This window comes from Balaenoptera borealis, assembly GCF_965194805.1.
Source record: "Balaenoptera borealis genome assembly, chromosome: 15".
Lineage (NCBI taxonomy): Eukaryota > Metazoa > Chordata > Mammalia > Artiodactyla > Balaenopteridae > Balaenoptera > Balaenoptera borealis.
This window is the reverse complement of record NC_138871.1, coordinates 85,848,248-86,424,963: the sequence shown is the minus strand read 5'-3', so window position 1 is coordinate 86,424,963 and position 576,716 is coordinate 85,848,248. Positions and strand designations below refer to the sequence as shown.

Here is a 576,716-nt window from a genome sequence, read left to right as displayed (position 1 = left end):
CTGCCTTGGGGTACTAAAAGTTCACGTTACTGTGGATCTCTAATAAGCCTCAAGAGGTTCCTTTCTCTGAGCCTACTCCCTTTTGTTTAGGCCCTTTGAGAGTTAACGCACTCTTTTCTCCTTAGTTCCTCCTCCCTATATATTTATTAGGCCAAGACTTCTTAAAGAAGTATCACGCCAGAATTTCTTTCTCCTAAAATGGGGAAATAATTCTAGAAATTTATAGTAGTCATCAAAGCAGCCAAGCAGGTGAATTAAGTAACCCTTTGACATCTTTTATTTGTTTCATCTCTGAGGGTAATAAGCTGATTCTGGAAACACTGATTATTTGTCCCTGTTGAATCAGCTAACACCCTCCTTATGGGCAAATCTCTGACGGATGTTGGTAAAATTCATTGTGGATCTCCCATCAAGATTCAAGTAGATCCTCAAAACCTCTTCCCAGAATTAATCAATCTCCTTTAAGCAAAGAAACCCTTCAAGGCATGAAGCCCATAATAGAAGATTATCAAGCTCAAGGCCTCATTATCCCTTGGACTGGCCCCTGTAATACTTAACAGCCAAGGGTGGAGATTTTTCCAGAACTTCTGGGTAATAAACAACAGTGTTAAACCTGGACACCCTGTTGTTTCTAACCCTCATACATTACTAACATCCATCCCCACTGGAAGCAAATTCTTTACTGTAATTGATTTATGCAGTGCATTCTTTAGTATTTCAATGATGAAACTAGTCAATGTCTTTTTTGCTTTCACTTGGGAAGAAAAGCAGTTCACCTGGACAGTAATGCCTCAGGGTTTTACTGAGAGTCCTTCTTATTTCTCACAAATCCTGAAGGCTTATCTAGATGATATGAAGGGGCTCTACATTGTTGCAATATGTGGATGATGTGCTTCTTTGCTCTCCTTCTCAAGCTTCCTCACAGGAAGACAGCATCCACTTCCTAAAACTTTTAGCCTTAAAGGGACATAAGGTCACCAAAGAAAAACTGCACTTTTCCCAAACCCAGGTTCAATACTTAGGGCATCTGATATCAGAACAAGAGCTATCCCTAGATCCAGAAATGCTTCCTGGTGTCCTAAGTCTCCCCAAATCCAAAACTAAACACCAGCTACAAGGTTTTCTTGGGCTATTTGGTTATTACTGAAACTGGTTTCCAAATTTCTCTCTTCTAGCCAGCCTCTGTATGTTTTACTAAACAACAGCCCTGACTTAATTTTATAGGAAGAACCAGAGGACATAGCCTTTAAGGCCTTAAATGGGAGTTTGATGAGCCCACCTGCCATTGGACATCCCAATTATCAGATTCCCCTTTTCCTTTTTCTATATGAAAAGGAAGAGAATGCCCTTGGGGTACTCACCACAATACACAGGGACTACCATTGACCATTATACCCAATAAATGGACATGGGGACATTCCCCTTGCCTGAGAGCCATTATAACCACTGCCCTTTTGGTTAAGGCCACTGAGAAAATAGTTGTGGGGTCCCCTTTAACCATTTTTGTACCTCATGTCATAGAGGCCCTCCTGAATTCTTATCACAATCAACATTTCTCAGTCAGCCACCTCACCTCCTATGAAGTCCTTTTGTTAATTGCTACTCATATAACACCTTTACATTATAATAACCTTAACCCTGATATTTTCTCCCCTCTGTTATCAACAAAATTCTTCAGACTATCTAACACTGATAGACATTTTAAACTACCTACTGGACCATTCAAGGTCTGGCAATTGTATGGGTTTCATACAATTTCTCCATCTTGTGGATATAAATATGTTTTAGTCATGGTCTGTATGTTTTCACGCTGGACTAAAGCCTTTGCTTGCAGGCAAGCTACTGACTCTTTTGTCTGTAAAGTCCTTTTAGAAAAGACTAACCCTACCTCAGGAACTCCTCTCAAACTTTATAGTGAACAAGGACTCCATTTTACTGGCCAAGTACTTCAACAAGTCTGCACTGTTTGGCCAGTTTTACAACACTTTCACTGTGCTTACCATGCTCAGTCCTCTGGTTTAGTCAGACACACTAACAGCATTATTAAGACTCAATTGGCAAAATTTGTAGAGGCCCTCAAAATATCTTGGCCAAAAGCATTGCCATTTGTCCTTCTAAATCTTATATCCTCCTCCTTTTGGAACTCATAAACTCTTACCCTTTGAAATAGTCACAGGACACCCAATGCACTTGGTTCCTGCATTTTTTGACCCACAACTGATAAAAGAAGAGATATTCCAATATTGCAAAGATCTAATTGCTTTTATTAAAAATATTTGAATGTCATTTCAATACGCTTTCAATCTGCTCACTTTTCCTCCTGGACACTACACCCAGGAAAGGTCCTTTCAGACATTGAGGAACTAAAAGCTGATGAATTTAGAAAACCCTACTCTTGATCAGTGATGCTTTCAGAGAAAGAACTTGATCAAAAGGGGGAAATGTAAAAATATTAATAAACAGAAACATCCATTAAAAAAATTTGGAAGACCAGAAATGGGGAGCGCTCAAGACCTGCAATGATAGCGGAGCCCAACAGGAAGAAGAAAGACTCCTCTTCTTTCCTGGCAACAACTCAGCCCATGAAAAGCCATGACGTCTGTTTGCTGTTGCCCTTCCAACTTCCTTTCTTCTCTATAAAAGCATTCTCCTTCCCTTGTTGGGTATACTCTTACACGTGGCTTGCCATAGCTGCAGACCCCATATTGCAATTCTTTGCTGATCATTACTAAACTCATTTTTGCTGGAGAAATAATTGGCAGCTTATTTATATCAGGTCAACAGGTCCCCTCCCACCCATGAGGCAGGAATCAAAGCAAATGCAAGATGCATGTGAGTGACAGAGACTGCCGAGAGGTCAGGGCTCTCATGCTCACCTCTACCTCTTCAGGACCTGGCACACAGCACACATTGAATTCATGAAGAATTCTCCCCTTTCTGCCAAACCACTGTTGACTCTTCCCAGAGAGAAGCCGTCATGGGTAAGGCAGAGAATTGCATCCACGGAGTAATGAAAGACAAACAGAAGCAATCAATCACAGACATTTGGGTGGCTGAGTGTAAATCAAGATATTTATTAAAATTTCATTTGTGTTGTTAAGAGTCAAAGGAAAGGAAAGAAAAACCTCACCTGTGCTGAGCCATGAGCTCTGGGTGCCTTGGATTAGGAGGTGCTCAGGAACTGTCTGTTCAATGAATAGAAGGATGAATGAAAGTAAGCAAGGAGTCAGTGAACTTGTCACAACAAAATCGGAATCGAGTTGACGGTGAACCAAAAAAGGAAAAGAAGTAAAAGGGATCCCAAACTGTCATTTTGTTTAGAAGTAAAATGCAAATTATTGTAAAGAATAATGGTGTAATTGCTATAAAGCAATTTATAGATTGCTATAAAAGGCCTCTGGTCCAAGAGCTCAACTTCCTGCTGAAAGGGGATGCCAGAAGCGCAGGTGGTCCATGGAGGAGATAAAGAACCTGTAGGTCAAACCCTGTCCTGCCTGGGATGGACTCACCTGCCCAGAGCATGTCAGATCTCAGGAATCTAGGCTTAGTGTAGATCGACTCAAGTTTCTGCCCAGTGCAAATGAAAGCCCTTGAAATCCTGCTCCATGAGAGAGGTAACTCAGAGAAGTTTGAGTATGCTCTAGGGGAAAACAAAACAGACAAGTAGGCAAGGGAATCTTATAGAGCATGATCTTTACAAACTCTTGATTGTAAGTTCCAGCTTGGCCACTCACTAATTATGCCATTTGAACAAGCTTCTTAACCTCTCAGAACCTCAGTTTCCTCACCTGTAAAATGACAACGATAACGGTGCTCTCTTCCTCACAGTATTGTTATAAAGATTAAATAGGACAGTTCTTGTAAAGTGCTTAGCACGTTGGCCTCCATGCTGCCCGTTACTTTTATTATTGTGTAAGTTTTACAGATTTTTTGCAGCATTGCAATACTGAGTAGATGATTAAAGTGTACCTCGGGAGCTTACTTTGGGATGTCACCTAACACAGCCGAATGGTACTAAACAACACCACACAAGAGCAAGACCCCCAGCTGGGGTTTTCATCTCCAACCTGCCGCTGAGCCAATCACTTCTCTGGGGGTCTCAGTTTCCTTAGCTGGTAAAATGCAAGCTTCTTGCTTCTTGTTCTCTGAACTGTCTTCCCATCTAACAGTTTCTGAGGCTGTGCTTTCATAAAACACAGTCTATGATGGAGCTGACTTGGCCATGCATGAAGTTAGTCTCCCTGAGACCAACCTCAGCCTTCCCAAGCCACTCATGGTGTCCTCCCCATGTGGAAGCCACCCTTAGAGAGTGTTTATATCCCTTGCTGTGATTGCAGCTGATGAGTAAATTTCCAATGTGCTTGAACTTCACCAGGCTTACAGCTCACAACAAAAAGCAAAGTCGAGTCCACACTATCATCTGTAAGGGCACCCATCCAGACTTAAGAAGACATCCTCTAAACATATACCTTCTTTAAAAACCTCTCAGAAGCCAAGTGTTAAACTAAAGCAAACCTTGAGATTTTTCTCTTGATTCCCTATTATGGGCATTTGCTGTTTGCTCTGCAATTGCATTAGCACATGTATACACACGTGTGTGCAAGGGCACACACACATACACAGTGGAGTACTGCCTGAGGTTTGACAATTCTTAATGGCCGAAAAAAACAGCACTGGCTATTTGCATGGGTGGGTGGTTTAACATTGTGAACAAGATTTTCTGGACAGGACTGTGGGATAAGATACCCACCAGGTGCCAGAGTAAATTACCAAAAAATGTAAATGAGGAAAATGATCCATTTAACATATATCTACCATCCTAACTCCCTAGGAACACAGATTACCAAGTCTTAGACGAGATGAAGAACCATAGACGGTTGCTCAGACTTACAAGCTAAAAGAAAATCAAAGTTCTGCTGCTGGATTCTCACGCTATTTTGTCACTATGTTGTTACATTGGACTGGGAAAAATAATTATATCTTTCTGCGACTCAGTTTCTCCATCTGTGAAATCAGAGTTTACATTAAATGGCATCTCAGATCCTTTCTAGTTTCAAAATGATGGGAAATCGTTCTAAAACCCCTTTTAAAAATCGTTTTTTAACCCCTTGGGGCCATGGGTCACTATAAGTATCTGATGAAAACATGGGTCTTCTCTTTGGAAACATACACAAAGCTTCATAAACACACAGTTTATGGATAGAGTGTAAGAGAGGATTCAGAGAACCCCTGGAGCCAATTGTGGAGAATGGGCTTAAAACTTCTGGCTTTAGGAAGAGATCTCTAAAGACTATCTCTCTGAAAAAGAAGCAAAAGATACAGCAGCTGGAGAAGTATGGCAATCTGAAATTTTAGTTTAGAAATAAATATAGCTATCTCATTCTGAGTTTTCAAAAACTGGGCCACAATTCTGTATAATACATCAAAAAATTAAAAGATGCAAGATATTAAAGCAAGATTCATTATTGTGATAAGCTATGAAAGCTGTATCTGAGGCCAACTGGAAGTGTGTCAGATTCTGATAGATCAGGTATTATGCAAATGTCCGAGGCTGCAGTTAATGAGTTGCATGTTTTCCCCAGATGTTCCACCCATGTTCCAAAGCTGGAGGGAAGCTGGCTAAGGACCAAATCAAATTTTTATATTTCTGTAAGATAGTGCCAGGCACTCAGAGTTCATCAGCCCCATATTGGAGGCATCAAGGCAGCACATCATGGTTGGATAACCCTACACTCAATCCATTTTACTGCAGACAGAGCAAATAAACTAAGAATCAGAGCACTCAGTGCCTCATGTCACAGGTACAAAGTGAAAGTCAATGCTGGTCCCACATACAATCTAGCTGGAGAAAAGTTTATAGGGGAGAATTCTCCATGTTGAATGCTGCTCTTCCTTCCTGAAAGGACAGCTCCGTGTGTGTGTGTGTGTGTGTGAATGTGTGTGAAAGTGTTGTGTGTGTGTGAGAGAATGTGTGTACGTGTGTGAGTGTGTGTATGAGTGTGTGTGTGAAAGTGTTGTGTGTGTGAGAGAATTGTGTGTATGTGTGTGAGTGTGTGTATGAGTGTGTGTGTGAGAGAATGTGTGTGTACGTGTGAATGTGTGTGTGAGTGTGTATGTGAGGGTGTGTGAGAGAATGTGTGTGTATGTGTGTGTGTGAGTGTGTGTGAGTGTGTATGTGAGGGTGTGTGTGCATGCTCACAGCTTAAAACAAAACCACCCATTCCAAGAAAACAGAAAAGAAGAAGAAAAAGGAACCCCAAACTTCTATTTCATTTAGAAATAAATGCAAGAATAATTGTCAGAATTGTAGTTGAAGTAGTGATTTTGAGAGTTGTTTCCAAGTATATTTCCAGAGACACAGTTTACCAGAAACTTACCGCCATTTCTTCAGCCATCTCTCAGTTTGGACTATTTGTCCTGTTCAAGTACTATTTTTCAAAGGAAAATTTTGGAGTTTGGAGCTCCTTGTTCCTCTCTATTTAGCGATGATGTCATTTGGCATTGAAGGTGAGGTTAACATACAGGAGTTTGTCCTCTGCTAGACTGTAATATACTTAAGGATCAAGATTCTGCATTCTTCATTGGTGTCTCCCCAGGACACCTGTCCAGTGCTTGTCACAGAGGTGATCATAGCTGTTTGATCAATTGAATTAAGTTATTGCCTATGAATGCTCTGTGGTAGCAAGAACACTCACCAGCTGCTTTAATTCAGGAACTTCTGTGACCTTCCCTGACCTCAGTTTCCTTACCTATAAAATCAAGAGTTTGTACCAAATGTGAAGTGCAAGACCCATTTGACTTTATGCTTCTCTGTGAGCTTGTTACCAAGAACCCAGCCTCAGAAGGAACTCACCCTGAGACCACCCATTCTAAATGTTTCTTTTCATCAAAGGGGATGTAAAGAAAAGGTAATTTTTCAGGGTATAGGTATAGCTATATACCTATATACCAGGGTATAGTTCTGCATGCTAGCTGAGGACTTTGCTGTTTCTGAATGGCTTCTGATTTATGTGGAACGGAGACCCATTGAGGAGACCCACTGCATTCTAAAGCCTAGGAAAACTGTTCTATCCGAGGACTGCACTTGAAAGCTGCTCTGAAGGGCACTTTGCCTCCGGAAAAACAGGCGATTATTGAAGTCCACAGGGTAGTGAAACGACTTCTGCAAGGAGCAGTGCTCTGAGCAAATTAAAGTAATTGGACCGTGGATTCCGAGGCACAAAGGCAGAGATTTACATACCTACTTTCCCGAGCCCACTTGAAAGTTGCCGACAAAGGAAAGAAAGGTAGAAAGAGGAGAAAGAAGGGAAGAGGGTCAGGTGGTTGAACTCAGGTGCTCTGGTCTTCCCCCTCGTCCAAGTGTCACCCAGAAGCCAGAACAAGAAGATTTGGTAGAAAACTAGTGCGGAGAGAGGAGACATCATCTGTCCTGAAAAGATCGCTGGCCATGGACCCTCGGGAGCCATCTGCTGCCAACCCTGGGCTCTGGCTCTCCCAGACTCTCTCCTCCTGGGGGTCTTCCCTGGACCCCTCCTGCACCCCTCACACAGCCTGCCTTCCCGTCCACCAGTCTCTCCTCTCCTGAGTGCCTTGTCATGTCTCCCCCCTGTAGCTCTCACTTCATTGCAAAAGGATTACCTGTGTATATTCCCACCTTCCTCGTTGGAGTGAGGTTCTATGAGGCAGGTGTGTATCTAAGTGGTCTCTGTACTCTCAGGACTTAGCTCAGTGCCTCACACAGAGATGGCACATGATAAAGGTTGAATGAAAGACTAATTGAATGAATGAGCAAAATTGACAAGGAAGGGATGACTCAAGAATGCATTCACTCAATGAACATTTACTGAGGGCCAGCTCTGTTGCTGGACCAAAAGGACAGTGGGACGCACAGGGTGCGGTGGCAGGGGACAGGGACAGTCCCAGGCTTGGCCCCCATTGAGAGGCTTGCCGCCCCCCCAGCACTCACCGGAGGGCACTGCAATCGCTGCCCTCCTTCCTGAACCTCTCAACGTGCAAGGGAGACCCCCAAGTGCCAATGCGGTCACCTCTGATCCTGGGAGATGCTTAGGAAGGTCTTAACCTGGAAATGACACTCTTCCCCAGGGACAGGGCTAGAAGCTGAAGAGACTGGCTGCCTTGGAATGGGGGGTGGCTGAGATCAGTGTAGGGCCAGGTCACCAAGGTGGCCAAAGAGCTGTGATCCCAAGGGCACAATGCACAGAAGGAACAGGACAGTGAATAAGAGGCCAAACAATGGCCAGAGCAATAGAGGAAAATAGCTGCAGGAACCTGGGAGGAGAGAGGTCCAGCCACAGCTCGGGACTGAAATCCCCAACCAGGGCCAAGGACATGGGTGCCTGATTCGTTTTGTCTTTTCCCAGCCTCCTGGGATTAGCTACTGTTCTGAGGTCAGGCTTAGGAAAATACAGTTAAGAGTTTGGGAATAACAGATACACACTACTGTAAACAAAAGAGATAAACAAGGACCTACTGTATAGCACAAGGAACTGTATTCACTATATTATTATCTGTAATAACCTGTAATGGAAAAGAATCTAAAAAAGAAGAGAGATAGATAGATAGATAGATAGATAGATAGATAGATAGATAGATAGATAGATAGATAGATGATAGATAGATAGATAGATAATGTGTGTGTGTGTGTGTGTGTGTGTGTGTGTGTGTGTGTGTACAACTGAATCACTCTGCTGTACACCTGAAACTAACACAACATTGTAACTCAACTATACTTCAATAAAAAAAAGAAAGGAAAATGCAATGGGATTGCGTCCGCAGTTAGCTCCTCAGAACCTTGACAGCCCCACACCACCCTAACATTCAGCACACGTGGTCTTGGGTACCAAGCATCACAAAGCCGTGTGTAATATGCGTAGATTTTGAAACTGGACTGTTTGGGTTCAAATCCTGACTGTCACATGCCAGCTGCGAGACTTCAGCAAATTACACCACCTCTCTGTACCTCAGTTTCCTCATTTGAAAAATGGGACTAACAACAGTACCTACATAACAGAGTTGAGAATTCAATGAGCTACTATATGCAAATTGCCAGGAAGAGTTGGGTATAGTCAGTGCTATGTCCCTTGTTGCCGTTATTATTATTTATACAGTAATAAAGGGCACATAACATGAAAGACATGGGAAACCTGATTTTATGGTGTTATTAGGCAGTGAGAGAGCATGCACTAACTTCGCTATGGTGGCAGCATTACCGGGGTGCACTTTTTCGCATTCTAAAACCAAGCAGCAAGGGGTGGGGGCATAGGGATGTGTCTGCATTCCCGGGATGGAAATTTATAGCAAATGGGTGGCAGTTGTTTTCTATTATTAGATTACTCACCGCCACAGGACTAATGAGTGAGAGTTGATATGAAAGGCCACGCAGAAAGTCACACATTCTAAGCAGAAGACGCCCAGGTCCCACCCCAGATCCACCAGTGAGACCCCGGGCGGGCCCTGGTCAGGTCCTTCACGCCTCTGAGAGGGAACTGAGACACTAATACAGGCAGCAAGGAGTCCAAGGTCAGCAGCTTAAAGCTCTGTGGCATCTAGATGTCTCCCCAAAGCTCCCCGGGGTGGGCAAGCCAACAGCAAGACCTCACCGTGCAGACGGGGCAATGCGTCGGCATGATCTGCCCAGCTCTCCTGGGAGCTGGTGGAGTCAGCCCATGAGCTCAGCTCTCTGGACTCAGAATCTAGAAAAATTACCAAAACAAGGCTGGGGGTGTGGGTGAGCCCCAGAGAAGAGGGAGCAGTGGAACTGAGGTCCCATGACTTAGCGAAGGGGCAGGGGGCTCTTTCTAACCCTCACATCAACATTCTGAGCATCTGCCAGCAAATGGTAAACTGAGGTGACATGCGAGGCAGATGTCCGGCTCGAAGGATCTTTGATGCATGATGTCTTCCTTGGTGAGGAGGGCATGGGGGGAGGGGAGGAAGTGGCGCTTTTGTGGCTTTGTGTAATTATTTCCCAAGAGTAACAGCATGCTGTTTTCTTCAAACAAATCTGATGTCCTTGTGCGCTACTGCCCTCGACTGAGATCAGTTACAAGGAAAACTTTCCCCAAGGTGATCCGGGCTTTTGGCTCTCCTTTCAAATCGTCCTGCCGAATGCCTTTGATGTGTCCTCCCAGGTCCCTGGGTACACTTTCCTCAGTTCAGCTGACTATGAAGTCGTTTTGGAAGTAGTTGCTTTCAAAAGTGGCCCTTTTCAAGGAGTTTCTCAGTAGACATTTCAGCATCAAGTTGTACACACATTTATAAAATGTCACCTCAGCCATTGGTCTGCTTCTGAGGCTGAAAGCAGGGCAGGATTTTCGCTGTCTCCGTGTTTTGCCCATTAGTGAGGGAGGGAGGGCTCATCCCAAAGGTAGAACAGACACAAATGCAGGAGAGGGGGAGCCACTCTTACTCACTTGGTCACAAGTCCATTATTTCATGAGCGCAGAACGATCTCCAAGTCTGGGCTAAGTTCTGTTCTACAGAAGAATCAAGATGCTTGCAGAACGAAAGGAAAGGCAGCCACAAGTAACAGTTACAGGAGATGAAATCTATGAGGAAGGCATGCAGAGCACATCAGGGGGCCCCAGAGGAGAGAACGGCTGGAGAGGGTTCCAGATGGAGCCTGGAAGGATAAATTCTTTGAGGGTTCTTCGAGGTTCTTTACCTCGAAAAGGTAATGACATATCCAGAGTTTGTTGAAAAGAAAAAACTGGATTTATAATGTTTGCCAGAGTCCTTGGTGTAAATAGTCCCACTGAATAACTGCAAATTTCAAGCCACCAAAGTGACATCACTGAACGCAGAATTGGGAATTCACACATGGCAGGTATGACACACTGTTATGTCCACCATATAGATACAAGGGACACAGATAACTTCAAGAGGCTAGAGAATGGTAAAGTAATTAGAAAATGATGAATTTGAGTATTTATTATCTTTGTTTTTACTATAAATCATTTAATGATAAATGTTTATATTTTAATTTGTAATAATGGCTGTGTTGAATAACCAGATGCCAAAATTCCTGAAAATTTAACAGTCAGCTCTCCAGAACACCCCCGATTTATCCCTTCACGTACCTCTACAACGTGGGTTCAAGCCACCATCCTGTCTCTGGGGGCTATTACATTGTCTCTTTAACCAGGGTCCCAACCTCTGTGTAGCCATAGTAATCTATCTAAAATGCAGGGCGATCATGTCACCCCCTGAATAAAACTCTCCGATGGTTCTCTATGGTTTCCAGCTTCCTCCATGATGTGAACTCCCTGCCTCTCCAGGGGGTCCCTGCCATCCCCACCTCCTGCATGCCGTACTCACAGCTCACCCCCGGCTCCCCTGTTCCCCCCCACCCTGCTGCCGGGAGCACCGCCTTTGCTCCGATGGTCCTTGAGATCTCTGCCTGGACATGACTTCTTCAAGGAGACTTTCCCTTCCCCTCCAGACCTGGGAGGGTCCCCCAATTGTGCTCCCACAGGGTCCTGGGCTTGAGCCGTGGAAGCACCTCTCTACTGGGTGGTAAGGACCTGTTTTTACAGCAGGGTTCAGTGTAGTAGGGCTGGTGCAGATTGCTTGGCTGTGACTCTTGTCTCTGCCACTTTCCAGCTTTGTGTCCACGGAGCAGCCACTGCAGCTTCAGGGCCTCTTTCTTTCCTGTAAAATAGGGAAATACCAGCCTCTACCTTAGAGGGTTATTATGAGCCTTGAGTGATTTTACGTGTGTCCCCTGTGCGCTTATGACAGCCCCTGGCCCACAGCAAGCACTCCCAAAGCGGTAACTAACACTGGCCCTCTTGCCTATTTTCACCCCTTTGACTGGTCATCATGAGAATTGGGTGGGTTTTTTTTTCCTGCTGTTGTATCACCATGTTGGGATGTGGTAGGTGCTCAGTGACTCTGCTGAAATAAATAATCCAAAGAATGAATCCAGAAGGGAAGAAAAAGTCCAGCGTTCCCCGCAGAGAGCACATCAGGTGATGTGCTTGCAGCTGGCAGGAACAGGAGCATTAGTGCTGGAGAGTCACAGGAGAACTCTGGGGAGGGCCGTGGGGCAGAATCTTCTTTCTGAGCCATCACTTCCATTCCACCACCTCACATTAGTCTGCTTGTGCTGCTACCCAACCACAGACTGGTCGGCATAAACAACAGACATTTATTTTCTCTCAGTTTTGGAGGTTGGAAGTGCAAGACCATGGTCTGGGCCGGTAGATTTCTGGTGAGGGCTCTCTTCCAAGCCCCTCATGGTGTCCTCACGTGACCTTGCCTAGGTGCATGCACAGACAGAGAGCTCTGGTATCTCTTCTTCTTCTTCTTCTAAGGACACTAATCCTATTGGATCAGGGCCCCACCCTTATGACCTCATTTAACCTTAATTACTTACTTACAGGCCCCATTTCCAAATATAGTCACACTGGGGTTAGAGCTTTGATGTATGAATTTGAAGGGGATGCAAATGTTCAGTCTATAGCATCGCTTTCCCCACTGCTACAGACACCCCCCCCCCACTTCCGACCCTACACACATGAAGAACAACTCTGCTGTCCCAGCCACCATCCTCTGGTGTGGGGAGGTGAAAGGGCAGAAGCATTTCATCAGCACTCCCAGCAGGACAGCTGCTCCCTGCACCTCTGCTAATGACTGCCTATGTCCACTGCGTCTGCAGCCTGAGAATTTTTGTTTTTTTAACTGGGGACCTTATTAGCTGCTAACTGCTGAAAGATGAGAAATTGTGATTTGACGATTCAGGTGCTTGGCCTTTCAGCTAAAATCCCCTGTCGGGAGCCTGCCTCTGCCTCTACATATTCAGAATTTTCCAGCAAGTTCCATTCTGTCAAGTAATTATTTACAAATTAGAATCCCAGGGAATATATGGTCAGAGAATGCTAGTGTTACACACATAAATAACAACAAATTGCTTTTCTCAGTAAAAGACGAACCATTCTCCAAATAACCAGTGTCATTAGGAAACTCAGGGACCTGCCACCTCATCCACCCACAGCTGAGAGCATTTATCGTCACTTTCTCTCCTCGATAGGAGCTGGGAATGTATACAGTGCAAGTCACAGCAAGCCATGATCCATGTCCTCTCCTCTTAAGCTATCATTAAACAATAGTCTTTTCCAATTATTTTCTCAATTCAAAATACTCGAGCACTCGGTAAAAATAGGAAGCATTTATTTGTGCTTTCATGAGAGCTAAGATAACATAACTGCTTGTTCTGAAGCGTCCACTCTTTGCAGGAATCGGTTGGGTCTTAGAAGCTAGCTTCAGGCTATCATCAGAAATCCAGTTCCCCTCCTTCCCTGTAACACAACTTCAGTATTAATTATGCCCATCTGAAAGCACAACGTTTGCCAGCCTCTCTGCAACTAGGCGTGGTCCTCTGAGCCCCCGCCAAGGATGTGCAAGATGAAATGTGTGTAGGTGTGGCCAGGGAGAGCTTCCAGAAAGGCTGCTTAATAAAAGCAGAAGGGAAGGGAGTGGCCGCCCTTTCGTCCTCTTCCTCTTCTCTGCTCTTTGAAATATGGATGTGATATCTCCAATGCCCACAAATACCTTGACCATGAGGTTGCCATGAGACTGAAGCAAACCATGTACGGGGATGGTGGAGCAGGAAGACAGAAAGAGCCTGGTCCCTGTGACCGTGACTGTGGAGCGGCCGCCCCTGCCCTCGGCTGCCAGCACCAACTCCTTTAGGAAGAGAGAAACAGCCCTAATCTTTTTCAAGCCACTGTGGGTCAGGGTGTTCTGTCACAGACAGCCAAACCCAATCCTAACCCGTGTCACGCTCTACACACCTCCTCTATACAGCCCAAGACGCGTGGGCATCAGGAACCCACAGTTTATCTAGAGGAAGCACTCTTGTTATTCTATTATCAATTTATTCAAGAACTACTTGCTGAGGTTGTTTATTATGCCCCTGGAAGGTAATTCTGTCCCCTAAGTTTCCCAGTGCAGTGTAGGATGTAAAATCAGATGTGACTCTATTCCAGTATAAGGCAACAGGTCCCATACAGAATTGAGTTTCACCTGCTAGAAGCTTGTCAGTGTCAAAGTATCAGAACTGGACACTATTTGGTCTTTCCCTCCTTTTGAAGGGCTCAGGATAGAAATTTGGAAGAGATGTGACAGAGAAGGGTGTGTGTGTGTGTGTGTGTGTGTGTGTTTTAGAGGAAGAGAGAGACAGAAACAGAAGAAAAGTTGAGACCCTGCAGATAAATGCTACTGAATTCACATCTCCTATCAAAAGCACCATGATTCTTATTAACATTTACAGTGAAGCACTAACTCATCTGCACTTAAGAGCTGTTAAAACTCTAACCACCATAGCGAAAAATTTAGTATAACCGCTCAACTCCATATAATTTTATTATTTTCAATAAAACGAAATGTTAAGTATAGAACTAAAAGTGATTGAGTTTTTATGTATATGTAAGACTTTTCACATAATTAGACTCACCAATCTATAAACTTCATTTTCAACACAGCCTCAAGTTTTGGTGTAAAAAGAGTGATCACCATAATCTCAAGACATGTCTCTCCAGTTCTGGGAAACACCTGAATTACTATGAATCCCCCAGAAAAAAAAAGACGTCACTTTCATATTCCTTTGATGATGCCTATTACTAAACTCACATATTTCAGTCAGAATCATACAAAAATAATATCGCATAGCAAGAATAAGACCCTCTAACACATGAGTGTAAGTCAGAGTTAATAATCAACTAGACCACATACTTTACCCTGAAATTCCACAGAATTTTTCAAGAGCGTGCTAATGGCCTCTGCCTGAGAGGGTGTGAGGCACATGTTCTTTTTTCCAAAAACCAAAATGACAATAATTACATCAGGCAGCTGCCACCCCCAGTAATATGACAACCTCTCCCCGCTCCCTGGAATTTGCTGGAATCACGCTGCTTGAGCTCATCTCATTCAAATTTGCTGTTCTCTTCCTGTGCCCCAGCAATCTGGGTTAGTTTCCCATCTATTAGCTGAATTATTCAGATGTTTTCCCACAACGGCACTAGCAGTGCTCATATAACTAGTTTCTAAATCAACAGTGAATTACATTATTGACAATCTGAGCAAATTAATTAAGAAATCTGTCAGGAATGACGCTATGAGAGCTGGCTCCTTTTCAAGTCAGATCCTCAGTCTTTGAGATAGAATCATACCTGATGTGATTTCGGAAGTGGAAGGGTGAGTTATGACACCAGATCTGGGGATGGAGAGAGCCCCACTGGGCTGAAAGGTAAAGCCAGGGTCGGCTGGAGACAGAAAGCTGCACACACACACACATGCACACACACACACATGCACACACACACACCCCACAGTATTGCTGGCTGGCTAACATCAACTAACATGCCAGGCTGCAAAAGTTATCCTATACAGAGTAAAGCACTTTTCAACATGTATGTATCGTGGTTTCTTTCATGCACGGATTCTGGTGTCAGGAAACATCATTAACATGTCAGAAGAGGCTACTTTGTCTTTTAAGCTTTTGAACGCATGTGCTGCAACATCTGGGGCCTCAAGGCCCCCCAAAACAAGCTGCCTAGGAAGCTTCCTTTGGTGCCCTGCTACAAGAAAGCAACCTCTCTATCTATCTATTTCTTTCCTTTCTAGTAAAAGTATTGATGATTTTTCCAGATAGCCTTACAACCAAAACCCAACATACAATACAAATAAATAAATTAGATAAATAAATAATCAGAATATAATAGTATTTTACTGTCTGATTTGATTTAATTTGAGAAAGTTTGAAAGCCTGCTAGATAAAGCAGCAATACCCTTGCAAATTTACAGTAGATAACGCATAGGATGGAAAGTCTGAAGTCCTAGATTCAAGGTTGAGCTCAGTCCCGAGTAACCGGGAGGCCTTGAGCCTGCCACTTCTCCCCCAGAGCTCCGTGTTTTCACCTGTGACGACCCCTGCCTTCCAGGCTGCAGGGAGGTCCAAGTGGGGAAATGTGTCGGAAGGAGGTAACGACCCACCGGCATTCTGAACACGCCTGTTATCCAACACACAGCTGCAATATCTCGTCTTGTTTTGTGTTCAGAACAACCTTTCCAGAAGCATTGTCTCTGGTTTAAGAATAAGAACCCTGAGGCACACAGAGCTAAGTAAATATTCCCAAAGCGCAGAGTTCTAAGAGACTGGACTCACCCCCGCACCCCAGTCACTGGTCTCCCAGCTGAGGCAGCGTGCCTGGGACAAAAGGGTTGGAGCTGAGCTCCTGCGGGTGAGTGAGAGTCTCAGAGAGGGCGGGGGGGCCTCCGTGTGGGTGACGGGCTGGGGAAGGAGGTCTTCCAGGAGCCTCTTCTGGGGAGGAAACCGCAGGAACCAGGATGAGATGTGCAGGTACAACGTGTGTCCTGTGTCTGGGACCAGGGAGAACAAGTGAACACGGTCCATGCCAAAGGAGCCAGGCAGGGGATGAAAGAGTGATGGTGACAGTAATACTGACCGTGAGAACCACAGTCACAACAGCTAACACTTACTGAGGATGAACTGCAGTTGGGTCCTGTTCAAGGTCCCGACCACGTATTAATCAATCGCGCTCATATCGCCATGTGATAGATGAAGAAGCAGAGGCTTGGAAGGGCTTCGTGACTTGAAATTTGTTGTGAAGTGGGACTCTGAGAGTCTGAGGAATAAGTAAGGAATGTCCAGAACCCTCCATGAAGCCTTCCCCACCCACAGTGCAGCCTCGGAACTGCCTGAGAACCAGCAGAGGGCCAGCCCGCCCACTCCCAGCAAGCTTCACGTGACCTGGGGCTTTCAAGGTGGAAGACCATTTTCCTGGGACTTTGCAGAGACAATTCCTACGTCTTGTCTCCTCTACCTCCAGACTCTGTGATTCCATGAGGCTCAGGATTTGGGGTCAGTTTTCTGACCTGGTACTCTCCAACGTCCTCACTGGTCACATCCAACCATGTGACAGAACCGAGGAGAAAGGAGAATGGAGTTTGTTCACACACACACACACACACACACACACACGCACACACACACGCACACCCACAGAGAATAGAGTTAATATGTGTTATACCTGCATGGTTGGATTCCAGGAGTAAGGTGGTTATTATTTTTTCCTTAACTCTCCATATTTTCAAATTTCCTACAATGACCACTTGTCATTTTCGTAGTCAGAAAAAAAAATAATCATTTTAAACAGAAATGATATGTAACTACAAAGGGCTAATAGAAAGTCGTGGCTTCTGGACCCTGGAGATGGCAAAGCTGTGAAGCACACTTTAAAAAGCACATAATTATCAAGTCACAGCCCTGCCACATCTTGACCATTATACTTTGGGTAAATCGTGTACAATCTTTCCAGACCTCATTTCACCATTGACAAAGTGGAGTCGCAATGTTTTCTCAATAATTTCACTGGATTTCTCAAAGAACCAAACCGATTATGCATATAAAGTGCTTCGTATAGTGTAAAGGCACCCATGTTGTCATTACTCTCGTTGCTCTTGTAGTACTAGTATTAGTATTTGTGTTCGTATTCCTATTATTGATGTAGAGGTAACTTGCACACTGAGGAACAACATATATTTAAAATTTTTCTTTATTTGAAAATCTTAACATAGATGATATTCATTCTTTGAGGGCTGCTATATTGAGAATGAAAATAATGTGGGTCCCATCTGCCTGTTTGAGTTTTCTTGATATTCATTAGCTTATTGATAGACATTCAACTGCTTAAAACCAATCACTTAAACTAAAAGCTTACCCAGGGTTCTGGAGAGAAAGGACATAATCTCCTCATATCATTCTTCCCAGTTTTAAGATGAAAAGCTCTATGTCCTTTAACCCAGATGGGAGGGTCCTTCTACAGGACCACAACCTGCTGTTAGGGATTCTTTTCCCCACAGCAGTTGTCTTTGGTCCTGATGCTCTCTTTGATCCATCCAAGGAAAAAATACCCACCCTTAGCAAGGGTAACCCTTCTCAGGAAAACTACAAAATGGCCATTTCAAATAATGATGGTCTTATTACATTATATATTATTTACACATAGACCTACAGTATAAAATACTTTATAAACCTACACTCAAATTAAAACAAAACATATTGTGCAGACTCTTTTTAATTTAGGGAAAAAATATAGTTATAGTGACAGAGTCTTCCATTTTCAGATGATTCCATAAATGAAGGCAAGAGATCTGTCATTAAGTAGTATTGATGATAGTAGTAGTATTCACATGTTTGTCAATTTCATTAACCTTTCAAATTAGGTATTCATAATGTGTTAATGACAGCACAGCACTTCATTACATTATTCAATGTAATTTCATGGATATGATATACAGTTGATCATGTTAGAATCTCTTGTCCTTACAGCTGTTAGAAAACATTATACTTTCCAAGATCATTAGGGATGTGTGAATACCAAACAGCTAAATCTACAGCTCAAATAACGGTCCCTGCTTGGCCTTGAATTCTGATCAGGGTACACCAGACAGTTTCTACTTGTGAAGGACTAAGCTCCCTTGAATGTTGGATACAAGAACTGGAGAGCCACAAAGCTGATGGAGAGCTTGAGAATTTTTTTGATTAAATTGCTTGCCTTCGGATTAGCAGTGATAAATTGAATCATGGTTTAGCAAATAGTCACTCCCCCTCCTTCTTGGAATAGAGCGTACGTTCCTGCCCTACTGACTATGGAATCGGCCAGCTGCATGTTCTGCCAATGGGATGTGAGCAAACATGATAGGAGCAAAGGTTTTCAATGAGCGTGCCTGGTTGGTTTGCCCTTTTGTGCTCCTGTGATGCAGTATGAGGAGAACACGGCCCAGATAGTCACTTCCCCTTAACGTGGGCCCCAGAATAAGACCCATGGAGCAAGCCTGAGCCTGACCTGAGCCTGGGACCAAGTCTGGCCAACCTAATAAGATCAGCAGAACCTCAGCCAACCCACAGACCCGCATCTGCAGCACATCAGTGTTTGCTACAAGCCACTGAGATTTTAAAGCTGTTTGTTACAGCATTATTTGGGCAACAATGGAATAATACAATGGCAAAACTATTTAACTGTTCTGTTTAACCATTCATTGTCGCAATAGGATCATGAACCACTCTGAGGTTTGATTTCTGAAGAGTACAAAATGTTTGTCTCTTTCATGAAAATCTTGGCACTGATACCAAATCATCTTGGCTACATCACTTAATTTTGTGTGTGTGCTTCAGTTTCTCATTCATTCATTTATTCCGTCAGGCATTCACGTACTCATATAACATATTTTCAAAGTTCCTTCCATGTTCCAGACACTATGCCAACCGCTGAAAACAAAATGGGGAATGAAATAGACAAGATTTTTTTAACTCAAGGGAATCACATTCTATAAAACGGGTAGAACTCCCCCGGTCTCCCAACCTCACGAGCTTGGAGGAATGGAATAAGATCTAAGATTGTGTTTGTGAACGTGCTATGAAAGCATTGAAAGCCAAGAGCAAACATTAGGGAATCTTACTTTGAATTTCAGGATTGTCATTAGTTAAAAATCTCGACCAAATTTTTAAAAGTCCATGAGCTTTCTTACAATAAAAGTCTTACCTCCAAGTCTGAAGCCGACATCATTATCTTCAGCCTACAGGTAAACAGAAATCTTTATAACCATCAAATACTGTATGTGTATGGTATTAACCAGCTTCTGAACCTTGCCCATGGAAACTAAGCATCCCTTATTATTAGTGAAAAGAATAATGAATTTCTCCCTCCCAATTTCTTCTGATGTCTTTATATTTTTCGAAAACATGTGTATTGATGCTAATTTCCTTCACTTTGGCAATTACTTAGTAACAAGGAATAGAATGGATGCATTTTGATGGCAAGAGTTCATAACAGGGTGAAGTCAGTGAAAGGGGCGATGGTCCCCTTCAGTGAAGACAGTAGATCCTTGGAGCAGGAAGGAACAAAGGCAGCATCCCTTCCAAACCCTCACCCACAAGTGAGGAAACATAAACCCAGGGGCTGAAGTGATGCATTTGGGAAGAGCCAAGAATGGCATCCACAGCTTTTTACTCCCAGTCCCACCCAAGATCTCACTTTTTTTTTTTTTTTTTTGGCCACGCCACTTGGCATGCGGGCTCTTAGTTCCCCCACCAGGGATCGAACCCCTGCCCCCTGCAGTGGAAGCATGGAGTCTTAACCACTGGACCACCAGGGAAGTCCCCCCACAATATCACTTCAGGAGAGGTGTCAGAAAGCTAAACAATCGGCTTAGTAAAAATGAACAAGCAGGTATCTTTCATCTGTGATGCCCAGTTGTGAGTTGGAATTTGCAGGGGGGGGAGAGATGCATTTACCATCCAGAGTCAAAGTGATCAAGCCTGCTCAGCGTGCACGCCTGCTACTAACGTACAGTTTCCTTCAGATGTCATCAGGTGTCCTTCTCTTTGAACCAAGCCCCCAGGCATCAACGCAGGGCCCCATAGGGCTTTTATCTTGTTTCTCACCATCGGGGTGATTTGATCCATCGCTGACAGATGCTGCCCAAATTTGCCCCTTCATTCTTCCTTCTAAGGTAAAAACACAGCCTCGTACTTTCACCGTCCTGTGACTTCGTCTTCACTCTTCGCTGGCCTGCCAGCCGTTCTGCCTCAGTGAAAGTAAACTAATTGAAACTGCTGTCTCTGCTCTTTTCCACACGTATCACCTCTGATCTTTATAACCCTTTGAGGTATCTTTTAGTATCCCCCCTTTTACGGGTGAGGAAATAGAAACTCAGAAATTCCCTTACCTGGTATCCCACTGCCACTAAAAACCTAAACCAAAATTCATACCCAGATCTGTTTTCAAAATACTTCTCTTTTGCACCAAAGTACACTTTTTTTAATTTAAAAAAAAAGCACAGTTTTTAACAAAAGAAGATCTGCAATTACAAGGAGTTTTCTGAGGATGAACCCGGATGATCCCACTTCTAAAATCCGCAAATACCAAAGTGAAATTGGAAAATTGCAACTAGGAATTTCATCTGCATTTCACTCTGCTCTGTAATGTTACCTATGCTGACAAAGACCTTCCACACATCCTCTAAAAGGCAATTCAAAAGGCCCTTTGAAATACCTGAAAATCACCCAAAATTTTGTCAGTCCTTAAAGCCCCATCCACTGAGATATCCTTTGGTTATCTCAGTTTAGTAAGAGGCATAAATCTCAGTAAGCTACTTAAAGAGTGATTTAAACAAGCAACCCCAATGAAGTGTTTAAAAATAAAAAAGATAGGTAAAGCACCAGATGTTATTACAGCCACCAGTGAAAGCAGGTTCCTCGAAGCTGCACGAGGACGTGGGCTGGATGCCGTGCTATGTTTGAAGACCACGGCCAAGTTTAGCCTGGACAGCAATGATGAAAGAGCATCATAACCCTGACAGCTGTCTGCAGGGTCCTGATGTCCCCCTCGACGTCTGTCACCTCTGAGCACCGGACGGAGCCAAGCCACGCTCTCCCCAAAGGAGCCAACAGTGAAGGCCACGACCTCACTCAAGATGCCCACGTATCCGAGGTGGTGAAAGAAGTCACTTTCCTCAACAACTCAAAAAGAAAAACTATTAACACTTGGTGCTTCCACTGCTTCACGACAGGACACTTGGCAGGGCGTGAATGGCGGGGCACAACCCCACCCGCTCCAGATGTCAATCGGACTCTCTCAAGGTCCCCTTTCTCACACCTGCCAGGGACCATCCAACACAAAGGACATGGTGATCTCAGAGGGGAAACGCGTCTGTGTCCTCCTGCATCAGGAAAGCTGCCCATCCCCAGGGTCTTTTGCTCGGTGGAAATATCTCTCAGCGCCAGGCCATTCTCTTGACACCTTCAAACAAAGCTAAATTCAGTTTGTCAGTTTCCTCTTCTCGTTTGGCCCATCAGGGAAGGTCTGCTAGATGCGGTAACCCCTGCTGTAAGCTGGCTTCTGGGATGCCTGCAGCCCCTGTACCTACCTTCCCTCCTGGTGGGTTAACATCTGTCCTTTCCTCTTTGCACTTCAAAGGTCAGGTCTAGAAATTTCGTGGTGGAAAGATGGGGCAGGTGTTTCTGGGAGAAAGGGAAGAATGAAAATGTTGTTCAAACCCACGTAGTGGAAAGAATATGGGCTTTGAGATCAGACCGACTTGGGCACGACGTCTCAAGACATCTGCCTTCTGGTTGCCCTGGAGCCTCAGGTTCTCCTGTAAAAAGCCAGAGAGTTAAGAGAGAGAGAGTGGGCAACGTCTGGATGTGTGGAAGGTACTCAATATATGGTAACCATTATCAAATATTTTAAGAGCTATCGGGTCACAGAGGGTAGGCTTGTTTTGAGCAGCTCAAAATGACAGTTAACATTCACTGTGTGCTTTGCATGGGCCTGGCATTGACCTTGTTTCATTTAATTTGCTCAACAATCCTCTGGTGTAAATGTTGTCGCTATCCTCATTTTCCAGAAGATGATGCTGAGGTCCGCCTCGGGGAAATCCGCTGTGACACGCCCACCCCTGAGTCCCGGGAAGCTGAGGCCTCCCTGCGGGTGGGGACAGAGGAGCTGGGATGCAAGGGCTGGCGCATCCACACTCACGGGAGCCCCTGGGGGACGGAGGGAGGTCCTGGGAGGTGCTACGGGAGGGGACGCGTGCGGAGAGGGCGCGCCGGGGGGCAGCTCTCCCTCTGCTGCCACGTGCTGGCACTGAGCCTCACGGAGTCTGAATTCCAAACTCGAAGCTGACCATCCAAGGCAGGAGGAGAGAAACTGTTTCAGTCAACAATTCGTAAGCTAAACGCATCCTTTTAAACATGAAGATCTTTCACGTGTGAGCGCTCGTTTGCACTCTTGCCCTTGGCGCCTGCAAATGTTCAGGGCCATGTTCTCTTTTTACTCAACCTCTTTCCAGCACCTTCCACTGCCCTCTGCTGCAGCAGGATCTCTCCCATAGCCTCATTTATCAGAGGGGGCAGGATAAACAGGCAGGCAGGCGGCAGAGGGTTGGCAGTTACCAAATCCTCCTAGACCTGGGCATTTCCACTTCCTCCACTGCCCATTTGACCTAAAGCGTTCACTTTGCTTTACTGATGGAAAGAACACCCTTCAGGAAGGCTGAGTTCCCCAAGAGACCCTGGTATTCATTCACTTATTCACACATTCATTCATTTCTTCAACAAGTATTTGCTGAGTGTCAGCACCATGCTCTGGAGATACAGCAGTGAACAGGGCAGGAGGCCCTGGGCTCCTGGGGCTTACATTCTAGGGGCAGGTGACACACAAGAAGGCAGTCAACTGAGTGTCAGGAAGAGTGATGACCAAGCACCCTCGTGCCCTAGCGTCCCCGCTGCTCCCTTCACATGAAGCCCATGAGGCTCGGGGAGGTCGTCCAGACCCCCTGCCTGTGGCACTTACCTCCCAAGGGACCAAGCAGGGCGATGCCAGGCCTGTGTGCCTTCCACTCCCAGATCCCTCCTGGGTCAGGGATTAGCATCAATCCTAAGAACCATATTCATTCACTAATCTTGGTCTGAAGATAGGACAGCTACTTCCTTTGGTACAATATTAGGAGCACACAGCAGATGAAAGAGAAAATGAATCCAACACCACCCACAGAGATAAACTGGAGCCGTGATCGACAACAGTGGAATTTTTTTTCTATGCTGATAAACAGGAAAGGAGTTTGGGTTTCGAAAATCAACTGATTTCCTTGCTGTAGCCGTATCTAGGTTGGGTATCAAAGAAAATAAAAATAATTCTGGGTGCAGAAGGGAGATGGAATATTTCTGCACTCAACGCTGGGCCAGGTTGGCTCAGTCCCAGACATAAAGAATTCTGGTGTCCCTTTTTAAATAAAAATAAATAAAGCGGTTCAACCCCGATGGTGAGTGCCAACACATGTTACAGAGCGGTGGGGAGTAGGTGGGTGGCTGGCGTGAAAATGTTTCGCAATGGCTAACAGCAGCCCTGTTGTGAAGCCAAGAGCTGGGAGGAAAACACAGGTGTGTGTTCACACAGCCCGGCTGTCCTCACCGCCCTTCCCACTGGCCGGGGTGCCGGCCAGACCTCAGGGCCACAGCTGACCACAGAGAGACTCCGTGTGGGGAGGCCGGCGTAGGGGGAACAGCTGCGGCCTGGCAAACGTCCCTGCAAGGGTCCCAGCCCTGCTCCCACCCACCAGAGCCCAGCCCGGCAGCTCCTGATCCATCCATGGGCCAGCGCTGTGCTGCCTGATTACTTCTTATTGCCGAAAGGCTAATGGCCAGGGATGGCCACGGCTTCGTGGGGTAGCTCTGGGAAGTGCCATGTCCAAGCCCTGGCCCGGCTCTGTGGCTCTGTGGGTGAGTCAGCGTCTCTGAGCCCCAGCCTTTATCCTAGCTGAGAAGCATCTAGATAATACACTGAAAGATCTCTGAGGAACAGTCACGGCAGTCTTCCATGAGCATTTCAGCAGGGGTTCCAGGCAGGTTTCTGGAAGAAATTGAAGAAATTCAATGAAGATGTGCTGCTCTCCCGTGACCCTGAGAGGGATGTGCGTGAGGGGACATGACCCCACCTCACTTGGTCACCTCCTCCACCAAAGAGACCTTTGGGTGACCTTTCATGGGTTTTAAGTTCAGGGGTGTAGAATTTTCCTCCAAGTAAATTTTAGCTCGACCAAAGGGATTAAAAAAATGTTGGTAGAAAGTACTGGTATCCTCGTGATCATTTTTTTATGCTGAAGACCATAATTGCGTTAAATGATACAAATTTTAAAAAGACGACAACCTGACAGTCTTGGCTGTGTCGCTGCTTCTCACTTCACCTGGCCTCCGGTAAAGCCCTCGCTTCTTCCCTTTAGTGCAAAGTTTCTAAAGCCAGACAGGTGCAGGGGTCCACAGGGCTCCTGAAATTATCGTGCTGACTGTCCTTCTCCTGGAGAGACAGTTGCCACGGCTCTCACCAGCCTCTCAAACAAGCTAAAAGCTACCGCGATGGGTCACCTCTCCAGCGCCCAAGGGAATGAAACACCTGTTTGTCGAAGGCGGACCAGACATCACCCATCTTCTCTTTCAGGGATGGACACGTGAGGACTGAACACATACCCACACCCACATTTCCAGCTCCCTCTGCCTGCCTTCTGCCTCATTTTCTCAAGGGCTCCTTTTTCTGAAACTAGATGCCTGGACTGAACACAGGGCACAGAGGCAGGTGAGCGAGGTGACAGGCAACCGGAAGTAGCAGAGGGTGTCCAGTGGCTGGAGGAGGCATCGTCCCTGGCTGCCGCCCCCGCCAGGGGCCCCTCCCGGCCACCTCCACGCCGTCCAGGACCCCTGGGCCTGGGAGGGAAGCCAGCCGCCGCCGCCGGTTTCCCTCTTCATTAACTGGTTTGTCGAAGAGGTGTTTCCTGAGCACCTACTACAGGCCTGGGACGAGTGGCTAGCGGCCCCTGCCCGTCCCACACCAGCAGTCAAGGATTCCGATGCAGAGTCACGAGACGACCCCAGAGCTGCCAATTGGATAAGCGAACTTCCGCCCACATTCCAGCTCAACTTCAATCCTGAAACACCGTTTGCCAGTTTCCTGTGCTCCTTTGGCTGCACCAGCCCCCCAGGGTGCTGAGGGCGGTCCAGAGGGTGCTGGTCCTCGCTCTGACCACCAGCCACATGGGGCGGCTCTGCAAGCGCCCACGCAAGGGCCCGACTGGCGCCCTGTGCCACCGCCAGGTGTGGGCCTCTGGGAATCCCCACTCCGCCACTTAACTGCTGGCTGTGTGACCGTATCTCAGTGGCTTAGCCTCTCTTGACCTTGACTTCCTCATGTGTATAAACAAGGATAGTTCTGTATTCTTCAGAGGGCTGTTGTGAGGATTAAATGAAACAATTAGGTAAAGCGCATAACACAGGTATCCAACACCCAGCATGGTCTCAATGGCACCCTTGTCCTAGCAGCCCAGCATCCGGATGCACAGGGGCCAGGTGTTGCCATTCTGCACCGGACCATGAGTCCCTGATCAAAAAGAAGTGAGTGGAGGCACTGAAATAAACAGGGAGGGAGCAAGAAGAGGCATCTACTCAGTGACAGTGCAGAGCCAGCTTGGTTCTGGCTTCACAGTTGCTGGAAGTGCCCCTGACAGCTGAGGCTCTTGGCTGGCAGACAGGTGAGGCTTCGTGTGCCCTGGAGTCCGGGAAGTCCAGAAACGATGCAGCAAGAGCGGCGCAAGCTACAAACCGTGCGCCTCAGACCAGGAACTTCTGTGCATACAGAAGGACTTCACCAGAGAAGGCGGCCCCAGCTGTGCAGGCGCCCCCGTGACCAGGGCCGTCGGAGGGTGCACCCCGTACAGGTCTGCCCAAAGGCCACAGCTCTGGTTTGCACAGCAAAGCACATCCATTGCGACCTTTAAATATATAGTGTTTTACAGAATAAAAATGTCACATGTGCTCTCTTTATTCTACTATTAGGGGATGTGAGAAAGGAAAGGAAAATCCCACCTCTGGCCCCTAAAACTGAGCCCTTCGTCGTGGTTAGGGCTGGTCCCCAGCACCCAGCTCGAGACCTGGCACCTGGGGTCCTCGCTGAGCTGTCCGGGGCCAGTGTTCGTCCAGAATCAGTGATGAGCAGAGCCCGTGTGCTCTCTGTTCAGAGGCTACTGTGCAGGGAAGGGGAGACCTGCTCCCAGCGCTCTTTCCCTGGGGACCTTTCCTCTTCTTGTCTCCACCCAACTCGTCGTGGGGGAACCCGTATCGTTTCAGCAACTTTAGCTCATAAATGAGGAGGGGAGGAGCCCAGTACATGTGAGGGAAAAGATCTTGAAAATAAGTAAATATCCTGACCTGTATGCTGTCGGCTCCCAGTAAACATTTAACCTGCCGCCTCCAGACCCTGCCTGCGGGATGCTCTGCAGGTGCTCCCTGATCCATGAGGTGATCGCCGATCCACCAGGTGATCCACGATCCTCTAGGTGATCCACAAGACGCTAGGTGCTCAGTGATCCACTAGGTGACCCTTCCAAAAGCTTTATGGTTATGCTCGTGGGCTTGGGGTGTAGACGGAGGAAAGAAATCTTGCTCCATCACTGCACCAGCTGTGTGACCTGGACAAGTCATTTAACCTCTCATGCCTCAGTTTTCTCATCTGTAAAATGGGGGGAATAAACTCTACTTCACAGGGTTTCAATGAGGAGTGAATGAATTAATATCAGTACAGTGCTTTAAGCAAGGCTGGCATGCAGGAGGCATCATATGATTTGCTATATTTTGGGTGCTGCTTTCAAAGTAAAATGAAACTCAGAGTTTTGAAGACATATGTGCAAACTGCTAAACCCTTAATGCAAATTATTCTTATTCTTATCCTTATTATTGAGAATGGGAAGGGATGTGTAAATTACTATAATATAATAATATATTTATCAGACAAGAATTCTCCCTGCGAAAGGATACAGTAATAGTAAGGAAGGTAAGAACTGGTTCCAAGAACATATCTGTTTCTGTGTACAACTATTTTGGGTAAAACGATGTCACTTATTGAATAAGGAAGCAAATATTAAAGCCCTGGAAGTTACTTGGAAAATCCAGTGTAAACCAACAGAAGATGAAATTTCCCATGGGCTCAACCAACAGGAAGTTTCAATCAGTCTTGAATTTCCTCATAAAATGATTGAAAATGCCCTTTGTTCCTATTCCCCTTTGCTACCAATTTAAAGGAAAGAAAACTGGGTCATGCATTCAACATGAGAATGAAAGGGGCTACAGAACAAGCCAGGGGTAAAAAGAGAAGTTTTCCTGCAGCACATACGGCCTCTCGAACCCTAAGTGGTTTGTAAAAGGAGCACAGCTCAGTCTTGGAAGGCAATTATTTTGAAGGTCCAGCACAAGAAGACTTTGTATCAAAAAGGAGCAGAGCGTAGAAAAGCAGTTACCAAGCTAAGACCGCAGAACCCAAATGTGCTCAGAGCTCACTTCAGTTCCAAGCAGAGGGGGGCTGGAGATTGTTATCTGCTGGGGGTGTGGTCAGTGGTCAGCATCGCAGGGCTGCACACCCGTGGGCGTTCTGTGCAAGGCTCTGCTAACCCAGGGCCGCCACGAAGGAGCCCCACAAGTAGAAAAGCAGGAACAGCAGTTATCGTCATGTGTGTTACCCTTGTCGCCACCTCAACTGCCATGCCCGCTCCCTAGAAAGACAGGGGGCTTGTGGACCTGCTTTGTGAGTTAAGCATTATCCTGCAAAGTAAGCCATCAATCTCCTAACAGACAGATGGCCGTCCACCTCAGCTCACATCAGCCCCCCGAAGATGTTGCTGTGCCCCCAAAATATAGTTCAATAATTTGTACAAAGTAGATTTCCAGTTAGCTTTGCTAAATAACAGAATAAATAAAGGAGAGGAAAGAATCCCCAGTCCAGATGGCCAGCGAAGCTTAAACCCAATCTAATAGATCAACAGTTCAAACTTTCTGGTCTCAGGACCACTTTGCACTCTTAAAAATTGGAATTCCAAAGGACTTTTGTGTATGCGGGTTATCAATACTTAACCACAGTAGAAATTAAAACTATGTCGATTTTTGTGTATGAGGGTTATCAATACTTAACCACAGTAGAAATTAAAACTGTGTCGACAATAAGTTACTAGGAATTGAGAATAGAAGGTTCAATGGTAAACCAAGCTTTCAAGAGGTACAATGATCACCGAGTTGCAGATGAAGGGCACCCACGGGGGGTGCGGGGGTGAAAGCTGGAACAGGGCGTAACGTACAGACGTGCCTCCGAAGGTGAGAGATTTAGACACACACTTGGAAACAGACCAGACCCCTCAGAGAGTAACTGTGGTCCCTTGTGATTGTTAGCAGCTCTAGCAAAGGGCATGGCGTCCTGCTGGCCATTCTACATATGTTACCTTCAGTAATTCTCTTGGGAGTACAAGGATGGTGCAGCTTCCAGTTTACAGAAGCCATAAATGAAGTCAGTGACATTAACTGAACTAAGCTAGTAGACGTTGGAAAGGGATTCTAACACGGTCCTTCCTAATTCCAAGAGCTAGGCTCTTTCACCTGTCTTGTGCTCATTTCCTAAAATCAACAATTTCTTACTCCAGGCTCCCTGGTGGGTTGGTGGCTCCCTGCCCTGATTTATCAGAGACAGTCAACATTCTACTCTAACTTATTACTTTGGTGGTTTACTTTTTTTTTTTTTTTTAAAAACAAAGTTACTGTTAAGCCTCTTCCCTATGGATAATCACTCTCAACATTTTGTAAATTTATTTATTTATTTATTTTTGGCTGTGTTGGGTCTTCATTTCTGTGCGAGGGCTTTCTCCAGTTGCGGAGAGCGGGGACCACTCTTCATTGCAGTGCGCGGGTCTCTCACTATCGGGGCCTCTCTTGTTGCGCAGCACAGGCTCCAGACGCGCAGGCTCAGTAGCCGTGGCTCACAGGCTTAGTTGCTCCGCGGCATGTGGAATCTTCCCAGACCAGGGCTCGAACCCGTGTCCCCTGCATTGGCAGGCAGATTCTTAACCACTGCGCCACCAGGGAAGCCCTGGTGGTTTACTTTTGACAAAAATTTTTATAAAGTGTGGACACAGAGTGCTTGCTCAGTGTTCTGAAATCAGAAACTATATTTTTAAAATTTCAGAAATGTAATGAAGTGATAGAGTTACTTCCTGACAAACGTGTATTCTTGACCCGAGTGGACCTTCTCTGGGGCTAGAGTCACTGCCGACTCCTTCACGTGTCCTGGCTCACAGAGACAGTCAATACATGTGTGTCAAATTGCCTATCTAGTACATGTATTGCATTTATGATATAGATAGATAGATAGCTACATAGCTTGTCTTTGATTTAAATTTATTGTTTCTAAATTACATTAGAGCCATACTAAAGGAAAACGAGAGTTATCACTCAATCTTGTAGACCAATGAGAGGTAATAAGTGCTGCGAGAAGTTTTCTTTCTCCTTTAGCTGTTTTATTTATACTCACTCTTAGCAGATACCATAGTGAGCCTTTCAATATGTCAGGCCCATTTTTAACATGGTGATGACCACAGCTGAGGCTGGCTGGTGGAGACCTTCCTGATAAATTAGCAACAAATGCATGGCTTCAGGGTGCATAAGGGAGAGTCATTCAGAAAGTGAAGGATAAAAGTACACAAACCTAAAGTATGGGGGAAAAAGATGATCATTCTACCAAAACTTCTACGACAGAAGTTTTCCTAAAAAATGTCCCTCCAGAACAACAGCAAGTTTCCACAGAATGATCAGATCCATCGACACACTGTCAGATAAATTCCTGGGTACCAGGTGCCGCCAGGTCAGAAAGTGAGATGGAACAGAGGTGATGGAGAAGGCTAGAGTGACTTTGCACCAGAGAAGAGAGAGGAGACAGGGCAAAAGAGCAGTCTTGTCATGTTGTAAGTAAGCCATTTATTCACTATTGTGGATGAACGTGACTCAACACTAGGTGTGAGGAATAGGAAGAAAGAGAAAATTGGAACTCCCAAATAAGCATTTGACAAGCATTACGTGAACGCTTCCCAATCTAGAAAGAAAAAAAAAAATTGAGACTTTAAAAAAAAAAGAGAGACTCAGATTATAAAATAATAATAATAAAATTAAAGAAAAAACAACAGCCTCCATCTCTTAACACCGATACTCAGGCCCCTCACTGCTATCAGCCTTTTCATTTCAAAGTCATCGTTCTTTTTTCTTTCTCTTTGATTCAGAGATTAGACGAGCATATTAATACATATGTTTCCCACTTCCTGCCCACACACTTTTATCTAAATTTCTTCAAGGTCCCGCAATGAGACAAGGGCAACTTCTTTAAAAACTGATGCAATTTTCCTAGCCAGCTGTCGGGTCATCATTTCCTGTTGTGATTTATGGATGGCACAAATGTCCTCCTTCAGTCCACCGAGGTGGATTGAGCTTTGTGACAGGTGCCAAGGATCCAGATTTGAACAAGGCAGAAAAGGGCCCGTCTTTCATGGAGCTTGTGTTCTAGTTGAAAGAGACAGATGCTAAAGAAGGAAACAAACATGAAGTTACCATAGAGCGTGATAAGTGTCCCCAAATGGATAACACAGGGTCATAGGCCAGACTAGAAGCCTGTCGGATAAGACTGTTAGAACCAGAATGATAAGAAGGAATGGGCTGTGAGATGATTTGGGGAATGAACACTCTAGAAGGAATTGAAAATACAAAATCTTTGGGGCGAGAACAAGCTTGACATGTTCAAAAAAAGAAAAATGAGGGCTAAAATGGCTGAAGTACAAACAACAACAACAAAAATTAGATGGAGGAGAAAATATAGCTAGAGGCCAGATCATGTAGAGATTTCTTGGTCATAGCAAGGAAATTGAAATTTACACGAGAGGCAATGGACGATCATAGGAATATCTTAAGCAGAGTAATGATAAAGTGTGATTTACCTTTTAGAAAATTTTCACTAGTCCTCTTAATAAATACACTATCTGGTAAGAAACTCTGCCATAAGTGGCCTTATTGCCATGCAGGTTACCTGGAGGTGGAGGAGAGATGGTTAGGACATCATTCAGAAATTTCACTGTTAATAGATTTCTGATTCTGTCCCCAACGAAATAGCTCTAGGCTCATACTTGGCTTGCCATATATTAAAAATCTGTTTGGAAGCAAACTGTTTTTAAAGTACCTTTGGTTTTAATTAGCATTTTAATTTTAAGAAAGGATGAGAAATCTTCATAAGAAGCATTTTCCACTTGGGTGTTTAAATCTGTACCATAATGTTACATTAAAATCATTCCTGAAGTGTTAATTAATAATTATCTTAGGAATATTGCAAATGTGAAAGGCCATTGTGACTCACCAGCTTCATTTGAGCTCACTCCATTTAAAAATTCTATTAATTCTTGTTACCAGTGACAAGATCGTTTAATTTCTTAAATGTGACATTTTATCACACATAGGGCCTTTCATCTAAGTGAATTTATTGGCTGTGACAGGCCCTAAAACTCATTTTTATTTTTCAAAATGCATTTTGTCGACTATTTTGCCTCTCTTTAATTTGATCCATCTTTAGACTACAAATAACTCTGACTGTCCTCTCCAAGTCTCCACTAGGGCATGTGAAAAACTGAGCTCCAGGTAAGGGCAGGAGTGAGGAGAGTCAAGTCTAGGGTGGCTACGTGAACTTGCAATTGGGACCAAAGCTGGAAATGCATTTCTGTGCCCAGAAATGGCCTTAATTCTTTACGCTTAGATGGCAACTGTGGGATGGACAGGATAAAATGACCTGACATGTTAAAAAGATAAATATGTCAATATTTATAGCAATTTAGGAGACATTAAGAAACTTGGGTAGGGTTAAAGAAAATCCATGTCCTCCCAGCCTGATCTTCGAATACTAAAATCTTTACAACATTACTCCGGATGGGACGCCTTGGTGAAAAGCGCTGAGAGCTGCATTCACATTTGTATTGAATCCACTGGAAGACTAGGCATTTTCTGCATTAAAAGGAACCAAAACTTCATAGAAGTGAAATCTCAAGAGCAAAGCCAAGTAAGTCAGCAAGCAGCTGGCCTGACTCACAAATATCATGGCCACTAAAGTTCCATCTTTCCATTTCATGTCTCTTCTACTTGCTAAAATAATGATAAGAGTAAGAGCAGCTCCCAGTGATGGAGAACACGTTCTGTTTTCTGGTGCTTTGTTTTAGGTCTATTCCTTACCCTGTTTAGTCCTTACCTGTGGCATTATGGTGACAACCACGTAGGCTGTGCAGGAAACCAAGGCTCAGAGAGATGAAGGCCCTGCCTCAGTCACACGGAATTCTCACCTGAGTCTGTCTGATCCTTCCCCCAGGTACCCTGCTGCCTGCTGGACCAAGGTAGTTGGCATTTGAGGCAAATAGTGTCACCAAGCACTATTTAGGAAAATAGAAAAAATAGGGAAAGCATTTAGGAAAAGCACAGAGAGCATCACACTGGCAGTTCCGAGGTCCCAAAGGGCGAGCAAAGTGTCCCAGGAGGACTTCAGGGTTGGAGGTGATTAAAGGAAGGACACACACTCATTGCCACTTTTCTCATGGGGAGATGGGTTCCATCTGCCCCCCACCCTGGATCTGGGCTGGCCTGTGACTGCTTTGACCAATAGTGGACAGTACAAGTGATTCCAGGCCATAGTTGTCAGAAAAAATGCAGAATCCCCAGTTCAACTCGAATTTCAGATAAATAACAGCTGTCTTTGGATGAGTATGCCCCGTGCAACATTTGAGACACACCTATACTAATAATTATTATTGTTCAGATGAAATTCAAATTGAACTGGGCATCCTATCATTTTCTTCGCTAAATCTGGCAACCCCGCACAAATTTTAAGACTAGACTTTGAGAGAACTGGGAGTTTCTGCCTTGGTCCCTTGTTGGCCTGAGCAGCCCCGTAACAAGGCTGAACTACTCTGCTGGCGAGACCACGGGGGGGTCTGGTTGAGTCCAGCCCTGCAGCCCATCCTGCCGAGGCTCCAAGTATGTGAGTGAAGCCATCTGGAATGGTCCTGACCAGACCAGCCCCCAGAGGAATACCACCGAGCCATCCCAGTCTACACCAAGGGAAGCAGAGAACCACCAGCCTGAAATCATGACCCACACAGTCATAAACGATAATAAGATGGGTACTGTCTTTAGCCACTGCATGGTGGGGTAGCTCGCCATGCAGCAGTTGATAATCAGACAGGAATGAGAAAGAAAGAAGGTGGAAAAAGGAAGTCGAAGGCCCACAGTCTCTGAAGAGCAATGAAAATCTCAAATGTCTCTGAGACATAGGAAACTATGCAACTGTTTATGTTTAACTTATTGTAGCTCGACCTTTGCTTTAGCTTATTGAGTGAAAGTTGATGACTCACCAATACCGTTTTTAAAATGTGCCCTGGAACATGAAAATAATTCTAAGGAACGTTTCTCAGCTTTCACCTCTATAGGTCTTCCCTTTTACTGCATGGTGCTTTTTAAAAAATAAATAAGAATAGCTTGTTTATGAGCTATCAGCAGCTGTTGATTCATTTGCTAATTAATGATTCAGACAAAATCAGTGTATAATATCCAGTGATAGCCAGGTTATAATTATGAGTTCTTTCCTTGTCATAAACCTTACAAATTACAGACAATTTTAGAATTTTTACTCATCGTTGGTTACTGAATAGACTCCTTGAACAATTCTGGTCATTATTTCATCAATTACCTCCAAGCAAGAAGCCTGGACCTCTCTTATGCTCCTTCTTCATTATCTCCCAGGACCAGTCACCGCCTCTATATCCTGCCCCCAAACAGCTTTCAAACCCATGCAGCCCATCGCAGCTATCTTAGTTTAGGACCAAGACATCAGTCTTCTTACTGGTTGTCTTGTCATCATGCTTTGAATAATGGCCCCCCAAGATGTCCACATCCTAATCCCTGGCACCTGGAAGTATGTTATCTTACATGACAAAAGGCACTTTGTAGCTATGATAAAGTGAAGGATTCTGAGATGCGAAGGTTACCCGGGATAACCTGGGTGAGCCAATGTGATCACAAGGGTTCATGCAAGAGGAAGGCAGTAGAATTACAGTCAGAGAGAAGGGGATGTGATGATGGAGCCAGAAGTTGGAGAGATGCACTTTGAAGATGCGGGAGGAGACCCGAGCCCAGGAATGTACGCAGCCTCTGAGGCTGGAAAGGCCAGAAACGGACTCTCCCCGAGGAACACAGCCGTGCTGACACTTAGATTCTGGGCGTCTGACCTCCAGACTGTAGCAGAACAATGTGTGCTGGCTTAAGCCACTAAATTGGTGGTAATTTGTAACCACGGCAATAGGAATCCAATACATGCCCTCAATTCTTTCCCGCATCAGCAAGGTCTCTTTAGGTTATAAATTTGCTGAAGTCACTTCCTAGCATCAAACTCTCTCTACAGGCTTCCATTTGCGATTAAAATAAAATCCAAATTCCTAAAAATAGCCCACCAGCCCTGTTCCACCCCACCCTCTGCCCTGGGGTCTTTCCATTCTCCCCTCCCTCACACTAAATAGAAGACCAAGCCTGGAGACTTCTTCCTGTTCCTCAGATAGCCCAGGTTTTTCCTGCCTTCATGCCTGGGACAGAGATTAGAATGTGTTTCCACGTCCTTTTTTCTCCCTAGTCGCGTGGAGAGGCTACAGAGTGAAGTAAGTCAGAAAGAGAAAAGCAAATACCGTATGCTAACACATATATATGGAATCTAAAAAAAGAAAAAAAAAAGTGTTCTGAAGAACCTAGGGGCAGGACAGGAATAAAGACGCAGACGTAGAGAATGGACTTGAGGACACGGGGAGTGGGAAGGGTAAGCTAGGACGAAGTGAGAGAGTGGCATGGACATATATACACTACCAAATGTAAAATAGATAGCTAGTGGGAAGCAGCCGCATAGCACAGGGAGATCAGCTGGGTGCTTTGTGACCACCTAGAGGGGTGGGATAGGGAGGGTGGGAGGGAGATGCAAGAGGGAGGGGATATGGGGATATATGTAAATGTATAGCTGATTCACTTTGTGATACAGCAGAAACGAACACACCACTGTAAAGCAATTATACTCCAATAAAGATGTGAAAAAAAAAAGAGGCTACATTTCAAAACTCCCTTGCAGTGAGCTCCTAGCGTGGTATTTGCCCCTCCAGCCCCTCCCCCTCCGACCCTCCCTGCTCTGACTCCGCTCCCCGACAGCAGATGCTGTCAGCTGTTGACCCCCTGGAGGCTGTTGAGCTACATCATCCGTGTGTGGCCAGGTGGAGCAATGCCCTCCACCCACACTGGGTTCTGAAGTGAGAAAGAAATGCACTAATTGTGTTAAGCAGCTGAGATTTGGGGGTTATTTGTCGCAACAGCTGGCTTTCTGCAAAACCTATGCCGGAGCTGTCACCCCTGCCTGGAACATTCTCACTCCAGGTATTTCCATAGCGGCCTCCCCACGTCTCAGGTCCAAGGCCTTTCCATAAGAGCTTCCCAAGCATCCTTCATAAAGGAGCACCTCCACCCACGTGAGCCTGTCGCATTTCTTCAGAATAGCTGTCATTACCCCCAATATCTTTTTAGCTTTTCCTTTACTTGTTCATCATTGTCTCCTCAATGCACCTGGCACAGAGTAAGCATTCAATAAATATTTGTTGGATGGGTGGATGGGCAGGTGGGCAGGTGAGTGGATGAGTGGAGGGATGGGTGGAAGGAAGGGGGAGCGTGAACACACAGGTTGACAAATGCAGGACTTTTAAGAAACTGGGAATAGGCTAGCATGGCTAGAGAGAAATCTAAAGATAAGTAACACAGGTAATGGATGTTCTTATATTATTCCAAAAATCCTGATCTTTATTTCACAGGAATTAGGAAGTCTCTAAGGTTTTTGCAGTCAGAGGAGGTCTTCCAGAATTTTTACTTTGGCAGCAGTGTAAACAGTATTTGGGATAGAAAGATTGGAGGTAAGTTGACCAATTAGGAAACCACTTGTAATAATAATAATAATAGAGAATATGAATTATTAACATTTATTGTATCATAAATATATAGCAAGCACTGCACTAATAATGTAGTTGCATTAGAGTTCATTTAATCTTCACAAGGGGTGAGGTGGTATTATTATGTCTATTTAATAGACGTGAAGACTGAAGCACAGAGAGGTCAAGTAACTTGCCAACATCACACAGCCAGTGAGCAATGGAGTTACAATTTGAACACAGGCAGTCTGATGTCAGGCCCCATGCTCCTAGTTACAATTTCTTTGCTGTGATTCCTGTTACACTCAAAGACAGCGGCAGCAGACAAGGAAAGAAGGAGATCCCAACATGAGCAAAAGGCATCAGATATGGCTCCAAAATGTGTAACCACAGCGAAAACAAAGGAGGGGTAGGATCTGACTCTTTTTAGTGTTTAACTTTGTCTCACACAAAATCTCCTGGATGGCGGACTCCTTTTGTTGCTGTTGTTAGAAAGCAAGCCTTGTAGTATTTTTTCTTCAGGTAACACACCACGGTGTCTTCACACACGTGCCTTCCTACTTCTGCCTTTTCACCCAAATTGCCTCACACTAAACCAGGGGGGCCTAAAGGACAATTACAGAGAAATAAGCAGAGACCCACCAACGGTAAAGATGATGAACGTGTTTCTTAGGAAGTCTGAATAAGTACTCGGGATTACTCAAGCGATGTTAATTTCCCTGGGTGTGCCTCACCTTGGCCTTTCCGGTTCTGATCTTGGCGGTGGGTATTGACAAATACTGAGCAAGGGTCGGTGCTCCAGACTAGGAGCTGTGGATATCAGCAGAAGGTCCTGGGCTCATGGAGCTGTGTCTGCTTTAGGTCTTCCGTTGATCTGATCACAAGTCCCTCTTTTATTTCAAACAGCATGTCTAGGCGTGTATGCTGCCTTGCTTCAATTCGGGGCCGGCACTGTGGTAATTGTAATTTTTTCCTTTGGTATGCATGTTCCAAACACCCCCTGAGTGTTCCTATGGGGACGTAATTTAGCTGGACATATTAAATCATGTCATCGGTAGTCACGAGCCAAATGAATTATTGATCAATGGCTGTGAAATCAAAGTGCATCTGCAGAATTACATTTGGAAGCAGGGATTCATTTACAGTCAACTTTATTCTGGAAGGTTTCCATCTGACTGAGCACTGCCCAGAATGATCTTTTCAGGACTTTGCTTCTTAGGCTTTTAAGTATCTGTATTATGTCTTTGAAAGGGCCTTGCAAACTCTCAAGTAAATATAAGTGCTTTAGTGATTATCATTTCAGGTGATTGTCTTGTATTTAGGAGCTGAAATACACAAAAGGGTTTTCCAGCCTGTATATTACCAAAACCGACCACCTCCACTCCTACCCAAAATGACACACCGGCACCTCCACCAGGATTCCTCAGCATCCGTGGAGTGATGTTGTGGGCGGCACCGGCTCCAGGCACTGGTTCCTTGGCTTTTCTTCCTGGTTTGAGTTCATCTTACCACATATATCCACATACTTGGTTCCCTCACTTCTTATGCATCATGTGACTTACTTAATCATCCCAATCCCGTTAGGCGGCACGATTGCCATCCTCACTGGACAAGCAAGGGAACAGAGAGGGTTAGGAAATTTCCCTGAGTTGCACAGCTAGTGAGGAGGAGAAGAAAGATTGGAATCCAGGCAGCCTGAATACAGAGCAGGAGAGCGTCCCCGACTCTGCCCACAAGAGGCAGAGGGAAGAAGTGTGTAGGCGATGTTTGAAGAGCCTGCCTTGCTAGTTTACAAATGAACCACGGAGTGTCGGGGTAGAGCGTGGTCCCATAGTCACACAGCGCCTCCCCCTTCTCCAGTTGGTGCTGTGCAGACTCAAACGCAGATCATCCGGATCGTCTCAAAATACAGATTCAGACGCCATGGGGAGGCCAGATTCTGCATTCTAGCACACTCGTGGGTACCACTGATGCAGCTGGCCGGGGACCGCACCCTGGCAGCGAGGTTCCGTGGCCAGCTCAGGATGAAGGAGGGTGAGTGAGTGAGGAGGCCGGTGCATCAGTCACGTCTCAGCAGGAAAGAGACGACACATTCAGGGGGCCGTGGATGAGCTTAATAAAGAACCTGTTCACAGAGCGGTGGGCGGCGCAGGGCGGTGGGCGGCGCAGTGAAGACCAGGACGTGGCCGTGGCAGGAAGCCTTGCCCGGGTCTCAGGGGCACGAGGCAGGAGTTCCGGCCATGGGAGGGGGCACCCGTGGTGGGCACTGGTAGCCTCAGCCACTGCCAGGCACAGCCCAGCAGGGACGGAACCGGGGAAGAATGACCCCTAACTCTCTCTCCTCCAGGTTTTCTGCAGATGTCTCTCCCGGTCAAACCCAGCCCTGATGGCTAAGCCCAAGGCACGGGTCAGGCCCAAGAAGGACAGACGATGGTTCTGGAAGGGAAGAAAACTGAACGACTCACGCTGGGGACTGCCCACCACGACTGACCGCCTGACGAAGGAGGAAGGATCAGTCCAGCTCATTCATTCATTCATTCATCTAAGAGGTGTTTTCTGAGCACCTGACACATGCAGCGCCTCTCCTAGGCCATGGAGAGAGTGTGTCGGCTGAAGCAGATCCCGGGTCCCCTTGGACCTTACACGCCCTGTGTCGGGGGCAGGGGAGATACCAGGGAACTGATGAATGTGTAGTACAATGTCAGGCAGTGGTGTCGAAAGATAAAGCAGAGCCTGGGAATCCAGAGGGACGAGAGGTGTTCTCACAGATGAAGCAGCCAAGGAGCGTGTCTACACGGAGAAAATGCGTCAGTGGCGGCCTGAATGAAGCCAGGAGGCCGGTGGTAGATGCAGATGGAGGAGACTTCCAGGCAAAGGGCAGCAGGGGGCTGAGGGCCCGGGGCACAGCTCCTGGATGGGTGCAGTAGAGAGGAGGTCGCCAGTCTGCTGCCACACCCCCGGCTACAGGACCCTCTCCCCGTGGTTGGCTGGTATGGTTTTCTCCAGATGCTGTTCAGCTCCACTTTGGCCTCTGAGGAGAGGAAGCCAGGCCTCCTCTCCGTGTCCTGAAGCGCTGGTCCCGGGGTCCTGCACCTCCAATAACATCCACGGTCTCATGCGGAGCCACAAGAACCCTGGCATGCTCTCTTCTGTGCCTGCTAATGGCCTTGGAAAGCTGGAATGGATGGGGGTCCAACCCATCGTTCTCCAAGGCACATCAGACTCTCGTCCCAACTGGCCTCCTGCCTTCAGAAATCTCTGCATCCAAAAAGGTAACGGTCTCCATGATGGAGCACATCTCTAATTGTCAGAGAACCTGTATGGCGCTCTCCTTAGAACCCCCCCCCCCAATTCCACTTTGACAGTAGCACCAGGATGGGCCCAGGGATAAGATACAGGGAGGAGATCAGCTCAGCAAGCATCTGCCAAAGGGTGAGCTGCAGGCCCCTCATTCACAGACACTTCTATCAACCCTGATGATGCCCTTGGAGACTTGCCCTTGACTTCAAGGATGAAGACGCCACCCTCCACCATGGGAGAAAGGAAAGGCTCTCACCACAGCCACCCAACTCTGCACTTCCCGGAAGGCCAGCCTCCAGACCTGCCCTTCTCTCCGCATTCCTCTTCTCATACAGCCTGGGGAAGGGGGGGCGGGTGACATTGGTGGGGCCTGTGGAGGTGTCCGACCCCAACTTCTAGCACTCTGTTAGAATGTGGGAGCGCTTAACCTGTTTTGCTTTCTCCCTGCGGATCCTAATTGCACGAGAAAGGCCCCATGCATCATCTTACTACAAATGAAAGTAGCACATGTCCATAGATGGACTTGTTAACAACTCTGGTAAAAAATGTGGTTTGCGAGAGGCGGCTGCACGTTCTCATAGAAATGAGACTTGGCTTTGGGTTTTATTGTAATTCTCACCTTTGCTGCAACCATAAGCAAGTCTCATTATAAATCCTGTGTATTTAGTCTTCCGAAGGGGCTTGGGCTGAGGGATACACAAATATTTTTGATGATTGTGATGCAACCCCGTATTTGGCAGACAGGCCATGGGCATGTAGTTAGAAGCATGGCAGAGACCCCAGGTCCTTCCTCCTCCAGCCGAAGCGGCATTTACTCCAGAAGCCCGTGGAATTTGGGAAAATGTACCTGAAGGAGCAGGAAGAACACGATCCCACATAGTCCGTTACATCAAATAAACAGAGGTCTCGGAACAGGTGACAGATGTTGCTGTCAAAATACATTATCGTGATCACTGAGCTGACAGCGCATATATCAGTGAGATTGACGTATGAGGTGCCAGTCATAAAATTTGGGAGGTTTTGTATAAAATGATCAAAATAGTTGTAATTTCTGCCAGGGCCCCATCTCCCCATATATTGTTGGAAAGCATCCCATTCAAGTTATCCTGACAGCTCTGAGTGGGCTTTGCTTGAAGCAGATTTTATGACCTGCAGATTCCAAGAAACATCAATGTCCAGTTTGTAAATCATCCCACAGTTCGTTAGACATGTTCCCAAGCACGGCACCCTCCTGGTCTAGAGACAGATGGTGCTTATGGAAGGACCAGTTTGACAAAAATATCATTCTGCCGACCATCACCTTGGAGGAATAGAACCCACTCTGAGTCTGGGCTGCTGATGGTATTATAATAATGATCGTAATAACACACATCTTTGTGCACTTACTGCATGCCAGGCACTCTTCTAAACACGGTGTGTGTTATTTCACTTAACCTTTCAATAGTCACACAATGCAGATGCAGATGAGGAAACTGAGGCACAGAGCCGGATAGGAGACAGGGGCAGGGTAAAGAGTTGAGACAGTGGAAAAAATAGAGATGGAGGCCTGCTATGGCTGTTTTAACTTCTATTCCACATTTCTATGATTGATTCCTTATCTTTTTTGCTGACGAGTAGAAAACAAAGGCCATTATATTGTACTTGCCACACGAATTTCTCAGGTGTTCACACGCGGTTCAATTTCACTCTGTGGATCTAAGGATAAGATTCCTTTAGGGAACTCCACACCATGGCAGTGGCCACCTAGTGCTACAAAACAAATAAGCTGCATTTGCAATAGCCAAAAATTGCTTTGAGTAGTAAAGCGTGGCTTTAATAAGCTTTAAATGCTGTACTTGCATGCTTTACAGTGGACGTTTCCTAACCATGCCATTCCTATAGCTAATACCCTAGCAAAAAATTTAAGGCCTAATTTTCGTTAGAGGAATGATTTTCCTTTTTGCAAATGGCCTCTAAATGAGAAGAGGCGTTTGCATCAATTATTTGACCCTAGAGACATAGTATTGATCTACAGAATGAATTTTAGAAGGGGGAGAGGCAGGAAGAGAGAGGGGGAAAAAGAGATTTTAAGTGACTTGCACGCAGTGAAGCCAGAAGAGCCTCTTGGCCAGAGGGAGAAGAGAGCTCCCTGTCCTGCCTCCGGGGCAATCCCATCTCACGCTTGTTTTTTCACTGCCTGCTTATTCCATTCTACCGAACACCAAGTTCCGTTGTATCTTATTTACCTACTGAAGTAAAGCCTGTAACAGCGGAAGTGAACATGGAGGTGTTGCTTAGAAAAAGCACCATTTGAACAGCTGCAGACTGTTCAGGACACTGGACAAAGCCAAAGAAAAAGCAGCTGCCTCACCCAAAGAGTTAGAGGCTGTCCCGGCAGGGCTGTGACGAGAACGGAGTGACAAAGCGAGGTGCAAAAGAGAACGGCCCCCCAGATTCTCCTCCGCTCTCCAAAAGCATCACTGTGTGCTTTCCAAGCTATAGTTCAACACAGTGGAATCCCTGAAATCGAATTCCAAACAGTTTGACTAAAGAGAACATACCCCCAGTTTCTAGAACCCAGACATGGTGATTTGCAGGCTGTTTTTTTGGCCTTTCCAGTGACTTGATGTCACCTGTTCTGCACCACACCATGCATATTACAGAGCCTACCTGAAAAAGACACATTGATTCTGAGGTCACCCATCAATAAATCAATTCCTGCAGACAAGACACAGACAAATGAATGTTACAGAATGCCTGAAAGGGCCTTGACCTGGCCCCCCTCCCTCCCCACCAGCCATGTGACCTTCAACCCCCCACTGAAGCCCCCTGGGCCTTGTTTCCATATTAAAAAACTGACTTATTTTTTTAATGTCTGCTCCATCTGTGTCAGGCTTGGTTTGTCTCCTGCAAGTTGTAAGTATCAAATAAATTCCTGATGCAAAAGCATTGCGTGTGCTGCACACCCCTAAAAAAGCCTGTCCCCCAGATTGGCTCCCTTCCGGAGCCCCTGTATGCTTAGCTAGGGATATTTGACTATTTGGGCCAATAGAATGGGTAGAAATGTACTTTGCATGTAAGAAGGATATTAATTTAGGGGCCAGAGGAGGGGCTGTTTGGGGTGAACTGTGTCCCACAAAAAAATCATCATTAATGGCAAGGGGGGGCACTGAAGGAGCAATAGGGCGAAGACAGCAGAGATGAAGTCAGGATGGAAGAGAAGAGAGCAGAGGTCAAGCTCACGGATGCAGCTGGCACTTAGTTTCAAGGAAAGAGTGAAGTCTGTGACTTCCACACAGAATAACAGAACTACGCCTGCCAGCATCACCCTTGCCTAATCTCGGGGCTGGGACGCAGTCCCAGAAAAACCCTGTTCGAAGACAAACCTTTGCTCCTGCGTCATAATGGCTCATTGGCAAGGCTTCTTTGGTTTCTTATCAGAGGGCAGGCCTCACAGGGATGGGGAGAAGGAGGGGGTAGGAAAGTGACGCACAGGAATGCCTCCACCAAAGCCCCCAAAGGACCCATAATCCGCAAACAACCCTTCGAAGGATTCTCACATGAGCTTTCCTGCCCCAGCATGTCACTGGTTCTGACAGAATCCCCGCTAACTGGGTGAGTTTATCCAGGTTGTTCTATACACGTATATCCAGCATCCGGTCTGAGTTGGTTTTGTCCGGGGCCATGGGGACTAAAGGGTGGAATCTCCTGGGATTCATACCTGAGAATGGACACAGGCCCGAGCAGGAAGGAGACCCACCAGCAGGGCCAGGCACAAGGATGAGGGGACGGGACCCCCGTGGGAACTGAGAGGCAATCCATCTGGTGGGTGCACTGTCCTGGCCGTCTGGAAGGTGTGCACAGAGGTAACCGTCTCGATGGGTGATGGATCCCAAGAAGGGGGTCGCAGGTGGCCTGTCAGCCAGTAGCAGGACCTCAGCAAACACAGGGCGGGTTAGGCCACATGCCAGTGCCAGGGGAGGCCCCAAACAAGGCAAGATGGCACCGGAAGAGCCAGGATGCTACAGATTACACGTCGAGGACTCAAGGATGGAGAATCAGAAAAAAACCAAAGACCAGTACCGGGCTCAGGAGCAAGGCAGAGTCCAGGTAGGCAGGCCCTGGAGGCTGAGTTCCATATATATCTCCACTCTTTTTTAGATTCATCTCCCATTTAGGTCATTAACTGATTCACTTTGCTGTACACCTGAAACTAACACAATTGTAAATCAACTATACTCTAATAAAAATTATTTTTAAAAAGTGAAAAAAAAAACAGATAACAGAAAACACTAAGCAGAAAGTAACCCGTATTTCTTTCCCTAAAAGAAATTGATCATTAACAGCCTGATGTATAAACTTCTATATTTTTCCTATGCATATATACGCACATATATTTCTGGGTTTACATATATACATATGTAAGTTTTACCCCCCAAAATGAAGTAACCAACCCCATGGGCTAGTAAAATGGGTATACTACCAGACTCTTTCATGAGCAGCTTTTTTAAACCTAACAATATATCATGCATATTCCCTATGTCAAAAAATATTGATCAATATCACCATTTTAAATGATTGGTATAATATTTATTTTATACATCTACCATAATGGGCTTTACAAATCCTCCATTCGTAGACATTAAAGTTTTCCCATTTTCTTGAATTTATAAATGGTGCTGCAATAAATATCCTTGTATGTTATTTCCTTAACTTAAGTTTCTAAGAGTGAAATCATCAGATCTAAGCCCATTTTTAGTTATCTGTTGCCAAACTGAACTCCATGTAGCAGCTCATGAATATTTATGTGAGAGGTCCAGTCTCTCAACGGCTCTGGACCTCAGGGGCATCTATCACTTGGAAGTTCATTTGTTTAGACCATCCATAAGGGGTCTCGGGTCCCCCACCCCCTTAGTAAAATATCAGTAAAACAGACTTGCACATTGTCAGGGCACAGACCTCAGGAAACATAAAACTAAGATCTTGAGAAAAATGTATGTGTATTTATTCAGAGAGTTAACAATTCCCTTCCAATTCTTACTTCCATATTAAAATCTTTTCTTGCTATCTGTTAATACTCTACTTGAATTGTTCCTCACAATTCATATCAATGGACCATCAAAATAAAATCTACTAGCATACAAAAAAATCGCTTTACAAAAAACATCAATATGACCGTCAATATTTAATCAAATTTAAGCAGAATTAACAGTCATGGCCTTGTCCAAACACAGGCACTGGATCACGGTTACGAGATGAGAAGCACGTAGCTGTGTTGTATTTAGCTGAGGACCGCTTCGCTCATCACACGTAGGCATAACCTGTAATCAAGGGTGAGGTCACCCAACACATAAGCACAATTACTTGGGGGAGAAGGGGGTGCTTTCTTCTTACAGCAATATCTAACTAATTAGGGTTTTCCTTGAGGAAAAAGAAACACAACACATTTATTTAGACTTTCAAAAAAGATATTTCGTCAAGTCCCAAAGACTGGGTGTTACGGACAAGAATGTTTTTGTTAGGAATGGAACACTGAGCAAGAACTGGCAAAGACAGAGATGGAAGAATGCAGGCTGAATAAGGGACCATGAAGTCTGTGAGCTCCCTGACTTTGGGTGGAGCCCCACCTACAACAAGCTTTCACAGACCCACTGAGATGAGTCTCATGGTATACTTTCAGGAGAAAGAATCTAAAACATGATCGCTCAGGGGCCAGTGACATCATAACAGGTTGGCATTCTAAGGGAGAGGGTTCTTAGGTTAAATAATTAGGGAAACAACTCATTCAATTTCTCTCTCTCTCTCTTGAATATTCACAATGTACATTACCATTTTTAAAGACCAGAAGAAGCCCTTTGATTTAAAAAAACATCTTTAATTGTCTTTACCCCATAATTGTTCAAAACCCCTTTGCTGAATGAACACCTATTATAATCTCATAGAGCATCAATGTTTCATGAACCATAAACTGATCTGAATTGTACATATGAGCCCATGGATACCAAATCTATCCATCATAACTAGTGATGCAAAGGTAAACTGACTCTTCATTAAAAAAAAAAAAAAAAAAAACCTTGATTTTCAGTGTCTGCCAATTTCCATGGTGTAAATGCTCCCACTGTAGCTGATTTGAAGGAAGGCTGTGCTTCACAACCAAAGGAGACTTCAAGGAGTTGGTCTAGGCTATTTCTTGAAAATTCAAGGTGCTTCTAGCCTCCTAAAGAGCAAACCAAACTCTGAAACGTGATCATAAAGTAAACAAAAAGCATCTGTCAACCTTGACACAGCTGACATAGCTCTTGGGAAAACACAGGACCAGATGAAATCTTAGTGAAATGGTGAATGAATTAATTTCCCCCTGACATACCTGGTGCTGTTCTGGTGAATATCTCTACAGAAAGAGATGAGAGAAGCAGAAGAAAGGCAACAAAAATCATCCAAAGGATTAGAAGAGCTTCGATGTGAACGAAATATAGAAATATGAAATTTGGAAATATGAAGACTGAGAAGTGAGCTGATTGAGACCTGCAAAGGCATTAAAGTACAAATAGAAAGGGAGAACGTTAAAAAAAAAACTACCATGGTTGATCTCTTCCACATGCTGGTGGGAGACACGCACATATGCACACAGCCAGTGGGAGGGTGACTCAAATCTAGCTGGGAGACATTGTGTAGAAATGAGTGGGACTCATTCCTAAAAAGGGTGGGCACTGAGAGAAAAGTGGGCAGTGAGAGGAGAAGGTTAATTGACCATTGGTCAAACCAGAAACAAGGAGGCATCAATCAGTTTCGCAGGAAGAGATGCTACAGTTCTACAGAAATCGTTGCCCTGTTCATCTCTGAGGTGAGAACTCAACATCACAGGGCAGGATGTCACTGCTCAGCCCCTTCCTTCCTGTCCCTTTACCTGCAAGGCCAGGCCGAGTGACACTGAGCAGACAGAAGCCAAGCTTTCCATTGAGAAGGTGAACATTTGGGAAAAAGCCTGCCTTGGATGTTCCCAAGAAGACCTACTGGTGAGGACCATTATGTCTTGTCAACTTGCCGGGGCCAAGAAACCTCTACTGCTGGTCCTGGGGAATTTAAAAATGAACACTTCTTCTTTCAGCCTTCACTGGCCAGGTTCAAACTGTAGGGCCCAGGACTCAGGAAAACTGTTTCTAAAAACACATCACATAGGGATTTTTTCCCTAACCAATGTGTAAGCAATTTGGGAGCAATCAAACAATACAGGCTTCCTACTAAGAGGACAAAAAAATTCTGGACCTGTGCATGGGGATGGGAGATCCACGTTATCGGGACCTGCCCAGTGAGAGTCTCACGTTGACAGGGTGTCACCGGTCACATGGAGCTCAGCTTCACAGAGCCTCCAGGGACATGGCCACTTACTGCACAAGATGTTCATGCACCACACTTAGAATTAAATGAGCATATGGCAGGAAAAATCTGCTGGCAGGAAAAAAAAAAATGAAAACTAATATCACGGGGAAATGGTACAAATTACACAGAGCGGTCCGAGCGTCTGTGGACACAGCAATGCCAACCTGAGGATGAAGAGCTGGGAGCCGCCCGCACGGTGGGCCACCCCAGGGGAACATGCTGTGTGTGAGTTCAGACCACTCGTGGCTTCCGCCTGCACCTGAAAATCCAGCTGTCCTGTCCCTGCTGACGACTGTGCCTCTTACAAGCATTTAGCAAACAAGGCTCCTTGCTTTGAAGATTAAATCCTGTTAACTAGGATTGAAAGATGCTTCACAGAAAGGGAATTAGCAGCCAGTTTAATTTTTACCTTGACTTACATTTTAGTTGCTTTGGCTTCATAGAGGATGTCCTTGGAAGGCTCCCCATCATGACTCGTGGGTCACAGCGTCAGAGAGAACCCAGGCACTTCCTACAGGAGGCAGAAGGATCACGCTAACGGGCCCTCTTTCATTAAAGGAAGGCTTCACGGCTTTACAAAAGACGCCCTTTATTCCTCTAGTCACCCTGCAGGTATCAAACCAGCCGGAAGAGTTTCTGATCTCCATCACTGGCCAACTTTGGCTCTAGCTGAACTGTCCAGCAGAGCTCCAGACTGTGACATCCGCATGTAGTCATCCTGGCTCCAGCGAAGAGGACTTAGTTATTAAATTGGACACTCCTTTGGTCCAGTTTTCTCAAGTAAATAAAATCTATTTCGTGGTGCTGGTTGCTAGTTCAAGTTCCTGACAAGGATCTCACAGATTCACCTCACTAACCACAAGAAAGGTGGGACTCAACACAAACCAGTAACAGGACCTGGAAACTGCTTGTGGTAACTGCGCTCTAATTAGCCACACCTCCGGTATGTATGCCCCCTGGCAGCCCCTCTCACCTTGAATCTTGGCCCAGCTGGAGTAGCTGATAAAATGTGACAGAAGCATTGCTGTATGACTTTCAAGGCTTGGGGGCAAGTTTCTGCCTTTGCCTCTTGAAAAGCTGGTTCTGGAGAAAGCCAGGCCCTGAGCAAGACGTCTGGACACCTGGTACCACCATGCTGTGAGGGAGCCCTCGCTGGCATGTGGAGAAGAGGCATGGAAAGATGCAGGCAACCGCAGCTGTTCCAGCTGTCCATTCGAGCCGGGCGCCAGGCGTGAGTGAAGAAGCTGTCTAGAACCCCCGCCCGGTCAATGCTTCAGATGAATTCCAGTTCCCGTCACCCTCTGACGGGAGCACTTGAGAGACCCCGAGAGAACTGTCCAGCTGAAATCAGCCAAGCCACAGAGCTGTGATTTACAGCAACTTGTTATTACTTTAAACCACTAAGTTATGCAGCAAGAAGTAGCAGGACACATGCTCCTCTCATATTTCAAATCCAAGGTTTGGATTCCAAAGAACGTCCGTCAGAATGAAGGAGGGTGCAGAGGCAGGAAGGGGGTTCGTGTCCTGAAGGAAGAGGGACGCAGGGAAAAAGTACCACATGGACCACCATCATTCCCCGAGTGACCAGACAAAACTCACCTGTGACCACAGTTCTCCTGCGCCCTCCTACGTTTGCGTAAGTTTTCCCGTTTGCAAAGAATACTTGTTTCTAAACATCTGCTGGAAAACTCCTTACTCATCATTTAAGTTGCAACATTTGTGCCCCGTCCTCCAAGAAGCCTTCCCAGCCCGTTCAGATGACCTTTCCTCCAAATTCTGACTTTCTCTGTCTTTCCACCGGGCTTCTTTAGAGCAACAGTCACCATCTCATGATTGCCTTTTGCATCTTTATCTCTCTTCCAGCAGGACCCTCGAGGGCAGGGATGGTCTCTGTAGTAGTTTCCTAGGGCTGCTGTAAGAAAGCACCACAGGCTGGGGGAAGACCAACAGACCTGTATTGTCTCTCAGTTCTGGAGGCTGGAAGTCCAAGGTCAAGGTGTCAGCAGGATTGGTTCCTTCTGAGGGCTGAGAGGGAAGGCTCTGTCCTCCCTGCCTCTCTCCTTGGCTTGTAGATGGCCGTCTTCTCCCTGTGTCTTCGTGAGGTCACCTTCCCTCCAGGTGACTCTCTTATAAGGACACCAGTCCAATTGGATCAGGGCGGCCCTAGTGAGCTCGCATTAACTTGATTCCCTCATTAAAGACCCTCTCTCCTAGATGGTCACATTTGGAGGTACTGGGGGTTAGAACTTCAGCACATGGGCGGGGTGGGGGACAATTCTACCCATAACGGCATCTTATTCTTCTTGGTGCTTCCAGCTCTCAGCAAGTAGGTCCTCTTGGCAGGGAGGAGGAGCCAGCAAGGCCAGAAAGGGAGAGAGAGGTGAGGAAGGAAAAGGGAAGAAAAGGATGCATCTGTGTGTAGAGAGAGAAGGAGAAAGTTCAAGAAGAAGGGTGTGGGCAGGTGGCCAAAGGCTGTGGGGATAACTCCGGTGAAAGAGTGAGAAAATTACCCCGTCAGAGTTTCCCACTGCTCTGGAAAGGTGACTCCTAGGATGCCCGTCACCTGGAGTAATAAGAAAGGAAGAAGATCATAAACAACGTAGAGAAGACCAGTGGTCAATGTCGGGGGCAGGGGGAGGAAAGATGTCAGCAGGCTATGAAAAGTGGTTCAAAGGCTGGGCTGTGAGGAAGAGAAGAGAGGAGGTAGAGGAGAGATGCTGGGAACGTGACTGAGAGATGGAGTTTCCAGTAACACTTACTGCGCGTCTCACGTAAAATGCTGGCAGAGAAATAGATGAACTTCAATTCTGCTGCTTTGATTACCAGAGTAGACAGCGGTTAGAAGAAGAAATAGACAACAGGACGTAGAGAAATAGAGAGGTACTAACTGGACGAGCACCTAATTCAAAATAACAGAATTTTCTATGAGCACAAAATGGAAACATATCTGTACAAACAGGCGTAATTTTAGGCACACAAATGTATGTAATTGCAGCACAAATGCATTGGGATATACGTTGGCTGCATTTAATTGAAAATAATATCAAGAAATAGTCTTAAATCACTTTGCCTAACACAACATAAAGAATTCAAATATTTTAAAATGTGATGAACAAGATGGGAAAACCCAGCTTCACCTCTGAATTTAATTCTATCAGAGGAAAAAAAAATTAGTTCACATCTAACAATCACTACATAAGTAGAAAGATATTTTATAAACATAGCACCAAATAAATGTCTTAATGTCTAAATTTTCTTCCCGAAAATATGTAGGCTGTAAAAAAATTGTTACAAAAATATTCCTACAGAAAGACACAATTTGTTATCTCCTTGTAAAGGGCATTTGATCACCATAGATATTTCACAGTATGGATACAGCTGTTTCCAAGTCAGTTTGGAACGTGTGTCATGGTTGCTTTGTAAACAATATATTTTTTAATGAAACCCTACAGTCGACTTAGGGAAAATAATTCTCTACCCAGCAGTAACACATGAAGAGAGCATTTGAAAGTTTTTAACACTAAAATGAGAATAGACTCTCCTCCAGGTATCCCGGTGCTGGAGTAACAGGCACTTAATGCAATACAGCGTGTGGCTAGAATATTCTTCCAGCTAAATATGGGCCAGAAGTCAAGAGAGGCAGGGAGTGGGGAGAAGACAGTCGATGTGCTTAGAAATTCCTGGCTTTTCGTTATTAAAGTGCTGTCTGTTCACCTGCTACATCCAAATCAGAGCGCGGGGCTTGGCCCTTGTGCTGTGAACCGGGATCGTCTGAGCCGTGGGCAGCTGGACGGCTCTGGGCATCTTCTCTTGTCAGGGATGAATCAATCGTCTCCAAAGATGTCAGCATCTGCCCAAACCATTTTCTATTAGAATAAATGGCAGATGGTGGTGGTTTTATATTTAATCAGCTCCACCAAATGCGGTTTCATCTCTTATAGAACGAGACCATCTGCAACGTGTAGGTGTACAGATCTCACTAAATGCCCGCTACTGAAACTTTTCTCTGAGAGGTAAAGCCATACATGCTAACGTTTGTTGACACGAAGTACAATAAGCCTGGAAATCCTTTAAAATAAAGCCCCATGTTTTTAATAAATACTTGCATTTAATAATGCTAAATATTTATGGTTGGCATGCCCTTCATAGGAGGTTTGCAAGGAAGGTTTGTGTTTCCTGCCCAGCATAGCTTTCAACCATGTCTGGAAGCCTCTGGTTCTAAACGGTCTGAAAATACTCTCACAACAAAAGCAGTCCTTTTCTTTGCCTGTGAATCAGCTTGACGAGCATTTTACCTTGACTTTGACATGCACTCTTTCGGGACGGGTCAGCTGTGGCTGCCACCTTGAGACACACATACACCCACAAATACTCACACTCACACACACTCACACACACTCACGCACACTCTCACACACTCACGCACACTCACACATGACCACGACACCAATATAAAATATCCCTAGCACACACACTGGTGTATCACCACCTGGGGTAGGGGGGTCTGACCAGATGTGAAAAATGGAATACTTATTTCGAAATGCTGGCAGATGGGACCCCACTTCATTGGCCACAGAAAGCAGTGAGCAATCTTACCACCAACCATAGTTTTTACATTTAATTCCTTTTAGAATTGGAAGTGAGGGTCAGCGTAACAGGGGTCTAGAGAGCGAGCTCTGTTCCCATGGTGAGGGAGTAATGGCTGGGCCCCTATGTCCCCAGGATGGAGGAGTCTGCCAGTGCAGAAGGTTCTGGAATATTTGGTCTCATTGTAACACAGGAGGAGAGCAGTAAACCTCTCCCCAGACACAGGGTTACTGTGGAATCAGCAGGTAAGACATCGTCCGACCTGATGGTGTCATTAGGTTATTATTTTAAACTGTGACCAGCTCCAGACTCTCAAAGTGCAAATCCCTTAGCCCGGCACCCAGGGCTCTTCCAGCCCGGCCCCAGCTGCTCCCCTCTCCACTCTGCTTCATGGACTTGCATTCTTCAAAGAGCACCTCAAAGACACTTCCGCCCTGCAGCTTTTCCAGCACACCTAGAGTCACCCCCTCCGCGGTTCTCTCTGCTCTTCAGGTTTGTTTGCAACTGAGTGTCCCAGTTACTTGGTGACCATTCTGTAGCCTCACATCACTCCATATTCTGCTTTATTCTCCTTTGTATTTACCCCTTTCAACTTCTCATGCTAGCCTAGTGCAGAGCAAGGAGGTCGGTAAAGGTCTGTTGAATGAACGAATGCGTGGCAGGCATCCGTTATATAGAAATCCCATACCTGAGGAGAGTAGAAAAGGACAGGGCTTATTTTCTTTCCTCCAAATCAACAGAAAGGAAACAAAGTGAATAGAAAGAGAAGGATGGAAGGAACAGGAGGAGGAATGAGGTGGTGCATGAAGCAGCATTCAGTTGGTGAAAAGTCAAACAAAAATTAAGACCTCTGTAACAGAAGCGGAATACAGTGTATTCCAAGATCCTCAGAAAAATGCACTTGGCATTAAGCAGCTTCCTATTGGTTATAACCGACTAGGATGTCCAATAGACATCTCAAATGTAATGTGTTCCCAAAAAAACCCTATTAACTGGCCCTCCCACCCACCCCCTCTCCTACAAGCCCATCACCAAAATCCGGTTTCCTCTTGCGTCTTCTCTCTCAGGAAGCAGCCCCATCACCACCAGCTGCTTAGGCAGGAACTTAGGAGCCGTGGGTCCTGTGAGCGGGGACCCCAGCTCTGCACAGCCATCCAGCCGCCAATCACACCAGCCCATGGTAGACACTCAATAAATACCATCAGCTGACTGGCGGGTTCTTCCAATATAACCAGTATTTCAGTTTTCTGTAGATGAGCAGCTTAAATAAAAGTATATTGAGGGGCTTCCCTGGCGGTCCAGTGGTTAAGACTCTGTGCTTCCACTGCAGGGGGCACGGGTTCGATCCCTGGTCAGGGAACTAAGATCCCCCATACTGTGTGGCAAGGCCAAAAAATAAAAAATAAAATAAAACAGATTTTAAAAACTCAGTATGTTCAGACTTTTGGAAAGTTCCTACCTCTGATTCCCTTGGCAGATACATTTTCATCCTTCTCATCCCATGGGCATTAAAAATGGTATCTAATTCAAGGTCGTACGGTGGCTCACCTGAAATTTGTCTAAGTCGTGTCTCTTTCTATTTTCTGAAGATCATGGGCCTTTAACGTCTGTCCATTCAGTAGACAAATACTTGCTAAGGAGCTTCCAGGACCCACTGCAGGCATGTGCAGACAGCTGGGCTCTGGGAGGGCTGAGTGCGGGAGAGACAACCATGGGGAAGGAGCAGCCGCCAGCCTCGGGAGAGATCAGAAACCTCCCCAGAAGGGGCACTTGAAGGACATCAAGGACATCAGGGCATTTCAGGAAGGAGGCGTGGCCCATGGCCACAGCGGGAGATGTGAAATCACTCAGGCCATGCGTCCACGGGCCTGGAACTTGACAGTGACAGACGTGTGTAACCACAGCTTAGTTTCTGCAGCAAGTGCCCCCCAAATGCCCCCACGTGAGCTCCATGTGGAGCCGGCCGGAAGTCCTTAATGTCATGACCAGCACTTCTTGTCAATAGGCGTCACAGGAACCTGTCACATGCAGTCTGTTCCTGCAGTTGAGGAAATAGGCCCTTGTGCCATTCATGGACGTTTAAGCAGATATTCGGACGTGAAATCTCTTTAAGGATATAGAGCTAGAAAAGATGAGGATAATAATGCCTGTCTCAAGGGGAGGGGGGATCTTTATAGCTCCCTATAAACTGCGATGTTCTCTAAGGTCACAGGATGTCTCTGTCTTTGTCCTGGACACCAAGAACCTGGGACTGATGTGATGTTAAATCCAAGGACTGTTATCACCCTTTTGTTCAGTGGTGACCCAGCTGCCCTCTCCTTTATTCCCTCAAATGTCTATTTCTACCCGATTTTTGATGAACTTACTGTGTTGGTGCTGTAGTTGTTTTGGCTGGTTGGTTTGTTGGTTGGTTGATTTGCCGTTTGTTTGTCTGTGTGTGTATGTGTGAGTGTTTAGGGGTAAGTTGCTGCAGATTCTTTTGCAAATGGAGTTATATAATAAAATTTAATGTTTGAAAGTTGATCTCTTTTCACCTGGGTATGTTTTAACAAGATGGAGAGAAGGGTAAATTCACTGTTTTGATAACTGCAGTGAAAGGGGCCCCTTTACACACTGGGAGTCTGTCTATCATGACTACAGATGCCCAGGGCTTATGGGGGGTGGCGGTGGGGAGGGTCTTCTGCACCCACTGAAGGGAAGAGAGGCCGGTCAGTGATCAAACGAATTCTTAGCAGAAGAAATGCTGAACAGGAAGATAAAACTCCAACCGACTCTATAAACAATTTCGGTCACACTAAAGAAGGAAAAAAATGGGAAAGCAGAAAGTGATTGTTGGGAGAAATCAGTAAATATTTAATTGATAAAATGGGCAAACATATTTTGCTTATTTTGGAATTCACGGTGATTATTCTTTCTCTTTGGCGGACAGCAGTTGCTATTGCCTGCCCAGCATCTCTGCTCCTTACCTTCTTCTGATAAAAATCAGCCTCACAATCCCATTCTCTTGGTCACAGGCACGTGAGTAAAGCTGAGACCCAGGACAGACCATCCACATCCTTCCTTGGAATTTTAGGTCTGGATCAGGTCCTCATCTGGGGGTCAGGGTAAGCCTGCAGCCACTGCCTTTCTCACTGCCTAAAGGAAGCTCATCTGCAGGCCAAAAAAGAAGAGAGATGTTTCAGCAATTATTACTTGAGTTTCTGTCACCTACAGATCAAAGAACCCCAACTAGCACAGTCTCATCTTACAAGGCAGGAGAAAGAGGACCAGGTGGGCAAAGTAACTTCCCGAGGTCACAGCAAGGAGACCTCAGGACTCCCAAGGCCGGGCCAGGGCCTTCCTGCTGCACCAGCTTCCCTGCATGGGCTGAGAGGCGACCAAGGGCCTGTGCTCAGAGTGGACCCCCAGGAAGATGAGTGACCGGCATCTTTCACACGTCCCCTCCCAGCCCCTCCAGCCCCTCTCCTGACCACTCTTGACCTAGAGTCACAACAACAGAAAAACTAGGTCGCTCCTGGAAATCTCTTAAAAATGCCCCAAACTGAGAATCTAGCCATTCTCTGAGTGCTGCTTCTGGTTTGTAAGAATTAACACATTTCTATGCCTTTAATAAAGGACTTAAGTCATGAGATCCTGGATTATTTCAACGGTGCTTCATGTTTGCCTCAATCCCTCTCTTGCTAAAATGTCCCCAGCTGCTTTGCAAAAATCATAGCTGAGTTCCGCCACGCCCTTCATGAGGAAGGTGAAAATGGAGTGATCTGTTTCTAGGTCCTCTTAGCTGGACAGAGACCTGGCATCTTGATTCACAGACGCCTTGGGCTCAACCCCTGGCTTAAGCACCAATTAACTACTGTGACGTGAAGTCAGTCCCTTCCTGCCCCAAATCTCTGAAAATGGAGAAAACAGTAATGCGTATTTTAGAACAGGATTGTGAGTATTCTGCAAACTCATGTATTCACAGCACTTAACACAGGTCTTGATACATCTCGGGTCCTCGGCTAATGTTTATTTCCTCCTCCTTCCTGTCTTAGCTGATTAGGAAAAGAATGTTTCACACGATCCAGGAGCCTACCTGCTCCCCGAGTAAGTTACACAGAATTATCTTATCTTCTCGTACATAAAGATACATACGATGAATGGTGTAACAGTATCAGCATAATGAATATTCTAATTATGGCTCTAAAGTTAAATCTGGCATCAAACATTAATCCCTAGGGAATACCAATTGCCAAGGAGGTAATTACCAACCTGTTTTCGGGGCACACAGAGAGGATCGAACCTGTGAAATCAAGGAGCCATCACACTTTTCAAAACACAGGAGGAAATCTGTTACAATAGAGCATGAACACACACACACACACACACACACACACACACACACACACACACTCACACCGTCCCTTTCCTCCCAAGCCACTGCCATATCATTTCTCTTCTAATATCACTGCAGGGACAGAGGAAACGAGTGCCGTGGATTTAACCAGCGCCACTGACGGAGGACTTATGCGGGCTGGAGGCTGGCTTGGACATTTCCCACGTCTCTTGAACAGCCCAACAAGGGTTTTTAGTAGCATACTTCCGTTTTGTGCATGGGGCTCTGAGGTGTGGAGAAGTTCAATGATGGTAACTATAGCCAAAACAAGAGCTGACACTTGTGCTTCTGAGTGTTTCCTACGGGCTACATTTCCAGAGCCATTGGCATGGGTTTTTGTCACTTTTCCTACCCCAGCTTTCAAAACAGCACTCCTACTCAGCAAGCGTCATACAAGAAAACGGTGGTGGAGGCAGGACCTGCCCCCAGGTCATTGCTCCCACAGGGCAGACGGAAACGCTGAGGAACACTACCCGCTTGCTCAGCCTCACACGGGTCCGTGTCGGGAAGCCGTGACTCAAAGCCCACTCCATCAGATACCAGCCTATACCTTTCGCAGGCTATTTCTGGAGTGCAGCGTTTAATTTGACATCATCTCTTGTGGTTTCCTTGAAAAGAAAAGAAATATAGGAATAGCTGGCTGCAAAACGGAACCCATGAGTGCTGATTAAAGGATTTCTGTTAAGCCAGAGCGAAGTCTTCTCTGGGGCACAAGAGGTCTGTCCCCAGCACAACCAGTATCCAGATCTTGGTCAATAACTCAGATGGGCATAAATACGGTCACCGCTTATGTTTATGGAGGACATAAAGATGGGCAGGAGAATGTATAACAGATCGGGAAGTTGGGCTGAACAGAAACTGGTCTTGACGTTGACTTCAGCTCTCCCGGGGACTGTGCCACCTGGGTTGCCCTGTTTAAGTCGATGGGATAAAACGGAGGGTGCCAGTGTAAGAGCAAATGCAGAACTCTGCAGGTGGGTGAAAGAAATCAGGGTGAGGAGAGAGACACATGGCCTCATGGTGGCTCCTGGGGAAAAGTCTGGAAGATCGGTTCACTGCAAATGTAGGCTGTCAGCAGCAAAGTTTCTCCTGCCCGTCCATCCAGAAAGCAGTAGACGTCAGACAGCCTTCGATTCCGAGCTGACCCTGAACCTGGGAGCTAGCAAAGGAAGAAATCCAGCAGATCCAAAGATCAGGGTGTGCCTGGTGACCTTTGGCCAAAAAACCATCCCCTTTCTTCTCAGAGGATCCAGAGCCAGGAGCAGGTGAGAGCTAGGACTGCAGAGGGAGGTGGAGACCAGCTCCCGGGGGTCTGCAGGTGTCCCCTAAGATAGGGGAGGCCAGCGAAGGTGGTAGACGGATGGGGTTTCAGTGGTATCACGCAGGCACAAGTGTGGAAAATGTATGGGAGGTAAGCAGAATTGAAGGCAGAGAGACAATTAGGTGGTTTGAATAAGAAAGCCGCGCAAGAAGCAATTCAAGAGATCTGAAGGATGTGAAATTGATTAGACTTGGTGGCTGATTGGCCAGAGCACGAGGGGAAGACAGACTTCAGGGCAACTCCCAGGTATTGACTTGGGAAGCTGGCTAATAATAAAAATTTGTTTCAGCTCAATCTGAAAGCTGACAGATAATTAAAGGAGACTCCAATGCCACTGGTGATACTATGACGTATGGGGTATCCGCACTTTGATACAACACTCTGCTAATTTCTGTATGTCACATAGTATTTTCATTTAAAATACTTCCAGAAGAAAGGAAAGCGAAGGTGGGAGATGGAGAAGAGGGGGTGTCTATGTGATCAGCATTCCACATGGGGCAGTTGTGCAAGTTCACTAGGGGCAAGACCAGCTGCCGGCCAAGAGCTGGATCCCCGCCGCCTCAGCAGGAAGCAGCCTGCAGGACCCGACGGGGCAGGGTCACGCTGCCTGCAGAGCTCTGCTTATATTCTGACCCCCAGATGTGGAGTCAGATCTTAATGGTAAGGGTCGGGCGTTACAGGTGACACGCTGTACACCAGGGACCAGAGAACCCATCAGTGAAGGGCCTACGAGCCATTCGAAGCAACGCGAATTTTGAAGTCTCCATTGAACCACATCTTCCCAGCCTCAGAGCCTGGATTCTACCACTTGGAAGGGCAAGCCTGTCCGAACCATGGAGGCAGGGACAGGACAAGGCTTTGCCTCCCCTCAGGGCTTAAGCAACCTCACGTGTCCCCTCCCATGCCCAGAGCCCACTCCTGGCCTCAGGCATCCAGGGGCAAGAAAGGTCCAGTAGCTTCAGCCTTAAGCGGACACTGCACCTGCTCAGTAAAAAAAAAAGTGGGTATGGCTCTATCGTAAGCGGACCAGACTGTGCACATGGGGACCACATGGGCAACACATCTCTGAGCCCCTGCTTGGGCTTCCTTTGGGGCCGCAAGTGAGAGGATTTCACACCCACAGAAGCCAGAGGCACTTTCCTCTCTATGCTATGTCCTTGGGTCTCCCCAAATCCATAATTGATCCTGGCATGGGTTCCCTCATCCACGGTTTATTTATGTATCATTATTTACCTAATGCACTTCCCTGACAGGTGGAATTTCTGACCCGCCACTGGTCCGGGAGTAAGCCTGTGGTGCAGGCTCAGACACAGAGCCTTGCTTGGTGCAGAGACGAGCAGAGAGGACCAGAATCAAGCCTGGACACTTGCCGGAGCCGCCTGAAAAGAGAGCCCCACCTTAAGCTAGACCCATGTGGATGTAAGTGCGGGGCTATGTGGTGATGGCCTGAAGCAAAGGCCCAGAGGAAACCAGAGCCAGAACACAGAGCAAAGGGGTTCCCCGATGACGCCGTGCCAGCCCCAGGCTCTCCAGGCCTGAACTCCCAGGTTATTTCCGTTAATGGAGCTAATAAAGCCCTCCCCCATCCTTTCTTTTATTCCAAGTCTGCTTTGATTAGGTGTCCTGTCATCGCCCTGGAAGAATCCTGACTGACAGACCACTGACAGTTCGTTCACTGTCCCCATCTCCACAGAAGCTCTTGCCCCTTGAAAGCATAGAGAGAACCCACGTGCATCATTTCTGTGGGATAGAGGACGTGCTGTTTTGCAGTTTTCTCTACCGCCTTCTTGAATATATCCCGAGCGCCTCAACCAGAGTGTCTGATTCTACATTCTCCTGTGACTCCTGTGGCCTGAGTACCCAGTAATAAATGCTCAATAAGTAGAACCTTCTGTGGGTACCGTCTAGCATAACCTTAGATGCGCTGCCTTCGTTTTCAATAGAATTTTTCCCCAAACAACTACTATCCACCCCTGCCTTTGAAAGGCAATATTCCTCAAAATAGCCCCACTCATTCTTTCAGTCGCTACGTATTTTCTTGAGCACTTACTATGTGCTGGTGCCGTGTGCCGGCGACCCAGGTATCTGCGTGACAGGGCTCCTGCCTAGCTGGAGAGGCGAACAGTCCAGATAACATACACATGCCCGGCAGTGTGAGAAAGATCAGGGCAGAGCACGAGGGTGGGAGCCCCAAAGGGGAAGCCCCAACTCTGCAACTTTAAACTATCTGCCTCTGGGCTTCGCACACAGCACTTGAGGGTGAAGATGTGTTTATAGACAGGAACACGCCAGGATTGTTTGTATCAGGGAACAAATATTGAAACCCATCTGCTTCCATGGCCTCCAAAGAAACACTGCAAGGTGAAAAAAAGCCTAAAAATACAAGAAAAGGTAAGCACTCCCATCACAGCATAAATAAACAGGTTTGACAAATGTTTGTAAAATTGACAGCTTGTTATCAGAGGCCACAAACTTATGGCTCCACTCACATTTTCACTGGAAAAACTTCTAAACGCAGGAGAAAATGGCAACATTGCATTTTCAGAAAAATATAGCTGTGACCCCAAAAGTTTATCATCTCAGCCTCCCAGTTAACCAAGTTAAAGCAATCAGTCTTGATATGCTCTCTTCCTTTCCGGAAATCCTATAGCAAAGTCACTCAACACATACTTAAGAAACACCTGTACATGCTAAATAGTCTGCTCGGCGACAAGGATACACCGGCGTTTGTGGCCAGAACTCTTTATCTGGTGGCTGATCAAATCAGGAAGCATTTTCTGATCACTTGCTAAGAACTGTGACCGAATTTATCATTTATGTAGAATGCTGCAGTGGCAGCAGTAGAGTTCTAATACAGTTAAATCTTACATTGTTTTATTGTGTGTTTACAGTATTTGCCTATTTAACGCCCACTTGATATTTGCCTATTGAAGCCTCCACTTTGGGGAAGGACCAGGCTTACTCTTAGGGGTCCCCCCCATCCACTGTCAGGCCAGATGGCGAGGGTTGGACTGTCAAGCAGCCCGACTCCCAGGGTGGAAGGAGCGCTCAGGCCGGAGCCATTGGACCATTCTGCCACTCTGGCACAGCAACTGGGTCGAGGGACAGTGTGACCCAATACAGGCCAGTTAGAACCAGAACATCAGCCTCCAGAATACGGGAGGAAACTAGGACACTGAAGTTTTCTTTTCTCTGGTTTATCGGATCTGGGGACGTACAGCTGAAGTTGCCTGAATCCGCTGTGTGGAGAACATGCAGCTGAGCACGAAACCACAGGCTGGGAGACACAAGGTCCTGATGGTTTCTTAACCCATTTCTCCAGTTCTACTCGTGTAAGCCAAGTGGCCCAACCCTAAACTTCTCAATTGCATGAATCAATAAACTCCCTTCTTTGGCTTAAGCTACAGAAGAGAATTTCTGTCTTGCAATCAAAGCGTCTGCATTAACAATGTGTTGAATTCACCTGATTCTGGGGTAATCGATTAGGGCAAGAGCCCTGTATCTTCTCCTGTATCCTCCACTGGACCCAGTACGGTGCTCCCCAGAGGACCCGCTCAGTCAGTGCTTACGGAGAGGATGGACAGCCCAGGTCATGACATTGAAGGGTAATTCACACGCTGTTCACCAGGCAGGATCCACACTTCTACTCAAGGTGTTCCAGCAAAGGGTGTCAATGACAGGGCCGGGAGAGCCCTGGTCACAGTTGGTCCTCAGCCTGTTGAGTTCTCCCAGCATGAGCAGACTCCGGGGAGCTAAGCTCAGATAAAACTCACAGGATAAGGATTAAAGCAGATGGTAATTTACTAATAACCATAATAGCTGCCAGTCATTGAGCAGTTACCATGAGACAGAAGCTCAGCTACACATTTACACATCTCGTAGCTGTTCCATATTATGAGCTTAGGAAAGAAAAAAATCCCACATCCATCTTCACTTTCAGGGAGGGTCATGACAGCCAAGGATGCTCTCCAAGCAGATGCCATCTGCTTATGCAGCCTAAGCTTCAGGGCCCATCACTTACAAGTGCCCTTCCAAGCCCCCACATGCTCTCCTCCCAGACGTGGGAGGAAGCAGCCCCTCCAGCCCCTCCCTGGAAGAACGCAGCTCAGCCCCAGCCTGCAGGCCTCCCTCTCTGCCCTGGGGATGGTCGTGGGGATGGACCGAAGCTTCAGGTGGCAGCCCTGTGGCCACACTGGCCAGCCCACTGCCAACAAACTGGCCCGAACTGTGCATCCAGGCCCCGGGTCTGACCATCAGGAAGGATCCGAGCAGCAGCTATCTGTCCTGCTGGTCTTGCTCTGTGCTTGGGGCTCTCACAGCCCAGTCTGAAGGGCCAGCTGACCACCAACAATTCTTGAGCTTGGGGACCGGGGACGCAAGGACCTGGCGGAGCTGCTAAGGTAGTCGTGCACCAGCCCACACCTAGAAGTGTGAGGCTGCCCTTCTCCCAGGCCATCCCGGAAAGCAGCTCTGCAGAAAGTGTCACCACCAGCATGGAGTCCCACAGCTGAAAGAGCCCCCCCTAAACCGCCAATAATCTGAAACAAGTATCCATCATTTAGACCAGGAGAAAGACTGCATTCTCTTTCTACTCACTAAACAGAAAATAATTTTATAAAATTTTTGTCCTATGAAGAGGTAAGCAAGGAATACACAGCCAAAAACTCTAGGGGAAAAATGTATCATGGAGGTGTGTCAGGCAGTTAACTAATCATAGTAGGCTGTTCTTCTGGGTCTTTGTCATGATTGTGATCATCACGATAATTAAGGATGGCCCGGGGAGTGCCAGGGAGAGGATATGAAATCCTAGTTTTGAGTCTCATCCCATCCTTTCTGTGTGTGAGCTGCCTTTGCATAACAGGAAAGACCGACCTCCCTGTTCTTCTGACCTCTGGCCCCTAAACTGGCTTTTACCTGGCTCAGGTAACCACGTCCCTGCATCTGTGCTTTCCACATCCAGCTCTCCACTGCCTAGCCTGATGATGGTTAAACAGAGAAACTATGAAAGCTTTTAATGATTTAAAAAACACTTACTGAATATGAGATAATGGAGAATCACCAAATATTTGCATTCATGGTGATACTGTAGTTTTGAAATATAGGAAGTGAACATTTGTTTTTAAGCAGAAAATCTGTTTTAAAAAACATACAACGTTGAATAACTGCAAGAGCTCCCCAGGGATTTGGAAATCAGTAACATATGACCTCTCTCTCTTTTTTTCCCTTGCTAAAGAAATTTAGTAATTATGTTGCTGCTAAATGCAAACTATTCAGTATAATGTCTGGCCTCTGAAATTCAATCAAGAGTCACTAAAAGTCACCTGCTCCCCTCTGGAAAGTCTATTACGTTTCTACCTCCATAATGAGCAGAAGAGTAAATGTAAGAAAAAGAATGTGTTGAGGTCACGGGTATGTGGAGTTCCTCCTCCAGGTTCTGCAGTTAAGCAAATTATAGAAACGATTTTTCATCCCAGGGTCGAAATTAATGCAATAAACCCCAATCAAATATGACATGGAGAAATCAGATATGCTAATGTTAGACAAATAAACTAAGCAAACTTTCACTTACCAAAGAACAAAGGGGTGAAATGACATTGAAGAAAGGTTACATAACTTCTCTGTTAGACATGGATAAGATACGCCTGAGCCATTCCTTACAAAAGGCCATGGATTCACTTTCACATATGATGATATTCATGTTGAAACACTAAAAATGCTGTTGGTACTTAACATCCTCTATAGTTTATGTAATTATATTAAGCTGTTGTACTTTCTAATCATGCTATTTTTAATTTTGATGTAATAATCATGTCAATCTACTCAAAGATTCTAACTTCATTAACTATGCATAGAGAATGTTCCTGAAAATGTAATCATCAGAAGATGACATATTTAGCACCACCTGATGGTACAAAAGAGAGATGAGAACAGGTCTTAATGTTTGAATCATGCAAAGGGAAATTATGATTTTTTTTTAATATAAATGTGTATGTTTTACAACAGAGAGCATTTTGAGGATTTCAGCATGTGGCATCAATTTTCTTAGAAATTGAAAATTTGTAAGAGATTTTCATGCAAAATCTACCAAAATGGTATTTATATAGAATATAAACTATAACTATTTGAGTATAAGAATTCATAAATCACATCATTACTTCTTCACATCAAAACATTTTATCTGATGATCTAAGTTAAATTTATAAGCCATATAAAACTATGTATTTAACAAAATTCTTGAATTGCTAGGAAATATCTGCCAAGAGAGAATCCGAAAATATTACACATGTTGCAGTACAAAATGCTTTCCAAAATTTGAATTTCTCTGTATTTAAAACACAAATATTTTTCAAACATGATGGAGACCTCCAGTTTTAATACAGAAGAGTAAAGAAGATATTTCAACCTTCTTGCAAAATCAACTTGCAAGTTTTAACAAAACTCAGAGGCATAGGAAACCCCAAACCATGCTGTATAAGGAATGGAAGTGAAATTTAGTGATGGTCAAACAGGAGAGGGGATTCCATGGCTGCAGACTGTAGACAAGGCTGAGAGGGTAAACGTCCCAAAGAAAGTGGCAAGCCTAAGGGTCAAGCTCACCTCCTTTCTTGAGGACAGCAGGCAGAGGTGGGAAGTGAGAAGCTTCCATGGACTGAGTTTCATACAAAACTCAAAAGGAAAGCAGGATGTGGTGGGCTGGATGGGAAATCAGTCAGGCCCACCATATCTGCAGGAAGCTGTCCATCAGTGAAGAAGGAAGCAGAAGAGAAACCCAGCATTATTCAGGGCAGAGTTGCCTCTGAGCATGTCAGGTGATTTTGAAAGTAAAGGTTGGAAAGAATGCTCTTAAACACAAGGCCCTGTGTCCTCTGAAGAACTTTGCTAAGTGTCCATGTTAGGTAGTCACTCCTGCTGAATGATACATGGTCCTGCTCTCCATTGTGTCACTTTGAAATTAGCTGGACCAGAAAGAATTTGCCTCTTTCAAATATAACTAATGACCAAAAAGGAACCAACACCGAGATCATTTTTTTAAAATATTGCATGTAAAGGAAGTAAAGATCCAGTAAAACAAAGAAAAGACAAACACGGACCAGAAAAATGTTACTAAGGGGAAGCTTGAAATTATGATCTACAGCATATCAACTTGTATTTTAAAAAACTAAAAAGCAACCACCTTGACAAAACATGATGAAAAGCAGGTACAGGAGCTCAGGGAATCCATGGTTTTCTAAGAACAGGAGATAAAACAAGTTAATAGAGCTCAGAAAAGATGTGGGAGAGAAAAATGAAGCCATCACAGAAATGAAGGCCACATTGACAGTAGCTCTGAAGAGTAAAGAAACTACTGAAAACCTAGCAAAAGACACAGCAATCAAGAGACAGAGAAGCACAATCAAAATAAAATTAAAATAAACAAAGAATTAGGAAGGGCTAGGAAGAAAATGAAAGATAAATAAGACAGATCAAGAGATCCAACATATGCCTAATTGGTGTCCCCAGAATGGAACAGGGCTAAATACATATATTTAAATGATATGTTAAGAAAACTTTCCAGAAATAAAAGGCTTTAGTAGGCAGACTCAAAAGATATGTCCAAGGAAAAATTGACAGGGTCAATAGATACACTGAAGAAACAGAGGATTAAGTATATTCTAAAATAATATAAAGAATATGAGCACAAAAATGCAAACTTTGGAAACTATTGGAAGAAATATGCATACACATACCAAGATAATTAGGCCCCCCAAAACCCATCAAGTAATTCCCAAAAGTAGAAATAATGAAACCAAATGCCCTGACCACAATGAGCAAACTAGAAATTAACAATGAAACAAAAACACACAAACAAACAAGTCCTTCCCACTTGGAAACTTAAACACTTTCAATTCATAGTCAAAGAAGAAATCAAAGCTGGAATTTTATTATAACTAGAAAACAGCAATTATTTTAAAAGCTATAGAGCAGAACCTATGGTTTACATTTACAGCAGGGCTCAGGAAAAAAAGGCATAGAATTGCTTATACACGTTAATAAACAGGAAAAGACAAAAATACATGAATAGATCATCCAATGAAAGGTGAAAGAACATAGATAAAGCCAAGAGTGAGAGGGAAGGAATTGATAGACATAAAATGTGAAACTGATTAATTAGAAAAATGAAAAATGATAGTCATGATATTATTATTATTTTTTTTTTATTTGTGGCTGTGTTGGGTCTTCGTTTCTGTGCGAGGACTTTCTCTAGTTGCGGTGAGTGGGGGCCACTCTTCATCGCGGTGCGCGGGCCTCTCACTGTCGCGGCCTCTCTTGTTGCGGAGCACAGGCTCCAGATGCGCAGGCTCAGTAATTGTGGCTCACGGGCCCAGCCGCTCTGCGGCATGTGGGATCCTCCCAGACCAAGGCTCGAACCCGTGTCCCCTGAATTAGCAGGCAGACTCTAAACCACTGCACCACCAGGGAAGCCCAATAGTCATGATAAATACAGGAGCTTAAATAAGCAAATAAGTCAGCTATTAATTAGCTTAATTTTAACAAATAAGAAACCACAAACAAACACTATAAGAAATGATAAGGGCAGACATTTTAGGAATCATACAAGACCAGTTTTCTATGTGGCTCTAATTAAGAATCTGAGTTGAAATATTTTCTGGAAAATATAAATCACTAAAATTCACATCAAAAAAATTAAGAATTCAAAGTAGATCAATTACTGTAGAGGAAGTAGAAAGAATTGTTTAAGTGCTAACATCCCCCAAAAGCAGCGAGCTTTAATGTTTTGATAATAGACATCTACCAAACCCTTAAGAAACAGATTCACTCTGGTGTTCTTTCAGACTATTCTAGATCATGGAAGAATAAGGGAGGCTGGCAATCCATTTATTTTCCTTCAAGCTAGCATAACATTGATTAAGAACAACAACAACAATAAAAACATAGAGGACATGAAAAAATCGCATTTCTAAATAGCAATTCAAAATCCTAAACCAAATATTAAAAGAAAAATATACAACAACCAAGTAACATTGATCTCAAAATGCAAGAATGGTTAAAATTTGTTGTTAATTTTCACAAACCATCATATGAGTATATCAAAAGAAAAGAACAAATAATCATCTCCACATAAGATAAAGAAGCATTTTCTATACATTAACATCTATTTTTAATAAATATTCTTAAACATAGGAAAAGATGGATGATTCCTCAATATGATATAAAGATATAACATCTATTGAAAGAATGTCAATTAAGTATGTGTGTATGTATATTTAGTTTGTGTGTGTATCAACCCAAAAGTTAGCAACATGTTTAACAGAGAAAAGCTAGTAGCTTCCAATTCAGTCAAGAAAAAGAAAAGAATGTCCATTACCACAGCTGTTGACATTGTTCTAGAAGTAGTAGCTCATCCAATTTGATAAAAGAAATACAAATGAAGTATAAAAATTAGAAAGAGGAATTCAGATTTTCTGACCTCTAATTTGGAAAATAAAAAGGAATCACTGAGAAACTATCACGAATAAGATAACTTTGTAAGATGCAAATTTTATGTAGAAAAATCATTGCTTTTATAAATAATGACTAGTTTGATGAGATTCAGTGTACTACTTTGGACCAAGTTCATATTGAATTCCAGCGTAAGGCCTTAAGTAAAAATAGCAAAGTCTACAGTCTTAAGTAAAAATAGCAAAGTCCTGAACTATTTATAAATAGTAAGTTACGATTTGTGCCTCACTCCCTCCCAAAAATAAACTATACAGACACATAGGCTTATATACACATAGACTATCAGTAGAAGGATACACAAGACCTATTTGTGGTTGCCTCTGAGGAAGGGAATTTGGTGAATGGGAATCAGAAATGGAAGAGAGACTCACTTTTCACGGTATTCTATTCGTAGCTTTGAATGTTGTATCACATGCGTATAAGAACTATCCACAATATAAATAAAATCTATTCTAATCAATAGGAAAGGACTATATTCTTACTGGCTGTGTTTCTCATTTCATGATTAGTTCTTAAGGATTCTTTGGAGCCTTAAAATGCTCATAAAAATTCTGGGTCTCAAAACTCACATCTCAGTAACTGTTGAAAAAAAAGCAATAACCGTTCTGTTATGCTCTTATAACAACATTTAAAGTTGTTTTAAACCAGAACACAGAGTGCCATCGATTTCCATGTTGTTTTTGACCACAAAACATTTTAGCATCATTACCGTGTGATGGTCTCCTCCATTTTCGAGTATTTTGCCTTGTTCAGAACGGAGACGGGAAGTCTGCACATCACCCAGCAGCCAGTCTGCCAGGACTCAGAGCCCAGCCCTGGCATTTACCAGTCTGTGACCCTGAGCAATTTGTAACCTCCTCATGCCTCAGATTCCCCATCTGTAAAATGAATATGATCACAGTGTCCTTGTCCTAAATCTGTTGTGAGGATTACATGAGTTCATTCTTGTAGAACACCTAAGAGTGACTAGCCCATGGCACGTGGTCCAGAAGTGACAAATGATTATTTTTCAGATTTGGGGTCTCAGTTCAGTTCTTTTTTTTTTTTAAACGTGTTCAGCTGTGATTTCCTTTAACGTGAACCATTTTTTTTCTTTGTCTATTGAATTTGTTACATTATTACTTCTGTTTTATGGGTTTTTTGTTTTTTTTGTTTTGTTTTGTTTTGTTTTGGCTGCAAGGCATGTGGGATCTTAGTTCCCTGAACAGGGATCAAACCCACACCCGCTGCAATGGAAGATGAAATCTTAACCACTGGACCCCCAGGGAAGTCCCTCAGTTCAACTCTTTTGAGAAGCAAGCGCCTTCTTAGGCTGCCAGCAGAGAAAGGGTTAGCCCGGCTGTGTGTGTGATGCCGGACTCTTTTGGTCCTGATTCCTTGTTTGTGGTTTCTTCGGGAAGGTAAGGAGACTGAAAAGCCAGAAACCTGTGCTCTCCTTCTGAGTTTGGCACAAAAGGAACCCACAGCTTACAAACTTCTCTTATTTTAAAATTCTCACTCTCAAAAATAAAACCACTGCCTTCTTCCATTGGGTCCTGGAGGCTTAGTAGATCACTTAGCAAAATCATTCATCACCCTAGAAGAACCATCCTGGTTTAGATGGAGAAAATGTGGTTATTACAAACAGAGTAAACTTTCTTAGCGATTAAAAATCTCATCCTTATCTCCAAGATAGCCATTGAATTACCAGCTATGGTGACATTTTATTCTACTACTAATTGCTCAGTGTTAAAAGAAGATGAAGGAAATACACATATAAGAGGTAAACTGAGGGAATTCCCTGGCAGTGCAGTGCTTAGGACTCCGTGCTTCCATTGCAGGGGGCATGGGTTTGATCCCTGGTCGGGGAACTAAGATCCCACAAGCCGCACGGCTAGAAAAAAAAAAGAGGTAAACTGATTCTTCCATAAACACAAACTGAGCCCCTATTCTGTGCCAGGAGGTTATGCTAATTGTTGAGGATACAGAAAAGATGCCGGAGGGTATGCTTTTGAGCAATTCACGGTCCAGTACCTCCCCTAACGTGCCAGTAACCAGTGTTTTAAGATTAAAGGGTTTGATTTTGTATCATAGTTGTGTTTTGGAAAATGCCTTACCCGGATATTTTCTTTACAAATCCTGGCATGTGTCTACACAGCTGAAACACCCTTCCCCACTTCTTTGCCTAAAGAGTGCGTCTCTCAAAAGTAGGTCAGTTGTCCTGCCCAGCAGCGCCCTTCCTCCAGCCCCTCCTCTCCTTTCCGAGGCCCTGGACACGTCCATGACCACAGCCCCTCTCCCCTGAGAGGCCCAAGCCCTCATCACTGTTCTCAGCGAGTGCAGGGCACTCCGTAAATGGTTGCTGAAGGAACCAGCGAGCAGTTCCAGAAAGTTTCTGGCTTTCCCTTTACCAAATTCAACCTCAATTCCCCTCTGGGATTTGACCCTCATGGTCTGTCTTAGCTGGAATCCATTGAGGCTACTCTCTGGTAACATGGCCTGGTTCTCCCTGCCAGCAGTTATGACAATCTAGAAAATACTGATAACCGGTAGATCACCTCTAACAGATGCCGATGACGCTACAAAATTTTATTAAAAACAGAGCATTTGTATTCAATAAACAGATTTTTTTTTTAGAGTGAAAAGGATAACAGTTTCCAAGAACATCCAAATCTACAGCCCTGGTATGCAGATGAAGTGCTTTATCATAAACTTTACTGTCAGTGAACCCTTAGGAATTCCCTTCCGTCCTTGAAAGAATGAACTTCAAAGTCAACCTGAAACCCTAATGTGAAAACATATGCAAATGTGTAAAATTAAGTTTGCCCCACTGGGAAAGCCATCACCGCACCACAAAGAAGCCTCTGTTATTTATGGCCTCTGAGACATGACAGTTTCGAAAGAAATAGGCAGGTGTTTGGAAGGTGCCAGTCAGGGCGACACCAGCCTCTTCTCTGTGGTTCTCTAAGTCCTTTGCATCTCTTCCCTTCTACCTGTTTCTGGCCACTTTTCTACTCTCTTGATCATTTCAATACCAGCAGAAGGCCAGGAGAAGCAAAAAGAGGTGATATCATAATCTCCCTTTTTTTTTTTCTAGTGGTATTTATGATAAAAGGTTGGAGGGGAAATAGAACAAAATTTCAGAGCTGAAATGAAGGCTTTGAATCTCCCCAGGGTTTTGATGATTCATGCAATGGCTCTCCCCTGTTTCCATAGATATTTGGATATTCAAGCCAACAAGGATGGAGCAGAATCTCTTATTTCCCAAACAAAGCACTAGGCATTCTGAGAAATGCAAGAGGACCGAAGTCTGAGCCCTGCTCTGGGAAGTTCATCTCTCAAAGGAAACAAGAAGTGAAATCATTATGAACCATTAAGACAGTAAACAGTATCCAAGTCCCAATCAGTAGAACAAACGTCCCATAGAAACTCCAAGAGCCGGTTGGGTGTTCTTGAACCAGACCTGCTTTCTCATCCCCAGATACATGGGGTTGATGAGAATCAGCCCTTCCTGATGCAGCAAACACCGGAGCGGCCACACAGCAAGGGGCAAAACTAGTGATGAAGATGATGATGGCCAAGGTCTGTCCCTGATGAGGATCCTCTGAGAGCCCCGCGCGTCAGGTCAGCCCCACAAGGAGCGAACCCCTCAGGTCCCAGCTCTGAAGCCCCGCACGTGGGGCCCATCAAGCCACCCCCCCTGTGACCTGGAGGCCCCCAGCGGTCGCTCTCTGGTCCCTGCCCTGCAAAGAACTCCACGGAGGGCCCTTGGTCAGAGAGTGGAAACTTTGTTCAAGTTTGAAATTGGAATCTATGATATTTGTAGATTATAATATGGTGCAGTTTTTCCTCACTCTCTTTTGCATGTGAATTGATCGGCTACACTGAAACTACTGCTTAAAACAAGGGGGTTTGATTTATAGCCAGTCTCTTCCTCATAAATCACACCTGCAGTGTGGCGCTCGGGGGCCCCCGGGGAAGGCGGCACTTGCCTTTTATAAATGACTGGGGGGGGACCTCTGATCGTGAGGTTTGCCCCACGCTCTCCCAGCCTCCCCTCCCCGCCTTCACTCTGCCTTTGCCCGTGATTCCCACGGGGACTTCAGACCCAGTTTTTGCAAGCCTGTTTTGTTTTTATTTCTTAAATTAAGGAACGTCGAAATTAAAATCTGTGGCTCTGCCCCCTGTGCTTTGCCAGCTACAGAAATACAGCCGTGCCGGATGTTCCCTGCTTCCAGCGACAGCTCCTTTACCTGGGAGTCTCTTCTCTTACCTGGGAGTCTCTTCTCTTACCTGGGACGTGGATGGCGGCAGGAGTCTGGCCTTTGCAGGAGCTGGAGTGCTGAAGCCAGGCGGCTTTCCCATTTGGTAGAAGGAGCTGGTTGATACCCACAAAATTTCCCACGAAATGTCCTGTTGGGACTTGGGTGAGAGACGCCCAGTCAGTCATTTCCTGTGCCTTCTGTTTCCGTCCAGCCCCTGCAGGGTCTCCGGGAAGCCAGGCGGAAGCATGTCAAGGAAGTAAGGACCCAAGATCACAGCTGTAATGCCTGGGAGAGCGGCTCAGATGCAGGGCAGACCCTCCTGGGAGAGGACGCTGTGTCGGGAGAGAAAAAAGACACAATATATTCTCATCGCCCAGGGTAGTGACGGCAGGTCCCTGCACCCAGATCTGAAAGCGTATTTATCTCTGAGGAAGGCCTGAGATGGTACACGCCCTGGCGCAAAGCACACAGCGAGCTGGAGGTCTGCATTCCCAGTGCACACCCCTGTTGCGCCACCCTGTTGCTGACGCTATGGTGGGAGGGGTGTCGTGCCCCATGGGAGTGAGCTACAGACCCTTCTCCTTCCTGGTGAAGGACATGGGACCACCCCCCTGCTACCACCACTGAGCCATGTCACCTTAGGCAAGAGCTGTAACTAACCTCCTTAGGCCTCCTTTTATGAGGCATTCGGGTTGTTTTAACTCTCTTCTAACACTAAAGTTGCATTATTCTAAGATTTATGCAGTCGAGGAAGATGGATGTGTTTTAGAGCAGTACTGCCCAGAGAATGTTCCAGAGAACCAGCTAAAGGTGGCATGACCAGAAACATTTGGGAAGTGCTAGGTTTCCTTATGACAGGACTTCTCAGGAACTTTTTCAGGTCTCCTCCTATGATTACTTTTATTTATTTTATAGGATTTTTTTACTTACAAGACAATGGCATGGTCCTGGTAAACAAACAATACGGAGGTTTATAAAATCAATACTGATAATCTCACCTTCTCTGCTCTATCTCCCGCCCCAGGTAACGACACTAGGGTTTGGTAGGTCTGTGCATCCTCTCCAACCTTTATAGGTCATGACTCTCTAGGATGGATAAAGCAAGAAGAGTGTCCCCAAATTGTTGGACCCCGGCACCCTTTTCTATAGCGCACCGCCCAGGTCTGGGTCTTGTGGGTATATTGTTCTGTTCTACATACAAAGGGAGATCTTGAAAGAGAGAGCAGGTCTGCTTTGGATGGAATAGAATTCTTTCACCTAATTTACAGGTTGGCCAACAAGTATTACGCCATTTGGCTTCCAGACTGCAGGATTCTCTCATTGTAAGTAAGATTTTGGAGAATCTCCTAAATCACCTGCGTGCCTTCTCTGGAGGAGGCTCTCAGAACCAGCATTAAGGGGTCCTGCTCACTTGCACTGTCATCTCACTGTGTCCTCGGGGCTTCCCTGCATGAGGGACAATGAAGATGGTATGAAATCAAACCATCTCTGCCCCACACCAAAAGGCAAGCAAAGGATGACACTTTCATCTTTAAATCCCCAGCACCTAGAGCAGCCCTTGTTCACAGCACAGCCTTGGTCGGCGCAGTCGGACTTGTGGATGAAAAAATATAAACGGGAACGGTGGAACACTGGAGGGCTGGCCACCCCACAGCAGGTCAGGTCATGGTGGGACCCAACTCATGTGTGCCAGACATGCTTTCATATACATTATTTTATAAATATTTAAGCCATGTGAAAACCACCCTATGAATTCAGTGGTATTCTCCCCATTTTGTTTTGCAAGGGTTCCTTTTTGCGTGACTAGGAGTACGAAACCTTGATTCTGGAACCCTCTGACTGCAAACCCAAGTGGTGTTTTCACGACATCACTGGTGTCTCCGTACTTCATTCCTTCAAGTTCCACGTTCTAGCCCTTAGGGATGGAGGGAGTGAGCTTGACCGAGGGCAAAGATGGCTGGATGCAGGCGGCACACCTGAGATCTAGTCCAGATTTAAGGGTAACTGCAGGGCTGGGTCTGAACACTCCCTAATGGTTTCACTCTACCAGTTCTATTCTTAACATCGCTGTCGGAACACATCCTTCCGTCCTACCTTCGGTCTATTCTCAGATGGCAGTGCCTTCACCATATTGGTGATCTTGGACATTTTCCAAACATAAATAGCAACGTTAATATGTTATAAACAAAACACGGGGAAAGAGAACAAATATTGTATGTCTCTCAGGTTACAGACTGAGCTAGATTTGGTATTGAAATACAAAATTCCCCTTTGGCCGCTAAGCCATCCATCACTAAGATGCACTATCAATAACTTACTAGACATTCACCAGGAGTTGTATCCATTCCTGATCCTGAGCAAGGCCCCAAATTCCTCACCTGTGAACAAGCCAGATGCCGTGTCCTCCACAAGCTGGTGGGGAGGCCAAACCTACATGCAAACCATCGCAGCTGAGTGAGCAGGTCCTAACAGAAGAACGACAGGCAGGTGGAGACAAAAACAAAACCCCAAATAAAATCCAAACAGTAATAATGACAACAATCCTTGCAGTAAAATCCATGAAAAAAATATCTGTAAAGTGATCCCCAGAAGTGCAGGTTAAGTCAAACTATAAAACACCTGCCTTGCTTCATCCTTCTTAGACACTTGAGTGTGTGCCATCCACACACACGTGATTTGTAAGGTTCAAGTGATTTTCAAAATGCACTCAACACTTGGTAGTGACACAAAGGCTGTTCTTGCGAAGTGTGTATGGAGAAAATTCCCCAAATCCAAGACTAAATTGACAGATAAAATGCTTGGTGCCAAGGCTGCCTTCCAGATAGAGTACAAACTCTGCATAGTTTAGTGGCCAGTCAAAGCAAACCAGGCTAATGTGTACAGCAAGATGGTTTATAAACTTCAACTAAATTAAAGCCATGTTCACACTTTATAAGATGATGCTGGGTGCTCCCTATGGGAAGGACTTACACATCACTCTGTTCCATGAGTAGCAGCCTGTGGGGACCTCAGGCAAGAGTATATCTTATCAACTTCGCTCAAGGATGTGTTCACCCAGGAGCAATGTGTTCACCTTTCTTTACAGTCCATTTTCCTGTTTAGTTGTTTGCTTTGATTCAGGCAATATTTTTAAGGCTAAAAAGAAAGATTTTAATTATAAAGGTCTTCTAAAGTCAAACCATTTTACAAATTTATTAATGACTTCTAAATTTATCTCACCCGCCTTTTTGAATTACTTTAAGGATTCTATAATTAATGTGCATCGTGAAAAGACTTTTTATCTTCCTGGGAGAGAAAAATAATAATAATTGTGTAAAACACAGCCTGTCAGTGCAACAATTAGAAAGGAAAATAAGTCAAGTTCAAGAATGCATGAACCTAAGTTGCAACCTGTTTTCATAGAACATTTGTCATTGCATTTTTTCACCAGTAACAGAAATTGAGTGCTCTAGAATTTCCTCCTTGAAGGACAGGAACTAAGACCTGTGTCTAGAAGAGCCATTTTTTTTTTGTTTTTTTGTTTTTTCCTTAAGAGCCATTGATTTACAGAAATATGCACTAAGAACTATAAACATGTTAAAATCCATATGTTTTGGTTGGGTGTGCAAAGAGTGTTTTAGAGACCAAAAATATGAATAATGTGACTCATTGCCTTTAAAATTAAGAATGGGGCACATAAAATGATTTCAGTAAAAGGCACCTTCAATAGGTAAGCCCAGTGTGTGCTATGTCTGGTCTGTTATAGATGAAAAGGGAAGAAAAGAGGGAAAACAGATGAAAAAGCAATGGGAGAAGGAGAGGAGGAGGGAAGGAGTCAGGAAAAGAGGGAGAAAACACAAAATCAGAGGACAGACAAAAACGATAACAAATCCTACAAGGATGGGGAAGGAAGACCTCTTTGAGAAGGTGACGTTTGCCCTGAGACTGAATCTTGAGAAGGAATGTTCTCAGCGGAAGTCACAGCCAACCAGAGGTCCTCACAGCAGGAATGAGCCTGGCCTGGAGCAGGAAAACCAGCGGGGCTGGAACATAAAGATAAAAAGTCAGAGAGTCAGACGGCAGGCAGATCACGTAGACCTTCTGAGATGTGGGGAGGTGGGGGAGGATGACTTTAGATTTTCATTATAATTGCAAGAAAAATCCATCCGCAGATTTTAAGCAGAGGGGCAATATGCTCTGCTATACAGTTTTTAAAAGTCATCTGGCCGCCTTGGGGGAAAGGAATTTAGCTGGGAAAGACTGGGTATAGAAAGACCAACCTGAGATTAAGACTCAAGAACCATAACCCAGAAAAGAGCTGATGTTGCCTTGATCCAGGGGGGCAACATTGAAAATTATGGGGGTTCGTTAGACTGGAAAGATACTTTGGAAGTAAAGCTAACAAGACATTGTTAAATTCCACGTATGGAATCAGGGGTAAAGGAATCAGACAATACTTTGAGTTTTGGGATCAAGCAGCTGGGTGAATGGTGGTGCCATTAATTGAAACAAGTAAGACGAGAGGACAGGCTTGAGGAGGGGCAGTGGCAACCAGGAGTTGAGTTTTTGGCCTCGTTAACTTTGAGATGACGATAAGACATCAAAGTGGAGCTATAGCATAGATCATCGGATACGTGAATCTGAAACTCCTTGGCATCTGATCTGAAAAGAGGTACCCTTTTGTACTTCATCACCACACATCATCTCATTTAATCCGCTAATGGTGAGGTACACAGAGTAACTATTATCCCCATTTTCCAGGGGGAACACTGAGCCTCAGAGAGATTGAGTTAGCGCTACTAAAGCTGCAGCAACAGGTAAATCTCTGAGAATAGAATCACCTCCTCCAAATCTAGTATCCTTTCCACCACGCCATACAGAGACTGAGGAGCACACAGAGTCCAAGAAGAGAGTGCCTAAGAACCATCCGAAATTAGCATATCAGAAATTTACTCTTTTGATTACACAGGTATTGATTTAAAGTTCAGGTACCAAAGCCAATTACCACCATCGTTAACATATCCTTCCAGCTGTCCATCATTCCTCTTCTGACCTTAGAACCAGTCTAGTGTCTATAAAAATTTTGTAAGACTTTGAAATGGACCCAAAAAAGATTACTGTGTGCCTTGTCTAGTTTTCCTTTCAGGTTCTCTCCACCTTTTATTGTCTTTTTTTTTTTTTTTTTTAATGTAAGTAATCTTTTTTTTGTTTTTTTAATTTATTTATTTATTTATTTATTTATTTTGGCTGTGTTGTGTCTTCGCTCCTGTGCGAGGGCCTTCCCTAGTTGTGGCAAGTGGGGGCCACTCTTCATCGCGGTGCTCAGGCCTCTCACCATCGTGGCCTCTCTTGCTGTGGAGCACAGGCTCGAGACGCACAGGCTCAGCAGTTGTGGCTCACGGGCCCAGTTCCTCCGCGGCATGTGGGATCCTCCCAGACCAGGGCTCGAACCCGTGTCCCCTGCATTGGCAGGCAGATTCTCAACGACTGCGCCGCCAGGGAAGCCCCCTTTTATTGTCTTTGAGCTATTTTACAATAGTTGTAGAAATAGAAAAAATTGTAGGAAACTGGTAGAACTTCAAATGATTCTTTTCCATAGAAATTCAAATTGTGTTTAGTGTTGATGCAATTGATTATTGCTCTCTGGATTTTGATCAATTTTGCATCTATTTGTAAATTCACTTCAGTGTTCTTGATTAACTCTATGTGTGCATTTTGAATTCTCTTTTGAACTGTTTATAACATCTTATTTGTTCCTTCATTAATTAATGAGCTAAATAAAACCTCTGATAGGCATTCATTTGTGTTTGTCTAAGGGTCAGGATTTTAACCCTTTTAAAAAATTATCCTTTAACATAGGTCTACTTTCTAATATTAAAAATTCCAAAAGTTATTTTTAAAGAAATATTCCCCCTAATTTTAAAGGCTTTGTTCTTGTGAAAAGAAATTATGTAAATTTTAGAAACCAATTTTGAAACTTCAGAAATATGGGTCAATTTGCCAGCAAATAACCAGTGAGACTTTCTGATAGTGAACAGAGTTTGTAGAGAGATTAAGGCTTCTGTAGCCCACAGATCATAAGTGCTATATTCAAACCATCATCTATGTGGTTTTGACTCTCTTGTAACTGAATGTCAAAGACTATTTGCTATCCACCGTACCCACCACCTTTCTCCAGGGACACACACATCCTTCCTTGTCCAAGTGAAAATATCAGTCCACTCCAGAACATCTCTTATTTGCTCAGCGATGAGTCTCTGGAGGGTTTCCTTTAGGGTCTAATGAACATTTTGCATTCCAACAAAAGAAAACATCTCCTCCCCCTTGGTATGATGAACTGGCCACTGAAGACAGGGTTGAGATATCTGTAAAAGAAGCCCAAAGCCTGTCGAGAAAATAAAATACAGAGCCAGACATTCACAATTAAGGACCTGTCAGGAAGAACTGTGGTGGCCCTGACCCAAGGTCTGTAAGAAAAGGTATCAAAGGTCCCAAAGAGCAATTCAGCAGAGAGTCATTGGGAGTCTCACTGTTTGCTTGGGCTCAATGCATGCCCTGAAGTCTTGCGGTGGGTGCAGGGGGTGCTGGTCTGGCACAGCTTGTGCTGGTAACTCCTCAGAGCATGGTACCCGGGCACTGCACCCTGCTCCTGGGAAAGCCTGGTTAAGCCTGTCCGTGTGGGAGGGCACTTAGGGACCCTCCACACCAGCCTATGCAGGGATGGAGGACACGTAGTAGGCAAGCATTCACAGGGCTGCGCACAGCTGGTCTACAACAGTGACACCATGTGGTAGGAAGGGACAACTGCAACAGTGGAGATGAGCAACTTCCCACTCCCTCCAGGGCTGACATTTAGAAGCAGAATTGACTGGACCTCTTTGGACTGAGTAATCCCTCCTCCCCAAGTTTACATACATTTTGGAGGATACCCTCAAGATGCAGGTATACAGGGGCATGTGGACTTGTTATAAATTAATTGGAAATATAAAAGTGATATCTTTTATCTGAAGTGGTTGAAGGAGGTTATACAAGTTGTACTGGCTTTTCTCTTATCAAATTCCACTCCATGTTCTAAGTGGACTTCAGGATGAATCATCAAAAAACCAGAATGGGAAAAAACAGAAGTCAAATACCCTTTACAGCTTTTTAGCTCCTTTAAATTCAGCTTCTGCCCCTTCTCAAGGATGAGGGAATGAGAACGGCAGTAATGACTTTCTGTGTATCAATGTACCTTTTTGGTGACACAAGTAAGTTGTGAGCCAGGGGTCCAACCCCACCATGTCAGACATTCCTGGTCCCAGCTCTTCAGACCCAGGCTACAATCTGGCAACAAGACCAGCATCAGTTCCACCAATGACCACAGAACTTGGGACAAAAATGTAAGTTATGGAAAACTGTAGTTGAAGATGTCTTTGCTTCTGATGACAAGAGACCTTACGAGGACAAATAAGATGAGGCCACAAACCAAAGCTTTTGAGTTCTATAAAGAAAGGTCCTAAGTCAGTCCACTAGAAACCAGCCCTTCAGATAGGTGAGTGTCCCAAGTCAGAAGCCTTGAAATAGACACTGGGGTTGGGGGCTCCCACTGCAGTTTTCACTTCCACGAGCCCTTGAGTTGCACTTCCCCATAGACCTGGTGGTTACTGAAAGGGCCCCAAGGTGGGAGGGCTGTCGGTCAAGGTTCTCCATCAGTTCTGCCCACCTGCAAACATACGTTAGCAGAGGAACTTCAAGTACAGACTTCACCAGAAGGAAATTGGCTTAAAGCAACAACTTTTTATTAACACCATTACCCGTTTCATACAGAGTCAGGGTCCAGGTTGGGATCAAAGCCCCCTTTGTTTCGTATGGGTCTTCCCAGGGGCCAAATAAAAAGGATTAGGTGGAACTGGGTAGTTCACTCAAGCTTCTCGTGTTTTCTTCAATACCAAAAAGATCTAGACTTTTAGAGGAATACAGAACTCAAAGCTTTATAACTTTGTAATAATTGAAACAAGTCAAATGCCATTAGTTAACAATCTTCCTTGCATTTCTGTCTAGAGCAGGGGGAATCCAGGCTGCTTTTAGCATTTGTATCTGTCCTAAATATATCTAAACAGATATGATGGGGAGCTGCAGATACAAGCACCTAATTTTGAGAAACGTCCTTGACAAAGAAAGATCACAATAGGAGCTGAACAGCAGAAGAGAGGGCAAGGGATAGGATGGCAGAGAGAAATGAATTACTTCCTCCTTGGTCAATCATTTAAATTCCACCCTGGCTGGTAGTGAAGGAAAGTCATTGCAGCACTATAAATAGAAACTGAGCAGTCAGAAAATACCTAACTTGATCCCTTTACACTCTCAAATTCCAACCAGGGTCCATATCCCACACCTTCCTCCCAACATTCATAGAAAAAAAAAGTGATATGAAACATATTCTTCTAAATATTTCTGAGACAGCTTCAGCTGTAGGATTGTTTAAATTAAAAGAAATAAATTGTTGCACAGTAGAGAATTATCAACCCTAACCAGAAAAGGAGAAGACAGCAGGGCATATTAATCACTTTCCAAATCTTGGGTCATGTATCACAAGCACAGAATTATTCATTTATTCCCTCCTTCCTTCCTTTATTCTGCTGTGAGTAGCGGACGCCCTAGGAGGAGAGAGACATGTCATACAAATAGTTGTGTGACAGTGTGGATAGTGATAACAGCCACAGAGCCGGCGGATACACATTCTCCACCCCCAGCTCCTTCAAAAAGGGCAGAAACAGTTGAAGCAGCTGAGAAGCTGTAAGTAGTATTTAACTCCTCTTTTTTCTAATTCAATTTTTTTTTCAATTATCTCTCCTGAGGCCCAGGTAGAACATAAAACTGAATCTGGCTGAGGGTATGAGAGAAGACTCAGGGACATCGCCGGGACCTTGATCACTGGACTGGATTCACACTTGGTGGAGAGGTCAGGCTCTGCCTTGTTCGTGGACATGGGAACAAGCAAAAGAGCATTTACTATAATTTACTGGGCACCTGGTACTTCCTCACCCACAAAAGGGAGATCACTTGTAAATTCCCCTTGTACAGGTGGGAAAACTGAGGCTGTGAGAGGTGAAATAGCAGCCCAGGGACACACAGCTAGTCAGCGGTGGGTGCGGACAGTGGAACCAGTCCTGCGCAGAAGATGTTTAATGAACGCGGAGGGGCTGGGGCTGGGGGAGTTCAACCAAAGGGAATTCAGGGGAAGGGGGTGGGATGAGCTGAATGAACAGGTGGCTCCGGAGACAGGAGCCACAGGGACGTCAGGACACAGGCCGTGAGGACCAGGTGAGGGGCCCCTGACGCTCCAGATCTTGCACGCACCTGTACTTACGTCTTTCCTCCAGGTGCCTGGAAGAGGTGAAGTACTGGAAAATGTTGGATTTTCTTTCCAGAGAATGCAGCACGGGTTTGGTTTTGTCTGCGAGGCTTGCAAACAGCAGGACAAGACTCCAGTTTCCTTACAGAACCCAAGGCGGAGGTGGCACAGGGGCCCTGCTCAGAGGTCCCCTGACACCGGCCATCGGTGAAGTCCGTGGGACCTGGGAGTCAGAAGGAGCTAGAAAGAGGCAGCCTGGACCTAAACACAGCAGCTGCTCTTGGTTGAGAGGTCAGTCTCTCAACAAGGAGCCCTCAGTCCCATCCCAAAGGATCAAGACATGGTCAACCCGCTGTGGGCCTTCAGATGTTAAAAAGTGTCACATCTGGCCAAAACTGTCTATGCACCAGCCAGAGTGTCCAGGGAGAGGGTCCTCCTGGGCCACCCTTCTGGGGTCCTCTGCCACTTTTAGGAGGGACGAGTGTCCAGGCCAAACACGACTCCAAATCGCATTATACCTCCTTAAACATCAGCCCACGCTCCTTAGACCTGTGGCTTCCACTCATGAGACAGGCCTCGAGGTCCTTCTTGGAAGCAGCGCCAGTATTCCCATGGTAGCACCGGGAGGCCAGCTCCTGGGAGAAGATGGAACCCAGAAGCCATGGGGACCCTATGTGGGGAGAGAGGCATCTAAGGAACTTGAGAACCAGCCTCCACCCTAAGGAGAGCCAACCTGGGGGCTCTGCACAGTCACCAGCTGCACAGGAAACTACTTTGGGGTATTTTAATGCCCTGGACAGTCAGAATTCACTTACCTAAGGCAAACTCCTTATAAGGAAACCCCTTTTTAGAAATAAATCACGGGATTTTAGAGATGAGAGCACTTAACATTTGTCTTCTGTAGTCTCCATCTCAAACCAAGCTCAGAGGAATCAAGTAGTCCCGAAAAATCCTATCCAGCAGAGGGCTCTGGAAATGGGCCTGGGGAAAGGATTCTTCAAATAACGTCTACTGGGCAAAACAAGGCTTGCTCTATCGGAATACTCAACGCATCTCCAGAGGGATTAGCCAGCCTCCAATATCTCCCTGGGGCCCAAGGAGGGCCTATGTGCAGCCCCTCCCTGAGCAAATTCTCAGAGTCCGGGCAAGTACTCGTGTGGGTATTGGACAAGTGGGGAGTGGTCTGTGCAAACCTGGACTTCTAGACCCGAGTGTGTTCCCTGCTAGTGGAAATGCGGGTCCCCAGAACTCACTTAGATTCAACCTAATTCTTTCAGGCCCAACAAGACCTCGAGCTCCATTGCCAGGTCTGGGGGGGCAATACCTGTCCTGGAGGCCCGGAGATCCCAGTGCGTGGGTAACCCAGGGGCCCGCTGGCCAGCCACGCTCTGAGACAGACCTGCCTGGCTCTCCTGAGGCCCCAAAACTCCCACTCCGCTCTCCACTGGCCTTTGCTGCATCCTGGGGGGTCCCTTGGTTGGCCCCATCCTCATCCACTTTCATCCTGCTTTGGGGAGGGCTCAGGCCTGGGGCACCCGCGGGGGGACCTCTGAGCCCTCCTGTCTGCCCCCTCTCCTTGGCCAGCCCACTAAAGGGCCAGGGAAGGCGCCCTGGGTGATGGTTCTGGGGAGAGAAGGCATGAGAGGCTGGAGGGGTGAGGTTTCAGCAGCTGCTTGGTGTGGACAGAGACCGGGGAGAAGGAGGAGTCACGTGGAGTCCTGGTCTCCAGCCTGGGTCCCGGGGACACGGAGGTGCCCTCGAGAAGCATGGGCGGAGGCCCAGGCTGGAGGAGGCATTTATGCAAAGAAGTAAATGTTAGCACAATGGCGCCAGAAACGGGTTAGATGAGAAGCAACTGCTGCTCACGTTCTTTCTTTTTTTTTTTTGTCTTTTCAAACGTTGGTTTATTTACTGCTCAAATTGTTTTATCCACCATTTCATCTTACACAATGTCTCCATCACAGTAAGTCTGTTGACTGATTGATGCTCAGCTTTTTTTTAATTAATTTTCATTGGAGTACAGTTGATTTACAATGTTGCATGACCTTCTGCTGTACAGCAAAGTGAATGAGTTATACGTATACATATATCCACGCTTTTTTAGATTCTATTCCCATACAGGTCATTACAGAGTATTGAGTAGAGTTCCTTGTGCTATATACAGTAAGCTGTGTCTCACTTCTGAGGGAACCAGTTCCTTGCCGAATGATCACGCTGTCCTTGTAATTTCACTCTCATCCCCCGGGGGTAACCGCTTCAGAACACTTCTGGAGCAAGGACATCAAAATAGGTTATGAGGTATATAGGGGGAAGAAAAAAAGGTTGATTTTCTTCTTTTTCTTTTTTTCTTTTTTTTTTTTTTAGCATTTACAGGAAAACACACTATCTTGATCTGAAGGGAAAAAAAAATAAAAGAAGAAAGAAACGTTCTCGATAAAATTGAGTGCAGCCTTGAAAGCCCCTGCAGCTTCTTTATCTTTTCACGCTGGCTTTGCAGTCAGTCCTAAAATGGGGCATTTTATAACCTGAAAATCAGCATGACTATGTCATCAGCACTCGCATCCTCCAAGACAGACACTGGCCAGGGGCGGCCACACGATACACGTGACAGGACGGGCAGTCTTGGGCCCCGTCTTCCTTGTATGCGACACAGTGGTAGAGGCTGGCGAAGGCAGTGACAATCATGACCGCCAGCTCCACTTGGCCTTGCCACGTGGCAGGTGGCACCCCAGCAGCTGTTGTCCCGCACGCGGCGACCTCAGCCGTCGGCTTTGTCCAAGTCCCCACCCCGCGGATTCTAGGTTCCTGTAACCTCCTGAGAAGGAAGGGAATCCCCAGTCTCGTCCGAGAAAGCTCCTGCACAAGACTTTTGTGGATAAAATCGTTTGAAATTCTAAGATGAAACCAATATTGAGCAAATTTTTTAAAAATAAGGAAAAGCATGTTCCTGCCACTGTAGGTGCAAACGCAGATGACCTTTCTGTGCGTCTCCCATTAAGCAGCCGACTCAGACCCGGGGTCCCAGACAAACGCCGCTCCCCTCAAAACCACAGTGCTTTAGACCTCGGGCTCCTAAACTGCTCTGGGAAATCATCATTATTTAAATTGTGGCTACTTTATCAGCAGCTGACATCTCCTGGCTTCAGCTTCTCTTTCCTCCTAGATTAGAAGCCCCATGAAGGCAGGACTGTATCACACCTTCCATTGAATCTCCACGATAGGTAGCCTGTGTTCCACAGTCAGTAAATATTCGCTGGGTTTTAAAAACTTACTTGAAAATACCAAAGAGCCTCAGAATACATGAAACCAACAAATTGGAAACTTCTCTGCAAGAATTTCACACTTGCAAAGTAAAGAGGATATTTCTTTAAATACATTAAAGATTCTAAACATAGAGACACAAAATTAATGTTCTCTTTGAAAAATCATTGTACGGACAGACCTCGAAGATAAAACTGGTTTAGTTCCAGCCCACTGCAATAAAGCAAATATTGCAATAAAGTGAATCACGTGAATTTTTCCGATTCCCAATGCATATAAGTATTATGTTCCTTCTCAGAACCTTACCTAGTGAGAGAAAGATGCTCCGAAACATTAACATACTTGATGGTTAAAGAGAACTATATATGTTGTGAACGTAGTTATTGAAAAATAAAACACTTTACTTACACAAATAGTCATGTTTACACTCTACTGTGGTCTATAAAGTATGCAATAGCATTATGTCTAAAACACAACGTACGTATCTTAATTTAAAAAATCCTTTCTTGCTAAAAATGCTGACCATCATCCCAGCCTTCAGCAAGTTATAGTAGTGACATCGCTGATCTCAGATCACCCTGACAAATATAGCAATGATAAAAAAAACATTTGAAACATTGTGAGAATTAACAAAACATGACACAGAGACACAAAGTGAGCAAATGGTGTTGGAGAAATGGCGCCAGAAGACTTGCGCAAGGCAGGATTGCCACCAACCTTCAATTTGTAAGAAATGCAGTATCTGTGAAGCGCCGTAAAAGGAGGGGTGCCTGCAGAGGTTGCCAGCATCCTCTGTGCCTTTGCTCCAGCTGCTAAGCTCAGGCAAAAGCAGCACAGGTAGCTTCTTGTTCCTGGAGGACACGTCCCAGCCTGGGACACAGGGAGCCGTTTCAGGGTCATTTGCAGAAGCTCCCAATGGGCACCATCTTCCAGAACTAGAAACAGGAGGCTCCCTCCCCTCTGTGGTCAGGAGCTCTGACCACAGGCTTTCCCAGGTTTCTAGGTGGTGGGTTAGGTTGAGGGGAAGTTGGCGAGGTCCACCGAGTCAGAGGCCCCCTTGACCCCCCCTCTGCAGGGGATCTTGACACAGAGAACCTCACCCCACACAACAGGGCTTTGCGGGAGCCTCTGGGGGCTTCTGCTTAAATCAATGCTGGAAACCAACGAGGAAAAAGGTTTCCCAGGCAAACGTCCCCTGGGAGAGGTAACTAACCTAACTCCTAAGATATGAATGGCAGATAACAAGAAGGCAAAGACGATGGAAAAAGGAGAGAAAGGGTGGGATAGCTCAGTGGTGCACAAAGAAGGCAACATTATCACGTCACAGTTCGGTCACAGGGGGCTGCCCACCGCCGGCCACAATGAAACCGGCTGACCACCCAGGCCCAGCCACCTAGGCCTGCCCAGCAGCCCAGAGCTCCTGCGCCATTTTGCATTTCGCCTTTTTGGGGGGCCAGGCCCAGGGATCAACCCAAGATGCTAGTGGGATGAGTAGACTGCTTGGGGTTCCGAAGACTGAGGTCCTGGCCCCGCTCTGCCGCGCTTAGTGTGAGACTCAGGGCAACTCACGTCGTCGCTCTGAACCTCACTCTGAGCCTTGGTTTCCCTTCTGTCCCATGAGCTAGCTGCATCTGAAGCTCTACGGGTTCCCTTCAGCAACAATACCCTCATTCCATGATAGAAATCCCAGCATTCCTAGAATGAGAACAGCTTTCCCCAAAGACCCATTATGATGGTTCATTTTATCTGTCAACTTGACTAGATCACAGGGTGCCCAGATATTTGGCTGAAGATTCTTTCTGGGTGTATCTGCGAGGTGTTTCCAGATGAAATCAGCATTTGAATTGGTGGACTCTGTAAAGTACTTTGCCCTCCCCAGTGTGGGGTAGAGGGGATTTCATTCAATCCATTGAGGGTCTGGAGAAGGGGAGACTTGGGCCCTTTCTGCCTGACTACAGAGCTGGGACCTTGATCCCCTCCTGTCCTTGGTGCTCCTGTTCTCAGGCCTTCAGACTCAGACTGAATTTCTCCACCAGCTTCCCTGGGCGTCCAGCCTGCAGACGGCAGACCATGGGACTCCATAATTGCACAAGCCAATTCCTTATAATCAATCAATCAATATTCTTGAAACTAATTCAGAGAAGAAAGACAAGGCAAAGCCTGGGATTCCTCGCCCACAGGCTCAGGAGCCTTGTTCTGTGAACTGCCCGACCTGAACAGCCTAAAGCGCCTGTTCCGGGGGGAACGGCTTCTGCAGGAAAATAAAATCCATGCCACCCTGTTGGGAAGCTTCTCCCTTTGTCACAGAATCATCAGAGCCTATTAGTACATTCCTTCTATGGTTCATTTAGGGTAAAAAGTTATTAAACACGTGTCCCGCAATGCTGCAATATAGCAGGAAGCTGAAATGCCTTTTGTTCTGGCACCAAAGAGTGACCAGCAAAAGGAGTCCTGGATTCCAGAAGCCAGCCGTCCCGGGCTGCCTTGGCGTCGGAGTTATGCGCCCGTGTTCTGCAGTGATATATAGTATATGAGCAACTACAGGACTTTTATTGTCTGCCTGTCTAAATCTGCCCTGCTAGAACTTAAAAAAGAAGTTACAGCATCTCTATAAAACTATTTGGTTTTAACTAGGTTGTTAAATTTGTTTGCTGAAGTCAGCTGGAAGGCATTAAGAACTTCAATAGCACAGGGTGTCAGAGATAAATCCTGCAGTCAGTGTGTGGCATGGAGGAGATGTATTTTGCAAACTTTGCCAACCCCCAGAAAGGAGATTATATGTTTTGGGAGATAGGGCACTGTCCTATGAGCGATGTTCATTTAGATTTTTTTTTTAACACCAAAGGGCATTAAATCTCTTCATAAATATTAACAAAATTTGTTACAAAGCATAAGCCCCGAAGTGTGGGGGATGGTCAACTGGCAGATTGTACCCCCAGGTACGGACTGTGCCTTTCCCAGGGAGAGCTGGCTTGTTTCTCCCCTAGGACATAAACTGTCTGCTTTCATGATTCCTAAAGAATTAGAAAACATTTAGAGTCAGCCCATCCATATTTTTAATTTTATCTTTCACAATAGCTGCATATTTGGTGGCAACTAAGACGTTCAAATACTAAATCAATGATTTTTGTTCCCTCCCTGTGACTTATATTTGTGACATCATAGCTACTTCAAGGATGCCAAACCCTTACAGCTGTTTGGTTCTAAAAGTAAGAAAAAATATGAGCGTATTGAACTCATTTCTAAAATTTATTTAAACTAGGGGCAATTTTGCCCTCTGCCCCCAGGAGACATTTGATAATGTCACTTTGTGTTGTCACTCCTGCTGAGGGGGGGGATATACCAGCACCTGGTAGAGGCCAGCGATGATTCTAGACATCCTACAATGCAGAGGACAGCCACATAACCAAGATTCATCCCACCCAGCATGTCAACAGTCCCAAGGGCAATGACATCTGATATATCAACAGGAACTCTCCTTCTTATAGAAAATAAGAGAGAGAGTTCCCTGGACTTGAGTGCTTTGAATGCACCAGTGCTTTGCTGAGATGATCTCGTTTAATCCTGCTTCTATCTGAAATAATCTTGTCTAATGTGACCTGAAAGTTTGTGTTCTACAAAATCCAAGTGTGACCAAAAATTGTCAATGACCTCACTATCCCTAAATCCAACCAAAAACGTTCCTCCTACATCTCATTTGACCTCTGGGCAGCCTTCAGCCCAGCCCACCACGTTCCCAGCTCGGAAAACTTCTCCGTCTGACTGCTACCTGTGCAGCCTCACCTTCTCTGCCACTTCGAAGACCTTCCCCAGGCCAGTTGCCACTGGAGCCCCTCAAGGCTCAAGGCTCAAGGCCAGACCCTCCCCTTCTCTCCCGGTGGCCTCTTTGCCTGGGAAAGCTCAGCCACACCTCAGCCTCAGCCCCTCCCAGCATGGACAACTCAGAATGTACGATTCCAGCCCAAAGCTCTGCATTCCACGTGCATCAACCGCCTTCCTGGCTGTCCTCTCCCTAGGACATCTCTAAGGCAGCTTAAAACAAATGCCTGAGGCATAACCCAAACTCCTGGTCTCCCTTCCTCATCCCTGTCCCCTCCCAGCGCTCCCTGGCTGGCTTGGGGATGGCTTCCATTTACCCAGTTGTGGGGCTGGAGTGAAGGTCATTCTTTCCCCTTCACTCTTCCTGAGGGCCATAACTAAACCATCACCAAAATGTGTGGTGACTTCCAAAATACTGTCAAACCCATCCAATTCTCTCCAATCTTGGTACCGCACCCTTGCACAAGTTGCTGGCAGCTCTAACCTGGACCCCAGTGGTGCGCCCTCCTCTAGACTTCCTGCGTCCACTCGGCTCTCTCAGCTGGAGCCACGGGGACCCTTCCAAATGCACAACAAGTCCTGATTACCACTCCCCCCCAACCTGCCTACACACTCGCGCATGTACAGGAATGTGCGCCTGGCTTTCCAGCGCTCTTAAGAAATGCAACTTCTGACCTTGGTCTTCGAGACCCTATATGTCCTGGTCCCTGCCCTCCCTCCCAGCACACTGGCCAGCCCCCACACTTGCCTCACTCCCTCTGACCACAGGGCCTTTGCCCACACACCTCCTCGGCCGAGAGCCCCCTTTCCTCCCCTCCCCGCCGTCAGTCAGCTCTCACCCATCCTTCAGCTCGGCTCAACCTCACGTCCTCCAGACGCTTTCTCCATCTCCCTAACCTCTTAGAGAGTCCTGCTGCAGCCTCCTAAGCACCTACCCAATTGTGAATTTACATGTTTTATTTGAGTCCTTGTTTGGCTGTTCTCTGTATCTCCATTGAGTAAAAACAACTTGAGGGCAGGGAAACTGATGGCTTAGAGATGCTAAATAACTCAGCCAAGGCCAATGAGTCAATTCAGATGCTGCCTGATCCCACAGGCCGCTGTTCTCTTAAGGACTGACTGTTCCACGCAGTGGAGTTGCAGTTAAAGATGTGTGAATATCTGACCTCTGGTTTTATCAACTCGATAACAGACAAATCTTTCAAAGAACAAACAATGACTTATGCTCTCCATTAGCCCTCCTCAGATACTCGGTCTACGTTTACAATGTTCAAAATTTAAGAACTGGCTACCTAGAGAGAAACACTCACTTTGACAATTTCCCTTCTGATGAAGGGTTGGGTCCCCACTTTCAGTGCACTATTTAGTGAGTGATCTCCACTCTCCCGTCAGGAGCCAGAGGGCCATTTTTCATCCTTGCCTCTTTGCAGAGTTCAACACTGCTTTGGAAAGAAAGAAGCCACTCGGCCTTCAGAGCAGGCATGTCTCTTGTTTAGGCCTGACCATCACGGAGGCCTTTTTGTTGTGTCAGTTTCATGAGCAGAAATGCTCTTAAAATAAGCCTTAGAGTGTCCCTTAATCGAAGAGTAATTGGTAGCCAATAATTACAGTAAACCTGAAAACACAAAAAGAACCACGGTGAAATCAAGTTGTTTCCGTAAAGGAAAAGTGCAAAACCTTAGAAATATATATTTAGTAAAGAAATAAGATGAAAAGGAAACAAAGCTCTTAAAACAGAGCATAGAGGAAAGTTTATCAAAGGCAAGATGCTCCAGAAAATGTAAATTTTATGGTTTCCATAGGGAAGGTGATACATGTCAACTACCCAGAGACCGACCCAAAATATGACAAGGGTTCACCGTCAAGTGGTGAGTAAATAAATAGGTGGTTTTCTCCTAATTTTCCATCTCTAAGTTTAGCTTCATTGCAGTACGCAGGTCAACATCTTAAAATGCGTGTCAGGGTAGCTTTATTAAATTCTAAGCTGACTTGATTTATTTTGTTCTGCGCTTTAAAATGTGAGAGAGACTGTACATTGCCTACGAATGACATTAGCTGTTCGGTGGGTAATTGGTCTTAAATTATTTGTTTCTGGGACCACAGTCGGATCACGTTTAACTGTTTTTGAAAAGAGTGCAAAAGCCGCGCTGGGCAGTGCGTGGGGCTTCAGGATCCAGACGCCCAACCCCAGAAGGCAGTGGCTGATGGGTCTGCATCAGTACCTGTGTGAGATGGCTCTGCAGAGTGGAAATCAGCAGCCTCCCTGAAAATAGACGAGCCGGGTATGCCCTTAGTCACAGTCACTGCTCCCAGATGTCTCTCCCCTCCCTTCCTCCTCTTCCCCCCTTGCTTGGCACACAGGAGGAAGCCGGCCACAGACTCCTTTCCAGCAGACTCAGCCGGACCCAGGAGGCGGCTCGGCTCTGCCCCTTAGCCGCAGAGTGATGGGCTGACCCTCCCGGAGCGCCATTTCTTCATCAGCAGGATGGGATCCTAGCTCCAGCCTCGCAAGGCTGCTGTGGGGATGTAAGGTGACCCAAGCGCACCTCCTAGCACGGTGCCCGTCACGGGCCACCAGCCACTGCCTGCGGTGCCTTCCCTTGTCCTGAAGACATTTGCTGCACCTCCCTGGAGGAAAGCTCCCCTCTTGTCCCTCCCTCCCTGTGTTCCCCAACAATGACTAGGGACGCCTCTTGCCTTCTGTATACTTCGGGGTCTGATTTAGCTTTTAACGCCGCAGGACCGGAATCCAGCTAGATCACCGCTCCTGGATCATAAATAGGCAGAAGTCACCAGACCAGCTCCTCACATGTCAGGAAGCAGCTCTGCTCCCCGAGAAAATAAGGCTCATCGCAAAACAATATCCAAAGCAATGCTCCCCAAATGCCACCTGGGTGTACAAGGCTCTGCACCCAAATTATAGTTTTTGAAAAGGCAGTGCTTCTGCTACTAAATAATGCAATAGCTCAGGCAATCGGAGAAAAGATCTAGGCAAATGTGCCATATTTGAGCTTTATGCCAACTTCTGAGGATGGAGCCAGGGAGGAAGGGCGAGGGGAAGCCACAGCACTCACAAACCCGCTTGTCTTAAGACCCCCTCCTGTTATATAGCCTGGACCCCCAGGTGCACAAGTGAAGACGAAAAGCTGCAACAGGAAGAAGGGGAGAGAGAATCAGGAGCTCGGGCTTGCTGGGCAGCAGGGGAGAAGAGATGCGAGGAAACTCACCAAAACACACTCCCAGATCCCAGGTTTCTTGTACGACCATACTTTCTAGCCGGTGATGCTGACACTGCCAGTAGCCTAATTAGGTGCGAGGACACGCCAAGACAACCTGGTTTTTCCACTTCCTGTGACTTGACATTTAATTTTTCCATTCCCTTTTTAGAACTTTGAATGAGGCTGTTAATGAAACTTCCAACGATAAGCACTTCCCAGGTCTCACACTGACGGTGTCTCAGTGACCTGAGTGACTCACAGCCCATTCATTCAGGGGCAGGCTATTCACTCGCTATCTTTGTTGGGTCGCAGGGATTCATAGCCGCATCGAATGGGCCTAGAATCCAAACCTCAAGGAAAAAAAGCAATATGCAAAGTTTGATCAGCACCAAGATTGCAGCGATGTAAAATACTGATGCGTAGGGAAGAAATGAGATGAGAAGTACAAGAGTAGATGGCTTAGGAGGGTGGGCATGCACATTCCTCCTTTTCCAACTTCTATAATGCAGTTCCATTATTTTACAGTCCAAAATTAACTTTAAAAATTGTAAGTGGTCAAAAAAAAACACTTGTTTTAAAAGTGCATTTGTTAGTAGATATTTTTTATTTCGGACTGTAATGTCCCGTGGAAAAAATGTTCTCAGTCCAGCTGACAAATGCCCATTTGCTCTGATGACAATTGACTGACCGCTCCTGTGGACCCCTGGAGGGGTTTTTCACCCCTGTTTCTGGGGAAAGTCATTCTCCAATCGGCAGCCTCTCACTCCTCCTCCCCCAGCTGCAGACCGGACAGGCAGATGGAGCTTGGGGGAAGCCCTCTGGGTGGTTTTCTGGAGCCCTGGCTGGAAAAGGGGGGCGTCTCCAGCCTGCAGGTTGCTGGAAGAGCTGGAGAGCAGTGACACCGGAGGTCCTGTGCACCAGAGAGAACGTATTTAGGCCGCGAAAGGGCTCTGAGACCAGAGCAACCAGGGAGGGAGGCCTCACCCAGGCTTGGGTGGAAAGGGGCCAAGCCGGGGAGGGGATGGGAGCGCCCGGGGGGGCGGGTGTTGTGAGGGAACATGGGGTGGGTACTGGTGCTAAGTGACCTGTGCTCTGGGCGCCTCCTAAGAGTGACGCCCCCTTGCCTGCCCTTCCAGCAGAAACTCCAGAATGTGCCTCTGTGCCTTTGAGCCCAAGGATGCTGGAGAACCCCACACTGTATCTGGGCCCCCTGCTCCCTGCTTTGGGGCCAGGGGCCAGGCAGCCCCATCCCTGAATAGGTCACAGCCTCGCGATGCAGGTGGAGCCCAGTTTCATGCTTTGCCTACCCTGGGCACCGAGGAGGACACAGGTACCTGAGACCTACCTCTCCAGTAACAGGACAACGTGAAAAGACTAAGCCAGCCTTTCCATTCATCATGAATTTCCACGCTTATTCAACATACCGGATAAAGCCATCAAGGAAACAGCTGAATTCTAGCGTGGTCTTTGTTAAAGTTGCACAAAAGACTGCAGAGCAGGTCTGCTTCCCAGGTAGACCCAGCACGGATGAAGTTACGTCCAGAATCATCACTCTCCTCTCCAGCTTTCCCCAGAACCAGCAATTCACTGAAAATACTTCCTGAGCTTCGAGATAGGAACGATTTTTATGAGGTACAGATTTTGCCACCTCCCAACTTCTTAACCAAAGTGAAACTCGCGGTTACCAAGAGGGAAAGGAGGAGAGGGATAAACTGGGAGATTGGGATTGACATATACACACTACTCTATATAAAAGAGATAACTAATAAGAACCTACTGTGTAGAACAGGGAAGTAATGACCTAGATGGGAAAAGAATCTAAAAAAGAGTGGACATGTGTGTGTGTATAACTGATTCACTTTGCTGTACAGCAGAAACTGACTCAACACTGTAAATCAACTCTACTCCAATAAAAATTAATTTAAAAAAAAAAAAGTGAACTTCCTGACACTTCAATCGTCAAAAGAAAGTTGAATCTAGTTTGTACAGTTATGCTTACTAAAGATCCCAGTAACGATGCTAATTCAGGTGATTGGGAAAAGGTGAAATTGGGTCAAAGTTCTACAGGTGTAACACTGAAAATTGAGAAATTAAAGTTCTTTTATAATGAAAAGTTATTCTCACTCAGTTACTCGATCCCACTACCTACCTGTCTGTGATGGGTACATAACAAAGCCTATAAAACAAATGAGACCTCCTGTTTCTATCCTAACAGTAACGTCCAAGTTACCCTCAATAAGCCACACTATTCAGTTAATGGGAACATTGGGGGAGATTTTTATACAGATTTTTAATGTGCGTAAACCGAATTGTCAATTCATCTCAGAATGGACTCAAAGAATTCAGCAGATCTTTCCCTGCTGAATGTCATCATGACAGAAAGTCACCTAAAAAGAATCCTCAGCATGTAAATTAATTTAAAATTGAGCAGCTTAATTTTACATTTCGAAGATAATAAGATTAACCAGAAGGAACAGAGAGAGAAAACCAATATCAGGCTTGAGTGGAAAAAAGAAAAAAAGAGCTTGAAAAATAAAACCATGAGAAAGCTGAGTCATTTTTGACTGAATTTCAAGGCCCCGTGGAAGTCCCCAGCATGAGCATAAGAGGGAGGGTCTCACAATTGTCTTCTTCTCGGAGCCAACCAACTGCATCCAGCCCTGTGGTGATGGCATCACTGGGCTGAGTTGATAACACTGTGACTCAGAATAGAAGACATGGCCTTTCTTTGATTTTGAAGGCAGGCTGTAAGGGAACTGCATTAAACTGACCAGAAATCACATCAGATCAAGAGAGAGATGCGTGGACAGCTTTTGACCTGGGATGCAGAGACCAGAGGTGAGACTTCAACAAAAATGCTACAAAGATACATGAGTTTCAAATTCAAGATCATCCTTCTGTTCTGAAAACCCAAACATCAATGTCTTTGGCCCAGAAAGTAAAACTGACAATGAATAGGATGTGAAACTAGCCAAACACACTGTTCTCATTTCGCCATGATGCTAAATGAAAGTGCAGAAAAGTCCAGCAGCAAAATGAATGTTTCATGTTTCTTCGACGAGATCTCTGAGGTTTCTCTAATTATCATACACCAATGTTAATAACAATAGAAAGCATGGTTTAAATATGCGATTCAGTGATATTTTTTAAAAACTGCATTTGGGGTTCTTTGGAGAGTTCTGAAATTTCCATAGCAGCCGCATGCTCCAGTCCTGGTGGCATTTGGGGAAACACTTGTCAAAGCCATATTTGGAGCCAAAACTGCCTGTGTGAAAACAATTTTTTTCCCTATTGTTGAGTGAAAATTCCATGAGCAAAACATTCTTGCATTGTGTCCAGTGGAAATACGTTATTTCCACTGAGAATATTACCCTCATGAGCTTGCCTGTAATGTTTACATTGGAAATAAGTAACAGAAACGTGCGTGCTCTCTCCTTTGCTTTTGCTCTTTTCCTACCTCATCCTACGCTCTTTATCAAGAGAGTGGGAGTGACCTGGCACAAAATCAACATGACAAGTGCAACCGCCTGCCTCTCAGTCACCAGGAGCCCTTAGCCATCATCCTACCTGGGCAATGCACCTGTTTCCCCCCCACCACGGTGTGTTGCTCTTTGAGGAATGGCTTAGAGGGTCTGACTTGTAGCTGTGGCAAAGGCTCTTGGCACTGCATATTTACTGACTCTGGCCCAACTAGCTGAAGTAAGTCTTTGCTCATTTATCAGCCAATTCAGGTCTCAGCTGCAGTTTTCAGCTTTGATCAGAGCTGAAGCCCATATCGTCATAACATCATGTGTGAGCCTGGGTCTGGGAAGACCAAGAAGAAGCACAGAGGGCACAGGGAGCAAGGCTGGGCCTCCTGCTTCCCCCATTAGGATGGAAGGAAAGGGCGCGGCTGATTGGCTTAGGGAGAATGGTCTGTGTGGGGGAGATGGGTCAGGGAAGATTGGAGAGGGGCTTCGGGGGGACTAGAATTCCACCCCTACCTTACTGCCACTGACTTGGCACTTCAGGGAGAATAAGAACCCAGTCCTCACGGACTTAGAGCCTAGGGGGGTCCCAGACACACAGAGACACAGCTAATTCTAATATATGTCAGGCCAATGAAGGCACAGACGAGGAAACAATCAAGAACCCCAGGAATATAGAGAGAGGAAACCAAGAAACATCAGAAGGATAGTCTGCAAGGAGAGCCTGCTTGCGAAATCAACCAGAAAAGGGAAAGTTAAGGAAGCAAAAAAACGTTTCCAGGACCTTTTCTCCCTCCATTCAAATCCATTTACTGGGCACCAACTAATACAAGCATTTACTAGGCACCTACTACTTGCAAGGCACACAAATAAAAAAGGGATAGTTTCTGCCCTTCAGGACTTTAAGACAGGGACACAAACAACAGTGGGAAAGAATTTGTGATAAGTTATTTGCTCATGCAAAGCACCAGGGGAGTGTGGAGGCCAGAGGAGCCCTGTTTGGGACAATCTGGAGGGCTTCCCGGAGAAGCTGCCATCTTCAATGAGCCTCCAGGAATGAGTGGGGTTTCAACAGGCTGGGATGGGAGGTTAGTTTGGGCTGAAGTCTTGGGAGCCTCGGGAGGTCACAAAGCCACATCCAGAGCTTCCTTCCCTTTACTGGGGGTTTGAAGGAGGGAGTTCCACGCCCTGCAGGCGTTGCATTCAGAGCACACAGCCTCGCTCTCTTAGCACGAGGGGTATTTTGAGGGGTTTTTTGCGCTGTGGCCTCTGTGCCGACAAGGAGGGCGTCAACATTCAGCAGCTACTGGGGCAGTTATCAGACCAGGAACCCGGGAGAGTCAGGGCGAGGAGAGAGTGGCCCTGCCCCATCGGCTTGCTCAACTCCCTGCCCTGGCTCAGCACTTCCTCCTCAGCCTCCTGGGGGGCGCCTCCCCCCACGCTCCTAAGATGCCGTACAACCTTGGGCAAGCTACTTAACTGCTCTCTGCCTCAAACGGCTCCTCTGTAAATGGTTCAGAATAGTATCTCGTAGGATTCTACTGAAGATGAAATGGGTGGTGCTTCCCAGGGCGCTTAGCACGGAGTGAGCGCTCACAAAGTTTAATTCTTATTAGTTATTATTTTCTTACTAAGTGATCTCACTCGCACCTATGCCCTCACCATGATTTGTAAGCTGATAACCCCCCAGTCTGTATCCAAGGCCCATCTCTCTTTCCTAACGGTCAACCCTGTAGCCCAGCGGTCTTGTGGGCATTACCCTGTAACTCTCGCCATTCTGACAGGCACCTCCAGCTTTCCAGATCCATCTAAAACTGGATTCATCATCTTTCTTCAACCTTTAGTCTTTCCTCCCTGATCTGGGTGAGTAACATCACCATCCAGCTGTTACCCATGAGAGAACCCAGATGGTCGTCCTAGACCTGCCCTTCATTTTCTAACCCTAAATAGACCTGATGCACAAATAAAACATCGCATGGGATGAACCCCTTCCCACTCTCACTACCATTCACTTACCATTTCTCCTCTGTCTTTCCCCGCTGCCTCTGGGCTGGGTCCCCCCTCCAACGTGTCTCCCGCGCAACAGCCAACACACAGATCTAATTAGATCGCTCTCTTGGTTAAGCCCTCCCAAGGCTCTCCATGGCTAATGTCTGTACTCAAGGCCCTTTATGATCTCTCCTGCTTTTCTAGCCACATTTTCATAAATGCAGGTTTCACCTACTTAGCACAGAGCAGGTTCTCCATAAACAGCTGGAAAGAAGCAATGAATGAGTGAATGAATGAAAGAATGAATGAATCTCCCGTAGGTTCCCCATCAGATCTTTCCTGTGGCCATTCTGAACTCCTTTTGATTCCCTAGGCATGTCATCCAGGAAGACAGTCTTCTGCCCATCTTCATCCCAGTCTAGCCGGCTCCCTGCTGGCGCGTCAGCTTCCGGGCCTTCCCCAGGTCTATCTCCCCTTTCAGAGACTATTCTCTAAGAGTCCTTTCATTGCTGGTCATCCCACTAAGCTCAGAGTTCTCTGAAGTCCAGAATTATGTGTGCTTATCTAGAAGTCCCTGCAATAAAGCCTAGGCATTGCCTGGTCTAAAGTAGGCATTCCATTAATGATTTATTAACCCAGCAGTGAATGGATCAAATGCCAATTGTGTCGTATAAACAATACCAGCAAAGGGAGAAATCAGTGTGGCATCTCTTTTTCTTTCCTTTTGGCTTTATTTCCATAGACCGTTCCAGTGCATGCCACATTCTGTCTCGGGAGAATAGAATGGACCTTCGTTTCCTCCCCTCCCATTTCTGCCAGACTCAGTTCCTGCTGCTGTATTGACAGACTTTTGGAAGGTTCACCTTTCCCTCGAATGTCTCATGGTGATTAAGAACAATAATTGCCACTGAACAACAGTCCAGTTCAGTGCAGAGAAAGCCGACCAACATTCACCAGTGGACTTTAAACACTGACAGATGAAACAGCCAAGAAAAGTTCATTAAGCTGGGGCAATAAAAAGTGCAGGGGAAAATAGAGACAGAGCAACTCCCCCGGGGCATTGCAAGAGCAAGCCTTTGTGATGAAATATTCCTTAAGGAATCTGGGGAAATTACATTATAAAACTGCAACAGAAGGCAGGCTAGGGTAACAAGCTCCGTTAGAGCATGGTGGCCACACAGCACCACTCCTGGGGAGGGAAGCACACCACGCAGCCGCTGGTCTGGCCGGCTGTCCACACACACCCCAACCCCCGTGAATGTTGCTGGAAAGATGGCTTTTATCCCCACCGCATAGGCATTCGAGGGCTTAGAGAAATCGTGGAAGCACATTTCCCTACTCTAAGTTTGCACTTGAAAACTGGTCCAAAAGCATCAGGTACATTTTGACAATTTTTGTTTGTTTTTCTAAAGGAGCCAGGGGTCAGCAAAATAACTGGTCACTATGCCATGAAGAACTCTGAAATAAAAGGGATTGTTTCCCCACACGGGACCAGCTGTAAAGCTGCATCTTTGAAAATGCAGAGTAAGAGCGCTGTAGAAACCAGGAGAAACCTGGAGTGTTTCAGAATCTCCGTGAGCCAGAGATGCACCAGGGCGTACACTCTGAGTGTGGTGCCTGTATTATATACACATTGTCCAAAGCAGGACATTTTTGAGAGCAAACAGAGAAGGTGCTAACGGGTCCTGCCCAGGCAAATGAGCAAGCATGGTCCCCAGGGCTCTGAGTGGTGTCTCTGTGAAATAAACCCTCAGGTGGAAGACAAAGTGTACCTAGATTATAAAAGCCAAAATGTACTTTTTTAAAAAGAAGGTCTCTCTGGACTTAGTGCTTTGACTCTTCCCTGATGTGGTTTAACCCAAATTACACAGGCATTTCTTATCAGCAGAAGCAGACGATAAAATATGGGAAGAACTATAAGAGAAATGGGCCAGGGCTCTTGTGAAATTCTTTCGCCACACCAGCGGGCTTCTGCAAACAGGAAAGTATTTAGCAAGAGGTGCACAAGCTGGTTAGAGATGCAACAAGATGATCCCAAGGTAACCGTCAGCTGGTGCTCATCAGCATTTCTCCCCTTTAAAAATGAGCCATAAAAGTGAAAGTGAAGCCTTGCCTCCCATGTCCAAGTGTTTCTGCATGGCAAAAATAATCTGTATTCCAATCAGGTGATGTTGAAAAAGAGGTGACGATCAGATACAGACAATGCGTGCTGGTGACTTCAAAGCTTCCTGCAGAACTTCAGAACCGACAGACTGATTCCACGGCGCTGCCCTTGTCTGTTTCTTCAAGGTCAGGTAATTTGAGACAAGCTTTCTTCCAGCCCAGCCCCACCCCAAAATAAAAGCAGCCTAAAAATCTGAAATCAAGGTGACCACGAGCTTTAAAAATGGAAGGGGATTGTCTTGCAACATTTTCTTCTATTAGCTAGTACATTTCTTACTCCTGGATCTTGAATCCTTTCATCAAAGGAAAAAAAAAAAAAAAAAATAGACCTGAGTCGTCTTGAGCCATACTTCATGCAAATCTAAAGGAGAGAGGGGTCCCCAGCATCTCACACCTGTCGCTTAGTCCCGTTATCTCATGACGAAGATGCTGGGGGCGGAGCCTAACGTGCTTAATGAGGAAAGTATTGTGGAGATGTTCATGGGAGGGAAGGAGAGCTGGGCACGGTCACTGCCAGGCCGTGAGCAGGACAGCTGGCTTCCAGAGAGCCTGCACGGTGCGTGTAGCATAGAGTGAGCCAGTCCCCCTTCTGGGCTCAGCACACCTGCTGATGGGTCTTGAGAAAGTCCTGCGTTTCCCTGAGACCACGCTCTGACTCTGCCGCTCCTTAGCTGCAGACACCATGCAAAAAGCAGGTGGCTGAGAGCTCAGCTCCCCCAAGCTTCCCTGTGTAACGCATGTCCTTTGCATGGACCCTGGGAAAGAAATAGAACTTCCCTGAACTGTTTTCCATTGGCCCCATCAATCCTCCAAAATGTTGCCTCCGCCACGCCCCCTTCCCCAAGCATGTTTCACATTTTGACAGAGCAAAACCTATTACTGTGACCCAAGGTAAAATTTCATTAACCCAGAATTCTCTGATTTGAAATCATTCATGCTGGGCTGAGGTTTAACTTTGCCCAGCAATCCTCTTCTTCTTTCACACAGCAATTTAAATTTATAAGCAGTATTTGGGGGGAAAGTGTCAAAATGCATCAGGGAAGACATTGTTTCAGCACATCGGAAGCACTCACTCACAAAATAATTGTTACAGGAAATAAGTCATAGTTAAATATTCAGTATTGCAGCTCCCTGAAGACTCTGAAAGGCAACGTTTCTGTCTTAGCTGTGCCACTGTAACTCTTTCAAACAGTCTAAAATTCTGACTGCTTGCTTCCTGAATTATTGCAAATGAATGCCATCTCGTTTAATCTGAAACAAAAAGAGTCCTGTGCCTAGTAAACACTAACAACTGTATTTTACAGTGTTTGATGCTAGTCTCCCGGCAGAAGGTGGTATTGATGGAGCTGCTTTTCATAGTTAGAAGTGAAGATCCACACATTTCCAGTTGCTCCCCAACTTAGCACTGTCTTTGTGCCCAATCTCATGCCCTGTGCCCTACAGAGGAAGTGAATCTAATCGGGGAGGCAAGACCAGAGAATAACTGGATCCCAAATTCTGTGATCCTAAGCCCAAGCAAAACAGAAAACCTTAGCAAGGCAAGAGACTGAGAGGAATATACACGAATCAGGGACATTGCATGTGCTGGGAGAGCCCTTCCACACCACTTTCAGTCACCTGCGTGGTCTGCAAAACTCAGCTCAACGACTCCTCCATGGGCCCCTCTGGGGACCCTGGCCCTTTCATTCTAATGACCACGTCAGGGTGCCTGCCATTTGCACTGCCCTGTGCACGTCCCCATGTGCCTCACCATCTTTCTCCACAGCTAGCAGTGGACCAAGCCTGTGTCTCTGGGAGTTACCAGCGTCTTGCCAGGAACTAGGCACAAATTCAACTCTCAATAGTGCTTCAGTGAATAAGTGAATGAATGAATGAATGAAAGCACTTTTTCCTGTACATTCCTCTTTATGGAAATTTCCCGGCTCTCAGAAATTAAATAGTAAATCAGGGCTGCCACATTTTTGCCCAGCAGTCCTCCTGCGTCAGTTTTTACAGCCCTGCTGGAGTGTAGACATCATTTTTTAATGTCAGCTTTACCAGGAGGTTGAAAAGGTGCCGTTACTCCCCCAGAATGGAAAGTCCCTCAGCTGAGTGGACAAGGAAGCTTCCGGTTTCTGTGACCCATATCTGCAATTTCTCAGGCATCTTCACATCGTGCCGGGCTGGGCCCCATATTCAGTTGGCTTCTTTCAACTGCCACCTCGTCTTCAAGCATCTGTAATCACCTCGTGGCAACAACATCTCTTATGTGACACTACCTGTTCATAGCAATGAGCTTATCTTCTGGAAAGAGGAAATCCAATACCATCAATAAACCAAGCAGCGGAACAAAGTCCTGATATTCTCAAGGTGGGCTTACGTCAAGACTCTCTTAAAAACAGCATGGATTATTTAGCCCATGAATGCAAACAATGCGTGACTACATAAGGAAAGGATTTCTAGCTGCCTTCTTTTCATATATATTTTAGTGTTTCCACTTATCTGAAACAAGCAGTCAGCTGGACTTAATTACTTTGTGACCTCAGTTTTTCTATTGTTACCCTACCTGATACATCGTTGTCAAAGAACCTGTACCCTGACTCCAAAATGTTATTTTAATTGAAAACGGATCAGTCTTTAACCTTTCATAACTTCATGTGGTTGCTTCCGAAGTTTGAACCGCCCCTTAACCTTGACCAGGTTCTAACTTTCGCGATTCTGATTAAACTTGATTCTAACCGGCACTTCAATTTTTAAAATGTCCTCTAAAACCCCTTGTCCCGCCAACACATGGTCACGTTCCATAACTAGACTGGGGAACTCGGGCAGTCCGTGCCTGGCTCTGTCCCCATGGGCCAGGACCTGTCCCTGGTGCTGCCGCCAGGGAGAAGGGGCCCGTCTGCCCTCCCCCACTTCCCTGTCCTGAGCGAGCTAAAGGCAGAAGTGCAAATGACACGGTGTCCACCTGGCACCTGGGGGAACCACTGACTTCATGGTCATCGAATCTGGCTTGGATTCTGGCTTTCCTGCTTACTAGCTATGTGCGCCTTCACACGTTTTGTCACCTTTCTGTTCCTCAGTTACTTAGATATAAAAGAGTAACAGTAATATTACCTACCGCACAGGGGGTCATGAAGATTCATTGTGATGCTATGATCAAGGCATCAGAGCCTGGCACACAATAAACACTCAGTTAAATTGTACACTGTATCTATCGACTCTCTGTTTACCTGTCTCTATATATCTGTATCTATCTGTATTTTTTTTCTTTCATTGACTATCAGCTTTTTGGGAGCAGATACCATTCCTGATTCATCTTTGCACCCATCAGAGAAGGCAGTCACTAAGTGCCAATTGGTTTAATAATGCTGTTAAATTTACACTCTGACCCAACTTTCTATCAAGTTAACAATATTTTAATTACTACAAGACACTGCTAAACAAAAATGTGGGCTTCTCTTTTCTCTTTCCGTATCAGGCTTCCAGGATTTTGTAACCCTCTGTACGTCATCTTACTTCTTACAGCATCTGCAACCCAGAGAAGCAAGAGGCTCGGGGACTAGCCTGGCAGAGAGCTGCCACATAATACAATACATGTCATGCCATGAGCATGCCAGCTGTCAGTCTGCACACAGTGCACACACAGGCACGCACACACATGCACACACACGGAGGAGGGGACAGCCAAAGTGAACTGTTGAATTATAATTATATGTGCATCTAATTTTGTGAGTGCTTCACACAGTATCACCCACAGGCTACATTGTACCTGGAAAGACCAATGACATATGTTTATTTGGGCAACATGGAAGCAGAGGGTAGTTATCTATATGCTTCAGGTCAAAAATACATTTTGCCCTATGCACAGAGACAGTTGACGTCAAGGTGAATTTCTTGGTTTGAAATAGCTAGATAATTGAAGCGTCTATTTCCCACCATATATGAAAGATACACTTTAAAGGAATCTTCAGCATTGGAATCATTTTCAGCAAAATGGCTATGAGAGTTGACGTGTGTGCCAGGTGCTGGGAAAGGTGTAGATGCCAAAAAGATGTCCCCATCTTATGGGGGGAGGAGGGGGCATGAAAAGGACAGCAAAGTGAATCCGGCGTATTGATGCCGTGATGGAAGCTTGTACGGTGGAGGCCACAGGCAGGGAATGGTTAATTTCAGTTTACAAGTGAGCTCTACGAATGGGGCCCATTTTAAAAAGTAAATCAAGTAAAAATTCATGTTTATTCAAGATCACACTCGGAATGGTGTCCAAATGTTCCCAAAGAAGACAGTTCCTGAAAAACGATGAGAAAATGTGCCCCAATCATCTCTCTTCTGTTGCTATAATCGTGGATTAGGGCCATTAGCCCCAGAGGCACATGTGGGGCCCAGAAAGTGAAATCCCTTGTATCTCTCCCGTTTGTCTCAGGAGGGTGGAGTCTACGGGGACAGAAAGACTCCAAAGCAGGAAATTTCCCAAACCAGAAGCCAGTGCCTCCAGCAGCAGGAGAGAGGAGTAGGGGCTCTCCTCTCCTGAACCCAAGCCCTCTCAGTCCAGCCTGCCTGCCGAGGTGAGCTTTCCCATTCAATCAGCAAACACCCCTGGGCACCGCATGTACAAAGCGTTGGGCTTCACGTGGAGACAAGCAGAGTGAAAACACCCCACCCCCGATGGTGTGATCGCTCAAGTCTCGATGTTGAGTTTAAGTAACAAAGGCAGGCAAACCACAGGGGTAAAGATGAAATTAAAAAATCCATAGATTGGGCTCTTCCTCTTGTTCTGCCCCTTTTCCTAGAGCAGTGAAGTGTTGGAGGTGTTTTGGTTTGTTGGTTTGTTTCTGTTTTTGTCTGAGCTCTCTGGAGGTCATGGGCGGCATGGTCCTTTGTGCCTGAGCTGTATAATTGCCTCGGCCTCCACTCGGGAAGCACCCCCTTCCCCAGAGTCCCTTCAACAAGGCTCTCCCCTAGAGAGTGCAGCTGGGTCGGCTTCCAGGGCCTCTTCTCTCCCAAGCTCAACTGGGGCCCTGGACTAAGCCACAGGACCTCTGGCTGGAATCCCTCCCCCAGCTTGTTTTCCTGGTATCCGACCCGAGTACCCTCAGCCCCTCGGCTACGCAAGTCATCTCCTGTTAGCTGCCAACCTCAGTCTCTGAACGGATCATCTTCTACCCCATGGTTGTGATGCCTCCTGTCTATCAATTTATGGCTCGCTGTAAAATTAGCCTCCCACAGTTGCACAACCTACAGAAGATTGTTTTTGTCCGGAGCTTTTTAAAAAGCAGATTCATCAGGAGCTATTCTAGATAAACATATGTCACCCTTATATATAACCAGAACTTTGGAAGGGGGTTATGCATTGTGCTGTCTGATAAACATGTCCTTCTTCCACCACTCGACACTGCCCATCAGCCCCCCAGCCCCATCAAGTCTGTCCTGGTGCCTGCAATGCTATTCATGCCTTTGAGTTAGAACTTATAGTGATGACCGGGAAACTGAGTTTGTGTCAGCTGTGTGTTCACCTGGGGGCAACGTTAGTGATCGGCTCAGTTGCCAACAGTTGGTGATGGGCAGGACCCAGCCAGAAGGAGGAGCAAAGGAGGCCAGAGGGACCCCAGGGCCAGGCGGTGCCATAGGATCAAACAGGGAGGGGCACTGAAGGAGCAGCCCGAGGACCCCCACATCTGCATCATAGCCTCCCAGCGTGATGGCAAAGTAGACAGGATGTGACCCCCTCCCTCTGACATGCTTAATCCATTTGGAAGGCACCTTCCTTGAAAATCACAGTTCATGACTTATTCCGTCTCTGCAATGCCTTTTCCCTCCAGTTTCACAGAAGTTACCGTTCGTCATCTCATCAACAAACTTTAAGTGGATAAGAGTAGGTTTTTAAGAATTTCTTAGAACAAGGTCATATTTTTGCGTTGAACGGTGGTGTCCACAAAGCCTACCTCACCCCCCTTTTCAGGTATTTACTCTGCGGAAACCGTGTCTTTTCCCAGTCAAGAGGTCACAATGCAGTTCCAGAAACAGGGGGCCCAGCTGGAGCACCAGCGAAGTCTGTGGCCGTAACTGACACATCCGGGCAGGGCCGGCTAAGAGGTGAGGTGGACTTTCCGGGGCTCCGTGTGCATCAGAAAGCAGGCTGACTCACCCGATGTCTAGAGAAGGCCGGAAGCCCGGCTGTCTCAGATCACAGGGGTGACCGTCCAAAGCACTAGACGAGCCTGGCCTCGTGTTCATCCTCCAGAAGTCCTCGGGTGCTCCCTGGATTGCAGGAGTCGGTGGTGTACCAGAGAGGAAGGCTTTTGGCTGAAAGTGACAGCAACCCTGACCGCAGTGGCTTAAACAAATCAGGGGCTCACTTTTCTGGTTCAGTGGCCGCATTCTGAGACTGCCGTGGCCACCCGGTCATGGGCTGCGTTTGGTGAGAACTGTCCCACCCACCGTGTCTGTGTGTTCCATCAGAAAGAAAAAGGAAGTCACCCTGCAGCACAAGTTTTCAGGAACTCTAAGCAAACTCTGCTTCCTCTCAGCCCTTTGGCTGGCACTAGACCCGGTGGCCGCCCCCAGCTGAGAGGTAGCAAATATCAAGGGGATCGCACCTGGGGGTTGGGACCACGAGCCTGTCGTATCTGCCACTAAGGGAGTCCTACGACACGGGGTTCGGTTTTAGAGTAAACAGCAAGACCACAGCCCCGAACCTGGAAAGCAGCTTCCCCCGACACCTGCCAAGAGCACAGAGTGACTTGGACATACCGAGGACCACCCCACACGGTGACGGGGCCCCCTCACTGGTGTGCCCCTCCCCCTACAGCAATGGGCTGCCCCAGAGAGCCATCATGAAGCCCAGAAGAAGCTCTGTGACATGCAAAGGTCTCCCCAAGGAGCTGGGGCAGGAAAGGAGGAAAGAAGGGAGATGCTGCAGGGAAAAGAGCAGGGACCACCCCGCATCCCTAAGGAGCCCTCAATTCTGCCGGGAATGACTGGGGGAGGCGGGGTGCAGAGGTCCTGCTGTAGCATGAAACTACATTGGGATCCTGGGGCTCTGGGGCCTCAGGAAGCGCAGTGACCTTCAGCAACTAGAGTCTACTAGCTGTGTGACTGAATAAATAAAAGACCAAATGACCATTTGCTGGGCATGAATTCAGAATTCATTTGTAAACACAGGTCTTTTTTTCAGCTGAAGAGGGAAACTAGAAATTTATCGAGTCTAAGGTATGCCAGATTCTTTGCCCAGATTGTTTTACTGAATCCTTATAACAACCCTAAACATAGGCATTATTTTCATTTACCAATAAGAAAACAGGCTCAAAGATCTTGAATCAAAGTCTAAGATCACTCAGCTAAAAAGGGAAAGAGCCAACTAAAACCCAAACACGACCCAAATCCAAAGTTCATCTTCAACATTACACGTGTTCAGATGACTCTAATTTTATCTGGAGAATGATTTTTATTATTCATAATTACCCCACCTATATCTAAGGAGATTTGAAGCAGCTACCTCTATAAAAACCCTCTATAAAAACGTAGCTGAACGACCCGCCCCTCATTGTCAAAGATAACAAAAATGTTCGGATTTTCCCCAAACGTATAAGAAGATGAGAAGTCCAAGAAAGACCCAGAATCCCCAACTCCTCTGGCAATACTCCATCTACGCCAGGGCTGTCACCTCTGCTACTGAATCAATGGCCTTTTCAACTCAGGGCCAGGATTAGGGTACAGCAAGTGAGGTACCATGGAAAAAGGAGCCGGAATCTCGGTCATCAAGATACATGATTTTTAAGGCAATAGCTTTAAAAATAAAAATTAACGCCAAAATCCGTCATGAACAAAATATCCAAACATTTAAACAAAGACAGGCTGTTGTGTGTTAGATTCTGTGGTTTCTGAAGCAGTGGTTTCTAGCAGGCCGTGGTTCTCATGTCCCCAGACCCACTACTGTGGCCGGGGCAGCCTTCAGCCCCGTGAGGGTTGACGTCGGGGCACAAACAGCCTGGGGAATGAGGGGCTATCTATAGTCATGGTTTTCTGATATCAGAGCTGTTCACTTGTTCTGGCTGGTTTGAAACATGGGAGGAGGCTTTGCTAAGTATACACAGGGTACCTATTCCTACGTCTGCCTCAAGCCCCAGTGTGGCCCCCTCCCTCCAGCTGCTCAGTGTTTCTTGCACCCAGAAAGCAGAGAGGAGACGGGCAAGGAGGAGGACCTCCGATGGCATTAGCCAGCTCCCAGCCTCCCGGGGTCACCGGTGCCGCTTGCTCGGGACCAGCTGGCTAATCTCATCCACGCAAATCCTACACAAGGATATCACTGCGGCACCCTTTCCGATGCCCCTCTCCTTGGGAGGCACTGTAACTTTAAAACAACACTAACAGGCTTAGAACAGTCTTATTCCCCCAAAAGATGTCAAGTGTGTAGTGGAGAGCTGCCGTGAAAGACGCTACTTATCCACGCACACGCTGATGATGACTTTGACAGTAATGGACAGGCTAGAATATATTGCACTGGGTACCAGACAGTGCAAACAGGACTAGAAGAATGTGTCTTAAAAAGAATGCAAGAGCAATTAGCACTCCATTAATATGATATAAATGCTAATTTGTACAGATCCCACTGGTTTTGCCCTACCAGTGTCAGTGTTGTTTCAGAGGACACGCCGCCCGGACTCCCAGGAAGGCAGGAGAGGCTTCCCCTGGGGACCCCCTTTGAAGGGGGCGCGGATGGCAGGCGTCACGGGTGCCCTGGGACCCCTGCTCAGCCTACGCTGTGCCCGCGCCCGCGCTCTCAGATGAAGGGCCTCCTGCGGGAATTCCATGCCGCCCACACTGCTCTGGGCTCCGAGGGGCGCCTGGTGACTGATTTCAAAGCTGCTGGCCACAGCAGGACGCGTGACGATAAAGTGTCCCACTGAAGGGCAGGGCTTCACCACGTGCTGGGAGGGGACGGGGCTTCCGAGAACAGCTAAGATTCTCCACCGCACACCGGCAGCTGGTAATGACCAAAGTGATTGCCTTAAATAATTGATTTATTTATACCGGTTAAAAAAACCAAAAACAAAAACAAAGCGCCATGGAGTGTTATGAATAGTCTGAGATAAAATCGCACCATTTGGGAAGAAGAGGCACTCAGCAGCACCCTGTGTCTGGCAACTCCCCAAGGGTGTGATTAGGGTGTCACACATCAGAGGAGGCGGCAAAGGGGTTCACCCAGCAAATCATTTCATATGATTCATTTTAAACACGGCCAATGAGAAAGATCCTCTAGAGAGCCCCACCGCCCCTTTTGTTTACCACTAGTCCCGCTGGAAGAAGGAGGAGAAAAAAATGGGGAAGGAATTTGGGGGGGGGGACCTGAGAAGGGGCACCTCCCTGGGTGAGAAGAATGTCTCACTGTCCTCACCTCCACCAGCAGGTACACTGACCTCCAGCACACGGTTAAAGATGCTCGCCCTGACACACACACACGCACACGTGCGGACACACAGCCCGTGCCAGGTCTGCCCCTCTTCAGGACTCTTCCTGGGTCTTCCTCAGCACGTCAGTGTTGCAAAGTTATATTAAACTCATTCTAGGGACACAGGGGCAGCCATCCCTGTTCCCACAGCAGCGTTTCACTCGTTCCCTGGTTGATCCGTGATGCAGAAGAGGGACCCGCAAATCCAGTTGAATCCCAAAGGCGCACTGAGCACCTGGTGGGTGCAGACACTGCCTCATCCAGTGGGGCAAAGACGGGATTCAGAGCAGGAGATGGGCAGATCACACGCGGCCGCTCAAGGTCAGGGCCGTGATGGAAAAGAACCAAGTCAACGGCCGAGAGGGCTTCCTGGAGGAAGTGCGATCTGAGCTGGTCTCCTTGAAGGAGAAGACAATTTCAACAGGAATAAAGGGACAGAAGCCTCCCAGGGTGAAGGGAGGAGTGAGCAAAGGCACAAAACAGGTGACTCAAGGCTGGTGGTCAGAACTCAAGTCTGGGGCCATCTTTCTTCAAACCAAAAGAAGCTGGAGTAGCAAACAGACAGACAAGGAAGCAGAGCATTTGAAATGGGAACGACCTGGAAAATGCCAGCTATGGTGGCTAGATTGACATTTCTCAGACTCAGATCCCAGGGTATATTCTTAACAGTCTGTGTCTTTTCTTAGAAAAAGTTAACATTTTCTGTTTTCACTGTGATCATCACCTTAAAAGAAGAGGCTTCTCTTTCCGTACTCCTTGTCACCTGGCGAATCTCCTAACAACCAAGCTCTGCCGCCTCTGTGTTTATGGCAGCGTTGGAATGTGGAGCTCTGCTTTCGCAGATGCGGGCCGACGATACGCAAGTAGTGAACTCGGGCTGAGTGAAAGGTTGAATGACATCACCGAGCACTGCATGAACGAAAGTTTCACAGCAGTTCAAACAGAGGCCTCCGGTGGGAGGGCTGAGTCACCCCAAGCTGGGCAGCGATGCGGCCAAACTAACCAGGATCTACCCAGCTGCCAGCACCAGGGCCCATGTGCGTCAGCAAAGCATCAGCGCACACACTTGAACTTCAGTGGATTTCAGTTTGGTTCACACCTAATCCGGAAAACTGTTTTTGTTTTACAGAAATGTGGGAGCTATAAACATATAAAGGTCGACTCCTAGCTGTGTTTATACAAACAGAACTTGTTCAAAACAACACCCGGTGACCGAGGGGTTTTTTGGTCCTTTAAAAGGAGTCACTATATTTCTGGAGTTTGAGAAACACTGCCCCAGACCAGGAGCTCCCGGAGGGCCAGGGCCCTGGTCTTACCATCTTTGAATTTCCGTTTCAAGCACGATGTCTGGTGTGAGGTAGGGGATTTGATAGGAATTGGTTAAATCGGGGTGTGTGGCATCTGTTGAGAACAGGGAAGGTCATTCCTCAGGCACCATGGCCAACCTTTTGTAAAGCAGGTGTGGTGGACAGTGGCAACTCCTGCACTTTGGATGACACAGAGTCACCGGGAGGAATGGACTGTCCAGGTTGGAAGGTAGCGGCTGCAGCCGACAGAATGGAGACCAGGGAACCAGGGACCCCAGTGGTACAAAAACAGGACAGCTCTCCGTTTCTCAAGGGATCTTTTCTCTTACGTTCCCGACTTGATGCTGCCACACACGGAAGTGGTTCAAAGGAAGGTAGGATTAATTTTTCTTTTACAGAAGCAAAGAAGCTAGAACTGGTTCTTTGGTGGGGAAAAAGCAAGTAGATAGAAGATGGGCCTTGCAGGTAATAGTAGATGACCTTCAAGATGCTGTCGTTTGTTTGGCTTGAGCAGAGTGTGTGGGAAGCATGACCAGAGAGCTCTGACACATGGGGAGAGGCCAGCCCACGTGGGCTCACAAGCCAAGCTCAAGCTCACGGTGGGAGGAGGGTACAGCTTCTCTCTATCAAGCCCCCTGTTGAACCAAAGTGGCTTTCTCCGATATTTCTCATGATCCTTACCCCACTGAAGCAGCCAGACGCGGACACAGCCAAGGCCTTAGTGTGAGAATATGGCTTCCGCAATATTGCAGAGGGAAAGAGAGAGCTAATTCTTAAATTCTGAAAATGAAAATACACGTTTGAACTTTATGGAAGAGATCAGAGTGTAGAGTAGAAATAAAAGTAGTTTGAGCCTGGACAGGAGAGAAGAGAATTGGGGATGGGGGTGGCACAAGAGTACAGAGACAGCCAGAAGCAGACACTCCAGCTGCCTGCAGAAGCCCTCCTGGTGGGGTCCCAGTGAGCAGCAGGGACCCAGAGCCCTGGGGTCGGGGTGCGGCAGGGCAGGTGGCCCTGGCAGCCTCATGGCTCTCCTGGCCACGTGCCCGCAGAGACTCCCAGAAGCGGTGCCTGAACCTTGATGGTTGCCAGCTTCCCAAAGACCCAGAGACGTTCAAGGAAGAAGAACCATGTCACCTGCGGTCCCAAGAGGGGATGGATGCACCTAAAAGAAGGACACCTGGAAAGGCCCTGTCCCGAAGATCATTGCACAACAGCTGGAGACCAGCTGACATGATGTGGCCCTAAGTGTAAGAGCTCATGTTCACATAGCTCTCACTACGCTCCAGGCTCTGCTCCCAGGACTGAGCCATAGGCAGCTAGGTAGCCGGTACTGCCCTCAGGACAGGCAAGCGAGGAGAGAAGCCCTGCCTAGTCCCGTGCTTTACGACCCAACACTCAGCACTGACACAGTGTAGAATATCTGTGGTCCCCTGAAAAGTGGCCCCCCAAAATCCACAGCCCCATCCCCAGAACCTGCAAACCTGTTACCTTATACGGGATTTTACAGCTGTGATTAAGGTAAGGATCTTGCAGTGGGGACGTTACCCTGCATTATCAGCGTGAGCTTTACATACCATCACAGTGTCGCTATGAGAGAGGCAGAGTGAGACTTGACACGTGGGGAAGACAAGGAAGCCACGTGACCACGGAGGCAGAGGTTGGAGTGATGTGTCCAGAAGCTAAGAAACGCCAACAGTGACCAGAAGCCGGAAGAGGCAAGAAACAGATTCTCCCCCAGAGCCTCGTGAGGGAGAGCGGCCCTCAGACTTCAGCTGGTGATACGGATTCCAGACTCCTGCCCTCCAGAACTGAGAGAGAATCAGTGTCTGTTGTTGTAGGTAACCAGGTTGGATAATTTGTTACAGCAGCAATAGGAGATGAACACATCATCCTTAAACAGCCATTCTCACAGTAACACCCATTCAAGCCCCAGGGTCATGCTTCTCCACGCCTTTGACCCTATGTCTTTGAGATAAAAGGTGGCTACACCCCAAGGCCAGGAAGGTCTAAGGGCTGGGTACTGATACTGCTTTGAGGTGAAGGAAAAGATGGAGCAGTGGAAACAATGAGGGGAGAGAAAAGCCAGATGGCTCTTCTTTCTCTACCCTTCCTCTCAAAGGCCTGCCTACAATAGATCCCAGAACTGCCAACCGTACTTTTCTTGCTTCTCCCCAGGTTTCAACTCATGGTCCCAGAGGTACGCGCAACCAGTGTGGTATTTGCAACATTTGTCCATGGTGACCGAGGAACACCCTGTAATATTAAATGATTCATAATACTCTTCTATTTGTATACAGGTAGAAATAGACAATATTCATAAAACGTGATACCAGCTCCTTACTTGGGCAACCAAATGAATATCGAATGCTAGAACTGTGAAGACTTTTATTTCTATTAAAAACCATAATGAGATTTTAATTTATTCTTCAAAAAGCAATTAAAGATTTCAGTTATATTAAAGTAATGTTGATGTTAATTGTCAAAATTATTAATTATAATCTAGACTTTGCTTTGAACAGGTAAGTTTAACTAATTTGGAAGAAACACAACTCTTGGAAAACCTATGTAAAAAATAACTTTAATATCTTAAATTTTAAGTTTTTTAAATTTATACTTTAACAAAAATGTATTCAAATTTTGTAGACTTTGAAAACATTGCATTTGTATTTTAGTCACTTAGATCTTCACTGGTAATAGGACATGAATTTTTGTGGAAATCTTAAGTTATCACAATATGATTAGTTATTCTGCTGAAGTTATGGCGAGAAAATTAAATTTCATGTAGAATAAACTATGCTAATTTATAAGCTACGTAGGTCTTTATCTTACTGCTCTTCCAAACATCACTGGCCCCTCGATAAAACAGGAGGTCCAACACGCAGAAGAGGCCTTACCTGGGAGCGTCTGTTCAATAAATGATTGTGGCGTGAGTGAATGGATGACCGGCTGGATGAATGAATGAATGAATGCTGGGACATTTGTAAGGTGGGTAAAGCCAGACTGTAGAGGGCCTCGACCATTGGTCAGAAGGTTTAGCCAGGATGTGAGCCGGGCAATGATGCTGTGAGAACCATGTTGGGGGGGTTCACTGAGCAGTAGGGTACAAATGAAGCTGGAATTAGGCAACATCAAAAATAATATAGTTAACTAAGTACTTTATATTTTCATTCTTTGACTTTTATCTTTCATTCTTTTTAAACTATGGCTATTTCATGTAAAACCATGGGTGGGAATGCCATGACCCCTTGCGTGGCAGGTGTTCAGCTTTCCGTAAGGGAGCCCACCCATGGCGCTGGGGAAAGACCATGGACGTAGCGCTTCTCAGATCTGATTCGAATCCCAGCACCACCAGCTCACGTGAGATCCTGGCCTCAGTCTTAACTTCTCTGAACCTCAGTTTTTTCATCTGTGAAAGAGAGGTAATAGCACTTCCCCCATAAGATGGCTGTTACGTTAGGATTAGCACGAAAACACACTGGTGACCAGCAAGCAGTGGGTCTCAGTGAGGGACAGCCACTCTCATCATCAGGGAGCTAGAACCCACAGGCAGAGAGCGGTGTGTGCCTCCAAAGCAGACCCTGGGCTCTAGACCCACCACCCCCTCCTGGGAGGGTGGGCCGTGAACCGGCAGCCCCGCCATCATCTGGGAGCTGGTTAGAAACCCAGGGTCTCAGCCCCTCCCCCAGGCCAACTAAATCAGAATCCGCAGGCTACTCAGCACCCCAGGAAACTGCTATAGACGATAGAGTTTGAAAGCATCTAATGGTTCAGTGTCAGCCCTGACCACACATTCAAATAACCTGAGGGTCTTTTAAACAACCAGTGCCTAAGCCCCACCACAGACACATTAGTTCAAAATCCCTAAGAATGGGGTAGAGCCTGGGCTTTTAAAAAACCTACCCAGGTAACTGTAACCTCCAGCCAGGATCTGTATCAAAGGATACGAAGCTTTTGGGACAGAGCCTCATTATGACTTCATGGGCTCTTGGCATTTTTGCCTCCATGGGCCCTTTCCTCCATAAACTAATACGAAAAATTATATTTTGCTATGTGTTAATAAAAATGTAAATATGTGGATATTATATATTAAGACATTTTCTTCAATCTAAAGCTTCCTGTTTCAATTCTAATTCAAAAAAAAAATGTTGAAACATTTCATAGACCCGCAAAAGTGGGCCTCAGTCACTGTCACTAATGGATAAATTGGCTCTCTTTGGGGTGTTTATAAAGGTAAAGGTTTCGACACAGTCAGTGAGGGAAGGAAGTCTCCATGGAGCTGCGAGGTTCGTGGTTCAGTACGTGTGAGCTAACGGTCCACAGACACTGAGATCCTGATCCAGAGGAGAAGACAGAGAGGAAAGAAGGAAGGGAGGGAGGGAGGGAGGGAGGGAAATTTAAATAAGAATGAAATTCTAGCCAAATGGGAAATTTAAATAAGAATGAAAGTCTAACCAAGTACTAGGGACAAAGTACAAGCCTCCACAGGCTGTCCAGATATAACTGCAGCTTTTTGTTTTTTTAATTTTTTAATTTAATTTTATTTATTTTTTTATACAGCAGGTTCTTATTAGTCATCCATTTTATACACATCAGTGTATACATGTCAATCCCAATCGCCCAATTCATCACACCACCATCCCCACACCCCCTGTGGCTTTCCCCCCCTGGTGTCCATACGTTTGTTCTCTACATCTGTGTCTCAACTTCTGCCCTGCAAACTGGTTCATCTGTACCATTTTTCTAGGTTCCACATACATGCGTTAATATACGATATTTGTTTTTCTCTTTCTGGCTTACTTGACTCTGTATGACAGTCTCTAGATCCATCCACGTCTCAACTAATCACTCAATTTCGTTCCTTTTTATGGCTGAGTAATATTCCATTGTATATATGTACCACACCTTCTTTATCCATTCGTCTGTCGATGGGCATTTAGGTTGCTTCCATGACCTGGCTATTGTAAATAGTGCTGCAATGAACATTCGGGTGCATGTGTCTTTTTGAATTATGGTTTTCTCTGGGTATATGCCCAGTAGTGGGATTGCTGGATCGTATGGTAATTCTATTTTTAGTTTTTTAAGGAACCTCCATACTGTTCTCCATAGTGGCTGTATCAATTTACATTCCCACCAACAGTGCAAGAGGGTTCCCTTTTCTCCACACCCTCTCCAGCATTTATTGTTTGTAGATTTTCTGATGATGCCCATTCTAACCGGTGTGAGTGATACCTCATTGTAGTTTTGATTTGTATTTCTCTAATAATTAGTGATGTTGAGCAGCTTTTCATGTGCTTCGTGGCCATCTGTATGTCTTCTTTGGAGAAATGTCTATTGAGGTCTTCTGCCCATTTTTGGATTGGGTTGTTTCTTTCTTTAATATTGAGCTGCATGAGCTGTTTATATATTTTGGAGATTAATCCTTTGTCCGTTGACTTGTTTGCAAATATTTTCTCCCATTCTGAGGGCTGTCTTTTCGTCTTGTTTATGGTTTCCTTTGCTGTGCAAAAGCTTTTAAGTTTCATTAGGTCCCATTTGTTTAGTTTTGTTTTTATTTCCATTACTCTAGGAGGTGGATCAAAAAAGATCTTGCTGTGATTTATGTCAAAGAGTGTTCTTCCTATGTTTTCCTCTAAGAGTTTTATAGTGTCTGGTCTTACATTTAGGTCTCTAATCCATTCTGAGTTTATTTTTGTGTATGGTGTTAGGGAGTGTTCTCATTTCATTCTTTTACATGTAGCTGTCCAGTTTTCCCAGCACCACTTATTGAAGAGACTGTCTTTTCTCCGTTGTATATCCTTGCCTCCTTTGTCATAGATTAGTTGGCCATAGGTGCGTGGGTTTATATCTGGGCTTTCTATCTTGTTCCATTTTTGATCTATGTTTCCGTTTTTGTGCCAGTACCATATTGTCTTGATTACTGTTGCTTTGTAGTATAGCCTGAAATCAGGGAGTCTGATTCCTCCAGCTCTGTTTTTTTCCCTCAAGACTGCTTTGGTTATTCGAGGTCTTTTGTGCTTCCGTACAAATTTTAAGATTTTTTGTTCTAGTTCTGTAAAAAATGCCATTGGTAATTTGATAGGGATTGCATTGAATCTGTAGATTGCTTTGGGTAGTATAGTCATTTTCACAATATTGATTCTTCCAATCCAAGAACATGGTATATCTCTCCATCTGTTGGTATCATCTTTCATTTCTTTCATCAGTGTCTTATAGTTTTCTGCATACAGGTCTTTTGTCTCCCTAGGTAGGTTTATTCCTAGGTATTTTATTCTTTTTGTTGCAATGGTAAATGGGAGTGTTTCCTTAATTTCTCTTTCAGATTTTTCATCATTAGTGTATAGGAATGCAAGAGATTTCTGTGCATTAATTTTGTATCCTGCACCTTTACCAAATTCATTGATTAGCTCTAGTAGTTTTCTGGTGGCATTTTTAGGATTCTCAATGTATAGTATCACGTCATCTGCAAACACTGACAGTTTTACTTCTTCTTTTCCAATTTGTATTCCTTTTATTTCTTTTTCTTCGCTGATTGCCATGGCTAGGACTTCCAAAACTGTGTTGAATAATAGTGGTGAGAGTGGACATCCTTGTCTTGTTCCTGATCTTAGAGGAAATGCTTTCAGTTTTTCACCATTGAGAATGATGATAACTGCAGCTTTAACACAGACAACATTTAATGCACACCTACTCTTCACCCATTCATTCTTTTACTCATTCTTTCTTTTATTTCTCCAGTTGGCAACAGAGCCCTGAGTGTGTGCCAAACCCTGACAATTCACAGATGAGGATGCCACCATTCCTTCCTCCCATTGGCCAAACGCTTGGGGCAGGCAACCCCATACCCTATTTATCCCATCACTTTCCCAAGAACATGAATGCAAGACTATTTCCTGGAATGACGAAACTTAAAGCAACATGACTAAAATGAAATCAGCTGGAAACATGTGAAAATGAAGGGACGTGAACGCTTCAGGTATCCCCTTGTAATTACAAGCTGTGTGGCCTGACAGCTGCTCCCAGGGGAGGCTTCTTATAAATTCTTTTTATTATTAAAAAAATTCTGGCTTGAAAGGATTGGTTACCAAAAGCAGATCTTCGCCAGTGGGAACCTCGAGTAAACTATATCTACACTATAGTTTTTCAAACACAGAGAAGAGAGAGCCCGGGACCAAAGAGAGCATCCCTCAAAATAGGGAGTTCAGACCAGCAAAAATAAGAATTCTGCTTTCACGAGCACTTCCTAAAAGAAAAGGAAAGGGGGAGAAGAAAAGTGGGTTCAAAATTTGCAATGAGGCTGAGTAATTAGAAATAGGGTACAACCATTCAATGCACAAAAGAGCAGGGAGCTTGGATGTGAAAATTAAACATTTGCATGTGAAAGTTTCAAGTAAACAAAAGATTAATTGCTGTATGCACTGGTGTTTTCATTTAAAAAAAGAGACAACTACCATGCCTGCAGGCTTCTCTGTGATTTCCTTTGTAAAGGATAACTCTAAAGTTTGTGTGTTCCTTAATGAGGTTTTTTTAATATGAGGAAATAAATGCAATTGGTAACAATTCAACTTATGACGCCTTACCAAGCCAACACACTAGCCATTGCTGAAACTCAGTAAAGTGTGTCTGAATCTAAGGTCAAACATTTGGTGCATTTATGCTTGGCGTATTCAACATGCTTCATAAATAATGATTAATGTTGATTAAATTGCTATAAAATATTCTTCCATCCACTATATCAATAAGAGATCAAGACGCATCAGAGAGGGAATCTGTCAGAACAGCGCCTGGAAATCTCAATTCTCAGAAGTCATTCCCACACTGATGAGGCCACCGAGAAGGGCAAAGCAGACCGTCTAACTCTGTGATCGCAGAACTATAATGGTGCCTGGCTCGGGGTGGGCATTCAATAAATACATATGGAAGGAAGGGATGGGGGGATGGTGGGTGGGACCGGACAGGGCAGAAGTGGAGTTGGTGGGGTGCCAGGTGTCCTGTCTCAATAAATTATTCCTAGGTATTTCTTAAGGCAAGTGGTAGAGAATAGCGCGGTTTTGTTTATTAGTTTGATGGTGAGAATTAAAGGATTGGTTGTATGTTTGAAAAAAAAAATCTTAAGAGAATATTAAGTTCTATGAAACACAAAGGCTAATGTACCAGGTGCTTCAAATCTTGTTTTGCTCTATCTTTAGCTATCAAGTCTTAGCCACTTCTTTTTTTTTTTTTAAGCTTAGTTGATTTACAATGTTGCGTTAGTTTCGGGTGTACAGCAAAATGATTCAGTTATATATGTATAACTGAATATATATATTCTTTTTCCAATTCTTTCCCATTATAGGTTATTATAAGATATTGAATACAGTTCCCTGTGCTATACAGTGGGACCTTGTTGTTTACCTATTTTACATATAGTAGTTTGTATCTGTTAATCCCATACTCTTAATTTACCCATCCCCCCTTTCCCCTTTGGTAACCATAAGTTTGTTTTCTATGTCTATGAGTCTGTTTCTGTTTTGTAAATAAGTTCATTTGTAATATTTTTTAGATTCCACATATAAGCAATATCATATTTGTCTTTGTCTGAATTACTTCACTTAGTATGATAATCTCTGTGTCCATCCATGTTGCTGCCAATGGCATTATTTCACTCTTTTTTATGGCTGAGTAGTATTCTATTGTATATATGTACCACATCTTTTTTACCTACTCCTCTGTCGGTGGACACTTAGGTTCTATCATGTCTTGGCAATTATAAACGCCACTTCTGTCTTTTAAAACGAGTCCACTTGCCCTCCCAACCACAGACCACAGCAGTAGCCAGTGGGGAAAGTGCTGGCCTTCTCTGGGAGGCAAGACTCTGCAGAAGCTCACAAGGCATTGACAAGAACCAAGGAACATACGGGGCAGATTGAGATGGCAGAGCCTAAGTGTGGAAAAATGTTCATCCGTGTGGGTGTACTCTCCCATAATAGAGTGTTCAATTCCAGCAAGGCCCCCAGTAGTGCTAACAGGCTATTAGAATTGTTCCTAGTAACTTGGAGGAAGCAGTGGTCCATACTAAGGAAGCAGAAACTCCAAGCTGCCATCCAGACTGTGGAGTAATGGAAGAAGAATGTCAGGAAAGTGGGCATTCCAGAGCAGATACATCACATGAGTTTGCAAAACCAACCAGCCATGCTCATCAAGAGAGCTGGGAAACACTCCATTTGTCAGCCGATAAGAAATGCATTGCTGAAAGGCACACTGTTGAAATGCTCAGAAGTGACCACCCTGTTGTTACAGAACTGACTACCTAATGGAATCTTGAAATAATAGAAGCTAGTGTGATATTTAATTAGCAGCAAGGGGGGCACAATTACAATGAGGCACATGGCAGGAGTGGAAGCCAGAGGGCCCTGAGGCAGAGAGAGTGATGGATACAGCATGCCTAGGGTTGAGATGGATGGGTGGCCAAAAGGGTATGGCTCAATCTATACACTCAAAGAAAGAAAAAATTTTCAAGGAAAGATGATCAAGAGGCTGAAAGAACTACCCTAATAAAAATCCAAGTCTCAGCTGTGGACCTGGTATCTGGACCTGAGCCAGTTTTCAGGCCTAGAACCCGTTGACTAAAGGACAAGTGAGTCCCCAGGAAGAAGGAGCTGCAGCATCACAGCAGGTGTATATGTGAATGATTTCCCTGGTTCTTTCCCCAAAGAGATCATGCCACGTACACAGGTAACCACACGCTGGAAAGCAGGGAATGCCCAGACACTTTGAGTACTGTTGGGCACAAGATCTGAGATGACACTGATCTTGAACCCCCTGTTAAAGCAAAGGCATGTGGGGCCAGTTATAAAGGAATACCTGCCTGGGTCTGGCTCAGAGTGCCTCCCCTGTGTCCACAGACCCAACCATGGTCGTTTCCCCAGCCCCCAAATATAGAATTCAAACAACCTTTGGAGATTGGAAGGACTACTACGTTGGTTTCTTGGAATAGGAGGTAAGAGAAACCACAGTGGGGAAAATCAGGTGAAGGCCTCTGAAATGAACCCCCCGACACATCCACACACACATACACATCAAGATAGAAAATTGAAAATTACATCACATCCTGGGGGAGATGCCAGAGGTTACAAGACAGTGCTATGGACTGAATGTTTGCGTCCTCCCAAAATTTATGTGTTGAAGCCTAATCTCTAGTGTGATGGTATTAGGAGGTGAGGCCATTGGGAGGTGATTAGGCCATGAGAGTGGAGCCCTCATGATGGAATTAGTGCCCTTGTAAGAAGAGACATGAGAGAGATGATCTCTCTCTCTGCCATGTGAGGACACAGGAAGAAGGCCTTCACCTGACCATGCTGGCACCCTGATATCAGACTTCCAGCCTCCAGAACTGTGATATTTGTTATAGCAGCCCAAACTGGCTAAGAAAGACAGGATAATGTAATTAATGAGCTGTGGATGAAAGAAAGGGCCCCATGTGTAAGATGTTTCCTGCTTTAAGTCTTGGGCAGCTAGACGGGGGACCATAAAGCAAAATAGAAACTTGGGAAGAAGAGTATGGGAAAAATGCCCACCTCAGCTTTGGAATCATGGGTGTAAGAAACCCGTGGGAACCCCCAAGTGGAACTTCAGAGAGAGACCTGGGAGATTTATCAGCACAGAGAGGATGGCTGACACTGAGAGAGGTTATAGGAGTATCAGGATACTAAGGAGACCCCAAAGATGGAGACACCCTAGGAAGAGACTATTGCATTGACTCAGCTAAGAGGACCTGGTAAGTGATGTTTCTGGGAATGAGTGGAGGGGGGCATGTGAAAGCTTCAATAGCAAGTGTTTGGCTTCAATGACAGCAAAAAGATGGATAAACTATAGGCAATCATGAATGGAGACTTGCAATGGGGCTTCATGTCTATAAACCTTTATGCTAATCTACAAATTCTGTACCTAATCCTTTATTACAAGTCAGTCCCTTGTAATGTGCCTTCTCCCTTCAACAATGAGAGAAAATAAAATTTAGTTAATATACAGGTTTGCACCGTGAGACAACTATATAATCGCCCTTATATTTTAATGATATATTTTTTCACTCCAAGGAATTGGGATAATTTGAGGAAAGTGCCAGTTGTGGAAGGTCCCAAGCCTGCCTGCTCTCTGCTCTAATACCTCAGGGGAAGCACATTTGTCACTAAAACTGTCCATGTGCATAGAGCCTGCAGGCAGCTTTCTGGGTCAAGAGCGGGGTGGTTCTGCTTTACAGACCAATACATTTGCAAAGGAAACCACATCAACTACCTTTGCTCACAACACAGTCCTTCATTCATGAAGATTCAACTAAAAATCCCCAGGTATTTATCAATAGAATGTAACACTGAAGGACAAAGGAGCAAGACATTCAAATTTTTAGGTGAAAGTTATTTTGAACTAAAAGTATATTCCAAACTATTAACCAAATGGGGTGATGGAAAATAAAGATATTTTAAGAGTTGTAGGACTCAGAGAGTTTTACTTCCCTTTCTGAAAAAATTGCAGAGTAGTAAATACTTGCAAGGTACTCCTCTTAGCACTTAGCATGTACTTAACTCCTTGAATCTTCACATTTACCCTATGATGTTATTTTTATCCCAAATTTATAGATGAAGAGACAGTGGAACAGAGAGGCTACACTCTAAAAAACTGAAAAAGGAACTCAAGAAAAAAGATGTTATAAAATTTAACTCACAGTGAAATAAGTAGGAGACCAATGGAAAGAAATCCAAGGTTGACAGCTGTGCAGCATGTCTAGAAAGCAATGGACCACTTAAAAGAGAAAGTAAGATGTCTTGTGAAGAACACCTTCAAGACAGAAACAAATCCAATCACACACATTATATGATAACCTGAAAGGTCTAAATGACATGTTGGTTACATATGTCCCTGCAGTCAACACTTACCAAAAAACAAACAAACAAACAAATTAAAAAACAAAAAAAAAAGGAAACACCAGAGGAATTAGAGGAAGAGGAAGACAGCTGTACAAAACATGCATGCTCCAAATATGAAGCAAACTTACAGGTGACCTAATTTGAGGAATAGATGGAGTTTAGGAAAAGAAAATTAGATTTAATATTGACTCTTAGGAGATCATCCTTCAAATACACCAGTTGGGTTAACATAGAAATAACTTTTCTTTATTTTGCAGTACATAAAATATTAAATAATCATAATAATATAAATGCTGGTTTTTTATTTTTAGAATTGATCCTTAAAAGCATAGAAAACTTAATTATAGTTACAGTAGTAAACATAAATATTTTTGATTCTGACAATACAAAAATATAACGGCACAGCTGGACAAAGAGGAAAGAAAGATGCGAGTTATAAAGATGCTGATTTTTCCACCTTCCTTAATGGAGAATCAAAAGATAACATCCGAAGTTAATGGATCTACAACACCAAAGATACCATCCATGAAAGAAATAATAAGCTGGACTTTATTAAAATTAAAAACTTCTGCTCTGTGAAAGACATTGTCGAGAGAATAAGAGGACAAGCCACAGACTGGGAGAAAATATCTGCAAAAGACATATCTGAGAAAAAATTGTTACCCAAAATATACTAAGAACACTTAAAACTCAACAATAAGAAAATAAACAACTCCATTAAAAAAAATGGGTGAAAGATCTGAACAGACACTTCATGGAAGAAGATAAACAGATGGCAAATAAGTATCTTCAAGGATGCTCACAGCATACGTCATCAGAGAAATGCAAACTAAAACAATGAGAGACCACTATATACCTATTAAAATGGTGAAAATCTACAGTTAATGGATCTTGAAATAGAGAATCATATTAAAGTTATGAAGCTACTGAAAAAACTTTAAAAATACATAATCAACAAAAGTTAACAGGTAAAAGAGAGATGGAAGAATATGTAAAGGCATTAAATTTCATATCTTTCCTAGTTAAGAGTTAATACACACCGTCCAAAGTTGATTGATCAAGATATAAGGGTAAAAATAAATCTAGATGAAGTTATGGTGGCAATTTCTAGAAGAATTAAAAGCAAAAGCATCTATCTTTGGGGCAAGGAGGACTAAGGATGAGGAGATATTTACAAAGTTATCTTTATTTTGCATCTTCTGTGCTACTCAGATTTTTTCTATAATGTGCATGTAGTGCTTTTCTAATATAAAAGCAATTTTTAATCAGTAATTTTTCTGTTAGGGAAGAAAACAGCTGAAGGATAAAGTCTATGGAAATTTTTCTGGAAGTTAATAATAAATGTCAATAACAAAGAGTTGCTGAAAATGATGAATTTTTGAATTTTGAAATGCCTTGAACTTTTTCTCAAATTGTAAATACCTCTAAGGGTGTTCCTCTAAGTCCTACTTATCAGACACACTACTAAGTTCAAATTATAAAAATTTTACCTGTAATTGAAGCCAGCTGCAACCTTTTTGACACGAACTAATTGCTGATAATGATTTAAGTGCTGTAAATTCACACGCCACAATTGTTTTAAATAGGGGAACCTCTCACAGCTTTCTCTGAAAAGAACTGTTCATCTTCGCTGCTGACTTATCAAATCCTTCAGTCACCTGTTTGCCATCATTTTCATGAGCTGATAACTTGTTTATTAGAGTCATAATGTGCAGGTGGAGGAAAAAAGGTCTCATCTGATGGCACTGGAATTTATTCTGACATTTCTATAGGGGAAAAGTTGGCAAAAGCATCAGCCTTGATGATAGCAGAAAAAGACAATGAAGGCGGTATTATCTTTTTAATTCAAGGCAAATGAAAAGTCAGCATTTGTTGAATATCAGTAACTTTATTTTTAATTTTTTTATTATTATTTTTTTTTAATTTTTTTATTATTTTTTAAATTTTTATTTTATATTAGAGTTGATTTACAATATTGTGTTAGTTTCAGGTGTATAGCAAAGTGGTTCGGTGGTACATATACATATATCTATTCTTTTTCAAATTCTTTTCCCATTTAGGTTATTATAGAATACTGAGCAGAGTTCCCTGTGCTCTACAGTAGGTCCTTGTTGGTTATCTATTTTAAATAGAGCAGTGTGTATATGTCAACCCAAAACTCCCAATTTATCCCTCCCCCCACCTTACCCCTGTGGTAACCATAAGTTTGTTTTCTATGTCTGTGAGTCTGTTTCTGTTTTGTAAATAAGTTCATTTATATCATTTTTTTTAGGTTCTGCATATAAGCAATATTATATTTGCCTTTCTCTGACTTGCTTCGCTTAGTATGATAATCTCCAGGTCCATCTAAGTTGTTGCAAATGGCATTATTTCATTCTTTTTAACGGCTGAGTAATATTCCATTGTATATGTGTACCACATCTTTATCCATTCATCTCTCGATGGACATGATACAACTGGGTACAACCCATAACCTGGAAGGTGGTCCTTCTACCTGCTGTAAATCAAGGGTGCCAGGTACCAGTAAAATTGGGAGGCTTCCAGTTTGGGCTCAGTTGCCTCCCTCCATCCTCAGCATGCTTGTCTCTCTTTGGATGTGTCTGATCTTTTCATCTTTTCTTTAGCATTCTACCGGTTCCCTTTGTCTGCTCACCAAGGTTTGGAGCACTTCATACACCACTGGCCGGAGTGTTCACTGTTACACCTCTAGTGGTGGAGAGAAGAGCAACTTGGCCACGTATATTTCAGAGTGAACCTGGCCTTTGATTTTGCAATTCTTCAGCTAAGGATTTATCTAAAGAGAATTAAGACCAGATCCTGTGCAAATTTTTAGCTCCAAGGATTTCATCAGGGTATTGTTTATAACAATGGGAAACAGGAAACCGTCTAAAGGGCTGACAATGGGGGAGCTGATCGGATACCTTAGCGCTCATACCTGGAAAAGATGTGCAGTGACAGGGCATCGTGGAACCCATGACATCTGGGTTCCACGGCCAGGACACCCACTTACCAGGGTAAATCTTCAGTACATTGCACAGCGCTGTCGGCCTCAACTTTCTCATTTGTAAAATGGAAATCACAGTACCTCCCTCACTGGTCATCGGGTCATTAAAGCGCCTAAGCTATATAGCACGCTCAGCACCGTGCCTGACATGTTGTAATTACTCGATAAACACTACTTAGTAAAAAGAGTAAGAATAATAACGGTAGCAGTAGTAATAGTAAACCATAAAAATCATGTCCAAGGGGAAGAGAGACCGATGGAAAAAGCCATACCTGTGGGAACTGATGGGGAAACAAAACAGTAGCTGCTCTTGACCCCGTTAAAGGAATGTATGCATAATAAAACCTAATTACCAAAGTAGAATGTTAATGGTGGATATCCCTAAGGTGTAGAATCATGATGATTTTATTTTCTTTTCGATCCTCTGTATATATAAACTTTCTACAAGGGAAGTATTTTACTTTTTTAGGAATTCAGAGACAGAAGGAATCACATTTTTTTAAAGTATTCCTGTTTTAGATTTCGACAGTTCACAGACTCTCAGAGTTGGGAGAAAGTTTGCGTTATCTACTGCAACCCTCTCACTCTACTGATGAAGAAACAAGGGCCGCCTCCCATTCTCTGCACAGAGAACCAGCCCCAGAACCTAGGCTTCCCTGCCGCCTGGAAAAGCATATTAGAATTGGATACAAAGCACACTGACCTGGGTCTCTGTCCAGGATCTCTCTTCTATCCCGGGTGCACGGCCTAGTGCCTGGTCCATAGTGGGAACTCATTCCTGTTGAATACATGCCTGAATGAATGAGTCACCTGTGCTCTCAGACGCTGCTCTGCTCCCCTAAGTGTTACAGGACCTACAGATGGCTATGAAAGCAGCGGTTAATCCCCCAGAGTAGGGTGGGAGGAATTCACAAAGGCTTCCTAAGGCATTGAGCCGGGTCCTGGAGGATACAGCCAAGACATCTCCAGACCCAAGAAACAGCCCTAGGAACCAGAAACACACTGTGAGTTGGGGAAGAGGCTATTGTCTTAGGAGCACAAGATAATGTGTTAGGAAACGGGGAAAAGACACGTGACATAACTCTTCCATCCATTTCTTTCTAGGCCATCTAAAGAGGCCAGGTGGCTATTTGGGGAAAATGATTTAAGATAATTGGTTACTAGCTGGCAAGGGTTTAATGGGTCTTTCTGTCCAGATAACATTTGCATTTTCACCGGGGTGGGGGGGCCTCTGACTTCACCCCCAGTAATGAGAGAATTGTAGGGAATTAGGGCGGGTCAGGCAGGAAGAGGTTCTCTCAGGCCAGGAATGCCCCTCAGCCTGCAGTAAATCATGGCTCACTGACAGCCCGCTTCCCCACCCAGGAATCCTGCCAGAAAGGCACTGCAAAAGATCACCCGGCACACCTTCCCGCGGCCAGCCAACGCCCAGCTCAAACCAACACCCTCAAACAAATGTGCTCCCAGGGACATTTTTATGATGGGGCTTTTTTTTTCATTTAAAGTTAATCATTGAATCTGCAGACTGCCTCTCATACTCAGTGAAGTAAGTCAGACAGAAAAAGACAAATATCGTATGATATCGCTTATATGTGAATTCTAAAAAAAGGGTACAAATTGAATTTATTTACAAAACAGAAATAGAGTTACAGGTGTAGAAAACAAACTGATGGTTACCAGGGGGTAAGGGTGGGGGGAGGGATAAATTGGGAGATTGCGATTGACATATACACATTTTTATATATATATATATATAAAATAGATAACTATATATAAAGTAGATAACTATATCTATATATAAAATAGATGACTAATAAGGACCTACTGTATAGCACAGGGAACTCTACTCAGTACTCTGTAATGACCTATACGGGAAAAGAATCTAAAAAAGAATGGATATCTGTATATGTGTAATTGATTCATTTTGCTGTACAGCAGAAACTAACACAAAATTGTAAATCAACTATACTCCAATAAAATTTTTTTTAAAAATACAGTTAATCCCATTAGCCTTTTCATCTGCTCTTCTGTACCTCTTACAATTTGAGAGGTTGAAAGATGTTCAAGCACACACACACACACACACACACACACACACACAGTCACTGATTTCCCAAGACTTGATTTTTCAGCAGGAATCCCCTGTTCGTAAGCACATAAGATGTTCCACTTGGTATGTTGGAACGCATTATTTCCCTGGGAGACTTGATGTCTGTTTTGATAGGAGCAATTTATCACCCTGGTGAAATCAAATTGCTGTTTGGAAGGCAGGGCCAGGATTTATGAATCCCTTTTCACTGGGAATGAATTTTATTCCCGGGGGTGGAAGTGGTATTAAAAGATTTGGCCCTGCTGCACCTGTGGCATTTGAGACAGTGGCTTCCAGAGTGAGTAGCAGCTGAGCCAGGAAACTCCTGCCCTCTCACACCCACATCTACACTGTGCTAGAAACATCTTCACCCTTCTAAGCACAGAGAAAAGCTCGATCTAGGGCATGAAATCCAATTAAGTTGGGTATAAAACAATGGTTTTAGTTAACAATGAATTTAAAACAATAAAATTGATTTGTAGAGCATTTTCACTCTATTCTTAGTGTGTATGAGTTATTGAATTATTACTCATTGAAGATACTTTTTCAAAGTATCCATTTTTAAGCTCTGAACCAAGTTCTTGCTCTATTTGGGCCAACTTCTTCTTGCAATTTATAGTCTAGGGTTAGGGTATGTATTTAGTCCAGGTAAGAGGTCATGCTGCTCATTGGAATCACCTAGAAAGCTTTAAAAACTATGTATGCCTGACTCCACCCCCAGGGAGTCAGAATGTCTGGAGCACAGAGTGAGAATCGGATTGTTTTAGTTTCCCAGGTGATTCTAATGTATAATTAAGTTTAGGAACCACTTCTATAAGATAATATATATAATAGTAATTATATAATATATATATTATAATGAGCTTGATATTTTGGAAACAAACGTAACAGAGTTTCAAATTAGAAATCCTTCTTACAATTGGTCATCTATTTTATTCGAACCCACCTTGACTTCCAAAGTCATTTCATTGGTCAAGTTGGTAACTGGCAAATATGCCTTAGTCATCATGGACAAGTGAGTTGTTTACATGATGACCTGTCTTCACCTTCTTTAAAACTTGTGTGAAATCAGGGATTCTAGCTACTAGCAGCACTTGTGCTCTACGGATTGCTTCTAATTGATCAAACAGCTCACTTGCATCCGTTTAATTTCATGCATCACTTGGTATTAATTCATTGTGCCAAAGAATGGTCACACATTTCTGCTCACCATCTCTGCTCCTCACCCATCACCCATCCATCCATCCTTCCAGCCACTCAACAGTTGTTAGGCACTGGTAGAAAATAATAAATGACACAACTGCTCTCTTAAAGGTGTTCACAGTCTGGTGTGGAAAGAAGACACATTAACAAAAATCATAGGAAAGGGTGAGAAATGCTTTATGAGAGGTGAGCTGAGGGTACCAAAGAAGCACGAAGATGGGCACTGGGCACTACATCGGGGCAGGGCAGACGGCAATCACAATCACAAGTAAAAGTACTGTTATGTCTGCAAAGTCACTTTTTTAATCGTTGAACTATGGATTATCATCTGTAGGACATACAAAGAAAGATGCCCCTAATATACAAGTGTAATGATTTTTCTTTCCATCTTTATTCAGTCATTCACTGGAACTAAATAAATATAATGTTCCACAACTAGATAATTAGTGAAAATGTGAAATATTAGAATTCATATGTTTTCTGACCTAGATATTCTTCTTCGTTTGGAGAATAACATATGTATCAAAGACTCTCCATTTTGGTCTCGCTGGTTCCATGGTTTTTTAAAAGTACAAAACTTACATCCAAGGACAGATGTCCACATGAGGAAGGTTGCATCCTTAATGGCCGCCACCGGGGACAAGAACGTTATGATCTTCCTGGGGCTCCCTTTTTAATCACTGAGACGGGGGATTTCTTCACATTAGTAGGTCAGCACATGATAAAGCATGTGCCTATTTTAAGACCAAACAAAGAATGCTGGAGAACCAAGGACCAAGGCAAATATCTAGAATTCCTAAGCAGTCACCTAGGAGAAATGTCACCAATGAGCCATGGAACAGAACGGGACTGAGTCACCTTGTCTACATTCTTTAAGTGACTGCTTACAGGGCTGCATAAAAACTAAGCACAAAACAGGGTAGAAATGAAAAGATCGTGAGTTGGTTGATAATAGAAGTAAGAGGGGGGAGAAGGAACTCGTGGTATTTTCCTTTCCCCATTTAAAATGAATTTAGGATCTGATTTTCATTTCCTGGTCTCACAAAATTAGAATGCTAAGAGACATCAGAGATAATTTAACCCAATCTTAACTTATAAATGAAAACTCTGAGGTCCAGAGAGGTGAATCAGTGGCTGAGGCCATGCTCTGAATAAAGGTCAAGAGCAGAACTGAAACACCAGGCTTCCTAGCGCCCGTGACCCTTCACCCCATGACCTTGCAGCACTGTCACTAAGGTGTCCCTGAAATCTGTACCACAACCGAGAGCTCTCCCCACCAGTGTCATGCGAGAGCAGAGCCGTTGCTGGTTCACTCAGGCAGTGGCTGCAAATCTTGGCCTGCAGATCAGAGAACATAAGAAATACGGCATAAATACTGTATTTTTATGACCGAATTTAACTTCAGAGTCGCATCTCTTCCTTCACAGGCTCACATCGACGCCCTGCAGTGACAATGAGGTGGGTGGGCGCGTGAGTGCCTCCGAGCCTGGTCACTGCCATCCACCAGTGTCTACATTTGGGCGTCCACAAAAGTGTCCCCTCCAGCCTCCTAGCGTCACTTCATGCAACTGACCCCTCCTTCCTCCGTGTCCCATCTGTGGACCCTCTTCAGGTGCAGAGGCCCCCTAGGCGTCTCTGGCCCTGAAGTCAACATTCTGTGCTGTTGCTTGTTCTCTAGGCATGAGGTGGGGGGGCCTGTGAGGAGGCTGCTTCAGGCCTGTCCATCCAAACACATGATGAAACTATTTCACCTGACGGCACCAGGGAGACTCTGGGTTAAGACTGTTTCCGCAGGTCCTACCGAGGGAATTTCAGGGATGACAAGGATCAACTCTCTCCTCTTGGAGTTCTCAAACATATCTGAGGTTTCTGTAGGGACCTCCATCACCACTCCAGCCAAGGACTCAGCACTGGTGAGAGGTAAGGGGGTGAAGACAGAGCCCTGGGCCACTTCTCAGATCTCTTCCGCCCTTCTCCAACCTCTAGAACCTTTATTTGATCTCAGGGCAACACAGAACAAAAACTTGCTCTGAGCTAGTATTCTTCCAAATGTATTGCTCATGCCCTGAGTTTTGCCAAGAATTGAGTTCCCTACCCTGCTGTGCTACACATCCCCTGAGCTTTCCAGGGTGGGAGACATGCACGGAACAGCAATGAAAACTGATAACTCAAATAATTACTCGATTTCACCAGGATCGAGATGCCCATGGCTTGAGTGCTCACGTGGTCCATCGCCACACGCTCAACCCCAGACCCAGGCAGGCTCAAAACGTCAGCCACAAAAAGGAGCTCAAGACAAGCAAGAGTCACTGGAGAATCAGCACACACCATCACCCCTCCTGGGGTAGAGCACAGCCCACTAATAGCGTGTCAGCAGCGTTTCCTCTTACTCAGAAGTCCACCACAAGACGAACACGTCCTCTCTAAGCTTCACTGTCCTTATCTGTACCAGGCAGGTAGACTCGCTACTTATAAAGATTGCAGATAGGGGAGGTTAGCCCTTAGCAAGTGCATGTGTGCAGTTGTTACACAATAAATAGCAGCCATTAACAGACGCACACTACTATATATAAAAGCGATAAACAACAAGGACCTACTGTATGGCACAGGGAACTGTATTCAATATCTTGTAATAACCTATCATGGAAAAGAACCTGAAAAAGAATGTGTATATATATATATATATATATATATATATATATATATATATATATATATATATATATATATAACTGAATCACTTTGCTGTATACCTAAAACTAATACAGCATTGTAAATCAACTGTACTTCAATAAAAATAAATAAATAGCAGTCATTTTTAAACCTTTCTCTTCTGTATCATCATTAATATCCTTCTTAAGATTGTGAAATTTCCACCGGGCATCCTTCTGAGTTTACCAGCTGGCATAGTGTTAGAGAGGAGACACCAGGTCATAATTCTGGTCACTGCAGAGGCCACGAGGAGGAAGATGTGCTTGTGAGAAGCCCACAAGTAAAAGATTATCTAGGAAATGTGAATGATTGCTAATGAAAGTGATTTGGCAAGGGTATGACTAACTCAGGGCAAGCCTGTTTCCATTTCTACAAAAACAACTCAGACCACCTTGTCTTACCAAGACTGAGCCTATAAGCACAACTGCTCTGAGTTATGGCTCAGTATGTACGAGGTGCCAACCAGGGGTTTCCATCATCCGCCCTGAGTCAGCACTTGCTCCAGCAATTCTCATCCGGTGCTAAAAATGCAGGCTCCCAAGCCCACTCCCCAGAGCTCTTGATTCAGAATTATTGCCAGAAAGGGCTTCCTGGAGGAGAAAGAATTTGGGGACACATTGGCAGGAATGGCACCCGAGGATGCATCCAACCAGGGAGGGGCTTCCAAGTGAGAACAGGCGCGGCTGCGCGGGATTCCCATGCACGTCCTGCTGGATGTGCCCCTGCCGGACTTGCCACCCAGCATTCACCCTGGTCAGAAACAGACAGTGAACTTTCGCCCAGTCCTCGGCGTAGCCCAGAAATTCCCCTTTGATAAGGTGTGCTACTTTCAGATACTGGTACTGAATCATTAAACTGACAAAAATCACCATACTTTCTCATTTTTCAATTTCATAAGACCTAGGGGTATTCTGACCAACAGTCTCCTGAAACTGCATTTTCTGCAAACTTGGAGCTGGGGCTGATTATGCCCAGACCAATACCTCCTGGAATAGGTCCCATCCGTGGAGCTCTGGCCAGGATTAGCAGTATATGGTGCCAATGTTCAAATCCAGTTGCCTCAGGACTCCGCTGAACCCTCACCATTCCAAAGTGTCTAAAGACCTAGAAACTCACAAGAAGTTAACTTAGTTATTCCAATATGAATCCACTAAGCATCTGGAATGTACATTAGCTAATGGTTTCCACTTGGTCTAATAGGGAAATAGGTCAATTATATTTTTCCCTCTCTTTCATTCCCTCTCTCTTTAAACAAGAAAGTTCCAAGTCAGACACCAAGAGCTGGATTAAGATCAATGGCTTAGCCAAACAACACAAGAGTAAAATAATAGCTAAGCCCTCACTTACGCAGTGCCGAGTCTACCAGACTCCATTTCAAATGCTTCACTTAAACTCATTTAATCCTCACAACAACCCTATGAAGAAGTTGATACCATTATTATCCCCAATTGACAACTGAGGAAACTAAGGCACAAAGACACTTAAGTCACACAACTCATTATTGGCAAAGCCTGAAATCCAACCCAGACTGTCTAGCTCCTGAGTGCACACTTTTGAACACAGATGTTCGAGAAGTGGAACCAGACAAGTTTGGATGCTGAGCTGAAAACAAGAGTTTCAAAGTAAAGGAAGAGGATTTTTGGAAGCATAACAATCGTTAGATAAATTTTAAACAGCCTCTCAAAAGCCGCAACCCTTTCTAAAGCAGCAGCACCCAACCATCCCCACGTGCCAGCTGTTACACCCCAAGCTCATTCCATCTTTCTTCCGTTCAATATGGCGCTCCATGGTGCCCAATCTCCAGATGCCCGGTATGGTACTGAATCGTCGTACTGAGCAATCTGGGCTGTAGCAGGGGGAAGGAGGCTGCTTCCTTCACAGAGACCACCGAAGTCAATGGCTCTTATGTCACCCTTAGGGCCATTTGCAGGTGAGGCCCCCAGGAGCCCAACGCCACCTTACAGGAGTTCCTCTGGACGCATCCCGCCAGCGGAAGCCAACCGTAGTCAGGCCAAGGTGTACGAAAGAGGAGCCACTGGCTGCGCTCTGGGCGTGACTGCCTCTTGCTTTGTCTCCACCACATGCCAAGGCTGGAAGCCATCCAGAGGGGGCGGAGCACGGGGCCAAATGTCCCTCAGTGAAACCACATTCACACAGACTCGGGAAAGACAGGCGGGGAGAAGGTCCAGCCCTGCCGCCACTTCCAGGTTGGAAACACACACTTCCAGGTTGGAAACACACAAAGACACACAAAGGTAACCAGGACAGACCTGGAGCGGACGCAGGTCAGAGCAGATGCGTCCATGGAAAGTCATGGAGAAGGGAGCATGCTACGCTGGGTGGGAACTTCCCCCAGATCCGATCATCAGCCGTTTATCATTCTCATTGAACACCAAAAAGCATGTCTTCACAAATGACGCGTAAGAAACCTTTCAACAGGAAAACAGTTTTTTCCATCTTGACCCAGATACTGAATACCGCATAATTGACAGAGCTCTGCAGAAGGCCCCCTCAGTCTTGGCCACGGTGGTGACACAACTTAGTCACAAAGACAGGCTCGGAGCTAAAAGTCAGAGGGCAACTGATGAACGAGCATTTGGGCAATAGTGGCTGTCTCAGGAGGACACAGGATATTTTTCCAGAGTTCTTTAAAACTAGGTCGGGTTCTTCCTGTCCAGTACGACGGCCTAAGGATGGAATCGTGATGTTTCAAAGGTCACTCTAGGCCTGAGCCCCCCCTCCCCATATCACTGAGTCTCTGGCCCGAAGTAGGGCAGGACCTCCATCCACCCTTTCCCCCTTTCCATGGTTTCTTCCGCCCAGAGCTAGGCAGCAGAAGGGACAAAAAAAAAAAACACGCTTTCCCAGAGCACAACACACAATCAGCAGAAAAGAATAGGGTTCAAAGGTTTCTCGGCAGGAAATGTCAAAGAATGAGCTATCTTGATGAAGGCAACCAAGAAAATGAAAGCAGGCTGCTCTCTGAAACTCAACCGCCTAGCTCCCCCAAAAGCCCTTCAAAGGCTCCCAGAGCAGGAGTGTCTGCAGCCTTCGGCAAAGTCGCATCTCCCCAGCCCAGCCTTCCACAGGCACCCACACTGCTCCGCCACCCACCACGCGGGTCTGCACCCTCACTCACGGAAAGAGCAAAAGGAGGGGGGCCGCACAGAAAGCTGGCTTTGTCGGTAAAGTAGCAGATCTTTGAGATTCTATGATCTTCCAAAACCAGCGGGCTCTGGCGGCCGGGTCGGCTTCCTCGAGGAAGCCTCAGCCAGGCGCTTCGCAAACCCGGCTGAGCGCTGTCAACCGAGGCTGCCACCCTGACTGTGGGCTGCTTCGTTGCTCATTTTAAAGACGGGCAAGGTGACCGCCCGCGCCAAGCGGCGATGCGGGCCCTTGAAAGCTTGTGTCACAGGAGATGCTTTTCGGACTTCATTAGAACCGCTCGGGGATAAGGCAGAGGGCGCGCCCGGCACCTGGGCACCTGGAGGGGCTGCAGGACGCCTGGCCAGGCCCAGTCGCAGCCTCGCTGGCCACGAACGTGGGGACGCTGGCCTCCCCGGTGCCTCCAGACGGGAAACTGAATACGCGCGGACGGCGAGGTATAGGAGAACTCAGTCCCACCCGGCCGTCTGGGCAGGCGCCGGGTCGAGAGGACGCTTAGCCCCGGGTCACCGACGTCACCGGCCTGGCTGGCGAGCCTGTCCCGCCCCGCTCCTGTCGGGGGGCGGCCGGGGGCGCGGGACGGGATGCGGGGAATTGGGGGCGGGCCGTTCTCCGGCTGCACCCACGCCCCGTGCCTGCGGCACCTGCGCGCCCTCCCCTTTCCCCACCCGCCGCCCGCCCCGTTCTCCCCGGAACGTCGAGGTGCCGCCCGCTGCGCCGGCCGCGCCGGGCTCTGCCTACCGCGGCCTGAGCGCCTGGCCCCGGCAGCCGAGCAGCTGCCGGATCCCCAGCCCGGATGCGGGGAGCGGGTCCAGGCGGGGGATTCTGAGCCCGACTTGCAGCTCAGCGCGCAGCCAAGCGCTCTCAAGCCTTTCTTTCTTTACTAACTTTATTGAACGCGCGCGCGCGTGTGTGTGTATACGGTCCTTGCAGAAAGGAGTGCTGAGAAATGACTAGGGTCTCATTTATGTATTTAATTCTATTAAATACATAACTGAAAATAAGCGCAGTCACATCTCCCAAGCCGGCTTTCAGTTGGCCTTCTTCCGCAAGGCGGGTAAATCCATCACGTGAAATAAAATGAAAAGCCAGAGCCTTGTGTTAGGGGAGGTGGAGAAGCAAGCGGCTGCAAGGAGAATCCTCCCCCAGGAACGATCTCCTTCCTCGGCTGGAGGTGTGGATAAACAGGAAATTCGTGAGAGCATTCTTAAAAGGTTAGATAAGAAAAACAGGTGCAGCCTACCTGGTGTTTATCGTCTTGGCTCTTACCTGCTAGAAATATTTGTCCTTTATTACTCACTGGACTATATTTAGGGTCTCACTGGATTCCCCAGGCCTTTTCTGCTGGTCGATTTTTATTTTCTTGTTACCTTCCTTGTTGATATAAGCAGGGAGTTTTAATTCTGTTTAAGATCTGTGAATGAGTGTCACCCTCACCCCCATCCCATGGTCTATGCTCTCTTAACAAGCAAAATAAAGTCAATTTCCCAGGTGTTAAATAACATTGAATAATAATTGTATAATCAGCATAAAAATTAAGTGCTGGGGTACACCACAGGAAAATTCCTTGTGTTTTCTGTCTGGTTTCTAGATTATTTCTGGAACTCCCAGGGATCCCCAGCCTCATGGCTGCAATATTTATTTGCTTATTGATTTTTAGAGTCTTACTTGAAAATCCTAATTTCCAACAGAGAGGATGAGTGCATTTTCAAGTGACATGCAAGCACGTTGATGGAATAGAAGACTTGAGGAATTGTTTCCTTTCTAAGGGATTGGCTTTGTTGTTACTCCAGGTGGGAGCTGGGTGGCCAGTTGTGCTGAAGACTGACCTGCCATTTATCCGCCTGCCTGCTCCTCTGGTGTCCTTGGTTAGTTCTGGGTTTACGACATATTTCATGCTGTAATGAGGATTATTACCTTGCTCACACCATTACTACCTTACACAGCGGATGGAGGAAGGACGTGAGTCTTTGCTCATGTTCACACCAATGCCCCGCCGGAAGCAGACAGCAGAGCAGCCCGGGCCGCTCACCCTGCAGACCCGTCAGCCCCTGTGCCAGGGCCGGCCTGTGACCAGACCTGCTTCTGCAAGTGGGCATCATGGAGTCGTGACTCTGAAATGATGTCAGGATTCCAACCCAGGCCTGCAGGCATTGAAGATTTGGGCCTTAAATCCCACCCACCTCCCCACTGAGCCACCGCACTGACCTGACCAGGTGGAATCTCATGGTGAGTTGCATCTCGTTTGAATCATTGGCACAAAGACTGTCAGCCCTGCAAGTGGAATTTTCAAAAGCCAGCAGGGGAATTGGAGGAAGGTGGTCAAAAGGTACAAACTTCCAGTTATAAGATAAGTAAGTCCTAGGGATGTAATGTACAACGTGATGATCACAGCTAACACTGCTGTATGATCCACAGGAAACTTAGAGAGCAAATCCTAAGAGTTCTCGTCATAAGGAGGCATTTTTTTCCCTTTTCCCTTTTCCTCTTTCTTCTCATTGTATCTATATGAGAAGATGGATATTAGCTGAACCTTCTGTGGTAAGCATTTCACAATATATGTAAATCTAACCGTCACACCATATGCCTTAAACCTAATACAGTGATGTATGCCAATTATTCTCAATAAAACTGGAAAAGAAAAGCCTATTTGGCTCTTGCAGGTGCCTTGGTCCCTTCCACCATAGGAATGTCACCTCCCCCTCATCCTGGTCTTGCAGGTTTCTTTCCACTGCTCTCCACACAGGCACACGTGCATCCAGCACTCCAAATTCACCAAAGCGCCCTGATCAGCGTTCTCAACTACTGACCCCTAAAACAACCAGAAAGTAGTGTGACTTTGGACCACTTCATGATTTCATTCGGCCTATAAAACACTGCTTGTGGGACTTCCCTGGTGGCACAGTGGTTGAGAATCCACCTGCCAAAGCAGGGGACACAGGTTCGATCCCTGGTCCAGGAAGATCCCACATGCCGCGGAGCAACTAAGCCCATCTGCCACAACTACTGAGCCTGTGCTCTAGAGCCTGCGAGCCACAACTACTGAGCCCGAGAGCCACAACTACTGAAGCCCGCACACCCTAGAGCCCCTGAGCCATAACTACTGAGCCCACATGCTGCAACTACTGAAGCCCGTGCACCTAGAGCCCGTGCTCTGCAACAAGAGAAGCCACTGCAATGAGAAACCCACACACTGCAGCAAAGAGTAGCCCCCGCTCACCGCAACTAGAGAAAGACCGTGGGCAGCAACGAAGACCCAACGCAGCCAAAAAAAAAAAAAAAACACTGCTTATGCTGGTGAAATTAGCACCATTATTCAGTAACCTAGGATATATCCAGCATAGCATCTGGTCCATGCACGAGGCCCGGTAAACAATTCTTGTTGGACCCACAAGTACTAGGAGCACCTCTCGTATTAGTGTTTCTCACACTTCTTCTGTTGAAATGCCCCTAAGAGCTAACAGGTTTGTTTCGCTTCCCGAATCTCTTTGACCCCCTTACTCCTCCTGTATCCCTGAAGACCCCTCCCCTGAGAGACAGCCCACCCCGAGCAACATGACCGAGTCTGAGGTGGGTTCCACAAAGGCAGTGCCCCAGCTTCCTCTGAGCCACAAACATAGCCTCAATCATCACCCCCAGAGAACAGATTCCCCCCAATATCTCCTCAAATTCTGCAGTGCTCAAATTAAATAAAAACTGTGCACTCTGAGACTGTAATACCTCCTGAGGGAATGAACAAACAAGTCAAAGCATAACCAAGGTGACTGCCCATCATCTCTCTTCCCCACTGTCCTTTCCTCCCTGCATTCCGAGGTCTGTGGTTCCCAGGCTTTTAGATTTCATGGAAGTAAAACATTGAATTAATTTTCAGTTTTCAATTTAATTTTGATTCATTGAATTAGCCATTGAATTTTTTTAAAGTTGCGAAAGAACTTGACCCTTCAAATCTAGTCACTGTTCAAACGAGATTCTTTATACCTGATGTCATAGGCCAATTTATTTTAAAGTCTGAATAAATATCAAGTCACTTTTGGCAGGGATGGAAGTTACCTACCATGCCGTCAGAGTGCCCAGTACAAACACCTCTACAGAGACGTTCTGTCTCTTACATGAAGAAGTGAGTGTTTTGAGTTATTTGTTTCCCTGGCCTAAAATGGCCTCTGCCCTCCTCCAGATCCCGCCTGTCTTTCAAAACTTAATTGAGGTCCCACCTTCTCCAAAAGTCTTTCTAGCCTATTCTGCCTCTTTGGAATCTCTTCCGCCTCTGAAACCCACATCACTTCTAGTCCTTCAAATAATCCTCTAATTACAAGGCTGTCTTGTCTTGTTCACCACAGTTTCAAGTGGGTTATTCTGGTCTCCCGATGTAGATCGTAGTGGGCAGGGCCCATGTCTTCATGTCTTTTACTTTTTCTGGGTCCTGCCCAAGAGGAACAGGTGTAGACTGAGCCCTAGAAAGGGCTCAAACGTCCTTGCTGATGGGTTGACTAGATCTTTCCACCGATGGTCAGTCTCCACGGCAATCCCTCTGTGACCAGACAGTAATCAGCTCTCAGTACTGGATTCTGATACAGGGAAGGGATTCCACCCTGACCTCAGTAAAACCACATTCCAGCCAACTGACTACCTTCATAGGATTCCAGGTGAGAAGTTCAAGGGGAAAAAGTGAACTATGGTAACTTGCAATGCATCGCACCACCTACCCAAACAACTGGAATAAGACATGGAACCTAAGTACTATGAAAGAAATAGAAAATGCTGATGGGACTCAGAGGAAAAGAGAATTTTCATCAAGGGTGATCAGGCAGTGTAGACAGTAGTGGAAGGCACCCAATTATGGAATCAACCAGACCAGGACTCAAGTATGGCTCTGTCACCTGCTAACTCGATGACCTCAGCCACTACGATGCTTTTCAACTCACGGTGTGTCCGGGCTCATGGGCGACACCTGCGAGCTTCGTACAAACTCTGACTCTCGGGCTCCACCCAAGGCCTCCAGATGAGAATCTGCATTTTAATGACAATTTACATGTCTGTTAGGGTGTGAGAAGCCTGCAGTACAGGATGATGGTTATAGCTGCCTCTAAATCCACTTCTTCTTATGGCACAGCAGGCCTCCAGTTCAACCTCTCTCTTATGAATCACTCACCAAGTGGTCGGGGCTTGGAGCCAAACTAATCAGTGCATCCCATGGCCCAGGCCACAGTAGCTGGTCCATGGATGGGCATGTGGCCCAGGTCAGGCCAATCAGGGTCAATCAGATACAACCAGGCTGGTGTTTGATCACGTGGAAAGCTGACTTGCTCTTCCCCTCAAGATGAGGAGAGAGGAGGTGGGATTGTCACTCCTGTGAAGCATCTTATGACTACTGCGGACCTGAAAATGGGTCATGGACCACATAAGGGGAGCAACGGAGAGACAACCCCTTATGTTGCTCTTCGAGCCTTGATAGAGGGAGCTGGGTCTAAGAAACTATTTAATTACATGACCCAGTAAATTCCCTGTTTGATTAAGTCAGTTGGGGTTAGGTTTGCTGACACTTGATAATAAATGAGGCAACGTGTTGAAAGCATCACACGGAGTTTCTCTGCTGATGCTATGGCCGTGGTTGTGGCCCCTGCAGTGATCGCTATGGCAGTCGAACTTGTCCTTGAAGTCTTTGAAGATCTTCAGTGTCTCCAACTTAACATAGATGAAGAAGGAAAACCTCAAGATGAGCTTGTTGAACTTTGACTAATCTAGACAAAACAGAGTGCTGCAGGCTATTTGCTTTTGCAGAACGAAGTTGGGGGCACAAAAATTGAGGGCTTGAAGGCATCTGAGGAAGAGACCAAGAGAATCAGCTCTTACACTTTATGAGTCTGTTCTCCTAAGGGGGGAAACACTCCCCCTCTCCTGGTGCTTCCTTCTAGTAGCCTCTCTCACTGCCAGGGCGTACAGATGCCTATCTGGGTGGCATTCAGGAAGCATAACTGGGTAAGCTTGGGTCAGCCCTGCGCTGCTTTTTCCACTCTGAGAAGAACGCGAGTTCTCCGCTGCTGCTTTAGGCTGTTAGTCACACCTGGGGTTGATACCGTACATTAGGGTCCAGGCACCCCCCGCAATCTTACCTGTGCCAGCCCCCCACCTGTGTACACCCGCCCCAGGCTGGTGCTGCACAGACTGGATGGCCACAGTGGCCTAAACAGGTCAGTCCTGAAAGCCACTTGGCCCAGCCAGGCAGAGTCAGATCCTCCCTACGTGGCCTCTCTCTTAGTTTACTGTCTTAGTTCTTAACACGTTCAGAAGTCAGGCAGGGAAGAGGGCTGCTCTTCGGGGGAGACCCCATGAAAGCTGCAGTAGTCGGGGTAGGTTGGAGGGCTGAAATGGAAGTAGGGGAACCAGCTTTGAAGCCCCCGCAAAGGGCTAAGGCTGTGTTAGTGAGAAGACAAGGAGAGAAAGGGACAGAGGTGAGAGAAAGTGAAAAGGGAGCATCCTTAGGAGTGGGCATTTTATCACCTGCAGGCTGGATGGAGAGGCTATGATACAGGGAAGGATGGAGGAGAAATTAAATGTCAGGGCCGACAGGGTGTCCAGATGGGAAAATCCAGTGGGAAATAGACATGTGAGGCTGTCAGAATGGAGAGGGGGAGGGGTATTGCATAGAAGTAAAAACTGAAACGCAGACTCGTGGATGAAACCCAGTGGGAGAAAATGTGGAGGGAAGGGCCATGTGGGACGTCCCTGTTCAGGAAGGCTCAGGAGACCAAGGAGCTGGTGAGTCCACAGCGAGAGAGGGCAGTGATGAGAAGCGTGGAGTCCACGGGAGGCGGGGTTTCTAGAAAGAAGAGACCCTAAAAGAGTTCAAAATAAGTAAACTGCAGGAAGGGGCCAAGGAGAAAGCCCGGGTGGGCCCTGAGAGCAGTTCAGAAGCCAGGCGGCAGGTCCCTAACCCAGAAGCACCAGTACGAGGAGGAGGGCGCGCATGGGAGGGGACGGTGGGAGCCCCTCTCAGGCTACCTTGCTGCCAGTTTGGATGCCGAGCAAAGATAGACAAGGCACTCCTGGTCAAAGTCGCGGTGATACATCACAGCTCTACCCTATAGCAGTCAGGCCACAGTGTCACACCAGGAAACAGTAGCTCTGCCCCCATTCCAGCCAGAGTCCCTTTCCGGCCGGCTACTGAATTCCTGCCACCTTGCTGGGTGCCTTTTCTGATGACTCCAGCTGAAATGAATCCCAGAGAGATGACTGGTTTTTCAAAGTTGTGCCTCTTTAAGCACTTAGTGGGAAAAAAAAAAGTTGCATAAAAGGAACCACAGAGACTTAAAAAAAAAAAGTCATCCGATAAGCTGCATTCAAATCTCCTACTTAGAAAAGAAATTACTGTTAACTGCTAAGGTCAAAGAATGAAATAAAGACATGGCTCTGAATTTTTAACCCCAATTTTTCATTCTGGTCACACGTTATGACTTCTCTGTGGATTTGACATTGATTCTACCATTTAAAGCAGCCATGCAAATGTGTGCTGGCCCTGAGGTCTGGGGGATGGCTGGGTGCCTACCCGCCTCAGCCTGGTGCCCTGGGCACCTTGTAAATATTGTAAATGGACTCTCCAACCAGAGAAGCTAGCACTGCCCATTATTCTACCAGTCTCCGCCCACCGCTTGACAGCTACCTGCCATGTGACATCCAAAGAGAAAAATTCCCCTGGGGCTAATCAGGAGTCAGAATCCTACTAAACCATTTCTCCCAGGAATGGGTTATTTTTTAAATGGGAGATCATCTGACATGAAAGAAATATTTTACACGAAGTATTTTAAAATTAAACACTGAATTACACTCTTATATGCTGCAGTATATCACTCTCTCCACTAGTGAGAATGAAAGCTAGGAAAAGATCTGTGGCATTCTTAAATAAAGCTTTTTGTAGGACTGAGGATATTCTCAAAGACTTTGCAAGGCCAATGTAAAGAAACTATTTTCCCACAAGCATTTCAAGAGGAAGTAAGTGTCCTACCAACGTAATTTTTCTAATGCACTTGGGTTGAACACTTAGACATTCTAATTTCAGTTTATAACTAATTTTATTGTTCAGCAAGATAGACTTTATGAAAAAAGGACTCAACTTTCAGTGAACTGAAAGAAAAAATGCAGTCTGCATCCATGTTGCCTTATCATTTGGCTCATGCACTGTTATTACTATGCACTCAGTAAATACACATGAAACCTTTCCTCATTACTCAAATGAAAGCAATTTTTGCATAAAGTCCATATTATTAAAATGCTATCACATTCTTCCACACTAAACTGGTTGGACACTATTTTCAGATTTTCTGCATTAAATTGAACACATTCTCAGTCACTATTTGAAAGCCAAGCAAACACATTTCAGAAGCCATCAGCACTTGGAAATCTTCTGCCTGGATCTCAGCTGCTAAGGTCATGACTGTTCCACTCCTTCCTCGGTACAGAAGCAGAGAGCTTTCACCAAAGGGTGCTGCAGGTTTTCCCAGTGATTCTGCACTCAGTTGAGACCATGCCTGGTAGATTCTGGTGGACCAGCGATGAGATGGCCCTGGGCTCACTGATGGTGTAGCAGGCTTCGAGCTACGCTCATGCAGGCAAAATCAAATAATTTAGTTTGAAGAGGGAAACTATTGTTCTCTCTTCACTTACGTCACAAACACGTACTCTCCCTACAAAACTAGCTCATCTCTCATTTCTGTAACGACCAGCTACCCTCTGCCCACAGCAGGAGAAGAATTGCGTCAGCAAAATAGAAGCGGTCATTCTTCCTTTCTGCCACTTGCAATTAAAGCTCAGCGTCTCAGCTCAGCCTAGCAGGGGCACTCACTCCTGCCTACTTTAAAAACTTGCCTGAAAGTAATAAGGGTTTTTTTTCATTTTTAGGAAAGGGATGCAGATGGCATTTTGATAAGCATGACTTTATTGCAATTATCAACATCCACACATCAGAGAGGTTGTGGTTGCGCCCATGGTTGAGAAGTACCTTCCAAGAACGACTAGAAAAGGGAAAAAAACAAAAAAGGAGATCCTGCCATTTGCAACAACATGGATGAGTCTGGAGGACATTATGCTAAGTGAAATAAGCCAGACACAGCAAGAATAAAACTGCATAATCTCACTTATATGTGGAGTCTTAAAAAATCAAATACAGATACCACTTAAACGTAGAATCTAAAAAATAATACAAATGAACTTATTTACAAAACAGAAACAGATTCACAGGCATAGAAAACAAACTTATGGTTACCAAAGAGGGGGAGTGATAAACTAGGAGGTTGGGATTAACAGATACACACTACCATATATAAAATAAATAACAACAGGATTTACTGTATAGCACAGGGAACTATATTCAATATCTTGTAATAACTTATAATGGAAAAGGATCTTAAAAAAGAATATATATATATATATACACACATATACCCGAATCACTTTGCTGTACACCTGAAACTAACACAATATTGTAAATCGACTCTACTTCAATTTTAAAAAAATCAAATACAGAGAAGCAGAGAGCAGAATGGTGGTTACCAGGGTAGGGAGGTGGAAGAAATGGGGAGATGTTAGTCCAAGGGGACAAAGTTGCAGTTATGTAAGACGAATGTCTGGAGATCTAAGGTACAGCGTGAAGACTGTAGTTGGTAATACTGTACTGAATACTGGAAGTTTGCTAAGAGGGTAGATTTCAGGAACTCTCATCACAGAAGAAATATGGCAACTATGGGAAGAGGCTACGTTAATTAGTTTGACTGTGGTAATCATGTCACTAAGTCTATGTATATCAAATCATCATATTGTACACCCCAGATATGCACAATTTTTATTTTTTAAAAATTAGAAGTAAAATACATTTCTTCCACGAGAGTAAGTGACCCTACTGAGTTGGCATGTAGGGTTACCCTTGAACCTGGAACAATGGGCAGAGTACGGGTATCTTCTCAGGCTAGCTTTGTGGTGTAGCAGGCAGAGCCCACTGACTTTTAAGACACCTTCATTTCTCTAGACTCCAATCAGTTCCTCTGGGTGTAGTCAGCATTTCCTATCTGAGTGTGCTTTGGTGACAGTTCACCCATAAGCAATCATTTATGCCACATACTGTGCTAGGAGTAAAGCTGAGTGCGGGCCAGGTCATGCCCTCACGTTGCTCACATAAGTGTTTGCTATTGACTAGTTGTGTAGGTTGACTCTAGGCTCTGGAGGTAGCTTACTTACTCTCTAGTTGAGGATGCTTTCTAGTTAGTTGGGTTACCATTAATGAAATGCAAGAAGCATATGCTTTTCAAAATAATATACATGATGTCAATGGTATGGCAGTTTGTGTGTCTTTAATTTTTTTTTAAATTATGGAGTATTCATAATTACATAACTACTGTAACAAACACCCACAGAAATATCTGCAATTTAATAATTCTTAACATTTTGACGTTTCCTTCAGGCCTTTCATTTTAGAAGGGAAAGAGCGATTTAAAAAAAAAAACGGATATAGTTGAAGTCCTTTTTATAAATGATATGAACACTGTTTGGCCTGTTTATAAACATTATATGTGGCATGTGCTGCTTGTCTTTCAATAACTAGCTTTCTTGACTTAATATTTTGTTTGAGAAATGTATCCATATTAATACAGTCTACCTACAGTACATGTTAACTGCTGTATAGTATTCTACTGTTTGAATATATGACAATTTGTTTATTCCTTGGCCTGGGATAGACACTTAGGATGTTAGCAAGTTCTTCCTACTACCAAAAAAACGCTGCATTGATGTTTCTGGCACATAACTCCTCAGGTACCAGTGTGAGAGATTCCCTAGGGTGTATCCCCAGAAGTAGAATTGCTGAATCAAAGTGGGCAACTCTCCACATTTGCCAGAGATTACCAAATGGTTCTGCAAAGATCTGTACAGATCTGCATTTCCACACAGCAGTGTGGGACCATTATCATCGCTTCACATCTTCCCCAATATTAGTTATTAAACGACCTGAATATTTGCCAATCAGATAACTGTGCGATAGAGTCTCTGACGCTCCGATTTGCGTTTCCCTGGGGTTGAGCTTCTTCTCATATATTTGTTTCCCCCTCCATTAACTGTCTAATCGTATTCTTTGCCCATTTTTCTCTTTATTGTTTGCCGTTTCTTCTTTTGAAAGTGTTATTTATATATTCTCATTTGTTACCATTTTGGTAACATCTCTATTGAGATACAATCCATGTGCTATACAATTCACTCACTTAACTCCTTTACTTTTAGTATATTCAGAGTTGTGCATCCATCACTACAATCAATTCTAGAATCAATTTCTAGAATTCTAGAAATTTGTCATTAGCCCCTCACAAAAAAACTCTGCACACTTTAGCCATCACCTCTCTGTCTCCCCATTTCCCCCAGCCCTAGACAACCACTGATCTTTTTTCTGTCCCTCTAGATTTGCCTATTCTGGACATTTTGTATAAATGGAATCATATAACATATGCTCTTTTGGAACTGGTTTCTTTCACTTGGCAAATTTCAAGGTTCCTCCATGTTGTGACATATATCAATACTTCATTTTTTCTGTAGTGGTAAAATACACATAACATAAAATTTACCATTTTAACCATTTTTAAGTGTACAGTTCAGTGCCATTAAGTATCAATACAAGGTAATACCACCATCACCGCCATCCATCTCCAGAGCTTTCTTATCTTCCTAAACCAAAACTCTCTGTACTCTGTACCCCTGCCCCCAGTCCCTGGCAAGCACCATCTTACTTTGTCTCTGAATTTGACTATTCTAGGTACTACATACAAGTGACATCATACAATATTTGTCCTTTTGTGACTGACAATTCATTTAGCATCATGTCCTCAAGGCTGACCCACATTATAGCGTGTGTCAGAATTTCCTTCCTTTCTAAGGCTAAATAATATTCCATTGTATCTATATACCACATTGCGCTTATCCATTCATCCATCCATGGACATTTGGGTTGCTTCCACCTTTTGGACATTATGCTACTATGAACACTGGTTTACAAATATACATTCGGGTCCTTGCTTTCAATTATTTTGGATATATACCCAGAAATGGAATTGCTATGAGAATTCTGTGTTTCATTTTTTGAGGAGCTGCCATACTGTTTCCCTGTTTACATATTTTTAACACTTATCTTTACTGGTAATATTTGTCACAAATATCTTCCCCCAATATATGGTTGTCTTTATCTTTATTGTATAGTAATTTTAATTTAATGTCAAATTTATGAATCTTTCCTTTATGGCTTTTGCTTCTCACATCTTATTTAATATGCTTTCCTATTCCAGTGTTGGAAGATATTCTCCTACATTTCCGCATTTCCCATATAAGTCTTTAATTTACCTGAATTGACCTCCTTGTATGTTGTGAGATAAAGATCTAATTTAACATTTTTTTCCCATATGGATAACCAAATATTCCAAACATCGAATCCAGACATTCCCCACTAATTTGTAATTCTACTTCCGTCCTAGACCAACTTTCCATGGATCAATTTCTGGGGTTTCTGGTCTGCTCAATCGATTCATTTTCTATTCTTGCCTCAATACTTTTAATTTAAGCTTTTTAATAAGTCTTAATATTTAGAAAGCAAGTCCCACATCATATTCTCTTCCATTCAAATCATCTTGTCTATTGTTGGTCCTTTACTCTCACTAGTGAATTTTAGGATTCTCTATTCAAGTTCCATGAATTGCATTGAATTTATAGATTAATATTAACTACAACTTTGTGCTATTGTACCTTCCCATCCATAATACCAAGGTCCCGACTCCAGCTGCTTCATTTTACAAGTAAGAACCCCATTGGCATTCCCACGATCACGCAGAGAATCCGAGGAAGAACGAAGTTAGAACCCAAGTCCCATGGCCCAATGCTCCTTCCACTAACTTCAAATAGGGACCCCCTCCCCCCTGAGAAAGCTTTGCCTTCTGTTGTCCTTCTACTTAAGTCCAGGCATTAAGTCATCCATTCACTCCATTAGCATTTTGAGACCAATAGGCCTTGGCTTAAGGTGTAGGCACAGTCCCTCCTGCGAGCCTCCACTGGGATGCAGCTGTGGGAGCTGAGTGACGGCCCAGAGCCATCCCCTGGGATCTCCGATTGGCTCTGAGCCCTTGCGTGGTGAGCGGAGAGGGGCGGAGGCAGCAGCTGGGGGGGAAGAGAGCGGCCTGGGATTAGTGGAAGGACGCAGTGCTGGGGGCCTGAGGCTGTATGTGGGAATCGTGCTGACTCATGCTCGCCAACCCACAGGAAACAAGAGAACAGAAACCAGAGCGCCAGCGTATTAATTTACTGTTAAAACAAAATGTGACCGCCTAGGGCACCAGCACTTACTTCCTATGGCCAAACATTTGCTCCTTGCAGGCAAATTACACAGGATGCCAAATTATAGCCAGAAGTTTGCTTGGTGAGCTCAGAGCCAGAGCAGGGAGAATTGAATTTGTCCTGATGTGAATGTGTCCTGACGTCAGGTGTACTTGCCTCCATAACAAGGCATTGTCAGTGCTGGAGATGATGGTCCCAGGTGGGGGGCCTCTCCCTGCAGTGGCTGGACATCAGTATCTGCCCCCTGAGTCCCTTCCCTCTGCTTCCAAGATGGCTGGTTCTCCTCCTGAAACACACTCTCTTTCTCTGGACAAGATCATGTAGGATCTGATTGGAGCCAGGTTTTTTTGCTCCTCTAATTTCAATTATACTTTAACTTTTAGAGTGGGTTATTTCTAATTTCTTGGAGACAAGAAGAGACAGGAAGAAGCTCCATTTGGCCAGCAAGGAAACTGAGGTTCAAAAAAGTTAAGGAACTCACTTATCCAAGGTTGCCCAGATAGCGATTGCGTGAACCGAATTTCAAGCCAGTTTTTAATCCAACTGAAAGGGGGAAATGTCTGAAAATACACTGAAGGTTAGGTGGCTAAATTTGGTGCCTAACCACATCAGCCTCTGAGGTTAGGAACTTGAAAGCAGAGACCCTGACTTCTCCTCCTCTATAACTTCCCACAGGGCCTGGTCCAAAGTTTGCTCACACAGGCCCTTCGTACATTGACAGCTGGCCTCTCCCCTCCATCCCAAGGGGACCCAAACACATACAGAGGTGTCACACAACAAGCCACATGGTTTTCCTTCTCCCATCAAGCCACCTTTCAATCCACACAGGGTCTACTTCAAGGGGCACCTGGAAGTTTTTCCTCGACGGTTCACCGGCCTCCTCTCCCTGCCCCACATGCCTCTGGACATTTCTGGCCCCCTGGGACACGACCGCCTCCTGGAGCTGCTCCCCAGAGTCTTTGGGGTGGTAATGTCCATTATTTCTGGCCCCATCCCCAGAGGCAGAGGCAGGTCCTACCCATATACCCTGGACCAGCGCACCTTTCTCTGACCATGGCCATGACCTTCATCATGAGTTTGGGGTCTCTTTGCTAGCAAAGTCTCTGTGCCTTCCCCCAGGTGACAAAAGATCCTCTCCCTGCCAGGACTTTGGAGCACAAGGAAGGAGAAAGTGAGGTGAGAAGAAAATTCCATCTGGCCACATATTTAACAGATATGTGTTTAGTGTCTGTGGGGCAGATGTGTTGCAATGAGCTGAGTCCTGGAAGAAGCCGGGACAGTAGGGTTCACCAGCTCTGCCACCAACTCAACGGGTAGCCTTGAAACTGCCAGTTTAACCTCTCTTTGCCTCAGAGATCATCTAGCCCAAACCTCTTACGTTGCAGTTTCCTATCTGATACAGTTCTCATCTCTGATAGCCTGTGATTCTCTGTGCCTGAGCATTTTTAAGTATTATTCAAAAGTAGTATAAAAGAAATAATCAATTTAGTAAAACATTTACAGAGAACCATATTCCAATGAGATGCAAGTCCTCTTACGATTACTACAGCAAGATGAGTCTGGATGATTCAATGAAGTCAGCCCAAAATGGCTTAGAAGAGTGGATGACTGCTTTGAACATCAAATACCTGAGTAGGAAAGGAAAAGGAAGCGAGGCTATCATTTAAGATTTCCTATACGTTATTATAAGTTATTTTGTGTTTTGGCTTTTATAGTGGGAAAAAAATATCTACCTGTAGAATATACAAATGAGTTGTCCATTTTCACAGGTACATTATGAACAAGAAGAATATTTATCATGTGAGATAATACAACCGTGTTTATTTAAGCTTGTTTTATCCAAGGCAACAAATTCAGAACGTATAGGTTGTAAGGACAGCTCAATTTTTAAATCTGTTCCCATTGAGGGTTCTTTCTTTTCTGACTTCTTTCAGCTTCCTTTTCCTTATCTCAGCAGTTCCTGAACTGGGTCTGTGGACATTAAGGCACTTATAGATGCACTTCAGAGGGTCCTTAACCCCTAAAATGGAAGGGCATATGTGCTCTTATATCCTAGCTTTCATCTGATCTTCAAAGGGACCCTGGACCTCAAAATGACCTCTGATTATGTTCCTTGTTCATATGCAGGGGAGAAAATGTCCTAAGCAAGACCTGTATGTGAACAAGCAGCTTAGCACAAAGAATCTTGGATTCTGGCAACAGAGAGACCCGGTTGAAATCAACCTGCCAGAAAAACTCTACTTTTGGACAAATTACCTAGACTGTGACTCTCAATCTCCTCATCTGTGTAAAATGTAGGTAATAGCATTGGCCCACTTCATGGGGTTATTGTGAGGGTGAAATTATTTAATATCTGTAAACCCCAGTGCACCGCTGGTGCTCGGTGGGTGGTAGATGTTATGGACCCCCAGAGCCTTCTCCCTGGGGTGACTTCCAGCGACCCAGCACACCCCCCTAGGACCCCACCATGGCCAGAGAACTAAAACACAAGCCCAGGCCACCAACTCAACCTCTCTCTACTCAATGTTCTGTTGCCTTCAGAAGTGACGCTTCTCTGCCAGAGTGGTTTCTATGAGCGCTGACTGCAACTCACTTGGCAACGTCTAGCTTGCAGGCTCCAATGCCTCCCACCACCCTGCAGACATTACCAGAGGGGAAAAGGCTTCCACACCCACCTCAGCACTCAGCCTTGAGACAGTTTCCTCCTTCCACCTTTGGCAACAAAGCCACTTCCTTGTCCTCGAGGCACCTACGGATCCCACTTCTACTTCCTCCTTGACTTTCGTTTCTCATACCTTGTCTTGAGCCACATCCTCTGTGCTAGAAACAGCTCCCACTTCCGGTTCGCCCAGCAGCCTCTGAGCACTTCCTCCATGGCTGTCCTCTTTATCAGGAGCTTCGACTCCCACATTTCCAGGGGATGTTTCTAGATGTGCAGTCTACCCCGACTGGGAAAACGACAAGTTAGTAGTCTCCTATAAATATGCTGTGAGCTGGAGGCCAGGGGGCCTGTCCTGCTCCCGGGGCCAGTTAGGGACAGCACACGCCTGCTAGTTCCCACCGTGAAGCCAAAGAGAGAGAAAACTCCTCCTGTGAGTTCCTAGAACTTACTGCCTAACGCTGTTTTTCCTGTTTCCCTGGATAAGGAAGAGGGGTCTGCATTCAAACCCCCAGCTCCACACCAACTAGCCTGTGGTCTGGGGCCCTTAACCTCTGTGAGTACCACTCTAGCAGGCAGATAAGACACAGTCTCTATTCAAATACAATCATGAGGTTGGTATTCGATGGATTCTGTAGCCAAACTAGCCAAGAGCTGAAGCAGGAAGAGAAAGACAGAGCCTTTCTGGCTGAGGTCAGGAAGAAGGGAACATTGGAGCTGAGCCCTTCCAACTCCTGTGAGCTTAGAAAGGAGTTACAGAGTGAGGGTTTATACAAGATTGTTCCATGGAAATAATAACTTCCACCATTTATGGGGAATCTACTTGGTGGCAGGTGTTAAACACGCCTTGTTTCTTATTCTGGCAACATGCATGTTATTATTCCCATTTTGCAGATGTGGAGCGTGAGGTGGAGAAGTCAAGGTCTTTCTCTCACAGTCCTGGTAGAGCCCGGTTTGTCTGGTGCCACCATGACTGCCACACCCCCTCTCCCAATGTTGTCACTTGTGGTTCTAGAAGGAAAGATGCCCTATACGGCCATAGATGTCATTAAGTGTTATAACGAGATGATGAACCAGGAGGCCTCTGGCTTTTCCTCTCTCTTTCTTATAAGACAGTCCTTCCATAGGGACCTGGGACATGGCCAGATCTAAATCCTTGGAAAGAGGCAGAAGCAGACAGGGAGGCAGGGAAAGGGGTACCAGACCCTGGTTGGCTCCAGTCTGTCCATGGAGTCTGGAGTCTTTCCCATGGGAAAAAGAGGCCCGTGTCACAAAACCCAAAACTCACGAGGTAGTGACAGCTCCATGATGGGCTTGGTCACTTCCACAGCTGGACACACCCCAAGTCATGGCAGAACTCCCCAACTCAGTCAAATAGAGTGCCTGAGTGTCTAGACTTACACAACTGTTGAGCATCCAGAAAGGCAACCAAAGTGCAGTTCTTCTCATGGTGGCTCTGCTGTACTTAGTAAAGTCAGAGTCCTGTTCTTCAGACACGAAGCTGGGCCCAAACTCCAGGGTCAGCTAATTAGACTGACAGCTCTGGCCCTTGGCAGAGTGTGGGGTGGCCAACGCCTGAGGTCCCAAACCGCTTTCCCCTACCAGGTGTTATCAGGTGAGATGGTGCGAGGAGGCTCCTCTCGGGAGGGGGCTGCATCAAACTGAGCGAAGCTGCAGGGAACTGAGACCGGAGGTGGTAGAGAGTGCCCCAAGGGGCCATAGGAGCTGCTGATGAAGCAACGCCCCCTACCCCGAGGGACAGCACAGAGGGCGTTCCTTCATCAATCCCCTGAGAAGCGCCGAGATGGAAGGACACGAGATGCACCGTCAGCTGGTGTGAAGTCCCTGCTCCCACAGTTATTAGCTCTGTGGCCTCGAAGAGGTTTCGTTTTCCAATTCTTTAGACCTTTATTCCTTGTCTGTAAAACAGAGTTGACAACATCCTTTACAAAGGGGTCATAACGTAACCGAAAGTGGGGTCTAGCTGGTCGCCACTCAAAAGCCAGTAAAGGAGCAAGTTGGTGGAAAGGAAAGTTTGCTGTATGTCGGATGTTGGCAACCAGGGGCGGTGGGGAGGGCAGACGCCTGTCCAAAGGCCAACTCCCACACTGACCCCGACAATCAGGGGGCGAGAGCTTTTATAGGCGGAGGGAGGGGCTACATGCAGAAACAGCACGGGCAGCTCTGACGGGCATCTTGACATTGGTCATGCGGTGCTCTGACCAATCAGCGTCATCCTGATTGTTTGAAGTACAGTGAATCTTCAGTTCCAGGGTCGGTTTGTTCCCATTTCTTTTCAGGCAGTTCTCGGAATTGTGGCAGCTTATGTCAAGTCTACAGCCTGGTCTTCATGTCATTAACTTCTTCTACCTGGTGGAGGCTTCAGTATCTATAAGACAGCTCACAGGATATGGCTCAGAGTATTATCTATAGCCCTTGAGAAGGAACTAAAGGTCTTTGACTTCGCTTACTGCCCAGACTACTATTATTTTGTCCTATGTGACTGCTTTTCTTTGCTCCTGCATTCTCTCACTTCTGATTAAACTCATTCTTTGGCTAAAGTTTTTCTACAGACAAAAGGCAGGCGGAGGACATGGGGGGCAAGGACCATGGAGTACGGCTCTGCTTCCATAAGAGCTAATGGAGGTGATGTGGGTAACGCCTTTTGCACACAGTAGGTCCTCAGTGCAGGAGAGCTGACGTTATCAACACTTGGTTGGGTACCAAAATGGCAGTGATCATCCCTAGGCTTCTAAACAGAAAACTGTAGAACAGGATTCAGCATCAGAGCCAAGAAATCCTACTGCCACCAAGTTGTGCACACGGGCCCCACAGGGCAAATTTGGTAAAAGGCTGTCCCATCCCAACATACACACACACACACACACACACACACACACACACACACACACACATACAATTAACGGCAGGCCCTGAAGGCCCCTAAAGGATTATGAGGCTCCTGAGTCACAAGTCAGATGCATTTCTTTTTATTTTTTTATTTATTTATTTTTCTAACATCTTTATTGGAGTATAACTGCTTTACATTGTTGTGTTAGTTTCTGCTGTATAACAAAGTGAATCAGCTATACATATGCATACATCCTCATATCCCCTCCCTCTTGTGTCTCCCTCCCACCCTCCCTATCCCACCCCTCTAGGTGGTCACAAAGCACCAAGCTGATCTCCCTGTGCTATGCGGCTGCTTCCCACTAGCTATCTATTTCACATTTGGTAGTGTATATATGCATTTCTTAAAGGAAGTTACTTACAACGCGTAGCTTCCCTCTGTTTCCAGAATCAAGTGCTCCCAAAGACTTGAGATTGAGAGCCGCACTAAGTGCTAACAAATTGTTAAAAGGCGGATGATTTTCTTGTGGTTTCTCACCCTCAACTCCCCCTCCCAGCAGGTTTCATCAAATGATTGATAGTCTCCATGGCAACTGCTAAAGCCCTGCTCACCTGAAATCCCTGCCTCTACCTGCACCAGCCCAGCCAGTGGGACAGTCCTGTCCTGGCTGCTGAGTTACTCAGCTTTTTCAGATCCCTGAACAAAGGTTATTTTGAAATGGCTTACTTGGCTGGGAGGTGAGCACTTTGTTCCTGAAACCAGGTGCCGAGATGACAAATACTTCCCTTTAACGGTTGGAGGGTTATCAAACAGGGAATCATAGGTCTGACGAGCATTAGAATAATCAGATGGATGGAAACAAGGAAGAACCTTCACCAGCCCATCAACCTGTGAGTACTTTCTAGAGAAATGTGAGCCAAAGAAGTTATACTCGTCTCCACAATAGCCATTGTTTATGACATTTATACAAAGCACCACCTGAGAAAGCAGCCACTTGTTGTCAGGGCTTAAAAAAATACTTGCATAAACTCAGCACAGCACAGCACAGCCAGGATAACGGCTGTCCCCTGCCAGCTGCTGGGACTGTGCTGAAGCCCCTTTCCATATTCAAAAAGGTTGTTTCAAGTACATTGAAGCAGGAAAAACCAATGAGGGAAAATCACAAACTATATCCGGCTACGAAGAGTTCAGAGTGGGGAAAAGAAATCAAGCTTTCCCAATCTACGTAGTTCCCTGCCAGACAAATGACAATGGCAGGGACTGAAATTAAAAGGGAAGGGACACAGTGCCCTTTTCATTTAACTTCAAGGGCAAGTTCTTTTGCTTTGCAGCAACATTTGCCAACCCCTCACCTAGGATTCTCCCCAGGGACATAGGAGGCTTTTCAAGCCTCGCAAAAGAGCTCACAAAACGGCTTTAGAAATAGGACTAACCTTTTGCAAGTTGAGAAGTCTGGCTTCGTTTTTTATCTCAGGGAGAAAAGGGAGCCACAGGAAGCGAGATTAGAAACACACCGCAAGGAACATCAGCAGGAAACTAAGTTAGTAACTCTGAACACCCAGGAACATATCTGCGCTTCATTCATTCAACCAGCCTTGGTTAAACTATTACCTACCAGACACTGGGAGTTCCTGGGATGTAAAAATGAATAAATCTGGGTCTGTGTCCTTGAGGAGCTCACAGGGAAAGACAGGCACTAAGAAAACAATTGTGTTACAGCAGGTGGTAGGAGCCCATGGTACCGGAACCAGCTGGTGCACCGTGGGGTTCGAGGACAAGGGGATTTTGCTGGAGGGAGAAGGGTAGAGATTGGGTAAGAAAGGATGAGATTGAAAGTTCAGAAATGGGAGTTCCAGCCACATGCGAAGGCGCACCTCTGCCTTCCTCGGTGCCTTATTAGAATGCCTGCCTCCTGACACTGCAGAACTGTTCAAAGGTTAATGAGAAAATGTGGGAAACCATCCTGAGAAATTTCAGGAAAGATCCTAAAATCATCACATTTGAGAGCTCATTCGTATTAGTCGGACTTTTGGTCCTAATCAACATGATTCCATCTGGCACCATTTTCATCGCTGATTAAGGTCAACTGCTATTTTTTAAAGTATACTTATTTCCCTAAAGATCTTCAATACATTTCTGTGTTTTAATCAATTAAGGAGTATTTACTGAACACCTCCCTTGTGCCATATCCTGTTTGACATCTATAAATAAGTCTTTAAAAGTGCAACCAAGCAAGAGTCTATCAGCGGCACCAATCTTCTGGTTTCCCCTTTCATTTGGTACTCAATAAGTATGATTTTTTTTCTTCAAGAAAAGATGTAGCCAATCATGCTTTTTTATGTTTTTATTTTCTGTGCAAAGAGCCTCACTTGCGTAGAAATAAAGACAATGGCATTTGGCAAGAGAAGCAAATGTTACATGTGGGGATCGGGATTTTACCATCCCCGGAAAATGAACTTAACAAGCTAAAGTCCAAAATTTGACACTGATGGTGTTTCTAATAGTAACAGATTTGAGAGAGCAAGTTGGCTGACAGTACCAACAAAAAGTCAGCAGTTCGTGGGGTAGCCCAGGCTCAGCCATATGACAGAACCCGTATCTTCCTCTGCACGCATGCCCATCATCGGCTGCCCTGTTAAGCTTCACTGAAGGGATGACCAGCCTTCCGAGGGGCTCTGTGACAATGCACTGACTCAGTCACTTTGCCCTATCTTGTCTGAGTTATATCTGGGCACTGTTTTGTTTTTTTTTTTCTTTTTCCTTTAAGCAGACAGAAGAAAAAGAATGCCAAGATTACTGATGCATTAAGTGATTGAGAAATGTTTGCCATTTAAAGCCATTTCACTTCCTGCCTAACACCACAAAGAAGCTTTTTAATAAAGTTAGCCTTTGCTTTTCTTAATGTCACTATGCATCTGGCTTGTTTTGCCTGCTTTTCAACACTGGGTATAATAATGAAATGCTTGTTTCCATTGTGTAGAACAACCATATTTCAAGGCAGTCGATTAAGAGAAAAAAAGTCAGTGGAAGCCCCAGAGGAGGACAGAGAGGAGGGATGAGCATGGAGATGGAGGTGGCCCAGTGGGAGCAGAGACAGCACGCAACAGGGACCCGGATCTTCACTCTGCTCTGAAGGCTGCCGTCAAGTTCCCATGGGAATCAGAACCCTCAGGCTGTGGACGGACAGCGAACAGTTAGCAACTCCCAGAGCAAGGGCCACCCTCGCTTAGCATTTGCCCTTGCTTGCCAAGCCCTACAGCTGGCACGTGACTTTACCCAGCTTCAGCCAAAAAGAGAAACACCATGAATGACTTTGAGATCTCCCCAGGCTAATTCCCAAAGCGGGGAGAACCCATACCTTCTGTGAGGACCAGCACTGCTCCGGCCAAACCTTACTGTTGCGACTAAAACCCAAGTTCTCCGTGTGATGCACAGAATATCTAATTTCAAATAGCGACAGCTACGGCTTCTTAAGTGCTTACTCTGTGCCAAACACTCCACTTTTTTGTATATCTTCCCATTTAATCTCCTTGACATCTTGCAAGTTAGGTGTTGCTCTCTCTCTTTACAGATGAGGAAACAGAGACATAGAGCTGAGCGACTTGATCTGGGTCAGCTGTTAGTAAAGCCACACCCAAGGGGTGTGAATGCAAGTCCATGCTCTTGATTCAGCCACACCACTCCCGGGCTTTCTGGTCTACCTCCCAAGTACCTATGTTTGAGAAGACCCATTCCCAACAGTGTGGCCCTATCTGTTCTTCAGTGCTTACTCAGGGCCTACTCTTCTGCAGGCACTAAAGATGACAAGATGAATAGCAAGGTGTCTGTCCTCGAGGACTGTGCTTTCTAGTATAGTGGCTGCTATCGATCACAGCAAATGTGGCCAGTCTGAATTGAGATGGGTAAACAGTACCATACAAACCAGATTTCAAAGACTTAGTATGAAAAAGAGTGAAAAATAGCTCACTAATTATTTTTCTGCTCATTACATATTGAAATGATATTTTTAATACATTAGGTTAACTGAAATATAGGTTTTAATTTATGTTCATGTGTTTCTTTTTACTTTTATAAATGCGGCTATGAGACAGGTTAAAGTTATGCATGTGGCTCACGTTACACTTGTCTTGGGCAGTGCTACTCTTGAGGCCCATGCCTGGTGAGGGTGATAAGTGAACAGGGCTGTCCCTGTGACACAGGTAGGCAAAGAAAATGAAGGAAGCACAAAGGTGAGGTCATGGGAGAGCAAGTGAAATGCTACACTTGGGCCTAAAGAACACAAATATGAAGGTCAAGCCCTTCTTACTGATCATCTAGTTGACTGGACAGATAATCTACCATGCTCACTGGCCTCTGCGATACAGACTCAGTAACAACCCAATAAAGTTATAGGGACTGGATAAGAGTAGGACAAACTCTGACAGCAAGAAGAATGGTGGTTTCCATTCTGGACACGTGCATCAGCTCAGATGCAAGCTCTGCTCCGGTTTCCACTTTGATCTGGGCTTTATTTGTATCTAGTATTCCAGACCCAGAACCTCCCTCCTCCTGGCCAGGACAAGTTCAACTCCCACTTGCCTTATTTTTATAAACCACTCTCTTTACCCCAAACTTCTTTGCAGACTGTGACATATACTATTTGTTATCCAATCAATATCCATTCCTCCCTTGTTTCCTGCTAGAAGAATCCCTCTTTGGTTCACAGCAGCCATCAGCCAGCCCCAGATGATGGTCACGATTGGTCTAAGCCATGTTAACAATTCTGCCCCTCACTCTTCAACCTCCCTCACAGCAAGCGGGGCATCACCCAATTCTGGGCTTGAGACCAAAGCCAGAGACTACTTCAGGACTGCAGTCTTTAAAACTTTGCTGTCTTGATCAAATGGGACACGGCAGGGCTCAAAATATCTCTCCTTGCCCTGCCACCTTCATCCTGCCTCAGTCATGACAGCTGGGGCTGTAACAGCCCTAATGCAACTGTTAGGGGAACTCCAAGAAAATTGCAGAAGGTTGTCACCAATAACACCGATCTTCTGGACCAGTGCCAGCAACCACTTACCTCCAGTTTTCCTGTTCTGTTAGAAAAAAATAAACCCCTTATTCTTTATACCCCTGCAGTCAGATAGTCAGATATGCTGTTACTTGCAGCCTTTGACATCCTCTACTGGTGTACAACCAGACATGAAAAGGGAAAGTATTCTGTCCAAAAACGTAGACTCCAGAGGAACTCAAGTCACTGCTCGAACCACTCTTTTGCCTAACAGCCCACTTCAATCACAATTCCCACGGGTCTCTGCGTGTTCTTTCTCTTTGTATGTCACTGTGTCTATTTGAGGTGGGAAAACTGAGGGTTTAAACTAGTGGTTATTGTTGAAGATCTACATGGATCATTCTCATTTCCATATAAACTTCACAGTGGAGGTTTCTCTTTACCGATGTAACATGTATAATTTTCTTCATCTCCCAATGTATAAGAACTTACAGATGATAATTTATTGCTCCAAAAGAAACAGATATGGTCACTCTCTGTCCTCAGAAGCTTAAAACCAATATTTGTTGTTTAAACAACAACAGAAAACCATGTATTATGTCCTTGAAAATTGCTAAGGGGGTAAATCTTAAATGCTCTCCGCAAATATACACACATATGGATATGGATATGGACATGTTAACGAACCTTATCGTGGTAATCATCTCCCAGTATATACATACTTGTACCAAAGAATCACATTGTAGACCTTAAACTTGCAGAATGTTATATGCCAATCCTATCTCAGTAAATCTGGGGAAGAAAGCCTACCGCCTTCCTTTTCCTCCCTTATGGCAAACAGTCCAGCTCCCTCCCCAGTGGCAATTCCCCTCATTCCCCACTATTCCAAGCCCAGTTATGTCCAGGTATCAAGAGCCATAGGCTTCTGGAGCCCTAGGCCTGCCTGGCCCTCAGGAACAAGTCCTCATTTATCCAAGCTGATCATGGCAATTCCTTTCCCTTCGAAAAGGATTCGTGTAGGGACGCACATGAGACTAAATTCTGGCCAGTAATCTGAGGGAGGGAGTCTGCTGGGAGATTCTGAGAAAGCCTCCTCCCTCTGAAAATGAGGCATCCCAGCAGGCAGAGCTGCAGAAACCACAGAGCTGAATCTGGAGTCTCTCGACACAAGAGACGTTTATTTCTTGTTCCGGTGACAGTTCAGGGCAGCTGCAAGTGGCTGAGCCAAGGAGGCGGGGCACACAGCCTTCGGCTCCAGGCAGTGACTCAGGGACCCAACCCAGGCTGACGGCAGCTACGCGGTCTTCAAAACAGGCTTCCAGCGTTGCCCGGGGGGGGCACATCCCAGTTCCAAAGGGGAAAAGCCTAGCCCACTTTCCTTGACAGCCTCTCCTGGAAGCTGCTTGTGGACCCCATGGGCAGCTGTGTTATTGTTGAATCATAGCAGTAACAGAGCCCTGGGACCTCGGCTGAGGTCCAGAATTCTTTGGCACCACTTGAACCAGGAGCACGTGTATGTGTGTTTAAAATGATCGTGCACTGGATGTTCCAATGGGTCAGATACGAAATGGCACTTGAGTTCCTCTGGTTAAACTTAGTCACCTGACCATACCTGACTGCAGGGATGGTGCAAGAAGAGTCCAGCTGTGTGTCCAGAAAGTAAAGGAAACAGCTTTGGTACAAATGAAAATACAGAGGGTCAGGCTCACAATTACTAAGAATTTCAAAACTGTGACACAGAGGATTAAACCAAGTTCAGGACCCTTCCAAGCACGGGCTCTGTGCCGCTCCACAGGTTGCAGGGCATGAACTTGGCCCTGGCTGGAGAAGGTGCTCATTACAGGGCAGGTGACATCATCTCTGTTTCCTGGTCCCTAATGATATCCACGGCCCGTGCCACACGTGTTCCCATTAGCATCCTATTTTGTGCCATCTTTCCTAGTAGCTCCTTGAAATAAGGAGTGACAGCATATACCCTAGAGCCCTGTGGCACTTTGAGTGGCTTGAGGTAAGTATCACTTTATCAAATTGATTTGAAATGTTCAGAGTAACAGTTTCACCAAGAAAAAGAAAGCACACAGACTTGAAGTTTCAATGTGGCTTTGAAAAAAGCAACTCAAATTAGTTTGGCAAATCAGGTTAAATTTGTGGCCTGCTCTCTGACAGCATCTCCTAAAACTACAACTTAATGACACTCTGAACAGTCGTGTTTTTATTGGATGAGGGTAGTAAAAGTGCACAAAATAACTCTCTGCTGAAATCGACAATTCTTTGGCACCACCTGAACCAAGCTCACTTGTGTGTTTTCAAACAATTTGTATTCGGCCTCGTGCGTTGTTATTCTTGCTGGCACCACCCCATGGTGCAAGCGTGGGATTATTCTGCCATGGCACATAGGCCGGGAGCCAGGATGGCCTAAGAGCCCCATCACGACTTCAGTCGCTGGCAACGCAGTCACGCCCATTGTACCCTCCCTACCAGCCAGCTCCCTTCACAGCCACAGCAGAGTTTTCCAGAAAGGGGTAAAGCCAGGTACACAGATGGCAGCTTCTACACACTGAGCTTCCAGGAGGGAACCAGCAGCAAAGGGAGAGTGTGGGCCGCACCAGGCTCTGAGCTCCCAGGTAACGTCTGGACTTCATCTTCATCCGTGCCTTACGTTGCCATGACGAAGAGGAAGAGGAGGCGGAGGAGGGGGAGGATGGTGATGGTGGTGCTATTAGCCTCCTCTCGGTGGCATCATTCCCTCACGGAGGGGACGCGAGTGTACTGGCAACTGCTTACTGACTCACCTAAGTGTGTCTAGCATGAGACGCCATGGTCCAGCCACATGGCTGTGAGGAGAGTGGACACAAAGGACCCTAAGGGCCGACCAGCAGCCCTCCTCCACTTGTGCTGTGAAGAGAGAACAGTGACGACGGTTCTGTCCACCTGCAGAGGCTGAGCGCCCTTTCCACGACCCCTTCTCTTTCTCAGCACAGAGACACCCCACTTAGCCCACCTGGCAACAAAACACTTATATAAGTGTTCTTACATAAATTAATCCAAAGCTTTAAGAAGTGAATGGTGAAAATTATCTTGGATCCACGTATCAGAGGAGAAAATACACCCAAACAGACACACAGGAACACACACACACACACCAATTACAGGGCACTTTACTACATGTCAGGGACAACACTAAGTTCTTGTCCTACGTCTTGATTACATTCCTGCGGGTGGTATTGCTGTCCCCATTTTACAGATGAGGAAAGTAAGGCTCTTAGAGGCAGGAATCCCTGTCCGAGGTCCATGCGTGCAAGTTGTGGAGCTGGGAACCACCACAGACTTGGCCGAATCCAGAGCTAGTGCTGTCTACTGCCCCCAGGCCACGGGAGGGACCATGGCTCTCCCGGGCTAGGGGCTCAGGCTCACACAAGTCCACCTCTGCCTCTCTGTCTCCTTGGGAAAGTCTGCCGCATCAGAGATTGGGGAGGGGCACGAGTGGGGGAGCCAGCCTGGGAGGTCCCCCACAAAGGAGACCTGGGGGAACACAGCCTATGCTCTCGGCTGTAGGACGCCCTCATTGAGCTTCTGTTACCTTCTGTTGTTGGAATCATTATAAAGCATTTTTTAGATCATACATGCTCATTCTAGAAAATTAGGGGGAAACAGAGTATTATGAAAACGAAAATTATATGTCATTGTCTCATTGCCCAGGTATAGCCACTGTCCGTATCCTGGTGCATGCTTTCTAGTCTTTTTTTATGACACACACCATACACATACATATAAATATAGGCCATATATATATATATATATATATATATAATTTTACATGATTATAAAATCTATACCTACAATCTTACATGCAATAGTTTAAACCTAACATTACAGGATAAACATCTTTTATATCATTAACTACTCTTCAATGTGATTTTAATGGGTTTAAAATATTTTAGTGTATATATGTAAACAGCAGAATTTATTTAGCTCTTCCTCTGTTTTGGACATTAAGGTTGTTCATTTCCAGTTTTACCCGTATACTAGGGAGATACATTTTAAGATGAAATCCTGGAACATAGTTCTCTATGAACGTAACAAAATAGTTCCTGAGAATAAATTCCCAGGAGTTAAAATGCTGAGTAAAAGGCTGTGAACATTTTTAAGACTCTTGATCAATATTGCCAAATTGCTCTCTAGGAAGGCATTACCAAGTCATGCTATCTTTGTCGGTTGCTTAATGAGCTGGGTTTGGATTTTATATACGAAACAGGGAATTTTCAGCTGGCGAAGCTAAGGCCTGGCCTGCTTCACCCTTCCCTACAGTCATATATCAGGAGGAAAATCGAGGGGACCACACGGTATCTCCCCAGCTGGTCCAGGGTTTTGCCCCAAGGGGAGGGGAGCCTGCAGAACCATTCACTGGACCCCTGGGGAGATGCTGGGCAGTCGATCTGCCTCACACGCAGGGATCCCTGGGAAGAGGCCATCCACTCATCTGTGTCTGCAGGAAACCCAGCACCCGCTGGCCCCCTGCAAGCTGGAAGCTTGGGGCACCCCTGGAGGTAGCACCCTGCCCTGGACAGTGGCCTTCTCCAGGCTGACAGTGACAGCAGTAAGATGCCCGCTCATTCATTCATGGGCAGTAGCCCTGGATGGAAGAGGCCGGTGACCCCATGTGACCTGGTCTGCGGGGGACCAGGGTGGGGAATGTCAGAAATAATTGGGCGCTCTCTGGGAGAAGGCTTATACTATCAGTCAGGTGGCATCTCTTGAGCCAACAGACGCTGGAATTAGACATTCATAATTTTTCCCCATAGTTTTTAAGCATTTAGTTGGTTTTTCATGGCCAGAGTCTATTCATCCATTCATCCTCATACTGGAAAGCTAAATTGTCCACATTTGGATGGTGGCTTCCTTACCGCCATTAACCTTGGTGGGGAGAAAAGGACAGGGGCCTGCAGATCTCAAACTCTGGCTCCTGGTTCACAGGCTCAATCCCAAACAAAAGCTCTACCAGGGTCACCCATGTCTAACAGCTGACACTGAGGGCTGGCTGAGAGTTTCCCAAGTTAACAGCCCGAAGGACAGTGTTATCAGCAGAGTGAATAATTGTCAGAAGGAAGACAAGCTTAACAAAATTCTGAATAGTGCTTCAATTAAGCACTTAAAATTAAGAACTTACACTCCCTTAACAATATAATTGTTTATTTAAGAAAGCTTTTTGCCTTGTTAACAGAAATTAGCAAATGAAAATGTATTTCCACTCCAGAGATGTATTGCAAGTTCACGAATCTAGCATTACATAATAGACAAAGTCTAATCAATATTTTGATCTGTGGAGGTCAGAAAGCAAGGCACGTGGCTTTTCCTTAAAGAGATAGGCTTTACAAGTCCAAGTAACCACAACTCATATTTGTCAATATCTAATGGCTCTGTCTTCTATGAACGTCAGCCAGCATTCACCCTGTGAATAATAATAATCATTAACAGGTACCGATTATCAAATTGTATCACTTGAATGGCTTAGCTCATTTACTCCTTGCACTTCTGTGATGTGCGGAATATTATGAAACCCATTTCACAGAGGAGACTCAGACAAGTCAAGCAGTCTGCCCAGATTCAAATATCTGGTAACTTACTCAGACCAGGCCTTGCCTAACTCCAGATCCTATAGGCTTAAGCCCAATATACACCAAGCATCTGCAACTACAAGATCAAAAGTTACTGAATGCATATTCTCCTGTAGGTACTTTATATGCAATATCTAGAACCCAGCAACCTCATGCTTTTAAGTGAGGAAACCAAAGTTAGTGAGGAGGGAAGCCCAGATCCAGGCCCAAAGCCCCGTTTCTGCCCTCTGGAGCTGTCCTCCTCCTGGCCTGCGCAGAAAAACCAAGTGGAGGGCTTTTTAAATGCTGATGCCTAGAGATACTGATCCCATTGGTTTCGGGGGCGGGGGGGCTGGTGCCCAGGGCTTCTGCATTATTTTTTAAAAGTCTCCAGAAGATCAAATAGTCCACTGGGCACCACGGCAAGGTTCTTTCCTTCCTTACAAGTCTGTACTGAGTGGTCACAGGCACTGGGCCCCTGCGTTTACCCTGGATCCTGCCCTCCAGAGGCTGCCGGCCAGTGGGAGGCTGAGCCGTGAGCAGAAAACCACATCCAGCCTGAGGGGTTTCCCAGCGAGGGCATCCAGGGTGCCAGGGAGGGAGGGCTGAATGGTCAGGAGAGGGATTATAGAGGAGAGGACTCTAAGATGAGTAAGTGCCCAGAGAAAAGCAGAGGAGAAAAGGAATCTCCCACCGTAGCATCTCCAGTTCTCCTTGCTGCTGTGGGGGCTGAGAAAACACAACCCACCAGAGATGCAGCGGTTTCTACTTGCCCACTCGGTCCTGCCGGGCATGGGGAGGAAGGAGCATCTTCCCATCAGCCCAGAGGAGTTGCAGCCACCAGCCGACTACCTCATAGACAAACTCAATCAGGCAAGACGCGTAGAGTTCAATTTTCACTTCAGCTCTAAAAAGCAAAATGAGGATCCGGGTGGAAACGGGATTGTTAGAGATTTTTCCTTCTGATTGGGAAACTCACCCAGAGAGGCTACAAGAGCCCAGATAATCAATCCCTTGCACCAGGGCAGCTTTCCCATCTCATTCTGCAGGGATGGAGCAGAACTTCTGGGAGGCCCAGGAGGGGTGGGTCACAGGAAGCCCCCTTCCCGCAGACGAGTTCCCACTGTCAGAAAGAACGGGATGACGTCCCATCAGCGTCTCAAGGTCCAAATCAATCACCTACATCTCAATTCCCTTTTCTCATCGAGTACCAGCCATGAAATGGCCCGGCCTCATCAGAATTCTGCAGCAAGGGATGCTGAGACTACAGGAATTGAGAAATAGGTCACCCCATGGGGTGGGAAGGTTGCTGTGTGGTTTCATGTAACGAGGTTGCTGGAAAGCCCCCATGCCCACAGTTCTCCCCTGAGTCACCAGATCTCCGTGAAGCGGTAGATTTGCAGTATCCGAAATTCATTCTTGTGGATAAAGAGCACCGGGTGGGAAAGGAACACAGACTCTGCCGCTGAAACCAGATCTGTTCATTCAGTAAAGATTTCCTGTGTGCCTTCTGGACACCAGGGAAACAAAGCTAAGTGACACTCAGCCCCTGCCCTGGAGAAACTCACTTTCCAGTGGCTCTGATTGAAAAGAACTCCAGTCCCTGCCGGGCACAGAAGCAGGGTGGCCCCAGGCAGCGTGCGGCTGGGGCGGTAGAGGCGGGGTGTACAGGCGGGGAGAGCCTCGAGCCGTGATGCCTGAGCCCAGCTGAGGCTGATGAATGAGGAGGGATTTCTCAGGATTAAAGATTTGATCTCACTGGTATCCCACACCCCCATGTGGTAAGAAAACTAAGACTCCAGGAGTGTAAGTACCGTCCCTGAGGTGACAGGGGTATCCTACTTTATCTAGAGCCTGTGTGCTCAGCACCTAGCCCCGAACCTCATCAGGGCCTAAGGAGAACACAGGCCTGTGCTTTGGGGACCAAAGGTTTGAGGTAAAGTCATGAGGGAGCATGAGGTCACCCAGAAAGTTTGCAGAATGAAAGGAAAAGGTGCTCAGGCTGGAGCCTTAGTGTCCCACCACTACCTGGGGGATACGGAGAAGAGGAAAGTTCTCTAAGGGAGCTCAGAGGAAATAAATGGGAGGAAAATCATCCACTCATTCATTTTAACCAAATGGAAGAGAAATAGCCTGGTCCCCAGTGAGTTCATACTCCCAAAGGGCTACTCTACACTGCAGAAGTGAAAACCACTGCCCAGGACAGAGGCTGAAACAGGACTAGAGCAGGGGCAGAAAGTGAGAGATGGCCTCTACCTGATCTGATCAGGGAAGGCTTCCTGGAGGAGGAGGACATTAATTCTTATGAGCTAACGCCCGTACGTAAGAGAACTCATGGAGCGTAGCGGGACTCTCCCCTTGAAATACCACATAAGTGGACCGTGAATGTGGCAAAAATCCCTGTTGTATATGTAAGCTTTTGGAGGTAGCCTCAGATATGTAAATGCCCTCCAGAGTGATGTGGAACAGTGCTTGTAAGTGGTTTTCATGAGGTCATGATTTTTATTGAATCATGAAATATTGAGCAGTTTTATTTTTATTTTAAAAAAGAAAATTCAGGATATGATGACACAGAAACACATCGAGGGAAATTTGTTTGTTCCATTAAAATATTACCTGCCAGAGGAAAGAATGTACTATAATTACCATCCATGCTCAGTGCAGGCTAAATATCATCTCCACGTGGCCAATGGTTTATTTTCCCTTCAACTTCTCTGCTGCTATTTTAACCATTTCAGAGAAATCAGCTTGAGCAAGTCAAATGAGAGTGTAAAGAAATGAGACTTGGGCTCAGAGATAAATAGTATCATTGCCACTGATTCCATTGTTTCAAATACAAGATTTTATTTTGAGAAGAAAGTTTAATTATCCAGAGGTGGATCACTAAATTCTTTGACTTCAAAATTGTACTTTCTGCAAGATTTCACCTGTGAAATTCACAGCCTTTAATTACTGCCTCACATCTTAAAAGGGAGAATCTTTCTTCTGAATGGCTAAGGACATTATTATCAGAGGTAATTACAGATCAGGGGTCTGTGGTCAATCACACCATAATGCGTGGACCACATCACTCTGACTTTTGAACTTTGAAAGCAATTTGTTAGGGAAACACTTTCTCCCCCAAAACAGTGTTGATGGTTTGGATTTGTTGTTGATTTTTGTTCTTTTTTTCTTTTTAAAAAAGGGTCGGGGGGGAGGAGAAACATTTAGAAATCAGTCCTTTACTGGATGAATTTCTTCACTTCCCAGAAAGCAAGAAAACAATTGTTTCCTGTAATTGGACAGTTTGATTGGAGGCAGGTGGTGTTGAGCTGAGGAAACTGGAGCCACAAAGCCAATTTTGGCTTCAAGCACATTTCCTTTAGTTTCAAACCCCAGCAGCACAACATGGAAATTGGCTCCACAAAAGCTGACTATAAATTTAGTTCCCATCTCTGTAACAAGCACCTTATCAGCCACAAAGAGCTTTAGTAATTGGGGACAGTGTGCAGATCTGACATGATTACAAGGCTGCCCTGAGATACCCCGGCATTCCTTTCTCAGGCAGGTTCTTGCTGCCACAAGACAGGAATTTATGAGCAATTCTGGATGCATCGTGTGCCATCGTTTTAAAACATGGGGATATTTTCTTCTTCCAGGTTAGCTGGCCTCTGTGTTTCTTGAGTTGCATTAGCTTGAATTAATATTTGCTTTCAGTATTTTGGAGTAATAGGCCAAATTACCCGCAGGTCTTTAATGGCACCACAGATCACAAACATCAGGGGCCAAAGTCAGAGGCGTGGGATTAGCGGGAGCCGTCTGTGACTCCCCTGCTGCTTTCCAGCCAGAGGTCTTCCAGCCCTTCCTTTATTTCTCGTCCCAAGTGCTGGCTCATTCATCTTCCCCCCATATGGCAGTTGACAAGCAATAGTCTTCCATCGCAGCCAGAGAAGCTGAGGCCCAGAGAGGTTAATTGCTTTGGCCAAGGCCACACAGGAAGTCAGGAGCAGAGAAGCAATAGGCTTAGAATCTAACTTCCCAGGCCACCGCTCCAAGTACCTATTTCTCTATTAATTTCCTCCCTGCTGTAAATCCATAATTCAAAACAGTCATTTTTAAGCAACTAGACAGGGTGGGAGAGTGAGGAAAGGCAGGAGGAAATTTATCTGATACTTCTATCAAATCATTGTCCTTTGTATTCGCTACATATTAACTCAGTTACTTCAAAGGTCCGGCATATATTGCTACAAATTTCTGGCCATGCTTAGATTTTTTTAAAAAATGTTCATCTAATGTTTACATGAATTTTGAGCTCCTTATTTATTTTTAGTACTTGAAAATAATCTCTTCTAATCCCAAGTAAATTAATGGCTAAAATAACCTCATTCCTGGATAAATTTCACCTGTCAATCTACATATCTGTATAGAATTATTTTACAAAAAAACAGATTGCAGGGTTTGCTTAGAGCCTAGGAATTACAACACTATTTTCCAAGGCGATTACATCAAAGGAAATACCATTACGTTTTCCTTTCCAAGCCAATAGATATCCATAGTTTAAAATCTTGACTTCATTAATGAGAGTCTCAGAATCTAAGCACCAAAGGTTCAAGTGCAAACAATGGATCTCCTTCAGTGACTAAAACACTTTTCCTTTTAATCTTTGGCTTAACGCTATTCTCTAAAGACACTCCAGTATGAAGAGAATTGTCATCTCTCCCAGCCTGTTGGAGAAAGAATTCTCCAGCCCTTCTCTGTGTCATAATTACTCAACTCTGCCTCAAGACCACAGCTTTATGGCTCCTACCCCAGTGGCTGCTGGTGACCAGCAGGGAACAGAGAAGACGTGCACACAAGCACGGGGACCATTTTCTAACAAGGATCTCATGCTGATTAAACCCGTCAGAAGGCAGACTGGGTTTGCACAAGGAGTTCTGGTTGATAGCTAACTCAGAAATCTTGGCATCACTACAGAACCAATATTTTCACAGAGGTGGCACCGTCTTAAACAATGTCCCCAGTGTGCAGGACACAGGCAGCCCTTCGATCAGTATCCAACAAGGGTGAGTTTTTCCTCCACTTTTTTGGAGAAACAGGCTGATGAAGGATCTGGGAGCGGGTGTTGGGAGTGAGAAGGGTGGGCAGGGCGGTGGGGAATGGGAGAGCCGTTCCAGCACTTTGTTTTAATAGATGCAGCTACGGCCTCAACTCATGCAAATCTGACCCCACCAGGTTCGAACAGGTTCGGTGATGGGCCGAACCCTGCGCCACAGCTGTTTGCTTTTCCTGACATGTGTAGAAACAGCTACACAGACCTCAGTTTAACCACATGAAGCCAAAAGCACATTGCGTTTCTCCTCAACGGGGTGCAGACCAGCAGCAGCGTCTTTCGCATCCCTTCACCTTGACGGACCAGCGCAGCCAGCAGAAGAGACCCTTGCTCCTCTCCCTCCTCTCTGGCCTCAGCCCCTGCTTGGAGGAATTCCCACCTATTCCCCCACCAGATGCCAACAAAACAATTCAAGCTTTTGACAAGCTAACCCCCAATGCTATCAGAACCGAATGGCTCAGCTGGGGTGAAGAGGAGACGGTCAGTAGCCCCTGCCAGAGCAACCTTGGAGGTGGGCAGTGAGCTGAGAATTGACCCATACCCACAGCGCAGGACCCTGGGCCAAGGCAGCAAGCCAGGGGAGGGGCTATTAGCGGCATCAATGTACCCCACTGTATTCTTTGCTAGGGCTGCAGTACAAAGTACCGCCAGCTGGACGGCTTAAAATGACACAGATTGATTCACTCACGGTTCTGGAGGCCAGAAGTCCAAAATGAAGGTGACAACAGGGTCACACTCCCTCTGAAACCTGCAGGAGAGAACCCTTCCTTGCCTCTTCCAGCTTCTGGTGGTTCCCAGCAATCCTTAGTGCTCTGGACTGAATGTTTGTGTCCCCTCCAAATCCATATGTTGAAACCCTAATCCAGATGTGATGTATTTGGAGGTGGAGCCTTTGGGAGGTAATTAGGTCATGAAGGTGGGGCCCCATGAATGGGATTAGTGCCCTTACAAGAACAGGCCAGAGAGCTAGCTAGGTCTCTCTCCACCCTGTGAGGATACACGAGCAGACACTCATCTGCAGCCTGGAAGAGGGGCCTCACCAGCACCTGATCTCAGAGATTACTACATCCTACTTTATGTCAGATTAATAAATAATTTTATTTCTCTCAGTTGTCTGTGGGCTCTTCAGAGGTTTAACTTAGCCTCATGGTACCTATCAAGGAGTAGACACACCATAACTGTTTAATAAGGTTGAGGGATCTGACACACACACACACACACACCTAACATATATGCTGACACTGACCCGTCCCTTAGATGAAGGAGGATGGGCTAGACTGGGAAGAGGCAGGAAGCAAAGAGGGCCGGAAGAATCTGGGACAGTCTCATTTTGTTTACTGTTTGGTAACTTTGGCTAAAATGGCAACTGACCCAGGGGCACCGAGTCTAGGAGACCCATCATAACTGAGTCTAGAAAGACAACCCTAAGCTCAAATGACAAGCATCAGCCCCTGTGAATCTACCGAGATGCCTGGAAGAGTTCTGCTGTGGTCCCTCACTCAGCATCCACCCCCACCCTCTACAAGGTGCCCACTGGGCACCAAGAGCTGCTTGCACCACCTCCCCAGGAACCAGCTTCTGACCGCTGGCTTCTGAGTCCCCCACCAGGAGCGGGGAAATGGTGGAGGGAATGGCTCTCACACAACCAGGAGATTGCTCCCCGGACCACACTCCAAACATGAGGAAGGCGCCGTCACACATCAGCTGGGCATGGGCTGGGGGATCAGGAGGGCTCGGGATCCGGCCCAGAGCTCCTTGTGGGCACCCACTAATCCACATTATCCTTTTATCAGTTTCTCAGGGTGGTGGGTCCTAACCTGCCTCCCTGGGGGCTGGTTTTAGAATAGATGGAGTATGCGAAGCCCTGCACACTACTTGCTGCTTGGCTGGTGCTCGGCAAACAGTATCTGTGAGGATGGTCTCATCACTTCCCATGGTCTCTGTCTGCCCAAAGTTGTCCGCATCCCCAACCAGCCCAGTGTGCCATGGGGGCTCCTGAAGTGTCAACAGAAGCAGGAAACATGCACGGTAGATGTCAGCAGCGCCATTCCTGTGACTCTCACCCTCTCTCCTGGAACCCACACACCCCCAGCCTGAAAAGAGTCACCATTGTCTCCGACTCCCTCTTCACTGCCAAGTAGTCTTCCTTTGCAGCACCCTTCCATCCTTCCATCCCTCCCTTTCCCCGCCATAGTAACCTTCCACTGCCCAGATCCTTCCTCGGCTTGAATCCCTCCTCCAGCAGGCTGGGAAATTCACACCCACAACTTGTACTGAGCCCCTCCCTTTCCAGACACCATCAGAAGTAGGGAAGGATGAGACAGCAGCCCCGCCATCGAGGAAGCAGTGTCCAGGGGAGGAGGGCTGGGCAGGGAAGCCCTCACAACATGGATCTGACATCTCTCTCCTGCCTCTTCTCAAACCCCCTCCTCTCTACAGCAAAGGGCCACTCTGGTTCCTCCTACACTGTTGGTGAGAATGTAAATTTGTACAACCACCATGGAGAACAGTATGGAGGTTCCTTAAAAATCTAAGAATAGAGCTACCATACGATCCTGCAATCTCACTCCTGAGCATATATCCAGAGAAAAACATGGTTCGAAAGGATACATGCACCCCTATGTTCATAGCAGCACTATTCACAATAGCCAAGACACGGAAGCAACTGAAATGTCCACTGACAGATGAATGAATAAAGAAGATGTACATGTGTACAATGGAATATTACTCAGCCATTAAAAAAGTGAAATAATTCCATTTGCAGCAACATGGATGGACCTGGAGATTATCATATTAAGTGAAGTAAGTCAGACAGAGAAAGACAAATATCATATGATACCACTTATATGGGGAATCTGGAAAAAAAATGATACAAATGAACTTATTTACAAAACAGAAACACAGATTTAGAGAATGAACTTATGGTTACCAGAGGGAAGGGGTGGGGGGAGGGAGGGAAGGATAGACTGGGAGTTTGGGATTGACATGTACACACTACTATATTTAAAATAGATAACCAACAAGGACCTACTGTATAGCACAGGGAACTCTGCTCAATATTCTGTAATAACATAAATGGGAAAAGAATCTGAAAAAAATGGAAACTTGTATGGGTATAACTGAATCACTTTGCTCTACACCTATAACTAACACATCATTGTTAATCAACGATACTCCAGTATAAAATAAAAATTTTTTAAAAAGAATATGAAAAATTAAAAAAAAAAAATAGTCACTCTGGTCCCTCCCTGCCTGGATTTCTGGCCCACATTTCTAAGTGTCCCGAGCCTATCCACCAACCCTAATGCAGGGTCATGCAGCCCACGTCAAGCTTCTTACTGTGGCTCAATCATAAGTTGGTGCCTGTTGTTATTGACCTTTCTATGTAAATAGATCTTCCTCTCCAGCTGGGACGCAGGGGTGCTGGCATCAGGGCAGGTCCTGGTTCTCAGGCTTTGGTATCAGCTGTGATGGAAGGTCAGGGTTCCCCACTGCCCATCTCCTCACCTAACCAGGATCCTCACCAAGGACAACCCTCCACAGGAAACGGCCCTGCTCCACCACTGTGCCCACAAGCCCTCAGTTTAGTTTGGATGTATTTCTAGCTGAGTCCTCAACACAGCGAACACCTTTATCAGGCAGGAGGCAGATGGGCCAGAGGGCAGCTGCTTCTCAGTTTGAAAACCTTCCCGCTCTCTGTGAAAGGCCTGACCGATCCAGCAGACCCCGGGCTCCATCAGATTTGGAAATTCCTCATGTCACAATATCCTCTTTCCACTCTCCCATCAAGAGGCCATCTAACTTGTCCTTAAATTTCTTCAGCGATAGAGTATCCCCACCCGTGGAGGCAGGTCATTCCATTCTTAGACATTTCCCATTGCTGGGAGGAATTAGTATGTATTGAGCTCTCAGTATATGCCAGCGAGTCTAGGTGCCTCCCAGTGGATTTACTCTCTAATCCTTATGACTGCCTTGTGAATTACACGTCCTGGTACCATGTCCAATAAAGATAAGGTCAGGGAGGCTTGGAAGAATTAAGGCAACCCAAGTCTCAAGCTGCTACGTGACGCAGTCAGAATTAGAGCTGGCCCAAGCACTTCACTCTTTTCTTTACTCCACATTTATTAGCAATCTTCTTATTAATAAAGCCCCTCATTTTTGTTGTGCTAAATTTCGCAATGGTGAATTTTCCACCCTCTGACCTCTGGTCTACGTCTTAGCCCATCAGTAACTTTTAATCTCTTTTTATTTTGATCTTCCTTCAGATATTTTAAAGCAGTCAGCCTGTCCCTCGGGCTCAACTTTGTCTGCAGAGCCCGGTCCAGACTACGTAAATCCTGACCCCGGGAACTTGGATGAATAATGAGGAGACTTCCAAGCTTAGCCCTGCAACCCCAGTTCCTCAAAGCAGAACTTCCTGAAAGCCATATACACAGTATATACTACCATGCCTTCTCCTCCTCTGACGGGTGCAGAGCAGTGGGGGAGAGTGTGTGTCCTAGAATCGGGTCTCCTTCTACCAGCTGTGTGACCTGAAGCAACTCACTTATCACTAAGCTTTGGATCCTCCTCTGTAAAATGGTAAGTGATGGCCCCTAACTCAGGGCTTCTTCCCAGGACTAAATATCAGCGTCGAAGCCCGGGGCCCGGCACGTAGTAAGCGCTCACTATATTGTGCTACTGATATGCTTTTCCCCTAGAACTTGTGCAATCGACAGCACATGTGCATTTGTATAGACGGCCAAGTGTGAGTCCAAAAGTACAGGGGAAAGAGAAGCCAACTGGTTCCCACACTCGATAGCACAGACGCAAACGGGGCAGCCCATTTTCTTTCTTTTTTTTTTTTTTTTGGGGTCAGGCCAGCCGCTGACTTGGGAAGGCAAGATTCTAAGCGCAGGAGTCAGACGAGATGGGAAGAGGCTGCATCTCCAGAGCCACACAGCTTCCTTCTGGAAACTGACAGTCCCGCCGGCCCAGCACAGCCACAGAAGCTCTCTGCAGTCCCCTTGGGACCTGTGACAGAAGGTTTCTCCTGCTGCCTTCAGCCTCCAGGAGTAGAATTTGGTGCCGTGGGACTTGCCCTTGAACCAGCTGGCATCTCGCTTCCCCGAGATACCCGACCATCCTGGAGCCCACTTGCCTGCCAGGCCTCACCTCCCTCCCGGTTCAGGCCACTGTGGAAAAGCTCTTTCCACAAATGGAGCTCCCACACCCCATACGATCGTCCTCCGCACAGCAGGTCCCTTAAACGCAGAGCTGATGTGACCCAGGTGCCCTGGGTGGAGTGGGACCGTCTCTGCACTCCCAGACACCCACCATGTTATCACCGCCCTGTCACTTCCCGACGCCTCCCTGGACTAAGAAGCCCCTCACAGCAGGGGCTGTGTCTTCTGATCGTCGAATTCTCAGCAATGAGTGGAGATTGGATAAACGAGCAAAAGAACAAAAGGAGGAGAGGTAAGGAGGGAAGGAAGGAGGGAAACGTGAATAGTTTCCTGGAAGAAGTATTCAGTATATTCCCTCCTTCCTATGACCCTCGCTGGCTTCATCCCTGCTACGATCCAGGCCTCGCCAACCATGCCCTTCAATCCAACACAGCTGTTCTTTTGCCTCTGCAACTCTGGAGATCGATTTGTTAGGGTAGTTTTAATATATATAAGCAGAAAAAGAAATTGCACTGCTCACTTCCAGGTGCTTCTCTACGTGACCCTTTGGCAAGCAGCGCATTGGAAGGCAGGCGTAACAGAACAGGCCGGTGGCAAACTCTGAACTGAGTCACTAGAAGTGGCGCAGCTCAGATTTCAGCTTTCTGAGGAGGTGGGCGGGATCAGACCACATGGCGTCCTCAAGACTGAACTCCTGAGCCCCAGGGTGCTGTATTCTGAGTCCTGGGAAGCTGTGACCTTCTGTCCCGGGATGCTGTAGGCTTGATGCCCTCCTGACAGCAAGTCTCTTTGCCGGAGAACTCACATTTCAGAGTCCTACAGGCTGTGAAGAACTTCTGCAAACTTTTCTCATCTGATTCTCACCTGTCACTACCACTTCCACTTTACAATCTAGGAAAATGAGGTCACCTGCATGTAGGTGACAATGCCAGAACTCCAGCCCAGATGGCGGATCCCAGACCTCATGTTCTGTCTCCGAGCCACTCGTCCTACTGATGGGCGTGTACAGTGGTACAAAGCTTTGAAAATTGTTTCTAGCCATCTGTATCCAAAGGATTTGAAATAAATATGTTCATATAGTTTGACATGTTAAATCCCTTCTGGGAATCCATCCAGGTGAAATGTCCCAGAATATGGGGAAAAAAGCTTTATGTGCAAAGATGTTCACTGCTTTATTATTTATTAAGAATAAACTATATTCTGGAAAACCCCTAAACGTCCAACAGTAGGGAAATGGTGAAGTACACACAGCTATGATTTTCTATGCATTTATTAAAAAGACACTAGTTAGAAAAAGACCATGAAAATGTGGGAAAAACACATTATAATTTTACGTGAGAACGTGAGACTACACAACTGAATATATGTGATTATTCTACAAATGTATTTAAAACCATTTATTGAGCTCCAATTGCATAACTGTTAGGGGATAAAGTGGAAAATGAGAAAAACGTAGATCCTGAATACTGAAGGCTACCATCAAGGGGTCATTAGAACTAGATAAGAAAATTGTTGTGTAGGGAAAAAACAGACCAAAACAAAATACACCGAAGAGTAATAGCGGTGAACTTCTGAGTGTGAAAATACAGGTAATTTGGTTTCTTCTCTTCTTTTCACTCTTTTCATGTTTTTAAATTTGGAGTAATGAGTAAGTATTGCTTTCTTTAGACGTACACTTATTGTTTAAAAGACGTGTGCCCCCTAGGTTAACTCCCACCAGCCTCACACCCGTCACGGCTCCCGGGAGAAACTCCTGGTGCCGGGCTGTGAGCGACCCGGTCAGGGACCAGCTCTGCTTCCTCCCCACGTCCCGGTTGCATGGCCCAGGGCCTCCCAGGTCCCAAGCATTCAGGAAATACCCCAACGGAGGCAATGCGGTCGAATGAGGAGGGCTCAGCCTGGCAACAGGGCAGGTCTGAGTGCATCCCAGCTCAGTCCATCCCTGAGCATGTGGGTGAACCTGGGCACGGGGGTCCCCAAGCCCCTCTGTCCCTCCATTGCCCCTCCCACGAGATGAGCAGCCCTGTACAGCAGCGCAGACCCACAGACGTGCCCCCCACAGTGGGCTCAGGAAGGTGGTGGTTTGTGGAACTTAGCTGAGCCTCAGCAGCTGCCCTCATTCCATCTGACAAGGGTCACTAAGCCCATTTTTCAGACCACCTCTTAAGGGTAATTCCGGGGTGTTTGAGGGGTGATGTGAGTCTGTTAAGTGGCGCAGATGTGGCCTGTGAGTGGCTGTGTTTCCCTCCAGAGAAGGACCACGGACAGGACTGCAGGAGCAAAGACCCAGGCTGAGGCACCCCGGTCTGGGAGGGACTCAGCAAAAACAGAGCGTTCCAGTACCTTCCATGGCGGGCAAAGGTGCACATCCAACCCTGCCCCCCTTCTCTGTGGCCCCTGCCCTAGTTCACCTGGAGAAAGTACCAGTGTGACTGGAGCCTCAGCTCCCACAGAGCATAAACAATGCCGGTGATGAGGGTCATTCTCAGATGAGCCGAGATAAGCTCGTTGCCTTTCTTCCTGACCTTCACAGTCATTCTCACACAATAGGAGGACGATAACATTTAACTGTTTCTAACAACCCCTCTGCACAGTGGAGAGCAAACTTAAACAAGCCATTTCCTTCGGAGACTTTTAGGGTTTAAGTGTGTTGTGTTCTCTGCGTCAGGCATTTCTGAACCTGAAGAGAATCTCTTTTTTTTCCTTTCCGCTTCTCCAAGTGAGGACATTCCAAGGAAAGCGTCACGAGTGGTGCTCAGGAGATGGGTGGTCTAGAGTCAGCCCTGTCTTGGGTAAGTCACTGTCCTCTGGGGCCCCAGTTCCCATCTGTGAAATGCACAGTCTGGACCAGATCACGGCTCAGTTTCCTACTAGCCCCACCAATGGTAACCTCATTCCACTCCCATCACCATGGTGAGATGGTCTCCAATTTTTCTCTTCGCTCTTTCAACCATTTAATAAGTCGCCATGCTTTCCTTCCTGTGGCATTTACCTGCTCATTGGACAAAATCTGCCAAGAATGCGGAGTGCCTGGGACAAAGGAGCACACCAGCACGTGCTCTGCCCCAGGGGCAGCTCGCAGGGCAGCGGGGTTGTGAAGAAAGACAGCAAGAGTGTTTCCCTGAACCGATAAGTGCCAATTCCGAGACCCCAGGCTCCAGACGCCTCTCAAGACCCAACTTCATTTGCCCAACTCCCAGCCAACCCAACCCTCAGTAACCAGCAGCAAGAAGTGACATTTCTTTACACCGGAGATTTACGTCTATATTGGTGTGCCAGGGCCACCACAGACTGGGGGACTTAAACAGCAGAAATTTATTTTCTCCCAGTTCTAGAGGCTGGAAGTCTGAGATCAAAGTGTCGGCAGGATTGGTTTCTCTTGAGGGCTCTCTTTTTGGCTTGTAGATGGCTGCCTTCTCCCTGTGTCCTCACGTGGTCACCCCTCCGTGTGTGTCTGTGCCCTGATCTCCTCACCAGTCATAGTGGGTTAGGCCCACCCATGTGACCTCATCTTACCTCAATCATTTCTTTAAAAATTCTATCTCCAAATAGAATGGCATTCTGAGGTGCTGGGGGTTAGGACTTCAACCTATGAATTTGGGGGACACAACTCAGACCATAATAGCATCCAAACTGTTACTTTACAGATGAGAGAGCTGAGGCTTTACCTAGATCTCAAAGCAAATTGGTGCTGGAGGCCGGAGGCCGGAGGGCAGGGCTTGCCCCCTGAACCTGCAGCCTCTGCCCGCTCCCACCATCCTTTACACAGAGTGCTCAGCTCTCCACAGCCCTGTAACCGCAGGCCAGCCCACATAAAATTCCCACTTGCTCCTCTGTGGAAGAGTCCTGGATTGGAAGATGACAGTCTCATGGATCAGAGTCAGCTACCAGCTCTGGCCTCTGGCAAGTCATTTAATACTTGCCAAGCCTGAGTATCCTCATCTGTAAAAGGGAGAGGTTAATTCTGAATCTCTAGGGCATGAAGTCTGCCTCGATAAGCACCTCGGGCCATGAGAAGGAGGGCTGGCGGGCCCAGTCAAAGGAAAGTTTAAACAGGCTCCCAGAGAACCTGGCAGCTACCTGAGGACATGCTTCTTTCCATGCATGCTTCGGAGGTCTCATTTTACATAATAAACGTAAATTAAATCACAGGTCATTGTGCGACACTGAAGTAAGTCCTCTGCCTAAGACCACACGCAGTCGGCTTCTCTGGATTCCCACGAGTTTGTGTAAGAAAACAGACTGCATGTCTTCTAAAGTGTTGGAGGCTGCGGAAGCATCCCTGTTGCAGATAGACAACCCCCCCAGAGAGGTCCCGCTGGAATTCTCTGTTTTCTGCAGAAAACAAGAGTGCGTGAGGCAGCCAGTGTTCTAGAAGAAGGAAAAGCCCGGAAGCTCCAGACCCTTGTGCCATGTTGGATCATGATGGGGAAATTCCATCTCTAGACTCCTAGTTGCTCATCTATAAAATCAGAGAGGAGAAGGAAAACGTTTGTGGCTCTCGGAGGCCGTGGGTGAAAGACAGAGAAAGGACTTGACCTTGTGGAGGGGGGACCTGACTTCTGAGCTCCTCTGAATCTTAACCAAGGGACTGGGGGTAAGTGCCATAGCTTCTCCAAGCATGAGTTTCTCCACTCGACAAAGGACACTCATCATGTAATATTATATATATATATTAGTTTCCTCCTTATGTCCCGACAAGCGGGCTACACGTGCAAGGCCTTCTCACTCTAGCCTTTGAAGATACTCTAATACCACCTTAAACATGCAAAGCACTTTGCAGTTTAAAAAGTGCTTCCTGGTGCCGTCAGTTAATAGGTGATCAACACATGCCCTTAGAGGGTACACTGTCACATCTAATACCCTTCACCTTGGTCTGCTGATTCCAGATCCAAGACTCTTTCCACGGCAAACAAATAAAACTTTTCTTCTTCCTCTGCAGAAAGTCCAGCGACCTGCACGGCACGAGAACTGCACTGGACTGTTCGGGCCAGGGCATTGAACTTTGCAGATCATGTTTGCTTTCCGACTACTTGGCTAATTAGCCCTTCCAACGTTCTCCTTAAAATCTGTTTCATTTGGTGCCTAGCATCCTCACAGCTCAGCTCCCACTTCCTTCTTTTAAGCTACGTGCTTCCAACCATTAAAATAAAAAGAAGGAAGGGAGGGAGGAAGGGAAGAAGAGACAGTTATTATCATTTTTAAATCCTCCATTTGCACCTTGATGTTCTGTTTTCCTATTTCTTGAGTGCGATGTGAGGATAAACTGACTCTCCCCCTTGAGCCAGTCAGAGAAGCCCACCTGCCCCCAAAGTTCCCACAGCCCCTTTCTCAGCCTCCTCGTAAGTCAAGAGGCTGTGCAGGTGGGGTCTCTGGCAGAGAGGACCGGCAACTGGCTGAAACCCTTCCCGGTCTGCATCCCAATTCCTGAGTCACGCCCAGCCTGCCTCATCGCTCTGCTGTGGCTGGAATGTGCAGCCCCTGCAGTATTTATTCCTTCTCCACTTTTTGATGAGCCTTCTGATAAGGGCGACTCTCCCTCAGGCAGGTGCGATCTTACACCCTGGCGTGCCGACAGCTGTGCGCGTCAGGTCCCGGGGACTTGCTCAACGCCAGCTGCCCCTGCCCTTCCCCAGCCTGCACGGACAGCCACGTCCAGCTCTTCCAGGCCAGGAACTCAGCGACTGGACACTGCTGGTGTTTGCCCGAAGGTTCAGTATTTGAGATTCATGGCTAAATTCAGTAATAACACCACAATTTCACCAGAGAGCATTATAGTGATTACTGAGTTATATTAGGAGTGTATTTAAGATAACTCCTTATTTGCACAATGTAGTTCAAATAGATGGTTAGGGCAGTCAGTGCGATTGTTAAACTCCTATGTATATTAGCATAATCCGGAAGTGTGTGCCGCTTTTAAACATATGAACAGCTAAAACCGAAAGCATAAATATATGTCTTTTAAGGTGGTGCCACAGTTAGAATAAGAGGGTTTAGGTTTATATGTAAACAGGAATTTAGTTGTCTCTTTAGCACAGTACAGTAGGATGTAAAAATCTCTCCAAGACAGCTTTCTTAAAGAAGCCAAATCCCAAACTTCTGTGTTTCATTAATAACAGTTTCTGTTTATCAAATACCTTCTGTATGCCAGGTACAGTGCTGAGCGCTTCACGTAAATATCTCATTTCATTTACACCTCCCTGCACTATGGTAATAAATATTATTATCCCCATTGGAAAGACGGTAAAATCGAGGCTCTCAGAGGTGAAATGACTTGTCTGAGGCCACACAGCTAGAACGAGAATTCAGGTCTAACTCCAGCATCTGGGCACTCCCCATGTTACCCCCCACCAGATGTGGCGTGTCCAGCCGGGTTCCAGAAAACCCCCCAAAACATCAGAATGGGCCTCGGGGTCTCCGTCAGTCCCCCCCGGCGTGCTCTAAGGGATCCTGGGTTCCGGACCCTCACTCAGCTACAGAGCACGGAAGGAAAGCAAACCCAGAGCCTAGCCAGCGAGGGCAGCCTTCTGCATTGACCCTCCGCCCCGTCTCCTGAGACCCAGGCAGCCACTGGGGGTCCTCCGATGATGTAATGGGCCTCGGGGCACATGGGAAATTCCACAGAGTCCCCAGATCGCTCACCCTGCTATCGCCTGCAACCCTCCCGCTCTGTGTCCCTTATCAGCGCCCTAGCAGATGACTTTCTGTGCTGGATTTTTTTTTTTTTTTTTTCTTAACAGAGAAACGTGATTTTCCTCACTTCCCACATGGGACACCGAGCTGCACTGAGAGGCCCAAGTCAGCTGTCCCGGCCCTTCTCACCAGCACACCAGCCTCCCAGCCCAGATGTTGTGCGTCAACTGCCTTCAGACCATTGCATCTGGACTTTCTGAGTCATTCAAAAACGCAGTCATCCCCTCAGTGTCTTTGGCGGATTGGTTCCGAAATTCTTTTTTTTTTTTTTTTTTTAAGATTTATTTATTTATTTATTTATTTATTTATGGCTGTGTTGGGTCTTCGTTTCTGTGCGAGGGCTTCCTCTAGCTGCGGCAAGCGGGGGCCACTCTTCATCGCGGTGCGCGGGCCTCTCACTATCGCGGCCTCTCTTGTTGCGGAGCACAGGCTCCAGACGCGCAGGCTCAGTAGTTGTGGCTCACGGGCTTAGCTGCTCTGTGGCATGTGGGATCCTCCCAGACCAGGGCTCGAACCCGTGTTCCCTGCATTGGCAGGCGGATTCTTAACCACTGCGCCACCAGGGAAGCCCGGTTCCGAAATTCTTGTATGCTCAAGTCCCCTGTACAAATGGTGTAGTACTTGCATATAACCTACGCACACCCTCCCATATACTTTTTTAAAATTTTATTTTATTGAAGTAGAGTTGATTTACAATGTTGTATTAATTTCTGCTGTACAGCAAAGTGATTCAGTTATTTAAATCATCCCTAGGTTACTTATAATCCTAATACAATGCAAATGCTGTGTCAAATTCAAGCCATGGCAAATTCAAGTTTTGCTTGTTGAAACTTTCTGGAATTTATATTTTCAAATATTTTCCGTTCGAGGTTGGTTGAATCCATGGATGCAAAACCCAAGAATACGGAGGCCGACTGTAGTCCAAACTGCTAATTCCTCAGTGTCAAGGCTCACCTATGATTCTTTCCAACCGTAACTTCCACGTTCCCCAACCCCAGACTTATGAGAAATGCTAACCAGTAGCTCCGCTGACTAATCTGAGTTCAACTCTGACCCCTGGTAAGAAAGCTGTATGCCTGGAAATTAACCAAGACACCAATCATGCAATAGATAACTAATCGTGTATTATATTTCACATATAATATAAATTCATGTAATGTGACACATTGAGTTATATTGCAAGAGGAGGAATAAACCTGCTAAAGTTTCTTAAAAGTATTTTCTTTAAGCACACAGAACATTCCACGGCAACGTTAATCCCGCTCTGTCTCTGCACGGGTTCCCCAGGTGGGCCTCATGTTGGCTGTTGGAGTTCTCCACCCCTCACACCAAGGCTGGTACATCTTCTGCTGTCTTCTGGCCTTGGTCTGAGCCCCTGATGACCACACGGGGAACAGGAGCTCTCATGGGCTCTGAGGTAACAGAAGCAGCTGCTACAGAATCAGCAGACCTTACTGTCTGCTGACCTCCATTCAGAAATGTTGACAGCAGGTAGCAAAGAGAGAGAAGAGCCCTGTTCTCCAGGGGTCCCCGGAGAATCCCACTCAGGAGAAACTACTGTCAGCAAAGGGGCAACGTTCTTGGAGCCATAAGTGACCACAGCAAAATCATGTCTCTCCATGGCGTCAGATCAGGTAGGAGTTAGGAAGGTTTCGCGCACGTGTGGACCTTGATAACTTGAAGGGACACTGAGATCTCTTCAAATCCCAGCTCCGCCCTCTCTCGGCTGTAAGACCCGGGGCGAGGGTCCGGCCCCATGTGTAAGCTGGAGACCGTCACAGCGGTGACCCCACAGAGCTGCTGTGAAGATGAAAGGGAGCCGTGCAAAGCCCCGAGCAGCGCGTCTGGCACACAGGGGACACTTAGCTGAGAGGAGCTGGTATTTCTATTAGACACATAGATGTGTTTCTCTTGGAATGTAACCTACTGCACACAGCTTATTCTGAGGGGACGCGTCTGCACAGAGCATACCTGTAAAACCTCCCCCATCAGCTGTCCCAGGCTTTGTAACACGACCGCATCCCAGTGTCCTGGGACAGTGATGATGGACAACGGGTTCTCCACAGAAGCCCTCCCCACAGTCCCCGAGCTGAGTGAGGTGCCCCCTGGTAATCATCTGTGTCCGTCTCGACCCCGGCCAGTGTCACGTTTCTCGCTGTCTCTCTGGATGCCCTCACGGGGTAGCACAGAGGACCCTGGCAAATGTTTATTTACTGGACAGAAGTTGCCAGGTTTTCCCCTGCCTGACAATTTAAGTGCGAGTTTCAGTTTGTTTCCCCCATTAGCCAACCAAAGGTGGAGTCTGACCTGATAGACACACCTGTATTTAGCACGTGGGTGAATTCACCCAGTCCCCATGCTGGCCTTGGACGAGTCAATCTTATGAAAATAACAAGAGGAACTCTGAACACATTGAATGCCCACGGACACCGCACACTGGGGGTGGGGGGGTGGGGTGGAATGCACCCAGTCAGTCGGCCTGTCCTTCCCCCTGTGCGGTGGGTAGTGTTAGCCCCACTTCACAGATGAGCAAACTAACACTCGGCAAGTCTCATTTGCCAAAGGTCACGCAGCTGCTCAGTGTTTATCTCCACTTGAGAAGAGAAAGACACTGATGTCTGTTCTAGGAATTAGGAACATTGATGCTGAGAACACTTAAAAATAGCCCTGTGCATTTTCCCATTTTTGAAACAGGTTTACTAATCAGGGACACGGCTCAAAAAATCCAGCAAAATGACTCAGTTCCTAGCAAAATGTCACTTCTCCCCATCACTCTGGGACAACCCCAGCAAAGCCTGCAAGGAGAGACAGAGACAGAGAGAGAGAGACAGAGAGAGAGAGAGGGGGAAGAAAAGGGCGCCTCGGCGGGAAGACCAGAGCAACTTCCTCTCGCATCACCCTGCAGCCTCTCGGTTGGCTGGGAGTTGGGGGCTCACAAGGCGAAAACGCCTGCTGTGAAGTCAAGGGCAGGCTGGAGGGCTCATTTCCTGTCTTCTAAATATATTCTTGTTCTGATGGTATCTCATCCCCTGCGTCATGGAGGATGGCCGCCCTTTACGCTGCAGATGCCTCCGGAACTCCTCAGCCTGGAGGAAGCTAGACTTTCTAAACGCCTTCAGGAACAGTGTGTTCAGGCCCTGCTCAGGCCCTGGGCAGCCTCTCCCACTCCTCCTCCTCTCCATCCTCCCTCCTTACCTCCATCCTCCTCCTTCCCCTCCCCCTCCCCCTCCGCCTCCCCCTCCCCCTCCGCCTCCCCCTCCCCCTCCGCCTCCCCCTCCCCAGCCAGGCACGTCCAGCCTCAGGGTGGGCAGCCATATGCAGCAGCACCGCCCTCCGTGAATGTTATCAGAGGAAACACTTGAGCACCAAGAGGCAAACAGAAACCATTCCACATCTGCTGTCACCCTGCCACCTCCGGTGCCCCACCCTCCATCCAGGTGTCCTCAGGGAAGAAAGGGCCCATTCAGGTCTGTGGCTGGTGGCTCTTGGGCCGAGTTCCTCAAAAGCGGCAGAAAGAAAGGAAACACACAGTAGGAGGCGGCAGAGCCTCCCTGCAGCCTCAGAGGGAAGCGCATCTGACCCACGTGGCTGACGCCGGGCTCTGCGGCCTCTGGGCAGGTGGCCGGCCCTCGGCCTCAGTCGATCATCTGTACGCTGGGGCACTGAGACCTGTGTCTCCCCCTCGGGTGTTGCGAGGATGAAGTGACAGAGTGCCCTAAACCACGTAACACGGTGCTTGGCACTAGGGCGTGACAGGCTGTGTTTCCACCCTGGACCTGGTACATTCCCATGATCTCCTTTGATATTGACAACTGTGCCTCCTACCTCCTCACGACCAGTATCAGTCACTATAGTTCAGTTGTGGCAGGTAGGAAACCAAGGCTCAGAGAGGTGAAGCAAACTGGCCGATGTGACAGAGCTTGGAAGCGGCAGGTCTGGAATTCCAAATCCAGTAGTACTGAGGCCCACCCGAGTCCTTCTGTTCCTCAGCAACTTCCCCCGGACAGTCCATGCGCCTAGGCGGTCATAGAGGCAATGTTCCCAAGGGTGCAAAGGGGCCAGAGGCTTAGGAATTGAGATCAGGGAGCCTGGGGCAGAAGGACGCACCACGACTGCCACGAAGCGTGCATCTCCACCCCTCGCTGCCTGCCCAGGGCGAACCCGGAGGACACTGGCCAGGCGCAGGATGACGAGCACAGATTCTCCCTTCCCAGCCAGCCAAGCTCCCCAAAGACCTAAAGGGACCTCAGTATTCAGAGGCCACCCACTTTAACAGGAATAATACTAAATAACTTATATTTACTGACTTCCTATTATGTTCCAGGGACGGTACATATGCCAGGACAACATTAAAGTATCTAGAATCACTCAGTCCTCACAACAACCTCCCAAGGTAGGTTCTAGTGACCACCCCGATTAGCACTTTGTAGATGAGGGAACTGAGCTGGAGAGAAGAAATGTGATTAACGTCACACAGCTGGGAACGGGTGTGGCCTGGGGCCAAATCCAGCCAATGGGGCTCTGGCATCTGTACTTTTATCAGTGTGCTGTTTTCCTTTCTAGGGCTGTGCTTTAATTTTTTAAAGGATGAGCTGGGGATTAGTTCCAAAGGGCATCCAGGGGTCCCACTGTGGTGAAGAGTCGCTTCCTGTTGGAGGCCTTCAGGACTGGTGCCGGAAGCCCGAGGCCGTGGGTCACCCTGCTTCCTCCTTAGGCTTACTCTGTTGCCCAGGGCCAGCCCGTCTCAGCCATGCTGGTGGGAGGGGTGTCTGTGGTGCTTCTCCAGTACTCCAAGGGCCACCCCTGAGTGTCGCCTGCACGCCCTGGGCACCAGCTCCGTCCTAGATCAAGGAGAAGGGAAGGGAGGGGGAGACCAGGCCACCCGTGAGGGAGAGTGAGCTTCCAGTGGTGGGGGAGGGATGACTGGGAGTCTGGGGTCCTCTCCAGGCCTCGGGCCAGCACCCCTTTCTTGTCCCTCTGGCCCACTGGGGGAGGAAAGCTGCTGAACATCACACCCTCTGAGGCTCTGAGAAACGAGAGCTTATCCACAGAGTTGAGACAAGCGCCTCGGATGGGCGGTCACTAGCTGTGTGCCCTTGGATGGGTCCCCGAGGTCGCTGGTGCTGGTTAGGAAGTGGTTAGGGTGGCGCCCTAAAACCATCCCTTCTGGAGAACAGTCAGCGCATGTGGCTTAAGAGCACCTCCACCTCAGGGTGACGTCCGTGCCTCCTCAGGGCAGGACCCCTGAATCCCGCAGCCCGTGTTTCCCTTGGTCTCCACGATCCTCAGGCTGGTCAGTCACCCCTCCCCACCTGTCTCGTGAATGATGGGGCACGTCACCAATCAGCACGGCGGTGGACCACCCGAGCCAGTGTGTGCAGAGCCAGCCCTCACCGCATCGCTGGAGCCACGCGTGAGCGTCTCTTCCCAGATGTGTACTCGGTGATGTCTCCTTGGTAGCTTGGAATCGGCATGGTGAGAGTATTTACACCACAGAAATGAGCAGACGTGGGCTATTTTATTTTGTCTTTCTTTGGGTCAGTTGTTAAACATTTACCAGCATGCCACTGGAGCCCATGGGTAGACAGGCAAAGAGGACCCCACACTAAACCCTCGATTCCCCACTCTATTCTCCATTTGATAGCAGGGAGCCCAGCAGGGCACTGGTGTGGACTTCCAAGGGGACAATGCCCTTGACTATCGCTGGTTGAAGGCACACATCACAGGACCAAAGCACTGGGACACGTGTTCTCCTCTCAGTCCCACCACTGTCGTGTGGTGGATAAAGCATCATCCCTAATGTCACAGAGCTGAGCAAGCCATAGTTTCCCATCTGCGAAAGGAAGCCACTTCTGGGTACAGCAAATGAGACAGGACCTTCCCCGACATCGTTGCTCAGGCAACAATCCACTGTTGCTTGGGTTTTACCGAGATTTCCACAAGTTTTCTTCCTCCTAATTTGCTTTGATCTTCAAGAGCTCTCAGAAACCTTCCCCACTGAAGTGCACTTGAAGTCTGGAACACCCAGGAACAAAGGGTGGCTGTTCACAGAAGGGGTCATAAGACTTGCCCGACTCAAGACCCAAAGCCTGAGTTAAATAACACTGCGAGAAACCACCCCGAAGCTAGATGCCACCTTCGAGCTTGTCACACACCCTCATTTCACAACTGGGGCAACTGAGGCTTGTTCAAGGCCACATTTCAAAATATCATAGAGCTGAGACCAGAAGCCTCTAGGATCACACGTGGAAATTGGGAGAAATGGTTGATTTCTATAACTTACCCACCCAAAGCGTAACATGTTTCTGACTCAGACTTTTCCCGAAGGAGCAATATTGCACAAATCCACTTTAGCCATCCAGCACCCACTGGCGTTGCCCATGAACCAGACTCTCTGGAATGGCCCATTTGACCTCTTCTTTCATCCGATGCAAGAGTTGGAAGCGTTTCCCAGGCCCCCTTGCAGCTAGGGTTCTGCATGCAAATCAGCTTGCACCAAATGACACCTTTAGAAGGTAGAAGTGAGGCAGATGCCCTCTGCCTGCAGAATGCGACTGTTGTTGCTGCACACTGGGCCTCGGTGACATGGGGGTTCCCAACAGCAACATTCTATTCCATTCTATTCTGCAGCTCCTGGTGTCTTGACCTGGCTTCCTAACCCCTGGATTGCAGCTTCGGGCGGCTTTTCTTTAGTAGAAGTAGATGCTGCGGCAGCGTCCTACTCCAGCCCCACTCGGGGGGTTGTGGGGGGGGGAAGCCTCAGAGGCAGCAGCTCTCCCGGTGGCCAGCTCTGCATTCTTACAGGAATCCCTCCAGTGTTCCAGCCTAGAATCTGCTCCTTCAGCCCTTCCATTTGTTTCGTAAAGACCAAATTCCCTGTATTAAGACCCTTTCTGCTTAACATACCTAGAGCAGTTTCTGTTTCCTGCAATGAGCTCTGACGGATACATCTACCCTTAGGTTCTCAGAAACAGGCAATTTGTATACTTTGTGAGTTTAAGGAATAGCTACCTGAAAAATCTATAAGTTTCTATAAGTCCTTTCTGGACTCCACCATCAGCTCCCATAAGTTGTGAGGGAGGCACTGGAGCACTGCCCTCTGTTGGCTTTTGTATTCACGCACATGAGGATTCACGTGTTGCTGGGCTTTCTCGTGCACATGCAAGCAAATCAGATACACACTGGTACAGGCCGATGCTCTACTAAAGAGAATTTTAGTAGAGCAAACTTAAAGTATATCCCATCTTAGACTTTAATAGAGAAGAACCTCGTGTAGATTGATTGATGGAGAGCCAGGGGACCATTTTCTTCTGCAAAATTCTTCAGGTCAATTTTAAAACCAGGGCAAGGCTAGAGTCTTCCATTCTGTGATCCTTTCCTGAGTCCGGCCATGATGTATCTCCCCAGGGGGTCATTTCAGATCACTCGCCGGGCAGGGAAAGACTTGGGTGGCGTCCAATGGGCCTACTGGCCTCCACTCCTCTCTGGACACCCCCCTCTTCACCATGTACAGTGTGGGGCACATGCCTTCCTGCCCCCCGTAAGTGAGGTCACCCTCAGGAAAAGCAAAATCACATGCTCCTTCGTGCCCTTCCAATCTCATCCTAGTCATCTGATTCAAGGACTGATTCCAATCCTCGTCCCATTTCTGGTTCATGCTGTGATGTCAAGGACCCATGTCCGGTTGGTGAGCAGAATTAGAAACATACGTCGGTTCCTATAGCAGGGCCGGGAGGGATTCTCCTGAGACGTCAGCTTCAACACTGCCCTCTGGAAGAAGAGGCAGCAAGAAAGTCATGAACACGCACCAAGTAAATGTTCAAAGGATGGGGGGACCCAGCTCGCCCAGCTCCCTGCCCCTGCCTCCCTTCTCTCCCAACTGCTGGTGCTGACCTGGGGGAGCCCCGCCCCCAACCTCAACCCCCCAGATGCCAAGCGCGAGGATCTTCCCACACACCCATCGTCAGCTCTCACCCTTAGACTCGGCCACAGGTACCCCAAAAATGACCATGCTCCCCCACAAGCCGAAGCCCCAGGGCTCTACCCAGATTCTGTCTCCTGAATCAACTCTCTCATCTGGCATGTTGCATCCCCTGCATTTCACTATGCTTTAATTTGATTTTAATTAACTAAATTTTTTTAATGGAAAAAAGTCACATATACACATGGTAACAAAAAGGTCAGAGCAGGAAAGGATATGCAATAAAAAAAAATTTTTTTAAAAAGCGAGCTGCTCTCCCCTGTAAGATCCCGCATCCTGTTCCCCAGAGGCAGTTACTATCAAGAGCCCCCTGGAGACCCTTCCCATGGAGTCCTTTACATGCACTGGGCAAACGCTATTTGCCAGCTAACTGGACAGCTTTTTCAGACTCTCTTTCCTTGCTATTGTGGCTGGAAAGCCAGATACTTTCCCAGCCTTCCCTGCAGCTGAGGGTGGGCGGGTGAGACCCTGTCCTGGACAATGAGATATGGGGGCAAGATGGCCCATGCTGGGAAAGGAGGGGCCAGGTGACGTCTGGGAAGCTCTCAATTCCCAGATTTAAAAAAAGACAACTGTGTCTGGCACTGACCAGTCCTCCTTCCTCATTCCTTTTACTTAGATGTGATCTTCGGAGCTGCAGCAGCCATTTTGGGACCATGAGGAAATAAATGTAAGGATCTAAAAGCCAACACCTTTCATGAAGGTGGCATAGGAAAGAAAGAAACTGGATCCCTGACAACCTTGGTAAGCAGCAACTGCTTCCCTCCAGATGTGTGATTACATGAGAAAAATAAACCTGTATTTTTTTCCCCCCGCTGGTGTTAGTTCATTGATTCCTACAGGCCTACCTTATTCTTTTCAATATCCCCAGAATATCCCACTGTATAAATATATATTACAGATAAACCCTGATCCCCTGCTAATGGACATTTTTGTTGTTTCATTTTTATCCTATTACAAACAATGCTTCCACAAACATCTTAGTAGGTGTATCTCTACGTGCATGTGGGCACACATCTACAGTAATCTGTGCAGTGGACCCTGTCCATGCTACCACTGACTCCCTTGACTGGACTTTCTGAGCCCCCCTTGCCCTCCCAGCCCATCACCAAGGGTTCACACTCAGATTCCCCTTTTTCTTCATTCACCCCCCTGCCCAGGCCTGAATCCTGTGGGACCTCCACGGCCTTGGCCAGAGCCCTGGGCTCCCACTAACCTGTGACCCAGTTTGGGTAAATACCTTTAGCTTTCTTCCTCTGGGACCAAAACCCAGGCTTGCCCTAAGCAGGCCTCCCTCCAGCCCAGCCCCCATCCGCCCCCGGCCCATGCTAGACCAGATGAGCTGCGGGCACCTGGGTCTGCTCTCCTAGCCCTGCCCCACGAGCCATTTCCAGAGCTCGTCCTCCCATCTGCCCCTTTCCTGCTCTGGTAAACTGGCCCACATGGGTGCCTGCGGCCCGGCTCCCACAGGAAACACAATGAGCGGCCACACCCCGCCTCCAGCCAGGCCCCGGCCCTGGTTTCAGCACCTGTAACCAGCCTCAGAAATTCACACCAGAAACCCAACCTCACACCCCAACCCAAATCCCACTTGTCAAAAGAAGCTGACAAATACCACTGCTGGGTGGAAAGGGACACACAGCGATGGGAGACCAGATACCCAAGAAGGTATGAAATGCGTACCAGTGAACACAAACGTATTTCTCGTTCTATCAGATCAGACTGGTTTATGATCTCCAGCCTGTGCCCGGCCAGCGGGACATGCCAAGAGCTGAAACACATTAGAGGGTGGCAGGGGGCAGCAGGGTGCAGCCCAGACATGCAGGTTACGTTCTCAGTATAAAAGTTTGTCTTCTAGGGCAAAAAGCCACCTTCTTTGATTGGCAGATTTGCAAAGCTGATTCCAGTATGAGGCTGGGGCCGGTCTTGGGCCTGGTTGCTGGGCTCCCGGCGCCATGCTTGCTGACCCCTCTCCAGCCCTCTCCCCCCATCACCCATCCCCACCAGCCAGCTGCCTCTGGGCCCATGCGGAACATCGGGGTGGCGGCGGTGGGGGGGGGGGGAGGGGGTCTTCCAAGACCATCTGGTCCAGTCCCTTGATATTACAGACAAGGAAACTGAGGACCAAAGAGGTCAAAAAGGTGACAGTCACTTAGCAACAGAGCCAGGGGCAGGAAGGGCAAAGCTGTTTGTATGAGCACCTCCCATGTAGCAGGCACCGTCTACACTGGTCTATAAGGCTCACAACCCTCCTTCGAGATATTCAGTGCTGTCTCCCTCTCCCAGACCAGAGACTCAAGGCTGATGGAGGTGGAAGAACTTGTTCTAGGTCACACATCCGGTGAGGAGTGGAACTTGGGCAGGAACTCGGCCGCCCGACTCTCCATCCTGGCTCCTTCTACCACCCCGTGATGCCACTCCTGGGACAAGAGTGAAAACTGTGGGTCGGAGAGGAAGAGAGAGTGTGTTAAGGAAAGAAATGAGTGGTTATGATTAAATAATGAAAATGCAAATAAAGCGCCTAAAACAAGCCAGCAGGTGTCCGTAAAGCCGTGCTTTTCTTCTTAAGTAAGGAAATACCTGAAAACCAAAACGATGGGGCATTTCAGAGGGAGGCAGAAGCCACCCTGAAAGAGCTCCCACTGCCCAAAGCTGGATCAACATGAGTAACAAAATAAGTAACGTAGTATTGGATTATAACCCAAAGTTTAAATATCACAGAGTCCACACCAAGATAAACAAATAACTGAAAAAATAAATAATGGGGAGAAGAGGCCATTCGCCCTGACAGAAGAATTCCACAGCCTTTATGTAGATATCACCCCCTCCAACAGGTGGAGGGGGACCACCCTCCCGCGCTGGTGTGGGCTCTGCTCTGTGACTTGCCTCCGAAGATGACAGTATGGAAAGGGGGGTGACTTTACCGTGGAGAACCTTGGCGGACACTGCCTCAGCCAACCAGGTGATCGAGGCCAACATCAGCAGCGATAAGTTATATGAGAATATGAACACAGCACTTCGCCTCTGTGGTCTTCCTTCCAAAACCCATACCCCCAGTCTCAGCATGAGAAAAACAGCAGCCAAGCCCAGAGTGAGGGGTCTACAAAATACCTGCCCTCAAAACCATCGAGGTCATACCCAAGAAGAGTCTGAGAAACTGGCCCAGACCAGAGGAGGCTGCCGAGATGTAACAGGTAAATGTAAGGAGGGATCCTGGAGGGGACCCTGGGACAGAAAAAGGACTTGGGAAAAACTCGTAAAACCCTCGTAACCCATGGAGTCTAGTTAACAGTGATGGGCGGACACCAGTGCCTTAGTTGAGACAAATGACTACATCTATGCCAGCTGCTAGCAAGAGCGGGACAGGTGAGTGGGTGTGGGAATTCTCTGTGCATCCTTGCAATTTCTCTGTAAATGCACAGTTATTCTAAGTGAAAGGTTTATAGTAAACAAACATGCAGAGTTGTCTGGCGACCCTACCAGGGAAGTTGTGCTGAAGTCACCACGCATGAGACGGATTTGGGGATTCCAACATGCTGGACCACTTCGGGTCAAGTAAACCAGAGGCCCTGGGCCTGGGGCCTGAACCTCGGACATTCACAAGGTCCTGGTGAGTGTCCCATGCAGATGGGGTGAAACCACTCGCCAGGGTAAGACATGAATTAAGTCCGAAGGGCTTCCATGGAAGCTGATGGAATTCTGAACAAATGCTGGAGTTCTCATAGAACAAAAAACGCATTTCCTCCCCTGCCCACAAGGCCTCTAAAGGTCTCATTGTTGGATCTCTGGCAGCTCCCACCGCACCCCCCCCATCACCCCGAGTGAGTCCTGGAAGGCTGTTGTAATCAGGTGGTTGAAGGGTTCAAATTTCCCCTCGGTGTGAAAATACAAAGTGACCTGGGCCAGCTAGGAAAAGAGCAGGTGTCCTCTTTCGTCCAGCCGGGGTCACTGTCCCCCCAGGGGCCCCCAGTCGGCCCTTCCTGCCACACTGAGGTCTCAGACCTGACTTGGCTAAGCTCCCAGAGGTTACCCCAGGAGCACTAACACGACAGCAGGCCCCGGAAAGACCCGGGCTGGCCGGGCGAAGAGGGGAAGCATTTCCGACGGGCAGGCTGGCCCCGAGCCAGCGGGTCCTCAGACGCCACGCAACACACACCTGAGCAGGGTAAGAGAATAGGTGTGTGCAAACAGTACGTGAAAAAGAAACTAGCTGGACAAATACAGCACTTGTTAACACAGGTGTTTATACGTGGAATTATTTTTCCAGGGCTACTATCTCCCAGCGTCCTTTGTAAGTCCCAGCTCACACCTGCAGGGACTTTCCTATTAAGCGAAGCCACAAAGGGGAAATGGATAGTCCGTATCAACTTTACAAAGCAGGAGGTCAGTGATCGGCTTCAGGCCTGGGTCGTTCTCACCCCGTTTCTCCCTTGCTGGAGTTGCCTTCCTTTTTTTTAACCTGCTCTAACAGGATTCGGCCTGTTCAGGGCTTCCTGCCCGGCTTAGAAGCTGCTCGTGACCACCCGAGGGCAGTCACGGCGAGACGCAGCTTTCCCGGCCCGTGGGCGCTGGTTGCTTCCTGAGCAGTATTATCTTAATCTACTCTCTCTCCCCAGGGGAAGTCTCACTACTTACATTTTATGGACAGGAAAACCAAAGAACTTGTCCAAAATCACAGAGCTAATAAGTGGAGGACGCCAGGGTGGACATCCAACCTTGCCCAAACCCAGAGCTGCCAGGGTTAGCGACCCCCTAGGGAACAGAGCTCTCTGGAGAAGCACAGATTGGTAGAGTTTATTGTTCTGTTCCCCCTCATAGAAGAAGGCAGTGCTGTCAGGTGGTAACGAGTTACGAAGTATTAAAAATTATGGAAGAGAAACTTAATACCACCCAACGGCACACTTAAAAATGGTGAAGATGGCACATTTCATGTTATGTGCATTTTGCCACAATTTAAACTTGATGGAAGAGAAACTTAAAACTGAGAGCATCCTATTCTGTACGAAAACCTAACACAAAGTAGGTGAGTTTGGTTTTCAGTCTGTCTGGTTTTGGTAACCCTGGTTTTTGCATTCTGAGAGAACTCTGTCCTCTGGAAAGAACTCCCCTTACATGAGCCTTTCATTCATGCAGATGCGAGGTGAGAAATTCCCCATTATTGGGGGGAAGCCCTCAAAGGTGAAATACCCCAAATGCAGATTCTTCAGAGTGAGGTGTGAAGCGCTCCGGTTCAGGTCTCAAAGGCGGGGACGGGGTGAGGAGGGAGGGAGGCGGCAGGACACTCGGCTCGACACGAGGATGACGAGCATGAGGGGATTGACCATCAGCTGCGGAGCTGACCCTCCTCCGGCCCTGTCGTCAGCCTCCAAGAAGCCAGCTGAACGGGGCGGCTTGGGGGACACAGGGAGGGCTCTGTCACTCTTGGAGAGGGGCAGGATCAAAGGAGCGGGCCAGCAGACGCTGTGACCAGCTGGCCAGGGGCCACCGGTGGCAAAGCCAACGTGGCAGCCTGGCTGGAGGTGCCCGGGGCTGAGCAGGATGGGATGGCGAGGTCTGGGAAAGGCTGCGTCTCCTTCAAGCCCCCCATCTGGGGCCTCAGACGGTGCCAGTGCGACACTCAGGACAAGTGACCCCAAAGCGAGTGGGGAACTGGGGTCCTTTGCCATTAGTATTGATGTCACTGCATCTACAAACCATGGGGAACCTTCATTATTTGGTTTCAGCAGCAAAACCCTTTGGCCTACCTGAAGGAACGAGGAGGTTTCTGGAAACTTTACAAACCATCGCTCTGTTCTGACCTTGTTCTTCAACCTCCGCTCCCAGACCAGCTCCATTTCACAGATGGAGAAACAGAGGGTCAGAGAAACAGCGGCATTCACAGGTCCTTGAAGGCTGTCTGGGGTTAAGCCCCACTGTCCTGGTCCCTACTGTGGCTCTTTCATCCTCTACGACACTCTCTCCCGGGAAAAGGAGGGTCCCTGAGAGCAAAGGTGGGGAGCCTGGCCCTCCGTCCAAAGCCCTCCTGGCTCCTCCCTGGACCACCTCCAGTCCTGCCTCTCCTCTGTGTGCAGATGGTACCAAGGAGGGCCAGCACACAGGCCTGAGCACCCACTGCCGGCCAGCAGCTGCTCTGCCCTGCCACTTGCCAAGGGGACAGAGAGAGAAAGGACACCAACTGAGAATTTCAACGTTCACCACTGACAAGCTGAAAGGTTTCCCATTTGAATCTGTGACAAGTCTCTAAAAGATAGGATGATGCCTAGCTAGACATTATTTTATGTCGTCCTAATTAAGATGACCCCATATGATAATTACAGACCTGCTCTTCCATTACTTAGAAACACTTAGGATGCTGGAACTCACTCTCCGCCTGCCACGTTGGAAGATCCAGGCTTCACATTGGCTCCTCCCCTTCAGCGGCCTCTGAAGGAAACCAGAGTCAAGGGCGTCCAGCAGGCATCTCCATCAATGAGCCGATGTTCAGTGAACCCCATGTGCCAAGAAGGGGGGTCATTTTAAAAATGGATTTTCATCATCACCGTGCACTATTCTTCTTACTCTCTGTCAGTTTTGGGGCTGCCACCAATGTGCAAAATGCACACACACACACACACACACGCACACACGCACACCCATAGAGGCAGTTTGCTGACATGAACTCCCAGTGTCCAGTTTTAAAACTAGACCCGCACACACATCAGGCCACATCTTCTGACCCTTTCCTCCACCTCCAGGGCTGACCTGTTGCCTGGTGCACCCTGGGTTCCCTGTGGATGTCTGCTCAACCGCGACCGCCTGGAGTGCACCAGCACCTTCTTGGGTATGTCATGTATGAAGCATCTCTGACTCTGGTTCTAAGGGAGCATCTCTCCCCTGAGCTGCCTGGCTGGGCAGAGCTTCCCTTCCCTTCCAGCCTGAAACTCCGCCTGGGATGGCAGCTCGTGCACCGGGCACGGCTCAGAGGCGCATCCGGGAACAAAGGGGCCCCCGCTCCCCGGGCAACGACAATCTCTCCCATGTTTCAGGGTCGTTGGGCAGCTCACTACGACTTACCCACTTTTTCATCTCTCCTGGCACTGACTTCTCACTCCGTGATGTGGTGACATCAGTGCCTGTGAATAATCATGAAATAACGGGAGATAATTAATATTTAGCCTTGCCAGAAGGAAGCACTTGGGAGGAACCTGTCCTTTCATCAGAGGAGCTGACACTTGTCAGCTGGAGAGGAGGACTAATTAGATGCATCAGCTGCTTGGCTCCAAAGTGACTTCCACGGGACGACCAAATGCCACGTGGCCCAGGCAGAGGCCGCCGGCACACAGGTGGGCCTTCCATTCTGCACGCAAGTCCTGGGCCCTGCAGGGCTGTGATCAAGTTCAGGGCCAGGTATAGCCCAGGGCGTGCTGCTAGTTCTTTCCCCTTCCTCAGAGTCAGCCAGGAGGTCAGCCTGAGCACAGCCACAGGGCAGTGGGAACCATGTAGGCTTGTCCTGTGCGATGTTGAAGCCCTAACCCCCAGTGTGACCGTAACTGAAGTTAGGGCTAATAAGACACAAGGATCAATTGTACAGCAAAGGGGATATAGCCAATATTTTTTAATAACTATCAATGGAGTATAATCTTTAAAAATCGTGAATCACTATGTTGTACGCCTGAAACTTAAATATGATATTGGAAATCAACTACACCTCAATTTCTTTAAAAAGTTGAGAAGAAGGATCATTGAGATCATAAGGGTGCGGTCCTTATCCAATAGGATCGGTGGTCTTATCAGAAGAGGAGAGACCAGAGGTCTCTCTCTGTGTTCTCACCAGAACCTGCCTGTGCCCAACCTGTCCCAGATCTGGGACTTCCAGCCTCTAGAGCTGTGAGAATTTCTGTTGTTTAAGCCACCCCACCTTTAATAATTTGTTATGGCAGCCTGAGCTAACTAAAACACCCTCGACCTTCCCTCTCAGGACAGGAAGCCCTCTAAACATGCCCCTGTGAGAGGCCACCAGACTAGGCTTGATTACCTCCAGAGACAGGGTGCTCACTCTCATACCATTAGCTTCAGGATATTAGAATGGAGATAATTAAGAACTTTGATCTTCAAAGACCTGGGTTCAAAGCCCTTTGCCCCCAAGGTCACCTCTCCTCCCCCCAATCCTGTGCCTTCCATCCTGGGGAAGGGTCTCTGCACACACACAAGCATCCCAGCCAGAGACCAGAGCACCATGCTGGACTCTCCCCTCCACTCTGCTCTCAACCCCCTGTCCAGTCTGTTGCCTGGTCCTGGAGAGTCTGCCTCCTTCATCTTGGTACGCAGGCCTTCCCCTCCCCTGTGGCCACTGCCACCTCCAGCCATCATCCACTCTCTCCTGGCTTTAGGCTACAGCCTCTCAACTGGATCTCTGTCCTCCCGTCTCACTGCTACTCCCAGATTCATCCTCCAAACTGCTCTCAGAGTGAGCGTCCCAAAACACACTACTGACCGCACACTTTCCCACTTAGAAGTGCCGCCATGTCTCCCAGTGTCCTGCAGGACAACGGCCAGACCCCTTAGCTCTGTGTCCCCGCTGCTTCACACTTGGTCCCATACCTGACGTAAGAAGAGTCAAGGGAGAGATTTCCAAGACTTTTCTGTTGAGGTTGATGGTAAATTAGTGAATGTGGTTTCTGGATGTTGCCTAATAAAATGTGCCAACATCTGCAAGGTCTGCATAATTCAGTAAGCCAGTATTTCTCCAAATGACAATGCAAAATCACGCATGAGCAAAAGATCCAAGCAAAGAAACAGGTAGACTAACAGACTTTAAAGTAACAGTGAACACGCATCGCAATTAACTTTTTAAGAAACTATCACTTGCAGAGCTTTAGTGAAGTATCAAAAAACAAAAAATACCCAAAATTATCTGAAAAAGACATTAAAATACTAACTACATATTGTCTGAGACTGGAGTTTTTTCAACCAACAAAATATGTTGCGGCAGATTAAACGCAGAGACAGAGAATCCAGCATCTTCTGTTACATCAGACATTAAAGAGCAAAAACATAAATTATTGCCATTCTTTCTACTATTTTTTGTTTTGGAAAAAGAATATATAGTTTATTTTATAAAATCGTTATTTAAGGTAATATGTAATGGTAATATGTAATGCGGCCCTCCCACGGAGGCTCTGGGGGGGACATAGGGCCTTCAGCCATGGTGTCTGCCTCAGTCCTGATTCCGTAAACGCCTGGTGGTGAGAAACACGGTCCGTGCAGTGAGGCCCCCGTGAGGTGGTCCTCGGTGGTGGACTTGCCTCCCGTCCCCACGCCGGGCCACCCGTACACCAGCCGTACCTTGCTGGGCCCCCCTGGCCAAGGGCACTCTGGCCGCCCCTGGGATCCCTGAATGGGGCACCCCAGAGCTGCATCAGCCCACCCCACAGCTAGCCCCAGCTACCTCGGACCCCCAGCCCTGCCCAAAGCACACCTCCACTCATGGGGGGGCAGAGGCTCACGCAATCGATAGTCTGGGGGTGGGCAGGCAGGGTCCCGCCGGGGCTGGCACGGGGAGGGGACAGGAGCTAGGCAGGGGCACCAGGGCCCTGGGCTGGAGGCTGAGAGCGAGCATCTGGCTTTGGTGCAGGCATCAAGGAAGGCATCAAGGAAGGACCAATAGCCAGCACACGGAGGCAGGTCCAGCGTGCCAGGGTGTGAGGGGCGGCTGGGGCTACGTGTAAAGGCTGGGGAGCACAGCCTGGCACAAGTGCTCAGCGAACCACCAGCAGCTGCGGGGAGAGACCGGCAACAGATTCTCCCTCACCAGCCTCGGCAGGAACCGGCCCTGCCGACACCTCGATCTCAGATCCTGCCTCCAGGGCTGTGAGAGAGTACATCTGTGTTGTTCAAGCCCCCCGGTCTGGGATATTCTGTTATGGCCACCTGAGAGCTATGATGACCCCTGGTTTACAGCTGAGGAAACTGGCGGTCTGGAGATGAAGGACTTTGCCAAGGTCACGTGGCCACAGAGAGGCCTAGCTCTGGGCCCCCGTGGAGAGCAGAGCTGGGCACCAGGCTGCATCTGGGCTGGATGTTGGTGGCACCGCTGACCCTGTGAACTTTGGCCTGTCACTTGTCTCTTGACCTCCCGGAGTAGGAGACATCCAGTCCAGACCGGCCTGGCAATGCAATTGACCCCTGACCGTGGTCACCCCCATGGCAGGAGCTGAGTCAGGGGTATCAGGGGCTCCACCGGGTGGAAGGGGAGCCAGAGGCCAAGGGCCCTTGGCACTATCTCAGCAGAAGAATCGGGAACTAGAGCCCCAGCTGCCAGAGCCCCGTGAGATTTCTTCACCTTCTGCCACTTCCCCACTGCTTTCCCTTTTGTAACTACCCTCTGCCCTGCGTGGCTGTGAGTTAACCCCTCACAGTGGCAAAGGCTGGCCTTGGGGGTCCGCAGAGGCGGGAGCTGGAGGAGTATTCCGTCCCCTACAGAGCCAGGCCAGCCCGGAGGAGGGGAAGGGAGAGGCAAGGCGGCTCCTGCTGAGGGGTTTGGGGGCGAGGGGGAGCCCAGGCCTGCAGCCGCTGCGCCGGAAATTCCCTGAGCCCCCAGCACCCTCTGAGCAGGGGTCTGATGAACTGAGGGGTCACGGAAACCCCTCTCCCTGGGGGACCTGGGGATGCTACCCTCGGAGGAGGGATCTCAGGCCGTGGATGCCGCTTTGCTGGTTACCGTACATGCAGCTGATTCCCTCTCTCCCCTACTCTACGAGGAATCCTCTCATCCTATTCACAAGGGTGAGACAGATCGGGAGACAGGGGAAGGTGACCGGGAGGGATCTCCGCAGGCTGTCCTCTGTGCCCGGGGCTCCAGCAATTCAGCCCAAGCCAGGTGGGCTTGCTCATCGTCAGGAAGGCGCAGGGGGCAGTGGGTGAGCACCCAAAACACGCGACAATTCACCCAGGCCAGAGCCTTTACTCAGGTAAACGCACGTGCGCTGGTCAGGAGCGTTCACGTGGCGTCTCTGCACTAAAAACATGTCTTACGTGCGTTATTCCCTCTGAGTCCATGAGGCTGACACGGCTGTGTGAATGCACAGATGGGGAAACTGGGATTTAGGCTGGCCCAGTGACGGGGCTGGAATTCAAAGCTGTGGGAGTCCCGGGTGGTGCCCTCAGCGTCACGGACCCCTCCCTTCAGGATGGGTCACGGCTACAAAGGAGTACCTGCCCGACTCTCAGAGCCTCTGCAGAGCCAACCCCTGCCGGCAAAGTCCTTTTCCTTACCTCTAACCCAGCCCTGCAAGCTGCAGTCCGAGCCCGTCCCCTGTGTTCTGTCCAGAGCAGAGGAGAGAGAAGCCCTCACACTGTAAAAGCCCTCGTGTGCCTGCAGATGTAACACCTACCCAAAGTCTCATCACCCGCCAAACTCCCCTCCTGCCCTAATTCTGTCTTTACTGCTCTCTGGGGACAGAGATTTGCGGGTGGGAGGCATGGGGTCAGCACGGAGCCCGGTGTAAAAGTCAGGGGCATCCTTGGGTTCCTTTCTCCCCATGGTACCAGACCCCCATCTTTGGGTGACAGAATACGATGACCTGCAGCCCAGCTCAGCACCAGGCGCGGGAAGGTGGGCGGGCCCCTCGGCCTGCTCACCTCTGTCTCTCACCGCTCCCGCTATTGCCCGCGGCCGACGCGGACTCAGACAGAGCCTTTGGCCCCAAGCCCAGCTCGCCCACACTGGGGTCCTCAGCCAAACCCGACGAGGTTCCTGTCCTGGGTGACACCATCGGGGGGGCCAGAGCCCTGAGAGGTCCCTCTGAGCCCGGCGGGCCCTCGGAGGCCCTGGTCCACGCAGCTTAGGACTCAGAGATCTGGACAAATAACCCCCATTTTCTGGGGCGGGGGAAGGAATGTCACGGAGAGGACAGCAACGGCCTAGCGGGAGCTCAAGATAGGTGACATCTATCACTTCCCTGCAATCTGCAAGCTTGTCACAGTGGCCTGGGAAGATTAGTGAGAAGTCCAACTCCAGATACCTAATGTCTAGTTCTCTTCTGTCTGTGCCCGCAGTGAGAACAACTTGGCCGGCTCTTTTTCAAGTGTAGAAAGGAGCAGGCGGGCCTCCCTGTTCCCGGCTCTCCTCCCGGTCGGCCGTCTCCACACCCTGAAGGGTCCCTCCAGCCCCCTCAGCTTTCCGAAATGGCGGCCCAGCTGGGCCTTTGGGGCCCTGCCGTTGGCTGGTCACTGTCACCGCCCCTGGGTTTTCTGGAAAGGAGCGCAGTCCCATGCACCTCTCCCCTTTCCCTTTGCCTTCTGTTGGAAAGGCTCCACCCACAATACAAGCCTCCCCACCCCGGTCCGGACTTTTGCTCCCCAGAACCGGTGATTTGACAGGATTTGAATGATGAATGCTTCATGTCCTGTTTGCATTTCACACAGGTGGAAGAAATTAATAAAGAAAGGGTCTTTTAACAGACGAGGGCAAAGCAGCGTCTTTGGCTGGCGTCTGATGGTCCAGTCTCGCCCTCTGGAAAAACTGTGCCTTCTGGGCTGCGCGGTGTCTGCTGGCTGTCAGCACCTCGGGAGCAGGGCCCGGACTTAAGCCTTAGAGACGGCGGAACCCCGAGAGCCCACACGGCCCCTCAGCCGTTCTCCCCGTTCTCCCCGACAGCCCCAAGGCCCAAAGTCCCCAAAGAAGATTCCATCTCAATCCGAGTTCCAGGAGTGCCAAGTCGGGATTTGCCTCCTGGGCTGGTGCTCCGCGAATGGGGGCCGAGACCGCAGAGCGTAAGAGCTCAGGGGTTCGGCTGTGCTGACCCCTGCCCACCTGGGTGCCAGCCTGCCTGCCCCCCAGACCTGTCCCTCTACCTGGCATAACGTCTCCTGTCCTTGCTCTCCAGTCCCAGCCTGGGATGGAAAGGTCTAACTAGGGCAGAGGCTGACCTCTTCCAAGGGGCTGTCCTCTTTGGCCTGGTGCCTCCAGGTGAAAGGGGAGGAGATAAAGGAGGGCTCGCGCTGGCGGGGAGGTTAAACCTGACCGTGTCTCCAGCCAGGTGACCCCCCAGGGAAACACAGGAGGAAGGCGTGCAGCAACCGCCTAGCCCCCCTCCAGCTGGCCGGCCACTTCCCACGGCCCGGGGCTCCCTGGCTGCGTCTGATGAGAAAAAGAATCCAGAATCTTCAGGCGGAGAGAAGACTGCATCCAAGTGGGCTGGAGAAGTCCACGTGTGAAAAATACCCAACTCTTTTCATTCTGTGCTTTCGTTTGTCGAGTCTTCTCCTGCCCCAAAACCTACTGCCACTGAATACCTGGAATAATTGGAAATTCTCGGAAAATCTTACAGCCCTGTTCCCCCTAAACACATGCGCTCGCCTCTCTCCTTCAATCTGTCTGTCTGTCTTGCTCTGCCATTCCTTCCTGTCTGCTTATCCCCACCCCCATTCTTTCTCTTAATATATACCTTTCTCTGTGTCTGTCTCACTGTCTCTCTCTGTCTCTCTCTCTCTGTGTCTGTCTCTCCATCTCTGTCTCTGTGTGTGTACATGTCTCTCTGTGTCAGTCTCTCTGTCTCTCTCTCTCCCCCCTTCTCTTTTTGGTGTCTCTCCTTCTCTGCCTGGAAGGAGCTCTGCTTTTGTGGCCCCTCTCCCCAGCTGAACGTCTCAACATCTACAGATATTAACTTCATTAATTTGGGAAGGATTTATTGGTGCAGAGGTTAATTGTCTTTCCCTGACATGTTTTTACTGAATACATCTGGGTGACAAAATTAATTTCCTCATTAGTTATTTTTAAAAGTGGAACAAGCTGGGGGGAAATCAGTGCGCAGAGACTTTGCAGCGTGAGCTGTTCTCGCCTCCAGGCTCTGCCCGGGCACCGAGGGGCACCGAGGTCAAGGGTCGGAGATCGGAGGGACCCTGGAGGGAGGCAGGGCCTGCGGGGAGACCTGAGGGCTGCGCTCCGGGGCCAAGCTTTAGGGAGCCCACACCAGGGAGAGCCTGGGCTCAGCGGCCAGGACTCAGCTCCCAGGCGGCTGCTCCAAGGCCCTCCTCTTCCCCCTGGCACGGAGCTTCCTAGCTGGACACCCAGATCGTGGTCTTTCGAGCAGAATAAGAGTAGCAGAGAGAGACAGAGAGATATCAAAAGAGCCCCAGGTCGGAGACCTGGCGCCAGACCACGTCACGCTGAGGGGCCGCGGGCTCTGCACCCCTCATCGGAGCCCGAGCCGCCAAGCCGCGTGTGCTTACGTCGGGGCCCTGCGCTGAGGGGCGGCCCGGGCGAGCCGGCAGGGTGCAAGCCCCTCGGGTGTCCGGCCGGCGCTCGGAGCAGGGACGTCTGGGACCACCGAATGGCGGGTCGCCGGCTGGCAGGTGAGCGCCAGGGACACTGGACCAGCCGCCCGATGCCCGGGGCCCGCTTCCTAGGCTGTGAAGGAAGGAGCTCTCCCACCCGCCCCGCCTCCAGCTCCCACCGCCCTAAACTCTGGGACCTGAGACTCCAGCTCAGAGGCCCAGGACCCTCCAGGCTGTCCCAGCCTCTCCCCAGCCTCCGTAAGCACCCCCCCCTAGAGTCCCCCTTCCTGTCACTCTCACTGATTGCCCGGGACAGAGGCCACCAGAACGTGCAGACCCAGCAAGACCCAGAGTCCAGAACTTTCCTGAGCCATGCCTGCTCCCCGACCTGGCTTCTTCCAGGCTGGCAGCAAGCGCTTCGGGCCTCTTCTAGCAGAAGAGAACGCAGACACCCCGGGGCCAGACGCTGCCCTGGGCCAAAGCCAGGATAGAGCCGGAAGCTCTTCCTGCTGGCCAGGCCCCAGCCTCACTGGGGGCCCGGACTCCACGCTATCTGCCCTTCCTTTCTAGGAAACAAGGCAGCCTGGGATGTGTGTGGTGCTGATACAAATCCTGAATTCCCTGTTTCTTTAAACTGAGATATCACTCCACACACACACACACATCACTCACACACACACACTCACACACACAGACACACACACTCACACACACAGACACACACGCACACTCGCACACACGTGCGCGCACACACTCACACACAGACACACACTCACACACAGAGACACACACGCACACACAGACACACACGCACACTCGCACACACACGCGCTCACACACACTCACACACACACTCACACACACAGACACACACACTCACAAGCAACACCCCAGAAGCTACTTCTGACCTAGCCCAGCAAATGTGCGTACTGCAGAAACTTCAGGAACAGGAAAAACCAGACCCAGGGAGCTATCTGAAGGTCACAAGCCGTCAGCCCCGGGCAGGAATAGGATGGGCTGCCAGCGCCTCCCCCCACCCCGTCTTTATCTCCTGTTCAACTGGGCCTCTCCTTTCTCACGGCCTCCTCGCCTTCCTGAAGGCGGCAGCTCAGCCCGGGCAGGAGGATTCTTGGAGTCAGGTCACCTTCAGTCCCTTCCCTAAGCTCGCTGCTCTGGCAACCAACAACCCGCTGGGCGCACTTGTGCTTAAAGGTTAGTGAGGGCCCTGCTGGAGCACCAGCCCCTCCCAGCACCTTCTCCTACCTTCGGAAGAACAATCCCTGGGCTACTGAATGCACCAGCAGGAGGTGGTCACACCCACAGAGCCAGGAGCCCCTTAATCCATCAGATGGGTCTGTGCTGAACCACTCCCCGTGATCCTCTCATCAGCTCCAATCTGATGTAAACCCGAAAAGGCATCTCCACCTGTCTCCCGACAGCTGTCCTTCCCTGCTCCCAGCCTTCCTGACCCAGGGTTTCCTACAACAGGAATTCCAGACTTCCCTGTGAAGGGTAGGAGTCTGAGACGAGGCAGACTCACTTCTGCTCCCCCAGATCGAGAATCACTCCAGCCAGCCTGTCCTGGGAGGTGAGGAGAAGCAAGTCTTGGGGCACCCCATGCCCCCTGATGCTGAGCATGGGGATGGGGGAATCCAAGGGTCAGGGAAGGCTTCCCAGTGGGGTGATCACGGAGCTGAATTCTGAAGCATGAAGAGGAGTTCGCTGAGCTGATCAGAGGGGAGGGGCAGGTAGAGAGGCAACAGCACTTGCAGAGGCCCTGGGACTTGAAGAGGACCTGCAGGTATCCTTCCGAAGGTCAGAGAAGGGTGGGCAGGGGACGGAAGGGGCCCTGGGTGTTTCTGCCCAGCGGTTCCTAATGGGAGTTGAGCAGGACAGTGGCACAATCAGACTATGGGTTGGGAAGGGCACTTGGGAGGCAGTGCAGAGGCCAGACTGGGGCTGTGAGAGCCGCGGGGATGCTTCCCCTTGACACCAGGAGCACGTCTTCTGATGGGATCGCCTCCTCCAAGAAACTGAGTGAAGACAGTGCCAGGTGGATGCTCAGAAAACCTCGGGGAGGGCACAGAAAGGTCGGGTCCCGGGGCCCAGCAGACAGCAGGTTCCTGACCAGTGATGTGGTTTGCCCGTGAGTTCTGTGGAACCAGAGAAGTTAGATCTTGCCCCATTTTAGAGATGGGGCAACCGAGATAGTGGGAGGCTTCGTATCACGGTAAGTCAGTACCTGTGCCAGGAATAGCACCCGCTCCCCCTGGACTCCCACACTGGGCCACTCGCCTTTGATGTGGGCACGGCAGCTGCACGCGCTTTCCTGCAAATGCACCTGGCTGTCTGCGTTGCCTCCAAATGTGGGCATCGGGGCGATTGGAGGCGCCCCACCTGAAACGCCGTCCCCCTCCTTCCGACGCCGCAGATAGAGAGTTGTCTGGGAAGAAAAACCTAAGACCAGAAAGGAAACCTCTCAGGGAGCTAAGGCTGGTTCTGTCTGGCTCTGCAGAGCCCAGGTGAGGACCTTGCTTTTCCCCAGCCAATGCTCATCCTCACCTTCGTGCGATGATTTGTCAAATCCCGTCTCTCCCACAAGAGAAGCGCTCTGAGCACAGATGTGTGAAAAGTGCCCAGCGCTCACGTGTAGGATGGACGAAGCACATCTGTGCAGAGGCTGCCTCGAAACGGGAGGGGATTAAGATGGAGCTTCCCCAGAACGTCCTGGGGGTGGTACTGGTTGTTACCCGGGGCTCACCTCCCTGTGACCCACTACTCTCCTCTCTCCACGGGTTTTCTGTCTTTGAAAAGAACCAATCCTGGTCAGCTGTCCACTCAGCATTGCCCAGAGCCACTCCGGGCAGCGTGTGTAGAAAGCAGGCCACTGGCGTGGGCACTTCCAGAGCTGGTCCCACCCAAAGGCAGTGGAGTTTGTCAGCTGCCCTGAGAAACACAGGCTTCAAAAGCCAAAATTTTCTTGTATTCTGGGCCTTGGGACTTTTTGAGAGGGGAAAAAGTAAAGTGTTGTCCTGCAAGTCTGTTCTCAATCCAAAGGCACATTACTTTGGATAATGGTCAGATTCTACATTTGGCTGATTTTAGGATCCAAAAATATGACAAGGGAGGAAGGGCGGTGCTTTTTAGGATTTAACATATTTTCTCAGACACATTTTAAACCTGACTGTAGCTTGAAATACTAAAGGTGCGTGTGTCTTAAGCTCAACAATGAGCAACAATCTGCCTAACTAAATGTACAAGGCATTTCTAGGAGTGATTACAGTATTCTGCTCATGTCTCTTACCAGCTAAAAACCCTCAGTGGTTCCCCACTGCCCTCGGATGCAATCACTGTTATCTTTATAGGGATTAGTGAAAGCTGTGCTAAGCACTTGGCATGTATTACCTCATTTAAGTCTCAAAACAAGCGTAAAAGGAAATATCATGCAGCCCATTATACAAAAGAGAAAGCTGAGGCTTAGAGAAATTCAGGGACTTGTCTGAGCCCACTACACTATACAGTGTCAGAGCCGGGATGAAGCCCAAACTTAGCAAGGCCATCCAACTTTCTCCCTCCCCTTCATCTAATTCCTATCCCTGTGGAAGGGTTTAGGTCTCACCCACTGCTCCCGAGGACCCCTCGCCAGGCACCCTGCCCATGTCTGACCAGAGAGCTTCTCCAGACGAGGCAGTAACCTTGTCGTTGGCTTTATCCGCCTCCTCCAGGCTGGGACCCCTGGGGACAGGGATTTGGGCTCTCGGTGCCAGGTGGTCCCTTGCCATGTCCGTCACAGAGCCTGGTACCCACGACGGGGTCAGTAACTATGTGTGGAGTGAAACATTTAATTCTGCCCCGGAGCACCATTTTCGTTCTTCACAACCCATGTCTATCAAGAAAACTAATAAAACCTACCAATGCAGTCTGCGTCTTCCCATGCTCGATGATGAGACAGGACCACCTGGAGAGCCAGGTAAAGCGCAGACTGCCTGCCTGTGGGCCGCCACTCAGAGGGTGGGCTCAGCGGGCCAGTGTGGGCTCAGTGGGCTGGGCTGGGCTGGAGGTTTTGCATCTCACACAGGCTCCCAGGTGCTGCCGGTCCTGGCCTCGGCCTACAGAGACACAAGCTCTCTCAACTTGAGCCCAGGCTTGAGAAGTGACCATCTAGCCAACTAAAGACACTTAACACGGGGCTTACTAACATTTTGGACAACTTCAAAACTCTGGTTCAAACTTACAGTTACCAAAGGGGGAAAGGCAGGATGAATTGGGAGATAGGGGTTGGCATATACACACTACTCTGTATAAAATAGATAACTGATAAGGACCTACTGTATAGCACAGGGAACTCTACTCAATGCTCTGTAATGACCTATATGGGAAAAGAAGCTAAAAAAGAATGGATATATGTATAACTGAATCACTTTGCTGTACACCTGAAACTAACACAACATTGTAAAGCGACTATATGCCAATAAAAATTTTTTTAAAAAAAACCCTCTGGTCCATGGCATTACAAAACTAATGAACATATTCTCAGTTTTCTATGTGAAGCAGTCATTTGTTATAGTGGGGAATTTTCCTCTGCGCTTTCTGAAATGCCAGGAAATAAAATTTTAGACGAGACTCCCCTCTCCTCATCTGGGCCACCGCAAGCTCACCTGGACCTCCTCAGAGAGAACCGGGGCTCCCCGCGAAACGGGGCAGCGCTCAGCCTAGGGAGTTACATTCTGACTCCTCAAAACATGACCGCCTTTACTTCAGCAGGGGCGCATTCAGGAAAAACTCCCTTACACCACACGCACGCATACACACGCACAGGCCACACACACGTACACACGCGCCCACACCATCAACTTCTGGTTGGCCACAAACGTGCGGGTGCTTTCTGTGTCTCACTCGCTGCGGCCCGCGGGGAAGGCCCAGGGGACCGGGGAGGTGCCGTCCCGCCCCACGCGGGGGGAGATGCCCCTTTGCACCGGCGCAGCGTCCCTGCTGGCCAGAGCCGGTGAATCACGCAGCCCGGTCCTTCCCCAGCTACCGGAGCTATCGGAGCTGACTAAAAACCAGTAGCAGCTGGCAGGAAATGGGTGAGAGCACTGACCCCAGATAAACCGTAGGCCTCCGCAGAACAGCGGCAGATAGACCCTGGGACAGGAAGTCGCGCCGTCAGGCCTCAGCCCCACGCCCGCTCACAGGGCACTCCCGGGGCCACCGCGGGCTGCACGCACCCGATAATGCTCGGGGACACAGCTGCGCGGTCACAGCCGAGGGAGGCGCGGCCAGACTGGCACAGCCCTCAGCCCCGAGGGAGAGAAGGGGCCAGGCGGGAGGAGGGAGCACCGAGAAAACCCCTGGTGGGAGCTCCAGGTTCTGCCATGAGCAGCGGCAGAGGCAACGGTTCCAGCCATCCGTGCTGTGATGAAATAACAGCTGGCCCGGGGCTACCCTGTCAGGGTCAAGTCAGTTGCTGCTGCCCGTGCGTTTCTTAACCGGGTTCCCTGCAGCAAAATGACCAGCTCCCAAGGGCAGAGGGGCCCAGCCCCACTGAGCACGTAAAGCGAGGAAGCACTTCTTTACAGAGCACAGGCCCAACACTTTCAAATACTCTTGCAGCTTCTCAGCCAGTTCTTGGGACAGACCCGCTGAAGTTCCTAGTGATACAGAAAACCATAGCCGGGCAGCATCCCAGACCCTTCGCACACATTTAACGCTTACAGACCTCCTAGGAGGATCGTCCCCATTTTACAGATGAGCAAACTGAGGCTCAGGGGATTAGTCCACCTCGCCCTGGGTCATGAGCTTATGAGGGACAGAGCCCAGATGCGAGGTCTGACTGCAGTCTCTGTGCTGTACACTGAGTCCATGATCCTCTATTCACAGGGAGCCCTTCGGTGCGGGAAGGGAGGGAAAGACGGGGAGAGGTGAGCGGAGCCGAGAGTAAGGGCCTGTGGTCAGCGTTTAGTAACATCCTCCCATGGCCCGGGGTGGACACCGGCCCACGCAGCCCAGTGGGAGGGGACCCAACCTCTTTGCACCCCAAAGCTGACCCAGGGGTTCTTCCAGGGGCAGCCAGAGCTGGGTGCCCTGCTGGCCGCCCACTTCCCGGTGACCCCTTTGTAACAAGCTCCAGCGCCTGCACTTGAACTCCTGAACCAGGTCTCAGCCTCCGAGGGCAAAGAGACTCAGCTGAGAAAGGCTAACTTGGGCATTGCCAGGCCTTCCTCTGGCCCTCTCTGCAGGGAGCACGCTGCGAGGGGCGGGGGTCCCTTTCCTGTCTCTGAGAAGCAGCTTAGTGCCTCTGCCCCTGGAGTAGGAGCAGCCCCCTCGGCTGGCACGGAACCGGGGTCATCTCTTGGGGTAGCAAGACGGGTGTTCAGCTGGGCGACTGACTCACCCTTGTTCCTGGAACTGTCTGAAGGCGGGAGAGGATGCTGTGGGTAGGTTCTAACTGTATCATCTGGGCTGGGGCCCGTAGCAGATGGTCCTTAGAAAAAAAAATACTTCCATGTGGGCTTAAAATAGCACAGCACTCACCATCAGCTGAATGGGGAAATGTACGAGCCCGCCGGTCCCGTTGGGGGTGGGCGCTGCAGGCTGCAGTTTGGGACACAGGGGCCGGGCACCAGCCACAGTGGCCGGGGCTTGGAAGGCAGGAAAGGGAGGCCTTGTCCGCCCAGCCTGTAGGAGGTGGTGGCAGTAGAGTCTGCGGCCCCATGACAGTCCTGAGCCCCGGTGACCCACGGCCACAGAGAGGACCTGGGCCTGAGAGACACGCAGCGGGGACGCAGGAGCAAGGCCATGGACCTCCGAGGCACCCTGGAAGAAATCTCAGATCTGCCACTCGCTGTTTGCACGCCCTGGGGCAGGTCGCTTCCTCTTTCTGCGCCTCAGTTCCCTTATCTCTAAAATGGAGCGAACTCAGCAACGTTCTCTAGGGAGGGTGGAGGGTCTGCGGCAGCCCTGCCTGGGGAGGTGGCCTGAAAGCGGGCTCACGGCTCGGGGGTCTTTCCCTGAGGCAGGAGGCAGCCCTGGGCCTTTGCTCCCCTTTTCTGAAATCTCCTTTCGCATCCTTATTTAAACCAGGCTATGATTTGGCAACTGCAAGTGACAGCTCTGAAAGTCTGGGTCTCATGTTACACCCTCGGGGCCGATGCCATGTGCACTGGGAGGGCAAAGTGATGACAGGAAAGACACCACAGGCTGTGATGGGCGGAGGAAGCCAGCTGCCCCAGAACGGGCAGCAGGAGGGCAGCCGGCTCAAGCCAGCAGCTCTGGGCCGCGAGGGCTCCCCGGGCAGGCGACCGCGCCTCCCTCCTAACTCCTCAGAGCTCAGCAAACAGAGCCCCAGTCTCGTGGTCTCTGAGAGGTAGGAGACCTCCCAGCTCAGGGCAGGAGGGGACCCTCCAAGGGAGCCAGGAGGCCCTCGGGTCACTTGTCCAAGACAGAAGCTTTGTCTGGGATGGACGGCTTCTACCCAGTTCACCTCTGGGTCCTTTGGGATAAGCAGTGAGCTATGCTAGTAAATATTTAACAATCGGCTCTGCAGGAGATTCAAAAATAGCTCTGATTCGTGCCAGTTTTCATGGGGCAAATATCCCCACCCTGGCCGGTGTGATCACCGAACGTGGACTTGGGAAGATACCGCAGGATCCACCGCCACGAGCTCCAACGCCCAGCCCATGACCGCTGAGAAACAGACCCGTGTAATAAGCGTCTTCAGTTAGACTCTGTGGTTAACTGTTAACCTGTTTAACTTGGTTAAGTCGTGACTCTTCTTACTAGCTGTGTGGCCTTGGGCAAGTTACATACCTACTCTGGGCCTCATGTGTGAAGTGAGGCCCAGAAGTGTCACCTTCCTTATAAGGGTAACCGTTATGTAGGAATAATCCCTATGTCACAGCTGGTGTGCTAGGTGCATAACTGAGGTCGCGCATGTGACTCTCCCACCAGCACGTGTCTGTAAGGAGCAGCTAGAACCTCGCCCACCCCGCAGTCAACGAGCGCTGTCTCCCCTCAACTCCACACCCCCTCCAACTACCGCTGTGTGGTCCTTGTCCTCGCACACTTCTTCCAAGAGCTGTCACTTCCTCTCCTCCCGCCCACTGGTCCACCCGTGGTCGCAGCCTCGGCCCCCATCAGCCACCTCATCGGCTCCTGCCGACGTCACCAGTGACCTCATTTTCTAAATCCAAGAGACACGTCTCAGTCATCCTCTCACTCAACTTCCCGGCAGCACCGGGAGGCCCCGCTGACCACCCAGCTCTCGGCTTCCGCGGCAGCTCCCTCTCCCGCTGCCCCGCCCTCTGCTTCTCTTTCTGCGTCTCTTTCCTGCGGCATCTCCCTCTCGCCGGCGTGACAGTCAGGCTGCCTGGAGCCTTAGGTGGGGACGCGTCTCCCCTGCTAAACCCCGTCCAGGGAGCTTGCCCGGCCCAGTGGCCTCTGTCCCTCTAGACCCATAGCAACCTCTCCCAAATGTGCCCCGCCCAGACTCTGCTCCGCCCCCCGGGCAACACAGCCAAAGTCCATTCCACACACCGCCTCGGCTGTTTCAGAAGCACCTCAAGTTCAGCTTGTCCAAAGCTCAGCTTACCACCCTCTCCCAGACCCGTTCTGCTTCCAGAGGCTGTCACTTCCCGAATGGCCACTGCCACCTGATCGTCTTGGCCACCATCCTCTCTCTTGCCCCAGATCTAATCTACCCCCAGGCCTGCGTCCCTCCTGGCATCCGGCAAACTCATTCTCTTGGTCTTCTGTCTTCACCCTCATCCCCCGGTGCAAGCGAGCGCCACCTCGGGGGACCAGGCCGCGCGGCACCTTCTAACCGGTCTCCCCTCCAGCCCTGCCCTCCCGTCCATCCTCCATGTCCTTCCAGGGTGATCTTTCCAACTCTCAGAGGCAGTCAGGTCACCCTCATATGCAGGAAACTCAGACCAGAATCTCAGCTTGGCTTCTCAGGACCTGGGCAACTAGCCTCGCCTACGTGTGTGTGTCTGCGTGTGTGTGTGTGTCTGTCTGCCTCTCTCAATCTTCCTCTTATCTCCCCTCCTCACCCCACACTCACCCCTTTGGATTTCAGCCCCATCGCTGCTTCCTCAGGAAGCCTTCCTTATCCCCACCCAGGAGAGGACCCGTGTTAATCCCCCTCCCAGCTTCCTGTACCGTTGTCTTCACAGCAGTTACTATGCTTTGTGATTATTCACTTACTTGTGTGGTTAATTGATTAACATCTAGCTCTCCCACTGGGCTAATTATTCCCAAAGGAGGAGCTGACCAGTGGCATTTTGAGCGGGGTAATGCTTTACCCAGCGATTGTCTGTGAACAGCAGGAGGGCCGAGCCCCACCTACTAAATGTCTGCGGCCCTCCCAGCCACTGTGACAGCATCAAAAGCCCTCTGCCTTTCCACACACCCTGGATGGCTGGACCCCAGCCACCTGCCCTAGATGACAGGAGCAGCGGGGATAGGAATCCTATCTAGGTGTGTCCAGGTCCGGCTGCCTAGGAGGGCCCAGGACCCATCGGTGGCTCAGAAAACACACCTGGACGAGTGAGTGGCAGGTCCTGCCTTTAGGTTTTTGAACAAGCTGCTCTGATCACCTTGGCAGGAGCTCACAAGGAATTTCTGGTTCGGGTCCAGGAAGCCGTCTTGCCCGTGGGGGACTAGAGAGTGATCCACAGCGCCCTGGAGATGGTCACCCCATGGTACCTGCCCAGAGCGCAGCCGGGCAGGGCTGAGTCAGCCGCTGCGTCCTCTCACCTTCTGTGGCCGCTCAATGGCAAGGAGAGGGTCCTCCCTTGACCACGTGCCGAGGAAGACCCTTGGTCCTTTCTCTGCCTGTAGGTGTTTCCACAGTCTCCCTACCTGCTGCCAACCTTCTTTTTTTTTTTTTTTTTAACTAAAGATGCAACTGGTTCATTCTGTCTAGATCCTAAGCATTTCCTTTTTTTTTTTTTTATTGGAGTACAGTTGATTTACAGTGTTGCATTAGTTTCTGCTGTACAGCAAAGTGAATCAGTTATACATAAACATATATCCACTCTTTTTTAGATTCTTTTCCCATATAGGTCATTACAGAGTACTGAGTAGAGCTCCTTGTGCTATACAGTCAGTCCTTATTAGTTATCTATTTTATATAGAGTAGTGTGTATATGTCAATCCCAATCTCCCAATTTATCCCTCCCCTGCCCTTTCCCCCTCAGGTAATCATAACTTTGTTTTCTACATCTGTGACTCTATTTCTGTTTTGTAAATAAGTTCATTTGTACCATCTTTTTAGATGCCACAACCTTCTACTCAGGCCTGCCCAGAGAGCTGGCGGCCAGGAAGAAACGAACTGGAAAGTAGAGGCCAGGACGTGACAGTCACAGCGCTCTGACTCCTACTTCGAGGGTCTTTGAGCTTTTCCCTTCCTCTCGGTGATGAGCTTTTTTCCACTATCATCCAATTTCCAACCGCTTCACTCAGATGCCCAGAACTTTCACCAAATCCGCCAGAATTAACGCTGGGCCTCATAATCCATTTGTCCAAAAGCATTTGTCAAGCACTCACTTTGTGTCATGGGCCCACCTAACGTGGACCTCATGGCCCACCGTGTCCCCACTTCCTTGGCCTCGTGCGTGTACGTGTGGCCTATCTCCTGTCCTGTGTCTACTCGCTCCATCTGGTCTAACAAGATGGTTTCAAACCTGCTCTGCGCTGGGACGGCGCTAAGGCCCTGGCCCACAGCACCCAGTAATCCCGCACTTCCCTGACCTCACGAGCTCACAGCTGATCCTGTTCCCCTCGTCATCTGCCCACTTTATTTAATCCCACCCCTTATGATGTGTCAAACACTCCGTGGAGTCCTCCCGGGGACCCTCCAGAGCTGGGAAGAGTTTGTAGATCTGAGACCATCTCAAGCCAGAGGGTTTTAGACGGAAAACAAGGGTCTAAAGTGCAGTCAAGATACCATAAAAGCTCCAAGAGGAGAGGCCAGCATGGGTTGCAGCGGCACAATAGAAACTGTAGGAGGGATTAACGTCAGGCTGGCCCTTAGAGGGTAGACTAATAACAGTAATAATCGTAGCTAATGTTGGCTGAGCACTAACAGTGTCCTAATCCGTTTTTATGGCCTATCATCTCCCTTAATCTTTGCAATCGCCCTACCGCATAAGTGTTCATCGTACTGCCATGTTACAAACAAAGGAACTGAGGCACATAGATATAAATCATTCGCTTAAGTTTGTACAGTTTGCGAACGGCAGAGCCAGGATTTGAACCCGTGCACTCTGGCTTTGGGAGCAACGCTCTCAGACGCCATCAGGAGGGTCTGGGGATATCTGCTCTCTGTACCTGTGTAACGCAGGCCCCCAGGTCTAGCAGCCTAACGCAGCATATGTTTATTGCCTCACGGTTCCGACGCGTCCGGAATCGGGGAGTGGCTTAGCTTGTTCCTCTGGCTCCCGGCCTCTCTATCCAGGTGACAGGCAGTGGTCACCTCAGGCTCAGCAAGGGGAGGGTTTGGCTGCAAGCTCGCTCACATGGCTATCGCGGGACTGCCGTCTCGGCTGGCTGTTGGCCGGAGCCCTGGACGCCTTGCCTCGTGGGCCTCTGCACAGGGCAGGTCCCGACACAGCAGCCAGCCTCCCCGCGAGGGAGAGAGAGGAGGGCAGGAGACACAGTCCCTCTGTAGCCTCGCCATGGAACTGAGAGCCCATCACTTTTGCCAGCGTCGATTCATGACAAGCGAGTTGCCAGGCTCAGCCCACACCCAAGGGAAGCGTATTACACAAGGGCACGGACCCCAGAAGCGGGAGGGGCCCCTGGGGCTCGGGGAGGAGACGGGCGCCCCCAAACAACATGGGCTGTAAGCTCATTATCTTCTTGTTTTATTCCCCAGCCCGGGAATCCTAATTGTGTTTCCTTAAGTAATAAGAACAGCCTCAGAGTGAGTTAAACTTGACTCCCAGCCTGAGAGAACTCTTCCTCCCGTTCTTCCCGGGAACTAAGTGCCAAGTGAGACGAACACTCCTTCACGCTCATCTGCACACGCAGCTATGTAAAGAAACGCAAGTGTATTTGTACTTTGCTGGCGTCAGGCTGAGAACTTGGCGCTGCCGTTCCCTCTACCCACTCGCTCGCCATCTGACTTCAGCCAGCCCAATGCCTCTCAAGTGCTTAGTTTTTCATCTTCTCCCTTCCTCGCCGCCTCCCACAATGAAGAAATGCCCCCATGGTCCCAGTGTCAGAGTTTCCCCCTTTAATCATCTCCAGGCGTCACCGTCAATGTCACCTGAGAATCCCTGTGCGCACAGGACAGGCCGCCTCTCAGAGACCATCCACGGTCCCCCGTGGCCAAAGGGCAAGGCCCTAACTCGAGGCCGGCGCTCAAGGGCTTATCCCACCCTCTCCTACAGCCCAAACCTTCTCCCCACACAGCCCACCTCGCTCCACCTAAGCTGGTCCACGCACCTTGAACCTTCCAGCTTCCGGGCCTCCACTCACTCCGTTCCCTAACCTTCGAATACTTTTCTTGCTCCTCTTCACTTACCCAAACCCTGGTCTCCCTTCAAGGTCAAGTTCATGCCCCACCTTCTCAGTGAACCTCTCCAAGGCTACTCCGACTCGACTCTCCAAGCAGGAGGCAGGGCGTGCTCAACAGGGTCAGTTACATTAAAATACCCACCGCAGCAAGCAAACTACGCTAGCAAAGCCGTCTGAGCTCCCCTCCCTAAACCCGCGGTCCCGCCCTCCTCTGCATGACCTGTGACCCTCTGGTCACCCCAGACTCAGCCTTCCAGCTCAGCTGGGCAACGGGTCCCAATGCCCTCTCATCTGAACACCTGCTTTCTCCGAGCCACGCGCATCTAACCCTAACCCTGACCGAGTCTGAGTACTTTCATGGCCGGGCTGTGTCCATTCCATCACTGAGTCCAGAACCGAGCTGAGACTGGGGTAAATATTGTCAGGAATGAGGAAGACGGTGGCAACTGCCCCTTGAGAGGACTCCCCTCTACATAATACACCGGAGACGCTTCATTCTCTTTCTTCGGTGCTCAGAAACACAAAGCTATGTTCCCGCTTGAAATCGAAGAATATAAACTCAGTATTACACTGACGGAGAGAAAGGATGGGGAGCGCTAGAGATCAATCAGCCACAGCGACTGCTGCAAAAGCAGCAGCCACAGAGCCCAGGAACACGTGTGCCTGAGGCCCCATTTTCCAGCGCCTCCAGGTGAGATGGGGAGGTAGCAACGCAGATGAGGAAGAGGCTGACGTGAAGCAGATCCGGGGTGAGCATCGCACCCTACCTCCTAACAGAAGGGTGAACCCCGAGTCTTCCTGGTAACACCTCCCGCTCCCTGGGCCCCATGGGATGACACCCACATTACACACTGCACTTTTACTGTTCAGCTTTACATTCTGCTGTTCTCTTTTCGCACGTTGTTCAGAAATAAACACTGGTGCCCACGTTACATTCTGCTTTTAAACAGCTGCCAGAGAGGAGACATGCCCAGTGCTCTCTGAGACGGGAAGGCGGGGAGGGCAGGCCATTTGCACAGAAGGAGGAAGTTAGCTCTGGTGGAAGTTGACAGGTGAGGGCCTGAGGAGCCCTGCGTTTCTCCTGGCACTGCCGCCACCAACCAGGGGCCTTGAAGGAAGTCCTGTAACTGTTCTCAGCCAAGGCTGGCTTTTCTGAAAAGCTCCTTATCTCAGACTTTTGGGTCTGAGGACCACTTCTTACCCTTAAAAATGAAAGAGCTTTTTTTCATATGGGTTGCAGTTGAAGATATTTACTGTATTAGAAATTAAAACTGAGAATAATTTTTGGATGTTTATCAATTTGTATCAAAAATAACAATCATAAATTCATTACATATTGGCATAATTTTTAAGAGAAATCACTATATTTTCCAAAACAAACAAACAAACAAAAAAAACCCGTAAGAAGGATGGCAACAGTTTATCGCTTTCCCAAGCTCCTAAGCGTCTGAATTCACAGAAGACAGCCAGATCCTCACATCTTGCTTCTGCACTCAATCTGGGACATTATGCTGCTTTGGCTGAGGTGTGCAAAGAAAATTTAGTAGTTGGAAAGAGAGGACAACTTTGTAATAGGATTTTCAGATGATGGTGGATATTCTTTGATACTACACCGAGACACAACAAGCAGTAGTTTCTTTTTTTTTTTTTTTTTAACATCTTTATTGGAATAACATTGCTTTGCAATGGTGTGTTAGTTTCTGCTTTATAAGCAGTAGCTTCTTAAAGGTTAGTTGCCATTGGAATCTGAAGCCATATCAATTAATTTTTTAATCACTGTTAATTAAAATCCACTAGCTGTCACGTACTTTGAATAGTTTTGCTTTGTTTGAGGAGTGGCAAAAAGAGGTGGGTAAGGCCATACATTCGAGCCAGGTTGCCAGAGCTGGAATCCTGGCTGTCTTACTTACTCCCAAGTTAATTAGTTCCTCTGTGCCTCAGTTTCCTCAGCTGTAGAATGGGTCAATAATAATAGCATCGCCAGCGCAATGAGACGCCTGCGCACTGCAACTAGAGAAAGCCCGCGTGCAGCAACGAAGACCCAATGCAGCCAAAAATAAAATAAATAAAATTAAATTTAAAAAGGCTACAAACTGCACAGTCCCATTAGTACAAACAATAATAATAATAATAATAATAATAGCATCTACTTGGCAGTACTGCTGTGAGAACCAAGTGGCCTGCTCACACTGAGGCTACCACTGGACGCAGTTCTTGCTGCTGTGGGCTCACCATTTGCAGACGTGCTCACCCTTTGGGAGAGCCTCAGGGACCGGCCGCCTCTCCCAGCGCCCAGGCAGCCCATGGCCCCACCTTGGGTTGACGGCGTGGCCAGGAATCTGGAAAAGTTGAACAGAAGGCAGCCCCTCCTGGCTCTCTCCCCCTCCTATCAGTGAGGGGTGATGAGTATGGACAGACAGGAGCCCTTTGGTCTGGCAATCTGATGGGTCTGGGAGGAGATGGGGGGGCCTGGGGAGCACCCAGGACCCCGTGTTTCCCCTGTAGTTGTCCCAGATGGTCCACAGTCATCACCTTCCAATGTGGGCACGGGGGACAGGAGGGGTGACCCGGGTAGCACCCACAGGTGCTGTCCAGCCACGCAAGCAGGGGAGACACCTGCATTTGGGGAAAGCTGTGTGAAAGCCCCCATCACAGCCCACACGGTCTCCACACCCAGACATGGGCACACGTGCCAGCCCTGGGGGCAGAACCACGGCGGGGGGGGACCCCTGCCCCACGAGGCACAGCCCCAGAAACGGTGTCACCGGAGAGGGGCAGCAGGGCGGAGGATGGGCTGCTGACGGTTCAACCTCAGATTCTCAGAGAGGCACAGGTGGCTCAAACAGGAAGTACCTGCAAAACAGGTAACAACCCCCTGAGCGAAAACACACGCGACAGGGGGAAGGGGGATCCAAGCAGACGGGCACAGCCATGGGGCTGCCGCGGCCGCTGGCCCTCCAACCACGAGCACGTCAGGTGAGAGCTTCCTGGGCCTGTTCCACCCACAGTTTCACTCTTGGGGAAGTTTCCTGACCCTCAGTTTGCAATGACTCTGGACCCAGTCTGAATTCCTTTCATAAGAGATCTTTGTCAACATCAGCACCACTCTTGCCAAAGTCAGGAACAAAGGAAATGAATGTAGCTGAATAAGAAATAAATTCAGAGGACACAGCTATGTGGCTAAATGCTCAAAATGAGAAGGAAAAAGATGAGGAGAAGGTGGTGGAGTGGTGAGAAGCGGGAAGCAGGAGGAGGAGGGGGGAGGGGGAGAATGCCCACCGTGGAGAGTTTACAATGCTCGTCACCTCGTGTAACCACAAGAAAGTGAAGGTCGAAATATCATCCCCTTAACTAAGCGATCTGCCACAAATCACAAAATGCCAGGCGTACCCCAGACTCCAGAGCCTTCTCCTTTCCTTTGCTAAGACTGAGGGACTTGGGAGTGGGAAGATGCTGGAGAAAGTTGTCAAGCACATCCGCATTTGCTCGATAGCTTGTTGTCAGCATTTTACACACAGGTAACCATAAGTGACCTCCATGAGTGAGCAAGATGCAGCAAATGAAGGCTGTGACAAAAGGGTCCAGTCGGATATGACGGCGGGCAGGGCATCGTGCTGGGGTCAGGAGAGCTGGGCTCCGGGGCCAGACCTGTCTCCAGCACGCGGGGGCCCACGCCCGAACCGCTGAAAAGCTGGATTTCTTGGCCCTGTAAAGTGGTGAGCGGTGGGCTGGATGAATTCAATGGCTTCTGAAACTCTCTTCTGAGAAGTGCAGGTATAATTATGACACGTCAGCAACTGATACCACCATGTGTGTTCACCCTACAAACTCCATGAACTCCCAATGAACATGAAAAAGCCATCATTGTTTACAGTACAGATAATATGACTTCCTAACCAACAATGTGGAAAGAAGTCATCTAACAATATTATCAGAACCAAGAGTTCTGTAAGATGGCAGGAGGAGAACAACATAAAAAAGTCAATAGCTTTCTATAGAGCAATAATAATTAGAAAACTTTTAAGCTCCCATTCCCATTTATAGCTTATAAAAATAATATACAGGGATAAACCTAACCAGAGAAGTGTAAGACCTATATAAAGAAAATTAGCAAACATTTCTTATTAAAAAGCCTACTCCTGGATGCGAAGCCTCCATTTTTAAAGACGTCAATTCTCCTCCAATATAGACTATAAATGCAAAATAGAAAGTTGTCATGGAACTTAACAAGATGATTCTAAACATCTTACAGAAAAAAATTACACAAATTTTATCTAAAAGATTTGGGGAAAAAAAGAAAAACTATTAGGGAGGACTTGCCCCTCCAGCTATCAAAACATATAATAATCTGTAATAAGTAAAGCACCAGGAATATTTGTGCAGTGATGGACAGATAGACTAGTGGAATATATTAGGGTCCAGAAAGAGACCCATCGGAAATGGAAACTCAACATACAATAAAGGAGGGTAAAGCAGTTTTAAAACATGGCCACAGATCCTTTGAAATGTCTTCCATTTAGAGGTGGGGTCTATGTGCCCTCTCCTTGAATCTGGTTGGACAGGTGACTTCCAACCATTTAAGTGAAAGGTGCTCAAAGGTCATGCAGCTTCTTCCTCGTTCTGCTCCCTCTCAGTGCCTTGAGCTTCCACCAGGAAGTCAAAGCACCCCGAGGCCTCCATACTGTGAGGAAGCCCAAGCCACACAGAGGTCAAGTGTAGGTGCTCCCATCACAATCCCAGCTGAGCCCAGCTCTTAAGGCACCCCAGCCCAGGTGCCGCAGTGACAGGCAGCCCTGATCTGAGGTCAAAGCCAATCATTCGCTGGTGTGTGGGTACCCAGGTCAGGGCCCACATCCTGATAGGGACCCAGTGGATGGTGGTCTCCTTTCCTTTCCCCTCCCTGATGGAAACCGTCACAGGGAAGACGTAAGGCAGCCCCTGCAGGCGTCGTGGGTTTCTTGTAGTTACGGCAGTAGGAGTCCTGAATACTGGGCCATCCCGTCACTGGGCACGGCTGTCTTCAGAAACTGGCTCCATCTTCCATCAGTGGATCTTTGCATCTGTGATCAGGGAAGCCAGATGCTGGGAGAATAAGGGCAGTGCCTGCTCTGGGCTCTGGAGAGAGTGACTGCCTTGCTGGGTGGTGCCAGGGAAACAGAACAGAAACAGCTGGAGAATGACCCTAGGAGATGAGCCCAGAGCTGGCGTCTAAAGCTCATGGGGCAATGATGATGACAGCTCGGGGGACAGCAATGAGATGGCCACTCACCAGTGTGCCAAGAAAGGACTGGCACTTCTTCCCGCTATTTAGTGTTTTCCGTTCTCATAAGCAGGGGCATTTTTTTCTCAGTCAAAAGACACCAGATACAGAAAAATCAAAGACACAGAAGCCAGAAAATGCCAGGAAAAGGACTCACATCTGCTCGAGGTGAAGCATGGGTGGACCAGACCTGAGCAGGTGCGGATACGTTTCTCTAGAAGAAAAACACTGCCTACACTAATGTACCTCCTATTAAAACTGTCCAGTTCAAAAGGCAGAGATACACAGCACAATCAGACAATCAGTGTGGCACCGCTCATAAAAGAGAAAATTTGGAAGCAACTTAGATGAACATGGAAGAGGAAATCCACTGAATAAAGTGTGATACTTACCCACAAGATGAAATTTTAGGCGGCCATATAGCTGATGTTGTATGGGAAGGTTTATTGACAAGGAAATATGTTTAGAAGAGGTTGCCAAATGAAAAAGAAACGTTTGCAAAGACGGACATAGAATATGATCCAGTTTCGGCCAGAGGATATAAAAGGCAGAAATTTACATACAGGCGTAGAAAAAAGAATGGCAGTTAATATTACAAAATATGAGCGGCATGCCCCTCTGAGTGGTGGCATAATGGGTAGTTTTATTTTCTCTTTTTTATTTTGTATTTTCCAAATTGTGAACATGTATCAATTTTATGTTCTGGAACAAAATAAATGTTTTTGTTTCATTTTTCAAATCCCACGGAATTGAACCGTATCTGTAGCTTGCAAGCTCTTTGGCATTAAACGATCCCGGGATTCGCTGAGGTCGCCGGGGCAGGTATTATTGTCTCTACTTCACGGCTGGGGAAGTGGGATTCAGGCTGACCAGTTCCTGCCTAGAACAGAGGGACCCTAGGCTGGATCTCCGGGGCTCTTTCTTCACTGGGGAAATCAAGGGAGCACAGAATCTAAGAAGGCCAAGCGCCCCAGGTCCCCCCAAGTCTGTGCCCACCCCCAGCTGGACTGAAGACCCCAGACCAAGGCGTTGCTTCAGATCCTCTCAGCTCCAGTGTCGTCGTCTTTGTGCTTTGTGTGTTTGTGGGTCCAGTTACTTCCTGTCACGACGGAGGTTGCTGCCCGAGCTCTGGGCCACAGCGGAGCCGCTAGTGGGCACTTTTCTCGCCATGAATGGCCTGGGCTCCCACGGACACTGAGATCTCCTCCCAGCCTGTTCCGGCACTCTCCCGACCGCCCCGTCCAGGAGCTGTGACATCCGGGGGATCAGCTCCCGGCAGCTCTGAGTCTCTGGGGGTGGGTTCCAGGCCGGCTCAGACCAGCCTGGCTTAGATGCTCAGCATCGAGGAAATTTGCTCCTCCTTGGCAGGGCTGACCGGGACCCCGCGGGGAGAAGAACGGTGCCCTGTCAGAACCATGGGAATCTCTGGTCCAGAAGCGAGCCGCGTGGAGGGCCTTCCCCGTTGGCGGAGAACAAAGCCTCTGAGGCCTGGGGCAGAAGTCCTTCACTCTGACCAGGCCTCAGAGGAGGCAGCTAACCCTTGGGGTTTGGGAACCAGCTGAGCCTGAGCTGCCAGCCAGGGAGCCCGTGGCCTCGCCGGGCAGGGGTGTGGGCCGACGTCATCACCATTTGTCCCGAATGCCAAGCGGTCCTCCCCCGCCCCTGCCTCGGTCTCTCCGTTTCATGGCACCCTCGCCTGCTGACAGCAATGGGCCTAAGCAGCTGTATCACCTTCCTGGTGAAAAGTCTTCAGTGGTGCCCAGCCCAAACTCCCCCTCCCAGCACTGAAGATGCCTCAGCCAAGTTTTCTGGTTTCCAGATTCATCCACTGCACCCCACACGGCCCTGGGGTTCCAGCCACCCCGGCCACTGGCTCTGCCCCAGCATCCCTGCGTCCTCCACCTCGGCCAGCACCTTGACCTCCTGGAGGCCCTTCTCCTGCATCAGTTCCCACTGGAACCCTGCTCATCCTTGGCGATCCTGCCAGAATTCCCCTCCACTGCCACACGGACCCCTCAGACCAGACCCCTGCCTCTGGAATTAGACCCGGCCCTCTCCAAACACACTCACTCTTGACCCCCTGTTTCCACAGCACTTACAGCCTCTACCTCAGTCCTAGATCCACCTGGTCCCCCCAACTGACTTCTGAAGGGCAGAGACTACATCCTGTTCATCTTCGAATCCCGCTGTCCCACCACCATCTCCTTCCAGGACAAGACCCTCTTTGTACACAGTAGGCACTCAATGAAGACTTGTAATATTGACATAACTTCACGGCCAGCTACAGATTCTGCTCCTAATCTAGCAAAATGGCAGTACTGTTTCATACAATCAAATCCACAGGTTGGTGAAATATTCTCAGAGGATCCCAGCACATCCAACTCTTCAAAGCTCTAAGCTCCTCATGGAATCATTTTTTTTAAATCTCCTTCAATTCTTGAAAAGACCTCAACCTTTCATCATGTGCTGTGCATAGACTCTGTCCGGAATATATGCGATGCTTTCCCCATCTTGCCCAGTCACCCAAGGCACAAAGTAAAATCAGCTTTGGAAATCAGAACCCAGAAGGAGAAGTTCCCCCCCCAGCTAAAATTTCCTGGGAGGGGCCTTGCTAACCTTCCATGACCATAGGTTATAGGCAAGGCGTCTGAACCGTGGTACCGTGTGCTTCTAAACAGATGACCTGTCACCATAGTAACACTCACATCTGTCATAACCTCAGAGAGAGAACACGTTTTAAAAGAAATCTACTTAGCAACATGTCAGGTTAACTTCTGTGATTCTTATGGATTCTCTCAGGAATCCAGGCCTGAGTACCGCGGGGCAAAGGGTGAACAATCTAGTAGGCGCTGCCGCAGGCAAAGTGGCCTCTTCCTCGACCTGTGCCCACCTGTCCTTGGATGAGTCAGGTACAGTGGCCTCCCCGAAGCCACAGCCTATTGGCTTTGCACTCAGGGCAGTTGCACAAGCCAATTGTTATAAAAATAATAGCTGCTGTTCTGGCGCTTTGCGTGCATAGACTCACTCGATGCTCAGGACAGCCTCTGCAGCAGGCCTTACCTCCACTCAGAGACAAGGGGCCGGGAGCTCCAGCCCTCCCCACGCACCGGCCGCCGTCGTGCAGGCGGGGGCCCCGGCTGGCTCTCGACACGCCATCCACACGCCTTTTCCCAAAACCCCACTTCACAGAGGAGCAACTGCCTTGGAAAACGGAAGCGTCTTGCTCAAGATCCCTTCAGAAGTCAGTGGAGGTGCCGAGACACAGGCTCACCTCCCCTGGGGGAGCCTCCGGGGACACACGTCCCCCCAACCGCATTTACACCAAGTAAGGGGCCCAGGCTGTCTCCCTCTGAGCCCGAGAGGCAGATACCTGGGCGCCTCCCCTGCTCGGCTTAGGAATGAGTTCCAAGCTCTTGCATTCGCTAAAAATCTTTGTCATCTAGGCTGTCGATCCTTCTGGATCTTACAGGGAATTTTCTGTGGGTCGGAGGGGAATGAGGACTACGGCAGAAAGTGGGAGACTTTCATGCTCAGGAATCACCCCCAGGATCTTGTCGAGATGCAGGTGCTGATCGGGTGAGCGGGTGGTGGGGCCTGAGAGTCTGCACCTCCAGCCAGCTGCCGGGTAAGGCCGCTGATCGCCCATCCCACCTTTAGGGAAAGGCGACAGGGCCCTTCTGTTTAAAAGAAAACATGTGTTGTAAAAAGATGCAGTGTTGCCCCCAGGACTATTGCAGGCTGCCTGTTAAGACCCTAAGTTGCTAAGGAAGCCTTCGAGAAGCGGAGGGGGCCTGGCTCACAAGGCTGACCTCTAAACCCCTGGAAGCCCTCCTGGGCGCTAAGCTCGCTGTTTGTAGCGGGATGGCTTCTTGCTTCTGATTTCCCAGTGCCTGGCCTAGTACCTGGAAGGTGCTAGATGCCCAAGAAATACTGACTGAATAAAGGAAAGAAGGTAGGAGGGAGGGAGGGCGAGCTCTGTCTCCGGCCCAATTTCCAGCTCACCGCTCCCTCCGTCTGGCCCCTGCACGTGCCAACGGCCTCCCACCCGAAGCCACCGCTGGAAGGCCAGCTCCCGCCCCACGAAGGAGTGAGCTCCCATCACCTTCTCCCTGATGCTGCCGCCAGCCCACCCATGACCCATGGCTACCGCCGCCCAGGTGAGCCCAGCCCGGCCCGACCTCTCCAAGCCCACGCAACCTGCAACCAACCTCGCTCTTGAGCTGCTGCACCTGCTCCGTCCTGAGCAGGACAGAGGCATGGACAGAGGGGCCTGCAGGAGGCAGAGGGCACAGCTCTGCCCATGGCCTCTGTGCCCTTCCTGAGGCTGCACGCAGCAACCCGGGCCCCTCCTGTGGGGGCTGGCCGCCCGACCTCAGCCCTCCTCACTGGCCCCCGGGGGCCTCACAGGCCCCCCTGCCAAGGTGCCTCCAGGATGGTGAGCCCTGGGCCGCGTACCTGAAGCAAGCAGGTGACTTCAGCAGCCAGGATCCCGGAACCTGCAACAGGAATCAAGGTGAAGAGCCCTGGACACATTGAGCTAGGGGCGGGGTTTGCAGGGAGGGCTCAGGAGGAGAGAAGCGGCCTGCGGACGAGGCCACGTCACCCGGGGGACTCGCCCCAGCCCTCAAAGCAGCCGCGAAGGAGTCAGCGAAGGAGCTGAGAACCCGAGGCTTTGCCACCTCAATCAGTGATGGTGAAAGGGGCAAATGTTTGTAAACGGCATCTTTGCACAAGACTCCCCTTTGGTTTTGTTCAATAGTTACTGTTTAGAGAAAGTCACAGCCCCCCACCCCCCAAACACACACACACACACACACACACACACACACACACACACACAAAGCAGATGCTACTCTTGAACAGTGTTCCTGAGGAAATTCAAGTCGTCGAGAAAAGGAAGGTCCCTGGAGAAAAGAATTGCTTTTTTATTCCCCCAAATTGGCTTAAATTAGCTCATATCTCAGACATAACGTCCTCGGAGTGGCTTCCGAGATTGACTCCCCGCAGACACACAGGTGGATCTGCCCTCCTTTAGGGGAAGTGATGGGAGCGATCTGTCGTCCTCATCTAGTTACGTTGGCTTTCCTTTCCTGAAATAGAGGCTCAGCTGGGAGGTGCATCCACTCGTGAGTTTACTCATTCCGAAGGGGACACGACAGCAGCCAGTGTGCAGGGGACAGATGGACAGTGGGGAGGTGTTTTTCCGGCTTCTGCACCACAGGATGCTCTTTCTGTGAAAGACCACAACGCAAATGTGATCACCGTTGCTTCTCTTCCACCCAACACCCCCAAACGATGGGGGCCTGTTATCCCCTTGGCTCCAGGAAGACCCCTGAGTCTGGGGTGGTTGCCACAGAGCCGAGCCGAGGCCCGGGGGCCTCCAGGGGCCGAGGCCCAGCGCCAGCTGTCTGCATTCAGGGCTGGCATAGAGCACGGCCGCGGGACCCCGCGTTCACGGGCACAAAAAGTCATTGGCAGAAGTGCCCCGCACTACGGCCGGGCAGCCAGACTTTCTCACCAGCAGACAATGCTCGCTCGACATCGCACGCCTACTAAGAAGCACAGCATTGCATTAAACAAACCAAGTACAGATTTGGTGGCTCCAGCTTCTATAGAGATGCGAGGCTTTTTGCAGCGGAAGGAGCACTGGCAGCTTAAACCCTAATCCGTCACGCGGGCCCCAAAGTAGCCATAAACCCTGAAAGAAATGAGAATAGGTTTCAGTGAAGTGACAGCCAAGATCACTGAGCGTTATTCTTCTTCACTCTACTTTGTCTCCTCCTTTGTTTTTCTACCTTTTTTTACCCCACTTTTCATTTATGCTATGTTCATACATTTTTATTCTCTTATAAGCCACCCGAAACCCTTTCTTGAACAGGGAAGGATACAGTAAAACACCTGAAGTGAAATGGGATGGGATGGGATGAGTGACCCGCTGTCAGATTGTCGCCTGACCGAGGAGGGGAATCAGAGCCCCAGTGTGACACCCCTGCACGTGTCCCTCTGGGGCCAGGAGAGGATGGGCTCCCGCAGAAGCAGCCATGTTAGGGATTTTAAGGGGTTTCCAGCTTCCATGGCTCCCAGCCCCCCAGAGAGGTGTTTCTGCTGTCGAAGGACCAGAGGCGTAAGAATTTCCTGGGCTGCCGAAAACACACGCACAAAACTAAAACTCGCGTTTCTGGGGCCCACTGAGTCAAAGTCTCTGGATGGATGGGACCAGGGACCCGTACTTTGACCAGGTAAGTCCTAGCTCAGGACATGAGCACCTCTGCCCTGGAAACGTCAAGCCCCCGACCAGCTCCACGAGGTGTGTCCAGGGCCCTCCCAGGGTCCAGCAGCGGCTCCCTGGAGCCCAAGTCACAGCTCCCAGAGCATCCTTGCCGGGCCTGCGTTCCCTCTCTGACACCCACTCCCCCACGAAGCCGCAGCCAGGCGGTGCCCTCCTTGCTGCCCCTGGCCCGAAGCCGCCCCGACTCCCCACGCTCCCCCTCCCTGTACGACCCCCATCCTGGCACCAGGGACACCGCGGGGGCCTGCGGCACCTTCCACAGCTTCATGTTGGCCTTCACTGAGCCTCAGACGGGGCGCACGTCAGGGGAATGTTTATTCAGCAAACACGTAGCTCTTTATTACTTCCCTCCTGGAAGTCACTGGCCTCAAACACACAGCTCGTGACAAAACAAGACCCAACCAGACCCCTCACTCCATTACAGTTTGGAAGCTGTGTGCCTTTCCAGATCTCTGAGCCTGGTCGCCCCACCAGCTCCCCCTCCCTTCTCCCTGATCAAACATGACTTAAGTTGCAGCCTCAGCTTAACTGCCACCTCCTCTGGGAAGCCTTCTTTGATTTTCCTCTTATGCATTCAACAAACATTTCCTGAGTGCCCACCCTGGCTCAGGCCCTTCACAGGCAAAGGAGTGATCCCTGCCTCGACCCTGGAGGGGCAAGAAAGCGCCACAGTGATTCGAGGTCTCGGCCCCTCCCAGTGCCTCTGTCAGAGCCCTTTTCCAGTCCTCTTGTTTCACGTCTACATCTTTACAATTATGTATCAAATGCACACACACACAGCACACACCCGCACACGCCCTCGAACAGTGAGTGAGGGCTGAGTCTTGCTCATTAGCTAGAAGGCTTAAAAGTTCTTCCAGAAAGTTTTATTGACAGAAACCAGGCCCACAGCAGGGGAATGTAGGTAAGGCTAAAAGTGAAAACTAACACCCATTAAAACCACAATGAGACACCATTACCCGACTATTAAAATGGCCAGAATCCAGAACACTGACAACACCAAATGCTGGTGAGGATGTGGGGCAATAGGAACTCTCATACGTCGCTGGTGGGGATGCAGATGGGAATGCAGCCACTTCAGAAGACAGACTGACATGCTCTTCCCGATCTGATCCAGCAATCGTGCTCCTTGGTATTGACCCAAAGGAGGTGAAGATTTATGCCCACACAAAACCCTACATGTGGATATTTACAGCAGCTTTACTCAAAACTGCCAAATCCATCTTGCTTGGAAGCAACTAAGATGTCCTTCAGCAGGTGAATGGGTAATCAACTGTGGTATATCCAAACAATGGAATATTATTCAGCACTAAAAAGAAATGAGCTATCAAGCCATGAAAATATACGGAAAGATCCTAAATACAGAGTCTGAGTGAAAGAAGCCAATCTGAAAAGGCTACATATTGCTTGATTCCAACCATATGACATTCTGAAAAGGTGAAACTATGAATAGAGTAAAAAGGTCAGTGATTGTCAGAGGTTAAGAAGGAGAGAGGAGAGGCATGAATAGGCGGAACACAGAGGATTTTTAAGGCAGTGAAAATACTCTGTATGACATTATAATGATGGACATACCATTATACATTTGTCCAAACTCATAGAAGGTACAACTCCAAGAATGACCCCTAATGTAAACTATGGACTTGGGGTGATAATGATGCATCAGTGTAGGTTCATCAGTTGTACGAAATGTCCCACTCTGGTGGGAGTGTTGATAGCGGGAGAGGCTACACATGTGTGGAGGGAGGGCGGCATAGAGGAAATCTCTGTCTTCCTCTCAAGTTTGCTGTGAACCTAAAACTGCTCTTAAAAAAATGGTCTTAAAAATGTTTTTAAAAAAGAACACCCATATTTGTTTTTCTCTTTCTGACTTACTTCACTCTGTATGACAGACTCTAACTCCATCCACGTCACTACAAATATGCTAACACATATATATGGAATCTAAGGAAAAAAAAAAAAGGTCATGAAGAACCTAGTGGCAGGATGGGAATAAAGACCACAGACCTACTAGAGAATGGACTTGAGGACATGGGGAGGGGGTGGGGTGAGATGTGACAGGGTGAGAGAGTGGCATGGACATATATACACTACCAAACGTAAAATAGATAGCTAGTGGGAAGCAGCCGCATAGCACAGGGAGATCAGCTGTGTGCTTTGTGACCACCTAGAGGGGTGGGATAGGGAGGGTGGGAGGGAGGGAGACGCAAGAGGGAGGAGATATGGGGATATATGTATATGTATAACTGATTCACTTTGTTATAAAGCAGAAACTAACACACCATTGTAAAGCAATTATACTCCAATAAAGATGTTTAAAAAAAAAAAGAAAGAAAGAAAAGAACACCCATAATAAGAGTAGCCACTCTTTGCCACTTACTACGCTTACTAGTGACAGAATCAAGGTCCCCGGCTGTAATCGTCAGAGCTGAGAGCACACACCCGCCCTGGCGCCAGCTGCCTGCAGACGGGGCAGCAAGGCTGGAACTGGCACCACCCCCCCAGGCTCACTGGAGCTAATCACAGCACAGAGTCCAGGGGCGGGTCAGGCCAACTGCTTGAGACCCACGGGGACATCAGGAGACAGGAGCTGCTCAGGGAGAACTGGCCGCAGCCTCCAAGGCCAGCGCTGTCCCGAGCAGAATGGGCAACAGGGCCGGCGCAGGCCTGGAGCCCGAGTGCCTGGGGGGAGGCGCCCGCTTCTGCCTCGTACCAGCTCCGTGACCTCGGACATGTTACTTTGCTTCCCAGTGCCTCTGTTTCCCCTTCAGTAAAATGGGGCGGACGGCAACCATGGTCTCCACCTTAGAAGATCGCTGTGCCGTCTACGTGAGCTGATACTTCAAGCCCTCTCGGAGCCAGACGGAGGGAGGCGGCACGGAAACGCTCCTGTTACTACTGTTACTGCTGTTCAGGGCACTGAACCCTTTCTGTCTCTTGGTTTATTTAGTCCTCACCCCCCCGCCTCCAAGGAGGTCTTATTATCCCCAGGCTCAGATGACTTTCCCAAGGGTCCCGGCCTCTGAAGCCGTCATGTTGCTTTGCCTTTTGGGGTCGGAAGTCCCCGTGGAGGGTGTGTCCTGCCTGCAGCGGCGCCCCCCTGCCTGGCATGTCCATCGCTCAGGTGGACTTGGCCTGGGCATGTGAAGTCCCAGCTGCGAGGGGTGGGGGAGGGGAAGCTGGACAGAAAAGCCCCAGGTAATGTAAATGGAAACTCAAACCGCCAGCACTGCACCTGGTGTTTGTGCATTTCCCGAGACAGCTTAGACCCCAAGCCACTTCACATCCATCCCAGCCTGGAAATTCCATGCTGGAGTTTATTTAAAGTCCAGCCCTCAGGTGACCTGGAAGACACCTGGTCTAAGCCAGACCCCTTGCCAGGGGCCCTCAGAGCCACAGCCTGCGGGCCGGCAGGGAGGCTCTCTGGTCCAGAGAGGACGGATCAATGCTCTGTCCCCCAGGGGCTCCTGGGGGCTTCAAGGGAGATCCCAAGGCCACTTGCCCAGGTTGCTGGCAAACGCCCCCTGGTGCCCCCAGATCACATTGCTGGAAACCCCGAGCATCTGGTTCCCTCTGACGCCACATACGCGGCAGCATACCCCAAAGACAGAGGCAGCATGACAGAAGAGGTGCTCAAAGTGCTTACATAACCCACTCAAGGTCACAGGTCACTGGAAGAACCAGGTCTCGGAGCCCGGCCTGAGTCCAAGGCTCCTGCACCTTCCCAGGGCCGATCTGAACAGGAACCGTGGCCACCGCGGTTTAGGGAAACCAGCACGAGCCTCAGTGCACTGGGGAAACCCCAGACACCAGAACACAGGGTCCCTGGCCGTGACCCGCAGTAGATTGTGGGACGGCAGGTGCAAATGACCAGAGTCCAATTCCCGCATCAGCAGGGCTGGCCCAGCTGCGTCACACAGACAGGCCCGTGCCGCGTGGTCAGGGGCGTGGGGGAGCTGAGGAGACCTGCACAGCCGCGCGGCGCGAGGGGGGGTGCAGCCAGCCAGCTGGCACCCACCTGTAAGCGCTGATGCCCACCCGACGTGGCTGCAGAAGACACGGAAGCAGGGGCAGCAGGCCTCGCCCGCAGCCAAGACCGGGCCCCAGGGCACAGCTGCAGGGAGGAGGCGGCCGGGAGGCCTTCCAACCCCAGCAGAGATGTTCATCTGAAAGGAGAGGCGGGTGAGAGCACCCTTCAGAGACCCTGACCACGGCTGTGCTGGGTCTACACCGCGTGCAAGGGGAGCAAGCCCGGGCGGGGTTCGGGGGTAGCGCCCACCCCCAGTCCTGGTGGGCTCGGCTGCAGCGCCCAGATCTGTGTCCAGCGCCCCGTGGTCTGAGCCCCACTGCCCCCCAGTCCCCAGAACAGGTACAGCAATATTTGCTTGACTTGTCCACTTATCACTTCCCCAAAATACATTCCTGCCCATCGCTTGTTCCAATTCAGGAGGCCGCCCAGACTTGAACTACTAACCCTCCTGTCTACGGGAGCCCTTCCTGAGAGGTGCTTCTGTGAACAATCGCGACACTGACGGCTATTCCCCAGGAACCAAAAGTTCAAGAGCAAAGAGGCAAATCAAGGCCAGGTGCCGAGTGAGGGGCTCCACAGGGTGTAAGAAGCCAGCCCCAAACCCACGCAGGGCGGAGCTGGGGCACGAGGGCCGCCTGGCCGCCTCCTCCCGCCGTCACCCTGAACCGCGCGCCCCTCGGCGTCCCAGCCTCTACATGAGTGTCTGTCCTCTCGCCCAGCATGCTGTCCCTGCACTCAGGGTCCCTGGTCACCTTGGATTCAGAGGGCACAGCTCCCGGATGAAGCGACACCAGCTGAGCCAGCAGCCTCGAACTTTCGCTGTGACACCACCACCTACATCATCAGGCAAACGCCCAGGAGCTGCTTTCACAGGGGAAATGGGCCAGGCGACGTGAAAGCAAGAACAAAACCCAAACTGGGCGGGTTATTTTGATCACCCTGTAGACTTGTAGCAAAGACCCGGGCAGCTACAGGGGCGTCCCGGGCACCGGGCAGATTTCTCTCGCCCTCTGTCCCCCCTGCCCCTCTGCAGCCTCCCTCGCCCCTCCTCAGGAAACCGAGCAAGTGGATGAGGTCAGAGCAAAGCGTTCCTCCTTCTGCCATCTCCACAGGGAAAACTAATTAGTCGCCAAATATTCAGAATGGGTAATTGCTACCTGAATTAATAAGGGCAAACAGCCGGCAAGAAAACAGTGGTTTACTCTTTCCGAAGGTGCACCTCTCTTAACCCGCAGTTCCGGGCTCTGCTGGGACCCACTGGCTCGGCAAGACACGGCTCCTGCTGGCCGCCCCTGCTCCTGGGTCAGCTCCGACACTGCCATGGCTGAGTCACCGTCTGTCTCCCCTTGAACACGCACCTGCACGTGCTACACACACACCACACACATGCACGTGCATGACACACGTGTGCACACATACACACGCATGCACCTGCAAGTGCACACAGGCGCACACACGTGCACAGCACACACCAGAAACATCCAAGGGTTTGAGGAGAATGGAATGCATCAGTATCCTCACCCAGGTTTCCCAACAAGTTGCCCCAAGTTGCCTCAGCTCTGGCCAGGGGGCATAGAGACCAAACTGAGGGGGCTGCAGGCAGGATGAGGAAGGGGGGGAAGAGGAAAGTTGAGATGACCCTGCAGAGAACGCAGCTCCTGGGAAGGCTGGAAGAGCCGGCTGCAGCCCTCGCGCACACCCCCCAGGCACAGACTCCAGGGTCCCACCAGAGCAGACCTGAGGAGCCGGCTGAGCCCGGTCTCTACATTGCTGTGTGACCTCAGACAGGTCACTTCCCCTCTCTGGGCCTGAGTTTCTGCCTGTAGAGAAATGGGGTGAACAGTTCTGAGGCGCTGCCCTCCAGGAAGGCTTCAGTTCACGTTTGGGGCCCTCAGTCGTCCCTGCCCTTCAGCCCCTCCCCCTCCCCCCTGCCCAAGCACTTAGCGCAGGACTTCCCCCGAGTGTGGCAGCAAGTAACTTCCTCTGGGGGGGCCATAGCTCTCTGGAGGCATCCCTGTGTCAGAGGCAGCTTGGGCCAGAGCCATCCGGCCACCGACACCGCTGTCAAATCCGCACAGGGATCCTGGGCTGTGTCTGGTTGGGCTGCCCTTGCTGCCTGCCCATCCACGAGAAGCTACTGTGCAAATTAAGTGAGTCTACGTGAGGCAGACAATCCTTCCTTCATTTCTTCGCTTAAAGGCACGTTGTAAACAGCTCTTGCCGCTGTACGTGGAGAGCTGTCTTTCTAACAGCCAAGCAATACTTCTACTGAATGGTCGTATCACAAAAGGTCTAACTGAGCCCCTGCCGAGGTTATCTCACTTCAGGTATTTCCAATCTTGGGCTTTTACAAACATTGTTTATATGTACTCATTTCACATAAATAAGTTCTCTGTGTACAGATATCTACCTATATCTTTGAAGGTTCATATGTGTCTAGGAACAAAGTCTGGACTGCCACCCACCAAGTTCACTGCGGTGACTTCTGAGGGATAGGATTAGGGAAGGAAACTCAAATTTTTGTAAGCAAGTGTCACTTTTTAATTTTTAAAAAATGAATGAGTGAAGGAGAAAATAAACAAAATGCAGTCACTCTTGAACCTCTGTAGGGCACAGATCTGGCAGGAGCAGAGCCTCGGGAAAGTGGAGTGAGAGGAGGAAGGCAGCGTGTCCAGGGGACAGAGGCCAGGGACCACTGCCTTGCTCCAAGAGGCCGGCTCTCCCCAGGGTGGAGCGAAGGGGACCGGGCTCAAACCTGACGCCCATCACTAACCAGGTGTAGGACTTCAGTCTCCCGTGTGTGAAATGGGAAGCCCAGGGCCACCCGGCGGCCGGGCTGCTTTGAGGTCTAACGAGATAAACCGAGACAGCAGAGGGGCCACCATCAGCGTCCTGTCCTGCGACTTCCTTCCTATAGGAGCTTCCGAGAAGAAGAAACACCACACTGATGGCTGTCCCTCAAATCCTCCCTCCTCCCCCGCCTCCCAGACGGCCGGACCCAGGAAGGGGGCAGGGGGCAGTACACACGCCTGGCGTCCTTTCTGCCAGAGAGGGAACTCTTGACAACAGCCAGGCTTTTGGCACAAATGAGAAGCCGACTTGAGCACATCTAGAAACCCCAAGATGATTAAGGATTGAGACAACCCCCTCTGTCATCAATAATATGGCAATAAACCTATGGGCCGATGGTTTTAAAACTCTTTTTTTTTTCAGGAAAACTCAGTAAGCCCAAGAACCCAGAAACACAGCAGCCCTGGGGTTGAGCAGGAAGGTTTTAAATAATCCCAATGGTGTGTATGAAGTTAAACGATTCGCCCCTTCACATTGATACGCCCTGGATTAGGGGGTCAGGTCTCCTGCAAAGTCCAGTTCAAAGGGAGATGCCGACGGGAGACGGTGTCCAGTGCAGCTGGCCTCACACGTCTGTGCTGCCGTCGTCGCCAAACGAGGACCTGCCTCAGCCTCCAAGGATCCACGGCACCCGACCAGCCTGCCAAAATCAATACCAGCTCACCCACAGCCGTGTGCCCTTAGGAATCAGTGACTTGAGCCAAAAGGCCCAGGTCCCTCACCTGTAAGGAAGCATCTCCTTCCTCGGGGGCTGTCGGGAGGTCTGATGAGATAAAGCCAGGAGCTAAGAGCTGGCCCAATCCCCATAGCGGCTGCCGACCAGCATGCCCACGGCTCTCAGACGGAGGGGCTCATGGGCTGTGAAATCACGTGCAGACTCTGACGGGCTTGTGTGTCTGAAGGCCTTCAGCCGCCTCCCAGGAGCCAGCCCTGGGTCCCCCACCCGCTAGAATCCCCAAGGCCGGGAAGGAAGCGGTCCAGAATCACTCAGCCGCCGCCGAAGCATCTGCCGCGACATTCCTGCGCCCTTGACCTGCTCCCCTCCCCCACTGCCCACAGCCCTCACCTGCCCTCCCCCGCCCCAGCGTTCCCAGCCACCCAGGAAACAGCCTCCGGCTCTCTCCCAGGAGGCCCTTTGAGCATCTCAAGTGCCCCTCTCCAGCGAACATCAAAGACGATGGTGCTTCCCGCTGATCCTTAGACCCAGTGACCTGTGTGCCGCTGGCCACACGGTGCCTGTCGGACACGAGCTGGGAGCCCAGCTTTGATCAGTGAGTCGCTGGCCCCCCAGACACCCTGTGCCCCAAATTCATTCCACGGGCAGGTGGAGGGAGCTGGATTAGGCCTGGAATTGGCACCTTTATCCCCCTCAATAAAGAGCCGCATCCCTCTAAGCCCGTTCCCTTTATTTATTACGGGTTAGCGGCTCAAACGTTTTTAATTTTAGAAATGATTGCAAACAATCGAATAGCACGCTGGCTCCGTGTCTCCCAGTTAATAATCTCTCCATACACAGGGACAGCAATATTTTTAGGCCCTATTCAAGTTACCCACCCTGGCTGCAAATGAAATATTAATTAAAGGTTATGCGCGCAGCCTTCGGAAAATGATTACTCAAGGTAGCAATTATATTTCCCCCCTCCTCTCTGTGTAATAAGACTGCACCTCGCTGTGCAGTAGGAATTAATAATTCTGAGCCCTGTTGTTACAGAGGCAGCATCAAAGTGGAAGAGAGGGTGTGCCCAAGAGGGGAAAACTCAAACAGCTTAGACCCACAAAGAAAGTGGGTGACTTCAAAAGAGCAGGACCCTCTATTCAGGGCTGGGATCATTTCTCAAGGTCATTAACAACTCTAGCTGACGGAAAGGGTGGCTCAATTACAAAGCACACAGAGAAACAAATTAGAACAGGATTTAGAGACGGCTCCCCATCCGGGTCGTTTAGCGCAGCCCATAGCCTGGCGTGTACCGGGAGCCAATCAGCCAACTCCCCAGGATCTTTCCGAGGCACTCAAAACTTCCGGACAGTCAGCGACCCAAGAGCCGACAGTTCAGTGGCTCCTCAGGCAATGTCCATGCAAGAAGAAAGAGGACAGTCTATAGCCTGGAAAATAGCAGTAAGAATGAAATCCATTCACAGACTTTGAAAACAAACGTACGGTTACCAAAGGGGAAAGGTGCGGGGGAGGGATACATTAGGAGTTTGAGACTGACATACACACTATATATAAAATAGATAATCAACAAGGACCTACTGTACAGCACAGGGAACTCTACTCGATATTCTGTAATAACCTATACAGGAAAAGAATCTGAAAAAGAATGGATGTAGTATATGTGTAACTGAATCGCTTTGCTGTACACCTGAAACTAACACAACATTGTAAATCAACTGTACTCGAATATAAAATTTAAAAATTAAATTAAGAAAAAGAAACAATCCATTTATTGCATGTAGCTCCTAGATGCCAGGCAAACTCAGTGAGACAGAAATCCCCATCTTCACCTGAGAGAGAAAAGCACTGAAGCTCAGAAAGATTCATCGACACAGTAAATGGCAGAACTGGAATTCAAACCGACAAACCAACAATTCTGTGAGTGAGGGTTGTGTCCCCACCGTTGATCTAGCATGGCCCCTGGCACATAGTAGGCATTCAAGAAGTTTTACTTATTTAATGAATAAATGATTGAACTCCTGAATCAATCCTCCACGCTCAGCAAAGTTCAGCAACTTCTCAACAAAGAAGACTTAAAAAAAAAATAGTTGTGACTTTAACTAAGTCTCAGGGTCCAGGGAACTGGGAAGATCGGGGTACGAATGTCCTGATAAGAGGTACTCATCACCCCATCCCCAAGCACGGCCCAAGTCTTCCCCTGGAGGCACCGTCAAATATTTTTTCATAAGATGGAATATAATAGTGCTGGAAATTACAGCTATATGGTATGAAACAATTACGGTTTACTTTGTCCTGTGACGATGTGAATATCAGAAATTCTTCCTGAAGCTCCCTGGGAGAAGCCATCAGTGACCACATCAGACCACACCCTGACCCTGAGGGGCGGTTCCCACCACCCTACACCCTTGAGGTTACTCTGGGGCAAAAGAGAAAAGCCTTAAGGCCTCCTCTCAAGGACAAGGTTGCAGATATTTGGTAGCTGTGAAGCTGGTGTCTCCAGATCACGAGGCCTGGAGCCAGGGGCCCAATGGCAGAGGAGAATTTGCTGACCCTGCCAAGCTGCCCGGGGGCCACTGAGGCGGGGGCGAGGCCTTGCCCCTTGAGCAGAGAAGAGGAGGGGTTCCCCAGAGCTGTGCAAGTGGAGAGAAGGGGCCGAGGCAGGGAAACTCCCAGAGGGGTAGTGAGGCAGACTGCGGTGGCTGGAGTCTCCTGGAAACTGCAGTGCCTTTGTGTACCAGCGAGGAGCTGGGACAGCCCTTCAGGATCTGAAAGCCCCGGGGCGTGGGGGGGCAGGAGAGGGGCTGGGAGTAGGCTGTGGGGAGGCACTCAGGGAACTCGCGGGCTCTCCGAGCAGGCAGAGCGCGACAGAGGCCCCGTCACCTGCCAGTGGCGGCTGGTGGATGCAGCCAGAGGGAGGGACACGCACTTCCCGAGGGTCCCGTACGTGTGCCACTGCACTCCGTGCTGGACACAGTGTTCCAAGATGCAGACCCTCCTCTTGAAGACATGCAGACAGGTGAACAGACAAGGTCAGTGCATCCTGCGTGCAGCCGGATGCAGAAACCAGGACCCAGAGCCTCGCTGGCGAATGTGGACGGAGCTCAGGTGCCGGCGCTGCTCCTCTGCGGACACTAAGGGCTCATCGAAGCGCACGCGGTCCTGAGACCCCTCCCAACCCCAGGGCCTAGGAACCCCCTTATCACATCGCCCTCTGGGATGAGGACACCCTGGCGGGAAGCATGGGTAACACCAAGGCCGGGGCACCGTGGGAGGGAGGGACCCAGGGGAGTGCCTACCACCTCCAGAAAAGGGGACCCAGAACCGCCCGCTGTTTCTGACACCAGATGGATCCACCGATACTCACCCTCCTCAGGCACAAGAGGTCCCAGGGCCCAGAGGCGTCAGAGCCACCATCTTTCTCCCTCGCTTAACCTCTAAGTCCTTCCCTGCTCAGCAGGGCTTGGCCAGAAAGGCCACACAGAGAGAAGGCACCATGGCCAGAGACAGGAGGCGAGGGGGGCACCGGTGGGCAGAGTTCCACAGGGAACTGGGCCCCGGGCCGAGCAGCCTGGGAACTCATCTACAGCTTAACAAAGGCCTCAGACCCTCACCAGCCTCCTGACCTGCCTCGGGGCCACCTCTGGGGGTTCGGGGGGAGGGCAAGGGCACTCAAGATAGACCTGAGAGCAGCTGGAAGGCAGCACCGCCTGACCCTGAGAGGGCTGAGCCAGGAAGGCTCCCCTCCCCTGGGACTGACTCCACCACCAGAGGGACCTGAGGGAGTGGCATCTGTGCGAAGAGGAAGCGGGAATGTTCCAAGCTCCTTTCCTCTTCCAGGAGTCGATGAGGCTGCGGTCCACCACCCTGAGATGCTGGGACGAAGCACTGCCCCAGCACAGATTCCGCCAGGGACCACAGGCCTCGTTCCCAGGGGAGGGAGCAGGTGCCCCAGGCAGGAACCTAGAGATACTGTGGCCAGGACCAACCCAGGGCTCAGAAGCCAGTGCCGATGGCATCTGTAGGAAAGAGTATTTCATTAGCCAAGTTTGGCTTCTCCCTCCACCTAAGGCCTCACTCATCATGGGGGTGGGAACGCCGAGGACACCAGGACCCGGGAAGCACACCTGAGGTGCGGGCACCCCACCATCCAGGGCCTAGGAGGCCAGAAGCAGCCCGGGCCCCCAGGTAGGAAGTGGGATGTGGTCCTGCCCGGATGGGCGCCCTGAGTGCAGCCCAGCCGGCCTGGTCACGGTCGTGCAGGGGTCAGGCCGCTGGAGGGAGGGGTCTCCGCCCAAGGCGGGGCTCACGGGAGGAGGGGGGCTTCGCGCACTCTCGCGTTCATTCCCTAACACCTAATCCCTCACTCTGCAGGGTCATAAAACAGAAGCGGTCTCTGCCCCCAGGAGCTCCTGGCCGAGGGCAGAGGCGTGATTACACGCCTGATGTAGGGTGATGAAGGGTGATGGTCAGCCCAGGTCGGCGCAGGGATGCAGCACTGGGGCGGGCACAGAGGGCACAGTGGGAGTGGGGGCCGGTGGCGCAGAGGAGGGAAAGAAAGAGAGGGTGCGGGTCCCACAGGACCCCGGGGCTCGGCTACACAGGTGCCCCTCTAGAGCTTGGATTGAGGAAGTTGGGGTCAGAGGTCCGGACTGGAGTCCTTTTTGCTGAATTCCCCTTCCAGACGTCACAGGCAAAGAGGAACACACTGGACACCACCTGCGTCAGCTCGTTCTGCTCAGTGGGAGAAACAGGTCGTCTGCTCTCTGGCACGCCGCAGGTTCCCCTTGGGACAGAGCACCTGCCACTCCAGAGAGGCGGGCTGCGGCCCTCCGGGAGGAGCCAAGCTTTGGGGGCGGGGCTCCAGTAGGCCCCGCCCATCAACCTCGGTCTCGCCCGCCGGCCACGCCTCCAGCCGCAGGGCTCCTCCTCCCTGCTTACCTTCCCAGCCTCTTGCAGGACAGCTTGCCACTCCCGCCTGCAGCTCCCACCTTCCTCCCTGTTCCTACCTCCTGGCCTCACCCGACCTGTCAGAATCACCTTTTTGTTAAGTCCGTTTCATTGCTTTTGCTGATGAATCCTTTCATTATTCCTAAGCCTTGATATAAACTTTCTCTCCTTTAACCTCCCCTCACCCCCTCCCCAACCCCATCCCACCCTCGCGATTTGTGCAGACATCTAATCCGGTAGATCAGACTCTAGGAGCTCCAGACAGACCCCTGTGGTCTGCCCACTGTGGGCACTGGGGGTCCTCGGGCACCACTTACGGAGTCAAATGAGAGGAGACTTGCTTCCCTTACACTCTGCCTGGTTCGGGTTTCACACCACACCTTCCCATGCAGATCTCAGGAACCAGGACGGGAACACACAACCCCACTCACCCCCACCCCTCACCCCTGCCTTTGGGAAAGGCTCCTTCCACCCTGACGCGAGTTTGCCTCCATCTATAGGAGCCCACTGGGTGCTCCTCAGAACCGCCAGTCTTCCCTCCCAACTGCAATCTTGAAGGGCAATTCTGCTCACCGGTCCTGCACCTTCGTGCACCTACTGTGTGCTGGGTGTTAGATGAGACAGCAGGAAAGCCATGAGACACGGCTGGTGCTGTGCAGGGGTACACAGCAAAGTGGGAAGAGTGTGAACCTTGGGGTCAAGGAGACCCAGCTTCAAACTCAGGCCCTAACATGTGCTGTTGTGGTGATCTGGGAAAGTTACCCAACTTTCCTGAGCCTCAGTTTCCTCAGCTGTAAAATAGAGACAATAGTATCTTGCAGACTTGCTTGCAGACTTGTCATAAAGATGTAAGGAAAGTGTGACACACTGTGGGTTCTCAATAAACATGAGCTGTTATTGGACACTGAGTTCACTGGGTAATAAGAGCCCAAGTTCTGCACCCAAATTACCTGTTCAAACCCTGGCTCCACCACGAGTTTGCTGTGTAACCTTGGACAAGTTTCCTCACCTTTCTGTGCCTTGGTTTTCTCATCAATAGAATGGGGATAATATACTGAACAGTTTCAGAGTCTGTTTGGGGGCTGATGAAAAAGTTTGGGAAATAGATAGTGGTAATAGCTGCACAACACTGTAAATGTAATTAGTGTCACTGAATGTTGCTTAAAATGGTTAAAATGGAAATTTTTATGTTATGTATACTTTATCACAATTTCACAAAGTTAATAATGCAGTATACCAAGAAGCAATGAATCATAGGTTTTTAATGGGTGCAATGTATGATATGTGAATTATATCTCAAGAGAACTGTTTTTAAATAAATGGAGATGATAGTAATACACAGCTAACAGGATTATTGGAGGGGATTAAATGAGTCTATACAGTGCTTGGAAAAGTTTAAAACCCTATCCAGCATCGTGTCCAGTGTTGGCTAGCATATAAATATACTTCATCCATCATTTCATTTAATCTTTATAAGAACCGTACAAGATTAAGAAGTATTTTTACTCATTGTATGGGTAAAAAAGATTGACAGAGAACTTTAATCACGTTGGCATGGAAGTTGCAAAGCCAGGATTCAAACCCCAGGTGTGTCTGACATCAAAACCTATCACCATTGTCTGGGGAACCATGTTGAGAAGACATCTGATTGAGTCTGAGCAAGCAGCAAGCTGAAGGGCTCCCGAGCTGGGAGCACTGTGGCTCATGGTGGCAGCGGGGTGGGCAGCAGGAATTACACCATGCAGGTGGAGGACAAACAGGCCGGCAGGTAGACAGGTGAGTGTCCAAGGTCCTCGGGGGCCATGTGATGGCCGCTTGGCCAGGCCACAGTACTCAGATATTTGGTCAAACATTATTCTAGATGTTTCAATGAAAGTATTTTTTAGATGAGATTAATATTTAAATCAGCAGAGTTGGAGGAAAGCAGACCCTCTGTAATAAGGGTGGGCCTCATCCAATCAGTTGAGGGTCTTGATAGAAAAAGTCTGATCTTCCTTGAAGAAGAGAGACTTCTGCCTGCAAATGGCTTTTGGACTTGAGCTGCAACATCAATTATTTCTGCGTCTCTGGCCTGCCGGCCTACCCTGTAGCTTTTGGACTTGCCAGCCTCCACAATCTCATGAGCCAATTCTTCAAAATAATCACCTCTCTCAAGAGATAGATAGATAGATAGGTGATAGGTAGGTAGATAGATAGATAGATAGATAGATATCTATGGAAATACACAGATATTTATCAATAGATATATCTATGGAAAATATACATCCATAGATATACCTATGGAAATACATAGATACAGTTATAGATATAGTTACAAATACCTTCTATTGACTGTTGACTCTTAGTTTCTCCAGAGAACCCTGACTAACATAGGCTGCAGCTTTCCTGGTCATTTTATGACCAGAATGACCCGCTCACTATTGCCATGAGCTCCCACCATGGCCAGAGCACCTCAAGTGTGCCGTCAGCCACATCTCGGTAACAAGATCTTGAGACCCTGTCACCTTCCCAAGGAAGGAGAAGCACAACTGAGTTTGGGGATCTGTGAAGTTTGGGTTTTCTGGGGCCTTTTTCATTTTGTTTTAGGATCTTTTTTATAATTATTCCAACCACTCAGAAACACCTGAACTTTCCACTTCTAAGTTGGCTGTAAGTCACCTGACCCGGGTGTTGCTAGGTGAGAATTAAAGATCTTGAGTTTGAGAAGTCATCCTGCTTGGATACGGAAGGAAAGGTTGCCATGGGGAGGGCGCCCTGTAAGTGATGAGCTTCCTGGCTACTGAGTGTGGAACTCAGTCCCCGTGATAGCACACAAAGGAACACACACATGACACCGGACCCCTCTAGAGGCTTCTCCTCCCATACCTGCAACCACAGCTCTGGGCTCAGAAGCAGGGGCCTGGCCCTGGGCTGCTTGGCAGCGCAGAAGATGCTGGGCTCCAAGAAAGGGGCTGACAGCTCTCGGAGGCTGCGGGGAGCGGGCGGGGCAAGAGGGGCCCCGCTCCCATGTGGATGGCCAGCTCTGCTTTGCCTGCCTAAGGTTGAGTTTACGCTTGACCCCTAAGGACCTGGACAAGCCACAGCGGTCACCCCGCCAGGTGCAAGAGTCAGGACTCTCAGCTGGCAGCCAGAAGACAGAGCAGTGGCGGCGAAGCTGGAGGGGCTACTGGTTACTTCATTTGCTTCTCAGAACAACTGTAGGAAGTGAGTGTTGCAGAGACTCAAGGTGGTGAGGGGTGAGGCAACTGGGAGGCCAGTGGGGCCAAAGCAGAGCTCAGCGCGGGGGAGGGAGGGTGTGAGCTCACCCAGTCACGTCCAGATGGAAGTGGCGTGCGGGACGCAGGGCCCAGCCAGGGGCCGACCCCACAGGGCAGCAAGGGTAGCCCTGAGTCAGGGCACCTCTCAGGAGCCAGAACAGCTTATTTCAAACCAAGACAAGGCAGAGACCAGCTCAGGACAGCCTGCCTACAAAGCTTAAACCAACCCCAGATTCGGGGTGGGTTGGCAACTAAACCCAAAGACTACACATACTTGTTTTACAGTGAGAAAAATGAGGTTTGAAAGCGAATCTTGAGCTTAGGATGTGATTCTAAAGGAGAACTGACTTGAGTTGGAAGGCTTCTCTGCCTGCCTGGCTATCCCATGTCACCCAGAGCACTGTCACCTCCCTAGACACCCAGCCCAGTCCGGGTGGAGGGCACATCCGACCCTCGGAGGCTGCTGGCTTTCCTCTGGGGTGAACTCGGGGGTCCCGGGCCCCGGGGACCGCAGTAAGCTGAGAGCGCAGAGGGGAGGAAGTGAGCTCTCCCACTTCTGCTTCCTCCACCCCGCACAGCAGGACTTCCTTGAGGAGTGGACCTTTCACCCATGTCGGGGCTGGGAACCTCACTTTCCTCTATAAAACTCTGCATGTTATGCAAAGATGCTCAACACCATTAATTACTAGAGAAATGCAAATCAAAACTACAATGAGGTACCACCTCACACCAGCCAGAATGGCCATCATCAAGAAGTCTACAAACAACAAATGCTGGAGAGGGTGTGGAGAAAAGGGAACCCTCTTGCACTGTTGGTGGGAATGTAAATTGATGCAGCCACTATGGAGAACAGTATGGAGGTCTCTTAAAACACTAAAAATAGAGCTACCATATGATCCTACAATCCCTCTCCTGGGCATATATCCAGAGAAAACTGTAATTCGAAAAGGTACATGCACCCCAATGTTCATAGCAACATTATTCACAATAGCCAAGACATGGAAACAACCTAAATGTCCATCAACAGACGAATGGATAAAGAAGATGTGGTACATATATACAATAGAATACTACTCAGTGATAAAAAGTAATGAAATAATGTCATTTGCAGCAACGTGGATGGACCTAGAGATTATCATATTAAGTGAAGTAAATCAAAGAGACAGACAAATATTATATGATATCACTTACATGTGGAATCTAAAATATGGCACAAATGAACTTATCTACAAAACAGAAACAGACTCACAGACATAGGGAGCAGACTTGTGGTTGCCAAGGGGTTGGGGGGTGGGGAAGGGATGGATTGGGAGTTTTGGATTGGCAGATGCAAACTAGTATATACAGGATGGATAAACAACAAGGTCCTACTGTATAGCACAGGGAACTTTATTCAATATCCTGTGACAAACCATAATGGAAAAGAATATGAAAAAGAATATATATATACATACACACACACACACACATATATATGTATATATAACTTTATGGCTTTGTGGTACAGCAGAAATTTACACAACATTGTAAATCAACTATACTTCAATAAAATAAATTTTTTTAAAAACTCTGCATGTTAGAAAGATGCCAGGTAGAATGTGACCAGTGGGCACCTCAACAGCACAGCACCCTGTACCACCCTCCATCCTGTCCCCTAGGTCCCCAACTCATTCTCTCCCTCCAGGTGTCCTCCAACAGCCTCCCACCTGGTCTGCAGTGACAAAGGGCACCAAAGCTGCCAGCGCTCCGTGGCAGGGCCTTGGCTGCAAGTGCACAGGACAACGGGGGAAAAGCCCCAAGGGCAGGGTGATGCCTTGGGCAGCTCTAAGAGCACATCCTTTTCTACCTTCTAGGAATAGTCACCAGGGGGCCAGGACGGAGGCTCACTGATCTACTGATTCAAGCTGCTCTGGGAGATGACGCTGGAAAACACACTGGCCATGGCCTCACAGGGTCACTGGGACACACACTGTAATCCATTCCCTAGAATCCAAGCAGAAGCTCGAAGAAGGCTGTCAGGCCAGTTGGGGACAGTAGAAATCTTAACTAAAAGAGACTCGCCTAATAAAATCAGTGCACTGGGAGTGCAGGGCGGGGAAATAGTTACCAGAGGACGGCAGTCAGAAGGCAGTGGGTGCTCAGAGCAGAGCTGGTTAATGAAATATCTGAATATTTACGACCTCCTTAAACATCTCCAAGCCAAGAAGTCACAGTAAGGATGAGTGAAAGAATTAAAGTGGTGTAATGGAACCCTGGAGGAAGGGTGCCTGCCTTGTGCTGTTTAAAAATGACCCGGCAATAGCACTTTTCTCTCCCTCCCTCTCTCTCTCCTATCACAGGTCTTGTGATATATAACAGTCTGTCCCAAGTCCTTAATATCTTCATAGGGCTTTCTGGCTTTCCGGAAGGATTTGGAGGGAGTGTGTGCTTTTCACGGTTGGAAGTTTGTAATCCTGTATTGCTAAAATCTAACGCTTAATAAAAGAACAATGACTCCTCACCTACAATGAATCTTGATGTTCTGGAGGATTCCAGCTTATAAATGGAAGCTGGTTCTTACAAGTATTCTGTTCATTAGCTGTACTATCTGAAATAAATTGTTTGCTCTCAGTTTTCGTGGTGGTTAACAGTTCGGGAAGCAGTTTTTACATACCTTAGCCGGTGGCTGGAACAGACTCAGTGTTGAAAGAAAGTTTATTGAGCTGAACTGAGGTATCTGATTTGATTTTCACAATGGCCTGTGAGGGATTAGATTGTTGTTGGAGGAGGGGGTTCCTTTTTCAAATGAAAATCTCGCGCATCCGTAGTGAACAAATTTGATCACTCCAAAAAGTTATACGATCTCAAGTTAGTTTCCTGCCCGTTTCAGAAGCCCTCCCCCTACTCTCCAGAGGTAACATCATCCGCAGCTTCCTACGCATCTGTCCAGAAATTTCCCATCTCCACAAACACATACAAATGTCTTTCTGCAAACAATGGATGTGTACTATTGCCACGAGTATTTACCGTTTTGTTTAAAGGTAATATCTTGCCATGGTTTCCATACACAATTTACCTCATTCATTTCAATGGCAGTATGATATTCCATTATATGGACATCGTAATTCACTGACCGAGCTCCTCGCTTGTCACCATTACAAATCTTGCTGCAATGAGCCACCTTGTTCCCATACCTTCTCTTGCATCACCAGAGGATATCTGAAGGATAAATCCCTAGAATTAAAACTGGAGGCACTTGCGGTGTTGATACGTAATGTGAAATTGCCACCAAATGATGTAAAATTGGGACCAATTTACCCTACCACCAACCATGTGCAGGAGTCCTATTTCTTCACACTCAACACTGCAAATGACCAAATGGTTCCTCTTTGCCAATATAACTGGTGAAAAAATGGCATCTCATTTGACTGGCAGTTATGAATCAGTGAAGTTAAGCATCTTTCACGTATTCCCAAGTTATCGGTTTTTCATTTTGTAATGTGAGACTAAGGCTCAGAAAAGATGGAAAGGGAAATGTTCAAATGTTTCTCCGAGTCACTGTGGGGCACTCACCTCTGCCTGGTGTCAGCTCCAAGATAATAATTCAGACGAATTCAAATGGACCAGCCAACAAATATCCCCAACATAATGCTCAGGCCAAAATGGTTTCTACCAAATTTCTCTGCAAACCGAGCTTCTAAAAGGAGGAGAAATTGAGTTGACTTGCTTGGTGACCGGATGTAACACTTTACTTCTCTGAGCTCCCTGTGCCCAAGTGTCTGTTGACTTTGTTAAAACACACCCTCTCTCACATGCAAAAGAAATGTGGCGGGAGATGGGCTGATGGGCGACTGGAATCATTGTGTCTTCTCATCCCAGCTGAGCCAAGTTTCCCTCCCTTTCTTCCCCCACACACACCCCGCTTCTCATTTTAACATCTTATTTAATTTTCACTCTGCATACCTGATACATTCAGGTGGTTCAAAACTCAAGACAATATAACCAGATAAACTTTGAGAAATCTTCATCTCCTCCTTCCCCCTCCTCCCTTCATAATTTTTCATCCCTTTATTGTTAATAGTTTTTATCATTAAAATAATAGGGACTCTTCTTCATTTCCCAAGTTTCAAAATATATAAAGATGCATTGGCTTTTTCAAATGATCTTGGACTTCTCCAACTTACTTGCCCCCACCCAGGAGTCACCCTCTTCCTCCCTTCTGAGGATCCATGGACCAGAGATCTCCAAGGTCCTGCCCAGAACTAAGACCACAGGGTAACCATGAGAGAGTGCCAGAGTTCAGCTGCTATGAAAAAACGTTTTGAGTATCAAAGTTCCCCAGCGGGGAAATTGCTACTTGGTGAGTGAGCATCTTATCCCTGGGAGCATGAAGGAGATACAGTCAAGGACTTTTTAGAGATTTCTGCCATTGTCAGGAGAAAGGAGCATTAGTTTCTTCCACTTCCAAAATTCCATGTTAAAATTCATTCATTCATTTATTCAACACACATAGATAAAGTCTCCTATGTGCTTAGCAACATGTTAGGAGTCGCTCACCAAAAGCTGGGTTGGAAATCATCCCTGCATTCAGGGAGCTTCTAGTCTGACAGACAACACATCCACATCCGGGGCCGTCAGGGGCAGGGGGGCCAGTTTTGCAATGCACAGATTTCCCAGCTGCACCGAGGCCCTGAGTCAGACAGATAACCAGTTAGCAGACAGACAGACACAGAGGAAGGCTGTCATTAGATGCCAAGAATCAGTGGGAGGGGGCAGTTGGGGGGCAGAACGGAACAGGGATGGAGCCTGGAGAAGAGGGCTCTCGGCTGAATCCTGAGCAATATCCTCTCCTCACCCACATGCCCCAAAGGCCACCCTGCTTATTAGGCACCACAAAGGTGGGACCGATGTATTCTCAGAAGGGTGGGTTTCGGGGCTGTGGAAAGGGACGGGGAAGGAATCAGGAGACCTGGGCTCTGTTCCGGGCCCTGCCTAGGACTGACTCAGCCTCGGGCAGCCACGGGGCCCCCCTTCCAGAGTCTTCTCCATCTGATCGACATGACACCTGGTCCCTTCTCATCTTGTGGAAGTGTCAAAAATAGGCAGAGGGCTCTAAAGACCCATAAAAATCCATCCTCAGAAGGCGACCCATGACACAGACTCTGCTGAAAGGGGGAAAAGGCAATAATTCCATGAGAGTCTTTCCAAAAATCTGTGGCGTCATCTCTAGGAGGAACCCGGAGGCAGGAGGGGAGAAACCCCAAAACTCTGCAGGACCTGCCGACCATCCAGGCTGGTCCCATGTTGAGAGTTTATCCCCAGATGTAGAGGGAGGGACAGGTGTGGAAAACAATGGAAACAACACAGAGCGGCATCTAATCTGGGCCGGGCCCGTGCTGGATGCTCAAGTCCATTGTTCTGTTGTATAAACTTAAAACCATTATTATGGGCCAAACTGTGGCCCCCAAAATCCATATGTTGAACTCCTAGCTCCTAGTACCTCAGAATGAGACTATATTTGGAGATAGGATTTCTAAAATGGTAACTTAGGTAAAACGAGGTCACTAGGGCGGGCCCTAATCCAATAGGACTGGTGTCCTTATAAGAAGAAGAGATTAGAGCACAGACACACAGAGACCATGTGAGGACACGGGGAGAAGACAGCTGTCTACGGCACAAGCAGAGAGGTCTCAGGAGAAACCAATCTGCCCACACCTTGATCTTGGACTTCCAGCCTCCAGAACTGTGAGAAAGTATATTTCTGTTGTTTAAGCCCCCCAGTCTGTGACATTTTGTTAACAGCAGTCCTAGCAAAATAATACGATCATTATTTATCCCCCCGATACTTTTAAATTTTTTTTGAGCCATATGTGGTTATCCTTATTTATAAGAGTAAATAAAAGGTCCTCATAAGAGGAATCCATAGGCTGTGTCCCCTGCAAACATATGCAAACACACACACACACACACACACACACACACACACACACACACACGCTGTCCATAATGCCCTCTACCCACCAACCTCTCTGATAAAACATGGTCACCTCTACCAGTTCAAGCACTGATTACAGTCTGGGTAAATCCTGATTTAGGGGTGACCTTAAAAACTGAGAGATGGACTTCCCTGGTGGTCCCGTGGGTAAGACTCCGCGCTCCCAATGCAGGGTCCCAGGTTCGATCCCTGGTCGGGGAACTAGATCCCACATGCATGCTGCAGCTAAGGAGCCCACATGCCACAACTAAAAGATCCCGCATGTGGCAACTAAGACCCGGAGCAGCCAAAATAAATAAATATTTTTTTAAAAAACTGAGAGAGCCCCTTTGCAATGTGACAAGAGGGGCTCAAGTGTCAGCTGACCTGCGTGGCTAAACAACCTTGATTTATTTCTCCGTTTCCTCCTTGCTGCCCACTCTGCACCAGCCAGGTGAAGCCTTTTCCCAGGTCGTGGTCCACTTGACCAAAAATAGCCGTGGCCGTGTTATTTGGAGGAGATAATAAATCTCCCCTGCCTTTCTAATAAATAATGATGTGGCTATGATTTTAAGATCGGGTCCATGCCGTTACCAGAACGTCCGCGGGGGCACTGGATGCTTCCGTTTCGCCCAGGCTCCAAGTGCACACGGGACTCCAGACTGTGCGAGCCGCTTTCCCTGAGCAAGGCAGAGCCCCGCAGATGTTCCCGAAACTTCATCAACTTCATCTTCCTCGCAAGAGATCACCCCAGCTGTCAGGAGCTCCGAAGTGTCACGGGATCTGTAATCCGTTTTGTTCACTGCTAAAGGCTGCTTTTTTCTGAAGGAAGCCACTGCCCTGGAAATGAGGGTCACAGAGGAGCCGAAAGGTGGATCTACCCACCAAAAACAGTAAGCCGTTTTGAGATGGCTTTTCTCCGTGGTCAACTTTCAAAATATACCACTTACTCCAAACGAGAATGTGGGCTTCTTGTTTCCGATGGCTCTACCCAGTGAAAACTGTTTCTCCGTCCAGGGAAACTGTCGAAATAAAACACCTTAAAAACAAATTTTCATTTTTCATAATGTTATTTTATTGAAAAAACAACATGAGAATAAGATAAGAATCCAAGGCTAAAATTGCCCTCAGGCGCCCCCCTAAGAAAACTTGGTGTTTCTCTTTATCCAAACCATTCTCATTCATACGTAAATTCAGTTTTCATGTATAAAAATGTTAAATCAAGTAAATAGCCAGTAGTTTGTTTTTCTCTTTCTGAAAAATGTGCCTTCTTTGGAAGGACACAAGGGTAATAACATGAAAATGGGCAGAAATCACAAAGGCTGTGAGTCATGGAATCATCGGCTGTCATGTGACGGCCCAGGGCCTGAGGTCAGGGACCCCGTCCAGGGCCCGAGAGGGTCCTTGCTGTGCCCACTCCTTTCGAGGGAGGAAACACTGCCACCAGCCTCAGAAATGGGTCACCAGAGTCCCTTACAACTTGGGCAGTACTTTGCCTTCCATACGTCTGCCCACTCAGCGATGACTTAAGTTGCTAAGAGTGGTGCCTATCTGAGAGAAAACCACCTATCCACGTGAGAATTGCCCCTCGCCTGTGTCCTTTCCCTCCATACCTGTATTGACTTCAGAGGAGGTACCCAGCCAGCAGGCCAACTCAAGAGGACCAGAGGCTAATTCTCATCCTTTCCCGGACAAGTTGTTTCAAGACAGCCCTTCCTCCAGGAAACCTTACTGAGCATTGGGAAACTACTCCCAGTTCAGGGGGCCCGGCCCTCACCTGCTGCAGCTTCTGGAGGCTGAATTTGCCCGGGATCAGTGGTGTAGACAGCAATCAGGCAGGGAGGATGCTGCAGGACCCCCATCCTCCCCACCCCGTCCTCAGGCTGGCCCGGAGCCCACCAGGGACCCCTGCTCAGGGACTGCAGCCCAGACGCCTAGCTCCGCCCCGCTTCCAAAACCCTGCCACCCAGTCCACGTTGACTGGCCCTTTGGTCTCCCTTCTCAGCCAAGTCTTCAGCCTGCCTCGCCCCCAGCCCTGACGGGGAACTCCCACTATGGCTCCCAGACTCCTCCAAGGGGAGGGGGGAGGACGGCAGGCCCCCCCATCCACGTTCTGCTACCCACGGTCAATTCCAGAGCGTCACAGCCCAAGTCAGAGCCATGAGGGACAAGCCAGGAGAAAAGAGACAAACCTTCACACCACAATGGCCAGAACTCTGCTCTACCCCAGAGTGTCCACCAGTAAACTTGTCATTAGGCGAGTCATTTCATTCTTCCTTTCTTTCTTCCTTTCTTTCCTTCCTTCCTTCTTTCTTTCTCTCTTTTTCAGAGTAATGCTGGCACATAGCTAAACACACACACACACACACACACACACTTGCACACAGGCAGGCACACACACACACACCACACACAGTAGACACACACACCCAGCCTCTGTCATTAAACTACTTGTGGCCATGTGGCCAGAAATTGCAATATTCAATGGGGAAAAAGGAAATCAAATGCTCTGGCTGAACCAGAGGAAGAAAGAGGGGGTGAGGAGCCTTTGCCCGAGTATCAGCCCGTAAGTGTTGGCCACATCTGTCTCGCCCAGCGGAATCACCCACAGCACCGCTACCTACATGCCCCGAGGACAGCCCTGCCTCCCCTTCCCGTTTCAGGTCTTCCCCTTTGTCTCTCTTTCTCCTCATCACCCACAGACACGGATGTCCTGGCCATGCAGTCATCCTACTAGGAAGACTACCTGATTACCTTGAGACTTGGCAGGCACTTGATAACTGTGGGCCGTGGAGAAGAGAGCGTCAGGGCCCTTCTGGAATCTGGATCACGGAGGCTGTCCTTGGGACAAGCTCTGGGCCCTCCTGCTTCCTGGGCCAATTTGTGACCAGGAGGCGTGCGAGTACGTGTGAACGTGGGGACCGTGTGTGTGTGTGTGTGTGTGTGTGTGTGTGTGTGAGATGCACCTGCAGGTGGTCAGTGGGGTGTGGATCCCCAGGGGTCTGGTGGGAGCACAGCAGGACGGGGACGAGAGAAAGTTCCCGTCTTGAGCCCTGTGCCCCAGCACGCTGGCAAGCTGTCAGGGATCGAAAGGACCGTCAGGAACCCCCAGCCTGACAGGGGCGGAGCTAGAGCTGAAGTCGATGGAGATCCAGGCTACGTGGGGAACGCGGTCAGGGGCAAGTCCCCAGTGACAACAGGCCAATCCAGGCCAAGCACAGTTAGCAGATTAGTGGGGGGCAAGGGGGGCAAATCCGATTCCATAATCCAGGCCGTCAACGCAGAGCCATCAGGGACCCCCAGGGCAGTGCACGGGATGGAAATACCCTGGCCCCGGAGGCAGAAGAGGCGGTCAGACCCACCTCACCTGAGCTGTGTGACCCTGGTCCCGTCAACCAACCTCTCTCAGTTTACTGAGTTTACTCAGTTTACTCAGTCAAGATCAAATCCAGTCCACCAAGGCGCTCCGAGACCCATCACGCTGTGGAACTGCTTGTCTTTGTTTCCAAAAAGTACCTGCCAGCTGATCTGACAGAGAGAGCAGTGCTGGCAAAGCCTGGGGAGCGAGGCAGCCTGATATCGTCCAGGGACGTAAGGAAGCTGGGAGGAGCGACAAGCGGGCAAGGAGGCTGGAGGGGGGCCCCCACCCCAGGGAGTCTGGGGCCTGATCCGTGAGACAGGGCAGGTGACTGGAACTGGAGAAAAGTCCCTCGGGAGCTGGGGAGACCTGACCTGGGAGACCACCTAGGAGTCCTGTTGCATCAGTTGAGTTGGTATATGAAGGATATACGATATACGGTGGCTATAGAGAGTACAATGGATATACGATATACGGTGGCTATAGAGAGTACAATGGATATACGATATACGGTGGCTATAGAGAGTACAATGGATATACGATATACGGTGGCTATAGAGAGTACAATGGATATACGATATACGGTGGCTATAGAGAGTACAATGGATATACGATATACGGTGGCTATAGAGAACACAATGGATATACGATATACGGTGGCTATAGAGAGTACAATGGATATACGATATACGGTTGGAATGTACAGGGGGAGTGGAAATGAGAGGGCTGGGCAAAGGCGTCCAGGGCAGGCAGACATAACCAGGACGGGGTCGCTGGCAGGGTGATGGGCTTTGGTGAAGAGGCCCCAGGGACCGCTCTCCGGCCTCTAGTCTGGGAGAAAGCCGGGGCCGCGGCGCTACCCCAAGGCTCAGCGGGTGTGCCCTCTGAGAGCGTCTCCCCCCTCCTGGGACTGTTGCGTCTCGCCCTTCCTGGCGGCCTGCCCGGGAGGCCCTCTGTCTTCTGGCTGTTGCTCCCACCATTTGGGGGTTAGGAGGATTCAAGGAGGCATCACCTGCATACAGGTGAGCTGGTCTTCAGGAAGAACCCCTGCTCCTTTCCGCTCTGGAGGAAGAACCAGAAGGACACGGTCCCTGCCCCTCGGGCCAGGTTGGGGAGGTTTGGGTTCAGAGAGCCCAGAACTGGGCCGGAACCGTTCCCCAAGGCAGCCCCGTCGGTGAAGCCTGAGTTCAAGTCCACGTGGGCATTGGGGAGACCCGGACTCAGACAGACTCGGGTCTACAGGTGGGAGGCAGGATGAGACAGAGGGGGTGACTCGCCGCTCCCCAGGTAGATGCCGTACCCTCGGGAACCACTCCAGGGGGGGGCGCTAACTTCTGTTTTTCCCGGTGAGAAGCTGTCTTCCTCAGTCAGGTCTGCAGGATCCCAGCTGAGCCGAACTTCAGAGTCAAACACCCTCGGGCCGGACCACTGTCTCCACCAGGCTCAAAACACAGGCCTGGGATCTGGGCTCTTTCAACGGCCAAACAAAGCAACGTCAGTAACCAAACAAATGCTGGTTATTCTCCGGGATCCACAGCAAACAGAGGAGAGGCTGCTTTGTGCTATTATTAACTTGCCAAAAAAGCCCCTTGCTTTCTCCAAAGTTCCCCCTCGCATGCGTTCATCCTTCACCCCCCCAGCTCTCCTCCAAACCCACCAAACACGGCCCCTCTCGTGGCCAAGGGCTCAAGGGTCCCACAGGGATGGCGGGAGAACAGCCTTCCAGCTTCTGAAGCGCAGGGCTCAAACACCTTCCTAAGTCCGGCTTAACTGGAAATGACTCACAGAACAGTCCAGGCCACCAAGAGCTCCTGTGACAGCAGTGAATCCTCGTCAGAGGCGTTGAGACGCCCCAGAGCCGAGGGCAGCTCCTCTGAGGCAGACCCTGACACATCATGCGCTGGTGAATCCGCCTCCCTCAGACAATGGGTACCCAGGCGGCTGGATGTCTCTACCACAATAACCAGGAACTGGATACAGAGCGTGACCCTCAGAAATTCCCATGGACCCAGGTTTAGTCACCTACAGCCATCAGGGACGTGGAGGGGAAGGCAGCTGTGGGCTGGTTGCAACTTCATGGTCACAAGAAAACTAAATGGAGAGACTCCTGCTCCAGATGAACATTGCATGAAAAAACGGAACGACCTCTTTTTTTTCTCTCTTAACCTGGAAACTATGTCGTATCTCTCCACACACAGTAAATATTTCCCAATTCAGAGACCATGAGCATCAATCCTCCTGATAGAGTATAGCCTCCTATATTCTGTTTTCTTAAAGATAAGTTTTGAACTTCACACTAAGAAAAAAAATGGGATGGATGTGAGTTCTGCAGTCCATGTGAAGAACAAAGAATCCTCTTTCAATTTAAATTAAAAAGTTAAAAATAGTAATAAGATAGAAGGTAATTTTACCTTCCCCTAACCCAAGAGCCATTCACCTGCAATTGTTACGGAAACATCTGAAAACATGTGTGAGGATGGAGGTGAGCTTGCCTGGATCCTGGACCCTCATACATCGCTGAACAACGGATACGACCCTTTCAGAAATAATGGAACAATCCGTGCATTCTCAAAATGTTTTAACCATTTGACCCAGAAACCCACCTGCTGGAAACTTGCACTAAGAAACAATTTGAAAGAACAAAAATACTATATGGATAAATATGTTCACTGTGGTGTTATTTATAACTTAAATGTTGAATGCAACTTAAGTATTCAACATCTGGACACAATCAGTAAATTATGTTCCATCAAATCAGTATAATATTGCATGGTGGTTAAAATGATAATTGTAGCAACAAAGAAAAAGCTATTAGTATTGCTACATGATAACCTACAAAAAATGTGTGAATATTGGGCAAGGTCAAGAAGGCACTTCCCCAAAATGAAAGCAGATGTTGACTTCCTTTTTTGTTTAATCTGTCTATCTAACTGTCCTTCACTTTGTTCTAGAATATTCTCAGGGAACCATTGTATATTTGTTTTATTAGGATGCTGGAAATAGGGGCTCACTCTTTCAAAATCATTTCTGAGAGTTTATTCTAAGGAAATTATCCCACGTTCACTGCTATACTACTTCTATTATTTTTTAATGGGAATAACATAAATGACCAATAATAAGGGATTACACAAATAATATACATCCAAACAATGAAATATTGTGCTGTCAATTGAATTGTGATATAAAAGAATAATAACATAGAGAAGTGTTTCAGATATATTAAATGAATAAAGCAAACTATGAAACTGATCTTAAGGTCTGATTACTCTTTTGTAAAAGTGTATATTTTTCTTTAATTTTAATTTCTGAATTTTTTTCTTTTCTACAATAAAATTATCTGAAAATGAAAGAAGTGTTCCCAGAGCTGAGACTGATAGTTTAAGCAGAAAAGTAACTAAGAGTTCGGAGCTAAATCTATAAAATTCTTAGAAGAAAACATAGCTGTAAATCTTCATGACCTTGGATTAGGCAATGATTTCTTTCATGTAACACCAAAAGCACATACAAGCAAAGAAAAAAATACATAAATTGGACTTCATCAAATTAAAAACTTGCGTGACAGAGGACACCAACGAGAAAATGAAAAGAGAACCCACAGGATGGGAGAAATATTTGCAAATCCTATATCTGATAAGGATATAGTCTCCAGGACATATAAAGAACGTTTACAATTCAACAATAAAAAGAAGAGTAACTCAATTCAAAACTGCACAAAGAATTTAAATAGACATTTCTCCAAAGAAGACGTACAAATGGTCAATAAGTACACAAAACAGTGCTCAACATCATCAGTCTTTAGGGAAATGCAAATCAAAATCATCATCAGATAACATGTTTACACGCAACTAGGATGGCTAGAATTTTAAAAATGGACAATAAAATGCATTGATGAGGATGTGGAGAAACTGGAGCCCTCATACAATCCTGGTGGGAATGTAACGTGGTGAAGTCACTGTGGAAAATAGTTTGGCAGTCCCTCAAAAAGGTAAACATAGTTAGCACATGACCCAGAAATTCCACTGCTAGAATCTGTACCCAAGAGAACTGAAAACATATGTCCACACAAAAACTTGTACAGAAACGTTCATAGCAGCAGATTCATAATGTTCAAAAGTGGAAGCAACCCAAATGTCCACCAGCCGATGAACAGATGAACAAAATGTGGTCTGTCCATACAATAGAATATTATTTGCCACTAAAAGGAATGAATAACTGATACAATGAACTCTACAACATAGACAAACCATGAAAACATTATACTCAGTGAAAGAAGCCTGACACAAAACGCCACATATTGCATGATTCTACTTAGAGGAAATAAAGCAAATCCATAGAGACAGAAAGTAAAGTAGGGGTTTCCAGGCCCAGGGAAGGAGGGAAGTGACTGCTTATAGGTATAGGATTTTTTCGAGGATGTAAATGTTCTGGAATTGGATAGTAATGATTGTTGCACACTCTGTGAATATACTAAACACTGCTGTATCGAACACTTTAAAGGAGTGAAATTTATGGTGTGTGAATTACAGTTGACCCGTGAACAATGCCGGGGTTAGGGACGCAGACACTCCATGCAGTCGAAAATATAACTTTACAGTCGGCCCTCTGTATCCAGGGTTCAGCATCCTTGGATTCAGCCAACGTCAGATCGTGTAGTACTGTGGTGTATATTTGTGGAAAACAAGTCACGTATAAGTGGACCCTCGCGGTTCAAACCCATGTTGTTCAAGGGTCAACTGTGTATCCGAATTTTTAAAGAATAAACTATGATGAATCATTATTTGCAGGTCATTTTAAACCCAAATAGCAGATGCAAGGACTCTATAGCACAGAACTCTTGAATTTCCCAGCGACAGCCACAGGAAAAATATTCAAGATGACCTCAGCACATAATGAACAGAATGTTTCCTCCTTGAGTTCATAACACAAGGCAATGTTCACATGAAGATTTCAGATCTGTTGGTGATCTGGGGGGGAAAAAAAATCACACTAGCTTAAGGAAAATGTGATCAAATCTGTAAATGTGAGGTTTAAATACTCTCTAAACCAATCAGAGCTTGGAATATCCGGTCACATAGGAATCCTCAAACCTGACATTTTTATTATGAACCTGTACTCTTGATTTGAGTAGTTGTTGGGAGTGAAATACAGCAGCTACAAGTCCCATTAAGTCCTGCTGTTTACACCCCCACCCCCAGCCAGGGCTTTTTGTCCACAGGCTGTTCTCTGTCTCCCACTGTGAACCAAAGATCACTTCCTATTGTCCAAGAAAAAGGTGGAAAAAGTACAGGCCAGCTTTTCTCAGGAGGCTACGCTGGGCTGTCAGGAGATAAGCAGCATTTTGACACCGAAGTTTCATCTTCACTTTTGGATCAGTTTGTGAAACCTGCGCTTAGAAGCCTCACCTGGCCCCGGCCCCCAGTCCAGGCAACAGCGCTAAGTCAGAAGGCTGCCTCAGACCAGAGGTAACAGACCCACAGGTGAACAAGACACACTTTTCTCTAAAGTGCAGGCTCCTAACTTTCCCTTCGATTTAACCCAAAACTGCCTTCAAGAATGAAGCCTCTGCTTTAGGAGCCCAACCACAGAGGTAACCTCGGGAAAGCCAGAGGCCCAGCAACCCAGAAGCTTTCCGAGAAGGAGGGGGCTTAGAGGTCACCAAGTCCAGCTTTCTGGCCTGTCAGGAGCCCTAGCCCAGAAGCAGGCTCAGCAGACCGTCCTGCAGACCCAGTGTGACAGGAGCTCCATCCCACAAGGCAGCTCTCCCAGCCGATTTGATTCTCCTGGGCTGGGCTGAAGTTTGCCTTGCCGAGATTTCCCACAGAGGTTCAAGCTTTTTGCTCTGAAGCGGCTTGTAGAAGGAATCTACTCCTAGTTCACATGAAAGTCCTTCAGATGTATGAACATGTCAGCCAGATCTAGGCCATTGGTTCAGTGACACTGAGAGCAGATGTCACCAGGGAGCAGAGATGAAGAGATGTCAAATTCTAACCTAGGTCTCCGTCTCCGAGCCTGTGTGACTTGGAGTCAGACACTTCCATTCTCTGTTGCCCACAAACAGAATACTGATACCACTTCCTCACCAGCACCGTAATGTGAAATGCTTTAAGAGGTACCCCATAAAGCTCAAAACAAACCTCTCTTGATTTTTGTTTGTTTTTGTTTGAGAGAGAAATCCACCAGGGCAGTCATCCAGGCTTGCAAGCCTGGCAGTGACCAAGGCCAGTGGCAAGTGCTTTCTCCACATTTTCTCCTCCATCTTCACAGATGCTAAGGCTGGGATCCTCTCCCCATTTGGCCCTTCCACACGTTTCCTAAGGAGGATCTGCTCGGCTCCACCCGCGTCTTGCATACGAGTCATTCACAAGGGATGTCGGTGATGAGAGGCAGATACTGTCAGAAGCAGTACTGGGACAAGTCCATCGCCCCGAGTTCTAGCCCTGCCCCGGCCGCCATCAACAGGGACCTCGGGTAAGTCCCTTCACCTGGGGTGGCGGGGGGTGCCTCAGTGCCCTCATCTGTAAAAGGGAAGGACTGGAATCCGAGACCCCCAAGGTCAGCTCTAATGTCTTACCCCAGCCCTGCCCGCTGTTTGCGAGCTCCTCCACCAGACCCCAGACACGCTAAACGCTCAGCAATCAACAGTCTGGATTACAGTGAGAAATGGGTTTGGCAGAGCTGAAGCCCATGCCAAGGCAATGAGGAGGTGCCTGGGCAAAGGAACTGCCATGGAAGCAGCTTTGAGGATTTAGCAAGACAGTCCTCTCCTTTATTTCTTGTAAAGAAAAAAATGCCATCATTCTTAACCTCATCCAACGGCCGGCCAAGGACCACTCACTCCACAAGTGTCCTGCTATGATGTCCTGTAAATCTGGAGGGAAACTGAGGCACAGCGGACAGCAGAGAAGGCCCTACTCCATGTGGGTGTGGTCACAGGACGAGACCTCAGGGCTGAGGGCCTGGGGGCCGGGGGCCTGGGGAGCGGACAGAGGCATTAGGGAAGAACGGCAGCTCAGGGTGGAGAGGGGGGAAGCTCTGCCACTCCTGGTCCTCCTTCAAAAGAAACCTAAAGTCAGCACTGTGATTGACTGAGATTCATCACATCCCTCCAAAAGCATCTCTGGGTAACGCTGGTCCCAGCACCCTGGTCTGACAGTGAAGAGCAGTGGAGGCCATCAGCAGATGCCGTTGGGGCAGGAGGCTTCAGGAAACACAGGGGTCAGGGCCAAGAGGCAGGCTGGGCTGGCCCTTGGTGGCAGCAGAGGCATCAGGACCCAGGGCAGGGCAAGCCAATGTGGCAGGAGCCCAAGATGAGTGACCACGGGGTCTGGACCACAGCCAGGGGGCAGAGGGCAGCTGGGGCAGAGGTATGGGACACGTGGAGGAGTCAGGTCAGGGGTCAGAGCTATCCAAGCGCAGAGCTGGGCAGACAGAGGGAACAGTGAGCCCGCGACGTCCCCTAGACTGGAGACTTCTGCATCACTGGCTCTCAGACATCGAGCACAGCCCCGCGCAGAGGAGACACCAATGATGTCTGCAGGAACAGTGACGTTAGCAAAAGGCCACCCACTTCCGTGGTCATCTCTTGTCTCTTCCCTAATCTTCCCAAGGGACTCCCAATGCCTCGTCCCGCTTCCCACCCTCAAAGCTCCGGGAAATGGCCTTCAGACAGGAGTGGCATTTTATGCTTGGCGGTGGTCTTTTTTTCCATATACACTACTGTATGTCAGCCCCACAAAACCCCTGTGGGGTTCCTATTATTATCCCCATCTTCCAGACAAAGAAACTGAGGTTGAGGCAGGTCAATTAACCTGCATGAGGTCACCAGCTAGTAAGTGGCAGTGCCAGATGTCCTGCAGGACCAAGTGGGCAAGCCACCGCCCCCATCCACAGAGGCCAAGTGAGGCCCTCCTGGGCCTTTGGGCTTCCAAGGTTGCCCTCTTCCCCATCCCTTCCCCCTTTCTCCTCTCCCTCCCCTCCCCCTCCCCCCCTCCCCCTCTCCTGTCTCTTCTTCTCCCAGGCTATGTCTGAGATAAACCTATTCAATTACCCCCAATGAAGAAAACACCTAGGAAAGATGTGAGGAGCCTTCTTTTTATTTTAGATGTGTTCTTGATTTCCCTTCGTGGGGGCTAATATTTAACTTAGCTGAGCCGGGTTTAAGTTTGGGCCAGCCATCCCAGGTGCCTCCCTCTCACAATTGTCTGTGACTCACTGACCGCACCGGCTGCCCTGGGTTAGTGTCCTCTTATCCATCCATCATGCATTCATTCAACGACCACCGACTGTCAACTCCCTCTGTGCCAGGCCCTAGCAACCTGGTGTCCAGCTCTTGGGCAAATAGAAGTCACCAGTATGATGCAGCTACCATGAGCCAGTCTTGAGACAGATAACATTCCATCAGATCCCCTCAACATCCCTTTGAAGTCAGTGTTATTATCTACTTTTACATCAAGAAATGTCGAGAGGTTGAATAACTTACCTAAAGGCACTCAGTTTCAGAGCAAGCGTCCAAGCTTAGATGGGTCCAAATCCAAAGCGAGTGTTCTCTCCACCAGACTCTACTTACCTCCAGCCGACTTCTTCCCCCCTTACCCCTTCAAGTTATAGACCCCCCAAAACAATTTGGGGGACCTTCTCAGCCCCTCTCCTCGAGCTGGGAACTAGCAGCTCTTTGGCTGGTGCCAACATTTCAGGACCTGAGGGCCCCCTTCTCACATTTTGATGAGGTTGACATCCCACTAATTCGGCCACCCCCACCCCTAATCATCACTGTTGCAGCAGGAGCCCTAAACTAGACTGCAAGGTCACGTGCCCTTTGGAGCTTCTGTTTACCTGTTCTTTGTCCCGGGAAGGGATCCATCTCTGTGGGGAGGATCAAGGTACAAATCCCTCTGATGGCCTCTCCGGGGCAATCCGGTTTTATGTGACAAAACCACACACGGAAGGAATTCCGTACTGATATGACAACTTTGGTATGCAAACCAGAGAGAGAAGTCTGCAGATAAAGGAGGTACCTCCCCTGTTAAGGTCCATCCCGAGGCCATAAAGACCTACATGCTCTCACTAGGATGAGGAGAATTCCAGGCAGACCAAGAGTTGATCTTTATGGCCTGTGTCTGGGTCAACTCCACATAAACCCGATTTTACACCCTGTGGTCAGTTTATTCTTTCCCAGGGTAGGAGAAGGAGACTGGTCCTTTGCGAATTTAGAAACTATGCCAAACAGAGCATCAGATAATTTGGCCTGACTGGGCAACAATCAGTCTCAGGTTTTAATGCATATTTCTTTTTAGCAGTTTATGCAAAAATGGCCTCCCTAATGTGGTGAAGAGAGGACAACTCAGTAAAGCCCAGTTGTTGATCTGGCTTGAAAGCCCTCCGCAGTGCCTCCGTGTGGATTAGCGGCTGGCGTGCTCAGATAGACCAAAACCAGGCGGCTTCCGAGGTGGGAGTGCAGAGGCCCTGGTTCCACATGAGCTCGGACAGGGCCGTCGGCAGGGTTTCCACAGGACCGTCACGGGCACTAAGAGTGGGAAAGGAGCCTGGTCCGTGGGCTACAGAAGCACAGAGCAGCAGCGGGGGACCCAGGCCGGGGTGTCCCGCATCCTCGTACGAGCTGTCTGGCCTCGGACAGTAGCTCACAGGAGCCTCAGTTCTCGCGTAAAAGGGAAGCTGTAGCACCGATCTCACAGTGTGATGGAGGGGATCTGAGGACCCGAGGAGAGCGCGTATGATGTGTTATGCCTCCAACTAGCTGCATCCATGTAGATTATGAAGATGAGTAGCTAAGCAAGCATCCTGGCAAGGAAGTTCACCCCCATGTCCAGACTCATCCCATCTCCCCCAGATCAACAGAGACTCGCACAAAATAAACGATCCGGTAACTGCCACTGTTGGGCACCGGCTCTGTACACACGAGACCTCATTTATCCCTCACAGAGACTCTCCTGGGTATCAGTGGGGCAACGTCATGGAGAAGGAAACTAAGAATCTGGAAAGTTCGGGTATTTGCATAAATACCAGGAGCTGGGTTTGAAGACCGGCTCTAAGAAGTGAAGAGACACGAATGAATGTACACGCAAGACAGAAATGGACTCACAGATATAGAAAACAAACTAGTGGTTACTAGCCGGGGGATGGAAGGCGGAGGGGCAAATTAGGGGTATGGGGGGAAAAAAAGAAGTGAAAGGAAGGAGCAAGCGACCCACTCAAGGCAGAAGGAGAGCCTGGTGCTGCTCGGAGACCCCCAGCCCCTGCTTCTCTTCCCCCTGCCCCCTCTGAAGGGGACCAGCTGGGCCCACACCACCCCTGCCCTGGGCACACAGGCCGCTGGGGTCCACTCCGAGAGCCTGCCACATCGCTGCTCAACAAAGAACGGGCTGCAAGCAGCTGCCCCAAGCACTGCCTCCCGGCCGACTCTAGGGAACTTGAAAGTGACCGTAGACTCCCAGGAAGCCACTCGGGGCTGTGACCAAGCGGGTCCCCCAGGGCGCCCACAGGGAGAAGGGCGCTGCTGTCCTTGCTGACTCTTTCCCATTCCGCAGGTGGTTGACTTTGGCTTTGAGCTTTCACAGTGCATGTCTATAGCGTCTCCCTGGAAAGAAAGTGCCCTTGTTCTGCTTGGAAGGGACCAGACACCCTCCTTCCTCCCGTGCGGGATCCGGGGCTTCCAGCTCGGGGCTCAACAGACAGGAAAACAGCAAACACTGTCTCACAGAGGATGTTTCCAGCTGAGGTGATGTTGCGGTTCCTTTCAGAGCCCAGGAGGAATGTTTAGCCTGCCAACAGAAAGGGGTAATAAAGTTTGTCGTCAAATATTGAGAAACTTCAGACCACACGGCAATCCGTGGCCTTGAACGCTGAACGCCCTTGTGAGGCCCGTGTCACAGAAGCAGTATTTCACTCTAACGTGATGTTTTTACAGGTCATCACAGAGCAGAACGTGGAAGCTGTAAAGACCCAGGGTGATCTGGTCTGACTCCTTATGTTGCTGAGAAGGAAGCGAAACCCAGCGAGGTGGGGACTCATCCTAGGTCGAGGGGGCCCTGGGTGCAGAGCTGAGAGCGGCCAGAGCCTTAGTCAGTGCCTGTTACGGCTGAACTCTGACCCCCCCAAAATGTATATGTTGAAGCCTTAACCGCCAGGATGTCAGAATGTGACTGTACTTGGAGAGTGAGGGTCTTTAAAGAGGTAATTATGTTATAATGAGTTCATACGGGTGGTCCTAACCCAATATGACTGGTGTCCTTATAAGAGGAAGAGGTTAGGACACAGACATGCACAGATGGGTGACCACATGAGCCACACTGAGAACAGGGCCAGCTACATGCCAAGGAGAGAGGCCTCAGGAGAAACCAACCCTGCTTGATCGCAGACTTCTGGCCTCCAGACCTGTGAGAAATAAATTTCTGCTGTTTAAACCACCCAGTCTGTGGGGCTTGGCTACAGCAGCCCTCGCTCACTAACATATACTCTCCTCTGCTTCCCCCAAACACGCAGCACTTAGGGAATGGGAATTTTAAAGTACGTCATTTTTGCACAATTATTGACATTGATGATATGCTGAGCAAAGCACTTCCAGTTAGCAAGACCTATTTGGGAGAATCCCTGGGACATTGCTTGTGTCGTGCAGACAGTGATATGAAGTCATGGGAATGGCTTTCCAGCTATCTCTGCAATCACTTCCCAAGGAAGCCATTCGAAGTGTCTCAGGCAGCGATGACATCCCTGGAGTGACTGGTCAAGGGGAGCGGTGCCCACTTTTATGGACAAGATCAAGTTCATTCGTTTAAACAAAGTATAGCAAGAGTCTCACGAATGTTTGTTTGCACTTCTTAAGTTACGGAAACGGACCAAGAAGACAAAAGTAGGGCGATTTCTAAGGGAAACGTGGATGGAAGTTGGTGGAGGAGGGAGTTAAAACTGGAAGATGGATCCAACTCACCTGTGCATCTCACCGACCAGTAGTGACCAGCATTCTGTAGGTGAGAGACGGGCATGAAGATGGACATTGTCCAGCATGTTGGTGACAGACCATGAAGCATGGAGGCCCTGCGTGTGGACTTGGAGCCAAGCTGCTTCCCACACTTGCTGGCTGTGTGAGCTTGGCAGGTTCCTTAACCTCTCTGTGCCTTGGTTTCCCCGTTATGTTTTAAATAGAAATCAGAGTAACGCCTCTCTCACAGGATCCGATGAGTTAAAACATGCAAAGCTGTCAGCACAGGGACGGGCACACAGAAGCCCTGGTCACCTCCGGGCTTGCAGATGAAGTCCGACTCTTGGAAAAACAATCAGAAGAAAATGTAATGAGTGTCCTAATAAAGGGCTTTGGAAGCCCAGAGGAGAGGACCTCTGACTCAGTCACGGTGGGCTGTGAAAAGATGGGTCCTAAGAGGTGCCTCGCGAGCTGGTCTGGGCCCAGATTCCAGGCTATGTTCTGGAAGAGAGAACACCTGCAGGCAAGGCCAGGGGCGTTCGTAAATATCGTAAATACTACATGTCTGGGGACCTGCAGGGAGCTTGTTGCCCCTGGAGAGAAAGCTGTGCTGGGGAGGGTGGTGGGAAATAGGAATGGAGGGGTTGAGAGGGGCCAGCCATGAACGACCTCCTGGTTGTTGCTAAAACAGAGACCGGACTGCATCCTAAGAGCACAGCAGTCGAGCGCCGCAAGATTTGTTTTTTTTTTTTCAAATTTATTTATTTATTTATTTTTTATTTTTTTATTTTTTGGCTGTGTTGGGTCTTCGTTTCTGTGCGAGGGCCCTCCCCAGTCGCAGCGAGTGGGGGCCACTCTTCATCGCAGTGCGCGGGCCTCTCACTGTCGCGGCCTCTCTTGTTGCGGAGCACAGGCTCCAGACGTACAGGCTCAGTAGTTGTGGCTCACGGGCCCAGCTGCTCCGCGGCATGTGGGATCCTCCCAGACCAGGGCTCGAACCCGTGTCCCCTGCATTGGCAGGAAGGAGTGCCGGAAGATGTTCAGCAGGAGGTGGTGTGCTCCGCGGACGAGGAAGGGCTGGATCGGAAGGAAAGGGCCTGCGAGCAGGGAGACTGACCAGGGCAGCGCCCACTCGTCCAGGAGGAGATGACAAGGGTGCAGACCAGAGCAGAGCTGTGAGGGCGGAGAGGCAGGGCAGGGGAAAGGGAGCGGGGCAGGGCACGGGAGAGGGGCATCCGACCGTTTCCTCTCCCTGGCAGTTAGCTTAGGGACCACAGGACTGAGTTCTGGTCAGCGGGATGAGGCAGAAGTGTCGTAAACCGTTTCCAGGCTCCTGGCAGGATCCTCTGGCCCGCTCTTCCCCTTCGGCGGCACCTAGAATGTTCATGGGCTCCAGGTGTCTCTGGTGCAGATGGAGCAGGACGCGATCCCTGAGTGGCTGCCTGGAGGAGAGGAGAGCTGCCAGGAGACATGTCCAACCCGCGTCAGACTCGTGTGCGCCAGGCACAAATGTTTACTATGTCAGGCCGCTGAAATGTGGGGATAGTTGTCACCAGAGCATAGCCCACCTGACCACGTGGGGGAATCAGAGCACTTGTCATTGGACCAGGCTGGGGAGAGAGGTGAGCCTCGGACGACTCACTTGGGCAAGCAGATGAAGGTGGTGCCGTTAACAATAGCCAGAGATACCGGCCAGTAAGCCTTCACTTTCATCCTAGACATGTGGGTTCGAGCTGCTTGTGACAAAAGAAACAGAGGCGGCTAGGTATGCATCAGAGAAGGGCTAGGGCTGCAGCGGTGGATTTGGGAGTATCAGATCCGAGTGGTCGCTGAAGTCTTGTAGAAGGAAAGGAAGTGGCTGGCATTGGGGAGCGGGGATGCAGAAGGCAAAGAACACTAATAGTTACATAAGGAAAGGAGCCAGTGAAGGGCCAGTAGGATGCTGCCATTCAAGAAGAAGAGCAAAAGGAGAGTTTGACAAGGATGCCGAGGGAGCAGAGGCTTCGCGAAGAGAGGCATCAACAGGGTGAGATGCTGCAGACAGGGCGAGTCGGATTAAGACCGAAAAGCGCACCAGATCCAGCAAATAGCAGGCCACTGAAACCTCACATCCGACCCAGAGCCACCCCAGGGGAGCGAGGGAAGTGACACCAAATCCCTGTGGCCAAGGAATGAGACAGAGGGGGCATCTCGTTGGAGAAGATTGGCCAGAAGGGGAGAGGGAGGCTGAGGGAGATGCAGGGTCCAGAGAGGTGAGCGCTAAACAGGGAGAATGGAAGAAGGACCATCCACTGGGGAAACAGCCGGCAGGAGGCAAGTGAGAGAAGATACAGCAGAGAGAGGTGATACTTGATGGAAAGACATTGAACCCAGAGGAGGAAAGAACATGGCAGGAGATGGCGATGGGAACCAACAACCTCCCCAGGGCAACTTCCTCCAGGGGCCTTTGAAGTCCCAGGATGGCAGCTGAGCTGGGTTGCTGCCCCCCCTGTCCGGGGTGCCAGCCTGCTGGTGCAGAGAAACTGCTCAGCGCTGTAATCCAGGGATGGCTCTGACACCACACAGGACTGGATTCAGCTAAATGATAACTCTTGTGCGAGGCCCTTGGCCTCGGAGGAAAGCCAAGGGCCTTGGAGGAAGATAACAGGTGGTTACGACAGTCCCAACCCTTGAGGCACCAGCGGTCCAGGAAGTGAGATAAGGCGGGTTCAGAAATAACTCACTGGAGGCAGACAGTAGTAAGTGCCCGAGGCGAGAAGCAGATGATGCATTGAGGGAGCTCCACAGGGAGATGACTTCCAGCTGGAAGAGATCAAGGAAGAAACATCTGAAGCAGGGTCCTTGGGGTCCAGGCCTAGTCTGGGCTTACCAGCGTCACTTCCAGGTTCTGGAATGAATGGTTTCTCTCCTTCATCTGGCCTGGGCTTCCTTCTGGTTTAATTGACGCCCACTGCTGCCACAGTGCTGTTTTAATACCCTTTGTTCCTTGGATGATCAACAGCAAAATGAATCTAATATGGTAAAAACAGCTGACTCCTGGGTCTCCACGGGCATCTCCTGGGGTTGCGGGAACAGCGGTGTTCAAGCAGGACCCCAGGAACAGCCGGTATTTACATCGTGTGTGGTTCAGAGTACCTGCGAGTACCACAGTACCTGCTTTGACAATTACAAGCCATGCTCCTTTGTCAATTACAGGCCAGTCCCGGCTGCCGTAACAGAATCCCACCGACTAGGCAGCTTAAACAGCAAACATTTATTTCTCCAAGCTCTAGGGGCTGGAAGAGATTGGGACACCTGCCTGGTCGGGTTCTGGTGAGACCTCTCTTCCTGGCTTGCAAATGGCCACCTTCTTGCTGTGTCCTCACGTGGTGGAGGAAGAGATCATCTCTCTCATGTCTCTTTATAAAGGCACTAAGGCCATTCACGGAGGCCTCACCCTCACAATCTAATCACCTCCCAAAGGCCCCACCTCCAAATACCATCAGCTTGGGGATTACGACTTCAACATGTGAATTTGGGGGAAGCACAAACATTCAGCACGTAGCACATAGCACGCCTTCGTAAATTCACTCCTGTTGGTAATGAAAAATCCAAGAGATAAACTTCACTTCTCAGATCTTCCAAATAATCAATGAATTTGGACCACAAAGGATGTGAATAATTTTTTAAAGGGAGGGGAGTGAATCATCTCAAGTCCAACACATAATGAACTATTGATATAACGAGTAAGTTTTAAATAATGAAATGGGCACTAACTAAAGTCAGTAACTTTTTTAAAAAATATTTTTGCATCTCTTAACCTGATTTCTTTTCACACTACCCTTTGCAGTCACAGGTAAGAGAACCAAGACGTGTAACGTTTAAGATCAACCTAAGGTCACAGGGTCACTTGTCAAGAGACAGGCTTGTTCCGGAACCAGTGTTGTGAGAAAGACACTGGTCATTCTAGAATAGTTCCGGTCAACTCTGGGGACAGGGTACAGAGAGAAGAAACAACCCCTGGGGCTGTCGTTTCTGTGTCGTGTGCGCTAGCTTCCATGGCACAGTGACCACTTTGAGGGCTGAATTCTTGGGCCACACACGCAAATAGTCCCGAGGGCCAGGCATGGCGAGAGGGGAGACAGGGAAAGCCCGCATCCCAGGTAGCGCACCTTCCGCCTTTCAGCATCCGAACCATCAGGATGGTGTGAGATGAGCGCTGGGGCTTAGCACACAGAGCCTCCCTGTGTGGACCTGCCCCGTGTCCAGGAGGGCCTGGCAGGGCTCCCCAATAAATCAATCCCCAAAGCAAGTCCCACTTTCTACAGATGAACCTTCCTCACTCAGTCGAGGCCCGGTTTACACTCGGCGTGCTGGCGTCTCCCCTCATCCCCAGACACTGAACTTCTAAACTTAAAAATCCCATTGGCTGCTTTTACCCCCTGAGCACACAGGTCACGAAGCTTCGGGGCCAGAGTCCAGGTCCCCACTCCCTCCACCTCCAGGAGCAGTGTGCACTGGGTTTATTGCTTGCAAGCAGAAGCCTGTGGCTTCGATTCTTCATAATTTAGAGCTGATCAGCAAGGAAACTATATTTTGCAAGGTGCAACGGAGGTAGACCGTCTTCTCCCCTGGCCACTTCACCGGCATATGGCCTGTCATCCCCCCAGGTAGGAAGTGATTATTGGAGCGACACAAACAGATTTTTTTTGTCAAAGACGAGGTGTGATTTTCTCAGGTTCTGTGAGAACACGCACTCATACTTTTACCAACCCAATCTGTTTTCCAGCAGCCAAGTGGCTGCAGGACCTGGGAAGCCAACTTGGATGTTTGGGAGTCGCAAAGGTGCAGCCTCTGGAAGCTTCGAGCGTCCCTGACCTGACAGGAGGTTGAACCGCCGAGGTTCCAGGGAGTTGGCCAACGACCCCTGAGTAACAAGTAAAGGTGGGCTGCAGGGAGACAAGCGGGCCTGGGGGCAGGGGTCCCAAGCCCATCCTATGACCCCAGGCAGCACCTCCACTTCCTACCTGCCCAGCCCCTCACCTGTGACAGCAGGGACCACTGCAAAGCCACCTCCTTGCACAGAACCATATAACAGGGCTCATCTACTACACAGGACCGGAACTTCTTTGTTTTCTTTTACCTCACTATGGCTGGTTTAGTTCTAAGATCTCTTTGAAATAAAATTCAAGACTTGGAAGAGATACTAGGGTAAAGATGACAGGTGGAACACATTCCTTTACTTTTATTACCTCCCTCATGACCTTGAAAACAAAAACTTTTTTGGTTTTTTTTTGTACAGTATAGATAGTACAGTATAGATCTGTACTATCCAATATGATAGCCACTAGTCACATGTGCTAAATTTACATTTTTCTTGAATAAATTCTAAACTTCAGTTTCCAGGTCACACTAGCCACATCTCAAGTGCTCAATAGCCACCTACGGCCAGTGGCTATCATATTGAACAGAGCAGATAAAGAACATTTCCATCACAGCAGAAAATTCTATTGGATGGTGCTGGTATAGACCTGCTAGGAGAAAAGCCATGGGGAGAGCACAGTGGGAAAATGCTGGAAAGTGCAGAATGGGTGGTGACTGGCTGGGTGAGTGGGATAAAGCTGGATCCTAAACCAGAACTGGGGGATGCAAGAAGCCAGACCACCCTCTTCCCTTGTGGGGCCTGAGCAGGAGTGTCAAAGGAAGCCATGCGCCCTAACTCTGAAAAATGACTAAACCAAGATAATGAACTTCATTGAAAGGATTTTAAAAATGCCATCTCTCTTCTACCTTGACTACTATACCTACTTGGTGACATAAAAGGACAATGCATAGCAAAGTACTACACACTGGGTGGCTTAAAATGACAGAAATCTCTCATGGCACGGTTCTGGAGGCTGGGGGTCTGAAATCAAGGTGTGAGCAGGGCTGGTTTCTCTTGAGGGCTCTGAGGGAGAAACCGTCCACGCTTCTCTCCTCGCTCTGGTGAAGGTCCGCGATCTTTGCTTCCCTGGCTTGTCGATCACTGGTTCCATCCTCACATGGCCTTTTCCCTGTGTCTCTGTCTTTTCATGGCCTTCTTCTTATGAGGACGCCAACTACATTGGATTAGGGACTCTCTCTACTCCAATATGACCTCATCAACTAATGACATCTACAAGACCCCATTTCCAAGAAGATCACAATCTGAGGTACTGGGGGTTAGGACCCCAACATGTCCTTTTGGGAGGACTTGATTCAACCCCTAACAACCAGGTTCAAATTGGAGTCCTCAGATGTCCCTGAGTTCTACACCAGAACACGGCATCACAAAAAAGAGCCTGGCCCCTTCTCTTCTTTCCCACCCCCGATTCCTCCCATACATTTCTCCGTCCACACCTCCCACCAACCACTGCCTCTCGGCCACCCCTCAGCCTAGATGTACACATGCTGGCAGCACTGTCCACTCCAGGAGGACGAGCCCTGGAAAGAGGTCCACGAAGGCCCTAGAAGCAAGGATGGGGTCATTTGGACAGGGAATTTCAAGATTCCGTTTCCCTTAAAGTATGTTCTAGAAGGACAGAATGAGGTTCAGGCTCTGGGTAGGTATGTCCTCTTGGTCCTTGTGAAAAGCCACAGCTGGAAGAGGGAACTTGGGACTCGCCAAAGCTCTCATCCCAGGTCTAAGGGCAGCCTTGCCAAGAAGCAGCCAGATTTTCCCAGCAAAATCCATGGAGGGCTCAGGATTCGGTTGTCCCAAATACTTCTGGAATTGAAGGTAAAAGTGGAGTTATAAATGGAATGACTTGAAAGTCTTTTTATGAAGCAGTTTTGTCTTCAAATCCCCTTTCCCACCTCATGAGGACTGAGGGTTTATGCTCTGGAGAGAATAGAACAGAAGATGTCTAGACAGGAAGTTCCAGGCACAGCTGAAGTCTGGGGTACCATACAGAAACAGGGGGCAAATGAAGGTTTGTATACTGAATATTGAGACCCTGTACCCCACTCCCAGCTCTCTTTTCTCACTCGACTTCCAGAATGTCTAGCCTGTCACCTCCAGGAAGAAGGTTAAACCGTCCTTCCTTGTGAACTTAAACCAGCACAAGAAGAAAGATATAAAGGTCCTAATGTTGGTAGTTCCCCAGCAAAACAGCCCAGACATGTTGACAATCTCAATCACACATACAGTGCTGCCAATCAGCTTCTTACCTCCCACTCGTACATATGAGCCAGGAACCAAGGGTGTCGGACATCTGAAGAAAGCCTCTAACATGAGAGCTAGAAACCAAAACAGAGAGAAGAGGTGCTACTTGCAGGAAACAGAGATAATGCACAGAGAGGAAAACATCAAAAACAGAGAGAGAAGAAGATAGGCCATCCATAAAAAATGAAACTTTTTTTATAATATTTATATTTTAGAGGAATATTTAGAGGGAAAAAATCCACTGAAAATTTCAAATGTAATATCAAGAACAGAAATCTCATTTAAAAGATCAGAAGATAAAATAGAGAAATAGAAGAAATAGAGCAAAATTGAAGGTTTAGTTCAACAAGTTCAGCATACAAAAATAGAATTCAGAGAGAGAAACCAAGGAAAACAGAGGAAAGGAAATGATCAAGATATAGTTTAAGAAAATTTCTGAGAACTAAAAGACATGATTTTCTAGCCTAAAAGACCCATTGAATGCCCAGTAAAATAGATGAAAATAGACACACCCCAAGTTAATCATCATGAAATTTAAGAACATTGAGGACAAACAGAAGGTTCTACAAGCTGTCCGTGTCAGATATTCAAGGTGTCAAGATATTTACCACATACCTCTGGAAGCTACTAGAAGGTTTTCTCATCCAAAACAAGAGAGAAAACTGTGAAAACATGCATGGGATGCAACTCAAGAGAAGATCAAACGGTAAATGTCAGACTTCTGGTTTCAGCTCCAACATGTAAAGAGCTCTGAAGTCATCATCCACCATCCTTACAACAACAACAACAACAAAAGCTGGACAAACTGAAAAACAATGACTTTTCTTGGACTCATTAGATAACTGATGTTGCAGGACAAATGGCCACCCATAAATCCGGAGAGGCAGGTACATCCAGAGTCATAGCCAAGATCTTACCTGGAGCAAAATCTGCTGAAGTCATAAACTAGTAGGGACACTTAAAAGGCAATATTGATGAATTGCTGGAGTCTTTTAGCGTGGACTAGCCTAAAAGAGAAAACTTCTGGAGCTATGGGATTGGGGGTGCTCTCACACTATTTTGGGCTTTACCTCTAGGAACCCCACCGAGTTCTCACAATGAAGATCCAAGAAAGATCCCCTCATGGCTCTGGCAGGGGGAGGGAAAGGTAATCATGTGAAATATGCCCAGAGCATTCTCCATAACAAATGCCAACTCCTCAAGGGAGAAGAGTTTGCCAGGGCCTATCCCAGCTGAAGGAAGGGCATTCCTCCCAAACAGCACCCCCCAGTCTTCTTGGATCACGTATAGGGGAAAGGCAGGGGAACATAGTTAACAGGGATCATAGTTTCAAGGAAATAGATTTGGAACACTGCATCCAGGGAAGTGAGTAGAAGACAGGGAGACAAAAGCTACATTACTTGTGATGGTCACAGCCTCAAAACACAGGTTCATTAAAGACTGAGATTTAATCAGAAGATAATAGAACATTTTCCCCTTCCCAGTGCTTTACCATGGCACCAGTAGGTCTCAGTATAATAATTGGATTACCACTGGAAGAGCTGCAAGACTCAGCCTTTCTCTGAGAAGGAGAGCTTAGAGAAGCCCACAGTCAAGAGGGAAGAGAAACAAGGACATTCAGGGGATTTGAAGCCTCTGGCACACACAACTACAGCAAATATGAAACACAGCCCAGCTTCTAGTCAGATTTACATAAATCCTCACACGAAAGCCTATTTCCATCAATTCCTTTTACCCAGCACAACATGTCTGGCTTTCAACAAGAAAGTATAAGGCATGCCAAAAGGCAAACAAAACCACAGCCTGAAGAGACAAGCAATCGTCAGAACCAGACTCAGATATAACACAGATGTTGGAATTATCAGACAGGGAATTTTAAATAACTATGATTAATATGTTAAGGATTCTATTGGAAAAAGTAGACAAAATGTAAGAACATATGGGTAATGTAAGCGGAGAGATGGAAAACCTAAGAAAGAATCAAAGTAAATTAAAAACACTATCATGTCAAAAACACTGAAATGAAGAATGCCTCTGATGGACTCATTAGTAGCCTGGACATAGCCAAGAAAAGAATCAGTGAGCTTGAAGATAAGTCAAAATAAAATTTTCAAACTGAAAGGCAAAGAGAAAAAAGAATGAAAAAATAGAACAGATATCCAAGAACAGTGGAACGTGTTCAAAAGGTATAACATATGCACAATTGGAATGCCAGAAGGAGAAGAGAATAGAGCAAAAGAAATATTTGAAGCAAGAATGGCCAAGAACTTTCCAAAGTTAATGACAGATACCAAATCACAAATCCAGGAAGTTCAGAGAATACCAATCAGGATTAACACCAACAAGTCAATACCTAGGCATATCATATTCAAACTGCGGAAAATGAAAGCGGAAAAGAAAATCTTGAATTGCAGCCAGTGGGAAAAACACCTTTTCTACAGAGGAACAAGGATACAAGAATTACAGCATACTCCTCACCAGAAGTCATGCAAGCAAGAAGAGAGTGGAGCAAAATATTTAAAGAAAAATAAAATACCAACTTGGAATTGTATATCCAGAGATATTATCCTTCAAAAGTGAAGGAGAAAACTCTTCAAATTTCATACAGTAATTATGCACAGTTTTCTGTATGTCAAAAAAAAGGGAGAACACAAGGAAACTTTTGAAGGTAATGAATATGTCATTACCTGATTGTGGTGATGTTTTCACAGAGGTATCCATATGTCCAAACTCACCATATTGTATACTTAAAATGTGTGCAATATTTTGTATGTCAGTTATATCTCAATAAAGCTGTTTTCAATAAATAAATAAATAAGGAGAAATAAAAACATTCTCAACCAGACAAAAACAGGGAATTCATCACCAGCAGACCTCTACTGCAAAAAAGGTTCAAAGAAATTCTTCAGAGAGAAAGAAAATGATATAGGTAAGAAATTCAGATCTACTTAAAAGAGAAAAAGTGTTGGGGAAGGAATAAATAAAGGTAAAATAAAATCTTTTGTTTTCCTTACTCTTAATAGATCTAAAAGATAACTAATTAAAGCAGTAATAGTAACAATGTGTTGAGTGATTATAGCACGTAAATAAAGAAAATGAATACCAGCAATATTTAAGGGATAAGTGGGAGGGATTAGAAACTGTCAGTTAAAAGTTACCTGAGTGAATTTTAAAGCGATACAGTGTTATTGGAAGGTGGACATAGAATAGTTTAAAATGAGTATTTTAAACTTTAAGGCAACTACTATTGAAAATTTTTTAAAGTATAACTGACACTCTGAGGAGATACAATGAAATCATATAAAATGTTCAATGAAAACCAGAGAAAACAGAAAAGAGGGGGAAAAAAGAAGCAAAGAAAAAATGAATGTAACAATAGTAAGCAGAAATACGGTCAATATTAATCCAACTATATCAATAATCACTTAAAACATGAATGATCTAAATACACCAATTAAAAGATAAAGTTTATCAGAGGGGATAAAAAACAAGACCCAACTAACTATATGTTGAATACAAGAAACCCACTTTAAATGTACAGACACAGATGGATTAAAAGTAAAGGGATGGAGAAAGATATATCATGCTAACACTAATCAAAAGAAAGCTGGAGTAGTTACATTAATTTCAGATGAAACAGACTTCAAAATATGAGAGATTATCAGGGATAAATAGGGAACTTACATAATGACAAAGGGGTCAATTCTCCAAGAAAACATAAAAGTCCCTAACACATATGTACCTAATAACAGAGCATCAAAATACAAGAGGCAAAAACTGATAGAACTTCAAAAAGTACACACATCAGCTATTATAGTTAAAGGCTCCAACACCCCTGTATCAGTAATTGGTAGAGACAACATGCAGAAAATCAGTAAAGATAGAGATGATCTGAATAGTCAATGTGGTCTACTTGACATTTACAGAGTACTCTGTCCTACAATACATTTTCTTCTCAAAGAGCATAACTCAATTTACATAAAGGTGACAAATAGCAAAACTAAGCTGTTGTTAGACGTCAGGATAATGGTTACCTCTGGGGAGAAGGTTAAGGTGGTAACTGGGAGGCAAATACGAGACAGTTTTGGGATACTGGCGAGGTTCTATTTCTTGACAACTGCATGTGTACATTATGATAATTCATCAAGACATGCACTTATGCTTTGTGCACTTTTTTGTATGCATATTATGCTTCAAGTAAGTTAATTTTTTAAAAGGCAGAAAACCAAAGGGATGGCCCAAGATGACGGAGTTACCTGTAGGACAGTCAGTACAGATGCCCAAAGGGTTGCCAGTCCAGCTTGGAGCAGCTCAGGAGATGCCAGGGTAGGTCATGTCAGGAGGACGAAACTGACCTGCTCCAAAACATCCAGGATCTCAAGGAGAAGAGGAAAGTATCCCAAGGGCAGGAGAGCTGGAGATGGAGCCATACCTCCACAGACTCCTCAGAAGTACAGAGGTTCCCAAAGAACTTTCTTCTCTCACAGAGGGAAATGGGAGGGGGGACAGATGAATGATTTGACGACTTTGATCAAGCCTCACGGGCTTAGGCAGAAATAAGCGGAGCCCCCGAATGGAGTCTAAAGAAATAGAAATATTATTTTCTTGCTCAACATGCTTCCTTTCATGTGGATGCATTGCATATTGTCATGTGACTTAGTGATGCTTGTTTTATGAGCGAAAACAATGACCCTATTCAAATTTCTCAAATTCCTTGAGATGGGTGTTAATTCCAAACTTATCAATAGTTTCGGTACAGGGCTAAATCCTAGCTCGCTTGCCTTATCTTTGCATTTCTTCCCTCCTGGATCTAATAAATGGCTTATTTTCAATTTCCCTAATTTTTCATTATAACAGGCAGAGGCCAAGAGAGCAGAGATAAATGAAGTTATTAAATGGTCTCTCCACACCCTTTCTTGATCCCAACATTTATTCATTCACTCCTCTTCTTATGCAGGAAAGGACAAATGAGTGAAGAAATTGATGATTTCATCAGAGCTACCAACACATAACAATGCTAAATGCCTTCACCTCCTTCCTTCGCTTTCCCACTGCCAGCTGTTGATGCCAAAGAGCTGCAGAATCATCTAGATGCAGACATCAAAGGGACAGAAGGGAACGCAACAACTAGATCAATCAACCGTGAAAAATCAGGAGGGTTTTTTCTTTTTCTGGTAACGTTTTTATAATTAACCTACAAACCTAAATTCTGTGCAAAAGAACCCAGTGCCAAATCCCAGCGTAGTAATAAAATCCCTGCTTCTTGGTTTCACATTTCAGACATGCCTGGATATTAACTCCGCACTTCCTCTTCTCTTACGCTAATAAGGAGTGAAAGAAACCCTCCATCTTCAACCTGTGGCTTTAAATTTAATCCCAGGTCTCTAGGGGGCCTTACTGCTTTTCTAGTCTGGCCTCCTCATTACACGGATAAAACCGAGGCCTAGGGAGACAGCATTCTGCCCCAGGTCACACAAGGTCAGAGGCGCCGCTGGGACCAGAAACCAACCCTGCCCCTGCCTTTACCTGCGTGGCCCCCATGAGGGGAAACCCCAGTCCCAAAGGTGCCGGTTCCCTCCTACAGCCTGGAGTCCCTGCCCTGACCCCGAGTGCTGCTGCCAGCCCCATGATAACTGCCCCAACCTTCTCCCCCTCCTCAAACCTAGGGGCTGCCGCCTCCCTCCCTGTCAGCGTTTCAGAGGCCACCAGCAGAGAGGAACTCTCCCCACTTGCAGCCAGGCCCGCCTCTGCCCTGTCCTGTCCCTCCTTCCCCCCAGGGCCAATCTCTAGCTGGGCTCCTGACCGACACCCTTCCAGCTTCCCCAGGTCCCTGTCACATGGATGAACTATGTCTCTCTCCTCTCTCTCTCTCTCCACCAGGTTCTTTTTTTTTTTTTTTTTTTTTTTTTATTTTGTATTGAGGTATAGTTGATTAACAATGTTGCATTAGTTTCAGGCATACAGCAAAGTGATTCAGGTATACATATTCCACCAGCTTCTTGCAATCGATTTTCAAAGCTGGTGTCTCTCGTCTTAGAGAACAGCACACATGCCCAGGTCTTGGGCTCTCTGCCTTTCTGGCTGGCCCCCTGTGCTCTCTCCTCCCCACACCGATCCTCGTGGGATCAGGGGAAGGGGAGCGCTGGTCCAGGTGACAAGGGTTCAGGCCGACCGTACGTGGTCAGTTCATGTGAGTTCCCAAGTCCCAGGGAGAGGAGCTCAAACTGGTGACCTCAGCTCCACTGAGTGGAAGCCCAGCATCCCGGCTGCGATGGGCACCCAGATGACACGGTAAGGACGTGTTCCCAGAGCTGGCTGTTCTGTCTGCCACAGGCCACTGGGGAGTGCCCTCCACCTTCCCGGGACCCGAGGAGCAGGGGCCTGACGGCCACGTGGCTGAACATCAGAGCACCCGGCCAGCCCGGGCACCAGGGCAGCACCCAGGCCTCGAACCCACAGTCATAAATGCAGTGCTGCAAACTGACTGCCCGCGAAGAGCCAGGTGTGACCTGCGGACCCTGGGTCCCTATGCTGGCTAACGCCACCCCCCTCCCTGTGTCCCGGCCACGGAGGGCTGCTCCAGCAACCCGGTCAGCCTCTGAGAACACAGCCAGCAGCCCTGTGTGCAGGACCGGAATGGGGAGAAACCAGTGAAAACTGGCCCAGGTATAAGCCTTCAGTCTGAACACGAAGCTGCCACTCTGAACGGCTGGTGGGCTGAGGCCAGATGTGCACACCTGCCCCGGGGCTGGGCGCTGGGTGTCGTGCACACAGGCCTCGACGGCTCCCGGCCTCAGCTGCTCTCCGTCCCTCCCTCCCCCTCACTGTACCTCACAGACGTCATTAAATAGTAGGGATCAGGGCCACCATGCACCCCAATGAAACATGGCACTTCCCAGGGAGGCAGCTCCCCGAGAATGCTGGAAGGGGAGGTGACCTTGACCTGGGGGCAGCAGAGCCGGCGGGAACGGAGCTCCAGGAGACTGAGCAGCAATCCCAATTCGGAGCCACAGGTCCTTGGGTGAGTTACGTAACTGCCCCATCTTCCGTGTCCTCATCTCTAAAGTGGGGTAACACGGGTGCCACCCTCATGGGTAAACTGAAGAGGCACGTCACTTACGCAGGGCGGTGGGGCTCTTCCCTCTTCTGTTGGTAAGTGGCCAGTTTTTCATTGCTCCAGACAAACAGAATGGGCTGATTTCATGCCCTTTTGACAGCTCTATTGTATTTCCAAAAGTCACACGTTACTCCTTCCCTGTGGAACATGGTGGGGAGGAAAAGGCCTTGACCCCCACAGCCATGCCTACAAGGAGGCCGTCAAGCCCTTCCTTCTTCACAGATCAGGTACTGATTAAGGATCTTCATTCTAGAGGAGGGAAGTAGATAGTAAATGACAAGCTTAATACATAAAGAAGTGTTATGTTAGGTTAAAGCTCACACATATTTGGGGGGGAAAAGAGTGAGGAAGGGGGCCTGGGAGGTGGGGGAGGGGGCAGCTGTTGCATGAATTAAGTGGGTCTACGTGGACCTCTCTGAGGGAAGAGGTTAGCAAAGGCTCGGGTCAATCAAGGGGCAATCTGGGGAACACCCCTTCCAGACAGAGGGAATACCTGGAACAGAGCTCGGAGGCGAACGCGTGCCCAGCGTGGTTGCAGGTGCCTTCTCCAGCCGGACACCTGTCCACCCCTTGACCCTAGGTCGGGATCCTGGGCATCTGTGGGCAACGAGGATGGGAGCCAGGCCTTGCCCCTGGTGGTCTGAGTCTGGCCAGTCGAGTAGCGGAGACCCGGTCTCCCTGACCCGCCCAGATCTCCCTGTATCACCCGCTCCAGCCGGAGACTCTGTTACTCCAGGAAGAACCCCCAGAGCAAACTGCCCTTCGGGACACCCATCTCTGCTGGTTCCCACCCTGCGCTTACACCCTGATCAGCCAGACTGCACTTTCTCATCTGGCCCGTAACGGGGTCTCACCCCTCTCGCCTCATTGGGTACAGCAGTGGGTCCTGCTGTAGGGGTCCAGGCCTACACCCCAAATCTCCTCGGACGCAGCTAACCACAGGCTGCCAGCCCCCCCCAGTCACCACTCACGGCCACCAGGAGCGGCGGGTGGGACCGGAGGTGGCCTTGGAAAGGGAGGGCTGCCTGGATGGTGGGCTAGTGAGGAAGGACGGAGGAAGGCGATGAGGGGGTCACAGAGGAGCTGCCTCTAGGAGAGAAAACAGTCCGATACTGCCCCAGAAAGGGTTCTAAAGAGAGATGCTCTCTCAGCCCTGAAGTGCTCTTTCTATCACCCGCCACCCACGCTAGCGCAGCCCCCTCGGTTTCCGGCCCTCGACCCCAGACTCACACCCACAGAGACCTCCACCTCCCTGCACCATCAGCTGTGGAAACGTGGAAGCTTGGTGAACACGCCCCAGGTGCCTCAGAGCCCTGTGGGGCGGGCGGGGGCAACAGAATTACTTCTTCAAATGAAAACTCGGGAAGAGCTCCAGTAGACACACCGGCAAAGCGAAGCTTGTCTGATCGAAGAGAAAAAAGGAACATGGCTGCTGGGCCAACCCTCACCGACCCCAGACACCTCTGTGCCTCAGCTGTGTTGACAAGGGTGTGTGTGTGTGTGTGTGTGTGTGTGTGTGTGTCAATGTAGGAGAGACGCAGAGAGAGAAATGCGGAGAGAGATCTTGATTAATATATAATTTACCTCTACAGCTAAATACACAGGCCATAGTCATGGCCATTTCACCAAGTGGCCATAAAACTGCAAGATAAATAGGAAATCCCTAAATGACAGGGATTTTTCTGAGTAGGGAGTGGTGTGATAGAGTGCTATCTGAACCAGGTCAAGCTTGCAGTGACCTGGGTGGAGTGGACAAACAGACAAGGCCCTGTTTCTCCCCATCAACGGCCCCATAATACCTTCTGCAAGGCTGAGAGCCCGGCTGCGAGCCAGGGTCGAGGACAGGTCCCCACGGCTGCTCCTGGGAAGCAGGGTCCCCACCCTCGTGAGAGCAGCCGGGACAGGGGGGCACTCTTGGCGAGGATGGGGTCCAGTGTTCCCCCCAGCACACACACACTCACTTTTTGACGCCGGCCTTCCAAACGACGTGCTCAGGGACCACCTTTCCCCCACGAGACAGGATGACCCGGTCCCTCCATCTTCCTGCCCCTACCCCGGGACCCCCCAACTCCAGGCCTGTGTGCCTCAGCTCCCCGGGAGAACTGGTCTCTACAACTGAACAGCCGTATAAAACACTTTGTTTTTTTTTCCTTTTCCTTTTTTTCCAAAAAGGAAAGGCCTCACACTTAGGATCCTGTGGCTGGCTGTGCTCCAAGCAGATTCGGGCCCCGAGGGGCCTCCTCCCGCCCATCAGCCTGGGAGGAGGGTCTCACCCAGGGAAAGCACTGTTGCTCCTTCCTCCTGGCCTCGCTGCTGCCCGAGTGGCCGGGACCAACCAGGGGCTGTCAAACGGCGGGGGAGCCCACGGAGGCGCGGCAGAGGGACGGCCCACAGAGAGCTCAGGGCTGCCCTAGACAGGACAAGTATGGAAGCAGGAGGGAGGAGAGTGACAGCTGTAAAGACAGCGGGAGCGTGGTGGGAAGTGACATCCCTTTTAAGCACCTACAATGCCAGGCCCTATGTCAGATGCCTAGCACCTTCACCAGAGCCTTCCAAAGTAAGACGCATCGTATCCATTTGATGGATGAAGGAACTGAGACTCAGAGAGGTTAAGACACTCACCCACAGTCACACAGCTAGCAAGTGTCAAACCTGAGAATGAACCTGTCGAGAGAGAATCAGAGGACCAGCTAGGTGGGGGGTGGCAGGGCAGGGGGCAACCGGGGCCTGTAGTTTGGGGCACTGGTGTCCTGCTGTGTCCCGAGCGAGTGGCTGCGGCACTCAGCAGAGCAGGACGGAGAAGCACAGACTTCCCTCTGAGGACGTCTGAGGTCACCCAGCAGGCCAGGGCCCGAGGTCCAAGGGTCACAGGGCTGTTACTCAGCCCGGCCACAGTGGCCGTTCACTCTGATAACACACTGTATCCAGTGAAGCATTGAAACAGCCCACAGTTTTCCTGTTTTCCTTCTGTGACAATGAACTCACTGAGTGCTCTCATTCATTCGTGCTTGTGGAGCTGCGTTTCTCCCCACCGCTCCCTCACCCACACACACAGGGCACGCGGACACCGGGGCCCATCAGCCGCCGAGGGAGGGGCAGGAGAGCCTGGGGGCGCAGGGCCTGGCGGCCCCAGTGGGTGCTCGACCATCAGGAACGGGGGTCACCGCTGACCTACCCAAGTCCACGAACAGGATGAACCCCTCGGAATCACCCCTAAGACCCCCTGACCCGGGTTCTCAGAGCGGGGGCTCCTGTGGTGGAGGGGGGTCCGGAGGAGTTTAAATCTGGGTCATTGTTTCTCTGGAGAAGCGGCCTGGGATGCTTTGCTGCGGGGTTCTCTCCATCAAGAGCAGCCTCGCACGCCGACCCCGCAAGACTGACCTGTGCTTCGCAAGCCTCAGTTCGTGTCCCCCGCTGTGGGAGGTTAGGGTCACCTACCCGGTGGGAATTCGGGGACGGCAATAACCCAGGCACTGGTACCCACGAGGAGCAGGATGAAGCCAGGCGGCCTCAGGCACACACCGGCCTCGGGAGCCCAGGAGGCGAGGCTGGCACAGAGCTGTCATGCCCGGAGGTGACACCTGGGGTACGACAGTCATGCCCTTCTTTTTAAAGTCTTAGGGACGATGGTTTTCATTTGATTTGAGAGAAAGAACTCTTCTCAATTCAATTTTTTAAAAGAATTTTACAGAAAGGCCACATAACCACGCGCTGTCTCAGTAACATGCTCCGTGCCTTTAAGACGTGCCCAATGAATGAACATGCGCCTTAAAAGGTTAAGAAGCATTGCCTATCACCTCGGGATTTTTTTAGGTGTGCTAACATCCAGAAATCAGCACAGTTCTCATTTCTACTTGACAAGTCAGTGTGGCAAACTTTAAAATGAAAAATGTGTCAACTTCCAGCTTCCAGCTCCTCCCTCTGCCCCCGCCCCCCCTCTGACTGCCAGTGGCCTCGATGCCACCTGCGCCCGGCTCGCGCTCTGGCAAAAATTGGGAGGTGCCAGGACGGCCCATCCGTCCAACCTCAAAGCTGGTGCCTGGGCAAGAGCCATCTGATAAATGCTAACAGAAGGAGAGCCTGCCCCGGCCTGGGGGAACCGCTTACGCCCGTGGCCTCCCGGCCTCCCTGCAGAGAGGTGACAACGCGGGGGGGACCGCCTGGGCCTGGATTTCGTCCCTCCCAACACACTGTGTGACTCTCGGCCAACTACCCAATCCTTCTGGGCCTCAGTTTCCTCATCTCTGAATTGAGGATCATGATAGAAGCCACCAAATCAAATTCTTGTGAGGATTAAGTGAAATAGTACAGGTGCCCCAGCCGAGCACAAACCTTAGCTATGATTACAACAAAAGGGCGTGGTGTTCAGCAAATTACTGTTGAGGGGTTGAATTAGTTAATAGAAAATGTAATGGGAAAGAATAACCCCACTTACCATAAAATTCCGGTTTTATTTATTTTACCTTAATGATCATTTTATGCAAATACAAAGGCAGTGGATATGATCATTCGCTGAGTAAAACATAGTTTAAGTGTCTCTGCACATTATACATTATACTTGATTTAAAATTTATTTTAAAGGGCACCGGACTATCCTTATTATGTATTAATAGTCTTACAGGAGGGATATACTCCCGTTTAAGGATTCAGGGAACGAGATTTTTACCCATAAAATCACAGAGTAAATGCCAATGAATAGGCTACTGCGATGGGTTTCATTGATTTCTCAACTAAAGAGTCTCAAAAGTTTATTTTCCAAAAACGTTTATTTTTAAAAGTTCCTATTCTGGCCATGCCCAAATATGATCGCCTTTCTCCAAAGTAACTTATTCACTGTCCTAGCATCTGTGGGTGCCCGGGGCCCGCTGTACAGGGCGTGGAATTAGGTCTCCAAGAAAACAGTTAAAAACACTCACACACTTGGAACAGAGAAGACTTGAGAGTAGTTTTTAAAATTAGATCCTTAGCTGGGAAGCAAGAGTCAAAGGCTTTCTTCCAAGGTGGCCTTTGTCCCTCCGTGGCCGCTGCTCTGCCTTGACACCTGCCACCCCCCATTCCCACTAACTCCCTGTGATTGTTTCCTGGGCCTCCCGTCTCCCATCCTATCAGCTCACTGTGCTCATGTTTTCCACCGCACACAACACGCCCTTCACAAGACCCCGGGGCTCTTTCTAAACCCAGTTAATCCTCCAAGATAGGCAGACCCTGCCGGGATGAGGCGTTAACGCAGGAATCTCCGAGGCTTCAGGAGCCAAGGTCACGCTTCGCTCACTCGAGTGCACAGGGCCCATGGGCTCCATGTCTGCGGACCTGGCCTCATGAACACGTGGCTTTCAGGTCTGCTGAGTCGGTGAGAACTCACCTCACCTCTGCTCACAGCCCACCAGCCGAAGGGGCCCAGATCCCTCAGGGGGCTGGGAAGACTCCAAGGGCCCAGGAAGAGGAGGAATCGGGGTCACACCACCCCGGTCCTGCCTCTGGATCCCCGGCTTCCGAGCTTCCATCATCTGCCAGGCCCCCGGTCCTGGCCCTGCCCTCAGGCCTCTGTCTCACCCTCTGCAGACCTGGCCTCCACTCTCAGTGCGGGCCAATGCCCCGTGACCCCCAATGCCCTCCCAATGCCCTGTGATCACGGCCCAAGCGTGGCCCTGTTTGGGGATCTTCTCTGCACACACCTGTCCCTGGCTGAACTGAAAGCCCATGGGGGCCGGGACGGGGCCTCCTCCCTCCTCCAGCCCTGACGCTCTCCTCCTAGGGGCCGCAGGCCCATTTGTGCAGCTGAACAGACAAGAGAAGGGTGTCCCGCTGCGGCTGACCCGGGAGCTTCTGGGGAAACGCTGTGAGGTCAGCTAGGAGAGGTGTGGGGAAGCTTCGTTCTCTGAGTGTGGTGCTGACGGGGTCCTGCCAGGCTGGGGCACAGGCAAGAGGCTCCGGGACCCGCCAGCTCCACCCTGGACACGTGCACACTGAGAGCCGTCCCCTCTGTTCCCAGGTCATGAGAAAAAGGGTCACTTGGTTTATCAGCTTTCTGTTGCCACAAGTAGAAATTACCTAACAAATTACCACCAACTCAGCGGCTTAAAACAACACAAATTTATTATCTTACACTTCTGGAGGCCAGAAGTCCGAAATGGGTTAAAGTCAAGGTGCTGGCTGTGTCCTTTCCGGAGCCTCTCAGGGGCAGTCTGCTTCCTTGTCTTTTCCAGCTTCTGGAGGCTGCCCGCATTCCTTGGCTCACGGCACCTTGACCTTCAAAGCTGGCGCTGGCCCGCTGGGTGTCTCCCACACAGCCTCACCGGGACACTGACTTCGCCACCTCCCTCTTCCACACTCAGGGCCCCCTGGAGACTACTTCGGGCCTATTTGGATAATCCAGGATAATCTCCCCACCTCCATACCCTTGACTTAACCCTGTCTGCAAGGTCCCTTTGCTATTCACAGGTTCTGGGGCTGAGGATGGTGGAGTGCATTATTCTGCCCTCACAGGCAAAGGAGGGAGCTTCCCCAGGACTCGCTGTAAGTACGCAGACACCTCCGCTCCAGGCCAGCGTCTGGGAGGCACCAGACAGCCTCTGGGGCCGTACCCATGTACGGTCTTTGTAATCAAAGGTGTGTAGGGCTGGGGAAGGACCATCCCAGGGACCAGCGGTCCCCCTGTGAGCAGGCAGAAGAGAGGGGGTGTGCCATCTTCTGTAGGAAGTCTCCTCCAAGAGGCGGCATTTCTCCTGCTTTGGAAAGAGCTGGAAGGGCTGGGCCTGGGGAGTGGCTATGGCCCCCCAGAAGGGAGAGGAGCCCGGGGGCTCTGAGCAGCTCTGGCCAAGGGAGACCTCAGGCAGCGAGGCCAGCCTGGGGACCCCCTGGGGGCTCTGAAGCAGGGGCGAGGCCTGCCCTGTGAAGTGCAGAGCCCAGGAAGCCCTCCAAGACGCAGGCACCATTGTCTACGCGATAGTGGGGCAGGCTCCCTCCACAGACCCCGGAGAGTGGGTGGTCGGGCATCGTGGGGCAAGAGGCAGAAGTGCCCAGCCAGGGAAGCCAGAGGCCTGGACCACCGCTATGCCCTGGGCAGGAATCATGGGGCCGGGGAGCGGTGACTGGCAGCCCAGAGCAAAGGAACCTCCCTGGGCAGGCACAGGGGGAAAGCAATGTCCAGTGCCCCAAGGGAGTGACTTTTTGCCCAAAGCCCAGCTCCTTTGAACACAAAGACATTTTTCGTCCCTTCAGATCTCCAGAAATCACAAACCCTGCAATCTTAGGACTGGACAGAATCCTAAAATGTCACCTGGGCAACCACACCTGCCAGAGGAAGGTAGAGGGAGGTACCGTCAACCCCTCTGCAGAAGCCCTGAGGTCATCTAGGGTCACTGGGCAGGTACTGGTGGTGTAGGGTCCTCAGCGCTGCTCCGGCGGCTTCTCCCCCCCACAAGCAGCTGAGACGGGGCAGAGCCAGAGGCGGGATCTGGGCTCCTGTTTCCCGTTGCGGCCTCAGGCTCCTCCCGCGTCCCGCAGCTTCAGGAGCCTGGGGGAGCCAGTGCTGCCACGGGGGCTCGGGCTGGGGGGCCTGGGAGCCAACAGGCCTGCCCCCTCATTCCTGGCTCGGCCACCCTTGCCATCTACGGAGCCTTCGTCAACTGCTGAACCTCTCTGAGCCTCAGTTTCCCCCAGGAAAGAGGGGTTAATAGCCCCGGCCCCCCGGAGGAGTGCAAGATCCCCTGAGCCCACATCAGATGCTGGCTCTCCAGCCCCGCCCTTCCTCCAACTCCTACCAAATTCAAGTCAAGCCAAATTGATTTTCTTAATCAGCCTCACTAATTTCCTGTCCTGGCAGTTTCCAAAACTAAAACGCCTTGCCCGCGGGCTGAGCTTCCTGGGGTGTCCCCACGTGGGCCACATGCCGACGGGGCGGGTGAGCAACGGGGTCAGCCCCAAGGACCCTGGGCCAGCCCGGCCCATTGTAGTGGCGCCAGCGGTTTAATCATTAACTCTTTCTCCAGTGCAGTCGGCCTCCCACGCACATTCATGAGCTACTCAGCCTCATCTCGGCCAGCACAGCTCGGCCGCCCACATGACAAGAGGACCAGCATGCTTGGGTTCTGAGTCACTCACCAGCACCACGCTTCATGCCTTTCCAGGGACATTTATCGTCAGCAATCACGTATGCTGTACATGTCAGCATCTCCCGCCCAGCTTCACTTCCTCAGCCTCCCTTGGGCTGCTCTCTCTCCGCCCTCCTCTCTCCAGCGCTGACCGCCCTCAGCCAGAGTCAGCCCGTTCTTCTCGGGCGCCCGGACCCCTCCCTCGGTGGAGGACCCCTCCACACACATCCCCCCCAGCCAGGCCACCTTCATATTCCCTTCCTGCCCCCTTTCTCTTCCACTCTCAAGCGCCCACATGTCCTTAGGAAACTCTCCATTTTCCTCCTTCTGGGAACACTCCTGGTGTAACAGGGAAACACCATCTCTTTCACCTCCATTCATCCCTCAATGACCCACAAATTTTTTTTTTTTTTTTTTTTTTTTTTGGCTGTGTTGGGTCTTCGTTTCTGTGCCAGGGCTTCCTCTAGTTGCGGCAAGCGGGGGCCACTCTTCATCGCGGTGCGCGGGCCTCTCACTGTCGCACTGTCGCGGCCTCTCTTGTTGCGGAGCACAGGCTCCAGACGCGCAGGCTCAGTAGTTGTGGCTCACGGGCCTAGTTGCTCCGCGGCATGTGGGATCTTCCCAGACCAGGGCTTGAACCCGTGTCCCCTGCATTGGCAGGCGGATTCTCAACCACTGCGCCACCAGGGAAGCCCAACGCACAAATATTTTAAACTCTCTCATCCTGCTCTTACCCTTTTGCCTGCTACCACACCTTCAAAGTTCCCCATCATGGATGGCACCAAATTCCAATGCCTCTTTCTGGTTTTCAAGACCTTTTAGCATTTGGCTCCAGCACCTGGGTCCATCCAATCCCTCCCCAGGGCCAACCCTCTGGGGTTTGCTGTCTGCCGTCAGTCGCAATGCCCGTCTTCTTGTCTCCACCCCAGTGAAATTCCACTCCTCTTTCCTTCAAGGCCCTCTTAGCTCCATCCTTGATCTCCTTCTCTAGTACTGGAGCGTGAACCACCTTAGGAGGCAGATGCAGGCGGCATCAGAGAACCTAATTCAGAACTAGGTTCAAGTACACAGTGGAAGCAAGGTGAGTACTTGGTGTATTCATTTCCTGTGGCTGCCATGACAAATTACTACAAACCAGGTGGCTGAAACAACAGAAGGTCATTCTCTCTCAGCTCTAAAGGCTAGAAGTCCAAAATCAAGGTGTCAGGTGGGCCGGGCTCCCTCTGACGGTTCTAGGGCAGAACACTTTCTTGCCTCTCTTAGCTTCTGGTGTTGCCAGCAACTCTTGGTGGTCCTTGGATTGCAGATGTATCACTCCAGTTCTGCCCTCCATCTCCACGTGGCGTCTCCCTGTGTCCTCTCTGTGCAAGTGTCCAGATGCCCCTCTTCTTGTAAGGGCCCCAGTCATTGGCCTAGCCCACCCACAGGACCGCATCTTAATGTGATTACATCTGCAGAAACCCCATGTCCAAATAAAGTCACATTCACAGGTAGCAAGGGTTAGGATGTGAACCTTTCTGGAGGACACAGTTCTCCACCCCAACGCTAGTCATATACCTGCCTGAGCCTCAGTTTTCTTACCTTCAAGATAACACCCTCTCCCTCGGGGAAGTTGTGAGGATGTGATGAAATAACGCAGTTGGAAACTGGCCACTTCCTGGCGCAGATTTCTCAACCCTTCTCTGTCAAGACCCGCAAGACATTCTTGCAGGTATAACTGCTGCTTCTCCTTTCCTCTTTCTTCCTCTCCTGAAAAAATATCAGAGTGAGAGTAATGATACTAGGGTCCAAAATGGAATCTGTGCTACTTTTTTTTTTTCTTTTTAATTAAGGAATCCCTGGCAAATTTTGCCACTTTATAACGAAGATCAATTTTGGAAACATAGTAGTTCTTAAAACAATTAAGAACCATCAGTTTAGATACGGCACAGAGTTCCTTAGCGAGCATCTGTCCCCTCACCCTTCCCTACAGCCCAGGGCAGCTGCGGCTTCCTTGAGAGCTCAGGTCTGTCTGGGGTCTGGCTGTCCAGCCCAAATCCCAACTCACTATTAACTAACTAGCTGCACAACCGTGGACAAGTCCTTGCAGCAAGCTGAACCTCCTCCGTTTCTCATCCGTGAAATACTAGCACCCACCTCATGGGGCTGTTGTGAAGATGGGTGGAATAGTCTCGTGACACAGCACGCACCTGGCAGATCCTGAGAGCTCGGTACCTGTGAGTTGCCATAGTTATGGTGCAAACGCTTCTCCTAGGGTAGGAGAGACTCCAACACGAATCCAGAGATCAAGGCCAGAGGTGTTCTCTTCCGAGCCTGAGGCCTTGCTAAATTCAACAAGAAGCTGTTTGCTGAGTCTTTTCAGAGTCCTCGCTCCCAGGCCCCGTCAGCCACTTCAGTTCCACTCTCTACATTTAGAGCTGGAGATCAGGGGCTCCTGCGGGATGAATGACACAGAAGGCCCTGAGGGGCGCACAGAGCTGACATCCAGTTAAACAGAGAGACTGTTTCCCGGCCGGCCCCCACCTCTCCCAGACCTCTCTCCCCATCTCAGGGGCTGTGGAGAACTATCCCAGCAGTTACCCCAGCCTAGAATTTCTAGTCAGGCCACTGATGGCAAACATATTTCTAACTCCAGTGAACTGAAACTAATTTTATTCTAAACTAATCATAGTGTTGGCATCTGATCCAGCAATTTCAGTCCTAGGCATAAATCTGGCCAAAACTATAATTCAAAAAGATACATGCACCTCAGTGTTCACAGTGGCATTATTCATAATAGCCAAGACATGGAAACAACCTAAATGGAATACTACTCAGCCATTAAAAAAAGAACGCAATAATGCCACTTGCAGCAACATGGATGGACCTAGAGATTATCATACTAAGTGAAATAAATTAGAAAGAGAAAGACAAATACCATATGGTATCACTTATATGTGAAATCTAAAATATGGCACAAATGAACCTATCTATGAAACAGAAACAATCACAGACATATAGAACAGACTTGTGGTTGCCAAGAGGGAGAGGTGGGAGAGGGAAGGAATGGGAGTATGGGATTAGCAGATGCAAACTATTATATATAGAATGGATAAACAACAAGGTCCTACTGTATAGCACAGGGAACTATATTCAATCTCTTGTGATAAACCATAATGGAAAAAGAATATGAAATATATGTGTGTGTGTGTGTGTGTAACTAAATCACTTTGCTGTACAGCAGAAACTAACATAGCATTGTAAACCAACTATACTTCAATAAAATAAGCTAAAAAAAAAAATTATTTTGTTCTGAAGATGCACCGGCAGGCTTTGAGAACTTGAAGACTCCTAGCTGGTGGAGAATTCTGTGCTCGGGCTGCAGACTGCCTGTCTTCACTGCGATCCCTGCAGGCTGTCTCACCTCACCCTCCAGGTTCTGTCCAGGCCCGGAAGTTGGCCTCAAACTGTCTCCCTGGCCCCAGGGCTCCTCTGGCCACAAGCTGTTTTAAAAGTATGAAGGAGACAGGCTGTTAAAATCTTTTTCTTTCCTTGCGTTTTCCTCCCTCGCATTCCTAAGACACTCTCCTCCAGCCCTGCAGCCCTGCGTGGCCGGCCTCTCTTATTTCTGTTTATGTTGTACGAAATTGGAGACTTTTAGAAGAATTGATAAGAATGAAAGGCTGGGAGGAAAGAGGAGCTAACATCTTAATTAGACGTCAACGTTGGGCCAGTGGGAAATCGTACTGAAGGGCCAGGCATGTTTTCCCAGAAACGCTGCTGCATAATTATTTTCCATTTTTCTTTCATTATCATTCATTCCACGTCATTCATGTTATAATTTTTCATGCTTCTTCCTAGTCCGCTTTAACAGTGGTGTGCAATTTTCGCCAAGTGGGCATGGCTGGGTTTGTTTTGTCTTGTTGGTGAGGGAGCTGGTTCGTTTTTTATGTAAAACTCTTGTTTTTCTCGTTCTATAGATGGGGAAGTGGAGGGACAAAATACAAGTAGATTTCTTGACATGAGTGACTCTGGAGCAGATTTAGAGAAAGGTTTGCCTAGGGTGGCACCTGACGGGGGTGGGCAAGGTCAGGTGCGTCCTCCCAGGAGGAGGCAGCTCAGCCTGCCCAGACAGCCCTGCTCAGCGACAGGATGGCACCACAGGAGCCCCCCAGACGCACAGAAGGGCCTTCCCCTCGGGACGTCTCGCGGCTCCCTAAGTGGGGTGTGGGTCCCCGTCAGCCCAGATCCCTAACAGTAATGGGACCTTTCCTAGGGACTAGGGCCGGTTCTGGAAAGGGACCGCCTGCTTCTACTCACTCACTGGTCAGTGTTAAATGAGAGCAGCTGATTTTTAGTCCCGTATTCCTGAACTAAGGACATTGTCTCAAGATCCATCAGAAAAGGCATCTCAGCTCTTGGTTTCTTCACGGATGGAGCTTTTCCGAAACTGCAACCTCTCTGGCCCCTAAGACCATGAAGGCTCGCTGGCAATATTCACTCTCCAGGACTCAAGGGATCGCGGGGGTAACGCCCCAAACCGCCCCGCAGCCCACCCGTCCTTCGGCCCCTTTGCTGTGGGTTCGGCCCACACAGCCAGCACACCCCCGGAGCCGTCCCCACAAGGGGTCCCCTAGAAAATGTCCCTGGAAGCCTCCAGGGGCTCCAAAGTCTGCCTTTTAAGACTCTCCAGAGCCCATAGGCGGGGTAACCTAACACTCCTTTCTGATAAGCCCTTGCACTGTCTTTTACCCAAATACAATGGTCCTCGTTAGCTTTCACTGGGGCTTTGAACTCCACACAAAACCCTTCCCTCCCCTAACTGCCTGGTGGAGCGGCCCTGGGGGCCCGGCCATGTCAGCGTTTCCTTTGTTGTCTGCTTTTAAGGTGTTTATAATGGAGCCTTTTTCTCCGCTCCACACTCTCCCCCCAGGTGAAATCTCAGTCTAGGAGGCTATTCTGCTGCTTTCCAATCACCAACAGCTCTTTTCTTAATGCCCGAGAATAAACTAGGTTGCTTTTGAGCGGGAGCGCTTTTTAGCACTTGGTTGCAGGGCCGGTAAACTGGGACAATTCGGACGCCCTGGGTACTAACCAGGCAATCGGAAAGGCCGCTGAGAACAGGGCTGAGAAAGGGGAATTGCTGGAGCCCTTTCTCCCTCTGGCCCCAACCCACCAGCTGGGCTCCAAAAAATCACTGGGACGTTAAACAGCCCAAAGGTAGAACGCTTTTGTCCTCAGAAGCAATGTTTTAGCTGTCCCGGAGGGCCCCGGTGAGCCCACAGAATTTGATTCCATCCCTGAGGTTGCCGGCTTCTCCCACGAATGATGACTGACGTGTGTGTTGAGTCTGGGGGGAGCTTGGGGCGCGGGGAGCAGCTCCAGGGGAGAGGGGAGCCCGACAGGGAGTTCCCCCGCCCTCCAGATAAGGTGAGCACGGCAGGGAACAGAGAGGGTAGTGTTTGTCCTCAGTTAAGGCTCACCCCTCCACCTCTGCGCCCTTTCTCCCTGGGTACCAGTCCTGAACTCTGACCCTGAAGCTCACTCTACAGCACCCTATCCTCAGGGGATGATGTCAGATAAGGCTGCCCAGCCCTCCATCCCCAAGCCTCCACTCTCCCTGCAGGATAATCCCTGCTCCCGGTGCCCAGCCGCAGGACCCTGCTCGATCTGTGCGGGCCAGGAGGGAGGTCCCCTGGTGAGCATCCTTTCAGGGAGAAGGGCAGCAGGTGCAGCCGGCCATGGCCCCGCCCAGCAGGCTCATTCCTTCCCCTCTGTGGACAGTTCCTCCTCTATCAAGTGAGGATACTGGGGCCCTAGACCATGTCACGGGGTCCCTGCACAGGCATGCACATTTAAAACAATGTATTTGTGAAGCCAAGTGAATGTCTACCTGATAGACTTCAACGCAGCATCATGAGGTGTGATGAAAGCACAGACAGTTTAGAAGAAGCTACTTTGAAGCCTGTCGCCCCCCAGTCTTCGCTCCTCAGCTGGCCTTGACTTTCAGGGTCTCCCTTTCCCTGCCCCACAAGCTCCCAAAGCCCCAGCTTTCCCTGATGGCTCTTAGGTCAAGGACGCCAGAGCTTCCTCAGCAGATGAGGCAATGGCAGAGTGGCCGTTTATAAATCCACGTGCTGGTGAAGCCGGGACCTCCTGGCTTGGGGGAACCCCCAAGTCGCTGAGCCTCACATCTGCACACAGCTGGGGAAGCACGCCTCCCGGAACCCACCTCCCTGTGTGAGCAATACACTGATCCACAGCTTAGGGATTAAGTGCAATGCATATTGGCCACTCTCTGTGGATGCCCTTGATCTCTCCATTTATTATATTACCTCCATTCCCTCATCAAGCTCTTGTGAGTAAACTATGCATGAAGTGATCGCAATACTTCTGTGGTAGCTCCAAGAGGCCATGGGGACTTCCACTGCTTCTCTAGGGCTGCATGTACCATAGTTCAGGCAAACCCAGGATGGGGAGGAAGATGATGATACAATTAATGATGGTACAATGAAATTCTTTATAACAGATTCTCTCTAGTTTCGCTTTTAGTAGAAAAATACATACAATACGTATTTCATAGGTGAAAACCTATCATCCTACATACAGGGAACATTTTTTTTGTTTTTAGAATTGTAGCCGACATTTATTTTACTTACTTATTTATTTATTTTTGGCCATACCGCATGGCTTGTGGGATCTTAGTTCCCCGACCAAGGATTGAACCCCAGGCCCTCAGCGGTAAGAGCGCAGAGTCCTAACCACTGGACCACCAGGGAATTCCCCAGGCAACTTTTTTAATAAGTTATTCCAAAAAGCAAGGCGTCCCTACAAGGATAAGGAAGCATCATTCAAAGAGTAGCAAGGCCTCACTTAAAAATCTTGCTGGAGATTAAACCGACCACCCGATGGCAGATCAATTTCTACTCCACGAGGACACCATCTGCCCACAGGGCCAAACATATGCAAAACAACGCACCTAACACCTAGTTGATCATCCAGGCTGTGGATTGTTTGGGCTTCTTCCTTCGCCTGCTTTCTCCCCTCCAGCTGACTTGCTAGAAGACCAGGGAAAATGCAAAGCCATTGGTCTCGTGGGGAAGGAGACTGAAAGCATGCACCAGTCTGCTGTTGGCTTTGGCTTGTCCGGTCCTTTACCAAGTTCTCAGCAACATCGCTGCGCCAGCATGTGTTCACCCCGAGGCTCTGTGCCCCACGCCAGGCCAGACACTGGCTAAGTTAGAATGTCCCAGGTGTGGTTTCCATCGCCCGAAGGCAGGTGATTGATCTAGTTCAGTGGTTCTCACCCAGGGAAGCTTTCAGTGATGTCTGCAGACATTTTTGGTGGTCACTTGGGAGAAGGGTGCTATTGGCGTCTAGTGGGTGGAGGCCGGGGCCGCCGCTGCTAAATACCCTACAAGGCAGAGGCCAGCCCCCTACAACAAAGAATTATCCCCTACAACAAAGAATTATCCCCTACAACAAAGAATTATCCCCTACAACAAAGAATTATCTGCTGTAGTTGAGGAGGTGAGGCCAGATAAACACACCTGATACCAAAGGGCACAATGCAAGGAAACGTCAGATTCTGAGCACCCCAGAGGCGCAGGGAAAGGGAGAAAAGTCACCGGGGCTGCTGCAGCCTCCGTTTCCATTTTTGTAAAATAAGTGGCTTAAAGTCTGTGCTTTTATTAACTACCACTGGCGGAGCTGTTTCCACCCCTTCCTCTCTTAGACATAAAATCTTGTTCTACTCTCACAGTCTTAAATTAGGAATATTTGGTGGTGTGATCATGTATGTTTAAAACCAAACAGAAATTTCCTGTTCCCCAGCACAAAATAAAATTCAAGTTTATAAAAGGGCCTGTAAAATCTCATAATCAAGCCCATTAGCCGAGCAAAATGCTCCACTTTGATTCTGTGGTGTTTAGCTTTCTTTTCTTAGCACTACTTCATTAGCGTGCTTTTAACGGAGGCTCCTCCAGCCTGCTTCTTGAAATTGCCGAGAAAGAAAACACACGGCTTTAAAGCACAAGATACAAGAGCCATATCCCTCCCCCTTTAAATCCTGAGGCTCGGGGAGAGCAGAGAAGGCCAGGGGCGCCTGCAAATACAGTGTGGCCCCAAATACCTTGTCTTCCTGGGGCACCGGGATCTTCTCCTGCAGTTTTGCTCCCTGGCCTCATTGCCAGTGGCCTTGCTAATTTCCAGCTCTTCGCTGCTTCAGAAGACCAGATTTTCTTGATTAATAACAAAAGGTTTTGTTGAGATCAGAGCTGTTTCCCACCATCTCTATGCAAACCCTGGCAACACAGACTGTGGACATTAGCATTTCAAGGCGCTTCCTATTACGGATGGCAAGAAAAGCCCCTCTTGGTGGGTAAAATCCATTTTGTCCTCTCTGGTGACATCTGTTCTAACTTTCAAAGCCAGAAAGGAAACTAGATAATGCCAGTCCTTTGATTTACAGCACTTGTCCTTGTCCTTGGATGCTGGCAAGCTCACACGGGAGAACCCAGAAGTAATGCTGAACTTGCCGTTCCAAAGTTTTTTTTTTTTTGTCTTTTTCATGATTTCTTTATTACATGTTCAATGACTTCTACACCTCACGAAACTGAGTATCTTAAACTTCCATTTTTTGGAAAAAGAATGTAAATGTTTATTGCTGCAGATACTATTGTGTTTCATCTCCAGGTCCCCCAAAGCTAAATTTGCTTTCGTGGAGTGAGGAAATCGAAGCAGATTCGATTAAGCAACTGAAATATGTATACAAATATGGAAGAAAAGCCCCGCGAGTGGTAGGATAAAAAGGGAAAGGAGAGAAACCCGCCAGATCGCCACCTCCTCCTACCATCTGGGCTGCAAGCTCCGGGGTCCCTTACCCTGGTCATCCCCGAACAAAGCTGAAGGCAGATTCCAGCCGGTTCTCCATTCACTATTCATTCAGGGGTCCATCCGCTCCTTATGCATTCAGCCAACTGCTGCGCTAAAGGGCCTCCTCCCAGGATTGACATGGTAATGAAGTGCCCGTGCGGCTCCTGAAAAGGTCGCCCTAGGTATGTGCCCCTCTGACAAACCCACACTTTCACCCCGCGGAGGCCCCCAAATTATCTCATAACATGACAGCATCTGCGCAGAGGGCTCCCGTCTTTGGAGCTGGGCACGTTTATCACGTGGCCGGGCTTCCCTTCGCCGGGTGGGACGGCCAGCCTCCCGGGTCCCCTCCTCTCGCCCGTCCCGCAGCCTCTGTGCTCCAAAGCTGCTGTGCCCGCAAGTGCCAAGGCAGCGGGGATGCTGAGTGCCTGGAATTCCTGTTTGATCATCTTCAGGTGTAAAGGTCAACCGAAGAGTTAAACCATGTCAGATGAACTTGCTGTCGGAGGACCTTATAAGTAGCCCGGCAAGGAAGCCAGACAAAATCCGGGGTGTCCGGGCCGGCAGTGGGGTGCGGTTGGCGCTGAGAGGGAGGAGAAGTTAGCTAATGAATTTTGCTCAGATTCCAGCAAATGACATTCGCTTGACTAATAAGTGTATCTGAACTTTATTTAAACTGGCCCAGGTCAATAAAACCTAAGAGGAAGCAGTGGAGTTGGGGGAATTTATAGAAAGTCTGCACCATCTGCAACTTATATGTGTTCTGCCCCAATACCATGATTTCATTTAATTTAATTTGACATTTAAGAGCCTTTTTGGAAAGAAAAATGAATATTTCTATATTCTATTTGCAATAACCGCACCTGACTCTGCACATAGCCAAGAAGAATAAATGTCACATTCGTGGCACACAGTTGCGGGCGTCCTGGAGAGGGGACCTGGGGCAGGGGAGGCGAGCAGGGCCCTCAGCAGCTGTTCCCCTGCTGTATCTGAGGGCCCGATTGGGCTCTGAGTGCTCAGGCTTGCTTTGTTTTGCTTCCCCGTGTCCAAATTCAAGGGATGCTTTTGGATAAAATGTTCTTGACCGCATGCAAGATGGATCTGTGTCTGCCAACCGGAATACGCGGAGCAGCCCGTTCGGACAGGCCGTGAGGAAGCCGTGCTTTCCCTGAAGAGCAGCAGGGAGACAGGCCAGCATGACCCCAGCTTTCTGCAGGTGCCCCATTCCCTCTTCGGAATCTTTCCAAAGCTTCTAGGTCGAGATTGAGCTGTCCCGCCATCGCAGGACTTGGAAATGCATCCCTGGCATTCATCCTTGAAAAAGAGCAGCCTCTGCCTGCTGACCTCCAGGGGCTACAGGCTCGGGGGACAAGAAAAAGCAGGAGGCGGGCTGGGTGCATCCTCCCGGGAGGGACCACATCCCTGCTGTGCACACCCCAAGGCCCGAGGACCAGCTTTCCGTGGGGTGTGGAAAGGACCTGGGGTTCTAGGGCTGGGGCGGCCACAGGCCACTCGCAAGGGCCTTCACGATGCTGGATAGACCCAGAGGTGGGAAGCAGAGGAGAGACTGGAGGCAGGCAAGCGCTGCTGCCCCTCTCCCTGGGCCCCCTGAATATCAGAAGTGCGCCCACTCCCCTTCTACCCTGTGCCCCCATCACTCAGTCACCCTCCTCCTCCTCCAGGGGGAGCAGAGAGGGGCGGGGACGGGGCCCTGACCCAGGCCTCAGGGGTTCTTGCCAGATAACAGGAAGCTGTGGATCTAGGAGAATATCCGCATTCCTTGATTCTCCCAACAATCTCTCCCCAGGTTTATCACTTAATCAAGACCCGCTCTCTCACAGTGGCCGCGCCCTCGGGCAAGTAACCCTTTCACAGCGTCCAGTGCGTGGTGAAGAGGCCTTCTGAGCACTGCTGGGCTGTCCCCTCCGCGTGTGACCCGGGCAAGCTCGAGCCTCGCGTGGGAACCCCATGCAGAGCCTTCAACGCCACGGGTCCTGGGAGCTGAGTCCCCGCAGGGGAGGTGCCTCCGGGGCTGGGAGCTGAGAGCCGTCTGTCACCAGGCTCCGCCTCGTCCCAGACTCTGTCTGACAAGGCGCGTTATGCAGGGCAGACGACACCTCCCCTGGGGTCACGGGACCCTTGGGCCTCAGCCAACCGTGTGACTCCCTCAGGCTAGAACCCTGCTTTGCATCATGCCCCAGGCTCCCCTTCCCCTGCACCCCCCGACCCCTGACCTGCAGGATCCACAGAACCCGCAGCGTGCAGGACCACCTGACGTTTCCAGAGCTGAGGGGGTCCCTCAGCGGAGGGACGGCTGGAGGGCCTTTGTGATGGGGGTCTCCTAGTGCCCCAGCCCCTCTCCCCGGTGATCAGTCAGTCCCTTGAACCCAGCTCCCTCCTTCCCTCGCTCTGCCTGACACCCACCATCAGCGCCCAGCCCTCCCCCCGGAATCTCACGGCTTGTGTTTCTGCAGGCAAGGACCTCACCCACCGTGAGTCCACTGTCACCGCAGAAGCGACTTGCTGCCCCCAAGGAGGATGGGGGTCCATGGACCAGTAGACGGCCTGGAAAGAAACTCAGGGGAGATGACCAGAAGGTGAGGGGGAGAGGCCGCACTCGGGAGAGTCGAGTACCCCAGGGAGGGCGTCCCCAGCTCCCAATTCCAGGCCCACAGAACTGTACCCAACACAACGGCTGTCATTTCAGGCCATTATATTGGGGTCCTTTTTCGTACAGTCCTAGATAACTAAACCGCTTTTATTCAGGCCTGAATCATTCCTTGGATTCTAAGGTACCACTGTTTTTGTTTTTGTTTTTTGCTTTCCGTTTTATGACCTTCCTAAATCATTGCTGACTGCTTCTCCAGAAGTCCAGCTTATAATAGCCAAACAGTCTGTGCACTGTAGTCTCATTACAAAACCTATTTATCTTCCTTAAATATCCCAGAGCAGTAAAACTAAAAATATTATCGAGTTATTTTGGCTGGAGTTACCAATAGCCTTTCCACAGCATTTAACTTCCTCATTTCTCTGACCCGAGTTTACAGGAAAAAACATATGTGCAGATCACCCTGAAGATCTACGTTTTGGAAAGATGTCACCTAATCACCTCTTTCTGTCAATACCGTCCATCCTCGGGGCCATTCGATGCCGCTAGAGGCCGCCGCGTTCCCTGAGTCCCCCGACGGCAGGGTCCCCTGTCCTTCCTGCCAGCCTCCCCACCCTGCATCCAATTACACCTGTGGTTTGAAAGCACAGCTCACTTATCTCTTAGTCACCCGAACCACATAGCTGGTCAGCAAATATTTACTGAATGAGCCTCATGGAGTGGGTGCTCCCACAACTTCCCCTCACCCCCTCTTCTCCCCTCCCCATCCCGCCACAAGGCTTCCTGTTAGGACATTCCTGACCTTCCAAATTCCTACACTCCCAGATGTAAACACCTTCCCCACCTTAGCCCCACAGGCCACTGACCAGACACTGCTGATCACTAGACCAGCGGAAGGGCCCCACGGTCGCAGGAAAAGGGCAGAGGCCTCACACCTGGCCAGTTCCTTTTTTCAAACTAACAGTTTATTAACACTCAAAAAAACCATCTTAGCACCCCGTAATTCCATTTTAATCATTCATGGGGATGCCCACCAACCAAATACTAAGAAAACCAAGCAAGGCATAAATAAATAAATCATAGTGCCCAACCTTGATGTCTGGTGAGGAACACAGACGCAGACCCGGATATGGGGGAAACTTACATGCAGGGAGGTCAGGGCTAGAGCACAGGTGAACACAGGTGCTGTGGGAGCTTGGGGAAGGGCGATTCTCCCAGCGTGGGAGGAACAAGAAAGACTTAATAATGAAGGGCACATTTGAGCAGGCCCTTGAAGGATGAGATTTCACCAGACAGAAAAGGGAGAAGGGAGGTCCATGCAGAGGGGCCAGGGAGGCCTGAGTGAGTCTATTTCTTTACCTCCATCAGTGAACCAATGGCTAATGACATAATGGGTCAGCCCAGGGCCAGGACTGGGGTGAAGGAGTACAGGGAAATGAGGCCTTGCGTGTAAAATTGAAGGTGATGTCAAAAAACTCAGTGATCAAGATAAAACCTATTCCAGGCAGTATTTAAGAAGTCAAAATTAATGCAAAATCCATGGCTAACAAAATACCACACTGTTAAATAAAAACCAGACCAGTATTACTGATTTTTCCTTTTGTTTCTGGCTCATTTTCACCGTTAGCCTGCCACTTTTAAAGTGTTCCCAGCTATGGGCATTTGTGCACTTGTCTTTACCCATAATTCCCTTTACTTTATTTCCAGGGAAAATGAGAGAGGGAGAAAATACATGAGAATAGTTTGAACCAAAAGCTCATTCATCCCTGTCTTGGCCTTCAGCAAATTCTTCCGTCTACAAATTCCCTCCTTCTTTTGGAAAAACTTGAGTCTGGGAGCTGGAAGCTTTCCTTCATACTGAATACTGTTCAACACCCTTTTCCTCTGTTAGCCAATGAACAAGGCAAACGTGCACGCCAAAGGCTTCAAGCTGGCCTGGGAGCCTGCGGATATGTGTGCATCCTGCCGGAAGCTGCAGAACCGGGCAGGAAGTTGCAATTATGAAGAGGTTGGGCTTCTGCAGAAGCTGAGCAGTGCTGGCCTGAATAAACCCAGGCTTATCAAAAGAAGGGATATGGGAGTGAATCTGGTAATTAATAGGATTGCAGGTTTCAAAGGAAAAGGGAGGAGGCCAGGCCAGCTTTGTGGCGCCCAGCACTTTCCCTAAAGGCACAGACAGAAACAGGATAAACAGCCACAGGGCAGGCGGGGATGGACCACGTCCAATTGTGGGGCAGGCTCTCTCCTCCTTTATGTCCTCCCAACAGTCACCTGTTTGCTCAAGACCCTTTCTCTTCTATCATTACTGACTCCTTAGCTTTTCGAGATAATTATCATTGGGGTTGAAGTTTCTTACTCTTGGATCCTAGCCAAGTGACCTTATTTTCAGAGTTTAAGGAAGATTTTCAAATTTCTCTTGTAGGTTCCAATTTCAACTCATTTTTAACAAAATTCGCTAGAAGCCACTGAACGCTGAAATGTGTATTTCAGTAAAAGTGAATCCATTTCGTCCCGAAGGCCAGACAGTGGAACACAGGAGAGCCTGGGGGTTGCAGAAAGCCACACTACCCGAGATCCGCCCAGAGCCCGTCTGCTGTGCACTGAGAGTTCTCTGGGGACCGGCACACAGCCAGCGTGGCTGGCCACATGTGTGAGCTGCTTTGCTTTCAGAACCACCCGCCAACCCACATGAGCCAGGAGCCTGGGCTCTCCATTCAGAGCCTACAAGTGTCTACCGAAGCGGAACAGGAAGGGGAAAGCTCAGAGGAAAGGGTTTCTCCCTCCCGTGACCCTGAAAGAGACCCAATTGTAGCCTGCAGGGCTGGATGGGAAGACTTAGACAAAAATCACAGAACTGGGAGGACAAAAGATCACACTGGGTTTCTATGACTTGGTGGAAAGCCAGCTCACCTCGGAGTCAAGAGAGCTGCCCTGGAACCCTATGACACACCTGCTGTATTTCTGAGGTCCACCCTGACCCTCGGTGTCCTCACTGGGACGAGGGCTGGGGCTGATGGAGTAGGTGACACGCCCTCCCTCGAATCCCCTCTCACTCCAGTCCTGTTCCCTGACCTGTTCCTCCTCCTCCACTCCCTCTGTGCGGGCTCCAGGGATCTCTCTGAAGAGTGAGTCATACCTGGTGACCCACCTGCTTCAAAATCACCCCTGACCACCCACGTCAAGCATTTACCTGCAAGGAGCACCACCGCCTGCAGAGTCAGCTCCGCCCTCCTGAGTCCCCCAGGATGTGGCCTGGCCTGAGGTCCTGCTCCTCGCTGCCCCTCTTCTGGTGCCCCTCCCCACCTTGTTTCTGCTTGAATTCCCCACCCTGTGTTCAAATTCCAAAAGGAATTTTAGGTAGTGCCCACCTCAAATGGAGGAAGGAACATAGAAGGCAGACCATCTAAGGCCTTTCCCTCACTATCACCATTGCCCACCACACCTACCATCTTCTAAGCCCATCTCCCCAGGAAGTCACGTCTCCCATGACCCGGGTTATAAGGCCCCTGCTCTGGGCTTCCCAGCACCCCAGTCTTGCCCTCTCCTAGAACTCACCACGTGGCATCACGACGTACACATTCATTCACCTGCTTCGCCTCTCATCTTTGCTTCCTATGCTTCTATTCTGGTAGATGCCATAGCACTGATGCTCAAGACGAATGAATGAATGAATGAATGAATGGGAGAAGGGACACATCTATCCCACTGTGAGCGCACAGAGGTTCTTTCATTGTTGAGCCTCTTCTCGAGGACATCTGACGATGACAGAGCTCTCCCTGCTCCCCTAGGCTCCAAAGCGCTGAGGACCACGAGGGTTCCTGTCTGTCCAGCTGCACCCTCCCTGCCACAGCTGTTGCCCACCCACCTTCAGCCAGACGCAGAGCGGAGGGTCGAATCTGCGTGGCACCAGCTTTAGGCCTCCTTTCACCTGGAACACTGACTGTTCAGCACATCTTCGCCCTGGAGATTCCCGCCAGCTGGTTCACAAAACCGAAGGGCTGAGTTTTCTCTACAGAGAACGTCTTCTGCTTCCCCTTCAGAAAGGAGACGGGAGTCTGAAGTTCCCAGCACAGTTCAGCTTAGCCTCTCCGCCTTGGAACCTCGTTCATTTCCTCTGGGGCTATCAGGAATAGGGACCGGGCTGAAGGCTCTCATGATGCGGCAGTGCCCTCTGCCACTCCTCCTTCCTGGAACTGAAGCTGAGTAGCTCTGTGCAAAAAGGGAGACGAGTGGGCTGACACCTTTCCTAAGCCTTGATAGCCGCTTGAGACGGTCCTCAACCATTCCTGACCTTCCCCCAATTAAATAACCTCAATTCCCTGAACTTTCTTCAAAAGGATCATCTACTCAGCAAGAGAGAAATGCTCAGAGCCTTCAGAAGGCAAGGAAAGAACCAGGCTCTGTCCTGATTGAAGACACAACCAGTGAGATTGGTAAGCAGAGTTGCTTTCTATCGGTAAGATTCTTTTTTATATTTATTTTATTTATTATCATTTATTTTTGGCTGCTTTGGGTCTTCGTTTCTGCGTGCGGGCTTTCTCTAGTTGCGGCGAGCGGGGGCTACTCTTCGCTACGGTGTGCAGGCTTCTCATTGCGGTGGCTTCTCCTGTTGTGGAGCACGGGCTCTAGGCATGCGGGCTTCAGTAGTTGTGGCACACGAGCTCAGTAGTTGTGGCTTGCAGGCTCTAGAGCGCAGGCTCAGTAGCTGTGGTGCATGGGCTTAGTTGCTCCACAGCATGTGGGATCTTCCCAGGCCAGGGCTCGAACCCGTGTCCCCTGCATTGGCAGGCGGATTCTTAACCACGGTGCCACCAGGGAAGTCCCAGAATTGCTTTATAGGTGAAAGGAGGAGATAAACATGAAGATTTTTATTTTAGTGCAAATTTCAGTGGCACAGCCCTCCTGGGGCAAATTCCCAACTTCCTGATCCATCACAGACTAGCTCTGAAAATGTCCATTTTCTTTAGGTGACAAGTCAGAAATTTCAGGGCCTCATAAGGAGTGCTCCCCAGAAATAAATTTTAGAAGTGTATTATTTGACATCACTACTTTAGAGGAGTGACATTAAAACTAATGAAAAAGGGAACGTTTGTTTTCCCTCTCCCTTTTGAAATGGCAGCAATAACATTCCAAATTAAGGAGATTTCCAAAAGCATCATACCTTTGGGTAATGCAACAGGAAAAGATATTCTGCAGAAGCTGATCATCTAATAGGTCACACTGTACCTGCTTCCCATCAGGCTGTGGTTTTGCCTTGTCTTGGGAAATGAATAAATCAGAGGCGTGATGGCAAACTAACATCTTTACCCTTCAGGCTTAGAAAGTCAGTTAATTAAAGCAACAAGGCGCTAACGGATGTTTGCACTTTTCTCTCCCTGCTTTTTGTGCATCACGTGTGCAAGTGGCTGTGTGGACCCCCCCTCAGACCTCCTATTGTCCAAATGCACCATTTAGCCAGCAAACCTGTTGGCTGAGTGCTGACTTTCTCAAGCCCGATGTAGAACCTTCTAGAGGTAGAAGGTGTGTCAATTAAGTTAAATTAACTTAATGAAATAAGGCAGTCAAGCTCTGACTTCAGTATATACATCCATGTCCTTTACTTTCTCCCGATGTCATGGATACCTGTGAACTGGTTATGCGTCTTTCATCCATTGTCTTATCTGCTGAGAAAAAAATAAATTCATTCACTCCATGAACATTAATTGAGGACTTCTAGGTGCTTGGCAGGTGCAAGGTGCTGGGCACATGGAGCAAGAAGTACCAAGCAGATCCCGAAGAAGCTGGCAGTGCCCTGGCGAGGCAGAATTAGCAAAAGCCACGTGCCAAACGCTCACCCTGCTTGTTTTAGCTTCGGGGGCAATCTACCCCAGGTAGGATGGGACCTTGAGGGAGGCACAGCCCTCTTCTAACTGGAGGGCTGGGCCACAAAAAGGCTTTGCAGAGGCAAGTCTCAAATGAGAGATCTTGCAGGCTATCCTGGGGAGGGGGCACGGGGCTCTGCGGAAAGCTGACAAGCACCAGGGTGGCCCGCCCCGGCCTGTTCGGGGAGCAGGGACGGTTGTGAGTGACTGAACGTTGGATGCAGGGACCCAGGGACCAGGCCAGGGGATCGAGCTGAAGAGGGAGGCAGTGGGCGGCCCATGGAGCTGCTGCCTTGAAGGGCTGGGTCTTCTGTCCCCTGGGGGGGGTCCACCGAATGTGAGAGTCTGAGAAACTCCTCTAGTGGCAGCTGAAGAAGAGAACTGAGCAGGTTCCTTCCATCCCCTGCTCACCGTTTATGACGGGGAGCGCGCTGTGCGCCGCGGATGGGATTCCCCGGCCCCGGGACGGACACGAGGGCCATGCATGTGCCCTTGAGCGGTCACTTCGCCCAAGGTGGACAGGCCATCCCTGGGATCCCGCCGACTCTGAGATTCCCTCACGCTGATGCGTCGTGTCCCTGGAAGATGCTGGAGGTGGCACCAGGCGGAGGAGAAGGATCTCCTTTCCTCAAGATCTGCGGGCAGACGAAAGCAACCGACTCAGCAGCCTTCTGAGAATCGTCTGCTCGGTGACAGTCACTGCGGAGGACAAGAGATGAGTAAGAAAAGGCAGCTGAGGGACTTCCCTGGCGGTCCAGTGGCTAAGTTTCCGCGCTCCCAATGCCGGGGGGCTGGGTTTGATCCCTGGTCGGGAAACTAGATCCCACGTGCATGCCGCAACTAAAGATCCAGCCAAATAAACAAATATTTTTTAAAAAATGCAGCTGATCTCCGAGGTGGCACTTCCGTGCAGTGGGGCATTTGAGAGCCCTCCCCTCAAGGGTCTGACACAGAACAGAGCGTGGCCAGGTGTGAGGGCAGTAGAGGGACCTGCACCCGCCTGAGAGCGACCAGGAAGGCCTTCCTGAAGCGGTGATTAGGCAATGGGCTGTAAAGACCTCCCAGGAAACCGTGGGGAAGAGGCATCGCAGGGCCTGTGAGCAGAGGCGCAGGGGTGAGAAAGCACGGAGGCCAGCTGGGCAGAGGCCTGTGCTTCCAGGACGGGGGACCCACAGAGGAAGCCCTGGATGCAGAAGTTCTGCTTCTTTCTGTCAACCGTGGGCAGCTGTGAGAGGCTTGGAGCAGGGGAGTGGCGGGGTCCCAGTTTTGCTGGGAGAAAATGGCTCTGGTCTCATTTGTATAGAATAGGCTGGCTGGGAGGAGACCAGGAGCTCTCCAAAACTCGTAACCGGATACCCGCTGTGTCCTTCTGTAGCCAACTGCCACCTTCTGTGCCAAACTGTCATTTATGTCAAATTCCACTCACCCTTAACCACGGGGCCGCGGATATCACCTTTCTGCTGCATGTAGATACTGGTCAGCCCGGAGACGTTTTACAGCAATTTTGCGTTGTGTTTTTGCTTGGTTGCAACACGACAGTGGCAATCCCTCATAACTGCCCTCAACCAGTTCTGAGTTAGGTGACCCTGCCGCTCGCTTGCCCAGGACGGTCAGGGTTCACGCCTGCTATGCTGGCGTCCACGGCTCCTCTGACAAACGTCCTGCTTCGGAGAATGAGTTATACGGTGACCCCAGTCCTGGCACCACTGCTTGGAAACCTGAGTTGGGAGAGGGGGCTCTGCGATGTGCATCTGTCCCCCGGGCGGCCCTGCCTGTGATCTCTGGAGGAGGGCAGGGGCTGGGGCCCGCCCCGTTTTTATTTCTCAGCATATGACAAATGCTGGATTGAGTGGACACTGAGTGCGCATCTCCCCTTTGCCCAAGAATTGGGTTAAAACCAAAGAATAAAAGAAGCTGCGTATCCCCCATTCTTAGAAAGCCTCCAGCGATTGGGGTGGACTTATTGGAGGTGGCATAACCACTCTGATGACTCCCCACACCCGTTTCCCTCAGCCCCCAGCAGCCTAGGGGACAAGGGGACGGGGCAGTCAGCCTTGGGGACCACGCTGTGCCGGGTGAGAGGCCGTCCTCCCCTGCCAGCTCTGAGAGCATCCCTGCTCCCGGCACTGACGTCTGCTGAGGACACAGGGAGAAGGGAGTGGCTGAGGCCTCTGTTCTCAACTGCAACTTTAAAAACAGCACAAAGTGGCCTTCAGGCTCCCTTTTCGGCAATTACAGTTTACGAGCCCACGAACACAACAAGTTACACGTCCAGGCCTGATAAGAAACAAGCTCCGCCCCCAGGATTCCAGGCAGCGTCCACTGCTCCAGTCTTGGACTTTCACCCGGCACTTCTGGCTCCTCTGCTTCCCCAACCCGATGCCCATTACCACCCCCTCCCAATCCAGGCAGGTGTGCTTGGCTAGCAGCCCAGGGGCCCAAGGCAGTAGCTGATGAGCCTTTAGCCGGACCCACTGATGGACACTCGGCCCCCTTTCTTCCCCTGGTCTCCTGTGGGTTTGGTAACACTTGGTTTTAAGCTATGGGTGACAAACTGTATCCTCTGAGTGTGCCTTCAGGACACAGGGGTCCCCCTCTGGTGGCTTTGGATGCTTATGTTGAAACCTGAGTGCACAGGGGACAGGGGAGGCTGCCAGAGGAGCTGCAAGGTATCCTCACCTCTAACATTCCCTCCCTGGCCCAGGGACTCTCATACTTGGCGAGCATCAGAATCGCCCCGGGGGGGCTTGTCGGCACTGACCTCTGCCCTCTCCCCAGGGCTTCTGATTCATGGGTCTGGGGTGAGGTCGGAGAATTTGCATCCCTGATGCTCCCAGTGGGCCCATGTCAAGGGCCACACTTTGAGAGCCGCTGTCCTAGCGCCCCAATGAGACGGGGACAGTTCTGGCCCCTGGACATGGCTCCACCCGCCGGGTCTGTGATGAAAGCTCCCTGCCAGGGCCACGGCCACCGCAGTCCCTCTGCTGAAGAGCTTATAGGACTCGGCCGGGAAGCAGCCCAGCCCAGCGCAGGGGGCTCTGAGGGTGAGGCTCGGGGGAGGGGGCCCAGGTGGGCCAGGGAAGATTTGGGGAAAGTGACACTTGAGACTGAGGGACAAAGAAGGGCCAGGCCACGAAAGGGAGGGGATGAAGGGAGCCCCAGAGAGGGGGACTGACGCAGGCACCCGCACCTAGCACAGGAGAGAACCCCGTGTCCTGGAGAGCAGCAAGCAAGCAGGTGGGGCAGGAGCTCAGGCTGGACAGTGGGCCAGGGCACGACCCGCCGGACCTTCGGGACAGTCAGAGTCTGGACATAACCCAGAAGGCAGGGGCGGCTGGGAGGGGTCAGAGGGGAGGACTGATGCTTGGACCTGGACCCTGGGCAGCTGTGACTTCCCAGAGGGAGCAGCCCTCCGAGGGGCCGGGGCCAGGGGGCCGGGGACCCAGGATTGAGTTGAAGGGGTGGGTAGCTCAGGCTGCTACCACAACGTACCACAGCCTGGGTGGCTTAAATGACAGACACTTATTTCTCACAGTTCTGGAGGCCGGAAGTCCAAGATCATGACCTTGGCAGAGTCAGTGTCTGGGGAGAGCCCTCCGCCCTCCGCAGGGCTGCAGCCAGCTCCACACACGGGGAAGGGGCGGCAGGCCCCCTGGCGTCTCCTCTCATACGGACACTCATCCCATCATGGTGGCCCCTCCCTCGTCTAAGCCTGACCACCTCCCGAAGGGCCACCTTCAAACACCATCACACTGGGGTTAGGGCTTCAACATATGACTCTGGGGGGGACACAAACATCCAGTCCGTAGTGGGGCGGGGTGGACGTGAGAAATCAGAGCTGGCATTTACTTCCGTTTCCAAAGGGCTTCACATGGGAAAAAACCAGTACTGTGGAAAAAAAACTGGGACATCTTTGAGAAGTCCCGTGCTATCTTCCCTATACTCTGGTAAACAGCAGGTCACCTCTAACTACAATTTTCTTTCCAGAAGCAAACTGAAAGGAGGTACTGTCAGTTAAAAATTAAACAACAAAACGAAACTCAGACCATGTGAGTGTCACGCTTTTTTAAAAAGCAATCAATTACTGGTTTTCTCTTGATCCCGACAGGATCAAAAAAACTTTTGGTAGCATTCCCTGACGGTCAAAATCCATTCGTAAATGGTTACACGGTCTGTGCCTCGCTGTGGATGTCCTTCCTGTACTTCCGTGTCGGCCCCGTGTTCTACAGCTCTTCTTCTCCCTGGGCTCCTTGCTCAGCAAACATTTTTCAGTACATACACGAGGGCCTTCTCATTGCCCCTTTCCCACTGATTGGGGGGCAACTGGAGACATTGATCTCTTGTTTTAAAATAAGAATCAGTGAATGGACTTTGATGTAGAGAATTTGTCTTTTTTTTTAAATTGAAGTAGAGTTGATTTACAATGTTGTGTTAGTTTCAGGTGTACAACAAAGTGATTCAGTTATACTATATGTATGTATGTGTGTGTATATATGTATGTAGAGATATACATATGTATGTATGTGTGTGTATATATGTATGTAGAGATATACATATGTATGTATGTGTGTGTATATATGTATGTAGAGATATACATATGTATGTATGTGTGTGTATATATGTATGTAGAGATATACATATGTATGTATGTGTGTGTATATATGTATGTAGAGATATACATATGTATGTATGTGTGTGTATATATGTATGTAGAGATATACATATGTATGTATGTGTGTGTATATATGTATGTAGAGATATACATATGTATGTATGTGTGTGTATATATGTATGTAGAGATATACATATGTATGTATGTGTGTGTATATATGTATGTAGAGATATACATATGTATGTATGTGTGTGTATATATGTATGTAGAGATATACATATGTATGTATGTGTGTGTATATATGTATGTAGAGATATACATATGTATGTATGTGTGTGTATATATGTATGTAGAGATATACATATGTATGTATGTGTGTGTATATATGTATGTAGAGATATACATATGTATGTATGTGTGTGTATATATGTATGTAGAGATATACATATGTATGTATGTGTGTGTATATATGTATGTAGAGATATACATATGTATGTATGTGTGTGTATATATGTATGTAGAGATATACATATGTATGTATGTGTGTGTATATATGTATGTAGAGATATACATATGTATGTATGTGTGTGTATATATGTATGTAGAGATATACATATGTATGTATGTGTGTGTATATATGTATGTAGAGATATACATATGTATGTATGTGTAGTGTATATTCTTTTTCAGATTCTTTTCCCTTGTAGGTTATTACAAAATGTTGAGTATAGTTCCCTGTGCTATACAGTAGGTACTTGTTGGTTACCTATTTTATATATAGTAGTGTATACCTGTTCATCTCAAACTCCTGATTTATCCCTCCCCGCTTTCCCCTTAGAGAATTTTTCATTGCAGCCAACATTTCAAATGCATCTTCCTCCATCCCTTCTCATGGCCTGTGCCACGCACTGTTGTAGGTATTGGAGTACAGGGGTGCAAAGGATGAACCAGGCCCTGCTCCCGGGGAGCTTATTCTCTGGGAACATTACAAGGGCATTAGGTGCCGTTCAAAGAACCAGAACAGGTCAGCGGGAGAGGGGACGCCTGCCTGAAAGCCACCTGACCCATCTGATCAGGGCTTAACCCTGAGCCCAAGGCTGACCCTTCAATGCCACCCCCTTAGGACCAGCTGGACATCCTGCAAAACCTCTCCAAGCCAACCTCGGGTTCTCATCTCTTGCTCTCAGAAACTTCAAACATTCAACACAGAGTCAAGACATTAAAACAAAACAAAACACACGCACACACACAAAAAACCCTCTTCCAGTCTTCAAGCTCCACTTTATGATCTAAAAAGCAAAATCTTTCTAAAGCATAACAAGCTACTTCAGATGAAGAAAACAACGGACTCTAAAAGGCGAGGAATCCAGTGTATGTTCTCTGTCACGTGAGCACCAAATACCGAGAAACCATCCCAGGACGAGGAGGCCGGCCCAAACCAGCTGCTTCAAAGAGTCTGTTCTTTAGCCGAAGGCTTAACACAATGACCCTAGAAATGCCGAGGGGAAACAGTCCGAGAGCTCGCACTGGCTTTCCAAGGAGGGATGCCAGAAGGTCCCTCTTGGCAGGATTCACAGCATCAAAATCCCATTTGTAGAGAATGCCAAGTGTCAGCGGCTGCGATGGCCTTTTTAAAGAGCTGTGCTTTCACGCCACTAAGAAAGAAAAAGGAACAAAAAGAAGCTAAAGATTCACTAAGCTTAAAAATTTGGAATAAAGGGTACCTTTCCCCCCAGTAAATAAAGCTGATACCGCCATGGTGGCAGTTGCGTCAAACCATTTGTGCTGCTTCCTTCGTGGCCGGCTGTTTTCTTTTTCAAGCCAGGAGGAGACACTACCATGGGACCCCTCTCCACATGGAAACTCAGGTGTTACTGCTTCTTCCTCCCCCGCCCACCTTCAGGGCAACAGCTCTGCACTTGGGGCCCAGGGGGAAGATGCTTCCTCAACTTGTCCTCTGCATCCTTGATGGATCTCTCCAGTTTGGGTGTGAGGAAATCTGGGCCTTTTTCTTTTTCCCTGGTGTGTTTCATTTACAAAGATTTTGCTAAGCAGTGTGAGTGTTTACCATATGCTGGCCGTGTGGCAGAATATTTTGGCTCCCCTAAAAAGCCAGGTTGCTGAGTCACGCTGAGTCACTTGCCCCGAGAAATCCCCGGGGGCAGGGCATCCAAACCAGCTGGGGCAAACACGGGGCCCTGGCTGGCCCTCTTCGGAGGGACGGGGGTGTGGGCGTGGACGGTGGAGGGGGAAGAGTCAGGCCAAGGTTCCACAAGCGGCTGAAGCACCGCGGCTCTCACCAAACAGCAAAGTCCTGTAAACGTTGGATTTCTAGAACTATGCCTACAGAGGAGAATAGCTGAGATGGAACCAGAGCAATGACCAGGACTAAAGACACTTGTAGACAGAAATAGTGTTAAATAGAAACCCGAAAAGCAGAACTTGATCACTAGCAAAACACAAAAAGATTGCTTACATTTGTTTGTTTGTTTTTAATTTGTCCTCTCCAATATCGTGTGGTGGACATTCAAAAGTCAATGAACTAATTGATTTCGACTCTGATTAATTGTGTTTTTAAATGGAACATGGGTAAATGTGGGTGGTTATTTCCTACAGTTCCTTCAATGCCCCCAAAAGTCAGACCCTTCATGGGATGATAAAATGGCCACTTCTAATCACCTTATGGCCATAAGAATCATCTTATCTAAAATGCAGGTTCCGTAGTCATCGTTCCACCTCTGCTAAGAAGCTGGGGGTCCCAGGAGTATATCTTAAAACATGATCCCAGGATTGCCCAGGAATCTTGTGAAAAAATGTAAAGGGCTCAGCCCTATTCCTCACCCTACCCTCAAATTCTTATGGGATAGGTAAAGGTGGGAGTCTATAAACCCATATATTCCAGAAGCTTCCAGATCATTCCACTTGGGTTTTCCCTGGCTCTGCTTACAAGAACAAAACAGCAAAGTCCCACCACTGCCTAGATGACCCTCAATTTCTGAGCAGACATGAAAATGTTGCCTATGGGTTTTTGTTACTCTGTTCCACCTGAGAAAAACTTTCCTCACTATTTCTCCCATACTTGACTGAAAGATGCAGATACAGTGTGTCCATCATCCCTGTTTTTACTCCCTAATCCTGACACTCAGTGGCTCTGCGACCTTAGACTTGTTACTTAGCCTCTCTAAGTCTCAGCTTCTGACTCACGCTAAAACAGAGCCCCTAAAGCTCCTCTTGGGTTGTTGCTGGGATCGGGTACGCACCCTTGTGCAGGCTGAACGAGTACCCGGCCTTCTCCTCCTTCACTGTACTCAGGTTCCAGCCATGTAAGCAGGGAGACTGCTTTCTTCGTCTCTCATCCAATGTCACCTTCTCCATGCAGCCTTCCAGGACCACCCGATTCAAAACCATTACTCTTGCACCCTGCTGCTGGCACTGCTCATTTCCATCCCTGCTTTATTGCCAGTCTTCACCATCTTGTAATAACCTCTGTGATTTACTCACCAATTTCGTTTCTTTGTCTCTCCCGTCTAGAATGTAGCATCCTGATGGTCAGAATTTTCGTCTGTTTTGTTCACTGATGATTCCTAATTTCCTAGAAGAGTGCCTGGTACACAGTAGGTGTTCAGTAAATACTGGACGGACGGATGGATGGATGGATAGATGGAAGGGTGGATGGGTGGATGAGTGGATGGAAGGGTACCTGCCTTTGAGCTCTATTTCCTCCGTGCCACCATTCACACTGGCTGCATGTCTGAGCTTGGAAAACCTGTCTCCTTTTCCAGCTGAGGTAAGATATGATTACTCACAAGCCAGTGACTTCCCTCTTTAAAACCAGCTTTGTTGTTTTACTGCTGACATGTTTTTGCCAGATCTGTTTGCATGCTCCTTAACTCATGTAAACGTTAATAAAGAGAACTATGAAAACAGCTTCCTACATGTTTCCTGTTCCAGGCATAATCACGTGAAAAAGCAGTGTGCCGTGCATGTAATGGAGTAACCCCCTTTACTGGGCTTCCCAACGACAGTCCCTCCCGGGGAGACACCAATCCTAGATTTCTGCATCTCCCCTCCCAACCCGTCCGTCCTGCACTTCCCCTGCATCACACACTTCCGGCCGTGGCCTCGGTACTGGGGCCCAAGGCAGGCTCACTCCAAGGGCTCGGGCGCTGCCCACGGGGTATGCTGCTCCGAGGACCGCCCGCACTCAGGGACGTTCCATCCTCAGCATCAGTCCTTCAAACCCCACTCACAGCGGCACGGGCTTCTGTTCCTATCGGCAATCACCAGCCCATAAGGGGACCCTAAGGCACGGTGAGGATGGTGCAGAATATTTTATTTCGAAATGTTATGTTTCGAACTCTTGTAAAATACCCATTGTCAGTGTTTCCTTTTTTAAAGCAAGCATTCCTCCGGAAGATAATTAAATGGATTCGATACACTTTTAGAAAGCCTTAGGAAGTAACTCAGGACAGAGATGAGACTTTGACGTCAGACAGGCCAGTGTCCAGATTCTGGCTCCCGCCTCCTGGCTGTTCTGACAGGATGGGTGACAGGGCAGTCTCCCGGCAGGTGAGGCAGGAGAGCGCTGTGGCCTGACCCGGAGGGTCTTGCGGGGGTTTAGGGAGACCAGGCCGTGAAAGGGCTTGTGCCAGGCTTGCGCTGGAGTGAGGGGGGCTGCGGGATGCCCCCCGCCACGCGGGGACGAGGGCCTGGGGGGTGGGAGTCCCAGCCCCGCAATTCCCAGGCTCTGTGGTCTCCACCCCCAGCCCGGCCCCGGCCCGCGTCTGTGACGTGGGACTCACGGCCGCACCGCGGTGCCCAGCACGTCCCAGGCCTGCTTCCCACGCACACGCCCGCTCCCTCCCCGTCCGCAGGCGCTCCCACTCCCCGTGGGACAGAGACTGGATGGGGGCCTTGGGATTCAGGCCTGACCCCACCTGACACCCGGCCCCGCAGCCCGGCTCACCTCTGCGTTCCGTGCTTCCTCTGCAAAACGGGAAGCACAGTGCCTGCCCTGCTGGTCAACGTGAGAGTCAGAGAGGGCAGTGCTGTTAAGTCCGCCCTGTGGTTCGCATGCTAGGAGTTGCTCTGCAAAGATGCTATTCTAAAGTCAAAAGCGGGAGAGCTCACACACCTGCGCTCCTGGCTCCTTGCAGAGCCCCGGGGGGGGGGGGGGGCGTCACTGGCGCTGGCTGCAGGCCTCACTGTGCAGAGTCACCAGTGGCTCTGGTTCCCTGCAAGTTCTGCCTCAGTGGGTCTGGACCGGAGGCCGGCTCTGCCCCCCTGGACCGGAGGCCGGCTCTCTCACTCTGAGAAGTAAGGGTCAGAGTTGAAATGCTCCCTCCCAGCCCCCCACGTGATGTGAGCCTCTTCATGCAGGTGCAGGAGTCAGCGGGGCTCACGGTGACTCACCGAGGGCAGCGGCGACCGGGGAGAGATGCCCACGGGGCAAAGGGAAATGAAGGGCGAGGTCGCAGCTGCCCTCAAGGCCACCGGCTCAGGCTCAGGCGCGGTAGGTGGCGGCAGCTGCCGCCTCTTGCCCTCTCTGCGCCCCGCCAGCCCCTCTTCCAAACACAACGACAGCAGCAGCCACAGAACCTAAACACTTTCTGGTAAGCGTTTTGCTCTTCTGGGTTTCCTCCTCTCTGGGGAAGCGGGGCTCAGGACTTCAGAGCAGGACGTCAGGAACTGGAGCTGCACCAGCACACTCCCGACCCCTGTCTCAGGACCAGGAACGGCGTCGCGGGAAGACGGACCTCGGCTTTCTAGCAGCTGCCGAGAGCCACAGCCTGGGGGCTCCCAGCCCGCTTCCCGGTACTCAAACGTCGAGTCCTCGCCCCAGCAGGGTCTTCCTCGGGGAAAACGGTGTCCCAGGGGTCCCTGGAAGTCAAATCGGGAAGACAATGGATAAAGAGCCTGCCCCAACCAGGAAGCCTGATGGCTCCACACTCAAAATCATGACATGTAAAGAAAAATGCCAAAATCACCTTAAAATCTTGATGCTGAGAAGTGAGGAGATGTTTCTAAGATGCGGTTTCTGGAACGTCCAGAGGCACCAGACGCTCTTACCGCCTCACCAGGGAAGCTGAGGGGTCCACAGGTGGCCACTTCTTCCCCCGCTCAGCTTTCCCATCCTCTCCAGGGCCCGGAGCCAGTCAGACCATTCTTCCTGCTTGGTTTGGGTTCACCACACATGGGTATAAATTTTATACCTTAGGGGAAAGTCAGTAGGGATTCTGATTGGTTAAAGATAGACCCACACTATGTACCTGAGTATATATGAGACACCACTATGTCAAATAAAACCATGCATTTTTTTTAATTAAGGCATTTTTGTTGGACGTGGAGATAACGTTTATTTTGTGCACTATAAATCATTTGTTGTTGTAAAACTTTCAGGAAGAAAAAAGCTGAAGTAAGTTATCCGTGATTACAACTGCAACGCACGTGTAAGATTATACTTCGAAACTCTGATTCACCAATCATCCCCCCGCCATCTGTAATTTCTCTTTTGGTGGCCATTTAGTCATCAGTGTAACAAACTACATCAAAGTTTAGTGGCTCCAGACCATAGTTTCTTCTCTCACAATCTTATCGCTTGGATTCAAAGGCTCTCAGGTGAATGTGGTCAGTTAGTGATTGGAGTGAGGTCACCTTAAGGCCTTTCTAGGCTGGACATCCAAGTTGTCTCCTTAACTCACAGTCAAGTGCTTAACTGGGATGGCTAGAGGGCTGGGGCTGGCCCCTCCCTCCCGTAGCTCTTTCTGTGTGGCCTCTTCATGCAGTGAGCTTGGACTTCCTCACAGCATGGTGGAATCCAAGAGGCCTGGATTTCTTCCATGGTGATTGTAAGAGAAAAGCCAAGAAACCAAAATGGAAACTAAAAGGCTTCTTTGACCCTAACCTGGGAAATCACACAGCACCACGTCCACTGCAATCTGTTGGGTTCATGGGGCCTGCCCAGGTCCAGTCTGGGAAGGAAGACATGCAGCGTGAATTCTGGGAAGCATGGTTCATCAGGGGGCATCTTTTGAGAGTAGTGACCTCAAAAGCTATCAGAGACCTGTAGGCCAAGGTGAAGCGCAAGATACATAAATTTCAGGGCCCACTGTGAAGTGAAAATGCAGGGCCCCCCCCATTCAAAAAGCAGAAAAAAGGATTCTTCCTTTCTTCCACAGTCTCTCTCTACCTGTCATGGTGTTTGTTTGTTTGTTTTTTAAATACCACATACAAAATCTGTGTTTATTTATATTAAATAAAGATCTTTCCAACATGCAACAGCTATCTGTTTTGTTTTGTTTTTTTAATTTATTTATTTACTTTTGGCTATGTTGGGTCTTCGTTTCTGTGCCAGGGCTTTCTCTAGTTGGGACAAGCGGGGGCCACACTTCTTCGCGATGGGCGGGCCTCTCACTGTCACGGCCTCTCCCGTTGCGGAGCATAGGCTCCAGACGCGCAGGCTCAGTAGTTGTGGCTCACGGGCCTAGTTTCTCCGTGGCATGTGGGATCTTCCCAGACCAGGGCTCGAATCCGTGTCCCCTGCATTGGCAGGCGGATTCTCAACCACTGCGCCACCAGGGAAGCCCATGTCATGGTGTTTTTAATTTGTGATTTAAAGGCATACCCTCTTGGTCACAAGGATACTTAGGCAAATAAAGACACAGGTGCCCAGAGCCCTGGCCTTCAACTCAGCATGCGGGGTGCGCTCACCCACTCTGACCTTTCCTGCCCCCCGTCCTAGGCCCGCATGGGGGACAGAAGAGCAGTGGTGGACCAGCCAGGGGCAGGGAGCAGGTGGAAGAACCCAGGGAAGCATGGAGGTGGGACCACATATGGTCCAGGCTGCCAGCTTCCAGTACACGATCCACTGTCCCAACAGATGTCACCTACAAAACACAACCGAAAGATTAAAATTATTAAGAATCTCAGGGACTTCCCTGGTGGTGCAGTGGTTAAGAATCCACCTGCCAATGCAGGGGACACAGGTTCGAGCCCTGGTCTGGGAAGATCCCACATGCCACGGAGCAACTAAGCCCATGCACCACAACTGCTGAGGCTGTGCTCTAGAGCCCCCACCCCACAACTACTGAGCCCGCATGCCACAGTTATGGAAGCCCGCGTGCCTAGAGCCTGTGCTCCGCAACAAGAGAAGCCACTGCAATGAGAAGCCCACGCACCGCAACAAAGAGTAGCCCCCGCTCGCCACGACTAGAGAAAGCCCGCACGCAGCAACGACAACACAACGTAGCCAAAAATTAATTAATTAATTTTTTAAAAAAAGAATCTCAGGATAACACCTGCAGAGCATCAAACCGCAAGCATGGGGCCCCTCTGAGCTAGGTGTCCAGGTGACACGCCCACGGAGCTGGACCCGCCCAGGAGTAATGACAGAGGAGGAGCAGGCAGTGGCACTAGCCACACGAGTAAGACCCCTGCCGCGGGAAGGGGAACGACCCCTCCAGCTCCCCTAGCTAGCCAGGACCCAAACGGTGCTAGTGGAATGAATTAGACTCAGTCTAAAAGAATTCCAAGCAACCCCCGCAGCCAAGGGTGAGGACAATACTCGTCTAGTCCAGGGATTCTAAAGCCATCAGGCTTAATGATGCCTCTACACACCTGCTGTCAGGGCCAGGCTGGGCCTGATAAAACAACAGGTAAACTGTATTTTTAAAATCCATGACTTGATGAAATACGGTACACGGCAAAGTACTTTGCAAATGCAAACAATAAAGAAATGTGAATCGTTTTCTTTAAACAGATACCACTCCTCCATGTTTCCTATTTTTTTTAATGATCAACATATAGGAACTTCTAGTTCCAGATAAGATGAAGTAGATGTACTTCTCCCTGTTCCTCCCACCAAGGAGAGCTAAAAACTCTAGACACCAGACAGAAAACAGTCATCAGCAGACCCTGAGAGGTGGAGAGAAGGCAGACCGGCTGGTGACTGTGGGGCCCAAGGAAGGACATGGCGGTGTTTTCCCTGGGTCTTCTTTGTGCCTCTTATATCCTGGACCACGTGCTTATCCTGGACCACGTGCTCTTATATCCTGGACCACGTGCTTATCCTGGACCACGTGCTCTTATATCCTGGACCATCCTGCTGGGGAAGCAGGCACCCAGAAACACCAATGGACACGGACAAGAAAGAAAACAAGAAAAGCCTGCCCTCTCAAGCAACGGACCAGGAACGAGGCAGCCTGGCAAGACAGAAAATGTCTAGACAATAACTATACTACTCTAAACAAGCACCACACATACAACTGGGGCACCAACTCCACCCCCATCAGCAAAGGCCAAGTGGAGAGCCTACATTTCCACCCTCACCCTGCTGTCATGAGGCACCCCCATCTCAGCCTCCCTCTACAATAGGGTGGTGTTACAGATGGTGGGGTGGGGAGCAGAGGAAGCCGCCCTGCTAGTCAGCCATGAGCCCCCTCAACAGTGTTAACAGAGATCACGTGTGAGCCTGGACTTTCACCCTCACCCAGCAGTAACCTGGCACTGTTTCCACCCCCCACAGGGTGGTCTCAGAGCAGGCTGAATGAAAAACTGGGGCGTTCACTCCCTTCCAGAGGTAAGAGGTCTTCAGCCCCCAGAGTGTAGGTACAGGAGGAGGCATCTCTTCCCCTGCCAGCCAGGGTAGTGTCAGCAGAGACCTGCTCTAACAGAAGATGTAAGTAAGATCCAGAGTCTCATAACACCCAAAAAGTCTAGGGTTCAAACAAAAATCATTCTTCATACCAAGAACTGGGAAAAGCTCAACTTGAATGAGAAAAGACCACAAGTGCCAACACTGAGTTGACATGATGCTGGAATTAACTAATAAGGGTTTTACAACAGCCATCAAAGTCTTTCAAGAAGCAATTATGAATATGCTCCAAAAAAGGAAAAAATTGAAAATCTCAGTAAAGACGTGGAAGATACAGAGAAGAACCAAATGGAAACTTTAGAACTAAAAAATACAATAGCCAAAGCAAACAATACACTGGATGGGTTCAAAAGCAAAATGGAGAGGACAGAGAAAAGAATCACTGAACTTGAAGATAGAAAAATAGAAATTACCCAATTTGAACAACAGAGAGAGAGAGTAGACAAAAGAAAAAAAAAAAAAAAAAAACAGACATGGCCTCATAGACCTGTGGGACTATAGCAAAAAGATCCTAACATTCTTGTCATCAGGGCCCCAGGAGAGGAGAAAGAGGGAGAGGTTGAAAAAGTATGTGAAGAAATAATGGCTGAAAAATTTCCTAATTTGGCAAAAGACTTAAACCTACAGGGTCAAGAAGCTGAGAGACCCTCAAACTGGAAAAAGAAAGCAAGTCATGCCAAGATACATCATGGACAAATTTCTGAAAACCGAACATAAAAAGAGCAAGGAGAAATAACACCTTATCTACAGAGGAAAAAGCAACTTGAAAAACAGCAGATTTCTCATCAGAAACCATGGAAGCCAGAAGGAAGTGGCACAACATGTCAAATGCTGAAAGAACTCTACCCCAGAAGTCTAGATCCAGCAAAAACGTTCTCCAGGAATCAAGAGGATCACAAGACCTTCTCAGATGTAGGAAAACTAAGACAACTGGTCATCAGCAGACCTACCCTTAAAGAATGTCTAAAGGATGCCCTTGAAAAAGAAAGGAAATGACAAAAGAAAGAATACTGGAACATCAGGAAGGAAGAACGAACACGGGAGAACATAAAAATGGGGGTAAGTATAATAAACTTCCCTTGTCCTCTTGGGTTTTCTAAAAACAAATGTATGGGTCCTCAATAGGTCCAAGATGGCTTGTTCTCACCCATAGGCAAACCGCACCAACTGCAGGATTGATTTAAGAGGCCAGTTGCTTACCTGAAGTGTGGTGCCTGCACCACCTGCATCAGTGTCTCCTCAGGCTGTTTCCTGGGCTACTCACCAAACCCAATTAATCAGAATTTCTAGAGATGGGCTGCAGGACTCTGCTTGTAAAGGTGATTGTTACATACACTAAGGTGTAAAGTCCTCAGGTCTGAGTTGAACTTTTGTTAATGAAGAATCAGGCTCAGTCACTCAGTGTTAACTTCTGAGGAAGGTGAGAACAAAGTGTTTTATAAATTCCCGGCAAGACTGGAACAAATTTTCAGGTAAAAAAGTAATCAATATCTCACCTGGGGTCAAGGTCACACACCTCTGGATCATCACAGGGTACTGTTCTAGGGAGTGTGGGCTCACAGACGGATCTGTTATTCTTCTGTGCTTCAGTTTCTTCCTCTGTCAAACGAGGACAGCATCTGCCTTTCCTAACTGATGGGGTCAAGTTGAAGAGTAAAACAAGTGAGCTAAGATGGGCCTGTAAATGATTATTCTTACCCAATGTGAATGATTAACCTCCCCTTCTTTATCTTTTTCTAAATTTTTTCATTAAATTTAATTTCATCTGTGTTTTTCACTTTTTATTTTTTATTATTTTTTAAAATTTATTTATTTTTATTTTTGGCTGCGTTGGGTCTTCGTTGCTGCACACGGGCTTTCTCTAGTTGCAGCGAGCAGGGGGCTACTCTTTGTTGCGGTGTGTGGGCTTCTTATCGCGGTGGCTTCTTTTGTTGCGGAGCACGGGCTCTAGGCGCACAGGCTTCAGTAGTTGCAGCACACAGGTTCAGTAGTTGTGGCTCACGGACTCAGTAATTGAGCTACTTGGCTGAGCTAGCTTGGTTGCTCCGCGGCATGTGGGATCTTCCCAGACCAGGGCTCGAACCCGTGTCCCCTGCATTGGCAGGCAGATTCTTAACCACTGCGCCACCAGGGAAGTCCCAACCTCCCCTTCTTTAAAGAGGGCCATCACGTTGCCCTTTTTTCTTTGAAATATGAGGTCTCTATGCTCTTCACAAAGACTCCGGGAAAGGCAGAGACGGTTAAGATAAAATGTACCACTTAATCCCACCGGCCTTTCCTCCAGGGTCCAGCTGATGGGCAGCCCCAGCACTGAAACATATGAGGGCCCCGGCATCAGTGGTGCCGGGAAGACAGCATGATCCTGGCTGAGCTGAGGATGGGTGCCCAGGGACTGCTCCAGCCCTAGCAGGTCCCCCCTGCTGGCTGGGTCCCCGGCACTCACCTCCCTGAAAATGCAGCCCTAGGTCCTGTCACCTCCCGCAGACAGGGGTAGCAGTGACATGTGACAGGCATCAAGGGGCTTGCAGAACCCTTGTGCTGTTTCCAGCTGGGGAGAAGGGATATTGTAAATTGTCATTTTTAGGCAAGTGGGAGGGTAGACTCTGGGAGTGAAAGCCTCAAAGACGTGGGGATGGTGAGGGTGAGGGCGTGGAGAGGTGTGCCACTACTTGAAAAACAAATTCTCTCCACCAGCCGGCTTGAGCGGCCAGTGATCAGAAGTACCCGTACTGGCGCCTCCTGGGTGCCACCAGTGCCCCATCGGCGGCCTCTCGGGTCGTGAAAGGGCAGTGGCCGAAGCACCGCGGGCGCAGGACGCGTGTCCGCCGAGCGCGCCCCAGCCCCGGCCTGAGCCCCTGACCTGTCCGCGGGACAGGGCGGCGGGGCGCGGCGAGGCGGCCGCCGGGGCCGGGCGCGCACGCGGTGCGGGGCGGGTGGGTTCCTCCCCTCTGAAGTCATGGACTTGGCGCTCGGCATCGCGGCCGGCGCGCAAATGTGGCTTCGGCCAAAAAGGGGAAAGAAGGAAAAAAAAGCGCACAATGTGTTTTTTGTTAGGAACTCGCAAGCCGGGCCTCGGGTTTTACTTTTGGTGCCGCCTTATAATATTAAGATGCAGCCTGATTCCGGACAAGCCCGCCCTTGTCGCTGGCCCGAGAGGGCTGCTGCGGATTCCCACGGACGCCGGTGGGCAGCCGCGGCGGCCCGGGCGCCGCGTCCCAGGCTGGGGGAGCACGGTGGGCGGCGACCCGGGGTCCCCGCGGTGACCCGGGCTCCTCGCGGGGGCCGGACCCCGCGACGCGCGCCCCGGGGCGGCGCAGACTCGGCGACGCCAGCCCCGCGCCCGCCAGCTCGCGGGCGGCCCGGGATTGTTTTGCAAGACCTTATCTCTCGCTCAAGTTAATTTTCTTTTTTAATTTGGTGACCGGAACAAAAGCCACAGGAAAATCCTTTGTGAAAGCCAAGCGCGCCCACAAATCGGGGCACTTCACAGCATTTGTAACTAAATATTTGCCGTGCTGGTAGTTAAATCGGCCCCTCCGCCAAACTTTCCAAACTTTGCTTTCTTTGAACGGGGCTGAAAGGTGATCTCCCTAGAAGGAGATCAGACGGTTGAAAGCAATTGGCTTTAGCAAGGCGTTTTTCCTGGTGCTCTTGAGATCTCTGGGCAAACAGGACCGCGCGCGAATCCTAGAAGGAATTAGGGCCGGGATGGGGATGGCGGCGGCGCGGGGGAGGAATGACCGCTAAGCCATTGTAGTAGCTGAAGCGCTTTGTTAGTGCAATTTATTAGCTGTGTGCGACAAGAACGAGAAGAGGTTAGGCAGGTCTTCCAAACTACCCAAAGGGAGAAAAATAAACATCCCCTTGTTTGCTTTTGGTGGTTTTGCTCATTTTCTTCCCCTCTCGTTGCCCCTCATCTAAGGCTGTTTTAAACCCAAATTCGGTTATCTGGTTTCAGGGTAAGGGCTCCCTCTTGCCAAGGTATTAAATAAACAAGTAAAGCAAAAACTTGAATCCTTATGTAATCCAGATGCTGTTTCCTCGAAAACCACAACAAACTCCGCTAAACCAGATAACAGGATCGGGAACAGCACTGGCCCACCCCCGCGGTTTCGGGGCCAGCAGAGGACATTCATGTTCAGGAACTCCTCTCCGGGACAGACGATAAATAATTGCTGCTAACACTCTAAACTGCAGATGCGCACCCTTGAGGGATCCGGATGCCATAAACTGTCCGGGAATGTTGGCATCTGGTTCTTAAAATGGAACTTTCCCTAGAGATAAAGCCGGGACCGAGGAGGCGTCTGCGTCCGCGGGCTGACTTGGAACTTTCTGGCCTCTTGATGTTCTCAGTTGAAAACGCAGCACTGGGAAGGGGCTAAGCCTGCCCGTCTTTGTAGTGGTAATGAGGACGCAGACGCGGGTCCGCTGCGCTCAGAGGCTGGGAGCCTCGGGACCAGGCTGCACATCCTCCCGCCTCCCGGGGGGCGGGGTGGGGGGCCGTTCTGGAAAAATCTGAGGGTTTTTAGCGCAACCTCCAAGGATTCCGAGGAGGAAGGCAGGGGACAGTAGGGGTGCGGGGCTGAGGGGTCCTTCAAAGGTATTTTGGGTAGTCCAGCATCAAAGTCATTCCCGCGAGGATCCAAAGGAACAAATAAATCTCGACATCCACTAAGACAGTCACCTTCTCCCCAGCCGCCCTAGCCCTCGCGCCAGCCCCACCCTGAACGCCTCGGTTGCAAAAACAAATAAAATAAAGCGAACCCTTTTTTTGCTTTGGCAACCTCTAAGCCACATTACGCCTCCTTCTGCACAAGGAAGATTTCTTTCTTCTCCCTCTCCCGGCTTTTTTTTTCTTCTCTCCCCAACCCCCCTTTTCTTTTCTTCTCGGTCGTCCTTCCTTCCCCCAAATCGCTCGAAACTTAAGACGTGCAGCGGCTGCAGGTGCTCGCGGGCCGGGCGGCCCGGCCGGGGCGAGCCTGGGACGGCCGGGCCTCGCAGGCATTGATCAGCTGGGCGCGCGCGCTGAGTGACGGCGCGGTTGCCATGGCAGCCGCCTGAGCGGCGCCGCGAGGACAAGGCTGCAGGGCGGCGTGAATGGGCGGCGTCACGCGCCTGGCGCCAGAGAGTCTGCTCCGGGGCTCCGGCTCCGGCCCCGCCGCGGCCTGGCCCTCGCGCTGCCGCCGCCGCCGCCGCTGCCAATTCATCACCTGTCAGGGATCACTCGGGGGGTCACGGGCGGAATGGACACAGCTGTGAGAACAAAACCGGGGGAAAGAAAGGCGAGCGCTCCCAATTGTGCCAGATGTGCGGGGAGGACCTTGAGACCGCCCCCCCCCGGCCCCCCGCAGGCTCCTCCCGCCCCCAGTTGCATCACGCGGGGATTGCAAAGGCGGCCCAGCCGGCCCGGTGCGCCCGGCCCGGAGCTGCTTCTGATCGCAGAGAGGGGCTGGACGCGCTGGGAGCCAGCGGCCGAGCCCGGGGTGGAGACCGAGGGAGTGAGCCCTGGAACCAGGTTAGGGCAACTTTCAGGGCAGGCGTGTGGCTTTAAGTGGGTGTGTGTGTAGGGGGGGAAATTGCATCTCCACCCCCCCACCGGAAGCCATTCACATCGTCCCACCACCCACGGATCCAGCAAATCCAGGGCCCTTTCTGCAGCTTTAAGAGTCCTCAAATGCAAACCCACTGAGACACCAATTGACAGATTTTTCAATGCCTTGTAACCCACCCCGAAAATGCTCCAACACCGTTTTCCCGATGAAAGCATAATTTTAAAGGTAATTTCGTATTGGGCTTGCTGAGACAGACATACTAGTAACTCAAGCCTTTTTTTTTTTTAATCATTGACTTATACAGCCTCATAATCCCCTTAAAATGATCTTTAAATGAATGTAGAACTGGGTAGCGTGCCAATCGAATCGAATTCAACGCAGTCAGGCTGACTGGACTCTGACATGGCCGCTAAAGAAAGAAACACCAGAAAACTTTAACCATATTTAGCCATTTTACTGCATCAGGGTACAAAAATGATCATGGGAGAAGGCAGTGCCTCAATCAGCTTTGCAAGTGTGTAAAGTAATCCTGCACAACGCTCATTAGGAACCAGCCCAGAGCCTGACTGTAGGGATAATGAGGCTGGCACGGATGTTAACATACGGTGTCCTTGGAAAAAGCTAGGAACGCGTCAGTATCTCAGAGCTGCAATGTCCAAGAATCACAAGTAATAATTTGAGAATCCCAAAGATGTTTGTTTACGTTGGCTATTATTGTAAAATAGTCAAAGTATAACATCATGAACCAAAATAGTGTCAAAACAAAATCTGTTCCACTGTGGCACGTATGTGACAGAAACACATGCACACAAAGTACATCAAAAGGCTCGAACTGTCGGGGACTCGGGTATGAAATCATTTCCAGACTTATTATCAGAGAAGAGGTTGTTAATCGAATACTGTCAGGAACAGAGTCGCAGGCAGCCTTTGCCCGGCCAGGCCCTGAGCAGATTTCTCTGCTGGTCAGGAAACCACCATCTCCACGCTCCAAACTGAAGTGGCTGGATTTTCTGAAAGTGACATCCACCCTAGCGCCACCAACTCTCCCTCCCTAAAGAGAAGCTGTGGGGCAGGCACATGGCTGCAATTGGTGTCCCAGACCAGACCAGCTGGCTCACCGGCGAGGAATTAATCATTCACTGAAGGAAAAAATACTGTGTCCCCATTATTAAGCTTTGCTTTTTCTCCAGTTCTGCCCTCTTCCTCTTTCTTAAATGCAGAGGAGATGGATGGAGATTGAGACAAAAAAGTAAACTTACCAATATAATCTTTTCTCAGATTTTCTAGCATATTCTAGAGAAATATGATTTTCAAAACACACATTTACTGTAGTCTTAAGCTAGAATTATGTGTGAATTTACTGAAAAGGATTTGAGTAAATAACTGCAAACTTTTTATTTAGACCGCAGGAATGAGGTCTTAAAATATGTCTAGAAAAAAAAAGGGCGAGGGAGACACAAACTGAAGCTGCCTCCAGTCCTAGTGCTGAAAAGATTCCCAACCTGGTACCTGACAGATTTTTTTTTTCTTAAATAGTGTGAAGATAGCGACCAATGGCTGGGGCCACCTACCTATACAAAAATTTAAAAATACAGCAGGCGCTGGAATGTGACACCAGAAATCACGATCTGTGCATAATTAATCACCTTACTTTGCCACCTACATTGCAGAACACAGATCGGCAGCCTCTCAAGGGCAGCGAATATAAATACAGCTTCAGTATACAAGTTTTCCTAATGATTTCCGATTACTAGGATCATTATAATAGCCTTCCCAGTTACAGAAAAGGAACCCAGAGTCTTGCCTCTCAGAGCTCCTTAGCGATCAGCATGGTTTCCGATAAGTACTCATTTTACAGAGTTTACAATAATGCCTCCTGCGTTGCTCCGGGTTGCACGATCCCACACTAAACCTGTCGCTGAATGCGCGCGTGGGTGTTTTTGGTTTTGGTTTTGTTTTTTACAAAGCTTTTCCTTATCTTATGAGACCGAACTCACGCTACAGAAGTCACTTGTCGATGGCAAACTTATTTGCGTTTTCACTTTCTTCAGAAATGCTTTCTATCTTGATGACATTCCGTGAGGCGCAGGGAACGGTGGTGACTTTCCCTCTGCTGTGCAGACCTAGCCTGTGTCGCTGTGATTTTAGGGATGCTGAAAGCTCCGAGGTGTAGAGGCTTCGTCGGGGGACACCTTAAAGGGAGGGTCCTGCCTAGCTATTGGGAGTAGAAATAAGATGCACATTTAGATTCCCGGGGTCTCCGTCTCCCCCTCCCCCACCCTGTCCGCGACCGCCTTCTCCCTTTTCTCCGCTCCTCTCCTCCCCTGTCCTCCCCCTCCCCCTGTGCTCCCCTCCGCGCCCCTGCGCGCCCCTCCGCGCCCCTCCTCTCCCCTCCGCTCCCCTCCGGCCCGGCGCTTACTGTACTCTATTTACCACCCGAGCTGGGCTCGCGCCCGCCCCGCCCACCCCGCGGGGATTGGCTGCGAACGCGGAAGGACCGAGCGTTCGCCTCGCGCCTGAGCCCGCCAATGAGGGAGCCCGCCAGGCCTGATGGACACGCCGCCTTCCACCAATGGGGACGCAGAGAAGCCGGATCATGTTGCCCCGGCGAGCCCTAATAAAAGCCGCCGGGCCGGGCTCTCAGCTTCATTCTGAGCCGAGCCCGGTGCCGAGGGCAGGTAGTTCCGCAGGCGGCGCGGCGGCGGCGGCGGCGGCGGCGGCGGCGGACTGAGCCCCGGGGCAGCCCGCTCCCTCCTCCCGGTCTCTCATTCCCCGCGATCAGCATGAAAGCCTTCAGTCCAGTGAGGTCCGTTAGAAAAAACAGCCTTTCGGACCACAGCCTGGGCATCTCCCGGAGCAAAACCCCGGTGGACGACCCGATGAGCCTACTGTATAACATGAACGACTGCTACTCCAAGCTCAAGGAGCTGGTGCCCAGCATCCCCCAGAACAAGAAGGTGAGCAAGATGGAAATCCTGCAGCACGTCATCGACTACATCTTGGACCTGCAGATCGCCCTGGACTCGCACCCCACTATTGTCAGCCTGCACCACCAGCGGCCCGGGCAGAGCCAGGCGTCCAGGACGCCGCTCACCACCCTAAACACGGACATCAGCATCCTGTCCTTTCAGGTAAGACCTGCTCCCGATGCCCCGCTCGCTGCCGCGCACCCCCAGCGATGCCTGGGCTGCCCCTGGCAGAGCCATTGTCCAGACGGACGGCCGTAGTCGGTGATTTACAGATGAGCTAATAACTTTATTATTATTATTTACAAATATGGTGTAGATTGAGTCGTGCGTGAAATTACTGGTAAGTTCTGACCTGTTAATGCATCTGTCTTTGAGTCTGAATGTAGCATTAACGTATTTAATGGAACTTGCTGTTTAAAAAAAAGCTGTTCTAAAAAAGGCCCTTTTTCCTTAAGATTGTCTAACGTTGTGCCTCTTATCTCCTTTCTCGCAGGCTTCTGAATTCCCTTCTGAGTTAATGTCAAATGACAGCAAAGCGCTCTGTGGCTGAATAAATGGTGAGTGTTTGCTTGTGCCTCGCGTTGAACTGGCGCTTGGAGTGTGTGTTCGCGCGCGCGCGTGTGTACTTGGGTATCTGTAAAATTTTTGGCTTGGTAAATGAATGTGTACTTCGTTGTATTACACGTAGTACATTGTTTACACGTACTCTAGACATGAAGGGGCCTCTAGCTCCTGCTACTCAAAATCCCACGACATTTTCCTTAAAAAATAAAAAAAAGTGATGCCAGTAACTTACTCTGAAGGTGGTGGAGACAAATGTGTACTGGCTTCTGTGGGCATGTAACATACTCCGGCTGTTTTCTGCTATCGCTCTGGTACTATGAGGTACTAACCTCCATATAATTAATCTTATCGCCGCAAATTCCATAGGGATCCTCCTTCCCAAAAACTGCGGCCCGCTGGGATTCAGCTAACCCGAGCATTGCTGCCCTGTGCTTCAGACCCTGTGATGTGGGATTCCGACTTCCCTATCTGTTAACGAAAGGGCTGTTTTCAATCAAATAATTGTTACAAGAAGCAGACTGGCGCCTGTGAGCACTGCCGTTGGAGATCCAAATAGGAGATGGCGTTGGGAAGCTTTTCCCCCGAGTCTCTGCTATTTTTAATGTTGAATTTGCGCTGTCCAGGCCGAGTGTGTGTGTTACATCTGGACGCCGGGGTTTGCCCAATGTTTGAGTGTTTGGTTAAGTGTTCAGACTGCGGCTTCCTCCTGGCACCAGTCTGCCGCCTCTGCCCTTAGGTTGAAATCTCCTAACACCCCCTTCTCTCCCAGTCTTTTGCAGGCGCTGACTTTTTGTCTCCTTTGCACAATAACAACAACAACCCCACAGGCTCTTTTAAGGCGCTGAACTCACTTTTCAACCCTTTCCCAAGGAGGACAAGTCAAAGGGACCTTTTTTTAAAAATGGAAGGAAAACTAAGAATGATCAACTTCCCCAGGGTGTTTTCTGACATGGACTGTGGTATTAGTTATTTATGAAAAAGACTTTTAAATGCCCTTTCTGCAGTTGGAAGGTTTTCTTTATATACTATTCCCACCATGGGGAGCGACAACGTTAAAATCACAAGGAATTGCCCAATTTAAGCAGACTTTGCCTTTTTTCAAAGGTGGAGCGTGACCCAGAAGGATCCAGTATTCAGTTACTTAAATGAAGTCTTTCGGTCAGAAATTACCTTTTTGACGCAAGCCTACTGAATGCTGTGTATATATTTATATATAATTATATATATATTGAGTGAAACCTTGTGAACTCTTTAATTAGAGTTTTCTTGTACAGTGGCAGAAATGTATATTTCTGCATACAAAGTGTAATGATGTACTTATTCATGCTAAACTTTTTATAAAAGTTTAGTTGTAAACTTAACCCTTTTATACAAAATAAATCAAGTGTGTTTATTGAATGGTGATTGCCTGCTTTATTTCAGAGGACCAGTGCTTTGATTTTTATTATGCTATGTTATATAACTGAACCCAAATAAATACAAGTTCAAATTTATGTAGACTGTATAAGATTATAATAAACATGTCTGAAGTCAATACCTGAATCTGAATGATTTTTAAGATTCTCTTTCTGTCTCTATCGCGCCATTTTATTTAACCCCTCCTCCTTCATCCCTTCTGTCACCCCCTAAGTGTTGGAACCTGTGTGCCGAGAAATGCCTTATCGGATGTGTGGTCAGGGCTATCGCTTAGGGGCAAAGGGCTGCTGCTGCTTTTTAGGAGAGCTGACAGGGGCTGGGAAGTCTATAAACCCAGAAGTTTCTCTTAGTCCGTCAAGGAAAAATTGGTTCTATGCTTTGGGGTTGGGTTTCAAACCAAGGAATTGCTGTGGTGGTAACTCCTGAGAGTTTAGACCATTCAAATAAACGTGGACTCTGGAGGCCTACCTGTCTGGAGATGTCAAGACACTTCTGGAGTAAATGAAACTGCTGTGAATCAGAAGACAAAAGCCTCCATACAATTCAGAACATGATTTTAAGATTTAGAGGAAGGGCAAAAAAAAACCCTCAGTGCCCCTCTCTCCTCCTTATGACCCTTTGCCCCGGGAATTCCGCTGTAACCGGCCCTGAGCGCCAGCCTCTGCGTGCTGCCCCTGTGCCGAGAAGGACGGGGCCCACGTTCCAAGACAGGTGGCTATTAAACCGCCCTTCACCCTTGACTGCGCCGCCGGACTGCCCGGGCGAGGACGGAGAGCGGAGTATCAGCCGGCTGTTTCCCCCGCAGCCCTCACGTGGCAACCTTTGGACCCGGCTTTGAAGTATATAGTTAGTATAGATACGTGTTTAAAATTCATATGTGTACGTATATTTATATTCTCAAATTGGAAGACACTCCCGCAGGGGTGTGAGGGGAGCGGGGGAGGTTCTGGAAGCCCGGTCCGGGGAGGACCGGAACTGGAGAAGGACGCTGGAGGACAGGCGGGCGAGGATAGGTGTCTCACCTGTGGCCACTTTCTCAGGCCCAGCCGAGCAGGTGCTGGGTGGCGCCACCGAGTCTGACCTGGCGGCTGCGGTGTTTCCGGCTCTGACACGGAATCCATCACCAGTGAGCGGTGAGCGCGGGGTAGGGGTGGAGGATGGGGGGAGAGGCAGCCTGGGGATCTCAGCTCGAACCCTGCCACGTTCCCGCATCCTCAGCAGCGGTCCCGGCCCTGGAGCCTCCTTCCTCCTGGGCTGGGGCCCTGCAGCCGGCCAGGGCAGCTCTGGACACCACCCGCTTCCTGCCCATCATCCCCGTCCTGGACCTCATCCTAGTCCGCAGGTGGGCCCGTCCTTTGATCCGGGCACAGTACCAGGGCCGTCGTTGTTGTTGATAATCATACCCCCAGGGAAGCAGGCTCTGGCTGTGGCACCTGGGCGCAGCCGGTCACCCGACCCACGCCTCCCTTCAGGCCTGTCGCCTGACCTGTCGTCAGCCCCTCCGGCGCCCTGCACGACAGGCCACCCTGCGTGGGGCTGGACCCGGGTGGGGCAAGGGCGGGAGGAGGGAGGACAGGTCGCTGCCCACCCCCGTCCTTTCCTCTGGGCGGGGAGGCGGGGGGACTGCGCAGACGCCAGCCCCGGGTCGCCCCCAGCCTCGGTGACCCTCGTGGGGTCGGCTCGGATGGCGAGGGGATCTGACCCGGGCGGAGGGTCTCGTGCACGGGCTCCCTGGCTTTGCGGGGGAAGCTGTGTGGCCGGGGCGGGGCCTTTCGACAGCTGCACTGTCACCGGGAGCGGGGGACCGTTTGCAAGTTTTGGACGACGACCTAGAGTAGCAGCAGCGTCAAGGAAAAGAGGCACCCTTCGGAGGGGACTTTTCGCGGCGGAGCCCGGGCGGCCCTTCGGGGTCCGGCCGGTGGAGGCCGAGCGCCACCTGCTGGCCGGCGCGAGGAAGGCAGTTCGCGAGCGGGGTCTTTGGGGCCCGGGGCTTGGGGGCTTGGAACCCCGAGTTAATCAGCGGGAGAGTAAGGGGAGAAATCACCGGGGAGACACAAGCTTTTGAAAATGAATGATGATGTCATGAAAGCCTACTTCTCTAGCATGTGTACAGTCGTTTCCACATGGGACTCTTATTTCATGTTTACTACTTCATAACTTGGATACGATCCCCTTTTGCAAACTAGTACCTACCACCAACTCTGCAGTAGGTGCTGTCCCGGATTTTAATAAAAGTATCAGATATGATCCCGGGCCTCAAAGAGGCTCTCCAGATTGTGGAGAAAAAAGAAATGTGAAGTCCAAGGAAAGCCGGAACGTTTTCCCATCTCTTTCCTCAAGTTTCTGTTTAATTTAATTTTATTGTTTCTGAATTGCTTAATAACCTTAGCCAGGACCTCCTATGTTACGTTAAAGGAATAGGGGTGAGTGAGGGTGGACATCCTTGTCTTATTCCAGACCTTAATGAGAACAGGTCAAACTCTGTCTGTTATGTGTGACCTGGCTCTAGGATTTTGCTGTAATATATAGTCTTTATCAGTTTTAGGAAGAACCCTTCAACTGTTACGGGTTTTTTATTTTGAGAATTTTAAATCATAATTTGGGGGTGAATTTGGTAAAATAGTTTTACTGTATTTATTGATATAATTTCTCTAATGTATGACACTAATTTTTCTGATGGTAACTACCTTTACATTTCTGCACTAAATCCTACCTGAACATGATGTATTATTACTTTTTAGAGACACTGTTGGGTTCTGTTAGGCAACATTTTACTTGGAATTTTTGAGAATGAAATTGAGCTGTGGTATCTTATGCAGTTCTTACCTAATTTTGGAATCAAGGTCACGCTGACCTCAAACAATAAATGTGCGGGTCAGATTGCATTTACTTTTAGTCCTCAAAGCCATGGATAAATCCTCAGAGCTGGGCAGACATGTGGTCTCTCAATCCTACAGAAACTGGACTCAGAGATGTGACCTGAGTGAACAAGGGTACACAGCAGTCAGTGGACAGAGCAACTCAGCCCAGTGTTTTACTGGAATGGAGAAGGGGCTTCTGAATTTAATAGGAAATAGCATTCTTGTTAATAAAAAGCTGTACCGTGGAGCTTTTTAAAAAAAATTCAAGGATCATTATTTATGAGGCTCGCTCTCCACAGTGTGGGCACACAGCTCCAGGACCACCCAAATAGTCAGATAGCCTGACTCACCGCCCACCCTTCCCTTTCTGTAGCTCTCTGCTGGTGGAGAAGCGCCTCCAGGCTCTGAGTGTCCTTCTGGAGATGGTTCTGACAAGGCTTTGAATGTCCTTCTATTTCATCATAAAGATAATTTGGGACAGAGGCAGCAAGATCTGCTGAGAAGCTTAGCAGCAGGTGTTGTGTTCAGTGCCAACTACTGACATAGGCACTCTGAGGGGTACCATCCTGAGGTCACAAGAACATCAGGGAACCCTGCAGAGGACACGTGGAGCGAGCTGATTCAGAGTGAGGGGCGTGCACACATCTGTGGCCGTCCTGGGTGAGGGTGCCAGGCTCAGCAAGTTAGGGGCATGGGCCCAATAGGAATGGAAAACAAGGTTTTGAACCATGTGAAGCAGGACATGGCAACCGAGACCACCACGCAGAACCCTTGAAGGCCTGCAATCTCAGCTAAGGTATAGACTAAAAAAAAATATTACTCACTAACCCAGGAAGATGGCAAGAAAGTCTGTCTGTCAGCCTGAGCGCAGGCGGGGAAAGAAATATCGCCCTTGAAAATTCATAGCCGTAGATCTGCCCTCATGGGGAATGGGGGTTCAAATATATACTACCCAGTTAGTTTCAGAAATTCTAATGCTGATAAATTAACATAAAAATGGATCCTGGCTGGTGATGCTTCTGGGGTGTTTGGCAGTAGCAAATACAAAACTTCTCTGGAGAGAAAAGCCCTCCATACAGACCGCACGAAATTCTCATATTTAATGTCTTGCTGAAAGTAAGTTTACAATTTAAAAAATTTTTAAACCACTGGAAAACAATTTACCATGTGAGAAAGAATCAGTAGATAGAATGAAGAGAAAGATTAGGAACAAGAGAACTATAAAGGATGAAAGTGACTAAAATGATTAAAGAAATCAAAGAACTAATTGAAAACATAAGACAATCCCAAGATATAGTTATTGAAATTGAAAACAATGCAAAAGTTAAAACCCAGATGATAAACCACTGGAGCATTTCTATACACTAACAATGAACAATCTGAAAAGGAAATTAAGAAAACAATTCCATTTACAGTAACATCAAAAAAGAATAAATACTTAGGAATTAACATAACCAAGGAGGCAAAAGACTAGTACAATTAAAAGTACAAAATATTGCTGAAGAAATTAAAGAAGACATTAAAAAATGGAAAGATATCCCATGCTCATGAATTGGAGAACTTAATATTGTTAAAATGACAATACCACCTAAAGCAATCTACAGATTGAGGCAATCCCTGACAAATCACAATGGTGTTTTTTGCAGAAAAAGAAAAATCCATCCTAAAATTCATATGGAATCTTAAGGGACCCTTAAGCTAAAACAATCTTGAGAAAGAAGAACAAAGTTGGAGAACTTACAGTTCCTGATTTCAAAACACTATAAAGCTCCAGTCATCAAAACAGTGTGGTATTGGCATGAGCACAGGCATAATGATCAATGGCATAGGCTAGAGAACCCAGAAATAAACTCTCACATATGTGGTCAAATGATCAACAAGGATGCCAAGACCATTCAATAGGGAAAGGACAGGCTTTACAACAAACGGTGCTGCGGAAATTGGATAGCCATATGCAAAAGAACGAAGTTGGACCCTTACCTAACACCATATACAAAAATTAACTCAAAATGCACTAAAGACGATAAACATAAGAGCTAAAACTATAAAACTCTTAGAAGAAAACATATGGCATAAGCTTCACAAAACTGGATGTAGCAATGATTTCTTGGACATGACACCAAAGGCACAGGCAAAAATAAAATAAAATAAAAATAGACAAATTGGACTTCATGAAAATTTAAAACTTTGTGTATCAATGGAGGCTGTCAAAGGAGTGAAAAAGCAACCTATGGAATGGGAGAAAATATTTGCAAGTCATATATCTGCTAAGGGATTAATATCCAAAATATATAAAAGGGATTAATATCCAAAATATATAAAAGGCTCCCGAAACTCAACAACAGCAACAACAACAGCAAAAACAGCCCAATTCAAAAATGGGCAAAGGACTTGGATAGACATTTGTCCAAAGAAAATATATGAATAGCCAATAAACCTTGAAAAGATGATCAGTATCACTAATCATTAGGGAAATTCAAATCAGAATCACAGTGAGCTATCATTTCACATCCATTAGGATGGCTGCTATCAAAAAAAAAAAATGCACCAAACCCGCCCCCCGCCCCCGAAAAGAGCAAGTATTGGGGAAGATGTAGAGAAGTTGGAATTCTTATGCACTGTTGGTGAGAATGTAAATGATACAGCTGCTGTGAAAAACAGTATGGCAGCTCCTCCAAAACTAAACAATAGAACTACTGTACGTTCCGGCAATTCCACTTCTGGGTATACACCCCAAAAAATTGAAGCAAGGTCTCAAAGAGATATTGCATGCCTGTATTCAGAGCAGCATTATTTACAACAGCTAAAATGTGGAAGCAACCCACGTGTCCATCAACAGATGAAGAGAAGGCAAAATGTGGTCTATACATACAAAGGAATGTTATTCAGCCTTAAGAAGGAAGGAAGTTCTGACACATGCTACAACATGGGTGAATCTTGAGGACATCATGCTAAGTGAAATAAGCCAGTCACAGAAAGACAAATGCTGTATGATTCCATTTATGTGCAGTACTTAGAGTAATCAAAATCATAGAGACAGAAAGTAAGGAGGGTGGGTGCCAGAGGCTTGGGGGAGGGGAAAAGAGGGAGTTATTGTTTAATGGGTATAAAGTTTCCATTTTGCAAGATGAAAAGAGTTCTGAAGATGGATGGTGGTGATGGTTGCACAACAATATGAATGTACTTAGTACCACTGAACTATACACTTAAATGTAGTTAAGATGGTAAATTTTATGTTATGTGGGAGATAGATCTGAGGAAATATCCCAGAACGTAGCACAAAGAGATAAAGATACCACAAATATGAAATCAAGGCCGGAGACACAGAGGATAGAATGAGAAGATCCAACACAGGACAGACTTTACTGAGGGTCGTGGCAATGGAGGGGAGTGAGCAAGCAACTTGAACTTGAACATTAGACATGTCTAAATAGTAGACAAGCCTTTAGTCAAGCTGGCAGGCCACACATATATCCGTCCTAAAATTTGAGAAGAAAAAGTTCAACAACACAAGACAAAGAGTTCACAGATGAAGTAATAGAGTGGCCTTTAAACATACGAAGATAGTCAGCTTCATTCATAATAAGTGCACATGGATACGACATGAGATATCAGTTCTCACCTAGCAGATGGACAAAAGTCCAAAAGTGGTCACGTACTGTGTTGACAAATCCTGTACATTGTTGATAATAAAGTGGTACAACCCCTATGCAGAGGAATTGGATGATATCTAGCAAAATTATATATGCATTTACACTTTGACCCTGCCATCCCACTCCTAGGAATCTATCCCAAAATCACAATGCAAAAGTATGAAATAATAGATGCTCCAGCTTAATAGATTTGGCATTATTTTTTTTTAATTTTATTTAGTTAGTTAGTTAGTTGCGCTGGGTCTTAGTTGCGGCATGTGGGCTCCTTAGTTGTGGCATGCGAACTCTTAGTTGCAGCACGCATACCCTGGGTCCAGTGTGCAGATTTCCAAGCACTCCCCTCCCTGGGACCCCGGGGACCCTCCCCTGCGCCGGTGAGCAGCGTGCCCTCCTCAAGGCTTCTGGGTCTTAACCATTCCAGCCATTCCAGCCTTCCTCCCCGTGCCCTTAGCCAGGGAGGGACATGCTTCCTGCAGTCACTACCTCCCTGCTACCTCCTTAGAGTTCTTTTTTTGCTTTTTCGGTTACCTAGTTAACACTTGACCCTGGGTTGACAATTGTATTCTCTCTGTGGAAGTTCCTGCCTGGACTCTGGCTGGTCCACTGGGCCCAACCCCTCAACCTCCCTGTACAATGTGGAGCCGGTACTGCTCAGAGGAGAAACTCCAATGGCTCACCAGCTCTTGGTTCGAAAGGGTACACGCACCCCGATGTTCACTGCAGTGCTGTTTACAATAGCCAAGACGTGGAAGCAACCTAAGTGTCCATCGACAGATGAAGGGATAAAGAAGATGTGAGATATATATATATATATATATATATATACACACACACACACACAATAGAATATTACTCAGCCATAGAAAAAAATGAAATAATGCCATTTTCAGCAACATGGATAGACCTAGAGATGATCATACTAAGTGAAGTAAGCCAGACAAAGACAAATATCATATGATATCAATTATATGTGGAATCTTAAAAAATGATACAAATGAACTTATTAACAAAAGAGAAACAGACTCATAGACTTAGAGAATGAACATATGGTTACTGCGGGGGGAAGGATGGGGGAGAGGGATAGATTGGGAGTTTGAGATTCACATGTACACACTACTATATGTAAAATAGATAACCAACAAGGACCTACTGTATAGCACAGGGAACTCGACTCAATATTCTGTAATAACATAAATGGGAAAAGAATTTGAAAAAGAATAAATACATGTATACGTATAACTGAATCACTTTGCTGTACACCTGAAACTAACACAACGTTGTTAATCAACTACACTCCAATATGAAATAAAAATTTAAAAATAAATTAATAAACGGCAAAAAATAAATAAAATAGAATTTTAATGATATATTGGTCCTATATTGCTGCATAAGTAAGCCCCCCAAAACTTAGCAGCTTAAGACAGCAAGTGTTTCTCACCTTGTACGGTTTCTGAGGGTCGGGAATCAGGAGTGGCTTTGTTCGGTGGCTCTGGACCAAGACTCTTGACTCAAGGCTGACAACGCTGGAGAATCAGCTTCCAGACTCCCTTGTGTGGTTGCCTCTGTTCCTCACCGGCTTTTGGCCAGAGACCCCGGGGCCTCTCCGTAGGACTGCTCACAACAGGGCAGCTGGCTTTCCCCAGGGCGAGGCAGGGAGAGAACGTCCAAGACAGAAGCTGCAGCCTTGACTCACCAAATCTCGGCAGTGACGGACCACCACCTTCGGTCACACAGACCAACCCGGGTACAAAGAGGGGGGACCAGCAGGGTGTGGGTGTGAACAGCAGAAGGCGGGGTCCCTGGGGCCATCTTGGAGGGTGGCTGCAAGGTCTTTTTATTAAGAATGTTGGCTTGGGGGGTGGGGTAGGATCAGGGCCAGCCTGGGGGTCCTGATTCCTTTGCTGCCGCTGACAGTGGAGAGGACACACCGTCTGAGCAGGAGCTGGAATCCAGAGGTCCCACAAGGAGGAAATGGCCAACTTCCTACCACAGGCACCATTTTAGAAGGTCTTTGGAAACATTTGGTGGAAATGGCAGTGATAATTTTGGCCGTGTGACTCCTCCAGTCTATCTTGCTGTGTCACTAAAACTTTCAATTTAGGAACTATGCTGGCATTTCCTCCAGCTGATAAGATGTCTAGATGTCAATGGACCACATGTGTATTTTTTAGTTGCATCCAATACATTTTAAACTTATTAACAAGACCACAATTAACTTGGTTTTTTGAACTCAAGAAAAAATAGCATATTAAGTAACTACATATCGTAGAGCATCATAACTCATTGGATCATTTTACTTTTCCCAAATATTATTCCCACCTGATTCAATACCTGGCTATAAGCAGAACCTTGAAGTGAGGTAAATAATATTTTCACTTCTACAATGGGAGGGATAATTTTGGCATATCTAAAAGACTAGATAGATAGATAGATAGATAGATAGACAGAGATAGGAAACCATACTATTAAATATTTTGGACTTGAGATGATTATTCTATTGATAAATGGAATGGCAAGGTATAACAGCCAAGGATAAAATTCAGTTCTTCCTTCCCCCTGCCCAGCTATCATATGTATTTTAATTACTGGAAACATATTATACACAATTGATAGTGTTCTTCAATCTCACCATTGAAAGTGACACCCTTCAAGTCCAAGTGATCGGTTGAAGTAGATAAAAGGACCAAAGTTCTGGAAATGTTGAAAGTGGCCCTTGGGCCATTTCCACACCTTTATACCCAGGAAGGGGGTAGCTTTTGTGTGGCATCTAGATAAAGACAAGGGACTTGAATTCTAAGTTTTATGTTGATATGCAATCTAAAAATAGTATATATTGATTCTTATACACTTCAACATTTTCTGTGTAAGGCCTTTACATTCTTAGTTATAGGCAAGAGCCCAAGTTTTCTGAGATTCCATAGCCAAACCATCAGTGAAATAGGAGGAAAAAAAGAAAAAAAAACAACTCTTACTGGAAGCCATATGCAAGAGAGAAATAGTGACAATGTCTGAAAAGAAAGCCATTTCTATTTTTTACATCTTTTTCACTACAGTAAGGGTGTAAATTTTAACTGACATTTCCCAACGAAGAAAATCATTCTGGGGGGGAAAAAATGGAGGCAATTACACACCAAAAGTATGTTGAAGGCTTCAATGTTAAGGGAAAATATCTACTTGATTTCAAATATTTTCAACCAAGACAGTTTCTTGCCCCAGACTAATCCTCACAGGCGCTGCGTGGAACACAGAGCTTCTGGGCAGCCCGTGGGAGAAGATGGGGCTGCAAGCATTCGACCCTTGGTGCTGGTGCCCCCCAGCCCCGGGAGGTGTGGGCAAGCACGTGCACTAACTAGGTCTCAGTCTCACTAGAAGCAAAGCGAGCGATCCTTTCAGCTCCATCATGCTCCCTGTAAGTCTCCTGCCCTGGGAGATGAACGGCTCTCTAAAATCAGGCTGGACGCAACCAGCATGTAACAGAGCTCTTTTTCCATCAGTTTTTCTGCCGTGATGGAATCATAGGAGAAGATTTATTTGTCTTCCTTGTCCCTGTGGTGATCCGTGACAGTTTGTATTTTCCGAAAATGACTGCAAAAACATTTCTGGACCCACGTGCTCTTCTAGAACTTTGTCACTCCTGCAACAAGAGGTGGAGTCTGCCTCCTGGCCGTGAGCCTGGGCTGGACTTTGTGAATGCGACGGGGGAGGAGCTCTGTGAATTCCAGGGCCAGGTCATAAGAGGTGATATACCTTCTGCCTGATACTCTCTCTCTCTCCGTCTCAGGACATTCACCCTGGGTGTGTAGCTGCCATTTTGTGAGGAAGCCCAAGCTGCAGAGAGAGAGCCTGTGTAGGGGTTGCACCCACAGCTGCCACCCCAGCTGACACCATGTCACCCATCAGACCTGTGCGCAAGAAAGCCTTTGAGAGGCCTCCAGCCCTGCCACCATCTGACCACAACTGCATGGGGACCCTAAGTAGGAACACCTGGCTGAGCTAGTCAATCCCAGGACTGTGATAAAAATATTTATAAAATATATACATATATATAAAAAATATATATAATTGTTGCAGTTTTTGCCAATCAGTTTGGGGTGATTCCTTACATAGCAACTGATAACCTGAACATGATCTGAAGAGGTAAAACATCACACAGTTTAAGAATTATAATCTCCAAATTCTTTTTTGGTATAACCTCCTTAAAGGATTTTGAAAAACCATCTATGTGCTCACACAGTTTTTAGTTGTCACTTAAATTTTTGGTATAAGTTTGCAAAATAAATTTTCACACAAATTCATTGCACTACTCTCTTAAGTGTGTCTCCTGGAGTATCGGTGCAATTTGATAGCTGTGATTACCCATATTTAAAATACAAGAACCATTTCTTCTTTAGAAGTCAAAAATTTCACAGTTTCTTTTTCTCCCTGAACTAGTATTTCTACTCTACTTCTCCCACAAAATTTTGTCCTAATGTAATTTACGTTTGCATTTTAAAATCATTTATTTATTACCCTATTATGCCTTTCTGCAAAAGAACATATATATATGCACATATATATATTGAAATTATAAACATTTTTGTTTCCAGTTATCACAAATCCTTCTTCATGTTTAAATCCTTTAAACATTTTTATAAACATTAAATAATATTTTACAGGAAATACATTTCTTAATGATATTTTCAATTATTTTAAGTATCCATGGATGAATGTTACTTTTGTATAGAACGAGCCAGAGTTCAGCATGAATTTTAATCCCGGTATTTTTGTTTGAATAGATTTAAGTGCCAAGAAACCTCACTCACACAAAGAAGTAGATGGAATTGGAAGCTGTTTTGATAGAACAACGTCATTGATTCTTTCAACTTCTTCCAAGTTATATGCTAGAAACTATGTAGCAATTCATTACCAAACTTTATTTTTAGTATTCTACCCCATGACAACTCGATTACATCTAGCTTCCATTTTATTGGTAACAAAGAACTGGGAATCACTGGGCTTGAACATTTCCCCAAAGATGTTCTAGGGAACAAAAGGAGGAGGGGGTTTAGATGGCCTTGGAAGACTTTCAGCCAACCTTCCATTTTTCATCCCACTTTCACCTCTGCCTCTAGGGGGCGTCCCTGGGCTCCCAGAGCCTTTCAGGGCGTTTGAGGGCTCCGCACATCACGTCTCTTCTCTTTAGGGGCCCGTTGGCAGGCACCCAGGATATAGATTGTTTCTCTGATAAGTCTCCTCACCTCCCTGGCCTTTCTGGATTACAATATTTGTTGAAACTTCTCCCCTGCTGTCATCTTCCTTCCTGAGCTCTTTGACCTTACAGGTTGATACGTCAGGATGGAGAAGAAAGAGGTGCATGTGTTCATTCTCCCGTTCCTGACTGGTAGTGAAGTAACTAGTAAACAGAAAGCGCGAGTACTGAGACTTAACCCAATGAGTGTCTTCGCTCTGAAGACCAGCCTCGGGTGGCTCTCCTCCTCTGGAATCATTTAAACAGGAACCCCATCGTTTTTTTTAATGTGCTCAATGGTGGATTTGCTTTATTGATATTTCCAGAAGTCCTTTGGAGGAAAGGCCTTAATTAAGCAAGGCCCTTTACAGGATGGAATACTGTCCTACACATTGCTTGGGGTAAAAAGGATTCGGGGTGGGATATATTTGGAAGAGATTGCACATCATTTTCTCTTCTTGGAGTTTCAAAATATACATTGAAAGCTCTAAGAAATTGTGTAACAAAAAAACCTAAAGACTGTCATACAGAATGAAGTCAGAAAAACAAATATCATATATTAATGCATATATGTGGAATCTAGAAAAATGGTACAGATGAACCTGTTTGCAGAGCAGAAATAGAGACACAGATGCAGAGAACAAACGTATGGACACCAAGGGGGGAAAGCAGCGGGGGTGGTGGTGGTGGTGGGATGAACTGGGAGATTGGGATTGACATGTAGACACTAATATGTATAAAATGGATAACTAATAAGAACCTGCTGTATAAAATAAAATAAAATTTTTAAAAAAACTATTTGATTGGACTTTCTAAACTTATTGGACCGCGAATCCAGTTTTTCGTGTAATACCTGCCAACATCCTCACCTAACCAGCCTTCCACAAACATCCCAAGGGAAAGGCTGAACTAAGTGATACATCTGGTAACCGATTTTGGCCAGAAACTGTTTCTCAGAAAGCCCCCTTTCAACTGGATCCTGGCTGTGGTGAGGCCGCAGGCCCTGTGCAACCCTCTGCTTTGTGAGCATCCTATGGACCATCAGCCCACGTGTGTGACGAGCTGGATTGACTCTCGACCTCCGGGTTTGAAGGCTCCACAGATGGCAGAGGGACAAAGCAACGGGCCTTTTATTTGTGACTTTGACATGTGCGCTTTTGGGGATATTGGGAATGTTGTAATTTTCCAGTGCAAACTTTGACACTTTGTTTCTGGGTCACAGAGAAAACACCACCTTTCATCACCAATTACTGTTTTCCTCAAATCCATGCTATTTTTGTCCAGTTTCCTTTGAAAGACCAGAACAAATGCTAAGCCTTTGATTTCTCCACTTGTCATTCGAATTCATGGTACAGATTTTAAAGTCTTACCTTATGTTCAAGTCGTCCTTCAGAAACGTGACTTGCTCCCCAAGGTTGCTTCTTTTCCCAGCCCTTGTCACACTGCTGTAGTCACAGCTCTTACCTTTTTCATGATCGTGTAAGTGACTGATGCTTACTTGGATCGTCATCAATATCTTCTATACACTGTTTAATTTTCAAGGCCACACTCTCACTTTTGATGTCATTTCATTCCAATCAAATCCCTCTTTATCTATTTAAATTTTACATGAAAATTTGACTTCACATAATCTTTGATAGTCTTTGCTCCAAATAATGGTAATTCCTTTTAAGCCAGCGCATAATAATACATTCTTCTATTTTTTTCAAGGCTGCTAGAACAAGATTAATTTAGACAATGTTGAGATTAATGCTGCTGCAAGTCAAAACAAGTTGCAACATGCTGGAAAACACTCTGAGTCCCATTTTTAATTTACAAATTAAGGGTGTTAAGACTTGAATCTTTTAAGGTCTCTTTGGAGAGCTTTATACTTCTGTATGTTGCTAAAGCTCAAGACTCTTGGGCTTCCATAAGTTATGCAATAACATTCTTAATCGCTTATCAGTCATTAAATTTTTCTAAAATTCTTGAGATTCAATTATCTTTCAACTTATTGCAGCTCTTTCAGTAATAAATTCCGTTAACTTGCTACACACCAAGTTCAAGTTTGACCTTTGGCCCAGTGTCTTGCATACGGCAGTGGCTGCATGCACGAAGGTACAAGTGGACGCTCCCTTGGGTTGTGATAAGCTTTAAAGGATACCCCAGGCAATTATACTTCAATAGAAGATGTTGGGCCAAGAAAGTATAGCATGTGAGGAAGAAGAGAGCACGCACCTGAGCATGGGAGGAAGTGAGGACAAACTCACAAAAATAAGGACCATCTGTGAATTTAGTTTCCTGAAGATCCTTGTAGTATTCAGGAAAAACGACGTAAATGGACAACTTTAGCTTAGAAATCAATTTGCACAGGAATAAATTGGGACCATACTTTGAAGGGCCTTGAACGTCCATCCAAGATTACTAGAATTGAATGACGGGGGGGTCATCGCCACTCATGAGCAGGAGATGAACTCTGCGTTTTCAGAGGCTCCACTGGCGTTTGTGGGCAGGAATGAAGAGGGGAGAGGTGAGAGGCAGGTGATGGTGGTGGCTAGGTTCAAGGTGGAGGGACCCTAAGGGGATGGTCTGGAGAGGCACTACCGAGAGGAGCTAAGAGCCTGGTGACTGATGGGACGAGGGGATGGGAGAGAGAGAGGAAGCGAAGGTTAACTCCATTTCTGAGCCTGAGTAACGGAGAGAATTATGGCACCAGTGACAAGGAGGAAAACACAGCGGGGAGAGTTGGTTTGGGGGAATGGTCTTGAGCTCTGTTTTAGACAAGCTGTACGTGAGGTGACGGCCGACATCTGGGTGGAAACATTCAGCTGGCGCCGGAGGAGAAGGAGGTCGGAATTCTAGGGCTTGCTGGGCACGGGCACGTTCTCCCCGTCACACCCATCAGGGTGCCAGGGCCTCCACCGCAGCTGTTTTCTCCTTGCATCATCCCAAGATAAAAGGTCCCGATTTTAGTCTGTTTCCAAATGACAACCTCTTGTGTTCACTCACTCCCAGCTCCTGATACCTTGGTTAAGGTTTCACAATTGCTGCAGCAGTCCAGACATAGAGGTACCCCCAGGGAGGTTTAGAGATATGATAAACCAAAAGAGTCTTTTCTTTCTGCAGTTTTCTTCTGATTGCAGAAATACGTGTTTTTAAAAATAACTCAAATCCAGAAATTTGTAATAAAAACTCCAAACTCTTGCACATGTACAACCGGAGACATGTAACGCATATTCATACAAACCTTGTAATAAAAATTGGAAACAACCCAATATCCAATAAGGTAAATAGGTACGTTATACATGCTTATATAATAGAATACTATTCTGCAGTGAAAAGTAATGAATGGCAACTATGTACATCACCAGGGATAAACCTCACAGACAGCGTTTAATGAAAGAAGCAAGTCAAGGATAAACACTAACAGTATGATTTTATTGATATGAGCGCAAAACCAGGTAAAATTGTTCAAGGATACATACATAAGTGGTAAAAGCATAAAGGTAAGCAAGGAAATGATTATCACAAAGCAAGAGAGTGGTATTTGAGGGGTACTTCCAGAAGAGACACACACGAGAGACTTCTAAGATGAGGTCATGGGGTGGAGCCCCCAGGGATTAGTGCCCTGATAAAAGTCACGGGAGAGCTCACTTCCTACCCTACCCCTGCTCTCTGCCACACCACGATACAAGGAGCAGTCAGCAGTCTGTAACTTGGAAGAGGGTTCTCACCAGAACCCGGCCGTGCTGGCACCCTGATCTTGGACTTCCAAACTCCAGCACAATGAGACATAAATTTCTGTTGTTTATAAGCCTATGGTTAAGTCTATGTTTGTTTGTTACAGAAACCTGAGCTAAGACAAAGATAAAATGAAGCTAAAAGTGGGGTGAAAGCAAACCATCCTATGTAGCACCAAAATATTTGTAATAATACGACCACTTTATAACTTCCTCATCTGTAAACTTGAGGGGCTGGACTAAATGACCAGAAAGATTTCTTCTCACTCTATGTGCTCATGTTCATCCCTTCAATACCTCCTAAATGGCTGCAAACTGAGCTCACATACATCACTGGAGGGGCAAGAAGGCATAGCTGGGGATACATTAACTCAGTGTTAGACCTGGCTTCCAATTTCCACTCTAACCCATAATGGCTGTGAGCCACTGGGCAAGGTTTTTCACTTCTCTCAGCTTTAGTTCCCCATTTGTAAGACAGGAAAAGTACCTGCTTCTCAATATTATTGCAAAGATTAGGGAGCTAGTGACTAACATATAACAAGTAGCGGGGAAGTAGTACCCATTATCAAGGGAGGAAGCCCTCTTTCCTCCATCACATACTTTTAATAGATGAAGAAACTAGAGCCGACAAGAACATGGCCATCGGATAGACAGCAGAGGCAGGCCGTCCATAACTCCAGCCTTGTGACTCACTTCTGTGTTCTTTCACCTGTGACGTATTGACCAACCGACCCACCATTTCAGTGATGGGTCAAATCAGCGATCTGGCAAGGTCACATTTAAATACACACGTGCATGGGCACACGTGCACACACTCCCCCCTTCGCCAGCACCCGTTTAAACACGCTGCACTGGTTATGTTTATACCAAATGGACAGAGTTCAGTTCAGGAGATATGGTCAGTGAGGACAGCAGAGCCAGACAGAGGGTTCGTTTCAAGATACACAAGGATTTAAAGGCCCAGATGGCCTGCGGATCTGGACTCCTTTACTGCCTGGCACTGCGGCTGCAGGGTTCACGGGGAGAGGACAGAAGAAGGTGATAGAGCTTCCGTGGGAAAACCCAGGACACATTCTCAGAGCCTGAAGACTCAGACGTGTTTAGTACTCTCCACTAACATTTTCTACAACAATGGAATATGGAAAACAGAAGCACCACAGACCCACGTAGGACAGAGTGATGGGTACTGGCGGAAATGAAGTCGGCACCGTGGTGGAAAAATCATCAGATTTGGAGTCAGAAAACCAGGGTTGGTGTCTTTGTTCTGTTTACTAGCTGAGTGACCTTGGGGGTGGGAAGGAAAGAGGGCTCTCAAACTCCCAAATCTTCAGTTTTCTCAAAATTAAGATAATGACAATAATGCCAGTAGTTTAGGGAACAGCTATAAAAATCTAACGCATTGTCGTCATGTAAAAGTTAAACGTCTGCGTCTCAGTCTCCTTATCTGTAAACTAGGGACAATGATAGCACTTACTTTATAGGCTTGTTAGGATTTAATGAGTTAATCCACGTGAAGTGCTTATAACAGTGTCTGGCTCAAGTAAGCACACAAATTATTAGGCAGATGATTATATTAAACGAAACTGTCACCTACCACCATCTCGATCCACTGTCTATCCACTATTCCAGATGTGTCTATTGGTTTCTTGCCGTTAGTGACTAGTTGTCATTATGAAAGACAAAGAGTTCCATTTTGCCTATTTTCTTTTCTTTTCTTCTTAGGAGACAGTGACCAGAATCATTAAAAAAAAAAACAAAAACAAAAAACCCAAAAAACCTCTACTGCAATAATGATTTTTTAAATAGACATATATTACTTATCTATTAACATTATTAAGCATTAATACTATTTAATAATAGAATATAAAGAAAAATACACATAGTGGTATTTAAGATTATAATCTAACACAGAATTACTGACAATAGACATACAGAAGAGCAAGTGTTTGTATACGAAAGCCATATAACAATAAGACTGCAAGTAAAATGAATATATCCAACACTATGTACAAACTTTAATGTAATGGTCTAATTCATGAATAATAATGGGATAAAGGATGTTAAACACAAAAAGTAGATTTTTAACCAAAAATTGAACATCATTCCAAAATAACTAGTAGGAACAAAGATGTTTGATGTTTAAAAAAATGATTTTTCCCTATAAATACAGTTTACATGGATATAGATTTTTTTAAAAGACTTTTATCTTTCTTAAACCCCAAACCCTGGTTTAAAACAAGTAAGACAATGGTGATGGTACAGCAAATAAAGCTATAATTAAAGTGCATCTTGGAAAAAAATGTAAGAATTGACGTTAGCTAAAGTCCCCAATTAGCTAAAGAACAATGAAGATAAATGTAATATAAAGAGTGGGCATTCTGGACCCCCACTGCCTGGGCTTGAATCCTGGCTCTGCCACTTCGTAGCTGTGTGACCATGGGAATTACTTAATCTCTCTGTCTCTCAGTTTCTCATTCGTAAATTGAGGATAGTAGTAATTAAGTCATGACGTTGTTGTGAAGATTAGTTAATACATGTAGAGATCTTGGGAAAATGTCAGGCACATTGCGTTCAATAAATGTAAACTTTTAAATTATAACAAATGCATAACGATACTTTAAATATCCAAAATGAATATTGAATAATAACTGATAAAATAGTCAACACAAAATGTTGAATTTGGGGGGTCAGTTGAACATAAATCATCACTAGTCCATTACTATTGCTAAAGATCACAACTCAACGTGACCATGGCATATATAATATTAAAGTAGTATCACGTTTCATCAATCCAAGCAAGACTCCATCAACTGCAGGATCTGTCGTTACTTTAGGAAACATTGAGGGGAAAATGCTGCCATTGATGCTGTGGCTTATATTTCAGAAAAATCAAAGTGTGAAAAAATGTGCACCTTGGAATTGATGAAATACCAGTTGGAAAAAAACTGGAAAGTGGTCAACAGCGTTAGATGGCAGACGGGTTTCTTTAAAAACAAAATGGTAGACGTACAGTCTAGTTTTCCCGTTGCCTTCTAAGGGAGGGAGCTGTATTTCCTGGACGGGAGTGGCCACTAACATAAGCTTAGCTTCTCTTCAACTACCAATCCCTGCAGTGGGAGCAGGAGCCTCCCAGGGACCGCGTCCTGCCCCGCCTGCCAGGTACGAGGAGGAGGAACCAGGAGCCCCTGCGTCGCTCTAGGAGGAAGAAAGCTGAAAGGGTTGGTGGTGACGGCAGGTCTGTACTTACCATCAGATCCCAAGAGTCAGGGAGTCTGGGTGGCCTGAGTCTTTGGATTACAAAAAGGGTTCTAGAGAAGTTGTGAAACTTTCTTTTCCCCATTCCCAACCTTGCTTCATTCTTCCTGCAACCTGCTCCATATTAGAAATTTGTGAAGTTTCTGGAGATGTAAGGAAAGAACTGGCTAATTGAAAACTACCTTACTCTAAAACCCTGAAATCCTAAAAATCTTCCAGTTTAGGTGTTATGATTTTAACAGACTTCCCTACCAGAATGAAAAGCAAAATGTTAAAGAGATGTCTTCAAAAAACACTGCTACTAAAGTTGAAAACAAGATGAGTCGCAGTGTTGAGTCTGCCATGGATCATCCACGTCAAGCACCTAAGTGGCCAGATGCCCACGAACTACAAAAATGTTTGCTCCTCCTCCGGGGCACGCAGTTCACCGAATTCCCCAGCCTCCCCTGCCCCTCAGCACGACCAGGGGACTTAGGAAGGCCGATGGAATGGGCAGACACCACTTCCGTGCCGGGACGATACAAACTTCCCACGCATGGTCCTCCACCCTCTCTCCTCCCCTGCGTATCAACAGAACACAGAAGATGGGGCAGAGGACTCTGAAGCCTTGGAGGCTGGTGGAGCCACAGAATGAAGGAATCACCTGGGTCCCTGAATCTTTGTCAACTTAGGTAACACTGAACTGTTACGGGAACAAGAAATAAACTTCAAATGTGTTAAGTCGATGAGATTTTGAGGTTGTTGTTACAGTGTTTAGCCTACCTTAATAAAGAAATTTTCAATGAACCCACAATGGCCCACTCATGTATAAAGGTCAGTATAGAATCCCAGTATAACACATGAATTCTAGTTCAAATTTATCAGAGTGGTCAACCTGAGATAAGGAATGAGAGACAGCAATGAGAGCTGGTCAATGAAAATAATAACTAACTAAAAAAAAAAAAGGTTGAAAAGCTGAGCCAGAGAAAGGGTAAACCTACCTACCAGATTCGGGGCCGGCCCTGACGCTACGTGCGCTCACTATAACGGTTTACCCCGATTCGGGCTCAGAGAAAACAGGCTCACCATAGCCGAGTCATACCTAAAAACATTCTCAGTGTTCTGAAGTTAAATGCAGGACTGAACCTTTAATTTGATTCTATAACCGTATTAATTTATAAGATGGGCATCTCCACAAAGGACTAAACAAAGGGCTTAAGGCACACAGCGGGTTTTAAAATACATCCATGTAGAACAGAGAGCCTAGCACTTTAAAATGACAGCACTTAGCAAGATGGGCTGTGGATATTCTTCCCTGAGAGCTTTTAACAAAGCATGGTATTATGTCCTGAAAGATTCCCAGAGTCATAAGCTGAGAAGCTTATAGGGCCAGACAGGTAGCAGGTGGGTATAAAGTGATAGGGAAGGGCGGGGCCTGTAAGGAACTACAGCACACAGACACACAGTATGACTGCATTCAAATTCAGCATTTTTACAATGTGTGGGCAGACTCTCCTAGTTTAGGTATACCTTATTCACTCATCAAGTACTGACTGAATGTCCACTGGCTATCTGAAATCCAGGATTTGGCCTTTCTTGAGGTTTCTTTCCCATTCTAATGCTCTGAAGAATGTTTTATGGTAAAACGGATGAATACATGACAACCAATACCAAACTTAAGACACAAAAAGAGAGAAAAGAACCCAGGTAAAAGATAGAGGGAAAAACACACAAAGAACTCAAAAAGCAAATAAATTCTTTAAAAATAAAAAGAGTTAAATTCACATTAAGTATAACAACATACAGTCTACAAATTCTCAGAAACACAGCTAAAAAGTGCAAGTGTCAGGAACTATGGTAATTTGAAAATAACAATCTAAATACTTATTAGACATTTGACCAAGAAGATGCTATAAGATATGAAATGTCAGGTTATGTAGAGTTTGTTTACATGCATTTTGCTATACATTTGGGCTTCTATCTAAAATTTTATAAAAGGAACACTTCATTAAAACGAATTCAAATTTTACAACTACTTGGAACAAAGAAAACTGGCCGAGGTGCACAAGTCTCTCTTCTTCAATCGACTGGATAGCAGGATTACTGAGTGGCAGATAGAATCTTCATTGCCCCCTTGTGTCTGGTGAGGAAGCCAGCAACTGGGAGAAGGTAACCGAATTGTCAGGAGGAATGGTCTATGGGCGGGGAACTAAGATCTAGAGCCCTTCTTGCCTTGAAAGAAAATGAGGTAAATAAGTATAAAATGTATGTTACAACTAGAAAGTGATAGCGGGTAATCAAGACAATCTTAACTATTTCAAACAACTCCTTAATTTGAATAATATGGAGCATGTAGTTCTATACTCTTTTTTAAAGTAAAATTTTATTTATTCAAGTTCTAATAATTGTTTGATAGATTGTTTTGTGTTTTGTTAAATCCCGGCAAAACTAAGGGCTCGTAATATATATCACTGGTGTAAGTAACCCTACACCAAGCACATTAACCTCAGGAGATTAAGGACCTAAGCATACTCTTTGTAAACAGATGACTGCGGATCATCCTGTATAGACACTGTCAGAATATTCTGTGAACTTTAAAACAGTCACACTGCCTTTCTTGTACAGTATTATTGTAATTCACATTTTTGGCCAATTTTGGTTGGTCCTCACTCCAGTTAGGTCAAATCACTGGCATTTTTATTGACTTTTAAGGAATCATCCTACTAATAGTCTGGAAAGAATTGCTCTTCCTTCTTGACTGATCCTTTTATTCTTACAAATTCTTTGTTTTCTTAATGCCTCACTGTAACTGGAAACTCAGGATAGAGCTCACCACATAGCCAGCCAGGCCTATTCAAAGAGTTTTCTGCTCCAAGTGCTGGGAAGCCCCTTTAGGAAACCTCTCACCCACAGACCTGGGCACAGCAGAATTGGTGTTAACCAAGGTGGTGCTTTACCAGTAATTTTACTTAAAAAGCTTTAACCATGTAGGTGACCGTGGTTGATTTCTAGCAATTGTTTTAGATATTTCTTACTTAACTCTACTTCTTAAAGTGGTGAGAATGTAAATTCTCTAATTGGTGAGAACTGTTTCAACGGCGGCTTAAAACTAATTACTTGGAAAACTAATTTTTTACATACCTTAGCTTAAACTGGATCCCTCTGAAGATCTATCTATCTCAAGGGCAGCATTTTCTTCCTAGGCATGAAAGGGTTTAAAATACGTAAGGTTTTAAATTCTCTTTCTAGTTAATCAGTCTCAACCAAGGATTCTCAACCTTTCTCAAGTGATGAGCCATTGAAAGACCATCCAAGTGCAGGCTCTCTGTTATAGATCAATTTCTTTCTATTTTTCAATTCATTTGCATAATTATAGTCTATGCTCAGAATTCTGAGGTAGGGAGGGGTAAGGGGCACCACAACCTGGAAATTAAAAATGCAGTCATTTCAGACAGCCCACCCAGGCTGGTCCAGCCCCACCCCTACCCCAAGCAAAAAAGGCTCCCCGGCTGTTCGGCTGTTTCTTCCCTTCTGCCAAGTGTCAGCACGGTTCTAGAAGGGCAGGCGGCGAAGGAGCCTAGATGTTCAGTGTCAAGTGTTTGTTAAAGAAGTTAATTTCATTGCTCCTTCCCTTTTACCTGCTTCTTCCCTCAATGTCACTCATTCATAGAGGGCACAGTGCCCTCTGGTTCTCTTTTCCTGGTAGTTACGTTGATTTACTCAAGGGTTAACCAGGAATTCAGGGATTTTTAAGCTCTAGGATACCTCTAAACAGGCTGAGAATTCCTGGTACAGCCAAAATCTATGTAGTTTTAAAACCTTTTAAATTTAGTATTTTAGCCAGAAAGATAAAGGATGTAATTTCATTTGAAAATATTTTCTAATGGTTAGTATTTGTAAGAAAAAAAATCATGATTACAAGTATATTTCACTCAGAACTATAACATGCAAGTGATCCAAAGAGTCCTCAATTTAAGAATTTTAGCAAATAAGTTCCTAAAATTATTTGGCTAGGCAATTAAAATTATTCTGACTGCTACAGAAAACTCACATAAATCAAATATAAGACAAAAACAAGTTTTCCTGTTAATACTGAAAACGTGGGTTATTATGAATTTCACATTTCTCCAGATGGGAGAGCTGGTCCTTCAAGGCTCAGCATCCTGAAAGCTGGATCAGCTGAGAGAGAGCAACAGCTTCCACGGTGAATGGACCTGGCTTAACGTTATGGCACAGGAACAGAACTATCGGTGGCTTAAAGTAAAGGCAAAACGGTTTATAAAACATGGCAAGACTCTGAGGCAGAATCTAAGGGACTAGCAAATTTAGAGCACCAATTCTCTTTTCTATCACTTTTCACCCAGCTTAAAGCAGAGTTTTGCATATGTGAGAGTCAGGCTGAGCTATGGATTATAAATAGATACAGATACACATACACATAGACACACAGATTCAAAGGGATGATGGTGTGACTCAATAACCCATCTGGTTTGTCAATTTCTAAAACACTATGAAAAAGCAAACTTTTCCAGAATGTTCATACAACAATTAAATTGATACCCTCCCAGGATCTGGAAAACCTACTGCTCATAGTTACAGAAATGCACGCTACAGAGCTGTGCCGTGGGCACTAATGCTTCACAAAGGCACCATTCAGGCACTGAGCCACACTCTCTCGGAAAGACCAGAGAGGGCAGCTCAGAACACTCCTGCCAGCTGCACGACTGCTACCTGCACCTGAACATCCTTAATGAACTTTAGACCTCTGACAAAACAAACACACAAATTATTTTTTATTTTTAATCGCATTGTGAATCATCGTCACTATAGTGAATAAAAATTCATGACTCAGAATAGCATGCAACTTTTTTTTATTGTTTTCTAAATCTATCTGTACACTTAATACTCTGGTATTAACTTTACAAACAGAATAAAGAATACACTACAGTGATATTAAGCTGCATCTACTCACCTGAAAAGGAACAAAGTATCACCCCTGAAATAATTACTAATTACACAATACTGCAGGCTAATAAACACTGTAAGTACTAAAATGTTAACATTTCAACATACAATGTCAACAACATCCTGCCTTCTTTTTTAATTGGTCAAAACATTTGTTAAGGTCATGCAAAATAAACACTTTATGAAAATGTTAGATTACACTCAAACATCAAGGCAATGAAACCCAAAAGAGCAACTTTTTAATGCAACGACTAGTCAACTAGGTAAACTGCTCAGCATATTAATAAAAATCCAGTAAGTGAAAAACATCAAAAATATAAACACTAAATTTAGGTAACTGCTCGTCTACGATCTCACGACCTACAATCTTATCTGTGACTTAAGGTATACTGCCAAAATTGTTCTACATAAGAAAGCTATGTTAAAATGACCAAAAAAATGTCAGTGCATGATGCCAGGGTAAATGTCTAGTCCACACGATACTTAAATGTGATCATTCTCTTAACTCTGCCAACAGTAAATGAAGAGTCACACCCAGATTTATCTTCTTTTTACTCTTGCTTTGTTACATGTTTTTAAACTTCTGTCTACAAGTATTTCTTATGATCCTCCCCAAGAATTAACATGCTGATTTAGGAATAGGTGAAGCAGATAAACCCTGCCCTGGTATAGAAGGCAGTGATTTCGTTTTCCCTAACTAAATATTTCCTTGTCACTTGTCAACTGTCACTGACCTTTCTGCTATAGTTATGTCCTCAGTCTCCCATTCCAAAAAGATTTTTAGCGCCTATTATTATCCACATCTCCCTGATTCTCCCAGAGAAAGAATTCATGTTTTTCCTCTCATCGCTCGGCTCACTAAGGAAAGCTGAGCACACAATTTAAAGGAGTTACAGAGTAGACCAGGGCGGGTTCTCGGGCAGGTGGATGGTGCTTGAAGCCAGGTCTGGGATCTGGAGAGAAGAGCATCCAGGTCATAGGAAGGTGATCAGCCCCTCTCCACAGGCCACTCCCCTAGCAGCTCACAATGACCCAGTTACTGGGGCTCTACTTTGGGCACTGTTGACTCACTTTCTTACCAATTTTTAAAGCCCTCTTTATATTTTCTACTTAAAATTTAAAAACTCTTTGATAAGCAAATTTGTCTATTATAAAGAACACCGGTTCGCAACTTACAGAGCATTAACCTTTAGTCTCTAGGTTATTCCATAAGCTGTAAGTTCTTATCTTTCACCCCTTAAGAGCAGAACGTGCTTCTGGTTCATTTAACATCATGTCTTCCCTCAAATATTTAATGAATGAATGTTCTACGAAAGGGGTCTCTAGCTTTTAATTTTTGTTGGCGAATTAAGCCCTTTATATTTAATAAACTATTTCTGACCTATCTTTATACTCAGATCTTGTCTTGCAGTTATATGCCAACGAAAGGTGCAATAACAATATTGGGTTTTTAAGCTTCTACGTACAAAGACAACGGGGGCTGACAGATGAACCAGGCTATCTTATACTTCCCTCTGTTGTATAGTGTATGTCTCTTTTACCAAAGACCTTCTCATCCGTTAATTATTTGTGAGTGAAATGTACAGGTGATGTGCGTGGATGGATTCACGATAAAACTCAGGTCAGTCCTGTCACAGGGATTATAGTAACACTATTCTACTTTTGCTTGTTTTTCTTAAAGAATGCTTTCTCTTTCTTCTCCAAAGCCTGTACTATCAGAAGAGGCTACTGCGTGCAGCTCTGAAGAATCTTTTGAGAGCCTCGTATAACTTGAACGCTGGCTTCTCTTATGCGTCATGCTTTTTAGATTTTCGTTCTGAATGGCAGTTGAGTGGGAACTGGAACCGGACCTCAGAATGACTTGGGGCGTCTCCCGAATCCCCTCCACTTCATCAGAATTCTGGTTGGCTCTGTTCGCCGGAGCACTGTTGTTGTTCAGAGTCACCGTGCTGGGTGTGCGATTCAGGTTGTAGGCTTTGTGGCACGCTGGCCAGTTTTCTTCAGGGCTGCTGGCTATCAAGCTGCATTCGGAAGGGCTTTTCTTGTCTTCTGAACAAATGGACATCCGAGCTACAAGTGGGTCTTGCAGGCCACTCAAGCTATGTGGTATTCCCCGTTTTCCACTGTGGCTGTCATCTTCGAGCTCTATGAGATTTGCCTTTTCAAGCTGGGAGTCATCAGCCACTTCATTGTGAAGGGAGTGATTGGGAGAGCTCTCATTGGATCTCACTCCCGAATCAGATGAGTCCTTTTTGTCAAGGAGGGCGTCTGATAAATACTCTTTTGCCTTAATGAAGGTTCTAATAGGCTCTGCGCTGTGTTCTGGAGACTTCAACACTCTCTCTACTTTCCCTTCAGCTTTTTTGTCTCTGTCATCTTTGAGCAGCGGAGTATTGTCTGATTCTTCTGTCCCAGACTCATCTTCATCACTTGGAAGTTTCTGATAGCGCAGCCCACCTCCCTTCAGCTTCAAATCTGTCTGGAAGAGACTTGACCTTTCTGAGGACTTCTTGCTTGGGAGAAGCTTGCTGCCTGACTGATCAGATTTTTCATCTTCTTCAGTGATAGGATCCAGGGGTGAGGCATCGTTAGTGGAAACTCCTGATGAGGAATAATCTATAACATCTCCCCTCTTCATTAAAAATGACTTCCTTCCATCATCTGGCTTTGGTTCACTATCCCTCCCTTTCTCTGGTTCTAGAGTAGAGTGAATGGAGCCCCCGGATGAACTCTGACCCATATAATACGTGCTGTGTGGAGAAGACCTGCCACTCATTGTTGTGGAACCCGTGCCCCCTTCTAACTGAGACATCTGGGCAATATATTCTCTATAGGCATCTCTATACTCAGCCTGCACCTTATCAGTAAGCTTTGAAATTTCAATACTGGAATCCTGGGAAGTGAGACTCGATAGACTTGGGGTTCTGCGAGTTTGTGACTGTGAAGACAAAAAAATAATAATAATTTAAGAATTCAAATAAACCCAAAAAAAGGCACAATAAACATCAGCTTAGGAAATTTTATATATATATATATATATATATATATATATATATATATATAATATATAATAAAAATATATAAATATATATATATGGACAATAAGAATTTTTAAAGTCCTTAAAATACCAAATTCTTTTAGAAGAATTCTGCATAACACAGCTTAACAAAAGCTGTGAACTTATGAATAATTTTACTGTTATTAGAAAGCTTTACACAAATTTTAATAAAATTAGTTTATTGTTAATATTTAAAAGTATAATTTAAGGTTACAGTAACAAATAACCTTAGGACTTGTTTTTATCATTTCAAACTTTTAAACTTATTTACGGAAAAAGTCACCTTCATTGATAAAATATAAAAGTTCCCCTTAGAAAAGAGAAAGAAGATGAGAGTTAAGGTATATCTCAAAAACAAAATACTCAAGTCTTTAAATGTATGTTAAATAGAAACTTTCTCAACTTGCACGACATGAAGTTTCTGTCAAATTCCAATTCAGAGAAAAAAAATGTACTCAAAATGCAAAAAAAAAAAAAGAAAAAAACAGATTTTAAAAGGAAAAGTATAAAGTGCAATGGAAAAGATAAAAAGATAAATACAGGATCCAAATGAACAAATGGAAGCCTTGAGGTCAACAGTCAGGTCCAAGTAAACAGAAATAAAATATTTTTAAAAGTTTGGTTTCCAATGTGAAGTTTTAGGACGAGAATTGCTATAGACCCAGAAAAGGTTAATAACATGAGGAATAAAAAGTAAAGATTAGGAAAAACAGGAAGGAAATGGAAGAAAAAGAATCAAGGAAGTTTAAGAAAGGGCAAAAGCAAAGGTTGAAACGAAGCAGAAATAAAGCAGAGTCTTCCTTCCACCGGGAGAAAATGACCCAGGCTCCCTGAGAAGGTCCTGAGATCCAGTTCAGGACAGTGCTGCCCTCACTCTCAAATGCAGTATGTGGACCCCTTCTCAGGGGATCCACGAGGTCTAAACTATTTTCCTAAGAATATGAAGATGACCTTTGCCTTTCCACTCTCATTCTCACAATAGTGTACAGTGGAGTCTCCAGAGGTTGCATCATGTGTGATCTCCCAGGAGATTCAATGCAGAAGCAGATATGGGAATCTAGCTGTCTTCTACAAAGCCAGGCATTAAAGAGATTTGTAACACAATATCATTTTCAGTAAATATGTTTTGTTTTGGAAAATAGTCATTTTTCATAAAAATGTTATTTATGTTAACATATAATTGGTTTAAGTTTCTCAGTTTTTATTTCTAATATAGTAAATACTGACAGATAAAACTTACATAAACGAAGGCTCTTTGGGGGTCTTCGATAATTTTTAAGAGTGTAAAAGGATTCTGAGATTTAAAACAAGTTTGAGAACTGCTGCATTGATAGGAAGGCTGTGAGAGTTTCCAGGTCACGGTGGTAAATACCAAGTATGGAAAAGCAGAGGATGAGGATTTCTTAAGAAATGTTAAAAGGAATTCCAGGGAAAAGAAAGGAATTACTGTTGTTGAAACAGGGAGATAAAAGGGTCAAGGGCGGACTTATCGTAAAATAAGGAAATTTTTATCTTAGTTAACACACAATAAAATGGCTTCTCAACTTAAAGAAATAAGATTGATAGTACGTAGAAAAAGATAGTAACAACCAAAAAATATTTTTACTACCAAATCAAACACAACACCCTTAAAAATGGTAGACCTAACAGGTACTCCTTTCTCTAAATACAGCTCCGTTTCAGTAGAGTTCTTGGCAGCTACTTACTATGCTTTCTCCCTTGCTTGTCTTCTCTCTGTTCTGTACCCTGCTCTAGGTTTTTTCCTAGTTTATTTTTCTTCTTGTCCAGCCCTTACTCCTCACGTTCTCTCACTTTTGTTTTTATTCCTGAGCCTCGCCTCTCCTCCCTCTTCTAAGAACATCCAAAGAAAGAACTCACCCGTATCTAACATCAGATAATAAAAAGAAAACGAATATCCATGAACAGTGTGCAACATACGAACTGAAAAACCAGGTTATGGTGCTCAAAGGGATAACACGGCAGGTTATCCAATAAAGATGTGTTTTAGCCAATGATTACTGAATTTAACAAGGAAACAGCAAGTGAAAGATGAACTCAGCTAACCACCTAAGTAGGCCAGTTCCTGTTCACCCTCGATGCCATGACTCTATTTCATTATTTTCTCAATTCTTATCAATTTCTGAAATCACATTATTTTCTTTGTGTTTTACTGACTGTCCTCTCCAGAAGAACACAGCTCCTGGAGAACAGGGACTCCTCCCTCCATCCTCTTCACTCAGGGACTCACTAAAGATTTTCTGAACGACTATACAAACGCACCGACATAATCTCGGGGAATTAAATACCACCCTCTTCTTCAGTCACATGAAGAATGGCGTTTAATAAATACCTGCCAGCTTAGGTTACTGTGGCGTGGAGCCCCTTCATCCAGGCCGAGTGTGTTGAGCTCCTCAAAGCTGAAGTTCAGGGTGTAGGGAGCCTGATTGGAGAGCTCGGTGTGAGGCAGCTCGTGGGCCGAGCGGAGCGCAGATTCACCATGAGCAACTGCGCTGCTGTTTTCACTCAGCAAACGTGGGTCCTCAGGGACCACCTGGTTTTCGGCATTTCTCATTTCTAGTACCTTAAGAGAGAGAAGAAAAAAAGTCATCAGTATCCGCACTGACAAATCACATTTTAGAAGCTTTAGAAATTATCTTAAAAATTAACCATAAAGTTACTCTAATGGAAATGAGAAAGCATACTTCCTGTAAGTGAATTTCAAATACATTTGTCCTTATCTGCTTATCTTTCTATATTAATAATACAACTGACCCTTGAACAACACAGGTTTGAACTGCACAGGTCTGCTTACACGCAGATATTTTTCACTAGTGAAGACGGCAGTATTTTCTACATGGTCCAGGGTAGGTTAAATCCGCAGATGCGGAGGAACCTTGGATACGGAGGGCTGACTCTCTTATCAGTGGATTAATCTCTGAGTTGTTCAAGGATCATCTGTACTAAAAGAAGTACAGTCGGCCCTCAGAATCTAGTGGTTTTGCACCTGCAGATTCAACCAATCACAGATTGAAAATATTCAGAAAAAAAAAAAATTCCAGAAAGTTCCAAAACTCAACACTTGAATTTGCCACACACTGGCAACTATTTACACAACATTTACATTGTATGAGGCATCTTAAGTAATCTAGAGGTGATTTAAAGTATACAGGAGGATGTGTGTAGCTATGCAAATATTACTATGCCATTTTATATACGGGACTTAAGCATCTGAAGATTTTGGTATCCACGGGAGTCCTGGAACCACCCACCCACAGATACTGACAGATAACTGTAATGACCACAACCAGCACACATATACTATACTCTAATCTGACCACTGTGTTACTACTTTAATTTAAAATTTAACTTAAGAACAAAACAAAATGCAACTGGAGTGTGTCAAAGAGAACCAGAGCTGGACAGTAGCTAAAGCAGTAAAAACAGATTTTAACCAGGAACTATCGCAATGGGGAAAAACGGACCTCAGGATAGAACTGGGCTCAACTCCAAAAGCAGCGTGGACACGTGGGCATTTACAGCCCAGGAACGAGGCGGGGATGAGTGGATGGAAAGTTGCTAAGAGGAAGCATCATGGGTAATGGGTGGGAGGGGGATTCTGGTTGAATTGACCTGACAGGATTCCTTCTGGAGGCAGGCCTGGGGTCTAGGACCTCACGGGGAGCGGAGGATGGGTGGGGGATGAGGAATGTAATGGGATAGCGAGGGTGATCAGACACTGAGGGTGAGGTTCTTTCTCAACTGACTTAGCAGGATTCTTCCTACAACTGGGCGATGCAGGCCCAATGAGGACAGACACCAAGGTCGAGGCCTAGAGGCTTCGGGAAGCCTGACTGAGTGAGGTCAAGGAGAGTGTCCTGGTCAATGAAAGCAGGGAGAATTGGCAGGTGGCCTCTCTCCCAGATTTCCAAGTGAAATGCCCAAAAGGCAAATGTTGCTAAGTGCTGCTGTGTATATTCTACATAACAGGATATACAAGAGTTGTACACATAAGTGTAAAATGTAATTTTTACATATATTTTTTAAAATATAGGAAAATATCAGTTTAGACCAGTACTTACTGGCACTTGTTTTATACAATGTTGTAAATAATTCTACAAATATTAAAAATATCTTACTGTGCTCCTAAAAAGATGCCAGTCTCCAAAATTCATATTCATTTCCTTCTTCAGTTCATCAATGTTACACTGAGCTAACACACGGCCATTTATGTTTGCCTGAATAAAAAAAACACAAACACAAAGATAAACAAAATGTGAGAGATTCTGAACTTCTAGTGATCAAAAAGTACATTTATATTAGAGACTAGAAAATATTGACCTAAAGAAGGTTATCACCCCATGTAATAATAAACAAGTAGACTCTGAATAACATAAGCCACTCCATACTCTTGCAAGTGTCCTAGGCGCTCAAGTAAAATAAATCATTCTTCAGGGACCAACCCAAGAGCTAACCCTCCAACTATTTCCAAAACTACCTATTCTGCCATGAGCAATAACAAAACTGTTAGCTTTTTCCCTCTAATCATAAAACATGAACACGACGGCAAACTGCTGGGAGGGGACAAAGACATCTGTCAGCATGTTGGTCACTGATGAACTTCTAAATGAAGTGAAGCGCGGACAAACTTGTTTATCAACTATACGAGATAACTTCAGCCACCAAGAATGTCCACCCACAAATTTCCCAGTCTATTAAATTCACAGAAAATGATCTTGTCACTATTGGGTCTCTGTACTTCTAGTCCCTTCCAAGTAAGAAATGATAGAATTTTCTTTATTAATAACAGGTAACTTACTTATTTTACAAAATACAAAACCTGACTTTATTAACTGTGGTAAAATTATGGAATACCTGGGTTTAAAACCGGCAGATTGCTCAGTTTCCAAGTTAATTCTGAAGAAAAGAATGTCCAGAGCAAGCCTACGGCAGAGGTCCTGCTGTAGAAATGCAAGGAGCTTAGCAGCACTTAAGAGACCAGTTGCTACAATCGGCTTCAAACAGCCAAGGCCTGAGAGTAAAGAGCTGAGTGGGGAGAGAACCACTGTCCTGAGGGAAACAAAATCGCCACAAAGGATCCATGTGGAGACCTCCCTCTTTCCTGACGCTCACCAAGCTGCCTTGAGGAGAGTCAGGTTTGTACCTTGGAAAGGCAGTGCTTGACACTTTCGCAAATGGGGATTAACACTAACTAGATCTGTGAGAAAACTAACATTATCCGAACCTTTCTGACCAAACATAGTTTAAGATTAGTGAAATGGTATATGTGCTCATAATTCTTTTAAAAACTTTTCAGATGCCAATCTTTAAAGTATGTAAATATTACATGCTTGTGGTTAATGTTCTCCTTCACTGTATCTCTGATAGAAAAAGTGTAACTTAGTGGAAGTATCTATTAAAACTGGGACTGGGTTAGCCTTGTATATGGGAAGCCTCCTCAAAATCCCAGGTTCGTGGTAGTTACTGGAATTGCAAGAAAAGATCTAGGAAGAAATAAACTTCCTCAAATGCATTAGCCTTGCAAACCCAAACCTCTGAGGTATTATCAAACGGGACATGATCAGAAATCCTCTAAGACATGAAAGTGAGAATTTGAGGAAAATGAAGCAAGTATGGTTTACTTGGATAATTATTAAGTCACAAATAAATACTATAATTAAAGAAAATGTAACATAAAAGAAAAGGCCTTCAAATGTTCTATGTTGCATATTGGAAATATGTTATTTTTAATCTTAATGTGAAATCCTTTAGAGCTTTGTACTTCTCATCAAAGCATTTTTGACTTACATTAGATATTTTTTTTTTTTGGCCATGCCACGTGGCTTGTGGGATATTAGTTTCCTGACCAGGGATGGAACCCAGGCAGTGAAAGCACCATGGCCTAACCACTGGACCGCCAGGGAACTCCCCCTTATATTAGATCATTTTACAGGAACGTTGTAATACAACACTTTATTTTCTTTTATCCGTTTCTAAACTAAGGGATAAAGGGGCAATTTTAGGATACAAATAGTAGGAAACCTGTTTCCACCTAGAGCTTTCCCATTTCAACAGAGAACTCGTCTTTGAGAAGCTAAATACAAAGTGCTCGCCATGCACTGAGCCCGCCACTGGTGCCCTCAGCCCTGTCTTGAGTCAGCGGGGAAACATGCTGGTCACCTTCTTGATGGTCGCGCAATACTGAGGCAGCATGCTCTGGTCCAGCCCTTCTATTTGTTTCAGCTTCTCACAAACCGCATCCACATTCATTGAATTCAGTGATATTGTTCCTGAGGCTGGGCCTGATCCCTAGATAAGTCGTGGAAAAATACACGTATGAATAGCATTTAATGTCAGATATACGCAGTCACGTGACAGAGAAACTTGTGACGTTACACTATAAGTACTTTGATTAACAATACATTTTCAAACTAAAGACAGTGAATGTGTGCAGTATGGGGAAATGCCATTAGGGAACAGATTTAGCTACTGTTATACCTTAAGAAGTATCTTTTATTATAGCAGATACAGCCTGATCAAAACCACTTTTCTAAGAAGACAGAACATTCCACGAGCCAAGCCGAGGCCAACTGCAAGACAGCCTAACTTCAAACCGCAAGAGAGAAGGGTGTAGCCCTTAATAACAGAAGGACAGGGGGTTAAAAAAAGAAAAGGAATGGGGGGAATTACTGATGCCTACACTACAAAAATACAAAAAGTAAATGTATGAAATAATTTTAAAAGTGCCTATACCAAACAGCTTTAAATGTCTTTACAGACTACCTTAACAGTCTACGACTCTTAACTATCTGAAGTTTTCAGATCGTGACCACATTTTATACCCAAGGGATCTAAAACTTCCCCTTAAGAATCTATACAATAATCATGTCAATATGAAACAATAGTACTACTTCTTAACACATGTGGAAGTAAATATGATCCATTAAAATTTGTTCTCATTTAAAAGAAAAGTCAAAATAATAAATCTAGTATTTACTTAGAAGAAAAACATTTTCTGAATATGGTGACATACTAAAGAAGTATTTGACTGTGGCCAACTGTATATGAAGCTCCTCAATTACAGATGTGGACACTGGCTTACAGAGAGGTAAGTTCTGGCTTCAAAGTCAAAGAATAAATAGCTAGTTAGTGGTAGATTTGGATGGGAACCCTAACTTATCAGGTCTTATAACTTCCTATTTTCTTTGTTGCAACTGTCTATTTTTAAAGAGTTTATAGAAACTATAACCAAAATAAAGAGAAGACAAACCAACTAGTATAGAGGAAAACGCTCCAAATGACCTGTCTTGTTTACCAGTCAATCTAGTCTTAAAATAAATACAATTTATCCTATCCTCAAGTACGTGTAAACTTATATTTTCTACTGCCTCTTTTATCATTACCAAGGTAGACTATGACAGCCAAAACTGCCTGTTAGCTACCTGTTAAACATGATTTGTAACATGAAAGCATAACATAATACTCTATTATGAACTGATAAATAAATATACACACATAGTATATAAACAAAATATACCTATATTACATATAAATGTAAATACAGCTAGGAGATGAGACCATATTGAACAGACAGTGAGGCAGTAATTTTATGAGAGGGAGTCTTAGCAAGTTTACAAGTGTGAGACAGTCCCATAAAAATTTGTAAATTAATGCCTTGGAATATACTGCACAAAACACATTTATTTATAGTTTGTTTTCAATTAAATATAAATGTAAAATATGCCATATATTATATGGTCTGAGGTTCAATTACTTCAAAAATACTAAGAGCAAAACACTAGTTATTTCCAGAATTTAGTTTTCATATTTTTATACATAGTTCTGTTTTCTGCCTGGATGAGTATAGCCAATATTCAAAGTGTTAATTATCCAGTATCTACTATGGAAACTTAAACTGCTTTCTATGAATTTTTAATAACCATATTTGTTTTGTTTTTCTTTCTTTCTTTTAAACAGGTTTATTTGAGATATAATTCACATACAATTCTCCCATTAAAAGTGTACAATTCAATGGTTTTTAGTATATTCACATAGTTGTGAAACCATCACCACAATCAACTTTAGGACATTTTCGTATCCCTAAAAAGAAATCCTGTACCATGAGCAGTCATTCTTTATCCCTTCCAACACCTAGTCCCAATTCCCTAGCAACCACTAATCTACTGTCTCTGTGGATTTGCCTATTTTGGACATTTCATATAAATGGAACCACACAATATGTGACCTTTTGTAACTAGCTTCTTTCACTTAGTATGTTTTCAAGGTTCATCCCTGTTATAGCATGGATCAGTACTTCATTCTTTTTTATTGCTGAACAATACTTATCTTTTAAATGATCTTTAATACTGTCTTTCGTATGTTTTTATTCCTCAACCTAGCTCTTCTTTCTGGGTACATTTACACTTGTTTCCATTTTCTTGATTAGAAAAATCACAAACAAACAGTTTGATCACCAAAATAAATAATGATCATACTGGATTATAATTCATAGAAAAAAATATCCATGAATCCATACTGATATAAATAAAAAGTTGAATAAGTAAATAAATGAGGAAGAAGAGACAGCTTTTACTTATAGGATTCCAATTAATAAATGCAGAAGAAGGGAGCGGAAAATCCCCATCAGGAAACACACCACAAGTGGCTGTTCACAAGATGCGCCGGTGGACATGAAAGTTAATGGGCAAAAGTATGAGGAGAAACAGGATATTTGCAGAGTTTTAGAGTATCTCCCCCTAAATATTTACTCCCTACAAAGGGAAAAATAAAACTTCACAGTGTTGAAATCTGGCAGATGCCACCTTAACCACATGACTGAGGTTAGCATGACCAGTGGGAAGATTCAGGCCCTCACAGATGCTCAACTATGATGCACTGAGAAGGACACGGCATCACTTCTGTGGGTCTCTTGCCAAAGATGTACAATCTTCTAATCATTAGGAAACAGCAAACAAACCCAAACAGAAGGACAGTCTACAAAATATCTGATCAGTTCTCTGCAAAAGTTTTAAGGTCATAAGAGACAAGGAAAGACTGAGGAATTGTCACAGATTAGGGAACTCTAAGGAGAAATAACAAAATACAACCGGATTGGATCCTGGACCAGAAAAATGACATTAGTGGAAAAACTGGTAAGATTCAAATAAAGTCTGTATTAAGAGTATTGTACAAATTTTCACTTCTGCTCTTGAGAAATACACTACAGTTAGGAAAGATGTTAACATTAAGGGAATGTTATTTTTGTACCTTTGAAGTCGAAAATTATTTTAAAGTAAAAAAAATTTTTTTAATCACAAAAAAACTCTATTTCTGATTGTGCTAAAAAAAAGCAAGTATAACAGACATGGAACAGATTAACTCTGTCTGCATGGGGTTGAGGGGGGGAATGTAAAATGTTAAAGAGTACCTTAAAGGAATCTGAGAATTCAGCAATGGAGACACATTAATAAAGATACTACCCTTTTCCTTTAAAACAAAAAACTCCACATTATTTTACTTTCATGATCCTTCAAAACTTTTACATTTTATCACTTGAAAACATATTTTGTCCCTCATTGGGGATTATGTAGAAAATATATATTATCTCTGAATGGCTTTGAGAAGCTGTAAGAAAAGACACAATGGATATCCCTGTAATTCCATCAAAGCTATAGTCTGACTATTAATTATTTGTGAGTTGGGTTTTATCAAGAAAAGGGGTAAATTATCAATAAATTAAAATACATTACAGTATGCTTCTTTGAATAAAAGAGAAATAGTGATTACTTGCCAGGTCTTTTCTAAAATAATCATATATAATAAAATTATTTTGAAACCAAATGAATCTTAGTAGCCAAAATAATGATCTTTAGATAGAACTCTCATAAAAAGAAGGAGAAAGAGTATAAAAGTGATAAGGAAAAAGCATATTCAATAATTCAATATGTAAATTCTTAATAGGAAACTAATTACATTACTTTGGCAATACAAAGAATGGTAACACTTTAAAGTTTATCATGCATTCTTACTTGAAATTTACTTGTTACAAGTCAAGAAAAGATCACTTCAGTATACATCACAATTCATTAAAACAATTTTTTTTCTAATACAGAAAACTGAATGCAGAAGATGTTAGTCTGTTTAAACTGTTAAATATAAACTTCAAAATACATACAAATCAGAATTCCTCCGGGTCAAAGTAAAGCTAGTAACTAGACAGATTTAAATTACTTTGATATAACTATATGATTTTATATTATAAGTAGATTAAAGCTACACTCTGAAACATTATCATCTTTGGTAAATTTATTAAACAAGCACAGAATTGATTAGCCAGAAATGAGAGCCATGCAAAGGCTGAAAGCAGCTATTAAAATAAACCCAAGGCACCGAAATGAGCACAGATTTATAAACAGCCCAGCATGAAGCTGCCAATGATTGCTTCTAATAGTCTAAAACAAGAAAAGTGAGTAAGATTTCACTGAAAGTTTCTGTACCTGTCTCTGTTTGTTAAACCCAGAGTCACACGGCTTTAAGGAAGGAATAAAACAGAATGAAGGACACGAGCTTAAAGTAAAACATCAAATACACATATGTAATAAAAACAGGCAGCACTTTTGTCACCCCTCTTACTTTCCCATGACTTCGAACACACCACCTCTACAGCAACACAAAGCAAGGAACACTCGCATACACACACACACAGTAGTTTCATTTCATTAACGTGTGCTTGGTAATTTTAAAATTGTACTCTCAAATTTTATATTCTTTCTCTTAAAAGAATAAATCATGGGCCATACATTCAACAAGAAAACCAGGTAAATAAAATTTGCTACAAAAAGTCAATATTCCTACTATGCACAAGTTTAAAATTAATTTTTAAATATTCTGATAAAAAAACTGCCACTATTAATTGCAGGCCAATTTAATAAGGTTTAAATACTTGGAATTCACATGCTCACTTCATAAAATAAAATATTATCTAGCCACACTATAGTTAACATTCAGAGATATACTTTTCAAATTTGGGTTTTGTTTCACTGGGCATGTGGCACGTAATAGATGCACTAAAATACCATTTGAAAAGAAAGGCCCTAAGAGCCTTTCAGCTCAAGAAATCATAAATATAACAGTGAAAAATATCTGCATACTGTGAGTAATGTAACTATTTTACTGATGTAGTTCTTTAAAACTCTAATTCAAAGCAGACACACTGCTACTAATTATTCTTCTGTACAAATTAGGTTGGTCATAAACATTCTTAAAATAGTTAAAATAATCTATAGATAACTGACAATATTGAGTCAAAGTTAATTTACAATGTTTTTCTTTTACTATGTCATTTTCTGGAGTACCTTATGGGAACCCTGTTTTCTAGTTTACATATCAACCTTATTATAAGTAGGTTTTTTAGAAAGTTACTATGTATATCTGTGGAGACTTGAACTACATGAGAAGTTTTGGGTTGGCCAAAAAGTTCGTAACATCTTATGGAAAAACCCAAACGAACATTTTGGCCAATCCAGTAATAATTAGGTCAAAGTTGACAGATGAGGTTTAACACCACATGTAAGGGGGCAATCTTTAAAAAAACACAAGTTCAGGACACAATTTTGTTATTTTTTAACTTTTAACTGTACTCTAGGATTTCAATGATATCATTACTGCAGTATCCTACTTCTTCGATAATATCTCAATCAATTTAGTTGCAGTTTATTGTTTAGGAAAAAAGCTTTCTTGAGCTGAAGTCTGCCACAAAGACTTTGAAGCTGGAAGTGAATATAATTTTTCACTACATTACTAGAGAAAAAATATGTTAAAACTTTTCCAAATTGAAACAGATCAATAAAAAGTGCACTCCTAAAATGCTTTAGAAAGTGTGAGTGAACCTCCTGAGAAAAGGTGCTGACTGCTGGCAGAGAGCACCCGCCCTAAGCCTGCATCTAAATGAAACCTGAAACGCGCCCTGCCTTACCCACGGCATCTTTAGCTTTCTCATCCAAGTCTGCTCCTGAGCGATGAGAGACAGCTTGATTTGGACATATATTTGCTTAATAGGTTATGAGTTCTAAACCAGTGGTGGAAATAAAAATGATCTACAGTTGAGTCCCATCTTTTTTTCCCTTTTAACTTGGTCACTCCACCAACTGGGTCCGGTTTAATGAAAACCAAGACCTTCGTTTTTAAGACTTTTATTAATTCAGTAAATTTCATCAATCTCTAAAAGTAACAGCACACTGGAAGGCAGGATACTGTTATTAACACTGCCTCTGCAACTCTGAAGTTCTCTGCAATTAAACATTGTGCTAATTATTTTCATGGCTTTTCAGTGAGGTAGCTGACCTAAATGAAGCTATCTAAAGGTTTCTAGTAAACCCTGCGGCACAGAAGGTCGAGGAAGAATGACTTGGTAGCAACACTGATCGTTCCCGCTTGGCGGTCTCAAACCCATCACCTCCATGAAGGCAGGATTTCCATCAGTTTTGTTCACTGCCACATCCCACTGTAACAGTGAACCAGTGGATGATCACACAGGCATCTGAAGGACTCAGTGCTAAATAATTCAAGGAAGGATAAACGGGTAAAGAAATGCTCTATCACTCCTTCCTTCGAAAAAATGCTTTTCAAGGAAACACAGTTACCACCATGAGCAGCATACCCTAAATAAAAACACACTGAATACAACACTCATAAGAACAACTCTTTGAAAGACCACAACAAAATGCCACTGAGGAGACCTGGCTCAAGACAGGTCCTCCTTGGTGGGTCCTTCCCTTCATGGTCACAGAATGGTCTGAATGCCACTACTTCCTAGGGGGACCTGGACTGAAAGAAGGTAAAGGCACCAAGTAAACTTCTCCTGGGAAGCTTTCAAAACTGTAAAATATTTGGAGCATTCAGATAAGCTGGAAATCCTTCTAAATTCTAGGAAGACAAACTGACTCTAGGAAATCAAACCACCTTGTGGGCCAGAGAAGCATCAACAGATAAAAGGCGGAGTTAATCTAAACTGACTGGAGTGTTTATACACTACTCCCACCACTGAGAAGAGGTTATTTAACACAAAACAGTTTTAGTTTCTGAGTCTTTTTAAAGCTCCATGGAATTTGGTCTTTGGAACAGTAGTAATAATAACGATGATTAAGTACTTAAAGCATGCAAAGGCTGAGTAATCCTTAAATCAGACCTAGGAGGTAGGTCTGCTTTCTCCAGATGAGGAAGTTGAGTATCAGAGAGGTTAAGTAATTTCTCCAAGGCAAAGAGCTAATCACCAGGGCCTATTTAACTTGAATGACCAAGTACCTGACCAAGTCATGCTTAGCATTAACAGGGGCAAAGAGGGCAGCACGGTGGTGACAAACGGTCCACGGTAACAGCCACATGGATTCCAGGTCGGCACCTGGTGCTCCCCTCCTGGGAGCCTCAGGTAAGTCTGCACCGTGGCACTGGACTAGACCACGGGTACTAGCGTTCTCTGAGGATCCCCCAGAGGGAAGGCAAGTCCAAGGTGGGGGGCCAGAGTTCTCCTTTCACTGGTTTTGTAAACTAGAATTCTCATTAAGATTTCATTTCTAAAAAAGGCTTCTCTGCTTTGAAAGTTTGAAAAACACTAGTCCTTTCTTGCTCTAATATCCTGGGGATCATATCTTGGGCCCAATGTTAATATTATTTTTTTCAGTTTTATAAGATTTGGCATATATTTTCTCTATTGTAAAATCACAGTGGAAAAAAGCCAGCACAGAGGCTTGTATTTTACGTCTTCGCCTTAGTGAGACACTCGGACATCTCTATAATTTATCTGATAAGTCCCTGGCTGGTCTTCACAAGTCACAATCATTACAACGTTCCTTAATGTGAGAAAACTCAACTATTTTCATAAGGCTCTGCTTTATGAAGGTTTATGAGAAATTCCTTGAGGTAAAAAAAGATGGGACCACCTATATTGAAAAGACCACAGAGAGCTGGTTAACTCTCTATGATCTGGTTTTTTGGTGTTTTTTTTTTTAACGCATTATTGTGTGTCCATAATGACAAGACAATTTGTCCAAAAATGTTTGCGTAGCTCCTGACTTATCTATAAGCAGCTCTTGTCATCAAGTGTTGCATACAGGAGACAGATGAATGAGTGGAGATGAACTCACCTGCAGTCTTCTTATCTCAGAAATCACATCGTTTTCTACTACAGGACTGGAAAACTACAGGAGCCATGAAAGGCTAAAAAAATTTTTGTATTATATTAACTACTTCTTTGTTGGTTCAGCTATAAAAATCCCATACAATGTTCTCATGTATAGATACTTCTCCACATTTCCACCACTGTTTTTAACACGGCTTTGAACTGTCTACTTGAACTAGTCTACTTCTAAATAAATTTTACATGCTATTGTCATTGTTAATTTCTTAAAAGCAAAGAAGGCTTGGGAAGCAACTATTATTCACTAAGCAGATTACAAAACTACCTTTTAATATTAAAAGAACAGCAAATAGTATGGTTATTTTACTAAACAAAGGCACTAATATATTCAGAGCATTTTTACTCTTTGTTATTGCGCTTGTAAACACTTCTTAAGAATTGCATTATTTCCCCTTCCCCAAAAACTCATTTTAAAATTTGCCCAATGCTCCTTCACTGGTCCCTGAAATTACAGACACCTTTTACTCACAAGTGTTTGTCCTTAAGCATGGGAATAGCTACTACTTCAGCATGTCTCTGTCATTAAGACCATCAAATTCTTCACAGGATCTAACTTTCATCAAAAGTTTGCGGAGGAATTTTAGCTCAGAGAATTGCATTGCATGCACGAAACTATGTATTAAAGGCTCTCTGACTAAACTAAAGGTCATTCGTGCATACAGTGGCAATGATCCATGGATTAAATATTCCCTCAACACCCAAACAGAATTACTATGGTTTATTGTGTCTATCATTCGTGGATAATTGAGGTCTCTCAAACACTTCAGCTAAAATGTTAATGACTTAAAAAGAATCATCAGCTCCTCTATGAAAACACCAAAATGGCTCTCTTCCTATTTCACTAATATTACCTCAAAGAAAATTAAAGTTAAAAAAAACTATTGCCTATTCAAATGTATGTTTTAAGTTAAAAATTATGCATAAATTCAGGATGCAATATTTCACCAAAGTCATTCTAACTGCTATGCTACATTTCTTTAGATTAAATTGATCATGTTTACATGGGCATAACATTCTGCAAATAAATCAATAGAACTTAAGATACAAACTGGGTTCTTAAATTCCACATTGATAGAATGAATGAAGATTTTATGGCTCATCACATTAAATGTATTTCTTATTAAGTACAAAGCCTTGAATAAAAAATATACAAAGAGACTTCCTACAAAAGTTGGTTTTTTTAAAGACACCCATCCTAAAGTGTTGGGGGAAAAAAGTTTTAAATAATTCCCTTTACATGCTGTACTAGCTCTGTTTATCTGGAAATTTTATCTTAATAAATACTGTTGACCCTTGAACAACACAGGTTTGAACTGTGCGGGTCCACTTATACGCAGATTTTTTTCAATGGTAAATACAACAGTACTACACGACCTGCGGTTGGTTGAATCCGGAGATGCAGAACCACGGATAAGGAGGAACTACTTCCGCAAGAGGGCTGACTATAAGTGACAGTCTCTGTTTTAGACTGCTAGGATTTTAGGCTGGTAGGAGGCTTGGTGCTCCTAACCCCTGCATTGTTTAAGGATCAACTGTATACAGATAAAGAAAAGTAGCGCTGTAGTAGTACTGAATTTACACTAAGCATGGGCACCTAGATTAAGCATGAGCCACTAAGGATCCATTCCTGGTCTATACCATCTAGCTAATAATGCCTTTTTGCAGTCTCAAGGTTGATCGGAGATATTTTCAAACCTATTCTACATGTGTGGTACCAACGGCAGGCTTCAGAAAAACAGGCAAATGTGAAAATAAAGCCCAACATTAAGGAACTAATACCACCAACTGAATGCTCCTGACGACTGCTGGAAAAACCCCTTCCTTATTGGACGACAAAAAAAACCCCATCCCATGTCATTGAAAAAGGGGAAAAGCAGGAGGAAATGAAGGGTAAAGTTAAACATTAGCTTTTTAATTAATCCGTGAACTACAATTATTAGTATTCAGCTACTCTACAGCAGCTGCCCATCACACTGCAGATGCACAGTTAGTGAACTGCTGTCATCGTGATTAAGACAGTCGTTACTGCTGCAGAAGCGGGAGAAGCTCGCGTTCCACACCACAAGACTGCTCCGTTACCCGCGAGGAGTCTGTGGGTGAAGAAGGCCCCTCGGCAGCGTCCTCCTTGATAACCTCCTAACAACACAGAACGAGAGTGTGGGTAAAAGGTGAAGGGTGAGCCAGACAAGGACGATGAATGAACATGATGCTAAAATAATACATAACACTGAAACCTGGCCGTGATTAGATGTTTTTCCTTCAATGATAATATTTTAAAATTTAAATAACAGTTTAATTTCTATAGCTTTTGCCTCCTAATTTAAAAAATATATTAACAGGGAATTTCTTTTTCTTTTTAATTGTTAACCTACGTTTATCATCAGGAACACCTAAAATTTTAGGCACAAATGTATTTTGTTTTGGATTAGAGTTAATAGTACATTTGAATACTTCCCTGATTCTACTTAATTTCTGCTATTCAATCAAAATGTTCTTTCAATACGTCCTCTAATTTTTATACCATAAGGCTAGCATATATATAGATAGATAGATACAGATACCATATATGTATGTCCTTTAAAAAGAAATCAGAAATTAGCAGATGTAAAGGTTTAGTTTTAAAAGTTTGATAACAAACATTATTGGCCAGAAACTCTGGTTGTAAAAAACTCATCATTTACTTCCTGACGCTGCAAGTCATTTTCCTTTCATAGATATTTACCAGAAATGAAAACAAAATACATTTTGTGTTAGTAACAGCTTATGTTTCTTAAAACTACTTATAAAATAAGTTGCGCTTTTACTACAGAAAGGACATAAGCAAACTTCTAATGCTGACTATGTTTCATATTAGAGTAATACTTTAGTTACGCTTTTTTATACTTACTAGGCCATTGCTCTGATCTCTGGGCAAATTCGTTTTTACTGATGGACGTGAGATGAGATGTTGGGAGCCGCCAGGGTAGTACCTTGGCGTGTAAAGGTAAGGGGCAAAGAATGGCTATGGAGAAAACACGTAACAAAACCATTACCGAAATCAAAGCGAAATGAGATGTAGCAAACGAAACTAACCAATAAAATACAACTCCACGTTTTTAATGTAAGTGACAAAACAAAAGAAAAAATGCCTCACTAATATTCTGTAAGATATCAAACCCAAACTTAAGACATATTATTTAACTTTTTATATTGTTGATTTAATAAAGCTTTTTAAAAAGCAACTAAAGTTTTGTACCTTACAACTTGACACCAGAGTTTCTCTTTCCATTTAACAATTTTATGGGTTTACCATGTGTCAGGTTCTAAGTGATTTACAAATATTAACTCACACTCTCATAAAAAAAAAAAAAAAAAGCAAAATAGAATCTCAATAGAATACTATTCTTTACCAAAAAAAGATTAGCCTTAAGTAAGACCAAAGAAAGTCTGAATTATATGAGAACCTCCTAAGCATGGATTCCAGGAATACTGTTACTCTAAATTCCTAGAGTTTACTTTATATTCTATATCCTGGACTTTACTCTGTCTCCTAAATAAGCAAGCATATTTTTTAAACGGGGAATTCATTGTTTAGAGGAGATCTATAACTACACCATTTATTTGTATCCAGCTTCATATAAACAGGAGCTATCAGATTATATGGGCTAAAAATAAAGATTAAAACATATTAACTTTCATTACACTGATGATCTTCCCTTACGTTTTTCACTCCTGCCATTTTAAGAAAACTGTTCTGCTTTTAACTTTCAGACTAAAAACCTCAAATAACTAGAGCAAAAAATAATTAGATCTAAAAACATGAGAAATTTTTAAATGTTTTAAAAATAATAAAACGATATTAAAGCATCACATCATTGTTATTCATGTGAAATTAGTGAACACACGGTCTCCACCTAGATGGTATGGTAATTTAATATTTAAAAAAAAAAATTCTTGGTCTCAAAACTTCAACTGTCATCTAATTATCAATTGAACCATTTCATGAAAAAATATAGCAGATTTTAAGACTGGCAAATAAAAACCCTGCATTTCACACTGCCTACCACTCAGTTAAAGTTTACAAGGATGAAATTATAAAATTCTATTATAAAATGCTATTGTTCCACCTTTTTCTCCTTATTTGAGTAAAAGAATGGAATAACATTCATAGGACCTCTATAAATGGTATACCTAATAACTTACATGGCTGACATTTCTCAAAAACTGGAAGATTTAGATTTTAGAATTCCTGCTTTGCCACATTTATTCAAATTTCTCTGTCTTCCTAGCTTACATGAAATTTATTTAGGCATGCACTTGGCTTCTATGAATACTAGCCCCTGTGTTTTCTCAAATTAGACTAAAGAGGGAGAAAACAAAAATAAAGAAACTGCAAGGGATCTTAGAGTTCAGTTCCAGAAAGTATAATACTAGAGCAGATGCTCCATTTTCCTATAGGAAATATTAGTGTTTAAGACCATTAAAATGAGGATAGCTTGGACCTACTAAACTTGATAGGGTCTGAATACTGCTGATAATTAATTGTGCTCTCATCTTTTGAAGTAGAAAATTATCATATTTATACTATGCAAATAATTATACAGGACTGAAGATAACTTGAAATAAAACTCTAGAAGTTGGCTACAGTGCTATTATTTGGCAATAGCACCTGAGTCCTACCAGCAGTATTTCCCATTATTATCTCACATTTAAAAGCTGTAACACATATTAAATACAGGTTTACTGAACTACTATAAAAATTATCATTGTTTTAAAGGCCAATATAAATTATTATACAAGATTCAACAAATGGAATATTTGTTTATAAACAAACAGAAAAACAGATCCCTTTGAAGCATAGGATAGTCTCTGCTGACCCCGTAGAGTTCACTTTCTTATTAAGATAATAAGTAAAAGCAAAAAGCATCTCTAATGTTCAGACTCAATTGAGATCTAGAACAGTTAAAATTCAAAATTCTTCTGATTTTTAAAAAATCATACTGCATTCAAACTTAACACTTTTTGTCTTTAAAGCTAAAGTACAGTTTTAAAATAATAACAGACTCCATTAGCAGAAAACTTCTAATACTTCCCTGGAAGAAATTCTTAAAATTTAAGATTCCTAGCACTTGCTTACTCTGTTGTAGAACGGATGCTGGGGTCCCGTCATACCACTGTAATAGCTGCTATGGGGCTGTGGTGACACAACCCCTCCTCCAAACGGGGCATTGAAGGAGGTGGAAGAAGAGCAGACCGACGCAGGCTGACTGTAGCCCGACGGTGGTCTAGGGGGAGCTTCGTGCAGAGGTAGCGGGGGATACGCAAGTCCTCCGATATTAATCTGGTCTCTTGCAGCCCGAACATCTAAAAGATTAAACAACACCCCAGAAGGCAAAAGAAAATAGAACATTAGTATTTAGTCCAATTACCATTTCCTCCTTTAGGTACCAGATAGAAACATGACTGTATCACTCTTGCCAAGGATTTCAACTGGGTTACAGAAGTAGACAGGAAATTTTGAATACTCCATAGACATTTTAGCAAGAGAAACTCAACTACTTTGCATAAAAGCTTTTTTTCACCATTTGAAAAGTCACCAACATTTGGATTCTTCTCCTCAGTTACCAGAACTATAAATTTTTTTCTGACTTTTCAAGGTATTTGTGCTATTCTAACAGTTCTTGTGACTCATAGTTTTGTTAATTTTTAATAATTCAAACTTGTGTAGTAAATATAACGTTAGCTAAGATTGTGGGTTTGCAAACTATATGTCTCATCCACCTCTGAACAAGAACAATAAACAATTCCATAGTCACAAAATACACCTCTGACAACAGCCTTATAACAGGTATCTAAAGAAAGAATGCAGGAGTATAAGGCTCTCTCTTCATAATTCCTGGAAAATGCAAAGGTGGGTCAGGAGCACCTGCATCACACAGAAGATAGTACATTCCAGCAAAGGTTCTGTGTGTGTTCACGTGCATACAGCGGTGCCTCAAGAACAACTTAAGTTTCTCCAAACTCCTCATGTCACTGTCCGCAAGTTCTAGTCCACAGATTTCAGTTAAAATTTTAAAAGTGATATAGATTTTCTTATCCCTCTGGATAGAGATCCCTATTAAAGACAGAAGACTGGTGACAGAAAAATTACAATGGACTGACATCTTAAAGTGGTGACTGTACCATTAAAAGGAACCTGATTCCAAAGAAGGTTCAGCTATGTAGGCTGGGAAACATAAAAAGGTCAATTTAACAAACAGCATTTTCCTAGCATTCCCAAAAGATGTCAGACTGCCGGTCCTCGGTTTCATTAATTCTCCTGTGTAGTGCTTGGTTCAATATTTCTCGGTGTTTCATGGAGCAGGAGAAACTTATACAGCTAAGTTAGAAATAGGAAAAGTTTTCAGTACTTCAGAGAGGAAAAATTAAATTTATTACTAATACCCACCTGCAATTATTTCCCGTAGTTTGGGGTCTAGATTTACAGTGCATGGCAAAAAGGTTTTTACATCTCGAGCCACAAGAACTGGGGTCCTTGAAGACAAAAACACTTCAAAATTTCTTATATCTCCATCTATTTCTAGGAGTGGCTCAACATCTTTAGTTGTTGGAATATTCTTTGATATTCTTCAAATAAGAAACAAACAAAAATGGTCATTAATGTCACTATTAGGCAAATTCTGCATGTAACTTAAAATTTGTCATTTATAAAAATAACACATTATACACCTTGCTCTCATAATTTTTTTTAAAAAAAGAAAAGAACGAAACAAGTGGTACAGTTACAAAGTTACTAAGGTAACAAGTGTGAGGTCAGAATTACATTGCCCTAATGAAAGGCAGGATTGGGGCTAGGAAAACAGAGAAAGGAAAGTAACATATTCTAGGTCTGTCACATGTTAATGACCACCTCTCAGTGAAGACTAAATGAGTTACCATTTTACACACGTGAGCAGTAGCCTCAGACAGATTACACAGTCTGCCTAAGCCACACAACTAAGAGAATCTGACTGGCTCTAAAATCCGTGCTCATTATAAAATACCATGGTTCTTGCCTTTGCAAAGAAAAGAAGAAATAAAGAATAATTTCTAAATAAACTACATGAACTAGAAAAAAGCACAGATTTTTCCTTTTTTAAAAAAGGTTCTATTTTCTATTATAAAAGTAATCTGTGCTTACTATATAAGCATATATATAAGGCAAAGAAATACAGAAAAACAGAAAGGGGAAAAAAACCACATCATTTTACCAACCAGACACGATAACTATCAATTACCATGTCACTTAGTCTATTTTTCATTATGCATAACTTTTAACCTAGTTGAATTTATATATGTAAATAATTTTGTATCAGGCAGAGGTCTTAAATGTAAAAACAAGTGACATTCATTAAAAAATACTTAGTAAACACTTCTATGTTGAACTATATGAAACTGCCATTTTTATAGGTCAAAACGGTCAAATATTGACAATTCCATAGGGTTCAACCTACTACATGCCAGGCCATGTGCCAATCTGAGGCAGTGAGTAAAAATACATCACAGAGAGATAAAGGAATGGAAAATATGAAGGAGCTTAAAAGACAAGGAAGTAGATGACAAATCTGGATATAACCCAAATGTCCACTAACAAGGAAAAGATAAATAACTTGTGGTATAGCCATATAACAGAATACTACTTAGCAATAAAAAGGAATGGACTTATTTATATATGCAACACGGATAAATCTCATAGTAAATTATGTTGAGTGAAAGAATATAGCAAATAAAGAATACACAGTTGTATTTTTTTCACTTACATAAAACTAGAAAATGTAAACCAACCTATAGTGACAGAAAAAGGATAAAGGTTCCCTGTGAAGTCAGGGATGTGGGGAAGAGAAACGACAGGGAGAGACTTCAAAGGAATGGGAGGGGACTTTAGGAAGTGATATGTCTGCTCTCCTGACGGCGGCGACAATTTGGTGGGGATGCGTGTGTGTGTGTATATATATTTAAACTTCAGGAATTGTACAATTTAAATATAGCAGGTTATTGTATGTCAATTATATCTCATAAAGCTGTTTTAGAATCACTGTAAATCTGAAGATGTCTTCAAAACACTCAATTCCCAATTAGTCAAGAATATTAACTGTGAGATTATACTGAGTCTAGCTTCAGAGAAGCAGTAAGATTTTCATGCCCTTCAAAAAAGTGAAGTGGAATCTTACTCTAATACTAGTTATAGTTACATTATTTCTCTGGGACTAGCACTTGACTACTCAGGCCCACTACTTGGCTAGTAGCCATTTATTAAAAGCCATCTAAAAGAAAATCCAGAGAACAAAATTAGCAAACAAGAAAAGAACAGGGTGCTGGTGAGAAAATAAGGATAGCAATTTTGTCTTAATGAATTTCAGGAAGTCCCTTTTATGGACTCATGCACACGTGCACAAAACAAAAAGCCCTCTGAAATGGGATTACTTCTTAATAAATTAAACTGGCTTTCAAACTGATTATTAAATATATTTAAAATGAAATGGAAAACTTGAAGAATGGTTTCACAGAATCATCTGCAGAAGTGGCCAAAATACCAGAGCTTAAACAGTTAAAAAGGTAGTTCATCTATTTCAGGAGTTTAACATAAAAGACTAAGAAGAGAAGCTAGAAAGATTTAGATGAAAACACACAGCTGACAAGTCACATGAAACAAATTAACTGGATTTTAACGCCAGCTCTGCTTAAGCTTGAATGTGGACAGTGTTCTCGATAGGATGAACAATACTGCTGTTCACAAGCCAACAGTCTGCGGCTGGTTTCCAGATTGAAGTCTCTATTCTAACCTTTTGAGCTCAATACATTAAACTCTTCTACTGAAAGAGATATTTATGTAAATGATAATCTTTTGGCAGTAGGCCACCAAAATCATATGTGCCTTTATTTTTCAGATATTTTTCCAAAGGTTAGTATTTAGAGAATTTAAGCAACTTCACTTTTCAATTAAGAGTGAATTTAAATTTCCAGTATTATGAATCATGTGATTTAAAGTTGCCAGCAGTTAAATGGCCCACAGAAGGCATTATAAAACCTCAGGCATCAGTGATCTCCCAGTAAGTTTAAATGCAATCTCCTTCTATGCTACCAATCTAGCAGTACTTGTTAATGCCAACATCAATGTAAGTTAAAAGCATTTTGATTATAAATGACAGCAGTTTATAGAAAGTCCCTATTAATTCCTTGGCAGAAATTACATAAGCCATTCATATCACTTCCATTCAAAATAAGGTTTTAAATTACATAGAAAAAATTCCATTTTAAATCAAAATATAAATAGGTTCTAAGAGCATAATTTATGAAGGCATATTTACCTTACTTTGTCTAAAAGTAGCTGCCCAATAATGTCATTATTTAGTCGTAAGAGATTAAAAATTAAGATAAATTTTCTTTAAAAATTTAAAAAGGGAAAACTTTTAACTGCCTCAGAATTGAATTACTTTGAAACAATTTAACTTCCAGTAGACTCTCAAATACTTTCTATCAGTGAGTATCCATTTGTTAAATACTCTCTATGCACAGAACACTTGGAGATTCTGGAAGATAGATGGAACACACAGAAAACAGCCACTCAGCATTGTAGCCAAAGGGTGAGAAACAAAAGATAAAATGAAATCCATTGTTAAGTCCATTACTATCTGCGGACAAAAACCCTAGACAACTTTGGAGCTAACCACACTCTCCCCTTCCGTCTTAACCAGGTTAATTCCTACTCATCCTTTGTCTCTCAGCTCAGCTCCCCCGCTTCAGGGAAGTCTTCCGTGAAACCACATTGCATTCCTCTATTACAAACCCTCGTAATAGCACATATGCTTTCTTACATACACGTCACAATTAGAATGTTACATTATTCAGTAGTGGAATTATTTTATTAATGTCTACCTCCCCCCAATACGCTGTAAATTCCATTAAAGCTAAGAACAAGTTTGGTTTTGTTCACCACTGTATCTCCAGTGCTTAGCGCAGAATGCTGTCATATGACTTTTGCTTAATAAATATTTGTAGAGTGAACAAACTACACAAAAAAGTATCGTTCCCAAAGAACTCTATTCTTTTAAAATAATTTTCACTTTAATTACCCTTTCTGATATTGAAAAACAACCTTGTGCTTGGGAAAGAGTACACTGATCCAGGTCAGTTAATTTTTGTACATGGTGTGAAATAAGGGTCCAACTTCATTCTTTTGCATGTGGAAATCTAGTTGTTCCAGCACCATTTCTTGTAGAGACTATTCTTTCCCCCACTGAATGGACTTTGCACCCTTATTAAAGCTTAACTGGCCATAGATGTATGGGTTTATATCCTGACTCTCAACTCTATTCCACTGGTTTATATGTCTGTCCTTATGTCAGTGCCACAGTGTTTTGCTTACTATAGCTTTGTAGTTTGTTTTTTTTTAACATCTTTATTGGAGTATAATTGCTTTACAATGGTGTGTTAGTTTCTGCTTTATAACAAAGTGAATCAGCTATACACATACATATATCCCCATATCTCCTCCCTCTTGCGTCTCCCTTCCACCCTCCCTACCCCACCCCTCTAGGTGGTCACAAAGCACCGAGCTGATCTCCCCGTGCTATGCGGCTGCTTCCCACTAGCTATCTATTTTACACTTGGTAGTATACATAATTCCATGCCACTCTCTCACTTCGTCCCACCTTACCCTTCCCCCTCCCCGTGTCCTCAAGTCCATTCTCTACCTCTGCGCCTTTATTCCTGTCCTGCCCCTAGGTTCTTCAGAACCATATTTTATTTTATTTATTTATTTTTAGATTCCATATATATGTGTTAGCATATGGTATTTGTTTTTCTCTTTCCGTAGTAAGTTTTAAAATCGAGAAAGAGTTCTCCAACTTTATTCTTTTTCAAGATTGTTTTGGCTATTTGGGGTCTCTTGCAATTTCATATGAATTTGAGGATCAGGTTTCTGTTTCTGCAAAAAAAGGCTACTGGAATTTAGAAAGGGATTGCACTGAATCTGTAGGTCACTTTGGGTAATACTGACAATATTTAGTCTTCCTACCCATGAACATAGGATATCTTTCCATTTATTTAGAACTTCTTTAATTTACCAATGTTTTGTAGTTTTCAGTGTACAATTCTTTACCTCATTGGTTAAATTTATTCCTGGATATTTTATTCTTTTAGGCACTATAGTAAATCGAAGTACTTTCTTAATTTCCTTTCAGATTGTTCACTGCAGGTGTATAGAAACTCAACTGATTTTTGTGTTAATCTGTACCCTGAAACGTTGAATTTATCAGCTCTAGTAGCTTTCTTGTGAAATTCTTTGGGATTTTCTACATACAGCATCATGGAATTTGAGATTAAAGATAGTTTCACTTCCTCATTTCCAAATGGATCCACTTATTTCTGTTTCTTGTCTAACTGTACTAGCTAGAACTTCCAGTATAATGTTGAATAGCAGTGGTGAAAGCAGGCGACTTAGTCAACTCAGACTGCTATAACAGAATACCATAGACTGGTGGCTTAAACAACATTTATTTCTCACAGCTCTTAGAGTCAGAAAGTCTGCGATCAGGGTGCCAGCATGGTCAGGTTCTGATGAGAACCCTGTCTCTGATTTGCAGTTAGCTCTCTGATTCTTTTTATAAGGACACCAACCCCATCATAAGGACTCAGCCCTCATGACCTCATCTAAACCTACTTACCTCCCAAAAGTTCCACCTCTGAGTGCCATCACATTGAGGGGTAGGTTTTCAACATATGAATTTTGCAGGGGACACATTCAGCCCACAGCAGCAGGCATCCTTATCTTGTTCCTGTCTTTAGCGGGGAAGCCTGCAATCTTTCACCATCGAGAATGTTAGCAGTGCATTTTTCCATAAATGCCCTTTACCACATTAAGTAAATTCCCTTCTACTCCTAGTTTTCTAAGTTTTTTTTAATCACGAAAGGGTGTTGCATTTTGTCAGATGCCTTTTGTGTATCTATTGAGTAGTCTGCAATCCTTTTTACTTTTGTAAGGTGGGTGGTAACATCCATATTTTCTGATTTTAGTTAATTTTGTTTTTTTTTTCTTCTGTCAATCTAGTGAAAGGTTTGTCAATTTTGTTGACCTTTGCAAAGAGTTTTGGTTTCATCAATTCTCACTACTGTTATTTTATTCTCTATTTCCACTCTAATCATTATTATTTCCTTCCTTTTGCTAGATTTGAAATCTGTAAAATTTGCTCCTCATTTTCTAGTTTCTCAAGGTTAAAGTTAGGCTATTAATACAAGATTTTTCTCCTTTTTAAATATAAGTATTTATAGCTATAAATTTTCCTGTGTGCTGCCTTTGCTGCATCCCATAAGTTTTAATCACCCCTAAAAAGTACCTTGAAGGAATTCCCTGGTGGTCCAGTGGTTAAGACTCTGCGCTTTCACTGCTGAGGGCATGGGTTCAATCACTGGTCAGGGGAACTAAGATCCACATGGCCCAGCCAAAAAAAGAAAAAATTACCTTGAAAATGATTCCATGCGTCACCTTTCATATTGTGTTGGAGAGAACGTTAGCATAGAGGGTCAGAAAAATAGACACTTTCCTTGCTATAGCTAAAGTAACAGAATTACTTTATTACTTCTGTTACTAAAGTAATTAAAAGCTAAAACTGTCCATATGCAGAAGGTTGTGCTGAGTGCAAAGCAACATTCAATGGAGCAAAGAACCTGTTGCAGAGAAAACAAAGAGGCATCTCCACGTGGTGGTCAGAGCTGATTTTCAAGACAACAGTGCGCACACTGTCAGGTTTGCTCACTCTCTAAAGTCACAAAAGTAATGTTGCATTTTATAGGCATCCTATTCAGTAAGCACACTAGGAAACAACAAACAAAGCACTTGTACATGTGGCACACTGGGTATGTAATCATGCCAAGCTTCAGGCTTGCTCATTTGTTTCTGATGTCTGATATTTGATATGTGTGACTTGTATGCTCAAGGGTGATCTAATTAGGGTTGGTAACTACTGCAAACCATAAAAATACTTGTACAGGTTGCCACAGGGATCACTGGCAGAGCTAAACAATGTTACTCTTTTACTTACTAGAAGAGCTTACTCTACATTTTTAAAAAACTATTTCCCATTGAGGGTGTTCATTTCCAAGGAGATCTATTTGGCAAAAACGTGAGGGCCCAAGATTACTTTTTTGTCACTAACGGAGGAAACATGTAGGCCTGTAATTTAATGGATAAAAGAGTGTTCAATATGCAAACTCAGTAGACTACCATTAGACACACAACTTGTATATCTGTAGCTGGGCTTCAGCTGAGCTTCACCTGGGTAGCACAAGGTGTAACTTTGGTGGTAGAAGTAATAGGAGGAACATTTTATGACCACAAAAATCTCATTCTTGTTAAAAAAAAAAAAAAAGGCGCTGAATCATTTTGACACAAAGGCATTTACACTCAAAGAGAAATGAGGTTGTTCAATTGACTAGGAAACAAATGTAGTATAAGCAGAGTGTTTACTGCAATGACTTTCCTTAGATCCAGACTTGATGATCTCAGATTCCTTAGAATAAGGCTGTAATGTTTGACAATTAAAATTAAAAGCAATGAGACTTTTTTAAGGCATAAAAATGTATTTAAAGGCTGGGTCACTTGTTAACTGTCTGTGATCTGGGACAAGTCATTTAACTCTCTAGACTCCAGCTTCCTTATTTCAAAGGGGCTGAGGCAGATTTCTAAAACCCTATCTATGGCCCTCCAGATGCTTCCCACGCCCCTGCCATGTGGGGAGATGCTCTTCTTCTCAAAGTGATGAAGGAAAGCTCTGGCCTACGCACATATGTCCCTTCCACGTCCGAGCTCCCTTGATTTGTGGTGCAAACACGAGACACGTAAGCATAATTTTACTGGCTGTAAGACTGTAATTTTGGTAACTACAGGGATGAGAAAGGATCAACAGGGAAGGTAAAACATGAAAGCCCAAAGAAGTAACTAAGAAAGTATCTGCTTAGGCTCAACTATAATACTGGTAAGGCACTGCCTTCATTCATGTGTATTATGTAAAATGTTCTGAGTGAGGTATCCCTTTCTCATATAAAATCTAATAGAAAGGATATCTAAATGTTGTAAAGAATTGAAAGGAAAATTTTTTTTAAAAACCAGTATTTGTTGAATACCTACTGCTTGCCATTCTTTGAGCCAGATGTTTTATCTGGTTTATCTAATTTCCCAACGTTCCATGAGGTGTTATTTCAGTTTTTAAAATGAGGAACCTGAGGCTCAGAGAGGAGAAGCAACTGGCCTGACATGGCCCGGCTGCAAGGGGCAGAGCTGGAGCCTGCGTCTGCCAGATTCACAAGCCCGTACCCTGCTCCCTGCGCTGGTTCAAACCGAGTGCCACAGACATGGCTCACGATTCTTAAATTAATGATTTACCTGTTTTTAACTCCTTAAAATATAATAAAATAGAATGCTGTTACACATTAAATTTTAACACACTGAAGAAGACCAACATATAAGCCTGTGTTAGCAAGTTATCCTGGTTTTTTGTTTCAATTTTTTTGCAGACTTTGAAATAAAGTTTCTCCTCCATCTTCAGGTATATATTCAAATTCCTTCATTGTTTTAAAATCCAGACCAGCACTTTTCCGTTAAAATTATGCAAGCAAGTACACTACTCCACCCTACGTGCCTGAGCACAGAGTGCCAAAGCTAGTTAGAAAATCTCAGTAATAATTCATGACATGACCTGGGTGACAGGACCTAGTCAGAGAAGCAGCACCCAACACTTCGACTATTAAAAAAAAAATGTGAGCAACTGTAAAATTATATTAGTGATTCACCTAAGAAACAAAATCCCCAATTAAACTTTCAAGTTTCTGAATCAGATTAATTGAAAATATCCCACAATTGCAAAGCAAGTTTAAAAGTTGGTTAACATTTGCATCTACTCATGATTTAGAATTTTCTTGATATTACATTACCAAAACTAAGTATAGAAACAAACAGATGCTTGATCCAACATCGGACTGCAACAATCATCCACACGTTCTAATTTTAATATTCTTTAGAACAGCTCATCTTCCTAACTGAATTTATCAGGAAGTGTTATAATTTGAATCAATTAATTTATATTCATTCTGCTTTATTTATTGGGTTTCTTCGTAAGATTGAATTTGCAACAAGGTTTCCACCAGGGGGGAAAAAGCCTGAAAAACCATGTGCTATAGCATGATGCCTACCCCATTATTCCCATGCAGGTGGTCAGATGATAGCAATTCAGATGACAAAACAGTAATTTCAAGCTAAGGTAACAGAGAAAACTTCAGTAAAGAGGTTAAGAGAGGCAAAACATTTCACAACAGACAATATGAAAATAGTTATCTCTCATTAAAAAAGCAAAGCCCTAGTTTTTATATCAAGAGTTTATATGATGATATGACATTTTAAAATATTCTGACAAAAGTAAATAAGATCCAGTTTTCATAGCTGTTTGAGGAACACTAATAACATCGTGAGGTGCTAGCAAGCAATAAGAGATGTTCATGTTATTGTTGCCTTTAAGAAATCTTAAAAAGTGTTACACTAGTCATATACAGGGCGCAAATGTTTTGCAGTAAAACTCTGAATAACAAGCAGGGGATGGAGGCTCTGAACTCAGAGTCTGCCTATAAATATGCCCAAGATTAAAGCAAAACTTTTATTATATGAGTTATCTTAAAGGTTTAACGTTTAATCAGTAAGGAACCCAAGATCTACAATGTTTAGGATTTAGTATTTTAATATATAAACATAAATTTGTAAGCAGATCAATTAAAAAAAACTCCTTGTTCTTCATATCCCTTTGCCCAACAGTAACTTTAAAAGAATTTTAGGAGAAAAAAGTACTACACTAAACTTAATAAAAACTATACCATACGATCAGATAACCATTCATTTGTTTATGATCATGATTCTCAGTGCTCACAAAAGTCCTGTGAAGCCGTTCTTTAAATAATAGGAATGAAAGTTGAACCTTAGACAGTTTAAAATGTTCATTAAACTCGGTGTTTTTCTTGTTTTTCTGCCGTGGAAAAGGGAAAGCAAAACGCATTCACTCTTATTTCTTGGCCAACCGTGCTAACAATGTTTCTGGTGAAATACTCCCCCCTCGTGGACTTTTTGGACATTGCAAACAGAGGTCATGTGCCTCGTGGTTTTACATAAGCATTTCACCATTACCTTAGCACTTTAATTAGCTGGCATTTTTATTATACATTACTTTTGCTTATTCTCAAATTTTGAAGAGTCTTAAAAGTATTTTGATTTGAAATTCTGAAATCACAAACCTCTGTTGAAAAAAAACAATTTCAGGGAAAATACTGATCTCTACCTGATCTCTAATGGTATATTTAATTTTTTTGACAAATTTGAATCCTTCAATAATCGTATTTGTTTTTTAATGTAAATATGCATAATAGTCTTACTGTATTATAAAATAAACTATAAACCTGCATAGGTAATGATATTTTTTATTTTACATATTAAAACATATTTTAGAAAAACTGATTTTTTAATACTGTTTTCAAATAGTCTTAGTTAATATATTTTAGTTTTTCATGTTAAAGTTAGAAACACACAACTTTGAAACACTTAAAATTCCTTCTTTGTTCTATATTAGTATAAAATACTGAAAATGGCATTATGAGCTTAAATGAGAAAATATTTAAAAAGTCAATTTTATCCTATTGAAAACAAAAGAAAAGCTATTGAAAACGCTATCAAGAAAAAAACTAAAGACACTTAGCGTACATAAAAATGGTATAAAGGCTTAAACACACAGATGTACCAGCTGTTTAAGTGCTGAATATCACAACTGCTTTTTTTTTTTCAGTTTTCCGTACAAAACCTACTGCAGTTAGTAGACACAATCAGAATTGAATGAAGCACTGATTTGGGGTTTTACATAAGTTGGTAAGAAGTTTGCATTTTTTTAATGGAAAAGATAAATTCCATCCTCTAAAAAATGTGGATTTGCTATAACATTCCCATTGATACACAATAAATGATTCTAAATATTCACTTGAAAATGAATAAATTATATCTGGAAATAATAAAATTAGTTTAGTTCTGCATTTCTAATATCTCAGACCCACTGCCTAGCTCTGTAGTCACAGACAGCTTTCTGGCTTCCAGAAATGGGCTGGGGAAGCTCCAACAGCTATGGCCGTGTGACCTTAGGTAATGCCCACTCTCTCTGCCTCCCAGAGTTACAGAGTATTAAATGAAATAATCTAGGCAAATCCAATGTGTGGCATATATTGAGGGCTCAAGTAATACTAGTTACTGCTTTTATTAGCATGTGCCGGCAGGTAATAAACTCTATAAACATTCGGTTAATGAATGAACACAATCAAAATGTTTAGCATAACAAAAACGGAGTCCAGCTAAGTCAAAGGGCCTTTTTAAACAATACTGACAACAGCCTGTAAATAGAAACTGAAGAAGTGGGAGGAACCTGTCTAAAAGCGTGCCCATAGGAAGCAACACCAAACCGGGGCATTCATAAAACCATTACGAATGTAAGAAAAATTCCAAATGCAGCTGAACTCACCGTTACAGGGAAATGCCTATGAAAACATTGCTTTGATTTTACTATCACCTGACAAAAGGCAGAATCTACTAGGTGTCAGCTGAAATATGTAGTCACCATTCAACCTCTGTGTTCTGAGAACCTTCTATGTGCCTTGCCCAGGGATCTACTGGTATTAATGACAAAGGAAAATGTTTACCCACGTTTAGAACCAAGGAAGGACACGTCTGTATGGACAGCTATTTTTTTCAAGATAAAATGTGGCTTCTCATTTACCACCTTCCCCAAATCCATGCTTTCCTCAATGCAAATGTCATCATCATATTTCTTTATTCTTTCAGAAATACCCACTACTGCCTACTCTATGCCAAGAATGTCTAGAAACAAGGAATTCAGAAAGGTTTAAGGAAGTTACATTTCGTGGAGTTAACAGTCTAGTTCAGGAAACAAATATTAAAGAAACAGCAATGCAAATATTTATAAAAGGTAACTATGGGAAGTACCATGAAGTAACATACCAGTCTATAATGAACACATCTAATAAAATCTTGGAGACTGGGATATGCCTGGATACAAAAGGCTTCCTGAGGTAGTGACATTTAAGGTGAGACCAGAATAAGGTGGGAGAGGGGAGGAGGGGCCAGAGAGAAATACAGGTGGAAAGGTAAAAGGCAAGAGGGAGAAGGCATGAGAAGGGGCTGGAAATCCATGCTAAGATTGTTTGGAGCTCCAGATTAACCTGATTCCTGTATTTAGAATTCTGACCAACTATTTCTCGTTATCCTTAGAACCCAATTTGATATTGAAATGACCACCATTTCCATCTTACACTACTCATACATCAAATTCAATACTACTCTACAAGCAAGGTGCTCTGTACACCTATCAGTTTTCAATGCAACAGGAAGCACCTTTCATCCACTCTCAAGCAGGGGTTTAGATGTGAAGGGTAGTGGGGCGGGACAGGACATGCAACTGGCAACTCCAAAGGAAAGAGGCAGGTGAAAACACTGACCCAAAAAGTAGGCTTATAAATCCATCGTTTTATTAGAAAATAAAGAATAAAATGATCTTAAGAAACACGAAACTATTACAGCAGGAGAAACTGGCAGGGAAGTCATATAAATTCTTGCAGATGTTTAGAGTAACTAATGAGTTTTCTATCAGGACACTGCAACAAGACTATAGATGATGTTATTCATTTCTCAGCTTTCTCATATTCATGGAGTGCCACCATGGACCATTCTCTACCACTCATTTCATCTTTACTGTGCGACTGCCACCTACTTTCTCCACAACTTTCCATTTACCCTAATTTTTCTACCCAGTTTCACTATTATCTTCTTCCCAGCACAGGATTCTGAAAACACACTCTCTTAGGTCAACAGGGTTCCCTAAGTCTGTTCCAAGTTATACTGATATGACCAAATAACAGGCACCTTAGAGCATTCCGGGTATGTGTACAATTTTTTCAAGACCCTGCAGTGGATCTCCATTTTACTCAGAGTAAAAGCCAAAGTCCTTACGGTGGTCCTCCTAAAAGCTGTCGGTGACCCGCACCCCCTGACCTCCCTGACCTCATCTCCCCCATTTCCCCTTACAGAATTCCCTCCAGCCACACCAGATCCCTTGTTGTTGCTGTTCCCCAAACATCCCAGGCACTCTCTGGCCTTAGGCCCTTTGTCCAAACTGTTCCCTCTGCCTAGAAATGCTTTCCCTAGATACCTACTTGGCTAATTCTCTCTCTCCTCCTTCAAGTCTTTGGTCAATATTTCTCTCCTCAAGGAGGCCTACCCTGAGCCTCTTGAGCAGTGTGGACCCTGCACCACTCCTCCTTCCCCTAACTCTTTTTATTTTTTCCATAGCACTTGTCACCTTTTAACATGCTGTAGAGGTATGTGTTACAGAGACTGTTTGTCACTCATACCTCCCTGCTAGAGTAATAAGCTCCTCAGCTTAGGGATCTGTGTCTGTATTGGTCATGGACATATCCAGGCTCCTACAATGGTGCCTGGTCCATAATGGGCACTCAATAACTATTTTCTGAATAAATGAATGAATTCTAAGCTTTCTCCCATTAATTTCTCTCATACCTTTGGATGTTGCTATGAGTCTGGTAGCAACAATAGAACAAAGAAGTAGCAAAATATATAAATAGATAAACTCAAAAAACAAACATGTCTAGTTTTCATGCTTCATTTTTTTTCTCCAAACAACAAAAGTAGGCATGATTTGCAGGTATATCGAAGTAAACTAAAAAATTCTGCCCTTCACCTTTATTTATCTTTAGGAAACTGAATTTTCCAATCAATTTCCACAAAGACAATGAATAAAAATAAACAATGCATAATAAGAAATGCATGTTTAACTGTCAACATTACATCTGTTTACAGCATCTTTGTTCATGGTTTGAAGACTCAATCTTCACATTAAACCTGGCAAATATACTGTTATTTATTTTATCCAGTTAAAATATGATTTCTATTTTAGATTATATTTTTTTTTCAACACAAACCTGCTTAGTTTCCTTTCTTATATGGAGAATTATTCATGATTTTCCAAAGAATTCGGTCAGGTTTTTTTTTTTTTTTAAAGATAAAGATATTGATAAAGTATTGAGCCCCTGAATAAAGTATTTACATTATATATACATTAAGGGCAAGAGTGTTTTGGAGGAAAAAATGGAAATAATAATTATACACAAGACAGTAATTTAATAATGGTGGAATGATGACAACACCAACACCTACAGAGAAGTCACACCGTATCAAGAAGATAGAATTTCATTAAGATTCTCAACTGTATATAAAAAACACTAGAAGAGCATACATAAAACAGTATCGGGAATAAATATTTATAGTATCTCAAAACCTAAATTAAGAAAAAATCATCAGTACAAAGAATGTACTTTGTACTACAAAGGAGATAAGACTTCTTCACAAATCTAAACTAACTACTGTCCAATTTTTTTATGCTATTCAAATTCATAACTTAAGTCCACATGCAAAAGAAACAAGCCTGTGCATAATCTGGGCCACATAATGGGGTAGGGAGGGTATCAGTAATCACCCAGAACTTCAAGGAAAGAGGAAGGTGGTTAGTGAGACCTAAACAGAGGCATGAGATAACTAGAAGTGATAAAACTAATAAGCTTATGAAAACTTCGGCTGAATATCAGGAAGGAATATCAGACGATATGATGTTTTATTACGAAAAACGTCCTAAATACAGAAATACTGCTACTTGAACAATTTAAAGATACTGAATTTAGGATAAATGTTACAAACTTGATGTCTGTAGTGTCTAGTCAGCAAGTAGTAGATATTTCCACGAAAAGAAAATGGCTACGATTCTGAGGTTTTCTCAAAACTTATTAAATTGTTTTTAAAAAATCAAAATAAAGGACCAAAACAAAGTATTTTTTGGTAAGGCATTATCCTTATCACAAAACTAATTCTGACCACATCATCCTAAGTAAAAGGTTGGTTGAGCAGTGTCAAAACAGAAATTTGAAACATTATCTTCATGAAAACTATTTAAATTGATCTTTTAAAAACCTCTATCACTGCTTAAAATGCTTACTGAAAAATATCAGAAATAAAGTTTTATACTAAAATATCTCAATGGTGTCTAAAACTCTGTAATAAAAGTAGACAGAAAATCTTTATCTACAGTTTTTATTTTACTCCCTTTCTTCTTACTAAATGTATGTTAACAAAAAAAACCCTCAAATGATCTAGACAAAAGCTTTTAGCTCAACACATAATTGCCAGAAAATTACAATAATTGTACCAATTAAAATAATCTTGAATGAACAGTATGTCATCTTAATGTTCCAATGGTTTACAGAGGGATCTACTTAATTAGCTGAAATTGCTTTCCAGTGTTAGTATCAAATGTCATTTGTTAAAAGTTGAACAATTTAGAAAATAATTTAACAAAGCAATTTTACCAAACACCAAGAACCAACATTTTCTTTTTCAGCTGAATAAAGCAAGCAGATGTGTCATCAAATTGCTATAAAAATAAATGAGGCTTTTTATGGATTAAAAAAATTTTACTACTAGTGTTAAAAATACTATTTTCTGATTGTTTTCACCAAATCAGATTTCTTTAATAAAATAAATGAATATCAATTATATACTGCTGCTTTTTGTCTGTTGTAAATAACACTTTTTATTATTCAAATGACAAGCAACAGCATCAAAGAACTCAACTATGGTTAGCTAGGAACAGTCATCTAAGTTATTCTAACATATTCCAATATACGATTTTTCAATATGTTGATCAAATTGGCTTCCTATAGTTTTTCATTAAGAAATCATCTTAAATTACTTTGTCAATTCCTTAATGAATTCTCAGATTCTTACACATTGTCTTTTTTCTCTTCCTTAGACTAGCTACAAAGCAGTCTTTGTAAGTATTTGCAGGCATATAGGACACAATTATTTCTTTAAAAAAAAAAGGCATCTCAAAATCACCCTGAATCCAGCCCATTCATGGATGGCAGGCCCACCAAGAGCTGAAGTCCAAAATAAGAGATTAACTTAATGGCAAAACAAAGTTCCCATTACCTCATTATACCTCTAATATATAACAGTCTATATTTATTTGAACAAAATAAAATATTCCCCCTACAAAAAGTTACTCCAAGCTATTTTTATTATATCATTAAAAATACCCCCCCAAAAGCATTTCTTTGACAAATGTTCTACTGATATATTAATGAACAGGGTGAAAAATTACTATTATCTTTAAACTACAGGTGATACATTCTCTTTTGTCTGTAAGATATATTTTAATTAATTAAAAATATAAATTTTTGAAAGTTTCCTTGAATATTAGGAAGTCATATAAGCTTGAGGCTCAAATGCTGGAAATTAGGGTGAAAGTTTTAAAAGGTCAAGTAATTGCCTATTAGCAAATAACAGTAGTTTTAGCCTGAAAAGTTTTCTATCATCCAGAAGGCAATGTTTTAGCCTGATATTGATAAAAACCTGTTAATTGGCTGTTTGAGCCATCACATTTTTACTTTCCTCCAGTTGTTTCAAATATGTATCTTTTACCTTCAATCAGAATATAAGTTCCTCAACACTTGAGTATTTGGGGACAAAAGATATGTTGTATGTAATACACCCTCTAATGGTCTAGGAAAAAAAAAAGGGTGTGTGTGTGTGTGTGTGTGTGTGTGTGGTAATGCTGTTTTGGGGAGATTCATGCTGAAGTATTTAGGTGTGAGATACACTTTTGGATGGTTTGGCAAAAGGAAAGTGTATGTATGTGTGTGTAGATATGTGTGTAAGTTGCTCAAGGGCCTAAGATGCTTTGTATAGTTGTCTCTCTATGTACCCCACCTCCTCAGCCAGCCCCTGGAACGCATGAAAGCACAAAGGACAACAATCTAAGCCCTGACCCATAGTAAGAACTCACACTAAATACACACTAAATGAAGAAAATTAACTAGAATGGATAAACAAAAATCAAGGAAAGCCATTTAGGTCTCACACCTATTCATCTTGGTTTCCTTAAGAAAAGAGACAAGATTTCAGGAAGATATGTTTTATTCAAATGATAATATCTAAAATGAGACTGAAATACTCTTCATCCTTTTTATATCTTTTGTCTTCCAGCGACCATCTCAGCAAAAAAGTAACTAGAAAACTACAAAACCATGACTTTCTAATTTAAATTACTGCCAATGATAAGTTAAAAGCTCATTTTCATAAAAACATGCTCAATATTTTCTATATAGTTTAACAACATGCAGAAGAAATAAGATAAATTTTCTGCAAAGAAATTAGACACTGTGCATTTAAAAAAATTTTTTTAAATATATATGATTTTTCACCTGAATAGCTCATTAACCCAAGAGTTGCAGATTCTAATCATACTTGACCTCATTGATGGACTGTCCATCTTACTTCCTACAGGATCAGAACTGGCTAACTTGACTTCTTGGCATTTGTGGATTGCAGGTCTTAAAATACTAATGAACACTGCACCGTCTGCATCCACTTGCTCCATGCCTTTTAGAGGTACCAGCTGATTCTAACATTAGAATCAATCAATCAATAAAGCGTGGTTTGTGATTCATCCTGCCACCATGAAACAAAATGGTAGGTTTTTTTTTTTAAAGCTTTCAATAGAGCTATGTATATATACATAATGATTTTCAATTACACGTGGCATGTGTGTAAAGGTTACTAAAATCACGTAAGTGCACTAAGGAATACAGTTCTTAGATTCATTTAATGTAAACTATGTCCTTAAGTAAAAATCTTAACAAAGCAACAAATATTTACTGAACAATCACTATGGAGAACAAAAGGAATGGGAAGAGGAAAATTTCTTAATAAGAACCACGTACTTCATATTTGTATCCCTCCTCTCTTTTTATTTGCTCAAATCATAGCATTTATCGCCCTATATTTTAATTATTTACTGTGCTTTTCCACTGCTTTAAAATTTCTTTTTAACTCACAGAAAAGCTGAAAGAACAGGACAACCAACTCCCAAACACACCTCACCTAGATTCACAAACTGTCAACATAATGTCTCGATACACCTGCTATCTCCCTCCTCCCCTTATATATGTACATGTATACACATCCACATAACATATACATAGGTATACTTACAGACATATGCACATCTACACACACATACATGCACCTTCCTTTTGCCAAACCATCTGAAAGTGTATTTCACACCTAAATACTTCAGCATGAACCTCCCCCAAATACCCTTACCATGCCTAAGGAAATTAACATTAATTCAAAAATTCTTGCTCCCCAGTTGCCCGCCAAATGCCCTTCAGTGCCCTGCTTTTCTTCTGATACAGATCCCTATCACAGCTCACACACTGCATTTTGGCTGTGGGATCTATCTCTTCAGTCTCCCCCAGTCACCAATATGGAATTCAAGCCAGTTGTCTTGTAGAATGTTCCACATTCCGGATTCATCTGGCTGCTTCCTCAGAATTAGAATCATAGTACAACACGGCTGGCAACTGTACCAGGAAGGTGATGTGGTACCTTCTACCGCATTTTATCTAGTGGCATATGATGCTATGCATCCCATTAATGATGTCAGGCTTGACTATTTGATTAAAAATGTGGTGACAGCCAGATCTCTCCACTGCAAGGGCATGTCTTCTCTGTAATTATATGTAACCTGGGGAGTGATATTTTGAGACCATGTGCGCCTCCTGTTCCCCAACAACTTTCCTCCAGTGGTTTCTGCAACCACCGATGATCCTTGCTTGAATCAATTATCATACTGGGGATTTAAAAAAATGATAATTTTTCTATTTCATTCATTCCTTCTACACTTATCTGCTGGCATTCTCCTAAAACAAAGAATTATTCCTTTTTCCTCTCTTCTAAGTATTATTATGGACTCATTGGATGTCTTTTGTTGATATGTTGTAATTAATTACCATCATTTTTCTTTGTGATTCTCAAATGGGCCCAAGTTTGAAAGGTGCTCCTTCAAGCTAAGTCCTGTGCCCTTCTGTGCAGACCTCACTGTCTTTGAACAGTTCCTTCCTTGATTTCTGGCACATTACAATGCAGGCTCCCCTTGAGCTTTCCCTGCCTTAGACCTGGAATTAGCCATTTCTCCAAGGAGTCCCAATCAGAAACCAAGATCTAGGCACCAGATGTGCTCACAATTTGGGGGTATTTTTGCTCCCTTTTGGTGGGCAAAACTAGAGGAAACCTCATTTTAAATTATGAGTTAATATTTAATATCTCCAAATCCAGTCTACTACCATAGTGCTCTTCCTAATTTCTTCCATTCAATATTTGTATCTCCCTTCTCCCATAGGGAAAACACCAGCTTCCAAAAATATCTATTAATTCATTTTTTACTCTATCCTATGATACATTCAAAAGGATTTCAGGAGTATAATACCAATACTATTATCAACAACAAACCTACTAAGCTCAAGATTTCTTTGCAGTTAATTTTGTCTTCAGTATATTACACTAAGAATAAAGAATCAGAGAGCTGAGTTCAAAGGTGTTTGAATTAATTTTTTTCTGTGTGGTTATATTTTCAATTTCATGTACCATTAGGATCATTTCTTTCTGTTTGTATTCAATATTAGGGTTTGCTTTTCCCATCCTTTTTGTTTCTCGATTATGATACGAAAGGCAAACTACATAAAAATGTACATTCAGAAACATTTCATTCCCCATCTAAGCATCCTCTTTAGGTAAACATTTTTATTAGTTTCTGGCTTACCCTTCCCATGGGTTTGTTTTATATTTTCATGAAAAATAATACATACCTACATATGTATATACAGATGTTCTTATTCCCCCTTCTTTCTTATACAAACAGAAACATGTTATATACTCTTTTGCACTTTACATTTTTCACTTACTAATATATCCTGAAAATTCCTCCATATCAAATCATAGTTTTTTCTCATTTTCTACAGCTACAAGGTACTCTATTATGGTAGCTGTGCCATAATTTATCCAACCAATGTTCCTATAAATGTGCATTTAAATTATGCTGCTACAGATAAGGTCACAATAAACAACCCTGTATAACCAGTTTTATAACTGTGGAGGTGTGTGTTTAAATTTCTACACGTGAGATTATAGGATCAAAAAGTAAACATGTATTTACCTGGTCGCCTTTGTACCTCCAGCATCAGGAGCAGGGCCCCCAAGTAGCAGACACTTAATAGATTTTTTTTGATTGAATTCAATTATGAATATTTTTGAGAGCTTTAAAAACTTTTTATTTTCACATCTCTTCTGCTTCTATTTCCTGAGGACACAGACCTTCTTTCACCAATTACTCACCCTCTTCACAGAACATGTAGAGGGCCCAGTGCTGGAAACCCTAAGCACACAGTCCTTAACATGTGAGAAACTGATCAATGTTCCTGGACTCCTGAGACACAATAAACTTCTAAGCATTATATTCAATTAAAGGAAGGTGAAGAGACTGACTTGAGTCCTATGTGTATCAAACCAAAAACTGTGCTCATCTAGCAAACATTCATTATTATACAGCACCTATGCTATGATGCAAACGTTTATTCATGAAATAATATTTTACTGCACAACCAAGGGAAAAATCAGTCATGTATCTTATAATAAAAAGATGATTTCTAAAACATCAAAGAGCAGATGCAATCAGTGACACTGCTCCACAGGCCCATGGTAGTTGTGTGTCGCTGCCATCTACGAGAGCACCTACTTGACACAGCTCACAGAATTCAATCTGTTTAATTTAGCACAAATTAAACAGCAAAACCTACAAGAGCTCAAGTCTGCAGACTAACACTACAACCAGCCTCTATATTCTAAAATCAGTTATTCACCTAGAAAATATTAGATAAAATATGCACATGAAAAATGGGGATTGGAAAATAATGAAAGCCACATGCTGACAATACTCTAAGAAAAATTACTTGGAATCTTAAAAGTTTTAATGTATAAACTCTACACTGAATGGTTCGTTAGATTTCATATTTCATTTCATGTTCAAAATAATAGTTTCAATTATACCAAGTTTTATACCATTGTATAGTTCCCTTGTATTATATTTTTTCTAAGAGGTATTTTTATTTAGAGTTGTAATTGAAAACTTTGAAGGTATTAAGTATTCTGGTAAACAAAAAGGATTATAATTTTATTTGTTTATTTGACAAGAAAGTCAAACTCTTAAAACTTGACATGCTTGACATTTCATTGAGCATTAACTGTATGTCTTTCCAGAAAAAATTAATCAATTTCTTTACCAGAGGTAGACTTAAAACGTACTTCAAATGACTGACTATAAAAGAAAAATAAATTGTTCGTTTTATAGAACAATTTATTGTTCTATAAAAGCACAATAAATTGTTCATATATTTTATAAATCCTTTATTGTTTAATGCAAAGAATGCTTTCCAGCCAGTATTCACAGTTCCCCAAACCCTCCAGATATAAAGCTGTGAATATACCTGCACTAATGATTTGGAAAATGTAACCTCCTTAATATTCTATAAAGACACTTAGAATAAAAAATAAAATAGAAATAAATAATAATGTTTTAAGGTTTGCATTTTGTATATATAAATAACATAGAGCTAATAGGACTATGAAACATTTTTCATCATATAGGTTACATTGAGAAAGGAAGAATATAGACAAATAAAGCTGTAAATTTTACATAATGGGATATATACCTGTGCTAATACAACTCCAAATTATAACGGAATTAATGAGAATGATTAGTTGAACCCAGAACTCTACATTTTATACATTTTGTATTCATTTTGCTTTATATGCATTAACTTTCTTCTGAAAAGTCAACTCAGTCTAAGATAAATTTAAATATAAAGAGGTCAGATAAAGTACCTTTCATAGATGGTTTTTAATGTCATTTGATCTGGAATACCTTCAGTCTCTTCCAAATATAATATGAGCCATGAAGTTCGGTATGGCCACTGCTCAGTAAGGTTGATCCAGCTAGCAAGCCTGTCCCAGTTGAAACTTATCTGATTGGCTCTCAGTAATCGCCCTTTAAGGAATACAAAAAATGTTTTAAGTTAATAGGCATGTAATGTTAAGCCAAATATTCTGTATATTCAAAAATAACTCAACTTTAAATGTTTTAAAATTTGCCATTTAATTTACACTACAAACTGAAACCTAGTATTTATGTGGATATGGCTTAAACACAACTCTGTTTAATTCTAAAGTAATTTTTTTGTGATTTGCCGTTGGTGCTATACACTGCTTTGATGACATTTACGCAGGCAAAAATCTTTCAGGATGGCATGTCAGACAGTCTCCACCCTACCCACAATCATACAGCAGAACATCAATGCACCCATGATGAGCCCCATCCTCCTATGGACCTTGAACAAATCCAAATATGCTAGTCCACTCGTTTTATTACGGGTAAATGTACAACCCCATACACCTTCATTTTTATGTACTAAGGGTGGCTTATGTAAGTAATCTATCAAGTGAATAATAATATGTTTCTAAAATTTGTTTACATATATTTTAAAAATCCTGTCTATCACCGGGGTTTTCTTAGGACTCTAATTCAGTGTTCTACCATTGGGCATGCCTACATTAGGACACTTGCAATCCTTGAACTTTCAGAACAGATGATTTGTTTCATTGCTGCATCAATTTTTCCTTGATCTCGTTGGGATTCTCAACTGCTGATATCATTGCTTTTTACTTTTAAACATTGTCAGTTTTATTTCATCATTATCTAGACTAAGATATCTATTTGTTTTGGTTCAAATACGAATCATCCCTTTCCTTACCACTAATAGATGTAGATCTGTAATTCCCCCATCCAGTTCTTCCCATATCCTCAGACCCTCATTCCCTCAGCAAATCTGCTTTTATGGGCAAACCACATTATCATCACCGGATTCTTTTTTCCCTAGAAAATGGGATCTGGTCTGCTAAATCACTGACAAGGTCCTTACCTTCAATCCAAGCGAGCTATGGTCACATGCATTTGAAAGCTACAAAAACTCACTGAAGTATCACAATATATGGATATATGATACTAACACAATATATGGATATATGATACTAATGCTTAACAAAAGAGATATGATCCCAGCCTTCATGAAGCTTACACTCCAGTGGGCCAGACAAATAAATCAAACAAAAATCATGAAATGACTGAATCACAAATTGTGATGAGAGGAGATCTACCCTCAGTAGAGTATAAACAGGTTAACACAGAACTAAAAGTTTAAAAAACTAGGCAACTAGAAGCAAGGCATTAAAATGTGCTTGCAACATTGACAACATACTTCTTGAACTTTAAAAGATGAAAAAACTGGTGAAAAAAACTTTTAGAACTGAATTGGAGACATGGGTTAAAACAATATGTGAACTAATTTTCATCCCATAATGATTAGGCTTGATCCCCCAAACATTTGTGGGAAGGCAATGAAGACTTCAAACCTAACTACAGTTGCTCTATTGAGTTTTTAAAACTCATTCATTCAGTATGTTAGTTACTGATGACAGACATAGAAGGCTTACTCCCCACCCTAAAAACTCAAGAGTGTACTGGAAAAGATGGATAGATAAGAAAACAATTACAATCCTAACAGATAAGACTCTACTGGAGATACACACATATTGTTGTGAGAAAATAAAAAATGCACCCCAAATCCAGAAGCAGCAGTTACGGGAAGGTTTCCTTAAGAAAGTAACCCCTAGAACTAAGCTATGCAAGATGAGTATGAGTCAATCTGATGAGGAAGGGCTGAGGCAAGAGGAGAAAGTTAGGGCAGTCAAACAAAGGGAACAGCAAATGCAGTCATGAATTCATGAAACTAGCAGATACAGAGAACTGAAAAACTATTTTAAAAGTATGAGTGAATAAAAATAACGTTAAGTATTTGATGTGTTCTAGCATACAATAGTTAAGAAATAAAGCAGTAGCCGGGGCTTCCCTGGTGGCGCAGTGGTTAAGAATCCGCCTGCCAATGCAGCGGACACGGGTTCGAGCCCTGGTCTGGGAAGATCCCACATGCCACAGAGCAACTAAGCCCCTGCACCACAACTACTGAGCCTGCGCTCTAGAGCCCGTGAGCCACAACTACTGAGCCCGTGAGCCACAACTACTGAGCCCGTGTGCCACAACTACTGAAGCCCACGCGCCTAGAGCCCGTGCTCTGCAACAAGAGAAGCCACCGCAATGAGAAGCCCGCGCACCGCAATGAAGAGCAGCCCCCGCTCGCAGCAACCAGAGAAAGCCCGCGCGCAGTAACGAAGACCCAACGCAGCCAAAAATAAATAGATTTATTTAAAAAAAAAAAAAAAAGCAGCAGTGGGAAAAAATTTTGCTCAATGGATGTGTCTACGGTTATCTTTCAATATTATCCTCCAAAATAATCCAATAAAACTAATTTTAAATAAAGCACATTTGATAAAATAAAGCACAATTTTAAAGTAGGAAACCACTTAATTAAATACTCACCAATACTTTATATACTAAAGTCCCAAATTATTTTCTGATATTAGTTCCATCCATTATATACCTTTCCTAATAGCAGCAACCATTTGCATAGTGTTCAACAGATAACATTATACATTTTTACATATAAGGGAATGAGAGGTACCAGAGGCTAATCAACATGCCCAGGGCTCAAACTCAAGTCTTTTGTCTTCAAATTCTAACTAAATAAATTATTTATCTATTCAAATAAATAAAATGTATTTCCCTATATACATCTAACTAATGGTAGCTGAGTGAAAAATTTATCATGAAAACTATCAAAAATCCATTAAAATACAAAAGTTTGAACCTGTAGGTTATTTTCAACATAACACTTTTATATTTAAGCAATGAAACTAACAGCATTAAGATGCTTTCATAAAACGAAAAACTTACCTAGAATCTTTCATTTTCAGGCAGAGCTATATTTGATGAAACAAAAATATTTCTGATGTAACAATCTAGAAAGACTGTTTATAGTCAAAGACTAATACTAGAGAAATTCTTACATTTAAAACAAGGCTTTAGGAAAAAACTTTGGTTCTACTCCAAAATGTGTACACATCATTATTTTTTTAATGTGTATCTAAATACCAGCTGTTAAATGATATTTCCTTGCTCATCTTTAGAAGGCCTAAAGATGTCTAAACATAATACAAAGTCCTTACCATGGATATGGGGCTTGTAAGGCCCACAATGAACTGGCCACTGGCTATTTCTCTGACATCACTTCCCACTACTCTCCCGTCTGCTCCCCAAACTCCAACCAGACTGGCCTCAGAGTTGGGATCCCACCTCAGAGCATTTACACTTGCTGTTCCTTCTGCTTAGAATGCTTTTCTCAAGTTATTTGTAAAGTTCGGTTTCCACTTCAGGTCTCAAACTCATTCAACAACAGTGTCCCAGACACTGTCCTGGGTATGGAGGAAAGAGAAAATAATACAGACAAAAATCCTGGCCATGTGGGTCTAACATTCTACTGAGGGGAGACAGACAAAAAACAAAATAAGTAAGTATGTTCATGTGTTAGAAGGTGATCGATTCTATGGAGTAAAATGAAGTAGGGAAGAAAGGAGTACGAAATAGGGAGGTGTAATTTTATATAAGATAACAGAGGGATGGTCTCATTGAAAAGCTGATAATTAAGCAAAGAATTAAAAGAAGGTGAGAAAAGCCATTATGCATCTCTCCAAAGAAAGATCCTTACAGACAGAAGAAATAGCAAGTGCAAAAGCCCTTAGGCAGGATCATGCCTGACGTTTTCAGGGAACAGCAAAGAGGTTGGTAAGGGCTGGAGGAGGAAAGTAGATGAGGTCAGAGGTAGGGAAAGGGGTGGAGAGAGACAGATCAAATGGCTTGTAAGAAACTGTAAGGACTTAGATTTTTATTTTCAGTAAAATAGGGGCACATAATAGAGTTTTTAGCAGAAGCACAGCATGACTGGCTTCTATTTTTAAAGGATCTCTGTGGCTGCCACATGGAGAATAGACTGTAGAGAAAAGATAGGAGCAGGGAGACCTGTCAGAAGGCTATTGCTATAACTAATACAGATGAGACATAATGGTGCGTTGAATAAGGGTAGTATGCTAGAAATGGGAAGAAGTGGTCAGATTCTGGATATAGTCTGAAGACAGAGCAAAAGAATTTAATGCAGACTGGAGAAGATATATGAAAGAAAGATATCAAGACCTCTTTTTCCAAGGAAATGGAATAGGAGTGGCACTAACTCAGAAGGTAAACTATGGGTGGATTAAGTTTGTGTCACAGGATCTAAAGTTCATTTTTGGACATGTTAAGTGTAAGACGTATATCAGACATCATCAGGTATCAATTAGGCAACTGGAGAGCAACAGGGGTGAAGATATGTATTTGAGAGTCTTCAGCATAAAGATGGTACATCTGGTTTAGACAGAAAGAGAAGAACCAAGGACTGAGCCAAGGGCATTCCAATGCTAAATGGTAAGGGAAGATGAGGTTTTATGGCATTTATCATTACATGACTTTACATCTGTTTTCCCCCAAAGGGTAAGAATTTTATCTTGTTCACTGCTTATCTCCACAATGCTTAGACCAATACCTAGCATATCCAGACACTCACTATATATTTGTTAAATGACTACATAAGTATTACTGATAATATACTAAAACATTTCCATTGTAGAACATAATCAAGTATAATGAGGTCTGTGACCTCACTTAAAGGAATTTAGTTATCAAAAAATTATGAATATACTTGATACAACCTCAGTTGCAATATAGTTCCATAGCATGCACCCAACATTAGTATAAAAACAAATTTCAGTGTAACTATCTTAAGAGAGTTAACACTGGTCAATATTACAAAGTACCATTCAATATCATGCAAAGAAAGAAATATATATTTTACAAATATTTATATTTATAAGTAAGCATTAACATGGTGGAGAGCAGAATTCCATGCAAGGAATTCAGTCACAAGGCAATAATCCTTAATTTTCTTGTCAATATTTTTATTTAAAATATCACTTGAAAACTAAAATAGAAGTATAGAAAATCTGAATTGCAACATTTTAAAATATAAGCTAATTAAGACATCTTATGTTCATGGATTGGAAGACTTAATATTGTTAAAATGTCAATATTAGCCAAAGCAATCTACAGATTCAATGTAACCCTGTCAAAATCCCAATGATATTTTCTGCAGAAATAGAAAAACCCATCCTAAAATTCACATGGAATCTCAAGGGACCCTGAATAACTAAAACATCCCTGAAAAAGAAGAACAAAACTGGAGGAATCACACTTCCTGATTTCAAAACTTACTACAAAGTTACAGTAATCAAAACAGTGTGATATTGGCAAAATGCAGACATACAGACCAACAGAACAGAATAGTGAACCCAGAAATAAATCCTCACATATATGGTCAGATGATTTTTGACAAGGGTGCCAAGACCATTCAATGGGGAAAGGACAGTCTTTTCAATAAATGATGCTTGGAAAACTGGATATCCATATGCAAAATAATGAAGTTGAACTTACCTAACACCATATATAAAAATTAACTCAAAATGGTTCAAGGACCTAAATTTAAGACTTAAAGCATTAGAAAACATAGGATAAAAACTTCATGATATTGGATTTGGCAATGATTTCTTGACATGACACCAAAAGCACAGGTAACAGAAGAAAAAAACAGACGAACTGAAATTAATAAAAATTTAAAATTTTGTATATCAAAAGACACTATCTGTAGAATAAAAAGGCAACCCATGGAATGGGAGAAAATATTTGAAAATCATATATCTGAAAAGGGATTAATATCCAGAATATACAGAGAACTCCTAAAACTCAACAACAACAGCAAAAAAAGTCTGACTCAAAAATTGGCAAAGGACTTGAACAGACATTTCTCCAAAGAAGATATATTAATGGCCAATAAGCACATGAAAAGATGCTCAACATCACTAATCATTAGGGAAATGCAAGTCAAAACTACAATGGGATACCACCTCACACCCACTGGGATTGCTACTATCAAAAAACCAGAAAACAACAAGGTTGGTGAGGATGTAGAAAAATTGCTTGTTTACTGTTGGTGGGAAAAACTTCTTTTTTTACTATGGAAAAAAGTATGGAGGTTCCACCAAAAATTTAAAATAGAAATACCATGTGACCCAGCAATTCCACTTCTGGGTATATACCAAAAAAGAACTGAAAGCACTGTCTCCAAAACATATTTGAACACCCGTGTTATAGCAGCATTATTCACAACAGCTAAAAACATGGAAGCAACCCACATGTCCAACCCACATGTCCATAATGTTAGCAATGGATAAGCAAAACTTGGTACATACATATGGTAGGATATTAGCCTTAAAAAGGAAGAAAATTCTGAAATATGCTACAACATGGGTGAACCTTGATAAAATTATGCTAAATGAAATAAGCCAGTCACAGAAAGACAAATATTGTATGATTCCAACTATATGAGGTATTTAGAGTAGCCAAAATCACAGAGACAAAGTGTAATGGTGGTTGCCAGGGGCTGGGGGGAGAGGAGCGGGAGGATGAGTTCAGAGTTTCAGTTTTACAAGATGAAGTGTTATGGAGATGGATGGTAGTGACGGCTACACAGCTATGTGAACTGTACCCTTAAAAATGGTTAAGATGATAAATTTTTATGTGTATTTCACTTAACACGATAAAAAAAGAAAAAATATATATCATTTGAAAACAGAAAGAGCAGCATGTAAAATCTGAATTTCAACATTTTAAATTATAAATTAATTATACTCAGTTATACAAATTAGCATAAAATTATAATTATACAAAGAGAAAAATTAAAGCTGAGATGAAATTTAAAAATTTTTAAATCATCGAGTTTTAAAATAACAGTAGACAACTGGTAGTTGATTTTCATTGTCAAAGCTAATATTGGTTTTATTAGACACACTTAATGCAAATAAAACTGGTATTCAGCAGTGTAAACATATAAACCCAGTACATCCTTTTGTTTCTGAAATTGAATTGCTTTGTTAATGTTAAAACTTATTATCTACCATACAACAGTAAGAAAACAAAATTCACCTGTCACAGAAACAATATTAAGTAATCTTCTCATGGTCTGAGGACTTATGTCACTGAACCAGTCCTCTGTAACCAGCAGTTTTGTAAGATCAAAGGACATCTGCCGAGTAATCGTGCGCTGCATCTGCCTTCTTCGGTAAGTATCCTGAAACAGTGAACCCATACTTCGAGCCTGAGAACTTAAGTCTTTTTGAGAAGTTAATATATGTTTATGTCAACAACAAAAACAATCCAAAATTTTAGTCAAAGAGGAAGACTACATAGTAATAAAAAGTATTATTATTACTTCCTGAGGCAAAATATTTACAGAACAGTTATAAAGTAACATTAGCAGCAACTGCAACAAATGCTATGGTTTAGCTTCAGATGTATTTTGATTTATAGCTGTACAGAGAAAGCTCAATGCCTTGAAGATCATAAATAAGCAGAATTGTGTAAAGAAAATTCAACTCAAACTCTTATGGGAGCTCAGTATTTATAGGAACCCTGAAATAATAAAGCAAATAACCCCTCCTCTAGATTTAAGGATTCAGCATTTTGATTTTTAGGTTATTTTTAAACGTATGACACAGCTGCTCTAACTATCCTTACATCTGCATAAGAATTAAAGGCTCTCTCCTGGCTGGGGTGGGGCAGGGAATCCCATCTAATCAGAGGAGGAACAGGCACAACAAAGGTGTGTTCTCATCTAAGGTCATGAGACAGGGGAATGTGGATACAATTACAGGGAACCCAAGAGTCCAGACTCCCAGGAGATAAATTCAAAACTGTAAATCACACCCTGCTCTTAATTTAGAGCTGTCAACTGTCATTCATAATATTATTTTCACATCCATACTTGTACATGGTAGAGGCATAACGTCAAAATATCACTGAAGACACATTTTTTAAAATGTCCCAATTTAATGTTAGCAAACTAGGGGGAAAATAAACGGCGCCAATGCTAGCCCAACCTAGCCATCCTTAAGCAGCACTACCACCATAACTTACCTGCCAGCGGACATCTTCCTGCCTTGTAATACTCCCTTATTCTTTACAAAAGAAGGCTCCTAAAGATAGGGTAGGACAGGGAAACTACGGTGTTCCAGGAGAAAACCAAGGGACTGGGAAAGGCACAAAATCACTATGTGGGGAGAAAAAAAAAAGAGTACACATCTCACAAACATCAGGGAAGGAGGAAGGCCAACAGGAAAACAAAGCAAGGAATTGTTCTCACACTACGAGCCTCTCTCTCCCTTACAGCTATGGTGACATGGGTCCCTGGAATGAACACAACTCGACCTGGAATGAACCCAGTGGTTCTCTAACCCTCGATGAAATCATCTGGGGAGCTTTAAAATCTCACTCTCAGAGGTTCTGATTCAATTGGTCTGGAGTCTGGAGTGGCACCTGGGCTGAGAGCAGGCTGGGAGAGGACAGGCACTCATATGTAATTTATAGTTATTATGGCTCTAGGTTCAGACATTCCTTGAAAAACCACCTGAAGCTGAAAGGAAATCCAATGATAAAATTTACTTGATGAGCTCAACGCAGTATTTATAAAATATTACGTGGCATCACCTTGGTTTTATTTAAATAATAGCAATACAAACAAATGGCTCAAAACATAAGGTAACTTACCCGTCTATTAAGGGCCGTCTTACTACCAAGTTTTGTCATCTCTCCAAGGCTGTTTTGTGAAACTCTCCTGTCAGCATCTTCCTGCATCCCTTAAAGAATTTATCAAGAAAGCACCATTGTATTAAAACTCTGTTGTATGTGGTATTTAAAGAGTAATGAAATATGAACAATATTTTTCAAGGTAAAAGGAGATGCACCATAAAAAACTATAGAACTACTTCAAACCCAAAGTACCTGAGGAACTTGATCTTTACCTGTATTATCTGAGCATGGAATATCTCCATTAGTTGTTGAAGTTACAAGAAATTTTCTTGCACTGCTTAGTCCACGACTATTGAGGAAAACAGGCAGATGAACTATGTTGCGCATATAGTCATGTCCATTGATGTTCGAGTCACGAAGCACGCTGTTGAGGTTCTGGTTAATTGCCTTTATAATAATATGTGGATCACTTGCAAAAATAGCAATGAATGGGCCTTTTGAAAACAGAACTCGGACCTGTGGTAGAAGAAATGTATAGTTGTAAGATGTATAGTTATAAGATAAAAATTTTAAATTATCCAAAGTAATAAAACACCTTTTCAAAATCTGTGTTGTCCTTTGGTGACTATATTTTTAAAATAACATTTCCTTTTCATTCAAGTATTATTCTATATGAAAACAAATTTTACCAAAGTCTCAATCTGGTTTGTCACCATCTGACAATTTTTCAACATTTGACAGTGATAAAATCTCCAGAGAAAACAATTAATCCTGTCATATTTCGAGACACTTATGGTCTACATAAGAGGTAAGATCAATACACATGAGAAATATTCATGAACATATATGACGTACTAAACACATTGGTCTCCGACCACAGTTACACACTGTTGCTTATAACGCACCTTACAGAGAGCCACTGACGTGCCCTACTTTAACAGAACTCTACAAATTCTGTGGTTTCCCTACCCTTATCTCTATTCTAACCATAACTATCTGCAAAGAAAAGCTGGAGTCACACTATGGACTTTAGAGACCCTCTATTCACTTTTTTCCTCACACTGCCATTAAGCTAGAATTGTTTAAATCTGCTTGTGATGAAACTTTTACTCTTGCTATGTTTCTGCATAAAATATGGTTGTTTTTACAAAGGAAGTATTATTCAAACTCCACTTGAGATATTCATGAAGTGATTCCTCTCGGCTGCCACATATGTGACAATGACAAGTTTCAAGTTGGTTAAGACATACGGTGTCCAGCATCTGGAGTACTTTGTCCTGCTCACAGGCATCTAACCCATCAATGATAACCACCAGCCTTGTCTGATTCTGAGTGAAGCTGTCAATGGTTTTTGCCATCCTGGCCATCAATTCCACTTCACACTTAAGAACCTGTGCAAAAGAAAGGATACAAAGCACTGAAATCTGAGAAAGTTAAGCACATTTCTTAAAAAGTCTGACAGAGAGTCAGCTAAAGGAAGAAAAGAAATCCGAAGTCCTCACTGCCAGTTTTGGTTCCACTTAAAACTGTAGCGAGTGTTTCACCTAAATTAGAGCATTTATTACAATAAGGTAGACACTGTCATATCCATTTTAAAAGGACAAACTTGGTTGAGTGACTTACTTGCTGAGATCACATGCTCTGAATGTCAGAAGACATATTTGAATGCAAATCCAAATGATCTAAATACCACACTACATTTGACTCCCTGATGGCATGTGACCTTGATCAAAGTAAGGGGCTGCAGATAATTGTATAAAGCCCTTTTTTGTTCTAAAAGTATGTTCCTATCTTATATGTTTTGGTGGTTCAATCTGCTTACTCTACCAGGCTCTAGAGCAACCTGTATTATTAGGTAGTAATTACCAACTGTGGAATAATCTGCAACTTTTTGAGTATCTTATAAAAGTCTGTTTTATAAAAATATGTTATTTTTGTAACTTTTCCCACTTCACATATGTATTTTCATAGGAAAAATCTAGAGTAAAACTAAACACAAATGCAACGCTTTAACACTTAGAGAATACACTCCCTAAAGCCCCATGGTCATGGGGAGCATATTCACATTAGGATTATTTTCTGCACGGCTTGTGGGATCTTAGTTCCCCCCGACCAGGGATTGAACTCCGGCCCTCGGCAGTGAAAGCGCACAGTCCTAACCACTGGATCACCAGGAAACTCCCAGGATTATTTTCTAAGAAGCAGTGAGTGCTTACTTTCATGAATCCTTCACTTTTCAATTTGTGCAGTTTAGAGGCAGCATTATGGAGGCGTTTCCTTTGAGAATTCAGGAGAGAGTCCAGCACCTGCCACCACGTACGACAATTCAGCACAAAGGCCAATCCCACTATCGACGCAATTGATATGAGGACGGCATTCACTGTCAGATGCTTTGGGTCAACTCTGAATATAGTCAGAAGAGTAATTCCAGCAATAACGCAGCCAAAGATAAAAAGGAAGATGACAAAAGATGGGAGACAACACGTTTTTTTCCATTTATTTTTACCTGTAATACAACAAATGGTTTTAACATGTCAAGCATCCAGAAAATCTCAATCATTACGGTGACAGCATATGACGAATCTGATGTTCAATTCATGTTTTCATGCATTTCATCCATCCTATCCTCAAGCCCTACATACACACAAAGAAGAGAAGGAGGTCCTACCCTGCGTATCTTCAGTCTTGAATACTCGGAAAAGCCTGGTTGCCAAAAAGCCAAACTCTCTTTCACAAGCATCCGAGAGGGTGGCAATCATTTCAGCCATTGATGTTTCTCCACCTACACTGGACAACCTATTATAATCTGTAAACAAAAACCTTGGGGAAAGGGGAAAGAAAATGTTACTCAGCTATCTAAAGAAACGATTTCGACATATGTTATCTCTATCATTTAGCCTGTATTTCTTCATGTCTCTTTCAAAATGTTGTTTTTAAAATTCTAAGGAGGAAAAACAACTTGTAATTAGGTATCTTCCATTTCTAACATCTTATATACCTTTCTCAGGAAAAGGCAATAACAAAAGTTAAATGTGGTAGACTTATATGAAGTAATTCTGACTAAAAGCAGAAAGGGAAAAAGATTATGAGAGCTTAGCCAAGGAATCAGACATCTCAACAGATCTCATGATACAACGATTAAAAGGTGACACCCCATATCAGCCAAAAAATGCTGCATAAAGTTTTCTAAGCACCAACCGAAGAGATTAAAACCTTGAGAAAATATTATAGTAATTAAGAATTGAATGCCATTTAAAAACTCAAGCTTTAGAATGTTTTATTTATAGCTTAAACATCTACCAGGGATTTAGAAAGAAGCTATAAAATATTCATTTCACAGTTGTTCTGCAAAATAACTGAATTATTTGTATTTTGAGTCTCTGAATGGATATTATTTCTGCATTAGTTCCTTTCTTCCCTTCTACCCCTAAACTAAACTCTCATCTCAATCCTGTAGATAGGCATTGCTTTCAAAATACAATCTAGGATCACATTGTACTATGTATATGCATGCTAGTTTAATTGTTCTAATTTTTTAAAAAAATACCATCTCATTAAAGTGTTTTTATTTTATGTAAAAATATCTTCTCCATTTCTTTTATTACACTCTGTACGTTTTCTTTTTACGCTTTTCATTTTAACTTCTCATTTTATATCCTTTTCTTAATACTTACTCCTATGTGCCAATTACCTGTAAACTTTTATTTTTATCTTCCTCTCTTATATTATACTTTTGATGTCTTATCTGGTTTGGCCTATTTACTTTCAGCTTAACTTAAACATATTTTATCTTATAATAATTTTTAAATTCTTAATCTTTTAGTGCATATTTAACTAATTATTACTAATTATTTTACTAATTTCTATTGAATTCCTTTTGCTTTCAGTGTTCTAAACTTTTTTTTTTTTTTCATTTTACTTTCCTCTGGAGCCCTCTAGCTTTCCTTTACTCTTTGACTTACATGTTTCTCATCTTTTCTGAACTGTTTTCTTATACATTTCCTATTTGATATTAATAATAATTTTAGAGGAGTGGGTAAATATATTTCCACAGGTGAGGAAAGAGCAGCTCGGAGCACAAGCTGAGTTGCCGAAGTTACACCCTGATGTAAAGAGATGCCAGGACTCCTTTCACTCTTTTCAAATAGACCAGCACTCTTTTCAAATTTGTCCAAAGGTTGATAACAGGTGTCATAAGGGGGGGAACATGGGTTTATGCTCAAATAAAATATGGTAAATCAAAGTTAAATTGATTTCTTTATGAAAAGGTGTCTCTGATCCTTTAATGTACAAGAGGGAACTATAATATGAAGTGTTTCCCACACAGATTTGACCAGGGAGTATTTGTTTGCTTTATTTCTCACATTAAAAAGTTTAAGGGACCAATGTTTTTTTGGAATATACATTGAGAAATGATGCATTATAAACTTTTACTTGCTTCATCTTATTAAAAGTTACTTCTGTCAAAGGGACCAACTCACCTCACAGGTAAAGCTTTAGTGGTTTGCTCTGGCAATTCAGGCGGATTCACAAACATCAATTTGAGGAGGAGCTCCAAATACCCAATATGTCTTGCCAATCTAGTACTGAGGACCCAGGCCCAATTCCAATTCTCTCCTTCCCTTCGTCCACCAAAGTAAACAACAACTGAAATTCACGGTTTAAAACAAAATTATCCAGAACAATCATTAGTCAAGCAGCCTCTTTTCTCCAAACAGTCAAGTATCAAGTAGTAACGGGTAGACTTACATAATTTTCATGGTCCCATTCCATTTCCTAACTACTCCTCAAAGAATTCCTCAATTAATTAACCTCCCCCAACATACATCAGGTATGTGAAAAATGGAAAGTAAGCTGACTAAAATATGACATAAGAAACACAATCAGAAAGATAATGCCTTAAACAGAAACATAACCCTTAGTTCAGATTCAAACGTAAAAGACTGGTTTTATCACTACTTGCAACTGCTGAAGTTACCAGTAGTTCCTCCAAAGGTAAATCTATTTCCTTTCTTGCAACTGAAGACACTCCTGAGAACAGGGATTATATATATCTATTACTTTGCTTTTAGATAAAATAAAAATTACAGTCATGGTCAAAATGATTAAGAGCATGCCACAACAGCTATAAAAACTTATTTTCAGAAAAAGATTTAAATATAAATCATTAACATATAAAAGGGAAAGTATAATAAATAAAAGTTCTGCTTCAATATTAACAAGTACTGCACTAGTTTTTAAAGCTGTACCAGCCAGGCTGGGGACAATGTTCCTCTAGGCCAACTTACAAAATAGCAAAAAATCAATTTTCTCACCTAATTATGAAAACCTGTTACAGACTTTAGGAGAAAGATATAGATACAATTTTAAGTAAAACAATGAGTTTTGACATTCTCTACATTTTTGAAAAAGACAAAAGGCAAGGACTTACTAAAAAATATATATAAGAGAGCCAAGAAGCTCAATGACACTGCTATTCCAAGATTTGGGTCAATCGTAAAAGCAAACAATAAACCAAGCCCTCCACAAAGGAGCAGGGTCAGAAATACTATAAGCCATGAAAACTGAAAAAGAGGTTCAATCTGTTGTCCTGCAAAGGTTTTCATTTCATCTGAAAGAGAAATTAATATGAAAGCATTATTTCTGTTTTATTTAAGAAATACAACTTCAAACATTTTGAAAATTTCACATTTTCAATATAAACATTTACTGAGCACTTACCAAGTCCCTAGATAGAATGCTGCTACTTAATCATTTTAACCAATGTTCTCTTCTGATAAGAATCTCATTCCCCAGAGGTACCTCTACCCTTGACCCTTGTCCTACCCACTCTCTTGCTTCCTACTGAAAATGCACAAAATCCTCTTTCATATATTCCCATCTGTCAAGATTTTGTTGGTATTTATTCTTGTGCTTTGTATTATACAATCAACAAGGTACTGTTTCCAGATATAAAACTAAAAACTATTACTCTGTTATGTGTCTTCAAACTATTATACCTAGCTAGCACCACCATTCCTCTCTGCTCCTCCTCACCCCTCCTCCCTCCAATTACATCTGAGGATCACTGCTCTTAAAGGTGTGCGCTCAGTCCAGATGAGCCCTTAACAAGGCATTCTTACTACAAAACTTAGCAAGAATTTTACAGGCAATACTGACACCTGTCCTTGAAGAACGAGTGAGATTTTGCCAAACAAAAGGAGTGGGGCTCAGCAGGGAGGTGGGGGACCTGTCCAGGAAGCTCCTAGTAAAGAAGGCCACTCAGGAAGGGTCTAGTGGGCTCGTGTGGGCACAGAGAGCCCCTACGCGTACAGCCCTGAGCACACGCAGGGGGCAGTCCCAGCAGGGGTGCTCACGCAAACTGACAGTCTGTGAAGGGCCTGGGTAGGATGGTTATAAACAGCATTCGCAGGGAATGTGCTACGAAGGGGTTTAAAGTATGCTATAACACAGCTGGATCTCTGTTTTAGAAAGAGAACTCAAATAACAGTGCGGAGGATCAACCACATACCCATACATAAAACTCTTTTCTACCATACGACCCAGCAATCCCACTACTGGGCATATACCCTGAGAAAACCATAATTCAAAAAGAGTCATGTATCAAAATGTTCATAGCAGCTCTATTTACAATAGCCAGGACATGGAAGCAACCTAAATGTCCATCAACAGATGAATGGATAAAGAAGATGTGGCACATATATACAATGGAATATTACTCAGCCATAAAAAGAAACAAAATTGAGTTATTTGTAGTGAGGTGGATGGACCTAGACTCTGTCAGAGTGAAGTAAGTCAGAAAGAGAAAAACAAATACTGTATGCTAACACATATATATGGAATCTAGGAAAGAAAAAAAAAAAAGGTCATGAAGAACCTAGGGGCAAGACGGGAATAAAGACACAGACCTACTAGAGAATGGACTTGAGGATATATATACACTACCAAACGTAAAATAGACAGCTAGTGGGAAGCAGCTGCATAGCACAGGGAGATCAGCTCGGTGCTTTGTGACCACCTAGAGGGGTGGGATAGGGAGGGTGGGAGGGAGGGAGACGCAAGAGGGAAGAGATATGGGAACACATGTATATGTGTAACTGATTCACTTTGTTATAAAGCAGAAACTAACACACCATTGTAAAGCAATTATATTCCAATAAAGATGTTAAAAAAAAAAACCTCTATTCTTCTTTACTTAAAAAAAAAAATACACAAGAGAAAACTTTGTTATACATGCAGACTTTTTACAAACATGCCCTATACCTTCTAGTTTCTTGAGCAAGAAGGATTTCCCACTTCCCCACTGTGCATACAGCCCCACACAAATGGGCGGCTGCATGGTAGGTTCACTGAGAATATCTGCCAGGGCACTGCTATACAAATCATAACCAAGCATGTCACCATCTGTTTCCGTAGGAGACAAGTGTCCTGTAATTATAAACACACCATATCCTTGCATTAAAGACATTACTATTAAAAAGGAGCATCAATTTTCATTTATTAATTGTTTACTTAATTGAGGAAAATCACTTATTTTAAATGGTTAGACCTGTGTAAAAATAGGTTCAGAGGTGCTTAAGTTAATACCATATTTCATAGAACTTAAGATACCTACTAATTATAAGATGCATCATTATTATGTACAACGAAGAAAGAAAAAGTGCTGCCAAATTATGACATGATGCTTTCTTACCCATCAATTATAAGACATATTCCAACTTCAGGGATGCTAAAATGTGGAGTAAAGTACATTTTAGAATCAATAAAATGATTAGAACAGTAACTAGTCCCTCAGAATCATTTTAATATGTATAATACCTATATAAAGGCTATGTTAGTGAAAATAATAATAGATAACCAGAGAAAAAGAGACAGTCTATGGTTCCAGGCAGAAAGGTTCAACGACTTAAAAAGAGCAATTCTCCCCCAAATTAATCTGCCACTTTAAGGCAATTCCAATAATAATATTCCATGAGAGTATTTTGAAAAACTGAAAAGCAAGAAGAACATGCAAAAATAGCTATGAAAAATAATTTAAAGACTACCAAAAAGTAGCTGTCTTTGGAGAAGAATCAAAATACATTATCCTAAAGCTACAATAATTACAACATCACAGAACTCACACAGGATATTAACATGTGGCATTTCAAATCAGTGGGGAAAGGATGAATTAGTAAGTGGTGTTGGGAGAAATAAGCCATCCATTTTTTTAAATAAAATTAAAACGCTGCATCTCATACTTTAACAAAAATAAGTTTCTGAAACATTAAAAAATTAAATGTAAAGAGTAAAACTATAAAAGTACTAGAAGAAAATATAAAAGAAAAAACTATAAAAATCTTTGTGTGGAAAAGGCCTTTCTTTCTCAATATAATACTAAAGCCAGAACTGCAGGAAAAGACCAACAAGTAAACTACAAATTTATATAACTTTTGGATGGGGAATTAAAAAACCCCATCACCATAAACAAAGAATAAGCACGGGAGAGAGATACAATACATAGGCTGGATCCAGGATCAATATCCTTAAAGACACAAAAATCAATTTTTAAATAATTTTAAAAACTCAAGAAAAAAGAGAGCAAAGGATACAAAGAGGAAAATAGCAAAAATGCAAATAGCCTATGAACATATTAAAAGATCTCAATCTCACTAATAATTTTACAATGCAAATTAAAATGAAATTTTTTCTTATTGATCTGATCAGGAAGCTTAAGGAAGCTGGAAATATCCAGTTTTAGCAAGGTTGCAGGAAACTGCACTATCATGCATGGTCTAAGGAAGGAGAAATTGTTACAACCATTTTGGAAAGTCTATCAAAACTGAACATCCACTGACTTGCCAATTCTACTTCTGGGAGTTTATTCCAAGAAAATAATCCTAAAAATAAGAGTTAACGGATATACGTACAAAAAAGATGTTCACTTCAGCACTAGCTTTTTTTTTTTTTTTTTTTTTTTTTTTATTTATTTATGGCTGTGTTGGGTCTTCGTTTCTGTGCGAGGGCTTTCTCTAGTGGTGGCAAGTGGGGGCCACTCTTCATCGTGGTGTGCGGGCCTCTCACTATCGCGGTCTCTCTTGTTGCGGAGCACAGGCTCCAGACGCGCAGGCTCAGTAATTATGGCTCACGGGCCTAGTTGCTCCGCGGCATGTGGGATCTTCCCAGACCAGGGCTCGAACCCGTGTCCCCTGCATTGGCAGGCAGATTCTCAACCACTGCGCCACCAGGGAAGCCCAGCACTAGCTTTTAACAGCAAAACAAACCAAATATTCATCAATAAAGAACTGAATGTACTATTAGAACTTAGAATGAAAGGTTATGCAACAATTAAAATATGGTATAGTTCATTATTTAAAACTCTTATATTATGGTATCTCAAGTTTTTTAAGGCTATATACATAGTATAAAACATTTTTAGAAATATAAAGAAAATCTTGGCAAGTCATTCAAACAATTACAAATTAGGAGATAAAGGACAATGGGAAATTTGCACTTTCTACTATATTCGTGTTTTAATCCTTAAAATTTAATGTGTGCATTATTATTATCATCAGAAAAAAATATTTTAAAATACAACTCATAATGTTGAATAGAATCATACTTGCTTATGTAAGTAAACAGCTAAACTGGAAAGTGGCAGGATTCTACTATCTCCTGTTGGTTTCTCGGACTAACATATCTCTTTTTTAACTCTAGTAGAAAACTGTTCCGTATTTCAAAAGACCACATGTGAATGATTACATTCTCATGTGCATCCTTTACAAGCAAAAACTATTTTAGTACAACATTCAAGGCATTATGTGCTAGATATTATGGAGGATACAAGATAAGAAGAAAGAATCCCTGCCCTGAATAACTTGGAATCTGGAAGGGAGAAAATTCTAAAAGAAATAAGGGAGAAAATTTTAAAAGAAACAAAATAAAAGGCCATATATAATAAGTATTAAAAAAGGAAATATAAACACAAATGCTTAAGTATTTAAATGAGGCAAAAATTGTATATGGTTAGGCAGATCAGTTAAAACGTCACTGAGAACAAGACAACTGACTCCAGCCTTGGAGAGAGACGATTTTAACAAGAACATTCATGGGGATGGAGAGGACACAGCACAAGCAAAGGTAGAGAGCCACACTCTGAAAACAGAGTGCGTTTTGATAAAAGCACAAAGTATACCTGAGAGAATAAGAGGGGGAAGAGAGTTTTAGAAAAGTAGGCTAGATTTCTAGAAGTCTTAAAAGCTGATTGTTGACTCTGAATGTACTTAATTTGAATGCTACAATATAATGCAAAACAGCTTTAGACAGGGAAAAGTTCTTTTTCTACAGTAAAGTAATAACTTTCTTAACTTTTATAATCTTCAGTTAAGTCAGAAATGCAAAACTGCTGGAAGTCTCTTAATTTTTTCATAGACATTCATGTCTTAAAAGCCCAGTCAGGTACAAAACCCAATACTTACTGGCTCCAAATATTTGAGTTAAAATACTTTTCTGATGGCTACAGTCAATGTTGTAGGGAGTCTCGCCTGCTTTGTTGGGCCTATAAAGTAACCGTCCATCTTTGGGATTTCTTAAAAGAAGTTCTGCCAGTTTCCGACTCCTCCCACGAATAGCAATATGCAAAGGAGTGTCTCCTTTCTGTAAAATAGTGGCAGGAAACTTGAACTTTCACATTTCTTACATATAGTATATACAGAGTAACAATTTTCATGTTTCTCTAAAATAACAGAAAATCCAAACTTTTCATATTTTTCATATAGAATGTATAAATAATGTGAATTTTTATCTCTGTATCCTCCCCACAATTTCTTTCTCTAGTTCCTTCCCTAGCTTCCCTCAGGTATGACTTCTCCCACAGCCTTCTAGAACGAAAGAGGACAAGCAACAGGCTTTTTCCTTGTGGCTCCTCCCAGGCCCTGGATCCACCCCCATCACAGGTCAGTAACCATCTATCATCCAGATACTTACTGTCCACAGATGTCAACCACCTTCCTCAACTAATTTATATGCTATTTCACAACGTGGTCTCCATTTGTCTAGAAAGCTTCCCAAACCATGCTGATATTCCACTAGCACGAGCGACCTCGTCCTTCCCCACGCCCTTTGTCACCATTATGTTAGTTCCCTACATTCTCTTCCTTGGAGTCCTCTGTGTTGAATCCATCCTTCTCTGGCTACTACAGCTTCTTCCGTTCTCCTCAGCTTTCACGGCTCCCTAACGTCAACCTGCCTTCTTCCCTTATTAGAATCTCCATCATATTAGTATTCGCATCCAACACTAAGGAAAACTAATACGTAAAAAAAAAAAAACAAATTCAGTCCGCAAGGTGTTCTCCACTTTTTACTTCACAAACATCTCTCTTAAAGACAATGACCCACAAGTTAACAAATGAAATTCTCAGTTCTCACCCACTCACTTCCTGTGGCTTCTATAGCACAACCTTATAGTGATTTTGAATCTCCTCTTCTGCCTCAGGTCTACTTCTTCCTTTTCTAGATTCCCTTCCTATATCCTAAATATGGCACAAAAGCTACATATTGAGCTCACTATATAGTAAGGCACTGAGCTGGATACTGTGGGGGATATGGAGATGATAGACAAAACAGTCCACGGCCTTAACTAAGTTACAACGTAACAGGAGGAGATTGGATAAACGTGCACAATCATAAAACAAACTAGAATGTGACACACGCTGTAAGGAAAGTTTGACCTCAGCTTTCATCTTTCTTCCAAACTGATGATCTTAGTCACTCCCATGCAGCTCTTATCTCTTGGTAACTAACTGTGAAATTCCTATCACCAGCCTTGATTTCTTGCCCAAATTCAAGCCCTATCGGTCACAGCCTCCTGAACGCCTTAGCCTTCAAACTAAACACATCTAAACTGAACTTCATCATCTTATTTCTCCACCTGAACTCCATTTCTTATCCCCAAACATGTGAGAAGGAAGAAATATCATCAGTAACATTTCAGCTAGACACAAAATTTCTGAAAATGCAGAGAAGACATCAACACACCCTGCCACTATGCTGAAGATAAACAGAGATTGGTGATGGGCCAGGTAAAAATAACATTAACCTTTATTCTTAAATTTTTTTTTATGTAATCCTTTATGAAGAGCCAGGTTCAAGACTTTTACAAGTTTGTATTCCAAATTCGAGCAGGACAGCACCTTATCCATCCTTTGTAAGTACGTGTGAATGAATGCACATTCACTCCAAGAACATTCCAGGTATCACATGTGCTTCTCAGCAAGTATGTGCTGACTCAAGACAAAGCATACACAACAGGGTCCGAGACAGGGTCCTTCAGGGATTTTAATGAGTATGAAACAGTTATTTATAAATGGCATGTTACAGAATTAACGAGGCCATTGGAACCTTAAAGGGCACGTAGTCCAGTGGTTCCCTTTTGCAAATTAGGAGACCAGTGCCAGAAAGTAGTCAACAGCAGAATGAGAAAAACAGGCAATACAGAAGTTTTCTAGAAAGTTAAGTATATTCAATTTCAACAACTTCTCTTTGACTTTATGCCCTAACTTTTAAGATTAAAATTTTTCTTTATATTTTCTTTCTTTTATATTAATATGGTATTAATTAATATACATTAATATATATACCATATATAAATACATTAATATGGTAATAACAGGTGGGAGGCTTTTTTGTGCTTTTTTTAATAATGTTGTTTCTTGATAAAATAAAAGGCAAATATCTATTAATTCTGTGTTTTTTGTTTAATTGCCTCATGAATAATAAAAAGATAAACGTCAACCTATTATGGATTAGGAGAGCCCAAATCATATTATATACTCAGAGGGAAAAATTTATATTTCTTAGTTCACACATAAATCAATTCACTTCTTTTCTGTGAGGAAATCAATTTGAAGTAGAGAAAGAATCCTGCTTAAAATGTAGACAAACTAAAACCAGGAATCAATTCTATATGAAGTATTAAGCAATTCAGAGTTAAATTTATTATGGAAAATATGAACATTCCTCTAAAAGGATTAAGGCAAGGACACATGGCAGAACATCTCTCCTGCTGGTGAACATGAATGCCAGTCTCCTTCTGGCATTCTATCTTCTCCAGCCCCTTTTGGATTCTTTCCTCCTGTTTCTCTGAACAAGCTCCACACCTGATGACATCCTCCTTGCATGGTGGTCAGTGCAGCTCGCCGTAACTGATCTGAGCCATAGAGGGAACCTCTGAAGCAGCTGCTTTGTTGCGTACTGAGCCCACCCACTCCTCAGCATGCTCTCGGAACAGCCAAGAAGCTCTCACAGCATCCAAATCCCACACAAACAGCCCCAGCAAGTAATCTCTCCCTCCACAAAATAAAATCAGACCCCCATTAAACCCACCGGATATACAGCCAGTCTACCTATAGCCCTCAAAAAAAACCTGCTCTCTACACTGATGTTTTTACCTTATCTACGGCAGATACTTTAGCTCCTTTATCCAGCAGCAGCTCTACTACTTCTATATTTCTCATCTTGGTAGCCTTTATAAGAGGTGTTTCACCATCCTGTGGGCACAGATAAGAAAGTTTGCCAGATTAATACCTTTACTCCTAAATCTTTAAAGTCACATAAACACACGTGTCAAGAATTCAAATATCTGACCAGTCTATATTGAAAATGTTCTCAAGAAAACATAGTTGGAAAAACTAACAAGTGCTTTTCCTTTCACAACCAATCACCTGTATCAAAATACTTTTATATCACTCAGCAGAGCAAGAGATGTGCCCCACTACCTATCAGCCGCTTCTGCCCCTCACCACTAACTGTCTTTCCCCAGGTCCCACCACTGACATCTGGGGCAGCTCCGCCAGAGGCTGCTTCCCGTTCTGACCACCTCACCCAAGCAACCCACTACCTAGCCTGTCAATGTCCAGGCAAGCCAGCGTCTAGATTTGTCAGATGTTTTTACCAGCGCCTCTGTGCACCTCAAGACCTGCGTATAAGGGGGAAACAATCTGATACAAGCAGTATGCCTTTGGGAAACCTCAAAGGAGTTTACAATTGCTTTCAAAATCAAATTAAGAAAAATAAGAAGAGACCACAGTTCAGCACTGAATTAAGAAAAAGCAAAATCTGGTCAGAAGCCACGTGTGGTCACAGTAGCTGACACAAAGGTCTAAACGAAAAAGAAACAAGATTCCAAGCAGCCACCACCTGCAAAGCAGACGGTATCCCAGGAAAAGCTCTGCCCCAGGGCTCTGAGGTTACCACCACTGGTTTAGAAGATGCTGCTCCAAATCTCTAACGGATGAAATAGGATTGTCTTACGGGTGATTCCGTAAGTTTGCTTTATTCATTCCTGCCATTTCAATCCAGAACTCCAAATATATTTTCCCCATGGACAACTATTACATGTAAAGCCAAATATAATCACTAAAGTCTTATACAGTTTTATACTTTCCACATGATTTGAGTAAAATAGACTAAAAGTGGTTGGTTTGGGGAACCAATAACCACACACAATGATCTTTTAAAAGGAAATGTGTTCTGCATTCCAAACAACAGGAGCATAAAATAATTCTGGGGAAATGATCTGTCCACAATTTATGAAGGGCTGATACTGTACTTTCTGATTAAAATAAATTAAATAATAATTAAAATAAATTACACACTGCATTTTGCTGTGAATACACAACTCCTGAAAGGATATAAACTTACTCCTCAATTTAATACAGAACATTTCCACTTAAATCAGTATAATTCTAATATCAAACAACTGTAAAAACTTGAAAAAAATAAGCAGTACTAACATTCAGCACTAGGTATTGCTAAGAGAACAGAAATGTCGTTGATACCTTTGTGCATATTTCAGTGTCAGGATTGCACTGTAAGATATCTCTCACCATTGTTGCATTTCCTTTCTCAACTGCCCAATACAAAGCAGTTTTATTGTCCTGTATAATAAAAAAATCAACAATCACTTCATATAAGATATAATATTAAAAACTTCTATTTGTAAATATTAAAACATTATTAACATTTCTACTAAAGCATTAATATATCTTACCAAGAAGCAGCATGGTGGAAAATAACATTAATCCTTATTCTATCTTGCATTTACTTGTGAGAAATTCTTTATGAAAGAAGCCTAAGAAAACTTAATATTTCTTGACTGAGAAAGCAGCAACCCCACATAGTCGATAAGGTAAACTATGCTTTTGGAAAGCGAACAGGTTTCAGGACCCTGCACTGTGTTGGAAGTCATCAGTACCTGAGCTCTGTATCCTGTGATAAGTCACATAAATATTCTGACCTTTGGCTTTTGGCTTTTCAACTGCCCAGTCTTTTCAAAAGATAATGCATAAGAGTGTACTACACAAACATAGGGTGAATTGTTTTATTACCATGTTTAGCTTTCTTAATCTCTACACTGCACCTATATACTGATCTTCATCAGATCCTTTAAAATCCTATCTAGTTCAAAAACCAAAAACAGATCCATGTGGACTTTCAATGCAGAGGTAGAGAACAAAAAAACTGACTAAAACATAGGAAAACAAAACTGACAGACACAAAGGAGATAGGTAAAAGTCTAAATAGGTGATCCAGTCACCAACTTTTAGTGAAAATATGATTTTATCCCAAAAGACAGTGAATGACTCTCTGCCGTTGCCACATTAATTTTCCTACAGCAAGATTTCCCCAACGCAGTTCCCTTCTTGACACTGTACCCTAGCTTCCGGCCTCTCTGGCACTACATCCCTTTCTATTTCTCTATCTCCCATCCCACCCTCCCCGCCATCCTGCTGACAACCTGATTTATTCACCAACTAAGGAATACAGTCTTTCACTTTCCCTTCTTCCTAAATTTTCTCATCCCATTATTCCACTATCCTTGCCTGAACTACCGAGCCTTCCTTTTCTCTCTCTATCTAACCCACCTTTTAAACTTAGCTCAAATTCTACCTTCCCTTAAAAGCTCTCCTTAAATGCCCACTTTCCCCACCTCAATACTCTTACATTTGAACCTTTCACTAGGCAATCAATCATATACTATCTTATACCAAAAGTGGCATCACTTTTTTTGTTTACATAAAAACATAAGAATAAATATAAACAAAACAAACTAAAACCTTCCTAACTAAAACACATGTTTCTTCAGGCAAGGGACCCATGTTAAGACCTTCATGGCATCTGGCATAATATTTATCAGTTTGATTCAAAAGTGGATTTGGATACAAGCTAAATACAAGGAAAAAGCTGAGCAGAAATGTAGACTCTCCAACCACAAAACAGGCTGTTCAGTACAGATTTTTTTTAATCTAAAGCTCTTGACATATTGGATAAATTCTCAACTTTAGGGAAGCTTCTCCCTAAAATAAATAACCTTTACAGCTCTGTGAGCTATGACTGCCTTAAGCAAAATCCATAGGCACTACCAAGTGGTCCTGGGAAAGGCTAGCAAATGGGGGAAAAGGAGAAGAAAGATGAAACAACAGAAATAGAAGAACAATATATGGATGAAGAAGACAAAACAGAGGAAGCATACTAAAAAAAATAAGTCACATGCACTCAAAGTGCCACCAACTGTCTCGGTATCATAAACTACTCATGTCAGAATTGACTATATTTAGACATTAGTAAGGGAGGTGTATTTGAAAAACATGAGTTTCATTATGCTTTACTTCTATCTAAATCTAACTTGACATCAATACAGAAATTTCATAATAATGGCAGTGAAACTTAATAATACAGGCATCCATTAAACGTTATTAGGATTTATACGTTTGTCTCCATAGGAAAACTGGAAGAATGACATTATGATCAGCCAACATATACAAACAATTATACTAAGATAACAACAGCCCTGTAATCACACACACCTGTCCTCTAATGTCTATATCAGCATATTTTTGGAGAAGTGCTCGAACAATTTCCACATGACCACCTCTGACAGCGCCAATTAAAACAGTATCTCCACTCTAAAAGGACAAAAGAAAAAAAGGTGAATAGAAGATGAGAACAAAAAAACACTGTTTTGAAGTTAAAATTAGTCATGTGTTAATATAACAGATTTTTTCTGAAAATTTCTTGGAAAAAATTATCTCTAAATAACAGAAAGTTAACTAATATTAATACCTGATATTAATAGCCTTCAGAATAAGGGACAGAACACTTTATACCTCAAAATGAGGACATTCATACCTGAAATTCCAGGACAAAAGTTTAGAAAGATAAGTCACCCAGAACAATAAGCCCTTCTATTTGAAGGTAACCTCCCATTACAAATGTAAATTAAATAAAACGACACCATGGCTGTCAATGAACCAGATGAACATTTGGAAATTACATAATACAAATCCCCTGGAATAATGCTATATGACAAAAGCCATGGATTCTAAAAAGAAGGGAGGTATAAAGCTAGAGCCATCTGTGGGTTTATAACCACATTTAATTAAGGGAGAAGGTTGGTTCCCAGAAGAGCATCTATATTCTATCAATTTGGCATTACAGGCCAACAGTGCACAAGACTGACTCACTCCCCAGTACAAGGCTTAGATGAAGTTCATGACCTCATAAGGACATCTCTGCCCTGAAATTATATCCACCAAGCAATAATCATTATTAATTATATCTTCCCCTAGTTCAAATATTGTAAATGGCCTTTTCTTTGACTGCTAAATTACAAATCAGTTGTATGAGTTTGGGTTGGTGATTCCATGAGCTACAGCTTGTCTCAATCCTAAGTGGGCCCCAGTGGGCTCTATATCAAGATGCAGGTCCTCGAGGATTATTAAGTCTAGCACCATGATGCAGTACCTTAACTACTACATTAAAAGTGTAAATAAACCCATTGCAGACACATTTTAGTTGAGAATATTAGCATTAATGTAGGTTCAGACTAGTAAATTAATAAAAGGTCATAAATATTTCATTGCTTACGATGTGCCATGCACTGTTGCAGGCACTAGGAAATAAGATAGACAAGGTCCCAGCTCTGAGAGAATTTATAGCCTAGAGGAGACTAACAGACAACATACAATAAACACAAATAAGAAATCAGATAAATGTAATGCAAATAAAATACAGTGATGTGATAGAAAGTGACCGGGTAGCTACTTTGGATTGGGTAGTCTTGAGAAATCAGGACTAATGTGTAGGATTTGGTGCTTTAACAACAGGATAGATGCTGGTACCACTTACTGAGAGGGAGAAGACTGAGGGAAAAGCAGGTGTGGGATGAAACAAACAAGACATCTGTTTTGCTGTAAGTTAAGAAGCCGATTAGACATTCAAGTGGACAGTTCAAGTGGAGTCGGACAGACAAGTGTAGACTTCCAAGAAGAGGTGAGAGCAAGAGATACCAATCTGAAAATTCTAGGTGTAAGGGTGGGAGACTTGAAGCCTTGGAACAATGAATAACACCAGTCATGAACAACACCTATAGTTAGGATGATTTCAAGATCACATTTTCAATAACAGCATTATTTTTGAAAAATTTAAAAGAACACCCTTCACAAAGATTGGACAGGTTTTAACTTATTAGTTCTAAAGGCAGAAATAAAACATCTTAAATGTATGTCATGCAGGAAGAATCTTGAAAGGTGGTGAGAAGTTACGGTAACCTTCCATCAATGTCACCACTGAAAGACAAATTCTAAATAGATAACCTACCCTATCAGGTATGTTCACATATGTTCCAGCGTCAAGTAGATCCTGTACAATTTCTGTATGTCCCTCCTTTGATGCAATCATCAAAGCTGTATTTCCATCCTTATCGGTTAAATTTACATTTGGATTCCTCTTCAGAATTTCTTTTACTGACTGTGTGTAGCCTCCTTTTACTGCCACGATAAGTGCAGTCATTGAATTCTACAAATCAAACAACGCCCAAGAAATTAATACTTTCAGAAAACATATAATTTATTCTATAGTCAAAAAACTGATGTTTTCAAATAGGTGGCCTATTATTAACAGTTATTTCTGATAATAAAATGCCAATATAAATCACCAGAAACAGACCAAAAGTGGCCAGAAGCATATTTTCCATTTTTGAAGATACATTAATTCTCTTCAGTCAATAGGACTGTTAACGACATTCAATTCTTTAAATGATAATCCAAAATTGGAGTCATTTACAATGAACAAACCCTCTCACTAAAGTACTGACATATAAAATAGCTGACAGGATGATTCAAAATTAAACACATTCTAAGTTAAATAATCCAAAGTAAGAATCAATCAGACTTCAAAGAATTGTCTATAATAAAATCTATATGAAAAACTGAAGTAAAACAATGAATTAATAAGCTATAGAATATTTCAATAAAAGTATAACATATTCCTCTGTTTTCCACAGTGATCTAGAAACCACATTTTCAAAACTGTCTTATTTTTAGTGGTTCTTTTAAAAACTGCACATTTAATTTATAACAGAAAATCACATAATAGAAGAATCTGACTCATTACAAAAGAAATATTAAAATTTATTCTTGAGATTTTGATCTAGTTTGAGATACCATGCAATTTCCTTATAGAAATATTTCAGTTATTATTATATCAGCCCCCAGAACTAAGCCATAATTCTCTCAATATTAAAATAACATAGCCTTTTCAGATTCCTCAGCAGTCAGTAATCATAGAGACAAGCCACTCATCCACTTGATAAACTGTCCAGAAAGGAGGCAAGTGAAGGGTATGACTTCCGTGGCTGGGTAAGAATCATGCTCTATCTCCGCACACCACTAAAATATTATATACCCCTTGAAGGTCATCAATGAGTAGCTTCTGTCAACATGGACAATAGGAGGAGCTGGTTGGTATTATGCCAGGAAGTTACTTTTGATGATTCAGAATTCACTTTTGTTACACTGCAGCCAGAGATTTGGTAGCAGCTCTTCTCAGAATCCTTTATGATCCATCTCACATAATGACAATAATTACGTTAATAGAAGTCTGTATTGTTTCTTGTGCATAAATGTCATCTCCTTTACCTATATTCTTACAAGCTCAAGAGAAGAGCGATACGACAGGCTTCTCCAGTATCCCCAGCACGTCTGGCACAGGGCTGGGTGGACAGTGGGTACTCAATAAGGAATTCATAACTGCTGGACTGTAAGATACACTGAACCAGTGTTTAAGCTATATAGGTTTTGACCACTGATTTTTGATTATTTTTACATCTGTCTATGAGAGAAAACAAGTCACAGATTAAAATATCAAAAAATTATGATATTATTTTAAAATTTTAAAGAAAAGGTATTTTAACAGAATAGAAACTCTTTCCACAATAGTAATTCAAACAATTTGATTTGGGGAGTATTTTAATTTATACTAAGATTACTAAAAGATATTCCATATAGTTTTAGCCTCCCAAAATTTATGTGCATTAGCAATAAATCCTTAAAAGCACATATTTGTAATACATAATATCTATAGTATAATATATTTACCAGGATAACAGAAGATGTTTGTTTTTCTAAGTATCGTTTAGAAACTATAGGGAAATTTTTCTAGGTATATACTAAGGAAAAAGTATTCTCTCTCTTAAAACTAAAAACATCTCTCTACTACCAGCAGTTAAAATAGAAAAGATACTTACAGCTCCTTCTTGATCAACATCAGCTCCCATAGCCAATAAATGTTTTACACATTCCAAATGACCCTTTCGTGCAGCCCAAACCAAAGGGGTGGTTCCATACTATTAAAGAAATAATAAATTTAAAATTATTATCTAAGGTATATTAAAAGAAACTAGCTCTCACCATGAATTTTGATAAAAATCATACTTTGAGTATTTTTAGATTACGGTTTATACCAATCATAATTTTAATCCTAGATAAATCATATTTTTCCCATACTATTTCTCCTGAATAGATGGATTAACCACTGTATGAAATATATTTTAATTAACTTTAACTTTTACCATCAGTGACAATTTTTCCATCATAATGTCATACAGCCTCTAATTTCCAACAAGCTTTCTTTGCTTCCCATATCTTGTGAAATATAAAGTCCAACAGTCTGAAATAGTAACAACCGAGTGCCAAATACAGTTCTAAATAGTTTACACGAGTTAACGTGTGTAATCCTTATCAGAAGAATAAGTACAAATCACAATATCACATTTTAACAGATGAGCAAACAAGGCCTTGAGAAGTTCATTACAGGCTCGAAGTCACAAAGCTACTAAGAGGTGGAGCAAGACCCATGAACCCAACAAGCCTGGCTTCAGTCTGTGCTCCTAACCGCCACCCCAGATCAGCCTCTGTACCTGACAAAATAAAGGTCCACCTAGAAACTGCACTCAAAAGCCCCTTCTGCTGGAACGTGATTCAAAAGACATCAGAGAATGTAAATCATGCATAAAAGCAACGCTTTATCTTTGGGGAGATTCATAAGGCAATGAAGAGACACAGGAATACTCACAGTGACATTTAACTACATGGGAGACTGCAGATTGAAGTGAACGTTTAATGAATACCTACCTTTTATAACGGCCTTGACCAACAGAACTTCTGTGCACTAGCGGAGGTATGGACAGTGAACACTGGCTACAGAAGAAGGGGCATCTAAGGTGACTGGGTAAGTTAAGGACACTTAACAGAGAAGCTAACACCTCAACTGAGCCTTGAGAAAACAAATAGGAGTTCATCAGGCAGAGGAGGTCATAACATTCCTAGCAGAGGGAACAGGATAAACAAAGACACGCACTTCATAGAAATTCATAAAAGTTCACAGAATGGGGCTTCCTTGGTGGTGCAGTGGTTAAGAATCCACCTGCCAATGCAGGGGACACGGGTTCGAGCTCTGGTCCAGGAAGATCCCACATGCCGCGGAGCAACTAAGCCCGTGCGCCACAGCTACTGAGCCTGTGCTCTAGAGCCCGCAAGCCACAACTACTGAGTAGTAGTGCCTCAACTACTGAGCCCGCATACCACACCACTGAAGCCACTGAAGCCCGCACGCCTAGAGCCCGTGCTCCCCAACAAGAGAAGCCACCACAATGAGAAGCCCACACGCCGCAATGGGTAGCCCTGCTCACTGCCACTAGAGAAAACCCGCACGCAGCAATGAAGTCCTAACGCAGCCAAAAATAAATAAATAAATAAATAAAAGAAAAAAATTCACAGAATGGTAGACTATCTTCTGTATCCAAAAGCTTAGCGCATATGGAGACGAATGGCAAGAAGTGAACCTGGGAAGAAAGACTGGGGTCCAACTGAAAAGTCTGGGCTTTGTCCTGAAACCACAGAAGCTATCAAAGCCCTCCAAAAGCAAGAAAGAGTGAAATAACTAAATAAATATTTATCAAATATTTGGGGTATTAAGGATTTTAAAAAATGAACAGAACAAAATCCTGGGGAGCTTTCTGGAGCTGGTGGCACATGAGCTGAGCGTGAAGCACGAACAGAAGCTAAAGCGGACGAGGATGCGAGGGCACTCCACACCATGAAAGGGCACCTGCGAGATGTGGAGGGTTAAAAACAGGCGGACTCAGGAACCTGCGTCATTTGATAGCTGAGCGAAGGTAGTCTGGGGTAGAGAGAGCAGGAGAAAGGGTAGAGAGGGAGGCAAGGATTATCTTTACACATCATAACAGGGATTGGAGCCTTTCGGATTTTAAGTATGAGAGAGAAAGAACAAGACTTAAATTTTCATCATCTGGCAACAATACAGAGAAGGCAGATAGGACCCACAGTAGAAAGAAGAGCTACAACAGAAAATAATGAAGGTAGGGAATCAACCGTATCTATTTTCCTGAGAACGATGAATGTGATATAAAAGACAATGGAAGGACACTTAGCACGTACGTAATACCTAGGAGGAACCCACCTACGCGTGTCTTTATAAAATATATTAATAAATATAAACATAAGATACATCAGAGCAGCCGCATGAGATCATATGAAAATCCTTGTAAGTTAGACACACTGAGTGGACATAATATGAACTAGAAGCTGGAAAGATCCCGCTGACCTACCTTATCGGAGCAGTTGACTTTAGCACCATTTTGCAGTAAAAGTTGCACTATATCTGCATGGCCTCTCCCTGCTGCCCAGATGATTGGGTAAACACTGTACTGCTGGGAGGTAGGCAGGTGGGTGAGTAGGTACACAGGGAGGGAGGGAGGGAGGGAGGGAAGGAGGGAGGGAGGGAGGAAAGAAAAAGTCTTTTAGGTGGATATTTACAGCACACATTTGCTAAGAAGAGTAAACAACAAAGGGAGCAATATAAAGTAGTATTTTACAAAATCAAGTTACAGACCATTCTCCACTTTAAAAACACATGTAATAGTCATAATACATAACTGGGAACTGAGATGCACTCAACCTTAAATAAATATATATTATGAACACATCTATTTTTATAGATTCAACACACAATGTAATTATCTAACCAACAGGTAAGACTAATAAGAATATAAAACCTTTCTTTATAATCCGTCCATTAACTTGAATAAAACCGTTTCCTTTTTTTCAGCTGTACTGAGGTATAACTGACAAATAAAATTGTAAGACATTTAAAGTGCATGTAATGATCTGACATACATATGCATCGTGAAAGGAATCCCCCCATCAATAAAACAATTTCTTAATCTGCAGTCTGAGATCAAGTCTCAAGCAAAGTACAATAGTAATGCATGTATTACCACCTATAAGAATGTATAGAAAAGTGGCATGGATATCTGGTAAATGTTTCTTTTCTTTAAAAGAGTTTAGATTAAGAACACATACGCACAGAAAACAGGTAAGATGACAAGGATTTCAAAATCTCCTTTTGAAATATTATATAGTTATAATTAACATTTAAACTCTAAGAGTTGCCTTTTTGTTGATAAAAATTGAGAAATAAGCTTAGCCTCAGAAAAAAATTCTCATTGTGTTTTGAAACCACATTCTGCGTTATTATCTTTAGTAAGATCTAGATCATTTTTATCCACTATGAAGTCCAAAGCATAACCAGCCTGAAGCATTCCCTAAAAGAACTTACCACTTATACTACAGATGGATTTTTTGTTAACGCTTACCAGACCAGTAACACTTGGATTGGCACCATGAGAAAGAAGCAACTCAACCACTTCAGTACGGCCTTTATAACATGCCCACATAAGAGCGGTCCATCCTCCCTAAAGAAAACAAAAAGGTCGGGCGGCGGAGGTAAACAAAACACTGGATTGTCTCTAAGCACAAAAATGGCATTAATGAAGTTCCTTTCGTCAGCTTTATTCTTTATAGAACCATTATTTTAAGAAATCACTACTATGTAGTTTTAAATACCCAAGCTCCCCAGAGAAATACACAATAGTATCTGAAAAATGTCAAATCTCTTAAGTCCAGTAATGATTACTCCTAAGTTTGTATTATATTTTGGAAATTGGCATAGGGAACATTCATGTTGGACTCTTTCCAAATTTCCAAGATTTATTTTGGCTTTATAAATACTTTCCTTCAGTAAACATTCTATGTCTCTAGATATTCTCCTCCTGGTATGAGTCTAGGCTTTTTCCAGAGAGGGATTCCAGCAACCCTATTCAACTCCTGCATCTAAACCCATCCTATAAATTCCACATCGTTATCATACCTCTTGCTAAAAAACAGAGGATGAGAAGGCAGTGATCTGCAGATCATGACCTCCAAGGGCGGGCAAAGTCATTAAGCATGAGTTAGCGGCATGGTAGCTTTCTATTTTTTAAGCTACAGGAGTAGTGTTCTTGTTTTGGCAATGTTCTCTTTAGCTAGAATGCAATTCAATGAAAGAGACAAATGTAATCAAATTATACTAAGAAGTGAATGTCTTGTTTGCTTTTTGTTTTAAATCAGTATTTGCACCAGTCCAAATTTGGGTTCAAGAATATAAATCACTTAATCCTTCTGATTCTGTTTCATTGTCACTAAAAAAGAAATTTTAAAAAATACTTGCCCTAATCCGAAAAGGCAAAACTATAGAAAGGGAAAGCAGATCCGTGGTAGCCATGGGTTGGGGAGTGGGTGGAGGGGCTGATTATGAAGAAGCAGCATGAGGGTACTGTTGAAATGATGGAACTGCTCTGTACAGAGCTGTGGTGGTGGACGTATTACATCATGCACTTGTCAAAACCCACAGAACTGAACACCAGAGAGACGAATTTTACTGTATGTAAATTTTTTAAAAATCACCTAGAATATGGGGAAGAAAGACAGAATATAGACTGGGATGAATTAATTATATTACAAATGAATCACATAATTACTTAGAAGCTGATCCAGGTAACTCTGGAAAGCAATATTTTGACTGAATTCTGTAATAATGCTAAAGACGAAAAGAACTGTACACAAACAGTATATTTAGTAGCAAATCTGTTTCTCTCAGGGTATGGATTAGAAATTCTGAAACTACTTTATTTGTATACTAGAGTTGAACAAATAAGTGAATATATTGTGTAGATAGTGAGAGCCAGATTTCTCACAGTCAGAGGAGAGTTACAAATTAAGAAAAGGGAGAAGGCTACAGTGGATTGGGTTCATGGTTATCGACCTAGTCTATTTAAAAAAATATATATATATATATGTATATATATATATCTATATATACACACACAGATACAGAAAGGATGTATATATATGCAAGAGTTAATATACAGACATGTTATTTCCTACATCTGTCCACTGAGAAGGGCTACAAGCAATGACATCCCAGTAACAATAAGCATACCTAACCCCTAGATTACTGGTTTCTAAATATCATTTTCAAAAAACAGGAACTAGGGTTCCTTGGAAAACTGATTGATTCCAGGGCTGATAATCAGGGAAATAAGGCAGGGAAAATATAAGATGAACCTGAGCCTGAAGCATTTTGTAATGCCAGAAAGTAAGGAAGTGCTAAAATGTATATCTACATATATCTATATATAGATATCTATTTAGAGAGACAGAGAAAGACAGAGACAGAGTCAGAGAGAGAGAACTCTTCTTTACAGAAGAATTCTAATTAATAAATGTAGATGGAATGATGAAAATAGAAAAATCACCATTACAACACCACAGTCATAACTGCTGCATTCAAGATGCATTGATGGATGCTAAAAATAAATGAATGAAAGTTTAATCAAAAACAAGATACTTGTATAGTCTCAAAGTATCTTCTCTCAAACATTTAGGAATTACAAAGGGAAATCTGACAGACACTACCTTAGCCAAGATACATCACCAGTGATACATTCTGCTGATGTATGTACCTAGATGTGGTACACTAAGAAGGGCATATCACCTCCTTCCCAATAAAGCACAACCTCAATCTAATCATGAGAAACATCAGACAAATCCAAATTGAGAGACATTCTAAGAATGCCGGACAAGAAGTCTTCAAGTGTCAAGGTCACGAAAGACAAAGAAAGGCTGACATAATTTACTTAGGTCAAATTATAGAGCTGGGCATTTAGTCAAGTCTTAAACACACCAATATTTTAATCTGTAAAATTCCTGCCCAGAATTGTGTTAATATCATTCCCTCATTTTAATTTGTATAGTACCACCCTATGCAAGAATCTCTGAGATAAAAACTTAACCTTGAGAAACCTATGCCCAAATCTGCAAAGTGAAAAGACTGGAACTGACTGCCTATAGCAATGCTGTAGTCTGGTGTCCATTGAAGGTCTTCTCAGGGAAGAATCCTCACTAGACTTCCTGACATTGTATCCGGGAATTACTCCTGAATCCCAGACAACCCCCGGTACACTCTCCTCTCCTCACACAAGTCCCAGGGACTCTGCCTCCCCTCACAGTTCAGCAGCTGCCACCACCCACCCAGTTCTCTGAGCTTAGGGTCTCTCAATACTAACTACTAAGGGAGACACAGTCGTCAGTTTCCCTAATTTGGGGTGTTTAAAAGCCAAACACAGAGGCCCTTTAAATGTTAAAATGTTCTGTGATTTGTTAAGTACTTCAGGGAAATGAAAAATATGGAGAACTAAGAAAGTTTAAGAAAACATTTTTTACACATCTTGCCAAGTTTTTATACATTCATAATGTATACTTTATAGTTCCTAACTCCCTTGCTGATATATATGGAAGAATAATAAAGGAGAAAGCCTTTGGAGTAAGCAGTCCTGGGTTCAAAACTCAGTCTGACTGCTTAAGAGCTAAGTGACTTTGGGCAAAGAGTACTTCTTCCAGTCTCAATTTCCTGAACTATATATGCTGAGAACAAAATTAACCCTTAGCCCATAGGATTCTTCTGAGAAGTCAATTAATGACAGAGAGGCTAAAAAGCACCTAAAGGGATCAGGCATACAATTGCTACCTAATATTAATTCATCTGATAAAATGGTATGGTGCTTTTAAAAAAATATTGAGAACTAGGTAATTCCATGAATTTCTCTTCTGCTTTATATGCCAGTTAAGATAAGAACACTGCATTTTACTCCTACCTGCCATATCCATCCTTTGCCTAGGTTACTGACATCATTACCTTCTCTCCTTAAATTTTTATAGCAATGTACTTCAATTTCTTTTCAGAAATAGGGAGGATACAAATGGTTCTGTATCTTTCTATAAAAATAAGTATACCAACCACTTCACTAAGTTTTAAGAATAAATATAACACTGTAGAAGAACACTGTGCAAATTACATCGTACAATATTAAGTGCAAGCTGGTGGAGTGCTGCAGTTTCTTAAAAATTCAGACCACCTGTACTTCATAAAGCGTCATCAGCAAAGTAATACATGTTTTCTATATCAAGGCAGTTCAATTCCTTCTTTTTTTCCCGTTAAAATTAATCTTTGAAAAGGCTGAACATTTTGCAGAAAAAATAAGCCAGAAATGATCCCTTTCTTCACCTTTATGCTTTAAGCAAATGCCAAGATCAAACAAGAGCTAAGATAATTAAGAATCATATCTTGTTAAACTTGTAATGTGTACAGATGGCATTATAAACACAATTACATTTTGAAAATAAGTTTATAAATATTATTCTGAAAATCATGACTTTAAATAACTGAAAAATATTTTTAAAACTATACTATGTCCCTCTTAAAGTTCTCCTTAAAGGGAACAACTCTCTCATGAGTTCTAAGACTGATACATTATAAAGAGTAATAAGTTGTTTTAACAACATTTCAGAATTAAAATTCTGAAATAAACAGAAAATAATGACTAAGAATATTCTAAAGGAGGTGCATTATATCACCGGGTTTTAAAACATTCTTGAGGGTCATTTCAATGCCCAATCCCAAATCCTAAAAACATTATTATAGTATCACCTCACACATAAAAATACAAGACTTAACACATATCCCTTACTGCTAATAAGATCCCAGCTGATTAACAATGGATAAAGAATGTCCATACCATATCACGGTGCTCCAGGTTAGCCCCACATTTAAGCAGTTCTTCCACAATGTGCAGGTGCCCTTCTTTTGACGCTGATATAAGTGCTGTCCAGTTATCCTTGAACACACAGACACAAATGTTATCATTTCAAAACCAAAAATAACATTCCAAAGTGAGGAAAAATAAATTTGAATTTACATACCAGATGATCATACCAAATTGACATGACCTGACCCACTCTAAACTACTCTGAAATTACACTGAAGCATAAGCTCTGTTAAGAATTTATTTGTCTACCTGTATGACTACAATGGTGTAAAAACGGTTTCACAACTGCGTGTTCAGTCTTTTCATCGGCCTTCTAATCACACACTGTTTTTTTACAGAGGAGAAAAGGTGACTATCGAAGCCTCAAAGCTAATCCTTGCGGTTAGCGACCATTACTATAAACTGAAATTAAAGAGCCTGCAATCAGACTTAAGAGCACATTTACAAACTATTAAACTCAAGCGATCCCATATGATGAGTTCAGAAACTGTATAATAAAGAACTATTCTTTATTTTTTTAAATAAAGCCTACAAGTATCCTATCCTAACTTTTATCCATGAGTGTACTATAATTTAATTCAAATGATCACTCAATTAAAATCACCAATTTAATATCATCAATCTGAATCATAAAAACAAACAGAAAAACAGACGTAGCTGTGTGACCCTGAAAAATAATTCCCGGGAAACAGAGGAAGTAAGCCTCTTGGAATAGTGATTTATCCCTCACAAATGATATCAGAAGGGACCACATCTTTCTGGCCTATCATATGTGATATTTATAATAATAAGGTACCATTACGGGGAGTTACTTAACAACATGACTCATACATATCTTCTAGGCAGGCATTTAATTTTAAGTATATGTGCTCCCTATTCAACCAGTGCCATCTATACGTAAAAAACCTGAAGCGCTGAGAACTTTCACTGAAAGTAAAAATTTCTCTCCTGTTATTACCCCTTTTAAAAAATTGAGTTAGCATATTGTTAGGCAAAGTTGAGAAACAGAAGAAGTACAATCTATAATCTATTACTTTTGAATCATTTCTTAAAAGCAAAGTTAAGGAAAAGAAAAAGACAAATGAGTAAATTATTTCAATATATACCAAATCTTCCAGATTGCAATTAGCTCCATTCTTAATTAATTCTTTCACTATTTCCAGATTGCCTTGTTCAGCAGCTATCATCAATGGAGTCTGGCCACACTGGAGATATAAAAGACACAGAGAACTTGTCAAGATGCTGTACTTTAGCTGAAATACCAGTTTATTACAGCACACTTACTTTTTCCTGATGTTATGTTAAGCGCTATTTACAGTATTTCATTAATTTAGAAACACCTATGAATTCTTAAGTTTTCAGTTTACTAATAATGTAAAAGTCAAAGAGAAAATGAGACTTTTTTTATGACAGCATTAGCAATCTGTTTTTGGCACTGCAATTTTATTCAAAATAAGTAAGCATGAATAATACTAGGCACTGAAAAGTAATTACCACAATGTATATAAAAATCTTAGGATATCTGTGGTAACCAAATTCTCTACCAACACAGTTAGAATATGATACAGAATGTGGTTTTATTGTACGTATAAGATGTGTTATCAGGACTAGAGGGAGGAAAGTAAAGCAATAAATAAAAACAATACAGGTGCTGTATATATTACGTAGTTTTTTTAAGCCTTCCCTTATAACCTGAATTCATTAAACTAAAGCCCTACTAGCTACCTCAGAGCTGCCCAGCCTGTGCCTAGAATGAGTCACAGCATACGACACAGTGCTGCCCAGCCCTGAGACAGCAGGGCAGGGCCTGGGCAGGGGGATCCTGGGGCAGGTTCCCTCCAGCAGCAAGCCTGGCTATTGCAAGTGCAGCACACACATGATCATTTTCTGTACATGCCGTGATATCAAACAGGTTAGACGCACTGGGTTAAAGGTGCTGAAACATACTAAGGTATATGAAAATTGCACCAAAAACTAAGTTCAATTAGAGAAATATTTATCTAAGCACCTACTTACTGAATGTGTATCAGTGGCGGGGAAACATCAGTGATTTTTTTTAAATGCTAATCTGACAATATTCCACTGCTTAAAACCCTCAATGGTTTCCTACTGCTCTTTTGGATGAGAACCAAAATCCTTACGTGGCCTGTGGTCTAACGATGGAGAGACGACAGCAGGCCTACCTTGAAGCCTGTGCCAGGCCATTCCCTCCTCACCAATGTGCCCTCAAGTTCTTTCCCGCCTCTGGACCCTCAGACAAAGTCTTCCCTCTACCCCACCCAGTTAACCACCACCCACCCAGCAGCTCTTGGGTCAAACATCAACCCCTTAGGGAAGCCTTGCTGACCCCCTCTAATTTCATTTACTATACTAATCCTTGTTTGTAACTACACCTTTATTTGTGTGATTAACAACTGATTATTGTGTTTCCTCTAAAGGCCCTGAGCTCCCAGAGGGCGGGAAGCATGCCGGTTTTGTTTGTGTAGTTAGTACTGTACAGCCCCAGCGAGAGGGACAGCGACGGCCACACAGGTGCTCAAGTATCTACTGAGTGAATGAGTGCGCCAAGTCTGAAAGGATTTAAAAATCCACTAACGGCAACATACAAACCAGGAAATAATTATGGTAACAGGCAATGTACAACAGATGCTGTAAGAATACAAGAGAAACACAAATATTGAGTTAAAGTACAAAAGTAAATCGAATTAAATACAGACACTCATATAATGATGGATACTAAATTATATGTGGTAGTCACCTGTCATTCAACCAGGGTCATTAGGGAATGAGATATTATGCATCAATAGATTTTCCAGGTGAAAAAGTTTATCCTTTAAATATTAAATTTGATTATAACTTTTATGATTACCATTTTTCTAAAAAGTAATACACACATTGCTACTTGTTAAACAGATTAAACACTATGTTTATGATTCTGAGTCATACCTACAGACATCAATTATTACACCAGGCTTGCCTCTGTGAGCGCTAATGTCTTTGAGTTACTTTCTACAGCATGTTCCTCCCTTCTGATTAGATTAACTGGGATAAAAAGTGAAATAGCAAAATCAATGGCATAATATATAAATTAAAGCCAACTAATTGAATCTCTGGCCCTAAGGATATATGACTTGTACATCAGTTTTCAAAATTGTAATTCCAAAGACTCAGGAGCTTTCTGTTCACTTTCTGGGGTCACAGTCACATTTCAGATAGTTCACAAAGACAGGTGCTCTTAGAGTAGGAGGGAAAAAATAAGTTAGATGTGTATTAAAATCCATAACACAAATAAGACAGATGGTGTAAACGTGATTAACTAGAAACAAGCCAAATGAAAAGACTTGAATAGTCATAACTTTCTCTTGCAGAAACTATTAGTTGTCTACCCAGTATCTAGAGCGACAGGATTTTGTTGGGGGTGGCAGCATTCTCAGCTAAAAACACCTACGTTGTTCAGCCTTACTTGCAGTCGGAAATAATCCGTGGCACCACTCTGGCTAGGTCTCCCAGGAAGGCTCAGTAATTAGACTAACTCGGCTGGCCCGTTCCCTTTTCCTTCTTGTCTGATATGTGGACACAGTGCTGCAGTTGTATCAAGACAGCTGATGTGAAGTAACAAGCACACAGAGAGGAGTGGCCAGAAGGGCAGAAGGAGCCTGGGAAGATATCCTGACGCCATCATATCAGCCTTCAAATGGCTCCTCCAGCTTGTCATTACATGAGAAAAATAAGATCTTAATTTGATTAATCCCCTATTTTGGGAGCTGTTACATGCAGTCCAAAGCAATCTTTAACCTTTTTTAGCTACACTATCCAAATAGATGAGTGATTTTCAGGAAAGGCTGCCATTAAGTTTTATTAATTCCCTTAAGGTAGAAGGATATTTACCTTATAAGTTGTGCCTTATCACAAAACATATTTATTCTACTAGTTCTTGCTTAGCCAATCTAGTAACTACAGTTGTGGAGATAGAGTGACTTAGAAACAGTCACGACGACTTTACTCTTTCACTTCAATATGAATCACTAAAGGGCCCTTCCCTACCTAACCCCACATACACATCCCAGCAAATCCCAAACCCATTTCTTTCCAAAAAATACAGGATCACATAACTCACATAATACTCTGTTGATAATGACCTCAAACCAAAACACACCAAAACAGAACACTGCGCGCCAACTAAGGTTCCACACCACAGCTATCATATTTTATCTCAGCTTCCCAGAAGCTACAATGCAAAAACATGTCCTATTCAGCACCTTTTTGCTCTTCCCAATTCCTAGGTAGTCCCACTTCTATTTATTCAGGTGTACTGGACCTAGATAACCATTGCCCTTTAAAGCAGTCACCTTTGGAGGATCAATACGTCTTCCAATAATTGCAGTGAAACTAGACCATTTTTTAATTCTCCTTTGAAGCTTCCTTCACGGTCTACATTTGTAAGCACGTAACAAAATTCACCTCCTGAATTTAGAGCCCTGTTTCGTTTTCTTAGACAGGGAATAATGTTCACCGTCAACACTATATCCTTGTATCAAGGAGAGCTGAGAGTGCTCTTTTCAAAAATAAAGTTAAATTAAATTAAAGCCCTTCACTGATCTACAAAGGGCAAAGACTTGCCATCATTGAGAACATTCAGAGGCCAAGAGATTTATCTACTTTACAAATAAAGTAGAAAGAAAAAAAGGAAGGAAATTAGCATTTATTAATTGTAGCCCATCATATGCTAAGCACAGCATCAGGCAATTTTCCCCACATTATTTTATTTTATTGATGTAACATTTAAGAAACTTTTTGAAAACTGATAACCAAACATATTAACATGAGGTAATTAAGTACTTCACTTTTTAAAGGCAAGAAAGAGGGAAGGTCTAAGCAACTTTTTAGAATTCTATAAAAATTAAATTTAATCAGAAGCTGTAGAAGCAAAATGCTAAAAAAGGCCTTGAGAAAGTTACTTTCTCCACAACCTTCACATTAAGCCATAATGTAAAAAATCCCAGGTTGCTTCAAAGCATTATTTTAAAAATCCAATTTTAATTTATAGAATACTAAACTAGACATAAATATCACTAATAACCATTAAATGCTACTGCATGCATGATGACAAGTTAAGCTCTATACCAAATACACTTCATTTTTTATGTGAATAAGATTAATTTAAGTTTATGCTTATTATGTGCTATTTTTCTCCAAGTGAAGCTATTTTCTCAATATTCCCAAAGAAACTGTCTATGAAGTAAAACTTAATCTTTTTAAACTATCATTTTATTATTCCAAATATGCTAATATATGCTAATAAAATGACTACTTCCATAAGCAGTTCTTTTATAACAATGAACAATCTCCAACTATTAATTTTATCTCATTTATGCATAACAATTGTTGACTATTCAAAATCATAGAAGGGAATAATGAGGTCAACTAACCAAAATATAGTTTGTTTAATATAGAAACACTGAAGATACAGACATTATCATTAGATGAACATAAGTTAGATGAACATTGAAGATATAGACATTATCATTAGATGAACATAATTATCATTAGATGAACATTATCATTAGATGAACATAAGCTTAAGACTCAAAGACAAAAGAGCATAAACAGATCATAGCTTGTTTGAAGTCGAACAGAATGGGTTCAATTTGGATTTCACCAGGTAATATCTTGGATAGGAAACTGAAGGATTAAGTCATTTATCTGTAAGTCAAGATAAATAAGAGTATAATTTTTTATGGAGTTTCTATGCAAATTAAATGAGCTAAATATACAGAACCATTACCATATCTGCATAAATAGTCAATAAAAACATTAGCTATCATCACTGTATTGCAATAATAAAAATTTTATATCACGATTTCTCTAACAAGAGCTAACATTTAATACAACTAAGTACCCCATGTCAAAAATAATAATAATAAAGTAATAACTGTTGATTCAGCAGCTTTCAAAACATTTATAATATTTGCATACCCATGTTCATAGCAGCAGGATCCACAACAGCAAAGAGGAGGAAACAACCCAACTGTCTATCAATGGATAAGTGGATAAACACACCATGGTACATACATATAATGGAATATTATTTGGCTTTAATAAGGAAGGAAATCGTGTCACATGCTACAACATGGATGAACCTCGGGGATATTACACTAAATGAAATAAGCCAGTCACAAAAAGACAAACACTGTACAGTTCCACTTCTATGAAGTACCTAGAGTAGTCAAATTCATAAAGACAGAAAGTATAATGGTGGTTACCAGGTGCTGGGGTCAGGGTAGGGGGAATAGGGAGTTGTATAGTAGATAAGGAGTTTCAGATTTGAAAAAGTTCTGGAAATATTTCACAACATGTGAATTACTTAACACTACTGAACACCACTGAACTGTACACCTAAAAATGGTTAAGATGGTAAATTTTATGGTTTTTCCCCACTGTAAAAAAAAATCATAAATAAAACTCTGCATGTCTACACACACAGATACATATATGTGCACACATATACACATATACATACATATACATTTGTGTAAAACTAAAATCAGTCCATGTTCATCTTATTCACTGGCAAAAAAAAAAAAAATTTACACTGTACTGAAATACAGTCCTAAGAAAAAGCATTATTTTTCTTCAGTTTTATAAAACATACATACTTTGCCACTTAAAAAATTCATACAATAAGTTTATTAGTCCCTAAAATGTTGCAGCTTGGCTGTTCACAATAAAATAATCAACATTTTACTTGCTTGTATTGTTGAATAGAAATATCTAATACGAGTTAATGAAAATGATCAATATATACTTCCCTGTCTCATTAAACAGAACACATGACCTATTTAACTGTCTCTTAAAGATGTAAGTCTTTAAAATCCCAAGGCGTGTGGAATGAACAACTTGGGAAGAGGGTTGAGGCTCCAGGAAAGAAAATATTTTAGAAAGTCCTAATTTTGTCTGGTTAATCTTTTTTTGGTTAATCTACTTATGAGAAGATTGGGTCTAGAAGCTCTTGTAAAATTTCCTAGAAACACTTTTGATTTCAGTAATTAAACTTCTTGAAGAGTGACTGTTCTATCTGGAAAAAAGCTAAACATAAGTCTCAATCATAAAGCATAAATTCAATATTCAATCATTTATATAAGTTCAAATGTATTCCAACAATACAGAATTCAAAGCACTTTTAACTATAAGAAATTATATCATTACTGAGGGTGAGAACTACAAATTTCTTACTTACCTTTATCCTTAGCACAGTGCCTCATACATAGTGGGTAGTCAACAAATATTTGTAAGAAGAATTTAATTTTAGAAACTTGGTCTTACCTCATTTCTCTCATCTACATCTTTGCATTTTTCAAGAAGAGCCTTCAAAGCAGGAATGTTTTCTTCTTCTACATAATTTATTACACTCTGTGATATGAGAACTGACATTTTCACAGAAAGCTACAATACCTGTTAAATCAGATCATAATTTGGGATTAGGAAAAAAAAGTTACTACTAACTATATTACTTTCTTAACCTTAAACTTGTACAAATACACCTCCACTGGCAGGAGTAAAAACAAGGCCCCGTAGCTCAGCTCTCAAAATGCCCACCCCTCTCTTCCCAAGACTCACACTCATCTCTCTCTTAACTCATCCAAACCCCAAACTCCAGACCCATCCCCCAAACCCTCCTCCTCACCACCACCCACAAATAAAAGAAAGCGCTCCACTGCCTCTCCTGCTACATTCTCCGTCTCAGTAAACGGCCACTCCAGCTCCGTCCTTCCAAGGTCAAAACCATGAAAAAAACCATGAAGAACCATGAAGGCATTATCCATGACTTATCTCATCCCTTTACACTCTACATTCAATCTATTAGCAAATCCTTTGGTTTTACCTATAAAATGTATTTCACATCTGGTCACCACTCACCACCTCCATCACAACCACCCTGGTCCAGCCACCGTGACCTCTCACCTAGATCCCAACTGCTCTCCCTTCCTCCATTTTGCCTTCCCCCCAGTCTATCCTCCACAAGGCAACCAGGTGATCTTTTGAAAATGTAAGTTGGACCAGAGCTTCTTAAATCATAATATACATCAGAATCCCCTCGAGCTTGTAAAACACAGATGCCTGGGCCCTTCCCTCGGAGATTCTGACAAGCAGGTCCTGGTGCAGCCCCTGAATCTGTATCTTTCACATGCTCCGCACGCCTGCCTTTGCTCAATTCTCCCCCTGCATTTGGAACACCACTCCTAAATCACTGAGTCACATCATGGCCATGCTGTGCTCCAAACTCCCCAACAGTTGTCCTCTCACTCGAAATAAAAACCCCAATTCCTTATCAGAGCCCAAAAGGCCCTGCTTGACCTACTCCAGCTCCTCTCCATGTCCCTGAGCTTATCTACCACTCTCTTTCTCCTTCATTTTGCTCAGGCTACGCAGGGTTTCTGTTCGAATGTCACCTGATCAGCGCGTCCCTGACCACTGTGTATGAAACAGCCATCACCCCCACTATCATTCCTCATGGCACAAGCCTGCCTTACTTTTCCATACAGCACTTAGCATTGCTCAAGAAACCTTTGTTTTTTGGTTTTTGGGTTTTTCATCTGCCTCCTCATTGCCCATCCCACCTCAAAAATGCAGCTCACTGAGAGTAGAGACTACTTGCGTCTTGTCTGATGCTGAATCCCCAGCATGTAGAACAGTGCCCGGCACACAGCAGACACCCAACATCTAAGAACGAACGAGCCTGCACTGATCCACCCACCTGGAATTCTTCACCCGCCTTTAACTTTCCAACAAACCGAAACATTCCTTCAAAATCCACCTCAGGGGGCTCCTCCTCTGGGACCTTCCCCCCTTTCTTCCCCTCAGTCTGCCCTGCCCCGCCCTGGTCAGTTTCACCCAGTACACCTATATGTCATGCATACCTGCAGTGTTACACTTATAATAACATATCACAATTATTCATTTACTTTGAAATCCTTGAAAACAAGATCATGTCTCACCTTTTCAGCCTCGGCAACTAAGGAAAGGCTTGGTACATCGTCATTAAATGGTTACGGAATTAACAGGAATATTTTATAATTACAGAGGCTATGTGCACCCTAAATTTTAACGTTACACCTGATGAATCTGGTTAAGGTGTAAAAGAGAGTTCTTTGTACTATTGTTACAAGTTTTCTGTAAGTTTGCAATTACTTTAAAATAAAAATTTTAAACACACATGCAAATGTCTGACAAAGTCCTTATTTAGATCAAATATTTTTCCTCACTATAATATCACACAAGACTGGAATGAGCATAGTAAAGAAAAGTAGTTATAGACACTGACCTCAGTTGTTAAAAAAAAAAAAAATTGAAACTCTTAAGATTTTCAAATCTTGTTACCTCTCTCCCCCAATCTGGTATGTGGATGGTATGTGTATCACCTTGAGATACATAAAACTTAAAAAGTTATCACTCATAGATTGTGACTAACATTAAAAGACTTTAGACTTAGATCCCTTTAGACTAAGATTAAGCAGAAAATGGTAATAGAAAAAAAAAAAAATTGAAGCTGCCTTGCCTTAAGCCACCTGAAAGATATTCTTTAAACGACTCTATTAAGGAAAGGTGATCTACCTTTGTCATACAGTTCTGAGAAAATGCAATTCTACACAGCCATAATTGAATAACAGTTCGATCTAACAGTAGTCTGTTGGAAGTCTGTAATTTACAATGCTTCAGGTTATCACTGACAAGTTGAATAATACACTGTTTCTGCCCTGTGGAGACTTAGGGCTCTTTAAAGTACTGGAGGAGAAAAGAGGTGACTGGGGGAAGAGAGAAATGGCTGAAATAAAATTGGTTGGCTGGAGCTGAGGGATGGGTACATGAGGGTTCATTACGATTCTCTACTTTGTGTATTTAGGGGGAAATATTAGAGCAGGCTTTGCTGATCGTTCAGCATTACACGCCTGGAATTCTGGTAATCTCTGCATTCATCCACCCATCCCTTTTTTACTGTTAAGTTTCTTAACGGGAGGAACTTCACAAGTTTTACCTTCACAAATTCAGAAGCGCCTAAAACCATTTCTTGTGCATATTAAATAATTGTTAAATGTTTCCTGAATTGAATTTGATGGTCACATCACATTTATTGATTTAACAGGAGAAAACAGTCTACCACAGCTGACAGTTATAAAATGATTCCCATGAGCCAGGCTTCTAACAAATCAAGAATTTGATCTCAAGTGTGCCCAGTAAATCAGATTATGTTCTTCAACAGCCAGGTCTCCCAATCCCTCCCTCAGAGGCTTCACTTTTGATTAGCCGTGCTTTCCCTCTTAAATGAATCCTTTCAACAGGTTCCATTCTCACCTAAAAACAAATACCCTCACCGCCCACGTCCCATCCTCCGCTCTTGTCATTCTCAGAAATTCCCTGTCAGCTTGAAGCCATCCTCCCCCTCCCCCTCACAAGGACCAGGATCTCCTCCCCATCATCCCGACATCCCGACAGACACGTATGCCCAACCCACCGACAGACAGCCTAGAGGTCTCAATTTAAAAGTCACTTCCCCCAGTGAGGCTTCCCTGACCGCCCACCCCCCTCCCAGACCAGCTTAGGGCCTCCTCTCTCCCTCCTCCTTTCTCAGTCTTCCTTAAAGATACACTGCACTTCATTGCAGTGACTGTGTTCCCAGGCAGGAAGCATGTCTGCTTTGGTCACCACTGTTTCCCCCATGCCTGACACGTTTCCAGGAACAAAGGATAGGCTCAATAGGCATCAGGTGAACGAAGGCAGCCCAGGGGGCAAGATCTCAACTGTTCTGCAAATATTTCCGGGGCACCATCACATGCAAGGCCCGTGATAGCCTTTAGTGGATTCCTATCAAGCCTTCAACAAGCTTACCATTCACTAGGAGACATAAAAGAACTTCATCACGAAAAGAGCATTTACACGTCACCTTATAGTTTATGAGATGCTTTTGCATCTATGATCTATTTGATTTTCCAATAATCTTAAGTATTATTTCTCATTTTACAGATAAGAAAACAGGTTTCATACACAAGTAACTTGCCCAACATAATTCAAAAAGCAAATGTGTAGTATCCAGATAAATCCAAGTCATAATTTAAGGTAGAACAGTGCTGGAGAAACCCAAAGTGCTATGAGAGTTCTGAAGAGAAGTTCCTACTCTTACTGGAATATCACGGAAGTATCACTTTGTGTTGATCCTTGAAGAATGGGTCCACTGGTGGGAAATGGAAGAAGGGCCTACCAGGCAAGAGGAACAGAAGGAACACAGAGCGGGCTGAGTGACTATGTAGTGTATGTCCAGGAAACAACGAACAGCGTGGACAGGGACGGTAAGTAAAAAGTTAGAGCTAAGACTGGAAAGTAAGGGTGGTTAGATCTGTAGTCTCTGCAAGATAAGGGCTGTCTCTCTTTTGTTCTTATGTCCCCAGAACCTGTTACAGGTCCAGAGCAAGTAGAAACATCGAAGATAACTGCCAGACTGAATAACTGCATAGGTGTACTAAATACGCCTCTTCTGTAGGACTCTGCCTGCCCACAGCTCCCGCGACCCTCCACAGCCATCTTCTCTACCATCAGCCACAACCAGTGACGAGCACGTGAGGACAGGTGACTGCTCACAAGATAAGCTGGGCCAATGAGATTCCTCTCAGCCAGTCAGCAGAGAGGGGATCCAACAGATGTGAACAGAGAAGACTCCTCCTAAGAGAGAAAACAAACGTGGCCCCTCAGAGATGTACAGAAGGTGGAGCTGCCTTAGATCCCGATTTCCTTCCGGTTCTCAGTCAGTCCTGCAAATCTCCTTCTCCCTGAGGTAAAAGAGTAAATCTCTGTCCCTCGCCTTCTAAACAGCCCTAATACAGTAGCAGAGAAACTGAGCAAAAGCAGGAAGAGGCGGATGGCACACTCACATGATCCTAGGAAAAATTTCCCCCAGCAGTGTATGCGGCCCAGAATCAGAACCCTGGATGCCAGTCAGACAACGACCAGAAGAGCCCACAGGAGAGGGGACAGGCGGTAGGGATGCAGAAGAAGTGAGAGACATGAACTTGAACAGTATAAAATCCCCCATATTGGACCCTTTGACCTACCAAAATATCCAGAAGAGAGATTCTGGATGTAGAAATTTTAAAAATTATGTGACCAGAAATGAAAGAACTGGTCAAAGGTGACTAGATACCAAGCATAGGTGATGAGAGGATGGTGGTGCCACTAACAAAAAAAAGAGTGAAGTCCGGAGAAGGTCAGGACCTTCCTCTGTTCGGTTAGTATCTCCTCCTTCCCCACCACTCCTGCATGCTGAACGTGAGGTGCTCGAAAAAACCTGGGTTGGAGAATCCACCCAGTTTTTGGGAAAACAGATCTGGAAGTCACTCGCACAGAGTGTAAAACAAAGATTCTCAAACTTGTGTGCATCAAAGTTACTCAGGAAGCTTGTCAATACACAAATTCCCTGGGCTTCTCCCCCCAGAGAATCCTATTCAGTAGATCTGGGGCGCAGACACTGACATTTTAACAAGCACCCCAAAATGATTCTGATGAAAGTGTCCACGCTCGTAAAGCTAGAGAACAAAGAACACAACCTTGCCGCCGCATTTCTCACCCTTGGCTCTGCATCAGTGTCTCCTAAGGTGCTTTAAAAAAATTTAGATGTCTGATCCTCAGTGTCGTCAAAGTGGGGACAGTGACAGAACGTATCACAGTCACCTGTCTGAAGGGGTGATTCCTGAGCCACACCCCAGGCCCGCTGAATGGGAATTCTGAGGGTAAGGCTAAGAAAGCTACATTTTTAACCAGTGCCCCCTAGCGGCTAGCAAAGATGGCTCCATAAATGGTTATTAATAAGAAAATATTCTTCACTGGTTTAAACCTGACTATGTGTCAAAACAATTTTAAAGAAAAATAATCCAACGTTACTGGCTGACAAATCGCTTCCCTATAAATAAGCCAAGGAAGCGTCGTAATCAATGGCTTGCTGATATTTTGCTGATATAACGGCCTGCACAGGACAATGGCGTAATGGAGCCCAATATGAAAGCAAAGGGAGAAAAACCAACCACCTCCTCCGTGGAAGCCCAGGGAAAGAAACCTCGAACGCCTGCCCTAGCGGTACCAGCTAAGGGGGTTCTCGAGGTGGTGGGTGTGCCTGCGGCTGCTCCGAAAAACAAACCAAAAGACACTTGTTTCACTAGCATCCCCCATCTCACCCCCGCAAAAGGCTGACCACCTGCGACAGCAAGTCCAAGACCTTCCCGGCGCCCCAGCAAGCGCGGACCAGCCCGGAAAGCCGGACACCGGCGCCCCCCGGCCCCACCCCGCCCCCTCCCTCCCCTCCCTCGACCCCGCACACGCACTCGGCCTCGCGCCCCCCTCACCCGGCCACGGCCCCTTCCCCACACCCGGCCTCACCCTTCCTCCGCTCCCTCCTCGCTCGGCCTAGTCCCCCTACACACCCCACCACGGCCCCTCCCCGCCGACCACCACACCGACCGTCTCAGAACCTGGCCCCAGGACGGCTTCCACAGCTCGGGCGGAAAGGGCCCGCTTTGCCGCAGGCGCTGTCAGAAGACTAGAAAGGGAGAGACCGCGGCTTTCAGCGCGTCGCCCTCACCTCAGCCGGCGGCCATCTTCCCCCCCATCTCCGCAAACTGACAGATCACGTGACCCGGGCTGAGGGGCGGGGCGGCGGGTGGCCACGCCCCGTGTCTGCCCTGGGAGCCCGAAGGAGGCGGGGCTGGGTGGGGCTGCCGGCGCCGGCGGGAGCAACGGGGGGGTAGGCGGGCTGGGGCGAGGGAAGCGAGTCACCCAGCCCTGCCGCCCTCGGCACCTTCTCTCTGGCCTCCAAATTCTGGCGTATTTTGGCAAGCGCCCCAGGCAATATTTTCTTCATCTTCAGTGTCACTCTTCATATTATGGCGAGTTTCTTATCCCAGTTCACCATTATCATCAAAGCTTATGCAGAGAAATAAACCGCAATTATAACTTCAGACCACTCTGCAAACATACTGCGAATGGAGGCTAGCTGAAATCCCGTCCTCCTGAACCCAGAACACCTGTGGCATCTACTCTCCCGGCCCAGAGAGCCCACCGCCTCCCCCGCTTCCTCACTCCCCCCTCTGCAACCCGGCAGCCCGGCCTCACCCGGGTCTCTGCAGAAGGAACCTCTGACCTGCCGGCGGCCAAATGTGACTGACCTTTTTTCCACTCACGGTTTCCCTCGCGACTCCCTCCTGGAAATGTTCACCTCCCTCCGCTTCTGTGACTCTGATTCTCCTCGTTTTCCTCCCATTTCTCTAGCTGCTCCTCTCAGATTTCACCTCCCTTCAAATTGGTTAATGTTTCCAGAGTTCATCTCAAAGCTGGACTCGTCACCCTCCCGACCTGGTGTGATCCTCCTGTAGTGACACTGTCGGGGGACCTGTCTCCTGCCCCCATCCACCGAGGCAGGAATTGGGAAGTCATGCACCTCCCTCCGCCCCTCCCTAACGTCATCCAATCAGCCCACACCGCCTGACTGCAGCCACTTTCATCACCCCTGAGCTGCTTAAAGGCTTCAGAAGCTCCCCACCAGGACTATATATCAAAAGCCCCCAACTACCCTCCCTGCCTCTGCTGGTGCCCCACTAACCATCTCCCCAGGAGATTGGGATCATGTCACTTCTTTGATTAAACTCCTCAGCAGCCTTCCATTTCCATAGAGCAGATTCCCAAATAGTACGTAACAGGCAAGGCTCCTCTGGAGCTGGCCCCTGCCAGACTTCTTGCCATTGTACTGTCCACCACTCTCCTCCCATGTGCCCCGCCCTAGGCTGGCAAGTTCAGTTCCTGGAACATTGGGCCATGCTCTTTCTCGTCTCCATTTTGTTTCCAAAGTGTGGTTCCCTCTCCCCTGGATAGTCTTTCCTGCCTCTTGTCCAGCTGAGTCCAACAGATGAATTCTATTTGTCCTTTAAGACGCAGCCTAAGCAGTCCCCTCTTGTGTAGCTTTCTGCATGACCTCAACCAGAGTTCATCATCCATCTTCTGTATTCACCTTGTTACTCCACAGTCCTGGGGCACAGTAGGTATTCCAGAAGTATGTATTAAGGCATATTTAACCTGTTTCCTTGCCTCGCCCCCACTATAAGGTTCACTCCATTCTGGTTCCGCACCAGCTTCCCTCACCCTGTTTAGAGCAGTGTGAGGCCTTGGAAAGCCTTTAAGGAAGAAAGAGCACCATTTATGACTTCGTCACACACTTTGGGGTGTCCTCTCATTGTCCATGCACGCCACACCAACATCTGATGGAGCCACATGTTGGCTCCTTGTTGGCTTTTTCCATGAGTTGCCAGAGTGATCCATTTCAGATGCTTTTCAATGGTGCCCAAAGGTGGCACATCAAAATCATCTGTAGATCTTTCTAAAAGTCAAAACTCGACCCTTGTTGGGGATTTTTAAAATATCTTCCAACGGAACACCATTCTCAGACGTGGTTTTTGTCCCATTGTGTCCAAATCGGTGATAGCAGATATGAATATCCCTTTTCAGTGTCAAGCAAGTTTTCGAGGACCTACACAGTATAGCAGGTGGCCTTTTAGTAGCCACTGGTTGTGAAAGCGACATGGGAATTGGAATCTGTGGTTTCACAGGGATCTATGGCCCCAGCGTGGGAGCCAGGGCTCTATCACAAGGAGCCATCTGAATCATCAGCAAGGCGTTTGAAAGGCTTTCTTTTTTGTTCTTGTTATTTTGGGGGTGGGGGGTTGTTTTTAAAATATTTTAATGAGTGCATTTTAATATTATTGGTGTCTTTTGTAATCATATTGATTTTATTTTTATCTATTTAAACACATTCTGAGAAGGCAGCCGTAGGTCTTACCTGTCTGCCAAAAAGGGCTACAACACAAAAGTGGTTAAGAATCCCTGGGCAAAAATATTAAAAATGAGATGAGACTTCCTACACTTCCTGACACCTCTGGGTTACCACGTGTGAAAAAGCTGCACTCTCATCCCACGATGGTTAGATTTGTTTCCAGGATTCCTAGTAGTGGGGCAAATGTGGGTTGCTCTTCTTGCAAGAAAGTTGTCTGTACATTAAACCTTGTCTTTGAGTTTCTTGACCTTCTGAGCTACTCTCCAAGAGATTTGCTCTTCCCCTGGGATGTTGACGGGCTTTCTGGATGAGCCTGGGGACACAAAGGGAAAATGTGGATTCCATAGCAGAGATTGGGCCCTGCAAGATCTCACTGAGGTGTGTCAGCTATGAAATGGTGACTCAGGGAGAAGGGGTCTTGAGTCCCTAAGTGCTTCCCCTATGGAACCCCATTTTGAGAAGAGAGCTGCCCCCGTGACAGTCCTCACCGTTCCAGCCCGCCTCACCACGACCACCCCCAGCCGCTTCACCCCGTACTTTCTGTAACTCCAGGAGGCAATGCCTGGTTGGTGAGCTGGCCTCTCCACAGCAAGTCCAGGAGGCTGGCTCATGCCCAGCAGGCGTGCGCCACACTGAGCAGCAGTGAACCAGCGCCACCAGAACGCCTCTCTTGGGGACGATTGGAATATAACAGAAAGCAGGGGGGGCGGGGGGGACAGCAAGCAGTGGTCCTCCAGCTGAGGTGGTCCCGAGCACCGCTGCACCACAGCTGGGGGCTTCTCGGTCAAGGACTTTGCAAATCCCGGTCTAGAAGTGGGACATTGAGTCCCAGACACTAAGACCATCACCCACACTACCTGAATCCCCTCCCCACTTCTTCTCCCCAGATAAAAATCCTGAAGATATTCGGTGTACAAGTTGTCCTTTCAGGCACATTTTAAAAGCAGTCCAGATGACAGCCTGGAAAGAAGCTACTAGAAACAGGCTTTCCTTTGGCAAATGTTTGAATGGAAGATGAGAGAAGGGTCGGGTTCATGGATGGCAGGAAAGGGGAGAAGCCTGGAGCAGGGAATAGGGTTATCAGCTAGGGTCCCCCCTCCATTGCAGGTCTGAACTGGGGACGGGAGAAATCTTACGTTCGGGGTTTTATAAGTAGTCCAGGCCAGGCATTTCATTACTAAAATGAGAATTTTTAATGACCAAACGTGACTAGGTGATATTCAATGATCCAAGAGTAATGAGAAAAATTACAAAAATTATGAGACCTATTAGAAATTTTGTCTGGGAAACAAGAAGGAGAAGGGAGCATTTACAGGAGCTGTCCTGAGGAAAGATAAAGTTGCTTTTTTTTAATTACTTTTTCTTAAAGTATCATTAATTTACAATGTTGTGTTAATTTCTGTTGTACAGCAAAGTGATTCAGTTATACATACATATACATTCTTTTTTTATATTGTTTTCCATTATGGTCTATCGTAGGATACTCAATATAATTCTCTGTGTTATACAGTGGGACCTTGTTTAAAGTAGCTTTTTGATCCCACTGTAGCCCATTCTTCTTTATCTACATTATGGTTACATTTAATAAATTAAATATTTTCCAACTTCTGCCAAATGCTGTTGACTCCTTTCATATTTATGGACTCAGACTCTCATGTTGTGATGATATGACTGTTGTAAAATAGAACTGAAATGCTTCCTCCTCAGTTTTGTTTCAAATGCATCACTCTCTCCACTTTCATTGGTCTCTTTATGGTTTATGCAGCTCGCCTAAATCTTTCTGGCAGAGGCATACTAAGGGTTTCTTGCTTCAGCAGAATCACTCAAATCACTTCAAGAGTCTGGCTTTTTTACTTGTCATGTATTATGGAGGAGGAAAAATATGAGTTATCTTTCCATTCCTCACCACTCTCCCCACCCAAAACTGTAATTTTAATCATGCTTTCATCTTTTTCAACAGTATCAGCATATTGGGATGATGATTTCAGCAGTCCAATCTTTTTACATGGTTTCAGTTTCATTGTACATCAGATTTTCCATGGAAATGTTAAGATGTTTCACATACCATCTTGCTTTAAAAAATGTTTTTCTCTGAATTTGGAAAACACAGAGATATTTGAAGAAGAGAGATCTCCCCTAATTTACCACTCAGAGTCCTCTGACGTCTTAAACAGAGATTTGAAACAAAAACTTTATGGACCAGAGTCATTATTTTAAATATTTCTTATTGAGAAGGGGATAGGTAACAGGGAGGTTCCTAAGATGTCATTTTTTGCCTTGAGGAGTGATGGTTGTCGCTATCATTTCTCTTGATAGCTTTGCCAATCTCCTCCCTGACTCATTTAATCAGCATGTTCCTGCTACACAAAAAACAGGTGGAAGGACATTTCCTCAACTCTGGGATGGTGCCAGAAGAAAAGGAACACACTCCCGGACAGAGCTAAGCACAGATTTGAGAGGCAATAGAAGAGGGGCAAATATAAAATCCTGCCTTCAAGTGGGGGGCGGGCAGGGAGTGGTGGAAAAAGAGTCAGACGAAGAGTTGGAGGAAAGAGAAAGAGTTATAACTGAATCAATATAAAAACGACTTTGGGTTTTAGAGGTTGGCAAGCTCAGCGTAAGTCAAACGAAGCTACCAGCAGGGCAGACACATGTTGGTGTTGCCAACCCCTTGCCTTGCCATGGCTGTTTTAGTCTCTCTAAAGCTCTTTTCGATCATCAAATTCTTTGGAATTCCCTGGCGGTCCAGTGGTTAGGAATCAGCTCTTTCACTGCCGTGGGCCCACATTCAGTCCCTGGTGGGGGAACTAAGATCCCACAAGCCACGTGGCATGGCCAATAAATAAATAAATAAATAAATAAATAAAAGTAAAATACTAATTTTAAAAAAACCTGCCAAATTCTTACTCACTAACAGAGATTGAAGATTCGGGGCCCCGCTATGAGAGTTCAATCCAATTATGGAGATGGGTAATATGCTAACAGAAAATACTATCAGCTCCAGATGGCATAGGCTAAGCCCCAAGGACATGGTAGCTCAGAAGAGCGAGCAGTGTCTGGGGATTGGTGGGAGGAGAGCAAAGCCCTCTAAGCAACGAGGAGAGTCAGCAGGGGTCGGGGAACTACATCGACCAGGTGGTGGGAATGGGCGTTACATGGTCAGGAAATCCTACTCAAGGTTGACACCCAACCGTACTCGTTTTGAGTTTTATATCAAAAGCATTTTTAGGGCAATCTTAAGTTAGTAAGAGGTCTAGTGCTTTGTTCCCTTCTTGAAAATGTGGAACTCTTTCCATTTCCAGGATCTCAGCATCTCGTTCTAGCTAAGTTGGAACCTTGAATCCCTCCTAGCCTCTGAAGCCAAAGTTCACTCATCAGCACGGATTCCCATAAAAGGGAACAAGAGCTGGAACAGAAAGGGATAGTTAATATTGCATTCGGTCCACTGGTTGATTTTTTCAACCCCTTCAGTTGGATGAGACTATGAATTAATGTTTAATTTTATTGTGCCATAAAAACTATGTAATTCAGATCTGCTAGTTGGTATATGTTTTGAAATTACACCTGTCTCTTACCTTAATCATGAAATTAAGTGTCATTTTTTCATATTTTAAATTATCAAGCAGGTTTTGCTTGCTAAAGATACATTAGAAATTTAGGATAGCACATCATTTAACATAGCATTAAATTCAACTCCTCTGTTACTAATGATTCTAATCATATAACCTATAGCTTTCTTTAAAACCAACATTTGGGGGGGAGGGGTAAATTAGGAGTTTGGGATTAACATATACACACTACTATATATAAAATAGATAACCAACAAGGACCTACTGTATAGCACAGGGCTATACTCAATATCTTGTAATAATCTGTAAGGGAAAAAAATCTGAAAAATAATTAATATATATTTATATATATATATTTATATATATACACACACGTATATATGTATAACTGAAACACTTTGCTGTATACCTGAAACTAATACAACATTGTAAATTAACTGTACTTCAGTTAAAATATTTATCCTAAAGATAGCTGCTTTTCCATGTGTTTCTTATGAAGCATTAAATCTTTTCTCCTCTACTTCCAAATTGCCTACCAAGTGGTTCTTTACTGAGTTAAATTGACTTCAACTTGATTGATTGATGCATTTGGGTATCCTTGAGCCAATACAACACTGCCTGAATTACTATCACTTTATAATAAATTATAAGATTTTCTGGGATTACCCTTCCTGGCCCTTTGAGGTTCCACTGTTTATCTGTAAAGTCCACAGTAACTGACACTTTTCGTCAACATCAGACATTTCTCTAACATTCTCTCTTCTCCCCTTCTGGAACTCCAATCACTCATAGGCTAGACCTTTTCACCATATCTTCTACAGCTCCGACTCTCTTCTCTGTGTTTTCTAACTTTTTTTTCTCTTCATGCTTCACTCTGGATATTTTGATGTATGCTGTGAAAAGGAAGAGAGACTACAATTTGGAGGAAGCTGGGAAGACTTCTTAGTCAAGATAAGATTTGAGCTGGTTCTTCCAGCAGGTAGAAGCATTTTAAGCAGGAATGTGAGTGAGGTATAGTCAAAAAATGACGAATACAGTTATATAACCAGAGTATGGAAGGGGTATAAAGAAAAGTAGATAATACCAGCCAAATAGCAGTGTATCGAGATATCTGAAAACTAAGCCTGGAGCAATGTGCAGTCAGTATAAAACTTTGGTAACCCCAGCTAACAGAACCCCCTGGAGAACTACTAGGAGATTACTCACAAGAAAATAATGAAAAAGCTACAGGATGTCTACTTAGGGATATACCAGGAATATCAGTAGAGGCTTTCAGTTGTAGGATCAGGCTCCATTCACTCACTCATTCATTTTACTCACCCAAACTCATGAACCCCTGTTATGTGCCAGATGTGTCTTGAATAAGTGAATGAGCCACTATAAGCTTCACTCAGCACCCTTTTAGATGCCAGGGATACAGCAGTGAGGATAAAATCCCTACCGTCTCCCCTCATGGACCTTATATTCCAATGAGGAAGACAGACAACAAGCCAACAGTCAGCAGACAGAGGTAGGTGCCATGGAGAAAGGGAACATGCAGCAGACGGTTAGGGTGCGCAGGCGCAGAAGCCAGGCACTGTTTGGAGGAGAGGCAGTTCAAGCGCACCATCTGGAGGAAGAACAGTTCCAGCAAAGGGGACAGTAGGCACACAGCCGCAGAGGTGGCGACGTGCTTGGCGTGTTCAGAGAACAGCAAGGGCAGGGTGGCTGGAGCAGCATGAGAGAGATGGGAAAGGAGGAGGTGAGACCCCAGAGGCCAGGGTGGGCAGGGCCTCTTCTGCGACCACAAAGATGAATTTTACTGCCCGTGAAAATAGGGTTTTGACAGAGAAGGAACACACCTGAGCTGTTTTAGAAAAATTCTACCTACTGTGTGAAAAATGGACCTTCAGGGGTAACAAGGGAGGGACATAGGAGAACATTTAGGAGGCTTTTGTAGTAACACAAGTGAAAGGTGACAGCTTGAACAGGGGCACCTAGTAGTGGCAGGAAAGAAAGTCAGGTTCTAGGTGTATTTGGAACAAGATGTCCTGGGATACCCAGCACTGCAGCATCTGGACGATGGAAGACAAGGTCTGTAACAGATGGAGCCAGAAGCTAGTCTATAAACGTTACTTCTAACACTAGGCAGGTAAAATTGTAAGCAGAAGATCTACACCTTCTCAAAAAGGAAGTCCTCTCCTGTCAGAATATGTTTAAGAGAAAAACTTCAGGCAAATTCCCGATGGAGAGACATTCTGCCAAATACCTGACCGGTAGTCCTCAGAGTTGTCAAGGTCATCAAAAACAAGAACAGTCTGAGAAACTGTCACAGTCAGGAGCAGCCGAAGGAGACATAACCACTAACGTGTCCTGCAAGGCATCTGGGGACAGAAAAGGGCGTTAGGAAAAAACTAAGGCTAAGGAAATCTGAATAAAGTGTGGCCTTTATTCAGCATTGGTTTATTAGCTGTGGTGAACGTACACACTAACGTAAGATGTTAACAATTAGGAAACACTGTGTGGGGATATGTGGGAACTCTGTACTATCTTCACCACATTTTCTGTAAATCTAAGACTATTCTAAAATTAAAAGTTTATTATGTATCTAAACTATTTTATATATATATATAAAATAAACTTTTTATTTCAGAATATATGTATTTTTTTACAATGATTCGGCACTTACTTCATTCTTCTTTTTTGCTGAATCACACAATATAGAATTCATCAGAATCCCTGTGCTTTTAGGACAGAAGCCTGTAGCAGTCTACAGGGCTGTAGCAGTAGCATTACTACAAACTAACTACAGAACAGAGAGTTTAAGCAGGGTAGGGAAGAGTGAGGACATGGGCTAAGATCACTGGAATATAAGCATGTATGGTGGCGTCAAAGAGTTGATGGAGTCTGTGTACTAGAGGAAGTGAGAGGGCAAGTTGGAGGGGGTTGGGAGTGGAGTGCTGGAAATGGAGACCGTTGGTGATAGCAAGGTCGGGGGGCAGGTCAGGGAGCTGGGAGGCCAGTGTTGGCAGGCTCTTCTCTAAGGATGTTGACATCATCAAGGGCCTTGTGTTGGAGAGTGACAACAATCAGCCTCTAATCTTTTCTAGCGGGGAGTTACCCAGGGAAGTCTGGAGATGGAGGCAGGAGAGAGGGATGATACGTGCTTCTAAACTCCAGTATTTTAGGAAGAAAGCAGGGAACACTGTCTGCACGTGACAGTGAGCAGGAGGGAGGGCACCTACCCCACCTCCAGGCCCAGTGATGAGCGAGGGAAACCAGCTAATACTTGTGAGGTCAGCAAGGGATGTCACGTCCTGGGAGAGACGTGGGTTTTCATTAGAGCAAAAGGTGGGGCTTCCCTGGTGGCGCAGTGGTTGAGAATCTGCCTGCCAATGCAGGGGACACGGGTTCGAGCCCTGGTCTGGGAAGATCCCACATGCCGCGGAGCAACTGGGCCCGTGAGCCACAGCTACTGAGCCTGCGCGTCTGGAGCCTGTGCTCCGCAACAAGAGGCCGCGATAGTGAGAGGCCCGCGCACCGCGATGAAGAGTGGCCCCCGCTTGCCGCAACTAGAGAAAGCCCTCGCACAGCAACGAAGACACAACACAGCCATAAAAAAAAAAAAAAAAAAAAAAAAGGTGGAGGAAAGAGTTAGAGGAAATAGGGGAGATTTTACTAACAACGTGCCATGTGTCCCAGGAGAGTGGCAGGTTTGGGGGAGTTGGGGAAAGATGGGCTGTACAGAGCTGCAGGGGCATAGCAAGCTTTCTATTTTCAATAGTGATGAAAATGGAGATGACTTGGCAAACATAAACATGTTGAAATGCTATGACTCCAGACATAAACGACACTTCGATGTACTCAGTGTGGCAGCATGAAGTTCAAATTGTTTAGCCATTCACACAGGAAGTTGCACCATCATATACTCAAAATATTTACTCACATTGTGGTTTATGGGTCCATATTTCTAATGGAATAAAACGTCAGGAGCACATGATTATTGGCATAAAATTCCTTAGTTCTTCATTATTAGTCAGTCTCTCCCCGAGCAAACTGATTCAGAAAGTCAGATGACAGTCATCTGGGCTGTTTCCTTATATTGGATCTATCTTGAATCATTCAATTATCCACTTTTCTGTTCTTGATGAAAGTTTATAAGAGTTTTAAATGATTTTACCTGTATATGGCCTAATGTGCCCCTGAAAGAAAAGTACTTTCAGGAAAATACTATGCACCAGTATAAAGGGAGAGAAGCAGATGTGACTTATTCTCTTCCTGCTTCAAATTCATTTATAAATGAACCTGACAACTGATTTTCTGTTTTTATGGCTTGGAGTAGGGTTCAATGAACATGTGGTTTATTTAATCTGCATATTAACTATATCCTTCATTTCTCTCTTTTCTTCTTGCTATTGCCCCTCTAAGTAAACTTATTAGGTGAAATAAGGAAAGAGAGGTACAAAATATCAGTGAAAAATGAAGCTTACAAAATTATTTTGCAAAATACACACGTTTATATAGCAACAGGAAAAAAGACTAGAAATACCCCAGAATATTAAAATCGGTTATCAGTGACAGAATGATGGGTGTTTGACTTATTTGAATACATTTACGAGCTATGATGTGTCTAATATAAAGGTGGGAGGGACAATCAGTTAGTGTGGGTGTGGAGGAACTGATGAAATAATTCCTAATCTGAAGGTCTGGATAGAAAATATTTAATCTTGCCTACAAAACACCTTCGGTCTTAGTGTTAAGGTTTTTGTTTTATTTTGGGCCATATTGAAGATTTTCTAAAATTAATCAAATTCCACAAAACCTTGTTGCTTTTTGTGAAAGGCAATTTATTAGTATCAAGTAGTAGAGGTTGTTTCAGTTTAGCAAATGCGTAACGATGACTGATTTTCTAAATGATTCTGTTTATACCCATACCTGAGATGTACGTGGTCCCCGTGCCTTAAATGTGGCCTCCAGGACTTAAGCATCTTAGTTTGTGTCTCTAACATGCAATGTGGAGACTTTGGGAATCTATTCCTACATCAACCACAAGTTGATGGTAATGAGGGTCCTTGGAAATGGTGGTTCTGCAGCTAAAGGAATTAGTTTATGAGTCTGGGGTAAATAGCAGATAATTATGAATTTGTATACTGTTCTGCATTCATCACTCTACTTCCTTCTTTGGTTGTGCCACTCTGAACAAATATATATTATATATTAAAAATTATAGCACTGTGTGGTGAGTGTAAGGTGCATATAAGAATAGAGAACCTGTGACGGGAAGGTCCAGGAAGAGCTGCCTAGGGAAAAGCATCTGTTTGACGCTTAGCATTCATCTTAGTACCTGGCACACAGCACAAGCTCACTGAACATTTCTGACTGTGACAATCAGGCTGTATCCCAATGATGAAGCAGGAGTGAGCTGGAGGGGAGAGGTGGGGAGGATGCGGTGTAGATGGTAATTCTGGGTAAAAGGAGCAGCAGGTAGGAGGCAAGGGAGAGAGACTGGAGGAAGTATGATTACCCAGCGTGGCTTGAGCATAAGCTGCCTTAGTCTGTTCAGACGCGGTAACAAAGTACCAGAGACCGCGCAGCTTATGAACAGCAGAAACTTATTCGTCACAGTTCTGGAGGCTTGGAGCTGGAGACCAAGGTGCCAGCATGGTCAAATTCTGGTGAGAGACCCCTTCCAGGGTGCAGACTGCAAACATTTTGCTGTATCTTCACATGGTAGAAGGGGCAAGGGAGCTCTCAGGGGTCTTTCTCATTTTTCTTTTTAAATAACTTTATTTATTTTTGGCTGTGTTGGGTCTTCGTTGCTGCGCGCGGGCTTCCTCTAGTTGCGGTGAGCGGGGGCTACTCTTCGTTGCGGTGCGCGGGCTTCTCACTGCGGTGGCTTCTCTTGTTGCGGAACACGGGCTCTAGGCGCGCAGGCTTCAGCAGTTGTGCCTCACGGGCTCTAGAGCACAGGCTCAGTAGTTGTGGTGCTCGGGCCTAGTTGCTCCACGGCATGTGGGGTCTTCCCGGACCAGGGCTCGAACCCGTCCGTGTCCCCTGCATCGGCAGGCTGATTCTTAACCACTGCGCCACCAGGGAGGCCCTCAGGGGTCTTTTTTAAATTGAATTTTATTTTTGATTGAAGTATAGTTGATTTACAATGTTGTGTTAGTTTCAGGTATACAGGAAAGGGATATATATATCTCTATATATCTATATATATTCTTTTTCAGATCGTTTTGGAGTCTTTTATAAGGGCACTAAATCCCATTCACGAGGGCCTCCCCTCATGACCTGTCACACCCACAAAACCCCACCTCCAAATACCATCACCTTGGAGTTAGGATTTCAACATGAAATTTAGGGGGACAGATTCAATCTACGGCAGCATGTGTGTACTGGGAGGGGTGTAAGTCAGGAGAGAGAAGCATGATGAAGGGTAAGCAGGGGTTAGATCATGGAACGTTTTTTCCACCGTACTTAAGAGTTTGAATTTATCACAAAGGCTTTGGTTAAGTTTCATTTTTGAAGCAGGAAAATAAAAACCCAATTTGTTGACTTTAGAGAGATGACTCGAGGCTGCATGTTACAGAATGACATGCCTGGAGGATGCAGGACCAGTTGGGAGGTCCCTGCCGTGAACTAGGTGAGGAAGGAGGAGGCAAGGCCGGTGAGATGGAGTCAGTTGTCTGGGAGACGGGACACACGGGAGCTGGCGACATGTGATGGTGGGTAAGGAAGAAAGAGTGAGAAGAGAGAGGGTGCTGCACAGGCTTCTGACTTGGGTAACGAGGGACATATTCACGACATTTAATGACATGAGCACTACGAGAGGAATCACACGTTTTGCACAGTTTTGGATGTTCTGAGTTTGCTCGTGATTTCCAGGTGCAGATATTTAGCTGGAGTTGGTCGGGGGGGGGGGGGGGATGTTAGGAGACAGAGGTCAGTGTTGAAGGTAGGGCCAGCACAGAGGACCTATGAGAACAGACAAGTGTGTGAACTGAGGCCAGGACGAGGGGTCTCGGCTGACTTAGATCATCCAGAGGCAGGAAGGAGGAGAAGCAAGGAAGGACAGTTTCACAGACACTGAGAAAAGAATCTCAAGAAGAGAGTGGTCGACATAGCCAAATGCTGCAGAGATTGAGCGACGCAAAGATGGAAAACTAAGCATCCCATTCGGCAGCAGGCAAAAAATGACCCTTGCAGAGTGTAGGAGACAATTAAGGAAGCGGGGTGCTGCGCTGACGACTCTTTTCCGAAGATTTATAGTAAAGGTTCAGGACCGTGGGATGGATTTCCAGTACTCGCGAATTTCTTCTTTAGCCTCTTCTTGAGGCTGATGATTCGTGCATTAAAAAAGCGTGGAGAGAGAAACAGGACTCAGCTTTCCGGGGTCTGGCGGCCCCCCTGCACGGCCTCCTCTCCTCGCGGGCCCTGGGTCTCCGGGCGCCGGGCAGCCAAATTCCCCGCTGAGGGCTGTAAGCAGCTGGCGGCTAGGCTCAGATCCTACGCCTGTTTGTAGAAGGCTGCGCTCATGCCCACCCTGCAAAACGGGATGTCAATCAGTGAGCGGCACCCCTCTCCTGGGCACAGTGCGTCCAGCTCTGCCCCGGCTGGCGGATCCGGACCTGCCCTTCTGCTGGCGGGAGTCTCAGGCTGTGCTAACGGACACCATGGGTATCACTTGGGATGATGTGACAAAAAAAGAAGACACAAGCACAAAACAAAGCGTACCTGAAAAATAAAAATCCATCGTAATAGGAAGGATTTTACCAGTAAAGAGAAATGCCATCTTTTAATGACATTAAAAATCTGAGCTGACATCTGATTCCAGCAACCAGCAGACCGAGCCAACACAACCCATCTTGCTATAAACACCTAGAAAACTGTAGTAAATAGAGGACAAAATTATTTTTAAAATCACATAGCTAAGCTTGTAGGAAAGGTGACTAAATGAAAAGCTTACCAAAAAAGGCTCACATTGACGTAGTTGTGACCTCTGAGGAGGGAGGGGGAAGGCAAAGGTTGGGGCAGGTATACTGGCCTCGTGTGCAACGTTCTTTCTATGAAAAAAAGACAAACTTTAAACCTAATGTGGCAAAGCAGAAACAGCTGTTCATTCTGAGCGGTGGGCACTAGAGTCTGTTTTATTGTTCTGTACTGAACCATATGCTTGAAATAGTTTGTAAAGTCTCATTTCTTAAACATTGGCTAAATTCAATGTTTTCCTATTATTCCTTTTTCTACGTGGGGGAATATAAGTTATTGTTAAACAGATAGTTGGCACACAGTAGATCAAAACTTGCATAACTCCTGTTGTTTTTATTCTACTTGTGTAAACGCTATAAAATCGTTGACGTATGCTTTTCTTTCTTCCTCTAATTAACTCACCTCCCACCTCTTTGTCGGCGCAGTAAAATGCTTTCTCACAAACCCAAGTGCCACTCCTCTGTGCAGCTACCCCAGCCTCTTCCTGAGCTCCCCACCCCTCTAATAGCCCCATGGCCCTTGTACTTGCCTCTAATAAAGCACTTACCATATTATACGGTGACTATTAGCTGGTCACAGGCAAGAGCCGTGACTTGTTCTTTAGTTACCCAGCACGTTCGGTTGGAAGTCATTTAATGACTTTTGTAAAATACGAAACACCTTACAACGTTCATCTATGTACGATAGGAGTCCTGTTATCACCTGGCCTCCTGGCCTTCCTTACCGTGGAGCAAATCACGTTACCTCTGCTGTCACGCCTGTCGGGACAAGCACGTGTAAGTGCGGTGCTGGCAGGCAGCTCCTGGGTCCGTGCTGCTCCCGGTCGTGGCTCACTATCATGAATCTCAAAATGGGGTCATTTAAAGCTGCCATCAAGTCCAAGGCCTTCCAGTGAGAAAGCACCACAACTGGACTTACTCACACGTGTTCATCTAGCAACTCTGTACAACAGTACAAGTTAATAGAAGATGTTTTCCCCCCAGCTGTTCACGACAGCATCTAGAAGAGCCTGGAAGTGCCCCCCAAGGTTCCCTTAAGTCTGTAATCATGGTACAGAAACCGAGCGGCCGTCCCAGTGCTCTGCTTCTCAAAAGCAAAGACCAGATCCATATACAAGGCCAGTGAAAGTGCCCACCGCAGGACTGGGAAAGCCAACTCTTTTTCTTTGTACCTGAGAAGAGTCAGCACCCTCTTCACTTTATAAGTCTGTTTTAAGAGAGAACACAAGATACTGTATACTATAACCTAAGGTTCTTTTAATTGCCTCCCAAAATGTTTATAACGTGACAATAGTTTCTTTGAAAGAATTTTTAACCAGTTAAAAAGTCAATGACTCCTGAGAGTATTACCATTCAACTGAAGAATCCTTCCATGAAAAAAAGACCATTGCTTCTCAAGACAGGCCTGATATTCAGATCTAGAGGTGGAATTTAAAGCCTCTGAAATCAGCAAACACACACATATATTTTTAAACTACTGTTTAATCATTTTTAAAGACACACAAATTAGAAAAAAAACATTTATATGTTCAGTTAAAAACATCTTTAAAACCCAGCAATAAGCCACCAGTGCAGCTCTGAGGACACAGACGAGAAACGAGTGGTTATGAAATTATCACATCACAGTGTAACTGACATAGTGGTCATTTTAATTTACCGTACAACAGGAACTACTTCATGGATCTGTCGAAAAATAACACATCTTTAAAAAAATATTTTGGAATCATACAAACAGAAAGCACAGACACCACGTTCTATTCTCCCCCAGCGAAGGCAAATGAAGGGCTGTGAATACCGGCTGCTGGCGCTGGGGCCCCCCCTCGTGTTGGCGTAACAGTGTTCAGCTACTCCTACGCAGAGATCGAGATGCAAGCTTTAAAGGAAGGCAGGAATGAAATCCCACGTCTTCACTCTGCATGGAGGAGGGTTTCACTTGTTCCGCCGGGATTATTTTTACTCTCATTCCTACTGCTTTCCATCGTGCCCCTTGGGGCTTGGGGAGGCAGGTGCGGACAGAAGTTGACAGAGTGACAGAAGATGGAGCATGTGTGCTGGTTTGATTCCTCTCTCCTGCGATTAAAAAGTCAGGAGCAAACGTACTTTGTTGACGAAGCCGTAGATACAGAACCAAAAATACTTAACATCGGAAAAGAAGCATATTTGAAAGGTCTGTCGGACTCTTTACACGTGTTTGCCCTTTAATAGGAAAAACAAAGAGGAATATTGACAAATCAACTTCTCAAAGTTACCCCAAAATAGAGGCTGGGCAGGATACAGTCACTTATGACTCCAGTAAGAGGCAGCCAGTCACTTTTTCCATTTCAAACACGTTATTAAGAAAATGGTGAGTCGTTCTACTGATGTTCCTCTGTAACTTCTGGTTTTTCATTACATTTCCATTTCTTTTTATAGTAGCAAACTTTGATAAAATGTGACTGGAGAGATGGCTATCATCACTGAGGAAGTTAGACAGGGGTTTTGCATGGATCTTTACACTCTTATCTATAGATCATACAGTCCTGGGGTTTCTTTTGTTTTGTTTTGTTGCTTTATAAAAGGTATACTGAAAGAAGACAGTTATAATCAGCTTTAAAGGCAAGACATATTAGTTGGCATAAAAGTGTGTCTTTAGGCTCCATTTCAGAAAGTCTTCCCGATCAATGACCTCTAGAGCTTGTCAGCTCTTTACTGGGGTTTGCATAACGTTAAAAACCTATTAAAATAAATATTATTTGAAAACATATATAAAACTTTATTAAGCAGCCCACCAAGTAAAATGTAGTTGGCTGCATCCTCTGTACAAGAGCTCCAAAAGCAGCTTAGTTGTTGATTCTAAGAGCAGTCCTACAAAATGCCAACATGGAAAATTTCATTTAAAATTTTCTTCTGTAATGAGTTACTATAAATAGATTTGACTAAGTGGTGCTGCAGGAAAACACGGTAGAGACCCTCTGCATCCTAACAGACACTCTGCATCCTAGTCTTTCAAATCCATTATTTCAGAGTGAAATTTCTTTTTTTAAAGCAAATCTTTTTCTTCAGCATAAGGAGTGTGCACTGATATAAACACACTTTTACAAGGAAGGGCTGTAGAAAGCAGAACTTTCAGCATCTAATTTAAGTGTCTAAACGATCAGCTACTCGTTAAATGTACACCGGGTTAAGTGTAGTTTTTATAAAGTCCTGGAGGGCAGTTAAGATTACATTTCACAGTGTTACTTAGGATTCTGCACCTCTGTTAAATATGATGTATTCAATATCAGCCAGGATGGACTATTCGTGGCTGAATAAAACTCTACAAAATACTGGTTCATATCTAAAACTCTGGACAAATGCTTCGCTGACACAGCAATAATAGGCACCATTCTGAAACAATTATTCTCTCAAGTAATTTTTTCTTTCGACTAAAATGCAGAACTCTTCAAATCAATCAACGAATAATTTTGGACAATTTAAAATAAGGAAACAAAAAAGCACAAATGTCCAAGTTGTTCATGAACTTACAAATGAAAATTTACAAGGTATGCATTTTAAATAGGAAAGATTTTTGTCCTAAGTGTAATCTAGTCCTCGAATAAAAGTATAAATTTTATAATTATTTTAATGTCAACATTTTAAAGTAATTTTTTCTGTAGTTTAAAATAAGGTATAACTAAATTAAATATTCTTTAAATATCTTTGAATGAAATAATATTTGAGAAGTTATATGGTGGCAAACCCTGTCCAGTAAAATTGATAATTCATATAACATAGTTTTTAGCATATATATTCCTCAGTTTTACACAGCACAAACAGAAACCAAAAAAGCAGAGAAATCAAAAAGAGAAAATATTTTCCTTCAGTGAAGACTATTTCGTTATGAAAGATTCATTTTAAGGGCTGTATTCAGTAGAAATGGTAGGCTGCACGCCTTCTGATTGCCTCAAAAAACTTTTGAAAAGTCAGGGCTTTGAGCTCAAGTAGTAAAAATAAGTGACCATGAAGATAATCTTGATGGTGAACCTGCCCTGGTTCGTGACTCTTACAGATCTTGCTAATGGTTTCCATTCATTACAAACACAACTGGTCACAAACTTTTGGAACTAACCCTTTGGGCTTATTAAGGAACTTTCGGCTGGAGGACAGGTCACTCGTCCAAGTCACAAGGCTCACTGATGACTGAGCCAGATGAATATCCAGGTCTCCTCCTAGGACAATTAGTGCTTCAATGTGGGTTACCTCTACTTTTTAAAACCATTCTTTTTACTGAAAAATTTTTCTCAAAACTGGTATCTGTGGAAATCCTGTATGTGAACATCACACATGGTGGGAATCAGTAACAAAAATACTTTTTAAGCAAAAGTATGGTGGAGGCATAAGGGGTGGCTGGACATTTTGGAAGCCAAATAAACCTTCTCTATTATGCTGGGTATTTTAGATGCTAAATAAATTTCTTCAATTACCCTGAGTTCCAATTATAAATGCTTATTTTAAAAACCAAGAATAAGTGGGTTGTAAAATGGTGACAGCTGAGATACATCAAAATAAATTAACTGCTATTGTTTCAAAAAAATAAAATTGCGGGAAAAGTAAGTATTTTGTTCATTTTTTTCCCTGAGTAGTATAATAATAACCAAAAATATTGATATAAATATGATGCTGATTGATCATCTCTGGAGTGGTTTCATGGCAACTGAAGAGTGGAGAAATAATATAAATATGCACTGAATCCTATTCTGTTGATTAAAAAAGAAGCAAGCACATATTACAGTGAATCCCTTTAAGTTTAACATAGTAGAGATATACCAGTCTTCAATTCTTCTGTTATAATTAGAAGTATTAATCCTTACAACACTCCAAGTAGATATATTCAGTTTATAGAGCACAAAAAGTCTCTTCTTGAGGAGGAAGGTCAAGCTGAGAATTAAAATTATTTCTTTAGTTTTTCTCCTAGATTGTATACCTGTGATTATAATTTCTCCAAAATTAAATAAAAGCTATTCAAAACCCATTTCATACAAAAAACAAAAAAAACACAAAAAACCTAGATAATCCAGGGGGATGGGAATCAGTCAAATTGTATATATAAGGTATTATCTTCAAAGTAATTGGAAAATTCATCAATCATCTTGCTTTCTAGATGGTAGTGCTATGATTACCTTCACTGAGCAAAAAACAGATAACAGTGATATTAGGTTTATAGGCTGAGAAATAAAAAATAGTCAGGTAATAGAACTAAATCATGATTATTTGTTAATGGCTAGGTAGGCTGAAGAAAAAGAAAGTTTTTAATGCTCTTTCTTGTTTTCACTTATGACATGCCTAGACTTGTCTTTTAACCTCTAAATTTGTTTACTTTTTCTTAATAGTGATCAGATTCTCTGCAGCACTAATTAAATGGAGGAGACATTGTGGGGGGCAGATACTTTCCATGATTATTCTTTTCTAGCCTCTCACATTCCACAGTTCGCTTAAATTCAATGCATGGGAAACAGAAAATTTATTTAGCAATCCATCTTTTCCTGGGAGGTAACAGGGCATGGCTAACACCATCAGGTGGGAAAAAAAAAAAATTACCTTTAGAAAAATAAAAACATGTCATATAAACAAAGAGGAGGCTATTTCTAAAGTTCTGCGAAGGTACACTGATATTTTTGCTGATTAGACCTCAAAAGTTCCAAGTACATTTGCTTTTCCTTTCGTCTTTAATTGAAATACTACACAGCTTAAGCCAGGGAGTTGTTCTGTCCTTAACTTCATCTGCAGATTTATTAATGACAAAAAAAAAAAAAGAGAGACTCATCATAGATAGACAATTTGCATTTCATTTAAAAATTTAAGGCAAAAAAGAAAATAAATTCCACAAAAGATGGGTCACAGAAAAGTGAAGTCAGAAGGCCCTGCCCATCCTTCTCCCTTTCCGCCCATGATTCGTCATCTCCGGCCGTGGCCCTGATACCAGGCTGGCATCACATCCCACTCCTCTGCTTTCAGCTACTGCAGCATCACAAGACTGTGGGGTTAAAGGAGATACCCAGCAATTCAGGCGAAATTAATTATGGTGAAAACAGCCCATAAGATAAAAGCACATTTTTCTACTTAAAGAATCTGAAACTCATTAACAAGAGTTAGTGGCAAAACTTTTATGTGAGAAGTTAAGAGTTTGGAAACTAATTTATATTATTCTCTACAGAGGTGGTTCAGACCCAATGACTTTAAGTTTTCATTTTCCTAAAACTTTCCCAAATACAAATTAAATTGTCAAGGATAAAAAAGTGATTAGCTAGAGAGTAATTTCACTCAGTGATTTCTCTTTCAAAACCTTCAAGCAATCTCCCGCTATTATTTTCACAATCCTTTTATCATTCTATGTAATTTATGCTTGATACATTTCTTTTAAAAGTCCAACGTAATAAAAAGTTATTAAACTTTTATGTCTTACAGAATCACAAAGAACTCAGATAAACAGGGATGAAGAGCACTTCTGCAGAGCATTGGTCACCTGCCCCGCACACCTGTGTGCGCTGGTCACAGCTGCCACTGGCTCAGGCTACGGCCCCCGCAGTGCTTTCTTCATTCATGTCTTCCTTCTTTCCTTTGTCATCTTCTCTCTCTCTCCCTTTTTTTTTTTTTTTTAAGAAAAATAGCTTAAAATATCACATTACCAACATTTAACTATGTTTAAGAAATCCTTCCTTGAAGGGCTCTCTGTCTGACACAGGGTAATTAAACTCTCCAGGAAATTGGCATCCATCACTTTACAGTTGCACAACATACTGTAGTCATTTGAGATACTTTAAGAAAACCCTTCAAATACTGAGATGTTTATTGCATTTTAAAGTACCCACAGTCTTAAATAGCCTGTTCAAATTCCTCCGGAATTCCTGTGCAGCATACAACATCAAATATTGAAATAGTGTTCTCACAATATTACACTTGATAATACCATTTAGGAAACAATATTTTAGGAAATAGACAGTTTAAGGCAAGACATTCATTTGGAAAAGTTAATTTTTCTCAATCATCTAGATTGACACAATTATTTTTCCATCTCTTCAGTGCCTTGGGATACACAACATACATTCAGCAGCAGGGCACACTTATGACCCTATGGACATATGCTGAGGTCCTGAGTGCCCATTGAAATAATGGAAACATTTTTGATAAGGCATGGCCCACAGGGACATGGCATGGGAGGGGTCTTTCACTCCATTTTCAAGCTGGTACACAGGGCATTCCCTACCTAAAACTGTCCGATTTCCCCCCACGTGATCTCTTTCCCAACAGACACAAACCCCTTGAAAGGTGCTAAGATTGGTTTCTGTTAACATACAAAAAATAGCCATCCGAGTGCTTTCCCCATCATTGCTTTAATGATGAATGTCTAGAGGCTATTTCCTGATTCTGATTGCAAACATTGTTTGTTGTGGAAAAACTATTCTGTCCCAAAGAATTTTCTCTTTCATCATACTTTTTGGATCGTGACAGCTGAACATTTTCATGTGTATTCTTTCGTCTTTGAGTTTTTTTCACCGGAAACAACAATAATACTAAGATACTAGCAGAGTGAAGGCTGTAATACCAGGAGCTAAAAGAAAAAAGGAAAACTTTACTTTATTAAATTCTGATAATTAGCAAGACTTAATTTGACATTTGTCAAAATGTCACAAGCCTCACCTAGGATGTGTGTATTTACTACACTATTCTTTTTTTTTAAATTAATTTATTTAATTTATTTATTTTTGGCTGCACTGGGTCTTCGTTGCTGCACACGGGCTTTCTCCAGTTGTGTCGACGGGTTTCTCACTGCGGTGGCTTCTCTTGTTGTGGAGCATGGGCTCTAGGCGTGCCAGCTTCAGCAGTTGTGGCGCGTGGGCTCTAGAGCACAGGCTCAGTAGTTGTGGCGCATGGGCTTAGTTGCTCTGCGGCATGTGGGATCTTCCCGGACCAGGGCTCGAACCCGTGTCCCCTGTATTGGCAGGCGGATTCCCAACCACTGCGTTACCAAGGAAGCCCTACACTATTCTTTTACCCATCCCCCTTGGATGAAACTCTAACCATGTATGCCAGTGGGTATTTATAAAGCACTCACACTAGATATCATATTGCATTCCTTTGTAAAGGTCATAAGGCCAGGACTAAATAGAGCAAAAACAAAAATGTACTTATTAATAGCTGCAGAGATCTGAAAAAAAACCTCTAAAATCCATAGAATCAAATATTGAGCAAACTATGCAGGTAGTAAAGGGAGAGTAATAGCCTTGCCTGTTATTTACTGTCCTAATTAAGTTACAAATATTCCAATGATGAGAGTAATAGATAAGTAATATTGCTTCTTGATGGTTACTGTCACAAAATGAAGGTCACATCATTAAAGATATTATTAGAAGTATCATGCCTCAAATTAAATATAAACCAAATGCGACCTCCTGGTTCTATAGCTGTAAGTGCCAGTGCCTGTTGAACAAAGTACCTGAGACAGAAAATCCAACCAATAGCTCAGTCACATTTAGACATATGTAATATTTCTGTTCAAATGGACATTTTAGCAGGAGTTACTTATGTCTTCCTGTATGATTATTATGACTCTGTGCTGTCATTCTAAATGCTAGGGTAATGGAAAATAGTTTTTGATCTCAAAGATATCACTATCTACTATGGGGAGAGTGGAATTTGGTGGGGGAGGGAGAGAAGATAAACATAAACAAAATATGGAATTCAAAACAATAATTTCTATCATGTAGAGATGAAAAAGTACCAATGAAATATAAAAGAGTGAAAAGGGAACCAATAAATGAAATACAAGTAATTTATTATCTTTTGACTGAAGAAATTAAGAGAATTAATAATTCGTTATAAAGAACAAGCTATACTGTTTTTTAACTGCTTCATCATATTCTTTATTGTTCATCTTTTTTAAGTTTTCCTTTCCTTTTGGAGTTACCAGTCTTATAGCTGAACTCTTGTTCCATAGACTTTACCAATAGTTACTGGTGCCTATCAAAGGATATATTTTACTTCCGTCCCTAAAATATCCCTAGTGACTCTTAAGCCTCTGCTTTAACAAATAAACTCTTAAACCCTGGCTCTCGAGCAGGGGTGAGCAAACTACGGCTTGTGGGGCAAAGCGAGTCTGATGTCTCTCTCTTTTTTAAATTGAGATATAACTGACATATAACATTATTAGTTTCAGGTGTACAACATAATGATTCGATATATGTATATATCATGAAATGATCACCACAATCATCTAGTTCACAACCAAGTGTAGGAAGAAGGGCTCCACTTTCCAGTGTAACCTTTGAGAGATCTGAAGCAGTGGTTACCCAGCTGATATTCCTCACTGTAAATCACACTCTCATCGGAGGTCTGAGTGGTGTTAATCCTTCCATAAATAAACTTGTGACTGCTTGGTTTAAGATTTAAAAGTAACTGACAATGCATTTAACTGCAGAAAACAAGCTAGGGTACTATTTTTCTATTCTACCCAATAGCAAGAAGCTCTCTTTTAAAAATAAATTAAAATGAAAAGTAAATAAAATAAAATAAAATGATACAAAGGAACTTATTTACAAAACAGAAATAGACTCACAGACACAGAAAACAAACCTATGGTTACCTAAGGAGAAAGGGTGGGAGAGGGATAAATTAGGAGTTTGGGATTAAAATATATACACTACTATGTATAAAATAGATAACCAACAAGGACCTACTGTATAGCACAGGGAACTATACTCAATATCTTGTAATAACCTACAATGGAAAAGAATCTAAAAAAGAATATATATATATACACACACACATACATGCATACATACATATGTAAATAACGGAATCACTTTGCTATACACCTGAAACTAACACAACATTGTAAATCAACTATATTTCAATAAAAATTTTTTTTAAATTTCCGATATTTTTAAGAGTAACACTTACCTGTAAAACATGAATGATGGTTTTATAGAAAGAAGAACGAATGGCACAACTGTGTAACTTATTGCTATCTGAGTTGCTATCCATGTTATGACATCATACAATAATTTAAGTTGGGGAGGTTCGATGAAATGATGTCTGAAGTTATTTCTCACCTGAAATAAACAAAAATATTTATCTTTAACACTGCTTATAAAATTACACTGACTATATCAACTGTTTCAAGGATGTGGAATAAGCGAAACTCTCGTACGTTGCTGGTGGGCATCTAAAATGGTACTGCTACTATGGGAAAAGCTGGATCTGGTTCAGAAAAAACTAATACGTGTATATGTATAAAAAATATGGAGAGTGCATGGGGAAGCACGTGAGCAAAATGTGTGAATCTGGGCAAAGGGCGTATAGGAGTTCTTGGCAATTTTTCTGTAGATTTGAAGTGGTGTTAAAATTAAAAGTTCCTCCCCAAAGTTAAAAATTACACTTCCTAGAGCTCCTTAAATCATATTTTGTAAACTACAGTACAGGCACACCTCGTTTCATCGTGCTTCACTTTATCATGCTTCGCAGATACTACGTTTTTTACAAACTGAAGGTGTGTGGCAGCCCTGTGTCGAGCAAGTCTACTGGAGCCATTTTTCCAACAGCGTTTCCTCACTTCTTGTCTCTGTGTCACATTTTGGTAATTCTTGTAATACTTCAAACTTTTTCATTATTATTATATCTGTAATCATGTTGTGTGATCAACGACCTCTGATGCTATTACTATAACTTGCTGAAGGCTTAGATGATGGTCAGCATTTTTTAGCAATGACATATTTCTTAATTAAGGTATGTATACTTAGACATAATGTCATTGCACCCTTAGACTACACAATAGTGTAAACATAACTTTTATGTGAACTGGGAAACCAGAAAAATTCATGTGACTCCCTTTACTGCAATATTCACTTTATTGCCGTGGTCTGGAACCGAATCCGCAATGTCTGCCTATACGTAAATAAGGTTCACTCCGTGATTAATTTTTCTACTACTATGAAAGGAGACATCCTTCCTCTTCTTTAACCTCTGCATTTGTGAAAGACAGCTATTACACACTGAGCTTAGGTCAAAGAGCACTTATTAAAATGAATGGCGATTACACACATCATTCATTAGGGGAAATTGAGAAGGGCTTCTCAGGAAAAAAGTGCTTTCTAATAACCACTATTTTAATATTTTTTAGCTTCTAAAACAGTCAAAACATTTCAATTTTGAAATGTGCAAACTTAACCAAACACTATTTTTTTTCTCTCGTGTCCCGGCTTTTTTCGTCTAATACGTTTATAGGTGAAGAGTGGCCCTGCTCTGAGATGCCACGCAAGTTCTTCAGAGGGGATGCAGTGTGAGGTTAGTGGTTCTTCCACACACAGACCAGCACTCTCAGTGGCAGGACCCTACCCAGGTTTCCTGCCTTGCTCAAGGCGGCAAAAGCTACCTGCACCCTCTCCCCTTCTGTCCACCAGGGGCAAATCCATTTCCCAAGGCGTGGCTCTCAGCATCCCATCCCCACCCTTACCCACCCTCCCTGACTCCCTGATGTGGGACAGATGAGGATTAGGCTCTTCCCCAGTTTGCTGTTCAAGTTCTTCTATTACTGGCCTCTTCCTCTCTCTCCAGCACCGCCTCCCCTGCCCCTGCCCTTTGCCTTTCCAGGATCATCCACCCTTTAGACATACATGAAGGCTCTGCTTCAACCAGATTTGCTCGTCATTCCCAAATACACCACACACTTTCTAACCTGGTTTTGCTAATGTCATTTCTACACCCAGAAAGGCATTTTCTCCCCCCCATTACGCTTCAGTCACTACTGAAATAACTTTCATCATCATCATTCAAATAACTTTCGTCATTTCTACACCTAGAAAGGCATTTTCTCCCCCCATTACGCTTCAGTCACTAGTGAAATAACTTCCATCATTCAAAGCCCAAATCCAAGCACACTTTCCTACTGGGGCCACCTCTAGTCAACCCAACCAAAAGGGATTTCCTTCCCTCTAAACACCTATGGTACTTACTATCCATAAAAGCGATGGAATCTATCATATATGCCTTGTGGTATATGCACCCACACACACACCCCCATACACAGACAGATACCTACACACATACATACACCTTATGCCCTTAGATTATAAACCACAGAAGAATAGCCTTTAGTTAATACTTCTTGACATTTACCTCATATATCTCCAAGGTACCTTAAAACTGAATACAATAAATATCTGCTAGTTTGTTAAATGAAGCCACCTCACCTGTAACTGACATAATAAGCCTGTTCAAACACTGTTTTTGTCACGTCACTTTCCTCCGATTGACTTCCAAGGACTTACACTAAACTGCCCCTCTTCTTTCCCACGTCACCAGCCTGATTCCTCAACTGTTTCCCAAATAATACACCAGGTCTCAAGTACCCTACAGACCTGTGGCCTGCTTCGCACGTGGTGTCCGCCATGGGGAATGGCCCGTCCACGTTATCTAGGCCTGGCCACGGTCCCCTCTTCATCTAAAAGAGGACTCAAAGGCTGTAGTTTTCAGGAAACATCTCTAAAATAAACCTACTCGTCTGGTCATCTCTATTTCACCCAGTTTTCAGCAATCCTTCCGAAGATTCTGTGACAACGAGGAACACGCTGCGGAGGCCGCTGTGGGCCAGGCCTTCCTCTCAGATGAACCAAGCGTGCAGCCCGCGAGGCATACTCAACACACATGCCAGGCACACCCCACGCTCCCAGCCAGCCCGCAGCACTGACCCGGCCAAAGGAGCAAGGCTGTCCGGTAGGTAAGAGGCTTACTGGGCCCCTGACACCAGCTCACGTGACCAGCACTGCAGGACGAGAAGGAACTCATACTCACGGCTCGCGCTGCCAGCGTCATCACCACTCCCGTGAGGAAAGTCAGGTAATAGCCCGGGTACACCCCATGCCAAATGGCAGAGAGGATGAACGTCTGGATGGTTGGACTCAAGGAGGTGCGCTCATAACACACCCTGGAAACCATGGAAAACATGAGTGATTAGAGCTTATCAAGTCCACAACGATCACTCTTATTCCTGGTCAGGATCTAGGAAAACAGCCACAACTTATTTTGGGCGTCAGCTTGATCGGTGACTTCACGGAGGTTACGGCTATTGGGGATCAGATTTATGAAAAGAAATTTCATTTCCATCTCTTTACTGGTACACGTAATGGCCAAAATGATCATTTCTAGTGTTTGGGAGTCTATACTATGTACAGAAGAACTTTAACAAATATAAAAGTTATTTTTATTTTACATTATTTTATTATTTTCTCTAGTAACATTTAGAACTTTCAACTGATCTAACAATAGTCTTCTGGGAAGTAGGCTGTGCTTAGTGTAAAGTGTTCTTGTCACAGGTAGAGAACTCAGATGAAGATAAGATTTTCCTAAGGTATCAAATTTAAAATATAACAACAACAGAAAATAACACAACAGATTAGCTCGGAAAATCTCCACCCACTGGGGAGACTGCAAGGCACCATGAAGCGATGATAATGTGTTTTGGATATTTCAAGAGGTAAAGGGATTGAACTTGTCATGAGTAAAGGACATGACAAAAGAAGGCTTCTCTACACAGAACGGTGCTTAGAGCCCTCCCATCCCAGGAGCAGTCTTTTATGAAATAAGCTCAAGATCGGGCAGTGTGTCCCATCAAGAACAAGAAGACTGGACCACTGGGAGTTTCTGCGCGGTGTCCTAGCTCCGTCTTTTGTAATCGGTCCTCTGCCTTCCCCGTGTGCACATGACAAGCCCTCATAATTCTCGGCACAGGCGCCTCTTTGCCCCTCGTTCCCGCACGCTTCCCACTCACTCTCTCATCATTCTCGACAGGGAGCAGCACATGGAGATGACTGCTGAGTTTGTACCAAGACGGTGACCTCCCACTGCAGAGGCTGGGTCTCTGCAGCCTGTGCCCAACATATAAAGGTCCGCTGTCCTGAAATATTTTAAAACTGGAAGTGTTGTGCAAAATCTAGGGCATAGGTATGGTGGCTGTGTAGGCATTTTTGTTTGGCCAAATCTCCCATGAATGAGGGACATACTGGTGATCTCAAACCTTGGTGGGCGCCTTTCAAGGCAGGCTACGAGGTCAGTGGGCTACATTCATGACTCAAGCCTAAACAGTTCTCTGACTTGGTAGCACCCTGCTTCGGACGACATTAACTCTGATTCCCAGTTAACGCAAGGTCACAGCGTGAATTTAATTTAGTTAAGAATGTGAACCCCGTGAAGCTCAGCCTCAAGAACTAGAGGCCAAAGCTCAGCTGATGACGGTTCTTGAAGGAGCTTACCTTTTGAGCCAAAGAGCTGTCTGAATATTCCAATTATCAAGAAACATCTTGAAACTTGTTGACATCTGAAAAACAAAGGAGCTTTCTTCTTTGGTCGACAAAATAATGAAGCTTTAAATGTAAGTAACGTCTTACTGTGCTAAGAGAACATTACTTGACGATGATGGTAGTGTACGACCTCTTTCCTTAACACCATTTTTTCTAATAGAGTAACATCATTCTATAAAAGGAGTTACTGGAGGGAACATCTGTGAGGTAAATGGATTCTCACCATTTTCTCCTGTGTGTTAACACTTACAGGGGTTGCCATGGAATTATCCCAAAGACACTCCTGATGGAGCAGGTGAATGACCTTCCAGTGGCCGTTCACTGGGGGCCGGAGTGGACACCCCATCAGGTGCAGCTTCACTTCCTTCAGTGCCTCCCTCCCCGGCTACTGGGAGTCTTGGCCTCCCAGGACCTGCTCTCCCTGGAGGAGTGGTCTGCACATCTTCCTACCTTTCCAGGGCCTCACTCAAGCTTCCCCCACTAACGCCACCCTCCGATCTCAGAGGGAAGCTCTGGTCTCCTGGCCGCTACTCCTTCCCTGTGTAACCACCCCTCCTCGGCTCTGCACTTCTCACCATTTTAGATTCTCTGTTCCGTTATTTACTGCTCTCGTCAAAATCTGAGGATGAAAACTTCTCAAGAGGCAAAAAAATCTTACTCTTTTATGAATAAGGCACATATATACATATAGGATATAAAGAGATATACAATATATCTGTGATATTAAAATTTCATGGGGCCTGATTAGGAAAAAACAAAAGTATCAAAAGCTCCTTAGTTGGCAATAATGAACAAAATGTTAAAACACGGTCATATATTCATCACCCAGTTTCCACAATTATCCATTTTTGCCTGTCCTTCCCCATTTTATTACTGACACTGTTAAGAGTATTTCAAAGCAAATACCAGACATCTTATTTCACCTGTAAATAGTTCAGAATTTATGTCCAATAAATAAGGACCTTTAAAAAAAACTATGATCAGGGACTTCCCTGGTGGTCCAGTGGTTGAGACTCCGCACTCCCACCACACGGGGCTCAGGTTCGATCCCTGGTCAGGGAACTGGATCCCATGTGCTGCAACTAAGAGTTCGCATGCCACAACTAAGGAGCCCACAGGCCGCGACTAACACCCGGCACAGCCAAATAAACAAATATCTTTTTAAAAAAGAATAAGAATAATTTTAAAAAATAATGTTACAAAAAATAAAATAAAAAAATAAATTAAAAAAACTATGACCAAAAAAACAAACAAACAAACTATGACCAGATCTAACCAAATTAACAGTAATTCCTTAATATCATCCAATATCCATTTTGTATTCAAATACCCCTGACGGTTTAAAAACATGGTTTTCCAGTTGGCGGGGTCAGTCAGGATCCAAACATATGGCATGGCTGGCTGACGTCTCTTTTAATGTGTAACAGCCCCTCTCTGCTCCCCGCTTTTCCCATGCCGTGCGTTTGTGCGGGAAATCGGGTCACTGGTCCTGTGGCACTCCCCGCTTCTGGCCCTGGTGTCTAACTTACTTCTCTATATTCTGGGTCCCTTCCAACGGCGGAAGGATCTAGGGACCTGATCAGGCCTGTATGTCCTGTGGTCCCACAACCGCAGGTGCCAAGGTCCAGCAGTGGGTCCGGCTGCTCCGCTCACTATTCGTTCCCAGTCAGCCTCTCACCAGAAGTTCCGGTAACTTCTCCCATCGGGAACAGCCCCTTACGCAGGCTTGCAGAGCAATGCCTCCTCTTGGTTTTCCTCTCTTCTCTCAGCTACCCCCTCCCGCATGCCTTCCTTTGCCTGGCCTGTAAGATGGGGGCTCCTTTGGGGGCTCTCGTCTCTTCCCACCCCCTCAGTGTCCCTCATGGCTACTCTCGTGGTTCCTCCCAAAACCTGAAGTGCGATAGTTCCCAAATTACAATCTCAGCCCATGCCTCAGCATTCACTGGCCGGCTGGACCACTCGGGTAAGTCTGCCATTTGAACACACCACCTTTCCCTTCAAACCTGCGCCTACCCCTTGCTCCTTACCCCAGTGAAAGGTACCACGGTGAACACAGCAGTCTGAACCAGACCTCTGGGCATGATTCATAACTCGTTCTCTCTTGCTGATTCCAATGTATCACCAAGTTCTGCTGAGTCTCTTAAACAGTGTCCAGTGTGTTTACGTCTTTCCAGCCCCACTGCCACGACCCTGGTTGAGGTCACCATCATGCTGGACTAACACAGCACCCTCCTAACAGGTCACTGTCTCAGGAGGGCGACGCCTTCTGCCTGACATAGCCCCATCCTCCTAACACACACACACACACACAAACGCACACACACACGCACACACACACACACACACACACACAATCGCCTCACTAGTCTAAGCTGGCCTCCTATCTTAGAAATGCCCTACATCTCTCTGATCACAGCCAATCTTTCTGTATCCCTGTAACCCCCACTCGATTAAAGTTCCAGGAGAGCCCAGATTGCACTGATCTTATTCACTGGCTCCCCAGGGCCTGGGGCACATGGTCGATGACCAATAAATATTGGCTGATTGAAAGAATGAGTATTATTATTACAAATCTTTCAGGACCAGTCTTGGGACATCACATCATAACCTATGAAGGCAAATTATGTTACTTAAAGTGTCATATGGTAACCAACTTCTTAATGATTTACTAACCTCTATTTGCTGAATTCTCAGATTGGAAATTAAGTCCCAACGAGCTGCTCCATTTTTGTCATATCCTCTGAATCCAAAGCCTGCCGCATTATTGATAGCGTCAGCTGTGATACACAAAGGAAAAGAAACTATTACAAACCTATGTAACAAACTACTATGTTCTCCCAGAAGATGTACGTTATCATATACTATCATCTTTAATTCTTAAACAGTCAAAGTAGATTCATTCTCATTTTTATATGATATAATAAAATGGGCCTTGATCCAGTTTTTAGGCTCTCCTAACAGTTTTTAGGTTCTATCCTTATATGTAGGACATGAACTTTAAGGTTTGTTTCTCCTGCATAGATGACCCTAGTTTTTCTCATTGGTCTTGACTATATATTCTCAAGAGGGTATTCTCCCGGCTATCACCAGGGTAAGATTTATACTTCCACACATTGACACGAAGGTTTATTCACGTGTTACTTACCTAACGTCCATGCAAAATAGTATTTGGGTCTGGCAGCCAAAAGAGAGACGTATAGATAGATAACCTTGGTCGGCCATGAAGCTGTAGCTTGAAAATGCTCATCAATGTTATACGCCACAGGTAATGTCTTAGAGATGGTCAAGTGAAATAACAAGGAAAGTCCACAGACTAAGAGCTTCTGAATAACTGCGAGCTGAAAGCAAGACAAGACTTCGTAAACTTAATTGATACGTATTTGCGTATTATTGCCACATAACTCTTCCTGAAGGTCGTATTAACCCTGTAACTCCATCCAAAATCCTGAACTCAGGAGTGCTCAGAATTTAAAGCCGCCACTGTCTCAGTCTGAACACATGAAGCCTTATGTCTAATGACTGCCTCTGGGTTATGGCTCAAATCACACTAGAAACCCCAATGTGTATTTTCAGGACTTTCAGTAAACTTAGAAAAACTAAAAGCAAACACAGGTGTATAGGGTGACTATGTAAAAATGTTAACATTAATAAGTTTTGGTAGTGGATTTTATGTGACCACACACACACACACACACACACATACACACACACACACACACACGGCTTATTTTTTCCATTGTGCTTTTTCCCTATTTTCCAAATTCTACGTATTTCATAGAAAACTATTTTTACAATAAACAACTTTCACGTTTCTTTAAACCTGAAAGTTCTTTAAAGCAATTTTGTTCAAATGATAAAACCAAAAGAGCCACACCCAAGAAAACAAAAAGATCTGCATAAAGATTCTGATGGAAAGAAAAGGACAATCTTTATTCTGGTAAGGTTAAATTACCTTGAAAAACACCAACTCATGGTGGTTTTGTGTTTTCAGTAGGCTAGACTATTTCAATCTGATTCAATATAAAGGAGATTTTACAGGCTACAGAGGTAAAGAAACAAACAGAGGAAAGAAAAGGCTGGATCCAGACGAAAGAATGTAACAAAATACTTGGATTTAGTGTCCTGTACAGTAATCAAATAGTATTCAAATTAACTACAGTAATTTGCAGATGAACACCTGTATTTAACACTTTCTGTAACGGGGCCAAAAAGAAAGGCTCAAAGGCAAGAGTCAGAGCACAGGCCTGATTCCTGCACTTTCGAAAAACCTTTATTTATTCTCAGGAGGTGCTGGAAGGTCAAGGGTTCTTCGCTGCAACTGTTCTTATTCTCATTTTCCTGGTCGTCTTTCAAAGCTTCCTCCAGTAAAGTAAGGCTACCTTTTCTTCACTCCTACCTCCAAAATATCTAACCTACACATCTGAATTTGCAACAGGTAATTAGGGAAAAATTATAATTATAAATGAAGTGAGATGAACCGAATGACCTCATATGTGAACCCAAAAATCGGGTACATCACTTTAGTAACATAATGAGAAGTACTGTGGCCATTAGACTGTACACACTAGTTTCCAGGTCTCAGTTTAAAACAAGTTAAAGTAACATATACCTGATCTCAACTACCAGCTGGCACACACACCAACGAGAGTCCCCAAAAAAGCTCAGTCAATGTGGGATCAGGAACTCTGAAAGGCAGGGGTGAGGGGGCATGAAGCTGGGAAGCCAGGTGTAACCCCCCGTTCCCACAGCCTCCTCTCCCCCATGCTGGCAGGAGGCCAGAAGTTAACTCTCAGGGAAGCCTAACCAGAAAAGAGCCAGGCTTCAGGATGCGGGTCCAGAGTGGGGCTGGAATGAATGTGGAACCTGCGGTGGATGCATCCCGAGAGGCAATGTCTGCAGCCCCTCCCTCCCAGCTCCACAGACCAGCAGTCAAGTCTGAACACCCCAGGCAGAAGACGGGAGAAGCCCGCACTCAAGAAACCAAACAGCCTCAGAGAAAAGACCTACAGGCATCACAGCAGAGACTGACAGGTGTTCCCCAGGAGACGTGCTCCCCTTCTTACATAGCAATGGATTTTCTATTTGGGCACGGTGAAGTCTAGCTAAAGACCACACGTCACAGCCTCCTTTGCAGTTGAGTGTAGCTATGTGGTCACAAATAACATGGACAACTTCTGTGGCGAACCATCTTAGACCATGAGGATGAGGGAAACGCCCTAAGGATGGCCAAAACGGGAGCTTGGATCCCCCGCCCGTGGAGCTGCCATATTACCCATGGACCGCTGACACTTGAGCTGCCCTGTAGGAGAGGAATAAACTTCCACCTTGTTTAACCTCCTGTTATTTTGGTCCTTGGTTCAGCAGCCAAACCTGTATCTTAACTAACGCAGATAAAGACAATTGGGAGGCCCCCAACAAATGGGCCGCTGGGTACCTGACTGACCCACTTTGGATTCAAAGAGTCTACACACCCCACTCATAACACAAAGAGCTTCTAAGTGCCTCTGAGTGATCTGTAAATAACTACCACAATTTGACTGTGTGAACTATGTACATATGGAATTTAAATTTAAAATATATTAGAACAGTGAGATAATATATTAAGAGTATTTGCTATTGCCAACAATCTCTTATTTATGATGTCCATAACCTGAAGGAGGAAAGTGACGTTTTCTAAGAGCAAATCCCATAAAAATTCAGAGTGAGGCGACAGAAGTAATACATAAATTTGTACTGCTTTTTGTTGGGTTTGATTTACCACTACGTATATGTTTGTTGCACTTGATATTTTTCCAGCATTTTACAAAATTAAGTCTAGCATCTTAATTCCTAATTTCCTAGTTAGGAATTTCTAAATTCCTAAATTCCTTACTAGGAGTTTCCTAAATTCCTAATTTCATTCTCTTCCCAGTATTCTAGAATAAACCTCTGGGATATCGAAGCTGTCTATTAACTACCTTGAGTTCCTCCTACGGCAGTGACGCCTCTGAAGGGTTAAGTGGTCAGCCTGACACAAAACAGTCAGCGAAGAGATCTGAATATACCCAGTTTCCCGTCCCAGTTTGAGCTGGCATTTATCAGTTAACACTTGGCCAGTTAACGGAAACTGTGAAGACAAGAGCATCTTTCTGGTGTAAAACACAATGAGTTGCATGGCACGAAAGAGAAAATACGAGAGATTTTGCAGATGAGTGCACGTCTTCATCCACTCTTCGTTTCATAATAACTTAGAAAGGAGCTGGTCCTCTGTTCCAAACCCCACATTCAGAGAAAGCATACTAGCCCCACCTTTTTGTCTCACAGACTTGTTGACTGGCCTATTTCTCATGGACCTTTAGATTCTACCAGATCAAATCCAGCAGAACGTGGCCTGCACAGAGCTGCACAGGTTCCCTGAACAAGGAGCAGCAGTTGTTCCAAGAAATAAAGATTACATTCGGGTGTGAGGCTCAGACCGCCTGGGCTTGAATTCCGGTTCTCCCACGGCCACCCTGGGAAACCCTGGTCAAATTACTTAGCCTCTGAGTCTCAGCCTCCTCATCTGTGAAGTCGTGAGAATAAAGCACCTGCCTCGCAAGACTGTCCTAAGGGCTGAAAGTGCTATGAAAGTGTTCACTATTATTATCTTTTTTATTGTGAACACTGGACAAGGTTTTATGGAAGAGGTGAAATCTGAAGTAGGTCTTTAAAGAGGCGTGAGATTTCAACTGGCAATGGTCGGCATTAGGAGAGACGTAAGGTACAGCTAAGGAAAAAGCCTGGAAAATGAGGCTCGGTCAGATCCACGAGATGGGCTTTTCTGCAAAATACTCCATGACTACAAAGCATTATCCTCACTAAGGAACGCAGCACGGCTTTTAAAGTAACCTTACTTTTGTCCTTCAATCATGATTGTACTTCTATTAGGCATCACCACTGGGTACTGTGTGAAGGGTCATTTACCTCGAAAAATGTTTTTAAAGAAAAAGATGGGTAAACTCAAAACTTGAAAACATTAGTATCTTGAAATAAACAAGGCTAATCAATACATGTTAGAGAGGCTGCAGACGAATCTCATGATCTTACATTTGGAGATGGCTCTGTCTTTTCATACTGTATCTCTTCTTTCCCATGTTCACTTGATTGTGTCATATGGTACGATCTGCCTTCGATGAAAGTGATGTAGTCTTTGTAAGAGCAGAGCGGGCCTGCCAGGATACCCATGAAGTTGCAGTTGTAACTTAAATACTCCAGAAGGCTCGGCATGCGTCTGCAACGAAAAGACACGCAACGTGTGAGATGGAACGTTTGCTTCCAGAAAATGTGACAGGAATGATCTTCTCCAACCTCACTTCTCTTATCGTTTCCAAAATAAAACAAGCTTTGATTTTCATTTGCATCCAAACAATAAGAATTTAAAGGTTCAGGATGAAGGAATGCGCAACAGTATTTCTGGATAGAAGAGTTTCCATACAGGTCTTTGTGAGCAACTATGAAGGGTTTCTACCTAACTCCTCATGATGAAACACACCCGAGGAGGACAAGATATGGCAGCAAGAATCATCTCTTACTAGTCAATCATTCGCTCATTTAACAAATCTACGTGTGCACCGACTACTACACACACGCTCCAGGGTCTAGAGATACCGCAGTAAATAAAACAGAGGAATTCTGCATTCATAGAGCTTACAGAACAGCTGCAGAAAATAAACAATTAAAAAAATACATCAAGTAACTTCAGAGATGCTAAGTGCAAGGAGAAGGGGGCATTTTGGTATATTAATGAGTCAGAGGAGGCCCCTCTGATCAGGAGACGTGTGAGTCCTGTGAGTGTCCCGGACAAGGGCTCCAGGCAGAGGGAACGATGAGGGCCAAAGCCCTGAGCCGGGGGCAGGCCCAGCAGCAGGCAGCCCGGTGCGGCTGGACGGGCTGAGCCAGGCAGAGAGGCAGGAGGGGAGTCAGTGAGCCGAGGTAACACAGGGCCTGCCTTGCAAGGCGCGGCGGGAACCTTGGATTTTATTCTGAATGTGCTGAAAAACTACGGTCGGCTTTTAAAATACCTATGTTTTGAAAGAATCCCTCTAGCCCCTGGGTGTGGACAGAGAAGGGTGGATGGGGGAAGACTAGTCAGGAGGCCGCTGACCTCCAGGGGGAGGTGACGGGGCTGGGGCCGCGGAGCAGCAGCGTCTGCCTGCATTCGGGCAGGACAGCCCTGGGGTCGGCTGATGGACCGGATGTGCGGCCTAAGGGAGAAAGGAATCAAGGATGTCGTGCAACATTTTTTTTTTTAATTAATTTTTGGCCGCGTTGGGTCTTCGTTGCTGCGCGCAGGCTTTCTCTAGTTGTGGCGAGCGGGGGCTGCTCTTTGTTGCGGTGCGCGGGCTTCTCATTGCGGTGGCTTCTCTTGTTGCAAAGCACGGGCTCTAGGTGCGCCGGCTTCAGTACTTGTGGCTCGCGGGCTTCAGTAGTTGTGGCGCACGGGCTCAGTAGTTGTGGCTCGAGGGCTCTAGAGCTCAGGCTCCGTAGTTGTGGTGCACGGGCTTAGTTGCTCCGCGGCATGTGGGATCTTCCCGGACCAGGGCTCAAACCCACGTCCCCTGCATTGGCAGGCGGACTCCCAACCACTGCACCACCAGGGAAGCCCTACTGCAACATTTTTAATTCAACTGCTCTCAGGTCAGTCCAAATGGCACACAGTATCTAAAGTGTACCAAGCATTCCAGTTCTCAATGCAGGTAACCGGGAGAAAAACAGTTAATAACGTAGGAGATTATGCAGACCATGTATATCATCATGTAAATGCATCAGAAGTGTATTTTTTTAATTTTTTAAAACCAGCTCCATCTGTGAAGTCTGCCATCCACTGACAGCTATAAACTACCACAAATAAAAGAACAACTACACCTGGGGAGAGTAAGTAGGCTCTTGAACATGTTACAGCCCTGTCTTCCTCTCTAATATGACAGGCGATCTCCTAAAAAAGCACAGTCTCTATGGCCAAGAGGAGTCGACAGAACCCCCTCACGTATATTTTTGTTAAAAAAAACAAAGAGAAAACAGTGCTTCTGGCCCAACTGACACTCAGCTAGGTCACCCCTTAGCCAAAACTCCTTAAAATTTTTTTCCTGAATTACTTTTCTACATTTAAAAGTTTTTGGAACATTAAGTAATTTTTCTTGAGGGCTCACAAGTGATTGGGAGCAAAATGTTTCTGGCAGATTTTCTCTTGTAGTTCTTTCCATGTAACACTGAAACAGAAGGCCTTCTCACTACCTCACACACCTGGACAAGTGCCCCGTCATCACAAAGCTGCCAAAGAGCCCCTTGTGCTCAGGCAACAGAGCCCCATTTTCAACACCACTTATTTCAAGACCAAAACAATGCCAGGTTGTCAAGGTGCATCTCAATCTTACCACGTCCAAATATGTATCATAATTTGCAAGGACAGATGATTCTGAACCATGAAACTTGCTGACGTACAAATGACAAGTCATGTTAGGAAAGAGGCAGATAACTATAATACGCGCTATGAAATGAGAACTAAGTATAACCGTAATACTCTATTTATGACATCAAGTGGAAGATTCGTTCTTCATTCCATAAATACTTATTTGATATCAACTGTGCGTCATCCCAGCTTAGGGCTTCTCAGTCTCAGCGTTACTGACATTTGGGGACAGTATTTCTCTGTTGAAGGGGACCGTCCTGTGCACTGCAGGACGTTAGCAACACCCCTGGCCTTGACCCGGCAGAAGTCAGGAGCACCACCCCTCTCCTTCAGTGACAACCAAAAATGTCCCTGGCATTGGCAAATGTCTCCTGGGGGCCACAAGCACCCCCAGGGCGAACTGCTGTTGAGGAGATGGGAATGTAATGATAAGGAAGACGAAGGTCTGTCCTCCTGGAGCTGACAAGTGGGGGACAGGGAGAGGGACAATCCCAATAAATATATTAGAAAACATCAGACAGTGATACATATGATGAAGGAAAGTAAAGCAGGGCCAAGGGCTACAGGGTGCTGGAGGGGAGGGCTGTGCGGTGACAGGTGGGCTGAGTAGGGAGGAAAGGAGGCTACGGCTCCTGTGGGACCTGCCACGCGGCCGTCAGACCTTTGTTAGTTTATTCTCGATGGCATGAGGAGCCACGCGAGGGTTTTCATCAGGAGAGGGTGATAATATAATCCAATACGTAGTAAAAGAATCTCTGGCTGCCGAATGGGCAGGAGAGAAAAATGGAGACCAGCCAGGAAAGCTCTGACAGTGGACCAGGTAGAGAGCGAGGTTAGGCTGGGGTGATGTCAGCGGGAACAGTGGTAAGAGGCCAGCCAGATTAGAGATGGCCAGATGTCATGGTCAGGTGGGAGACAGGTTTCAGAGGAAGAGTTCACTTGACTTGAGGGTGAGGTGGATTTGCAGTAAGAGAAAGGAAGTTTGCCTAAGTTTTTGCAACTGGGAGGGAAGTAATGGTGGAAGAACAGATGGGGATGAGGAGCGGGAGAAGGGACACAGAAATCAGAAGTTCTATTTCAAACAGGTTCCATTTGAGACACTGTTTACCCTCCACACCTGGACGCTGCAATGGCAGGTGGACATACGAGGCCGGGGCCCAGGACAGAGGCTGGATGGGGATATAAACGTAGGAGACTTCAAATGTGTGGACGGTATTAAAGCCAATGGAAGGCCAGTGATCGCCCGGAGAAGATGGAAAAGTCCAAGGATGTGCCCTGCAGCATAGGAACACTTCGCAGTGAGGCAGAGGAGGAGGATTCAGCAGAGACCAAGAGAAGCAGCCGGTGAGGCAGGAGGACACTGAGAAGCATATGGTGGCCCGGATGGTAAGCGACGAAGGTGTTCCACGGACTGAGCGAGCCAACGGGTCACGTGGTGCTGAGAGGCTGGGCGGCCTGCAGACCGAGGCGGACCATTAAATCTGCCAAGGTGAAGAGCAACCTTGAAAGAATGGTGGCAGACAAGCATCGAGGACAGAAACCTGACTGCAGTGGGTTGGGGAGAGAAAAGGAAATGAGGAAGTAAGAATAGAGAAATCCTTCAAGGAGTCTTGCTCTAAAGGAGTGGAGAGTCATGGGGTGGAAGCTGGAAGGGGCTGTGAGGTCAAGAAGGAGTTTTTTCCCTTGAAGTTGGTGGGCATGAGCCCACAGAGAGGGAAAAATTGATGAGTGATGAAGCACAAGATGGGATAACTGAAGAAGCAAAATCCTTGAGTTCTGTACTCAAGAAGCAACTGGACTCAGCGCTGACGTGAAAAGTTGGCCTTGGGCGGGACTGCGGACGGTGTGTACGTGGCACTGGGAAGGAAAGGAGAGTATTCTGTTACAGACACAGGCAGGCTGGTAGGTTTGGCGGTTGCAGAATGAAGTAGAGTTGCCTTATTTTCTCCAAAAAGCAAACACCATCCCACGTGCACGGGGGGGAATGGGGTGCTGGGAGTTGGGGAGAAAGGAGGACGCCGTTCCCAATCCTGCAGCAGGTGGAAAGTGAGTGGACGGCGGGGAGGAGGCAGGGGAACTGTGGTTAATACTGAGCTCTGTCGTTTTAAATCTGGGGTAACAAATCCGAAACACTCCAAACGGCAAGACAACGTTTTTCCACTCTGCCTTCTTCCGCTGTTCGGGCGGGCGGAGAGTTGAATGTAACCGGGTTTGGGGTCTTGCCAGGTGGCCGTGTGGGAGGGAAAGGAGGGACCAGGGCTGAGTGGCTCCTGACGAGCGGTTCCTGGGATGGACCGAGGACTCATACAGATCACAGAGCCCAGGTCAAACTAACCTCTCAGCAACTAAATAAATTCAAGTGCATATTCGCTGATATATAAAGACTGGCTATAGTGAATATCAAAATAGAATAATTTTAAAGATGGGGAAAATATAAGAAGATCCTCAAGACATACTACCTGGGATCAAAGGTGAGCACTTAGGGTAGGGCCTTCCTACTACACAAACAATTTCATTCTTCTGACAGCCAAGAATATATTATTAGTTCCAGGTTTACAGGAAACAAGGTGCTTGTGGGAAGTTTTTCTTTAGGTAGATTGAGTGTCTGACCTCTAATTACATTAGATTAAGATCGGCCCTGCCAAGAAATTAAGCTATTCCTCAAATGAGTCCACAGGGGACGCACAATAAACAAAGTAGCAGCCTATCCCCAAATGAATTCCTCAAGTACCAGTGAGAATATCTTGCTGGTTCTTCATTATTTCAAAACATGGCATCTCTGTGCTATATTAACACATCTAAGCCCAGCACCTGCCATCAGGTCATTGGTCTATAAATGGTAGCTGTGATTATGATTCATAATTACTACGTGAAGACCAAACAATCTTCCTGTCTTCAGGGAACTCAGAGCCTCGCAGGAGAGACAGAAGATTTCGCAGATGCCTTGCGGCATTACAGGAGGTGCATGCTGCATGATGAAATACTCAAGGTGCCATGGGAGTCTTAGAAGGGAGGCCCAGCCCAGCCAGATTTCGTGGCGGGAGGTGTGCAGACGGAGGAACGTTTGGTTTTCATGAACTAAGAGCTTCTAGGAGGACAAGTTAGCCTTGGCCATGAGTAAGTGTGAGTCCCCAGCAGGGACAGCGTGAACCTCGGCAGGAGACGATTTAAAGGCACATACCTTACCGCTAAGCCTCTCTGTGACGGAGTCAGTTCTTCATCCTTTCGAAACATCCCTGAGAAATAAAAATAGGCAATTTATCAATTATGATTTCTCCCAAGAAAAGAATGGTATTTCTTCCCATTCACACTTGCATTACTTTCCTCACTTGAAATTCATGTTATAATCCCAATTTTGGTCTAACTATCTGGTATAACTAGTCCCTTTCTTTCTCATTACAACACAGGCTCAATCATGTGAAAGGACCATCATGTAACCAAACGCGTCTGGCTCTGGGCAAGATAAATAACACATGTCAGGGAACTAATCTGACTCTTTTCTAAAGGAAAGTATTATTACATTTAAAAATTCCCCAATGCTAGCATATTTAATAGTAAATGCAATGACTTTCCAAAGGGAGGCATGAAAATGTTTCTGTTATTGGACGATTCCAATGACTAATCCCAATGGTACGGACAGTATAAAGCAAGGAAGGATTTCCTCACTCCTACGTGACTCTAGTGAATGAAACTGAACTCAGTATACCATCTTCATCCACTTCTTTACCTTTCCTCCAAACAGGAGAACGTTACCTATGATTACACATCAACTTACTGAATCTTAAACCCAATTTAAAGGCCAGAGGAGGTCTAAGAAGCAACAACACACTTCGAAAATTCTTGTGGGTCTTCCCGAGCAGGTGGCACAGGATGGGTGATGGGTACTATGAGGCTGCAAATCCATCCAGGCTGCATATAAATGATTGCCCTACAGAGACTCCTCCTTCAGTCTCTGAAGAGACCAGAGTCTAACTCTTAGGACTCAGAGTCCTGACTGCCAGCATTTGCCATGGCAAGGTGTCCATTCACTGAGGATACAGAATATGAATATGTAAGTATTTGTACTAAAAGGAGACATAAATGTGTGTGTGTTCATGTGTATAAGGGAGAGGGGCAGGGGGAAAACATGCAAATTTTAATAAAAATGTAACACAGAGATGAAGCAGGGATTAATAAAACTTGATTTAGACCAAATGTCTACTTCCTTCATATTTTAAATTGCCACTGATGTGGGTCACGTGCCTGACTCACATTATTTTACTTTGTTTTTGTCACTGAACTGAACGCAAAATTAAGAATAAACAGTGAAAGAAAACAAGCACACTTTAGTAACCTTAAGCAGAGTTCAATATTTTCCCTATCTTACCGCCATCCCTTTCTTTCCTCTAATAGAAAGTTATCATAATCTCTCAAACAAATGATGCTTGGAATATAACCTTTTCAGCGATGAAAAATTAATTTCCAAATTCTTACCATCATGAATTTCATAAGCCAAACTAGTGATCTTCTGGGTAATTATCATCATTGGGCTACGACAAAACAGAAAATAAATATTTTAAAAGAAGAAATTTAAAATAATACTTATGATATATGAAAGAGTTTTTATTCTGCTTATGACTACAAAACCCTGAAATTTTTTAATAAAAACAAGACCCCAAGGAATTTCAAAGAGAGAACTCCAGGGCTGCTATGTTTGGGGAAGCGATAGAGGCCAGGGGACCTGGACTTTTCTCCCGTGCTTTAAGAAAAGGCTCATCCTCTAAAGGAAACCCGCGTGAGCAGAGACGCAGCCCCACCTCCTCACTTCCTGCCTGTAACCTGAGGCCAGAGCTGAGGACCACACAGCCGCCAGATGGGACCCCATCACCCCATTCTCGCGCAGTACTTTTCAATACTCTGTGCTGCCTTTTGCCTCAGGGCTGAATTTAAAGATGGAAAGTAAGTCGCCTGGGAAAAGGGGACTAGGTAGAAAATTAAAGGAGTTTGGGTAAGAAATGTGGAGCAAAACAGAAAGAGGGAAATGGGCAAAAAGAGAAAGGACGACATCTATGTCCCTATTCCAGGAACCAGGCGAGGCGGGGGAGCAGCTGTTAAAACGCCCTGGAGCTGCACAAACCAGGTTACGCGCCACAGAAAGAGGACTTTCAATGTGTGTCACATGTGAGAAAATGGCAACCGTTTTCCCATATTTCATCATCTCTAATTGAATGGATACCTTGCGAAGAAAAAAAAAATCCACATAAGAAAACCCACCAGGCTAGATTTTTATCCTTTACGTTAGTTTACAGACATTGGTATTAAAGAACAATTAACCCTAAGTTACTTGTTTATATTTTTGGAATCTCAATAAAACCAGGAGGAAATCATGGAAAGCCCATCGCAGCCGGGGAGCGGCAGGGGGGCTCAGACCCACCACAAAGACCCTGAGCTTCCCCCCTACCCTCCCACCCCCGCCTCTCCCCGTGTCCACTGCTCAGAGCACAGACTGCCACCTTCACCAAAACAACCAGCATCTTTAAACATGTAAAGAAAGGAGGTGATTTCTCACCGTGTCAGCAACGCCGGCAAGGGTTTGTTTTAAATGGTCCGACCACTGGCATGAGATGCACAGACCTGGGCCCCCCGAGAACTTACAGCTCACTGGCCTCACCTAACAGGCAAGATCTCATAAAAAACCTGTCAGATGACGATTGCTCTTAAAGTACTAACGGAGAGGATTCCTCTTGAGTTCCCTTAAAGGTCAGTTCCTACATATACATCACTCACTCTCAGGAAATTATTCCTCGGCTAACCTATCCCCCCAGGCTGCTTTCAACACCCAGTTGCCATTTTTTTTAACTTTGCAAGATATTTTACATGCCTTTGAGGATTATAAAAATACCTTGTAACTCCCATTTCCCTGGGGGAAAAGAATCAGTTTTCTCACCTGTCTAATTCTCTTCATAGTTCAGTTAAAAAATGGATGAGAAAATACTCTTTGGTTCTAAATTTTAATTCTCACATCACCTTAAAACATCATAAAAACACCTGATAAAATAATTATTAAATTTATGCTATCAACTCAGTGATGTACTAAATTGTTAGGTCCATATACATCAGATGTTCTCCAAAGGCAAGTATGTGCTTCTTGAGTGCGTGCCCTTACTGTGCCTACTGGCAGCCCCGTGCAATTTCTACTCTATCAGGTGTGTAGGGCGCAGGCTCTCATGGAAGTGAGCTGGGCTGGGGGACGGAGGGTTCCCAGGAGCATGCTCCCTAACAGAGGTGGAAAGAAGGCGGGGAGCAGACCCACATGCTCCAGACTCTCCCCAAACGTTGCTTCCTCCTGGAGCTGCTTTGCAAGGAGATCCCCGTCCCCTGCTTCAGGCCTCAGCTTAACAGTCACTCCGTACAAGAGGCCCGTGGGCAGCTCTACCCCAGGAGCCACCTCTGCCCAAATGCGACACACGCCCTTCACTTCATCTCAGCGCCTTGTTTATCTCCTTCAAAGAATTTTTCACATTCATGGGTGTTTCATTTATCCAGTGGCGGCTGTGTTTTAAAATCTGTCTTCCCTCTTTAGGAGGTCGCTGCTGTAAGGAGCTGACAGTCTTTTTCACCACGGACCCTCCAGGGCCGAACACAGTGCCTGGCACAGGATGTGTGCTGAATAAATATTTCTAAAATGCCACATAAGCTGAAGCTTCTGAGTGTCAAGATCCATCACTCCTTCCGTAGGTTGATTATGTGCCCTCCCTCCTGTCCGTTCTCCTCTGTGCTTGAAAACAGGTACCAGACTGCTCTGTAATTACTGGTTGATTTTCCTGTCACCACAAAACCCACGGACTACTTAACAGCAGGAACACTGCCCTGTTCACCTCTGCACCCTCGGTACCCGCTATATACTCGGGCTCAAAGGTCTGGCTGGCTTGTAAAAACGTCTCACGTGACTTTTCTGTTTCCTTAACTGATGACCGTTATCCTTGAACATATCCTTTGGTTTTAAAGGGGCGGCCATTCCACAGCCTCTGGTCCAACCTATCACAGGCTGGGGGTCAGGGGGTGGCTAATGCGACCGTAAAAGGACAGAAGACAAAATCATTACAGAGTGCCTATGAAGGGGCCCTTTATGAATGAAAGCAAAAAGTACTAGGGGGAAGCTCAGCACAGGAGGAACAGACTAACGAGGGCTCAGAAGAGTAAACCAGAGGGGAAGGCAGACCGACGGGTCCCACACAGGCATGAGCCTGGCCGGGAGACAGAGCAGAGAGACGGAGGTAGGGCTGGCGCGTGCGGCGGCCGTCCCGAGCACACAGAACCCAGCGTGCAGAGGGGACGCTTCTGAGTGGAAACACTCCCAGGGTTGACAAAGAGGTGAAGTGCAGTGGTTTTCCTAACAGTGCCCTTTGTTCACAAATACCTGAATGGCGACAGTTAGAGTGACTCATGCAATTTTCACTTACACCTTTATTGACATTTTAACTACCTGTTTGCATGCAATATCTAATCGTTTCCCAGGTCCTAGGAAGTCTGAGATAACGGGACGTGAATCACAGTCTCCTGCTTCCCTGGGGTGGAGGCTGCGGGGTGCAGTGGGGAAGGGCAAGCAGTCGGCTTCCGGGTCCCCATGGAGCGAGGCCCGGGCCTGGATGGAACCACCTGCACGTTCTGTACCACGACGTCGCTAGACTTAGGTGGGATTACACGTACTTCTCCCCTGGCGCTCTGCCAGGAACATGGAAAAATGTGCCCTCTAGCTCTTCAAAATAAATACCTCAACCGATGAAAGAGCTTCAGGTAATATAAAATAAGATGTAAAGAACTAAAAAACTCCATAGACTTCTTATAATTTTTTTTAAAAGGGTACAAATTAACTTTGCTTTTTAACTAAAACATTTACATGCATTTTTTTTTTTTCTCTACAAAGAAGGAGAATAATGGGATTTACTTCTATTACACAGTGAAACTCAAACTGTAGTTAAACATTATCAGAGAATGAATACTAAAAAAGAACAATCACTTTCTGGATTGTTCCATTATTTCAAGGAGACTGCTAAACTCTAACAATGCTGCTACAAAGCAACTACGAGCACCTACTAGGTAAAAGGTCAGTTTGTCACCAGGGTACAAGTGACCTAACAACAGAACCAAACTTACTTCTCCACTCTCAGGCATGTCTAATACACAGGTGTTCTCTCCTCCAAAACAGCAAAACCCGCTGAAACCAACAAACCCCACGGACCTAACACCAAAGGAATGTGCAGTGAGAGAGGATGGAAAAGGCTTCTGAGCCATCCATCCGTCCCCTTTACTCCCTCATTCGGAAAACAAGTATCTAATGAGCACCTGCAAGGCACCAGGTGCTGGGGACACAGCCGTGAACGAGACAGGGTTCTCGTTCTTGTACTGGGGAGGGACGGATAACAGATGAACCTACAGGTAACTATATCGTATGCCAGCTGTTGCTCTCCTGCTCAGCAGGGTTGGGAAGAGGGAGTGCCAGGACGCAGGTGAGGACTGGCCTCACCCGGGGGTGACGTTTCACAGAGAACTTGAGTCAGGGAGCAAGCCCTGGTGAGGCAAGTTCACCAGCCCCCAGGTGGGTGTGACTGGCCTGCTGGAAGGCTGGTAAGGACGCCGATGTGACTGAAGCAGGCAAGTAAGGACAGGAACAGACGGTGAAGACAGACGGGGGCAGGGGTCAGATCTAGGCGGCTTCTGCAGGGCGCCGTGAGGACACAGGCTGTGACCTGAGACACACCGGGAACTGTGGAGGGTGAGGGGAGAGAACTAACTTGGTTCTAAATGGGTATATTCCAGCTCTGGGTAGAAAGGACTTTGGGGTGCTGGGATGGGGCTAAGAGACAGGCGAGAACGGCAGCCCAGACCAGGGTGACAGCACAGGCCTTGTGAAATGGATTCCAGCCACCTTCTGATGGTAAAGACAGTGAGATTTGATGATGATTTGACGATGGATCAGATACAGGGTTTGAGACCTGAAGCCACCAAGGTTTTTGACCACAGCAAGAAACAGAAGGATGGGGCCGGCTGAGAAGCTGTGCAGGAGGAACAGGGAAGGGAAACTGGGAACTCTGTGTTAGGCAAGTTCAGTGTGAGATGCTGACCGGACAACCGGGCGGAGACGTGGGGAACAGACAGGTGGACCCGCGAGTCAGAAAGCAGCTCACGTCCCGACTCCAGTACTTATCAATTGTGGAGATGGGGAAGCTATTTAACTGCCCCCCCAAAAAATTATTATCTATAAAATGGGGATAATAAAGCCACCGTGTGGATTAAATAAAACAGCAACAGGACAAATACCATGAATAGTATCTGAGGCACAGCAGATGTTTGATAAAACCTTCGTTCAATAAATATTGGAACTGCTGCTCAACAGGAGGCATTGGAGGGCTGCAATAATTAACCGTAAAGTGCTGTCTCTGAAGGAGCTGTCTCACTAAATTAGGAGCTAAACCGGTACACGAAGAGCTGCATAAAAAAGTGTTAAGTGCTGGGACTTCCCTGGTGGTGCAGTGGTTAAGAATCCGCCTGCCAATGCAGGGGACATGGGTTCGAGCCCTGGTCCCGGAAGATCCCACATGCCGCGGAGCAGCTGAGCCCGTGCGCCACAACTACTGAGCCTGCGCTCTAGAGCCCACGAGCCACAACTACGGAGCCCATGTGCCACAACTACTGAAGCCCGCGCACCTAGAGCTCATGCTCCACAACAAGAGAAGCCGCCGCAATGAGAAGCCTGCACACCACAACGAAAGAGTAGCCCCCGCTAGCCGCAACTAGAGAAAGTCCGTGCGCAGCAACGAAGACCCAATGCAACCAAAAATAAATAAAATTAAATAAAATTAAAAATTAAAAAAAAAAAGTGTTAAGTGCTAAATGAGATATTTGAAGAAATGTGTAGAGAAATGAGAGATAACTTCAAACTAAGCAAACTGAGGGGGAAACACCTCGAACAGGAGTCACTTCACCTGGGCCTTTAAGAGCAGGGAGGTCTGGATATGCAGGTAGGGTTGGGAAGGGTGTTCCCGGCAGAAGGAGTCTGAGGGGCAGAAGTGTGAGTACATGAAAGTGGCTGCAGCATCAGACGAGACAGGCTGCGAGGTGAGGCTGGACACACACATGGGGGCTTTGAAGGCCAGAGATCAACTTTTTAGAGTCTTAAGAGAACACTGCAGATTCCTGATAAATACCGTTATACCACACTGCTTTGTGAACAAACATAAAATCGGGGAAAAGGCTCAGGTAGGGCGGGGAACAGACATACCAAACCATATAACAGACCCATGCCTGTTGACTCCTGGTAACTTGAACTACATCAGTGGCAGCTGGGCGGAATGCTTCCCCTAACCAAATGTAGGTCGAGGTGTCGGGAGACGCTCCCACAGGAGGAAACAGGATAAATGGAACACTGCGGTTTACGGGCTGAATAATTTACATCAGCCCTATTTACAGCACAGGCACTGGGCACAGCAGAGCGGAGGACGGTGCGGAGCGGCAGGAACCTTCCAGGACTCAGCCCAGTGAGCACAGAGAGACGGAATGAAGCTTCTAGACCAAAGGGTCTCTCCCTTCTTCTGCTTGACAGCACTGTCTCCTGCAGAAGTACTTAGCACCCAGCGAAACGTACAGCGCATGCTCAATACATCTTAGCTGAATGAACACACGGGGGCAGCTGGTAATAAGATACTTACTGAGCATCTGATACTATCTGGTTAGCTCTAAAATATATTCTTGATTTCAATGGAAAATACGCCACGTGTATCTTTTTTTAGGTGGATGCTTAACCAACCCTTCAGCTCCACAAAAATCGACATACTCCAATCAGAACTCATTATCTTCCTGCCCCCAAAATATCTTTTTCTGCTTCCATCTACAAGGGTGCAAGTATTTACGTTTCTTTTTCTGTCTCACTACCATTTACTGAATATCGAGAGGGGCTTTCCTCATGGACCTATACTCCCAGCATTTTCATTCTGCACATTTATTTCCCAGATCCACGGGTCTGTTTCTCTATGCTGGCTTCTTGGATTTGGCTATTCCTATGTCAGTCCTACAATATTTAAATGACAGCTGCTTTACAAGCAGTGTATGTTTTTATATTGAATTTGCTACTCTCAAACACTTCTAGAGAAACTTTTCAATGTGTCTAATTTCCCTCAAAAACCTCAACTTAAATTGCATAACATTTACAGATTAACTAGAGAAAAAGGACCATCTTTACAATACTGACTGTTACTCTCTGAATAAACAAGATGTTTCTCCAGTCAGTCTTCTTTTATATACTACAGTAAAGTTTCATAGTTTTCTATACAGAGGTCCCTGCATTTCTTTTTACATGTATTCTTAAATATTTCATAGTTTTTACTGCTTTTGAAACTAGGATCCTTTTTCCATTATATTTTCTAACCGGTTATTGCTGATATAAAGGAAAGCTATTTCATTGTTTTATACTTCTCTTGTATCTATTTTCTGAGGCCAATGTGAAAGCTAACAACCTAGCTTTGCAACCTTTCTGCAACAAGAAGCTTCTATTAAGAGGTGGGTCCCTTTTATCTAATCAACATTTTAAATGTATATTGAACCTATTTCTCTCTCTCTCTTTGCACACACATACACACGTGTGCACACACACACAAAATCAGTGTTCCACACCTCTGCAAGTAACACTGCCCTGTACAAAACAGTTCCCATGCTATTCCTCAGCAAGAGCTTGGCTTCCCTTTTCTAACTTCAGGGCAACGGGACAGCTTAGCACAAAGAATGGTTCCCTTTATTCAGTTCTACCTTCTTCAGACAGCCAACATTTTGGATGGCTACCATATCTATCCTAATTAGGATCAAGTCAGGATCTTTTCTGCTCATGTGTTGTAACACACTCAAGGCTTCTAAATGCTTCTTTTCTCTTCTGTGCCCATTAAAAAAAAGAGAGAGTCCTTTAACTTAGTTCAGCCTCGATGGTCTCCTTGAGCTGATGTGTCTCTGTCTAATCTTTATCAGTTCACTGATAATGGTCAGATGTTTTCTCCTAACGGATAAAAATTACACATTAAACTGGGAGTTTTATATCAGGTTGTCCACCTTTAAAATGCTATGTTATTTCTCTTTGACGTACTTCAATATTTTAAATTATACTTAAACATTTAAATGAAAATTTTAATTTCACTAAAATACTTAAAGCCATGTCACACGCATTTTGTTCTTAATGTAAACTATCCTCTAAATTGTGGGGTCATGGAACTAGCCTTTTCCAACAGAATGGGAGAAAGCATGGCATGTTCTCTCTTTGCTCAACTCACTACTGGACACGCCCCCTCATCTACTTAATCAAGAGGCTTCCAGAGACCCTGAAGGAGGTAGGGCCACAAGAAAGAAGGAGCCTGGTTCCCTGAATGACCGTGCGGAGCAGAGGCCCCCTCCTCACTGGACTGTACTGTGAGTGGGAAATAAACCTTCATTATGTAAAGCCACCGAAATGATGTCGTTGTTTTGACAGTGCTAGCCTACCCCTAGCTAGAGAGTGACATGAGTTTAGAACAGCAGAATAAGGAAATAAAAAATGACCAAGATTAAAACGAAGGAGGGGTTACAATGATCCAGCAAATACTGGGTCTCACGAATTTGTACTTGTACCAATCCATACTAATAGACTCAATTCAGCTACGTTAAATTACTTATTAAATCTGGCAGTTTAAAAATATAAGCAGCTAGTTCCTACTTTCGTTATACTAGGATGACAACACGTGACCTGGGTTACCTCTTCAAGTTCACCAAGATTTTCATGGTGGCCCAATACATTTATTGATTCTGCTCAATAGCTCTTTTCTTCAAGAATTCCTATTATTTATAAGCTAGATCGCCACCATCTATTATTCACTTCTTCTGAATGCCAGATGTATTTCTCAATTCTATTCAATATATTGCTAATTTGACTAACTAGTGTTTTAGTGTATTTAATCAATTTTGTTTTGTCTTGGTTTTGTTTGTTCTTTTGGATGCAGTCTCCTTTCATCCAAGCCTATTTTAAAAATCTGTTTAATAAAAGTAAAATCCACTTTGATCTCATTAAGGAGAAAAAGATATTTCATCTTCTGAAATTCTCTTGTTTTATAACAGTGATTCTTCTCTAAGCTCATACAACTTTGGGCCTTTTCTACTGTTGAACAATTTTTTTCATAGATGTCATGATTTGTTTTATTTTTTCCACTTACTTATCCTTAAGTTGGATTTACTGGTCATTTTTTATCCTGTCCAGATGACTCAAGACTGACTTAAAAGCAGGTCTTCTGTATCTTGTTCAACAGAGAAAGCTCTCAGGCTTGACATAAAGACTATAGAGTTTTACCTTCAGCTTCCCCACCTGGTACCTAGGTGTTAGCAAGTGTCCCTTTATAAAGATGGTGAGCAAGTTCATTGGTAAGGACTTGGACTGCATTTATCTCATAATAGACATTCCATCAGTTTTGTTACAGGGAAAAGACCTCTCCAGTACCAAGGAGGTACTCAATCTCCTTTGAAGGAATAAAAGCCAGAAGTTATTTCTACCACTCAGTAGATTACTGAATATAAGAATGTAAAACATTCCATAGAAGTTAAATGCATAGAAGTAAATACATGCTCAAGTGCCCTCTCTTGGAAATTCAGAATGACAAAGCTAGTCCGAGGACCTCTGGTCCAAAGAAAGTCCCACAGTGTGCTAAGAAGCAAGAACAAGCAATCAGATGTTACACAGAAGCTGGTGAAACGATTGTATAAAAGGGACTCCAGAGAAAGGAAGAAGGAAGGAAAGGAGGGAGGGAAGGGCGGGGGGAAGGAGGGAAGGTAGCAAGGATGCAGGCTCAAAGGGGCCGATTTTCATTAGTTATAAGTGATTGCAGAAATTTCTAACAGAATTAGAAAATGCTTTCAATATCAGAATGCTGTACAACAAATTTAATTGCCATATATTTAGAAATTTTGTATAAGTCAATTTTAAAAACCAGGTTATTTTTGTGACTTATGTAGCACTATAAAAGACCACTTTACAAGAAGAAAAATGCTAAATTCATAAAAGAATTTTCAACTAACAGAGCTTTTTATTTGAACCACTAAATGCAACTATATTTTGTCCTTTAACCAACATGTTAGAATAGATAAACAGGCTTACCCTGAAAAATCCGCGGAATATTGTCCATAATCAAAGATATAGACTCTAGTAATTTGGCATACTGTGAGGTAACCCAAAGCAAACACAAAACAATATCTGGAAAACAAAAACAAGCTAGATTAGTGAAATAAAAAGACTCATTTTGTTAAAGAATACATTTTAAACTAATTTATTAACTATATGATACAGTTCAAAAAATTAAACATTACTAGATCTACTCCACAAATAGCTTTCTTCAATAAGTTTAAAAAATCTTTACTAGTGTCTGCTTCAGTTTACTTGAACTTTGTACCATCTTCAATGGTAAGTGCATTTAGTTCCTACCTTTATTCATTTTTTCCTTCTGAAAAAACTCCATACACCAAATTATGTATCTGAAAGTCATGCTCACAGCATGAAACTGAATATGTTGAGTATTGATATCTGTTCTATTTATTCCTCCTTCTTTCTAGAAAACAAAATCTAGTATGAAAATATTTGGCTGAAATATACATTAAACAAGTTCTTAATAGGATTTTTAAAACTTGTCCTCAATTGTCTAAAATCATAAACACTTAGTGTGGGTCAGGTGGTATTTACTCACATTTTAAAACATGAACGTTTAGTAATTTTCAGTCTTAAGATGTATGGGAGAGAGTTACAATAATTAAAAACACAGTATGGGAAAAAGAATTTACATATCAATAGAACAGAAATCCACAGACTCCAGAATACATAACATTGCATAAAATGAAGGCTGCAATGCAAATTAGCAGGAATGGATTGATTATCACCTAATTAGTTAACCATCTGGCTGGGGGAAGGGAGTTGTATCTTCATCTAAACAATTCTAGATGGATTAAAGAATTATGAATACGACATAAAACCAAAACACATAGGGGCTGTGGATAAATATTCAAACATTCTCAAATTGGCGAAGGACTTTCTAAAACATATATAATGAAGAAATCAATGGAAAAAGACCAATGTATCTGGCTAAGTTAAAACCTTAAACTTCTCAGGTAGGCAATTCAGGAGGTTTTATGAAAAGGTCCTTTCAAACTTTATACCAGTAGGTAATTCCGATCTACTTGGATTATTCCTGAGCAAAGAAAAAGGGAGGAAAGCTTCCTAATTCAAATGATTTACAGAGTTAATATATTCCTGATAGCTATATCTGATAAAATGGCACATGTGCATACTCATACACAAAACGCTGAGAAATCAAACCTAACATAACTTCTAAATATCATGTGGCAGATTGCATTTTCCAAAGAGGGCTGCAACAAGGTCCCCCACTTCACATGCTCTTCTACAACCTGCCCCTCTGTTCCCTCATCAGGAGGAGGAGTCTTTCTCTACCCACTTTGAATCACGGTTGGCCCTCTAACTGCACTGACCAGTAGACTACGGTAGAAGTAACACTTTGCTAGTTCAGGTGCAGCCCATAATTAGCCTGGCAGTCTCTCCTTCCTGCCTTTTGGAAGTTGTTTGTCAGGAAAAAAGCATGACTGTCCCAAGACCAACACATGTACAGGTTCTGGAGGAAGGGAGTGTCAGAGAGTGAGGTGCCAGGGAGCACTAAGTCTTTAGACATGTTACGTGAAGCTGAGGTCAGGTGAAAAAGAGGGCTCAATTCAGTTGAACCTTTCCTGAATTCCTGACCCACAGAACAGTAATAAGCGCTTTATTTTAAGCCACTGCATTCTGATGTAGTGACATAATCAGAACAGAAATTGGTTAAGTGCAAACAGGGTGCTACCATAGGAAAAACCTAACACACACTGGCTTTAGGACAGGGAGCAGGTGGCAGCAGGAAAGGTCTCGAGGAGATTGCTACTGAAGACCTAAAGAGCTGGAGGGAAATTAAAATTGGAAGCAGAGAAAAGGCACCCCAGGTTATACAGTGACTGGGGAACTCTGCTGCCTGCTGTAACATGGAATATAAGAAAAATACCCAATAAAAGTGCTGAAAGGTTTCTCTTAGATGCATACAGCAAGGTACGGGTAGAGAGAGAGGAACTAGAAAAGAAAATGTGCAGGGTTTGAGCAGAATTCAGGAAAAACAGAAAGGGCTCAGGATAGTCTTTCTTGTCAGCAAAATATTCTTAAAGTAATCAGAGTAAAGATGAAGTCAAGGGTGCTCTTGATGACACCTCAGAAAGATTTAAGGACACAACTTTATAGAACCTCTTAGATTTAAAAAAAAGAGTTTCTAAGAATCTTAAGGGTATATACCTCTTAGACTCTCTGCAAGGCAACATTTTTAGGAACCTTAAGGATGTTGTCCCACAGCACTTTCAGACCAAATTAAAAAGGAGACTATCAAAAAGAGATCTGTGGGTGCAGCTTTTGTCTAATGCAGGGGGTTATAATTAGATACACAGGAAGCGCACATCATTTTTAAGGGAGTTACATGAGATTGGACTGAAAGGGAGAGACAGCTCAAAATGAAAACAAATCTTTGGGTGCCCAACTATCTACTGTTGGGTAGTAGGCTAAGAAAACTATTCAACTGTAAAATCTGGCTATTTCTTATGAAAAAGGAAGGAGAGCTCAGGGTGTGGAGTCAAGAGTCTAGAGGGTGAAGCCAAGAGCCACAGAGAACCACTTGCAGGGACTAGGTCTGGGCCCTAATCAAGGAAGTGATAACAGGTGTCCGTCTGGAGTTCACAATTGTTACAGACCGGGGATTGCTAAGTGACCTGCATTCCCCTCCTATTTGAACAGAAAGGTCCACTACAGCTATCCTATCACTGTTCACCACAGTATACTGGGTCCACCAGGGGCCTCTTTAGTTTACGGTCCTCAGATGGAGAAGAACTGTACTTTAGGAACCACAGCCAAGAAGCCTCATCCATACTAGACCTGACTTAGATGACGAGATAAGAGATCTTGAGCTTGATGCCATAATGAGAGGAGACTCTGGGGGATCTTGGGAGCCAAGTAAGTGCATTTTTCATGTGGGATGACTGTGAACTGTGGAAGCCAGAGGACAGAAGGGCTCCTAAGATTGCTGCCCCCAGTAACAACCCTCCCTGTGGCACATGTAGCTCTGCACCTCAAGAGTTGGAATATAATTCTCCTCACCTTGAATCTGGTCGAAATAACTTGGTTTACCAACAGAATACAATGGAAATGACTTCCTGAAACGTCAAGGCTAGGTCATAGGAAGTCTTCCTGCTTCCTCCTAGGTTTCTTGGAAGGCTTGTCCTTAGCACACTCTCTCTGAGCCCAGCCATTACCTGTGAGCAGCTCAAGCCCACATGGAGAGGTAACATGCAGGTGCTCCAGTCAATCATCCCAGCTGATCTCCCAGCCAGCAGCCAATGTCAACTGCCAGCCTTAGAAGGAAACCTTCTCAGATGTCAAGCAGTCATGCTTTCAAATAACTGCAGTTCCAGCCAATATTTAATAACAACCACATGAGACCCTAAGCAAAAATTGTTCAGCTGAGTCTACTCCAAACATAAAACCATGAAAAATAATAACAGATCACTGCTAAGACACTAAACTTGGGGTGATTTGTCCTGCTGCACTAGATAACTGAAATAATTCCTTAAAAAGAGCTTAGCACACTAAAACTAATTGTAATTTAAAATAAGATACGTCGACAAAGCAGGGCTTATTGGATAAACTCAAGAATGACTCAGTATAGGAAGACTGGTAATAGGTATCATCATAGTGGTGAGTCAAAGGGGAAAAATAGTTATAACAGATACATAAAAAGGCATTTAATAAAATTCTATAATGTTTCCGCAAAACAAATAGAACTCAATAAACTAAAGGAAGAGGATGCTTTCTTAACATTAAAAAGATCTATCAAAATATTCAGTACTTTGTTGGCCCTGAAACACTAGTAATTCATGGGGGAAAGCATATGAAAGTTTTTGAAGTGGGAAAGAAGAGGTATATGTGTTAGTGTAAAATAACTTACTTTTAGACTTATTTTGAAAATTCAAATAACATTAGAGTCCACTCTCCTCAAATTTCTAAATTTAGCATCATAATCCCAAGCAAAATCCCAACAATACTTTTAGTGGAATCTGATTAGCTGACTTGCAAGGTCTTCTGGAAAACTAAACAAACATATGGTGGGGAGGACTTGCCCTCTCCTACCAGATAAAAGAATATGTCACGGTGATTTATAATGCAGTATTGATGCAGAAACAGGCCAAAAGATTAACCTTACAGAGAAGAAAGTTCAAAAAAAGACTCACGGTACAACTGAAAGTTTTGGTCATTATAAAGCTGGCATATAAAATTAGTGGGAAAAAGATGAATGAGGCAAATGAAGTGTAAAAAGTTAGCTCTCCTTTCAGAAATAAAAATAGTTTTCGAGTTCACACTACACACACATACAAAAATCCAGTCAGACTGTGAAAAAAAATAAGACAGTAAAAAGTCTAGAATAAAACACAAAAGAATATCCTCAAATTTCTGGAATTGGAGAAACCTTCATAAGCATGACAAAAATCATAAATGCCACAAAGACAAAGTGTGACAATATTTATTATATAGAGATTACTGGAGAAATTTCTGTATGAGAGATGACAGAAAATTAAATAAGTAACAGAAATTAACTACTACACGTAAGTTAACATCCCTAATGATGAAATTCTACGAGTCAACAAAGAAAGAAATTAAGAATTCAAGTGAAAAAATGGGTGAGAATGTGAATGAGCAAATTATAGAATAAAGAAATTATAAAGGCCAGTCCATTTAGAAAAATAAATTAGATTCATGATAAAGAATGACCAGGAAATAATAATAATAATCCAGAAATGCATATTAGAATTATAATATTTATCCAATATAAAAAGTTTAAAAGTAGATAATACTTTAAGACTGGCAAAAGTTTAAAAGTAGGGACTTCCCTGGCAGTCTAGTGGTTAAGCCTCCGCACTTCCACTGCAGGGGGCATGGGTTTGATCCCTGGCTGCGGAACTAAGATGCCACATGCCATGCACAGAGCAGACAAAAAAAAAGACTAGTAAGACTGGCAAAAGTTTAAAAGTAGATAATATCCAGTTTGGGAGGGAAAAACAGGCATTCGCAAACATAGCTGGTAGGGATGAAATTTTAAACACCTTTTTTTGGTAGGTGATTTTGCAGCATACCTCAGAATTTGTACATACTCTTTGAACCGCCAGTTTCACTGCAAGAAGTCTACCCTAAAAAATAAAAATACTTATATATATGCACAAGGATACATACAAAGATATTCACTAAACCACTGTGTTTAATGATAAAAATGGAAAACCAACTAAATGTCTCCAATGATATTAGCTATAATAAATGGAAATAATAAAATAAATAGAAAGCCACCCTATAGCATTCAGTAACAGTGAATAAAGAGATATCTATATGTACACACAATGAAAGTCAGAGTCAAGTGGAAAAAGTAAGCTAAAGAACAGTGTGCTTAAAATGCAATCCCATTTTAGGTTCTCTATATATGTACACATCTGTATGTGTATATATAAACATATACAGATACATCATGGAAAAAGTTCTAGAACAGAACTAACTGTAGCAGACACTCTAGGCTGACTCACTCCATATGCATTTCCATCTCTGTTCAACCTTGCTTTCCTTGCCTATAGAGGCCAAAGGCTAAATATTCCATTTCCCAGCCTCTCTTGCCATTAGAGGTGGCAAGAGACACAGCTCTGCCTACGAGGTGTATGCAGGCGTCTGCTGAGGCTCCTGGGAAGGTACGCGTCTGTGTGGCCCATGGTGGTGGCCGTCTGCAGGAGTGTCCCAGATCTGGTTCATACCAGCTTATGAAAGCTGTTAATTTTTCAAGAGTTTTTGTAAAGTGGTTGTTAAACTCAGCCATTACTAAAAACTCAATGATATAAACGTAAAATTAAAGAAATTATCTTTCAAAGGTATTAAATGTTCAGACTCATCACTTCTCAATTACTTCTTGACTTTTGCTATTTTCTGTGCTCTTGAGGTGATTTACATCTCCTGTATCTGTGCGGTAGAAATAGTATGTAATTGTGAGCTACTGAGCATTTCTTCCCAATTCCACGTTCAGGGGCATCAAGTTAGTAGCTTTACGTGGTGGAAGTATTTACACCTTGAAAATTGGCAAACACTGTAGAATGTTTAAAGCAGGGATCATCAAACTGAAGCCTGTAGGACAAATCTCGCCCCCTCCTTGTTGTTACATAAATGAAATTTATTTGACCACACCTATGCCTGTGTACATACATATTGTCTATGCCTGCTTTTGCCTGAGAAGAGCTAGGCTGAATAGTTGCACCAGCAACTGCATGGCCCTCAAAGCCTAAAATATTTACTATCTGGCCCTTTATGGAAGAAGTTTGCTGAGCCGAGTTAGAAGTAACGAAGAGAATGCCAATAATGCACGTTAAACTTTTAAAAGTACGTCATGACCTGTAGCCACTACGTTGTGAATAGCCCAAAAAATAAAAAGAGGAAATCTTATTCTTCCAGTATTTAAAAACTGTTACTCAATTCAGCAAAGAAGGTGCTCTTACTCACATTACGGACGAGAAGAGTGAAGTGGCAACATATATCTTTATTGCTTCACTTTCAATGTACTCATTAACGTAAACAAAAATATCAACCGACATTCATAATGGAACCACATTTGTTTGCCCATGATGTGAGGAACTTCTTTACTGAACTGGAAAAAAATCTGTCGTCTAATTCCGTCAAATCATGGTTGAATTGCAACCATAGATTAGTTATGAGTTGGTCAAAAGTCAATGAAAGCGTTCTGTGAGAATCAAAGAAAAAGAGGGGATACACGCAGCTGGTGTGGTGTGAATTCCTTCTGCCCAGAATATGGATCTGACTGCTGTAGCAACCATCCTGCATCCATGAAGTAGCGATCTAACAGGCGAAGGACAGCACCGCAGAACAAGAAACCTGCTCCTTTAATAAACACTGCTGAGCAGCTACACTGGCTCTGAATAACCTAAGTCCAGAAAAAAAATCTCAGGTGGTGGTTTTTTTCTGCAACTGAAATGTATTCCTAACTGATACCAAAGCACACCAAACTTTTGTTGTTATCTTTTCTTTTGAGATAGGCTGCAGGAAAGGGTGACGGGGAAAGCCCCTGATTTTTCAAGTTCACACAACAGCAGAGGAAAGCAGACATATAAGCCAATACATACGTGCACACGATATTTTTATAAGCGCTATGGTCACTGCATGGGTTTCACTGAATGTCTTCAAACAGAAAATTATGCATGCAAAGAAAATCCAGACAGACATGATCTAGATTTAAATAATGGCCCCATCACTTTTTACTCCTCCTATCTGTGTGATCTTAAGGAAGTTTCTTTACTTCTGAACCCTAGTTCTCTCCCTTATAAAAGGCAGACACACAGGCAGGGAGCCTGACTATGGTAAATGAATCACTGTGGTCTCGTCCTCCTTGCAACCGACCAGTTTACATGTGGGCACAAAATTTAAGTATGGTCAAGGACACATGACACAGAGCTTTTGGAAAGGCTTTCTCCTTGAAGTAGGACACTTGCTACTGTCATGTTGATAAGCCCAGCTTATAAAAGGAGCTAGCCTACAGACAATATGCTGACATAGCGAAGCAGAAAAGCTAAAGAGAACAAAAAATAGAACTTTCTGATGCCCTCATTAAAACTGAGTTGCTGAGTTAACCAACAAGAACTGCCTTGCCTCAGGACTTCTTGCTTCAAGAGGTAAATCTTCCTGTACTGTTATGCCATTATACCACTATGAGCTGGGATTTCTGCTCTCTGCAGTTTTTCAAAGCAGCCTGATACTATCATCACTCGTAACAAAATTAAATCAACAAGATTTGAAGAGTTCCAGAGAGAACCTTTTATTATTTGTTAAAATATAAATGTTGAATTACTGCCCCATTTTAAAAAGAAAAACCACATCTAAAATACCCATTCTCTACATATTAGATACAAATTGGAAATTGTTCAGGGAAAAACAAAGTGCTCAGGGACTATGGAAACTGATGGGCTAGCAATGATGTGAACTGAGAAAGAATTCTCCCCAAATGAGGGAAACAGGCAACATCAACAAAAGGTTCAAAATCTTGATGGGAATAAAGACAAAAACTAATAAATGAGTAGCTGTTTTAATGTGCTGAAATCAAATTAAACTGTTCACTTTCCAAGGTGCCTGAGCTCAGATGGCTTTGGGTGCAGCCCAAATTCAGGAAAGGCCTGCATATCTAAGTACTAACTGCATTTTCTCCTTATTTTGCCTTCCCCACTGTCTATACTCTCCAAGGCTCTCTTTGAAATCTTGAAATCAGGTAGCCTAAGTCCTCAAACTTTACTCTTCTCTTTCAAAACGTTCTGTAGTCTTTGCATTTCTAAGTAATTTTTGAAGCCACTTTAAAAATGCAAGGAACCCTATAAAACAAAAAGTATGTAAGCAAACAGAGAGAAAAAATTAAGGAGACGGGCCTCCCTGGTGGCGCAGTGGTTAAGAATCCGCCTGCCAGTGCAGGGGACCCGGGTTCAAGCCCTGGTCCGGGAAGATCCCACATGCCGCGGAGCAACTAAGCCCGTGCGCCACAACTGCTGAGCCTGCGCTCTAGAGCCCAAGAGCCACAAGTACTGAAGCCCACGCACCTAGAGCCCATGTTCCACAACAGGAGAAGCCACTGCAATGAGAGGCCCTCGCACCGCAGCGAGGAGTGGCCTCCGCTCGCTGCAACTGGAGGGGGCCTGCGCGCAGCAACAAAGACCCAACGCAGCCAAAAATAAATAAATAAAATAAATACATTTAAAAAAAATTATACGATGGAACTTTAAAAAATAATTAAGGAGAAAGTAAAGTTAGTATTCAGATGTTACAAGTGCTGTGCACGTTAGACACGTGGATCAATGAACAGAACAAAGAGTCTAGAAATAAAGTCACACGTATATGGTGAATTGCAACTCAAAACAGAAAAGATGGTATGTGGACAAATAGTGCTGGGACAAATGGATACATACACAGAAAAAACTAATTTCAACCCTTACCTCATAGCACACAAAAAAATTAACTCAGAATGGATCACTGACATAAGCATAAAAACTAAAACCATAAATCTTCTAGAAGAAAATATTTATAACCTTAGGCAGGCAAAGACATCTCAGAAAAGACACAGAAAGCTCTAAAGTATCAAATAAAAAATTGTTAAATTGACTTCATCAAAGCTTAAAAGTTCTATTTGTCAAAAGTCACCACCAAGAAGACGAAAAGGCAAGTCACAGATTGGGAGAATATACCCATGTACCTGCAAAAGACTTAGAGCCAGAAAACAGAAAGAAAGAATTATAAGATAGTAATAAAATTCAAGTCAGAAGGTTCGAATAAACGTGTCCCAAAAGAAGATGTACAATTGGTCAAAAGGGCAAGAAAAGATGCTTGACATCATCAGTCATGAGAAATCTAAATTAAAATCATAGTGAAATTCCACTGTACACACATTAGAATCACGAACATTGAAAAGACAGATAAAACCAAGTGTCGATGAGAATGTAAACAACTGGTACTCTCACACATTGCTTGCAGGAGTGTAAAATGGTATAACCACTTTGGGAAAGTCTGGCAGTTTCTTATATGATTAAACATACTTTTACCCTATGTCCCAGCAAATCCTCTCTAGGTATTTACATAAGAGAAATGAAGACGTATATCCATAAAAAGACTTGTACAAGAATGTTTTAGAAGTTTTATTCCTAATAACCCAAATTTGGGGTTTTTTTAAAATACATACAGTTTTTTTCTAAAGATTTTTTTTGATGTGGACTTTTTTTTTTAAAGTTTTTATTGAATTTGTTACAATATTGCTTCTGGCTTTTTTTTTTTTAACATCTTTATTGGAGTATAATTGCTTTACAATGGTGTGTTAGTTTCTGCTTTATAACAAAGTGAATCAGTTATATGCTTCTGGCTTTTATGTTTTGGTTTTTTGGCTGCGAGGCATGTGGGATCTTAGCTGCCTGACCAGGGGTTGAACCCACACCCCCTGCATTGGAAGGCAAAGTCCTAACCACTGGACCGCCAGGGAAGTCCCCCAAATTTTGAAATAATCCAAATGACCATTAATAAACAGGTGAAAGGATATGTAAATGGCGGTATATTCACACAATGGAAGGGTACTCAGCAATAAAAGGAACATACTGTTGATAAACACAATGACATGAATGAATTTTAAAACATTAAGCTGAGTTTAAAAAGCCAGACACAGAAGATTACTTACTATATACTTCAACTTACATGAAATTCTAAAACAGGCAAAGTAACCTATGGTGATAGAAAGCAGATAGCTGGCTGCAGGGACCTGGGCTGGAATGATTACAAGGGGAATGAAGGAACTTTGGGGGATGAGTGAGGTGTCCTGTATCTGGATTTGGGTGGTAGTTACACAGGTCTATACATTTGTCCAAACTCACTGAACTGGTGGTTCTATTTTGTTTTAGGTAAATTTTATCTAAATAAAGTTGATTTAAAAATTATTTGGAAACAAATTTTACAATCTCCATTGCAGATTCCTTCTCAACCTGGGGTCCCAGGGTTCAGTCCTCTTCTCCATTTGCACCTATTTCCAAAAGGATTTCATCCAGTTCCATGATTTTAAACTATGTAGGTGTTTACCTACTGCTGTATACCGACAGCACCCAGATTTTATATCTCTAGATTAGACGTGTCTCCTAACCTCCAAACTCAAACAATCAGCAAGCTACTTAACATCTCTATTTGGTTGCCTAACAAGCATCTCAAATTCATCACGTTCAAAATAGAAATTCTGACCTCACCAAAACAATTCCTCTCCCTAGTCTTCTCTGTCTTTATTAATGGCATCATCTTTCACCCAGCTGCTTTGCCCAAAAAACTAAAGTCATTTTTGATGTATCTCTATACTCACATCCCATGTCCAAATCTTCAAATCCATCTTCATATTTCACATCATGTATGACCCACATCCATATCCAAATCTATCATCAAAATACACCCTGGACTGAGTAATTCCCACCGGAAGCAGGTCCAGGCCTGGACCACTGTAAGAGCACCCTGACTAGCCCCTGCTCCCACTCCCTCCCGAGTCTGTTACACACACAGCATCCAGAGTGTTCAGGACTTGCCAGCAGCTACCCACCACACTTAGAACAAAATCCAAATTTCTGCACGAACTTTTGTTGCCCCAGAATCTAACTTAAAAAAAAACCCCAAAAACACAAAACTGAGTTCTTTCTTTGGTTCTACTGGATGAATGAAACACATTTACATAGGCTTCTATTTTGATAACTTAAGAAATAAAGAATTATTTAAGATAGATGAAACTAGAATATTACCGAAGCTTAGAGAAGCCTGGCAACACTGAGATCACCCATCACACATGCACACAGGTGATCAATGGAATTCCAGCAATTTGGGGGAGGATGAGTTAGTTACCACCAGGGTTGTCTCAGGTTGGTCATGATTTGCTGAAACAGGGCTCCATTTCACTTTCAGGATAACTGTGTTCTTTTATAATCGTTTCTTGCTAAACCGTCCTGAGTCTTATTTGATTCCCCTCCCTCTGTCTCGATGGCCCTGCTAAGTGAAAACTGTAAAGCTGATAGAAGGTAAGCTCAGGTTAGAACTGCTAGCGGGTCACAACAGCCTTTAAGTCAGGGGTCAAGTTTTCTTCCAATTGGTATCTCCAAACCTTACCTCTACTTCCTGGCATATAACCCTGCATATCATGGGCTATTATGTAATTTTGAAGAGAGACTCCACTCAGTTTAAAAAGCAAACACCTCTAAGTAAATACTTCTCCAAACCTACACTCCGTTCCTTTTAAAATGTATTCCAAAATTACTATCCACAATTACACATTTCCATTTCTAGAATACACCATTTCAAATTAAATAATCAAAACTATAATTCACTTAATCTAGTTATTTCTACATTTTAATCTATTTAAATAGCAATAAATGTAAGCCAAGAACTGTTGATACAAAAAAGCAGTAAACATTGGCAGGGGGTGGACACTAGATTTAACTCCAAAGATGGCACTAGTGAGAAACAGAGTTCGCAAAGTACTTAATAAATGATTTACAGGATCTTAAAAATAGACTTTGGTAACAAGTAACCAGAAAACTGTACAATACTCACATTAACTAACCAGAGAGACAATTGGCTAAAATGCTAAATATGTACATGGGTAAAAATTTTTGCACTAAAAATACAACAGTCATGTGAATACAAACACAATTATTAGACATAATGAGAGTTTGCTGACCTATGGGCGAATGAAGTAAAGCAAAGGTGAGTGTTCTATTTCTGGGTATATTTCAAAACAGGATCTTATGCCTGATAAAGTCAGCAGAGACCTGGAAAGATGACTGCTTAAAAACTGTTCAAGTTTCCTATGTAAAAATTTATGATGAATCAAGTCTGTTCGTTTTCATTGAGTGGCTATTATGTGCAAGGCAACCTGAAGAGTTATTTTTCTATGGGGTGGCATTCGGAGGTGGCCTAAAAATGAGGCTGTTATTCTAAAACCAGCATCCCGGAGTGAGCTCGGCTTTTCCTTCACCTCTACTTTTATGAAAGTAACACATGCACAGTTTCAAAGTCAAAGGGTCCGACGCCAGTCACCAGGACAGAGCCTTCTGCAGCCCGACACCCCACATGCAGGCTCTGCTCTCCAGAGGCTGCCAGGCCAGTTCCCGGATCCGCCCCTGGACTTGGCAGGACAGACTAGCTGGTTCTCAACAGCACCATCCTCGCAGGCACTTAGGTTTCGGCTTCTTATGCCATCTCCAGCCCCCATCTTGGAGTTTACACCTCTTTGACGTTTCACTACCATTTAAGTGGAGTTTCAGATAAATGTGTGTGTTTAATCTGCTACAATTAACTGGAAGTCTCAAAACTTAGTTTTATAACCATCATCAAAACATCAGTTTTCTAAAATCTTTTTGATAGTATCTGCATTTTATTCTAATTGGCCAGTCATAAATTTAATGGAATTTTAATAAATGTGACCCTTAACGTTTCTTGTTCTTTTTACTTTGTGTACAATAACACATTCTAAGATACATTATTTCTGGGACTTCCTGGTGGCGCAGTGGATAAGACTCCGTGCTCCCAATGCAGGGGGCCTGGGTTCGATCCCTGCTCGGGGAACTAGATCCCACGTGCATGCCGCAACTAAGAGTTCGCATGCCACAACTAAAGAGCCGGTGAGCTGCAACTAAGGCGCCCGCCTGCCACAACTAAGACCTGGTGCAACCAAATAAATAAATATTTTTTAAAAAATAAGATACATGATTTCTGCTCAAGTATTAGACCCAAAGGTTAAGTTTATCCTCAGGTAACCAATAGGTGACTATCAACTATCTAACCACATGATGTCTTTAAGAACCAAGTTGAAAGGCTCCTTCCACTATCACCACATTTATAAAGACACCCTCTTAAAGATACACGGTAGCCATTCTTCACATTTTTAGATCATGTGTCTCATCTCTTCGCAGAGTTGGTTTGTTAAAGATGTCACTTTGACTCCACACACTTGCCTTTTATAGAAGGAACAGTAAGATACGGCTTCTCCATCTCAAGAACCTGACATCGAGCCAGCAACAACGGTCACAATGTCTGGCAGCCGATCGTGACTGCAGTGCTGGGTTTCCCAGGACCAGCCATCAAAATGCCAGTCACCCGTCTCACTATGTCTATTTCGAGCGTCTTAATCACATTTTGTGAAAACTGTTCTCTTAGATGTCCGTATCCTTCACTAGACCGCACTCCTTGAAGACTTCAGACATCTGCGTATCTGAGCCTGGCGTGGTGCCTGACAGAGAGGAGGCGTTCTGTGAAGAGGCAGAACACAAGCAGCGTGAAAAGATCATCGCAGGCCGGGGACGTAAGTGCAGGCTCCCCTCAGGAGGACAGCAACATCGCCGTAGCTGCAAACACGGAGCAGGAGGGACACAGAAAAGATGACAGCGCCCAGCCAGGCTGGGTGCCCAGGGCCAAGCCTGGTCAGCCTGACGCCTACCTAGTGGAAACTGGGAGAGACCACAGGAAATAAGCTTAGTGGGTAAAATGGATCCAGAGTATTCTGAAGGGCCGTGAGTTTCTTGACTGAGTATTGCGGCTATTCTCCCATAGGCGTTCAAAGATTTTTGAACAAAGAGCAATACGATGAAATAGTTTTTAGGCAAATAATAAAGACTAACCCATATACATGACGGATGGTAAGAGAGAAGGCTGGGAGTCAGAAGAGCACTTACACAGCGGGAGGAAATAAGTTCCGAGCTAAGACAGGGGATGGGACAGCAGATGCTAAGGATTTCCAAGGAGGAACTAAAAAATAATCTCGTAACATACTGGCTATAGAAACTAAGAAGAAAAAGTCAGGTTTGTAAATTAGGGTGTATCAGGAGAACACAGAAGTCGATTCTGCAGTGAAGAGTGGCCTGGCCAGAAAGCTGGCTTGATCTCTTCCCAGCTGGTGACTCCAGCCAAGCTGTTAAATGAAGCCTCAGTCCCCTCCTCTTTTCCATGTACATTTTTTCTTAGATGATTTCATTGAATTCTAAGGCTTGAAAGCCTAACACCAGGCTTGTCTGCCTGCCGTCCCGACACGAATATCGAATGAGGCCTCTCAGACTTAACCTGGCAGAGGAAGCCCTCCTGCCCAGTAAGCGGTTTCTCCCCCCAGGCCCCCATGCCTACCTGACACAGCACCCCCCCGGCCGCTGGGGCCAGAAAAAGTCGATTCCCCCCTCGTCGTCACACCCCACAACCAATCTGCAATGCAGTCCCCCTAGTTCTACCTCTGAAACCGAGCCCGTATCTACCCACCCCTCCCCCTCTCCACTGCTACCCTCCTGTCTCCCATCTGACTTGCCCGCTCTCTCTGACTGGTGGTCCTTCCACCACGCCCACCCTCTCACAATCCTATCCACTCAGAGCAGTCGGAACAGTGTCGTGACATCACTTAGAATTCCCTGGTGGGCTCCCACTCCACTTAAAACTACAATCTGCTACAAAACAGAAACAGAGTTACAGATGTAGAAAACAAATTTATGGTTACCAAGGGGGAAAGGTGGGGGGAGGGATAAATTGGGAGGTTGGGATTGACATATACACACTACTTAGATAACTAATAAGGACCTACTGTACAGCACAGGGAACTCTACTCAGTACTCTGTAATGACCTATATGGGAAAAGAATCTAAAAGAGACTGGATATATGTATATGTATAACTGATTCACTTTGCTGTAGAGCAGAAACTAATACAACATTGTAAATCAACTATACACCAATAAAAATTGATTTAAAAAAAACAAGCTAACTAACTGCAATCCAGCTCCGCCTACCTCTTTGACTTCATTTTACGCCACTGGAGACCTTGGCCCACCAGGGAGCAGCAAGGCTGGAGCCCTTGCTGGGCTCTGAATACACCCAACACCGGACTCCTGAGAGCCTGGCCCAGGCTCCTCCATCTGCCTCAAGGGGTCTCCCTCTGGTTCCATGAATAACTGGCTCATTTGCATCATCTAATTCTCAACTCATCTAAAATAGCAGCCATGTTCTTTCATTCATCTCAGTCTCGGAAATAACATTGATTGAATGTGGTGTTTACCTGCTTATTGTCTGTCTCGTCCCATGTGAACAATAGCTCCAGCAAGGCAGTCCTTCAGCAGTCCTGCTCACGCCCACTCCTCCCACACCTAGAACCGACCACGGCACAAAGAAGGTACTTGGGTACTTAACGCGGACTTGCTGACGATAGCCCCAAGTTCCCCATTTTTAAACTGGGTTGTCTGGCTTCTTATTATTAAGTTGTAAACGTTCTTTATATATTCTGGACATAAGTCCTGTATCAAATATATGTTTTGCAAATATTTTCCCCCAGAGGCTTGCCTTTTCGTTTTCTTAACTTTTTTTTTTTTTTTGGCCACGCAGCTTGTGGGATTTTAGTTCCCCGACCAGGGATCAAACCCAGGCCCTCGGCAGTGAGAACACAGTGCAGAATCCTAACCTCTGGACCGCCAGGGAATTTCCTTTAATGGTGTCTTTTGAAGAACAAAAGTTTTAAATTCTGATGAAGTACAACTAATCAGTTTTTTCTTTATGGACCATCCTGCGGGTGTCATATCTAAGAAGTCTTTGCCTAATCCAAAGACATAAAGAGTTCCTTCTATATTTTCTTCTAAAGTTTTATAGTTTTAGCTGTTATATTTAGTAGGGCTATGATACATTTTCAGTTAGTTGTTATATATGGTGTGAGGTAAGGCCCAGGCTCATTTCTTCACATATCCAACTGTCCCAGCACCACATGTTGAAAAGACCATCCTTCCAAATGAATGGCTTTGGAGCTTTTGTCAAAAATCAAGTGACCACAAGTCTAAGGGCTTATTTCTAGACTCTCAATTTTGTTTAAACGATTTACATATCCATCCTTATATCATTATCACAGCATCTTTATTACTGTAGCATTACAGTAAGTTTTGAAACCGGAGAGTGTAAATCCAACTTTGTTGTTCTTTTTCAAAACTGTTATGGTTATTCAAGTTTCTTTGTATTTCCATATAAATTTTATGACTGGCTTGTGAATTTCTACAAAAAAGCCTTCTGGAATTTCTGTTAGGGATTACAATGAATCTGTAGACCAGTTTGGGGAGAACTGCCATCTTATCAATATAAAGTCTTCCAATCCATGAATATGAAGTACCTCTCCATTTACTCTTCTTTAATTTCTCTCAGGGATATTTTATAGTTTTCAAGTGTACTTGCATTTATTAAACTTATTCCTAAGTATTTTATTCCTTTTGATGCTCCTGTGAGTGGAAGTGTTTTTGCACTTTCACTTTTGGAATATTTGTAAAATATAGAAATATAGTTGATTTTGCATACCCATCTTGTATCCTACAACTTTGCCAAACTCCTTTATTAGATCTGGTGGTCTCTTTTGTAGCCACTCCAGCACTCCCTTGACGACTGTTTGTGAGATGTATCTTTTCCACTCTTTCACTTTCAAGCTGTGTCTTTTCATCTAAAGAGTGCTTCTTATAGAAAGCATATGGTTAGATCTTTTATTATCCAGTCTGCCTTTTGATTCACATTTAATGTAATTATTGATACGGTTAGATGTACACCTGCCATTTTGCTATTTGTCTTAGGTATGTCTTGGGTCTTTTTTGTTCCTCCTTTACTGCCTACTTTTGTATTTAAAAATATTTGGTAGTATGCTATTTTAATTCCACTGTTGATTTTCTTCACTACATATTTTTTAGTTATTTTCTTAGTGATTGCTCTAGGGATTACAGCATGCGTATTTCAGATTGATGCTGACTTAATTCCGATAAAATATAGCAAGTTTGCTCAATACAGCTCCATTTTCTCCCTTGTCCTTTATGCTATTATCATTATATGTATGGCGTCTATGTATTGTTATAATCCTAACAATACAGTGTTATAATTACTACTTTATACAGCCATATGTCCTTTAAATAATAAAAAGAGAAAATATATATTTATACCATTTTTTATATTTATCCCCATATTTACCATTTTTAGAGCTCTTCATTTCTTCCTGTGGATTCAAGTTACCATCTGGTACACTACTTGCAACCTGAAGAACTTCCTTTAGAATTTCTTGTAAAGCTGGTCTTTGTTTACCTGTGAATGTCTTTACTTCACCTTCATTTCTGAAGGATAGTTTTGCTAGATATAGAACTTGTGGTTGAAAGTTTTTTCCTTCAGCATTTTGGATAAGCCATTCTACTCTCTTCTGGCCTCCACTGTTTCTGATAAGAACTGCATTGTCCTCCGTCTGCAATGAGCTATTTTTCCCTTTATGCCTTCAAGATGTTCTCATTGTCTTTTCTTTCAACAGTGTGACTATAATGTATCTTAGTAACCATCTGTTCGTTTATCCTTCTTGGGGTTGTTGAGCTTCTTGGACCTGGAAATTAATGTTTTTCATCAAATTTGTGATACTGTTGGGCATCATTTTTTCAAATACTTTTTCTGTCCTTTTCTCCTTTGACTCACCTTTTGGAACTCTCATTACCCATTATGTCGGCATACTTGATGTCATCCCGCAGGTCTCTGAGGTTTGTTTTTCTTCAGTATTTCTTACATTTGTTCTATAGACGGGCTAATAGCTACTGATCCATCTTTAAGCTCAGTGATTCTTTCTTTGGCCATCACAAACAACTATGTAGCACATCTAATGAATTATCATTCTAGTTATTTACTTTTCAACTTTAGGAGTTTCCTTGGTTCTTTTTAATAGTTACTATTTCTTCATTGATATTCCCTATTTGTTGAGTCATGGTGATCATAACTTCCTTTAATTCTTTGAGCATATTAATAATAGCTGCTTTGAAGTCTTTGGTAAATTCAACATCAGGGTCCATTTAGAGACAGTTTTCAATTGACTGCTTTTTTCCCCGGTTTCTCATAACTTTTTTTTTAAAAAGGGACACGTTAAAATAATATAGTAACTCAACTTTGTCTTTTTTCTTGAGCATTGTTGTGCTATTTTGTGTTGAATCTCTCTCACCCATGGTACACAGTGGCTGACATCTCCACTCAGTTTTTTAAACTCTTGGTTTTATTTTTCAGCCTCACTCGAGGAGTCACCCTTGTGTCTGTAATCTCAGTGGTCAGCCAAGGGTTGGTCAGGGCTTGTGTTCAAACACCTGCAGCCAGTAAGGCTTCTGCCCTCTGCCAAGGGATCTACGTGTGGGTTTGAGAGCTCATTCTATGGTCCAGCAGTTCTCAAGTCCGCCCCCGCCTTCCCTGTCCCTCAGGCCTTCCCAGATCTCCCCTGGCATGGATGCGGTCTCCAGTCAGCCAGGGTTGCATTGAGATCTTCTCTAGTCCCTTTATAGCTCTCTCACTGCCAGGATCTCTCTGCTAAACGCATGGACCACATCCTCAGGACAGGAGAGCTGACGGCGTCCTCTGTGAACCACTGCATGGGTTTTCCGCCTTCCACTCCAAATCAAGTCAATCAAAGCTGCTGTTTTTGTGGCCATCCCTGCCCCAGGAGAACTACTCTGCCAGGGAATGAAGAATGGAGGTAAGCCCAGGCAAGAACACCACAATTCCCACTGTTCTCACTCAAAGGTCACCCGTTTTCTTTTAAATAAATGCGTCTCAAATTGTTGTTTACTTTTGGTCAATTTCCAGAGCCTTAAGATGGTTTTGACCAGTTCATCCAGTTTTATCGCTGTTCTGGGGGGAGAAAATTTGCAGACCTTCTCATTCCTCAATAGCTGGAACATCTGTCAATTAAAATAGGATTTGGTAGGCTAGCATGGAAATATTATTTCTGTGGGGGGTAAATTCAAGTTCTAAAATAGATCCAGAAAATCAGAAACATATCCACACCTAGAAAAGTCCTGGTGGCAAGAAGAGCTTGCCAGCCCCCCATGGGAGAGTCAGCTGAGCTCTGTTACTGGGAAATCGCCTCTGTATTTGTGACTCTAACAGAAGAATTTTGAAACACTTTAAAAAAACAGCTGCTCTACCAGCAAAAGCCAGCCATGCCGTCTTCATAAAGATTCAGAGGCTCCCCTTTTGTTCCCAGTCACTAATGCGCCCCTGTCCTCTGTGGGGTCAGTAACCTCCTCCCCAGGGTCCCCACTTTAGGCTTTTCCCTGGATATAGAGACACCAGATTCTGGAGTCCAGGGACCAGCACACACTCTTGATTTCTTCTTGGAGACCTGCAGGTAAGCTCTGTTCCACAGTAAAACTGCTGTGGCTCGGAAGGCAGGGCCTGCTGGGTTCCCTGCCCTGGCGCTCTGCCCAGGTGCCCTCTCACCTGGAACCATGAGGTCTCCACAGGTTACAAATACAATACGAGTCGTGAGGGACTGTGTTTGTTCTCTCACAAAGCCTTATTCATGAATAAGAGGAAAGGAGCTTAGCTGCGTTCACTACAGCAGACACAGTGACATGGATACGTGAAGCCACTCGATTCTTCCCTGTCCTCACCTTGTCTATGGATGACACAAATGACCCAACCCTCCTGGCTACCGTTCAGCTCTTCTAAGAAATCTAACTCCTCTCCCACACCTGGCTCTGTAACACAATGAAGTCACTTAATTGTGTTTTTTTTTTTTCTTAATTGTGTTTTATAAAGAAAATTTCCAAAGTTGATCCAGATATACAAATAAAATTGGGTATTGGCTGCTGGTATCAAGCAAGATTATCTCATCGTTCAAAATGCAAAGACTTCTATGGGACTCCCCTGCAGTCCAGTGGTTAGGACTCTGCGCTTCCACTGCCGCGGCTCGGGTTCAATCCCTGGTTGGGGAACTAAGATTCCACAAGCCGCGCGGCATGGCCGGAAAGAAAAAAAAAAAAAAAGCAAAGACTTCTATAGTTTACATCAAGATTTAAGACCTCTGAATTGTAGTTCAAAATATCATCTGATTAAATAGTCCTTAAGTCAATAAATACACAGAAATGAAAATTTAAAGTTTTTAAAAACATCAAAAACTATGTCTGGCAGACAATGTAATGACAGAATCTTGAACTGAGAAAGACAATTACCCACAAAAATGAAATCCAGATTTCAGCCTATTCTAGTTGCTACTAAAACCAGGACCATGAAAAAAAAAAGTTTGGAAAAGGCTTCATGTCACCCTTACCACCCCCAAGTCAGAGATCCTGGGCCCCTCCCAACTGGAAGGCCAGGAACCTGTCACTCTCTGTTCTTCAGGGCTGCACTGTAACAAAGGGTCCTGAGCTCCCTCCCCACTTGCATGAAAGGTCACTCATCTTTCTTCTCCTATACTTTGAGGTGAAAAATACTTAGGTAGAAAAGGAGAAAAGGAAAAAGGTGATCCAATTAATTCTGTAAAGATCTTCAAAGCAAGGGCAGCAAGGAAGATGATGAAAGTCCAGCTGTGCGATGTGATCTAATGAAGCGGCTGGAGCTGCAGAGCAACAGCGGACTGCAGGGGTCCGGCGGGCAATAATTACAGCTGACGGGCACCACCACCGACTGCGGGCTGACCACGCCGGGCGTGGCTTTCAGATGTCTCAGCCTCAAAACAACCCAAGAGGAAACTGAAGCAAGGTTGTTCTCCGTGATGGCTAACACGCGGGAGAAGAAGGGAGAAGTGAGGATTTATCCCAGTGGCCTGGCTTCGCTGCTCAGCTGCCCGAAGAGGGTGTAAGCGAGGGAGGAGACAGCTGGGGCCCAAGATGCTCTGGGTGTTCATCTCGGGCCGCAGTGGAGACGGGCAGGACCAGAGAGCGGGCAGCACCATCTCTGCAGGGAAGGAACACCTGCAGGCCACTGACTCACGTCTCCTCCTGCCAGGGACGTTTCCCCTCCTCCTTTGTCTCCATTTCTGTTACTTCTAAACGCCTTACCTTGCATCTTTAAGGATTGTCTCCCAAGAAGTGTCTTTATCTTCAACTTTTACTTATGAATTTATGTTATCTGCTAAGCGTGAGTGGATAAGGTGAGTAGATTTAAAGGTGGCTAAGATTTACACTAATCTTTGAAAAGAATGGGGAAGGAAACTGAAAAATGTCAATTCAACTAACTTTCAAGAGAACTGAAGACTTAAGTGAAGGAATAAATCATGAAGCTGTAGCAGCCCAGAACCATCACATGGGTCTCTCTCCAACACTCTGCTGCCCAAATAAGACAGGGATCTGTGTCCACCCCAGACTGGACATCTGCCTGGTGTACAGAGTGACACGGGAGCAAGAGTGGCAGAGACGATGTACAGCAGGAAGGTGAGGTCAGGAAGACACTGACCAGGAGAACACGTGGAACCAGCATCCCCTCTAGCATGGTCTGTAGGCTCTCAACACGTCTCTGTCGTTTCACTGCACCTCCAGGAGCACGTCCAATCGTGGAGGAAGGGAGTAAGGAAGCTCGGGTACAGAATCTGTGGTCTCAGCTGGCAGATTTCAGAGGCAGAGCGGCAGCAGGCAAAGAAGTGGACGGCGAGGGCACGAACACAAGGAACTGTAAGAGCCCAGATGGTTCTGGTGACAGGGCCAGGTTACAAAAGGCATGAGAGAATTCTAGACCAGCTGTCCTCAAGCTTTTTGGCCCCAGGGTCCTCTACACTCTTCAAAATTACTGACAAGACCAAAGAAGCATAACCCACTTAAATAATCGCCACTGATATTTACCATATGAGAACAAAACTGAGAATTTTAAAAATATTTGTTAATTCAAGAATAACGACAATAAACCTACGATGCTAGGTTTTCATGAAACAATGTTTTTATGAGAAATAAGTATGTTTCCCAAAACCAAAAAAAAAAATTACTGAGAAGGGCAGAACTATATTTATGCTTTTGCAAATCTTTTCAATGTCTGACTTAATAAGAAGACAGCTGAATTCGCAAATGTTTTTGCTGCAGTGTCACACATCATGTAGCCTCGGGAAAGCCCCACTGTACATGCAGGGGGGAAAGAAAGTGAAAAAAGCAAATCATATCTAAATATTATTAGGAAAACAGTTTTGACTTGAGAGCCTCCTAAAAGGATTGCATGGACTTCTGGGGTCTCTGGACCATACTCTGCAAACTGCTAACCTAGAGAAGGGTAGATGACAGCACTTTGGAGGGACAAACAACAGAGCGGCCAGATAAGCCCCAAGATTGGGAAAGAAGTCGTGGGGAGGCAAGAGAACTTCCATCTGATACCAAATTTGGCTAGCACCTTTTCTGTTTTGTTTTTGTTCGTCTGGGGGAGGGGTGGATGGAGTGGGTCATATATCAGAATCACTATCCCATTCTTTATCCCAAAGAGGTGAGAATTACAGCTATAGAAAATACTATTCCTCACAAAAGTATGTTCTGTTGGGTGTACTGGGGGCGAGAAAAATGGTTAAGAATCACTGATTAACTTAGGGCTCTTAGATTTAACAGGAGTCATCAAATGAAGCCTAGATAAATTAAGAAACTAACCCAAGAATTAGAATTAAGAAGTTTAGCTTCCCAATTCAGCATTCACACTAAGATTAATTTATACTACTTGCATACACACCAATTAACAGTGAGGGAAAACAACCCCAAAATAAAATGGCTGGGACACTGAACATTTCCCATGGAAAACCCACACGTTGATAATGTTGGGGAGGAGCCGATTTTAGTGGCTGCATGGGGCTTTTTTTTTTTTTTCCACATCTTTATCGGAGTATTAATTGCTTTACAATGGTGTGTTAGTTTCTGCTGTATCACAAAGTGCATCAGCTATACATATACATATATCCCCATATCTCCTCCCTCTTGCGTCTCCTCCCACCCTCTCTATCCCACCCCTCTAGGTGATCACAAAGCACCGAGCTGATCTCCCTGTGCTATGCGGCTGCTTCCCACTAGCTATCTATTTTACATTTGGTAGTGCATATATGTCCATGCCACTCTCTCACTTCGTCCCAGCTTACCCTTCCCCCTCCCCGTGTCCTCAAGTCCATTCTCTATGTCTGTGTCTTTATTCCTGTCCTGCCCCTAGGTTCATCAGAACCATTTTTTTTTTTTTTTTTTTTTTTTAGTCCATATATATGTGTTAGCATACGGTATTTGTTTTTCTCTTTCTCACTTACTTCACTCTGTATGACAGACTATAAAGCTGAGATACAGTTATTACAGTACAGGCAGCTGTAAGGATTGCATGGGAATGCACCTCAGCATTTAACATGTATCTGACATAGGATTTGTGTTTAATAAACGTTAGTTATTACTGGCAGTTTAGCTATTAAGAGTAACTTATTTGCAATTAAAGTTGTCTATTGTCCTTTAGGGGTTTCATCGTATTCATTTCTTAACTTTTATCATTTTCTTCATTGGATTTTATTTTCAAGTCTTTAAGTCCACTCTCTATACATTTTAAAGCTCTCGTGTTTAAGGAAAAATGCTTTGCATACTATTCTAAATAATAGCTTTCAATTCACTCGTGTTTTGAAATGAAACTATGCTCCAACAAAATGAGTTCTATACAAGATTTTTTAAAACTTTGAAAGGCAAATAGTGCCAAGCCCATCCTGAAACCGTTATCTTCTTCCCAAGGCAAGTCTTGGTAAGGCACATACTCTGTACTATCCCAAGGTTAATTTCCAGGCCAGGAAAAGATGAGCAATCCCATCTCTTTTCTGGGCCTTGCTAAGTTTAAGCCACAGCTCAGTTTTCACTGTGAGAAACAGATGCCCAGGCTCACTTGCTGTAACATCCTTTCACCAAAATGCCCAGCCATTTTTCAGGTCATCAGATATTTCCCCTATTACTCTTTGTCTCTCTCTCCATAACTACTCTAAATAAGGACTCTGTTTAATAAGCCAGCAGCAGCAGGTAGGACAAGGTCAGTATCTTTCCCCTACACAAATTAATTTATCAGAAAGAATTTTAAAATTCTCTTTTTAGTCAACTGACATTAAAATAGTATTTTAAAGTATAATTTTTTTTAATATTTATTTATTTATTTGATTGCACTTGGTCTTAGTTGAGGCAGGCGTGCTCCTCAGTTGTGACACGTGGGCTCCTTAGGTGTGGCTTGCCAGCTCCTTAGTTGGGGCAGGTGAACTCTTAGTTGCAGCATGCATGTGGAATCTAGTTCCCTGACCAGGAATTGAACCCAGGACCCCTGCACTGGGAGCACAAAGTCTTAACCACTGCGCCACCAGGGAAGTCACTAAAGCACTATTTTATAGTAGTATTTACAACATCATAAATCAACTCTAATAAAATTTTTTTAAAAGTCTGTATTATGGGGCTTCCCTGGTGGCACAGTGGTTGGGAGTCTGCCTGCCAATGCAGGGGACACGGGTTCGGGCCCTGCTCTGGGAGGATCCCACATGCCGCTGAGTGACTGGGCCCGCAAGCCACAACTACTGAGCCTGCGCGTCTGGAGCCTGTGCTCCGCAACAGGAGAGGCCGCGATAGTGAGAGGCCCGCGCACCGCGATGAAGAGTGGCCCCCGCTCGCCACAACTAGAGAAAGCCCTCGCACAGAAACAAAGACCCAACACAGCCAAAAATAAATAAATAAATAAATTTATTAAAAAAAAAAAAAAGTCTGTATTATGTATTTGAAATAATATCAGCCTCAAGCATGGAGCTTGTAAAAATCTGAACAATTTTAAATAAAGGAAGATTATTTAGAGAATAAAATCACTACTATTCAAATATTTCTCTAAAGGGTAAAGCCTTTTAAAAAGATCCCAACACCGCATTCTAATGAAGACTAAGAAAAAGCCAGTCACAATACAATGTCTCCATTCTTGCTATTTTTCAAAAAATAAACCAGGCTGTTTATGCTATCTTGTAAGCAGGTGAGAATCTCTTTTTGTTTCTCCAATTTAAAAAAAACAAAGAAACAAAAAAAACTTTAAAAGAATCTCAGTAAATCAATAATCTAACAACAGAAATTAATTTCACAGACTTCCAGGGCTGACTGTTACCGGTTTTGTTACTAGTTCTAGTGACCTCACATTTTGCAACTACTGTTTCCTTCTCTGTACAGTGGAAAATGACACCCCTACACGGGACTGTAGGCACAGTTAAATGGAATATTTATAAAGAGCACTCAGCAAAGTGAATGAGCATGGAAGTCACTCCACCATTCAAGCTCCAAAGTCCAAGTCCAAACACCCTATTAAATCACACTGTTTCTAACACAGTGAAGACAAAACCTGCCCATGTCAAGTCTATAAATGTACTATAACAATACACCACAAGCAGACTCAGCATTCAGCAAGCCCTAATTTTCCAAAACAATTTCCTCATTTCTTACCTAAAAGTAAAAAAAAAAAAAAGACCATTCATGCAAGCTTTTTCTCTCACAAAACTTCAACACGGACCACATATTTTAGGTAAATAGCATGGTGTTATGACACATTAACTGAATGATTCTGTTCACCATCTTAACAGATGGTTACAGGGGTTTTAATTTTTCCTTCAACATCCTATCAAGGATTAGGATCTTGTTGTAAAAGATTAGTTTCCAGAGGTACCCAAAATGAAAAGGTGAGTCCTTGTACTTTGCCAATGAGAAGTACATATTCTTATTTTTAATTATTACAACTATCTGGTTATGTTTATTAATATATGAATTGTTCTTTTCAAGACAAGAAAGATATGTCATCTAATTGGATAATATCTTCAAAACTCCCTTTTGTTTTTTAATTGATTAATTTGGAGAATGAGCTACCAAACTGGCATTTTAGACAGACCTGACCTGGCAGGGCCCCATTACATGAGTCACCTGTGCAAACCTCTTCCTGCGCTAACACATTCGGATATGACAGCAACACCCAAAGTAACGGCGTTATTTACCAAGGGATGGGTGTTCGCCGTGTCGGCATCCCCACGTCAACGTAATCCTCCTACTTCGTATGGAAACCCTTAATCCAAGGAGAAAAAGCTTCCCTTCCTGGCTCAAGAATGACTGGAGCCTTAACAGAGATCCAGTTTACAACTGGAAACACAACTCAGAATTCAAATACCTCCCAAAGAGATACTACAGTGCCTTAATGGTGTAAAGGAATCTGAAGCAGACCCTTTCCCGAGGGCAGGATTTGATGGTATGATGGTATGTCCTAAAGCTTCTTCAGAATCCAGCAGGGTCTGGACATCCTACTACCTCTCACCGAGTAACGGGTTTTCCTTCCCATGGGAATTGAGAATATTGAAAAACCTCAGATCCTAAGTACGATATGCCAAAGGCCACTGCATCCTTTTGGATAAAAATATCTGCATCTTTGCTCTAAGGAAGCGTAACCAACACATACAAATCCCTGCCTTTGTTCAGGACCCTGTTGGCTCCCATTACCTCTCCTCAATCAATTCAGGGTATTTCTATTTAACGACGCATTCTCCTAATCATAAGGCTTAAAAAAAAAAAAAAGCTTAATGCTTAGAAGTACTAAAGTGCAGAAGCAAAAAGCTTGGGTGCTGGGTGCAATCAGACACACCCAGCTCTAATCCCAGATTTACCTCCTACTAACCTGCTTCTGGGGAAACAGATCTACTGCGCCCACCTCTAGGGCTGCTGCTAGGATTAGGTGACAATCCATGTGCTCTGCACGGTGATGGATACGAATAATTACTGAAACATCAACTGTTGTAAGGATAAGATAATGTAAAAAATCAATTTTAGAATTACTTACGGTTTTCCAGTTGAAATCTGGCTCTTCGCTCAGGATAGCACAGCAATACCCAAAGGGCCTGTACCTTCATTCCAAGCCACTGAAAGGCTTTTGAGTACAGTCCACAGAGAGTGGAAAAGAAAACGTCTAAGAGTCCAGTTTCCTTCCTGCCACATTTTATTCCCTCTCATGGGATTATGGGGTTGTCCTTGGTGAAGTTAATATTCTCCCCACAGAGTTCCTGCCGTGCCACTAACTACTGCTCGTTAACTTCATGAGGACAAATCTTCAAGTGGCTTGAGGCTTCTGCCCGCCAGACGGCATTTCCGAGATCTTCATTCCTTCCTAGTAGACTTCAAGCAGTTCTTCACGATATTGCTATCCAGATATTCGTGTTGCAGGAGTCTCGGTGGCACCAGCAGATGACAGGTGAAAATGGATCCCTGTCCTCCCTGCTCTTCAGGGTCACGGACGATTGAGACAAAAGCACATCAGCTAAAACTGCCTGGTCCTTCCCTAACCTCACCCCCATGCCCAGGGCCGCTGCTCTACAGCCAGCGTCAGGGGGAGAAAATCAGGTAGGGAGCAGGAAGCACCACTGACTGCCAGTCAACCCATCAAGCTTGCCATTCAAGGCCTGCTGCACGGATGAATATAATCTGCTCGGAAATACCCAAACAAAAAGAGGTGCAGGGCCTTCTCTGGTGGCGCAGTGGTTGAGAATCTGCCTGCCAATGCAGGGGACATGGGTTCGAGCCCTGGTCTGGGAAGATCCCACATGCCCCGGAGCAACTGGGCCCGTGAGCCACAACTACTGAGCCTGCGCGTCTGGAGCCTGTGCTCCGCAACAAGAGGGGCCGCGACAGTGAGAGGCCCGCGCACCGCGATGAAGAGTGGCCCCCGCTCGCCGCAACTAGAGAAAGCCCTTGCACGGAAACGAAGACCCAACACAGCTAAAAATAAATAAATAAATAAAATAAAAATTAAAAAAAAAAAAAGAGGTGCAAAAAAGCCTACAAATATTCACTCAACAGAACAGAACAGAGAACCTCTCTTCCAGAGCTTCTATCATCCATACGCTCAACAATGGTATTATAAAATGAGGAAAGCATCCCTGCCGAGGAGTTCATGGTCTGGGAGGAGAAAAAATGAATTACAGCGACTGCGTGAATACTGACAGCAAGCTCTCACGTGACATCAGCAGGGGCAGCAAAACCCAGCAGAACACTCGGTGACCAGGAATGGCCTCTGAAAGCATTTCCCCCACAATGTGAACCCTCTTCTCGGCAGCCGAACCCTGTATGCAGACGAAAGCTTACCTGGGCTCACCTGGGCACCCACGTGCTCCTCAGCTGAGTCACTGGTTTAATGCAATTTAGACTCAGAAAGGTAAGGTGACTTGGCTAAGGTCCCAGAGCTAATGAAATGTAGCAGAACCTGAATTCAAACCCATACATATCTGCCCCTATTATTCATCCAATGAATCACTAAGGCCACCTGGGGGGAAGTCGGAGTTTGGAGGTGATCTTCTCTCATGTCCTAGGCCTGCTGTTCAATCTTATACCAATACAAGAGGATTCTGAGGAACATGGTTTTTAATATTTTCCCATATTTAAAAATATATTTTAGCATAATTCTACTTAACACCAAACATCGGTACTCTGTTTCCAACTGTTTCATTCTGCTGAGCACATAGTAAGTGGCTGATGTAGATACACTTTCTTCTTTTTACTGCTTTCCAAGCTGGTCACTCCTTGATGCCTCCTCAGCCCTGAGGGCATCAGCTTTCGTAACAGTAATCACAGCGTGATCGGTAGTTTGACAGTAAGTCTCTTGCAGAGACGGAGCATGTCTTCTTATCCATCACTGGGCCCCAGCATCACGTAACAAATACTTGTTGCATGACTGACTGTCTTAACATCTCCAACTCAGCGGTGCCTATCAGAGGGTAAGGACCACATCGCCACTGTCTCTGAGTTTCTGGAAACACTGTGGCACACAAGGTGTTTGTTCAAACTGGTGGGTAGCTGAGCCATGGGACGGTGGGGTTAAAATCACCTTCTTACAGCTTTTACAATATCATCCCATACAAAGCTTGGCAACCCATTCACAGATGCAGTTTTACTCTATGTATCTACCTCTTTTTCATGTTTTCTTTACGTCATTTGTTTTGGTGAAAATTACTTGCCAGGTTATAAAGAAAATACTTTTCTGCTTAACTTCTCAAGGTTATCAGGCTCTCCTGTGCTTCCCATGTTAACTATCCCACATTTCTGCTGTTTATATTTAAACAAGGGCAGTTGCCTTGTGCCGTGTTCCAAAATCTGAGACTGTTTTTTGGAACTCGAAACAAGCTTCCCCGTAGAAAAGTTAAAAAACAAAAAACACAAAAATGCAAAACTAACATGAAGGGCACTTAGGTTCTCACGCCCAACCACAAAAGCTTATTGAGCCCATCAGAACACCACGGGACCCAGCCACACTGCGCTACCTTCTCCAGGGAAAATGCCTCCCAGTCCCAGCTGGGAGCACCTGAAACGCATTGATATCCTCCTTCCTCTTCTAACCAAGTGAGAAAGGCTCTCCCTCCACCCATTCCCCCGTTCCCATCCCTTCTGTTTCTCCCCTACACTCCACTCTCCCTGGGAACAGAGATCCAAGCAAAGCCCAGGAGGTGCTCAGTTCTGAGAATCAGGGCGGCTACAATGCTTGTTCACAAAATTCTCACGGGGCAGCCCTGAGATGGTGCACAGGGATTTTGAGGGAGGCAGAGACCGTGGCCCAGAAGCAAGAGCTCTAGGAGGCTACTTGGAAAGGGCTTGCTGTCATGCAGAAGTCAGGTTATCATTCACTCATTCATTCAGTAGACACCTACTGGGAGCATACAACCTCCAAGGTGGTGTATGACATTCAGAAAACCAAACAGGTAAGACATGACTGCCGTCACTGAATTTGTGGTGTATGAAGGCAAAAGACATTACTCCCCTAAGCATCTCACTGTAACTGAGGTCATCCTTCCTTGGGTCAAAAATGTGCATCTTCATACTTCGCCTAGCAGGTACCAATTCCATCTCCGGATTCCTAAGAACAGCATATATACTCCCTTTAAGCATCTGAAGACAGCTTCACGTCCCCCTTCAACACCTAGATTTCCTTCCTTCGAGGGCACTGCAGGTTTTCAACGTTCCTTTCGACCCTTCATTCTTATAACTAAACTCAAGAAAACGTGGATGCATCTGAACATCTATAAATTTGCCTAAATGAGAAAATATACAAAACTCTTGAACCAACTTTCAGAAAGCACGCTACTTTAAGACTGATCTTCCTTCTTGCACCTCCCTTTACAATGTTTTTTATCTTTTTAATAGCTTTATTGAAGTAAAATTTACATGCCATCAACTCACCTAATTTAAGTGTACAATTCAATGAATTTTAGTGAATTTATACAGGCAGTTTTGCAACCAAAAGCCTGCTGGAATTTTGACAGGCATTGCATTGACTCAATGGATCAACTGTGAGAGAATTGCCATCTTAACAATACTGAGTCTGCCAACCCATGAATGTGATGTCTCTCTCCGTGCTTTAGGTCTTCTTTCATTTCTGTCAGCAAAGATTTTTATTTTCAGTTTAGTGGTCTTGCACTTCTTTCAATAAATTTATTCCTAAGCATATTATCCTTTTCGATGCTACTGTGAATGAACTTTTAACAAATTTCACTTTTGGACTATTTCAATATGTAGAAATAAAAAGAATTTTTGTGTATTGCTCTTATATACTGTGATTTTACTATTCCCTTTACAATTTTTTTGAACAAGATATTTTTCATTATTGCGCTAAGTGTTAAACATCAAGTCCTGAGTCCTGCATTATTTCACTTCCTTTTCAAGCAAAAGCTATGCCAAGAAGGTGAAAATTTCAACCAGCTTTTTAGAAACCATCTGCTTCAGAACAATAATCCAAAGTAAATCATTAATAAACAAAGTTCATTATTCCATTTTTTGTGCTATAGCAAGTTTAAAATTACCACTTGGCAAACCTTATTTCATATTTTTGAAACTAGCAGGAAGAGTGTGTGTCTGCCGTCCTCTCTTTTTTCAAATCCCTGTGGCAGGAGTGTGCTTAGTATATGGTCCACCCGCTTTTTTGGTAAAGGAAGTCTGATGGAAGCACAGGTCAAGTGCGTTGTTCACATACTGTCTATGTGCACAACGACAGAACTGAGAAAAGCCGTGACAGAGGCTGTGTGTCCTGCAGAGTCTAAAATATTTGCTATCTGGTCCTTTACAGACAGTTTGCCAACCCCTGCTCTCAGAAACGCTGGTCAAATCTGTGAAAGTTAAATTCTCCCCATACTAATTAAGGTGAATCAATATCCTAAGATATAGGACCTTCTATCCCTAAATACTCTTTTTCTTCTTGCCTCTAACACTTAAGGTTTTCAATTTTTTTTCCTCAAAAATTTCAAAGCTTATATGAAAATAAGCTTTGAATTCTAGGATAAATTAAATTTTAATGGTAAATTAAAAAGCACTGAATTCTAGAATAAATTAAATTTTAATGGTAAGTTATCTAATTATGGATCAGAATAAAACAGCATACATATAAGTGTGAAATAAAGGGAGCTACAAAAATAAAGTTTATATTAAAATATTTTAATTTACAAATGGATTTGTTACAGAGAGTGCAAAAACTACACTATGAACAGCTTACAAAGTATATAAAACAAAGAGATCCAAGAATTTTTAAACTGTTAAATACTCAGGGAGTCCAAATCCTTCACTTAAAAAGATTTAAACCCTTGTTGTTCAAAGAAACATATTACACATACCATGTAAAACTAGACTGAAAGAAATAAACAGAACTGTATTATACATAAACAATAACTCTAGACAACAGAGTAATGCTATAAGCCCCATCTAGTATATTTGAATGAAATTCTGAAGTTTGGACCCATTAAACGTTTTAAATTAATGTAAAGGCCTAAGTGAAAAGGGGGAAAAAAGCATGTACGGATAACAGGAAAAAAAAACAAAAAGGAAAAAGTAAAGTCAAACAGAAAAACACATAGGTATAAACTGAAATTGAAGGGAGCTAAAAGAGATTAAAATACACACTTTCTAACTTAATTACTCACCTACTCTTTATTGCCAACGCTAGCAACTAACATGGCAAACCCATTTATAATAGCCTGCTCCGTGGATGGTGTCAAATTCTAAACACGGGCAACATATATGCAAGTAGCACTTTCCTCCTGATCACTTACTGTAAAAGAGCAACAAAATCAACTGTACCCAACTGTGTGTCTCTAAGGCTGCACCTTCCAACAGAATTTTCTATGACCACAGAAATCTCCTCTGTCTGCACTGCCCAGTCCAGTAGCCACCAGCCACCTGTAGCTTTGGAGCACGTGCCATGTGGCCAGTGTGGCTGAACGACTGAGCTTTAGATGTCAATTTCAATCTACAGGCCACATGCGGCTAAGGGCGCCATACTGGACAGGTTCTGAAGCCTTAAAAGTTAACTTCACAGACTGCCGTTGCCTTTCAGAAAAAGAAACAATTTCCTTTGACCAAATATGAATCTACTAGCCTTTCAATTTAAAAGACTTTTGTTTACACAGGGAAACACAAGTTACCTGTTTTCAGTAATCTAGCCAGACTTTCCTTCTTCTTCCAGATTCAAAACATACAGTTCCTTTTTTCAGATATTAAAGATAGTACCGCTTTGAACCTGCCATCTGTATGAGATTTTATAAATAGGGTCATGATGGTATAAAAATTGCTTCAAATGATACACCATCAAAATATTTTACTCTTGGGGCTTCCCTGGTGGCACAGTGGTTGAGAATCTGCCTGCCAACGCAGGGGACATGGGTTCGAGCCCTGGTCTGGGAAGATCCCACATGCCGTGGAGCAACTGGGCCCGTGAGCCACAACTACTGAGCCTGTGCGTCTGGAGCCTGTGTCCGCAACAAGAGAGGCCGCGACAGTGAGAGGCCTGCGCACTGCAATGAAGAGTGGTCCCCGCTCGCCGCAACTAGAGAAAGCCCTCGCACAGAAACGAAGACCCAACACAGCCATAAATAAATTAATTAATTGATTTAAAAATATATATATATTTTACTCCTCTTATAAAAATTGAAATCAAAACACCAAGAACCTGGAGTACTGCAGTACAGAAGGGAGGGGGAAATCAACGCAGGTGGCACCAGTGGAAATCGAGGGAAGACATTGGGTCAAAACAGAGTGGGTGACCCATGAGTCAAACACCGAAGATGCAAAATAGAATGAGATTTGGAAAAAAGCTAATCGATTAGTTACAAGTCCATCATTCCTTGTACAGAACTCTTGGAGCCACATGTATGTCAGAATTCAGAGACATAGTGCACCACAGATATCACGGAACACCCCCAGCAGGATCGGCCAGCAAGATCTGCGGGTACCCGGCCCCTGGGTGTTCAACCAAGTAAGCGTTGCACACCTCGACTTTCCAGTGCACATCTCTGGCCCAGACCTCCACACCACCTCCCCAGCATCGATGAACTGCCTCACAGACACCCCAAAGTCAACAGGCACTTATTCAGCAAATACCCAGAGTGTTTGCTACATGTGAAGCACTGTTTTAGATGACTATATACCTGTCTGAAACGCTTATCCCCTAGACATGCTCCCCACCTCCAGGGTTCTCTACACTCAGAAAACAGTGCTTCCATCTACCTGACTGTTCACACCAGGAACCTGGAGTCCTCCTGATACCCTTCTTCCCTGTCAATCACTAAATCCTTCCAAATGTACCTTCTAAATCTCTCTCCAATGTGTCAGACTCACTCCAACTCTCCACTGCTGCCACTCCTAGACTAAGCCAATAGTCCTTACCTGGAGGTGGTTATGCCCCCCAAGGGACCTGTGAAAATATCTAGAAACATCCATGGTTGTCACAACTTGGGGAGGAGGTACTACTGGCATCTAGTGGGCGGGGGCCAGGGAAGCCGCTAAACAACCTACAGGGCACAGGCCAGTCCCGCGCATCCAAGAATGATCCAGCCTAAACTGTCAATAGAGCTGAGGTTGAGAAACCCTGCTCTAAGTAAACAGAAGAGTGCTGCATACCAAGGGTTTTATTTTTGTATTTATGACAGTTCTTGAAAAAGTGATCACAATTTACAAGAATTTTTATAATTATTATTAAAAATAATAATTTTTAATGTAATAAAATTCTACTTGACCCAATTCTATTATGTTGGAATACGTATTATATGTGAATAAAGCGAGCACTTACGTGTGCATGTTCTCCACTCCTATTATGATCATGATACAGTAGGAAATTCCACTTTGTACAAGAAAATGTAAGGCATACCTGTAAAAAGTAAGAGCACTGTTAGAAGAGCCCACTCACAAACATCAGATTGAAATAATTTAGGCTAAAAAGTGCTTATCTATAACACACGACACTGCCAGATAAAAAAAAAGAAGCAAACCTCCAAAGCCTAAAATTCTGTGGATACCCTAGAGAGGGAGTCCCATCCCACAAGCCCCACAGGAGCTGGAAAAATAAGACAAAACCCCATAAAGCCACACTTGGGGCCCTAGCATTCCACGTTTACCAGCTACATGAAAGCTCTATGGGGTCCTGAGGCTCAAGGTTTACAGCTTTTTCTATAACTCAGGAACAGGGATGAAAAGGAGTAAGAAATCTGGATTTCAGAATAGTCCTGACAGAACATCAGTTTTTGGCTTACCCAAACTAACTTCGTCGATACAGCTTTGTATCTGCAGTTATCTTTTCAAGTATTACTTACAAAATAGCAAAAAATACTAAATATTAGAATTCACTTAAAAGCAGGTACACCCAAATTTATTTATTCTGAAAACATGATGGCTCAAGTCAAATAAGCTTCCTTATACAAATCCAGTCAATCCTTAATTTGCAGTAATCTATCTACAAAACGTTCTCACTGAGATGACACAGTTTCTTCTAACGTTCTAATGTAGAAATCTACCATTAAATGAGAGAACTAACTTAACCACTCATGTCACAAAATTCAGGCAAAACATGACTCAGATCTCTGGTTTTAAAATCCATCCAAATTATCCCTAAGATTATGCATACATGTGCACACACACACACAAACACAAAATTTCCATCTTCTTTCCCCTTTGACGGCATGAAAAAATTTTCAAATCATTGTATACAATTTAAAGTATTAATAAGTATCTTAAGCTATGATTAAAATTACTTTCTAACCTAATCATCAGAGAATAACAGGCACCTCCAATGTGGAAAAGCTACTTAATTTTTTAAAATTTTCCATAGAGATATTACAAATAAGAAGTAGGCTCCAAGGCAGGCCCATAGAAGAAACTTATTTTACTCATTGTACCAAGAATGTCTGTCAGTCTGTCTACTTGTCTCTTCCTCTGCCAAACACACACACACACACACACACACACACACACACACACACACACACACACACACACACACACAGAAACAATGTTGGCCTGGAATGCTACTATATAACCAAAGGACCAGGAGGCAGCAGAAAAACATATTTGTGTATAAACTGAAACAGAAAGAAGCTAAGAAAACATGATTAAAACACACACTTTTCAAATTAATTACCAGCTCCTATTTATTGCCAGCACTAACAGACTTCATGTGAAAATGCTGAAGTGGCCTGCTGGACACCTGCACAGGCTTTATTAATTAGAATAGAACTCATTAACGATAAATGTCTTAAATGAAAAAAGATTTTGAAGACTCTTGGGGAAATATCTTTCCTTTCCTACTGAATAAATTTCCTTGGAACATGAGGGATATGTGACAACTTAGAAGCTAAAAGTTCTATGCTTCAAATAGCGACGTGGTTCCTTCTATCGCTTTGAGACGCCCACTCCCCGGGCATCGCCATTCAGGTGACAAGCTTAGCGATCTTCTGGAGGGCAATATGACACTCTGCCAGTTGTACAAGCCTTTGTTCCTGGGATAATATAGGTCTATCTGTACAGAGTGGACCTGCATTGCCCTCTATTTCACTGGTCTCCACAACAAGCATCAAGTTGCCTGTGCACTCAATCATAGCACTGGTGACTTTCCTCGTAATTTCCCATCCGCAGCTACTCTACTTGCCCTTATTAGAAAAATGAGCATAGTAAGTACACAGTAGCCACCTAGTACTTTTCAGGATTAAAAGATAACACACGAAAAGTGTTGACTGGGTTATCTGGCACACGGTACGCTTTCAAATATTAAGTATTATTAGGGAGGTAAAAATGCAAGCAAGAAGGTATCTTAGAAGTGTATTATAATCCAGCCCTCATCATTTTACAGTTGAGGAAACTAAGTCCTAACATATACCCAGTTAGTACCCTAAGTGACATTGAGACTCAAGTTGTTTCCTCCTGGGCAATTATCCACTGGCTGATTCTTCACAGGGTGAGCCGGAGTGGAACCCCATGGACTGTGGATCATAATCTTTCAAACAAAACAATCCTTTATCCCCAAACTTCAGTTTGTTTTTAGATATCACATTTTACATATGTTGAATTTCAAATCACACTAAAGGCAGGTATAAAATTTATTTTTAGCAAAAAAAAAGAGTTTTAAAAAGGTTGAGAAACACCTCTTCGATTGTTCCACTGATCTTTACTGAATGTCCATTTTCCGAAAGGCACAGAACTGGCCACTGGGAATAAAGAGTCAGGGGATACAGTCTCTGTCCTCAGAGACCTTCCAGTCTAGAGAGAAAGACACACTTTAATACTGTATGATAAACTGAGGAAGAGATTGGATAAACATAAACATTTCTAATCTGGACCACCGACTGGACAATGGTAGCAACAGACCATAGTCACAGTAACGGTCTTGACCCTGAGTAACTTTCCCTGCTCACAAGGAGCTGGCTACTGTGTTGAGCCCCTTTCTGCAGTATTACATCTTTTAGTCATCACAACCATCACTGGTTCCATTTTACAGATGAGAAAAGTGATGCTAAAGAGCCTGAATAACATGTCCAGTCACACAGCTGCCGCCGAGGCACCCAGAGTGGAATCCAGGTCTGTCTGGATTCAGAGTCGAAGCTCCAGTCTGTTACTCTACACTGCTGTCAAATAGCTAAACAAGTAAATAAAAGTATAAAGTAATTCTCAGTTAATAGAAACTTATAGATGATGGTTCAAAAAAAACCAAAAAGCTGAGGCCAAATACAAGTAGGTAAAATAGCCAATTATATTTAGAAAACTCACTAACATATGTCTTCCAAAAGAGAAGTTGTCAAAATCAATAGGAGATAGGATTACCTTTGAGCCTAAAAAGCAAAGTGCTAAAATGCAAATCAGAAGGATGCGCTACTTCCCTACTCATTCCAATTAGCAGAGTTATCTTTTACCTGGCACAGAGGCACAAACAAACTCTTTTCCCAAAGAAAGGAATATAAAAATTTTCTCCTCCAAGAAAAGAACAGAGAACTCTATTTAAAAAAAAAAAAAAATCCTGGCTATCACATATAATTTGAAATACTTAGGACCACCTGACATTAAGGTGGGTTCCTCGGGACACTGTGATAAAGCACGTGAGAAGGCTTCACAGCAAGAAAGCACCCCGTCGGTAAAGACCTCCCCTCTGGCAGTCCTCCAAGTCACACGGCCCCAGGAAACACAGCTGACACCTCAGTCTTCTACTCTGTGTCCACAGACTGCAAGGTGAAGGGTGTCCCGGAGTTGGCCACTGTGGACAGCAAGCCTTCCCCGACCCCTCCTCAAGATATGCTGCCGAAATACACACTGAACACCAAGTATGTACGGGTGAAATGCGTAGACTGGGATATGCTTGAAAATACTCCAGAAAAATAAGTTGGAGAAAGAATAAAATAAGAACAGTAGAATTTTAATAATCGTTGAAGCTGGACAACGGATATAGGAGGGTTCATTATATTATTTTCTGTACTTTTGTATTCGAAAGGCTCCATGACACAAAGCTAAATACACACACACACATACACACTACCCCCATGACACGATTTACAAGAAGTTTCAATAGAGTCACCTGAGAAACCTAAGAAAACCCTGATGACATAAATTTGATGTTATCAAGGAAGTGGAGAAACCATGCCTAGATCTGATTTAAGAGATCCCATTGAAATCCCAAGGACTCCGCACACACCTACCACTGGCGGGGCCTATCAGAGGACTGGTCACAGGGCAACATGGCAGAGACTGAATAAATTATCTCTGATTTTTCGTGAGTTTCTAGGACACATGTGGAATTGCCAGAGGCAGAAACTAGATTAAGAAATACCAGTATATTTCAACCCGCCCAAGAATCAAAAACAACCTCCTAGAACAAATGCAGAGGCATTGTCAAAGTCCAACAGTCCACAGCCCACAACAGAAGCTACTAAACCACAGATCAAGCGACTACATTTCCATCCTCTCAGGGAATTTCCATGTCCAACAACAGTCTGCCGAACAGCAAACCTAGAAAGCCTTCTCTGGGACTGTGTAAACATAGCAAATGAGCAAGCAGCATAAGCTCTCACTTATGAAGAAGGAAAATTCGGGAGAAATCATAGAGCAGAGGGTCCTTCCACTGAGCGTCTCTGCTGTTTCGTGGAGACACTGTGCTCTTCTCCTGATTCCCTCTGTCACATACAACCACCGTCACCTGGGACGAACAGGAAGTGACAGTGTTTCTGGATTGATTCACAGCCCTGACAATTAAGAAGGGAGCTAAGTGAAGGAAACACACATACACACAGCATCTGAAGGGCCATAAATAAAAGCTTTCCATGCTAAGTAATTCTTCCCCGCCGAAACCAACCAAACAAAAAACCTCTTTTGGCTAATGGCAGAATCTAAAGAATGGTAATAGAGTTCTATCAATGGGCTTTACCAGACTCTTAAAAGCCACTTGCACAGAAAGAAAAAAGCTATTTTGAATGGATCATTTATCTTGGCATAAAAGACCTGCAAAACAGGTGAAAGAGCTACTCATGACAGAATAAAATGTCTTTATATCCTTTTTCTTCATCTGTCCTTTTTCATAAGTTATAAATAATAAATTGCCCTCTGAACCCCAGGTGAAGAGACAGAGCCCACTCTCCACTCTTTTTTTATATTAAAAATAAAAATATAAAACTTTTTAGGTAACTATAAGAACAAAACCCTACATAATGTATCCTTCTACACATTCAATTCACAAAGACGTCCAAAGTCTTCATTAAATATGATCAAAATAATTACTTACCATCCAAAGCAAAAAAGTGCAAGATAAAGGCCCAAAAGGGTAGCAACGACATGTCTTATAAAAGAGCTAGTTTTGCTTGAATGTAGGTAAGTTCGAAACCAAATGGCTGCTAGCAAGGCAAACAGTTGGCACACTACAAAGTTGACCTGTAAAGAAAAATTAAAATTTCATATTAGCAACACAGACTTGAATTTTTCACTTGATGTTACATTTAAATTCTCAGGACAAAAACACCAAGGTTACAGAAAATTAAGATCTCCCAGTTTACTAAAGAAACAAAACAAAAATCGGGGCATCTTCCCAGGGATGACAGCCTCAAGTTCAAAGTGAAGGGCTGATGCACACGTGGGTGCTACACTTGGCAGGGACGCTGGCGCCCAGCGTGGGGAGAGGCCTGGGGGGGCCCCTGGAAGAATCTGGAAGACACAGGGATGCAGACGCAGAAATGGAAAGCACGGGGTACCCTATGGTTTGAGGGAAAGAGAAACTTATTTTAATGACTTGGGCGACCCTGTAACTGGTGGGAAAGAAGAGGTCTGAGTTTCTCCAAAACTCCTCTGGGTCAAGACCTGGTCAAGATCCCCAAGAGTCTGTAGAATGCACCCTCCTCCATTTGGAGTTCCGTACCATCCCTGGCGAGGGAGTCAAGGGGATGCTGCTGGTCTGAAACCACCACTGAAAGGAACCAAATGTCTCAGCTCTGGGGGCCTCAAGCACTGGTCCAGGAGGCAAGCAGGTGAATAAGAGAAAGGAACCTCCAGAAAGCCATGAGGGGTAGCGTTCACCCCCAAGGCCACCAAGGCAAGTTCTTAAATGTCCTCATAACTCACCAGGAACGACATCGTTCTCAATTTTCAGGAATGCATACAAGCTGGCAATAGTGCTGCGGCTCTTTTCTCTCCCTTAACATTACTTCTGCCCTTGCAAAATGATAAAATAAAAAACTACAAATAAGACTCTCCTGTGGTGTTTAAAGACTCAAGAAAAACCTGCATTTCTATCTCTTATGAAGTAGATTCTCATAGAACGTTAAGGAACACATGCCTTAGAATCTACAAATACAAGAAAAATCCATTTGACATTAGGAACTTGTAAGAAACGCATTTAACAACAACAAAATCACTGTTGCAGGGACCTAAATTAGGAACAAATCACACCATCTACATGTCGATGCTGCCACAGATCCACAGAGATATCTCTGCCTAAAGACACAGACAACTATGTGCTTTTTCTTGCATTTCAAGGAGAAAAACAGTTGAACATTGTTGTACATTGTCTGAGAGACCATTGTTCTTTGAAACAGCTAGACTTAATACAAGCAAAATGTCCTTCCAACAGGTTCTAAGCACTTTTTCTCTCCTACAGGGTTCCAACAATATTTTTTTAATTAAGCAAAAAGTAGATATACCAGAAAAATGAATATTGACATTAATAACTACTCACATCTACAAAACTTCTTACAGTTTAAAAACTTTCAAATATCTCATAACTAAACAAAAATGTATGGAGCATCTACTCTGGGCAAAGCATGGGAAATCAAAAAATGCATAAGCCCCACGCTAGCCCTGGATGGCTTTAGAATCTAATGAAAAAAGCAAATACGTGCGCAAGGAACTTCAACTCAGTTATTAAAGACTATACAGAAAGTGCTTTGAGGACACCCCAAAGGAAAGAGCATGAAGGGCTGACTGTCACAAAGTTGGGGACATAAGACCTAATGACAGCTGATCTCCACAAACATCCAAGGAGTCGCTCCCTCCCACTCCCTCCTCCTCTCTCTCTCTTTTCATATTTGTCTAACATAAAACAAAGTGTGAACTAATACAGAAGCATTCTAGAACCACTGACATACAGAATTCTGTATCTTTGTAAACATCCATTTCAACGTTGTCGTCTTAAAGAAAATGAGACCAGATCTCACTCCAGACACTGAATCAAAATCTTTGGGGGCAGGCACAAAAGTCGATAATTCAAAAAGAAAAACACAGGTCCCAATAATCCTCCAGGTATGAGAACCACGGTGTTGGAAAATTAGAGAAAGGGCATTTTCAGCAAAAACAAAACAAAAACAAAAAACCCCAATGTGAAGGAAGCACTGAGGCTTGAAAATGCAAAGCAGCAGGGTATAGTGGGGACAGCGGGAGATGACGTCAGGATGGGGGTGGGTTCAGAGAGAGAGGGGCTTTGCATGTCGTGCCGAGGTGTTTATAGTTGAGCCCATAAGTGATGAAAAAACACCGACAAGGACTTCCCTGGTGGTGCAGTGGTTAAGAATCCGCCTGCCAAATGCAGGGGACATGGGTTCCAGCCCTGGTCCAGGAAGATCCCACATGCTGCAGAGCAGCTAAGCCCGTGCGCCGCAACTACTGAGCCTGCACTCTAGAGCCCGCGAGTCACAACTACTGAGCCCATGCACCACAACTACTGAAGCCCACGCGCCTAGAGCCCGTGCTCCGCAACAAGAGAAGCCACCACAGTGAGAAGCCCGAGCACCGCAACAAGAGTAGCCCCAGCTCGCTGCAACTAGAGAAAGCCCGTGTCCAGCAACGAAGACCCAATGCAGCCAAAAATAAAATTAATTAATTAATTAATTAAAAAAAAAAACACCGACAACTTAACACGTGACCCAAGCTCTGCTTCCACAAAAGAAGGACCAGAATAAGGAGTGTGTAGCAACAGGGTGCAGGCCGCTGCTGTTCCAGCCTCCTTGAGAAAGCAGGGCAAGGAGACAGAGAGGAAAGTGCCAGTTCGAAGGACACTCAGGCCACAGAGCCACCGGGACTGGCCACTAGACCAGGGCCTGAAGGAAGAGGAAAGGCCGCGAGTCATCAGTGGATGACAACATGAACCAACGCGGGGAAGTGTGGGTCCTAGGGCAGAAAGAACCCCCCTCGAGCACGCTCAGTTTGAGAGTGTGCAGGGGGCAAGCACACTCGCTCAGACGACGTCTGCGAGGCGGGTCTGGAGCCAGCAGAGCAGATGCGAGTCTGGGAGCGATGGACACGGCGGAAGAAGAGCTGTGGACAGACAAGGGGGCCCAGGGCAGAATCCCACAGCAGGCAAGTCACAGCCAGGCCAAGTCACAGCAGCAAGAACGGGCACACTGTGCGTGGGCGGGGCAAGAGGAGGCTCGAGAGGCCATGGTCACGGTCAGGTCACAGGGCACAAGATCCAAGACAAGCCAAGCCACCTACCTTGGCAACTGCACCTTTATCAGTGAGCTCGGTGAGAGCATGCCCAGAGCAGAAAGCCACATTTCACAGATGAGGAAGCTAAGTCCCAGTGTTTAGGTAACCCGTCCAAATTAATACGGCCTACGAGTAATTCATACGTTATCCACTAGTGGCCAGGACAGCTGTGCAGGAGACACAAGATGCGTGAAGCGGGATCCTGCTCTGAAAGCACGCAGAACTAGGGTACCACTGAAGCGCCAGGGAGAGAGCCCCGGGAGCAGGTGCGATTAAGTGCCCCGACCTGGGGGAGCAGCCAGAGGCACAGCTGGTATCCGGGCCTTGTAACTGGGCTGCCAAGGAGAAGAAGGATTCGGCCCGTCAGACGATGGTGGCAACTCCAGGAGGAGGGAGCAGCAATTCGTATCAAGAAAAAAACCCTGTAGGAAATCCAGGTGGGGAAACCCAGACTATCTGTTACCTTCCATGGGAAACAACAGAATGGGGTAGACACCCAGATGTTCATCAAATAGCTGTTGTGAAAGGTCTTAAAGGTAAAACTTTCCCATATCTTAGTCATTCTTTCACGGGTTGGGTAGGGCTGGGGAGGCAAATGAATACTGTAGACGGAGATAGAGCAAGAAAGAACTAACAGACCTACAAGGCACGGATATCCATCACGTCACGGGCTGGCACTTTCCACTACTTCCCGCCTTCAATCCTTGAAGCAAGGTGCTACTTCCCCGAGTTTACTCAGCCAACTCAAGGTCACTTACAACACAGGTGAGTACCCCAGGCTCTAACCCATGTCTGAGTCTAGGCTGTTCAAGGGCTGCCTCTCTACTTCTAGAGAAGGTCTGAAGGTCCAACTTGATTGCTACAGGCAAGACCATATAGAGACTTTGCGATCCACAAAATATGTCCATCCTAGCTGACAAAATGCCACCAAACGGCTACTTCCCACACCTAATACACACAGTAAAAGAGAAGCCATGTTGAGTTTGCATACATTTGTTTTGGTTTGTTACAGGTCAACCCTTCGTACAAGCTTTCTTCCAAATGGAAAGAAATATAGACCCAAAAGACTTTATGTTCTCTTTTTCAACACCATTTTGTTGAAAATGTACCTATACAAATGACCTGACGTACCTTCAAAGAAGTGCCCCCAGAAATTTGGGAGCGGGGGGGTGGGAGGGGAGGCAGGGCACAGGAAGGGGAGAGAAGCAAGGGTGGAAAATCTAGCTAAATGAAGATTTTTTTAATTAAAAATTTAACTTTTGTGAAAGGTTGCACACAGAAATACCTATGAAAGCAATTGTTGTAGACCAACCAGAGGATGCTCTCTAAGGAGCATGTTCCACATGACGTGGTGAGAGAAGGATTTTCTTCGACACCAAATGACGTGGTTCAATCTCACAATTAAGTCAGTGTCCGGGTGTGCAGGGTGAAAGCTTACTGCTCAGTAATTTATGCCACTCCAAAGAAATAGCAACAAGATTCACTTATTTGTAAGGATATTCAAAGAAATTATTAATAATACCCCCAAACAAATTTTCAAAAGCATTTAGGGAGGGAAGGGTCCAAGACAGTGACATCGGAGGCCCCTCCGCTCACCTCCCTCCACGGACATACCAAACCAACTACACCTCTTATGAAAAAGTGTATAAACTGCCACCCATGCCACACAACAGTTAATTACCGCCACATCAGAACTAAGCATTCTATAATAAGCCAACAACTGCCTTACAGTAAGTTGAGAGTGAAAAAACTTAAATTTCAAGGCAGCTCAAGACGAACAAATACCATACGATATCACTTATATGTGGAATCTAAAATATGACAGGGCTTCCCTGGTGGCGCAGTGGTTGAGAATCTGCCTGCCAATGCAGGGGACACGGGTTCGAGCCCTGGTCCGGGAAGATTCCACATGCCGCGGAGCAACTAAGCCCGTGAGCCACAACTACTGAGCCTGCGCGTCTGGAGCCTGTGCTCCGCAACAAGAGAGGCCGCGACAGTGAGAGGCCCGCGCACCGCGATGAAGAGTGGCCCCCGCTTGCCGCAACTAGAGAAAGCCCGCACTCAGCAATGAAGACCCAATGCAGCCAAAATAAATAAATAAAATTGATTCTTTAAATAAAGTAATTCATGCTTCTTTTCAAATTTCCAAACCAAAACCTGAGCACCAGGATTTAAGACTGTAATCATCTCATCTCCCTACACTGAGCCTGCACTGCTAGCTTCATCCTACTAAATTTAATACGACGGCAGCCCCGTCTTACAGCATATAAGCATTTTCAAACATGATTAGGCCACTGCCACAGAAAAACAACTCTTTCAGGCACAGGGTAAATGAAACTCCACTCCTACTAGAAGCAACTTTGGTAAATTAAACTCATTTCATTCAACAACCACAACCTCCCCATAAATAGTAAAAGTGAATCCCAACCAAAACTTTGGGAAACAGGTTTCTATAAACTGCCATAAAAATCTACAGATTCGCCAAAAGAATGACATTCTGCCCAAAATGCAAACTGGACACATGAACGGAATTCTTCCCCGCATCCTCGTCTATCTTATCATTCTACCCAATTGGCTTGTTTCCTCCAAGGACGCCTATCTTAGTTAATGGCATCACCCCGCTCCTCGAATAGAAACTATGGAACCGGTACTCATACTTTTGGGCTTCCAGAACACTTTTAAAATCAGTTCTATACAGCACTTGTCACTTACTGGCCTATTAGTCTGACTTTCCCTCTAGACTGTGAACTTCTCAGGGCTTGGGAGCAAATTTTATTCATCTGTGAATCCCTACCCATCCCAGACTGCAACGCTTGGCTCCATCTGTGCTTTTAATTTACTGAAAGAGTGGAGGGAAAATATATGCTTCAAGAGTTTGCCTAAATAGTACAGACTATTACGAATTTAACAGCTCATATTTTATCTTCTTCCTTAGAGACTTAAAGCCTTAATAATAATTGCTCCAATTAGAAACTCCATAACAAGAAATAAGAAATAAATATGTAAGCATAAAGGTGCATTCTACTCAACATTCTGTAAACACTATTTAGGTAGAAGAAAGCACAGACATGGCAGATTCTGCACTCATAAAACTTAGAGGTGGGCAAGAAGACACACAAATGAACTATAACAACGGTGGCGGCCAGGCAGGTTGGGAGGCAGAGGGCATGCCTCTCGGGGCTCCATCCTGCCTCCTGAATTACATGGCAACTGCCTACCCGAATCCCACATAAACAAAACACACTGGGTTTAGCCAGCAAAGCCCCGTGTCCACCAGGACAGGGCCGGCCCTTAGATACAACTTTCTCTCCTCTTCCTTCCCAGACAACAGCACAGAGAGCTGCAAGGCGAGAGCCCAGACATCCCCTAACCTCCTACTCTGTGCTAAATTTGACAACGTTAAAAAGAGCCAGACTCCCGGGGGTTCAATAACTGACAGATCCTGAAGTATATTCTCAGATCATCCACAGAAACCAAAAAGTAGTAAGCTTTTTCAAAGGCACTGAAACAGAAGCAGAAAGCAAGTAATTCAATCAAGACACCAGAGATTAAAAGGACACACCTCTTACCTACAAGGTTAATGAGAGTTTATTTAATTTCAGTCTTGCCATCTATATAAGATTCCTATGAACTAAGAAGGAATTTATTTCTACCTGCTTGTAAAATTAAAAGGTGCTAGATTAATTGCATCCACAACTGCTAAATTATGAAACTCAAGTAAAGGCAATCTACGGAAATAAGCTGAACCCAGATGAAATAAAGTCACCATACACACATCCCAAAATATCACACAGAGCACAGACACAAAGAAAGGGTTGATCTGCTTCACATCAACACCACTTGTCAAACGTACTCTGACAAATGACTGAGGAGCTCATTCCTAAAAAGGATAAAGGGGAAATAAATATAAGAACAAGGAACCATCTCCCCTTTTATTAGGAGCATTTGGGGCGAGAGAGAGAGAGACTCAATATTTATCTCTTAGGTGGTTACAAATAATATAAGCAAATCAGAAGACTTACTAAAGGGAAAAAGGAAGAGGAGTCTATATTCACAATGATGTAATAAACAAATCCTAGTACATCCATCCAAGAGGATATTACTTAGCAAGAAAAAGGAATGAACTATTGTGACACTCACAACATAGATGAATCTCAAAATAATTAAACTGAGTAAAAGAATTCAGAAAAATGAAGAGTGCAACTCTATTTATACAAATTTCTGGAAAATGCAAAATAATCCATAATGACAAAAAGCAGATCAGTGGTTGCCTGGGGATGCAGGGCAGGGAGAAGCAAGAGGGAGGTGTTACTAGGGGACACAGGGAAACTCTGGGGTGATGGAGACGTGCATTATCTTTATTGCAGTGGTGGTTTTATGTATGGATGCATATGTCAAAACATTCAATTTTACACTCTAAAAAGGCACACTTTATTGTGCGTCAATTATACCTCAATAAAGCTGTTTAAATTTTTTTAATAAAAATAAATTCACATTGACCATCATTTGGGTTTAACTGAAAACCTTAACAATGTGATTGAGATTACCTTTGGTTTTGGAAAGATATTTCATTTCAGTTATATATCCTGCTTTGTGGACAAGCAATTGACATGCAATTTTGGAAGGAATACAGATGCGGAATACTTAAACGCCTATATTTCCTTCCCATTCATCACTTTCACGGTTTAAAAAGCTGAAAGAATTTTAGTGAAAACTCCCATCGCTTCAAGTTTCTCACAGACAGCTTCTGTGACTCAATAAATGTCTGATTTTCAGAAAGAAGGAAAGACCATCCGGTCTGACTTCCTCAACTTAAAGGAGGAAACTGAAGATTCCATCCTCTCCCAGGAATTCATGTCTACGCTGCTGACACCTAACTTTGTAATTTTAATCTTGACCTCTCCACGGAGCTTCAGACTCGTTTTTTCAGCTGCCCACTCAACCACCTCCTTGAACGATAATAAGTATCCTAAACTCGCTGCAGTCAAAGGGGTACTTAGTCATCCAGGCAACTTCTCCCCCAGATCTACCCATCTCAGCCAACGCACCAGCACAACTTCAGCGGCTCAACCGAACACCCAGCAAGCACCCGCTCCTTACCAGCTTCCACGTCAAATCCATCCCTAAGTCCTTTTAGCTCTGTCTCCAAATTGCATGTGCCATGCATGTCCTGTCTCCATCTCCACTGCTGCCGCCTCTTCTTGCCTGGACGACCAAGCCCGCAGGGGCTCCCTATGTCCCCTCCTGCCTCTCCAAGTTGGGCACCACACTACAGTCATGTGACCATGTCAGTCCTCCTCTTTCAAACACTCCAGCAGCCTGCCCATCATGCTCAACATAACATCTTAACTCCTTACTCTGCCCTCAAAGAGCCGGGCCCCCTTTCTAGCCTCATCTACCACTGTTTCTCTCGCTGGCTACCTTTCAACGCGGGATGTTCCCTAACACACCAAATGCACCTCCGCCTCAAGGCCAAAGCCTCTCCAGCCCCCCATACCTGGAATGCACAAAATGCAGACACTTCGTCCTTCACATCAGAACTCAAACATCATGTCTTCAAAAGGCCCCTGTATCTTGCAAGCTAAAGCAGCATCCCAATCAGTTTTTAACATATACTCTATCTCATTTTACTGACTTTACAGTACTCATCACTATCTCAAAGTATCTTGTAAATCTGTTTACTTATTTATTATATTTCTAATACCCATTCATTCATTCATTTCTGCAATGACTATTAGAAGCTTTAGTCCAAATAAGTATAGTGACTTAACTTGAAAGCATTCATATCCAGGGGCCTAGGTGCTACTGGGTAAAAAGCACCCACCCTAAAAAAAAAAAAAAAAAAAAAGTCAATTTTAGCTATCCTATTAATTACACAAGGCTTCAAATGATGCAAAGAACTCACTTTTCTCCTGGGCTACCTCATTATCGTCAGATTTCAGTTCAATACAATACCAGCTTACAAATATGTTGATTTGGTTTTGAAATTACATTGCCTCCCATCAAAAATAGTACACTTTTCAATAACAATCATGTCAACATAAAAAGTATTAACTTTTAATGATTAGCTTGGGATCTGAACACCCTGCCTTTGGAATATTTAGCCATTAAGCATTTAAACAACACATTATCTGAATGAGCCAATGTAAGCATGTTTAATTTCTTTTTTTTTTTTTTAGAACTTTTAAAGGTTTCAGACACTGCTACCCAGAAAATCACAATTGATCATTATGCCTGTTAATGTCATGTAGTTTGAACTACCCTATAGTAAATCATTAAGATAATCACTAGAATGTACATTTCATGAGAACAGGGATTTCTATCTATTTTGTTTACTGTATTCCTCAGCATCTATTTCTGACATATGATCAGCACGTAACACATGTGTGTTAAACACTTGCAAACTCGTATTTTGTTTTATCTTGCTCTGATCGCCATATTATTCCAAATTTATGTGCCATCGCTTCTTCCTATTGCTTGATGTTATTTGAATACTAAGCAGGAGCTAAAAAGTAATTCTTGTATCTAAATCACAGTAAGAATTTGACCTCCAAACTCTGCAGTGTCATCTGGTAAATCAATCACAAGATATCCACCTGGGTCCTGCCACGTAGGCTGTCCTGGAAGGCCAGACTCCACCAGTCTGATACACTGACTGAGCCAGCAAACTGCTAACAAGTTTCTGCTCTCGGGCTAGGAAGGAAGCCACAGCTGGCAGACCATCTGTACAACACAGATTATCAAATATTTACACCAACTCCGAGATGAATATTAAGCAGCACCACAGAGCTGATAAAGTCACATAATTAAGTCATCAAAGGCAGCGATTTCGACTCATAGGAGGGGAGTGTCTTCAGGTGTGTCACAAGAACGTATTACTAATGAAAATTAAAGTAGTCAAGTTTGTGAACAACTGACTTTAATAAAGTTTCTCCTCAAAGGAAAAGGCAATCGAGATGCAACTAGTTTGCTGGGAAGTACACATATCAAAGGGCACAGAAACGGGACCGTATGGTGAATGGCACCAAGCGTATCACATCAGGCCGATGGCTGTGGGTCTAAAGTAAGCAGCTCATTACTACCTAATAAACCATCAACACAAATCCCTGCTCCGGCCCTGACCAGGTAGTCTCTGGCATTCATTACCTCTTTATGCAATAGTTTCTTAATATGAAAAAAAGAATACCCTCTATCTACACTTCTAGATTATGAAATATACCAAACCCCCCCAAACAAACATGATACGTACTTCTGATCCTTGACCTGACATGGTCTGCCTAGCTGGTCAGCTGGTTCAGACCCCATGAGGGGAGCTCCACTTACACGAAGTATCTAGAATAGTCACACTCATAGAAACAGAGAGTAAAATAGTGGTTACCAGGGGCTGGAGGAGAGGGGGAACAGAGAGTTGTTTAATGGGTATACAGTTCCCATTTTACGAGATGCAAAAGTTCTGCAGATCTGTCACACAATGATGTGAATATACTTAACATTACCGAATCATACAGTTAAAAATGGTTAAGATGGTGACTTCTATATATTTATATATGTTATCACAATGTTTTAATTTTTAAAATTACTTTTTAAAATAAATAAATAATCGAGAATGTCTTCATTGAAAGACACCGTAAGGAAAATGGAAAATCAAGCTACAAACTGGGAAAAGATATTTTACAATACATAAAATGGAGAAATAATTCAAATCCAAAACAGAGAGAACCTGTAAAAATCAAGATGAGAAAGGCAAACTACCCAATTTAAAAACAGGCAAAAGACAGGACTAAGCATTTCACAGAAGAGGAAATACAAATGGCCGGGAGCTATATGAAAACACACTAACCTCACTCGTTCAGGAAAAATGAAAATGAAAATCACAAAAGATCTTTTCATACCCACAAGACTGGCCAAAATTTATTAACCTGGTAACAGCAGGAGCCAGGTGCTGGTGTGGATGAGGAACAAAAGAACTTTTAATACACGGTCGGTGGGAGCGTATTCTGGTATAACCACTCTGGAAAACAGTTTGCCATTATTTAGTAAAGTTAAAGATACAATCTCCATGACCATAAAGCCACCAGTAGGGAGATAAACTTAGAGAAACTCTTGCACATGTGACAAGGACACATGAACAAGAATGTTCAGTGCAGCATTGTTTATACGGTAAGAAACCGTAAACCATGCAAACGTCCTTGGACAGGAGACCACAAACAAGTGAGAGTATATTCACACTAGTCCAGAGTGAAAATGTACAAAACACAGCTACAGCTACCAATGTAAATAAACATAACCTGATGGAAAAAGCAAGACTCAGAAGAAAACACACAGTATGAATCATTTACATAAAGATCAAAATCAAAACTGAGCAAAACTAAACGTGATGTTGTTACAGATACACACGTTTGTGGTTAACACTATGAAGAAAAGCAAGGAAATGATAAACCCCAAACTCTGGAAACCACTCCTCTCCTGGATGAACCCTAAGAGGGGCACCCAGGGAGGTTGCAAAGGTTCTCCTGAAGCTGGAAGCATGAGGGAGGGTTTCACCATCCTCTAAGAGTATGTGGTGCTGGTACACAATCTCCTGCAAATCTGATTTTTATAAAAACTCCCCAGAAAAGGGAAGACGTACTGGTACAAAAAGGATCTAAAAACAAGTAAAGAGCTTTGGGGGAGAAAAGGAAAAAAGAAAGAACTATAAATTCCCCCAAATTCTTCACTTACTCCATTTTCTAAGTGATAATGGACCAACTTCTATGTATATAGCAACTTAACACTTAAGCCATCAGTACCGCTGGTCAAATGTTAAGTAATTTGATGTGTAACTGTCAAAGACCTTTAGAAAGTCCTATTACGGCGCCAAATAATATAAATCCCTCAGTCTCCTCTCTTCATCATCACCAGGAAAGGAACCAAGACAGGAAAGTCGGTCACCGCACTGGTCACAGGAGAGGGAGCGCAAGCAGGAGGGGTCCAGAAGGGGCCACAGGGCCGGCGCTCTGCCCGAGAGAAGACAAAAGCCACAGCCGCGGCCGCGTCAGAATCCAGCTCGCGGGAGGCCTCCCACTCCTGCTGGCTTCCCTCTAAGAAGGAGGAAATGTAATGTGCTGCACGCTGGCTGTCTCCGAGGCCCCCAGAATACATGTACACAGTTCCTCGGGGAAAAACCTAAGACATCCAAATCAAATTCTGAATTTTCCACTGCTCAACTGGCCGTAAAAGCTGGGACACAGGGCTACTGATGCTGACCAAAATCACCATTTCTTCTTTTTGTTCACGACGCTCTCAGAAAGGACATTTGTTTGATTTTAATTTTTCTCATCATTCTGATCAAACTACCACAGGCTCTTTATTCTACCAAACCAAAGTCTTAGTCTGAAAGCACAATGGAATTCTTGAACTGCGTCCTGAGCCCTGCCCTCCATCCTGAACTCCAGACTCACAGTCAGTGGTCTACTCAGCATTCCTTCTTCAGGTCTAACAGGTTCCCTAAGCTTAACACGGCCAAAGGAGACTCTCTATCCTTCCCTTCCCACGCTCCAAAAGCCATATCGCCCCTGGAGCCCCCATCGTTGACCAGCTGCTTAGGCCAACCACGCAGGACAGGCGTCGCCCCCGACTCCTCTCCCTCACGTACATCCCTCACCAGTAAGTCACGGCAGCTCCTCCTTCCAGGAGCCCCCGGGCAAGGCCGCTGCTCACACACCACGCTCTGCTCCCCGGGTTCTCCTCTAGCGCTCCACACACTAACAAGATCTTCCTACAGGGAAACCAGATGAGCTAATTCCTCTGTTCAGCCCGGCAGACGGCCTGCCCCCACGTGCGGGCTGGCCAGATGCCCTCTTCCAGAGGACGACGTGGAGAGTCAGGGTAGCAAAGAGAAGCGGCCCTGGAGAGCCCTGACGAGCACCATCTCAGCCAGGTGACAAGGCTGACGTCAACAGCGCTAAGTCGGGTTGAAAGACGTGCCCTGGCTATGACGTGACGGAAGTGACACTGCACCTCTGCACTCTGCTTCCCAGACATCCACCAGCCAGACTAGTCGTGAGGAAAACTCTGGACACATCCCACCTGAGGAGCTTTCTACAAAATCCCTGATGACTCTCAAAGCTGTCAGGTCACCTAAAACAAGGGAAGTCTGAGAAACTGTCAGTCCGGAAGAACCCAAGAAACATTGACGACTAAATGTAAGTGGGAATATCCTTCACAGGGTCCTGGGTCACAGGCAGGACCTTGTTATGGACTGAATATTTGTATCCCCCCAATTCATACACTGAAGCCCTAACCCCCAGTGTGATGGAATTTGGAGATGGAGGTTTTGAGATGTAATTAGGTCATGAGGGCAGGGCCCTCATGATGGGATTAGTGCCCTTATAAGAACAGACACCGGAGAGGGAGCTCCTGCCCTTCTCCCTCCCCAGACACCCAGACACCCAGACACACACACACACACACACACACACACACACACCAAAAAATGTCCACATGAACACACAGCAAACAGGCAGCCATCCGCAAGCCAGGGAGAGAGGCCTCACCAGAACCTGACCACACTGGCACCTTGATAAGGACAACTGTGATAAAAGACCATTCTAATGTAACACATTAACAACAGGAAAAAGTGAATGTGGGTTATATGGGAACTTTCTGTCTAGCTTCACAACTCTCTGTAAATTAAAAGAGTTCTGAAATTAAAAGTTAATTAAAAGGGGCTTCCCTGGTGGCGCAGTGGTTGAGAGTCCACCTGCCAATGCAGGGGACATGGGTCCGATCCCTGGTCCAGGAAGATCCCACGTGCCGCAGAGCAACTAGGCCTGTGCACCACAACTACTGAGCCCATGCACTGCAGCGACTAGGGCCCGCGCACCTAGAGCCCGTGCTCCGCAGCGGGAGAGGCCACCGCAATGAGAGGCCCGCACACCGCAGCAAGGAGTAGCCCCTGCTCACTACAACTAGAGAGAGCCCGCGCGCAGCAGCGATGACCCAATGCAGCCAAAAATAAATAAAATTTTTTTAAAAAATTATTTTTTAAAAGTTCATTAAAAAAAATCCAATGGCTTCCTATCCTATTTATATTCTAACCAAATTCCTGCCAATCTCTTTCAACTCAATACCTACTAGTCTGGTCTACCAAGATCACCTTCACAAGGGTTAGTCACACAAGAAAATACCTATGCATTTGTCAAAACTGACCAAACTGTACACTTCAGATCTGGGTATATATGTTATACTTCAATAAACGTTTTAAAAAAACAGGATTGCCAAAATGAGAAATTTGATGACATGAAAATTACCCTTGAACTTGGTGGCTTAAAACAATAATATACCTTTTGCTCTTGAACCTGCAATTTGAGCACGACTAGGAAGGGAGAACTTATCTCCGCTCTCCTTGGCATCAGCCAGGGGCTGTAATTATCTAAAGGCTCACTCACTCTCAAGTCAGCTTCACATGGCCTGTGTGCCCTGGGCTTCCTCACAATACGGCAGGTGGGTTCAAGGACCAGCATTCTGAGAGAGAGAGACAGACAGAAAGAGAGCCACACACACCCACAGCAACGGAAGCTGTAGCCTTTTAGTGACCTAACCCCCAATGTCACACAGCATCCACTGTACTCTCTCAGCTGAAACAGTCACAAACCTTGCCAGGTTCAAGGGGAAAGGAAATAAATCTCATCTCTTGATAGGGAGTGACAAGTACCAGAAATATTGCTGTGACCACTTGTGGAAAATAAAATCTATCACAGGTTGGAATATAAAGTTGAGGGAAGTCTCCAAAAGACTCAGGTAGCAAGAGAGACAGAATTCATCCAAGATATCAATATCTAATAGATAAGAGTTCCAAGAAGAAAACAATGACAACAACAAAGAAAACACAAGGAAGAAGTTATCTAAGAAGTAATTCCAGAGGATTTCCCAGAGATAAAGAACATGAGTCTTCGATTTGAACAAACTTACCAAGTATCCACACAGACACAATGTGAAATTTAAGAACATCAAGGAAAACGGAAGATCCTACTACTCTTCAAGAAAGAAAATCAGGTCAACTGCTCGTTAAGAGAATTAGACTAGCATCAGACTTCTCATCAACAATACTACACGCTGAAAGATAATGGCACAATATCTTGAAAGTTATAAGGGAAAGATATTTTCAACCTAAAGTTGCATGAAGATAATTTCTAATATATAAAGAGGCAGAAAACTTACTTTCCATGTAGTCTTTCTTGGGAAGTTACTTGGAGATGCCCTTCAGCAAAAGTAAAAGTCTAAACCAAGAAAGAAGGCAAGGATTCAAGAAATAATGAGTTTGGCTCATAGGTGCAGTAAAAGGAAGCTGTAGAATGCAAACTGTGCAGCAGGCCAGTGGAACAGTCACCCCACATTTGAGATGGAAAGTGAAAGACTCTAGAAGACCACTATCCAAGGAGAGAAAGATAAATTCTCGAAGTGCAGATGTTATCCCTAAGGGTGTGGAATTCAAATTTTATGTTAATAATATACTTTCCAAATTTCTACAACAGGCAAGTATTGTTAATTCTAATAACAAAAAAATTTTTATATAAAGAAAATTTTTAAATAGCAAATTTAAATAACAGAAAACTATCTTTAAAGAGTTTTAAAATTTGCCTGCTTCTCTGCCTAAAACTAAGTCTTTGGAAGTTTTCTTCCTCCCAAAACAGAAACAATGACCATTAAAATCTTACGCTCCCCGGCCCACAAAACAAAGAAAATAGTTTTCTTTCCCATTTAACTGCCGACAAAAATGATCAGTTTTTAAGGGTTCCATTCTGTGTCCTACTAGAAGTGATTTACCAAACAAACCCATAATTCTAAAAAAGTTATCCGCTAAATAGTAAATCCACAAAAAAATTTAAAAAAAACCTTTCCATGATATACTTTTTTTTTTACTTTATTGAAGTATAGTTGATTTACAATGTCATGTTAGTTTCAGGTGTACAGCACAGTGATTCAGTTTTATATAGATATGTAGATAGATATTCTTTGTCAGATTCTTTGCCCTCATAGGTTATTACAGAATGTTGAGTATGGTTCCCTGTGTTATACATTAGGTCCTTGCTGGTTATCTGTTTTATACATAGGAGTGGGTATGTGTTAATCCCAACCCCCTAATTCATCCCCCCCCCCCCCATTTCGGAAGTAACCGACTATCCAAAGCACTTACTGGCACGTGTGCCCATAGCAGTGGGAGCCACGCAGCACAAGTGTCACCAGCGCTGGGGTCTAGTCCAAGGCCTGCCACTCACCAGCCAGGAGCCCTGGGAGGCACCAGGCAGCTGTGCCCTCGCGGTCTGTCTGTCTGCAGCCAGAGCCTCGGGGCGCGGTCAGGAGGGGCAGTGGAGTGGGTGGAGCGATGAGAATGAACAGCACGTGCCCAGCACAGGCGGGCGCTCACCGCATGGCCGGTGACGTCACACCATCTGCCGGTATTCCGAAATGTCATTCGTTGAGCAGTTGGAACGTGCGAGGCATCTTACATCCTCCATTAACTGAATAACACTCCCAGTAACCTGGGAAATAGTCACTACTCTCCCCATTTTAAAAACAGGAGCTCAGAAAATTACTATTTTCCAATACACAAGTGCTAATTCTGGACTACGGGGCTGAAAGCGCCTGGCGTGTCCAGGGCCCGTGCGGGTGGTGTGCTGCAGGGGCCCCGCCAGGGCCACGTGCTCCAGGCACACCCCTCCCGGGGAGGCAGGGGGACTTCTGGGCTGGCACCCACCACCCCCCACCCTGCAGCCACGGGGAGGCGCGCTTGCCCGGATGTTGAAGACCAGACCTGATCTTGAGAATGTGCCGTATGACATTTTAATCTGCAAGTGAAATCATGACTGAAGAAGCCCAGGGAAGCCCCAGGGTAAAGAAAGAGAAAGGCTGTCTCTGTCAGAGTTAATGCAGGTAATATTCGCCACAGTGAAAAAGGAGCACCAACATCATTACAGCCTTCACCGTGTCACCACGCGCCGTCAGAAGAGTATGTGACAATGCTGGCAGGGCACAGAAACGGCCGAAACTAAAGCATCGCTAAGGACGACAAGGAGCTTGGATTCAAGGACACCTAATGGGGGAGGCAGACAGGAAAGGGCTAACGACTGTCTACTAGTGACATCTGCCCTCTTCTTAAACTCTGTGAACACATGCACACCTTCCCGTAAAACATTCACTTACTGTTCATATTGGGATATATCAAAAAAGACCTCACTGTGTATTTCAATAATAATTTCTCCTACTTTGTCCTTGCTTTTTTTTTATATATAAGTTTATTTATTTATTTATTTTTGGCTGCATTGGGTCTTCATTGCTGTGCGCGGGCTTTCTCTAGTTGCAGTGAGCGGGGCTACTCTTCGTTGCGGTGCACGGGCTTCTCATTGCAGTGGCTTCTCTTGTTGCGGAGCACGGGCTCTAGGGCACGGGATTCAGTAGTTGTGGCACACGGGCTCAGTAGTTGTGGCTCACGGGCTCAGTAGTTGTGGTTCACGGGCTTAGTTGCTCCGCGGCATGTGGGATCCTCCCAGACCAGGGCTCGCACCCGTGTCCCCTGAATTGGCAGGAGGATTCTCAACCACTACGCCACCAGGGAAGTCCCTGTCCTTACTTTTTAATTAGAAACACATCCTAACATGCGTAAACTATCCGTCACTCTGCAGGAGCCTAACTTCTTTACCACCAGCTATGAATGTGAAGAAAAGAAACCTAGCGAAACCTAGATAAACTGAAACATTTTGGGTGTGTGCTATTTTGTTTAGCTACTTTCTTTGATGAAGCAGAAATTGTTTCAACTACTATTGTTAAAAATCTTAAACATACATATATTAGTCCACTTTCCTTTCTTGGTATTCACTCTTTCTTATCTCCTCCTTGGTCTAAAAAGAATTTAAAGCAGATTCCCTTTTTCTGACTCCAAAACCCACATTCTTTCCAGTAAGCCATTCTTCTTCTCAAACAAATATCCATTCACTGACTGCTACAAGCCAACACTAGCTAGTCTAGCATTGGAGATTCAAGAGATAATGAAGAGTTCCTTCCCCCAAGAGCTTCCAGTCTACCCTAGTGAATAAACATTAAAGAAAAAACAAACACCTATTATAGTCCAGTACGATAACTGCTATAAGTAATGACATGCACAAGTGTTATAATAATAATGGCTAATAGGTATTCAGCATTTGCTATGTTCCAAACTCTTTACAGAGAAAATATCTTACAGAAGTCCTCCCCACAATAGGTACTACCTGCTTGGGGGACCCTCCGTTGCCCGGGCCTCCTGTTTCTTCTGGTGCAATGCTCCCCTCTCCCCTCTCCCCATCCTCCCCATCCTCCCCATCAGGGGAGGAAAGACTTCACTAAACCTTTGGGGCTTTCTTTAGACCTGCCAGCCTCAGCCTGCTTCACTGTGTGGGAAGTTAACTGGGGAAGTTGCTCCTTCTGGGGAACCTGCAGGCGCCCAGCTCTGCCTGTGTTGGAGGAGTTAACCTAACTCAGGAGTAAAGTACTGGGAACTCCACGGGGCAGGACCCCTGAGTCACACCCTCCAATTCAGCTTTCATCAGTAAGGCTGACAGTTTGATCCACGTCTGACTCTTGTATCTCTCTCTCTCTCGGCCAGGGCTAAATTTGGCAAGAAAGGGTTATTAATTACTAGAACCTGAAAACGCCAACATGATCATTATCTCTATTTTATATATGAGGGAGTGGAGGCTTCTACAGCTGAGAGAGGTTAAGTTTCCTTCCTAAAAAGCGGCAACATCACCATTTGAAACCACTGCCTCGCAACAGGAGAAAAATAAGTTCCCAAACTGGTGTTGCATTAAGCTTAAGCTGAAATTCCAAAAAGGAAAGAGCAGTTAATGCTAAAACAGGTCATTTGTTCTATCATTTGCTGCTGTAAATTATATTCAGTTAGCATCAAGAAATTAAAGTCTAAAAAACACACATCAGCAGCAGATTGCTAGTTCTCTAATATAATAGACAAATCCGTATTGAGCACCTGCTATGTGCCAGGCACTGCCCCAGGCACTAGACAGTGGAAAAGGAAGAAAACGCAAAGCCCCGGCTCTCATGGAGATCACACCTTAGTGAGAGCGAGACAGACAACAAACAAATAAATGTATAATGTCAAAATGTACAAAAGAATGTAAGGTCGATATTTTAAAAAATAAAGACTGACAAAGAGCAAAATGATAGGAGGTTCTATTTCGGGGATGGGGAGACCAGAGAAGGCCTCCTTTAGAAGGCCTTGAGCAGAGAGCTACAGCAAGTGAGGGAGCAAGCCGGACAGACATCTGGGGAGCAGGAACGTCAGGGCAAAGGCCCCGTGTGGGAACGTGCTCACAGTATTCAAGCAATTGTGAGAAGGCCAATGGAGACAAAGTAGAGGAGAAAAAAATGGTAGGAAATGAGGTTAGAGAGGTCGGCAGGGCCGAATCATGGTGGGACCTGGGGGTCCATTCCAAGTGAGAAGAGGATTTCCCCACAGCGGTCTGAGCAGGGCTAGGACATATGATTTGCACTAAATGCCTACCATCACTTCCTTTACAAGATTAAAGTTATGTGATAATTTTTTGTTTCTTCTTCACCTACAAGTAGAGAAATCAAGAGAGTGGAGTTTTCCCTGTTATTCTCAGGAACATGAAGCAGGGCTTCTAAAAGGAGGAAGGAAAAATGGGAGTGTCTGCTCTATTAACCATGACCCCCGCTGGCAGGGGCTCAGGACCTCGGAGCACGAGGCAGGCAGACGGCACCAGCAAGGTGTGCAGGCGGCAGACACCAGTCTCCAGCATCCCTAACAGTACCAGCCGACCCGCCAGTGGTGTGGTTCCTCTTCATGGTGAGTCTAACTCTCTCAACACTAAACCAACTGAAATGGGAGCCAAGCCTGCAAGGAGAACTGGCGAGCAAATGCTCTGAATAGGTTGAGCATAAATCCTGCTGGTAGACTTCCAGATGATTCGGAGTCTTAAAATGAATGTAATGTCATTTCTCTAAAAATTAGAAATATAATCATCATAAACTTGTATGCAATGTAAACATCTGACAAATGCCTGCAGAGGGAGGGCACCAGCGATGGAGAGAAGGAAGATCCGTCTAGTGGGGGAAATAACCTAGTAAACAGACACAGAAACAGAGCAGAAGACGCCCAGAGGCAAGGGGTAAAAGGAGGCCACGCCTCTAAGGCATAATCTCAATCCTTTCAGCACTTGGTAAAGGCAGTGGGGAAAGCACAGCCACTGGACCAGAGCTGACACCACCCAAGCTGGGGAGTTCCGGTAACTTTCTGACTCATAAAACATTCAAGTACTGAAGAACAAGGCAATGTAACTTCTAAAGGGTGCAAGTATGAAGAAATAAAAAGTGAAAACAACTTTAAATATTAAAGGAGAAAATAAACTGTAATAAATTAAAAGCAAAAGCAAAAATTCTAATAATTGTTTCAAAACCAGTGATTCTGCACATTGTTTCAGACTCAGGAAACTTCTTTTCCTAAGGAAATAAACAGATATGCACCAAACGAATATATAAAGAAATTTACTGCAATATCATGATAGCAAAAAATTGTACACAACAGGGGAATAATTAACTATTTAATTAATAGTTAACTAGTTAATAATTAACTATATCCAAATGATGGAACATTATATTGGTTTTGAAAATCAATTGAATAAAATTGGAAGTGACTCACAAAGTGTTACGTAAAAACAAAAGGTTACAAAAATCTTACATTCAGTATGCAGGCAATTTTGTTTAAATATACACACACTAAAAAGAAAGGTAGCAAAAGGTGAAGAACAATGAGTGATTTTTAAATTTTCATCTTATACCTTTCTGTGTTTTATAAATTTTATACAATGAATATATATCACTTTTAAAATCAGATAGAAAACACACAAACTATATTCAGTTCCCTATTAGGATACAAAATACATTAGTGAAAACACACGAAATTGGAAATGCACAAATGTCAAACACATCTACATGTTATAAGAGAAGGATCAGCTCTCAATGAGCAAAAAAGAAAACAAAAAAAAAAACCCCCTAATTTTGCCAACTTTTCAAGTTATAGATGAACTAAAGTTTGGTTTCACCCTGTTATTCAGCCCAAATACACGATTTTGCTTTGCTCTGGATCTTGGCTTGTAAAAGGACAAAAAGGCCTAATGCCTTTTTCCTGGTCCTTTCTATCTAGCATCCTTGAATTTCACACTTATCTCAATTTTATCACTTGAGATAGACTAATCTATCATTTCTTTTTTTTTTTGTAATTGAAGTACAGTTGACTTACAATATTACATTACTTTCAGGTATACAACATAGTGATTCAATATTCTTATAGATTATACTCCATTTAAAGTTATTATAAAATATTGGCTATATTCCCTATGCTGTACAATATATCCTTGTAGATTATTCATTTTATACATAGTAGTTTGTACCTCTTAATCCCCTATCCCTATCCTGCCCCTCCCCGCTTCCCTCTCCAGACTGGTAACCACTAGTCTGTTCTCTAGATCTGTAAATTTCTTTTTATTCATTCCTTTCATTTTTCAGATTCCACATATAGGTGATAACATACAGCATTTGTCTTTCTCTGTTAGACTTATTCCACCAAGCATAATACCCTCCAGGTCTATCCATATTGTTGCAAATGGCAAAATTTCATTCCTGTATACACACACAAACACACACATATATATCCTCTTCTTTATTCATTCATCTGTTGATGGACACTTAGGTTGCTTCCATATCGTCACTGCTGTAAATAATGCTGCTGTGAATGTTGGGGTGCACGTATCTTTTCGAATTAGTGTTTCTGTTTTCTTCAGATATATACCCAGGAGTGCAAGTGCTGAGTCATATGGTAGTTCTATTTTTAGTTTTTTGAGGAACCTCCATACCGTTCTCCACAGTGGCTGCACCAATTTACATTCCCACCAACAGTGTAGGAGGGTTCCCTTTTCTCCACATCCTCACCAACATTTGTTATTTGTGGTCTTTTTGATGATGGCCATTCTGACAGGTGTGAGGTGATAACACTGTGGTTTTGCCTTGCATTTCTCTGGTGATTACTGATCTTGAGCATCTTTTCATGTGGCCGTTGGCCATCTGTATGTTGTCTTCGGAAAAATGTCTATTCAGGTCTTCTGCTCATTTTTTAATTGGGTTGTTTGGTTTTTTAATATTGAGCTATATGAGCTGTTTATATATTTTGGATACTAATCCCTTATTTGTCATATCACTTGCAAATATTTTCTCCCATTCAGTAGGTTATCTTTTTGTTTTGTCAATAGTTTCCTTTGCTGTGCAAAAGCTTTTAAGTTTAATTAGGTCCCATTTGTTTATTTTTGCGTTTGTTTACTTTGCCTTCAGAGACAGATCCAAAAAAAGATTATGACGATTTATGTCAAAGAGTGTTCTGCTTATGTTTTCTTCTAGGATTTTAATGGTTTCCAGTCTTACATTTAGGTCTTTAATCCTGCTGTCATTTCTGATCAGCAAAATAACACCAGTAATATAAACAGTGCACGTCATTCATATCTATTGTTCATAAATGAATATTAACTTTCAAATATATATATAGATAAGAATTCTACATTTAAATTGGTGTGAAATCACCTTGTGTGCCTATATATTAATATTCTATCAGTTAAAATATGAATATGTGCTTGTTATCATGAGAGTAAAATGCTGTTATAACTGATGAGTATGAAACAATTAACAGGAAAGCAAATGAGTTAATGTGAGAGTTGAGAAAGGGTTCATTTATATGACAGCTTTAGGAAGAACATTATATTCACTGAGGAAAATTTTTATAAAATTTTTTATAAGTCAATAGGAGATTATAGTATTTTATAATTATATTATACTTATAAAATTGTTTAGTGTACTAACATAAAACAAAATAATCTTTAAGAACCGTATTCGATTTTTAGTTATTTAGTTTTAAATCATGAAAAACTGACCTTTTTTAATGAAAAAGCTCTATTTGGGAATTCTATACATCTTATGCAAATAAATTAAAAGCAGAATAATTAGCTCTGCCATCTCAATTTCACAAGGAGAAAGAATGCTAAACTCACACACAATAATATCCATAATGAATCATACATATGTAATAAAAATATATAAGGAGTATGGAAAAAAAGGAAAGTATTAAAGAGAATTGGGGTTCCCAAAACATGTTTTATTCTCACTAATTAAACCTGAGATCAGCAGTCTTCATAAGAATGTTTTAAAGAGAAAAACAAATACCGTATGCTAACACATATATATGGAATCTAAGAAAAAAAAATGGTTCTGAAGAAGCTAGGGGCAGGACAGGAATAAAGACAAAGACACAGACGTAGAGAATGGACTTGAGGACACGGGGAGGGGGCAGGGTAAGCTGGAACGAAGTGCGAGAGTGGCATGGACTTATATACACTACCAAATATAAAATAGATAGCTAGTGGGAAGCAGCCGCATAGCACAGGGAGATCAGCTGGGTGCTTTGTGACCACCTAGAGGGGTGGGATAGGGAGGGTGGGAGGGAGATGCAAGAGGGAGGAGATACGGGGATATATGTATATGTATAGCTGATTCACTTTGTTATAAAGCAAACACCATTGTAAACACACCATTGTAAAGCAATTATATTATACTCCAATAAAGATGTTAAGAAAAAAAAGAATGTTTTAAGAAGAGAATTCCTATTGTTTTGAATCTACAAAGAAACAACTGTTTGCAGAAATGATTACAGGACACCATCAACAATTTTCAGGAGCTGAAGACAAATTTTTGAGATTTGTCTGGATAATATTCAGCTTTAATTCACTACTGATTTTAACACTCAGCCATCAGACATTTGACCAAAATTGTGATTTGAGGGACCCCTATTTCAAGGCAACCTTAGATAACACATTTCCAACATTTCATCCACGTTCTTCAGTGATGCTCTTTTTCTCACACCTGAACACAATAATCCATGAGTACCAGGAGTCCACCGAGCCTAAAGAAGTGGTATTCGGGGTACGCCTAGTGGTTTCTATCAGTGTCTCAAATATCACTGTCTCAAAGAACATGCCTATTACCAAATCAGCAATTTTATTTTTATTTTTAGTACATACTAGCAAATAATAGAGGCAAAAAGCAATAAATCTTCAAACAAGTATGCAATGCTCTAAAGAGGGCAACCCTTGGAAACCAGACTTTCAGGTGCAGGGCTACCCATCCCAGAACAGCTACAAACGTTCACTCATGAGCCTCTGCATTTCCAAAGTAGAAGATTTAGGGGGAGCAATACCTAATTTACTAAAGTGTACTTGTTCATAAGCCAACCATGTGAAGACAGACGGAATGTCCCCAACAATCCAAAAGGTGACCATGAAGAAGTGGGCTTATTCAGACCACTTCCGGATTGTTCCAGAAAGTCTGTAAGCACCAAGATGACAGACCTTCTAACCATGACAGCTACCCAGAAATGGCCTTGGCTGCCCTAGCGAAGGGAGCAAGCTCTCCAGCACAGATGTGTTCACACAGAAGCCAGAAGGCCATTCACCAGAGACTCCCATGAGGATTTCGTTTCACACAAGCAGTTCACACCAAAGGTGCGATGACCATGATCGCTGACATTTACAGAGTGCTTCCTACCCACGAGGCTCAGCAATGCAGATAAAGCAAGGTTCAAGCCACTCACACAGAACCACAGCTCAAATCTAAGCTGATTCCTGAACCCACGGTCTTAACTGCTAGACTCTTAACACACGAAACCTGTTTGCTTTTTAATCAGCTGCATCAGACCCCGCCCATCTCCCCTCTAGTCTCTGCAGCTCGAGGCCTCACAAAAAGCCTGGCCATCAATCAATACTTATTCAAGGGGCGAGCCTGCCCTGCTTTCCGCTTTCCTTGCTTCCTTAACTACAAGTCGCACTTCTGCTCTGGGATGCCAGGAAAATTTATCCTTCAAGATTCTGGCTCAGACTTTACCTTGCCCTGACCAATCCAAGCCCAAGTTACGGCTGTTTTTCCCTAGATGATGCCAGCGTGGTGGAGCCTGCCCTGCCCTCCCACAGACGAGCCACATTTACCAGCCCTCACCCCACCCACATCCTTGCTGTGACCTGTGGCCATGGGACAGAGCTCTGGCAAAAGGAAGGACGGTCAAAGTAACGCGCATGTGCCACTTCTGGCCCACACCTGCAGCCACAGGGGTTCTTTCCCCCCTTGTCTGCTGGAGGACTGAACCCCCTAAGTTCTCAAGGTCTGGCTGCCAGACCAGCAGCAGTAACGTCACCTGGGAACCTGTCACACTTGCAAACTCGGACTTAACTGAATCAGAAACTCTGGTCATAGGGCCCAGCAACCTGTGTTTTAACCAGTGTCACAGGGGATGCTCATGCAACCTCACGCTTAAGGGCCACTGCCCTCAACAAACCAGCCTCAACTGCAATCAGGCGATAAGGCCCCAGGTAGCAGAACAGTGTGTTGGAAGGAACACTGGTCTCTGTAGGACCAGGTGAAGTGGAACTATCCACCAATCTGGACCATTTACATCAAAACTTACGTGAGAACACAAGTAGTCTATTACCTTTAAAGGCCCTGACTTATTGGTGGGGCTCCCTGCAGCAGCTTTACCCAAGCTACGTCCAGCATCTCTCTTCTGACAGACCTTTGCATGCTGTGCAGATGCGTCAGTCTTTCTCTTCCGTCTAAACTAGAAGCTCAGGAGCCAGACCAGCTCTCTCTCATCTCTGCATCTCTCCAGGGCCTAGAAAACCCCTGGCCTATACCAGGTGCTCGATGAACAACAATACCTACTTACCCTTTTCCATCTTTACTGCCAACATGGTAATTCGTAATATCTAAAATGATACCAATAAGCCAGCAACTTCCTTTTACAAAAATGTTCTGAAAGTAACAACACTCACTATAGACTAAAACTTTCCAACTCTACGATTCTCAGAATGATGCCGATTTGTCAAAGGTCTGTCTTCGGCACTGCTACTACCTCGTTTCCTGGGGTCCCAGTGTGAGAGAAGGCTCTTAATTCTGATCCAGTCCATCCTCCCCGATATATAACTTATACTAATACACATTTGCTTTTCCCTTACTGTACCTTGCCCTGCTGCTCACTGTTTACTGTCCAACGTAAAGATAGCTTATCTCCTTGCTACCCACGGTACTAGCCTAGCCAGGGCGCTGGTCTGTACTGATATTCTCCTTCATTTTACAAGAGCTGAAAGGTGCATTTACCAAATCTGGAGTTAGGGACAAAATGGGCAAAAGCAATTTAATATTTTCATTATTTTCCAGAGGTTCCTGCTTTCAATAAAATCAATACAAAAAGGAAGACAATCCAAGACCAGCCTTCTGGCACTATTCTAATCTATTTTGTCTTTGCTGAAATGGTCCCAACATCCTTCTGTGTTTAATATTCCGAGCAGGATTTTTTTTCTAAATCGACTCACATGTTTCCTACCAAATGCCACATTCCTAACAAAGTTACTGCATCAATCATTTCATGGTCCTATGTGCTAAAACTGAGCCTGTGCCAAAAACCTACTTGGAACAACATAGTTATTTCCCCATTAATTTATATTCCCTATACCTTAAAAAAGAACTCGAACTCTTTAGAAATGAATCCTTCCAATCCATATGGAAAAGTGTAACAAATACCCAACGATACCGACAATACCCAAAAATTCTGTTCTTTGATTTTGACTAGTTTATCAGAATTTCCATTCAAATCTAACGGAAGGCTGAAGCTCAATGTTGTGATGCCAAATATACCAAGATTTTCCTTTACTATGTGGCTTTTAAAATATTTTCCAAGAACAAAAGGAGAAGACGTAACTAGTCTCATACTACAGGAAAGCTACAGGGACCGCATAGAAGGATGATAATCTTAGACTGAGGACACTTAGCCATCCCCAAAGATACTAAATACCAGCCAAAGGGTACTTCTACCTTGTCCTCGGCTCTACGCAGACACCAAAAATCTTCGTGACTTCTATCCTTGGTAAGCAGCTAACATGAACAGCTGTGCCAGTCCCAGTATTAGAAAAGGCACCCTAACACTTGCAGTGAAACGCACTGTAGATTAAACTTAAACTCCAAAGCCTGAACAGTTATCACGAGATAAAATATGCTGGCCAAAATTCAACGTACACTTTAAAAACCTGAAAAATTGGTAGGGGCTTATTGGGCAATCAAGACCTTTCCATGAGACTTTATTCTCTACTAGCTAGACATTTTTTTTTAACATCACACCCATAATATAGCCTTGACCACTTAGGCCAGTTAATAATTGAAATACTGGATCTGCAAAAAGAACAAAATGATAGCGGTGTGAAAGTCCAACCTTCCCACTTTAATGGGATATTAACTTTCAAGATTATTTCTAAGGTGTGACCCTCTCCAAATGACTAGAACTAGTCAGACAAAATTTAACCTGAAATCCTGCTGGCCAGTTTAAGGACGAAATTACTAAGTGATGAAATACGAGAATTACATCTTCAACAATCCCATGACATGGTTCCCAAGGCTTCTGCAGCCCTGACTGCCCTGCTGTGGTTATAATCGGGCCTGTCAAGGTTCCTCCGACATCTCAGAAGAGCACAGCGCTGCTCAGATTGGAATGACCGCCACCAACTGTAACAGAGACTGCTACCTACTTTCTGACGGCCAATGAGCTAAATCTGGCCTAGCTATGTTGTTTGGGCTCAAAAAACAGAAAACTTAAGAAAACTTGAGCCAAAGTTTTAAAAATCACAAATTTTCACCAAAAAATCCAGAATTACAGCTTCCCTTGAAAAATCAGCTTTGGTAACCATCAGCAAATGTGAGGGGGGGCTTTCCTTTTAGCCTGGGCATGGGATTTCCATATGGTCATGCTGTCCATATCTCAAAAAATGGCTGCATCTACATTCATATCCATTCATGTTCCTTGCGCGGCAACCTCTAGACATGTGAATTTGGAATTTATGTTGGCATTAACTACTTCACCTAAGCCATGACCTCATCGGGTAACAACACCTTACAGTAAGCAGAAACTCCCATGGTTTATTCATAAAATTTAATCCTGGTCTCAGGCAAGTCTCCTCCTATACAGTTAACTTCGAGAACTTCACTGCAAGTCTTTACATTTATCTTTGAAATTTGATGTTGTTAAATTAGATACATTGAACTCAATCACTATTTATTGTGCACCCAGAGGACGAGCGGTTTTGAAACTAGTGGTTTTGCAAAAGGCAGAGCCTCAGGCTTCCCTGGTGGCGCAGTGGTTGAGAGTCCGCCTGCCAATGCAGGGGACACGGGTTCGAGCCCTGGTCTGGGAAGATCCCACATGCCACGGAGCAACTGGGCCCGTGAGCCACAATTACTGAGCCTGCGCGTCTGGAGCCTGTGCTCCACAACAAGAGAGGCCGCGACAGTGAGAGGCCCGCGCACCGCGATGAAGAGTGGCCCCCGCTCGCCGCAACTGGAGAAAGCCCTCGCGCAGAGACGAAGACCGAACACAGCCAAATAAATAAATAAAAATTACATTAAAAAAAAAAGGCAGAGCCTCTCTCTCTAGTTTTAACAAGGTATCACCTGAATGTCTTTCATATGCTTAGTTTTACCTATAATCTACCTTCAAAAAGAAACTGAAAGGATTCAGAATTTTTTGTTTGTATAAGCTGGGAGCTATTTATTTTAAAATAACATGTAACTGAGTAACTTAAATATGTCTAAAAGTATATATTATCTACAACTCTGACCTTCTACAGATATCTAGTTTGGCACAGAAAACCTCTAAAAACTAAAAAAGTTTCTGTGGGACTATGGATTAAAACAGAAAGTATGTGGCATCTCTGTCCGATGCCAAGACAGGAGCAAGGCAAGCTGGTCAGAGGCCCACACGTTCACGGAAGAGGGAGGTCCATCTAGTTGGCAACTGGGCTGGCCCCTGGCTTCCTCACTCCACAGGGACACAGGCCGCCCAGGGAGGATCCCTTGATGACACCTGCTGCCGGCCAAAAGCCAGGCTTCCCCGGACTGTCCGGCTGGGGGACAAGGGGGTGGAGGGGTAATATCCGCAAAGAGCCCTCTTGCAGGGCCCCCCCCACCACCACAGGGCTGTAAGGACAGCCCTTTGTTCTTTCTGGAGAAAGACAGTTCTGCACTCTGAAGGCTTCTTTTTTTTCTGAATAGCTTGATAACAATGCTGATAGAGCTTCTCTTTCCAGTCACCCCTTATCACCCAACGGTGTAATGACAGTGTAATCGTTAGCTGGGGATACTGGTACCTCTCACAGTTATCTCCATTTTCCTTTGAATCATCAGTCACATTCCTCCAAAATTCTTCAATGCTTTGCACATCTCCTTTTAAGTAACCCTCCTGAGGAAAATAAAAGTCAGCCAGAAAGGTTTACACAGCTTCCTTCTAACCCACGGAGATGTACTGTGCAGCCCTTTACGTAAACACTCACAGCAGAGGCACCCCGTAACTCTCGCGGCTGCGCAGCTAGGAGGAAGCCCGGCAGTGCCCACGCGGAGGGACCGAGTCACAGTGACCTGACCCCGACCTGCGGAGCTCGGCCAGCTTGGGAGCCGAAGGAGCGCCAGAGACAAGGCAGCACCCCATCCCGGGAGGGGACGCCACTGCTGTCCTGACCCCGCGACCAGCCTTCCAGCCGGGGAGGGTGTGGGTGCCAATGAAGGACGCTGGAGAAGTGAAGTGTCCCCGGGAAAAGGATCCCCGAGAGCCCCTGGCGCAGGGCTGCTCAGAAGCTGGGCACGGGTACCACCCCGGCCGGGAGCCTCCGCCTGGCCGCCCGGCCAACCCCTCTGGTAGCTGCTGCCTTGAAAAGTGTGAGAACCACTGCATTAAACCGCAGCCACCTTCTCCTCTGTATCCCGCACGGCCAGCACGCTGTCCGGCACACGCCGGACACTCCAGTGCCTGCAGGATGCATCACGGCAAACGGGCACTGCAAACCCTGATGCACCCGAGGCACGTACACACCGTGTCCTCCACAAGCCCTGGAAAAGCAGCTCGGCAGCTGCAACACCCAGCACGGACTGAGCTCCGTGCGCTCGGCCCTCTGCCGGCAGGACCCCTGATGCCAGCCTCAGCCCTGTGGGAGGGGCCCTCACCCGCCCCGGGATGCAGACCAGGGACCTGCCGCTTAGGAAAGCGCAGTCAGTGCCTGGAGCGCCCCGCCAATCAGTGATGAGCGGAACTTTAGCGGGTCTGTGCTCCTCACCACGCGAGCCGCTCACTCCAGGTGCCCTCGTGCCCGCGGCGGTCCTGAGCGCGAGAGAGGCAAACCTGAGTGACAGGCCCTGTGCCTGAGGAACTTACACCCTGGCAGGGAGGCGCGCGAAGTAAGCAAAAAAAATGACGTGCTGCAGGTGCCGTCAGAGCAGGGAAAGCCGAGGCAACTCCCCCGAGGCCCCGACTGACAAGGGCAAGGGCGGCCAGATCACGCCAACCAGCGGGGGTTCTCGGACCACCACCTCCGAGAGCGAGGAGGGTACACACCCTTGACAGGCAGCTGTGGAAAGGGGCAAAGACCCCCAACATGTGCCCCTTACCCCACTCCTGAAAGAGCCAGATCGAGGCGATGCTGGGCTTTTGCTTGGAAGACACAGGAGAGGCTGGGGGAGCCCAGAGCGAAGGACAGAGGTTGAGCAGGACGACTACCTGTCTGCCTTCTCTTCAGCTTCTTCTGCGGCGCCAGCCTCACTGCAGAACCGCTGCCGAGGTTCGAGAAACAGCTCCTGGAAGGGGCTCCGCCGGGGATGCCCACAGCCTCAGGCAGCAGCACGTACTTACCTACCGCCTGTGCCCGCGTTAGACGCGCACAGTGGCCCCGTGGGCAGTGACGCGCGACTGGAAAGGATGGGGCAGACCTTTAAAAGCTTCACCCAGGAGGCATAAGCTTTAGCGGAGTATCGCAAAATATGGGTTTGCCGACCCAAAGGAGTGCGGAGGGGATTCCAGGCAGAGGAAATAGTTTGATCAAAGGCATGGAGTTAAAAGATAAGAAAACGTATTGGGGGAACTTAACTGGTTCTGCAGGTCCTTCGGGCAGCAGACCAGGACTGCACTTCCAGCCCGGCCACTGCCACGTGCATGGGGGCTTCTGGCAATTTCCTGCTCCTCTGGGGAGAGAGTGTGGGTGTGTGAGGGGTGGCCAAAGTAGGCGCAGGGCCCGAATAACAGAAAAGGAGCTGGCAGCCATATTCGGGAGGTTCTAGGCCTCTCCTGTGGGCCAGGGGTTCCCAGAGGTAAGCAGGCCTGAGAATGGGTGGGGCAGGGCCTCTCACAGGGCAGGCCTCTCAGCCCAGAAGGACCCCAAAGTTAGACTTCTGACATTTTCTACACATGAGGTTACACATGCAGTCACTAGAGATACAATGACAGGACTGGAAAGGGACAAGGACATCATTCAACTGAAAACTGGAGGCCACACTGCCTAGTGTGCACTTATGAATTTTATTCTTCCCGTACATTGTGACTATATTGTCAATAGCACAATTACACTGCATGACCTTTTGGGGATTACAAGTTAATCGGTTAAATGCAAACATTTTAAAAATGTGTCACACTTTGATAACCTTTTAGTAATATGGAGAACCTTAAAAAAATGTGGCCAGGTAGCTCTCTACCTCTGATGGTAGGAGAAGGTGGGTAAGAATGAACCTGCTTAAAAATGTAGGTTCCCTGGCCCTCACTGGGTAGCTCTGGGTAGAGCCTGGGAATATATAACAACAATCCCACATGATTTTTGATACAAGTGGTCTCACAGCCACACTTGAAAAAGCACTGCAAAGGGCAGCAGGGAAGCTGGGAAGAGGTTTAAGCAAGAAGTAACTAATCAGTATTACACAATTTGCCGCTGGATGTGGCTATTAGTGTGGCAGGCAGAAGTCTGATTATAATGGTTGTGAGAGTGAGCAGAGATTAGCAAGATTCAACTGTTCTTTCAAAACGTGTGACTCCGAAGAAAGAGACAGAATAAGGATGTGCCTTAAGGGCCTGACAAAGGGTTTTTTATTTGTATTCATCACGTAGAGAGATGAGTAACACTCATGTAAAGGACATACCAGTAACCACAATGTCCTGCACAGGATTTCCACGCCTCCAGACCCGCTCTCTGTGTCCCCAAAGTATCAACTTGCCCTCTGAAGGAGGCACCAGCAGGAAAGAGAGGATGGGAGGGCGTGGGGTATTCATCTCCCCTCACCCCCTCCCTCAAGCCCACCGCAGGCTGGATGGGTCCCTCACTGGGGGCCACAGCTGCTCCTGGCAGGAGCCCCCACAGCTCCCCTCGTGGGGTTCTGATCCCCTTAGGGCTCTGCCCTTCCTTCCTCTGGCCCCTCCAGGCCTAGAGGAGCTGGTCCTGGGACACCATCCTATTCCTCGCTGATTTCCCTAAACCTGCCCATATCTTAGTAAATGGTTCTTAAAGTCTCCTTGGTTACCTAGTTCAATCTGTCTCCTACCAGCACCCTGCCGGATACATACAACATTAAGCAGAATATAAATGCCAGAACAGTGCCAAATCCAAAATGCTACTGTGGTTCAAATACAACAGCAGTCACATCAGATGGGATTCAGGAAAAGATTCATCTGCAAGGTGCACTGGATGCGGGCTTGGAAGAACAGTGAGTGTTCTGATAAGCAAAGGAGGGGGGCACATCATTGCCGCCTATTCAGATCTCCTGAATCCGGATTCTATCTTTCCACACATCGGCTATCCCTCCCCTTTTCCAAACTCTACACATTTACCAAAGCAGGACCCATGTCATTCGTAAAATCATTAAAAGATCACTCTGCTGGGGGCCCTGTTTACAGCTTGTTGTATTTTAAAGAAGTCTTGCCAAGTTCTATCATCGTAGACTCCCACCTGTTAAATAGACTGCAGGCAAAGCTGTGTGTGAGCTGTTTTGATTATTTCCCTGGAAAGTCAGCCCTGATGGGCCACAGTAAACAGAGACTAGGGTTATTTGTACCTATCCAGGCAGTAATAACACAGGAAGCATTTTTAAAGCAGGGGACAAAGAACTCTTGAACAGTGAGGAAGCAGAAAAACCACTTTTGACTCCAAATTCAAAACGAGATTTTAATCCTAGTTTAATCACTGTGTGGGGAATAGGACTGAACCTGAGCCTGATATTTCCCTTCCTAAAAAGGAAGTCCTAGAGATTTAAAATGGAATATATGTGAACAGATGTTAACTTCCCAAAAGAAAAATAGAAGACAAATTCCAAATATTTCATAATTTGTAAAGAAGGAAGGAACGTGCAGCAGATGTATACTAGGAGCCAGGTACTTTACATAGATTATGTATTTTAATCTCCACAATAATCTACAAAAGCTACTATTTATTATCTTTATTTTATAGGTGAGGAAACTGGGCCTTAAAGAAATATACAGTAATTTGCCAACAAGCACAAGGCTGGCAGAATCTGGTTCCAAGCCAGTCATCACCACGGCATGACTACTTCCTACCGATGAAGGGAAACAGACACAGGGAAACCGACACGGACTACAGTTTAGGGCACGCGGTCCTTTGCCTCACTGCCTCAGATTAACCACAGAGGCGGTTTCAACTTCAAAATTTATTAGTCCATTTTCCTCCCCTGAGTTCATATTTATACTCCCTCCAACTCAGTCCAAAAAGAATTTGAGGCAGCTTGAGGAAACAAACACAGAATCATGGGATTTTAAAACTAAGTGCAACACACATTTTACACAGGGGGAAACTCATTTATGTAAAGTGACATTTCTAAAATTAGGTAACTGACAGGGCCCAAAATACAGATTCAAGATTCTCAGGCCCATATGCCTTCCTGATGAAAAGGAATCTTCCACAGCAGATTGCCTCAGTATGGCAGGGCTCTCAGGATGAAGGCTGAGGCTCATTACGGGCGTAAAAGTAGACAGGAGCGACAAATGAGTTAAATATTTATGTCCAAAACCTAAAGCATTCAAATGGCAACTTTAAAATAAAATAGACCTTTGATTTGCTTGTTTTGTTGCCATTCACCTTCTTCTCCTAAAAGTCAGCATCTTCAAAAGGCTCAAAACTGAGAACGTCATTTATTTCTTCATCTATAAAATGGGGTTCATCACAGCACAGAATCGTCAGAGGATTAAGGCAGTTAATGTTCTAAACTATTCTTTTCCCTAATATACTATTTCACTTCATTGGTTGTTTACATGGCACGGGGCGGGGGAGAATATACAGCAACCCGTCAATCAACGAAATGACCAAAAAGAAGGAAACGAGGATTCTCCCCCTGTACACACATGGCTTTCCCCACTCCAGCCGTCACCACCAGCACTTGCGTGTTGGGAAAGCCCTTCCTCTCCACCCCGTCCTCCAAAAACACACTGGCAACCTGCATCTAAAACATGGATCTGTCAAAATGATTTGCCACGTGTTCAGAATAGAAATTGAAATGGACCTTTGACTCAAATGCTTAATACCATACGTACATACGTACCTGAAGCTAACACACTTCAGGACGTGAATTTTATCTGACTTCATAAGGTGTTGTGAGGACGCAGGAAAATAATATAACGCATGTGGAAGAGGTCTGAAAACTGTACGATGTTACCCGTGATAACTATTACCTGACTTGGCAGGATTGGTTACAACAGCTGGTCCTTCTTCCTCCCTCCCCCAAACCTTTCCGAATATCTCGAGTCTCCCTCTTGCCCCCTCTCCCCGCCCCAAAAAGTTCAGCACGTCATCTCTAAAACAAGGACCCTGTCCCCAAACAGGACTGTTCGATGAGGTCAGTCTCATCCCTCACTGGCTGTCGGCCAAGTATGCCATCCTGGACATCACGTCACCAGGGAATCTTACTCCAATTTCATAGTAATTACAGCATCAAGGGAAATAAGGAAAGAAAAATGGTTTAAACGGAAAGGAAAGGAAGGGTAAAGAGAGGGAGGAAGAAGAGGGCTAGAGAGCCCCTCAGTCTGATAACTCAGAAGTGAGGTAAGTCAAATGCAATAGAACATATATATTCAGGTTAAAAAATAAAAACAAAAAAAACTCTTAAAAATAATAGGTTGATCTGGACACAATTATTCTCCCTTGTTTGGTATTCATGTTGGAGTTTTTAAAAAAGTCACCACATAGCCAACTAATAAAGAATACGATTCTGTTCAATGACACCTGATGTCTTCTCGATAGCACGTTTGGCCCTTGTCTCTCCCTCAGTCCAAATCCCCCCAGATATTCCTTTAATGATAACTAACCGCTCTAGAAATAAAGTCACCTGGAATGCAAGGCCTAGAAAGGGGAAACATCAGATGCTAAACACTTCCCATCTTAAAGCATCATCGAACCTCACTAAATACCAGATTTTATATTTTTATTTAAATGTAAGACCTACTGAACAAATACTACGGTTACCTCAAGGTCACTCCAGAATTCTCAGAAAAGATGAAAGAATCCAGGAGCCTAAGGCAGGCAAGATCTTTTGTCCCTGTTCCTTGCCTGGTCTTTACTGCAACATATTTCTTCCTTTCTCTCCTACCTGACCCTGCAACCTGCATTCTTCTATTCCATACATACCAGTACTTTCTATCATTTCATGAATTCCGCACTCACTCTAGTAAAAAAGTTTAACTATTTTCTGGCTCTAAGGTCCTTCTCTTCCTCTGACATCAAATAACTGCTTTTATAATTTCCTAAATTTTCAAAACACTGTCAATTAGTGCATACCAAGTTAACACACTAACAAGTTATATTTTTACACTTTTCATTTCCTGATTTGTCTTTTTCCTGTTGAATCACACTATTTGATTACAACTAATTCTTAGGCTTTCTCTCAACTGGGACCCAGTTATTTACATGTTACCAAAATTCATTTCTATTTTGCTCAACTTCAAAATAATGGCTCAGTGACTACTTATTCATCCAATTTTACTAAATGAGTTTTCAGTTATTCCAAGTGCTTTATCAGCAAAAAAGTCAATTCTTTGGTACTTCAGAGAAACAGTTTATTATTATCATAAAAAGTTAAGGCTTGTGTGGTATTAATCCAATAGTCTTAAGACTTGCTAAGAGAAAACAACCCAAAATACAAGTGGCTATGCAAATTCAGAATGGTCTCAAGAGAACAAAGGTGTCCAAGGTACCAAATCAAAACCTGTAGATAATAAAGGAGGAAAGTCAAAATTTTAAGTCCTGTCCCCTTCCCTTGATTCTCCTGCTTACGTCAGCACTAAAAAGAACTTGCTCTGGATTGCTGAGATTTTTAAATGAGGTTATTATATTAAATCACTTTTAAAGGCACAGGCATTATATAAATTAGAAGGCATGAGCACAGTAGAGAAAATATTTCATCGTGATAGGGAGAGAGAAAATGAAACAGAGAGAAAGAGGGAGAAAGAGAGCATAATCTTGTTCCCTAAAATAAGTGAAAAGCTATAGGCCTATCTCTCTTGCTCCCATTGGCAAAACAATTTTTAAACAGATACCTACCCTGCATTTGCTGATACCCTGGCAGCAACCTACTTAAGTCAAGGAGGGTTGTAATACACTAAAAGGCCATATACACTGTGCTTCACTTCAGAAAAGTGAGAATTCTCCACAGGGCTGAGAAGACGAAAAACCGTAAGTTCTGATCAGTTTATTAATAAACAGAGAAGACTACTTTCTTATAGTATGCGATTAATTTCACTAGTGGCACTTTAATCTGTTAACAAGATTCACATTATAACTGTAGTTCAAGATGTATGGGGGATAGGTATTTACTAAGAACCAACAGCTATTACTGAGCTATAAGTAAGGAATTCAGATCTGAACAGAGGTAGAATTTTTTTATACTCATTGAACATACTTTTATTTTACTTTTTAAAACACTGAAGCACGAAGCACTTAGTGTCATAACGTTAGACACAGGGGTCGTTTCCCGCCTTGCTGCTATGAAACGGAGTCTGGACACAGAGGAATCCAGTATTATAAATGAAATCCCTGATGACATCAATGACAGCAACACATTCGGGAGGACAGTGAACCCGGATCCCTTGGAAAGTGCAAACACTTCTAGATCAAGTCCACTTGAAATAATTTTAAGCAAAATTTTCAGTGCACTACCTCTAGCCTGGGGCTAAAGCAATTATCTCTGCCCCACCAACTACCCTAAATGTCACTCTGACAAATACTCCCAAACTTTCTTTTCTGAATAAAAATGGCGCTGCTTTTCCCACACAATCCTGTTTATATCTCAGTAACCCTTAGGCCCTTCATGCAAACTCAAAGTGAGGACTTAAATGTCACTCTTCCCTATACTGTGTCAAATGCTTTTTTGGGGGGGGCGGGGGCGGAGGTGTTTCCATCTACAAGGTTGCCACTTTCTCCGCTAGACACCCTGGGATCATTAACTCACTTTGCCTTTTCTTCCTAACCCCTGCCTGCCTTGCCCCAAACTGTTGCCTCTCTCTCTTGAATACGCCGCACTTCCACGCAAACTGTCCCAAAGAGCCGGTCGCCGACCCCTGAGCTGGCCTCCTCCACGCCACACACGTCGTGTCCAGCGCACCCTCCACCTAGGCACGTCCATCCTTTCCCCGTGGAGTATCGGGTGCCACGCGCGCAGGGCACAGACACCCCGGCTCCCCCAAAGCACAGCCTTTCCACGCACTGTCTACACCCGTGCCCACACGCCCTGGAACCGGCTTCGGGACTCCGATCGCCGACTACGCGGTGCACGCACGCCCCGGGTCGGGCGCTGCTGTGGCAGGGAGCAGGGCCAAGCATGCACGCGCGCACGTCGGTGCCCGGAGCCCCCCCGGGCTGCCCGGGCGGGGTGGGGGCTGGGTGGGCAGCTGGGTGGGGGGGGGGGCAGCGGGCGCCAGGCGGACAATAACAAGCTGGTCGCCTCCTCCCTTCGCCCCCGCCCCAGCCCGCGCCCCGGGTCCCGGGTCCCGCGCGGATGGCACACTGCCGCGGAGGGGGCGGCGAGGGCGCGGTGCCAGCGGGGCCGCCTCGGGTACCTGGTCGATGGGCAGCTGCACGGCGTTGCTGAGGGGCTGCAGCAGGGTGGAGCCCGTGGTGCTGGTGGTGGCCATGGCCTGCCTGGCGCTCCGGCCGCCCGCGCCGCTCGCCCGCGACTGAGCCGGGCGACGCCGAGGACGGGGAAGCGACCGGCGCGCCTGCCCCCTGGCCGCCCGCGGTCGGAGCGCGCGGGGCGGGGCCGGGGAGGGGCCGGGGGCGGTGACCCGCTCGGCCCTCCTTCCGCGCCCCCGCGCCCCCGCCGCGCCCCCGCGTCCCCGCGTCCCCGCCCGCGCCCCCGATTGCCCGCGCCCGCCCCGCCCCCTGACTTCCAGCAGCTTCCAGCCGCCCCCTCCCCACCACGCGCGCCCTCGCGCCAGACAGCCCCGCGGCCCAATCGCGGAGCGGCGCCCCGACGCCCGCAGCCAATCAGAGGGCGCCGGCCGCGCTCCGCCCCCATCCCAGGCCCCGGCCCGGGGGACGAGGGGCTGTCTGGCCGCTGTGGGCGGGCGGCTCGCGGGGATCGCTCTCTGGTGCCAGCGGGGAGCTCTCCGCCTCCTCATCCCATTATTCCTCGTCCGTGCCCGAGGTCGGCGGCCAGCCCACCCCTCTCTAGGAGGAACGGTGGACGACAAAGGGGAACGGGTTGGCTGCCAGAAGAACGGGCGACGTGCGGGGCGCCGTCGAGCCAGC

At 45.0% G+C, this 576,716-nt stretch overlaps 3 protein-coding genes and 3 long non-coding RNA genes across 28 annotated transcripts; 2 read left to right on the top strand and 4 right to left on the bottom strand.

Moving 5' to 3' along the window:
* Positions 1-91,967: 91,967 nt before the first annotated feature.
* LOC309611977 lies at positions 91,968-112,616 on the top strand. The gene is made up of 2 exons (XR_014234870.1): positions 91,968-109,457; positions 111,262-112,616. It is a non-coding gene; the product is annotated as an uncharacterized lncRNA (long non-coding RNA).
* A 188,934-nt stretch (positions 112,617-301,550) lies between these two features.
* Positions 301,551-304,911, bottom strand: LOC309612059. The gene is made up of 2 exons (XR_014234912.1): positions 303,985-304,911; positions 301,551-303,257 (listed from the first exon to the last, which is right to left on the bottom strand). It is a non-coding gene; the product is annotated as an uncharacterized lncRNA (long non-coding RNA).
* A 2,878-nt stretch (positions 304,912-307,789) lies between these two features.
* On the bottom strand, positions 307,790-324,856 carry LOC309612058. Its single transcript, XR_014234911.1, has 8 exons — positions 324,794-324,856; positions 324,372-324,585; positions 321,587-322,075; positions 318,319-318,454; positions 318,023-318,233; positions 313,158-313,382; positions 310,672-313,050; positions 307,790-308,825 (listed from the first exon to the last, which is right to left on the bottom strand). It is a non-coding gene; the product is annotated as an uncharacterized lncRNA (long non-coding RNA).
* A 163-nt stretch (positions 324,857-325,019) lies between these two features.
* On the top strand, positions 325,020-327,441 carry ID2 (inhibitor of DNA binding 2). The gene is made up of 3 exons (XM_082357147.1): positions 325,020-325,505; positions 325,837-325,900; positions 326,677-327,441. The coding sequence occupies exons 1-2, from the start codon at positions 325,158-325,160 to the stop codon at positions 325,891-325,893; spliced, it is 405 nt and encodes a 134-aa protein (XP_082213273.1). The 5' UTR covers positions 325,020-325,157; the 3' UTR covers positions 325,894-325,900; positions 326,677-327,441.
* A 20,637-nt stretch (positions 327,442-348,078) lies between these two features.
* On the bottom strand, positions 348,079-447,718 carry KIDINS220 (kinase D interacting substrate 220). Of its 19 annotated transcripts, none has more exons than XM_082357591.1 (33): positions 446,749-446,887; positions 440,572-440,700; positions 434,355-434,453; positions 433,219-433,317; positions 428,920-429,018; positions 427,873-427,974; positions 425,491-425,589; positions 423,564-423,761; positions 421,772-421,870; positions 419,744-419,842; positions 418,355-418,453; positions 415,385-415,562; positions 412,191-412,355; positions 410,359-410,538; positions 409,409-409,574; positions 407,596-407,747; positions 407,144-407,433; positions 406,178-406,318; positions 405,200-405,443; positions 404,946-405,034; positions 403,326-403,470; positions 396,131-396,293; positions 374,660-374,838; positions 373,349-373,575; positions 371,120-371,233; positions 370,312-370,368; positions 364,535-364,567; positions 360,219-360,347; positions 358,178-358,276; positions 356,392-356,622; positions 353,840-353,920; positions 349,159-349,216; positions 348,079-348,176 (listed from the first exon to the last, which is right to left on the bottom strand). In XM_082357591.1, exons 2-32 carry the CDS (start codon positions 440,677-440,679, stop codon positions 349,160-349,162), a joined length of 4,221 nt encoding a protein of 1,406 aa, XP_082213717.1. In that variant the 5' UTR covers positions 440,680-440,700; positions 446,749-446,887; the 3' UTR covers positions 348,079-348,176; position 349,159. The 19 variants fall into 19 exon arrangements, with proteins under 19 accessions (XP_082213717.1, XP_082213716.1, XP_082213720.1 ...); XM_082357590.1 differs by having other exon boundaries at positions 348,115-348,249; XM_082357594.1 differs by lacking the exons at positions 348,079-348,176; positions 349,159-349,216; positions 446,749-446,887 and adding an exon at positions 447,576-447,718 and having other exon boundaries at positions 351,128-353,920.
* A 14,392-nt stretch (positions 447,719-462,110) lies between these two features.
* On the bottom strand, positions 462,111-576,311 carry MBOAT2 (membrane bound glycerophospholipid O-acyltransferase 2). Of its 5 annotated transcripts, none has more exons than XM_082357565.1 (13): positions 576,026-576,310; positions 537,845-537,990; positions 532,880-532,957; positions 498,523-498,618; positions 488,856-488,911; positions 487,564-487,618; positions 482,021-482,204; positions 478,101-478,293; positions 477,629-477,732; positions 474,908-474,972; positions 473,451-473,583; positions 470,562-470,713; positions 462,111-468,213 (listed from the first exon to the last, which is right to left on the bottom strand). In XM_082357565.1, the coding sequence occupies exons 1-13, from the start codon at positions 576,098-576,100 to the stop codon at positions 467,988-467,990; spliced, it is 1,563 nt and encodes a 520-aa protein (XP_082213691.1). In that variant the 5' UTR covers positions 576,101-576,310; the 3' UTR covers positions 462,111-467,987. The 5 variants fall into 5 exon arrangements, with proteins under 5 accessions (XP_082213691.1, XP_082213693.1, XP_082213692.1 ...); XM_082357567.1 differs by lacking the exon at positions 576,026-576,310 and adding an exon at positions 535,224-535,338 and having other exon boundaries at positions 537,845-537,952; XM_082357566.1 differs by lacking the exon at positions 498,523-498,618 and having other exon boundaries at positions 576,026-576,311.
* Between the last annotated feature and the right edge of the window lie 405 nt (positions 576,312-576,716).

Excerpts from the sequence above, each read along its gene's own strand:
- ID2 (XM_082357147.1), top strand. The coding sequence starts at position 325,158 with ATGAAAGCCTTCAGTCCAGTGAGGTCCGTTAGAAAAAACAGCCTTTCG. Across the intron at positions 325,506-325,836 it reads TCAGCATCCTGTCCTTTCAG|GCTTCTGAATTCCCTTCTGA; the intron begins GTAAGACCTGCT and ends CCTTTCTCGCAG.
- KIDINS220 (XM_082357594.1), bottom strand. The coding sequence starts at position 440,679 with ATGTCAGTTCTCATATCACAGAGTGTAATAAATTATGTAGAAGAAGAA. Across the intron at positions 412,356-415,384 it reads AACTCAAATATTTGGAGCCA|GACACTTGTCTCCTACGGAA; the intron begins GTAAGTATTGGG and ends TTATAATTACAG. Across the intron at positions 407,434-407,595 it reads CAAGACTGAAGATACGCAGG|GTAAAAATAAATGGAAAAAA; the intron begins GTAGGACCTCCT and ends GTTGTATTACAG.
- MBOAT2 (XM_082357565.1), bottom strand. The coding sequence starts at position 576,100 with ATGGCCACCACCAGCACCACGGGCTCCACCCTGCTGCAGCCCCTCAGC. Across the intron at positions 537,991-576,025 it reads TGCAGCTGCCCATCGACCAG|GTCAACTTTGTAGTGTGCCA; the intron begins GTACCCGAGGCG and ends TTTTCTTTACAG. Across the intron at positions 532,958-537,844 it reads GCACTTTTTTGCTTTGGATG|GTATGCCTTACATTTTCTTG; the intron begins GTAAGTAATTAT and ends TACTTTTTACAG.